The sequence below is a fragment of the Pituophis catenifer genome, unplaced genomic scaffold, assembly GCF_029215685.1.
Source record: "Pituophis catenifer annectens isolate HBS135680 unplaced genomic scaffold, rPitCat1.0.hap2 SCAF_3, whole genome shotgun sequence".
Lineage (NCBI taxonomy): Eukaryota > Metazoa > Chordata > Lepidosauria > Squamata > Colubridae > Pituophis > Pituophis catenifer.
In genome coordinates, this window is record NW_027256883.1 from 17,833,792 (window position 1) to 18,321,378 (window position 487,587).

Here is a 487,587-nt window from a genome sequence, read left to right on the forward strand (position 1 = left end):
AAAATTTTAAAAAATTCTGCTGCTAGCCTACAAAAATGGAATCCCAAAAGAACAAAGATGGGTAGCAAAAGGGACAAACCAGTTTTGGTCACCACAGTATAAAAAAGATGTTGAGACTCTAGAAAGAGTGCAGAGAAGAGCAACCAAGATGATTAGGGGATTGGAGGCTAAAACATATGAAGAACGGTTACAGGAACTGGGCATGGCTAGTCTAATGAAGAGAAGGACCAGAGGAGACATGATAGCAGTGTTTCAATATTTGAGGGGTTGCCCCAGAGAGGAGGGGGTCAGGCTGTTTTCCAAAGCACCTGAAGGCCAGACAAGGAATAATGGATAGAAACTGAACAAGGAGAGATTCAACCTGGAAATAAGGAGAAATTTTCTGACAGTGAGAACAATCAACCGATGGAACAGAAGTTGCCTTCGGAAGTTGTTCTTCAGAAAGCTTCATCCCTGGAAGCTTTCAAGAAGAGACTGGACTGTCAGAAATGGTTTCCTGCTTGGGTGGGGGTTGGACTAGATCACGGGTGTCAAACTCACCATGTCACATTGCTGTCACATGACGTACAGGTTTCACAACATTTTTTTCCTTCATGGAGCTAGGTTGGGGGTGGCCTACACATGATGCATCTGGCCTGCAGGCCACCGGTTTGACACCACTGGACTAGATGACCTACAAGGTCCCTTCCAACTCAACTATTCTATTCTATTCTATTCTATTCTATTCTATTCTATTCTATTCTATTCTATTCTATTCTATCGTATGTGTTCATGGACAGGAACAACTGGACATCAGTTCAGATTTGAAACCAAGTTGTTTTATAGTTATAGCAATCTCTCAGTACCATTGCTAATTACCGATAATGTGATACCACCCAGAAGAAAGGACCGGCCAAAATTTTACAGAAAAAACAAGCCAATGCAGGTAGTCCTTGACTTGCGACCACAATTGACCCCAACATTTCTGTTGTTAAGTGAGACATTTGTCAAGTGAGTTTTGCCCCTTTGATTGCCACAGGTGTTAAATGAATCAGGGCAGTTGTCAAGTTAGCAACACGGTTGTTAAGGGAATCTGGCTTCCCCATTGACTTTGCTTGTCAGAAGTTCGCAAAAGGGGATCACATGACCCTGGGGCACAGCAACTGACATAAATATATACGGGTCAGTTGCCAAGCAGCTGAGTTTTGATCACGTGACTGTGGACGGACATAAGTGTAAAAAATGGTGATAAGTCACCATTTCAGTGCCGTTGTAACTTTGAACCAGAGGTGGTATTCAGCAAGTTATGACCAGTTCTGAAGAACCGGTAGCGGAAATTTTGAGTAGTTCGGAGAACCGGTAAATACCACCTCTGACTGGCCCCGCCCCCATCTATTGTCTGCCTCCCAAGTCCCAGCTGATCGGGAGGAAATGGGGATTTTGCAATAACCTTCCCCTGCCACGCCCACCAAGCCACGCCATGCCCACCAAGCCACGCCCACAGAATCAGTAGTAAAAACTTTTGAATCCCACCACTGCATTGAGCGGTTACTAAATGAACGGTTGTAGGTTGAGGACTACTGCAATAGAATAAAACTAAGAAGATAAAGAAAAAGTATAAGGAAAATTGTACCAAAAAAATCACGTATTCAGTGAGCAGAAGAACATGTTTTTTTGTGGGGTTTTGCTTTCAACAAGAATTCAGCCTGCAGCAAATGCAACATATGTGAGGCTCTGGCACCCAAGGGACACCAGATGTTGCGTTAAAGCAAACAGCATTGCATATCCATCACCCTTTTGCCTTCCTAAATAGGGAGGGTGGGCACTGAAGTTGCTTCGCGGAGTCTGGAGAACGCTGTCTCTGCAGCAAAATCCTTCTTCCATTTAGTGAGAATCCAATCTGAGTTATTTTTTTCCTCAGAAAATGAAGGCAGAACATCTGTTCCCACAGCTCCCTCCGCATTCTTAATGCCATTCCTGATAAGACAGGCTCCCATAGTTTTCTCTTGAAGGATTCACTTTAGGGAAAGATTAGTGGTAAGCCTAAGAAAACTAATTGCCTTACTCATTTTTCAATTGAGACAAGACACTTTTGCCGTTTTCATATATTTTATCCATGTTTCATTATTATGAACAGAGGACTAATCTGTGATATAAAATAGTTGCCTTGTTAACATAAACAATGCTGGTTTCTTTTTTTTTTTTAATGCAAGAGTGTTTTCGTTCAATTACCAATGCAATGATTACATAGCCTACAGTGAATTTACTTTTCTCTAACTGTGATTTGTTGAACAAGCCAGACCTAATCTTGCGGATAAATCCCAGTTTAGTCAATTCCTGGTTTGATTTGAGGGGACTGACTTATTCTCCAAAGAATCAGAGGACAAGAAGTAATGGGTGAAAGCTTGTTAAAGAGAGATCTAACCAAAAAGTAAGGAGAATTTTTTTGACAGTGAAAACAATAAATCAACGGAATAGCTTGCCTCCTGAAATCTTGAGTGCTGGAGGTTTTTAAAAATAGATTGGACAACCATTTGATGGAGATGCTATAAGGTCTCTTGCCTTGAGTAGTGGGTTGGACTAGAACAGGGCTCCCCAACCCCTCATCCGTGACATGCCAGAAACTGGGCCACGCAAACAAGCGAAGCCCTATCCACGGGATGCATGCAGAACATGAAACCATGTGCCCTCCAGTCTGCTGAAGAACCTCTCTCCATGGAACTGGTCCCTGGTGCCCAAAATGTTGGGGGCCACTGGATTAGAAGACCTCTGAGGTCCTTTCAAGCACCATGATCCTATGTTCTGTGATTTCCTTCCCTTTTTAGTTACAATTTTCTTGAAGCTCTGGGAATGATTAGAAGCAGAGATGGTATTCAGCTGGTTCCGACTGGTTCGCCCAAAACGAACCGGTTTGCCCAAACCGAACTGGCTGAACCGGTCCGAACCGGTAGCGGAAATTGTGGGTGGGCCGCCTCACCCACCTGGGCTCTATGCCATCCTATTTAGGCACATTTTTGAGGTCGGGTACATGCACGGAAGGTGCATGTGCCAGCAAAGCACATGCGTGGAAGGCTGGGCACATGTGTTGGTGGGGCGCTTGCGCTTACATTTGCGAACCAGTAGAGAAAGTAAGTGAATACCACCCCTGATTAGAAGCTTTGAGGAGCATAAGCAGGGTTGAAATCCAGCAGGTTCTGACAGGTTCTGGAGAACCGGTAGCAGAAATTTTGAGTAGTTTGGAGAACCGGCAAATACCATCTCTGGCTGGTCCCAGAGTGAGGTGGGAATGGGGATTTTGCAATATCCTTCGCCCAGGAGTGGGGAGGGAATGGAGATTTTGCAGTATCCTTCCCCTGTCATGCCCACCAAGCTACGCCCACCAAGCCACACCACGCCCACAGAACCGGTAGTAAAAAAATTTGGATTTCGCCACTGAGCAAAAATCATATCAAGAATAACCAGGAAGTTATAAACAAGCCATTTGTTCATATGTCACATAAATCCACAGTAATAATAGCTACAATAATTTAAAACCGTGGCTTGCAACTTAAAACAAGCCATAGTTTGTTCATTGACCTTAGATATATCTCATCATAAGCCCCAACACAACAAACCACATTATAGTTTAGTAAAAAAATGTATGAGCCCACCTACAGATATGCTATCATAGCTGATATTATAGTTAACAAATGAGCACAGTGAAATTGGCTGGTACATTTTTGTCCATAGTATTATCACTGTTAAATGTGTGGGATTGCTTTCCGCACAACAGACTTAATTATGACGTTGTTAGTGCTCATTTCAGGTCACACAGCTTGTGTGCAACCATTTCAAGCTTTTTCTTCTTTTTTTTGCAAAAAGTTTTTTTTTATTTTTATTTTTTCCAACACACAAATTACATCTTTTTAGAATAGAGCCTTGATCTGGTCATCAATTTTTACAGTTTTTTTTCCATCTTTAACAAAATTTTGTATATTCTATTTTGCCATAACACTTATTTCTTAATCTTAACTCACCTATCTCAACTAATACCATCTTAAAAAAATAAATAAATCAAATTTACTTAATCAAAACAATTACCCTTCTATTAAGCCCTCTTAAATCTTAATTCAATTAATACTTCATAGTACATTTCACAATTCTTACCCTAAATCCTCACTATTAAAAATACTTAATCTTAAATCACCTATCTCCCCTATTACCATCTTATAAAAAGTTTACTCTTATTTATTTAATCAAAACAATTACCCTTCTATTAATCCATTTTAAATCTCAATTCAATTAGTACCTCATAATACATTTCACAATTCTTAGCCTAAATCCTCACTATTAAGAATACAAGTCAAACATGTTTATGTTTCAAAATCTTATTTCCCTTTCTAAAACTTCCCCACCTTTTTTACTTCGTATAATGCTCAATAAATCTTTATTTCCCTATTACTTCACCAAATGTAGATCCTATCTCTAATCCCCAAAATATAGCAATTTAACACTGAAACATAGTTCTTAATTCAAATAAGACTACAATACAATTTTCGAATTATTTCCCACAATTCTATCTCTTTAACCATACCATTTGTATAAAAACCAATTTGACAAATTCTTATTTGTAATTCATAGTCCTATATTATTTCAATCTTTTCTTTTTTGCTTAGATACAGTATATTATCAAAAATATTGAAAATATTAAAGTTATTGAAAATATTCAAATTATTGCAATTGTTATAGGTATTTAAACAATATCCCAGTTTTTATAGTCATCAATTATTCTCAATACCATGTAACATCTTAATAAAAATTGATTCATTATGTCCATTGATATATTTTCTTTTAACATAGTCTATTTCTCATATATTATAGCTTCCATCCATATTTCAATTTTAAGTATCTGTAACATATTCTTCTCATATTTCTGTTAACCATCATTAATCTCAATATAGTTATTTTGTAGATCAAAGTCTTGGACTTTTCTATCTTACCCCATATTCCCCAATTCTTTCACTGTTAATCCCAGTGTAATCATCTTTATAACTATTGTTTTTCACAATATTGAGCCAGGCTAAGATTCGATATTGGGATAAAACCCAAATTTTAGAAATCCAAATCTTTGGTCAAGACAGAAGTGCCTCTTCCGTGCCAAGGTGCTGAGATGACAAACGGTATTTGACGTAGGTACAGAATTGTAAAAGGGGCAAACTGACCCTAAACAGATACATCCTGTTGTTTAATGTTTATTACACCCCAAATGTCATGTAGATTCTAGAGAAGAAATACTGCTTCCCTTACTGTCCTCTTTACTGCTCGTGAGGCGCCTTTGAGCCCCTTATCTCCTTTTATTATGTCTTGAGCTCCAGAGCTGAGAACCTGAGCCTGTGGGAAAAGGGCTGTTATGTCTTTCCTAGAGATAGATTAAAGGGTAACTTCTACGTGTGAAATGTCGCACTCTTTGTAATAACTTTGCCTTTATACTGTATAAATATCTGGTCAAAATCAGCCATCTTTGTTCAGACCCTTCGCTGTCTTTGGACTGTTTGAACCTTGCGCAATAAACTCTTTCCTGCATTGAAGAGCTTGGCCTAGTCCGTCATTTTTCCTATAACAATATAGTCTCTAAAAACCTCCTTTTTATTATTACTATCCACCTGTGCATTACTTATTCATATTTAATTACATTGTCTTTGTCTTCTTTATTTCCAGCTGTTGTGTCTTGTTTCTTCATTTTCTTGTCTGATTGCGTATACTTCATTTCAGCTTCAATATCCTCTAATTTTGTCCTCCATGTGGCATTTTAATTTTTTTTTTTTTGCTTTAATTTATATGCCACCCTTCTCCGGAGACTCAGGGCGGCTTTCTTATTTCCATTTCAAGTCAAATACATCAATTGGTTCCTTCTCTAATTCCTGTGCCATTTTATTCTTTTTAAGTTGATGTTATCCCAATTGTAAGAGTTCCGTTGTGGTTCCTCTTTTCTTTTTCTTTTTTTTCCCCATAGTCAAGCCGCCTGCAGACAAAGAAATCATCCTCCACAAATTCTCACGGTTGTTATCTGTAAAGTTCATGATTTCCCAAAACAAAAACCAAGTTGCAATGTTCCTTTTTACTCCAGAAGGTGTCTCTCTGCAATCCACAATTTCCAATTGTTTAACAAGCATCCATCTTGTTTCAGTTACATAACAATCTTACTTGGCTTCTCTTTTTCTTTTTAGTTTTAAAAGTATCAAATCTTTTTATTAAAGTCCAGTCCAAATTTAAACTCTTCCAATCCTTTGACCATATCTCAATGTTTAACATTTCCAATTAGTTTTATTCAAAAATCAATTTTCTATCGGGTTTTTTTGCCTCTTTAAAGTCTCTTTAAACATTTCAAAATCTTCTTTGCCCCCGTGCTCCTTAGCCGCTATTTTATCGCTAGGGGTCTTGTAGTTAAAAGATGTTTCCCTTAAATGTTATTACAAGCCTGGGTTGGCTGTCACTCACCCGGCTTCGAAAAACTCCGTTCTGTTCCACTTTCCTCCAGCTCAATACTTGATCCGGTTGTCCCAGCTTTGTGGCAGTTGCCATGACTGCCGCCCCCGCCGCCAAGTCACAGAGAGTTCCCTCCGACCTCCGAGGAACTTGCCTGTTCCTCTTGGTCGTCCAAGGTGCCTCTCTTTCTTCCCTGTCCCTGCAGGATGGTTTTGGTCCGAAGACCCATCAGCGGCGGTTCGTCAGCCGGGGTTTTCGCAGGGCTCATCGGAGTCCGCTAATTCCCCGACTGTCTCGCCACAACACCAAACCGGAAGTCCCAACCATTTCAAGCTTCTTGAGAGGGTACTCAAGATAGAAACATTTTGACAACTTCTGCTGTCATAATCTGATCTCCAAGGGGGAGATTATGGATGGATTAACATTGTTCTCAGGATAACAAAACACTCCCACATCTGGTTAACCAAAGTACAGAATCATAAAACAAATATTAGCTAGAGACAGAAATATATACCCATCAAAGTTGGGAAAATATATCCATCAAAGTTGGGAAGATCTCCCAATCAAAGCTTATTTTGCATCAATGCCATGTGTGTAACTTGTGATGGGTTTAGAAAAAAAAAAGACAATATTTTATTGCTTCTTTTGGATCCATAGCTTGCAAGGGGAAAAGATGTTGATTTTGGCACCAGCCAATTCTGGCTTATCAAAGAGGCTCATGAATAGTGAGCCTCTAAAATCAAACTGGATATTTGCAGAAGTGATTAAAAGTAGATGGGTTGGAAACTCTTTGAATTTTATTCAAGGATCACAGCTGCCCACTTCAATAGCATTCATTATAAGTTGTAAACCAAGACCAACAAAACCAAGGAACGACTGAACAAACATAACTGGCTTTTCTCTGAGATCTGACTTCTCGGAAGTGTGTGTCATGTTACCGAGTCAGTGCGCTCTTTCATTTTCCGGATGTGTAGATTGGGGAAGAATATTTTAAGGAAAAGGGCCTCTTTCCTAGAAGTTACACATAAAAAAACGAGTCCAGCCTCTGGAGATACAGTAGAGCAAGTCACATTAAGTTTATTTATTTGATTTCGGGGAGGCCGTATTTCATGCTTAGCATGGAATGTTATTCTTCCCATCCAAGGAATTGAAACTAAAAAAAATCTCAACCCAATTTATCTCAACCCAATTCCTTCGAATACTTTGGGATTTGCACTCCTACTTGTTCAGTTTCAGCCGATGGCTCAGCACAGTGGTGAAATCCATTTTTTTTTTACTACCGGTTCTGTGGGCGTGGCTTGATGGGCGTGGTGTGGCTTGGTGGGCGTGGCAGGGGAAGGATACTGCAAAATCTCCATTCCCTCCCCACTCCTGGGGGAAGGATACTGCAAAGTCTCCATTCCCACCCCACTCTGGGGCCAGCCACAGGTGGTATTTGCCGGTTCTCTGAACTACTCAAAATTTCCGCTACCGGTTCTCCAGAACCTGTCAGAACCTGCTGGATTTCACCCCTGGCTCAGCAGCTATGTAGATGGCCTTGACATATGACCACCAGTGGTATTCACTTACCTTCGCTACCCACCTTTGTGTATGCGCAGGGCCTTCTGTGCATGTGTAGAGGGTCAAAAAAGATATGTGATGAGGTCTGGGCGGGTGGGCAGAGCCTCCCGCAGCCGGCACTACCGGTTCGCCTGAATACTAGCAGAATACCACCACTGTTTATGACCACAACTGCTAAGCAAGGTAGGTGTGAAATAAATTTTGCCCCGTTTTACAACCTTTCTTGCCACAATGGTTAAGTGAATCACTACGGTGATTAAGTTAGTAACACAGTTGTTAAGTGAATCTAACTTCCACACTGGCTTTGCTGAGGTGATCACAGGAATCCGGGACACTGCATATATATGAACCAGTTGCCAATTGTCCAAATTTTGATTATGTTACCAAGGTCGTAAGTGTGAAAAACGATCATAGATCATAAGTTTTTTTCAGTGCCCTTATAACTTCAAATGATCATTAAACAAATGATGGTAAGTTAAGGTCTACAATGGGAACAAGGGAACAATAGTGTAAAGGGAACAATAGAATAAAGAAAACCAGTAGAAACCAGATAAAGTCACTATGGCCTATTGATCTCAGTGTTATGTATTTTAACTGACCACAATCCTCCAGAGATGCAATCTCTCTCTCCCTCCCTCCCTCTCTCTTTCTCTCTCTCCCTCTCCCTCTCTCTCTCACCCTCCCTCCTCCATCTCTCCCTTCTCCGTCTGTGTGTATCAGTGGTGGCTTCCTCCTGGTTCGGCCCGGTTATGCCGAGCCGGTAGCAGTGACGATATGTCGTCACCGAACTGGTTCTCTTTGTTCGGGAGCTGGGCCCTCCTGCCCCCGCCACATTATTCTTACCTTTTATTTGGCCCCGCCCCCAATCTATTTGCTGCCTCCCGAGTCTCAGCTGATCAGCTAGAAGGAAAAAAACTGTTTTTGCTCCGGGGCTTCAAAGGGCCGCCCTACAGCTGATGTACAGTGTTTGCCTTTTAACACTGGTGGTAGACCAGTGCACTCCAAAAACAAATGGGTAGACCGGAATGCTCCAAGAACAAATGGGTAGACTGGTACAGTTCTGCAAGCAGTTAAAAGCCTGGTAGACCAGTACCTCTGCTAAATCCTAAAGAATTGTCACATGACCATTAAACCACACCCACAAAATAAGCCACGCCCACAGAACCGGTAGTAAAAAAAATTAGAACCCACCCCGGTGTGTATGTGTGTTTGTGGAGAATTTAACCAAGAATCCTTTGCATTCTATATTGAAGAGAAGAAAAAGCTGAATATTGCAATCTTCTATCAAAGATCTTGTCATATTAAAGGCCCCATGTTAACCTGTTTGCATGCTGGGCACCAAATCACCTGCTTGTAAATGCACTTTTAAAGATGGGCTGTTTTTAAAGCTGTGGCTGGGATTCAGACAAGCCCCCGTTTTGCCCCACAATTATTCTTTTGAAAATCTGAGCAGCCTCCTTTTTATATGATTCACCTGCCAAGCACTCAATTGCTGCACTCAATATTCATGTATTTTTTTTTCTCTTTCCACAGATCAATGACAAGATTAAAACTTAGATCCATTTATGGATTCAGTTATTATAATGACAGGCTAGCTAGAAAATAAATTCATAACAATCTTAGCTCAAACATGAGAGGAAAGCAAATCCTGAAAGGCAGGAAATGAAACAGTAGGCATTGGGAACATGCCAAATAATGTTAAATCAATACAGAAAACAGAATAATGGAGTTGGAAGGAACCTTGGAGGTCTTCTAGTCCAACCCCCCACTTAGGCAGGAAACCCTACACCACTTCAGACAAATGGTTATCCAGCATCTTCTTAAACATTTCCAGTGTTGGAGCATTCACAACTTCTGCAGGCAAGTTGTTCCACTGATTAATTGTTCTAACTGTCAGGACATTTTTCCTTAGTTCTAAGTTGCTTCTCTCCTTGATTAGTTTCCACCAATTGCTTCTTGTTCTACCCTCAGGTGCTTTTGGAGAATAGCTTGACTCCCTCTTCTTTGTGGCAGCCCCTGAGATATTGGAATACTACAGTATACAATACTTTACTTCAAAGCTCTCTACCTATCCTTCCTTCCTTCCTTCCTTTCCTCTATCCATCTATCTGTCTGTCTGTCTGTCTGTCTGATAGATCTATCTATCTATCTATCATCTATCTATCTATCTATCTATCATCTATCTGTCTATCTATCTATCTATCTATCTATCTATCTATCTATCTATCTATCTATCTATCATCTATCTATTGTCTGTCTGTCTGTCTGTCTGTCTGTCTGTCTGTCTACCAATCATCTATCTCATCTCAGGATACCCAAACTTCCTTTTTTACTATTCTCTATATAATATTATTTGTGCTTGCTATCAATCCTTGTATTCTGTTTGCAAAGGAAAAAAATAGCTTTTTGAGTCAACCTGGCATAAAAATGGTGCTCTTTAAAAAATGGTTGGGGAACATTTTGACCCACTCAGACATTCTATTATTGGTTCAATTTATTTATTGGTTCAATTTATATGCCGCCCTTCTCCAGAGACTCAGAGCGACTTACAATGCGTTAAGCAATAGCCTTCATACTTTTTGTATATACCTGCTTAGTAGGGCTTTCGCCCCCCCCAAGCGGTGTTCTTTTTTATACAGAGTCAGCTTATTGCCCCCACAATCCGAGTTCTCATTTTACCTACCTTGAAAGGATGGAAGGCTGAGTCAACCTTGAGCCTGGTGAGATTTGAACTTGCAGTAATTGCAGGCAGCTGGTGTTACTTAACAGCGCTTTAGTCTGCTGCACCACCAAGGCTCTATAATATAAGAATAGGCTGTCTGCAGCTTTTGGGCCACTTGCAGCCTTCAGATTGAATTAATCTAGCTCTCTTACTGTTCATTTAAAGTAGCCAATGCAAATTATGAAAGAATTATAAAGAATTCTTTACTGCTGAGGATGTTTTTTGAAGAAGAAGAAGAAGACGTAACAGAGTTGGAAGGGACCTTGAAGGTCATCTAGTCCAACCTCCTGCTCACGCAGGAGACCTGTACTAGGGATTCGAACCGCGAATGACAAGCTCAGTGTCTTAGCCATTGAGCCACCTAGTCAGGTCACTTCTGATCCAAGAAGCCTCATCGCTTGTGACTGGATGGTGGGGGAAATGGAAGGTCTCCATCAGTGGTGGAATTCAAATTTTTTTACTACCAGTTCTGTGGGAGTGGCTTGGTGGGTGTGGTATGGCTTGGTGGATGTGGCTCGGTGGGTGTGGCAGGGGAAGGATACTGCAAAATCTCCATTTCCACCCCACTCTGGGGCCAACCAGAGGTGGTATTTGCCGGTTCTCCAAACTACTCAAAATTTCCGCTACCGGTTCTCCAGAACCTGTCAGAACCTGCTGAATAGCACCCCTGGTCTCCATGCCCCCACCATCCAGTCACAACTGATGAAGCTTCTTGGATGAGAAATGAAAATCTTCTTCCTCAAAAAAACCAGTTCAGTTACCTTTTGATAGAAAGCACCTTTGAGACAACTATGACCTGGAGGACTGAGAATCTCCACAGACATTCAACAGAGAAATGTTCTGCACTCCCACAGAAGCGGGTTAGAAAGCAGTCATTCTGAAAGGATTTCAAAGAGAAATTTCAAAATGCAATAGCTGAATGACATCTTCTGCAAGATGCTGATTTTTGTCTTGTTTATCATACTACAATGATAATTAGGCTACCAATGCCTGAATATCTGAATGATCGCTGATAACTGTGAATGACTACTGTTAAGAAAAATAAATCCCTACCGTTCATGCTTTTTTTGTATCTCATTTCTCTCCATTGTTCTCTTTGTTGTTTAAAATTGTACTCCAGGAGGTATCTAAGTGTTTACCCTCATCTACATGTGAGACTGATTAAGCTGAGTGTTTGCAATAAAAGTGTGTGCCATAATAAATTCATTCACTCAATGGCACCACATCACTATTTATTCCTTTTACTGGAAGAGGACTCTACTTGACAAGAAAATGCCATGTAGAATCCTACTCATGGATGTTTCCTTTTAGTCTGCAAAGAAAATACCCTTCAATAATCCTTTAATATTTTACGTGCTTGCTGACTGCCTTCTTCTTTCTTAAGAAGTTTAAAGACATATTTTATAAAGAAAATGGGCCTTTGTCTCAGTAGCCTTCACAGGATGGCTTTTTTATATTCTGGCTCCACTTTTATAGGCTTTGGCTTGGTGTATTTTGTATAGGGTTACCAGATCTAGATTGCAGAAGTCCAGATGTCCACTACAGGGCATCATCCATTGGGTTTATTCTTTTGCTGCCTTCTGTGATCTTCCATATTTCTGTAGCCCAGTTCTGGTATCTCTAGCCATTGTGATTCAGAACCAGAGGTGAAATCTAGCAGGTTCTGACAGGTTCTGGAGAACCGGTAGCGGAAATTTTGAGTAGTTTGGAGAACTGGCAAATACCACCTCTGACTGGCCCCAGAGTGGGGTGGGAATGGAGATTTTGCAGTATCCTTCCCCTGCCATGCCCACCAAGCCATGCCCACAGAACTGGTAGTAAAAAAAACTTGGATTTCACCACTACTCAGAACTATGGCTTGTGACTTAACAGGTTATAGAAAAACCCAAAATATAGCAATAGCTCTTAGACTTATAGTGCTTTACAGCAGCCCTCTCTATGCAGTTTACAGAGTCAGTGTATTGCCCCCAACAATCTGGGTCCTCATTTTACCAGTCTCAGAAGGATGGAAGGCTGAGTCAACTTTGAGCCTCCAATCAATATGGAGTCTTAATCTGATAGAGTTGTATTGGAAAATAAATTATACATAAATAAATATAGGAGCCCCTTCCCACCTTGTGCTAAATTGAATGTATGTGTTCTGCCCCAGCTATGGACCCCAAAGAACGCAGCACACACAAACTCTATACAAAGCTTATTTTACTCAAATAACTCAGTCTTTATCAACCAAAGGCTGTTAATAAACTGTCTTAACAGCCTACCAGAATTCTAAGATAAGGTAATCACAGTCTTACTAGAGTTGGCAGAAAGCCCAGAAGCAATTTTGCAGAGAATCCAGACGCGAAGGAGAGTGAACTACCGTAAATGTACCTGCAAGCAAACTTCCTTAAATAGGCTAAAGGAGTGGCCAATTAACCCCAGGCCTTACTCTCGAGGAGACCTCCTCCTGAGGAGCCACTCCTGCCTTTTGGCCGCTCTATGTGCCCGTGCATTGAGAAGAGGCTCCTCCTCTTCGTCCTCTTCACTTAAAGGAGCTTCTGGAGGTTCTGAAGGCCCTGACTGAATCCCGGCCTTCTCCAGCCTCCTCACTGTCCGACTCGAGCACCAGCTGCACAGGCTGCTGGTGCAGCACCACACCAGCCTCCTCGTTGTCGGAATCAGCTACAATCTGCACAGGACACTGACGGGCCAAACAGTATGTGTCTTTTTGTAGGCATGCCCTGCACCAGTTGCTTTTTTATATATTTGTGTCTTTGAGACATTGTTGACTTCTGGTGATTGCCTATCCAATTCCCTGTAGTTTTATTGGCAATGTTTTCAGAAGCATTTTGCTATTTTTAGAGGTGGGAGAGTGTTACTGGCTGAAGGTCACCAAGCTGACTTGTGCCTGAAATGAGTCTAGAAGCCTCAGTCTCCTTGTTTCTAGCCTGATGCCTTACACCCCGAAACCAAGCTGGCTTTCTTTGCTTATTCTAGTAAATAAATAAAGTAATTGCCGCAAGATCAGTTGCGAGTAACATCTGTTCCCATTTTCAAACTTCCCAGTATTGGCTTATAAACCATCTACATTGTTCATTCAGTTCCATCACATCTTGAAACTGTGTTGGGTACTTCCTGGGTGTAATCAACAATGCCTGATTCATGTTGAATGAAACTTTGGCAGAGGGAATTCAGATTTAAAATTACAAACTGCTTGTAATTTTGAGTAGACAATTCTCAGTGGGTGACTAGAGAATCCTGCTTTTCTGCTTGTTCAATCCCAGTAGCAAAGAAGACAGTAGCAAAATTGCATACAAGCAGTTTTGTCAACAGCACTGCTAAGAGATGCAGACTTTGCAATAAATAGTTATTGCCTTCGCTTCTTTCTTACCGGCACTTAATTCTAGTACAAACATTTGTTTATTTTTATTATATCATATCCCCGTAATGCTAACTTCATCTGATATCTAGCTTGGGACGGGAGTGAGATAGGCTTAAATCATCCTTAGATATGCTGGTGTGAAAATATATTTTCCCTCCCCCATTTTTAAAAGCCTTGCAACCAGTGGTGGATTTAGCTGGTTCCAGCCGGTTCAGGCAAACCAGTAGTTGGCTGGCCCCTCCTCTCCCCTTCCAGGAGTCCCCTCGCTCTCCACTTTGGCTCCCAGGTAATTTGCTCCCAGGGGGGTGCAGGAGGCTGAGTGCTGCCTGTCAAACCCCCTGGCCATGGCCACCATGGCCACACCCACCCAACCGGTCATTAGGACAGAGAATTGGTTGTTAAATTATTTGAATCCCACCACTGCTTGCAATGTATGTAAAACTCTGACGTGGGAAGTCAAGTTACAGTGATTTGAGACAGGATAGAGACTGGCAACGGGAATAGCAAATTTCATGCTGTTTCCTTGTGAGTCAGGAACGGATGGTGAGAACTTCATTCAGCAAAGGTTTTGAGAGCTGAAGCTGTCAAAATTGGAAGCAGAGGGCAGGAGACCAGACAAGATTTAATACAGTGCAGGATCTGTCCACATTCTTTTCTCAGAAAAGAGCAGAAAAAATGTCCATGAAAGGACAGTAAGGAATATGCCTTTGCCAATGATCCACTTATTCTCATTAACTATGATACGTTGGCTACTCAAATGTCACTTTCAGACATTAATTCTATTCTCTCATAATCAGGACCAGCCACAAATATTCTTCTGCTTGGGTAAGAAGACAAAATGGTACCTCTTCTCAATGCTTGTTTAGAAAGTGATTAAACGTGTGTTCTGTTCCAGAAGTGAGATAATTTTTTTTTACTACTCTTGAAGCAGCAGACTAAATTTGGAGCTCCTGGTCAGTTTAAAAAAAAAAATTAAACATGGTTGAACATCAAAAACCGAAGTCTCATTAGGAGACAGATGCAGACCAGAAGAATCCAAGAGAAAACAATCTTTACATGCAACTTAAAGACTTCAGATGTTGAGGACGAGGAAGAGGAAGAGGAGAAGAAGACGATAAGGAAGAGGAAGAGGAAGGAGAAGGAGGAACATTCTACCTTGTTCTATTAAAATAAAATAAAGCTATGCCAGATTTATGGATTTTGCTGGTTTTTTTTAACTACGTTGTGCAGGGTTCATTGGCTCTACAGGAGAACTTTACTGAACATAAAAGAAAAAAGAAGGAAAGAAAAAGAAAGAAGGAAAGAAAGAAAGAAAGAAAAATATATTGTTCTCTTATGAAAATGATTTCTTGAAATTCCCTGAGCATTTGAAAAAAATCATTGAGATTACTATTACAGAAAGTGGGAGTGCAACTTTTTAATCAGCTTTGAAGTACTTGATCTTCTTTCAGGTTGAGTTAAAGTTTATTGTTAATTTGCTCCAGTGGATGAAAGATACAGTGAATTAAAAGAGTTGGACTGGGAGAATTTCCTGCTCTATTTGTGAATTGGAAAACTGGAAAAACTTAAAGATTAATATTCAACTGAGGCCAGAACTTTCACTTTTAGGATTGATGGATAAACAATTAGAAAAAAGTAATGGGAGACTATTTCAATATATCATTATTGTGGCGAGACCACTATATGTACAAGGATGGAAAGATTCAGTACGACTTATCATGGAAGAATGGTTGAGGAAATTGATAGAACTTGCTGAGATGGACAAATTGATTTATTTGATTGGAGAAAAGACAGTATCTACACATTTATTGGTGACTGGAAATCCCTTATGTATTTTTTGCATAAAAATGTAAATAATGAACTTGTGATTGATGGTTTTAATGAATAGACAGGATAGAGTATAGAAAGGAGATAGTCACAATGTAACTTTAGAGAGAGAGGTTAAAATATAACTATACTTTTAACTGCTGTGAAGAATAGCAGAAGCTAATTCTTTGTATCTTGTTTTTTTCTTTCTTTTTTTCTCTTTTCTCATTACACTCCTTCCTTCCTTCCTTCCCTTCCTCACTCTCTCTGTCCCTCCCAACTTGCTTCCTTTCCTTCCTCTCTCCCTCCCTCCCTAATTTAGTTTGCAGTCATTCTTACCATTGTTCTTACTGTTTTAAAGTTAAAATTATATTTTAAAAAGGAAAATTTGATAGGCAAAGATTGGAAAACTAAACTTCCCCAAACATTTTTATCGCTTCAACTAGAAAAAAATATATAGCTTATCATAAATATTCTGAAGCAAAGTTGAAGCACATTGCCACCTGCTCTTCCAGTGTTGGTTCCATAAAATAAAAAAGTGTTATATGGAAATTGCTCTCCTATCTAGCTACACTAAGATAAACCAATGTCCACCTTTTCTCCTTCCTGAAATCAGTGACATTGAGTATATTGTGAAGAAAAAATAGCGTATTTATCCATATAGTTCTGTATTTGTGACACTGGTTTTTGTTGTTAGCAGTTGAAGCTGCACTTCAACAAGCCAACTTCATAGTATTTCTTTGGAAATTGGTTCTCTCCAGAATTGTCAGATAATAAAAGTATTTGCCAAGGTATACAACCCATTGCACCTGAGATAGACCCATTGTAGGTCAAACCCGAGGGAGGGGTCAAATATGTCATCAGTCTCAAGTCTCTTTGAGATCCAAGTCCAGTCCACCTTGAATTCCATTGACTCTTATCTACCACCAGTTTGCTTTGACCATTAGTTCAGATTTTTGTAGAGTGCGTTAGGAAACAATAAACCTATATACATTTGAACCACCTTGCTTCCTCAGTTCTTGCCCCTGACACCCCTGGCCCTCATTGTGGCTAAAATAAAGGAAATCGGCTTTATTTCCAATGAGTTTACTACAAAACTCTGCAGGATGGAAAAGTTTGTTCTAGCTTTACTGCCCATAACATTGCCTAAAATTTCACTGGAGGGAGCTACTTTCCTGCTATTCCTCTACTAATACTAGTCTGGTACACAATAATCACAAAGTGGGCTGCATTTTCTGTATGATCTCATCTCCCTATTATAGCAGGGCATTCTGTGAATTACTTCCCGAGAAAATTTATAGGTTGGTATGATGGAAAAGGCTCAACTCGATAATTCAGATTTCTAAATTTGGGTTGAATATGGGTCAGTATGTTGCATGTATTTCCTACAATAGCTGATAGTGGCCAGAAGAGATAAAAACAGCAATGAGATCATTAGACAAAGAATTGGCATAGAATCAACCTTAAATTAGATACAAAAAAAAAAAAACAGCAAATAAAGTGATTTGCTCACTTTGAGAGGATGTCTTGGGATTCCATCCCAAACAAAGCACATACAAAAAGAGAAGAAGGCCAAAGAACACAAAGCAGACCCAGAAGAAGATGGAGACAACATCAAAGACACATCACAACAGCATGAAGTAACAATGTTGAGGCTGCTGGAAGAACAAGAAGTAGAACTTTGTATCTCCCTTGACACCCAAAGCGGTAAAAGAGGAAGTAAAGAATGGAGCAACAGGATTAGAAATCTTGGTTAGCATTGAATAACAGGGAAAGAAATGGCCAGTTTTGACCTATTTTGATTAATATGCCGTAAACACAACTCATTTCCCGTTTTGCTCCACGCATGCTCACGCATACAACAGTAATGAAAAGTTCTCAATGAGAACACAGACTATTTCTTGTTAATGTCAATAATAGAACTTGGGGAAAATGGTGGTGGAAGAAGAGAAAAGAAGGGAAAGGAAAGACTGAAGGTAGAAGAACTGCAGGAAGAACTGAAGGACTCCTCCACTTCTCTGCTCGCAACAAAATACCTTCTGCCACCAGACTTGAAATTCTGGGCTTAGAAAATTTAGAACTACGCCGCCTTCGGTATGACCTAAGTGTAGCTCATAAAATTATCTGCTACAATGTCCTACCTGTCAATGACTACTTCAGCTTCAACCACAACAATACACAAGCACACAATAGATACAAACTTAAAGTGAACTGCTCAAAACTCAATTGAAGAAAATATGACTTCAGCAACAGAGTAGTCAATGCCTGGAATGCACAACCTGGCTCTGTGGTTTCATCCCAACCCCCGCCCCCCAAAATTTAACCTTAGACTGTCCACTGTTGACCTCACCCCATTACTAACAGGTCTGTAAGGGGCGTGCATAAGAGCACCAGTGTGCCTACCATCCCTGTCTTAATGTTTCCTCTATTTGTATCTATTTTATGTATCCAATCCATGTTTATACTTATTATCTAATACATTCTTGACAAATAAAATAAAAAAAAAGAGAGAGAGAAACTCAAATAATGTAAGAAAAAAGTATTACAAGATAGATCGCCCTCCCAACAGAATGAATGGAGAGTTGGATACAGGGGAAGAGAATGTGGAAGCTACATGGAACACAATGGAAAGAAGGATGTGACGGAGTGCCACAGAATTCAGTGGGCAACCACAAGGGCCACACCACTTTCCACAAATGGAAAGTCAAAATGAGTGGTGATGTCATCATGCAAATATTACCCCTATGTGCAGGTCATCCTTGACTTACAGCCATTTATTCCATTGGTTTAGCGACTGTTTGAAGTTACAATGGCAATGAAAAAAACAACAACGTATTTTGATCAGTCCTTGTAATTAGATTATTGCAGCATCCCCATGGTCATGTGACCAAAATTCAGGTGCTTGGCAACCAGTATTCATTTACAATCTCGGCGGTCATGTGATAAACTTTTGCAACTCTCACAGTCGGCTTCTGACAAGCAAAGTCAACATGAAAGCTGGATTCTCTTAACAACTACGTAATTTAACTTAACAACTGAAGTGATTCACTTAACAAGCATGGCAAAAAGAGGTCATAAAATTGGGCTCAACTCATTTAAAAACTGCCTTGCTTAGCAATGGAAATTTTGGTCCCAATTGGGGTCCTAAGTTGAGAACTATGTCCTGCCATCTCATACAAGTATATAAGCTGAAGTATTTGCACACTGATTTCATTACGTTTTAATATTAGTCTCCTTGCAAGTGACCATGTCTGGTGGGAAGCATAGAGAAGGATGTCTATGGAGATTCTCAGTCATTCAGGTCATAGTTGTCCCAAAGGTGCTTTTTTAAGAGGCAACTGGACTTTCTGGGTTTTCTTTGAAGACGTTTCGCTTCTCATCCAAGAAGCTTCTTCAGCTCAGAGCTGAAAAGAAAAAGTCTGAAGAAAAACAAGAAAGTCCAGTTGCCTCTTGAAAAAACACCTTTGGGACATAGAGAAGGATGCTGGGTGGATTGATGAAGGACAAGAAGCTGTGGCTGATGAAAAAAGTCAGAGAGGAGAATGCTGAAAAAACAAGAATGAGAGAAATATATCAAATAATGTGTATATGCTCTGAAGGAAAATAATAATCCTTAAGGAAGGATTATGATGAAAAGAGGCAGAGAAAATGCCGAATGATTTTGTTGGGGGAAAAAAATTGCTTTGGAAGTGAATACAAAGAGCTAAAACAAAGAATGAATGGAATTAAAAAGAAAAATAGTTTGAAGGAACTAAAATGGAAGAATGCTGGGTTAAATATTTTAGTGATTTATACAGGACTAAGAACTACTATGTCAAAGAGTGGATTTGAAAAGAATGCTATAAATGGCACGGTTGAAGAAAAATTGATGAAGAGGAAAATGTAAGTACCATGAGCATATTGAAAAAAACTGGTAAATCTCCAGATGTCAATGGTTTATGCATATGATTTATTTATGGAGTATCTCTGAGACTTATATGCTATGTCTGTAAAATTGCACCTTTGCAGTATGAGGATTAAAAGAATACCAGCATTGTACCCTATGCAAATGGAAAAGTTGCAAGAAGGAACACATACTACAATGGGTTTATTTTATCAAATGTTAAGCACAATTCTAATGGAAAGGGTACAGGAGGTGACAGTGAGCAGAATTTGGGAAGTGTAGTGTTGCAGACAAGATTTCCATTCCTTTATAAAGTTCTCAAAGGAAGTTCATTGGGCATTAGTTGATTTTGAGCAGAATTTTTCAAACCTGGCAACTTTTAAGATGCATGTTGCCTGGGAATACTGAGAGTTGAAGTACATACATCTTAAAATTGCCAGGTTTGAACAATACTGATTTACAGAAAGCATATGATAAGGTGAATTGTGAATTATGGAACATTCCATGCAAATATAGCTGAGGTGGCGCAGTGGTTAGAATGCAGTATTATTTCTGCTGACTGCCAGCTGCCAGCAGTTTGGCAGTTTGAGTCCCACCGGCTCAAGGTTGATTCAGCCTTCCATCCTCCTGAGGTCGGTAAAATGAGGACCCAGATTGTTGGGGGCAAGTTGTTGATGCTGTAAACCGCTTAGAGTGGGCTGTAAAGCACTGTGAAGTGGTATATAAGTCTAAGTGCTATTGTTCTAGAGTTGAAGATGGGTTGTTGAATGCATTAAGAGTGCTTTATTATAAACATTGTATTATTTGTATGGGAACAAACCAGTGGTGGGATTCAGCCAGTTCTGTCCGGTTCGGGCGAACTGATAGTAGTGACTGTAGGAGGATCCACCCACCCACCTGGATGTAATGCGCGAGCAAAGAGCATGTGAGGAAGACTGTGCTCACATTTGCGAACCGGTAGGGAAGGTAAGTGAATCGCACCTCTGGAACAAACTGGCTGCTTAGTGAATGGTTCAACACTGAGTAAAGAATAAACAAGAATGTATGAGATACCTTTGCTAGCCTGCACTTCATATTCACCGACAGCAGCATGGATCTCCATATACATTCAAGGCAGATGAAGAATGACTTGGGAATCACGTATGCAGGGAAAGTGCTGTCCTTTTTTCCTTTCAACAAGAAAGAAAAACCATCTTTCAAGAACCACGGCAGAAATAAGAGCAGGAGAAATAAATGCATAGTTTCCTGGCCCTGAAGTAACCTGAAAAAATAAGTTCAATAGATTTTGAGAAAAATTCAATTTGAATGAAAGAAGAGGTCACTATAATGACTGCTATTCAACAGGGAGAGTAGCAGCGTATCGTATTAAAATTTATTTTATTTTTTATTTATTTATTTATTTGTTTAAATTTCTATACCGCCCTTCTCCAATATAGGACTCAGGGCGGTGAACAGCCAAAGTAAAAACAAGACATACATACAAAACATACAAAATCTAAAAAACTGATTTAAAATAATTAAATATCTTGGCCATAATTAAAACTGTTCCAATTTAAAATCACTTTAAAATTTGACTCAAGCCAGCCCAGCTAGTTGAAATAAATGGGTTTTCAGGGCCCGACGAAAAATCCGGAGGTCTGTTATTGTACGTAACTCTGGGGGGAGGTTGTTCCAGAGGGTGGGCGCCACCACAGAGAAGGCTCTCCCCCTGGGGGTCACCAGCCGACATTGTCTGGCGGACGGCACCCTGAGGAGGCCTACTCTGTGTGAGCGTACTGGCCGGTGGGAGGCTATTGGTGGCAGAAGGCGGTCTCGTAAGTACCCCGGCCCTAAGCCATGGAGCGCTTTAAAGGTGGTCACCAACACCTTGAAGCACACCCGGAAGACCACCGGGAGCCAGTGCAGCTCGCGCAGGAGAGGTGTCACATGGGAGCGCCTCGTCGCCCCCATAATCCCCCGCGCGGCCGCGTTCTGGACCAGCTGGAGCCTCCGGGTGCACCCCAAGGGGAGTCCCATGTAGAGAGCGTTGCAGTAGTCCATTTATTTATTAAAAATAAATTTAAAAATTATATATATATATATAAAAAACAGGGACAGTAGCAGCAACCCAGATAGATATATGGATGGATATCTTTTTTTAGAATATCTTTTTCTTTTTTTTGAAAGAACATTGTTGTTTTATGTCTGTCCCATGGGGAGCAGTGTAATTTGGGATTTTCCTAATCTCCCCCTTTCCTTATTTATTAATTTATTTAGCATTTGGTGATGTTACATTAGCCAAAAGACTATAGCTGTGATGGTGAACCTATGGCATGTGTGCCGGAAGTGGCATGCAGAGCCATCTCTCTGGGCACGCCAGTTGTCACCCGTTGCTTTTCTGGGTTCCAGTGTGCACATGTGCACTGACCAACTAGTTTTCGTGTGGGGGGGGGGGAGTGCCAGAAACCAGAAGAGCTGCTCCCTGGCACACATGTGCAAACTTCAACCAAACCTGGGACTCAGACAACCTACAAAGTTAGCTATGACTCCTACAACATCCAATAGAATACATGGTCTTGCACAGGAACAGGAGGTTCAAGTGCAAAGCCCAAGTGAAGGTATAAATACCCCTCTTTCTCAACTCCATGTGGTCAGCTGCCCAGAATCACCCATGTGCTTCTGCTTCACCATTAAACCATCTTTCCAATTAGCCTCCATGTTTCCAGTGTATTTTTCCCCCGGCTTGGAACTGAACCATATGGATATTTCTCCCAACAATATGAATGCGCTGATCCACATGAAGAAAAGAAAAATAATAATAATGGAGTTGCAAAGCTGTAGAAAGGAGTTTGCTGGGGCTTGTAGTGGACTTGCCCTATAGTCACTGGCCAATAGGTTCTCATCTCAGTAGCCCTTCTTCAGTTCAAATGAAACGCTCAGGAGAAATTACTGAACTTATCTTTTTTGTCCTCACACATTTTAGTCAGGCAATTATATCTTTGTTTGGAGGGCTGCAACGTGTCCTTAAATTGCTTCCATCTTGCTTTTTGTTTTGATTTTAGGGACGCTTCTTTCCAAAGAAATAGGTACATCATCGCAAGCAAAATAAATCCTCTTGCACCCTTTTCCTTAAGAGGGATGTAGGAAGTTAGGACCCACCCCACTCCTAGAAAAATGAAATATTTTAGGAAATACTAAAAAGGCAGAATATTTTCCCTACAAGAGAAGTAGAAACTCAGAGAAGCATGTTTTAAAGACGAAGCAGCTCCCACCTTCCTGCCCCCCAACCTTTGTCAATGGGCCAGAGGCAGAAACTCAATCCCCTCCCATCTTTGTCAATGGACCATCATCTGCAACACAATAGGACCCATCTAGCAACAGAAACTAACACAATAGGACCCATCTAGCAACAGAAACTCACCACATGGTATCTGGGAAGATTACATCAGCTATCAAGGCTAAGACCCCCACCCCCTGGGAGTCTGACAACCAATCAGGATACTCTTTCTGGGCCCCAGGAAGTTCAAAGCCAGAGAGGGCATAAAACCAAGGCACGCTCAGCATTATTTATTTATTTATTTATTTATTTAATTAATTTTATTTTATTTCTATACCACCCTTCTCCTGCGGGACTCAGGGCGGTGTACAGCCAAGATAAAACATTGCATATAAAATTTAAAAACAATTTAAAAAACAATTAAATAATTTCGGCCCAAGATTTAAAAACAACCCAATTAAAACCGAATTCAATTAAAACTGAGAGGATGGGATCAAGCCAGCCCGGCTATATGGAATAAGTGTGTTTTCAGGGCCCGACGAAAAGTCCGGAGGTCTGATATCGTGTGTATCTCAGGGGGTAGGTCATTCCAGAGGTCAGGTGCTGCCACAGAGAAGGCTCTCCCCCTGAGGGTCGCCAGCCGGCACTGTCTGGCCGACGGCACCCTGAGGAGGCCCTCTCTGTGCGAGCGAACCGGTTGGTGGGAGGCTATTGGCGGCAGAAGGCGGTCTCGCAGGTACCCCGGCCCTAAGCCATGGAGCGCTTTAAAGGTGGTCACCAACACCTTGAAGTGCACCCGGAAGACCACAGGAAGCCAGTGCAGCTCGCGCAGGAGAGGTTTCATATGTGAGCGCCCCGTCGCTCCCATAATCCCCCGCGCGGCCGCATTCTGGACTAACTGTAGCCTCCGGGTGCACCCCAAGGGGAGCCCCATGTAGAGAGCATTGCAGTAGTCCAGGCGGGAAGTGACGAGTGCTTGAGTGACCGTGCGTAGGGAGTCCCGATCCAGAAAGGGGCGCAACTGGCGTATCAGGCCCTTTTCTGTTCAGGAACTTAAACCATGTGATCCTGTCCTCCATTAAATCATCTTTCCAAGCAGTCTCCATGTTTCCAGTGTCTTTTCCCCCACTTAGAGCTGAACCCAGAAGGATATTTCTTTCTACAGGGAGAAACAAGAGTAGCCCCTTTTGTAGGTTACACTAGCCTCTTTTATAGATTATGTTATGTACTCTTTTATAGGTTACACTAGCCTCTTTTATAGATTATGCTATGTACTCTTTTATAGGTTACACTATATTGGCTTAAAAAAAAAAACTTTTTGTCTTAAATGTTTTTAAACCAAAAAAATTAAAGGTGCCAGTCCAAACACAGGTGATTCTGCAAACTGGCATAAAAAAACGCCTTGAATTAAATGACAAACGTTTGTGGGTCCTTTCACCTGATGGGGAAATAAAACATAAAAGACTTCCCATTCTTGCTCGCTCCCTTCACACACTTACACACCAACGAGTCCAAAGCAGGAACTTTAAAGGGGAAAAAAAAACGACAGTTTCAGGGAGTTATTTTTAAAACGCCGTTCCTATAACAGGCAGGACTGCGTGAATAACTCAAGTCTTTGTTGTCCTGAAGGTGACACTTCCTTGGACTCCCCCTTTTTTGTTCAGAAAAGGGGGGGGGAGGCAGTTTCACAACGGAGGTGGTGGCTGGCAGACAGTAATTAGTTAACCCATCCTTCTGCCTGAATCCTCCTCCTCCTCCTCCTCTCCTCCTCCTCCCTCTCTCTCTGCCCTCCCAGAACCTGTGGTTAAGAAGTTGCATGAAATCATCAACAGGTTCCTTTAAAAAAAAAAACCTGAAAGAAATTGATCATGAGGAGGGAGGGAGGATTTTAAGCTGAGCCACGTTTTCCTGCTGCATGGGGGCCACAGAAATATATATAAACGAGGCTTAAATGTGTCGAGGTCCTGTTTGCAAGCTGCTACTTCCCCGGCTATCCGATTGCCTTTCCAGCTTCTTAAGAGTTGTAACGCCGCCGGTGCAATGACCAAATTTCTGTGCTGCACGCTGCTGGTAAGTCTTTGCCTCAAGGCTGACGGTTGCTTTGGAAAGTGCAACCAAAGTAATGAGGTTATTTCTCTCTGTTTCTTTAAAGCTGTGTTTGCCTCTTAAGTCTTTAGTAGGGCTTTGGTCTGTTGGAGCAAATAGAACAGAATAAAATAGAATTCTTTATTGGCCAAGTATGATTGGACACACAAGGAATTTGTCTTTGGTATTTATGCTCTCAGTGTACATGAGGAGAATAAAATACATTCATCAAGAATAAAAAGATACAACACTTAGTGATAGACAAGGTTACTAATAAGCGATCAAATCGTACTAGGAAACAAAAACAATATAAATTGTAAAGATACAAGCAACGTGGTTATAGTAATAAGTGGGAAGAGATAGATACTAGTAAGGAAGAGAAGAATACTAGTAATACAGTCTTAGTAAATTATTTGACAGTGTTGTCAAATTTGGGGCAAGCTCCCTTTTGTTTCTAGAGGTAAAAGAAATGTTTCCCTGACTTTTTTTTTTTTTTTTTGGAAAAAGGAATATCTTCTGAACCTCATTGTATCTTCACATGACAGGACTAAAACCATTGCAAATGTCATTAGCTGGCCGATAGACCATGATTGTCTGTGTGGTTGTAAACTACGGGACAGCAAGCAAAAATCTATGGGATGGAACTGGATAGGGCAGCGGTCTCCAACTGGTGCTCCACGAGAACATTTTGGTGGTCCGCAGAAAAATTATTTGCATTTTTTATATTGCACTAAATACTATTTATCTTTTTTAAAAAATCATATTAGTGATCCGCGGGATTTAAAATCATGAATTTAGAGGTCCACGAGGTCCAAAAGGTTGGCAACCTCTGGGATAGAGCCAGTGGTGGGATTCAGGTAATTTAACAACCGGTTCTCAGCCCTAATGATTTCTTCCAACAACCAGTGTGCCAAACTGTTCAGAAAGTTAACAACCGGTTCTCCCGAAGTGGTGCGAACTGGCTGAATCCCACCATTGGATAGAGCATAGGTGTGCTTAATTTTAAATGGGTCTGTATGGATGTAAGAGGCTGCTGGATACAGAGTCAGACCATTGAGCTATCTTTCCCAGCATTATCTACTGTGTTGGGGAAATATTCTCCAGAGTCTCAAAACAGAGATCTGTCATGATATTGAGAGAAGCCAAGCACAGAACCTGGATCTCTCTCCTTCTACTGCTTCCTCCTAGTAAATAACTACAAATCTTTGGGCATTTTCATATCTAGCTGTGTATACAGAGCTCCCAGTGACATTGAAGAGAATAGAAAAGTTCCATAGATACTTTAGAACCAGTAAACGATTATATGCACCATTAAGTGCTGCCTATTCTTCAACTTCTTGAGCTGCTCTATTATGGAATTACAATGTGGATCATCTACTGAATTTATATCCCACCCTGGGAGAATCAATATCTATAAATGTAATTTATCACAGAATCAGCCCATAGCAAGGAATGGTAATGCCCTGGTGTTGTTTTGAAGCTATATATTCAATATATTTCATTTTGGGAAAAGAAAGCAAAGGCTGTTTGATAAAATAACTGCGAATGCTGCCTTTATTTCCTGCCAACTTTGTTTCATGTGTATAACCGGTGAATTAATAATATCTTTCACCGAGTCGGAAGCTTTTCAGACAATAAAAGTCCTTGAGCTCTGATTTTTATATAGATTAGATTTTGTTTTTGAATGGAATTCCATCCGATAAGAAATGTCTTGCTCAAGCCTCATTTCCCCAGTGGTTATAAAGAAAAACTTTGCAGTTGATTTGTGTTACTCCCTGCCCCAAGAAAACATAAGTACAAGATATGGAGATTAAAAAAGGTCCAACTGGACCATCTCCGTTGAAATAGCAATAGCAGTTAGATTTATATACCACTTTACATCCCCCTCTAAGAGGTTTACAGAGTTGGCATATTGCCCCCAACAATCTGGGTCCTTATTTTACCGACCTTGGAAGGATGGAAGGCTAAATCAACCTTGAGCTGGTGAGGATTGAACTGCTAAATTGCAGGCAGTCAGCAGAAGTAGCCTGCAGTACTGCGACTTTTTCCCCTTCGCTAAACCGGAGGTGGGTATGAGCAGCACGTGACGCATCCGGCCAATGGGCCATGAGTTATATCATCCCTGGTCTAGAGCATCTAGATAATTTTTAAAGACTTAATTTTGGCTGAATCAGGAAATACAGGCTCCTCTGATTGACTACTACAGGTAGTTCTCGAGTTACGACCACAATTGAGCCCAACATTTATGTCGCTAAGTGAAACATTTGTTAAGTGAGTTTTGCCCCATTTTATGACATTTCTCACCACAGTTGTTAAGCGAACCATGGCAGTTGTGCGGTTAGGAACACGTTTTTAACTGAATCTGGCTTCCCCGTTGACCTTGCTTGGTCTTAAGTGTGGAAAAAAAATGGTCATCAGTCACATTTTTTCAGTGCTGTTGTAACTTTGAATGGTCAGTAAATGAACTGTTGTAAGTTGAGGACTACCTGTATGGTGTATTTTGGCATAGCACCCTGGCAATCTTAAAACAGTTGCAACAGCATTCTCTAGTTTGGTTTCATTACCTTTATGAAATCTAAGCACAAGAAAGGTTTCACAGGGATAGAAGGCATTCATCTCCTTTGGTTTCTCATCAGGTTTTAATTAAGTCAGCCAGGTGCTGCCACCTGCTGAAGATACTGAGCAATAGGAAGAGATGATTAAAGCTACTGTATGTTGCTTCTAACATCTAATGGGGGTTCTGCTCCAGTTTAAAAGAAGATGGCTTAATATTTTATCTCGCTGTTTCAGGTAAACTCTCCTTTGGCTTGAGCCAAAGTTGGTACCTTCACAGTCATCCTGGTTTGGATCTTCAAAAAAGAATCAAACAAATCCCTCTGTTAATGCAATTTAGGATTGCATTGGCCAAAAAAGCCAATGCAATCCTAAATTGCATTAACAGAGGGATTCAATCAAGATCAAGTGAGGTACTAATTCCACTCTAATAAAGCCTTCGTAAGACCACACCTAGAGTACTGCGTCCAGTTTTGGTCACCACACTGTAAAAAAGATGTTGAGACTCTAGAAAGAGTGCAGAGAAGAGCAACCATTAGGGGACTGGAGGCCAAAACATATGATGAACGGTTACAGGATCTGGGCATGGCTAATCTAGTGAAGAGAAGGACCAGGGGAGACATGATAGCAGTCTTCCAATATTTGAGGGGCTGCCACAGAGAGGAAGGGGTCAAGCTATTTCCAAAGGCACCCGAAGTCCAGACAAGGAATAATGGATGGAAACTGATCGAGAGATTCAACCTAGAAATAAGGAGAAATTTTCTGACAGTGAGAACAATCAACCAATGGAACAGCTTGCCTTCAGAGGTTGTAGGAGCTTCATCACTGGAAGCTTTCAAGGAGAGACTGGATAGCCATCTGTAGAAATGGTGTAGGGTCTCCTGCTTGGGCAGGGGTTTGGACTAGATGAACTACAAGGTCCCTTCCAACTCTGTTACTCTGTTAAAGCTCTGTGTCAATTTCTTGGCATCAGTGTGGATATATTTATGATTGCAATGTTTCCTACATTTCAAGGCTAGCCTACAGCACTTGTACTTCTGAATGGTTCCTTATCCAAATACTAATGAGATTTGATCCTGCTCTAGTTTTTTAGGATGAACAATGCCAGGCAGTGCAATCCAAACATTTGCAGGGTAGTGATTGGGGATTTTGATGGAGGAGGTCCAGATTTAAGTACTTCAGCCCTGGAAACTTACAAGATGACCTTGAATCAATCACCCACTCTCAGGCTATCCAACTTGATACGATTATTATCATGGGGGGGAAAATGGAAGTGTTGTGTATGCTGCTTTGATTTCCTGGAGGAAAGTAAAGCTAGAGGTCAAATAAATAAATAAAATGCATCAGATTTTAATATCCGAGCTTTATCTATACAGTCTTGCCTAGTAGATCTTTGACTTCAGTGGTTACAAAGCTAATGCAGAAACATACTGATACAGAATGCAATAGAAAAGAAGTAGCATTGAAATGAATTCTGTCTTAAGTAAGGATTCTTACTTAAGACAGCCAAAGGACTTTCAGATTGATAACCAAAGTGGAGACAATAGAGATTAAACAGACACCCTCTGCAGACATACCAATAGCTATATGCTCAGCCACCGAGTCTCATTTCTGTATGTTTCCACAGAAATATCAAGTATAAAATGTTAAAAACTGTCCTACCCACATATATAGGTAGACAAATATGGGCCAAACTCCCACATGAAACCTTAGAGCAGTTGATAGAACAGGATACATTTGAAGCCATGGCTCATTATTTGCAGCAAGGTTCAGAGGGAGAAAGTATACTTATATTCTTTGCATTTTTATTGGGTTAAATAGGAAGCTACTACTATTAGGTAAAGGTAAAGGTTCCCCTCGCACATATGTGCTAGTCATTCCCGACTCTAGGGGGCAGTGCTCATCTCCATTTCAAAGCCGAAGAGCCAGCTCTGTCTGAAGACATCTCTGTGGTCATGTGGCTGGCATGACTAAACGCCAAAGGTGCACAGAACGCTGTTACCTTCCCACCAAAGGTGGTCCCTATTTTTCTACTTGCATTTTTTACGTGCTTTCAAACTGCTAGGTTGCCAGAAGCTGGGACAAGTAACGGGAGCTCACCCCACCACTACTACTATTGGTGGGCACTAAATTGAGTTAGTAGCTAATTCTTGGATGCTGTAGATTTTACACAGTCATAAAATACCTTGATGTATCCAGGTAGTAAAAGATGATGTCATTTCAAGAAGAATGTAGGCCAGGCTATCCATGAATGCAGTTTAGCATTTGAGTAAACTAGGCAAAAACTTTAGCCCCATAAGCTTCTGTCCTGGTGCTCCTTGGAGTGAATATCATTGGCTCCTTGGAGCAATAGTGTATTTCCAAAGAGAGTACTACTCCCAATAATGTTCTCCAGTAATCTGTCTCTTCTCTCCACATTCTGCATTCACCTGGGAGATGGTGATTCTCTCATGGATTGATGGGTATATATCAGTGGTGGGTTCTAAATTTTTTTACTACCGGTTCTGTGGGCATGGCTTATTTTGTGTGTGTGGCTTGGAGGTCATTTGACTAAGTGGGCATGGCTAGCTGGTCAGAGTCATTTCTGGAAGGTCCTCGCACTTACGACCAGTCCTCGCACTTACGACCCGACTCATTTGTTTGCTTTTAACACTGATCAGCTGTAGGACGGCCCTTTAAAGCCCCGCAGCAAGAGTTTAAACAGTTTTTTTTCCCTCTAGTCATCAGCTGGGACTCAGAAGGCAGCAATAGATTGGGGGTGGGATCAAATAAAAGGTAAGAATAACGTGGGTGGGGGGGGTGGGAGGGCGGGGGGGGGGGAGAACTGGTTCGGTGATGTCATATCGTCACTGCTACCGGCTCGGCCGAACCGGACCAAACCGGGAGGAACCCACCACTGGTATATATACTGTATGCTTCGCAGACTGTCAAGGGGTGTAGAAGCAGAGTAGTGAAGGAGGCACTTTTGGCAACATCTCTAATCTAGACCTGCTTTCTTCAGGATTGATCTCCCCAGGTTGTTTACTCTCAGGCAGCTCTTCTTGTCTTCAGGACTGGACTTGTCTGACACAGCAAGGCATTAGGCTTCCATTTTTCCAGGTTGTAGGAAAAAGGTCCCTCACCATAACAAGTTCTGTCCTCAACAAATGAATGTTCACTATTTTGCATCAAAGTGGCCACAAATAGACACCTATCTATTGCCATGAGTGAAGATGGCAGTATAACACGATCATGATGGCCAACTGCTCTACAATCTAGTTTTCTGCGGTATCTCAGGTCAATAGCTAGCTATGTTTGTTTCATCCTCTGTCATCTTCCCCACCTCCCTGCTACCTTATAGAATGGAAATGGCTGGACCCTCTGGTCCCATGGAACTGTCTTTGCAAACTGGACTTGAACTGGTTTGTCTTTCAAACAGCGATGAGTTCATTAGATAGAGGACTGCTCACCTAATTCCAGATTTCTGAGCTTTTCTGGAGGATGATCATAAGTACAGCTGTTATGTACAAGGGCTCTTTTCAAGATATTATAATGAATAAACTAACAAAATAGAGGGAATCCTATTTCTATAATATAAGTATTCATCATCTTCTTTTAATGACCCCGTAATCCTTTGCAGGATGGAGTCTAGGCAACTGAATGGAGCTGAGTGTTTACTGCCCGGATGCCCTTCCTGTCACCAATGCAGAGTTATATTCTCATTGTTCCCAGAAAGAGAAATATCTGCTTCTACCTAGGATCAAACTCACAGCCTCCTGATTGTGAGGCAAGAGCTCTACCTAGGCCACCGCACCACTCATTTCTCTAATATAAGTATTGAGTCAGTGAAATTGATTAGCGCAAGGTTAACAAATGAGCCAAGGAACTGTGGTCCAGCAATTGTTCCTTCAAACTAGAGAAGTAAATAGAGAAACTGAACAGTTTGGTTCAGTTTATACATATGACATAAAAAATTGCCAATATTGAGGATTCAGGTTTGTTTGTTTCCATCCACAGTCCCCCCTCCCCTTTTTTCTTCCCTTTGTGTATATGTGTGTGTGTGTGTTTTAAGATTGGAAACTTGAGAAACAAGGCCTATTTTTTAAAAATTGCTTTATCCATTCAAAAGCTTTTTCAAAACTGTATCAAGGCTTAAACGAATAACAAACTTTTCTTCTTCCCATAATATGTAATAGCTCACCGTCATGATTTGGTGGCCTTCGTTCACTTTTAAGAGCGTTGAAAAGAGGAGAAATCAGAACAGATTAATTGTTTATTAGTTATTGGCTGTGATAGCTGAACTGAATCTCTATCACCAGGACACTTATCTCCCTGAATATTAGCCAAAAAAATTAGAGGTTTGGGGATAATCAAGTTTACGTACTGCTGGTGAGCTCCCATTTGTTGGCTAGAATGAGAGCCAAACTGGATTTTTGCCTGAAGGCAATTACAATGTTCTTACATAATGTAGAAAAGCGAATGCCAGAATTTACAGATTTGCCTTGGCGCTTGCCCAGCCCTTGGCAGCTGTCATCAAAGAAAAACTAGGTTTCAGGATGTGTTTGCAATTCCAAACAGAGAATGCTTTATCTGTTTTAGTAAATCCAAGCATTCTTCTGTGGTCTGGGTGAAAAACCCAAAACCGAAGCATATAATCAATGTTGAAAAAACTAGTTTTTTATTTAAAAAAAAAAAATCACAAGGCCGTGATTGAAAGAGGAAAAAAAAAAGATACTTGAAGGAATATGGACTGAGTTGGTCATTGCCATCCAATCCGTATTTATTTCACAAGGGTAACATTGGCTTTCATTTGAAGATCAGGGGGACAACTTTTGCGAAAGTCCAGAATTCAATTAATGGAATGGAATTTTCCAAAATCTCTTCTGGCGAGGCCCCCAAAGGATAGAAGTCAAGCCTCCTTTGAACTGAACTGTCATTCATGTTATTTTGATGATAACGGTAGAGGTGTAATTACCCTTAGCTTTATTATTTGAATACTAGGCCCTATTTAACAAAATGAAATTCAGTGTAGAAAAAAAAGTAAGGTGTTACATTGAGGCAAGAAAAAAACAAATGTACAGGTACAGACTAGATGAAATTTGGCTCAACAGCAGTAACTGTGAGAGGGATCTCACAGTCCTAGTGGACAATCCCTTAAATATGTGCCAGCTGTGCGTGGCAGCAGCCAAAAAAGCCAATGCAATGCAATCCTAGGCTGCCTTAACAGAGAGACAGAATCAAGATCGTGAAAAGTGATACTATATAATGCCTTGGTAAGACTACACATGGAAAACTACATCCAGTTTTGGTCACCACAATATAAAAAAAGACATTGAAACTCTGGAAAGAGTGCAGAGAAGAGTGACAAAGATGATTTTGGGGGGGGGGGGCGGGCTGAAGGTTAAAATTTATGAAGAACAATTGCAGGAATTGGGTAGTCTAGTGAAAAGAACTAGAGATGACATAATAGCAGTGTTCCAATATTTGAGCGGCTGCCACAAAGAAGAGGGAGTCAACCTATTTCCACCAGAAGGCAAGACAGGAAGCAATGGATAGAAACTGAACAAAGAGAGAAACAACCTAGCACTAAGGAGAAATTACATTAAGAACAATCAACCAGTGAAACAACTTGCTTTCAGAAGCTGTGGATGCTCCAACACTGGAGGCTTTTAAGAAGGGACTAGACAGTCATTCGTCTAAAATATATAGGGTCTCCTGCTAGAAGACCTTCAAGGATCCTTCAAACTCTGTTATTCTGTATTCTATTCTGAGATATAGCCAGCTAGATATTTCAGTTAATTAGTTATATCATAATTCCCTGGTTGTTCTTATGATCCAAGTACTAATTAAGACCAGGTCTACTTAGCTTCTTAATCCAGAGAAGGTTTTCTAAAAAGGAAATAATAACTCTTTGTACAATACTGGAGTGTTTTTAAAAGTTTGAAAGATAACATCTGTAGTTTTTAATCAGATATATTATGACAACATTTCAGGCTAACTAATACAATGGAAGATTACTGTATATGAAAATTGGTTGAAGTTGACAGGCAGAGATGATAAAATTTGTCATAATGGTCTTTGACAAATATCTGAGATCTTATGCAGCAATAATTATTTTCTAGTAACGTGCCACTTGTGGGACCCCAGTTTCGGTGTGATAGATCTTGATCTAGCATTGTTGAAATTTTTATTTTTTTAACATACTATGATGTTGGTTTCAAAATATGGTTTCAAAATATGGTTCAAAACACATAATTCAATGTGTTAATCCAGCCAAATCACAGTTATAAAGGATGACTTAGTACTTGAGGGCACCATCAATATATTGCAATAATAATAATATAACAACAACAACAACAACAACAACAACAACTGCGCTACTTGGAACATCATACATCTTAAGAAGGTACTTGGTTGATACCTAGGATGCTGGCAGCAACCCGTATCAACCATTAGCACCAGTCAATGGTATTTGTGATGCATTTTTGAATGTTCAGTTGACTGAGTTCATATTTAATGAATAAAGATGATGATGATGATGATAATAATAATAATAATAATAGTAATAATAATAGAAGTTATTTATAATAATTGAATAATTATTTATAGTAATTGAATAATAATAACAATTGAAGTTGAGCGACTGCGGAAAAAGAAATTGTGTGTTGTCCCGATTGTAATTGGAGCCCTTGGAGCAATACCCAAAGAGCTACCCCGCTATTTAGAAATTCTAAATTTGCCAGACTTGAACATTTTGACTCTACAAAAAACCACCTTACTCGTAACAGCTTACATCCTCCGACAATACCTTAACAGTTCCTAGGTCCTTGGTTAGGACTCGAGCTGCTGAGCTATTAACCAGCCTCAAAAGCTGTGAATCTCACTAAAGATTAACTAATAATAATAATAATAATAATAATAATAATAATACCCTGTTTCCCCAAAATAAGACATCCTCTGATAATAAGTCCAATCAGGCTTTTGAGTGCATACGCTAAAATAAGCCTCCATCCAAAAATAAGTCCTCCCCAAAAATATTTAAACACAGAGCTGGGAATCAGTTAACACGACAAGAGGATCCCCATCTTGCTCCACGTGCCCCAAAATAATAAGACCTCTCCGAAAATAAGGCCAAGCGCTTATTTCAGGGTTCAAAAAATATAAGACAGGGTCTTATTTTGGGGGAAACATGGTAGGTACTTGGTTGATACCTAGGACGCTGGCAGCAACCCATATCAACCATTAGCACCAGTCAATGGTATTTGTGATGCATTTTTGAATGTTCAGTTGACTGAGTTTCATGTTTAATGAATAAAGTATATAATAATAATAATAATAATAATAATAATAATAATAATAATAACTTTAAAACTTTATTTTATGCAATAAACTTTATGAAATAAAACTTTATTTTATTTCAACAGGCTGGCCTAGCCTAACTTCCTTTTAATTGTTAATTGTTAATTTGTTTTAAAACAATAGGGGTGTTTTAGTTTGTTTGGGCCAAATATTTAATGTGTTTTTATATTATTTTTTAAATTTTGTATTATGTGTGTTCACTGCCCTGAGTCCTTTGGGAGTAGGGCAGTATATAAATCCAAAAATAAATCAAAAAAAAATAAATCAAATAAAAATGCTTTAATTTAATTTTATTAGTTATTGGACATCTCAGTCAAATGGACAGTCCAGGAAACTCTTCCTCCAAAGTATCTCCATTATGATCCTATCACCTCCCGCCAGCTGATGTGCGACCAATGTCCCCCAGGAACCTATGTCAAACAGCATTGTACAGCGTCGGTGAAGACGGAATGTGCTCCTTGTCCGGATCAATCTTATGCAGATGAATGGAACAATAATGAAAGATGTCACTACTGCAATGTGATATGCCAGGAACTGCAATACGAAAAGATCAAATGCACCAGCACCAGAAACCGTGTCTGTGAGTGTGTAGAAGGACGATACCTCAACCTTGAATTCTGTTTGAAGCACACAGCATGTCCTCCTGGATTTGGCGTCGTTCGAAAAGGTATGTATGTTCTTCTTTTCAAGAGATGATTTCAAGATTGCTCAACCATCAAAAGCTGTTTCAGGATCACTTAGGGTGAGTAAAAAATATCTTCTGGACAATTAGATGGAAAAGTTACTGCTCCTAACCAGCCAGGTGTTATGATAAAAGAGTAAACTCTGGTTTATCCTATCCTAAAGATTAAATGGGGATGCACTGACTCAGTGGCTAAGACGGTGAGCTTGTCGATCGAAAGGTTGTCAGTTCAGGGGTTCGAATCCCTAGTGCCACATAATGGGGTGAGCTCCTGTTACTTGTCCCAGCTTCTGCCAACCTAGCAGTTCAGTAGCACGTAAAAAATGCAAGTAGAAAAATAGGGACCACCTTTGGTGGGAAGGTAACAGCGTTCCATGCACCTTTGGCATTTAGTCATGCCGGCCACATGACCACGGAGACATTTTCAGACAGCGCTGGTTCTTTGGCTTTGAAACGGAGATGAGCACCGCCTCCTAGAGTCAGGAACGACTAGCACATATGTGCGAGGGGAACCTTTACCTTTAAAGATTAAAACAAAACAAAAACATAGACTAATCTAATTGAGGCAGAATTTATTGAAAAGATAGTATGCTAGAATGGCTAGCAATTGGAGTAAAGGTCACGCTAAGCAAATAACAGCACGGCATGAACTAATATATTAACTGCATTTGATTTTGTTATTTTTTAAAATTACGGTATAATTATTCTGTTTCTATTAATCAAAGAATAGCGTAGTACAAAGAATAAACAAATAGGATGGCAGCCATGACAGAAGTCTTTTGGAACTCCAACTAGGAGCCTAAAAGCTATCTAAGTAATGCCACACAAGATTTAACGTGTCCAGCAACATGAGGATATTATTTCGTTAGGTAAGGAAATGTCTGCAAGAAAACAATCAAGCTCAGAGAGCACCAAGGACCCACCCTACATTAATATTGGTACAGGTAGGAATGAATGAACCAGGATGATTAGGGAACATATGACGAACCATTACAGGAACTGGGCATGGCTAGTCTAGTGAAGAGACCTATCAGGGGAGACCTGATAGCAGTGTTCCAATATTTGAGGGGCTGCCACAGAGAGGAGGGGGTCAAGCTATTTTCCAAGGCTCCTGAAAGCCAGACAAGGAACAATAGATGGAAACTGATCAAGGAGAGATTCAACCTAGAAATAAGGACAAATTTTCTGACAGTGAGAACAATCAACCAGTGGAACAGAAGTTGCCTTCAGAAGTTGTGGGAGCTTCATCACTGGAGGCTTTCAAGAAGAGATTGGACTGCGATTTGTCAGAAATGGCATAGGGTCTCCTGCTTGGGTGGGGGGTTGGATTAGATGATCTACAAGGTCCCTTCCAACTCTGTTAATCTGTATCTGTAATAATTTAAAACCATCTGAGGCAGGAGATACGATCAGATGAAAGCAATGTCATGAGACCAACATCAAAAAGAAGTTACTAGGATATACTTAAGTAGTGGTTAGAGGCAAGTAAGAAAAAGCTCTTACTAAGCTTACTATTTTTGCCATTTGCTTGGAACTGTAAAAACAAATATCCACCTGGCTTTGAACACTTCCTAAATAAGCATGCTTAAATGAACATGATGGATGGTATATTTCTTGTGAGAACTTGCAAGAACCATCTCCTTGGACTGTTACCAAAAGGAATGTTGCTGGCAGCCGAACAAAATATTCTTCTTGTATGATAATGACTAATCTAATGGCGGTTGCAAATTGCATTGCACTGAGTAACATGATGGAGTGCCCTCTTTCATGGGAACATTATCTGAGATGCAATATTCATGGGTGATAACATTTTTCATTGGGAAGAAGGCGATTCCAGGGCCTTGTGTGCCTTGGCAGACAATAGAAGTGTTAATTGATATAGCACTAGGAAAATAATTATAACAGTATTAGGGTATCAGTGAAAGGCATCATACCTGAATGGACATCATTAATTTCCTGCATCACAAATGATCCTTGTAGAAGGAAAAAAACCAACCCAAAGCTATAAGGAGTTCTCTTGAAAGAAAATTGGCAGTATCCTGCATTTCAAAATCAGAATTAAGACCATATTAAAGGGATGTTGATGGGGAAGGAAAAATGTAATCTGTCACTGAATGGACAAATTTCAGAATTTAGACTGAAGTTAAGCATGAATACAATCTGCATTTAAAACACCCTGTACAAATTGTTGTTCAAAGCTAATAAACACTTCACAGTGGCTCATTCTGTACTACTTCCATCATTTACCATAGTTTATTGAACAGACTTTCATTTAAAGTGTGATGCATATCCTAACACTGGAGGAAACAAATACAGTAAAGGTAAAAGTTTCCCTCGCACATATGTGCTAGGTTCATATGTGCTAGTCGTTCCTGACTATAGGGGGCAGTGCTCATCTCCGTTTCAAAGCTGAAGAGATAGCGCTGTCCGAAGACGTCTCCATGGTCATGTAGCCGGCATGAGTAAACACCAAAGGCGCAAGGAACACTGTTACCTTCCCACCAAAGTTGGTCCCTATTTTTCTACTTGCATTTTTTACATGCTTTCAAACTGCTAGGTTGGCAGAAGCGGGGACAAGTAATGGGAACTCATAGTAGGTGAGTATGCTGTATGCAGCATTAGGGATACGAACCGCTGAACTGCCGACCTTTCGGTCGACAAACTCAGCGTCTTAGTCACTGAGCCACCGCGTCCCTACAAATACAGGGACAAATACAGTAGGTAGTACATAAAGAGGATTTCCTATACTGACAAAGATGTAAGCATTCTTAGAGTTCAAATCTGACATGCAAAAAAACCCAAACCCAACTTATGTTTCAAATAAAGTATTTTGTTTAAGGTATAGAACATAGAAAAATCTAAATATACTTGCACAAAGCTATTATACTTTCCATATAACATATTGGTTTGTATTGCATTTTGCTGATCTACAAATCATGGACTGGTTATTTGTGCTCTCCTATTTTATTCCTTTTATTTGAAAACTGCTGATCAGCAATAGCTTCCATGTATTAATTATTGGGCAAATAGATGGGGAAGAAATGGAGGCAGTGACAGATTTTATTTTCCTGGGCTCCCAGATTACGGCAGATGGGGACTGCAGCCAAGAAATTAAAAGACGCTTGATCCTGGAGAGTAAAGCTATGGCAAATGTAGATAGCATACTAAAAAGCATCACCCTGCCAACAAAAGTATGTATAGTCAAGGCTATGGTTTTCCCAGTTGCAATGTATGGCTGTGAAGGTTGGACCATAAGAAAGGCTGAGCGCCAAAGAATTGAGGTCTTTGAACTATGGTGCTGGAGAAGACTCCTGCCAGTCTCTTGGACTGCAAGGCGATCAAACCGGTCAATCCTAGAGGAGATCAACCCTGACTGCTCTTTAGAAGGCCAGATCCTGAAGAGGAAACTCAAATACTTTAGCCACCTAATGAGAAGGAAGGACTCACTGGAGAAGAGCCTAATGCTGGGAAAGACTGAGGGCAAAAGAAGAAAGGGACGACAGAGAACAAGGTGGCTGGATGGAGTCACTGAAGCAGTAGGCATGAGCTTAAATGGACTCCAGAGGATGGTAGAGGACAGGAAAGCCTAGAGGAACGTTGTCCATGGGGTTGTGATGGGTCGGACACGACTTCACAACTAACAACAACAAAATTAATTATTGCTGTATCTGCCTCAAGAAATCATTTTAGCAAGTTATATTTGCGAACATAGTATGGTATTTTTAACACAGCCTCATTCAAGTATAACTGGCAAGTTTGGAAAGCAACTAAATTTTGGACCTACTAAGCAAACATGTATCTTCAAGTGAATCTTGGCTATTTGGACAAATCCATGCTATTTTCATGGCAACATTTTTGGAAATCCTCTAGGAGTGATAGAGAGTGACTGGCTCAAAGTCACCTAGCTGGCCTTGTATTTAAAGCAGTACTAGAATTCATGGTCTCCCAGTTTCTGGTAATATACACGGAGGAAGACTAAAAAGAAAGAAGCACCTTAAGATATTGGCTTCATTTTTAGAGTTCTGAGGCAAAATGGAGAGAATGTTGTGAAAAAATATTCTTTTTTGAAGCTAATCTACATAACTTCTTGCAAGTTTTATGCCTCCTAATCCATTTGATCGTTTCCAGTCTGGACCAATATTTTAATGAAAAGTGCTTCCATATTAGCCTGGCTACTAATTCTGATCCCACATGGAGGCCATTGTAGCCATGGTGGGTTCTACTTACTTTACTACTGGTTTGCAACTTCTGCGCAGTTCACCCATGATGACATCGTGGCGGGTGGTGGAGCCTCCCACCGATTTTACTACCAGTTCTATAGAACCGGACCAAACCGGGGGCAACCCACCACTGTATTGTAGTTATCCTGATGAAAAGTGAATATGTTGCAGTGTTGGAGTACCAAATGAAAGATAGAATGGGTCTGCCTAAATCAGGGCTGTCAAACTCCCGGCCCACGGGCCAGATGCGTCATACACTAGCCACACCCATGCCCGATTTAGCAAAGGGGGAAAAAAAGGTCCTGATATGTCATGTGACACTGCCGTGACGACGTGAGTTTGACACCCCTGGCCTAGATAGAAGATCAACAGGATGAAGAAAAGACCACAATATTTGGGGTATTTTTGATTCAGCTGATCAAACAGAAGATCTTCTTTAAAGGGAAGTTTCAGCTATTTCTTTAAGTCTGTAATGAATCAGCCCCATAAAAGGCCCTAGGGCTGTGATGGCGAACCTATGGCACACGTGCCAGAGGTGGCACGCAGCCCCCTCTCTGATGGCACATGAGCCGTCGCCCCAGTTCAGCTCTGCTGCACGTGTGCATGTGCCTCCTACCAGCCAGCTGGTCTCTGGGTCTCTGTCGCGCATGCACGGGGGGGCGGGGCGCATGCAGGGGCCGTATGCACATGTGTGGGAGGTGGGGCGCGTGTGGGGGGGGCGCATGTACATCTGTGGGGGCAAGACACATGCGTGGCGGCTGCAGGCACATTGCATTTTGGGGTTCGGGTGCACGCGCTTTGGACACTCAGTCCGGAAAAGGTTAGCCATCACTTCCCTAGGGATTCCACAAAATTAAACCACCTCCCATTTTTAGCTCTTGTGGGTGAGAACTAAAGTTTGTCTCAATCTATGCTTCATAGGACCTAAAAAGCCTAAACAAAATTGGAAGAAATGGCCTGCATGGCATCTGCAACAGTACTTTGCCCCAGCGTCTGTTTCTCTGCATAATAATGTTTATGATGATAATATTTTCCACTGCAAGTTCCATGTGAGCATAGTGACAATAACAGCCTTTGTTCTCAACCCCAAATTTAATTTACTTTTGCAAATATTTTAATTTAAAAAAGAGCACACAAAAAACAATTGCTCTGAAAAATAACTTGATTATCCTAGGGAAGAAAACACAACCACCACCAGTAATATATAGTATCTGACATGTTAGTTTGCAATACCTTTTATTTTATCTTGGAAAATTTCATAGTTATCTAGTCACCTGAAAGTAGAATCAATACATAACCTTTACAGAGCTACCTTAATAAATTATAACTTGCCTTTAAAAGTCTGTGGAGACTCATTTAGTGTTTCCAAGTACATAAGTTACCTAATTCTATCTTTTGGTCAAAGATAACAACAACAACAACAACAACAATAATAATTCTACATCATTCTCAGCAAGGATTTTTTCCCCATAAAAACAACAAATAGATATGTATACAAGTGGGTTTGGAAAAACAACCATTTTCTTTGATTTATTACACAAATGGAAATTTGCTCAGAAGAAGCTTAAATCTATCTGATCAAGTTGGAAGCCCCAAAGCCATCTATGAAAGAGTGACCATGAAATTATAAAACGCCAGCTGGTTGATAAACTCTCCCTTTTCTGCTTCCAAATTGTGTAAGAGATTAGGGTTGTTAAGCATCAACAGGCTATAATGTAGGGTTGACTTGCTCCATGAAACTCACACGGGAATAGTTTCAAAAGCCAGCTTCAAGGAAAATAATATTTGTTGTCTGCTGAATGACACAATAGAATTGATTTCAGTGTCCAGAATAAAAAGGGGAGAATTCATTAAAAGTGTTTAGGAAATGTTTTATCAGTGGTGTTATCAGTGGGGACAAAAGCACCAGTTTCTTCATCAGCCCTTCTAACAGCTGCTATTCTCTTTGTATTTGACAACAGGAATGGGTAATAACAATCTGCCATTTTGAATTTCCCACAGTTCCATCAACTTTCTGACATAAGGTGGTGGAATATTAAAATAACAGCCTCTTTTTTGGCATGTTACTTCCTGTCAGTACTCTGAAGACACATTATGGCTCAGCAGGTATTCTGGCTCATTTAGGAGAAATGCAGAATGTGGATAATTAGGAAATGCCAAACCAGAGATCTGTGTGGCTTCATTGTCTCAAGCCAGCCAGAGACAAGATGCTGATGCTAATTTTATCCTTGGTGGGGGGGGGGGGAGGAATCATCTGATTAACTACAGTTTTGGAATTTAGGAGTTAGGTGAACTATCCAGTAACCAGCATCATCTGAATTTCTTCTTCCTCCTCCTCCTCCTCCCTCCCCCTCCCTCCTGTTCCTCCCTCTTCCTCCCAAAAGTTATTCAATGACAATATGACAATATATGGCAGTGACAATATGTGGCAGTGTGGCACTCCCAGTTTTTAAAGAAGTCATGCTTTTTCTCAGGATCATACGGAAGCTGTATAAGACAGCTGGGAAATCTTGGGAAAAGATGCAGTTGGTTTAATTAGTTGCACTTCTGATTTTATATAAACTCATATATTCCAAAGTATCTTTTTCTAATCATTGTTGAAGTGCCTAATGTTTATGATAGATGAAATAGATGGAGAGAGATGGAGAGAGATAAATTGATAGAGAGATAGAGAGAGATATATATAGAGAGATGGATACAGAGCAATAGATAGATAGAGGGATAGATGGATAGATGGATAGATTGATAGATGGATGGATGGATGGATGGATGGATAGATGGATGGCAGAGGTGAGTTTTAGCAGGTTCTGACCAGTTCTGGAGAACCAGTAGCGGAAATTATGAGTAGTTCAGAGAACCGGTAGTAAAAATTCTGACTGGCCCCACCCCTATCTATTCTCTGCCTCCCAAGTTCCAGCTGATTGGGAGGAAATGGGGATTTTGCAGTAACCTTCCCCTGCCATGCCCACCAAACCACAGCCACAGAACCGGTAGTAAAAAATTTTGAAACCCACCACTAATGGATGGATGGATGGATGGATGGATGGATGGATGGATGGATGGATAGATAGATAGATAGATAGATAGATAGATAGATAGATAGATAGATAGATAGATAGATGGATGATATAGTTTCTGGTTGAGTCAGACTAGTTTTGTATGAATCATCTGGCTGAACGTTTCATTTAAAAGCTATGTAGTTGAAAAATACTATTCTTCCTATAATAGGATTTCTTTGTGCAGTATTATTGTTTTTCATTTAACCTGGACGAAATACAAATAATATCTTCTGTCACCTTCTGAAGTGAAATAGCTCCTTTCTCTGGAGAGTTTTCTGAATTATTATTATTTTTTTTACAAAACCAAAAGATCAGGGTGAGATTTGAAACATTAATCTACCAAAATATGCTGGGTGCCAGTCTTTCCTCTTTCAAAGAAAATCAGATTGTTTTTTCATTTCTATCCTTGGTGTTGTGGCCATTAGTGAATGGGAAATTCTTGAAGTGCTATAAACAAAGTGATTGATAAATAGTTTTTTTTTTTTTAAAAAATCTCTTTCCTTTTCTGCAGGTACCCCTGAAAGCGACACCGTTTGCGAGAGATGCCCAGAAGGATATTTCTCTAATGATACATCATCCGAAGCTGCTTGTCAAATGCATACTAACTGCAGTGCCCTGAGTCTCAAATTGGTGCAGAAGGGAGACTCCACACACGACAATGTGTGCCAGGGAGAAGACAGTGACAAATTGAATCAGCAATGTGGAATCGGTGTGTATATGATCCAAAACAGAAAATACAGGTAGTCCTCAAGTTACGACCACAATGGAGCCCAACATTTATGTTGCTAAGTGAAACATTTGCTATAAGTGAGTTTGCCCTATTTTACGACTTTCCTTGCCACAGTTGTTAAGTGAATTGTTGCATTGGTTAACTTAGTAACATGGTTGTTAAATGAATCTGGCTTCCTCAGCGGCTTTGCTTGTCATATGAACCAGTTGCCGAGCATCCAAAATTTTGATTGTGTGACCATGGAGATGCTGCAACGGTCGTAAGTGTGAAAAATAGTCAGAAGTCACTTTTTTCGGTGCCGTGGTAACATTGAGCGGTCAGTAAATGAACTTGTTGTAAGTCGAGGACTACCTGTAATGAAATTCCTCATGAGTTCACAGCTGACCTGCAGTTAGAAACACAGTGAGAATTTATTTAGTGTTGATTTTGTATATTATACCTACCTGTCTAATATGCAGATTGGAAAATTATTGTCCGGTGGAAGGATTCTCATAGAGAAGAGATAGAATGGATTTATTCATTATTACCTGTGAGGAGAGAAGCAAAACCAATGGGTTGAATCTGCATGAAAATAGTTTCAGACTAAATATCAGGAGGACCTTTCTGACTGTATAATGCAGGGCTCTTCAAACTTGGCAGCTTTAAGACTTGTGGACTTCAACTGCCAGAATTCTCCAGCCAGCTATGCTGGCTGGAGAATTCTGGGAGTTGAAGTCCACAAGTCTTAAAGCAGAGCTGGCTGGAGAATTCTGGGAGTTGAAGTCCACAAGTCTTAAAGCAGAGCTGGCTGGAGAATTCTGGGAGTTGAAGTCCACAAGTCTTAAAGCAGAGTTGGCTGGAGAATTCTGGGAGTTGAAGTCCACAAGTCTTAAAGCAGAGCTGGCTGGAGAATTCTGGGAGTTGAAGTCCACAAGTCTTAAAGCAGAGCTGGCTGGAGAATTCTGGGAGTTGAAGTCCACAAGTCTTAAAGCAGAGCTGGCTGGAGAATTCTGGGAGTTGAAGTCCACAAGTCTTAAAGCTGCCAAGTTTGAAGACCTCTGGTATAATGGAAAGGAATAGAATGTCATGTGAACTAGGCAAATACAGGTATGTTCTGTCCCCGTACCACGCACACACCCAACCAGCCAGCCGAGGGTTAAATAAACTCTTCAAACACTCAACGTCAGTGATAAGGAACTTGGCAGCAACTCCGTGGCTGCCTGCCAAAAACTTTTACTCCGATAACACAGACAAAAATACACACAGTTTGAATAGTCCAGTTTGTAATTAAATCCACAGCAAATAGGTGTTGTGTCCGAAGGTGCAAAGTGCCTCACCAGAGATTAGCTTTGTCCGTCACAGAGTCCGAATGGCCACCACACTCCCTTTTATAGCCTGTGGGGTGTGGTCCAGTGACTCAGCTAATCTCTGGCACGCCTTCCCCTCTGCTGCGCACGCTTCTCCCTGCGCCTCTGGCGAGGGTCCAGCCAGCACTTATTTTCCTCGTCGCTGTCCACCTGTGGCTGCGGGGACGTGCTTGGCTCTGAGCCTATCGTTTGGCCTTCGGTGTCCTCCGGAGGCATTGCCAGAGAGGAGGGTCCTGGAGAGGGAGGCCTTGCCAACTCCTCCCCCTCACTCTCAGAGTCTGCATCTGTCGATAGCCCAGGCTCAGGCAATGGAGCCACAACAAGGTAGTCCTTGTCTTACAACAGTCCATTTAGTGACCATTCAAAGTTACAACGTCACTGAAAAAAATGAGTTATGACCATTTTCCACCCTTACAACCGTTGCAGCATCCCCTGAGCATGTGATCAAAATTCAGACTCATGGGCTCAGCTTTTGCAACCTTCTTGACAAGCAAAGTCAACGAGGAAACCAGATTCACTTAGCCACCAGGTTACTATCTCGACAACTGCAGTGATTCACACTGACATTGTGGCAAGAAAGGCCGTCAAATGAGGCAAAATTCATTTCCCAACTGTCTCACTTAGCAACAGAAATTTGGGGCTATCCTTTGGTTGATGTTTCAGACCAGAATCTGGAATGTCATCTGTCAAAAGACATTCTGGCGGATCCTGCCTTCAAAGCATGATTGAACTAAATGACCTCTAAAATTCTTTCAAATTTAGGATTCTATGAAATAAGTAACTATGAAATTGATACGGATCGCAAACACATCTTTTCAATTCAAAACAGCGTTGGGCTTTTTCTCCATTCTGTTAACCTCATTGTCTTTGCCTTTAAAAAAAAAATCATTATAGAATAGAATAGAATAGAATAGAATAGAATAGAATAGAATAGAATAGAATAGAATAGAATAGAATAGAATAGAATAGAATAGAATAGAATAGAATAGAATTTTTTATTGGCCAAGTGTGATTGGACACACAAGGAATTTGTCTTGGTGCATATGCTCTCCGTGTACATAAAAGAAAAGATACGTTCATCAAGAATGGCCTGGTTTAGCTCAACAGACAGAAGCACTGTAATTTAACACCAGCTGTCTGCAATTAAAAGTAAGATCGAATCTCGCCAGGCTCAAGGTTGACTCAGCCTTCCATCCTTTCTAAGGTAGGTAAATTGAGGACCCAGTTTGTGGGGGCAATAAGCTGACTTTGTATAAATATACAAAAGTATGAAGGCTATTGCTTAACACATTGTAAGCCGCCCTGAGTCTCCGGAGAAGGGCGGCATATAAATCAAATAAAAATAAATAAAATAAAATAAAATAAAAAGAATCATAAGATACAACACTTAATGATAGTCATAGGGAACAAATAAGCAATCAGGAAACAATATCAATATAAATCTTAAGGATACAAGCAACAAAGTTACATTCATACAGTCATAAGTGGGAGGAAATGGGTGGTGGGAACGATGAGAAGATTAATAGTAGTGCAGACTTAGTAAATAGTTTGACAGTGTTGAGGGAATTATAAGAATTATAAGAACTTTGCACAGCAACACTCTCTGACTTGTCGCAGCCTGGAGTGACACCTTCTCTTTGTTGGGGTGCTCTGTGAATCTTCTGCTGAGCAAATCTAGAGTCTCACTTCCTCCAGGGAAGCAACGCAGTGCAGCTGCTCTGTTTGAAGTGAGTGCCATCCTGCTTCAAAAGGATATTTTTATACACTTTGCCCTCCAAAGGAAGCGCTCTGTTAACACTTGCAAAGTGTTAAGTTCAAAATAAATCCCATTCTTTTTCAGTAGGGCCCAATCCCTGTTGGCCTTCCTAGGATGGTAGCTTTTAGAAAAACCATACTGAACTTTCTCACAGCAGTTTTTGACAGTTGCCCCAGAGGTTAATGTCCTGATTTTAAAGTCAGTATCTGTATGCTTTTAGATGTCACCTTGTGTGAAGAAGCATTCTTCAGGTTCATCGTGCCTAAAAAACTATCTTCCACCTGGCTGAACACCCTCATGGACAGTCTGCCTGGGGTGAGGATCAGTCTTGAAAACAGAGAAATAATTAAACAGAAGAGTAGCCTGCAAGATCAGACGTTTCAGCTACTGAAGTTATGGAAAGAACAAAATAAGGGCCATGGTACAGTCAAGAATATTGTCCAAGGTATGTACTAAAGAAAAGCAAGAAATTATGTTTACCCACTGGGTCCATTTCAGAGGTGAGTTTCTGCAGGTTCTGACCAGTTCTGGAGAACCGGTAGCGGAAATTTTGAGCAGTTCGGAGAACCAGTAGTAAAAATTCTGACTGGCCCCACCCCCATCTATTCTCTGCCTCCTGAGTCCCAGCTGATCGGGAGGAAATGGGGATTTTGCAGTATCCTTCACCTGGATTGGGGGGGTGAATGGAGATTTTATAGTATCCTTCCCCTGCCACGCCCACCAAGACATGCCATGCCCACCAAGCCACACCCACAGAACTGGTAGTAAAAAAAATTTGAAACCCACTATTGATCCGTTTATGTAAGATGTTTGTTCCCGAGTATAGATTAAATCACCACAACAGTTAAAGCGATCAGTTGAAGGTGGCCATTGTGGTTCTCACCTCAGTAATCAGAGCAGCTTCTGAGTGCATAAGCCACGTGCCCACGTTTTGTATCTTTTAGTCAGGCGCTGGAGAACTGAGTGTATGCAAGTAGGAGACCAAGTGCAAAGTAGCAGATAATTGGGTAACTTCTCCCTTTCTCTATACTACTTTGCTTTTAGTGCTCAGTAGGTTGAGGGGATTTTCTTTGGCTGCAGTATTTATAGCAGCCTGGAGCAAGATAAGAACTGTCATTCCTTATCTTTAGCATTTGGACTCAGTGGAGGTGACTACAATCACCTCCTTAAAGAGTGATTGCATTAAAAATGCTTTCAAGGTTAGGGTTTTCAAATAAATGCCCTTTTTTAAAAAATTTGAAATTAGCTTTCTGTGGCTTTCCACTTATAATAGTGGCCAAAATTGTGGAAACCTTTTGGGAAAAGTGTATTTTCTAAAACTAGCTATATAACACCACTTTTTGTTGAGTAATACCATAAAATTATATATCAATGGAAAGATAATTTAATAAAGAATGTAATGCAATAACTTTTATGAAGGATTTGCTATTAGAATAGCAGTTACAGTATAAAGAAGAAAAGTGGAACACGTAGAAAAAAAATGAGATATACGAAAATTATCACCATAGAAAAAATGAGATATACAAAAATTATCACCATGTCAGTTAATACTTAGTTGGGTAACCTTTAGCATGAATTATGTCCTTACAACGTCTTCCCATGGAGTGAACCAAGTCTTTTAGTTCTGCAGCTGTTAAAATATGAAACCAAGATTGAATGATTGCTTCTATTAACTGGTTTTATTGCTGGGTCGCTTCTGACTAACAAGTTTCTTTAGTCGGCTCCACAGATTTTCAATGAAGTTAAGGTCTGGGCTATTCCCAGGCCATTCCAGAAGTGGAATATGATTATCTTGAAACTCCAAAAAAAAGTGGTGTTATTAGCCATCAAATCTCAAAAATACACTTTTCCCAAAAGGCTTCCACAATTTTGGCCACTACTGTACTCCTAAGCATTACATAAAGATGCCATAACTTCCTCCCTGCTATTTCTCCATGAAGTTGCCTTCATGTCTCATCCTTAGTTCAGGAATAGGACTGGCTAAAATTATTATTACCCTGTTTCCCCGAAAATAAGACATCCCTTGATTATAAGCCTAATTGAGCTTTTGAGCGCATGCGCTAAAATAAGCCTCCCCCCGAAAATAAGCCCTCCCCGAAAATATTTAAATGCGGAGCTGGAAATCAGGTAAGATGGCAAGAGGAGCCCCATCTTGCTCCATGCACCCCAAAATAATAAGACCTCCCCCAAAATAAGGCCAAGCGCTTATTTTGGGGTTCAAAAAAATATAAGGCAGGGTCTTATTTTGGGGGGAAATACAATAGGTGTGTTGATATTAAAACAGAGTTTCCTCCCTTACTGGGATATCACCCAAAGCAACTTCAAGATGGGTAAAAGCAGTTAGATTGTACCATGAGGAAATGCATTAAAAAGGCAAGATCATGACAAAGGGGAGAGAAAATTTCCTAAAGGTATTGAGTTCTAGAGCCAGTTTGATGTTAGTGGTAAAGGCACTGGGTTAGAAACCAGTGAGTTGTAGTCCCATTTTAGGCATGAAACTAGCAGGGCCAGTCATTCTCTCTCAGCCCTTGGAAGCAGAAAATGGCAAACCACTTCTGAAATCTTGCCAAAACAACTGCAAGGACTTGTCCAGGCAGTTACTAGGAGTCGACACTGACTTGAAAGCACACACCCAAAATATTTTCTGACAATTTAATTTCACTTCAGCAGTGACTTTTCAGTGCTTTCAAGTTAATCTTGACTTTTGACGACTACACAGACAAGTCTGTGCATGAGTTTTTTTAGTAACATTTTTTGGGAAGTGATTTGTCATTTTCTTCTTCCTTGAGCTGAGAGAGAGAGGAACTGGTACAAGCCAGCTGGTTTTGCGCCTGGCAGGACTAGAACTCCCAGCCTCCTGGCTTCTAGCCCATGCCTTTAATCATTTCACAAAATGACTTTGGAAATGCCATCAGACACCAGGATAGTATTATCTTATGTGGTGGACATGTCCAGAAGCGAGAAATTATTGGATTAAAATTAAAACATGGTTAGAAGAAATGATACAGCAACATATGGATCTAAAACCTGAACTGTTCCTATTGGGTATCTTACCAGAGAAATTTAGTAAAAAAATTACATATTTGATTATACATGTTATAACTGCAGCGAGGATAGCATTTGTGCAAAGATGGAAAGCAGAGAAAATTCCTACAGAGGGAGAAGTAATTAAGAAAATATTGGATTGTGCAGAAATGAATAGATTGACTTTGGCAATTAAAGAAAGAGAGGAATCGGAATACTTTAAGATATGGCGGCAATTTTATTGGTTAGAGAATATATAGGGCAATGTTGTAACAAAATGAGCAAAGAAGAAAGAAGAGAAAGGAGATAGATAAATGTATTAATAGAAAAGTAAGAAATGTGGGAGAAATGTCACAATAAATGAAATGATATGATAAATATTGGAGGAGTAAGAAGAAGCACAAAAGATCTACTCAGATGATACATTGAATTTATTTATTTATTTATTTATTTATTTATTCAAATTTCTATACCGCCCTTCTCCTTTCGGACTCAGGGCGGTGAACAGCCAAGATAAAAACATCTATACAAAACATCACAGTTTAAAAATAAAGTTAAAATAATTTATAATTTGGCCCATAATTTAAAACTTGTCAATTAAAATCAATATTAAAATTTTAAAAACTAACCCTAAAATCAAGACAGACCGGCTAACTGGAAAAAATGAGTTTTTAGGGCCCGACGAAAAATCCGAAGGTCGGAGATCACTTGTATCTCTGGGGGTAGATTGTTCCATAGGGTAGGTGCCACCACAGAGAAGGCTCTCCTCCTGGGGGTCGTCAGCCGGCATTGTCTGGCCGACGGCACCCTGAGGAGGCCCTCTCTGTGGGAGCGAACCGGCCGGTGGGAGGCTATTGGTGGCAGAAGGCGGTCCCGTAAGTACCCTGGCCCTAAGCCATGGAGCGCTTTAAAGGTGATCACCAACACCTTGAAGCGCACCCGGAAGTCCACCGGAAGCCAATGCAGCTCGCGCAGGAGAGGAGTCACATGGGAGCGCCCCGTCGCTCCCATAATCCCCCGCGCAGCCGCATTCTGCACCAGTTGGAGCCTCCGGGTGTACCCCAAGGGGAGCCCCATGTAGAGAGCGTTACAATAGTCCAATGATTGATTATGTACTGTATGTTTGTTTGTCTATAAAATAAAAAACTTTTTTTAAAAAAAAATGACTTTGGGTACAAAATGAAAATTCTTTTAGAGAAATCTGAGATTGTTATAGCTATATGGAATCTAATCAGCCCAGATGGCATTGTATTCATATACTCAGATTTCCTCTTTTATTGGTTTTAATTTGTAGGGTAGATTTCAAGAAAGTATTGACAGAAAGAAGGGCTTACATCTATCAGCATTGTAGGGAGATAGGTTCAATCATATTTTTGTGACCTTAATGAAGAGAACTAAACAAATTTAATTCTCTCTCTCTCTCTCTTTTTTTAGGTATTGATCTTTGTGAAAATAATGTCTTAAAGCACATTGGCCATCTCAACATCACCCTTGAGCAGCTCCATATTCTGATGGAAAATTTGCCAGGGAAAAATGTAGGCAGAGAAGAAACTGAAGAGATTTTTAGGATGTGCAAATCCACAGAGCCAATTCTGAAGCTCTTGAATTTGTGGAGGATAAAAAATAAAGACCAAGACACCATGAAGGGCTTGATGTTTGGACTGAAGTATCTGAAATCGTACCACTTCCCCAAAACAACAATTCAAGGTTTTCGGAAAGTGGTGAAATTCCTTCACAGCCTCACAATGTATAAATTATACCAGAAGCTTTTCTTAGAAATGCTAGGAAACCAGATCCATTTGGTAAAAATGAGACGTGGGTAGTTTTAAGTTCTCTGATCTTTCATTTGCCACTTGCTGCTAGCAATAATTAAATGGGGGGAGGGGAATGTTTTCCTATAGGATAATGCTTATTTATATTTATATGACTGACTGGGTTAGCTTAGACCAGGGGTGGGCAATGATGGCCCCTTTACGACTAGTGGACTTCATTTCCCAGAATTCCTGAGCCAACCATGCTGGCACAGGAATTCTGGGAAATAAAATCCACCAGTCGTAAAGGGGCCATCATTGCCCACCCCTGGCTTAGACTATCTTAGAATTTTTGTTGTTGTTTTGTAATATTAAAATGCTTATCTGGACTCTGACTCCATCCAAGAATTCCAGTGAATTCCATGGACATAGAGAGAAATAATAGCAAAAACAAAAAACAAAAAAAAGCATCCCGATTTGCTATTTATATTAATTTGAAATCTAAATTGTTGCATGTATTTATTAACTTCATTGGCAACTATTTGAGATTAAGTGCTGAAGCTGATGACCACTTGTTATAGAATCATAGGGCTTGAAGGGACCTTAGAGGCAGTGGTGGGATTCAAATAATTTAACAACCGGTTCTCTGCCCTAACGATTTCTCCCAACAACCTGCTCAGAAAGTTAACAACCGGTTCTCCCGAAGTGGTGCGAACTGGCTGAATCCCACCACTGCTTAGAGATCTTCTAGTCCAGTGGTCCCCAACCTTTTTATCGCCGCGGCCCGCTGAGCGCGCGCAGGGGTGGGGGCACGGCCCAGGAGCTTTTGCGCACGGCCCATTGCGCACGGCCCAGGAGCTTTTGTGCACGGCCCAGGAGCCTTTGCGCTGCAGCGTTTATGTCCCCCGGCCGCTGCGCGGCCCGGTGCCAGGTACTCCACGGCCCGGCACCGGTCCGCGGACCGGGGGTTGGGGACCACTGTTCTAGTCCAACCCGCTGTCCAAGGCAGGAGTCCATCCCGGACAAACCATGTCATTGTTTAAACATTTATGGCCTGTTGTGTATTAATGGCCCTAAAACTTTATTTTCCAGCCCTTCAGAGTCTCTAGTGTGGTGTCATTGAAATTCAATATCAAATCAGTAAGCGATTTTCTCCTCAATTTCAGGCAAAGAAAAACAAATCCCGCCATGCATTCTGATGTGCTTTATGCATCTTAAATGCAAAATCCCCCCTCCCTTTATCCCTACTTATATGACATGATGGTGTTATCTTAGTGGCCTTTGCTGTCCTTGGCTACGGATTATAAGAAGGGTGAGTCTTGGCTAGGAAAAAAAAATGCTAGGCTCCTACAAATGCAAATCCACAACAGAGGAAAAGCATAGTTCCATTTGCATAAAGAGGCCAGTGACCAGTCATCCTCTACTGCCGGAGTAGTATTTCTCAAACCTATCAGCCTAATGATGCAGGGAAGGGCTGGGGAATTCTGGGAGTTGGAGTCTATGCGTCTTAAAGTAGACAAGTTCTAATGCAGTGGTTCTCAACCTGTGGGTCGGGACCCCTTTGGGGGTCGAACGACCCTTTCACAGGGGTCGCCTAAGACCATCCGAAAACACATATTTTCAATGGTTTTAGGAATAATTTTATGGTTGGGGGTCACCACAACATGAGGAACTGTATTAAAGGGTCGCAGCATTAGGAAGGTTGAGACCTACTGTTCTAATATTTCTCAAACACGGCAACCTTAAGATGTATGGATTTCAACTCTCAGAATTCCTCAGCCCATCCACACATCTTAAAGCTCACAAGTTTGAGAAACACCGTTCTACTCATTTCTCCACTATGTTTCAAGCTACTCCTTACTTACACCTCTGTCATGAAGCACATACCAGGCTCCAAAGCAGGGCCAGTGGTACTTATTTCACGCACAAAAGCTTCAAAAAGTACCTCCCGTTTTTTGCTTCCCATAACTATAGAGAAATGATTGCTATTGTTTCAATTCAATAGGTCCAAAATCTCTAAATTCTGCTATAGTGGCTAGTTCCATATGTCTCCATTTTTTGCTACTATGGTCTTTAGATGGGCAGAAATTGCAGTTCCCAATATTCCTAGCCTGCAGGTGTCAAATTGGCCAAGCTAAATTGGTCTATTTTTCAGTGTTCCTCCCAGTTCAGTCCTAAATCTCCTGCCATGTTCACTTCTCTTGAATGAGTTACTATAAGGAAACAAAATGTTTTTTTGGCTACTTTCTCCCACCCGAAGGAAATATTTTTTTTGTGTATAAAAAAATTAAGTAACATATCCTTCCTTTCTCCCTCCAAGCCCCAGATTCATGAATCATTTTTTTTCTTTTACAAAAAAAACAAACTACCATCTAGAGCCATTTATTTTTCTCTTTCCAAGTGGCATTGATGTGGATCCATACATTGCAGGCTTGAAGCTTGCTCTAAACAAGCAATTACAATAATTGTTTCTTGCAGGAAGAAAAAAAAACACAGTTGTTTTGTTTTCTTTTGCAATTTAATCTTGAATGTATGAAGGAATCTTAAATTTGAATTATAAATAGGTTGCAGAACTTCAGTGATGTCATCAGAATGAACAGGCGGTCTAATCTTTTGCATTGTCTGTTGGCTGACTTCTAAAGTTGATAAAACTTCCAAGTCGAAAGCTTTTTGTATGTTTTTCACCCTCCAATTTATAGAGGGGAAATGAATGGAATGTGTACTGTTTATTTTCAAGCTAAAAGGGATGGGGAGATATTTATATGTTATGTTTTGTAGTAAATCTTTCCGTCATTCTTCCTCTGTGGATTTTTAAAGATGATTTCTTAGGTGTGTCTGTATAGTATGTAATATCTTTTGGAAATAATTTCCAGGAAAAGAAAAGAAAAAAAAATGTTGCGAGTAGATCATTAAGAAGCTGTACATTTTGTTTTAGAACATGAATGTACCCTATTTAAAAGATGAGTTTTCAAGTTGGATTTTTGACCTTGTTTTATAAAGCTATTTTTTTCATTTAAAATCTGTGGCTTGTTGATTCTTTTGTCTCACAGTCCCTAAAAAACTCTGTTCTGGCTACTTCAGAAATCAAAAGGTGGAGGAGCCATCATATTACATGGACATGATCTCTACACTGTGGTGGCTGAATATGATTTTAGTTCTTCCCACAGCTAAGTACTGATGACAATCAGGATTTCCAGCCATCTGGAGAAGTTTAATCTGGTTCAGCGGAATATGGTGTCCATCTCCCTTTAACCTTTCTTACCTTATAAGAATTTCTTCAGTTTTAAAGTTGACAGTGCTTTTATAGATATAAAACAGTGTTTCACAACTTAGACAACTTCCAGATAGATATACTTCAGCAATAGCTATATATTGCTATTACTATTGCTAGAAATAATATTTCTAGCAATAGTAATGCTGGATGGGGAATTCCAGAAAGTGATGGTCATATATTTAGGATATGCTCTGTTTGGAAAACACCGGTCTAAAAATATGAAGATATAGAGTTACATTGTACTGACTATGTTCATTTAACAAGCTAATCCCATGATGGGGAATTTATGGCACATGTGCCGGAAGTGGCACACAGAGCCATCTGGGCACACGAGCCGTTGCTCGTTGCTTTCTGGGTTCCGGTGCACCGGCCAGCTGGTCTTCACATGCGTGGGAGCACTGGAAACTGGAAGAGCAGCCGCCCAGTGCGTATGCGTGCACAGGGAAGTTGATCTTCAGGTTTCTGGTGTGTGCATACACACTGGCCAGCTGATCATCTCACGTGTATGTGCACCAGAAACCGAAAGACCAGAAACTGGAAGATCATATTCCCGGTGCGCACATGTGCACAGGGCCCCCCCCCTGCTCTTCTGGTTTCTGGCAAGCGCGTGTGCTCCCATTTTGGCACTCAGTGCTGAAAAGGTTTGCTAACACCATGCTAATCCATGCTTAACTGACTCATGGTTAACTTAATACAACTTTTTGGATTCATACAACATTACTGAATGTGTTTACACGATGCATTCAGCTACAGATTACTGTATTTTAATGTACTGCTATATAAATTTAGCCTTTGGATCAGAACCTGGTTTTCTCATGCCCCATATTAGGTTGGACACTGTCTATTGAGCTCAATGAAGACTTAAATTCTGACAATGTTCTCAAGGAGTAGAGTTAACTCAATGTGTTTCTAACTAACTGGTAATTTGCCTAGATTTTTCACAAAGACATTTTCCTATATCACCTGATACCACATTGCTTAGCTGCCAAATACATTTGGGACCTTTAGAATAAATATGTTGTTTAGGACTAGTTACGATGCCTTTCAATATAAGCAAAAACACAGGGAACGATCTAAGCAAAGAAAAAAATGTATCTAACGGTAACAGAATTGGAAGGAACCTTGGAGGTCATCTAGTCCAACCCCCTGCTCATGCAGGAGACCTGTACTAGGGATTCGAACTGCAGAACTGCCGACCTTTCTGATCGACAAGCTCAGTGTCTTAGCCACTGAGCCACCTAGTCAGGCTCAGTGATTGACTAAAAAAATGCACGTATTCTAAAAGCAATTCAGAATCCTGTTGGATTGGAAGAACATATAATGATAGATAATACTGTGAAATAATACAATACATGCAAATATCACAAATTAGGAGTATTTGATGGCCACCAAAATTATGAAACCAGACCAACCAAGGCAGGGGTGGGTTCTAATTTTTTTTACTACTGGTTCTGTGGGCGTGGCTTATTTTGTGGGTGTGGCTTGATGGTCACGTGACAATTCTTTAGGATTTAGCAGAGGTACTGGTCTACCAGGCTTTTAACTGCTTGCAGAGCTGTACCAGTCTACCCATTTATTTTTGGAGGCACCGGTCTACTCATTTGTTTTTGGAGGCACTGGTCTATTCATTTGTTTTTGGAAGCACTGGTCTACTCATTCATTTTTGGAGGCACCGGTCTACTCATTCGTTTTTGGAGGCACCGGTCTACCACCACACTGCCTTTTAACACTGATCAGCTGTAGGGCGGCCCTTTGAAGCCCTGCGGCAAGAGTTTAAACAGTTTTTCTCCTTCTAGCCGATCAGCTGGGACTCGGAAGGCAGCAATAGATTGGGGGTGGGGCCAAATAAAAGGTAAGAATAATGCGGGGTGGGTGAGTGGGAGGGCCCAGCTCCCAAACAAAGAGAACCAGTTCGGTGATGTCATATCATCACCACTACCGGCTCGGCCGAACCGGGCCGAACCGGGAGGAACCCACCACTGAATCAAGATAACTATATAGTGTACAAAATTCAGAAGCATGGGAACATACAGTGTAAGATTGCCTTACACTGAATATCCTTCTAGGGCAATATTGTCAATTCTACTTTTGTTCCATTGTAGACAACCTGTGATCCAGTGGGTCATCAATTCAGTTCAGTTTATTCAGAAAATATTGTTTCATGGCTATTTACTTACCTAAACAGACCAACAGAATAACCATTGGGAATGGGGAGAAACCATTGGGAGCAGAAGCAATTTTCAACTTCCTGCTGGCTTCCCTAGTGACCTTGCTTTTGCAAAGCTTGTAGTGAGAAAATCAATGGGGATCTAGCAGGGAAATATACAAATTGCTTGGGTTCAGCCTTCCCCCTCTGGGCACTCTGCTCAAATAATCTGTGCTTATGTTGCACTAGATAGGGATGCAGTGGCTCAGTGGCTAAGACATTGAGCTTGTCGATCGAAAGGTTGGCAGTTCGGCGGTTCGAATCCCTAATGCCGCGTAATGGGGTGAGCTTCCATTACTTGTCCCAGCCTCTGCCAACCTAGCAGTTCGAAATCATGTAAAAAATTCAAGTAGAAAAATAGGGACCACCTTTGGTGGGAAGGTAACAGCATTCCGTGTGCCTTTGGCGTTTAGTCATGCTGGCCACATGACCACAGAGACGTCTTTGGACAGCACTGGCTCTTCGGCTTTGAAACAGAGATGAGCACCGTTGAGTTGGGAATGACTAGCATATATGTGCGAGGGAAACCTTTACCTTTACCTTTATGTTGCACTGGCCACCCCTGCACACCCCTGCACACCCTCTGTGCCACAACCCCATGCACACTGTCCGACAGTGTTACACCCTTGTGAACCCTCATTGACATATGTCATGCTGTCGCAACACTCCCACACTCCCTCCCCCATCTGGCAATAGCCACTTATCTGTCTGTTGGCCTGAGACTTGCTACTTCCTGTCGGTTTCTCCACTGACTTTGCTTGCGGAAAACTGGTAGGGAATATTGACAAATCACTATCTAGTTTAGATTTCCTGCTAGCTTCCCCAGTGACTTGTGAAAAGCTGTCAGGGCAGGGGTGAGATGCTCCCGGTTTTGGACCGGTTTGGCCGAATTGGTAGTGATGGCGGCTGGTGGTTTGGAGAACTGGTAGCGATGGTGGCGCGAGGCTCTGCCCACCCGCCCAGTCGTCATTACTTCCTGGTTTTAACTAGGAAGTAACCAGTTTTTTACCCTCTGTGCATGCGCAGAAGTGTTTGCACATGCGCAGAATGTCCACGTGTGCATGTGGTGTGCGTGCGCACTTCCGAACCGGTTGGGAAGGTAAGTAGATTTCACCCCTGTTTCAGGGAGTATTAGAAATGCCAATCACATCATTAGCAGTATGATCATGTTGAAGTGGTCACAACAGTTCAATTTTTTAAATTTCATGGGAGTAATAGGCCATAGATTTTGGACATATTCTGTAGGCTGGCCCATTTGAGGTACTTAGGTTCAAAAATCATTGCCCTGTGATGTATCATTTTGCCCAATGGAAGATTACAGATAGAAAAACACAAGAGTTTTAGTAGTATCTAGGCAGTGCTCAATCATAGTTTTCATTATAGCTCACTGGGTAAGCTACAATGGATGAGTTTATCCGTTGCACTTAATATAAACCATGGCTTACACAACACAATATTCGGGTTTACATAAATGTGTTTGGAGTTGCATTAATCCATCAGCTATTAACAATTGTTCAGGGTTTCATACTGGAAATTTTCAAACCCTACTTGGAGATGCTGTAAATTTAATCTAGGAGTAACTATGGTAAGCACGGACCATTCCAGTGGTGGGTTCCTCCTGATCTGTCCCCGTCCACACACACACACAAACACAGCCAGCCGAGGGTTAAGGAAGCACTTGGAACACACCCAGGTCTTTATCTCCAACTTGGCAGCGATATACACACCGTCTGCCAAGTGCTTTTATTTCCACAGAAAACAGAAAGATAATATACTCAGCGTACAAGAGTCCAACAGAATTAATATTCCTCTCAGCAGTTTCGGACGAGGCTTTAGTGACTATCCAAGGTTTATTTTTGTTCGTCACAGGGATCACTGGCCACCACCCTCTATTATATAGTCTCTGGGGTGTGGTCCAGTGACTCAGTTCTAATCCCTAGCATGCCTCCTGAGCTGCTGCAATCGTTTATCACGCCTTCGGAGGCGTGCATCCAGGAATGACGTCTCTCCCTCACTCTCATCCAAGACACCTGTCTCCCGGCTAATCTCCTCTCCCTCGGCCGGCTCCTGAGACAGTGCCAGAGGGGAGGGGCCTGGAGAGGGAGGCCTGGCTGACTCCTCTTCCTCATGCTCGGAGCTTTCTTCCTCTGATGGGATAGGCTCAGAGGGTGGGGCCACAACACCTCCCGGTTCTGCCCGGTTCCGCTGAGCCAGTAGCGGTGACGATATGACGTCACCGAACCGGTTCTCTTTGTTCGGGAGCTGGGCCCTCCTGCCCCGCCCGCGTTATTCTTACCTTTTATTTGGCCCCGCCCCCAATCTATTTGCTGCCTCCCGAGTCCCAGCTGATGGCTAGAAGGAAAAAAACTGTTTAAACTCTTGCCGGGGCTTCAAAGGGCCGCCCTACAACTGATCAGTGTTAAAAGGCAGTGTGGTGGTAGACCGGTGCCTCCAAAAACAAATGCATAGACTGGGACGCTCTGAAAACAAATGGGTAGACCAGGATGCTCGAAAAACAAATGGGTAGACTGGGATGCTCCAAAAACAAATGGGTAGACTGGTACAGCTCTGCAAGCTGTTAAAAGCCTGGTAGACCAATACCTCTGCTAAATCCTAAAGAATTGTCACATGACCATCAAATCATGCCCACAAAATAAGCCCACAGAACTGGTAGTAAAAATTTTTAGAACCTATCCCTGGACCATACCATGGACATAGAGATGCTGATCTTTGAAGCAGTCCCTGTATATAGACTGGGCAGAATTATGCTCTGCTGCATTTAGCAAGTGGTAAATGTTAAAGTTAGGAGAAGATGCAAGATTGTTGTTTTACTTCCTTTAGTTGGCAATCTAAATCCAGAGAATTCTGTTCTAAGCAACAGCTAGGAATTCCAAGAGTTGCAGCATAAAACAGCAAGACAGCTAAAATTTCCCACCCCATGTTAGTTCCTACCCCAGGATAAAATATGCATGAAAGCTCATAGAATAATCTAAACCCTACTTCCAGGTTAAAAAAAATAGGATCACAACTTCTATGTTCACATAACATGCTATGCCTAAAATAATGAAACATATTACGGCTTACTCTAATGGCTTATTCATCCAACTTTCTATGACAAGTGCTTGGTTTTCCTACCTATAGATCTAACTACAAACTATTTAGCAACCAATTTAGCTGAATCCAGCATGTTGTGTGAAACCAGCCCATGTTTTAATCCTAATCTTCTTGTCGCATATTATTTTGCAAGTTTAATGATGAGAAAAGGAAAGTATGTTATGTTACCCACATTCTCTTGCCACTAGCTGGTGGGGGGATTCAATTTTTTTTACTACTGGTTCTGTGGGCTTGGTGGGCGTGGTGTGGCTTGGTGGGTGTGGCAGGGGAAGGATACTGTAAAATCTCCATCCCCACCCCACTGCATGGGAAGGATACTGTAAACTTTCCATTCCCTCCCCACTGCATGGGAAGGATACTGTAAAATCTCCATTCCCTCCCCACTCCAGGGGAAGGATACTGTAAAATCTCCATCCTCACCCCACTCCAGGGGAAGGATGCTGTAAAATCTCCATTCCCTCCCCACTCCAGGGGAAGGATACTGTAAAGTCTCCATTCCCTCCCCACTCCTGGGGAAGGATACTGTAAAATCTCCATTCCCTCCCCACTGCATGGGAAGGATACTGTAAAATCTCCATTCCCTCCCCACTCCAGGGGAAGGATACTTTAAAATCTTCATCCCCTCTCCAGTCCTGGGGAAGGATACTGTAAAATCTCCATTCCCTCCCCACTGCATGGGAAGGATACTGTAAAATCCCCATTTCCGAGTTAGCTGGGACTCGAGAGGCAGAGAATAGATGGGGGCGGGGCCAGTCAGAGGTGGTATTTACCGGTTCTCCGATCTACTCAAAATTTCCACTACTGGTTCTCCAGAACTGGTCAGAACCTGCTGAATACCACCTCTGCCGCTAGCTATTTTTCCACGTCAAGTTTTAGATGAGAATTTGGAATAGTTAATTGTTTAAAATTAGGTTTTCATCAAAATGCATAGGCCACAACTACAGCTTTTCATTTAAACATGTAGCCAGGCTGTATTTAATGTCTATCAAAGGAAATAAAATGATTGGATTTCGTTTGTTAGTCACCCACACAGCTCTATTTTCTCAATGGTGAAATCATCCAGAGCTGCATGTTGCCTCTTATCACAAAGTTGCATTTCCAAGTTCTGAGGCTCTCTTGTCATGCTAATGAAGGTGAGAGCTCTTACAAAGGAACATAAACTGAATGGTATAACCTCTCTTCCATATTTGTCTTATCTTTTACTACAAGGGCCTTCTTTTCTCACTGCTAGTTATCTCCACACAAAAGCAGAGCAGCTGACTTCCAACTTGGGAGTCATTAACTTTGCGAGTCTCCTTGGTAATTCTTTTTACAGCCCTACCTTTTAAAAGAAGCATCTCTCTGCAATGAGAATCGATCTGATGGCTGGACCCATTTTTAAAATTTATTAGGGGTCTTTTTTATATATATAGTGTAGAGATGGGATTCTGAGCAGGAAACTCATGTTCCCATCCTTGTCTTCCCCTGGAAAAAAAAAACATCCTCAGGTCCAGTGGGGAATCCAAATTTGTTTACTACCAGTTATGTGGGCGTGGCTTGGTGGGCATGGTGTGGCTTGGTGGCCGTGGCTTAGTAGGCGTGGCGGGGGAAGGATACTGCAAAATCCCCATTCCCTCCCCACTCCAGGTGTTACATGGGTTGCGCCCATGTAACACCTCTCCTGCACGAGCTGCACTGGCTCCCAGTGGACTTCTGGGTGCGATTCAAGGTGCTGGTTACCACCTTTAAAGCACTCCATGGCTCAGGACCTGGGTACCTATGAGACCGCCTTCTGCCACCGATAGCCTCCCACCGACCAGTTCGTTCCCACATAGAGGGACTCCTCAGGGTGCCGTCGGCCAAATTATGTCGGCTGGCGACACCCAGGGGGAGAGTCTTCTCTGTGGGGGCACCTGCCCTTTGGAATGAACTGCCCCCAGATATACGCAAGATCTCTGACCTCCGAGTTTTCCGCTGTGCTCTTAAGACCCTGCTCTTCCGACAGGCAGGCTAGCTTCATAATTTATTTTATTTATTTATTTATTTATTAGATTTTTATACCGCCCCCTCTCCCGAAGGACTCAGGGCGGTAAACAGCCAAAATTAAAAAACATACAATATAAACATTAAAAATACGTTTAAAACAGAATTAAATCCAAAATGGCTCCCCAATTTAAAACGCCTTACCCATGCCCCTATAAATAAGACGAATTTAAAATTTAAAAATTTAAAATTCCCACATTTAAAAAGGGGGAAGATTTAGGCCAGGCCAGCTTGATAAAATAGAAAAGTCTTAAGCGCGCGGCGGAAGGTACGCAGATCCGGGATCCTACGTATCTCCGGGGGGAGCTCGTTCCAAATCGTAGGTGCCCCCACAGAGAAGGCTCTCCCCCTAGGGGCCGACAGCCGACATTGTTTGGCCGACAGCACCCGGAGGAGCCCCTCTCTATGAGAGCGTACTGGCCGGTGGGAGGCTATTGGTGGTAGCAGGCAGTCCCGTAAATAACCAGGTCCTAAGCCATGGAGCGCTTTAAAGGTGATAACCAAAACCTTGAAGCGCACTCGGAAGACCACCGGGAGCCAGTGCAGCTCGCGCAGGAGAGGTGTTACATGGGAACTCCATGTCGCTCCCATCACCACCCGCGCGGCCGCACTCTGCGTCAGTTGGAGCCTCCGAGTGCACCTCAAGGGGAGCCCCATGTAGAGAGCGTTGCAGTAGTCCAGACGAGAAGTAACGAGGGCATGAGTGACTGTGTGTAGGGAGTCCCGATCTAGATAGGGACGCAACTGGCGGATCAGGCGAACCTGATAAAAAATCCTCCCGGACACGGCCGTCACATGCTCTTCTAACGACAGCCGTGAATCCAGGAGGACACCCAGGTTGCGAGCCCTATCCGTGGGGGCCAATGATTCGCCCCCAATAGTTAGCGATGGCACTAGCTGACTATATCGGGACGTCGGAAACCACAGCCACTCAGTCTTGGATGGGTTGAGCCTGAGCCTGTTCCTTCCTGTTAAAACTAATTGAGTTTTAAATTTGGAATTCTTAAATTTTTGGGTTTTTTAGCTAATTGGCCTTGAATGTAATACTTTTAATAATTTTTAAATTTAAATTGTGATATTTGTATTGTGTTTTTACCTGGCTGTACACCGCCCCAAGTCCTTCGGGAGAGGGGCGGTATAGAAATAAAATTATCCTATCCTTATCCTATCCTATCCTGGGGGAAGGATACTGCAAAATCCCCATTCCCTCCCCACTTCTGGGAGAAGGATGTTGCAAAATCTCCATTCCCTCCCCACTCTGGGGCCAGCCAGAAGTGGTATTTGCCAGTTCTCTGAACTGCTCAAAATTTCCATTACCGGTTCTCCAGAACCTGTCAGAACCTGCTGAATAGCACCCCTACTCAGGTCCAACATCAGCTCCATAAATAGTGATTTTTCGGGTGGTTGGGGATGGTAACAGCTTGCCAGCTACGTAAAGTCTGTAGAGCAGTGTTTCTCAACCTTGGTAGCTTGAAGATGGGTGGACTTCAACTCCCAGAATCCCCCAGCCAGCGCTGCTGCCTGGGGGATTCTGGGAGTTGAAGTCCACCCATCTTCAAGCTACCAAGGTTGAGAAACATTGCTGTAGAGATTCTCAGTCATCCAGGTCATAGTTGTCCCAAAGGTGCTTTTTTCTGTAGGCAACTGGACTTTCTTGTTTTTTTTTTCTTTTGAAGATGTTTCACTTCTCACCCAAAAAGCTTCTTCAGCGCTGACAAGATAGTGGTTGGAGATGAAGATATCTCTGACAAATGAAATTGTTCCATTCCCCACTATCCTATCAGAGCTGAAGAAGTTTCATGGATGAGAAGCAAAATGTCTTAAAAAAAACAAACAAGCCCGTTTTTGCTGGCAGAGCACTAGGGTCACCACAGCCCCTTCGACACAAGTGATGTCATGCTGGCCATGCCCTCCCCATGGCCACGCCCCTCCCTGATGGGTCAAACACAACCCTGATGCAGCCCTCAATGAAATCAAGTTTGACACCCCTGCTGTAGTACCTCAGCACTTAACTGCTTCAAAATGCATTGAATTTGGTATTCGATGTGTTTTGAAGCAGAAATCTTGTCTTTCTTCTAGTAGTCGACGTGCAAGGAAGGACTTCCTGGCATCGGCTCCCTCATGACTTGTTATTTCTTCTGGCAGGTCACATGGTAAGTTACATGGTTTTCTCGGTACCTGTCGGTTTTAGTATTTGGTGTGTCTTCTGGATTGAATTACCAACAAGGGTTGAGGTTGTCAGGGTTCCAAGTAAACCCCCAACGAAAGAAAACTCCAAGGCTTGAGATTCCTCAAAGTTCCTTTTTATTGAAGATGTCATATTGGCACATCTGGGAAAACCCGAATCTGAAAGTTTCCAGGTTTTCCCTACCCAAAAGAAAGTTCAAGTCCCTGCCCATCACCCTCATGTCCATCACATGGTCCAATCATTCACAGTCCAAACTGAAGACACCTCCCAGTCATCCGACTCCAGGTGCCAGGCAATGTATCCTTGACTCTCTGAGAAAGGAATGTTATTTTGACTACATATCATCTACACTCTGCAATCCCCCCTCCCATTTTCCCACAGAAGAAGATGGCCCAAATGCAAAAGATGGCTTCCAGGTCTGACAGAGGTACCGCTGTAATGAGATTCGCCTCACTGAGACAAAGGAACAAACTTGTCTGGGTCTTGACGAGTCCTGGAGCTTCTCTTTGTCTCCTCTGTCCCTTAAAGAGAATGAGGCTACTGCAGCAGAGGTGCAAAACAAAATGAAGCCATGGGACCACTGCTCTTTGTTTTAAAGAGAGTGGGGGCATGCTGTTAAATGAAGCAGCTTTGAGGGGTGCTTTGCTTGAATCTTCATCAAAGTAAAGCTGTATCATCACAAAACCTGCATTGGCTTTCCAGCTAATAGGAAGCTGGAAGAACACAATTCTCTTGCTATCTCAGTGAACCTGAAATATGTGGATATCTCATTCCTCAAGTGAGGTTTCTGAATTTTTCCTCCACCTAATGGCTCTCTTAAATTGCTGATTTAGGAGTTTTCCAAGACAACGCTGGATCCATTCAGTTTATCTCAATTGTAAGCTTAGTCTTGGGGAAAAGTGACAAATATAAAAAGCCATCTGTATCTGGCTTAATCTAGGAGGCATCACACATTATAGATGGTTCAAGAAATCTTTCTGAAGGCTTTAATAAAATCCATATTGATTCATTGTCACAAAGCATTAAACTTGTTTCCTCTTCTTCATCCCAAATAGCCAGTCTTCCCAGTCTTCAGGGAGCTGTTAAACACTGCCTAGCAGAAGGATAGATCTCTTAAGGCTGGAGTGACATTTATTGAAGAAGAGTTGGGAGGGGGAAAGTGTTGAAAAAAAGATGTTCTTCTTGCTTTCATCTTTCCTTTCAATTACTGGAAATGGCATACAGCGTCTCAAGGGTACAGGGTGAGAAACAGCAGCAAACAGCCTGAATGAAGGATCAACCCACCATTCTGCTTAGAAATGCAGAGAATGGCCATCGCTTAGCAGTAAATCCCATGCCTTCTATCAACCATTTCCAACTTGACATCTCTAGATTTGCAGGACTACAGCTCCTGTCACCCCGGCCAAAGCATTGATTCCCTATCCAGTTCAAGGTGAAGAACCCAAAGTTGGGGGCGTTGCAGGGATATTGAAGTTGTCTGTTGACAGCAAAACCGATCAGGTTCACCAGCCCTCTGGCTCTGCTCATTCTTCAAGTTGGTTCTTTATGACAATTCAATTTCCTTGATGGTAGTCATTTTTATTTGATTAATTTTACTTGAATTATATTCTTTCTTACACAGAGGGGCATGTTGTCTCAAGGGGGCGTTTCCATTTGGTAAAGATAATGTGGAGAAACAAGGGTCATGTGTGAGTGATCATCCTAGTGTCAAGTTTCCGAAAGATGCCCTAATTAATTCATGAGCCATGATCCAAACTTCAAAGGAAATATAGTCATTTATTAGGAGCAACATTCCGGCAATACTTGGATGCAGTTAGGACTGATCCCACGTAGATTTACGTTCCCCTATGACCCTATCTCTCCCCTCCTCTCTGGCCATGTCATAAATCACATTCTCCAATTAACCACTTTGGCTGGCTGTGAAACCTAACACCCTCCTTCTGATTGCAGTCAGAAAGAATGTATGGAATTCACTTCAGTTCTCCCTCCCTCCTGCTCATGGCAACTTGAAAGCTTTGCAAGTTGACACCTAGTTTAAATAATTGAGCAAATATGGGTCATGTTGGCCCTTTGTCAACAAATGCTCATCGTGACATTCTTCTTTTCTTTTTTTTAAAAAATTATGCTCAAGGTCAATCAAGAAATGATGTACAGAGTGACAGATGACAATTTTATTACCTGGCCTATACCTTTTGACAGTAAAGTGGCATGCATTGCCAAATAATTATGCTTAAAGTGTGTAACCTCCACCTCTTTATAGGTGGAGCATTTATCTCAGAGTCTAAGATTCCCTAAACCAGGGGTCAGCAACCTGTGGCTTTGGAGCTGCCTGTGGCTCTTTCACTCCTCTGCTGCGGCTCCCTATCACGCAAAATATGCGTCACGACCGCCAATGTGCGACACCCACCGGCACGCAATTTATTGAGCTTTTCAACCCCCAGTAGGCAAACCATGCATAAATCCAAGAAAAGAAAAGTTTCAGAAGAAAACAGAATGTTTAATTCAACTACATATGCTAGTTTTGTGGCTGTTCAAGAAATAGTCAGGCACGGGAAGGGTTTTGTGGCTCCCGGTGTTTTCTTTTCTGTGGGACACGGGTCCAAATGGCTCTTTGAGTGTTTAAGGTTGCAGAGCAGACCCTTGATCGAAACCCACAGATGGGTAGCCACACTCTTGTTTGATTTTGAAAAGTTTAGTTTTTGGCTCATAAGAGTTCCAAAACAGGTCTACTACAGCCTAACACAATGGCTTGTCAGCAGCTCCCAGTTGAGCATGGATTTACCTGCTCCTGCTCCTGAACAACTCGTCCCAGGTCTGAATATTCTCACATGCATTCTTTTTTTTTTTTTTTTTTTTTATTGCAAAAGTTTTTCAATTACATTTTCACCCCTTTTTTCACCCCCCCACCTCCCTCCCCAAACTTCCCATCCTCCCTAACCCTCCCTAACCCTCCCCCCCCAGACTTCCCTATTACATACTCATAACTAATAACACTAATATATAAACCTGAACCCATCCCTCCCCCTATATAATTTTTCCTCTTTGTCTCTTTACATTAAAATATTTCTAATACATTATTTTCAAATAAAAGCTATTTGATACTTTCTAGTTTGGTATTTGTTCTGAACATATTCTATCCACCTTTTCCATTCCCATTCATAAGTCTCTTGTGAACAATCTTTTAAATACGCTGAAATCTTCGCCATCTCTGCAAAACTGGCCATCTTCAAAGTCCATTCCTCGATAGTAGGCAAAGCTTCATTCTTCCAATATTTACCTATCAACAATCTTGCTGCTGTTATCATATACAATATTAGTTTTATTTCACCCCGTGTAAAACCCTTAACTATACCCAATAAAAACAATTGTGGAGAAAATTGAATTTTTTTCTTCAAAACATTCTGCATGACCCACCAAATTTTTATCCAAAAAGCCTTAACTTTCCTACAGGTCCACCATACATGATAATACGTAGCATCCAAACATTCGCATCTCCAACATTTTGGCTGAACATTAGGGTACATACATGACAACTTTTTAGGATCCAAATGCCATCTATAAAACATTTTATAAAAATTTTCCCTCAAATTCTGCGACTGTGTGAACTTAACATTCTGAACCCAAATTTTTTCCCATGTTTCCAACATCACTGGTTCTTCAAAATTTTGTGCCCACTTAATCATACAATCTTTAACTAATTCAGTTTCTGAGTCCCTTTCTAACAAAACATTATAAAGCCTTTTAATATGCATTGGACCTTTCTCTCTTATATGTCTAACTAATTCTTCCTCATGCAGTATAATACCAGTTTTTTGGTCCTCTTTCCATCTCATTTGTAATTGATTATATTGTAACCAGGTTAAATTAATCCCTTCGTCCAACAGTGTCTGCAATGTCTTCAGCTGCCATCTGCCCGCATCTGTAAAAAGAACCTCTTTGTATAAAAACCCCCCGAGTGACATTATATTTGTATTCCACAAAGTATGACCAAGATCCAGCCATAGCGGTATTTTATAATCCCATTTGAGTCGGTGCTTCTTCCAAACTCTCATCAAAGAATCTCTGAGTATATGACTTTTAAATACTTTATCAACTTTATCATCATAAAATAAGTAAGCATGCCATCCAAATTCAAGATCAAAACTTTCTGCATTCAATATTCCAGCCTTTTTATTTCCAAACCAATCACTTGTTAAAGTTAAAGCTGCTGCATCATAATATAACTGTAGGTTTGGGAGTTTAAGGCCTCCTCTTTCCGGAACATCTTGCATAATTTTCAATTTCACTCTCGGCTTTTTCTCGTTCCAGACAAACTTATTCACACCAGACTGCCAGACTTTCAGTTGTTTATCACTTTTAAGCACCGGAATCATTTGAAACAAAAACAGAAATCTTGGCAAAATATTCATCTTAACTGCTGCTATTCTTCCAAGTAAAGACAGTTGCAGCTTTTTCCAAGTCTCCATGTCTTTCTGAACCTCTCGCCACAACACCTCATAATTATTTTGAAACAATTTCATATTTGATTCTGCAACCTGAACTCCAAGATATTTTACCTTAGGTACAATTTCAAAACCTGCCTTCCTTTCAAGCTCATGTTTACGATCTTGTGTCATATTCTTAACTATCATTTTAGTCTTTTTTGAGTTCAGTTTAAAACCTGAAACTCTACCATAGTCTTGTATAATGTCGTTCATCAGGATTGTTGATTCCATTGGTTGTGATAGGGTAACAACCAGATCATCTGCAAATGCCTTTATTCTATAATCCTCTTGCCTTATCACTATACCTTTCAAAATTTTTGAGTCCCGTATTGTATTTAGCAAGACTTCCAATGTTAAAATAAATAAAAGTGGGGACAACGGACAACCCTGTCTTGTTCCTTTTTCAATTTTAAACTCTGTCGTCAAACTTCCATTAATAATAATCTGTGCTTTTTGCTCTTGATAAATTGCTGAAATCGCCTGTATAAATTGGTCCCCAAAGCCCATCTTTTTTAAAGTCTTTAGTAGAAAGTTCCAATCCACTCTATCAAAGGCCTTCTCCGCATCCAAAAAAACCAGCACTGCAGAAATCTGTTTATTCTTATCAAGATATTCCAATAAGTCTATTACTTGCCTTACATTGTCCTTCATGTATCTGCCCTCAATAAATCCCGCTTGGTCCTCATGAATCACTTTTTGGATTACTGGCATCAACCTGTTGGCTAATACCTTCGCATAAATTTTATAATCTGTGTTCAAAAGAGATATTGGTCTGTAGTTCTCTGGTTTTTTAGGACCAACTTGTTCCTTTGGTATCAAAGATATATAAGCAGTTGTCCAAGATGGGGGTATTTTACCCCCTTGTTGAATATTGCAAAATAAATCTCTAAGTTGTCCCACCATTTCAGCTTGTAAAGTTTTGTAATACACTGCAGTCAAACCATCCGTGCCAGGAGCTTTGGCTGTTTTTAGCTGCTTAATTGCTGCTATTATCTCCTCCTCTGTTATAGGATAATTCATTCTTTCTTTTTGTTGATCAGTAATTTTTGTAACTCTCTTATCCTTTAAATATTTTTCTATAAGTCCATTCTGCACCTCTTCTTTGGCATATAATTTAGTATAATAATTCACAAAAGCTTCTTTAATTAATTTTTGTTGAAAAATTTCTTTCCCTCCAATGTCAATACTATCAATAGTCCGTATACTTTGTTTTTTCCTCAAAGTGTAAGCCAACCATCTGCCCGGTTTATTAGCATTGCAAAATGTATTATGCTTCGCATATTGTAAACTTGTTGCAACTTGTTCCGCCATAAGCATTTGAAATTGGTCTTTCAAAAGTTTTATAGCACTTCGTATTCTTTCATCTGTTGGGTTTTTAATAAGTAACTGTTCTTTATTCTTTATTTCCATTTCCAACTCTAATCTTTTCTTTTGTCGGAACAGTCTATGTTTAGAATTCATGTAGATAAGTACCCCTCTCATATAAGCTTTACTAGCGTCCCAAACAATTTCAATTGGGGTACCTTTATTCAAATTTATTTCAAAAAATTCTTTCAAATGCTTTTTAAGTTCTATTGTATTTTTTTCATATCTAAACAAGTTCTCATTTAATCTCCAAGAACGTCTCTCAACCTTATCCATCTCAATTTCTATCCATACAGGGCTATGGTCAGTCAAAGTTCTTGGAAAAATCTTTGTTCTTTTTGTCTTAACAAGTAGATCATTTGACAACAGGATAAAATCAATCCTAGAAAAAGATCTATGTCTATCGGAAAAAAAAGTGTAATCCAATTCATTTGGATTATGTATTCTCCAAACATCTTTTAGTTCCATATCTTCTTTCATATCAAAAAAGGTCTGCGGTAGTCTAATTCTAGACTTTGCCAAGCTCTTTTTGTCTAATTTAGAATCAATTACTCCATTCCAATCTCCCATCAATAAAATAGATCTATAATCCCATTGCAATATTTTAGTATGTAACATCTTGTAAAAATAATCCTGTTGTTGGTTGGGAGCATAAATTCCAATCAAAAGAATTTGACCATTTGCTGTGAGCAATTCAATTGCTACAAACCTACCATCTTGATCTACTTCTATAACTTTTGCTGTTAATTTTTTATTTACATAAATAACCACACCATTCTTTTTCTGCGAAGTTGAAGATATATAATGTATTCCTAATTTTGAATTTATCAAATATTTCTGATCTTGAGTTGTAATATGCGTTTCTTGTAAACATATTATATCATTATTAAATTGTTTCAAATATGTAAATAGTTTCTTCCTTTTCTGTGCTGAATTCAACCCATTAACATTCCAAGATAGACACTTAAGGGTCATCAGCCTGTTTCTGGAGCGCAGAGCAAAATATTTGAAGTTCATCCAAGAGCTTCGATCTTGCTCCTCCCATAGCTCCACTCTCTTGTGGGGTACTCTTAGCTGCCTTCTTGTCTTGTCTTTCCTGTTGTTGTTGTTGCTTTTGTTTAAGTAGCTTGGATTGAGCTCTAGTTATACGTTGATCTTTAACTTCAGTCAACTGAATCAAATCCAAAATTGGGGAAGAATCCAGCAAGGGCTCACTCAGAAAACCTCCTTCTGCACCTTGCACATTTTCTAATTCCTGCTTAGACTGTTCTTCCAATTGCCTCTCTTCACTCTCCTTAATCTCCAAAACTGTAGATGTACGTGGAGATGGTGTTCTTTCCTTAAGAATAGTACTATAAAAATGTTGTGCCTTCTCCACGGTATTCAACCGATATCCTTCTCCCTTATATCTAAAAATTATCCCAGCTGGTGCATCCCACCGGAAGGGTATCTGTAAGTCTTTCAATTCCTTAACAAGAAAACCAAATTCCTTTCTAGCTTTCAGCATTTTAGGAGGTAATTCTTTAAAAATTACAAGTCGTGAGCCCCCCACTTGTACAGAGGTGTGAAAAGATTTTTGGAGGATTTCATTTCTAATTTCTCTCTCAGTAAAGTATATGACCACATCTCTAGGCAGTTGTCTTTGTCTGGCCACCCAAGAGTTCACTCTATAGATTTTATCTATTTTATGAAATACCAAATCAGGATTAACTTGTAAAATCTTAGCCAGGGCTTCAGAGCAAACTTGTCTCAAGTCCTGTCTCTCCTCCTCTCGAATTCCCCGAAGCCGTATGGCAAATTCCATCGCCCGGAATTGTATCATGACAATCTCATCTTCAATTCTCTGCATTTTATTGTCAGCTTCTTCAATTTTATAGTCATTATCTTTCATCCTAACATTAACTTCTAATTTGAGTTCTTCAACTTTAAAATCAACTTTCCCAATAAAATTTGCCAGGCCAGACGCCACCTCTGATATTTTTTTGGTCACCATATTTTGATTCTGTTTCACCATATCTTTAACTTCATTAATTTCCTGCAAAAATTCCTCATGTGATTTTTGAAGTTTATGATCTATTTCCTGTTGAGATTCTTGAAATTTTTCATCCAAAGTTTTAGAAATAAATTCTTTTAAATCTCCCACATCAAGTTCTTTTTTCTGAGTTTGTAGCTGCTGAGCAGGGGGAAGTTGCGTTTGATGTTTGTGTGTGGGGGATCCCCCCCCTGATGCCTTCCCTTCCTGCTTCTTTGAAGCCATCGTGCCACGTAAGCTAGTTTTTCTAAAGAGGGAAGTTCTTTTTCCTTTCCCTCTTCCACAGAAGCTTCTAAAAAAGTCCCCCAGATTTAATCAAGTAAAACTAAAGTAAAGCAAAGTCAAATTTTAGCAAGAAAAATTTTTTCCTTTAGGTAGAACAACTTTGTAGCAACTTTTCAACTTTGTAGCAAAGCAGAGAGGCTTCGCAAATCACTTTCACTAGCTCGTTAACTCAAGTGCTGGACGCCATATTTTTTCAAATCACTTTCACTCGCTCACTTTCTCTTTGATTTAAAAAGTCAATGAAGCACTAATACTTGCAGTTTTCAGGTTTCTGGATTCAAGTTGATATTTCCGCTATTTGTTAGAATTAGTTCCTCTCACTTTAAAAGTTTGCTGCTATCGGCTTGTTCTGCTGAAGGCAGAATCGTCCCACGCCGCCCGGAGTCTCCGCAGGTTGGAAGGGAGCCGCTCCTGTTTTCACCCCCAGAAGCGATTCCCTGGGGGGGTTACAGGGGCTCAACCTGTACCCTGCTGTCTCTGCGGCTCTACAGGCGGCGGGGCTGGCGGTCTTTAGAAAATCACCGCCGTCGCCGAAGCTCGCAAACCGGAAGTCCCCACATGCATTCTTGATAAGATAAGATGTAAGATAACATAAGATAAAAGATAACCTTTATTGTCACTTTTTTCTGTGAACACACTGGCACACATTTAAAAAAAATGAAATTCTGATTCACACTCCAAGAGACATTTTTTAGTAACTTCAGTCTAGTTATTCTGCCACAAATTTGTTTCATCCCATTTTAAAACTGATATATTTCACCACATCTCATGATAGCAAATTTCCTAGGTCACTTAAATTTCTACTCTTCTTCACTGATAGTATTATGGGGATGGGGAGCCTCACTCTATTTTCTTTACGTAGCACAACCTATTTGATCAACAACTATAATATCTGCTCTTTTCATTCATTTAGATTGTTTTTAGTTTTCTTCCTGCAGAACACACACAAATGATGAGGCAGGAACATAGCTTCTAACCTCTGTCTCCTCGAAGCTTGATCTAGCCACCACTGCTCCTTTCTTCTTCACCTTTCTCTGTAGAATACCTGGAGCTTTACAGGTAGTGCGTGACTTACAACAGTTTGTTTAGTGACCATTCAAAGTTACAACGGCACTGAAAAAAATGACTTATGCAGCACCCCCGTGGTCACATGATCAGAATTCAGATACTTGGCAATTGGCTCATATTTATGATGGTTGCAGTGTCCCGGGGTCATGTGATCAACTTTTGCTGATCACATGACCCCAGCTTTTTTCTGACAAACAAAATCAAAAGGGAAGTCAGATTCTGTATCAACCGTGTTACTAACTCAACAACTGTAGTGGTTACCTAGCAACCGAGGCAAGAAAGGCCATAAGATGTCGTAAAATGGGGCAACATTCACTTAACAACTGTCTTGCTTAGCGACAGAAATTTCGGTCTCGGTTGCGGTCGTAAATCCAAGACTACCTGTACTTAAGTGAGAAAACTGGGCCAAGGATGAGGGAAACAACTGAGAAAAGAAGTGATCCTGCAGATCTCGGCCTGTTCTGCTTGTAACCAAGCAGAATTAATTTAGTCAATTGCAGTTTGCCCTGGGAAAGAATCAGGCCTCCAGAGTTATTAGTCTGCTTTCCCTTGCCTCAAAATGATGTTCGGTGTAATTCATCAGATTATTTTTAAACTCTGCTTTTTATGAAACAGACACACCAAAGTTCAGGGGGAGTTCAGAAGGGCATTTTCTTTACTTGTTAGCTATTCTGGTGTGTGAGTATCTGCTTGAACCAGTCTGGGGGAAAAATGGATTTCCTGTTACACACCCACTGCTACTATTATCGCAGCAGTGTCTAGTCCTCATGGGCAAAGGGTTCCTAAATATAGGGATCCTGACATATATATAAGTAGATTGAGGCATTATTTTTAAGTTTAACACAATTTTCCCAGGAGAGGGAACTTGCCAAATTTGAATGAATGCCATGTTCTCTAATCATCTGGGGTCATTCTAACCTTATATATTGAAATCATTTATTGGTTGTGTGCAAGAATTATGGCCCTGTTTATTTTTCTTGTTTCTTTAAATATTTCCTAAATATAGTATTCCCAGATGCTTCGGTATTCCCAGAAAATGCATTATTTACTCCTAGGTATACAATTGAGCATAAAGCTTTGAATTACTCTCCTCCTCCTCCTCCTCCTCCTCCTCCTCCTCCTCCTCCTCCTCCTCCTCCTTCTTCTTCTTCTTCTTCTTCCTCCTCCTCCTCCTCCTCCTCCTTCTCCTTCTCCTTCTCCTCCTCCTCCTCAGTCATCCAGGAAGCTTCTTCAGCATGGATGAGAAGCAAAACATCTTGAAAGAAAAGTCAAGAAAGTCCAGTTGCCTCCTGAAAAAGCACCTTTGGGACAACCATGACCTGGATGACTGAGAATCTCTATAGACTTTTAGCTATACAATTTGGGATGAACACCCTTTGAATGGTGTGGGAGTAGGAATGGATTTCCAGAGAAAAAGTGCAGACTACAGGAACCAGGAGCATTACTCAGATGACCTTAAGGATAGATAAACCTCCAAGTGCTTCAACGACCCTCTAAAAGGATGCAAATGACCAGCTGTCTGCGAGGAATATAAATCCTTCCATTCCCCACTATCTATTCTGCCCCAGCTACGGACCCCAAAGAATACAGCACACACAAAGTTTGTACAAAACTTAATTTACTAAAATAACTCAGTATTTTTCAAAACAAAGGCTGTTAAGAAAGTTTCTTAAAGAAACTTTCTACAAGAAACCAAAGATATAGTAATCACAATCTTACTAAAGTTGGCAGAAAGCCCAGAAGCAATTTGCAGAGAATCCAGACGCGAAGTAGAGTGAACTAAAGTTGTTCCCTACAAATTGCTTCAGTCGGTCTTTCTCCTTAAATAGGCTAAGGGAGTGGCCAGTTAGCCCCAAGCCTTACTCTCGAGGAGACCTCCTCCTGAGGAGCCACTCCTGCCTTTTGGCCGCTCTGCGTACCCGTGCATCGAGAAGAGGCTCCTCCACTTCGTCCTCTTCACTTAAAAGAGTTCTAGAGGTTCTGAAGGCCCTGGCTGAATCCTGCATCTGGCATCACATCTTCTCCAGCCTCCTCATTGTCCGACCCAAGTGCCAGCTGCACAGGCTGCTGGCGCAACACCACACCAGCCTCCTCACTGTCAGAGTCAGCTACAATCCACACAGGCTGCTGACGGGCCACAACACTATCCTGTCAGAGTTGAAGAAGCTTCTTGGATGAGTAGTGAAATGTCTTCAAAGAAAAAACAAGAAAGTCCAGTTGCCTTCTGGAAAAGCATCTTTGGGTCATTATTATTGATTATTACAATTTTAACTTGCCTTTATTATTTTATAAATAACTCAGAGTGGCAAATATACATGATAGCCCTTCCTCCTCCTATTTTCCCCACAATGTGCTTCGTGTCATAGAGCCTAAAGTTAAACCCTAATTCAGTCTTGGAGTTTCAGCCTGCTTGCAAAGTTACTATGCTTGACTCTATTTCTGAAGTTCCTGTGAGCATCAAGACTGCTGTTTTTCCTCCTAGCTGGAAGTGACTTGCTGTTCATCCTAATTGTGTCTCTATTCCTCTGCCACTGCAAAGATTGAAATGTCAGCTATTGTTGCTAGACAATTACTGGTTCTGATTGTCTCTTCTGATCATCTAATTTAATTCACACTTGGGATCCTGGATAGATTTCTAATAAAGCTTGCACTCCTCGGTGATAATTGAAGCGGGATTTATCGGTTGCTTCTGCTTTTGCATCTGATGCGCAGAGTTCTTTAAGAACAAGACAATGAGGACGCAAAGTTGTTGTCTGTCTTAGAATTGATATTTATAAAGGTCAGTCCAAGATCAGTTGGGTGGACTATATTTAGTAGGGTAGAATCAAGTTGTCCTTAACAGAATAACAGAGTTGGAAGGGTCTTCTAGTCCAACCCCTTCCTCAAACAGGAGACCCTATTCCAGGGGTGTCAAACTCAATTTCATTGAGGGCCGCATCAGGGTCGTGTTTTACTTTGTGGGGCCGGGGTGGGCATGGCCAGCTTAATGTCATTCATGTTGGGGGTGTTGTGGTCCGCCAGCAGCCTGCGGAGCTGGCAGCGGAGTCAGACGGTGAGGAGGCCAGGGAGGAACATGGGCCAGTCCTGGAGTCTGGGGAAGGCTTGGACAAGGGCTCTGTGTTGGAGGCAGAGATGGGGCCAGGGCAGGGGTGAAATTCTCCCGGTTTGGACCAGCTCGGGCGAGTAGGTAGCGATGATGGCTAGTGGTTCGGAGAACCGGTAGCAATGGCAGCTGGAGGCTCCGCCCACCCACCCCATTCCCCGGAGTCAGGGAATGCACCATTCCCCGACTCCGGCCTTGCCGCGGAGCTGCTGCCTGCTCACCCTTCGCCACACGGTGTATCCTACTGCTCACCTTTCTCCTGTGGCTGGCTGTCAGGGAAGGCAAGCGTCCGAAAGTTACTGGAGTCGCTCACTCTCCTTCTTGAAAGAGCCACTCTGGTCCACACGCCGGCTGCGCAAGCGCACACTGTTTATTTAATTCAGTGGCAAGTTGGGTGTGCGCTTGCGCAGCTGGCGCGTGGACCAGAGCGGCTCATTCAAGAAGGAGAGTGAGCGACTCCAGTATCTTTTGGGCACTTGCCTTCCCTGACAGCCAACCACGGGAGAAAGGTGAGCAGTAGGAGTCGGGGAATGGTGCATTCCCCAACTCTGGGGAATGGGGTGGGCGGGCAGAGCTGTGCGGCGAAGGACGAGCAGGCAGCAGCTCTGCGGCAAGGCCGGAGTCGGGGAATGGTGCATTCCCCAACTCCGGGGAATGGGGCGGGTGGGCAGAGCCACAGGAGATAGGTAAGGACACGCCGGCAGAATAGAAATTTAAAAAATTTTCCCTACCGGGTTCTGTGGCCGTGGCTTAGTGGGAGGGGGTCTTGTGACTGAGTGGGCATGGCTGTGAGTGACATTGAGTTGGCCATGCCCACTCAGTCACAGGACACCCCCCCCACAGAACCGGTGGGGAAAAATTTTAGATTTCACCCCTGGGCCAGGGCCATCTGGGAGTTATGCGCGGACTCCGAAGCCTCCACAGTCAGATATCAGAGAGGCAGAGGAACAGGAGGAGCCTGTTCCTAGTGCGTGCATGCACAGAGCTGCCAGAAGGCAAGAACAGCTAAAACAAAAGGGACGACTCGGGAGTAAGGCCTGGAGATGATTGGCCCCTCCCATAAGGCTTAAAAGATGAACAAACACACGGGAGCCCTTTGCAGGAAAGCAACACTGTTAATTCTGTTCCCAGTTGGCATCTCTGTTTGATTCTGGAATACATATGGCTTTGCCAAGTAGGTCTTTGGCAGCATGTTAAGGGAGATAAAGGTTGGTTATTATCCCGAAGGACTTCTCCCGAAGGACTTTTTGCAACTAACTGGGACTCAGCTGTGAATGAATGTAATTCACAGCTGTTGCAATAAAAGAGGTTTTTGGGACTACTTGTGTGTTTTAATGACTCAGGAAGCCTAGATCACAACAGGGGCGCCTATGGCGGCCCGAGCTCTCTGCCAGTGAAAACAGGCTCCCGAGTTCCGTTTCGGCGGCTACGACCTCCTGCAACCCTCTGCCAGCAAAAACAGCGCTCAAGAGGGCTGCCTGAAGCCCTCCTGGGGGCCATTTTCATTGGCAGAGGCACTGCGGTCCTGTCTTTTGTTGTTTCCAGGATGGCCCAGTTCGCTGTTTCCAGGGTGGCCCAGTTCCGGTCCCCGGGCCTTGAGTTTGATACCACTGCCCTATATCATTCAAGGCAAGTGACTGTCCAGTCTCTTTTTAAACCCCTCCAGGGATGGAGCACCCATAACTTCTGAAGACAAGCTGTTTCACTGGTTAATAAAACCATAAATACAGTATCATCATTGACTTGTATTTAGTGATTTATTTTTTAAAAATATACCGATACAGTTATACAATGCAAACCATGCCCCTGTGAATTGTAAGCTTTTGTTGATTTATGACTTCATTAGGGCTTCTCTGTCTAACCATTCAGCTTTGAAAGCAATTAACAGCCACAATCTGGTAGGATCCGTTATATTCACAATATTGAATTGTCTTGAAAACAATCTAAAGTATAATAACTAAATATTTATGCCCAAGTTCAAAAAGATCTGCCAATAATTCTTATTAGTGGTGATTCAGCCGTTAATATCTATTTTTTCTGAAAAGGTTAAAACTCACACTTTTAAAAAAACTTGTACTTAACCATGACTACCAAAGAGGTGTCTTATGCATTTCCTTATTTAGTGATGCCTAAGTGACCTGCATTAAATTTCTTCAGTACTTCTCATTGCATTTTGGGTGGAATTCCTATCAATATAGTGAATCCTGTGATTCTGCCAATTGTCTTTTACATGCAAAGAATAGAGTGCAGTAAATATGTAGTAGATATGTTGAAAACATATGATAGACAACCAATTTGTATATTGTTCTGGAATTCATCTCTCTTTCTTTCACACATACATCTATCTATCATCTATCTATCTATCTATCTATCTATCTATCTATCTATCTATCTATCTATCTATCTATCCTATTGAAACTGATTGCAGCTCTTAATTAGTATTAACATATATTTGCAATTTTTCAGTGGTCTGTGTTTTTATCTAGCTTAGCTTTTCAAAACCAGCTAAAACTGGCCAAATAAATTTGAATTTGAAGATTATCAAGGCAGGAAAACCAAAAATCAGGTGATATCTTTTCCAGCTAACATATTTTATTAAAAGATATTAAAGGGAGGAAAAGAAAGAGGAAAAAAAGGTTAGTTATACAATGCAGTTATATATGTGACGGATTACTAGTACCTTGTCAATTAACAATGATAATGTGTTAAAAACTTATTGTGCTTGTTGAGACACTTTGGGGTAGTCTTAGACCTTTTAATATGTGTGAATCCAGCCATCTCTCAGACATTTGTGTAATAGTCATCTTGAGGCCCACTTATGGAGGCTCACAAGAGACTGAAATGCCCTGAAATTACTTTGTACATTGTGGGATCCAATCAGGGTCAGTTACCAGGATCACAGGTTTAGTCTTCCGAGCTTTCAGACTTATGCTGGAGCCCATCCTCAGGGAACTTCTCTCTCACCAGACAGCAATAATTCTGGTGAGAAAGACATTCTTCTCTGAGGATGGGTTCCAACAGGTGGTGGGTTGCCCCCGGTTCAGACCAGTTTGCAAGAACCGGTAGTAAAACTGGTGGGAGGCCCTCCCCACTGCCCCAGATGTCATCATCAGCGATCTGCGCATGTGCAGAAGCTTCCGCGTATGCACAGAAGGAAGGCATGCATGCTCACTTTGCTCACGCGCACACGTGATCCCGTTGCGAACCGGTAGTAAAAGTAAGTAGAACCCACCCCTGGTTCCAACATGAGTCCAAAAGCTTGGAAGACTAAACCTCTGGTCCTGGTAATTGACCCAGATTGGATCCTGCAACATTATACCGGGACACATATATTCCCTTTCATTTGTGACTTTGTACTGTTGGAAGAAATATCCTTCTGAGTTCAGTTCCAAGTGGGGAAAAAGACACTGGAAACATGATGGCTGTTTGGAAAGATGGTTTAATGGTGGACAGGATCACATGGTTTGAGGTCCTGGGGGAAAAGGGAAGAGATGCTGAGAGTTCCTGAGTTTTATACCCTCTCTGGGCTTCTGAATTTGAGTTTGTATTCTGATTGGTTGTCAAACTCCCATGGGGCCATGCAGGGGCAACCCTGAGTCCCAAGCTTGGTTGAGCCTTGCTGGGTGATGTAACCTTCCTAGGTGCCATGTGGTAAGTTCTGTTGCTAGATGGGTAGAGGGCTAAGCCTACCTTTGTTGGATCTTGGGTGAGGGTATTTTCCTTTGAATAAACCTAGCTATCTCTTTACCTCTTAAGTGAGGACATCTGCTGTGGGCTATGGAGGAGGGTGGGGTCTATTGAGAGTGAGTCTGCTTCCTGCCTAAAAAAACATGTTTTCTCCATTTTTCATCCAGAGAAATATAATATCCTGCCTTATTAATATTTCCTAGAATATTTCATTTTTTCTAGGAGAGGGGTGGGTGCTAACTTCCTACAGTATATTAATTATTTTGTGCAAAATCTGCCCTCCCTTACTGCACCCCCCAGCTCAAATCCTACATCTTTCTGAACCTCTAAATGAGCCCCAGTTCACAAGAACTTACGCCTTTTAATAAAAATGGGGGAAAGGTATTATTAGATTCCTGACTTTTGTCTAGCATAAGCTACCATGGGCCTCCTTCCATAAAATGGGAGAGGAAGACTTTTTCTATCTGCTGAATGGGATGACTTCACAATCTCCCTTTCTATGTTCCTGTTCCTATCTTTCTCTCTCTCACACACAGACACACACAGACACTTCAAGCAGCTTGCTTTTCTTGTGGCTTGGACCTCAAATTAAATTGTGATGTTTGGGTTTTATGGTCAGGCACAACCTTGTGGTAATAGAGAAGAAGAAAAAAAAAGAAAAGGGGGTGGGGTGGGGAAGGAAAGGAAAATATGGCAATCCTTCTGATGACATGGAAGGATCACTGTGAAATTGAGTATTGAGTCATAAAAACGTAGACACAGGATACAAGAAGTTAAAAGGGTCATGTTAGGCACAAGGTAAATGGTTAATTGCTGGAGAATTACAGATGACATCACAGTGTGGGGGGGGGACTAAAAATAAGCATTGGTGATGCATTAGAAATGCTCCTCAATACTATGGGTGCTCTTCTGTTTTAATTAAAGAAAATAATACAGCTAAACTTGTTTCTACTTGGAAACCATTTCTGGACTTTGTGCTTGAGATGGGAGAAAAATGAAATGTTCACTTTGGGTTTTGCTGATTAGATAGGTTTGTTGTTTATTATTGTTATATTACTATACCGGGGTGAAATGCTCCCAGTTCGGACCGGATCACCCGAACCAGTAGCGATGGAGGCGGGTGGTTCGGAGAACCGGTAGCAAAAATCCCTGCCCCCTCCCCCAAGCTCAGCTGAGCTGCACAATCATCAAAGGCTTTTTTTTTACTTTTAAAAGCATTTTTTCTACAACTTCGGCCGAAAAAATGCTTTTAAAAGTAAAAAAAAAAAGCCTCTGATGATCGCATGGCTCGTCAAAGGCATTTAAAAGAAAAAAACCCTTGTTTTCTTTTAAATACTCTGACGAACCTGGGGAGGGTGAAAACAGCCTTCCACACACACACCCTGGAGGCCCTCTTGGAGGCTGGAAACAGCACATTTCCCGACTTCTGGTAGGACTGGAAGGCCTGATAATCAGATAGCTGGCGCACGCATGCGCACTGGAGCTAAGATAGGGCAACGCTCGTGTGCCCATATATCCCACCCAATCAGCTCACACCCCCACTAGCAGTTAAAAGGGAGAGACAGCTGCGATCTCACATTGCTCCTGGAAGCACGAAGCCGAGAACACCAGCCTGAAGATGACGAATGAGACTTCGTCGAAACGTCGCCAAGACACTTCCAATTTTACGTGGGAGAAGACCCGAATAACCAAAGACCTACATATATATATATATATATATATATATATATATATATATATATATATATATGCATATTCTTTCTAGCCAGGTTTTACCTACGTAAACTTAGTTGTTCTACAGCCCTAGGTTCTGTGAAATCTCATTCACAAGTTTCTGGGCCTTTTTTCTGCTGACAAACTGCAACACATAATGTTGCCCAGAAACTTGTGAATGAGATTTCACAGAACCTAGGGCTGTAGAACAACTAAGTTTACGTAGGTAAAACCTGGCTAGAAAGAATATGTACATAAAAGCCTACAAAAAAGAAAAAAGATACACACATATATATATGTGTGTGTGTGTGTGTGTGTGTGTGTGTGTGTGTGTGTGTATATGTATATGTATATGTATATGTATATGTATATATATTTACTATATAAAAACCAAGAAGATGAGGCTGTATGTTATCTTATTCTACTGCACTAAAATGAGCTGCAGGTCAATGCTTTTCTTTTTTTTTCTCCTTTTCCCCTACACTTTTTCCTCTTTCCTTTTTCCTCCCTTACTTCCCCATTATTTTCATTTTTCTTTGCATTTTACATTTTGATACACGAATACAAACTTTAAAAGGAAAAAAATACTATGGGTGCTCTTGGTCAAAGCTTTTCACACTGGATGCCATCACGTTGCCCAAATTCTAACAGAACAGAATAGCAGAATTGGAAGGGACTTTGGAGAGCTTCTAGTCCAGGGGTGTCAAACTTGCATCATCATGTGATGTATTGCAACTTCTTTCCCCTTTGCTAAACTAGGTGTGGGTGTTGCCAGTGCATGACGATCCAGCCCACGGATTGTGAGTTTGACACCCCTGTTCTAGTCGAACCTCCTGTTCAACCCCCTATACCAGTGATGGCTAACCTTTTCGTTGTTATGTGCCAAAAGCGGGGGGAGAGCGGGAATGTTGCACACATGCGTGCCCACACCCATAATTCAATGTGCCCCACCCCCACACATGCACATGCAAACCCCCCCCATGCAACCCCCACTTTTGGCATGCAATGGCACAGAGGCCCCAGTAGGCCCATTTTCCCCCCTCCCCAGGCTCCAGAAGTTTTCTTGGTGCCTGGGGAGGGTGAAAACAGCCTTCCACACACACACCCTGGAGGCCCTCTTGGAGGCTGGAAACAGCACATTTCCCGACTTCTGGTAGGACTGGAAGGCCTGATAATCAGATAGCTGGCACACGCATGCGCACTGGAGCTAAGATAGGGCAACGCTCGTGTGCCCATATATGGCTCCACGTGCCACCTGTGGCACACGTGCCATAGGTTCTCCATCATGGCCCTATACCATTTCAGACAAATGGTTGTCTAATCTCTTCTTAAAAACCTTCAGTGTTGGAGCACCCAGAGCTTCTGGAGGCCAGTTGTTCCACTGATTAATTGTTCTGTCATTCTCTTCAATCGATGTTTATTTTTAAAACAAATTACTGATTAAATACGAATTACTAATTTTCCAGAACAGTGGAAAAACAAGGAGCAGGTGAAAAGATTTCTTTTTGGACACCTTCACTGAAACATCATTGGTTTCCAGTGTACTACTAAGCTCAAGTGCTGTGCACAAATATTGACCGCACCAGATTTTTCTATACTTAGTATCTATCTAACCATTTATTTATTTGTTTGTTTGTTTGTTTGTTTGTTCGATTTATATGCCGCCCTTCTCTGGAGACTCAGGGCGGCTTACAATGCGTTAAGCAATAGCCTTCATACTTTTGTATATATCTGCTTAGTAGGGCTTTCGCCCCCCCCCACAAGCGGTGTTCTTTTTTATACAAAGTCAGCTTATTGCCCCCACAATCCGGGTCCTCATTTTACCTACCTCGAAAGGATGGAAGGCTGAGTCAACCTTGAGCCTGGTGAGATTTGAACTTGCAGTAATTGCAGGCAGCTGGTGCTATTTAACAGCACTTTAGTCTGCTGTGCCACCAAGGCCCTTGGTAAGACTATTGTCTTCATATATTCTTAGGGCCTCCATTCTTTGAAATGAGACAAGGTAAATCTTTTTACCGCTCTTTTCCTAGGGAGGCCTGGGTTACTAAAAGATTCTTGTAAAGATCATTAATGTCCTATTTGTTGTTTAGTTTAAATGAATCTACACTAATCCTGATGATGATTAGAATTGAATAAAATAACAGAGTTGGAAGGGACCTTGGATGTCTTCTAGTCCAACCCCCTGCTTAGGCAGGAAACTCTACACCACTTCAGACAAATGGTTATTATCCAACACCTTCTTAAAAACTTCCAGTGTTGGAGCATTCACAACTTCTGGAGTAAAGTTGTTCCAGTGATTAATTGTTCTAACTGTCAGGAAATTTCTCCTTATTTCTAGGTTGCTTCTCTCCTTGATTAGTTTCCACCCATTACTTCTTGTTCTACCATCAAGGCTTTGGAGAATAGCTTGACTCCCTGTTCTTTGTGGCAGCCCCTGAGATATTGGAACACTGCTATCATGTCTCCCCTAGGCCTTCTTTTCATTAAACTAGACAAACCCAGTTCCTGTAACCGTTCTTCATATGTTTTAGCCTCAGTCCCCTAATCATCTTTGTTGCTCTTCTCTACACTCTTTCTAGAGTCCCCACATCTTTTTTTACATCGTGGCGACCAAAACTGAATGCAGTATTCCATTCATTCTACCATTACTACCATAATTGATGGTAGTAATCCAACATTAGAATGATCTGCTTCTGAGATATTATTTAATGTATCTGTTATGGATTTGTCGATTGCCTATCACACTTGGCAATCCAGAAGAAAATGCTGACATTTCTACTGGCCAAAACGCCTGGAGGTGATGCTACATCTGGGCATTCTAGAAAAAAAAATGCGATTGCAGAAATAAAACAGTTGAACCGACATCAGTAGGAGTGAAGTCACAAAGCAACATAAAGCACAAGATGAAAATGAGCGTGAACACACTGGATGCATACTTGATTAATGCATGACGTGGCCATTCATGCCTTGACAAATAAGAATGTGAAATTATCAAAAACTCTTAATAATGCACATGTCTGCTTGCTTTTCGCTCATCTATTTCTTCTGACAATTCTGCCGAGCTAAAAGGAGAGGCCGCATAGCTAAGTAATCAGCTTTAAAAAATCTCATTTTATTTCATAAGCATATAATTTTGTTTACTAAAACAAGAGAGTAAAGCTATCATCAAGTCGCCGTTTCTTGGCTGAAGTCAAAATGGTATTCTTACTGATGGATCAACATGATGTCCTTTAAAAGTTCATTCTGTTCCAGCTGCTACAGTAATGTTTATCTTGAGCACCTAATTATATAGTGTAACCTGCATCTGGAGAGCTGGTTTGATGTTATTATAGCTTCCCAGAGACAAAACAAAAATATTGGTTTAAACTTATCCATTGAACAAGGAAGGGGGACTCTTTTAAACTGATGATTGATGAAAACTCAGGAATTAGCGTTAATTACTTCTCTCTCCTCCATCCATGGAATATTAAGGCCTGATTATCAATTTCTAATGGAAATTGCTTAGTCACCAAGATATCAGAATTTAATGAAGCAACAAGCCATTTCTGGACTGAGTACATAGAAAATTTTAAATTAACGAAGAACGGTCTATTTATTAGGCATATGAAGAACTGTTCCTTATGACTGTTTCATAAGTTAGGTAAGTCCTGAAAAAAAAAATTGATCTAACTGTGTAACTCTAATTTCTGAAAACATCTGAAATTGTAGGTGTTCTGGAACTCAAAAGTCCATATGAGAAGAAGGAATTCAGAGCTTGATAATAGTTTCATATTACAGTCTAGTGAATTGTGATAATGGCAGAACTATGGTAGAGATTAAACACCAATATGTAGTCCATCATGTATGATATGCCATACACCGAATAAATCCACTGATGACATGAATTGTTGAGATAAGAACAAGATACAGGAAATGTGATTACAGACTTTAGAATCAGACGTTTAATGGTTAAGTATCTCTTTTTTAAATATATATATATATCCACACACACATATACATATATGCAGATAACAAAATGAATATAGTTGTTCTAATTCAGGGGTGAAATTCATCAGGTTCTAACAGGTTCTGAAGAACCGGTAGCAGAAATTTTGAGTAGTTTGGATAATCGGCAAATACTACCTCTGGCTGGCCCCAGAGTGGGGTGGGAATGGAGATTTTGCAGTATCCTTCACTTGCCATGCTGACCAAGTCACGCCCACCAAGCTACGCCCATCAAACCACACCACGCCCACCAAGCCATGCCCACAGAACTGGTAGTAAAAAAAAATTGAATTCCACCACTAATCTAATTGTTTGTGAGTTGATGATGAAAGAATGATGGAAGGTTCTGAAAACAGGGGTGGGATCATTTCTTAGCACTATCAAAAGTACATCAAAGACTGAGGTGGAGATTAATCTCATTCATTCATAAATAAACAAAATCTTGGGAAAGACAAATTCTGTCTCCTGTTGCCTCTCACTTGTTCACATTGAACACACTTCCATTTGGTTCCTGTTCCTTCCCAGCCCAGGTAAAACCAAAGTCAATCCAGCTCTGATCGTATCTCCTTTCCTGACTCACACATGCAGAATGTGAATAGAATGTGAGTGACTCACCATGATTGTGTCATTATAACAAGCAAGTTAATTGTGTCACTATAGCAAGCAAGTTAGAAATATTGTCGTAATTGGAACCAGGCAGGGATTTGGGTTTATGTTGTGTGTGTGTGTGTGTGTGTGTGTGTGTGTGTGTGTGTGTGTGTTTGTGTGTGTTTGTGTGTGTTTGTGTGTGTTTGTGTGTGCATGTGGCAAGGGAAAGCCAGCTAATCATCTCCGGTGTGTAGTAGATGCGTGTTTGATAACAAACTTGGATTATGTGCACCCAGTGAGAGGGAAAGAAGAAAAACAACATCAAGGCATGGTTGACTGTATCCAATACCAGTACAATTCCGTTTGTTTGTTTGTTTGTTTGTTTGTTTGTTTGTTTGTTTGTTTGTTCGTCAAACATGTATAAGATAGCAGATATAAGTATAAACATGATTATGAATACAGGAAATGGATACGAATAAATGGGGACATTAGGACAGGGACAGTAGGCACGTTGGTGCGCTTATGCACGCCCCTTACAGACCTCTTAGGAATGGGGTGAGGTCAACAGTAGTCAGTCTAAGGTTAAAGTTTTGGGGATTTGGGGATGTAACAACAGAGTCAGATAGTGTTGCGACCTAGGCTTCCTGAGCCATTAAAACACACAACTAGTCCCAAAAATCACTTTTATTGCAACAGCTGTGAATTATGTTCATTCACAGCTGAGTCCCAATTAGTTGCAAAAAGTCCTTTGGGAGAAGTCCTTCAGGATAACCACCAACTTTTATCTCCCTTGACACTCTGCCAAAGATCTACTTGGCAAAGCCACACGGATTCCAGAATCAAACAGAGATACCGACTGGGAACAGAATTTAACAACGTTGCTTTCCTGCAAAGTGCCCACGTGCCTTTGCTCCTCCTTATGGGAGAGGCCAATCATCTCCAGGCCTTACTCCCGAGTCGTTCCTTTTGTTTTAACTGTTCATGCCTTCTGGCAGCTCTGTGCATGCGCACACTAGGAACAGGTTCTCCTGTTCCTCTGCCTCTCTGCTGTCCGACTCCGGAGGCTCCAGAGTCCGTGCATCACTCCCAGATGGCTCTGGCCCCATCTCTGCCTCCGACGTATAAGCAGGAGACCTTATACCATTTCAGACAAGTGACTGTCCAGCCTCTCCTTAAAAACCTCCAGTGATGGAGCATCCACACCTTCTGAAGGCAAGCTTTTCCACTGGTTAATTATTCTCACTATTAGGAAGTTTCTCCTTAATTCCAGGTTGCTTCTCTCCTTGATTAGTGTCCATCTGTTGTTTCTTGTCTTGCCTTCTGGTGCTTTGGAAAATATACCTATCAGTCTATATAGCAATTTCCATACAGACAAAGATTGTTCTTGACCAGACGTCAGACAGTCGTGTGATTCTGTTCAATTGCCCGGTTGCTACTTATTCTCCTTCCATAGTTACAGGGCAATCTGTGAAGGTTGGCTGTTAAGAGGGGCAGAAGTTTTGAAGGTGAAACTGCTTGGAACAGACTGAAAAGAGTTACCGTATTTTTCGGAGTATAAGACGCACCTACCTTTTTGGATGAGGAAAAGAAGAAAAAGAAGTCTCCCTCTGCCTCTGAGCAGTTTTGCCTCGTAGCAGCAAATAGCAAACAGCAAACTTTACCTTCATTTTTGTTTTCAGCATAGCTTGATTAGCACAAGGGAAAAAAAAATCTGCTCCAGCAATTTACCTCTTTGCAGCAAACAGCAGAGCCCTTCGCAAAACAGCTGAGAACAAATCAGTTGAGAGTCGGGAGGCTGATCCAATCAACTTGTGCTAATTAGGCTGTGCTGAAGCTGAAAGGAGCTGTTTTTTCTTGCTGTTTGCCTGCAAGGAGGTAACTGCTGCGAGGCAGCGGCAAAAGGGTGGGGGCCAGTGGGTGGGCGGGGCTACATTCGGTGTATAAGACGCACCTAAATTTTCACACCCTTTTAGGGAGGTGGGAAAGGTGCATTTTATACTCTGAAAAGAGTATGTTACCAAATTCTACTGTTATAAAATGGAGGTAAGGCATACATGGGAATAAATGACATCCTTAATTAAAGTTTCAACATTAAGTAAGATCCAACTTGAAGATGAGTGACATTCCCTTGATTGTTTAATCTATTTATGGATAAATGCATAAGGAATGTTTGTAGAGACACTAGAGCTTTGTTGGTTGGGGACCTGTATATTTGTGTACTTTGGCAGACAGGTGAGTGAGATGTTATTAGCTGAGAATGTGCAAGATTTGCAGTAAATGTTAAATAGATTAGGTAATGTAATGTAATGAAGAGCATGGATCTGAAAATTGATTTATCAATGATCAGTGTGGTTGCATTTGACTGGAAAAATGGAATACTGTAAATGATTGTTATGCATAAATACAAGTGGTCCTCAATGTATGATCGTAACTGAGACCAAAATTTATGTTGCCAACATAATTTAGGCTGTTTATGTTGCTAAGTGAGTTTTGCCTCACTGTGTGACTTTTCTTGTGCCACATTTGTTAAGTGAATCGCTGCAGTTGTTAAATTAGTAAGACGGTTGTCAGGTAGGTGAATTTGTACTCATTGTTGAATGATTATTATGGATGTGCAAATGGTGATAGAAAGTTAGTGGGTGGGTAGTATTTGGTAGGTGATGTGAATGTTTGTTGAAAGAAGTGAAAAGTGATAGTTATATCGTACGAGTGTGCTTCCACCACCTTGTTATCAGAGATGGGCTGCTGGGGGTTCGCAGGGTTTCGGGAGAACCTCTACCTAAGATTCTGTGCAGTTCGGAGAACCCCCAAATCCCACTCCTGGCTGGCCCTGCCCCTCCCAGGAGTCCCCACGCGGCCCATTTTGGATGCAGGTAAGTGCAGGGAAGGGTGAAAAATGGGCCTACCGGAAGTTCTGGAAGGTCAGAAACAGGCCCGTTTCTGTTTTTGCCCTCCCAGAGGCTCAAGGAAAGCCTCTGGAGCCCAGTGAGGGCAAAAATGACTCCCACCCCCACTGTGGTGCAGGAGGCCAACTAGGCCACGCCCACCATGGCCACGCCCACCCAGCAACCAGGCAAAGAACCCTTTGCTAAAATTTTTGAAGCTCACCCCTGCTTGTTATATGGGAAAGTTGGCTACTCAGGAGAAACACAAAAACCTGCAATGGGAACGAGACACTGAAGTAGTCTGGATTGTAAAACAAACAAGAGGGGGTTGAGAATGAAGGGGTGTTGGATGAAGGGGAATTCAAGAGAAATAGGAGTGAATAATACAAAAGAAATATATGAAAATGTTTCATTTTATAGAGACAATGAAGAATAAATCACAAAACAAATAAAGAATGGAATAATATATGGGCCAAGAGAAAGGGACAGTTCAAGGAAGTTATGATTGGATATATGAGACTCTTCTCATATATCTCAGATGAGAAATTTAAAGCACAAAAGGTAGCATATAAAGTGGTCGTGTATGGGTATTGTGGAAGTAAGAATGGTTTGCAAAGCTAGAAAGGTATGTAGAGCTATACCGGATGATGCTAATGAAATTAATTTTAGCCATGTTTCTTTTGTTTCCTTGTGCCTTTAATGATGTTAATATTTCTGACCTTTTCTGTGTTTTGTATCATGTTGCCTACCTAAAAACTGAATTTATGATACATCTCTATGTCTTTATGAAGATATTACTGGGATGTAAGATAAAAGGTAGATTACTTAATAAACTAGAGTTTCTAACTAACCCAATTTCCTTTGTCTGGAAATATGAGTTTTGTATTATACATTATAGAGAGCCAGTTTGTTGTAATGGTTAAGGCATCAGGCTAGAAACTAGGAGATCGTAAATTCAAGTCCCACCTTAGATACAAAGCCAAATAGGTGACCTTGGCCAGTGCATCTCTTTCAGCCCTAGAAACTAGGCCATGATAAACTACTTCTGAAATCTTGCCAAGAAAACTGCAGTGATTTGTCCAGGAAGTTGCCAGGAGTCAACACTTACTCAAAGGTGTGCTCACATACATTGTACATGTGTATACAGATATCTGAAGAGCAATATATTAGAGAAAGATACCTGGTGTCAGGGTTCTGACCGATTCCCTAATTAAATCAAGAGACAAGCTTCAAAAGAATTCCAGTTATTTATTAGGAGCTTCATGTCCGCACGGACCAAGTGAAGCCAACTCTGACCTCACTTAATTCACTCCTCGGCTCTGACCCTGTTTCTCCCTCCCCCCAAGGTGTGTCATCAGTCATATTCCCCAACGAAGCAATTTCACAGGTTGTAAAGTCCCTCCTTCCAGCCATTGTGGGTATCCATGGAGATGGCCTTGACATAGAGATGGCTGGAATGTGCTTTTGTTTTGACTGAAGTGCGACTGCCTTGCTGCAGCTGCGAGGATCGGTTCCCCATCCCACTGCCTATGGCAACTCAAGAGCAAGTCAGGAATGCTTCATGAGTTGACACCCGGTACAGGCTATCTGGCAATAATATTATGAGGAATTAAGGAAGACATTTTCTAAGGATGACTATTGTTATATGATCCCGCCTCCCAAAAGGCAAAGGTGGAATGGGGTTCTAACACATTGTCAGTCAAGAGAGGACACACTATATTCTCTTTTGATCTTAACTAGGATCTTGTCTTATCAATGACTTCATATAGAGGACTCTTCTCTGCAATGTAAGAGTTGTAGTTCAGCAGAAGTTGTAGAGATATGCTAGACAGGCACTAATCTCTCACAAATAGTAGTTCCAGGAGAATTAATCACATTGGGCTCCGCACACCAGAACAAGAAGACACAAGGACAGTTTTTCCCCCGAATGCCATCACTCTGCTAAACAACTAATTCCCACAACACTGTCAAATTAACTACTAAGACTGTATTACTATTCTTCTTCTCATCCTTACTAGTACCTATCTCTTCCCACTTATGGCTATATCCATGTTGCTTGTATCTTTACAACTTACATTGTTTTTATTGTTTCCTAGTATGATTTGATTGCTTATCAGTGTCCTATGACTATCACTAAATGTTGTAGCTTATGTTTCTTGACAAATATATTTTATTTTTTCTTTATGTACACTGAGAGCATATGCACCAAAGACAAATTCCTTGTGTGTCCAATCACACTTGGCCAATAAGGAATTCTATTCTATTCTATTGATAGTTTTCTATTGAATTCCTGTATTCTTCCGGCCTCATTTTGACAGTTTGGGGTTAACCAGTTTTGTGGTAACCATGGATCTTCTCCAGCTCTTCCCTCAATGGATGACCTTCCTTTTTTGGATAGCCTTTTCTTTGCCTTTCCTTGAACCCTGAAATCATATTTCTGATCCTCCACGGAACATTAGATGAAGGAATGAAGAGTTGCCAGTCAAGAAATCTTTCAAAAAAAAAAAAAAAAAGGCACCTTCTGTTAAAAGCAAAATTAGTCCTTATATCCACCTGACTATTATAAAGAAGATGGGAGCAAGGATGACTTTTTTTTATTTTATTTTGGCAACTGTAAAAGGAAATGGGCAGATAAAACAAACTCTTTAATTCGTGGGCCTTTACTCATAGGTTTCCCGTCAGGCATGGTTTCCTCTTTATTTAGAATCAATACTAAGTAAGGAAAGTATAAATATATAAATCGAAAGCTCTTTTTCTGTGGGCGTTTGGTGGCCAAAGTAAATGGCCTGAGGTTTGGAAAGGCCATGTGCATTCATTTTGCATTTGCTCAAAGAGAGGGTTTTTTTTTCCCCTCCCAAGTTCCATATTATCCCTAGTAGAATATATTTCAGGATTATTGAAGGAAGAAGGACTTTTAAAATTGGAAGTGCAATTTATAAAGGGAGCAATAGATTATGGCAGGAACTGTACAAATGTCACATACGCATTCAGTTAGTGTTCAGCAAAATCCACTATTCTTTGACCCAAAGGTGTTTAATAGAATAGAATAGAATAGAATAGAATAGAATAGAATAGAATAGAATGGAATGGAATGGAATGGAATGGAATGGAATGGAATGGAGTGGAGTGGAGTGGAGTGGAGTGGAGTGGAGTGGAGTGGAGTGGAGTAGAGTAGAGTAGAGTAGAGTAGAGTAGAGTAGAGTAGAGTAGAATAGAATAGAATAGAATAGAATAGAATAGAATAGAATAGAATAGAATAGAATTCTTTATTGGCCAAGTGTGATTGGACACAAAAGGAATTTGTCTTGGTGCATATGCTCTCAGTGTACATAAAAGAAAAGATACATTCATCAAGAATCATAAGGTACAACACTTAATGATAGTCATAGGGAAACAGTCAATATAAATCTTAAGGATACCAGCAACAAGGTTACAGTCATACAGTCATAAGTGGGAGGAGATGGGTGATAGGAACGATGGGAAGATTAATAGTAATGCAGACTTAGTAAATAGTTTGACAGTGTTGAGGGAATTATTTATTTAGCAGAGTGATGGTGTTCTAGAAAAAAACTGTTCTTGTGTCTAGTTGTTCCAGTGTGCAGTGCTCTATAGCATCGTTTTGAGGGTAGGAGTTGAAACAGTTTATGTTCAGGATGCGAGGGGTCTGTAAATATTTTCACAGCCCTCTTTTTGACTCGTGCAGTATACAGGTCCTCAATGGAAGGCAGGCTGGCAGTAATTGTTTTTTCATCATCTTTTATCAAGAAGCAACTGGACTGGAGTTTGTTTTTCCTTGAAGACGTTTTGCTTCTGAAGAACTGAAGAAACTTCTTAGATGAGAAGGGAAGCATCTTCAAAGAAAAACAAAGGAAGTCCTGTTGCCTCTTGAAAAAGCACTTTTGGGACAACCATGACATAGATGACTGAGAATCTTCATAGTCACCATTCTTTGAGTTTCCTGTGTCTTTAGCTCATCTTTGCCAATTGTTGGAGGATAAGAACATGCGATGTTCTTCAACTGGCCATCATCCAGGTGTGTTGGGACCATCATTTTAAGAATGTCCAGCCAACAATCCTAACTCATCAAGAGGATACTACTAGCCTGAGAAAGGCTGTTGTAAGTACATGAGACAATTAATTTTAGTTGACAAGGAAGAGGGAGATCCCACATCTGCCTTGGTAAGATCCCATTTGGAATATTGCATCTAGTTTTGATTGCCACAATATAAAAAAAGATGTTGAGACTCTGGAAAGAATGCAGAGAAGAGGAATAAAGATGATTGGGGAGGTGGGGTGGAGGTTTAAACATATGAAGAACGATTGCAAGAATTGGATATGTTTAGTCTGTGTGAAAAGAAGGATTGGGGTGACATGATAGCAGTGTTCCAATATTTGAGGGGCTGCTACAAAAAGTAGGAGGTCTACCTATTTGCCAAAGCACCAGAAGGCAGGGCAAGAAGCAATGGATAGAAACTAGTCAAGGAGAGAAGCAACCTAGAACTAAGGAGAAATTTCCTGACAGTGAGAACAATGGACCAGTGGGGTGAGTTGCCTTCAGAAGTTGCAGGTGCTCCATCACTGGAGGTTTTTAAGAAGAGATTGAACAGCCATTTGTTTAGAATGGTATAGGGCCGTGATGGCGAACATATGGCACGTGTGCCAGAGATGGCATACAGAGTCCTCTCTCTATGGGTGTGGTGGCCACGGGTGTGGTGGCCAGCTGTTCTTCCAGGTTCCAGTGCGTGCATGTGCACCAGCCAGCTGCTCTCTTCCGGGTTCTGGAATGCATGCACATATATGTGCACTCCAGTTTCGGCACTTGGTACTGAAAAGGTTAGCCGTCACTGGTATAGCGTCTCCTGCTTGAGCAGGGAACTGGACTAGAAGACCTCCAAGACAGGGGTGCTATTCAGCAGGTTCCAACAGGTTCTGGAGAACTGGTAGTGGAAATTTTGAGTAGAACTGGGAAATACCACCCCTGGCTGGCCCCAAAGTGGGGTGGGAATTTTGCAATATCCTTCCCCCCGGAGTGGGGAGGGAATGGGGATTTTGCAGTATCCTTCCCTTGGAGTGGGGTGGGAATGGAGATTATGCAACATCCTTCCCTTGGAGTGGGGTGGGAATGGAGATTATGCAACATCCTTTCCCCAGGAGTGGGGAGGGAAATGGGATTTTGCAGTATCCTTCCTCTGGAGTGGGGTGGGAATGGAGATTTTGCAGTATCCTTCCCATGCCACCTACCAAGCCACGCCCACAGAACCAGTAGTAAAAAACATTAAATTCCACCACTGTTCCAAGGTCTCTTCCAACTCTGTTATTCTATTACTCAGCCAGAATAATGACATGGCTGCAAGTTCAGCTTCACTTACAAGCCATTCCAGGCTTTGCTCTTACATGCAGTTTGCAGTCTGCAGTGTGGTAGGCAAGGGCTAGGACAGAAGACCACATGATTTTCTGGATGCAAAAATATGGAGACAATAAATAAATAAATCACAACTGCAAAGGATATCAGGAAGTGGCAGACTTGAGATTTATTAATCTTAAGGATTGGAATGGCTTGTAGGCAGGGAGGAATGGGGGCAGGATGACCAAGAGAGGCTAAGCAGTGAACATGAGAGACAGAGCTCAGGCGATGAGCAAGGACCACCACCCCAATCCTCGAGCATGGAGAGTGGAGAGAAGGTGAGAACAGTGCAGACTGACCTGACGCTCAGGAGAACACCCTGCCCCTCTTCACAAGGCACACCTGGGGACTGAGACTTAAAGAGATGCTGTGGGGAGGGGCATTTGTCAGGAAAAATGCTGAATTCCTGGAGTGTTGAGTGCCGATGTTTGAACTTTCCTGGATTCCTTACATTTTTTCTGGATTTCTTGCTTTGCAGCCATGGTGCTCACAGTGTTGGGCTGGACTATTTGCAGCCAGAGGCTGTTTGAGGTGTATGTGTCTGTCATCACTTTGTCCTGGGACTTGCCAGAAACGTGGGAGCATTTGGGCAAAATTTGGAGCAATAAAGGGGTAGTTTGAACTGTCAGCTACCTGTGTTACCTCTGTGCCATGTCCCGGGTCATCATATTATGTGATCAAAATTTGGGTGCTGGGCAACTGACATGTATTTATGATCGGGGTGGGTTCTATAATTTTTTACTACCGGTTCTGTGGGCGTGGCTTATTTTGTGGGCGTGGCTTGATGGTCATGTGACAATTCTTTAGGATTTGGCAGAGGTACTGGTCTACCAGGCTTTTAACTGCTTGCAGAGCTGTACCGGTCTACTTATTTGTTTTTGGAGGCTCTGGTCTACCACCACACTGCCTTTTAACACTGATCAGCTGTAGGGCAGCCCTTTGAAGCCCCGCGGCAAGAGTTTTAAACAGGTTTTTTCCTTCTAGCCCATCAGCTGGGACTCAGGAGGCAGCAATAGATTGGGGGGTGGGGCCAAATAAAAGGTAAGAATAACACGGGGGGGGCGGGGACTGGGGGGGGGCTGGGGACGGCAGAACCGGTTCGGTGACGTCATATCGTCACCGCTACTGGCTTGGCGGAACTGGGCTGAACCAGGAGGAACCCACCACTCTTTATGATGGTTGCAATGTCCTGGGATTATACGATCACCATTTTCAATCTTCTGAGCCATCTTTTGGCAAGCAAACCCCGATTTGCTTAATGACCATGATTCAATTAATTATTCTGCTGATGCATTTAACAACTGTGGCAAAAAGTTTGTAAAATTAGGTGCAACTTGTTTACTAACCTCCTTGCTTAATAACAGAAATTCTGGTCCAGATTGCAGTCATAAGTCTAGGACTCCCAATATTCACTTAGTCCAATTGAAGCTAACAAAGGGTCATTTTCAGAAAAAGATGCTAGAAAGTAATGTCGGGAATAGAGGGGTGGAGAGGAATTTTCAGGCAAATGGTTGGTGCCCTAAATATTTTCCCCAGTTACTTTTTACTGTGTAGACAAGATGTTGAAAGGAAAATTTACAATGTTTGCATTCATTTGGTGATTCAGAAGTGCACCTATAATTAATAGGACATAAATAAAAGGGCAGGGTAGTAACTGGAAAGCACATTGCTACAGGATTCAAAATACTGTACACATGATTCACCACTCCTATTTTTTCTCAAAATGCCTGTCGTTGAATTTGGATACTCCCATAGTACTTAGTCCATTCAACACCAGCTGAGTTAGCCATAAATGCCACTGCAATCTCCCATCCAACAAACACTTCTAGTACATATCTTTTAGCATCATTAAAAAAAACCCTTCCTCCAGTTCTGCTGAGAGGCTAGCTCAGGGGTCAGCAACCTGCGGCTCTGGAGCCGCATGTGGCTTTTTCATCCCTCTGCTGTAGCTCCCTGTTGCTGGTTGTCTCCACAATTGATAGGGCTTTCAGTTAGGACAGGTAGAGGAAAAAGGATGCTGTGCTAGGAGGAGACTATGGTGGGGGAACTGGACTTCCGGTCAGCTCCAAAATTGAACGGGGGCTTCCGGTTAAGACCTTTGTGGCTCTTTGAGTGTTTAAGGTTGCCGATCTCTAGGGCTAGCTCTAACTGACTCCTCGTATTAACTGAAATCAACCCTTCTTTGTGAATGAATGAATGGATGGATGGCTAGATGGATGAATGAAGGGAGGGAGGGAAGGAGGGAGGGAATGCAGGTAGAGATTGATTGATGGTGATTGATGGATGAATAGATGGATGGATAGATGGATGAATGAATGGATGGAAGGAGGGAGGGATGAAGGGAAGGACAGAGAGATGGAGATAGAGAGAGAGGTCTTGTTCATCCTTAAAGGCATCATTTATGCTGTCATAACAGTAACATTTTAAATTTGAAAACTGATATCGATGTTCTATTTTCCCTTCTTCCTTCTTTCCCTTTCCCAAACAAAGGATTCACACAGATATAGATTGAAACTTCCCCCAATGGAGGAGGAAGGAAAGAAGCTGGTTATGTGTGTTTCTTCCCTCATTGCATATTAAACAAGCAGAGCAAAAATGTTATCACAAGGAGAAACTTACTCTCAAAGGTTTATAGGTTTAATAGCCCCTTTCTGAGTCCTCACCAAACAGAACCACCACTCCCTTCATTCTTAGCCAACGTAAATTGTTAGGTGGAAGATGCCAAATAAAAGAAGGACAATGTCGTTTTTTTAAGCCATTGGCCACGTTACCTAGAGATGGTGGAAGGCTTCAAGCTTCCAGAATGGGATAGTAGAAAGCACCCAAATCCACATCCAAAATCCCATAAATGCAGGGGCCCTGGTGTAATACTCTACATCCTTTTATGAGTCACACTCTTGAGAAAGAAATAGGCCCTCTCATAGTATTTATTTTTCCACAATCACTTTTCGGGGAGACAAAAGGGAGCCATGACACAGTCATCCTTCACCAAAAGGAGACCAACCTAACAATGTTCCTAAGCACTATTAGCCACTTGAAAGCATATGGTCAGAATTTCTGAAGGAACTTTAGTTCAAAAGCCAGGACAAGATTGGAAGGGAGCAACAAGAAAAGACATGTGACTATTAGACAGAAGGCACAGTTAAGAACCATGCTTTTCATCTGGGTTAAAAGGAAAAAGAAAACAAAATATGTGCGATGGATGTGACAAAAATCATTTCAAGCCAACAATTTCCTCGCTTTCTATAGAGTTCAAGGGATGCAGAAAAGCTGAGCACTGAAGTATTATGGATAATCACAGCAATACTTTTAGAGGTGTGTTTGTGCCCTGAACAAATGTGAAATTGACACAGAGTACAAGACCCACACAGTCCTTGGGGACATGTCAATAAATATAAGATGAAAGGAACTTGGGATGTCCATTCGGAAAGAGGGAGGGAGGGAGGGAGGGAGGGAGGGAGGGAGAAGGAAGGAAGGAAGGAAGGAAGGAAGGAAGGAAGGAAGGAAGGAAGGAAGGAAGGAAGGAAGGAAGGAAAGAAGGAAGGAAGAAGACTTAAAAGAGATGTGCTTAAAGGCAAGTTAAGGGAAGATAGTCAAGAACTATTTTCTATGGCCACAGAAGGTAGAATAAGAAACAATAGTCATAAATTACAATTATATAAACTTTATTTAAATAAAGGAAAAATAATCCTGATGGTAAGAAATGTATAACAGTGGAATGATTTACTTATGGAGGTTGTGGGTTCTTCCTCTCTGGAAGTTCAAGAGACTGGGCAGCTACATCCCATAGACTGTTTAATTGGTTCTCCTGCACACTGTAGAAGGTTAGATGAGATAACCTCTGGGGTTCCTTCAATCCTACATTTCTATGATTTTCTGTATGCAGTTGAACTGCCCTTAGTTTGTTCACATTTAATCATCCTGTGAGCTTTCACGGCTAGGAATGTTTCTAAAGCTGGTAGAGAGTTTATTAAATGTATATGTCATTTGACTCCCAGCAAGTTTAAAAACAACGAACAGGACAAAAGCACAAAAACAGCACAAGACAAAAGAGCAAAGGTGTCCAAGAAAAACAAAGCTGGAGGGGAACAAGGAAAAGGAAGAAAGAAGCACCAGTCATCCTTGTCAAAGGCCTAGGGCCCTAGGCAAAGAGCTACATCTTCAGGTTCTTCAAAGTATCAGTATGGAGTGGAGGCCATTTTGATCTCGGGGAGATCCTCATTCCAGATGGCAGGTGGTGCTACAGAGAACGTTCACTGCCAGGATCTTTATAGGTGTCATTCTTTTATTGATGGAACCTGAAGCACACCAACCCTGCCAGATCAAACCAGACAGGTAGATACTATGGCAGTTGTAGGCTGCCTGGATGGCCATACTTCAATTCAATCCTATGAGAAGCCATAAAGTGATTTTTCTCAACTTGTTAGTTGCAACTACTAGATTGAAACTCTTCCCCTTTTATGTATATGCTGCACATAAAGAGCCAGTTTGGTCTTATGGTCAAGGCACCAGTCTAGAAACTAGGAGATCATGAATTCCAGTTCCACCTTAGGCACAAAAGCCAACTGGATTTTCGGCCAATCACCAGGAGACTGTGAGTTCTTGTCCTACCTTTGACATGAAAGCTGGCTATGTAATTTGGGACCTATTACCTGGAGACTGTGAGTTCTAGTCCTGTCTTAGGCATGAAAGCTGGATGGGTGACTTTGGACCAATCACCAGGAAACTGTGAGTTCTAGTCCCACCTTAGGCATGAAAACTGGCTGGGTGATTTTTGGCCAATCACCATGAGACTGTGAGTTCTTGTCCTATCTTTGACATGAAAACTGGCTATGTAATTTGGGGCCAGTTACCTGGAGACTGTGAGTTCTAGTCCCATCTTAGGCATGAAAGCTGGACGGGTGGTTTACGACCAATCACCAGTAAACAGTGAGTTTTAGTCCTGCCTTAGGCATGAAAGCTGGCTATGTGACCTTAAGCCAGTCATTCTCTCTCAGCCCAATTTACCTCACAGGATTATTGTTCTAGGGAAAATAGGAGGAGAAGATATATTAGATATATTTGCTACCTTGAGCTATTCATAAAAAATAATAAAGGTGGGATTTCATATAGTTAAATAAACGCAGGGTTGGGGGCAGTGATGAAATCCAAATTTTTCTACTACTGGTTCTGTGGGCATGACTTGGTGGGATGGCAGGGGAAGGATACTGTAAAATCTCCATTCCCACCCCACTCCAGGGGAAGGATACAGCAAAATCCCAATTCCCTCCCCACTCCTGGGGGAAGGATATTGCAAAATCTCCATTCCCACTCCATTCTGGGGCCAACCAGAGGTGGTATTTGCCGGTTCTCCAAACTACTCCGCTACCGGTTCTCCAGAACTTGTCAGAACCTGCTGGATTTCACTCCTGGTTGGAGGTTATAATTTTGCAATCTCAGTCACCATCTTGGATTTTAGATTCCTTCACCGTACAGACACCTCTGGACTAATTCTAAGACTGAGAGGAAGTTTGCTGAACCAACAGATGGGCCTGGTATGTTACTGCAGGGTCGATACAACTGGACACAAACTATTGATGTCCATCATGTAGCTAAGTGTTTCTGAGCCTTCTAAAGATGTTCCTTTAAAAAAAAAAATGGAGCTTTTGTTTCCTCCTGAAGATGTTGTTAAATTTGCTGCTATCATAATAATTATAATGGGGTGTGCATCCGCAGCAGTAGAAGGAAAGCATTTTTACCAACTCAGAGCCTTTCCAGAAAGAGATCTGGATTGGGAAGTGGGGGAGGGGGGAAGGAAGCGGTTCAGGGCATTGGTAGGTTTCATAAAGTTTTACTACCGGTTCTGTGGGTGTGGCTTGGTGGACATGGCATGGCTTGGTGGGCGAGGCTTGGTGGGCGTGGCAGGGGAAGGATACTGTAAAATCTCCATTCCCATCCCAATCCAAGGGAAGGTTACTGCAAAATCCCCATTTCTTCCCGATCAGCTGGGACTCGGGAGGCAGAGAATAGATGGGGGCAGGGCCAGTCAGAGGCGGTATTTACCAGTTCTCCGAACTATGCAAAATTTCCGCTACCGGTTCTCCAGAACTGGTCAGAACCTGCTGAAACCCACCTCTGGTTCAGGGTAGACACACCCTGGGCTGGAATGTCTCAGGATATATCTAGTAAGTTAGAAGGTTACTGTCGAGTCCTGCCGGAGCTCGCCATCAATGGGGGGTGTGGGAGACGTAGGAGTGGAGATAAGCAGCCGCAGCGAACACACAAACAGTTCCTGGATAGGACGATGATTGATGACGTTGCCGGGCCTCTCCGATTCTGCTGTCCTCGCTGCTCTGGTGCTCGCAGCTGTTACTGTTAAGGGAGTGGGGGGTGCTTGATTGATAATCACCGGATGTATGTTTAAGGGGCTGAGTTTTTGTTAAATAGCGCTGTGGTGTGATTACACCCAGCGCTGACTTTGAACCAAAACACCGACTTGTACTTTACTTTTGACTGCAAGCTTATCATTGCCAAAGTAAACCCTGATTCTCTGTGTGTTACTGGTGATTATTTCCTATCGCAGTTCTGAACGAACGACAAGCCGAGAGTTACAGCTTTAGTCTGGTAAGATTCTGTCCATTAAATGCAAGGGAATAAAAGATTGAAGTCAAATAGATCTCACTGTCTTGTTGCTAGGTCTGACAATAATGCAATGTTGCTATCCTATTGGGTGGGTGGGTGGGTTCATTAGTTGCATGCAATGGTTCCTTGGTCAATGGACCTCAAAGGAAAAGAAACACATGTAGACACATACAAACAAAGACATATTTCCTGCTTCTCTACTTAGAAAACAGCACTAGAGAATGGAACAATATTGACTTTGGCTGAAGATGCTGGGCTACAAAGCCGATGCGATATTTGGTTGGTTTTGTAGTGATTTTCTTTTTCTTTCTTTAATTTCTTGTGCCTGGATAAATTCAGTATACTTCTCATTAAAAGAGCATAAATATTAAAAGAAGTATCTTTAGCTATCATAAATTATACATAGCAAATATTAAATATTTAGGGTGATTAAATTGATCAAATGCCAGCACAATCAAATACCAACCTCTCCAAAACCAGCATATCAACACACAACAAACAAGCCTTTATTACATTTTAATGGCATTATTTGGTGCAAAAAAAGAAAGGGAAGGAAAAAAGAGGAAAGGAAAGAAAAGAAGATTTACTGCTAATCGAAATAATTAAAGTTATTTTAAACTCCAGTCCTGATCTAGGATGGAAACTCATTAAACGAGTACCATAGGCACCCTGTATAAAGTTATAATGATATCATCATTATGCTCTTAATAAGATGTACATCGTTATGTTGTTAATAAGATAATGTCATGATAATCTTAATGTCATTAAGGTTATCATGCCCCCTGCAGACTCTGATGTTGAGTAAATTTATAAGAATATATAAGCTTGAGAGTTAGTTTGGAATAGTAGTTAAGGCATCAAGTTAGGAACCAGGCAGCTATGAGTTGTAGTTCTAGTCTAGTTAGACATAGAATAAGAGAGTTGGAAGGGACCTTGGAGGTCTTCTAGATCTAGTCCAACCCCCTGCTTAGGCAGGAAACCCTACACCACTTCAGACAAATGGTTATCCAAAATCTTCTTAAAAACTTCCAGTGTTGGAGCATTCACAACTTCTGGAGGCAAGTTGTTTCACGGATTAATTGTGCTAACTGTCAGGAAATTTCTCCTTAGCTCTAAGTTGCAGATTAGATCCAAAAAGTTGGATCTTAGACTAGATCCAACTGTCAAATAGACAAAGTTCTTAGTCTAGATCCAAAGCCAGCTGGATGATTTCAGCCCAATTCTTCTTTCAACCCTAAGAAGATAGCAATGGTAAATCATTTCTGAAATCTTCTCAAAAAACCTGCAGATTAGATGAATACCTTATTTCAGGGCTGTCAAACTTGCGGCCAACAGGCCAGATGCGTCAATGCGCTGGCCACACTCACACCCAGTTTAGCAAAGTGGGGTGAAAGTCACGATACATCACGTGATGACGCTGTGACGACGTGGGTTTGATACCCCTGCCTTATTTCATAGATGAATTTAGTGCTTTCCTTCAGCAACTGCAATGGGAAGGTCACCAGCCAAAGCACTTTTGCCATCCTGCTTTGAGATTTCATACTTGATGTGGGAAGTCATATAACAATTGACCAATGAGTAAATAATATCCCATCAAATAACCTCTGAGAGTATGATCTGCATTCAGAATCTTTACTTAATACTTATATTTTCTAATTTATTTCAGACTGTATGATGTACTGTATATATCATTTTGTCATTAATAATAATGCCCAATTATCATAAATCTGCAGTGGAGGCTGACAGTGTCTGGAACAAAGAAACTGCTTTCTGTTCTAAAGATTTACCTCCAGATCTGGAAGATTTACTTCCAGCCGACTAAGGGCCCTTACTGGAATTGCCAGTGTAACAGGTTCTGGAAGACATAAGAAACACTGTTATTCAGAATCATTAAAAAAATCCTATTTCTTTTTTTACCATGTTTTATTTTAGTAGTGCAGAATATTTTTAGAGTCAAGATCCAACTTGTTCTTTGGATGTCACTTTGAAGATCCCATTCTCCCAATAATAAGGATGGGAGAGATTATGAGGGGGAGCTGGGGTGATGGACTACAATGAAGCAGCAATTTCCTAGGAAGAAGGGAGCAAGACAAAAAACAGCACAGCTTGGAGCTAGACAAGAGACAGAGGAAGAGACTGAGGATAGCTATGCCCTTGAATCTCCCAGGATGAGAGTAGTAAGGGTTTAGTCTGGCAAGATTCTGTCTGTTGTGTATAAGCAAACAGAGAACTGAACTCTGGCTGAATTGCATTTAGGCTTAGCCTGATAAAGTGTAGGAAGTTAGCACCCACCCTCTCCTAGGAAAAGGAAATATTCTAGGAAATATTAAAAAGGCAGAATATATTTCCCTGGATGAGAAATGGAGAAACATGTTTTTAGGCAGGAAACTCACTCTTAATAGCCCCCACCCTCCTCAATATCCCACAGCAGATATCCACCCTTATAAAGAGATAACTAGGTCTATTCATAGGCAAATGCCCTCACCCAAGATCCAACAAAGGTAGGATTAGCTCTCTACCCATCTAGCAACAGAACTCACCACATGGCACCTGGGAAGGTTACATCACCCAGCAAGGCTCAACCAAGCTTGGGACTCAGGACAGCCTACAGAGTTGCCTGCATGGCCCCATGGGAATCTGACAACCAATCAGAATACAAGCTCAAATTCAAAGCCCAATAGAGGGCATAAAACCAGTCTGCCCTTTTTCCAGCTCAGGAACTCAAGCCATGTGATCCTACTCAGGAACTCAAGCTACTGTATGTGATCCTGTTCAGGAATTCAAGCCATGTGATCCTTTCAGGAACTCAATCCATGTGATCCTGTTCATCAATAAACCTTCTTTCCAAGCAACTTCCATGAATCCAGTGTCTTTTTCCCCAATGAACCCAGAAGGATATTTCTTCTAACAAAAGGATTAGGACAAAGAAAGGATTGATTCAAAACAGATGTTAACATGACTGTTTACCAAAGAAATAATAATCTTCCATTTAGCTAACATTCAAAAGAACAATTTGATAGGAACTGTCTCCCAAGCTTTCAAGGGCCACATGAAATTCTGGGGCTGATATCCCAGATCCCAGCATGCTGTCATGCTTTCTGTTTGGTTCTATGCTTCAAGGGCAACATTCCTACGGAAACAATTCAAATCCTAAATGAGATGTGCATGTCTAAAGTACTGCAACATTGAAGGTAGGATACAGTATATCCATAGAGTTGCTGTGTTGTTGCTGTTGTTTTAATACATCCTATTTATTAACATGTTACTATATTGTGTTTACTGCTATCCCACCTGTTGGGCTGCACATGCATCAAAAATCCCATTAAAATTGAAGCATTCCTGAGCCATGCCATCAGATCTCACTGCAAGCTTACATAACAAAGAGATTTCCAAACCCATGAGTAGGCAGCCAAACCCAGGCCACTTCCTATATCAAATGGGACCTTTGCATAATCAAATAACTAGCTGCGCCTTCATGTTTGGTGTCCTTTTCCATGGGAATACAAATCTGAACTTTGACTTGAACTGTATAATCATGGTGTCCATAGGTGCCATTTATATCTACAAGGATGTGGTGCATTCTGTGATATTCATTTTCAGACTTGTTGCAACAACCTGAGAAAACTGTTTATCATCTGAAAGTGGTTAAGTTGTCGATGTTTATAAGATCTGTACTTCCTTCTTAACCCATCTCCCATCTCTTCTAGGTGATTCTCCCTTTTTTAAAAAAATGTTTTATGTTTTTATGACCGTGTTTAAAATTTCCTTGGTAAGGCTGTCTTCTTTGAGAAGACTCAGGGACTAAGTTTTCCATTTCTGCTGGTTCAGATCCAGTCAAAGAGATCCTGTTAGATCAGGCGCAGGAACAGAAGACGTGACCAGCTCGATACATGTAACAGCTTTATTTACAATGTAACAAGTAAAAGAAGACTGCTGGCGCGCTGCCGGAGCTCTCCTTATATTCGCTCCCGGCAGACGCACCGCCCCTTGACAGGGATTCAAATCTCCCGCCCGATTGCTGCAGCCAATCCGGGCGGATGTCCTTATAAGGACATAACACTCCTCCCCCCTTAGTCTGGACTGTCAAATCTCGTCCACAAAAGTCACGTAATCACGCAGGTACGTAGGACGCCTCGGCACCCTAGCTGACCTGCGCAGTCTCACTTGTTCTCCGTCTCCGACCTGGATGGACGGGGCTCTGTCGTCTCCCGGCTCCCTCTCCGGAACCGGGCTTGGTTCGGCTGTCGAGTGAGCGGGGTCACCCCCAGCGCCTCCGGCCGGACCGCAGACCTTGGATGGCTGGTTCTGGTGGTCTTCTTCCTGGCCTGTGGATCTGTCGCCTCGTCTCGGTGGCTCGGTTCCGACCCGGGAAGAGCATCTGAGTCTCGGTAAGTCCATCGTTTGCTCCTCCCTGGTCTCCCGGGCGCTGCGGTTCGGTTGCGGTTCGGCCTGGTGCCGGGTGGGTGGTGGTTCTGTTTGGTGCCCTCTGGACCGGCCCGCCGGCTGCGGGTGGTGCTGGCTTGTGTTGCGTTGTCCGACCTCGCAGGGGTGGTGTTGGTCTGCTAGGTCGGGCTGGCGTTGGTCTACCCCGTCTGGTCGGTGGCGGTTGACCTGGTCGGGCTGTTGTTGCGGCACTACCTCTGCGGGGTGGCGGAGGTCTCCCCTGCCGGGGTGGTGCAGGTCTACCTGGCCGGGTTGTTGTCGGCTTTCCCTTCCCCCTAGTCCCTGGTCTACCGTCGGGTGGTGCCTGGGGTCATCCGGGTCGGGGTGTTGTTTCCTGGCTGCCTCTGGAGATGGGCGGGGGTCCCTCTCGCTGGGGAGCCGTGTGCCACCCTTGCCCATGGGTTGCGGGGTGCCCATCTTGGATGGGTCCCGGTCTACTCGCCTGGAACTGCGGTCTCCTTGGCTGGGCTGGCGTAGGCTGCCGTCACTGGTGGGGTGCGCCGCTCCTCCTCTGGGCAGGTACCGGTCTACTTGCGGGCTGGGTTGGTGGTCCCTGGCCCTGTTGTGCCCGGTGCCCACCTGGCTGGGTTGGTGTTGCCATCCCCCGTGCGGTTGGCCCCGGTCTACCTCGCTGGACTGCCGACGTGACAGTACCTGGTAGTGTGCTGGGCCGACCTCGTCGGGATGGCGTTGCTCTGCCTCGCAGGGGTGTTGTAGGCCTACCTCGTCGGGGTGTTGTAGGCCTACCTCGCCGGGGTGTCGTAGGCCTACCTCGTCTGGGTATGGTAGGTCTACCTCGCCGGGGTGTTGGAGGCCTACCTCGTCTGGGTGTTGTAGGCCTCCCTCGTCAGGCTGGTTTTCGTGTGATCCCCCCCACCTTTTCCGGAGTTGGTCGATGTGACGTCTACAGACCTGTCCATCTTCCAACTCGACGGTGTAGGATTTGGGGCCGGTTGTGCTGGCAATCTTCCCCTTCAGCCACTTAGGAGAGCCGTTGAAATTCAGCGCGAAAACTGAATCTCCCTTGCTGAAGGCGCGAAGCGGGCGGCTGGCGGTTGCGGTCACTTCCGGGCTGTATTGGGGGTGCAGCCGGTCCAAGGGTGACCTCAACCTTCTGCCCATCAGCAGTTCGGCCGGACTCTTGTGGGTGGTGGCATGTGGCGTGATGTGCTGGGTGAGGAGGAAATTATCGATGCGTTCTTGCCAGTCCCCCGGGCCCATCTTGGTGAGGGCTTCTTTGGTCAGTCTGACCATGCGTTCCGCTTGTCCGTTTCCGGCCGGCCTGTAGGGGGCAGATAGGGCGTGGCGGATGCCCAGTCCTGCCAGGAAGGACTCCATGGCCAGGGATGTGAGTTGGGGGCCGTTGTCCGAAACTAGCACATCCGGCAGTCCATGTGTGGCAAACAGACGGCGCAGGGCTCGGATCGTCGCTTCTGTTGTGGTAGATGCCATGGATATCACCTCTAGCCACTTGGAGAAGGCATCTACCACGATGAGGAGGTGTCGCCCCTGCATCGGACCCGCGAAGTCGATGTGGATCCTCGACCAGGGGTTGCTGGGGGTCTCCCACTTTGCGACTTCGGATTGCGGCGGCGCTGGGCGAACTTCTTGGCACGGGTCACATCTGGAGACCCATTGCTCAATGTCTCTGTCCATGGCGGGCCACCAGACGTAACTCCGTGCTAGGGCCTTCATGCGGACGATGCCCGGATGCCCTTTGTGCAGGGTCTCTAGTGTTCGCCGTTGCAGAGTGCTTGGAATCAGCACCCTGTCTCCCCATAGCAGACAGCCCTTTATGGTGGACAGCTCCTTCTGTTTCCTGGCGAACGGGCTGAACCTCTCCTCCGTCTTCTCCGATGGCCACCCTCTGAGGATCCAGGACTTCACTTGGCGGAGTGTGGGGTCCTTTTGGGTGTGAACGGCCACATCTGCGGATGACACCGGACAGCTGGCGTCGTCATCAATATGGAATAGGTGGAGCGTGGGGGCTGGGTCTTCGACTGGATTTTTCGACGGGCATCTGCTGAGCGCGTCGGCGTTTCCTATGGCTGTGCCTGGCTGGTGCACGAGCCGGTAGGAGTAGCCGGCTAGGAAGATGGCCCATCTCGTCATCCGTGGAGACATGAAGGTCGGGGTGGGTTGGTCGCCTGCGAGGAGTCCCAGGAGTGGCTTGTGGTCGGTGACTATGGTGAAGCGTCTTCCGTAGAGGTATTCGTGGAAGCGCTTCACTCCAGCCACGATGGCCAGGGCTTCTTTGTCCAGCTGACTGTAGTTCCGTTCTGCGCCGGACATAGTCTTTGAGAAGTAGGCGATGGGGGCTTCCGTGCCGTTGGGCAGTTCGTGGCTGAGGACTGCCCCCACCCCATATGGCGACGCATCACAGGTCAGCTTGATGGGCAGCGTCTCACTGTATTGGATGAGGACGCTTTTGGACGTCAATAGTCCCTTGATGGCTCGGAACGCTGCTTCCTCTTCCTGGCCCCACTTCCAGGACGCCGATTTCCCCAGCAGGCGGTGGAGTGGCTCAGCAACTGTGGCTTTCTGCTTTAAGAAAATGGCATAAAAGTTGAGCAACCCAAGGAAAGCCTGAAGCTCCGTTTTGTTTTTTGGGCTTGGAGCTTCATGGATTGCTTCCACTTTTGATTTGGTGGGGTGGATGCCTGTGCTATCGATGAGGTAGCCCAGGAACTCGACTTCCTGTACTCCTATGATGCACTTATCACGCCTGACCCTCAAGCCCTTGGCCTTGAACCGCTGCAGGACAAGCCTGAGCCTTTCAAGGAGTTGAGCTCTTGAGTCACCGGAGATGAGCACATCGTCGAAGTAAGGCACCACCCCTGGAACGCCTTGGAGAAGGCGTTCCATCATAGATTGGAAGATGCCGGGGGCAGCGCTGACTCCAAATTGGAGGCGGTTACATTTGAATGCCCCCCTGTGCGTGACAATTGTTTGGGCCTCCGCCGTTTTTTCATCCACTGGCAGTTGCTGGTAAGCCTGGGCCAGCTCCAGTTTCGCGAAAATTGATCCAGATCCCAGGGAATGCAGCAGGTGTTGCACCACTGGGACTGGGTATGCGCTCTGTGCCAACGCCTTGTTGATGGTACAACAGTAGTCGGCGCAGATGCGCACAGACCCATCATGCTTCAGTGGGGTCACAATGGGAGTTTCCCATGAAGCATGATCGATCGGTTCCAAGACGCCCTGGGCGATCAGCTTATCCAGCTGTTCATCTACTTTAGGCCGCAGGGCAAACGGAACTCGGCGGGGCTTAAGCCTAATTGGGGTGATTCCCTTGTCCAGATTAAAAGAAATTGGCCTCCCCACAAATTTCCCCAGCTTACCATCGAAGACTTCCTTGAACTCTTCGATGATGGTGTCGAGTTCGTCCCTGTGGATCTCGTGGATACCCTGAATTGAAAGTCCTAGCGGCTTAAACCACTCCACGCCTAACAGGTTCGGTCGGCTGTGCTCCACGATGGTGATGGGCAGCTTTCCGTTGAAGTCGTTGTACTTCACGTGGATGGTGGCTCTGCCCAGGATTTCGACGGGGTTTCCATTGAAGTCCACAAGCCTCGCCTTCGGGGTTTTCAGCTGGGTCTTTTTGTATGAGGGCTTCAGCTGCTGTAGGTGCTGCCAGTCCATGATGGAGTAGGCGGACCCGGAGTCTACCTCCATCATGCACGGTGACCCCTCTGCCAGCAGCGTCACGTGGAACTTGGTGGTTCCCTCGTCGCTTGTGTGAGCGATGGTGGTCTGGTGCACCGTTCTGTTGCGGGGATATTCCTCCTCCCCGCGCCGGGACTGGTTCGAGGACCGTTTGGATGTCCTCTGGTTGTCCTTGCGATTCTCGCGGGCACGAGGTCTGGGCGGTTCCGGGGCTGGATCTGTTGCTCTGCAGGCCTCGGCGATGTGCCCCCTCTTCAGGCATCGACGGCAGGTCGCGTCCCTCCATCTGCAGGTTGCCCTGGGGTGGTCGCCTCTGCAGCTGCCGCATCGTTCTCCCCGGTCGCCATGCTGTGGGTTTTCCCGCCTGGGGGGGCGGGAAACCTTGTGGACGGCCATTTCCTCATCAGACTCGGATTGCGTGGTTGCCTCGTCTGATGAGGTCAGGCCCGACTTGTGGATCTTATGGATCCCTCTGGCTTTCACCATTGCGGCGGCTGCCTTCTCGGATGTTTCAGCCGCTGTTGCTTCATCGAGGACGTCCTTGAGCGGGATCCTCTTTCGGCTGAGGAACTTTTTCTGCAGACCCACATCTCGCATCCCAAACACAACGCGGTCTCGGATAGCGTTGTCTACGTTATCAAATTCACAGTTGGCAGCGATTTGGCGAAGCGCTGCCACGAATTCTTTGATGGATTCACCTTCCCTCTGGTTCCTTTGCTGGAAGGTGAACCTGTTAGCGATGGGGGTGCCTGTAGGTGCGTAGTGCTCCTGTAGGACTTCCTGCAGGTCGTTCCAGGACATCTCTTCAATGTCCCTGGGCGCCACGAGGTCAATCGCCATCTCCAGGACGTCCGATCCGCAATGAGCCAGGAAGAGGGCTCTTTTCCTCTCATCGTCGAGGTTCTGGTAGCCATTACCTCGCAGGAATTGCCGGAATCGGACCATGTATGACCTCCACTTCTCCCGGGATGGGTCGAACGGGTTCAGCGCGGTCATCGGGGCTTGCGGGGTAGCCATTCTGGAAGTTGCTGTGGTGTAGTGACTTCAGCTCGTTGGGCGATCGTGCCGTGAGTCTTTCTCAGGTTCTCTTCTCTAGTCCTTCGTCGCCAGTGTTAGATCAGGCGCAGGAACAGAAGACGTGACCAGCTCGATACATGTAACAGCTTTATTTACAATGTAACAAGTAAAAGAAGACTGCTGGCGCGCTGCCGGAGCTCTCCTTATATTCACTCCCGGCAGACGCACTGCCCCTTGACAGGGATTCAAATCTCCCGCCCGATTGCTGCAGCCAATCCGGGCGGATGTCCTTATAAGGACATAACAGATCCACATTTTGATTTTTAAATCCAAGGAAGAAGGTGGAAAATAGTTGAGAAGAGTGATTGCAGTCTTTCAGTTCATTCACTGGATCCTGTATTTAACAAAACATTCATTTGTGAGCGGAATCAACTTACTAAGTGCAGCTAGAGACATAAGAACAAATAAACTTCAGGACTAATGTATTTAGTCCTAAACAATCATTAGATGGCAGCCAAGAATTAAAATTTTCTATGCTATTTTACTTCCAGCTAGTGGTTATCTTGATCTTGATCTTGATTCCCTGGAACTGGAATCCCTAGTAAAGTTTATTAAGAAAGTTACATGTCCCAAGAATAATTTTGCATCTCTGGACTTTCTGGCCTTATAACGGAGTGCAGAAAGAAGAAAACACTATGTTCCTTCAGTGAAAAGCAGATTGGAAAAAAAAAGAATCTAAGTATCAGTGTTCAATTATAGAAAGCACAGCAAATACAAAAACCAGAAAAAGGCTTCCAAGCTCCAGATGCCTCTACAAGTATGTCAATACTTTAGTGCAAACAATCAAGAAATCTGAAGTTCAGCGGTGAAATCCAGCCGGATCTATCCGGCTCGTGAACTGGTAGCGCCGGTGGCAGGAGGCTCCCGTTCTCGTTTTTGACCCGCTGCGCTCCCATGTGCTCCTGTTCCCAAACTGGTAGTGAAGATAAGTGGATTTCACCGCTGCTGAAGTTGCATCTTGAAAGTGCTACAATGATGGATTTGGTTTAGTAAATAGATAGAATTTTATATATGGATGGATAATTTTTCCGAATTTCTTCAGAGAAAAGATAAATTCTTACTTTCAGACTCTACCTGAAAGATTGAAGACTGAATGTAATTATACAAGAGAGAGCTGTACAAACTGTGGAAAGAAGTATGTCAAAATGTAATGCCTATGTAGATACATTTGAAAGACTGAAAAGCACCTCCAAACGGGATATTTTTCTGGCTTATGGACATTGTAGTGTACCCATTCATTCATTTGTTCTTGATGCTGCCACTAATCAAAAGAGGTTTCATATTTTTCTAGGATTTCTCCCACCCCCAACAATTTCCCAACATCTACAAAAAGCTATAGATAAGAAGGCTCCCAATATCTGTAAACATTATGTATACATATATGTCGATGTGTGGAGCTGAGTGCAAGTGTATCCGATTTTGTACTAGCTAGAGCTGCACGTATACCCAATAAATCATGCATAAGTTTTTAGCCATAATGTTCTTTCTAGATGTCTGAGTAGTATCTAAATATGAGAAAACTAACAATGTAGTTTTCTACATTGTAGTAATATAGTAAAATATACAAAAGTATGAAGGCTATTGCTTAATGCATTGTAAGCCGCCCTGAGTCTCCGGAGAAGGGCGGCATATAAAAATAAATAAATAAAAATAAAAATAAAAAATGATACTGTCTAGCTGTTGTAACAGTGTCTAGAGATTATGTGCATCTAAATGCAGACTGTATCCTGATAAGACCAAGTAGCTGCAAATAATTGGACTACTTGGGTCTGAAGATGTTCCATCTTTAATCCTGAACATCCCACATCCCATGATTTGTTGGCTGGCTTGATCCCATCCTCTCAGTTTTTAATTGAATTCGGTTTTAATTGGGTTGTTTTAAACTTGGGCCAAAATTATTTAATTGTTTTTTAAAGTGTTATTTAAATTTTATATGCTATGTTTTATCTTGGCTGTACACCGCCTGAGTCCTGCAGGAGAAGGGCGGTATAGAAATAAAATAAAATAAAATAAAATAAAATAAAATAAAATAAAATAAAATAAAATAAAATAAAATAAAATAAAATAATAAAATAAAATAAAATAAAATAAAATAAAATAAAATAAAATAAAATAAAATAAAATAAAATAAAATAAAATAAAATTTGTGCACAGTTTGGGAATCTCCTTTGTTCCACAGTTTTTGTGACAGAAACAGGAGGCAGCTGTGGTCAAGGAAACCTTCACACAAATTCATCTTGTGCTCAATTACACCCATACCTGAATCAAAGGCTGACTGAGGTGTGAAATGCATGGGGCTGCCCTTGAAAATCATTTGGTAGCTGCAGTTGGGCCAGGAGGCCACAACACAGGCATTTAAGGACATTCCATATTATGCCTGTGTAACACCACTGCTCCATAATCTGCCCTGGTTGCCAGTTGGCTTCCAGGTACAATTCAAGGTGCTGGTTATGACTAATAAAGTTCTTCATCATGATGATGATGATGATGATATCCATTCAGCCGTGTCCGACGCTTGTTGATTCTATGGGCTGGGTCCAGTGGTGAAATCTGAACCGGCTTACTACCGGTTTGCTGGTTGCGCATGCGCGATGCTCGCCAAATGTGCGCTGTGTGCATGCATCCACAGTGCGCACCACACACCAAATGCGAGGTGCGCGCAAACAGTGCACGCCAAAAGGAGGCATGGGGTAAGTAGAACAGCGTGTGCGGGTATGTGTCTGTGTGATCAGCTGTGGCGCGCGATCTTTTTTTTTTTTCTTTTAAAAGCATTTTTTACAACCTATTCGGGCGAATAGGTTATAAAAAATGCTTTTGAAAGTAAAAAAAAAAAAGGCTCTGACGATCGCGCAGCTCAGCTCTGATCGTCAGAGCCTTTTTTTCACATTTTAAAAGCATTTTTTACAATCTATTCGCCTGAATAGCTTGTAAAAAATGCCTTTAAAAGTAAAAAAAAGAGGCTCTGACGATCGCGCAGCTCAGCTGTGATCGTCAGAGCCTTTTTTTTACTTTTAAAAGCAAAAAAGCAAAACCTTCTTCGCATGAGCAGAGGGTACAAAACACATTACTTCCTGGTTAAAACCAGGAAGTAACAACAACCAGGTGGGTGGGCGCACCCTCGCGCCACGATCGCTACTGGTTCTCCAAACCACCCACCATGATCAATACTGGATTAGGCGATCCGGTCTGAACCGGGAGCATTTCACCCCTGGCCGGGTCTCTCCACATCTTCCAATCTTGCACTACTTCTTTGAGTTTTTCTATGCTGTGGCTTGTGTCTGCTTTGATGGTGTCCAGCCATCACTTTCTTTGACGGCCTGGTTTCCTTTTACCACTAACTCTTCCAAACATAATTGCTTTCTTCAGTGAATTCCCCCACACAACATGACCAAAGTAAGTGAAACACAGTTCTGTGATTTTTGCCTTCTAGTGACATGTCTGGTATTATGCAGTCCAGTACTTGCTTATTAGTCACCTTCGTTGTCCAAGGAATATGCTGGAGCCTTCTCCAGCACCACAGTTATAGGTCCTATTTATCTGAGAGGTTGCCTAATCTTCTATGGTCCCTATCCATCCCTTATGGCCAAGCAGAGTTGACATGCTCTGGTTCCCATTGATTAAACAGTGTCGCCTAATGGGGCCCAGGAAGTGAACCTTCTTCATTGTAGTGTCTCTGGTACAATATCTCCCCAGAGATTTGTATGAGCCCACTTGACCTTATTTAAATGAGCCCCATAAAAATCTGGCTTTCCCCTAAGACCTTGGGGTAGAGTGGGTAGTGGACCCCGTTGCAATAATGACTTGTTGATTAGAAGTTGAATTATTTTTCTCTGGCTGTTTGGTTTTGTCTTAAATTGTTTATTATGGGCACAAATAAATAAAGAAATGGGGCAATTTAAAAAGAAATGTTAAGATATGGGGTTCAAAGCAGTAAGAGTAGGAACATACTGAATCTCCAGTTGAGAACAGAATAAGAGAGTTGGAAGGGACCTTCGAGGTCTTCTAGTCCAACCCTCTGCTTAGGCAGGAAACCCTACACCACTTCAGACAAATGGTTATCCAACATCTTTTTAAAAACTTCCAGTGTTGGAGCATTCACAACTTCTGGAGACAAGTTGTTCCACTGATTAATTGTTCTAACTATCAGGAAATTTCTCCTTAGTCCTAGGTTGCTTCTCTCTTTTATTAGTTTCCACCATTGCTTCTTGTCCTACCCTCAGTTTCTTAGGTCTATACCCACCCTACCCCATTTTAAGCCATACTTTTCTGGAGGGGACAATAAAGAAGACTCTAATCTGCACATATTTTTTTTCAAGAGTTTCAGAAAAATCTCTTGTAGGGGAAGAAAATGAGAAACAGATAGGCAGATTTTAATACAGTGTCCTTCTAGACAGGATGATGGAGTTTCTTCTCTCTGAAACCCATATTTGCTTCAATAATATGCAGACTAAAGTAAAGGTAAAGGTTCCCCTCGCATATATGTGCTAGTTGTTCCCTACTATAGGGGGTGGTGCTCATCTCTGTTTCAAAGCCGAAGAGCCAGCACTGTCCAAAGACATCTCCGTGGTCATGGGTTTGGCATGACTAAACACCAAAGGCACACGGAACGGTGGTCCCTATTTTTCTACTTGCATTTTTTTAACTTGCTTTCGAACTGCTAGGTTGGCAGAAACTGGGACAAATAACTGGAGCTCACCCCATTATGCGGCACTAGGGATTTGAACCGCTGAACTGCCAACCTTTCGATCGAAAAGCTCAGCGTCTTAGCCACTGAGCCACTGCATCCCTATTCAATATGCAGACTAGAGGAGGAGAAAAATGAAGGGTCTATGTTTTTAAAATTAAGGGGAGAGGAAGTGAAGCTAACCTTTCCTTCACAGTATCTATCTTCTTCCTCTCTTCCAACAGCACGTTCTCTCAGCTTTAGGTATATAACCCAGAAAAAGCTGAAAAGTAGAACGCAGTGGATGAGAAGAGGCACATTACTCTCAAGCGTGTGTCCAAATGACTTTATCAGACTTTCATTTTTCATTTGCCTATAATGGGCAAACCTATGTTTAGACCACTGGATATATGGCCTTCATATATTTTCTGTGAATAGATGGTCTGGTGATACAGAAGCCACTACTTAGCTTCACTGCTTTAGAAGAAAGGATAATAGGAGTATGCTCTATCACTGCCATCTACCGGCCAGTTTATATTATTGTTGTCCAATAGATGCTGAATTTTTCATTGAGTGTGGGTTTCTATAAAAAATACCACCATTCATGCTCATTATACACTTTGCAATTCCCTCACGTTTGTTGAATCAACAGTACCCAATGGGAATCTTCCTAATACATCTCAATGAAGTTAGAACACACTTGGGAAGCCAGAAGGATGACTATCAAGAAGGTGGGAGTTGAATAGCAGCTGAGAGAGGAATAAAATCAAATTTAGGGGTTCTCCACAGGGCAACATTTTGTTGCCATTTGATGCTGAGCCAAATAATAATATGCAGGTCTACAGTATAAAGCTAATGCTGTATATATTTTTCTTTCTTTGTTGAAGAAAATCAGCTCTGGAACTTAGAGCAAAGAAATTATACGAGCCAGGAAATGCTTTCCCTTTTTCTGCCTTTCTTCATCTAATTCACCTACCCAAAGAGCTATTTCTCCTGCGGAGGCTCGAAATGTATTTTCGCTAAGATCTGAAGTTCGGAAACAATGGCTTGAAGAAAGACTTAAGCATGCCATTTTCCCTCTCCTCGGCCAGCTTTGAATTTAATACACCCAGAGATGTTTTTCTACAGAGAGTAGAGAGAAGAGAAATTGTTAAATTGTGTGTCAGGAAAAAAATGTGTTGCTGGCTCAGATTGAAGGTAAATAGGTGCATTGTAACATTTTCCACTGAGAACCAAAGGCAATTTTTGCTAGAGAAAAACACTGGTTAGCTAGTCAAAATTAAAAAAGATTTAATTCAGAGTGATCAAAAGAACATAACCATAAACTATAAAGCAAGGAATACAGACTTAGAACTGTAATTGAGCTGTAGGAAGTTAGCACCCACCCTAGAAAAATGAAATATTCTAGGAAATATTAAAAAGGCAGAATATTATACCTTCCTGGATGAGAAAAGGAGAAGCATGCTCTTGGAAAGTGGCCCCCACCTTGTTAATAGCCCCAGAAAGACAAAAGACATTTTATCTACACTGTTACGATATTTTCAGGATCAGACTCAATAAATAATTTGAGAATCAGAAATTCAAATATATCTCTGTTTATTTACATAAGGCATTCTATATTCACTGAATATTCACAGATAGAAGCCCAGAATGGACGTATGCAGCTCCTTATATATACAATGGGTGGAGCTAAATATGGGAGTGGTAAAGTATGAATACATTAAGAAGTGAAGAATAAGTTAACCCCTGACACACACTGTCCATGTACTATTTACATAATGGAGAATAAGGCATTTACTTGTGACAAACACAAAAGACTTTCAGTTCCAGGGTGATGGGATTAAGACATGGCCCTCAGGACATGAAAGAATTAGCCCTCTACCCATCCCACCACATGGCACCTGGGAAGATTACATCACCCAGCAAGGCCAACCAAGCTTGGGACTGAGGACAGCCTATAGAATTGTCCCTGCATGGCCTCGTGGGAGTCTGACAGCCAATCAGAATACAAGCTCAAATTCAAAAGCCCAGAGAGGGTATAAAACTCAGGCACTCTCAGCATCTTTTCCCCCCCTTTTTTTTTCTTCACCCAAGATCTTCAAGGCATGTGATCCTGTCCACCATTAAAACCATCTCTCCAAGCAATTTCTATGTTTCCAGTGTTTTTTTCCTCATTTGGAACTGAACCCAGATGGACATTTCTTTCAACAGAGCCTTGGTCATAAATCATGATGGTTGTAAAGCAACTCATTAGGTGATCGCGCATGATTTTACAATCGTTTTCCAGTGATTGTTATGTGAATCCAACAGTCATAAAGAGAACACCAAGGTCATAAAACAAATACTGCAGTCATTAAGGGAGCCTGTTGTTCACTGCGAGCCATTTTTTGCTAAAAACTAGAAGTAAATGCAGCCACTTGATCACAGAACACTGCAAATAGCTGTTGATGCAGGCCAATTGCTGAGCACCCAAAATGCAGTCATAAGGGTGTGTCTGGACAGATGTCAGAACTTTGAATCTGGCTATAAGTTCCTTTTCTGGGATCTGTCGTAACTTCAAAAGTTTGCTAGGTGATTTGTTGTAACATGAGGATTACTTGTATAAAAAGAGTGCATTCTGCACCCTTGTGTCAGACCTGCCAGCAGTTAAACCTCTAAATAGAAAAAATGTTTGGCTCTTTAGTTGAGAAAGGTATAATTTTATTAGAAGTCAAGTGTACTTCAGTAATGCATAATCAGAACTGAGAATCATGTGCAAATTCCCTAAATTTAAGTTTTCTCTCCCTTAACTGCCTCCCATCACTGACCCTCTCATGTCCAATCAAGTTCAAGCAAGATGCTTTCAGAAGTCACTTTAAGAGTAGTTTGGTATGCAGCTGCGTTCTTCTCCTACCTGGGTGACCTTGAAGCAGCATCTCAGGGACATACAGTAGTTTCGCTTTCCCCCAAACATCCACCCTCCCATCCAACTTCCCCAGAGCTCATGGCAGACTGTCAATGCATGATAGTGAAGCACGAGGTGGCAGCTGATACTTTGTGGCACTGTGAGGTGAACATTAATAGCAGTAGTGTCTGCAGGGCCATCAAAACAGTCAAGATGGTGGTCCCAATGGTGAGCTTGAAACCCCACCCCTTTTGTTTGTGTGTTAATGTTGCATGCATGGTCAAAGGAGCAGGACTTCATTTGCAAAAGTGCAACCATCATGGGAGTGTGTGTGAGATGTGCTGACCATCAAAAACTTCGCATCCAGGCCGTCAATCACCTTTTTCAGATAGGTCATAACTTTGACCAGTTACTAAGTGAGTGTTCTGTTTGTAAATCAAGGACTATCTGTAGCCCTTATTCAAGTTCTGGCTCTCTCTGAATTTTTAAATGCATTTTACTGTACCCTTAAGGAATATAGTTTGTTAAAGCCTCTACAAAAATGTGTACTTCTATGACGATTCCCCAATAATTTCCCTAGACTGGATAAACAGAGGGATAGAATCAAGATCACGTGAAGTGTTAATACCACTTTATAATGCCTTGGTAAGGCCACACTTGGAATACGGCATCCAGTTTTGGTCGCCACGACGTAAAATAGATGTTGAGACTCTAGAAAGAGTGTAGAGAAGAGCAACAAAGATGATTAGGGGACTGGAGGCTAAAACATATGAAGAAGGGTTGCAGGAACTGGGTATGTCTAGTTTAATGAAAAGAAGGACTAGGGGAGACATGATAGCAGTGTTCCAATATCTCAGGGGCCGCCACAAAGAACAGGGAGTCAAGCTATTCTCCAAAGCATCCAAGAGTAGGACAAGAAGCAATGGGTGGAAACTAATCAAGGAGAGAAGCAACTTAGAACTAAGGAGGAATTTCCTGACAGTTAGAACAATTAATCAGTGGAACAACTTGCCTCCAGAAGTTGTGAATGCTCCAACACTGGAAGTTTTTAAGAAGATGTTGGATAGCCATTTGTCTGAAGTGGTGTAGGGCTTCCTGCCTAAGAGGGGGTTGGACTAGAAGACCTCCAAGGTCCCTTCCAACTCTGTTATTCTATATTCTATAATGGAGAAAATTTGCATTAATTGGGGACAAACCTGCACATTTTGAGAAATGTGCATCGAAAAAGAGTCACCATTGTTTTGTATACATAGGGGAATGACAAGGCCTGTCATTCAGTCCTTTGACTTTCATGCCTGATTTTTCAATATCTTATATTTTTTTTCCTTCCTCCTTGAACTGTCAGCTCTTTTGTTTGATGTATTGTTCAGAAATGAAACAAGTAGATTAGAATAGTTTTAGGTGAGTTGCATTTCCATGGAGGCCACGGATTGGAGAAATATTGACATCTTAACAAATTTAGACTAGCAAGTCAATATTGCATGTTGCACTTTTAACGAAAGGGAGAGTTCAGGTGGAAAGGTTTATAAAAATAGAAGCTATTGAGTGACTTCCAAAAAAGGCCTCTACATCAATCATATTTCTTCTTCTGTTCTGACTCTTTTAGCTGGATGTGACTTTTTTTTTTTTGCTGAGGCAAGGTTGACCTTCAACAAGTTATTAGTGTGGGATATGTCATAAGATGCAAGCAGAATATGCACCAAGGAAAAGAAAAGAACAAAGGAAAAGAAAGAAAATGATCAGATAAACACAAAGTTTATTGACTGAAAAACATGGTTCAGTACAAGCAGCATTTTAGTACAAGTCCAAATCCAAGCAAGCTACTTACAACAAGTTTCCGCTATGCTCCAGAAACCAGTGATAGGAAATATTTAGCTAATATTTCATAGGATTGTGTGCGTGGAGTGATTGTGGTTGTGTTTAACAGCCCAAGGATAGAAACTATTTTTAAATCTATTTGTTCGGCTGGCTATGCTTCAATGTCTTCTGCCCAATGGTAGAAGTGCGAAGAGACACTAACCAGGGTGTAAATCATCTCTGAGTATCTTCCTTACTCTGCTGAATCAGCGAGATCTGGCTTATTATTAGGATTAGTCTCTATTTTTGTTTTTCTTTTTCTTTTAACCATTTGTAATCCCTTGCATCGGGATGGCCTCTGAGCAACTGAATGGAGCTGAGCATTTACTGGCCGAATGCCCTTCTTGACGCCTATGCAGAGCTCACAGCAGATATTTTCTCTTTGCATCCAGAGAGAGAATTATCTGCCTAAACTCACAGCTTCCTGATTGTGAGGCGAGAGCGCCACCTCTAGGCCACCATGTCACTCAGGAATAGTCTCTACATCTTGGCTCATCATATCACCCCCATCTATTCTCTGCCTCCCATGTCCAAACTGATCAGGAGGAAATGGGGATTTTGCAGTAACCTTCCCCTGAAGTGGGGAGGGAATGGAGATTTTACAGTATCCTTCCCCTGCCACGCCCACCAAGCCACGCCCACAGAACCGATAGTAAAAAAAAATTGAAACCCACCACTGATCCTGTCACTATAGAACCAAATATGGGGTGATCAGCAGTCTGCAGCAAGAGAGATGTGACTTCTTCAAAATCCAGGACAGAGCTTTGCTTTAGCATGTCATGAATGGTGTAGCCAACATGATTGTAAATGATCTTGGCTCTGAAGGGATGAAATTAAAGAGTTTTAGATATTTTGCAACAGTCTAGCTGGTCAGTAGATTGCAGCACGTAATTTTCTGTGGGTTTTTTTTTTTTGTTGTTGTTGTTGACATCTGTTGGTCATCTGGATTTTTATGATCCTTCTCTTTTTGTCTTCCCCATTCTCAAGTATCACAGCTTGCACGAGTTGGGCCTCTGAGCTCTCTCAGTATTGGGCTGAAAGCTTCCCTTTAGGATCCAATGACCTCTCCTAAGACACCTTGCCTTGTCTCGTGTTCAATGAATGGGTGAAGATCATTCATACTTAGGGTTGACTGCTGGGCTGCTATGAATTCAGAATATAGGTAGTCCTCAACTTATATCCAGAACTGAGCCTGCAATTTCTGTGGTTAAGCAAGACAGTTGTTGTTTTGCCCCATTTTACAACTTTCCTTGCCGCAGTTGTTGAGTGAATCACTACAGTTGTTAAGTTAGTAATAGGGTTGTTAAGTGAATCTAGCTTCCCTCATGGAGCTCAACCAATCTCATTGTACATATGTTGTGCACTGACAATAAAGATTTGAATTGAATTGATTTGAATTGACTTTGCTTGCTAGATGGTCACAAAAGCTGATCACATGACCTGGGGACACTGCAACTATCATAAATGTGAGACAGTTGCCAAGCATCCAAATTTTGACCATGGCAATGCTGCAATGGTTGTAAGTGTGAAAAACAGTCATAAGTCTCTTTTTTTTTAGTGTTGTTATAACTTTGAATGGTCACTAAATGAATGGTTATAAGCTGAGGACCAGATCACTCGATCCGGTAGTGATGGCTGTGGGTGGTTCGGAGAACCAGTAGCAAACATCTCTGCCCCCCCCATGCCCAGCTGAGCCGCGCAATCATCAGAGACTTTTTAAAATTATTTTTAAAAGCATTTTTTCTACAACCTCTTCAAAATGCTTTTAAAAGTAAAAAAGTTAAAAAAAAAGCCGCCGATGATCGCACGGCTCAGCTGGGATCATCAGAGGCTTTTCAAAGCATTTTTTTACAACCTCTTGGACCGAAGAGGTTGTAGAAAAAAATGCTTTTAAAAGCCTCTGACGATCCCAGCTGAGTTGCCTGATTGGCAGAGGCTTTTAAAAGCATTTTTTTACAACCTCTTGGGCCGAAGAGGTTATAGAAAAAATGGTTTTAAAAGTAAAAAAAAAAGTTGGCCACACCCACCCAGTCACATTTCCCCCCCAAGCCACGCCCACAGGACCGGTAATAACAAATTTTACATTTCACCACTGATGCATTGAGTTTTCATGGTACACAAATCCATGGTTGTGATATGGCATCTTCTCCAAACTTAGGTAGATCCAGTAATTCCAGTTGTAGCTGTTTCTCAAATGGAAGTATGGGCTTGCTTTACAAGCGATGCCGTTTGTCTAAGCGCACAGAATCCCTCAAGACAAAAATAAAAAAATCTCAATACAAGTTATCCGAAATGGAGGGAGGATTCTGGGGATCAGGCCAAAAGTGCCAATTAGTGCCTATAGCGTGGTAATCATTTCTCTGACATTGTGTAACTCCATCCATCTAAATTGCTTATGGGTCATTGACACCATTCACTGACATTTATTTTAAAGTGCTCCCCCTCCTCCAACAGCTTAATGAGACACAAAGTGAATTCAAATAATAAGGATTGTCAGAGAATTCATAATTTTCTACCTTTGGGGTACACAACTGTTATAAAAGTTTTTTAGTTTAGGTTGTAGAGGTCAATAAGATCTTGGAATGTCCCAGCAGCTACAATTAAGCCAGATTTCTTTTATCAAGAAAAACTTTGTTTATTTAAAATCAATAAACTATTTACATTTTAAATCACAGAACATTGTATCTTGGTCTTTATTTATTTCTGAGGTAAATGTGCCTAGAGCATAATCCCTTCTCCTATGTGTCTCCCATGTGTCTCCCCTGTGTCTCCCAATGTATGTGTAGGTAAAGGGGGCCATATTTATAGAGTGGCTAAACCACTCCCCCTTCAGTCCCTTAGACAAAATGGAGGGAAAGTATAAACACAAAACCATCCTTCCAGTATAGACAGTGTGGTTCAGTGGCACTGTTTTAGATAATTATCTGACAACAACAGCAAGACTATATAGCATTCAGGGGGTGGTTGTGCTGGGCTGTCCTGGTATTTTTCTAGTGTGTTGCCTCCAACAATCTCCACAAACCCAGAAACTGAGGCTGCATGGAGGGTGTAGTATCAGACACTATAGTACTGAATGGCCATCTTTTCCAAATCTGTGGGAGATAAATTGAGGAATAAGATGAAAGGTAGCATTTTAGGCTTATATACTGCCCCATAGTGCTTTACTGCCCTGTCTGGGCAGTTTACAATGTAGAAGCATTATTTGCATATTGCCCCCAACAATCTGGGTCTTCATTTTACTGATCTCAGAAGGATGGAAGTGATGAGTCTACCTTGAGCACTATCAGGATTCAAACTGCAGGCTGTGGGCAGAGTTCGTCTGCAATACTGAAGTTTAACCACCGCACCACCAGATCTCCTAAAGATAGCATTTATGACAACAATCGACAACCACTGAGTTTCAAGCCCCCTCCCCCGTTTTTCCTCTGCACATTTATTTTTTTTTTCTTTTTGTATTTTTCTTAGTTTGCATTAGTTTTTTTATCTTTTCATTTTAAAATGGTAATGAAATTATTATAAAAAGAATCTAGCTGAGAATGTGTTGTTTTGTGCACCACCTTTTTTGGTGCCATGTTCTTTCATTCCTTTTATGTTCCCAAACTCATTACCCCACTCCATTTTCGGACCAAAAATCACTGAGCCTCTTCTGTTCCCAAATAAATGTCGCCATCAAGAAGTTCCTCCTAGCATCTAATTAAAATCTTCCTTCTTATAATGTAGCTCTGGAGCAATAGAATGCAAATGTATTCCATCATCAGGTCTTTAAATAGGTGAAATTGACTATCATATTTTAGCTTAAGGGTTTCTGTCCAGTTATTACACTGTGTCCCCAAAGGCTCCAATCTATGATCCCTAAAAACGAAATAATTTCTGGCTGACATTTTGGACAGAGAGAACCGCTGGTTTGAAACACGGGTTAAAGCAGGGGTGAAATCCAGCAGGTTCTGATAGGTTCTGGAGAACTGGTAGCGGAAATTTTGAGCAGTTCGGAGAACCGGCAAATGCTGGCCCCAGAGTGGGGTGGGAATGGAGATTTTGCAATATCCTTTCCCCAGGAGTGGGGAGGGAATGGAGATTTTACAGTATCCTTCCCCTGCCACACTCACCAAGCCATGCCCACAGAACCGGTAGTAAAAAAAAATGGATTTCACCACTGGGTTAAAGGGACCATCTATGTCAAAACTGAACAACCCTCGCTCAACAGAGGGCGAGGGATATGACATCATCTATCTCCAGTCTACAACACAGTCCTTTCAGCAGTTCCAAGGATGCTCTATACCAGGGGTGTGAAACTCACAGCCCATGGGCTGGATGTGTCACGCACTGGCCATGCCCACCCCGTTTTAGCGAAAGGGAGAAAAGTTGTAATACGTCACGTGATGACAACTTGATTGACACCCCTGCTCTTCACCCATTTGCCCTATTTAGGTGACCCCAAACAGATAGCAAAAGTATTTAGCGCTTAAACTTATATAACGCTTTACAGTGCTTTACAGCCCTAAGTGGTTTTCCAGAGTCAGCCTATTGCCCCCAACAATCTGGGTCCTCATTTTACCTACCTCGAAAGGATGGAAGGCTGAGTCAACCTTGAGCCTGATGGGATTTGAACCGCCAAATTGCAGTCAGCCGGCAAGTCAGCAGAAGTAGCCTGCAGTTCTGCACTCTAACCACTGCGCCACCAAGGCAGATAAACCTCCAAGTGGCCTCAGTGACTCTCTAAAAGAATGCAAATGACCAGCTGTCGGCAAGGAGCATAAATCCTTCCATTCCCCACCATCCAGTCAGAGCTGAAGAAGCTTCTTGGATGAGGAGCGAAACGTCTTCAAAGAAAAACAAGAAAGCCCGGTTGCCTCTTGAAAAAAAAAGCACCTTTGAGACATCAGAAAGACAGAATACAATAACAAATATGAGGAAACAAAAACTGTAGAAATGAAATTGTGTACACGGTTATTTATATGTAAATAAATAAATTAATATTAGAAGTATATGTACAAAAGATACATTAGAATAAGGCAGGGGTGAAATGTAAAATTTGTTACTACCGGTTCTGTGGGCATGGCTTTGGGGGGGGGGGGGTAATGTGACTGGGTGGGTGTGGCCAACTTTTTTTTTTTTCAAAGCATTTTTTCTAATGCTTTGAAAAGCCTCTGCCGATCAGGAAACTCAGCTGGGATCGTCAGAGACTTTCAAAACATTTTTTTCCCCACCTCTTTGGCCAAGAGGTTGTAGAAAAAATGCTTTTAAAAGTAAAAAAAAAAAGCCTCTGATGATCCTATGGCTCAGCTGGGCATGGTAGTGGGGGGGCACAGGGATTTTTGCTACCGGTTCTCCGAACCACCTGCCGCCATCGCTACCGGATCGGGTGATCCGGTCCGAACCAGGAGCATTTCACCACTGGAATAAGGGAGAAAAAAGGTATGAGTAAGAAATCCTTTACCGACGCGAACCTATTGAAAAGGAAAAATTGTTAAAGCTTTCTTTTTGTTTTTTAAAAAAATGTTTAATATTTTTTAAAAAAAAAAAGAAAAAGAAAGAAAGACAGAATACAAAGGGCAAAAGAAGAGGGGAAGGGGAGAGAAGAGCAGAAGTCTAATACTGGATAGCACTTCTTAACTCGCATGAAATACTTCTGAGTGAGGAACAATTCGACAGAGCTGATTTTTCAAGAGAGCTGATGAAATAGATGCCTCTCATCCATTTAAGATGCAGCTTGAGGGACTGCCACAGGAAGACACAAATCTCCAGTGTTCTGTCATTCATAGGAAGCCGAAACCTGTAGCATGCTACCCTTGGGATTTCTCACAGCCTGGAAAAGTGGTATATGAATAAAAATGTAACTTTAGAGAAACAGTTCCTAGACACCTGTGAGTTCCCAGACAATTTGCACAAAGAATGTGATAGTTTGTTCTCTTTAGTTATTCCTGATCCTGGGCATTTTGTGCAATACACAGTCTGATGATCCTTTAGCTCTGACAAATGTCCAAATCTGTTGGTGTTTGGAACCACCTTGGATGTATTTTATGGTCTTTGAATTGAATAGCTTTAATTGTAGTCATGCCAACTTTCCATGAAAGGAAAATGAAATAATCCTGGTATTATTATTTGGAAAAGCTTGGTGCTTTTGTTAGAATTACCAAAGCAGAGGAATTCTGGGTGGAAACATGGCAGATTAACATGTCTCCATGAAACAGTGAGGATTTCCTAGAGCAGGGGTCAGCAACCTGCGGCTCTGGAGATACATGCGGCTCTTTGGGCCCTCTGCTGTGGCTCCCTGTCAGGTGATCCCACCACTGGCTGGCCCCACCTCTCACCCTCCCCTCCCCATCACTCCTCGCCTGGCCTGAGAAGGTAAGGGTGACGGTGTGGGATGCCAGGGCAGAGACAGAGAGATACAGAGAGAGTGGGAGAGAGAGAGACATAGAGAGGGGGGGGGCTGGGTGGAAGGGAGGGGAGAGAGATATGTCAAAAGGATTTTGTGGTTTCTGGTGTTCTTTAACAACTGGTTCTCTGCCCTAATGACTGGCTGGGTAGGCGTGGCTAGGGGGGGTCATGTGACTGGTGGAAGTGAGTGACATCAGGTTGGCCACGCCCAACCAGGTTTTGTGTTTTCTTTTCTGTGGGAAATGGGTCCAAATGGCTCTTTGAGTATTTAAGGTTGCAGAGAGGCAAAGACTAACAGCAAGGAGAAGACATGAGATTACCCATGTGAGCTGTGGGCTGTGGGGATGTGTTAGGTCCTCGTGAGGAACCTTGGAAAAAAAAGAAAACATCATGCTTAATAGCTATGCTTGATCCACTTTCCAAACCATGCTTAAATAGAGTGAATGTAAAGATTAGAGGGACACAAACTATTAAAGCAAAAAATGGAGTCACTCTGAATGAGATGGTCATTCTCTAAATTTAAGGAAGGAAGGAAGGAAGGAAGGAAGGAAGGAAGGAAGGAAGGAAGGAAGGAGCTATTAAAAATTTAAAAAGAATTAAATATCAAAATCTTACCTGGATTTTGGTGTAAGCAAGTTTTAAAAAATGGACTAAAGGGACAGTTAATTTGGAAGATTGCCTCATTTAAAGTATTTTTTGAATCAAATAAACAGATAATATGTATCTCCATGGGAAAGGAGAATGTTTGAGAATTCATTGAGGAAGTTGACTGGCTGAATGTTAAACAAAGATATAAGTTGTAAAAGAAGGGAAACATGAATTTGTGAGAAAATTAATGTGCTTACAAAAGTATGGAATGTTGATAGAGACATGGAAATGGAAAATGTCTTTTTATTTTGCACTAATGCACTATTGTTTTATAGATTATACATTTGAAAATAAAGAAGAATGATTATTATTAAAGGGAGTGATATACAAGGGGGGAAGAGGATTGTTAGATCAGACCAGAAGAATATATTGGTTTATGATGGAGACATTCACAAAGGAGAAAATTATTTCGTTGGTACCAAGGCAGAATCTGTTACCTGAGCATACATTTTGGAATAAAAATAGGAACTATAAAAATAAAATAAATGCATAAATAAATAAACTTTGGGGAGAAATTAAATATCAAAAGGTAAATAATATCAGAAGATCCCTTCAAACATAGCCATTCCCATTACTGATAAATAGATGTACAACAGATACACCATTTCATAAACTTTGATATATTTCTTTTTTTCTTCTAGTAGTTTGTTGTTAAGGAGCTTCTGATTCCTCAGAAACACTAATTCCCTAAGAAGAACTATGTTCCATTGTACACCACTTAATTTTCATAGTGAGAACAATTCCACAGGGAAACCTATGGAAAACACTTGATTTGTACCAGCTGCATGATTCTCATTCTCATGCCTAAATTTGGACCAGCGTGACTCTGTCAATCATTTGAGAAACCTCATTCACCTCAAGATGAAATGTTTTGACAGGCAATGTGTTCATAGAGGAAACCTATCCGGTCTCTATTTGTGATGGTTTTTATCATCATTAAGAAAATAGATAGATAAATGGAAAATAGATAACTCTGGCTTCATAGTGATTTGGCAGGATAGGAACAGAATGGCACCAGAATTTAAGAACTACAGTAATTTCAATTATTTTCTTTTTCCAGTGGTGCAATTTAAATAAACTTTTCCCCATGAGGTCCACTGAAGCATTTCCCTATTTCCAGATTTTTTTAACCAATCTTCTCTTTGAGGGGTCCTTAGTTTTCTCTGAGCTTGGTTCAGAGGTGGGCTGCAGCAGGTTCTGACTAGTTCTGGAGAACCAGTAGCGGAAATTTTGAGTAGTTCGAGAACCGGTAGTAAAAATTCTGACTGGCCCCGCCCCCATCTATTCTCTGCCTCCCAAGTCCCAGCTGATTGGGAGGAAATGGGGGATTTTGCAGTAACCTTCCCCTAGAGTGGGGAGGGAATGGAGATTTTAGAGTATCCTTCCCCTGTCACACCCACCAAGCTACACCCACCAAGCCATGCCATGCCCACCAATGTTGTGGCCCCACCCTCTGAGCCTATCTCATCGGAGGAAGAAAGCTCTGAACATGAGGAAGAGGAGTCAGCCAGGCCTCCCTCTCCAAGCCCCTCCCCTCTGGCAGATTAGCCAGGAGCCAGGTGTCTCGGATGAGAGCGAAGGAGAGCCATCATTCCTGGATGCACGCCAACGAAGGCGTGATAAACGGTTGCAGCAGTTAAGGAGGCGTGCTAGGGATTAGAACTGAGTCACTGGACCACACTCCAGAGACTATATAAGAAAGGGTGGTGGCTGGTAAAACTCCATGACGAACAAAAACTAACTTTGGCTAGTCACTTGAACAACGTCTGAAGCTGCCGAAAGAGATATTGTTTTGCTGGACTATTTGCAATGCGTATGTAATTTTATGTTATCTGTTGCAGTAAAAGCTCTTGGCAGACGGTGATTATATTGCTGCCAAGTTTGAGATAACGACCTGTGTGCGTGCCAAGTACTTTCTTAACCCTCGGCTGGCTGTGTTTGTGTGTGTGTGTGGACGGGGACAGATCAACCAAGCCATGCCACACCCACCAAGCCACACCCACAGAACCGGTAGTAAAAAAATTTGAAACCCACCACTGGCTTGGTTGTTTTTTTGCAGACATTTCTTTACCCAAAACGTAGGGTTGCCAGGTGTCCACTATTTGAGCGGACGGTCCACTTTTTTCACATTATGTTCACTATTTTTTTTCACAAAATAGTGGATATTTTTTTTATTCAAAAGCTTTATGATGAAATGGTACGTAATCTAAAGCTGTACAGTCTAAGAGAATAAGGATAGGAGAATCGTGTTTTGTCTTTTTTTTTCATAAGTTAGAATGAGACCGACTGCTTGTACCATCAGTTCGAAGTGAACTTTGTATATTTTTTAATATTTCTCAACGTTGTACTGAAATTAAAGAATTATTCCTTAAACACAAAGAATTGATCAAAGCTGCACAGTCAAATAAAAAAATACACACGACAGCAAAGTAAAATGTAATTTAATATTTTACATATTATTATAATATATTTGATGTTTTGAATTTTAAGTAAAGTTTTGAAGTGATTATTTTAATACGTGTTAAAATGTTTGTAAGAAAATATATAATTTAATTGTAATTTTTTTTTATTTTTTTTACTACTTAACCAACCCCCCCCCCCCCCCGCTTGTCTGCTATTTTTTGGAAGCAGACCTGGTAACCCTAAAACTAGGTAACATTGCTAGACTTACGATGGTACCTAATTTGGATAATGGAAATGTCTACAAGAAACCAACCAAGCTCAGAGAGGCCAACCAAGGGCCCCTCGTATCCCTGAGCTACAAATATTCTCCTTTATAAATAGTCTCTTTTACTTGCCCTAGAAAATCCAGAATGGGATGGAAAAGGAAGAAAACAAAAAGGAAGCCAAAGTATCACCTCAAAACATTTCCAGAAACAGGTCTTGAAAAAGTCCAGATGGCCAGGCTAATCAGAGAAACCCCCTGGCTTGCTGGCAGAATTTTATATATATATAAAATTTAATATATATATTAAATCTAAGCATTCTATTTCCTTCTTCCCTTGTTGGCAGAGTTTTATCTTTGGATTCCAGTCTGTCCTCCAGTTTAAATTTTATTTCTGCCAGAGACCATGTGGACACTTGCATCTAACAACTTGGAGGCTAATGGTTACTTGTTTACTTATTCATTCATTAAATGTTCTTTGTGTTTCCACTCCAGATAATAAGCATGGGTAAATCCTACATTTAACCTACTGGATTATTTAAAAGTTTCTGTTCACTCAAAAAATGGACGGTATGGTTAACTATTGTATGCAAGTTCTTTCCCAAGCTGTCATTGTGAAGGACCTGCTTGCTTATCAGTTGTTTCTTGGGCCCAATTTATTGGACACTGCAGGACAGAAGGATTTCTAAGCACCTAAGGTCTAGAACTCCACCTTTTGGGCACCAGAAACCAGGTCTTTGGACAGAGGATTTTCCACAGACTGGAGCGGGCATGTTTTTGTGTGTTGCCTACATCCTGTGGATGGGGTTTTGCTTATTTGCATGGCCTGGTGTCATTCCCCCATCAGAATCTGAATCTATGGGGCAAGATGAGCTGGAACTAGAGCAGACAGAGAAGGAGAGGGCGGCTCCGATGGCCTTGGAGGAAACTGGGGAAGGGCAGAGTCAGTCTGGCAAGGCTTTTCAGGATTAGAAAAGCTTGCAGACAGGGAGGAGCAGGAGAGACAGAGCTCAGGTGAAGAGCAAGGACCACCCCAGGGGTGAAATGTAAAATTTGTTACTACCAGTTCTGTGGGCGTGGCTTGGTGGGGGGCATTAATGTGACTGGGTGGGCGTGGCCAACTTTTTTTTTTTTTAACTTTTCAAAGCATTTTTTCTAATGCTTTGAAAAGGCTTTGCCGATCAGGCAACTCAGCTAGGATCGTCAGAGAGGCTTTTAAAAAAATACTTCTCTGCCAATGAGGCAACTCAGCTGGGATCATCAGAGACTTTTCAAAGCATTTTTTTTACCATCTCTTCGGCCAAGAGGTTGCAGAAAAAAATGCTTTTTAAAAGCCTCTGACGATCCCAGCTGATCATCAGAGGCTTTTTTTTTTACTTTTAAAAGCATTTTTTCATCAGAAGAGGTTGTAGAAGAAATGCTTTTAAAAGTAAAAAAAAAAAGCCTCTGATGATCGTGCAGATCAGCTGGGCATGGTGGGGGGGGGGGGCGCAGGGATTTTTGCTACCGGTTCTCCGAACCACGCGCCGCCATTGCTACCAGATCGGGTGATACGGTCCGAACCGGGAGCATTTCATCCCTGGACCACCCCTTCCTGTTCCTAGAGTACCGAGAGAAGAGAGGAGGTGAGACCAATGCAGAATGAGCTGGCTACAAGAGAGGAGAGTGCTCCGTTCCCTTCACAAAGCACACCTGGGGACTGAGATGTAAGGAGGTGCCAGTGGGAGGGGCATTTGTTGGGAACATGCATTGAATCTGTGGAGCCTTGTGTGCACTTGCCAATGTCTGGAGATTAAACCTGACTTACTGGCTTACTCCCAGCCAGAGGCTGCTGAAGGTGCATGTGAGAGCTTTGCTCCAGGACTTGTAGTATAGGTGGGGACTTTGGGGGGCAAAGTTGGAGCAATAGAGGGGAGTTAGACCTGTTCTCTGGCTGTGTTGCTTTCGTGCCACACCCCGGGTCATCACACCCAGTTTCTGGCATGCTGCAACCCGATGCCAGTCCATGGACTGGGGGTGAACCCCTGCTCTAGAAGACCCCCCCCCTCATAAATTCCATCCTGTTACTTGTCTACTTTTTAGGAAAGCAAGCAAGATGTTTCCCTTTAGCCAGATGAATAGCACTACCATTAACATTTAAAGCACTAGTTTAATAATGGTTTTAAGTCGTTTCCAAAAAGAAGTTAAGAGTTTATGTTCAGTAAAGCACCACGCTGCATGTAAGTGCTTTATAAATAAAATAACACTAATAACAATGCCACTGACACCAAGTACTGTTCCTACAAAACTGATACAGAAGCATGGGGTTGTGGGCAAGCCAAGAACGGCATGATCAATTCATCAGGGTGCTATGCTGAACTATGAGCACAGCCCCTCGATATTATGGAGAGCTCTGGGAGGCCATAAAAAATAGCTTTGCAAGCCACCTCTTTCACCACAGGTCAGCCATTTCGGGCACAGCCTTTGAAAAACGGCGTCCCTGGTGGAATATTTCAAAAGCAGATGTCATCCGGCATCAGGGAAAATGGGCCATTAATGGTGAGATCGACTGCCTTAAAAATGCAGGAGTCAAAAGTTTAGCAATGTTACAGGCAGATGATCCACCGGCCTGGCTAATGAAACTTTTCTGCTAAGTGTGCAGGAGAGTCGTTCTGGTGGAGGAGGGCTTGGATTAGAAAGCTTCCGGTTCTCCATCAACCAACGAACGACAAAGTTCTTTCTACTCTCTTTCCCGATTCCCAACTTCAGGACCTCATCTGAATTAGTGCGAGTTCAAATCTCACCAGGCTCAAGGTTGACTCAGCCTTCCATCCTTCTGAGGTAGGTAAATTGAGGACCTGGACTGTGGGGGCAATAAGCTGACTTTGTAGAAACACCGCTTATGGGGGGGCCAAGAGCCTTGGTAGTACAGTGGTTTAATGCACCCTGTTATTAACACAGCTGCCTGCAATTTCTGCAGGTTCGAATCTTACCAGGCTCAAGGTCGACTCAGCCTTCCATCCTTTCTAAGGTAGGTTAAATGAGGACCCAGTTTGTGGGGGCAATAAGCTGACTTTGTATAAATATACAAAAGTATGAAGGCTATTGCTTAACGCATTGTAAGCCGCCCTGAGTCTCCGGAGAAGGGCGGCATATAAATCAATTTTTTTTTAAAAAAAAAAGCCCTAATAAGAGGGACACTTTGCGCTCTTGGACTCTGGACCAGTGCTTGGTTGTCCAGCTCAAGTGGCTGCACAGATTTTGTTTCCTGAATGGCTGTGGGTGCAAAATAATTTAATATACAAAATGGGCCTGTGGGATAAGAGGACTCTAATATCCATGGTTATCACGGACATTCATCTCCTGATTCTTATCTGAAAAGTTGCAGCACTATGGGGCTCAGGAGGAAGTTTGAAGCTCTCTGGTTTGTCCAGTTGAAGACCTTCTTCTTCAAGCAAACGCTCACGCAGGGATGAAATGGCCTAAGTCAGTGGTGGGTTTCAAATTTTTTTTACTACCGGTTCTGTGGGCGTGGCTTGGTGGGTGTGGCTTGGTGGGTGTGGCAGGGGAAGGATACTGTAAAATCTCCATTCCCTCCCCAATCCAGGGGAAGGTTACTGAAAAATCCCCCATTTCCTCCTGATCAGCTGGGACTCGGGAGGCAGAGAATAGATGGCGGCAGGGCCAGCCAGGATTTTTACTACCGGTTCTCCGAACTACTCAAAATTTCCACTACTGGTTCTCCAGAACTGGTCAGAACCTACAGAAACCCACCTCTGGCGAGGAACAAAAACACCAGAACACATTCTCTCTACAGCCTACACTCAGATAAGCAGGGATTAACTCCAGACAAACTGTTAAATGGAAAACAATACCCTAATCAAAGAATTACCAAGATGAAAACCACATCCTCACTAACCAAAACTGGTAGAGCAAGCTCCTGCGTATAAACAGGGAGTAAATCCCACATTCACAAGAGCTGATGACGTTACCAAGTCAGATAATGAAATGTCTGCAAGCAAATAAAAAAGCTCAGACAGCAATAGGGACTCCACAGTTCAACCCTGAGCTACATATATTTTCTTTCATTGAGAATATAATGGCAAACCATTGAACAATCCTTCCTTCCTTCCTTCCTTCCTTCCTTCCTTCCTTCCTTCCTTCCTTCCTTCCTTCCTTCCTTCCTCACATTATGTTTTTAAACCCAATATATGCGAAGGTTGTGCATATCATTAGAACACAGGGACGGGCATGCATGTGAGGAAAGGGAAAGAATAATTAAAGGTAAAAGGTAAAGGTTCCCTTTGCACATATGTGCTAATCGTTTCCGACTCTAGGGGGTGGTGCTCATCTCCGTTTCAAAGCCGAAGAGCCATCACTGTCCGAAGACGTCTCTGTGGTCATGTGGCCGGCATGACTAAATGCCAAAGGTGCACAGAACGCTATTACCTTCCCACCAAAGGTGGTCCCTATTTTTCTACTTGCATTTTTTACGTGCTTTCGAACTGCTAGGTTGGCAAAAGCTGGGACAAGTAATGGGAGCTCACCCCGTTACACGGCATTAGGGATTCGAACCACTGAACTGCCGACCTTTCGATTGACAAACTCAGCGTTTTAGCCACTGAGCCACCACGTCCCCATAGAATAATGATATAGTATAATATAATAATAATAATAATAATAACTAAAACAAAAGCAGAATATAAGAAAGAAGTAATAGAGCAGCGAGTTGAAAATTGGAAAAGCAAAGCTCTGCATGGCCAATACTTGAAAAGTATTGAAGGCAAAGCTGACTAGAAACTAACTTGGAACTGGTTAAGATCAGGAGTACTGAAAAAAGAAACAGAAAGCTTGATTTTGGCAGCTCAAGAACAAGCCCTAGCCACAAACTGCATGAAGGCAAAAATTCAACATGTTACCACCAACAGCAAATGCCGCCTCTGTAATGAGAAAGATGAGACAGTCGACCACCTGATCAGTGGGTGCAGCAAAATTTTACAAACTGACTACCTACAACGCCATGACCGTGTTGCTAAGATCATTCACTGGAAATTGTGCCAGAAGTTTGGATTTGAGTACAGCAAAAACCACTGGGAACATCAGGTTGAGAAAGTTTTAGAGAATGAGAAACTCAAGATCTTGTGGGACTTTAGGATTCAGACTGACAGGCATTTGGTCCACAACACACCTGACATAACAATAGTTGAAAAGAAAAAAGTATGGTTCATTGACATTGCAATACCTGGTGATGCACGGATTGAAGATAAGCAGCAAGAAAAAAATCACAAAGTACTGGGACTTGCAAATTGAAGTTGAGCGACTGTGGAAAAAGAAATCGTGTGTTGTCCCGATTGTAATTGGAGCCTTTGGGGCAATACCCAAAGGGCTACCCCGCTATTTAGAAATTCTAAATTTACCGGACTTGAACATTTTGACTCTACAAAAAACCACCTTACTTGAAACAGCTGACATCCTCCAATGATACTTAACAGTTCCTAGGTCCTTGGTTAGGACTTGAGCTGCTGAGCTATTAACCAGCTCAAAGGCTGTGAATCTCACTAAAGATTAATAACTAATAATAATAATTAAATGGCAGCAAACGGGCAGGAATATCTACAGGAACTGACAGGGAAAGGGGTCTATTCCATTCCAAAGGAATTGGTGGGGTAGTTTGATTCTGCAAAGAAGACTGTCAGTCGATTTGGAATTTCAGTCTGTAAAGAAATCCAGACTGGGGGAAAAAATTCACCAGCCTCTTAATGCTGATTGGAATAAAGGCAATATGTCTCATTTGCTGGGCAGCTCCTCAGGGTAAGGAATGTCACTCAGCAGGCCAAACTCTAATAGAAAGACAAGTGTCATTTAACCACACAAGAGCAATGAGTACATCCAGGACAGACAGAGCTTTCATATGATTCACCTGCCCTGCAACATTCAATATGAGAATCCTATTGATTTCCTTGCCTCCAGCTTGAAGGATGATGAGCGCAATTTGAAATCAAAGCAGACAACTTTGAAGTAACCTTGGTAGAACAAGTGGCTGACATACATCAACGAGAGGGTGTACTTGACAGGAGAATGCATATAGCTTTGTCTGATGATTTTAAAATGGGGTAGGGAAGCTTCTCTGAATTGCTACTCAGGTATACATCGCTCAAAAATGAATGTTTTCAGTTCAGACAATTTTCTTATCCATATATGAGAAGTTGCTAGCTACTCTCATTATCTTATGAGGTCTATTTTGGACAAATTTTAATCGTCCTGTAAAAAAAAAAAAAAAAGAGAGAGAGAGAGAGAGAGAGAGAGAGAGAGAGAGAGAGAGAGAGAGAGAGAGAGAGAGAAAACCATAAACAATTTAATGGCCTACTAAAAAAAAATCCACTGAATTGCAAACTATTTGATTTTTTTTTGGTAGCCTTTTTAGTTGATTATAGATCAATATTTTTTAAAAATACAGACAATTTAAGAAGACCAGGGAAATACAATAAAAGAATCATATACTTAATGTTACATGTAATAACAGCTGCTAGGATTATATATGCACAAAATTGGAAAAACGGAAGTATACCTACAGAAGAAATGGTAATAAAGAAAATATTAGAATGTGCCAAGTTGGACAGGCTAACAATGGAAATTAAAGATAAAGGGGAAACAAGAGTATTACTCAACATGGGACTTATTGTATAAATGGCTAGATACCAGGTGCAGAGATTAGAAACTTAATAACGAAAAAAGATTAACAAACTGAAAATAAATACAGAGATTTAGATATATATAAGAATATATACTGTAAGGTAAGCAATATTACTATCGGACTGTTCGTGATTATGGATTAAAATATATAGAATGTGAAATATATAGAGTGTTATTGTACAACTACGAAAATAAGGGACATAAATATGACGTACAATATCATGTATTTAAAAGAGATTATGCTGTATGATTACGAGAATAATGGTTATGATCAGGGTATATAATACTATGCATATTTAAAAAGGACTGGATACAACCTGTACACTGTTGTTGCAAAAGTGGAACTGTGATGTAGAATAAAGAATAATGCATAATAAAAACATTAAAAATAAAAATAAAGGAATTGAGAGGAAAGAAAAAAAGGAAGGAAGGAAGGAAGGAAGGAAGGAAGGAAGGAAGGAAGGAAGGAAGTTTTTGTAAAATTGTTAAGTTTTTTTTTAAAACCGTTAACTATTTGTTAAATTGTTAATGTAACAAAATTGTTACAACTTGGGATGCCAAATAGCTACTCTTCTAAATGTTAACAGTGTAGATTTTTCAAAACCTACCTGTAAATTCAATAATAAAAGCCCTTTTCTTTTCATGGCAGTTACTATGCAGAAAAGGCAAACGAGGTGGGTCAGCTGTAAAGGATAACATCATCCTGGTCCAGTGGTAGGTTGCCCCCGGTTTGGCCCGGTTCGCAAGAACCGGTAGTAAAACTGGCGGGAGGCTCCACCCACCGCCCCGGATGTTGTCATCAGCGATCTGTACATGCGCAGATCCCATTGCAAACTGGTAGTAAAGGTAAGTAGAACCCACCCCTGTCCTGGTCCACTACATATATGTTTACCACAGTATAAATTTTACAGTAGGGCGGAAGATCCCAAATGTGACAAAATCCCAGCTTTTAGGAATATAACCTAGCCAAGGAGATAAGTGTAACTGAGCGTGCAGTGGTGGAGCAAGGATAGTGGTGATCACTTCACCTGCAAGATTGAAGACAGAGAAACAATTGACCATTAATTCCATACAACATCTCATGGATGAAGAACATTATAAAGAACAGACTATACATTGCTTTTGAAGGCTTAAATAAATTTATAGCTCCCCTGGCGGCATATGGTAGCAATAACAATAGTATTTAGACTTATATACCACTTCACAGTGCTTTACAGCCCTCTCTAAGTGGTTTCCGGAGTCAGCCTATTGCCCCCAACAATCTGGGTCCTCATTTTACCAACCTCGGAAGGATGGAAGGCTGAATCAACCTTGAGCCTAACGAGAATCAAACTGCCGAACTGCAGGCAGCCAGCAGTCAGTAGAAGTAGCCTGCAGTACTGCATTCTAACCACAGCACCACCATGGCTCTTTGTTTACCATATGCTCCATTCCATAGCTACAGCATCATCTATTTTTGTTTATAGCTAGACATAGTATGGGTAGTCCTTGAAGTTATGACGATAATGAAGCCTGCCCATTACAATCGTAGGTCACAACAAATCATTGTATGACCTTTTTTGCAGTAGTCATTAAACAAACACTGTCGTTGTTAAGTGAACACCATGGTCATTAAAGTAACTCATTATTCGTTGTGGTGCCCTTTTGCTGACAACCAAAAATGCCAGTTTTGGGCATATGACTACAGGTTCCTGCAAGCAGCTGCAAATGCGGCCATGTTGCCACTCGAAGTGCAGTCACTAAATTTGCACAATCAATAAATGATGGGCCATCAGTCAAGGATTACCTATATAGCAATAGCACTTAAGACTTATATACCGCTTCACAGTGCTTTACAACTCTCTCTACCTGGATCCTCATTTTATCAACTTTGGAAGGATGGAAGGCTGAGTCAACCTTGAGCCAATGAGACTCAAACGAACTGCAGTCAGAAGAAATAGCCTGCATTCTTAATTCATACATAATATGGGCATGGAAATCATAACAGCTAAAGGAGTTTCCATTGTTCTTTGGGTTAGTGTCCCTGATTATTACTTTTCCCTGTTACCAGCTGTCCTTCCAGAATTTCATACACCACAAATTCTGAGGCTGGAAAATTCCGAGACCCTGAGTCAGATAATGAAATGCAAATATCTCTGTCTTAGGGAGAATTTAGTGCTATTCGTTTGCCCTGACTCCCACCCCGTGTGTATGACAGATGTCCGTCTCACAGGCTTATGCATTGCTTGCCAACAATTTCCAATGTCCCATCCAAGTGGCTGCCATTTCCTCTTGAGCAACATCTTGCTTCTTGTAGCCTGTGGGGATTGACAGATGGAAGTTCAACCCGGACGTGTGTCCAGTGCAGCCAAGGACAGATTATTCACACTTCTGTTTTGTCTTTGCTCCTAAAACTTGGTTCTTTCCAAAGATTCTTGGGTACTTAAGACAGAAATAAGCAGGAATAGAGATGTTCTTTCTCAATTTTCAGTCAGGTAAAATTATGTTGTTGTTTTTTTTAACACAATCCCAAGACTTGAGAATTAGTGTAGACCAGGCATGCACAACATATAAAGAGGAAAGGGCTCCTTTAATGAATTAAAAATAAATTACCGTATTTTTCAGAGTATAAGATGCACCTTTTCCCCCCAAAAAAGAGGGTGAAAATCTGGATGCGTCTTATATTCCGAATGTAGCCCCGCCCAGCTTCTCAAACGGAGGTTTCAGAGGCTGGAAAAAGCATCAGAAAAGAAGCTTCAGAAAAGAAGCCCCCAAACAGAGTTTCAGAGGCTTTTTTTTTTTTTTAGCTGTTTCGGAGGCTTTCAGAGGCAGGAAAAAAAGTTTTTTTTCTGAAAGGGAGTTTCAGAAGTTTCAGAGGCAGGAAAAAAAGCAAAAAAAAAAAAAAAAAAAAAAAAAAAAAAGCAAGGCACACAGCTCACAACCAAGGAGCCTATTGCTAAAATTCACCTCTGGAAACAGCTGATTGGGGGTATTCCGGGAGGCCGGTCCACCCCCAAACACCAATCAGCTTTTTTCTTATTTTCCTGCCCAAAAACTAAGGTGCGTCTTATACTCCGAAAAATATGGTAAATAAATTCATTCCCCTGGATCTCCTTGATCAGTTTCTCTTATTTTAAATTGTCCTGCCAGAATGATCATTTCACTGTATTTCAACGTGAGATTTTCTATACACATGCACAGTTTTTAATGTTGTAATTTCTTATTAGATTTTTGAAGGTTTGCGATGTTATCCAGGGCCTTCAGTGATATAAAAAATAATAAATTGACTAGATTCTTGTATTAGAGGTAGCAATAATTAACTCATCTGTGCTTTGAATTTAAGAAATGCCCTTGGTTATTTTCACCTGCAGTTATCTGCACCAAGAGTGGGAAATCTATGTCCGCCAATGTTTCTATGTTTCAGGTTCAGCATCTTTGGCCAATTATGATGCTCTCTAAGGCTAATGAGAATTGTTCCCCTTATTTGAAACTATGGTTAGTGACAGATGCCGGAGAGGACACTAATGAAGCTACCTGTAATTAAATTATACTCTTTTGTTCTTTTGAGCTTTAATTTCCTGATCTAAGTATGCAGTCTGTGGAAGCCTCTTAAACTACTAATATCAATGCCTGTTTTATGTATGCATGTATGTGTGGGAGAAGAGCAGGAAATTAATGTCAGGTACAAAACATCACCCCTTCATGGATTACTGCCTTGTCGTGGCAAAGGGGCTTGCGTAGCTCAATGAAGCTATGAGCTATGTGGTGCAGGGCCACCCAAGACGGACAGGTCATAGCAGAGAGCTCTGACAAAATGTGATCTACTGGAGAAGGAAATGGCAACCCACTCCAGTATCTTTGCCATGAAAACCCATGAATTTGCCATGAATGAGAAGGAAGGACTCACTGGAAAAGAGCCTAATGCTGGGAAAGACTGAGGATAAAAGAAGAAGGGGATGACAGAGAACGAGGTGGCCGGATGGAGTCACTGAAGCAGTAGGCGTGAGCTTAAATGGACTCCAGAGGATGGTTGAGGACAGGAAGGCCTGGAGGAATGTTGTCCATGGTGTTGTGATGGGTTGGACACGACTTTGCAACTAATAACAACAACAGCAAAACATCAGGACTATACATTAAGTTGCAGTTCAGAAAGATCTATTGTTCAAGTCTGTATCAACAATTTAGTCAACTAAAGTTCAGATCTGAATCAGCATCAGATAAGTGTCAACAGAATTCAAGGCTGGACTTGGATAGCTTAGAACAGGGGGGTGAAACACAATTTTATTGAGGGCTGCATCAGGGTTGTGTTTGACCTTAGGGGACCAAGTGGGCGTGGCCAGTTTGATGTCACTCATGTCAAGGTCGGCTGTGGTGTCCCAAGTGCTCTACCAGTGAAAATGGGCTCCTGAGCATTGTTTTTTGCCGTGACGGCTTCCTGCAGCCCTCTACCAGCAAAAACGGAGCTCAGGTGGGCCGCACATGCCGCCCCCCTGAACCCCATTTTCAGCCATGACAGCCTCCTGCACCCTTCTGCCAGTGAAAATGGAGCTCCATCTGCTGGCAGAGGCACTGTGGGCTGGTCTTTTCCTGCTTCCAGGGCAGCCCCGCGGGCCAGATCTAAGCACCCCATTTGACACCCCTGCTTAGAAGAATGTAAGGACTCCAAGCTGATAACACATTTAACTCTGCCTGCTCTTCTCAAACAATATGTATGAATGTATTTGCAAATAGATTCCACATGTTCTCTTAACATCAAGAGCTTAAGACAGTTTGTCCGGACATCTCAGGTAACATTATTTTCAGAAGGAGCAATATTATAGATTAGTTTCGCTTGAAAGAGAGTAACTAGCTCAAAGTCACTCTGCAAGTGAAAAAAAAAATGAATTTCTAATGCAGATTAGGCAATGGACTCTCTAATCCCAAAGCAACAATGTTAGTCACTACATTATACAGGCTGTTAACTGAGTCGTCTGATTAATAGCAGTGTGTGATATTAGTAACAGTTACAGGTGAAAACTGTAAGGCAGATGAATGTAGCAGCATGAACACATCCCTGTAATTTTCTTGGCATCGGTGTTTCCTCATTGCTATCCTTCAGAATTTATGTTTTCGACACCTCAAAGGTACTGATGGTCTGCCCTTCAAATATTAACCAGTTTGGATCTTATGTAACTTTTTCAACTCATCCAAAGTCATTAGAAGCAGCAGGTTTTTCACAGCTGGCAGGAATTTTTTTAGTATAACAGGGACTTTTGGACTGAGATAAAAAAAAAAACTGCTTCATAAACAACTGCCGTAAATTGGGGCTCAGTAAGAAATAATATGGAGTTATAAAAATACATTAAAATACAAATCTTTTGGGTGAGGATTAAACCCACTGTTTATCAGGAAAAGAAAGCTAACAAAGCAGGAATGCGGGAAAACTATATTCTGACTATTTTTAACAATTGCAAGAGAGTCTCAGACATGGCAAACAATGCCTAGTTAGGATTTCAGCACTGCTTTTTTTTTTTATACACTCACTTTCTTTTCCAGCAATTAGATCTGTGACCTTCTAGATTCAGAATATTCTGCCAGAAAAGCAAAAGAGATACTATAATTTTTTGAATACTGCTAAGCAGAATAATAGTGAAGCATTATTAGACTAAACCATTGAAGCCCTTGTTATAGAGAAGCAAACACAGATTTCAAAGAGGAAAGCGTTCACCATGGAAGAAATAACAAGGAAGATTTTAAAGGAGATTTTAAATGGGTTTTTTCCCCCCCTCAACTGCATTTTTTTTTTTTGGAAGATATAAGCTAAAGTGGGAAAGTGGCATATTAAAAAGAAAAAACAAAGAATTATAAAATGAGAAAGAGAAATGCATTGCTGAGATTACACCAGAACCTCATAATCAATGTTTGCTTAACTTATGGGAAAGGAAGCCAATATTCGTAAAACTGATTGACCTTCCTTTAATTATACATTAAACCCTTGACAAGATGACTTGACTAAAACAAAAAACAAAGGGAGACACAATTATGTTTCATTTTTAAAATTAAGGTAAAATGGCAATCCATTTATATTTTCAGAGTTTCCTCCTCTTCCCTTCTCCGTAACTATTATTGGCTAAATTGCTTCAGTAAATGAGGCTTTTATGTCCTTGAACAGATCTTCTGTTAGGCAGAGTGTAATTTGTCCTAAATTGCATCAAGGGTTTGATTAATTAAGGGATCCTGCACAAGGAAAAGCATAGAACCCTTATTAAATGGATCAGTGAAGATGGTTTTCATATCGGCTTACTTGAAATAGCATTTCTGAGCTCTTTAATAGGGCTATTCTGATTTAATTAATACACAGCATATGCAGTCTTTTCTTCTCCCGTAATATTGAGAATGTGTGTAGGAAGTTAGCACCCACCCCTCTCTTAGGAAAATGAGATATTTTAAGAAATATTAAAAGGGCAGAATATTTCCCCTAAAAGGGAGACGGAAACTCAGACCCCTCCTTTGTCAATGGGCCATTAAGGCCTGGGCCAGTCTATTCAACATAACAAAGATCTACCTCCTTCAGGCAGAGCCATTTAATTGTCCTTCATTGCATCACCCAGCAAGATTCAACCAAACTTAACACTCAGACAACCTAAAAAGCTAGCTATGACCTCTGACAGCAACCAATCAGGATACTCTTCCTGTGCCCCAGGAAGTTCAAAGCCAGAGAGGGTAGAAAACTCAGGGGCTCTCAGCAACTCTTCCCTTTTTTGCCCAGGACCTCAAGCCATGTGATCCTGTTCATCAATAAACCTTCCTTCCGATCGGCCACCATGTTTCCAGTGTCTTTCTCTCCACTTGGAACTGAACCCAGATGGACATTTCTTCCAACACGTGTTCCTTGGTTTTCTTCTTATGGTGCATTCTTGTAGTCGTGGTGTCCATGGTCAGTGTGAGAACTGGACTAGAACTTCCAAAGCACATCAAAGGGTTGCAGTCCAGAAATAGGCAGGGAGAGGAAACAAAGTCAAGATGACATGGATTGCAGATTGGCTTTGCTCATTTTTCATGCAGGAATTGGGTATGGCGAGTCTAGACTAGAGAAAAGAAGAACTAGGTGTGACATGATAGCAGTATTCCAATATTTGAAGGGCTGCCACAAAAAAGAGGGGACCAACTTATTTTCTAAAGCACCAGAAGGTAAGACAAGAAACAATGGATGGAAAATAATCAAGGAGAGAAGCATCCTGGAATTAAGGAGAAACTTCATAACAGTGAGAACAATTGACCAGTGGAACAGCTTGCCTTCAAAAGTTGTAGGTGCTCCATCACTGGAAGTTTTTAAGAAGAGACTGGATAGCCACCTGTCTGAAATGGTATAGGGTCTCCTACTTGAGCAGGGGGTGGAGTAGAAGACCTCCAAGGTCCCTTCTGGCTCTATTCTGATTGATTGTCTGAAATGGTATAGGGTCTCCTGCTTCAATAGGGGATTAGACTAGAAGACATCCAAGGTCCATTCCAACTCTGGTATTCTATGGATATTTTAAGCTTCTGCAAGACTAATATTGTAGCTGCTTTGCCCCTTCATTCCCTTGACTCTCCAAAACAAACCCAAATTGGAGGGGGGGGGGCTGCTCATTTGGTGGGGAAGAGGTTTTTAAGAGACTGGACCATGGATGGTTGTAAGCATTTGAATCCTATTTGCCACTCATCCAGGTCAATGTTCTCTGGGTTTTGCATTGGAGGATTGAAGTTTGTCTGTTTATTCAAATACTGTCCATTCATATTTTATTTATGGATTTTTATATTCATGGGTTTTAAGGTGGAACCTAACCTGTAAAAACAGAACCTGAAAAATACCTGAAAAATAAAATTCTGGAACTTAAGCTTTGATCCCTAAGCAATCTAAATCTTGGCAGGCTTTGCTGGCTGAGGAAGTCCGGGAGTTGAAGTCCACAAATCTGAAAGTTGCCAAGGTTGGAGAGCCCTGCTTTATAGCACTCTCTAAGCAGTTTATAGAGTCAGCATCTTGCCCCCAACAATTTGGGTCCTCATTTTACCGACCTCATAAGGATGGAAGGCTGAATTAACCTTGATCTGGTCAGGATCGAACTCCTGGCTGTGGGCAGAGTTAGCCTGCAATACTGCATTCTAACCATTGTGCCACTTTGAATATGATTAAAAACAATCATATTCAAATCCGGCCCGTGTGCCTTGAGTTTGACACCCGTGCCCTACATGTAAGGAAGAACAGCTTCTTAGATCCAATAATGAAGTCCAAGTGGGCATCTCAAATAGTAGCACCTTCTTGTACTTATTCCTAGTTCTGTTTTCTCTGTTTTATTCTGGTTCCCATTTGATCTATTATAATAATATTGGCCCATTGGATGTGGACTTCCACAGGCCTCCTATTCTTTGAAAAGCAACATATAAACTCATAGCACAATTGAAACAAACATATAACCAGTAACTAGAGTTTTGGAGCATCTTGATGTACCTGATCTAAACTTGGTAGAAGAAAGCTTTGTTGGATAGATAAAGTTGAGGGAATTTAAACACACAACCATGGAGAAAAAGAGGGATTTTATATACTGGGATCCAAAAACCACAAGAGGGATAGCATGGATTTGTCCCATCCGTATGCAGCATTAAGTTGATTAGTTGGCATTCAGAGAAAAATAATGTGGAATTTAATGAGAGAGCAAACTTAAATTGCACTCCCTGTACCGAATGAATGGGATTATTATTATTTTTTTTTTTTAAGAAGCACAATGTGATTCTCTGGAGAAAAAGGCAAATATAATTAAAATTATTTCTACTCCGAAAATCCAGTTCTCATTACTTGGGTTGCACCTGGGTATTCCCAGTGCAATTTTTGTTGTTCTATTGAGATGAAGAAAACTGTACACCCAGAAAACTAAGTTGGCTACAGAATGGGATGGCTCTTGGATAATGTGTGGCAGAGATGCAAAATTGTAACTGTGTCAGACAATGTCCAATCTTCCAATCTGCATTACAAACATGGGAAACGAAGCATCATTTTTCAGAGAAATACGACACAGGAGACTAATTACTAATTCTTAAATACAGGGGTTGGAAGCCTGAAGGGAAAACTGCCTAATAACTTTTGGGATCTCAAGAATTTTTGGAACAGTGGAAGAACAGATGCTTTCAAAAGTCACCAGAATACAAATGTTAAATATAATTAATTCCTTTTATTTAGTCGATTTTTAAAAACATCACATATGAAGAGAAACACAGCTGAAGGATGCAAAGAAACAAGACTTTAACTTTAGACTTAAGCATGAATAAAATATAAGACGAGAAAGGAGAAATTGCTAACAAAGAAAAGCAGATGGTGTTTTATTTTTTTTAAAGAAAGAAAGAGGGGTGGGTGACAGAAGGGGATAATAAAAAGGGCTGCCAGAAAAAGTGGATTGTGGAAAGGATTGAAAAGAGAGCAAGTAGTGAATCCTTAAAGCAGTAAGACTTCTAGAGCAGGAATTTACAAACTTTTTCAGACCCTGGAATGTATTAGTTAAAAAAGAAAACTCCTGAAACCCTTCAGCAAAGCATTAGTGGTGCAAAATTGCAATGGATACAAAAAGAAAAGCCTTTATGGTAGGTGGGAAACTAATATTTCCAATGTAGAAAAATGTATTTAAAAGATTTGTATGGACAGCCATCTTAAATTGTGGATGACTCATAACAATAAAGCACCTGAACCATAACAAAGCACAAACCCATAAAACTCAGATAAAACTTGAATTTCACGATCATTTGGAAGGTTCATGTTTAACCAAACATTTGGACATTGTTGGATATTTTTCTTGCTGTTCACATAAAAAAATGTAGAAAACGCTATTTCTTCCACATGGCATTTGGTATATTTTCGTTTGGAATACTTACAATATTTATCTTATGAGTTGCAATGTTGGGTTTCCAGATATCTACTGTTATGTTATCCAAACAAGGATTGTAACAATCCAACTTTCCTTAAGCTGTCAGGGCAGAGAGATATAGATGTTATGTTATTTCATATCCCCAATGTATGGGGTATTACATGATTTCCACCACCTCTAAACATTTTCTGTATTTTTACACAGTAAAACATCCTGTGTGGATGTTAATATTGACCAACAGAAGACACGCATTACCGGGTTCATCCTTATTGGGAATCGTCAGTTGTGGATAGTTAGATTTTAATTATTTATTTATATAACGTCTCCCTTCCTGAAACTAGCAAGCAAATCATGGTTTATAGGTCACAACAGCTGAATTCACACATCCCACTAAGTCAAAACTAAATAAAACACATTGCGACTTAGTAGGATATGTGAACTGTTGCAAAGTCAATGGGGTGTAAAATTTGCATAAGGATACCAAGAGCCAATTAGTCAATTGTTCACATTCCGTCATTCCCCAAACAGCAGGCAGAAGGTGTAATTTATTACCGAGCAATGTTTATTTCTCTTCAATATCAGAATTTGTACCTGAGTACGTAGTAAAAGCAGCAGAGAAACCATCTCTGCCCATTTGCTTTTATGGGGTTTGCACTGGATGATGTACTGGAATTCCTACCCAAAGGGATTTATCTCCTTTTGACTTTATTGTAATTAATATTGCTAATTGGCAGTAGAAGTGCCCTGTTATACACTTGGGTTCTCAGGTTCATCTTATGGTCATTCTGAACCGGGCTGCAAAAGCAACAGATTGTTGTGGCCCCGCCCTCTGAGCCTGTCCCATCGGAGGAAGAAAGCTCCGAGCATGAGGAAGAGGAGTCAGCCAGGCCTCCCTCTCCAGGCCCCTCCCCTCTGGCACTGTCTCAGGTGCCGGCCGAGGGAGAGGAGATTAGCAGGGAGACAGGTGGCTCAGATGAGAGCGAGGGAGAGACATCATTCCTGGACGCACGCCTCCGAAGGCATGATAAACGATTGCAGCAGCTCAGGAGGCGTGCTAGGGATTAGAACTGAGTCACTGGACCACACCCCAGAGACTATATAATAGAGGGTGGTGGCCAGTGATCCTTGTGACGAACAAAAGTAAACCTTGGATAGTCACTAAAGCCTCATCCGAAACTGCTGAGAGGAATAATAATTCTTGGACTCTTGTACGCTAAGTATATTATCTTTCTGTTTTCTGTGGAAATAAAAGCACTTGGCAGACGGTGTGTATATCGCTGCCAAGTTGGAGATAAAGACCTGGGTGTGTTCCAAGTGCTTCCTTAACCCTCGGCTGGCTGTGTTTGTGTGTGTGTGTGGACGGGGACAGATCACAGATGAGCATGCATGTGTGCACAGCTGCACTTGTTTTGTGGCAGCCGAATCAGATGAGGAGGCGGCGTGAGAGTCAGGGCCAGCATCAAGGCAACCTGAGAGCTCCCAGGGGGAAGAGGGAATGGAGCTGGCAGAGAGAGACAGAGGCGGAGCCTGGTCTATTAGCCCTCAGATGGAGAGTTTGTGACTAAGAGACTCTGTGCCAAGTTTTGCCTTACTCTGCATTTGGAAACAAGTTACGTGGCAGCTTGCCAAACGAGATAAAGTGTGTTGAGAAATATTCCTTTGAAAAACTGTTTGGACAAACCTTGCTGACTGTGAATGAAAGTAATTCACAGTCGTGTAAATAAAAGAGGTTTTGCCAGGACCAGTTCCTGCTTCGTGCTTTTTAAGAGAGCCTAGGCCAGAATACTTCACCACTTTTAGCTATGGTGGCTTTGACCTAGTCTCACACCATCTTTGCCCATTTGCTTTTGTGGGGTTTGTCCCGGATGATGTACTGGAATGCCTACCCAAAGTTGTTGGTCTCCTTTAGATGTTATTGTAATTAATATTGCTAATAGGCTGCAGAAGTGCCCACTAATTTAATTTTCACAAAACAAAACTGGAGTTCCCTGTTCTAGAAGACTCCTAATCTATTGGTAGCATGAAAAATGAAGAAGTTCAACTGTATTATTTATTGAAAAGTGCAGGCGAGGTCATAATTGCAGAAACAAGGCCAGAAAGAGGAAGTTTTTTGGAAGAAATAGATCATAAAGTTTAGTGGTGGAATTCAAATTTTTTTACTACCTGTTCTGTGGGCGTGGCTTGATGGGCATGGTGTGTGGTTTGGTGGGCATGGCAGGGAAAGGATACTGCAAAATCCCCATTTCCTCCCCACCCCTGGGGGGAGGATATGGCAAAATCTCCATTCCCACTCCACTCTGGGGCCAGCCAGAGGTGGTATTTGCCGGTTCTCCGAACTACTCAAAATTTCTGCTACAGGTTCTCCAGAACCTGTCAGAACCTGCTGAATAGCACACCTGATAAAGTTGCCTCACATCTTTGCACCTCTGTATCCAGGATGTGTATGCAGACTTTGTGTCTGATCTCCTCATTATTTTCTTCTGGCACAAGAGTTCTATTGTGTGCTTTTCTTTTCCCAAGAAAATTCCAAGGGGTTTGGAAGTTTAATCAGAGGAATTTTCTTTTTCTTTTTTTAAAATATACTTTATTAGATTTTTCCATTATAAAAGAAAATATACAATCTCTATTTCCTTCAGAGGTACAGTGTTTATACAATTTACAGAATCATACGTTAAATAAACTACATCCTTAGCTGTACAATATTCTATGCAATATAGCTTGTATTTTGGGTGTATAACAAGTCATATTCTAAAATCATGTTTTTGTCTTTTCCCAAGAAAATTCCAAGGGGTTTGGAAGTTTAATCAGAGGAATTTTCATCAGAGGTTGACTTCCTCTGGGTACAGGAGCCCTAGAGAGCTAAAAGAGTTTTTATAATCAATAATAGCATTAGCAATAGCACTTAGACTTATATACCACTTTACAGTGCTTTACAGCCTTCTCTAAGCGGTTTACAGAGTCAGCCTATTGCCCCCAACAATCTGGCTCCTTATTCTACCCATCTAGGAAGGATGGAAGGCTGAGTCAACCTTGAATAAAGGAGAATATTTGTAGCTCGGGGTTGAAATGAGGTGTCCTTGGTGCTCTCTGAGCTTGGTTATTTTTTTGCAGATGTTTCATTACCCAAACTGGGAAACACCACCAGTTCTTCAGTTTTTACAATGCTTTTTTTTTATAAGTAAACAAACTTATTACATGTAGGAGAGCACAATGTCCTTACAAAGGAAAAGATCCTTTACCTAATACTAGAAGCCAGAAGAGAGATCCTAGGTTTCCAATGGCCTACAGACTTCATCATTGCTAAAAAATATGCTGTACATTCAGGGATGGATTCTACTTACCTTTACTACTGGTTTGCAATGGGAGCGCGTGTGCACATGCACAAAAGCTTCTGCGCATGCGCAGATCGTCCATTATGACGTCCGGATGGGTGGGTGGAGCCTCCCGCCACTTTGACAACCGGTTCACAAGAACCGGACAGAATCGGGAGCAACTCACCATTGTGAACATTCATCTCTAATGCATAACATAGGTTCACCAGTACTCTTAGGCGTATTACGGCACAATCATTGAACTTCCTCATCACTTGTGTGCAGCCCAGAGTATCCAAAACATTGTGGAAGCAACCCAAGAACTTGTCCAGCATTGCAATCATGGTGCACAATCGATTTATTAGATTTTACCAACTTTAATCCAATTTCAACTTGGGCATTCAGACCTTCTCCACATTTCTTCATAACAATCCCATAAAGTTGTTTTCTGCCAACATGGATTCAACCCTGATTCAACGTTCCTAAACAAACTTTGTGGCTTGAATAGTACTCTGAAGGTTTCTCTTCACACTCATTGTTCACACTAGTAATGGCAATCCTTTCTTTATTTAGTGACCATTCGAGTTTATAACGGCACTGGTAAAAGTGACTCGTGACTGTTTTTTCAACACTTATGACCATTGTAGCCTCCCTGTGGTCACATGATGATCACAATTCAGATGCTTGGCAACTGACTCATATTTATAACAGTATCCTGGAATCGTGTGATCCCTTTTTGCGACCTTCTGACAAGCAACGTCAATGGGGAAGTCAGATTTACTTAACAACCATGTTACTAACGATTGCAGTGATTCACTTAACAACTGTGGCAAGAAGGTTGTAAAATGGGGCAAAACTCACTTAATATCTATCTTGCTTAGCAGTGAAAATTCTGGGCTCAGTTGTAGTTGTCAGTCAAGGACTACCTGTAGAGTGCAGAGAAGAGCAACAAAGATGATTAGGGGATTGGAGGCTAAAACATATGAAGAACGGTTGCTGGAACTGGGTATGTCTAGTTTGATGAAAAGAAGGACTAAGGGTGACATGATAGCAGTGTTCCAATATCTCAGGGGCTGCCTCAAAGGAGTCAAACTATTCTTCAAAGCACCTGAGGATAGAACAAGAAGCAATGGGTGGAAACTAATCAAGGAGAGAAGCAACTTAGAACTAAGGAGAAATTTCCTGACAGTTAGAACAATTAATCAGTGGAACATCTTGACTCCAGAAGTTGTGAATGCTCCAACATTGGAAATTTTTAAGAAGATGTTGGATAACCATTTGTAGGGTTTCCTGCCTAAGACTAGACCTGCAAGGTCCCTTCCAACTCTGTTATTCTATTCTGTTCTGTTCTGTTCTGTTCTGTTCTGTTCTGTTCTGTTCTGTTCTGTTCTGTTCTCTTCTCTTCTCTTCTCTTCTCTTCTCTTCTCTTCTCTTCTCTTCTCTTCTCTTCTCTCTCCTCTCCTCTCCTCTCCTATTCTGCATTGTCTGTTACTAAGGGAGCAAAGATCCAGGCCAGAAAAACATGATATTTTTTTCATACTCATGGATCAGATGCAGAACAACTAGGGGTGACAAAGAACAATTTCCAAGAGCTGCCGTGAAGGAATCTTCCCAGGAGGCATCTAAACAGTTCTCACCTTAAAAAAAAAAGAGGACAAAACCAAAAGCCATTTCATTTTATGGAGCTTAAAAAATTGATTTCTTGCACTTCTTTCATTTATTTGTGTTTGATGCTATTTCACAACTTAGTGTTGAGTATCTTTGTTCGGCGTTATTTTGCCATTCTCTTTTCACCTATTAATAGAAATAAAACATTTATACAAATGGGGAGGGTGGAGAGTTGAAAAGAAGAGTACCCTTGTTATGTGTTAATTGTTCTGAGCCAGGAACAGACAGCAGAGAAGCTACGAATCTTCTTGTCCACGGGATTATTATTGTTTAAAGATAAAACTTTAAAACTCTTTTAATGAAAAGAGGCAGCATTGTTGGCTAATGAGTCAACATGGTGGAAGACTTGAAGACTTGCAGAGGGTAGGGGTTAGATATTTCCCCACTTTTAAGAAAATGCAATCAGAAATTTAGCATGCATCATTAAACATCAGTCCCATTGGGTGCAGTTGGATAAAAGCAGCCACATTTAAACCCTTTGTAAAATGCACACTCAGAAATGACCCTTTCCTTTCTAGGATGAGTAAGGTGAGAGCCGAATCATTTATTTTCCAGGTGTTTGTCCATTGGGAATATATGTGGGCATCCATTTTGTTGGAAGATGATGTACAGATGATCTGTTTCTCTTTTCTGATATTTATGCATTTGTCTGCTGGAAGAAATGTCCATCTGGGCTCAGTTCCAAGTGTGGAGAAAGACACTGGAAACATGGAGACTGCTTGAAAAGATGGTTTAATGGTGGACAGGACCACATTGTTTTGAGGTCCTGGGCAAAAAGGCACATGGGTGAGAGACAGAGAGAGAGAGATTTATACCCTCTGTTGGGCTTTGAATGTGAGCTTATATTCTGATTGGCTGTCAGACTCCCATGGGGCCATGCAGGACTAACTTTGTAGGTTGTCTTTTGAGTCCCAGGCTTGGTTGAGCCTTGCTGGGTGATGATGTAATGAAAGGGCTTTGGGCAATTCCTACTATGGCTCTGCTTGAAGGAGGTAGATCTTTGCTGTGTAGAATAGGCCCAGGCCTTAATGGCCCATTGACAAAGATGGTGGTGGTGGTGCTGAGTTTCTGTCTCCCTTTTAGGGGAAATATTCTGCCCTTTTAATGTTTCCTAAAATATCTCATTTTCCTAGGAGAGGGGTGGGACATTTTCCTACATGTCTAAATAATGTTCTTACACAACTTCTCTTGTGGGAAGTTGGCTTGTTACTTTGTAAGTGGAGAACTTGGTTGGTGTGTATAGTTTTATGATCGACTTGGGTTTCTAAATGACCATCACTGCCTCTACTGATGAGGATATCCAGGAAGGGTAGCATGGTGTTGTTTTCTTCTTCCTGTGTGAATTTTATTCCTTTGAAGCATAATAGCATGATACAAAATAGATGCTGAGACCCTAGAAAGAGTGCGGAGAAGAGTAGCAAACAGTGTAAGGGGTCGGGGGGGGGCTAAATTGTATGATGAAGAGCCACAGTGGCGCAGTGGTTAGAGTGCAGTACTGCAGGCTACTTCTGCTGATCACCGGCTGCCGTTTGGCAGATCAAATCTCACCAGGCTCAAGGTTGACTCAGCCTTCCATCCTTCCGAGGTCGGTAAAATGAGGAGCCAGAATGTTGGGGGCAATAGGCTGACTCTGTAAACTGCTTAGAGAAGGCTGTAAAGCACTGTGAAGCGGTATATAAGTCTAAGTGCTATTGCTATTGCTATGAATGGCTAAGGGAATGAGGTATGTCTAGCCCAACAAAGAGAAAGCTTACGGGAGACTTGATAGTTGTTTTCCAATACTTGAAGGGCTGTTACAAGGAAGAAGCATGGATTTAATTTCCCTAGTGCTCAAGAGTAGGCCAAGAACCAATGGGTAGAAGCTCTGGAGAAGAAAATCCAGACTAGAAATGACAGGAACTCTCCAACAGATTTCTTCCCCCTCTCTTTCTCTTTCTCTCTCTCTCTCTCCTCTCCCTCTCTTTCGCTCTTTTTCTCTTTCTCTCTCCCGCTTTCCCCCTCTCTTTCTTTCTCTCTCTCCCTCTTTCCCCCTCTCTTTCCCTCTGGGCCTATTCTACATAGCAAAGATCTACCTCCTTCAGGCAGAGCCATAGTAGGAATTGCCCAAAGCCCTTTCATAACATCATCACCCAGCAAGACTCAATCAAGCCTGGGACGCAGGTAACATACAAAGTTACCCCTGCATGGCCCCCTGGGAGTCTGACAACCAATCGGAATACAAGCTCAAATTCAAAGCCCAACAGAGGGTATAAATCTCTCTCACACCCATGTGCCTTTTTGCCCCCCCCCCCACACACAAAAGAGAGATACTAGGACCCTAGAAAAAGTGCAGAGCCTGGAGGCTAAATCATATGATCAATGGCTGCGGCAACTAGACATGTCTAGTTTAACAAAGAGAAGGCTTAGGGAAGATCTCATAGCAGTCTTCCAATACTTGACGGGCTGCCACAGGGAAGAGGGCATCAATTTATTCTCCATAGCCACCTGACGGCAGGACAAGAAGTAATGGATGGAAGTTCATAAGAGGGAGATCCAACCTGGAAGTATGAATTTCCTAACAATGAGAACAATTAATCAAGGGAACAGCTTGCCTCCTGGAGTAGCAGTTGTTCTGTCGCTGAGGTCAACAGTAGACAGCTTAAGGTTAAAGTTTTGGGGGTTTTGGGAAGAAACTACAGAGTCAGGTAGTGCATTCCAGGCGTTGACAACTCAGTTACTGAAGTCGTATTTTCTGCAGTCTAGTTTGGATCGGTTTAGCATATCCGATTGGAAATCCAATTTTTTTTACTACTGGTTCTGTGGGCATGGCTTGGTGGACATGGTGTGGCTTGGTGGGCATGGCAGGGGAAGGATACTGCAAAATCTCCATTCCCACCCCATTCCAGGGAAAGGATACTGCAAAATCCCCATTCCCTCCCCACTCCTGGGGGAAGGATATTGCAAAATCTCCATTCCCACATTCCCACTGGGGCCAGCCAGAGGTGGTATTTCCTGGTTCTCGAAATTACTCAAAATTTCCGCTACCGGTTCTCCGAACTGCTCAAAATTTCCGGTTCTCCCGAACCTGTCAGAACCTGCTAGATTTCACACCTGGTTTGTATCTATTGTGTGCTCTTGGATTGTTTTGGTTGAAGCTGATGTATTCATTGGCTGGTAGGACATTGTAGCAGATGATTTTATGTACTATGCTTAGGTCAGATCGAAGACGGCTGTAGGAAGAAATATCCTTCTGGGTTCAGCTCCAAGTGGGGAAAAAGACACTGGAAACATGGAGACTGCATGGAAAGAGGGTTTAATGATGGACAGGATCACATGGCTTGAGTTTCTGAACAGAAAAAGGGTTGAGATACAGTGAGTCCCCGGGTTTTGAACTTCCTGGGGCCCAGAAAGAGTATCCTGATTGGTTGTCAGACTCCCAGGGGGTGGGGGCCTTAGCTAGCCTTGCTGGCTGATATAATCTTCCCAGATTCCATGTGGAGTTTCTGTTGCTATTGTGTTGCAGATGGGTCCTATTGTCAAAGATTGAGTTTCTGGCCCATTAACAAAGTGGGGGGGGGGGAGGCAGGAAGGTGGGAGTTGCTTTGTCTTTAAAACATGTTTCTCCATTTCTCAACCAGGAAAACATAATATTCTGCCTTTTTAATATTTCCTAAAATATTTCATTCTTCTAGGAAAGGGGTGGGTGCTAACACGGCAAAGTTCTAAGTTGTCTATGTTTGTCTGGGATGGTACTATAAGGACTTCTGCCTTGGGCAGGGGGTTAGATTAGAAGATCTCCAAGGACCCTTCCTTCCAGCCCTATAATTCTAAGAAACATGGCTTGATATGAGACAGGTACCCAAAAGAGCCCAAGAATGTGGTATAAGAGGCAAAAAAAAAAAAAAAAGACCTAGAAGGTGCAAACTTACTTTGGGATTTATTGGCCCGTTTGCAGCCACAGTAAAGCTATTTGGGAAGCAAAGTCTCCCTTGCCTTCGGAAAGATTCTGATGATTCGGGGTGGGGGGGGAGGTGGGGTGGTTGGTTTTTGGGGCCAGGCCGTCGGACAACCACCCAGTTTTACCTGTTTCCTCTTCTAATTTGACAAGGAAACGCTCAATCAAACCGTCCCCACTCCAGGTCTCCGGCTTAAACCTTGCGGCATTGCATGACGGGAATTGTAGTCTCCTTTTCCCCGTTGGGTTTGATCCCCTGAGGCAGGGCAAGGCGGCAGGGATTCCTCCTCCGCGGGAGAATGTCTCAGGTGGCGAGGACATGGGGGTCCCTGGGCTTGAGGGAGCCCCTTCGCCACCGAGGGCCACCGGGCCGCAGCCAGAGCGGGGAAGGCAGAGACTCCATTTCCCAGGCTGCAGAGGGAACCGAGCGCTAAGCCTTTCTCGCTGCAGGTTGAACTTCTCGGTTGCAGATGAGCCAGAGAGAGAAAACCGTGAAGGGAGAAAGAGAAGGAAGGAAAGAAAGGGGTGGGGGGAGAAGGGAGGAAGGAGGAGGAGGAGGAGGAGGAGGAGGAGAAGCATCTCTGGGCAGGCGAATTATGCATGCACTAAGCGAGCTCTGAGAGAATGGCTGTGGAAGGTAAGGGCTGCGGTTCACCTGCCTTTTCCTTTTGCAAAAGCCAGAGGCGCCCCCGGGCGCCCTCCCCCCACCCCTCCCGCCTTCCTCGTCCTTTGCTCTCACCTGAGGGGGACAAACGCAGCCGAGTCGGCTGGCTAGGAAGGCGGGAAGGACGACGACAGGGGGTGGGGGGGCAGCAAGCAGATCAAAGGCTTTGGCGCCTTTGCCAAATGAGGGGTGGGGAGGCGCCGGCCATTAAACGGAGGCTTGGAGGGGCGCGGAGAGGTGAGCCGGCGAGGAACCTGCTTCAGCCAGGGACAGGCAGGCTTCCCGCTTTTGGCTAGGCTTCTGCATAGCTCCACTGCAGCGCTCGCTCGCTCCCTCCCTCGACCTCGCTTTAAAAAAGAGCTTGCGGTTTTCTTCAACGGAGAGACCCATCCAAATCCTGCACACATAGACCTCCCCCTCCCCACCACAACCACCCCGGGCCCTTCCGAGGGCGTTCATGGAATCCCACCGTGTCTTTTTTATTTGCAGCTGTTAGTCCAAGGTGTAAGAGACTGAGCTTCCTGCCTGCCAGCACTTTCTGAGCATCAGGTGAAGTCCGCAGGCATGAAGGCTACTCCGTGGCTACTCCATGGTCGAGGCTGCCCTTGAGGTTCACCTGAAGAGGCATGGAAGGGAGGCCTGAGCACCAGCTTTTTGACAGCTCAGGTGTGGTGTGTTGGCCTGCTCCTGCTCCTTTGCAGGAAGTGGCTGCGCTCACAGATCACTCCCAAGGGCTTAAGCCTGTCTTACGAACGCCAGGAGCTCGGTGCCCATCACCACCAAACCACACTGTTGCCCCATTAACATGATGGATGAACTCAGATCTTGATCTTCTCCCAGATGGCTGTAATCAGCCCTGGGTCATATACGGAGGTCCTTGTTTGTGAAATGGAACAAGGAAGTTCCATTTGAACTTGAAATGGAACAGAAGTTTTCTGTGCTGGCTGAGTGTCCTGCAAAGAGGGCTGGAAACTTGTGAAAATGGGCTAAATAACTTATTTTTTTGGAGGGGGAGAAATATTAAGGACCCTTCCCAACCTTTCCAGATGTTTTTGTGTTGCAAATTATTGTGTTGGTCCATGAGAGGTAGTAAGAGTGGTCTGAACCTTGCTAATCTTTTGAAGTCCAGAGAATTCTACAAGAATACCTTCAGCAGATAGAAGGTCCTCAAAGAAGAAAGATGGAATTAGGATGATAGAGAAACCCCACACACGGTTCCCATTTGAGTCACAATATAAGAAAGCTCAGCGGTTAAAGAAGCTGAGCTTGTCAGCTGGAGAGCTGACAGCCCAGGTTTGAGACCTGAGCTCCACGCAATGGGGTGAGCTCCCGTTACATGCTCCAGCTCCTATCCACTTAGCAGTTTGAAAGCATGCAAATGCAAGTAGATTAATAGGTACCACATTGGTGGGAAGTTAACACTGTTTTGTTCACCTTTGATGTACAGTATCGCCATGCTTGCCACATGACCATGGAAAATCTCTTCAGAAAACACTGGCTCCCTTGGCCAAGAAACAGAAATGAGCACCCTGCCATAGAGTCAGACACGATTTGGACAGAGAAACCTTTACCTTTTTATAAGAAAAGAAGCTCCTTGAGGGAGATGGATGGTCTAGATCCAGAGGTGTCAAACTCAAGGCCCACGGGCTGGATGTGGCCCACGGGGTGCTTAAATCTGGCCTGCAGGGCCACCCTGGAAATAGGGAAGGACTGGCCCACAGTGCCTCTGCCAGTGAAAACAGAACTTGGGAGGGGCGCGTGGCCCTCTTAGGCTCTGTTTTCGCTGGCAGGGAACTGCAGGGGACTGTTTTCGCTGGCAGGGGACTCAGACCCAACCTGGCCACCACAGGTGCCCCTGACATGAGTGATGTCAAGCTGGCCACATCCCCCCCAGCCCCCTCCCAAGATCAAACACAACCCTTACGTGGCCCTCAATGCAATCGAGTTTGACACCCCTGGTCTAGAACATGAAATAGAGTTGAATAAAACAAAACTGATCTTTCAGCACTGTAGTTTTTAGACATTGTGGTTTCCAGGGTTGGGGTTGCTTGATAAAATTAGTATAATTTAGGCCTCCCCCCTAGTAGCATCTCTTCTGCAGGGGAGGCTCAATAGCTAAATATATTGCCTGGCTGAGCATGAGAATCTATAAATCAGTGGAAAGCAGTAAACAGCGTTAACGCTCCTGTTGCAACTTATATTAATGCTTCTCTTCCCTCAGCATGATCTGCTGCTGAAATTCATGTAATTCTCTTTCTAGTAATTCTTGCTGCTTTCTCCCATTTTTAAATCTCATTTCTGTACTATTCACCCCCTCTAAAAATTAAATTCCAGGTTTTCTGGTATTGCTGATGTTCCTGGCAGAATCTAGTCTGCAGCTGATAACGGTAGTCTTTTGCCCATCCTTTCTTGTTTTGTTGTACTGTAAAAGAACAGTTTTGTTTTCTGCTTAAACTACCAACAAGCCAAGTGTGGAAGTTTTATTATGCTCTTCCCCCCCTTTTTTTAAATGTTTGTTCATCTAATCAGACCACCTTAATTGGTATATTTTTCAATGATATGCCTGCATTTTGGAAGAAAAGGCAGGAAATCCATGCTACTGGCTATTCTTCATGTAATTAAGTCTTGAAATATTCTTCTTCCATTCCACTGAGAGTAAGATCATCTCAATTACTACCATAGTAGCAATGAGAGTCAGAAAAGTCACTGTCCCAGCATAGCATTTATTGATGCACTTAAGCATCTCCAGATAAGAAAGACTTTGTCTCCTACAAAACTTTCATTCTGCAAAATACAATATCTGTCTGTCTCTCTGTCTATTGTCTGTCTGTCTGTCTGTCTCTCTGTCTGTCTCTCTGTCTGTCTGTCTGTCTGTCTGTCTGACTGACTATCTATCTATCTATCTATCTATCTATCTATCTATCTATCATCTATCTATCTATCTATCTATCTATCTATCTATCTATCTATCTTCTATCAATCATCTATTATCTATCTGTCCGTCCATCCATCCATCCATCCATCCATCCATCCATCCATCCCTATATGCCTGCCTGCCTGCCTGCCTGCCTGCCTATCGTCTATCACCTGTTTATCATTTTTCCATCATCTATCTAGCTCTATCATCTATCTATCTATCTATCTACTATCTGTCCGTCCATCCACCCATCCATCCATCCATCCATCCATCCATCCATCCATCCATCCCTCTGTCTGTCTGCCTGCCTGCCTATTGTCTATCGTCTATCATCTGTTTATCATTTTTCCATCATCTTATCGATCTATCTATCTTCCTTCCTTCCTTCCTTCCTTCCATCTATCATCAATCAATCAATCAATCATCTATTATCTATCAGTCCATCCGTCCATCCATCCATCCATCCCTATCTGCTTGCCTGCCTGCCTGTCTATCATCTATTTATCATCTATCTATCATATACTATCTATCATCTACCTACTTACCAACCATCCAACCACCACTGTAAAAATTTCACAGTGGAAACAATACAAGAATATCAAACTGTAGCATTTTTTTTAAAAAAAACCTCTCACACTTTAAAACTGTTGTTCCATTTTTAAGCTTATCCAAAGGAATCTTTTAAAATCTTTTTTAAAATTTCATTTCGTGAACCATCATTCTACCATCTTACAATCTGCTTTTGAAATTCCCCTCTGTTTGGAAAGTATCTTACCATGTGGCTGCGGGGGCTGCTGCCTGATAAATACAAGCCCCCAACGGCCTGGGACCCATATGTGCAGTGTGTTGGAGCCTTGCCTAGGAAAACAAACAACGGGAAGATTAAGCAGCCAGGACAAGAATATGATCAAAGCTGTGGCATTTTGCAAAAACCAGGATAAAATTATAAACGTAAATGCATCTGCGGGATTCCCCCCTTTCCCTTTATCAATGGTTTTTGCAATAAGTTTTATTATTTCCTGCGTCTCTTCTTCAAGATTGTTCTCAGCTTTGCGCTTGGAAGAAGAAAGAGACTGGGTTAGCCCTGGGATGGATCTCAAGAAGAGTCACCAACGTGTGGGACAGAAACTTTTTTTTTAAAAAAAAAAATCAAAGTGATTTCTATCTCCAAAGAGATCTGATGTTTTATCTTTTCAGCAGAAGATGCTGCATTGGTAAAAATAGCAAGGGTGTGCATGGGTTTGTTCTGAATTGAAATGAAGGCTGGATATAACTTGATGTGCAACTTGCTTGCAAATAACATCTTCTCTATTCATGTGTAAAATTAATGAATTTTGGTTCCTGGGATTGTTCAGCTACATTTGGCCTAAACATGCAAGGCTGACAGTGAGCTGGAGATTGAGGGTGGAGTTTCCATACATACCTCAACCAGCCTATGCTCTAAGATTTCAGATTTTTCTGCGTTCATCTGAATGTGCATTATTGTTGTTAGTTGCGAAGTCGTGTCCAACCCATGGACAATATTCCTCCAGGCCTTCCTGTCCTCTACCATCCTTTGAAGTCCATTTAAGCTCATACCGACTGCTTCAGTGATTCTATCCAGCAGGGGTGAAATCTAAAATTTGTTACTACCAGTTCTGTGGACATGGCTTGGTGGTGGTGGGGTGGGCTGGGTGGGCGTGGCCAATTTTTTTTTTACTTTTAAAACCATTTTTTCTACAACCTCTTCGGCGAAGAGGTTGTAAAAAAATGCTTTCAAAAGGCTCTGACAATCCCAGCTGAGTTGCCTGACCGTTAGAGGCATTTAAAAGAAAAAAAGTTCTGCCAATCAGGCAACTCAGCTTGGATCTCAGAGGCATTTAAAAGAAAAAAGTGTTTTTTTTTAAAAAGCCTTTGATGATCCCAGCTGAGCCACGCGATCATCAGAGGCTTTTTTTTTTTTTTACTTTTAAAAGCATTTTTTGGCTGATGAGGTTGTAGAAAAAATGCTTTTAAAAGTAAAAGAAAAGCCTCTGATGATTGTGCAACTCAGCTGGGCATGGGGGGGGCAGGGATTTTTGCTACCAGTTCTCTGAACCACCCGCCTCCATCGCTACCGGATCGGGCAATCCGGTCCGAACTGGGAGCATTTCACTCCTCCTATCCAGCCACCTCGTTCTCTGTCGTCCCCTTCTTCTTTTGCCCTCAATCGTTCCCAGCATTAGGCTCTTCTCCAGTGAGTCCTTCCTTCTCATTAGGGGGCCAAAATATTTGAGTTTCATCTTCAGGATCTGGCCTTCTAAAGAGCAGTCAGGGTTGATCTCCTCTAGGACTGACCGGTTTGATCGCCTTGCAGTCCAAGGGAGTCGCAGGAGTCTTCTCCAGCACCAGAGTTCAAAGCCTTCAATTCTTTGACACTCAGCTTTTCTTACAGTCCAACTTTCACAGCCATACATGTACATAGAAGCTGCCATAATTCCAGTTTGGTCTAGTAATTAAGGCACCAGGCTAGAAAGCAGGAGACTTTGAGTTCTAGTTTCACCTTAGCCATGAAAGACAGCTGGGTGACTTTGGGCCAGTCATTCTCTCTCAGCCCAACCCACCTCACAGGGTTGTTGTTGTGGGGAAAAGAGGACAAAGGAGTACAGGCAGTCCTCCACTTATACCACCACAATTCAACCCAACATTTCTGTTGCTTAGTGAAACCCATGTTAAGTAATTACTTCACAATGCCTAAAACGCCAGAGTAATTTCATAATGGCTAGGAATCTTGGAGGAGGCCAGTCAGCAACCGAAATTCTCTGGAGCAGGGGTCTCCAACCTTGGCAACCAGCTAGGGAATTCTGGAAGTTGAAGTCCTCCAGGCTTAAAGTGGCCACGGTTGGAGACCACTGCCCTGGAGGACCTACAGTGCATGTAGTTCTACTTTAATGCTTTGATTGATATACAAATGAAACTGTAATGTTCACCCAGTTGATATTGTGATCTCTGTTTTATTGAAGAAAAGCTATTAAACCCCTGGCTCTTGGACAGCCAAAAACAAACAAATGAGCCTAAAGTGCTGTTAAGTAGCACTTAGCTGCCAGCTGCCTGCATTTACTGCGAGTTCAAATCTCACCAGGCTCAAGGTTGACTCAGCCTTCCATCCTTCCGAGGTAGGTAAAATGAGGACCCGGATTGTGGGGGCAATAAGCTGACATTGTATAAAAAGAACACCGCTTGGGGGGGGCAAAAGCCCTACTAAGCAGGTATATACAAAAGTATGAAGGCTATTGCTTAAAAGCATTGTAAGCCGCCCTGAGTCTCCGGAAAAAGGCAGCATATAAATCGAACCAATAAATAAATAAATAAGTGAGTTTGGCCCCATTTTACAACTCTTCTTGCCAGAGTTGTTCAGTGAATCACTGAAGTTGCTAAGTTAGTCACATGGTCGTTAAGTGAATCTGGCTTTCCTCATTGACTTTGCTTGTCTGAAGATCACAGAAGGGAATCACCTGACCCCAGAATGTCGCAACTGCCATAAATATGAATGGTTCCCAAGCATCTGACTGTTGATCACATGACCATGGGAATGCTACAAAGGCGTTAAGTATGAAAAACAGTCATAAGTCACTTCTTTCAATCCCATTGTAACTTTGAACAGTCACTAAATGAACCGTTGTAAGTCGAGAACCACCTGTACTGTATTCACCGCCTGGAGTTATTTGTAAAGTAATAAAGGAGGGGAATAAATAGAGAAAGTAGAGAAAACAATAAGTAATTAAGAATCAAGAACATGTGTTTTTACCCATATTTAGTTCAACCCAAATGCCCTAAAAACTTTTATAGACAGCTTGGAACAAAACAGGATGTTTCCTGCATGTTCAGCCACTGGAAACAATAGAAACTCAAAACAATAGCCTTTCCCCTTGTTTGTTTGTTATTTATTTATGTCCAAAGGAGCAGTCAGTTCAGATGATAAATCTCCAGTCCTAAACCCGTTGCTATTATCAAGTCAGTTTTTGATAGCCCTGTGAAAGTATTTGCACATTAAAAGCTTCGGTGCTTCCTCCTTCTGCGGCCAAAAAAGTATATTTTTTTGGCATCTTCCCCATTCTTTCTGTCGGAGAAGAAAGATTGGCCCAGAGATTTTCTTTGCTACATCCTGGTGGCTTGAATCAATCCGGTAATAACTTTCCGTATCAAAGAGCAACAGGAAATCTTTCAGGTTGTATGAAAAACAGAGGACAAAACCTTTTCCTGGCATTCGGCTATAACTTCAGATAGGGATAGAGTGTTTCTTGCAAAACTTGAGAAGTATCCTAACAAACTAAGTTCCTTATTCTGGGTTTGCTGTAGCAAGAGAGACTGCGTAACAGGGCCAAGGCAGTGGTGAAATCCAATTTTTTTACTACCCATTCTGTGGGTGTGGCTTGGTGGGCGTGGCAGGGGAAGGATACTGTAAAATCTCCATTCCCACCCCACTACAGAGGAAGGATACTGTAAAATCTCCATTTCCTCCCGATCAGCTGGGACTCGGGAGGCAGAGAATAGATGGAGGTGGGGCCAGTCAGAAGTTTTACTACCGGTTCTCTGAACTACTCAAAATTTCCGCTACCGGTTCTCCAGAACTGGTCAGAACCTGCTGAAACCCATCTCTGATTCCCACCCCACTCTGGGGCTAGCCAGAGGTGGTATTTGCTGATTCTCCGAACTGCTCAAAATTTCCGCTACCGGTTCTCCAGAACCTGTCAGAACCTGCTGGATTTCACCCCTGGACCAAGGTTTTCTATAACCACCTTATTTGAATTTAGCTATTCAAGCACAGAATCAGAATGCAGGTTTTTCCTTGTTGGTGGGAAAGCTTGAATCAAGAAAGAACAATGCACCCTGTTTAATTTCCTAATCAAACTGTAGGTGGGAATCTATTGAAAACTACTGCCAATAGGAGCCAGGCATTGCAGAGAACAAAGGACACAAGTCTCTGAGGATTAGGGAAATGTAATGATTGGGTATTAATTTCCCCTTTTGTTATCAGAAGACAAACAGTGGTAACTGTTCTGAATGCGGAAGGCAAGAATGTAGCAGAAATTCTGGTTTTGCCAATGCATAATGCAGTCACGCTTAGGTTACAAAAATGTGAATGACCATCAGAGGATTTTACTGTATTGCTTGGCTACCAGCTGCTCTGTCCAGTCATCGCCACCCTACCCTGCATCTGCAAAGGGAATCCTCATTTAATGACTAGCTCATTTAGCAACCACGCACAGCTACAGTGGTGATGAAGTAATAACTTTATGACCAATCCTCACATTTACCAACTTCACAAATCTGTAAAGCAAAGGAAAGCTGAAGGAAGGTTGTAAGCACCATCACTGTTTCACTTAGTGACCGCTTGGCTTAACAACCGAGTTGCCAGTCCTAATTGTGGTTGCCAAACAAGGACTAGCTATATAAGAATCAGGATCCATTACTCAGAAAGTGATATTGATTTGACTGTTCTATATTTCCAATGTGAAATATAGAATATATATATATTTGCCCGTGCGCAAATCTATATTTGCGCACGGGCAAAAGAGAAACAGAAAAAAGGGAGGAATATGGGGTTGCACTGCCCCAAACAGGCCCTGAAAACAATCTAGCGGTTATCCTGGACTTACAACTTCTGTTCTGCAGCAATAGCAAAAGCAATAGCACTTTAGACTTATATACCACTTCACAGTGCTCGACAGCCCTCTCTAAGTGGTTTACAGAATCAGCATATTGCCCCTAACAATCTCATTTTACCAACCTCGGAAGGCTGAGTCAACCTTGAGCCTGGTGAGATTCGAACTGCCAAATTGCGGGCAGTCAGCAGAAGTAGCCTGTAGTACTGCATTCTAACCACTGCACCACCGCGGCTCAATTGTAGCTACAGGGGAAGGTTCTTTGTACAGCTTCGCATTGAGTGCGTGTTGCCCCATTCCTAGGTTGAGGGGCCCTATTCATTTTCACTCATGTCACCTCCCGGTTGGACTATTGTAATATGCTCTACATGGGGCTGCCCTTGAAGAATATCCAGAAACTTCAGCTGGTGCACGATGCAGCGGCGTGGTGAATAATGTGTGTTTCTGATAGAACTCGTGTTACACCTCTGCTCTTAACCTGCATTAATTACAGGATCTGTTTCCGGATCCAATTCAGGGTGCTGTTTTTGATTTTTAAAGCCCTACATGGCATAGGGCCAGGTGATTTAAGGGATCATCTCTCCCAGTTATGTCTGCCCATCCCAGAGAGGACATTTACAGGTTCTGTCTTTTAAAGAGCTACATTTGGTGGCCTCTATGCGGTCGCCCTTTTCAGGTGTGGTTCATGGGTTACAAAATATCCTCCCCTCTCAGGTGGGGCTGGCACAATTGCTTCTGACGTTCCAAAGACCTGGCTTGTGCTATCAGGCCTATAGGACTGATAGATCCTATAGATCCTTGAGGACTGGTGAATTAATGAGGTGACACCATAATTATTAGCATCTCCTGGCCTGCGATTTCTTGTTTTGACCCTTGTTTATATAGTTTTTTTTAATTGTTTGGGGTATTTATTTTTAACTGTTTTTTAGCATTGTTGTATGCCATCCAAAGCAGAGGTTGTATTCAGCAGGTTCTGATCAGTTCTGGAGAACCGGTAGCGGAAATTTTGAGTAGTTTGGAGAACCGGTAGATGCTACCTTTGACTGGCCCCGCCCCCATCTATTCTCTGCCTCCCGAGTCCCAGCTGATCAGGAGGAAATGGAGATTTTGCAGTATCCTTCCCCTGGAGTGGGGTGGGAATGGAAATTTTATAGTATCCTTCCCCTGGAGTGGGGTGGGAATGGAAATTTTATAGTATCCTTCCCCTGGAGTGGGGTGGGAATGGAAATTTTATAGTATCCTTCCCCTGGAGTGGGGTGGGAATGGAAATTTTATAGTATCCTTCCCCTGGAGTGGGAAGGGAATGGAAATTTTACAATATCCTTCCCTGCTACGCCCACCAAGCCATGCCATGGCCACCATGCCATGCCCACCTAGGCTTCTGTTTTGGTTTTAGAAGGTAGCGTTGCTTGTTTCCTTCTAGTTGAAGTGAAAGAAATAGGTCAGAGCTGACAGTTTTGCGATCTTTGTTAACATAAATGTTGTTGTTATTTTCCTCTTTGATACAGTAGAAGAACTGGTTACTGTATTCCTATAGTGGAGATGCGAGAAGTCCAGCGGTAGCTGCAGAATAAGAATAAGTTCAGAGGGCAGTTGCCAACTTATTAAAGCCCCACCTTTGTGTATGTGTGATGTACGCATGAAATCTATAAACAGGAATGGGCTTTAACTGGGCAGTTGCCATTAAAAAAAAAATGACACCCTCCTCTACTCACATGTGTCCTGGTTAAGATGGTTTTCTGCATTTCTGCTGTGTTGGAGCAACCCCTGCCTGATTTCTAGCCCATGTTGGCATGCTCCCTTGGGATTCTGGGTGTTGTAGTTTCCGCACATCTGGAAGGTGTCTACCTTGTGCTAATTTGAGATCTTCCATGAATTATTTTACTGCCTTTCACATAGGCAGAGAGCCAGTGTGGTGTAATGGTTAAGACAGGGGTCCACAACCCCTGGTCTGCAGACCGCTACCAGTCCATGGCCTCTTAGAAACTGGGCCGCAAACTCTACTGTGCATGGAAGGGATATTGGTTGCATGCTTGTCCTCCCACCATCATCCCTGGTCCGTGGAAAAATTGTCTTCCACGAAACCAGTCGCCAATACCAAAGAGGGTTGGGGAGTTCTGGGTTAAGGCTGGGTTAAGGCATCAGGCTAGAAACCAGGAGACTGTGAGTTCTAGTACTGCTTTAAGCACAAAGCCAGCTGGGTGACTCCTTGGACCAGTCATTTTCTTCAGACCTAGGAAAGAAGAAATGGCAAATTGCTTCTGAAAAACTTTGCCAAGAAAACTTCAAGGACCTATCCAGGCAGGGTCTGAAAATTGGACACACACACCCACCCAACTCACACTGACTGGCTTTCAGGAATTGGAGTAGAAATCTTGGAATTCCAGAGCTTGTATTCATCCTTAAGAGTTGTGGCCAAGGAAAGACAGGAGGAAGGGAGGGAGGAAGCGGGAACAGGGGTGAAATCCAGCAGGTTCTGACAGGTTCTGGAGAACCGGTAGTGGAAATTTTGAGTAGTTCAGAGAATTGGCAAATACCACTTCTGGCTGGCCCCAGAGTGGGGAGGGAATGGAGGTTTTGCTATATCCTTACCCCAGGAGTGGGGAGGGAATGGGGATTTTGCAGTAACCTTCCCCTGGAGTGGGATGGGAATGGAGATTTTACAATATCCTTCCCCTGCCACGCCTAACAAGCCACACCATGCCCACCAAGCCACGTCCACAGAACCGATAGTAAAAAAAAATGAATTTCATCACTGGGTGGGAGGGCAGGCAGGTGGACAGTCAATCAGCCAGTCAGTCAATCAGTCCAGTCAATCAGTCAGTCTCAATATCTGCAAAAGGTTCCAGAAAACTCAGGGAAACCCTTGGTGGGATAAAGCAACTTCTCATTATCTACAGAACGGTAGGATTGGCTCCAGATAAAGGGTTATAGAGTTTGTTTTTTTGAGGCTCAGATTTTAACTTAAGCAAAACTTATATACTCAATTATCTCCATCTTGTTTTTAAGCTATAGTTCTAACAGCACCTCACACTTCACACCTGAATTTGCTTTTAGGTACAAGTGTTGTATGCACACTTCAATTTACACCCAGATTGTTTAGCTCAGATTTGTTTTGCAAAACATTTGCAGTCAAAACCTATGCTGATAATTTAGATTTCAAGCTTTCTGTTTTTCCCAGAAGGAGCCACAGCTGCGCTCAGAAGCAGCTTTTCAACTGATTTTATGGGGCATGACCCAGAAGCAGCTATAGTCAGGGCAGGTGTTAACAAATGGGCTAGTTAAACTGTGAGAAATCTGCTTTAACACTGAATATCAGTGAATTATTTCCATTCTCCTGCTCCAAGTGGTTCAGTCCAAGATCCTGAATGTTGATCCTGAAGATGTCCATTATCAGTAATTGAAATATAATAGGTCTTTTTTTTAAAATCCCATATTAGTTTGCTCTTTTGTCCTATTCTTTGTAAGGCAACAGTTTATTCAGTGAAGTTTCGAAGTGACTTATGACTGTTGTTATGTAGCCTCTGCATGGTCACGTGATAAAAATTCAGATGCTTGGCAACTGAGTCATATTTATGACGGTTGCAGTGTCCCGGAATCATGTGATTTTACCTGCTGTGACCTGATAAGCAAAGTCAATGGGGAAGCCAGATTCACTTAACAGCTGTGTGATTAACTTAACAATTGTAGTGATTCTCTTAACAACAGTGGCATGAAAGGTTGTAAAATGGGGCAAAATTCACTTAAGAACTTTCTTGCTTACCAACAAAATTTTGGACTCGACTATGGTCATAAGTCGAAGACTACCTGTATATGTTAGCCACAAGTCTTTCAAGAGCTATGTAAAGATCAGGTATCTAATTCCTTATTATTGTATCCCCATTGCAAATGCTTTGTCAAAGTATTTGAAGGCAACAAGGATCTAATAAGTTTATAAACTTTAAAAATGTAAACTTTATAAGAATTTTTGTGCAATAAACCATACAAATTCATATGTTATCTTTAGTAAAGCGTGCAAACCAGCTTTTGCATTTCCTGGGTCGGATGAGGAGAGCACATCTTTCTGCTTCTGTCCTGGCTACTTTTTACAGAGGCATGATTGAGAGCGTTTTAACTGCATTACTGTCTGGTTTGGTGGCTGCAGTGCCTCAGATAGAAAGTCCATACAGAGAGTGGTAAGGACAGCCAAGAAGATTATAGGAAGCTTGCTTCCTGTCATTCAGGATATTGCTTATAAGCACCATGTGCTTAGAGCTCAAAGCATTGTTAGAGGCTCTACACGCCCACTTGATGGTCTGTTTCTGTTGCTGCCCTCTGGGAGGAGCTTTCAAAGTATTTCTAGCAGGACTACTAGATTCTGCAACAGCTTTGTTCCTTATGCCATCCATCTGGTAAATTCACAGGATTCTTTTCTTTCGCCATGTATATGTATACATTCGAATAAGACTGTGATGTTTCTCTGTGTTATATATGTGGGTATATGCATAATGGCTATCTTTTTAGAGTTGAATGCAACAAAATTTCATTTTAATATATGCTGGTTAGTGTACATTTAAAGAATTCTATTCTATTCTATTCTATTCTATTCTATTCTATTCTATTCTATTCTATTCTATTCTATTCTATTCTATTCTATTCTATTCTATTCTATTCTATTCTCCACCCCACCCCACCCCACCCCACCCTATTCCTAAAAGGAAAAAAAAGGTATGGAAATAGTCCATTTTCCGGAGGGTCAGTTTAAATCAGTGGTGGTATTCAGCTGGTTCTATCCAGTTCGGGTGAATGGTAGCGGCGGCTGTGGGAGGCTCCGCCCACCCACCTGGACATCATCATGTCCCATTAATGCAAGTTTTTGACTCTCTGTACATGCTCACATTTGCGAACCAGCAGCGAACGTAACTAAATACCACCTGTCAGGTTTCGAGGTCATCTCAAATAAATTGCATTTCAAACAAAGTCTTTGATGAAAAAAACTCCCATTTATTAAGCACGACATTCTAATTCCGACTCCATCATAGGCAACACTGACTTCCAGACTCAAAACCCTCCCTTTCTGTTCCCCACTCCCCTGCACTCATTGGCCATCTTCCAAGTCCCTCTACCCCTAATCTACTGCTCCAGGTCAGAGGAATTTCCCCCCTTCCATCCCATCTCCTAGGGGATATTATCTCCAGGGAAAATAAGTAGGTGAAAAGTCAAACGTCCCTTTCCAGACGTCTCCACTTCTCCTTCTTATGTCAGCACTACAGTAAATGCAGCTTGAAGTGCTGACACCACCCCTGGTTTAAATCCATAATTCTGACAGTCAAACTCATCCATATGAGTCCAGTGAATGGAGATATGTGTGAAGTCTTGGACTGTATCTAAACTATAGATGTATAATATTTCTTTCTCATGCTCATTCTAGGCTATCTTGAGTACTGCAGTTTTATGGGAAATCTCACCAAACTTCAAGACTTTTGTGGGAGGCCTTAAAAGGTGATTAAAGTGTGTAGTATAGAGACTGTACTGTGCTATTGAAAGAGAGAAAGAGAGTTCTTTCTCCCTTCTTTTGCAGTTCTGGCCTTTCTTTTTTCTACTTTTCAGTTCATTCAGCTCAAAACATCCTGCTGTTTTATTGAAGTTTTTTGAGAAAAGTTTATTTATCAAGTGGAAACCCAAAGATTTTTCTTCATTAGTACACCATTTCTCTTGCAGAAATATCCCAAAGATTACAGTACCTTCTAAAGCTTGATTAGAACCACTTTCTGGATGGTAAGATGGATCTAACTAGGGGTGAAATCTACTTACCTTCCCTACCATAGGAAATGTGTGCGCCATTGTCAGGTCCGATTTTTGATCCTCTGCGCATGCACAAAGCCTTCCTGGTTAAAACCAGGAAGTAACGATGTCCGGGTGGTTGGGTGGAGCCTCATGCTGCCGCTGCTACCGATTCGCCGAACCACGTGCCGCCGCTACTACCAGTTCGCGCGAGCCGGACAGAACCGGCAGGATTTTACCACTGATCTAACTAGCTAGTTATTCAGTAATTCAGTAATGGCTGTCTGTAATTCCCCTATTCTGTAATTTAATGACTGCAGATTAAATCTACATTCTGCTGTTGATGAGTATGCTGTATATTTTGCAAGAGAACATGCAATGAGTAATGATTAGCCATTAGACATACAATAACTAGGTATTAAAAATAGGTCTTGGCAAACAGCCTTGTTGCAACAAAAGCAACAATTTTATATGCATAGTTTTTTTTTTCTGAAGTTTGAAAAGCTGCTATTGAAGTTTTATATAAATGGGATGTGTGCAACCCCTAGCCAAATATAGACTGCCGTGGTATGAATAAGCTGTACGAGATGTGGAATTACTCTTTGTCAGTGTCCAACCAACAAATTAGTTATTTTAATTCCTACAAAAAGAAGGATTAACAGCTTGCTCTTAAATGCAAAAGATTACAGCACTATTAAAATATAACCTGTTATTGAATTTCATATCTGTATTTTTAAAAAAATCTAAGCACTAAAGGTATTGCTCCTTAGAGTCAATAGTATTACTTATTTTCCAGTAGACTATTATTGCTGATCATTTAGAAATGGAGATTTTGTAGACACGGAGAACTTTCAGCTGTGAAACACTTATTCTTCTAAATATGGTTGGTTTAAAGCCCTAAAGCCAGATTAATTGAATACAGTGCCAAATCAAGAAATTGTACTTTTTGCCTTGACATCCCAAAGATGCTTTCTTTCAAAAGGCAACTGGAAGACAGTTGCTAGAAGACATTTCGCTTCTCATCTAAGAAGCTTCTTCAGTTTTGACTGGATGGTAGAAAATGGAAGGATGTACATTCGTTGCAGTCATTTGGTTGTTAGCATTCTTTCTGACAGTCATTGAGGCCATTTGGAGGTTTATCTGTGATTGACAACATGCTAAGGCAATAGGAATTGCTGGGAGTTGGGTGGCATATATATATTTAATAAATTATCATCTCTTTTATTCATTAAACATGAAACTCAGTCAACTGAACATTCAAAAATGCATCACAAATACCATTGTCTGGTGCTAATGGTTGATACGGGTTGCTGCCAGTGTCCTAGGTATCAACCAAGTACCTTCTTAAGATGTACGATGTTCCAAGTAGCGCATTTTTTTGCAGTTCCACTGGTGTTACTGCAGGAAGCTGCAATTTGTTGATGTATCTTATAAAATTCTTGGACATGGTACCGAGTGCCCCGATGACAATGGATATCACTTTTACATGTTTCATCCATAGCCGTGTAGTTTCGATGGCCAGGTTGCAATATTTCATGATTTTATCCAGTTCTTTTTCTTCGACTCTGGCATCTCCTGGTACCACAATGTCAATAAATTGTACGTTTCAGTTTCCAACAACTGTGATATCTGGTGTCCAGATATGTGTTCCAAGTGACGATCTGTCTGTATTCGAAAGTCCCACAAGATCTTCACCTTCTCATTTTCTATAACTTTTTCCACTTTATGTTCCCATGACTTTTTGGATACAGATAAGTAGTATTTTTTACATAATGACCAGTGGATTAATTTAGCAACTCGGTCACGTCTAGCTTTGTACTCAGTTTGTGCGATTTTGCTGCATTCACATATTAAATGTGAAACAGTTTCGACTTTGCTGTTGTTGGACATGGTACCAAATGCCCCGATGACAATGAGTATCACTGTTACATGTTTCATCTATTATTATTATTATTATGGTTAGGTTCCATATTAACTGAACCACAATTTACCCAATCCAATTAAATTTAATCTGAACCCAGCCTAAAACTGTAGTAGATCAAATGCAAAAAAACTGGATGTTTTCTGATTCAAGATCAATTATTGTTGAAACATCCAGTTGTTTTCTTGACAACAGTGCAAAAGTGTTTGTCATTACCTTATATGAGATACTTTTTTAGCCCTCAGTCTAGTCACAATTGGAATTTTTAATGGTTTTCCCATCCAGGAACTAAGTGGGCAAATGTAGTATAACAGGCTTTGAACTTTTGCCTCTAAAATATATATGGATCTATTTATGGAAAGGCTCATTCCTTTAGAAATGAGGCTCATTAAAGTTGTTTGAATAGAAAGATGAGTGGCATTTAAATTTAATAAACAAATTAGAGTTACTTTGAGAGAGTTAAATATGGTGCTAGCATACTATAAAGTAGTGTTTCTCAAACTTGGCAACTTTAAGATGTGTAGACCTCAATTCCCAGAATTCCCTAGTTAAGCATGGCTAGTTGGGGATTTCTGGGAGTTGAAGTCCACACATCCTAAAGTCGCCAAGTTTGAAAAACACTGCCATAAAGCATAAATGCATTGCACAGATATCCCTAGAAATGAAATGGGCTGGTTGTGGCAATGTTTCATTTGGAAGTATGCCACCTACTAGGGGCAAAGATTAAATTAGACTGGAATTTCTAAGACTTGAAGCCAAAATAGATATGGAACGTTCCAGATTGGAGAATGAGGCTGGAATGATCTAATGTGGGTTTTGGTTGATCTTTGCTAAGATGGGAAACATACATTTTTTTTCTGATGAAATAGTTGCCATTTAGCAAATTGAAAGATGCAACACATTTTGGCTCTAAGCATTTTCAAGAAATAAGACAATTTGGCAAAACCGTGAATTTCTAAACTGGATAGAGGGGGAAAAATACTATAAGAGGTTTGGCATTTGCTTTGCAAACATCATGGTGCAGAATATTTAATTGTTAATTGTGGAAAACGCACATTCAGTGTTATGGTACTGGATAGCCTCTCAGATCAATCTTGATTCCTTCCCCCCCCACCCCAAGTTTTTTATTTTTTTACAAGCATATCAAATCAATGTGTGAACAGTATGGCACTTGGGTGTCATACATTCTAATATACATAAAACTAGTAAAATTAATCATAGTTATTACATTCAATCAACTTATATATTTCTAATAATGATACACAATTATATTAAGTTGCAATCTGTCATTATTCAATTATTCTATATTTTCTCTTATTACTTTTATTTTATTATATAAAAGTGTATACACTAATATTCCCCCTTCTCTTATTTCTATCACTTACTCTAACTTTTAATCATGTTACCCTTTACTAAAAAACGGTTTCTTTCTATCTTACCTGACTTCTAGTTACCTACCTAAAAAAAGAAAAGAAAGAGAGAGAAAGGGGAAAGCAAATCAGAACAAAAAGGAGAAAGAGAAATTATCTATCCATCATCTCTTGTCCGCTTCAATACTTCAATTGCTATGCTTTTTTTGACTTGCCCCCCAAATTCCACTCTTGAATCTACAGTATCTCTGTCTGCATCTGCTTCTTGGCTATTCAATCTAGGTATTTCTTGATTATTCAAGAAATCTATTCAATCTTGATTCCTGAACACAGCATAGACTGGTCTCTGAAGTTTTCTTGACAACATTTTGGAAGTGGTTAGCCACTCTTCTTTCTAGGACAGGGAGAAAGCAGCTGGGCCCAAATTAACTTTTAAGAAAGGGTTAGAATTTACAATCCCTCCATTCCTATTCCAGCACCTTTAGCCACCATACCAAACTCTGTGTCTTCACAACAGGATAGGCCAGACTTTATTTTTCTTCCATTAACAGGCTGCGTAGGTGTGCTGGTATTCGTAAGACTTTGCAACCTCCAAGGTACAGCTGTTCCCAAACAATTCACCCCAAGGAATTAAAAATAAATAAAGTGCAATATTTCTCCCTCCTCTGAATATCAGTTCACAGAGGAGTCTCCCTGCATGTGTCTTTATGTCTCCTTTATTCTCTCCCGTTTATTTAGGCTTCAGTAATTAAGGCATAGTCACGGAGCAGTGAAGCAGAGTCGTACTTCTGTGGTTTAAAGGATGCATAACCCACTTTGCTTCTATAACAAAAAGCCCACCGGCTTTCATCTTATTCCTTAGGTGAAACTTAGACTTGCTTTCAGAGTCTTAATGCGATATATTGAAAGGTTGGGAATGGAAGAAAGCGACTTCACATGCAGCGAAGTTGAAGGTGGCAGAATAGCACGTGTCCCCGTGTCTCTTCACCTTGCTGCAAATGACTCCATTTTGTGAATTCACGCAGCAGCCCCTTTTAGAAAGGGGCATTTTAATCCCGCATTGTCCTGTATTTTCCTATCTTTCCTCAAATGGCATAAAATCTGCTATGTGTGGGAAGAGATCACAAAATTAGCACAAAATTAGTACAGAATTGGACTGAATAATTCTTAGTATTACTGGGCTGCCTTTTTCCTGGGATATGATTTAAATATCTTAGAATATCAAGCTAATCAACCTATCACTACTTGCTGATTTTTAACATTTACTTCAGCAATAATTTAATTATTTAAGGAATGCTTTGACTAGCACACAAATGCACTCTCATTTTTGAAGAATGTGCTCTCGTTTTTGAAGAAAGGGCTAGGGGTATAAGTATAAGTATAAGTATTTCTATACCACCCTTCTCCCGAAGGACTCAGGGCGGTGTACAGCCTATTTAAAAACACAAGACAAACATCAATTAAAAATTTAAAATTATTAAATAAATTCAGCTCAATTTAAAACCCCAGAAATTTAAAATACCCCAATTTAAAATTATTATGTTGATAGCCCGGCCTGGCGGAACAACAGGGTCTTCAGTGCACAGCGACATGCAGTGGTGAAATTCAAATTTTTTTACTACCGATTCTGTGGGCGTGGCTTGGTGGGTGAGGTGTGGCTTGGTGGGCATGGTGTCAAGTTTCCGAAAGATGCCCTAATTAATTCATGAGCCATGATCCAAACTTCAAAGGAAGTATAATCATTTATTAGGAACAACATTCCGGCAATACTGGGATGCAGTTAGGACTGATCCTATGTAGATTTACGTTCCCCTATGACCCTGTCTCTCCCCTCCTCTCTGGCCATGTCATAAATCACATTCTCCAATTAACCACTTTGGCTGGCTGTGAAACCTAACGCCCTCCTTCTGATTGCGGTCAGAAAGAATGTATGGAATTCACTTCAGTTCTCCCTCCCTCCTGCTCATGGCAACTTGAAAGCTTTGCAAGTTGACACATGGCTTGGTAGGCGTGGCAGGGGAAGGATACTACAAAATCTCCATTTCCACCCCAGTCCAGGGGAAGGATACGGCAAAATCTCCATTCCCACCCCACTTTGGGGCCAGCCAGAAGTGGTATTTGCTGGTTCTCCGAACTACTCAAAATTTCCACTACTGGTTCTCCAGAACTTGTCAGAATCTGCTGGATTTCACCCCTGGTGACATGATAGTAGTATTCCAGTATTGGAAGGGCTGACACAAAGAAGAGAGGGTCAACTTATTTTCCAAAGCACCAGAAGGCAGGACAAGAAACAATGGATGGAAACTCAAGGCATTAAGGAGAAACTTCCTAACAGTGAGAACAATTAACCAGGGGAATGTCTTGCCTTCAGTACTTGTTGGTATTCCATCACCAGAGGCTTTTAAGAATAGATTGGACAGCTTCTTGTCTGGAATGGTATAGGGTCTCCTGCTTGAGTAGGGGGTTGGACTAGAAGACCTCCAAGGTCCCTTCCAGCTCTACTCTCTATTCTGAATTAGAATTTGTTTTTCTTAAAAATAATGGGAATATTATTTCTTAAATAATGTTTTGATGCTACGTAAAAAATATTTTTAAAAATCCCATAACAATATCCTTAGTATAACATAATTGCTTTCTTTTCCATCTTCTGAGAAGTTCTTTTATCATAATGTTGTGTGTAAATCAAAATGTGTGTGATTTAAATATATATACCCGTCCTAACTTATCCTATTGTGCCTGAAACCAAGGCCAATACCCAAAATGGAATAAAAATTAAAATATTTAAAATTTTGCACATTGGAAAACATCATGCAAAGTTTTATTCCATAAGATTTGTTCATTTGACCCTCTGGAATCTGCTGCCCCCAGAGATAAGGAGAATCCAAGACCTCGGTGCCTTCTGCCGTGCCCTTAAACCTTTCTTTTTTCAGCAAGCCGGGCTGGCTTAACATATTTTTTAACATATTTTTAAATATTTTTAATTGGTTTGTTATCTTAAATTGGGGCCAAATTAATATATATCCTTTTAATTGTTTTTAATGTTTGTATTGTATGTTTTTATCTGGCTGTACACCGCCCTGAGTCCCTTGGGAGAAGGTGCGGTATATAAATTCTAAATAATAAATAAATAAATAAATAAATAAATAAATAAATAAATAAATAAATAAATAAATAAATAAAATAAATTTAGCAATATTTCATTATTTTTCCAACAATAGCTACCTGGAGCATCTTCTGATATTGTGTATTAGTACCTGGATCTGGAAAAGATTGTTAGCTCAGGTTTATTGCAATCTAATGTGTATAATTGAATAGCAGAGGCTGGGATAGTGCTAGCTGTCCAACTGGATGCAGTCTTTGTTTAGATATAGAATTTTGGACATGTACAATAGATTTGGAAGTGATCTAAGAGGTCATCAAGTCAACCCCCTGCACAATGCAGGATTCACTACATCATTCCTGACAGATTATTATTCAGCCTCTGTAAACCTTCAGTGATGGAAAGGAAAACACTCCATGCCGTAACTTACTCCATTAATGGACAACTTTTATAGTCAAGTAGCTTTATCTAATGTCTAAATTTCTACCTGCATCCTTGAAATTTTACCCTGTTACCTTCTGGAGCAAATGAGAATAAATTCAAACCTTCCACAGTGCGATTGCCCTTCAGATATTTGATGATAGCTATTCTCTCAATTTAGAGATTCTCAGTCATCCAGGTCATGGTTGTCCCAAAGGTGCTTTTCAAGAGGCAACTAAACTTTCTTGTTTTTTGTTTTGAAGACGTTTCGCTTCTCATCCAAGAAGCTTCTTCAGGTCTGACAGGATATCCTTCCATTCCCCACTATCCTGTCAGAGCTGAAGAAGCTTCTTGGATGAGAAGCGAAACGTCTTCAAAAGAAAAAACAAGAAAGTCCAGTTGCCTCTTGAAAAAGCACCTTTGGGACTATTATCTCAATCTTTTCTTCTGCAAGCTAAACATTCCTAGGTTTCTTTTTTTCTTTTTCTTTTTAAAACAATTTTTATTGAACAGTTTTTTCAAAAACAAAAAAATGAAATTTTTACAATTTTCTTCTTTCCAACATTTCCGCATCAGTATTCATTTCTTGTATATCCATTTTTCTTCCTTTTTTATTTACTATCTATACATGTGATTCTGATATTTATTTATCCATTTATCCATTTATCCCTAGGTTTCTTAAACCCCTCATAGGACATGGTTTCTGGTCCTTTCACCATCTCTTTTTCTGGTCTTATTCCAGTTTATCAATATCTTTTGATGAATGTCTAAATCTAATGACTTCCTAATATGGTAGAAAGCAACTTCAATCATTCTCAGTCAGTGTACGACTGAGGGACAGTTGAAGTAGAGTTTGAATAACGAAACTATTTGCTGTTCAGAGTGGAACATCAGGAAACGCTTTGGATATTGCTTTTCCGTGGTAAACCCTTCTCATTTCTAAATTTGTAACTCAGTAATTATGAATTATTCCCCTGAATTTTCATTTATAATGGCCTAGAGGTTTTCCGCCAAATTAATTGATCGATCAATCATCAGTCAGATGGCTTCTCTTGCTCCTTAGGGTAGCAATTTTCCAAAACCCTTGGACAAAAAACAGTTAGTCACATTTAATTTAAATGGAATTATTTGGATTAGGGTTGATTTAGGTTTATTTACTTCAATACGACTAAATTTTAGCTTCACTTTGAATTAGGGAGGCCTCAATATAACTCACATTAATTTAAACTTACTTACTTACTTATTTTACCCCCAAATCCCACCAGAATTTCAGTTAGAAGTTTAGGATATAACTAGAAGGATAATTTGTTTCAATTTTTTTTTCATTAGTGATGTGACAAACACCGTGACTTGATTTAAATTATGATACAAATCTTTGCATCTCTGGGGAAATTGTGAATTGCTTAGCTAGTAATTTTTTTTGCTAATGTAGGAATGTAATGTCACCTACTCCAATTGCAAATCCGTCTGTTTATCTGCAGTTTGGTTTGATTTGGACTCTGTCTGTCTGTCTGTCTGTCTGTCTGTCTGTCTGTCTGTCTGTTTTTCTGTCTGTCTGTCTGTGTGTCTCTGTCTATCTGTCTGTCTCTCCCTCCTTCTCTCTCTTTCTCTCTCTCTTTTGGCTTCTCTGAGAGTCAAGCAATCATCTGGGAATCCTGGATAAATCTGGACAGAGAGAAATTGCTCCACATCTAAAATGCATGGCTTAGGGCTTATTGTCTACTATAAATGAATAATAATCTAAAAATCAGAAAATGTGAAATGTGTTTAAAATGGTGGGTGAAGGCAGCCTGAAAGTTGAAGTAATGAGCATTCGGCAAGGAAGAGAGCCAGTGTTGCATGTTCTGGTTGAACATTATTACTGTTTAATTTAAATGAACAATGAATTGAACATGAGTTGAAGGAACATTATAAATGTTCCCATTTACAAGGAACAATTGATGTATGCTCTTTGGTGGTGTGTGTGTGTGTGTGGGGGGGTGTTATTTGCAATTAAGTAAGATTAAGTAAGATCAATGAATTCCCTCCTCCCACTCTTTCTTTATAGGTAGTCCTCAATTTATGGCCATAATTAGCAAGAATTTTTGTGGCTAAGCAAGGCAGTTGTTAAATGAGTGGTGCTTGATTTTTCATCTTCTTTGCCATGTTGTTAAGTGAGTCACGTGGTCGTTAAGTGAGTTTGGCTTCCCCAGACTGTCTTTGCTTGCCAGAAGCTGGCTAGGTCACAAATGTTGAACACATGGCCCTGGGATGCTGCAACAATCATAAATACTTGACAGTTGCCAAGATGATATTAGGTGGCTAAAACGTTTGAAGAACGGTTGCTGGAATTGGGTATGTCGAGTTTAATGAAAAGGAGGACTAAGGGTGACATGATAGCAGTCTTCCAATATCTAAGGGGCTGTCACCAAGAAGAGGGTCTCAACTTATTCTCCAAAGCACAAGGCAGAACAAGAGGAACGGGTGGAAATTAATCAAACCTAGAACTAAGGAGAAACTTCCTGACAATTAAAACAATTAATTAATGGAACAGCTTGCCTTCAGAAGTTGGAGGTACTCCATCACTGGGGTTTTTTAAAGAGGAGATTGGATAACCAATTTTCTGAAATGGTATAGGGCAGTGATGGCTAACTTTTTGCCATCGCGTGCCAGGAAGGGGGTGGGTGGGGGAGGTTCCCGCGTGAGCGTGCCCACACCCATAATTCTATGCACCCTGCCCCGTGCATGTATGCGTGACCCCCCCTCTCCCCCGCTCCTGGCACGCGATGTCCCGGTAGGCCCATTTTTCTGTCTCACCTGGCTCCAGATCCTCTCTATGCATCTGGGGAGGGCGAAAACAGCCTTCCCCATCCCACCCCCAGGCCCTTTCCTTACTTCTGGTGGGCCCAGAAAGCCCAAAAATTAGCTGGCTGACGCGTGCATGCATGCCATAGCTAAGCTGGCGTGCCAGGCGACATGGGTATAGGGTCTTTTGCTTCAGCAGAGGCTTGGACTAGAAGACTTTCAAGGTCCCTTCCAAGTCCAACTCTGTTATTCTGCTGTGGTTTTAGAAGCCAGGATGAAAGCAGTTGTCATCCCCATCTTCAAAAAAAGGAAAAGAGCAGGAACCAGATACCTGCAGACTTTTCAGTTATCGAGCAATGTTTTTGGATAGATTATTGGTCATTAATATCTGGAGATGCGACCGCTCACAAAATGGTTGTTACAAATGGATTTGGCTGTTTGTAAAATGGCTGTCATGGCAGACTGGGAAGGATGAAATAGTTTCAGAGTTTTTAAAAGATGGGCTGAACTCCTAAAGGTTTTTTTTTTTTTAAGTCTAAATTATAACTTCCGTAGGAGATTTGGGCTGACAGTTTGACCTCTATTTCCTTACAGAATTTAAGTGACAGATTTATCTCAAAAGCCATTATGGGAACAGATAGGATTTGACCCCTTTGATAGCATGGAAGACATTTAGTTCCTGTTTCAAGTATAGTGCAGTAGGTTTTCCTAGCTTAAAAACTGCAAGTGAAGGGGAATGGAATTTTATTTCAATTTTCATAAAAAATTGACATTCTGTAGTTATATAATTCACATCATTTGTGTGTCATGATACATGTGGTATCAACTAACCCCTCCTGCCGTATCCTTGGGTACTTGAATATTGCTGATAATTGAAATATTATATTTCAACAAATTAGTGGTTGGGGTTTTAAAGTATGTTGAACTGTATCCTATAAATTTACAATTAATTTAATTCAATAAAATATTTTTTTCACATTCATTGGACTCCAAAAAAAATGTAGTGAAGAATCTTAGCTTTGGTATGTTATAAGTGTAATAATATAGAGGAGTAACATCAAGTTATGTGTTTTGGGGGTTATTTTACAGTTGCACAATTTTGTTTTAATATGAGGCCCTGATGCAGTCTTCATATCTTCCAGGAAATTGAAATCATATCCAAATGTCTTTAGTATTGATTTCTTAAGATTTGGTCAGTAAAGATAATAAATCACCCAAGGAAATCCTCCGTATCAGGAAGAGTCCATCTCATCCTGAATTTAGTAAGATCAATACATAAAAGGAAAAGTCAGAGAAAGTTTAATTTACTCTTTATCTGTGATAAAATTAATCAAAAAGTCTTCTTCTTCTTTACTTCCTCTTTTACTATTTTGGTTGTCGAGGAATGTAGAGTTCTGTTTCTTGCACATCTGATGGCCTCAATCTTTGTTACTTGATGCTATGCAATTGTAGTGTGTCATGGTTGTCTATCTTCTTCTGGATCTGCCTCATGTTCTTTGGCCATCTTCTCTTTTTGTAGATGCTATACCCATGAAGGGGAACCTATGGCATGTGTGCCAGAGGAGGCACGCGTGCCAGAGGAGGCACACAAGCCCCTCTCTGTGAGCACACAAGCTGTCGCCCCATTTTAGCTTCACCACGCATGCGCGTGTGCCTCCCAATGGCCAGCTGGTCTTTGGGTCTCTGCCGCGCATGCACAGGGGGCGGGATGCATATGGGGGGACATGCACACATGCGTGGCGGGTGGGGCACATGTGGGGGCAGGGGCATGTGGGGGGCTGTGTACACATGCATGGGGGCAGGGGGCATGTGTAGAGGCCGTGCGTGCATTGCATTTTGGGGGTTCAGGTGTGCACATTCACACACGTGTGCGCTTTGGCCACTCAGCCCAGAAAAGATTAGCCATCGCTATACCTATACCCATGATGGCGAACCTATGACACCCGTGCCACAAGTGGCACGTGGAGCCATGTCGCCTGGCACACCAGCTTAGCTATGGCGTGCATGCACGCATCAGCCAGCTAATTTTGGGGCTTTCTGGGCCCACCAGAAGTAAGGAAAGGGACTGGGGGTGGGGTGGGGAAGGCAGTTTTCGTCCTCCCCAGATGCATAGAGAGGATCTGGAGCCAGGTGAGACAGAAAAATGGGCCTACCGGGACATCGCGTGCCAGGAGCGGGGGAGAGGGGGGTCACGCACACATGCATGGGGCAGGGTGCATAGAATTATGGGTGTGGGCACGCTCACGTGGGAACCTCCCCCACCCACCCCCTTCCTGGCACGCGATGGCAAAAAGGTTAGCCATCACTGACCTATACCTTCAAAATAGTGAGTGCCTTATTTATTAATTTAGAATTTATTAGTCCCCCAACTCCAACAGACTCTGGATCATGGAAAAGGATCATGCAAGTATTGAAAAGCATTAAAAGGATACATAATCAATGCTTAGATGTTTTCTCCTCTTTAATATGGTTGGTCAGGAAATTATTTACTTATTTAGCATTAGTCTTTATATAGTTAAATGGATTTTCCTACCAGCTTACAAATTTCTGATAATTTCACCAATATATTAGTAGCTTGTCAGTGTCTACACAATTTTTCCCCTTTATGTAAAGAAGAATGACACAAAATAGGAACTTTTGTTCTTTATGCTCTACAGGAAGGATAAAAAAGAGAACCTTTTAGGTCTTAAGAAATAAAGGATGGAGCTGTCCAAATAGGAAATGTTAGAAGTATTAAAGAACTTCCTTTTTTTTCATTAGAAGCCAACATGGGAATTAGTCTCTCCTTCCTAAGATTCTTGACATTTCCTTTCCCATTATTAATTTAATATTTATTTATTGAAGAATTTATAAAGCCACCCAAGTTGCAAAAAATGCAACTCCAGATGGCTTTCAATAGCAAAATCAAAATTACAGCATTCCTCAAAACAATGAAAATCAAAGAAATATACCAAACACATAGTTGAAGCACACCAAGGGCATATTTCACATCCCAAAGTATATTCATTTGGTATCCTAGCCCAAAGCTTTCCTGAAGACTAGCAGGATTGGGGCAATTTCTGCCATTAATTTATTTTGTCATGATATCTTTTTATCATGCTTTCTGTTTATTGAAATTCACTGTTTTCAAGATTTCATGTCATTATATCCTTTCTGCTGCTTCTACTTCCTTAACTAGCACTCCCTTGTTGGTTAATATATATATTCGGGTTATTCGGGTTTTCTCCCGTGTAAAATTGGAAGTGTCTTGGTGACGTTTCGATGAAGTCTCATTCGTCATCTTCAGGCTGGTGTTTACGGCTTCGTGCTTCTAGGAGCAAAACCTCAGAAAACAAATACACACACACACACACACACACACACACACAGGTTATATAGAGTTATGGATTTGAAGGACAAAATGGGATTTTGTGTGCATGTAGGGATCATGATAATTAAGCATCTTTTCCTCATTTTTTTCTACTCTATAGGTAATGCCCAATTCTGGGAAAAGTTTCATCTAGAATCTTTGGTATTCTTTGAATTTGATTGATTGCTTTCAAATATTTCATGACCTAACTAGATAACATCATCAGTGCTAATGAATGTGGAACTTGGTTGTTTGCTTGTAGACATTTCATTACCCAACTAGATAATATCATCAGCAATAACTTACACTGATGATGTTACCTACTTTGGTAATGATACATCTTCAAGCAAATACCCAGCTCAGAGAACACCAAGGACTCCACAGTTTGACCCTGAGCTACAGATATTCTCTTCTATTAAAAGATTCATTTGGTTTTCAAATCAAGGATAAATGATTTTCCTTTTCTCTTTCTTTATCCTCTGAAGGAGAAAGCTGTCAACAAGAAAAGTCAGGAATTGGTAATGTTTGTCTCAGCGGTGAAATGCCCTTACCTTTGCTAGTGGTTTGGAAATGTGAGCATGTGCGCCTCTTCTGCATATGCACAGAGCCTTCTGCACATGCTCAGAGGGTCAAAAATGGGACGTAATGACATCCTGACGGGTGGGAGGAGCCTTCCACCACTGGTGCTACTGATTTGTACGAGCCAGATAGATCCAGCCAGGTTTCACTGCTGGTTTGTCTCCCAATAGATGTTGGGGTAATTGAAGACTCCCCATCATCATTATTTCATCTCTTTTTGAAAGATCTACAACTTGGTTTTATAAAGCCTAGTCTTTGTATTTTCCTTGGCTCAATGAGCAAAGTAAAGAACAACAGTATCATTTTATTTGTTGGATTTGGGTGCAGATCTTTTCTTGTTATATGTTCCTACTTTTAGCTGACAATGTTAGAAGTGAGTAAATATTGGATTAGGTGGTCTCAGTAGAAATTGGATCAACAAATGCTGGCTATTTTTCCTCCCTTCATTCTGTATCTTTGCCAGGCAGAGAGTTTCAGCCAGATTACTAGCCCAAAAATAGTCTATGAAACCTATTTGCTGCAAATGGAGGAAAGTGGTTCATTAATTATGTGTAGAGAGTAAGGAAGATGATCTTGACAGATAGGCCAGATTCATTACCAAAGCAGCAAAGGAAAAACATGGCTTAAATCCAAAAGAAGACGTGTAAAAGATTCAAGCAGGCACCTCCCTAATTCACACAAGTATGAGGGGAAGTGGGAAGTAATGCAGTCAGAATTGCAAGATTCTGTTATTATAGCCAAGTAGTTCTAGCCTTTGAGGGAGTTAATTTCTTAGTCTGGCCTACACAATGGAGCTGACATCACATGAGTGGCTTTAATAAAGCACATGATGTTGTCTTCAATAAAAAAGAAAGTTTGAATATTTGGACCAGGCGTTTCCAACCCACATGCAGCTTGGATAGCTAGTAATAATAATAACTTTATTGTCATTGTACGTGTATACACAGTATACCCGTACAACGAAATTCACTTAACACCCAAAGACCAGGACCAACACACATAACAATCCCCAAACACACTTCCAATCACCACAAATTCCCCACCCCTAAACCATCCAAACATCCACACAACATACCAAGTAATGCTGTCTAACAGCTCACTGATGGTGGCCCTTTAGTTCATTGTTGAGTGCAATTATAGCTCTGGGATAAAAACTATTCAGAAAACGTGCGGTCCGAGTTTTAATTGTTCTGTATCTTCTGCCAGAAGGCAACAGCCCAAAAAGATTGTAAGCAGGATGGGAAGAGTCTCTGAGAATGTTATGCAACTTCCTCAAACAGCGAGATTTGAAGATGTCATCTGGAGTCCGATGATATTCTGGGCAGTTTTAATGATTCTCTGTAGAGCTTTTCTGTCCGCTACAGAGCTGCTCCCATACCATGCAAGAATGCCGTATGTCAGGACACCCTCAATGGTGCTGCGATAGTAGGACAGAAGTAGATGCTGAGATAGATATATTATTAATGCGGTCCCACAAGATATAATAAACAAATATTAAAAAATAAAGGAAGTTTGTTGTATAGCTGTATACATTAAACTATATTATATATTTTATAAATGGCCCAAAACAATTCCTCTTCACTCAGTGTGACAGGCAAGCCAAAAGCCAAGATGCTCAGCCTGAAACACTCTGATTCTCAGGCTGGTGGGTCTGAGGGGGTATCTTTTGGGGATTTTATTTATTTATTTTTATTTTATTAAATTCATCTGCAGCCTATCTCCTCATGGGGTTACTCTAGGCGGTTTACAATAATAAAAAGGAAAATGAAAGAACTTGTAAACAGGATAATGATGATGATGATGTTATCCATTGAGTTGTATCTGACTCTTGGCCCAGATCTCTCCACCCCTTCCAATCTGTTTTTTTTTTTTAAATTTGATTTATATGCCGCCCTTCTCCGGAGACTCAGGGCGGCTTACAATGCGTTAAGCAATAGCCTTCATACTTTTGTATATTTATACAAAGTCAGCTTATTGCCCCCACAAACTGGGTCCTCATTTCACCTACCTTAGAAAGGATGGAAGGCTGAGTCAACCTTGAGCCTGGTAAGATTCGAACCTGCAGGAATTGCAGGCAGCTGTGTTAATAACAGGGTGCATTAAACCACTGTACTACCAAGGCAATCTTGCATTACTTCTTTTGAATTTTTCTATTCTCTGGCTGGTGTCAGCTTTGATGATATCCAGCATCGTGTTCTTTGGCAGCCTGGTTTCCTTTTACTGCTAACTCTTCCCAGCATAATTGCGTTCTCCGGTGAATGTAAACAGAACAGTAGTAAAATAATAGAACAATAAAAACAATGATGACAAGAATAATACATTGGCAATAGCAATAGTATTTAGACTTATATGTCACCCCATAGTGCTTTACAGCACTCTGGGTCCTCACTTTACTGACCTTGGAAAGATGGAAGGCTGAGTCAATCTTGAGCTGGTCTGGATCAAACTGCAGATTGTGGGCCAGCTAATCCTTGCAACTACTGGTTCGGTGAACCAGATGTAAAATTAGTATCTGGTTTGCCTTAACCGATCCAAATTGGCTGAATCCCACCCCTGCCCCCCCCAAATGGGCAGGTGAAGAGCAGAAAACAAGGAGGGGGCTCTGCCTTCAATCCAGGAGCCATCTCCATTATGGAACTCCCCTATTTGTCCAATCAGGCCAATCAGCAAAGCCAGATCTTCAAGCTCTTGCAGAAAGATAAGAGGGTCTGCTAGTAAGGCTTTCCTGATCCTGAATCTGAAATGTGTATTTCTGTGCTATGTCTATGTGCAATTATTACTCAGTCTTTTTTTTTGTTGTTGGTTTAAAATATTTTTTCTTTCCAAGGCAGTTATTCAAGATAACTGTTTTAAAGATTAAAACTGGTAGATATGCAATCACTATAAGTGAAAAACGTACTCTGTCAAAACCTTAGCAGCAGACCCTGGCCAGGGAAGCAAACCTTACACAGAGCTTCATTAATCAGGTTTAGCATCAAGAAAGAAATAGTTAGGATACAGGATGTTGGAAGGTGAATAAGCAAAATTCCACCCTCATTCATGAGCAAATGCATTAAGGTGGTGTCTCAGAATTGCTTGAACCTCTTTTTCCCTGAATGCAAAATTAAAGAAGGGTTGCTGGAACTGAGTATGTTTAGTTTGATAAAAAGAAGGACCAGGGGTGGCATAATAGCAGTGTTCCAATATCTCAGCGGTGTTCCAATATCTGCCACAAAGAAGAGGGAGTCAAGCTGTTCTCCAAAGCACCTCAAGAATTCTCAAGAAGCAATGGGTGGAAACTAATCAAGGAGAGAAGCAACTTAGAACTAAGGAGAAATTTCCTGACAGTTAGAATAAATTAATCAGTGGAACAACTTGCCTCCAGAAGTTTGAAATGCTCCAAGACTGGAAGTTTTTAAGAAGAGGTTGGATAACCATTTGTCTGAAATGGTATAGAGCCATGATGGCGAACCTATGGCATGCATGCCAGAGGTGACACACAGCGTCCTCTCTGTGGACACGTGAGCCGTCACCCCAGTCCAGCTCCGCCGTGCATGTGTGCACCTCCCGCCAGCCAACTTGTCTTCAGGTCTCTGCCATGCATACGTGTGGGGGCAGGGTGTATGTGTGGGGCTGCGCATGCATGCATGTGCATGCAGGGCACATGCAAGACTGCGCATGCACATGGGGGTGGGGCGCATGTGTGTGGGGTGTGCATGCAGGGCAGGGCACATGCAGGGGCACATGCGCATAGTGTCAGTGTGCAAGTGGGGGCCGCGTGTGCATTGCATTTGGGGGTCAGGCACACGCGCACGCTTTGGGCACTTGGTCCAGAAAAGGTTAGCCATCACGGTATAGGGTTTCTTGCTTAAGCAGGGGGTTGGACTAGAAGACCTCAAAAGGTCCCTTCCAACTCTGTTATTCCATTCTAAAGAGCAAATGCCATTTTGCCCAGAATAAAGCTGGCACTGGTGCATCTGTCTCTTTTTTTTTATTAGCCGTGTTTTGAAATATCCTCTTTTGTTTCCCAGCCTCAGTAACATTCTCTGCTTGGTCTCAATGAGGTGCCAGTCTTTGGAAGCTTTGCTTGGTTAGCCATGGATAAAATAACTTCCCTCTTGCCTGCCACTCAGAAATGCACCGACTCGAAGTTGGCAGCAGAGTAATCTCCAAAGTAATTGGCGTTCTTAGGAAAACGGTGTTAGGGTAGGCAACTAAAGGCTCTTCAGGTATTTTGAATCTCAATTTCCATAATCCCTGAATACTGCTCCCTGATTAGAGAAACCCAAAACACCAAGAGAATGCTAGGTGATGTACCCCTCACAGTATTTCAGCCACAGAACGTGATCAATGTGCAAGAGAAACATGTTCTTGTGCCTATTTCCTTTTCAGTAGAAATAAATTACGATTTTTGCCAATGCATTCATGTGAGAAATTTTCTTGAGTGCTCTATAATACCGTTAATCCTCAATTTATGATCACAATTGAGCCCAAATTTTCTGTTGCTAAGCAAGACAGTTAAGTGAATTTTGCCCCATTTTATGACCTTTGTTGCCACAGTGGTTAAGTGAACCACTGCAGTTGTTAAGTTAGTAACACAGTTGTTAAATGGATCTGGCTTCCCCATTGACTTTGCTTGTCAGAAGGTCACAAAAGGTGATCATATCAGTGGGGGGTTGCTATTGGTTCGCCCTGGCTCGGGTGAACCAGTAGTGGCGGTGGGAGGCTATGCCCACCCGCCTGGACGTCTCTGCGCAAGCGCCTGCATGCCCGCGCTCGAACCGGTAGCGAACAAAATTGAAACCCACTACTGGATCACATGACCTGTAATTATGTGCCAGTTGCCAAACATCCAAATTTTGATCAAAGGGATGCTGCAACCGTCATAAATGTGGAAAATGGTCATATATCACTTTTTTCAGTGCCGTGTAACTTTGAAAGGTCACTAACCAAAGGTTATAAGTTGAGGACTCCCTTTATATTATTGCATGAAAGATAATAACAGTTGCAAGAACAGTACTAGTACTAATACCCTCTTTTGGCTAAGGCAGGGGTGGGCAAATATGGCCCCTTTATGACCTGTGGACTTCAACTCCCAGAATTCCTGAGACAGCGAAGCTGGCTCAGGAATTCTGGGAGTTGAAGTCCCCAGGTTGTAAAAAGGCCACAGTTGCCCACCCCTGGGCTAAGGGGAACAGCAGTTCAAAAAATGGAGGGGGTGGGTGGGTGGCAGCAGCATTCCTTTTGGGGTCTCCAGAGTCATCCATAATAGATAGCCCCCCCCCCAATTTAGATCACCTCTTTGTCTTTTTTTTTGTGCTTAGCTCACCCATTTCACTTTTTAAATTGCTAGAACCATTCAAAATGGACTTTGTAGGAATACGCATCTTGTCAGGCTACATCAACTCCAGGGCATCCTTGATCAACTTTGTGCAACCATAGGGTACAATCATTCGGCCCCACAAAATTGCAAACTCAGATAGCTCCTGGCAGAGGTGGGCTTCAAAAATTTTTAGCAAAGGGTTCTCTGCTTGGTTGCTGGGTGAGTGTGGCCATGGTGGGCGTGGCCTAGTTGGCCTCCTGCACCGTGGTGGGGGGGTGTTTTTGCCCTCCCCGGGCTCCTGAGGCTTTCGGGAGGGCGAAAACAGCCTCCCCAGGCTCCAGAGGCCCTCCACAGGCCCGTTTCCAGCCTTCCCGAACTTCCGGTAGGCCCTCCCTCCGCGTGTTCCGTGCACTTACCTCACATCCAAAACGGACTGTCTGAGGACTCCTGGGAGGGCTGGGGTGGGCTGGGCAGGGCCAGCCAGGAGTGGATTTGGGGGTTCTCCGAACTGCAGAGAATCTTAGCTAGAGGTTCTCCTGAACCCCTGCAGCCCACCCCTGGCTCCTGGTTGATATCACTACCCACACATCACAGTGCCATTCCTTTGTGAGGAATGCTGGAGATGTGCAGGATAGAACATGGCACAACAACTAAAAAAACAGCATTTCCTTCTCTTCTATCTTCTAAACTCGCTCTAATTCCTTTTCTCAGCTATCCACTGCAGCCTCAGTCCAAATGGTATCGATCTCTCTGTGTGTACTGAAGGAATTAGCCTGCAACTTGAAGGTGAGCGAGTGGAACCAACCTCACTTAAGAAAGAAACCTCTAAGTTGCCTGAGTTGAAAGAAACTCTCCAAAGACAGTCCCTGGAATCAGAAGCATCTAAGGTGGGTAATATACCATGCTTCTTTCTTTCTTCTCTGCCTTCTTCCCCAATATTTGTAAGCTGTGACAAATTCTGGTCTGTATACAAGATGGGGGAAAAAAAATACCCCAAACAAGGTTGAAACTCACAGTATGTAATCAAAATAATGGATGCTCACCCACAGTCACCCCAAATCAGAGGTATGCTTGACCTGAATGGTCTTCAAAGCACTGCAAAATGCATGGAGGATTAGCGCTAAAAGAAAAAGCATGTTCTAGAACCGTGATGGCGAACCTATGGCACGCGTGCCACAGGTGGCACGCAGAGCCATATCTGTAGGCACACAAGCATTGCCCTAGCTCAGCTCCAGTGCGCATTCACGCGCCGGCCAGCTGATTTTCGGGCCTTCTGGTCCCACTGGAAGTTGGGAAACTGGCTGTTTCCTGCCTCCGGAGGGCCTCGGGGGGGGGAAGCCGTTTTTGCCCTCCCCAGGCTCCTAGAAAGACCCCACAGCCTGGGGAGGGTGAAAAACGGGCCTTCCGGTCCTACCGGAACCCGGAGGGCCTCCAGGGGGTGGGGAAGGTCGTTTTTGCTCTCCCCAGGCTCCAAGAAAGCCTCTGGAGCCTGGGGAGGGCAAAAAACGGGCCTACCTGTCCCACTGTGCCATCACGGGGGAGTATGGGGGGGCAGGACACATTTAATTATGGGTGTGGGAACACACACACGCGACCCCCTCACGTTCCCCCCCACTTTTGGCACGCGATGGCAAAAAGGTTAGCCATCACTGTTCTAGAATATGGGTGCTACTCCCAAAAACATCTACCACCCAGCTGATAGCTTCAAGCAGGCTCTCTCTGCTGAGTTGAAGGATCTTCAAGCAGGCTCTCTCTGGATCAGAGGTGGGGAACGTTGGCCCCTTTATGACTTGCGGACTTCAACTCCCAGAATTCTTGAACCAGCATGGCTCAGGTCATAAAAGTCATAAAAGGGACATTGTTCTAGATCATCCTGTTCTAGATGATTGGATTGGACAATCAGAATCACATTTATGCGTGCATAAGTGCACCAAAGTGCCTACCGCCCCTTTCCTACTGTCCCCATTTATTCATATCCATTTCATGTATTCATAATCATGTTTATACTTATATCTGTTATCTTATACATGCTTGACAAAATAAATTATATTAAATTTAAAAAAATGCAATTTTGCCAAGCAGTTCCTGAGACATCTCAGTACCATCTCATACCCAAAAGAGGTTTATAGCTAATAACTAATATTAGATCTGTTCAGTTGCAAGATGACCATAGGTCAATGCAGTGAGTGTGCTTTAAATCCCAAAAGGTTCAATCCTCATTTTCTCCAGCCAGAAATAGCAAAAAGATGGGAGCCTAGGAAAGGAAGAAATATTAAACAATATTTTTTTTCCTCTGGCTGAATCAGAATTAATTTATTTTTAAAAAAATTCTATGTATAAACCGAATCATTGGTTCTGCTCAAGCATAGAAGATTTGAAATCGGAACCTTCCTGCGTCTGTTTTGTAGAATATAATCTTCCTTTTACTTTTTATGCATTGTATAGTTTAAAAATTATTAACATTCTATTTTTAAATAGCTTAGAAAAGCGAGAATTTGCCGTCCGTGGGTGAGACGTCGGAGATGGCTCGGGAGTTCATGGCTTCCATGACAGCTATGGACCTGACCCAGTTAATTCATGGCCCTACCCACACAGGGGGAAACACGCTGGATCTGGTTTTTGTCTCTGGACAGTGGTCGAGGGATCTTGAGATAGGGGATATAGTTACTGAACCCTTGTCATGGTCAGATCACTCTCTCCTTCGTCTCGACTTTCGAACCGCTGCACCCCGCCGCAGGGAGGCGGAGCCGGTAAGATGGTTCCGCCCCAGGCGCCTGATGGAACCTGACAGATTCCAGATGGAGCTTGGGCCATTTCCTGAGGTTCTGGCACACGCCTCGACTGGAGACCTGGTGGCCGCCTGGGATAGGGCGGCTGCTGGAGCTCTGGATCGGGTCGTGCCTTTGCGGCCTCTGACCCGGCGCCGATCTCAATTGGCTCCTTGGTTTACCGAGGAGCTGAGGGAGTTGAAGTGCCGGAAAAGACGCCTAGAGAGCAGTTGGAGGGCCAGTCTTTCTGAATCTGACCGGACACTAGTAAGATCCCACATTAGGAATTACTTAGTGGCGATAAAAGCAGCGAAATGTAGTTATTTTGCTGCTCTTATTGCGTCATCAGATAATCGCCCGGCCGCCCTCTTTAGGGTGACCCGCTCCCTGCTCCATCAGGAAGCGCGGGAGGACCCCTTGGAGGGTAGAGCTGAGGATTTTGTTCAGTATCTGTATGACAAAATCACTCAGATTCGGGAAGATTTGGACTCCGACTGGGTAGTCTCAGGGGGAGAGACAGGGGCAGGTCTTGAGAATGTTATCTGGGATGAGTTTGATCCTGTGACTCCTGAAGACATGGACAGGATTCTGGGTAGACTGGACGTGACCACTTGTTTATTAGACCTGTGTCCTTCCTGGTTAGTACTGGCTTCCCGGGAAGTGACACGAGGCTGGCTCCAGGGGATTATAAACGCTTCGCTGGGTGAGGGTGACTTTCCCGCCTTGAAAGAGGCGGTGGTGAGGCCTTTCCTCAAGAAGCCTTCCCTGGACCCGGCAATGTTGGTAAATTATCGTCCGGTCTCCAACCTTCGCTTCGTGGCGAAGGTTGTTGAGAGTGTGGTCGCGCAACAGCTCCCCCAGCACCTGGATGAAACGACGTATCTGGATCCATTCCAGTCGGGCTTCAGGCCCGGGTACAGCACGGAAACGGCATTGGTCGCGTAGGTTGATGATCTCTGGAAGGCTCGGGACAGGGGGTGCTCTTCTGTCCTGGTCCTGTTAGATCTCTCAGCGGCTTTTGATACCATCGACCATGGTATCATGCTGCACCGGTTGGAAGAGTTAGGGGTGGGAGGCACTGTGTTGCGGTGGTTCTCCTCCTTTCTCTCTGACCGGTCGCAGTCTGTGTTGACAGGGGGACAGAGGTTGACCCCGAGGCCCCTCATATGTGGGGTGCCTCAAGGGTCGGTCCTCTCGCCTCTCCTGTTCAACATTTATGTGAAGCTGCTGGGCGAGATCATCCGTGGTTTCGGGGTGGAGTACCATCAGTACGCTGACGACAACCAGCTGTACATCTCCACCCCGGATCACCCCAACGATGCCCTTGAAGTGATGTCCCGGTGCCTGGAGGCCGTACGGATCTGGATGGGGAGGAACAGGCTCAGGCTCAACCCATCCAAGACCGAGTGGCTGTGGTTTCCGACGTCCCGATATAGTCAGTTGACGCCATCACTGACTATTGGGGGCGAATCATTGGCCCCCACAGAGAGGGCTCGCAACTTGGGCGTCCTCCTGGATTCACGGCTGTCTTTAGAAGAGTACTTGACAGCCGTGACCGGGAGGATTTTTCATCAGGTTCGCCTGATTCGCCAGTTGCGTCCCTTTCTGGATCGGGACTCGTTACGCACGGTCACTCATGCCCTTGTCACCTCCCGCCTGGACTATTGCAATGCTCTCTACATGGGGCTCCCTTTGAGGAGCACCCAGAGGCTCCAACTGGCGCAGAGTGCGGCCGCACGGGTGGTAATGGGAGCAACATGGCGTTCCCATGTAACACCCCTCCTGCGCGAGCTGCACTGGCTCCCGGTGGTCTTCCGGGTGCGCTTCAAGGTTTTGGTTACCACCTTTAAAGCGCTCCATGGCTTAGGACCTGGGTACTTGCGGGACCGCCTACTACCACCAATAGCCTCCCACCGGCCGGTACGCTCCCATAGAGAGGGGCTCCTCCGGGTGCCGTCAGCCAAACAATGCTGACTGGCGGCCCCCAGGGGGAGAGCCTTCTCTGTGGGGGCACCTACTATGTGGAACGAGCTCCCCCCAGAGATACGGAGGATCCCGGATCTGCGCACCTTCCGCTGCACTTTAAAGACCTTACTATTTCACCAGGCGGGCCTGGCCTAATTTTCTCCCTCTTTTATAAAAGATTTTTAATTTTCAAATATCTTTTAGTATTTTATACATTCAATTTTAAATTGGTTTTAAAAGTTTGGGGTTTTAAATTTGTTGGGGCCAAAATTATTTAATTTGATTTTATTCTACTTTTAAATTTTGTATGTATGTGTTTTATTGTTTGGCTGTGCACCGCCCTGAGTCCTTTGGGAGTAGGGCGGTATAGAAATCAAATCAAATCAAATAAATAAATAAATTTAAATAGAGAAAGAAAAAAAAACATCCTATTAATGTTTTTATAATCACAAATTAGGATGGCAGTATTACAAATATATTCTTTCTTAGCTTTTTCATCTAAAGGTGGATATAACATATCCATATAACATATAAAGGAAGAACCACTTCAACTCACATTAAAAAGGAAGAACCACTTCAACTCACATTAATATACTAAACAAATTAATTGTCAGGCATGTAAGACCCAGTCCACATGTGAAGCTTCAATTAACCTGATTTATTGCTAAAAGTTTATGCACAGGAATTTTCTCAACTAGCAGTCTGTACCTGCTAAGTTAGACACAGCCGGGTTAATGACACTAAGAAGGGTTGGACTTAGTTCTTTTATGGCTATGTAAGGATTTTAGGCTGATTCCCCTTTTCACTCTGCCCCCAGGTTTTGCCATCTCTTCCCCCAAAATTATATAGCTGCCCATTTACCAAAGGGAACTCAGGGCAGTGATATCTTGGAAACTGGCTGCCAAATGAAGCAGTTGGGTTGGCACATGACACTGTCTCGTGTCTTATTTAATTAGTTGACTGAACAGACTGCAATTGTCTATGTTTGCACAAAACACCAAGCCATAAATTCCTCATACTTCAATCCCTTAGAATCAAGGAATGGAGCCATAGATGCTATTCATCATCTGTTATGTCTGGGTTAAAATCTTCCATCTGAATTGAGATGGGCAGTGTAGAGAAAAAAAAATAGTTCTTCAGGCTAGATTTTGGCATCAATTTTTCCATTTAGCCCCAACCACTAGGACAAATCAGCCCAATAGGGCCATGGCAGGGAGGATGAGGAGGGTTAAATGGGATTAAAATCACCCATTTCAATTTTTAATTCCCTCCATCCTATTTCACCCCTAACAAGTAACTCAGCAAACAAAAGATTATTTTGGTTCTATTCCTTTTCATAAAAGCTTTGTCAAACCCTGAAGCCTGGGGTTTGCCATACTGGGAGAGGGAAGGAGACCCTGCACTGGTGATGGGGGTTGTAGAGATCCGGAAGCTGCAGCGGCATGCCAATGAATGCCAAGGACCAGCTGGTCGGCGGAGAGTGAGCCGCGGATCAGCTGTACAGTGGGGAGGTGGGGCAGTGCGAGGCAAGTGGCCTGCCAGGCCTCGGAGCTACAGAGAGAGACCCATCCAGTTAGCTTCCATGTGAGTGGCATCTTAATGCTGGTTTAGGTCTGGGACCCTTGAGATGCTCTGGGGCTGCAGAAAATTGGTAAAAGGTAAAGGTTCCCCCGCACATGTGTACTAGTCGTTTCTGGCTCTAGGGGGTGGTGCTCATCTCTGTTTCTAAGCCGAAGAGCCAGGGCTGTCCGAAGATGTCTCCATGGTTATGTGGCTGGCATGACTGAATGCTGAAGGCGCACAGAGCGCTGTTACCTTCCCATCAAAGGTGGTCCCTATTTTTCTACTTGCATTTTTTACGTGCTTTCGAACTGCTAGGTTGGCTGAAGCTGGGACAAGTAACGGGAGCTCACTCCGTTATGTGGCGCTAAGGATTCGATTCGAACCGCTGAACTGCCAACCTTTTGATTGACAAGCTCAGCATCTTAGCCACTGAGCCACCACATTCCTTAGAAAATTGGTAGTGGCCTGTAAATTCTGTATCTCATCTGTGAAAGAGCGGTTATGCCGTGCTCCAGATTCAAAGGCAAAAATTGGCTTGGGAGCAGACAGAGTTGCTCATTTAATGCTTGTTGGCAACTCCTTAAACAAATTTTTACTCTCCCTGGGTCCCTGTTGTGGCTGCAGATCTCAGATGAATGACCTCAAGACAAGGCATAGCTGCTCTGAGCGGCTACTGGCAGATGTTAATGTCTATCACTATGTGCTCCAAAACACCTTTTTTCTTTGAATCTGGAGGATGGACCAGCACAATTTTTTTTTTTTAATTTGATTTATATGCCGCCCTTCTCTGGAGACTCAGGGCGGCTTACAATGCGTTAAGCAATAGCCTTCATTCTTTTGTATATTTATACAAAGTCAGCTTATTGCCCCCACAAACTGGGTCCTCATTTCACCTACCTTAGAAAGGATGGAAGGCTGAGTCAACCTTGAGCCTTGGAGAGATTCGAACCAGCAGAAATTGCAGGCAGCTGTGTTAATAACAGGGTGCACTAAACCCCTGTACTATCAAGGCTCTTGAAAAACCAATGCTAAAAAAAAATCCCCCCACAGCATCTGGGATCAGGCAGCCTATTAAGCCCAGGTTGAATTATTCAGATGTTAGCTTAGCACACCAAGTGAATACAACTGTGGTGGCTGAGCAGATGATTTAAGCCTACTGTCTTTGTTGCTGGCAATGACTGCAGCTGCTGTGAGCATCGTTCCTTACCCTCCATTCTGCTGGAAGCTCAAAGCTTGATATTCAGAAAATGTATCGTCATGAAAAGCCAACCTTCTAGAAGAGAATACTTTCTTTTTAAAAAATTATTTAAGAGTGACTACCATATAATGCCAAGGGGTCTTACAGTAGCCCTTTTTGTGGATTGCCAATTGCAAAAGATATCAGATGTTGGCTGTCAATTGTCTACTTCAAGGGTCTTCCAACGTGGCAACTTTAAAACTTGTGGACTTCAACTCCCAGAATTCCTTAGGGAGTCATGCTGGCTGAGGAATTATGGGAGTCGAAGTCCACAGATCTTAAAAGTATCAAGTTTGGAGATCCCTTGGTGTACTTCAAAGGTCCTTTTCCTCAAATAGAGGTAGTCCTCAACTTACTACCACGATTGAGCCCAAAATTTAGTGAGGCAGTGAATTTTTCCCCATTTTATGACCTGTCCTGTCTTAGTTGTTAAGTGAATCACTGCAGTTGATAAGTTAGTCACCTGGCGGTTAAAGTGAATTTGGCTTCCCCATTGACTTGGCTTGTCAGAAGGTCGCAAAAAGGATCACATGATCTTGGGACACAGCAGCGGCAGTGGTAGGTTTCTACCAGTTCGCCCATTTCCGGCAAACTGGTAGCGACAGCGGCGGGAAGTTCCACCCTCCTGCCTGGACGTCATCATGGACCTCTGCGCATGCAGAGAAGGTTCTGTGCATGCACAGAAGCGCTGTGCGCTCTCGCAGTTCCGAACCGGTAGTGAAGGTAAGTGAAACCCACTACTGAGCAGCGGTCGTAAGTATGAACCAATTGCGAAGCATCTGAATTTTGACCACATGATCATGTGGATGCTGGAAAGGTCACAAGTGTGAAAAATGGTCATAAATCCCTTTTTTGCAGTTTATTTTATTTATTTTATTTTATTGAATTTCTATACCGCCCTACTCCCGAAGGACTCAGGGCGGTGCACAGCCATGAAATAAAACACATAGATATTGCAGTGCCGTGGTAACTTTGAACGATCACTAAAACGAACTATTGTGAGTCGAGGGCTACCTGTATGTGATTTCTGCTTCGGTTTCCCTTTCTTATGAATTTACTTTCTTTAAGAGAGGCAGAGTGTGTCTCCTTTACATACAGGCCTTATTGTGAGAAAAGGCAGTACAGAGTGATGAATGTACTTGCATGCTTCAGTCCAGTAATTAAATCTCTTTAAGGGTTTAGTACTGCTATTCATTACACCTGAGCAACAGTTAGAAGATTGTCATTGGGGAGAAAACTATGCCAAAAGATTATTATTCTCTGCTTTTCCGCTTGTAATTGGCTTGACATCGAGCACAGATGTTTTTTTTTTTTTACTTAAGAGTCGTAAACATGTTTTACACTGATTTGCTGACACCTCAGTTGATTCCTTTGCTAATATCAAGTGTCATTTAACAAATGCTGTCTGCATTTATCAACGTGGTTCTCGTCATTCTCCATCTCCTTCCGTATGGACAAGAACAGGGGCAGGACTTATAAAGGATCTTGTCCAGTGGTGGAATTCAATTTTTTTTTTACTACCGGTTCTGTGGGCATGGCAGGGGAAGGATACTGCAAAATCTACATTCCCACCCCACTCCAGGGGAAGGATACTGCAAAATCCCCATTCCCTCCCCACTCCTGGGGAAGGATATTGCAAAATCTCCATTCCCACCCCATTCTGAGGCCAGCCAGAGGTGGTATTTGCCGGTTTTCCGAACTACTCAAATTTCTGCTAATGGTTCTCCGAACTACTCAAAATTTCCGCTAACGTTCTCCAGAACCTGTCAGAACCTGCTGAATTTCACCCCTGATCTTGTCTTTTTTCCCCATGGAATCCAAGATGTATGGATATTGTCTTGTAAGTTTTGTGAGAAAACTAATGTAATAATATTGATTGATTGATTGATTCGATTTATATGTCGCCCTTCTCCGGAGACTCAGGGCGGCTTACAATGCGTTAAGCAATAGCCTTCATACTTTTGTCTATACCTGCTTAGTAGGGCTTTCGGCCCCCTCTAAGCGGTGTTCTTTTTAATACAAAGTCAGCTTATTGCCCCCGGGTCCTCATTTTACCTACCTCAGAAGGATGGAAGGCTGAGTCATCCTTGAGCCTGGTGAGATTTGAACTCACAGTAATTGCAGGCAGCTGGCAGCTAAGTGCTACTTAACAGCACTTTAGTCCGCTGCACCACCAAGGCTCCTGTTTGTGCTTCCTGTTTCCTTCGTGGAAAGGAAATGCACATGTTTACACATTCAGAAGTTCTGTGGAGGAGTGGAGAAAGGCATTCAAGAAAGTAGACAATATCATTTATGATTGCAATCAATGATTCCCATTTTCTATTCACTGTAGTTTTGTGTTCTTATTTGTTCAGTGTTTGGATTAAGGAAATACATGGTTATAGTCACACCGTAAATGGAAAAAATTGCATCTGGTTAGATTTATCCTGTATTGGCCTGATGTTATCTAAATGTCACATTTAGAAAACAGCTATACTTTAAAGATGCATCTGATAAGCATCCGATTATTCTATGTATCAATTTCTTTTTATCTGTTGCAAATATGCCATCCTGTTTAGGGCTATATTTCATTTCTCAAATTGTATCATCAGCTCATCTTTTAGATACAAGATATTTATCTTATCAGGAAATGCTTTAATAATTTGGTTGCTTCCAAGAAAGAAAGAAAAGAATCCGTACCAATAACTTTTATATGGGTTTGTACATATCTTTATTTCTTAAAGCTCGATGGGGCACAGTATTATATATGTTAATTCATGTATGAAAATTCTGTACAAAAATTGAATTCCAAACCCCAAAGGATTTGTGCTCATTGTAGAGTAAATGTTGGCATAACTGAGTTTCTTTTATATTGACTGTTAAAGATAGAATTAAATTTCTTCTATAAAAAGTAATTGCTGTATTGTTATTCTACCTTAGCCAAAGGCAAACTAATCTCAAAGTGGAAAAAAACCTTGCTTTAAAAAAAAAAATGGAGTAAGTAATGTGATCTCTTTATTGACAGGTTGTCCTACTGTACTTCTAGAAGAATCAAGAAGCTCCTTGGTATTTTGGGTGTTCTTTAATATTTTTCCACTATATAATTAATGTATAAGCAATGCTAACCAATAAATAAAATAAAATGATAATTGCAGCCTTCTCCACCAGGAGCCAACCTGCACGACACCATTTCACCTTCTTTGCTTTTCAAACGTTGTTCCAGTTTGCACCAGTTTTAAAAACATAAATCCACTAGCCAAATTAAATACTTAAAACGCAGATGTGTTAAATGTAGTCTTAAAATGTCACTACAGAAAGGGAGGCCCCCCACATCCTAGCATGTGGTAATGAATTTTAATTTACTTTGCTTTATTGAAAAGCATTATAGATTGCCATTAAGAATATAGTTCCCTTGAGGTGGTTTACAGATAAAAAAAAAAAAAGCCCAGTCCTATAGTAAAACTAATAAATGCTCATAAGTAATAATGAGACTATTAAAAGGAAAAACTACAATAATTGCGGATATGAAACCTGTTGAAAGTCTTGAGAGCTATCGAAGTGGTGGTCTAACAAATTAGCTGGGAGCTAATTCTAGAAAATTCTAGAAAAGAGGAATCATAGTAGAAAGGACCCTTTCTTGTCCTTTGCAGCCTTAAATTTGAGAAAGGTCTTCGTTATTGATTTGTCAAATCCCAGCCATTTTATGTCAGAAGACACAATTTCATGCAGACAAATCCAAGATCTAGGAATCAGAACTACACGTAATCCTCAATTTACGCCCAGAGTTGAGCCCAAAATTTCTGTTGCTAACTAATACAATTGTTATGTGAATTTTGCTCCATTTTGTGATCTTTCTTGCCCCAGTGGTTAAATGAATCACTGCAGTTGTTAATTTAGTAACACGGTTGTTAGGGGAATCTGGCTTCCCCGTTAACTTTGCTTGTCAGAAAATCGCAAAAGGTGATTCATGTGTCCCCGGGATATTGTAATTGTCATAAATATATGGCAGTCGCCAAGCATCTGAATTTTAATCATGTGATCATGGGGTATGCTATAAGGGTCCTAAGTGTGAATAACAGTCATAAGTCACTTTTTTTAGTGTCGTCATAACTTTGATTGGTCATTGAATGAATGGTTGTAAGTGGAGGACTCACACAAGTTGAGAGGTAATAGAATAGAACAGAACAGAACAGAACAGAACAGAACAGAATTCTTTATTGGCCAGGTGTGATTGGACACACAAGGAATTTGTCTCTGGTGCATAAGATCTCAGTGTACATACAAGAACCATTACATCCAGAAAGCCCATCTGAAGTTTTGTTATGAGAAGTCTAATTCCCAAACAATTCTTTAATAGCAATAATTATTTATTTTTTATTTATTTATTAATTTTTTATGCTTCCCGGCTCTTCTATAAATTGACTCTAGGCAGGTAACACAGAGAATCCTTAACTTACGACTGTAATTGGGACCAGAATTTCCTTTGCTAAGCAAGGGAGTGAGTAGTGTCCAATTTTACTACCTTTTTGCCATAGTAGTTGCGTGAATGACTGCGGTTGTTAAGTGAATCACAGGGTCATCAACCAAACCCAGCTTCCCCCATTGACTTTGCTTGTCAGAAGCCAGCAAGGAAGATCCCAAATAATAATTACCCTACCCTGGGATCTTGCGATTATTTAAGTACATGCTGATTACTAGGTGCCCAAATTTTGATCACTTGACTTTGAGGATGTTGTCTTGGTTGTAAATGTAAGGACTAGTCATAAGTCAGTTTTTTCAATGCTGTTGTAACTTCAAATGATTTCTAAATGAATGGTTGTAAGTCAAGGACTACCTGTATTTTCCATCCTCCTCCTCCTCCTCCTCCTCCTCCTCCTCCTCCTCCTCCTCCTCCTCCAAGTACTACTACTACTATTACTACTACTACTACTACTACTACTACTACTACTACTACTACTACATTTTACTTCCTTGATCTTTCTGCATGCACAAGGACTGAGGATCTTTCCAGGTAGGCCTTCTGAACCATCTGACTCAACCTACTATCTTGCTTCTGCAAATGCTTATCTGATTGCTACAGAACTGCAGTCTTACGATCCAATAGGTCTGGTCCTTTCCAAGCCTCAATTGAAGATATCTGTGACCTTGCTGATTCCCGAACTGTGAGGTCAGAATCTGTCAAGCACTGCTTTTCCAGTTCAGAGTAGAATTCATCAGATAGGCCCATAACATTATTTCCATAACATTTGGAAATAACAAAACAGTAAATTAACTCATTGTAGCAGGCTTAGCTACAATTAGGGACGTAGTAGCTCAGTGGCTAAGACGCTGAGCTTGTCAATTGAAAGGTCGGCAGTTCAGCAGTTCAAATCCCTAGTGCCGCGTAACGGGCTGAGCTCCCGTTACTTGTCCCAGCTTCTGCCAACCTAGCAATTCGAAAGCATGTAAAAAATGCAAGTAGAAAAATAGGGACCACTTTGGTGGGGAGGTAACAGCGTTCCGTGCGCCTTTGCCATTTAGTCATGCCGGCCACATGACCACGAGATATCTTTGGACAGCCCTGGCTCCTTGGCTTAGAAACAGAGATGAGCACCGCCCCCTAGAGTCAGGAATGACTAGCACATATGTGTGAGGGGAACCTTTACCTTTACCTTTAGCAGGTATGATGTGAACTGACTGCTGGGTCTACCAACATCACTGGGGATTGAGTGTTTTGACACTGTCTCTTAATTCAGCCCAATGTAGTCCACTATAGGAGTCCAGCCTGTATGTCAATAGTATATCTACAACCTAAGCAAAAAGGGGCTTTATTGAGCTGCAGGTAATGTAACTGTCTGTGTTGATAAAAACACCCCACAGTAATTCTGCTGTCACTTGAGCTTCCTCAGTTAAGTGCAGGGTTCAAAAGAATTCCCAAATTACTCCCCTGAAAAAGCATTGAGAAAATAATCAAAAGTACTAGCAAAAATGGTGTTGTGTTCTTTCTTTCAAAGCAGACCACTATATTTCTGGGACTAAGAATTAAAGTTTAATTTAGACTTTGAATCACTTTGTACATCAGGGAACGTATGCGTCTGTTGTTCAGAGTTATTATTATTATTATTATTATTATTATTATTATTATTATTATTATTATTATTATTATTAATTCAATTTATATACCGCCCTTCTCCTATTGGACTCAGGGCGGTGCATAGTTGCATAGCCAATGGTGGGATTCAGCCGGTTTGTATCAGTTCGAGTGAACCGATTATTAAATTACCCACCCCCCGCTATCAAAGTGGATTCTGGGCGCTGTGCTGCAATGGAGAAATGGGCAATGGAGCAGCTGGCGTGAGGGAAGGAGAATTCCGCTTTCCCTCTTTCTTCTCCCTGCTTCCCCTCCTTCCCTTGTGTAGGCCGCTCTGTTTACCATTTCTCCATTGCAGCGCAGCATTCAGGATCCACTTTGATAGTGGTCGGGGGAGTTAATTTAGCAACTGGTTCACCCAGAGTCAGGTTGGACTTCACAGGAGTCTCGTCCCGCATGTGGGGCAGAGCTGGAGGCCGGGGATAGGCCACACCTCCCACGACAGCCAACCTGACCCTGGCTGAACCGGTTGTTAAATTATTTGAATCCCCCACTGTGCATAGCTGTTGCACTTATACTTCTCCGAATGTTAAAGTTCTGATTAGGAGATGCTTAAACAACAAAGCAAAGAAAATGTAGAAGACATCAACCAATCAGTAGGCAGGATGTTCATCTCCCCACAACATGTAATTGAGATTTGGGAGTGTGAGCATTGGGCCCATCTGCAACCATCTGCAACCTATACTTACCCATCAACCCTTTCACAGCGTATGGATGCGTCAACGCCTACACACAGTTGCAGACGAGTCTAAATCAAGGTTAAGTCAAAAATAATTCTAGAAGCTAAACATGATAGTGGCATTGTGCACGGAAAGTGAAATGGACAAAATATATGTGTCACTTTTCATGAGATGGGTTGCCATATAAATTTGATTAATAAGTAAAATAAACAAAATAAATATGTGGGTTGTACAAAGAAAGATGAGCATGCAATAGATTTATTGGCGATAGGTTGCTATTAATTTCCGAGATGGATTATACTGTAACATGTGGTTTCATTTTTCAGTGCTTTTGCTATGTGTAATTTGCCTGAGCATCAATTAATTGATACTTTGAATAACTAATTGTGTGTAATTAAAAAAAAAACTAATGAAGTGTTCCTATCATTTATGAAATGGAAGAGAAAATAGATGAAAAGTAAATGAAAGGAAAACATTTTTGAGACCACGTTTTCATATTGAAGTGTTTCCAATATTAATTGTATCACAAAAGTACTGAAGTACCTCTTTTTTGTTTTTGTTGTTGTTACAAAAAGCTATCAGCAGGTTTTGTAACAATTTTGCAGAGGATATTTCTAGTATTTAGTGATGAAATCGCATAATTGTTGGATGTAGTGGAAATGGTTTTGGGTTCCGCATCGCAGGAGAAAAATACATCTTCCTCCCCCAGTCCTTACCACTTTCTATAGAGGACGATTTAGAGTATCCTGTCCTATGGCATTACAGTCTGGTTTGGAAGCATTACTGCTTCGGACAGGAAGGCGATGCAGAGAGCGGTGAGGAGGGCAGAAAAGATCATTGGTAGTTCACTTCCTTCTATCCAGGACATGGCACATAAGTGATGCTTGAGCAGGGTCCGTGGGATTGTCTGGGATGCTACACATCCTCTTCACAACCTGTTTTCCTTGTTGCCTTCTGGGAAGCTTCATAGTACCTGAAGCAGGACATCCAGATTCAGTCACAGTTTTGTTCTATACAGTATCAACCTTGTGAACTCTCAATGTTCCTTTTTCCGCTATGTATTTAAAATGGACAGTGATTAATGTGTGTGTGTGTGTGTGTGTGTATGTATGTATGTATGTATGTATGTATGTATGTATGTATGTACGTACCCGTGTTTCCTTGAAAATAAGACCTTGTCTTATATTTATTTTGCCACCAAAAAAGCCACCAGGTCCACTGACTCATCTCACTTGTGCACGTCACCTCCCGGCCTCCTTTTGCTGTCAGAGGCCTTCAGGAACTATTTTTGCAGCCGGTGTGGCCAGCAAGGCTTTCGTGAATGCCTCTGCAGTTGATAACAGAACTCCAGATCAATCCAGAGATCTGTTATCGACTGCAGAGGCCTTCAGGAAAGCCTTGCTGGCTACAGAAGAAATGGGCTGGCAAGGCAGGGGTTGGGGCGTGCGAGGTTTGGCTGCAACTGTCCGAAGGTAAGTAGTAGGGCAGCTCCACACTAGTGGTTGGTTGCCGCTGCTTCAGACCAGTTCTATAGAACCGATAGTAAAACTGGCAGGAGGCTCCGTCCACCAACCCCGACATCATCAGAAGTGCGTGCACGCGGCCCCGTTGTGAACTGGTAGTAAAGGTAAGTAGAACCCAACCCTGCTCCACACCCCATCCCCACCCTAGCTTAATTTTTACCCGTGCACCCTGGAGTGGGCAGGGTCTTAATTAGGGCTTATTTTGGGGGTAGGGTTTATATTGGGCGCATGTGTAAAAATTGAGCTAGGACTTACTTTCTGAGTAGGTCGTATTTCCAGGGAAACACAGTATACACCATGCGTATATGCGTGTTATGTATGCTTTTGGGTAGATATATACTTTCTTTTGAGAGCAGGCAACAGAATTTCATTTTTAATGAGTGCCAGGGTGCTCACAGTAAAAAAATGACAATAAAGGTTATCTTACCTATCTTATCTTATAGTGTGGAACGACCCTTATATACTGATGAAAAAAAATTGCATGTTTATATTAAATAAATAACATATATCAAGGAATTTAACTAATGCTTAAAACCAATTAGGCATTTAATGCATCACAGCAAGCAGTGCAAATAACATTCACAAGATGGTCCAATCTGTGTTTAGAATAATAGATTCATTAATCTGTGTAATTATTTCTTATAAATCGTGCATTGTGAAATTGATTAGTGGTTACAAGAGCTTACTAAATTTTAGGAGTGGGAAAGACACTTCTGACATTTCTCAGTCCTTGAAAATGCTGAATTTTTTTTCAGTTAGATGTTTTAGCATGAGAGAAGGTTCTCTCTATCAGCCTCAAAATTAAAAATGAGCTTGCCTGTAAGTTTCTGTGTGTTCTTTTTCTTTTGGGTGGTTGCCCAGTTTTTGCAATTATTGTTTGTTTTAGTTTTTCGGGCAAACATAGAAATATTAAGAAAAGGAAAGATAAATTTTACTTTGCTGTAATTTAACCATTTATTAACAGATTGTCCTCGACTTGTAACCATTAATTTGGTGACCATTCAAAGCAGTGGTGAAATTATTATTTTTTTCTACTGGTTCTGTGGGCGTGGCTTGGTGGGCGTAGTATGGCTTGGTGGGCGTGGCAGGGGAAGGATACTGCAAAATCCCCATTCCCACCCCACTCCTGGGGAAAGGATATTGCAAAATCTCCATTCCCACCCCACTCTGGGGCCAGCCAGAGGTGGTATTTGCTGGTTCTTCAAACTACTCAAAATTTCCGCTACCAGTTCTCCAGAACCTGTCAGAACCTGCTGAATTTCACCCTTGATTCAAAGTTACAACAGCACTGAAAAAAAGTGACTTATGATTATTTTTCATGGTCATGTGATCAAAATTCAGCATATTTATGACGGTTGCAGTGTCCTGCGGTCATGTGATCCCCTTTTGTAACCTCTGACAAGCAAAGTCAATGGGGAAGCCAGATTCCCTTAACAACTGTGTTACTCACATAACAACTGCAGTGATTCACTTAGCCACTGTAACTTTTGGCAAGAAAGGTCGTAAAATGGGGCAAAAGTTGCTTAACAAGTGTCTTGCTTAGCAGCAGAAATTTCGGGTTCAATTGTGGCCGTAAATCAAGGATTGCCCGTATTTATTTGGGGAAATGTATATGGCCCTGAAATGCAAACCGTTGTGACTTTGGAAGGCCTGGAGACACCAAAACACAAAACAAACAGCAACATTAATCTGGAACCCAATGACAAGTTCCGAAATAAAAGACTCCAAACCTTGATGATGATGGTTAGAAGATGCTTAATCGGTACAGACTGACATCCATAAATAATGAAAGGAAATATTGTTGGAGCTATTGCTCCGTGCTCCCCACCACCTTATAAAGTCTTGTGCCTAAGCAGCCCATTAAAGCAGCCCCACCCTTCTACCCGTGCTCCTAATCCATGGCCTACCGCCCATACACTGGTCACACCCATCTCATTCCTACCTACTTCCTACTGGTACAGGGAATGTCAGCAAGCCACAATTACCCCCAATCAGCCCCAGTCCTGCCAGGACTTTCAGCTCCCAGTACTTTCAGGGCTGCTAGGCTTACTTCCTTCCCTCTGGGAGCCTCCCATCGCTCGGAGATGTTTGCAATTCAACAGTGGAGAAGGCTGCCGGCTGCCTTGTGACCTCATCCTTCCCTTCAGGAATGAGAGTAGGCTGTAGCAGTGGCTGGCGGCCTCCTGGAGGCAGTAGGAACAAGGTTAGCTCGGTGGGCTGTGGCAGCGCCAGCCGCACCGGGGCTGACACCCAAATTTATACCTCTTCAGTTGTATAATAATCCTTTATATGCCATTTATGGAGTTTCTGGAATTAGTTTTGCTGCATTTTTATCAGCTTGAATGGGAGGAAAAAGAATTCTCATAGAGAGCTCTTGATTTCTGGTGATTAGGCAGACATATCTATTTTATATATCTATTTTATTTATTTATCAAGGCACCTTCCTCCTCCTCTTTTTGCTCACAACAACAAACCTGAAGGATAGATTGGGCTGAGAGAGAATGACTGGCACAATGTCACCCAGCTGACTTTCATGACTAAGGCAGAGCTAGAACTCACGGTCTCCTGTTTTTTAGCCTAACCACTAGACTAAACTGGCTCTATACCAGAGGTGAGTTTCAGCAGGTTCTGACCACTTCTGGAGAACAGGTAGCGGAAATTTTGAGTAGTTCGGAGAACCGGTAAATACCACCTCTGACTGGCCCCGCCCCGTCTATTCTCTGCCTCCCGAGTCCCAGCTGATCAGGAGGAAATGGGGATTTTGCAGTAACCTTCCCCTGCCACGCCCACCATGCCACGCCCACCAAACCATGCCACGCCCACCAAGCCACACCCACAGAACCGGAGTAAAAAATTTGAATCCCACCACTGCTCTAAATTGATTTCTTCACAACAGCATGGAATTCTTTTGGCATTGTTTTCTTCTGGGAAATTTTTCAACTTCTTTGTCATAAGCACAGCGAGAATACTTGGCAGAATCCCACCCAAGTCTTCACCTGGTCTGTTTCTGCTTAGCTTTCTAAACTATCAGCCAAGGTCAGCGAGGCACTGCTATCTCTTCTGACTACTTTGCCTAATATTGGCACTGCATTTTTCCTATTCTGTGCTGATGCTGACTGCACTTTAAATTAATTTAAGGAAATTCTGTCTGGAATTAGCAAGCTGCCAGGTCTTCAGGCTGCATCGCTAGCTATTCTGCCTATCGCCATTGAATAGTTCCCTGCAGCTGTGCCCTCCCAACTTTCTGAGTCGGAAAGGAAGTGCCAATCATTTTCCTTTCTGTAGTCAGACCTTACTGAATATATAAAATGCTACAGTGGATGAAGTTTTGGGATTTGTGGACTCAATGCACCTGGAAGATATCAGATTGTGGAATGAATCATGTCCTCCAACTTTTGGGCTTCACACATTACATTAGGCTCAGCTTTCTTTAATTTTATTTTTTTAATAAGCCACAAAGATTGGACTCACACTGTATGTTAATCTAGAACACACAAACAAATAAACAACCTCACACCTCCCCATAATATACCTTAAAGTCATGTTTGACCCAGGGGTGGGCTTCAAAAATTTTAGCAAGGGGTTCTCTGCCCAGTTGCTGGGTGGGTGTGGCCATGGTGGGCGTGGCCTTGTCGACCTCCTGCACCATGGCAGAGGGTGCTTTTGCCCTCCCCGGGCTCCAGAGGCTTTTCCTCAAGCCTCCGGGAGGGCGAAAACAGCCTCCCCAGGCTCCGGAGGCCCTCTGGAGGCCGTTCCTGTTTTCCCAATCTTCCGGGAGGCCCATTTTTCGCCCTTCCCAAGCCTCTGCACGCACCCTGCACTTACCTGTATCCAAAATGGGCTGCGTGGGGACTCCTGGGAGAGGCGGGGTGGGGTGAGGCCAGCCAGGAGTGGGATTTGGGGGTTCCTGAACTGCACAGAATCTTATCTAGAGGTTCTCCCAAACCCCTGCGAACCCCCAGCTGTCCACCCCTGGTTTGACCCCTAGTTTTGGTTCTGCCTACTATAACTTCTAATCACAAACAAGAAACATAGTTTCTGAAGCTGCATGAAGATAGGAAGATAATTTTAATTAAAATGAGATTTTTGGGAGGTTGGACATACTGTAATTTTGGCAATCGGTCTGCAAGTCGATAAAATATGTACTGCTCTGGTTAAGTATTCCTGTGGATTCTCTTATTCAAAGTGTTTGTCAAGAGATACCAAAGGCTTCCAGATATTTTGTGGCCTCTGAAAAGCCTGATTTAAAGAAACCCAAAACTTCCATCTGTATCGCTGCAAGAAAAAGGTTTGTCAAAATGTACGATTGGAAAGCCGATTTATGCTACCCGACAAACAGATATCTAATCCTTGGTATAATGCTTGAATGCTGACAAATATTAAGACAATGCCTTCGCGATTTGCATCTATTATACATGACAATTTGGTGATTGACATTTTGATAATGTGCAGCACAAGTGGCCACTTTAGGAGGCAAAAGGACTTGCAGATTAATATTCCATTTCCCAAGCTTGAAAAGAATGATAACTTATTTTTGCAGCACACATTTATACTGAGCGCAAAGTATATTTACGTTGCTGTTCCAGAATACGAGACGTCACTTGAAATATTTCCTTTATCTCTAAATTACAGACGTATTGCATTAATTCTCTCTTCCACTCACATGTCAGAACATCCTTTTGTTTTGTCACATTCCAGTTTTTTCCGCTAAGCTATTGTTGAACTGATCAGTTTATTATTGCTGATGTCAGAAATGATTGGATGGGATACATTTTCACTGAATATTAATGACTGGGGTTGCTTTTTTGCTTTCAGAAATCTACATAGAAGTGCATAAAGGGATTTTGATAGTTTTTTTTAAAAAAAAATTAATGAAATGAGATGGACTTTTTATATTGAGAGGGACTTTTTACATTTACGTGGTCCTTGACTTGTGACCAAATTGACCATGACTGAGCCCCAAATTTTTGTTGTTAAGGGAGGCATTTGTTAAATGAGTTTTGTCCCATTTTACGACCTTTCTTGTCACAGTTGTTAAGTGAATCAATGCCGTTGATAAATTAGTAACCCAGTTGTTAAGTGAATCTGGCTTCCCTGTTGACTTTGCTTGTCAGAAGGTCGCAAAAGGGGATAAATATGAACCAGTTGCCAAGCATCTGAATTTTGATCATGTGATCCTGGGGATGCTGCAAAGGTTGTAACTGTGAAAAATGGTCATAAGTCACTTTTTTCAGTGCCATTGTAACTTTGAACAGTCACTAAATGAACTGTTGTAAGTTGAGGACTACCTCATTGTTTTAAGGGTGTGGGAGGATGTTATAGGAAAGACACGTTGGAGGTTGCCTAAGAAATTCAGGCTGAAAATCTTACATTTGACAAAGCACAGATAGTCCTTGAATTACAGCCGCAATTGGGACCAGAATTTCTGTTGCTAAGCAAGATAGTTGTTAAGGAACCATGGTGGCGCAGTGGTTAGAGTGTAGTACTGCAGGCTACTTCTGCTGCCTGCTGGCTGCCTGCAATTTGGCAGTTCGAATCTCACCAGGCTCAAGGTTGACTGAGCCTTCCATCCTTCCAAGGTGGGTAAAATGAAGACCCAGATTGCTGGGGGCAATATGCTGACTCTGTAAACCGCTTAGAGAGCTGTAATGCACTGTAAATAAGTCTAAGTATATAGACTTATAGGTATATAAGTCTAAGTGCTATCGCTATTGCTAAGCGAGTTGTGCCCATTTTTACAGCCTTTTGGCCATAGTTGTTAAGTGACCCATGCTGTTCTTAAGCGGATCTTGCTTCCTATTGACTTTGCTGGCTGGGAAGATTGCAAATGGTGATCACATGATCTCGGGATGCTGCAACCATTGTAAAATCATGCCAGTTGCCAGGTGCCCAAATTTTGATCATGTGACCAAGGGAATGCTAAGACAGTTTTAAGGATAAGGAGTGGTTGTAAGTCACTATTTTTCAATGCCATTATAACTTTGAATGGTTGATAAATGAATCATTGTAAGTCAAGGACTATTTATATGAACTAGATCAGGGGTCAGCAACCTGCGGCTCTGGAGCCACATGTGGCTGTTTCACCCCTCTGCTGCGGCTCCGTCACTCAAAATAAGCATCACTACCACCAATGTGCGACACCTGCCGGCACACGATTTATTGAGCTTTTCAACCCCCGGTAGGCCAACCATGGATAAATCCAAGAAAACAAAAGTTTCAGAAGAAAACAGAATATTTAATTCAGCTACGTATGCTCAAGAAATAGTCAGGCATGGGAAGGGTTTTTTGGCTCCCGTTTTTTTCTTTTTGGTGGGAAATGGGTCCAAATGGCTCTTTGAGTATTGAGTGTTGAGTGTTGCAGACCCTGAACTAGATCAAGGGTACACAACCCAGTAGTGGGCCATGAAGGATTTCCAACTGGGCCATGGAAATGGCCAGCGAGCGTGCACACACACATCGTCACTTGCACAAGCAGTGGGTAGTGAGTGGGTACGAGTCTGCTCTATTTAAGTGAGTTAGTAGGCGTATGTGTACTTGCTGGACATTCATGCAGAACCATCCCCTCCCTCCGCAAAGCTAGAAACATTCAGGAACTCTGAACTAGATTGTGGAAATACTATACTTGAATACATTTGTTAGCCTTAAAGTTCCACAACTTCTTCAGATATTGATGACACTAAGCAAGCATCACATTTCAGTGCTGGCGAGCAAATTGCCAGAAGATGAAGAGACACAAAATAATCAGAAACAGGCTAGGTTCATATCTCTATACATCACGGTGAGTAATACGAGGAAGAGAAATAATTTGATTTTGCTTCCTGGATTGTCTATTTGGTTTGAAAGCTGTAGTTTATGAGTTGCATGACTGAAAGCGAAGAACAAGCAAGACCAGGTGGGGAATGCACCCCACATCGAAATCCCATCACAGTCATGCAATCCAGATTGGAGGGGGGTCTGTAAATGTTTCACTGTGACAAATTGGATTCTGTGGAAATCATAAATTTACTAGGTTAAAATTTTCTCCCGTTCTAATTTGGACTTGTTTGGAAGCTGGTTTGTTTTTCATCCTGTCTATTTCATAATGGCAATATTCTGTATTGAATTCTTGTATGTGCACTGTTATGAATTTCCTTGGAAAGAATAACCAAGCAACGACACTATAATAAAATATAGCAACTTTCTACTTAATTTTGTTATGGCTAGCAAGATGATCATGTTCCTAACTGTTGTGACCTAGGCTCACTTAGTCATTACAGGACACAATTAGTCTCAAACAAAACTGTTTTATTATAACAGCTGAGAATTACTTCATTCCCAGCTTAGTCCAAATTTATTCCAAAATAAATCCTTCAGAAAAAATCCTTCAGGCTTATCACAAACCTTTATCTTCTTTGGCACCCTGCCAAAGACCTTTCTTGGCAAAGCCCAACAAAGTTCAGAAACAAGAGACGCCGACTGGAAAACAAATTTAGCAATGTTGCTTTCCTACATAGAGCCCAAGAGCCTTTGCTGCTCTTTTAAGCCTTATGGGAGGGGCCAGTCATCTCCTGGCCTTACTCCTGAGTCATCCCTTTTGCTTTAACTGTTTGTGTCTTCTGGCAGCTCTGTGCACGTGTGTACTAGGAACAGGCTTCTACAGTTCCTCTGCCTCTCTGCTGTCCGACTCTGGAGGCCCCAGAGTCCGCACATCACTCCCAGATGGCCCTGGCCCCATCTCTGCTTCTGACGCAGAGCCCTCGTCCGGGCCTTCCCCAGACTCCAGGACTGGCCCATGGTCCTCCACAGCCTCCTCACTGTCCAACTCCGCTGCTAGCTCCGCGAGCTGCTGGCAGACCACAACACAAACTAGAAATATGCTTGTGATGTAAGAATAAAGTTAATTTCAACCTAATTATTGTGTAGTGAGCTTCAGTAGGCAAGAAGCAGACCAGCATAACTACAACATTTATTGACTCAAAACTGGAACTGAGGAACAGCAGACAAATGCCTGTAATTTATACTCTAGGCCCCCAGGGCCTTAACCAATCATAGTACTTGAAAAAACCCACCCAAATATGAATGTTTCCCTCCAAAACAGTTGGAGTTAACAGTTAGGGTCATCTAAAGGTTAATTTCACTTTAGCAGGGCTTAACAGAACTATACCTATTCAATACATAACACTAATTACTCTTCCTTTGAGAGGTGATAAACTTAGCCTGGACTATGTTCATTTTACTGTAGTTAAAATTACTTTTAAGTTAATGCCACATCCATTTGGAATTAGATGGAGTCAATGGGACTCAGGTTAACGCATCCCCAGATTGTATTGGCAACCACGTATTAAATTTTGTATTAATTTTGTAGCAAGTGGCACATGATCTGAAAGTAGTGTATATTCATATCAGTTCTTTGTTTTGGTGAAATTGCTTTTGGGTCAAGCTGTGTATTATCTGCCTGCCTGCCTGCCTGCCTGCCTGCCTGCCTGCCTGCCTATCTTTGAATGAGATTGACTCCTAGCAATTGCCTAGACAGGTCTGTGATGGCACAGTGGTTAGAATGCAATATTGCAGGCTGACTGCTCACTGCCAGGAGTTTGATCCTTGACTCAGTCTTCCATCATTCCAAGGTCAGTAAAATGAGGACCCAGATTGTTGGGGGCAATATACTGATTCTATAAACTGCTTAGAGAGGGCTGTTAAGCATTATAAAGCAGTATATAAGTCTACGTTCTATTGCTATTGCAGGCTGCTTGACAAAATGTTTGGAAGTAGTTTGCCATTGCCTGCTTCCTAGGGCTGAGAAAGAACGACTGGCCCAAGGTCATCCAACTGGCTTTATGCTTAAGGTGGGAATAGAATGCATAGTCTCCCCATTTCTACCCTAATGCCTTAATCTGTACATCAGACTGGATATTTTTATATCCAAAATAGGGACATTTTACAAAAAATGTGCAAAAATTAGATAACTTACCTAGATCAGTGGCTGGTTTCAAATTTTTTTACTACCGGTTCTGTGGGTGTGGGTTGGTGGGCGTGGCATGGCTTGGTGGGCATGGCTTGATGGGTGTGGCAGGGGAAGGATACTGTAAAATCTCCATTCCCTCCCCAATCCAGGGGAAGGTTACTGCAAAATCCCCGTTTCCTCCTTATCATCTGGGACTTGGGAGGCAGAGAATAGATGGGGGCAGGGCCAGTCAAAGATGGTATTTACTGGTTCTCCAAACTATTCAAAATTTCCACTACCGGTTCTCCAGAACTGGTCAGAACCTGCTGAATACCACCTCTGACCTAGATACAACTTAATCACAATTGGAGTAAAATCTTTGAATTATACTTAAAAGACTTTGAGTCATTTGCTGATTCTCTACAACTGCAGAAAACAGTGGGCACTGAATCCAACATTCAATAAAATTCAGCCTCTACATATGTCCTGATTTTCATCCTTAAATTCAAATTTAATGGACATCCAGCTTTAGCAGACCCCTTTTTTCTTCCTAATCGGTTTGGAAAAGCGAGGTTTTACTCTAATGCATTTTTGTCACCTTTTGTATGGTTTGGATATTAATCACTGCTCCATTGTCTGTGTTAGACTGTACATGATTTTTTTTATGGTTTGTCAAGGAAGCAGCTGCCAACTCTAGACTCCAGGATGAAAGAGTGGGCTGCTTTTCTGACTCCCGCAACTCTTGCATTTCTGCAATTGATCTGTAGGATTGAGTCTGGAGTAATCCAATTAAGTGAGCAAAGAATTACATGACATACATTGCCATCTATTATTTGCTTATCTCAAAAGGAGTTGGAGGACTCCCCGTGATCAACAAAAGCAAGAGGAAAGTGGTGGATTAATTTCCTTTAGCTCTAACTGTCAATATACTGAAGTAGAAAATCAAATCTCATGTCCTTCAGAATCCAGCATACCAATTCTCGCTTCTTACTTTTTCTTTAACAACTTAATCACGAGAAGAGCAAAATCATTGTCTCAGACTCAAAAGAGTGACTTTAGCAATTTGCTCTAAATGGGCTGGGGCTGTTTTCTGCAGTTCTGTGCAACTGTAGGGAACAATGAAGGCTGAATTCAGCATTCAGAAAAATCCAGCTTCCCCATTTGTCTTGATTTTCACCTTGAGAGCAACCAGGGCTCTGATAAAGACAAGGAAGAGCCACCAGTCAAAATACCGGTTCAGCATCTAGTTCTGCAACTGATTCAGGCTAAGACGAAGACATGAATCCAGGTCTAGACTACATGTTACTGTTATGGCCCGCCAGCTGCCAGCAGAGCTGGCGGCAGACTCAGACAATGAGGAGGTTGGGGAGGAAGTTGGGCCAGCGCTGGAATCTTGGAAAGGCTCTGCGTCGGATGCTGAAACAGAGCCAGGGCCGTCCAACATTTCCCAGCCACTGGAGAGGCAGCTGCCTTTGGAGGCTGATATGTGTGAGGAGGAAGAACAGCTGGGGCCTGTTCCAGATGCACCTATGCGCAGAGCAGTTAGAAGAGGTAAGCAATGGAGGACAAGGAATTGACTCGGGAAGCAAAGCACATGTGGACCAGGGGTGAAATCCAGCAGGTTCTGACAGGTTCTGGAGAACCAGTAGCAGAAATTTTGAGGAGTTCGGAGAACCGGCAAATACCACCTCTGGCTGGCCCCCGAGTGGGGTGGTAATGGGGATTTTGCAATATTCTTCCCATGGAGGGGGGTGGGAATGGAGATTTTGCAGTATCCTTCCTTGCCATGCCCACCAAGCCATGCCCACCAAGCCACACCATGCCCACCAAGCCACGCCCACAGAACTGGTAGTAAAAAAATTTGGATTTCACCACTGATGTGGACTCTGAATGGCCTCTCCCTGGCTGGAGAATAAATAGAAGGAAAGGGGCGTGGTTGTCGTAGGAGAAAACAGTTCGTATTTCTGAAGATTTTGCTCATTGCGTTTCGTGCCATGAAGACTGCTTGCCAGAACTTAATTTGCAGCCTTTTGGCTGGGAGCTCACGGCCTTGCAATTATTGCAAGGAACTGATAAGGTCTGTTACTGCAGTTAACTCCTTGAAGGACTCTTGCCTGGACTTTTCAGTGGGTGAATGCAATTAATTCACAAGAGGTAAATAAAGAGGGTTTTTTTTTGTGACAAGGAGTCTGTTTCTTGCTTCTGCTAAGACTGGGTCAGAATAGTTACATTGGTGAAAGGGTGGTTGTAATAATAAGTTTAGTTTTAAACCATGTTGGGGGAAGGGGATTGTGACCATAGTGTGGGGACGGGAATTTTTAAGATTTTCCTTTTCTATTATGAAAAGGAGCTCCTACAAAGATAAGGGGGGTCAAACTATTTTCCACAAAGCACCAAAAGTCAAGACAAGCAGCAATGGATAGAAAGTAACCAAGGAGAGAAGCAACTGAGAACTAAGGAGAAATTTCGTAATGGGTGAGTGCAATCAGCCATTGGAATAGCTTGCCTTCAGAAGTTGTGGGTGCTCCATCACTGGAGCTTTCAAAAAGAGACTTGGACAATCATTTGTCTGAAATGATATAGGGTCTCCTGCTTGAGCAGGGGGTTGGACTAGAAGACCTCCAAGGTCCCTTCCAACTCAATTATTCTATGTTCTATTTAACTCCTGAGAAAAAGCTTACCATTCTCCCCAGAGCTTAAGTGCTTCAGAACGTAAATGCTCACCCGTTCTAAGAATGATAAACACAAGGACATGCCAGTTTAGCAAAATTATCCAGGTAACAATTGCTTTGCAAAGGAACATACAGTTAACCAGTGGTGAAATTCAAAAATTTTCCCTACCAGTTCTGTGGACGTGGCTTGGTGGTGGGTCATGTGACTGGGTGGGGGTGGCCAACTTTTTTTTTTTTACTTTTTAAAGCATTTTTTAATTTAAAAAAGTTTTTAAAAAGTTTTGACGATCAGCTGTGCCCGGGATCATCGGAACTTTTTTTTACTTTTCTAAAACATTTTTTACTACCAGTTCGGGTGAATAAGTAGTAAAAAAATAAAGTTTTTTTTAAAAAGTTCCGATGATCGCGGGGCACAGTTGATTGTCACAGCTGATCATCGGAACCTTTTTTTTACTTTTTTAAAGCATTTTTTACTACCTATTTGCCCGAACTGGTAGTAAAAAAATGCTTTAAAAAGTAAAAAAAGTTTTTAAAAAGTTCCAACAATCGGCTGTGGCAATCAGCTGTGCCGTGCGATCGTCAGAACCTATTTTTTTACTTTTTTAAAGCATTTTTTTACTACCAGTTTGGGCGAACCGGACCAAACCAGTAGCATTTTACCCCTGAAGCTAACCCTAAACCTAAACCCTAGCCTCTGAAAGAGAAAGGAAGTCCTCATCATGCTTCTTAGCATGATATAGTGATTAAAATGTTAGGACATGAAAATTCAGTGAATGACTTTGGGTCAGTTTCTCACTCTCAGCTCAGTCTACCTCTCAGGGAAGCTTGAACAAAGGGAAATTTCCATATAAATTGGCTTGAGCTTCTAAAAAAACCTGCAGGTAGAAATCTAACAGACAGACAATTATACTAACTATTGGAGAAAGGCAGAGGTATCTTCCCATGACTGTGATTGATTTCTTCAACACGTCTGGATGTTAAATTCTGTATTTCCTGTTGCTTTCTGTGATTCTCTTAATCACTTGGCCAAATGTTACATTTCTGCTTGGACATGAAACCGGCAACACAGCTTTTAACAGGCTGGCCAAGAATGACTGATGCTTTCTCCAGAAGTGCTTTCCAGCCAACCTGTCCAAGTTTCCTCTGCCATAGGCTGAACACCACAGGTGCCTCTGCACCTTCCCTTTGGATGACTGTTCTTAGAGCACCTCATTTGGCACTTCATGCAGGCAAAGCACTCCCATATTGTTGTACAGTGGAGGATCAGAGCTTTGGGATGGCTGTTGCACCTGCACCAACATATCCTGCTGTCATATGGGGTTTATAAAAACAGTAAGTTTTATACATTGTGTATACAACAACAGAATGGATGGGAGTGTAAAGGGCCTTATTGGGAAATGGCCTTTTGTGTGTGTTTGTTTGTGTGTGTGTGTGTATGTATGTATGTCATGATGAAAGGCAAGTTTGTTTATAAAAAGGTAATGGTTCCCCCGCACATACGTGCTAGTCATTTCCGGGTCTAGGGGCGGTACTCATCTCCATCTCTAAGCCGAAGAGCCAGCGCTGTCCGAAGATGCCTCCGTGGTCATGTGTCTGGCATGACTAAATGCTGAAGGCAACGGAGCACTGTTACCTTCCCACCAAAGTGGTCCCTACTTTTTCTACTTGCATTTTTTGCATGCTTTCGAACTGCTAGGTTGGCAGAAGCTGGGACAAGTAACGGGAGCTCACTCCATTATGCAGCACTAGGGATTCGAACTACTGAACTGCCAAACTTTCGATCCACACGTCTTAGCCACTGAGCTACTCCATCCCTTGGTAGTTTGTTCATAGAAATAGGAAATAACTGTAGTTCCCTCCCAAGTGATCTGTCCATAGTCCTGAAAACTTCTATTCAACTATGTTTCTCCATGCTGTAGGTTCATTTGCTCCATTTCAGCCAGAGAAAACAATTTCTTTTTGAGAGCCTGATGACATCATTGTTTATTACAGTTTATCTTCTCCTTCTTCCAAAGAGCTCTTAGCAATGGAGCAAATTCAAGTTTCGTTATTCCGGCTTCCAATTTTTTTCCCCCCAATACTGCTGGGAGCTATAACCGTATACTCAGAAATCTTAACATTTTGTGTCCTCTAAAAATGATCTTGGTAAGATGTATATGAAGATTTAAAACTGAATCCAGAGTGACTCATATGAAATCTAATCAACAGAAGAAAAATATGCTTTGTTGGGTGTCAAATAATTAATTCTCTTCTTTAAGGGCTTCTTGATTTCTTTTGAGTGTAAATCCAACTCATATAGGTAGTCCTCGACTTATTTATTTATTTATTTATTTATTTATTTATTTATTTATTTATTAGTTCGATTTATATGCCTCCCTTTTCCGGAGACTCAGGGCGGCTTACAATGTGTTAAGCAATAGCCTTCATACTTTTGTATATACCTGCTTAGTAGGGCTTTCGCCCCCTCCCCCCCGCAAAGTGGTGTTCTTTTTTTATACAAAATCAGCTTATTGCTCCCACAAACCAGGTCCTCATTTAACCTACCTCGAAAGGATGGAAGGCTGAGTCAACCTTGAGCCTGGTGAGATTTGAACTTGCAATAATTGCAGGCAGCTGGTGTTACTTAACAGTGCTTTAGTCTGCTGCGCCACCAAGGCTCTTACAAGACTTACAACCCCAATTGAGCCCAACATTTCTGTTGTTAAGTCAGACATTTGTTAAGTGAGTTTTGCCCCATTTTATGACCTTTCTTGCCATCGTTGTTAAGTGAATCACTGCAGTTGTTAATTTAAAGACAGGGTTGTTAAGTGAATCTGGCTTCCCCATTGACTTTGCTTATCAGAAGATCACAAAAGGTCACATGACCATGGGACACTGCAACCATCATAAATATTACTCACAGTTGCCAAGTGTCTGAATTCTGATCACGTGACCATGGGGATGCTGCAATGGTTGTAAGTGTGAAAAATGGTCACAGGGCACTTTTTTCAGGGCCATTCTAAATTTGAACAGTCACTAAATGAACTGTTGTAAATCGAGGACTACCTGTGCTCTGGCTCGAGTAAACAGAAGAACAGAGTTGGAAGGGACATAGGAGGTCTTCTAATCCGCTGTTCAAGCAGGAGACCCTAAATCCATGATGGCGAATCTATGGCACGCGTGCCACAGATGGCATGCATAGCCATATCTGCAGGTACATGAGCTGTTGCCCTAGCTCAGCTCCAGCGTGCATACGCGCAGCGGCCAGCTGATTTTTGGCCCACGCTGGCCCTCCCAGGAGTCTCCACGCGGCCCGTTTTGGATGCCAGGTAAGTACAGGGCTGGCGCGGAGGCTCTGGGAGGGCCTTTTTGGTTTCTGGAGGCCCTCTAGGGGTGGGGGAGGCCGTTTTTGCCCTCCTCAGGCTCCAAGGAAACCTCTGGAGCCTGGTGAATGGCAAAAAACCGGGCCTACCAGGCCTACCGGAAGTCTGGAAACAGGCCGTTTCTGGCCTCTGGAGGCTTCAGGGACGCCTGCTAGGCCCAAAACGGGGTGTGCACATATGTGTGGGGGAGCACGGGGGGTTCCCATGTACATGCCCAGGGGGCACTTGGGGGCATTGAATTATGGATGTGGGCACGTGCGCTATTGCGCATGTGCACGCTTTCAGCACCCGAGGAAAAAAAGGTTCGCCATCACTGCCCTATATCATTCCAGACAGGTCTTAATTCCAGAATTAAGCCTCCAATGATGGAGCACCCACAACTTCTGAAGGCAAGCCATTCCACTGGTTAATAGTTCTCACTCCTTTTCCAAATGGGCTACCCAATCTTCAATCGATTTTCATTGAATCCTCTTGGCTTCCCAAATACATTGTTGGTTAGTCAGGTTTGACTATTGATATCCCTTTAAAAAACTAAAGTTGCAATATGTGAACCAAACTATTGCTTGCTGCTCCAATGTTGTGCTTCAAATCTTTGCCATCTTGAAGTACAGATGCTTGAATTAAAGAGGGAAGTAAATAACAGTAAATAAAGATGTGGAAATGCCTGGGAGTACCTTGATCTTGCAAAAGCATATTTCATAGAAAGTATTGTAGAGATATTTTACAGAATCACAGGTTAAACTTTTCTTAGTTATTAAGAATTTGTCTGTGACTTGTGTACTGATGTCCCCATTTCTGGAACATGCATTCAAATACTGCACAAGCTATCATTTTTTTGTTTTGTTTTTATTATTACTGTTATTGAAACTGTGATATACCTTTTTTCTTCTTGGCACAAGAGAAGAAACAGAGCATGAAATTAGGTGTCACATATTAAATATGATGATCTAACTTTCTTTTTTTGTTTGGGTTGTGATCTGGACATTTTTTATTGTGTTTGAAGAATTCAGGTAAAATCTTTGTCACCACTCTGGAAAGAAATGTATGTTGGGGAAAGTGATTTAGAAAGTAGCTTGAAATAATTTTTAAGAGTTTTTTTTAGTGAAAGAATTAATAATCCACGAAGATGTACTACAGATGATAATTCAAAATCTATCGTGCAATAATTCTCATAGTTCCTAGTGAGTGTAGCTCATTTGGAAAGCAGAGATCAAGGAAGATGAGCACAAATGAAGGAAAATCTGTTTGCAATTGTTCCTTTTTATTGATGAGAAAGCTACAGAAAATCCAGTGTGTTTCCTTGCAAAATATTACAGTGAGAGAAGATATTCAATGATAAAATGTGAACTTCTCCTCAGATAAAAAATAAAGTATGATAAAGTGTTATACATGGCAATGGTGATTTGTTCTGTTTTTTTCTCTTTATTGGAATAAAGTTGAAACTGTGGTTTCACAAACATATACAGCTAATCAGTGATATATCAGCCAGGGCGAGCGGGTGGGCGGGCAGGCGGTGGATTTTCTGTGGATAGGATTCTGAATCTTTTGGCGATTTCTATTTTGCTCTCTGAATTCATGGAGACCTAACTCTAACCCTATGTGGATTTTCCCCGAATGTGATTTTCCCATGTACTTTGCCAGGAAATGTACATAAGGCTGGCTTTAAAATTATGCAATCTGCTAACCATACCGATGGGCTCCGAATCCATGGGCAATGTCCTTTTTGCTCTCTGAATTCATGGAGACCTATCCATAACTATAAGTGGATTTTCCACGAATGTGTTTTTCCCATGTATTGCCTAAGGAAATGTTGATAAAGCAGGCTCAAAAATTATGCACCCTCGTAACCATACTAATGGACTCTGAATCCATTGTCAATTTCAATTTTGCTCTCTGAATTCGTGGAGACCTAACCCTAAGTGGATATTCCGGGAATGGGATTTTCCCATGTATTTTGCCAGGAAGTGTACATGAGGCAGGCTTGAAATTTATATACCTACCTAACCATGCCGATGTGTTCCGAATCTATTGGCGATATTCTCTTTAGGTCTCTGAATTCTTGGAAACCTAACCTAACCCTCAGTGGATTTTCCATGAATGTGAATGTCATCTATTCTGGAGAAGCACTCAATTGCAAACCTATTGGAAGTGATCAATCTACATCTGAGTACCAATGAAGGAAAACTTACTAAACTATGACAGAGTATTCTCAATTTCACATGCTTCCAAAATAACGCTTTTGATCATCCAGTGCAGATGTTTAAGCGGGTTTTAGAAAAGACCGAGGAATACAAAAAATTCTTGAGGAATTCTTGAGGAAGCCAGAGTATATTAAGAAGTCAACATGTTCTTCATCGGTTATAAAAAAGCCCTTGATTGTCTGAACAATGTCAGACTGTGGTACATGCTTAAGAAAATGGGAACCCCAGAATATCTCTATATTGTGATGCAAAAGTTACATATAGGTGAGGAAGCCACAGTCTGAACAAAGCATGGTGAAATAACTGGCTCCAGATTGACAAAGGAATGATACAAGGCTGTAAATCTTTTTATTTATTTAAGCAATATGCTAAATGCATGTTGAGGGAAGCTGGATTGGAAGAAGATGAATGTAGATTTAAAATAGGAGGCAGAAATATTAATAACGTGTGCTGTGCTAATGACACTATTTTAATAGCTAAAAATGCAAATGAACTTCAAGATCTAATAATTAAAATTTAAGCAGCACAGTGAAAAATGGGACCAAGTTTAAATATAAAAAGACCAAACTAATGACAGGTAGTTGGGGGTATCTTTCTGCTTTTTAGGATCAACTATCAGCTGTCAAGTAACTAGCAGTGAAGAAATATGCCACAGGTTAGCACTTGGTAGATTAGTAATAATTACTAATGGTAAATTACAGTAGTGGCCAAAATTGTGGAAACCTTTTGGGAAAAGTGTATTTTCTAAACCTAGCTAATAGCACCACTTTTTCTTGGAGTAGTGCCATAAAATTATATATCAATGGAAAGATAATTTAATCAAGAATATAATGCAATAACTTTTATGAAGGATTTGCTATTAGAATAACAGTTACAGTATAAAGAAGAAAAGTGAAACACCTAGAAAAAAACGAGATATACAAAAATTATCACCATGTCAGTTAATCCTTAGTTGGGTAACCTTTAGCATGAATTACGGCCTTACAACGTCTTCCCATGGAGTGAACCAAGTCTTTTAGTTCTGCAGCTGTTATCATGTGAAACCAAGATTGATTGAATGATTGCTTCCATTAACTGGGTTTTATTGCTGGGTCACTTCTGACTAACAAGTTTCTTTAGTCGGCTCCATAGATTTTCAATTGGGTTAAGATCTGGGCTATTCCCAGGCCATTCCAGCAATGGAATATGATTAACTTGAAACTCCCCTCAAAAAGTGGTGTTATTAGCCATCAAACCTCAAAAATGCACTTTTCCCAAAAGGTTTCCACAGTTTTGGCCACTACTGCAGTAACCAGCTGTGCCAATATGTCATTCCTAATAAATTCTTACTTTGTGTAAACTCCAGGCCTCAGAATTTTGATTTCGTTGGGTCTGTTGCTTGGAACCAGAGCTGTGGAGTCGGGAGATAAATGTTCCGACTCCGACTCTGACTCCGACTCCTCAGTTTTTTGTACTTCCGACTCCGACTCCGACTCCGACTCCCCGACTCCGACTCCTCTGTATTAATATGCGAATGTATTTTATACATTCCTTGAAGGAAAGAAAGGCAACATACATGTCATTACCACAGGACTACTGGCTGGGAAGCCAACAGTCTACTGTATTGAACAGTTTAAGCAAAAGACAAACACAATGAAAACAACAAAGTTTTATTAATTTTTTTTTATTAATTTAATTAATCAAGTTGCTGGATAGTAGCAGCAGGCATAAACATCAGGAACAGGAACTTTACCAGTTCAAAAATACAAACCACATTATTTGGTTGTTTTAGAACAAAAACAAAGCTTATCTATATGAACCAAAAACAAAATCTGTAAAACCTAGAAATGGTTTATATTAATCTTGAAATGTAGTTATAGGCTTAGCAAATGCAAATCAATTCAATGTAGAGTTCTAAGGAAGAGAATTGCCTCTGCCAGATCCTCTTTCATAGAGGCTCTTAAGTCAGACTTTATTATTTTTAGGGCTGAAAATAATCTTTCGACACTGACTTGGGTGGGTGGCATTGCAGTAACTATTCTGGCCACATCACTAACGATCTCTGGATAAACAAGGATGGCTTCTTCAACAGTAAGTTTTGATGAGCGATCATACTTTTCAACTTCTTTTAGTGCTTTATAAAACTCCTGTTGGAATTTTTTTATTTGGACATTTACTGGTTCTGTAACGCTTATGCGACGTCGCTTTCCTTTAGCAACTTCCATTTTGTCTAAGAAGGAATCAAAGTCTAATTCTTCGTTTGAAGAAGATGATTCTGAGTTACCACTATTGCTTAAAAGAACTCCATCCTCCTGTGGAGGTATTTCAGGTCGTAATCCCTTCATGCGAACTGCTACATCATAGAGGGCCTTTTTCCCAGTAGCAATCTGTTTACTGTTCAATAAAAGTCGGCTCATTGGGTCGACATAAATAGCCGCTAACAAGATTTCATTTTCCAGCAATTTAACAAACGGTTGGGCTGCACCACTGGCTCTAGGGCGGCCCTTTGAAGCCCCGTGGCAAGAATTTAAACAGTTTTTTTTCCTCTAGCCATCGGAGGCAGCAATAGATTGGGAATGGGCGGGGTAAACGAACGGCCAGCGATCCAACAGAGCAGAGAGTGAGGGTGAGTCAAGGCATGGGGGGGGCAGAGAGGGCTTTGGCGACTCCTGTGAAATGGCCGTTCGACCCCCAAAGGGGTCGCGACCCCCAGGTTGAGAACCGCTGTTCTAAGCTCTTCTAGCAGAGAGAGGTAGTTGGGCAGAAGCTGCTGCCTTCTCCTTTTTGTGTGCTGATCTGCTGCTGAAGATAGGGCAGTGGGAGGATCCAGGAAGGGGCATTTATTATAAAACATGATTTCCCTAGTAGAATCCCATAGGCATTGGTCGCATTGGTGGATGATCTCTGGAGGGCCCGGGATAGGGGTCATTCCTCTATCCTGGTCCTGTTAGACCTCTCAGCGGCTTTTGATACCATCGACCATGGTATCATGTTGCACCGGTTGGCGGGGTTGGGGGTGGGAGGCACCGTTTTGCGGTGGTTCTCCTCCTACCTCTCCGACCGGTCGCAATCTGTGTTGACAGGGGGGCAGCGGTCGACCCCGAGGCACCTTGCTTGTGGGGTGCCACAAGGGTCGGTACTCTCGCCCCTTCTGTTCAACATTTATGTAAAGCCGCTGGGTGAGATCATCCGTGGCTTCGGGGTGGAGTTCCATCAATACGCTGATGACACCCAGCTATATATCTCCACCCCAGGCCACCCCAATGATGCCCTTGAAGTGTTGTCCCAGTGCCTGGAGGCCGTGCGGGCCTGGATGGGGAGAAACAGGCTCCAACTCAACCCCTCCAAGACCGAGTGGCTGTGGCTTCCGGCGTCCCGATATAGCCAGCTGACGCCATCGCTGACTATTGGGGGTGAATCACTCGCCCCCACGGAGAGGGCTCGCAACTTGGGCGTCCTCCTGGACGCACGGCTGTCCTTGGAAGATCATTTGACGGCCGTGGCCAGGGGGGCTTTTTATCAGGTTCGCCTGATACGCCAGTTGCGTCCCTTTCTAGATCGGGACTCCCTACGCACAGTCACTCAGGCCCTCGTCACCTCCCGCCTGGACTACTGCAACGCTCTCTACATGGGGCTCCCCCTGGGGTGCACCCGGAGGCTCCAGCTGGTCCAGAACGCGGCCGCGCGGGGGATCATGGGGGCGACGAGGCGCTCCCACGTGACACCTCTCCTGCGCGAGCTGCACTGGCTCCCGGTGGTCTTCCGGGTGCGCTTCAAGGTGTTGGTGACCACCTTTAAAGCGCTCCATGGCTTAGGGCCGGGGTACTTACGAGACCGCCTTCTGCCACCAATAGCCTCCCACCGGCCAGTACGCTCACACAGAGTGGGCCTCCTCAGGGTGCCGTCCGCCAGGCAATGTCGGCTGGCGACCCCCAGGGGGAGAGCCTTCTCTGTGGTGGCGCCTACCCTCTGGAACACCCTCCCCCCAGAATTACGCATAATAACAGACCTCCGGATTTTTCGTCGGGCCCTAAAAACCTATTTATTCCAACAAGCTGGGCTGGCTTGACCAAATTTTTTAATTTTTAAATTGATTTTAAATTGGAAATGGTTTTAATTCGGCCAAAACATTTAATTATTTTAAATAGTTTTTTTTAGATTCACCATGTTTGTATATATGTCTTGTTTTTACCTTGGCTGTGCACCGCCCTGAGTCCTATTTTGGAGAAGGGCGGTATAAAAATTTAATTAAATAAATAATAAATAAATAAATGTTTAAAGTTTAAGCTAACAATCAGAGTTTACAAGTTTTTATAGCCTTAGCTGAATGACAGCAGTTTTTCCAATGGTTTACAGCTTCAGTCTTGAACTATTGACCCTCCATTCCCTTCACTTATGCAAGTGTCTCTAGTCCTGCAAAAAACATATTTACTTAATCCCTTATCAGTGAGAGGCTAGGTTACCCATGGGCGCTGCGTTCCCTGTAACAGCAGAACACAACACTATGGAAAGTATAAGTATTGCCACTCCTAATTGTGCGTTGCGTGCCTTATAGTGAAGCACATGAAAAGCATGCTTCTTCACGGTCACTTAACGTGTTCATTTTGCGGTTACGTGAGGCACTGCATGCATTGGTCTTTATTCTTACAGTAGAGAAGTCATTAATTATAACTTTTTGTGAATTGGGACATTTAAACTTGCTTTTTTTAAAATTCCAATCTAAATTTAGTAGGAGTCGGAGTCGGTGCATTGTTTGCCGACTCCGACTCCGACTCCAGGTACCCAAAATTTCCTCCGACTCCGACTCCTCGACTCCGACTCCGACTCCGACTCCACAGCACTGCTTGGAACCCTGACATGAAGGCTTTAAAAATATTATACTGAGGCTGTATTGTGTCTTTTACCCACAATCATGCAGGCAATGGTGTAGCATTTTATGAAAGTGAAAGTTGGACTTTGAAGAAATAGGAGAGAAAGAATATTGACATCTTTCAACTTCGGTGTTGGACAAGATTCAAGATACTATGAATTACCAAGAAAACAATTTATCATCCAATAAGTCAGAGTTCTCACTTGAGAACACAAATTACTAGGCTCAAATTATCATATTTTAGATATACTATACAAAGCCATCACTGTCTTAAGAAATTTATAATGCTGGGAAAGGTGAAAGGTAAAAAAAGAGCCTGACCAGGGTGGGTGGAGTGGAATCAGTTATACAATGACTCTATTGGAAGAGCTGAAAATTCAGATTAGAGAAAGATAATTCTAGAGAAATCCTTCTGTGTAATCACTGACTTTATGATTCACATTTATCATCATTTTCCTTGAAGTGACTATTAAAAGCAGCAAATAAAATGAAACAGCAGGATTGAAAATGTTAAAACAAAATTAATAAAAATTGTCACATAATTATTAAAGGTCTAGTGACTTTTCTAAATATCGAGTTTGATAGAAGATCAAATACAGCTTCTGAGGAAAGATTTTCCTGTGTGCCACAAAGACAGCAATGGGATACGCAAAAAACGATTCTTCTGCAGATCTTCATGGTTGCCCAAAATAAGTAGTGTCCTAGAGCAGTGTTTTTCAACCCTAGCAAGGTTATGTTTTGTGGACTTCAATTCCCAGAATTCCTCAGTCAGCATGGTGGCTGGGGAATTCTGGGAGTTGAAGTCCACAAAACATAAAGCAGCCAAAGTTGAGAAACACCTAGAATTAGCAATATGCACGATAATTCTCTCTACTTTTATTATTGCTCCAACCTCTGAAACCCTCAGTTCTCTCCCTTAAATAATTAAGGATGCCCCTGACCTGCACAGGATTACTTATCACTGCTCTATGGTTTTATATCAGAGCAGTTGTCCCATTAACTTTGAGATCTGTTGACTTTGCTTATGATATAGCAGAGGTCTTCAAACGTGGTAGCTTTAAGACTTGTGGACTTCGACTCCCAGAAGTCTTAAAGCTACCAAGTTTGGGGACCCCTGTGATATAGTCTTTGGACCAAGCAGTAGGATGTGTCCTGTTTTAAATGGAGATGTGGGAAAATTCTGCTGTTGTTATAAGAAAGGCAGAATTTCAATTCCCCGGAGCTCATTAAAATAAAATTGCACTTTCAGGCTAGTCTACCCTCTACTCAAGGATCCAACACAGGCCATTTCCTGTTACAAACAGCCATAAAGTTACTTTTAAAATGGCATCTATTTTTAACTTCCAGAACATGAGGATTTTTTTTTTTTAAGAGAGAGAAAAATCGATGCTTAAAAAAAAACAAAAAAACGAAAGACCAAGGTACAAGTCCTTGAGGAGAAGTTTAAGGAGGCCAGAAGTAGCTTCTAGTAAGTATTTTGACACTTCAGCATTAATTTATCACCAATAATGTATTTATGCTTAAGACATGAAGGCTTCATTGTTTTCTCTTTAGAGGGTTGCTAATGGACTGTGTAAAAAGTTTAATAGCCATTGAACTTTATTCTTTTGTATTTGATGTCTTTGTATTAATAGCAAAAAAAAAGTTGGAATGTTTGTATGTTACTGAACTCTTGGATTTATACCAAATACTGTCTCTTTAAAAGGGATGCGGTGGCTCAGTGGCTAAGATGCCGAGCTTGTCGATCGAAAGATCGACAGTTCAGCAGTTTGAATCCCTAGTGCCGCGTAACAGGGTGAGCTCCCGTTACTTGTCCCAGCTTCTGCCAACCTAGCAGTTCGAAAGCACATAAAAAATGCAAGTAGAAAAATAGGGACCACTTTGGTGGGGAGGTAATAGCATTCCATGCGCCTTTGGCATTTAGTCATGCCGGCCACATGACCACAAGATGTCTTTGGACAGCCCTGGCTCCTTGGCTTAGAAACAGAGATGAGCACCGCCCCCTAAGTAGGGAACGACTAGCACATATGTGTGAGGCGAACCTTAACCTTTACCTTTACTGTCCCTTTTAGACTTCAGGTCCTCGTTTTGTTTAACAGCACTGCTGAACCACAAGCAATCTGAGACCTAAAATTGTTGTGAATGTTGAATGTTGAAAGTCCCTGTAAAATAACCACTGGCCCATTTCCAGGATGCAGAGCACGTTTGACTAAGTTTGAATCATGTAACCAGGCAAGGGCAGGATATGCAAAATTTAATTTAATTTAATTTAATTTAATTTAAAAAAAATTTTCATTTAAAAGCAACCAATTTATTATTATTTTTCTTTTTAAAAAAATTTTTTATTAACGATAAACAAACATACACACATAAAAACAAACTATACATAAACAAACTGTACACTAAAATCAAGTCATGCAACTTGAGCTTTGTGAATGGAGATACATCGGTAATTTGTATATCCATATATCTATATCTATATATATATATCCTTCATTATATAACAATATTTATGTAATGATATTAATTCTGGTTCCTCATTTTTGTGTCCTTGAGTGGTATTCCCTTATTTCGTCTTCTTTTTCTCTAACCAATCGTACCATTTTTGCCAAATCAAATAGTAATCTGAGTCTTCTTTTTCTTGAATTTTTTGTTAAGTCTGTCCATCTCTGCACATTCCAGTGTTTTTTGTATTGTTCTCTCTTCTGATGGCGTGTCTTCCAATTTCCACATTTGTGCGAAAGTAATTCTGGCTGCTGTAAGAATGTGTATTATCAAATATTGTATTTCTTTTTTGTAGTCTTTTGTCAATATTCCTAATAAATAAGTTAAATAATAATTATAATAAATAATTTTTAAATTAAATTAAATTAAATTTATTTAATTTATAATTTCATTTCATTTTTAAGAAAAATAATATTGCTGCCCAACTCACAGTGATGCCAATATTAAACCCAATAACCCTCACCCTCCCTCCTCATGACAACAATCAAACCAACCACTTGATGGGCTCCATATCACCTTGGGTGTTAGGAAACACCCAGTCTGGTGGGGGGGGGGGGGCGGGGCGGGAGGAAGGCCTCAAACACTTAATTAGCCTCAAATTCTGGTGCAGCTGCAAGGGGGCCAAATGAACCCCACTTAATTTCCATAGAATCTTATCTATTTCTTCCGAGGCTAAAGCTGGCCATCTGAGAAGATTCCTGTATAATAGGCAGAATACAATAAAGTAGTGAGCTTGAACCTTATGCACGGAAGTCTGGTTATTTGTGCCTGGCACTGGGGTTTCCAGGCCCAGTGGCAAAACTATTTCTTCAGGGTGTTTGGAAAGAATGCCAAGTTGGAGGTCAATCTTATTTCTGCAGGGATGATGTTCAACAACAAGGGCCCTTCTTTTTTGTTCCATTAGATCAGAGGTCTTCAAACTTGGCAGCTTTAAGGCTTGTGGACTTCAACTCCCAGAATTCTCCAGCCAGCATAGCTGAAGAAGTCCACAAGTTGAAGTCCACAAGTCTTAAAGCTGCCAAGTTTGGGGACCCCTGCATTAGGATCTCCTTAGGAGTGAGGATCTGTAACATCACATGCCTCCCCGCTTTGGTGGGTCAGGTAGATGCAATTGGGGAAAGATAGTCTATTTAATTTAATTTAACTTGATTAAATTTAAATTTAACTTGATTTAGTTTACATTTAATTTGACTTACTTTAAAATTAAGTTGATTTAATTTAAATTTAACTTAATTTAATTAATGACTGCCCAACTTCCAATTGACTCTGCCAATTCTTACAACTAGAATTGAAGTTAGTGCAATAATTATGCTGCACCGTCTTAAAAAAAATCTGCAAAAAGAGAGAGTGATGGTACTTATTGGATGGAAAAGGCTTTTCTCTCTTGGCATGGTGCTCTAACTTCAAATGGTACAAAAGAAAAGGACTATACCTCATTACCAAGGCTAGCTAAACATCTTTTCCTAGATATCATTCTGTTGGGGAATCTTACTATCTTCTCTTTGTTGTCACCGACTTCATTTTGCTTTTATGGTCTGCGTTGCTGCATTGATAGTGATTTCAAAGCCACACCTTAGTTTTGCATCTCAAAATGTATTATAACACTGTCTACCCTATCATTGAAAATGAAGTTTTCAGAGCTGCTTTGTAGATGGAGACGAGTGGCATATAAATTTAATACGGTATAAAAATAAATAGAATTTTAAAAAGACTTCCTTTGCTACCAACTTCTACTTAATCAAATAAAGAAATTAGATATTTAAGAATGTCACACTGCAAGAGGTTTCTGATATGTTATTTATTATATTAGAGCATAGGATCCAGAACATTAATTTTAAGTTACAGGAAGGTAAATTCTTGGCGCAATTGTTAAGTGAATCACTGCGCTTGATAAGTTACTGTTAGGATATGGTTTGAGCCTAACAAGTTGTCCAGGCAATATATGTGTTCTGTGACTTTAATATGAATATATATTGTGTGACTTTAAAGTTTTCCTGCTGATTCATTGTAATGCTGAGTCATGCTGTACTTAGATAATCACTGGATTGTGAACGTATTTAAGAAAGGTATTGTAACGTATTCAGTTGATGATAAGCTACCATTGTGTGAGGAGTGCTATCCATTGTGCTATCATCGTTGGATGGATCTGCTACCATCATGGTTTGTGAACCAGAGTGAGTTTGTTATTCTAACCAACTACTGTTTGTGTGGTAAGAAGATTTTTGTATCACTGGACTGATTTAACTGGCAAAGACTTGGATTGATTTAAAGACTATGAGATTGTTTTTTCACTATAAAGTAAACTTTTGATAAACCAGTTTGCACATCTCTTATTTATTGCTCTCAGCAACGTTTCTCTGTGCTCTACATTCTGCTGGTTGGTAACACAACAACAATATCCTTAACAGTTACTAACCCAATTGTTAAATTAATCTGGCTTCCCCATTGACTTTGCTTGTCAGAAGGTCGCAAAGAGTGACCCTGTGACCCTGGAACAAAGGTCATAAGTATGAAACAGTTGTCCAGCATCTGAATTTTGATCACACGACCATGGGGATGGTGCAATGGTCATAAATGTGAAAAATGGTCATAAGTCACTTTTTTCAGTGGTGTTGTAACTTTGAACGCTCACTAAATGAACTGTTGTAAGTTTAAATTATTATCATAGAGCTGAAGAGGACTACTTAGGCCACTGAGTGCCTTCTGTTCAGTGCAGCAATTTTCACCAAAAGCATCCTTAAGTCACCTATCCACCTCTGATTAAACACAACCAAGTTTCAAGTTTCAAGTTTATTAGATTTCTATACCGCCCTTCTCCCGAAGGACTCAGGGCGGTGTACAGCCATATTAAAAAACATAGATTTATAAAATTTAAAACCAGCAAAGAAAAGCCCATCAGCTAATTAGACAACTAGCTAATTAGAATAGAACTGCTCTTATAAAAAGGTAAAGGTTTCCCTTGCACATATGTGCTAGTCGTTCCTGACTCTAGGGGGCGGTGTTAATCTCTGTTTCAAAGCCGAAGAGCCAGCACTGTCCGAAGACATCTCCGTGGTCATGTGGCCAGCATGACTAAACGCCAAAGGGGCACGGAACGCTGTTACCTTCCCATCAAAGGTGGTCCCTATTTTTCTACTTACATTTTTTACGTGCTTTCGAACTGCTAGGTTGGCAGAAGCTGGGACAAGTAACGGGCGCTCACCCCGTTATGCAGCACTAGGGATTCGAACCGCTGAACTGCTGACCTTTCGATCGACAAGCTCAGTGTCTTAGCTACTGAGCCACCGCATAGTGTTTTATTATTAGGAATGTTTTCCCAATAAAAGGTAAAGGAGTCCCTGTATTGTGGCCTGTTGGCCTCCAGTCCCTCCAGCAGCCAAATCAGACGAGGAGGCTGATGGGAGTCAGGGCCAGCATCAAGGCAACCTGAGAGCTCCAAGGGGGAAGAGGGAACGGAGCTGTCAGAGATAGAGACAGAGCCTGGGCTGTCCATCAGCCCTCAGATGGAGAGTCAACAGCCCCCAGGTCTGGAGGTGGCTGATGAGGAAGAGGAGGAACAGCTGGGTCCAGTGCCTGACACACAGATGCACAGAAAGCAGAGGAGAGGAGTGCAGTGGAAATCTGTGGGCCGATCCTTGGGATTGAAGAGCTACTGCTGCTAGCAAAGCCCCACCCTGGCTCTGGGGATAAAAGACAGAGATGAATAGTTGTCTGCCACACCTATTCATGTCCCTGCAGGACAGACTTGTTAGCCTGCTGTGAGAGAGAGAGAGAGAGACCTTTTGCCGGGGCCACTGGCACTCCTAATAAAGGACTCATTGGCTTAACTACAGAGGGTTTGTTGTTGGGCAACATTTCTACAGAGAAATGTTGGTCTCAATTGTGGTCGTAATTGTGGACTTACCTGGAGTACAAATAACCCTTGGCCTACAACCGTAATGGAGACTGCCTATTACAATTATAAATCGGGATGGTCATTAAGTGGGTCACCCACGTGGCCTGATTTGTGGCAATTGTTAAGTGAATCATCATGGTTGTTAAATGAATCTGCAGTTATTAAACAAATCCATTGTTCTCTATGGAGCACATTTTTCTGGAAACCAGAAATAAATGCTAGTTTTAACAAAAACATAATAAATCATGGTCACAGGACTGCAGGACACTGAAAATAACTGTAATTGCAGATCAGTTGCTAATGATGTGATTATCTGGGTGACTGTGTGTGTGTGTGAGAGAGAGAGACACACACACACACACAGAGAGAGAGAGAGAGAGAGAGAGACAGACAGACAGACAGACAGACAGACAGACAGACAGACAGACAATAATAAGTACCTTTTGGGGGGGCGTCTCTCATAACTTTGAATAGTCATTAAGCAACTGGATGTAAATCAAGGAATACCTGAATTTCTCAGTGTCAGAGCATTTAAAATGGGTGGACCTCAATTCCCAGAATTCCCCAGCCAGAAGTAAATCTGGAAATTTATAGGTAAATGCCTGGAATGCACTACTAGACTCTGTGGTCTCATCCCAAAACCCCCAAAACTTTAACCTAAAACTGTCTACTGTTGACCTCACCCCATTCCTAAGAGGTCTGTAAGGGGCATGCATAAGTACACCAGCGTGCCTACCAGCCCTGTCCTAATGTTCCCTTTAATTGTAGTCACTTTATGTATTCAATTCATGCTTATACTTACATATATTATCTAAGACAAAATAAAATAAAATAAAATAAAATAAAATAAAATAAAATAAAATAAAATAAAATAAAATAAAATAAATAAATAAATAAATAAATAAATAAAAGTGATGAGACTGTGAAACACTGATTTAAACAAATATTTGCTTACTGAAGATAACTGATCATGTAGAAAAACTAAAGCAAGGCAAAGTCTCGATGCAATACTGGGCAGAAAATGAAAATGATATTGAAAATATGTTTTGTCTGCTATTGAAAATGTAGAATTTCTGTACCATGACCATTTGATTATGACTTTCCGGTTGTGTCCTTCTTCGTAGCATACTGAAAAAGCAAAAATGTTGGGTTTCCTGTGGATGTGTAAAGCAGTCATGGCTTGAAATTGCTTTAAAGAATTTTTGCCTTGCAGCATCTGTATTCATGCAAAATGGGAACATTTAAAATAGCCTTGCATGAAAACACACACATATTCCTTATACAGGCAAAGAAGAAGAAACCATTATGTGCAGAACTGAACAAGATATACAACAGATTGTCATTTGAAATAGCGATTGGCAAGCTCCCCAGGCAGAGAGGTTGAGTTCCAGATTTTAAGTCACCGCTTTTCTATCCAAAATGAATCAGTGATTTACTCCACTCCAAAGCAGATTGTTGGAGATGAGCCTGTTTTACTCAGAGACAAGGAGTGATGGTGGAGAATGAGGCTTTGTGCCAGGGTTCAAATGCTTGAACAAATTTACTGGGTCATATACTCCTCTCCATGGTGGGTCATCTCCACCACATAAACATTCGTCCCCCAAAACTTGATTGAAGACGCATAAAATCATAGAGTTAAAGGACCAGAAGGGACCTTGGAGGCCTTTACAGACCCCTCGCATCCTGGGCATAAATTGTTTCAACTCCTAAACCCTCAAAACGACGCTATAGAGCACTGCACACCAGAACAACTAGACACAAGGACAGTTTTTTTCCGAACGCCATCACTCTGCTAAACAAATAATTCCCTCAACACTGTCAAACTATTCACTAAATCTGCATTACTATTAATCTCATTGTTCCTATCACCCATCTCCTCCCACTTATGACTGTATGACTGTAACCTTGTTGCTTGTATCCTTATGATTTTATACTGATTGTTTCCTAGTATGATTTGATTGCTTATTTGTACCCTATGACTATCACTAAGTGTTGTACCTCATGATTATTGACGAATGTATCTTTTCTTTTTATGTACACTGAGAGCATATGCACCAAGACAAATTCCTCATGTGTCCAATAACACTTGGCCAATAAACCTATTCTGTTCTATTCTGTTCTGTTCTGTTCTATTCTGTTCTGTTCTGTTCTGTTCTGTTCTGTTCTATTCTATTCTATTCTATTCTATTCTATTCTATTCTATTCTATTCTATTCTATTCTATTCTATTCTACTCTACTCTACTCTACTCTACTCTACTCTACTCTACCCTACCCTACCCTACCCTACCCTACCCTACCCTACCCTACCCTATCCTACCCTATCTTATTCCAACCCCTGCTCGAGCAGTAGACTTTATACCATTCCAGACAGATGGTTGTCCAAATTTTCAGTGATAAAGCACCCATAACTTCAGGAGACAAGCCATCCCACTGTTTAATTGTTCTCAGTGTCAGTTCCAGGTTGGATCTCTCTTTAAGGAGCTTCCATCCATTACTTCTGGTCTGCCCTCAGGTGCTTTGGAGAATACGTCAACCTCCTCTTCTCTGTGGCAGCCACTTAAGTAGTGGAAGATAGCTATGTAGAACATCTTTGTACTACTCTATGTAGATGAGGCAGCAATACTTTCAAGAACACCTGTTGACTTGGGTGGACTCCAACTCCCAGAATTCCCCAGCCAGCAAATTCACCCATCTTCCAGGTGCCCAAGTTAAGAAACACTCTTCTATAATGCAATGCAGTTTAAGGGGGAGGGGACCATGGGGGCATTTGACAGCTGTGGAACAGCTGCTTAGCAGCAAAGCAGAATATCGACTGGAAGCGATAAAAAAATAAATGGCTGCAAAGAGCTGAAGCCGAAGAAGACTTAATGTTCTCCAGCACCTCTAAGCAAGAAATCAATCCAATTAAATCTCCTCGTGAACCTGATGTATGAAATTCAGATAATCGATACTGCAAGTCAACTGCATAGCCTGATTAAAAATAACCTTGACTGTATACAGCTAAGGAAATGCTTGCTCATCTTGGTAGTGTCTGTTGTTTAGGCAATGTGCAGAATTTACAAGTTGAATAAAATTAACAGAAGATGGAAAACACTGGGTTTTAATATGAGGATCGTAATTTGAGGCAGCATATAGTTCACGGCTAGATCTTGAAATGGGCACATTAGGAAAGAAAGAAATTAACATGGGCTGTTTGGTAAATATCATCAGAATATATTATCTGTCTAGCATAACTTGACCTCCAGAAAAGGATTTCAAGCAATATTGTGGTCCAGAATGATTAATTTGACTGCAGCGTCTGATCCAAGAATGCCTTATAATTTAAAGTCCCATAACAGATTAAGAGATAGTTACGGAGTAGCTGCTTAAAATTACAGCATTAACAATGATGATGGGACACTAATGAGTCACTCTACAATAAATTGAAACAATAAAAGTAATAACGTTTAAAAGTTGTATGCACAAAGAGAGGAATAAATAGGGTGATTAATTTGTTTCTCTTGCATGGAGCTTGGAAGCATTTAATCCCCACTTCATGAGTGTCTTCTTATTCGATGTAGGAGAAAAAGAAGTTGAAAATTCTCTTTCCATTCATACACTTTGGTGAGATTGTTGATGTAGAGACAATACAACAATTAGAATGGGATGGGATGGGATGGGATGGGATGGAATGGAATGGAATGGAATGGAATGGAATGGAATGGAATGGAATGGAATAGAATAGAATAGAATAGAATAGAATAGAATAGAATAGAATAGAATAGAATAGAATAGAATAGAATAGAATAATTTTATTGGCCAAGTAAGATTGAACACACAAAGAATTTGTCTCTGGTGTATAAGCTCTCACTGTACCTGCAAACAACAAAGTAGTATAATAATAAGATACCAATAGGAGAAGGAAGTAGAAAAGATGACAAGGATAATAGTTATACAACCATATTACATGGGTAAATATCCTTAGACATAAAGACAGTACTATGGTAATTAGATGTTCAGCAGAGTGATGGCACAGGGAAAAAGCTGTCCTTATCTCTAGTTTTTTTTTTTGGCATGCAATGCGCTATTGCAACATCCCAAGGGGAGGAGTTGAAAAATATATGTCCAGGATGTGAGGGGTCTGTAGATATTTTCTCCGCCCTCTTTCTGATGCGTGTAGTATACAGGCCTTCAATGGAAGGCAAGCTGATTGCAATTGTTTTTCTGCAGTCCTGAGTTGACACAGAAAGAACATTCTTTGTTGGGCCTTTTTAATGATGTTTCTAATGTTGGGTGTCCATTTCAAATCCTGGGAGATTATAGTACAAGTTGCACAAGTCAGTTTAGGGAACTATGTGTGCGTATGTGTGTATGCGCATATGCCTTTACTTCAGTGTTGATTCCTGGCTGAACTAGTCCCTGAACTAGTCAGTATTTTAGAAGTGATTTACCATTGCCTCCTTCTGCTCAACAAAAAATTCCCTCAACACTGTCAAACTATTTACTAAATCTGCACTACTATTAATCTTCTCATCGTTCCCATCACCCATCTCCTTCCACTTATGACTGTATGACTGTAACTTTGTTGCTTGTATCCAGGGTGGATAAAAATCAATGATTTTTTTAAAAAAATAAAAAAAATCAGATTTTTTTGATTTAAATCGGATTTTTTTGATTTAAATTGGATTTTTTTGATTTTTATCAAATTTATTTTAATAAAAAACTTTTGGGGTAAAAATCTATCGTAAGATAGTTTTCTATTTAAGATGCATAAATAATTTAGTTTATTCAGCATGAAATGGAGCTTAGTTATGTAGCATGAAGCTGTATATTCTGCAACACTGGGACTATCGGTGAGTCAACAGTGGGTCAAAGGAGTAGCAGAGATGACAGTTGCTCTTTAAAAATTATGATTTAAATCGAGTTGATTTAAATCAAGCCTTTTTACTAGTGATTTAAATCATGATTTAAATTGTGATTTAAATCAATTCGATTTAAATCAAATCCACTCTGCTTGTATCCTTACGATTTATATTGATTTTGATTGTTTTCTGATTGCTTATTTCTACCCTATGACTATCATTAAGTGTTGTACCTTATACCTCTTGATGAACGTATCTTTTCTTTTATGTACACTGAGAGCGTACGCACCAAGACAAATCCCTTGTGTGTCCAATCACACTTGGCCAATAAAGAATTCTATTCTATTCTATTCTATTCCATTCTATTCTATTCTATTCTATTCTATTCTATTCTATTCTATTCTATTCTATTCTATTCTATTCTATTCTATTCTATTCTATTCTATTCTATTCTATTCTATTCTATTGTCTCCTTCCTTGGGCTTGAGAGAGAACTGGCCCAAGGTCACCCAGCTGGCTTTGTCTCTATGGCAGAACTAGAATTCATAGTCTCCCAGTTTTTAACTCAGTGCCTTAAAAGCTACATCAAACTGGTTCTCATTTAGGAGACTAGTTGGAGCAAAATTGATCCTAGCCCAGAATTGAGCCCAGGCTTGCATTTAAACCCCCAGAAGTTGAAAATGTCTGTGTTACCCATCTTGGTTTCTTTACAAAGCAAGGGCAGGATGACAGGTTTGACTTGGCTTGTTGTTGTTTTTTTCCACTGAGATTTCAGCCTTGGGTCAGGGAATCCAGTGGACTCAATGGGGGCACTTTTGGGTCACTGCCAGGGAGCCGACTGTTCAGATCCTCTCTTCCATCTTCCATACTCAAGTCTTTGGAATCTCCAGATTTTAAGGCTGCTTTTTTTTTTTTTTTGTAGGCTAGAAGAGATGGGGATCTGTCATGTGGTAACTGTTGCCTTCTCTAATTGCCTACAAGTGGCTACAAAGCATTTCCTTGTTGGAAAAGAAGATCTTAGGACAACAGGAAAAGATAGTAGGGCAGCTGCAGCAAAATTTGTTATTTTGGAGGTAAATGGGAGTATATCAGAGGTGGTATTCAGCAGATTCTGACTAGTTCTGGAGAACTGGTAGTGGAAATTTTGAGTAGTTTGTAGTAAATACCACCTTTAGTTGGCCCTGCCCCCATCTATTCTCTGCCTCCCGAATCCCAGCTGATCGGGAGAAAATGGGGATTTTGCAGTAACCTTCTCCTGGAGTGAGGAGGGAATGGAGATTTTACAGTATCCTTCCCCTGGAGTGGGGAGGGAATGGAGATTTTACAGTATCCTTCCCCTGGAGTGAGGAGGGAATGGAGATTTTACAGTATCTAGAGTATCTAGAGCCTTCTCTGTGGGCGCGCCCACCCTCTGGAATCAACTCCCCTTGTGGCTTCGGCTGGCCCCTGACCTTCGCACCTTTCGCCGCGAATTAAAAACTTGGTTATTCGAGTCCCCCGGCCTGGACTGATGGGGTTGTTTTTTACGGGTTTTTAATAGTATTTGATCTAATTAGGCATTTTAATTTTGCATGATGGATTATTGTGGTTTTATTGTTGTGAGCCGCCCTGAATCTGTTGGAGATAGGGCGCCATATAAGCCTAATAAAATAAATAAATAAATAAATAAATAAATAAATAAATAAATAAATAAATAAATAAATCTTTCCCCTGGAGTGGGATGAGAATGGAGATTTTACAGTATCCTTCCCTGCCACACCCACCAAGCCATGCCATGCCCACCAAGCCACACCCACAGAACCGGTAGTAAAAAAATTTGAATCCCACCACTGGAATAGACAATCCTACTGTGGGCCTGTTGGAGTCCTGCCCATCTCTAACCACCCAAGACAACTCTTGCATGTGGCTTAGAATGTCCACATGTCAGGTCTCTAGTTGTATCAACTGGGAAAATACCATCTTTGGTATTTTGAACCAGGTTTATACTGCCTAAATAATGAGTTGCTTATGAGGTGGAGGCATTGTTATGAGGACATGTTCTTTGCAAATGTGAATTGGGTGTTTTCATGCTGTGGAAATCAGGCTGTTTAGATGAGTTCTTCCACTATTAAATCTGCATGTGTTGGCAACTTCAGTTACATATTCAGTTACCACCCTCTTCCCGCTGTTTAATGCAGCAATAATTCATATCATCTGGCCACAGCTTCATAGGAAGGTGTGGCTCTGTTTTGTAAAGAGATGATTTCTTAAAACGGTCTGGGGGGAATGGCGCATCATTATGAATCTTGGCTTCCCTTTCAAAGTAGGAAGTTTGTTCTTCTAACTGCTACACGTAGGAAAGAAGAATACTAAATAGTAACAGAGTTGGAAGGGACCTTGGAGGTCATCTAGTCCAACTCCCTGCTTATGTAGGAGACATGTACCAGGTATTTGAACCACCGAACTGCCGACCTTTCTAATCGACAAGCTCAGTGTCTTAGCCACTGAGCCACCTAATCAGGCTGAATAAAGAAGAAACAGGAAGTGCTGTATGGACTCTTAATAATGATGTTGTAGAGCAGCTTAATTGCTCCATGGGTTTAATCTACAAAATACTTAATCCAGCCCAAATAGACTTGTAAACATGAATGCATATTTAGTCCTTTGGCATGGTTCCCTACTTTCCCCCTAAGCGCTCATTGGAACCTTTTTAGTATTCTTAAACAATTGTGCTGGCTGCCGGTCCATTTCTACGCACAAATTTACATACTGGCACTCGTTTTTAATAATCTTTTGTGATCTGAGATTAGGTAAAAGCACTCTGGAGTCAAGTTTAAATCCAGGCTCTTAGATAGTGTTCTTGGCCATGGCTAGAATGCCAGGACCATCCCTTGGCTATAAATCTCTGACCTTCAACTTGAAATCCTTAAGGCAGGATTTGCCAAATTCAAGTGACGTTTCCCCAATAATTCAAGGGCAGCCTTTCAAAAATGGGTTGCTATTGCTCTCTTTAGGAATGTTTCTTGACTTCCCAGACTAACCTCAATGTTTTTGGATGGTCTCCCACCTTAGTATTAACCGGGTCTTGATTCTGTTCATCTTTTCAAGATCAACCAAGATTGGCTAGGAGCTTATTAAGATGATCTGGGACGAGGTTGGTCAATGAAGCATTGCCAAAAAGACAGATAAAAACAACCCTTTAAATCTTATTCCTCCCTAATCACTTCCCTCCCCACCAGCTTCCTGAACTTTTAACCTTTCCTCCTTAAATCTTATGGTTCTGCAACTTTCCATAATTTTGGTTTCATTGCTTTTTTCTGTCTCACTCCCTACTCTTGTTTCATTATTGTGCCCTGATGAATTTACTCGCTGCTTTCCAGGCAAGACTTCTTCACCCATTTGTCTTATACTTATGTTCTTGCTGAGTCAGGATAAAAGGAAACTGCCTCATTATGGAGTCAGAGTATTTGTCTAAACAGCCCTATATTGTCTACTATAAGGATGTCCATGGCTGGCTGGGGAATTCTGGGAGTTGAAGCCCACAGACCTTAAAGTTGCCAAGGTTGGACACCCCTGGTCTACTCTACCAGTGCCTGACTCATGCCAAATGCTGAGGCTCTTCGTTTGCACAGCAAACAAAATTTCCAATACCAAGTATGTCTGAGAAGGGGACATATCTCCCTCATTTTTCTCAGCAGGAAGATCCTACACAACTTTTCAGCACATCTGGGAACGTCTGATATTTTTCAAAGGGGGAGGGGTAGAGAAATTTCTTTCCCTTTCATCAGTGGTTTCCTACATCTTTAATCAGTTTCCCAATGAATTAAAACTCTGTTAAGATTGCTTTAGTGATACAACAGTCCCAGCAGCAATATTTCACAAAAGCAGGGCTAGTATGGGCTGTGGTAGTGCAGTGGTTAAAGTGCAGTACTGTAGTACTGCTGTAGTAGAAGTGCAGTACTGTACTTCTGCTGACTGCCAGCTGACTGCAATTTGGTAGTTCAAATCTCACCAGGCTCAAGACTTCCATCCTTCCCAGGTGAGTAAAATGAGGACCCAGATTGTTGGGGGCAATATGCTGACTCTGTAAACCACTTAGGGAGGACTGTAAAGCACTGTAAAGTGATATATAAGTCTAAGAGCTATTGCTATTGCTAGTAGGCCATTACTTGCCAGTTTGGGAAAGGCAAAAGCCCCATGTCAATCTGCTTCTTTTTCTCAAAGACAACCACCCCCCAAATTCTGCCAAGTGCCATCAATGGGGGCAACTCTGATGATAGATCTATGCATGTAAGAACCTGAATGTTTTAGACCCCAGAAAGGGAATGATGGACAGACATCTCCCCAAAGCTATTGTTTCCAAGGACTCTTGGATGAAAAGACTATTAGGCACAAGAAATCAGGAACCAGGATTGTTCAAACGAGTACAAGTTTGTTTCATGCTAGCTCTCAACAAGAATCTTAACTACTAATGGTCAGGAGAAATTGGCGGTAGATAAGAGTCAACAGAATTCAGGGAGGGCTGGATTTAGATCTCATGAGTGGAAGGGACTCCAAACTGATGACGTGCTTGACCCCTCCCTTGGGCTCAGCCTGGTCATCTCCTATATAGACAACTATTAACATTACTGAGATCAACTTTCCAAAGGTTCATATTTCAGCATATCGTATTTGTTTTGTAGCATAAAGAGAATCCACAGAGATGAGTCTGAGATGTTTGCTGATCACCCAAATTGTTACTTGAACTGAATTTGAGATTTCTTTACCTTCCTTCCAAGTCTAAAATTTCTCTGATATCTACGGTTTATTAATTGCTAGCCACATGAAGAAGTGTCTGATTAATCATAATCCTTTCATCCTTGACCTTTTCATGCAAAGTAGAAAATTTAGCTCTGCAGGGTTTGGCCATCCTGGCTGATGATGGTGTACAAAATTCAAGTGGATATGCAAAGTGCAAGCAAAATGATTGGCTTAACTTTTGTTTAACTTATTTTATATTTCCAGTTTCATATTGTGAAGCTGACAAAGCCAGTGGCCCTTTGGACGCAGCAAGATGTATGCAAGTGGTTGAAGAAACATTGCCCCAGTCAGTATCAAATCTACAGTGAGTCGTTCAAACAGCATGACATAACTGGTAAAGTATGAAAATATCAAATTTATTTCATTTTAGAATAGATGTGCACGTGTTTAATGTCTTCTCATGCCATAAAGGAGTAACTTGTTTTATACGGGCATATAAAATAGATGTGATTCCTTGGAGCAGTTTGTGGATAGGGAGAAATAAACAGTGTGTGATGTGACATCATTTAAAGGAGTGATGAAAAGAAAATTTGCAATGAGGGAGTCATTCAGTGATTTTAAAAAAATTGTTTTAATGGACCTTTTGGGGAGTGAGAAATGCTTGTATTAACGATGTGGTTTAAGAATAAAAGTCAGGATGCAAATACAAATAATTAGTATCATAGGGCTGGAAGGGACTTGGGATATACCAATCTGCACCTTTATATATAAAACATATTCTCTTCCAAAGAGTTATGGCACCCATGAGTAAAACAATGGCTCCTGAATTTGGAATCTTAGCAATTACTTATCAGAGATTTGGACTAGAACAGTGGTGGGTTGATCCCGGTTCTGTCCGGTTCTTTAGAACCGGTAGTAAAAGTGGCGGGAGGCTCCACCCACCCGCCTGGATGTCATAATTGACGATCTGTGCATGCGCAGAAGCTTATGCACATGCACGCTCCTGTTGTGAACCGGTAGTAAAGGTAAGTAGAACCCACCCCTGGACTAGAAGCTCATCAAGGTCTGTCTATGGAGATTCTCAATCATCCAAGTCATGGTTGTCCCAAAAGGGCTTTTCCAAAAGACAACTGGACTTCCTTGGTTTGTTTCTTTGAAAATGTTTTCCTTCTCATCCAGGAAGCTTCTTTGGTTCTAACTCTAACTGATGAAGCTTCTTGGATCAGAAGCGAAACATTTTCAAAGAAAAAAAAAACAAGGAAGTCCACTTGCCTTTTGGAAAAGCACTTTTGGGACAACTATGGCCTGGATGATTGAGAATCTCCATAGGTCTCCATTGATGACCTTCTAGTCCAACTCTCTGGTAAGTAGTTGCTGAGGTTCCAAATTCAGGTGTCATTGTTTTACTCTTGGGCGCCATAACTCTTTGGAAGCAAATATGTTGCATATGTAAAGGTGCAGCTTGGTATATCTGGAAAGTGTACGTGAGTTTCATAGGATTTCACTACTCTTTTTAAAAAAAGGCATTAGGAATTAGAATCCTTTATTGGCCGTAACTAAAAGTAAAGAAGAGTTAGACTTCTGATGTAGCTCCACCTTCTAATCCTTCACTGCATCTAGTTTCTTCCTGCCTTCCATGTTTCCTCTGAAGCCACATGGAACTCATCTGAAAAAGGAGAAGCAGACTGCTCTTTTCTTTGCTATCTTTGGTGACTTTTGTTACATTTACTATGTTTCTTCCGTAGTCTCAGAAAGCTAAGCCGGGTCTAATGCTTGAAGCTTTTAGAAATACCAGGGATGTAGGCTAGATTGCAAAGTTGTAAAAGAAGCAGCCAATTCAAATTACTTCTCATTTACCTAAAGTGCATTCCTTTCTTAAATCATTTTTAAAAGCGGAGAAGACTCTACAGTGTGTCTTTTGCTTTACTCCCTGTACTACCTACTTCTGGATTGGGATAAATATCATGTTTCTCCAAAAACACGACCCACCCCAATAATAAGCCCAACCCTAATTTTTATGGGGGGTGGGCCTAATGTTATCCCTACTCTGAAAATAAGCCCTGGGCATGGCCAGCACGAGTGGTGGTGCGGACGTGGGGGGCAACTGTCCGGCTGCAGCTGCAGCCTGCTGGCCCTTTGGACAGCACAAATACCGCTTTTGCCATTCTCTCTGGGTGCAGCGCTTCTGCTTGTTGGGCCGCTTCTCCGAAGCTGGCAGCTCCGCGGCCAGCTGCTTTGCTTTTTCCCTCATTTTGGGAGGCTCACAGGAGGACAATGGGGAGGGTGGTTTTCCTGCCTGTCAACCATTCCTCAAGCTCAGCACAGACTGAGGGAAGGATGACAGGCAGGAAAATCCCCCTCCCCATTTTCCTCCCATTTGCCAAAAAGCCTCCATTCCAAACACTGAAGGTTCAGATTTTTTTTTTAATTTGATTTATATGCCGCCCTTCTCCGAAGATTCAGGGTGGCTTACAATGCGTTAAGCAATAGCCTTCATTCTTTTGTATATTTTATACAAAGTCAGCTTATTGTCCCCACAATCTGGGTCCTCATTTTACCTAACTTAGAAAGGATGGAAGGCTGAGTCAACCTTGAGCCTGGTGAGATTTGAACTTGCAGTAATTGCAGGCAGCTAATGTTAATAATAGTGCTTTAGTCTGCTGCGCTACCAGAATGGAGGCAACAGTGCGTCCATGGTGCATCCAGCTCACCGAGTCTGGCCTGCTGCACCTCAAAAAAAGTAAGGCTGACTCGGTCTTATTTTCTGAGAAACATGGTATTTAGAAGAATATTTACTCAGCAGTAGAGCCCATATCTTCACACAGAAATTCCCCATATATATTCCTTGTACAGTGGTTAACACAGATTCATCAGGTAGTATATTCTGTATGTATCCAATATTTATCATTACTCTGAAGTGTAGTTAGATAATTATGCTCTTAATAATTAAGATAATTTATTTGGGGACTAAGATTTCTAAAAACAAAGACATTTTGGTATAAAAGTGAAATATACAGATAGAAGATTAGCAAACATGCCTATTTTTTTATCGTTTTTTTTTATTCATAAAATGACCTGAGATCTGTTCTCCCAGGCACATTTATTAGATATATTTCTATGCCGCCACAATCAAAATGACTCTCAAAGGCTTACTTAGGAAAAATATATAAAACATACCCAGTAAAAAGAAACACAATGGCAATTCAGCAATACAATTCAACAACACTTTCTTCATCTCAATGCAATTTAAAAAAAAAAAATGAAGTGGAAGAGAATAATTGTATGAAATTGCAAGAAGGGTGATGCTGCATAAACTGTGCATCTATTCCCTTGATACAAATCATGAGTAAAGCTGCATTGGAAAATCCGAGTAGGATTCATGTATCATTTTTGAATAATTTACCAGACATTGCTTGTCCTCCTTTTTTTAGTCCCCGCCCTGAGTCTCCGGAGAAGGGCGGCATATAAATCAAATTAAAAAAAAAAAATTACCTTTGCCATTAGAGAAGACACTGAGCTTATGATTTTATTTATTTATTTTATTTATTTATGCAATTTATATGCCGCCCTTCTCCCGAAGGACTCAGGGCGGCTTACAAGAAGGAAGAAAAATTACATAAACAAAAAATCAATTTAAAATTAGTTAAAATTAATAAAAAAATTAATTAAAATTATTAAAAAAATCACCCTGACGGATTCAGCCCATTTGGTGAAAAAGCCACATCTTCAATTCGCGGCGGAAGGAGAGGAGGTCAGGGGCTGTCCTGAGGCGGGTGGGCAGCCCATTCCCGAGGGTTGGCGCTCCCACAGAGAACGCTCTCCCCCTGGGGGCTGCCTGCCGACATTGTCTGGCTGATGGCACCCTAAGGAGGCCCGCTCTGTGAGAGCGCACCGGACGATGGGAGGATGGCAGGAGATGATCCTGCAGATACCCAGGGCCTAAGTCAATTAGGGCTTTATAGGTGAGCACCAGCACCTTGAAACCTTGAAACGATTTTTATCTAAATGCAGCTTCATCTGCCAGAAAGGGGGTGGGTGGGTGTCTCTTCAAAACCTAAGTCCCTATCTATGTACTGTAGCTTTCCTTAGCAACATACTTGAGATGTGACAGAGTTGCTAGATTGTGGAGTACTGGGTGCTCTCTGAGCTTGGTTGTTGAGCTGTGGTGGCACAGTGGTTAGAATGCAGTACTGCAGGCCAATTCAGCTCACTGCCAGCAGTTCGATCCTTACTGGCTCAAGGTCAACTAAGCCTTCCATCCTTCTGAGGTTGGTAAAATGAGGACTCAGATTGTTGAGGGCAATAGGCTGACTCTGTAAATTGCCTAGAGAGGGCTGAAAAGCACTGTGAAGCGGTATATAAGCCTAAGTGCTATTGCTATTGTTTTCTTGCAGATGTTTTGTTACCAGACTAAATATAGTGCTTATATCTCTGAAGATGCTACCTAGTCAGTTAATGAAATGTCTGCAAAATACAACCAAGCTCAGAGAGCACCAAGGTCTCCACAGAGTATACAGCTGCACCCTAAACTGCATATATTCTCTGACTGATTCCAGAGGTGAGAGGCCTTGAAGAATGGTTGCTCTGGTAGGGCACTAAGATATATATGTATGTATGTATGTATGTATGTATGTATGTATGTATGTATGTGAGAGGCCTTGAAGAATGGTTGCTCTGGTAGGGCACTAAGATATTGATTGATTGATTGATCGATCAGTTGCATGTATATGGCTTGAAAGAAAGTCAAAACCAAATACAAATACAAAAAAACCCAACACATATCATCCAAACCAAATGGTCAGTAAATGGCCAATGCCGCTAAAGTATACCATGTTTCCCCGAAAATAAGACCGTGTCTTATATTTTTTTGAACCCTGAAATAAGCGCTTGGCCTTATTGCCATGCACTCAAAAGCCCGATTGGGCTTATTATCAGGGGATGTCTTATTTTGGGGAAACAGGGTATTACAATTCCTAAAAATGGAGACTCTACTCATTATGGTCCAGAGGCCTGGGTCTCTTTCTCAGACCAGCCAGTTAATTCTTCCTATCATGAAATTGTCTTAACATTGCTCCTCAGCATGCTGGGAATGTCAGAATGGCAGCTTGCAATCTCAGTCATCCACATGGGAAATTTAGGGCAGGTATATCAATAATAGAATCCAAGCAGTTACTTCTTTTGATCCTACTACAACAGGAGTGTCAAACTCAAGGCCTGGGGGCCAGATCTGGCCCATGGAGTACTTAGATCTGGCCCTCAGGGCCGCCCTGGAGGACCTGGCCACGGTGCTTCTGTGCTTCTGCACACAATCCTCCCGAGCTCCATTTTTTCTGACAGAGGGTTGTAGGAGGCTGTGGCAGTTGAAAACGGAGCTCGGGGGGCCATTTTCACTGGTAGAGCACTCGGGCCGCCACAGGCACCCCCCAACATGACTGACATTATGCTGGCCATGCCCCCCCTGACCACATCCCCCCCAAGGTCAAACACAACCCTGATGCAGCCTTCAATGAAATTGACTTGACACCCTGTCCTAGAAGAAATACAGGAAAAGATTGCGAAGAGTTACAACTAGGTTGAATTTCTTTCTTTATTGCAGTTGAATGGATAAATCATTGAATGAGGTGCATTTGGTTAAGGGCAGCTCTTCTCATGGTATCATCACACATTAGCTAAATAGTGGAGTTACAGCGTGTATCAGGTTGATAATGCCAGAATTAAGAGTAAATCAGTTTTTTTCTGATTGTAGTTATATGCAATTTGAGAAATCATCAGTTTCATCGTAAACATTGCCTATAGTCTTGCAACCACCTCCAAAGACACATTGAAATAAGAGTAAAAGTCAATGGTAAAGGTTTCCCTGTTCAGTCATGTCCAACTCTAGGATGCATTGCTCATTTCCGTTTCTTGGCTGAGGGAGCCGGCATTGTCGAAGGTCATGTGGGCAGCAGGGTTATACGCCAAAGGCTCATGGAATCTGTTACCTTCCCATGGAAGTGGTACCTATAAATCTACTCATGCTTGCACTTGCTATAAAAAAATGCATGCTTTCAAACTGCTAGGTGAGCAGTACAGAGTCCTTTTTTCATGTGTTTAGACCAGGGATGTCAAACTCAATTTCATTGAGGGCCGCATCAGGGTTATGTTTGACCTCGGGGGGCCAGGGTGGGCATGGGCAGGATGGGCATGGCCAGCTCAAGGTCATTCGTGTTGGGGGTGTCTGTGATGGCCTGAGTGCTCTGCCAGTGAAAACGGGTTCCCAAGCTCTATTTCACCTGCGATGGCCTTCTGCAACCCTCTGCGAGTGAAAACAGAGTTCGGGAAGGCCGCTTGCGGCCCTCGTGAGCTCCATTTTCACTGGCAGAGGCACCGTGGGTTGGTCCTTTGCTGTCTCCAGGGCGGCCCCCACGGGCCAGATCTAGGCACCCCACCAGCCAAATCTGGACCCTGGCCCTTGAGTTTGACACCCTTGGCTTAGACTGTAGAAAGCTGCAGTGAAGAACTGAGGGAACTACAAAATAAGATGTATTGCTAATCCATCATTTACACATTAGTCTGTTCTTTATAAAATAGAATTTCTAAAAATCAAATTCCTTCATTATCCCAATTGGCCAGTATGCTTGAAGCAAGTGGCTTGCCCATAAAACAAGAATTGGCTATAAAAAAATGTATAGTTTATCCGAAATTCACATAAAACTGCATTGTATTAATCAAAGGTTTAGTAAATGGTGCTGAAGGGATTGTAATGGCATTACAGTAATGCTGAATGTTCCTGGTGGCTTTGTCCATTTAGTTGCTCATTTGGTTCGGAAATTTAGGAGGAAATGGAAAATATTGTTTAACAGTCTTCAATAATTAATGATAATGTCACTTTGTGACCTATTTTTTTCCAGAACTTATACAATTATAGCATACATGAAATTAATTTAGATTTTGTTTTTTTGCGTGCCTGATTGATCCTAGTAAAACACTGGGAAATAAGCAATTGATTTCTTTTGATCAGTGATTGTTAAAACTGTGGAAAATAACCATGGCTGGAAAACTAACCCAGCAGCAAAAATTCTTCAAGATCCTTTTAATTAAAATTCATTTCATTCATATTTGGTTTTTAGTTAGGTTAACAAAGTAATACTAATACATCAACTCTATTTATGTAATCACTGCTAGGAAAGAAATATTGAATATGAATTTAAAATATGAGTGCATCTCTCCAAAAGATCAGAAACTATGCTTTTCATGTAATTGCTGTTTTCTCTGCCTCTGTTGCTTTTCCCCCAAGTTGTTTATAATTCAAAATGTCTATATGTGTATGTATTAAATTTTTTTAAAAATAAGTACATTCAATATGGATATCAGAAAGTCATTTCTAAATAGATGTCTCCTTTGATTCATGCTTGATTCTTGTTAACTTCATGGACATGTTTACAAATGCTTTTTAGCTGTAGTGTGGAACCAGTTGAAGGGGATGTGATGGCTCAGTGGCTAAGACGTTGAGTTTGTCGATCGAAAGGTCGACAGTTCAGCGGTTCTAATCCCTAGTGCCGCGTAATGGAGTGAGCTCCCATGACTTGTCCCAGCTTCTGCCAACCTAGCAGTTCGAAAGCACATAAAAAATGCAAGTAGAGAAATAGGGACCACCTTTGGTGGGAAGGTAACAGCGTTCCGTGCATCTTTGGCATTTAGTCATGCCGGCCACATGACCACGGAGACGTCTTTGGGCAGCGCTGGCTCTTCAGCTTTGAAACGGAGATGAGCACCGCCCCCTAGACTCGGGAATGACTAGCACATATGTGTGAGGGGAACTTTACCTTATGGAACCAGTTTGGTGTAATAGTTAAGACAACCGGCTAAGAGTTTTAGTCACACCTTAGTCATGAAGCCAGTTGAGTGACCTTGGGCCAGTCATTCTTCTCAGCCCTAGAATGGAGGCAATGGCAAGCCACTTCTGAAAAATCTTGCCAGGAAAACTGCAGGGACATGTCCTTGTACTTACTAGGAGTCAACCCTGACCTGGGTTGACACCAAAATAAAAAAATATTATGAAAATGGTCTTGGATAGATATCCTTGGATTTCCTAGTGTTCTAATTATTTGACCCTGCTTAGCCTTGTGAGAGACCAGGTGTCTTCCAACAACTCTGCATAGACGTTGGGAGAACCATGTTCTAATTACAGCAGGTGTGAGTAAATTTTGGCAGTTTGAACCCCATAAACCTCATCATCTCAAAAGCTGTGCTCTTTGGTTAGGTTGGTGTTTTCATTCTTTTTTTTTCATTCATTCTTTTTTTTCATTCAGCTCATCAAGTGCTGAGATATCACAGTGTATAATATATTTGTGCAAAGTATCTCTGATAAATTGGTAGGAAAAAAAAAGAGAAGAACAATGCTTTGTCTCATTTGTAATGGATTTTTCAGCAGGATGCTCTGGAGACATATAATAATTTTTAGCTCCTCTAGGGGGAGCTTGAACACAAAATACAATGCTTGTTTCAGGAGACACAATAATACATCTTCCAGCTTTTGGGAATGAATTGAAAGGATTAGAAAAAAATAGTAATTTAATTCAACGGATCCTTTTAATATAATGTTGTAATAATAATTTTAATTAGCAATTTTATGATGTTTGTGTATCTATATTTTTCTTGACTGTACACTGCCTTGAGTCCTACGGGAGAAAGGCGGTATAGAAATATAATAAATAAATAATAAATAATATTTCCCCGTTTAAGCTACAAGAGGCATCGCTTAATGTAGCTGCATCTTTCTGTTTTCAAAAATTAGTGATGTGTTCTGTTTGTGTTTTAATCAATTTATTTTTATCTGTTTATTTTTGTAAAAATTTAAATGTAAGCTACTTTATTCAGTTGGATCAGCAAAAGTGATATACCGTATTTTTCGGAGTATAAGACGCACCGGAGTATAAGACGCACCTACCTTTTTTGGTGAAGAAAAAGAAATCTCCCTCTGCCTCTGTGCAATTTTGCCTCGTTGCAGCAAACAGCCTGCTTTACTTTCATTTTCGTTTTCAGAATAGCTTGATTAGCACAAGGAAAAAAAAAATCTGCTCCAGCAATTTACCGAACTGGGAGCAGAGGTGAAATGCAAAAATCCCTGCCCTCCCCCCCATGCCCAGCTGAGCCACGCAATCATCAGAGGCTTTTTTTTATTTTTAAAACTATTTTTTTCTACAACCTCTTTGGCCAAAAAAAATGCTTTTAAAAGTAAAAAAAAAAGCCTCTGATGATCGCACAGCTCAGCTGGGATCATCAGAGGCTTTTAAAAACATTTTTTCTGCAACCTCTTTGGCCGAAGAGGTTATAGAAAAAATGTTTTTAAAAGGAAAAAAAGCCTCTGCCGATCAGGCAAGTCAGCTGGGATCGTCAGAGGCTTTAAAAGCATTTTTTTTACAACCTCTTCAGCCGAAGAGGTTGTAGAAAAATGGTTTTAAAAGTTAAAAAAAAAAAGTTGGCCACGCCCACTCAGTCATATTACCCCCACCACCAAGCCACGCCCACAGAACCAGTAGTAACAAAGTTTACATTTCACCACTGTTATGGGGATGCTGCAATGATGCCCAAGTATGAAAAATGGCCATAAGTCACTTTTTTCAGTGATGTAACTTCTAACAGTCACTAAATGAACTGTTGTAAGTCTAGGACTACCTGTATTAAAAACAAAATCAAAACAAAAACTTTTTCTTGAATAGTTAAAAAGCAGGCAGTTGTCTATTTGGGGGAAAAAAACATCTTGGCAAAGGGCAGTCTGCTGGAAAATACCATCATTAATATCTCCAAACATCTCTGCCCTCACAATCTATAAAAGTGCTTAAGGAAAGACAAAAAAACAAAACAATGGATGGATATTAAGCAAGGAGAGAAGCAACTTAGAACTAAGGAGACATTTCCTAACAGTGAGAAAAATTAACCATTGGAACGACTTGCCTCCAGAAGTTGTGGGTTCTCCATCACTGGAGGTTTTTTAAGAAGAGAATGGATGGCCACTTGTCTGGAATGGTATAGAGCCGTGTCGGCAAACCTATGGCACGCATGCTAGAAGTGGCATGCAGCGCCATTTTTCCAGGCACGCGAGCTGTCGCCAAGCTCATCTGAAACTGTGCATGCGCGCCTGCCCCAGCTGATGTTCAGGCCTCTGGTGCGCATGCGTGCAATTCAGGGGACCCAGCTGGTTTTTGGAGCTCTCCTGTGCATGCGCATGTGTTTGCGCATGCACACGAGATTGTGCATGCATGCGCAGACAGCATTTGTGTGTGTGTGCATTGTGCATGTGAAAGCTGTGCGCATGCACATATGGTGAGATTGTGCACATAGTGTATGCTAGTACGCATGTGTGAAAGCTGTGCACATGCGCAGATGGTGTGGTTGTGTGCGCAGCACGTGGGGAGGAGCCGTGCGTTACCGCGGATGGCATGTGAGCACACGCAAGGCATGAAGCACGTTCCTGTTTGGCACTCGGTTAGTAAAAGGTTCGCCACCACTGGTATAGAGTCTCCTGCTGGAGCAGGAGGTTGGACTATAAGACCTCCAAGGTCCCTTCCAACTCTGTTATTCTATTCTTTTCTGAAAGCTGTTTCTCTATTTACTAACCAAATGCCAAATTGGACGTCCCCATTCTTATGCCTTCAGAAGTACTAGAATTGTATCACAGCAATGACTATACTAAGGAATTCTGGAATTTGAAATGTAGGCATCTGGAAGGTGCCAGATTTTGGAAGACTGGTCTAAAACAATTAAAAATTGTACAAAGAGTAGGGAAAGTTTCCTCTAGGAGCAGAGCAAGCCAGATTTTAGCCTGCCCTCAACTATACAGGTTCCAGCAGGGGTGAAATGCTCCCGGTTCAGACCGGATCACCCGATCCGGTAGCGATGGCAGCAGGTGGTTCGGAGAACAGGTAGCAAAAATCCCTGCACTCTCCATGCCCAGCTGAGCCGCGCGATCATCAGAGGCTTTTTTTTTTTTACTTTTAAAAGCATTTTTTTCTAAAATCTCTTCGGCCAAAGAGGTTGTAGAAAAAATGCTTTTAAAAGCCTCTGACGATCCCAGCTGAATTGCCTGATTGGCAGAGGCTTTTTTTTTCTTTTAAAAGCATTTTTTAAAGAACCTCTTCGAAGAGTTTGTAAAAAAAATGCTTTTAAAAGCCTCTGATGATCAGGCAAGTCAGCTGGGATCATCAGAGGCTTTTAAAAGCATTTTTTAACAACCTCTTCGGCCGAAGAGGTTGTAGAAAAAATGCTTTTAAAAGTAAAAAGAAAAAAGAAAAGTTGGCCGTGCCCACCCAGTCACATTACCCCCCACCAAGCCACGCCCACAGAACTGGTAGTAACAAATTTTACATTTCACCACCAAGTGGTATTCTGCCACTTATTCTTTCTCAGCCCAAATTTCCTTACAGGATTGTTGGGGGAAAAAATAGGGAGAAGGAGCAGATACACTATATACTGTACACTGCCTTGAGCTGCTGAATGAAGGATGGGATATATAAATCAGATGAATGAATAAGGGAACGAATGAATGGGCACTATTTATAGGCTTGAGTTTGGCATCCCAAATCAGTACCCTGAGACATTATTGCTTTCTCTGTTGTTGTTATTGTTTTTTTTTTTTAATTTAAATGGATTCATACCTATATACCAAGGGGAAAAATAGCAAAGGTAGCAGAGATGATTAATGGTCTTTTCAAAGCCAAGGAAAGAAGAAAGATAAGACTGCAAGTTCATAACATCTGGAGATTCTTCCATTATCTGGTGAAGGGTTAGTTACATCTCTTCTTCATCAAACGGTAGTTATCAAGGAAACAGAGAAAGCTCTACTCAACTGAACTCAATGATGGGGGAGCAGGTTTCTTAGAAGTAGAAGACTTGTTATCAAAATGTCTGGAACAGTTTCCCTTTCAATAAAAGGATAAAGTACCCTCTGTCAGAATCTTGCTATTGAGTTGTCATCAGATGCCAAACATTTAACAGATTGTATAGCATGCCCTGGAAGAGCATTTACCTGATAACCGGTAAATCAGTGTTTTATGATTGTTACCTTAAAATTCCAAGTCTTTCTCTCTCTGTCTTTCTCTCATCTCACCTTTATTATTTTTTATAAATAACTCAAGATGGTGAACATTCCTATTATTCTTTCCTCCTCCTATTTTCCCCACAACAATAACCCTGTTGGGCTGAGACAGAGTGACCACGAAATGTGTCCCCCCATCTCAAAACCCCCCCCCCAAACAAACAAACAAACACAAAATCCTCTGGACAGGATCTCCAAATCTGCAAGATTTCTGTACATAATGTTCTACTTTGCTTCCCTTCAGACTCCTCAATACTTAATATTCTGGTATATTTTAATATTCATATATTTTACAATATCAGTACTGAAACACTGAAGAAAACCAGGAACCCTAAAAAAAGAGGTTAGGTTGTGGTCCATTGATTTTAGAAAAGCCTTTGATTGTATTAACTATGTCAAGTGTGGAAGAAAAATTAAAGTTTCAGAACATTTAATGATCCTTACGAAAAACCATCATGTGAGGCAGTGGTGAAATCCAAATTTTTTTACAACCGGTTCTGTGGGTGTGGCTTGGTGGGTGTGGTGTGGCTTGATGGGCATGGCTTGGTGAGCATGGCAGGGGAAGGATACTGCAAAATCTCCATTCCCACCCCACTCCAGGGGAAGGATACTGCAAAATCCCCATTCCCTCCCCACTCGGGGGCCAGCCAGAGGTGGTATTTGCTGGTTCTCCGAATTACTCAAAATTTCTGCTACCGGTTCTCCAGAACCTGTCAGAACCTGCTGGATTTCACCCCTAATGTGAGGGAGCCAGAGTATACGCACAGCACATAGCAATAGCATTTAGATTTATATACAGCTTCACAGTGCTTTACAGCCTCTCTAGGCAGTTTACAGAGTCAGCCTATTGCCCCCAACAATCTGGGACTACATTTTACCCACCTCGGAAGGATGGAAGGCTGAGTCAACCTTGAGCCAGTGAGATTCAGACTGCCAAATTGCAGGCAGCTGGCAGTCAGCAGAAGTAGCCTGCAATACTGCATTCTAACCACTGTGCTGCCCTGGCTCTTTGGAGAAAAAGAGTGGTTCAGGTTTGGCAAAGGAGTGCAACCAGCCTGTATCTTCTCCCCTTGTTTATTCAGCCTATATGTAGAATATAGAGAGAGGTTGGCTAGGTTGGAAGAAGATGAGCATAGTTTCCAAATTGGAGGAAGAAGCAGCAACAATTTTATGCTAATATGCTAATAGCACTACTCTGTTAGCTGAACAGGCATATGATCTACATGTCAAGAGCACAGTGAAAAAAAAATGAGACTAGAATTAAATATAAACAAGACCACGCTAATGACAAGAGGAAGAGCAACCAGCCACAGAATTGACAATGAAAGTATTGAAGTGTTCCCTAGCTTCTGCCTTTTAGGATCAACTATTAACAGTAAAGGAACCCGTAGTCAAGAAATATGCCTCAGAATACCAATTGGTAGAGTAGCAATGGAGGCCTTGGAAAAGATGCTCTGATGCCTACAATATTCTATACCTACAATAATTCCAATCATGCAGAGAGTGTTTGTCCCTGTGACACTCTATGGAAGTGAAAATTGGACTGAGATAGAAACTAGAAGCAGAATAGAAGAAGTATAATAATAATAATAACTTTATTGTTATTGTACATGTATACACAGTATACTCATACAACGAAATTCACTTAACACCCAAAGACCAGGTCCAACACACATAACAATCCCCAAACACACTCCCACTCACCACAATTCCCCACCCCTAAACCACCCAGACATCCACACAACAGACCAAGTAATGCTGTCCAACAGCTCACTGATGGTGGCCCTTTAGTTAATTGTTGAGTGCAATTACAGCTCTGGGATAAAAACTATTCAGAAAACGTGTGGTCTGAGTTTTAATTGTTCTGTATCTTCTGCTAGAAGGCAACAGTCCAAAAAGATTGTAAACAGGATGGGAAGAGTCTCTGAGAATGTTATGCAACTTTCTCAAACAGCGAAAAAAGTATTGATACTTTTGAAGTTTGGGTTTGGCAAAATGCCTGAGAAAACCATGGATAACCAGGAAAATAAGCAAATGGATCATCAAGCACATCAGGAACACCAGGCACAAATGGCCAGATTTAAATTACCATGGTTTGGACTCATTATGCAAAGATGATGGACTTCTCCTTGGAGAAGTCCATAAAGTTGAGAAAGGTGAAAGAGAAGCCAAATAGGAGATCTGGTTCTGGATATGGAGACCCTAGATCCTGGAAATCAGAGAAGAAGAGAGACAATACTGAGATCAAAAAGAATGTAATGGGATGGGTTTAACAGTTTAACAGAGTTGGAAGGGACCTTCTAGGTCATCTAGTCCAACCCCTGGCTCAAGCAGGAGACCCTATACCATTTCTGACAAATGGCAGTCCAGTCTTTTTTTGAAAGTCTCAAGTGATGAAGCTCCCACAACTTCTGAAGGCAACTTCTGTTCCATTGGTTGATTGTTCTCACTGTCAGAAAGTTCCTCCTCATTTCTAGGTTGAATCTCTCCTTGGTCAGTTTCCATCCATTACTCCTTTTCTGGCCTTCAGGTGATTTGGAAAACAGCTTGACCCACTCCTCTCTGTGGCAGTCCCTCAAATATTGGAACACTGCTATCATGTCTCCCCTGGTCCTTCTCTTCACTAGACTAGCCATGCCCAGTTCCTGTAACCTTTCTTCATATGTTTTAGTCTCCAGTCCCCTAATCATCCTGGTTGCTCTTCTCTGCACTTTTTCTAGAGTCTCAACATCTTTTTTATAGTGTGGTGACCAAAACTGGATGCAGTACTCTAGGTGTGGTCTTACTAGGGCTTTATAGAGTAGTATTAGTACCTCCCTTGATCTTTTGTATCCCTCTGTTAATTGGCTTTTTTAGCTGCCGCTGCACACTACTGACTCATATTTAATTGGTTGTCCACTAAGACTCCAAGATCCCTCTCACAGTCACTGCTATTAAGCCTGTTTATATGTGTACTTTTGGTTTTTCTTACCTAAGTGTAGGACTTTACTTTTCTGTTCATTGAATTTCATTTTGTTAGACAGGACCCAGTGTTCAAGTCTGTCAAGATCCCTCTGGATCTTGAGCCTATCTTCTAGAATGTTAGCTATTCCTGCCAGCTTAGTATCAACTGCAAATTTGGTGAGTTCTCTTTCTATTCCCTCATCATTCGTTTATGAAGATATTGAAGAGTATTGAAGGTGTTTAGCTTTTAAGACTGCCTGTCAACCTGTCTACACTGACTCACCAGCAAAAAAACAAGCTGCAAAACCGGTGGTCCTGAACCCACAGAAGTCTGTTCTTCTGAGAAAGTATATAATTATTTCATGAAATTTCCTCTACAAGACATGGAAAGAGTCACTAATTAGACTACATTTAATTTCAAGGAAAATGAAGCTACATAGAATCTCTATACTGCAATGCGCTCTACTACATGGAGCAATTCTTAAAAGAGTATTCAGAAGCTACAATTGGTATAGAACACAATGGTGCACCCAGTTCTAGAGACTCTTAGGGTGACACATGTAACACCACTATTTAATAAAATGCATTGTTACCTGTTTGCTTCTAGTTCAATCCAGTTGTTAGTTATCACCTTTAAAATCCTTTGTGGCATGTGAAATAGGAAATAGGGATTGTATGGAGCCAGGGTGATATATAGTCATAATAACATTCCTTTCTCAGAGAGTCAAGGACATCTTGCCCTGCACCTGGACGGCTGGAACTGGGAGGCATCTCCAATTGGGACAGTGCTTTGATTGGGCCATGTGATGGACATGTGGGTGTTGGGCAGCGACTTGAACTTTCCTTTGGGTGGGGAAAACCTGGAAACTTTCAGATTCGGGTTTTTCCAGATGTGCCAATATGACATCTCTAATAAAGTGGAACTTTAAGGAAACTCAAGCCTCTGAGTTTTCTTTCGTTGGGGGTGTTACTTGGAACCCTGACACCTATACTATTCCAGACAAGTGGCTGTTCAATCTCTTCTTAAAAATCTCCAATGTTTGTACACCCACAACTTCTGAAGGCAAGCTGTTCCACTGGTTAATTGTCCTCACTGTTAGGAAATTTCTCCTTAGTTCTAGGTTGCTTCTCTCCTTGATTAGTTTCCATCCTTTGCAGATTAGATTAGATCTGCTAGAGAATGCTGTGGATCCTGTCATTCAAGGACCTTTGACTGATGGGGTCTAGGAGAACAGTCTTTTCTGCCTTGGCTGTCCACCTTTGGAACTACTTGTGGTTGGAGGTGAGTTCTGCCACCACCCTTTTGGCCTTCTGGAAGAGCCTTAAGATGTGTCTCTACTGGTTGGTTTGGGCCCCTGATGGGAACGTGCCATGCTAGAGGTGCCTGGTGGAAAAGATACTGTTCATGGTCTTGGTTTAGTTTTTATATGATTCTGATAATGAAATAGGCAGCATATAAATTAAGCAAACAAACAAAACAAATGGAAAGACCAGGTATGGTGGAATAGACCAAATGCCCTAAAGAACTGGAAGACTTGGCTCCATCAGTAACACTTCCGTCTGTTCTCCTAGTTGTGTTTGTATTTTCACTTTTTTATTATTTGTTTATTTTTAACTTTCTTAGCGGCCTTCCATCCTATCTCCAGCAGAAAAGCAAAGTTTAAAGCAAACAAATAAATGAAATTAAACAATCCTGTGAGTGATCCTTCGATCAAACTACAGGCAGGGATTTCTTCACCATTTAAGGGACGACACTTTAAAAAAATAAAACGTTGCCATCTCATTTTATGATTGGTTCCCTTTTCTTTCCAACTCAGAATGACTAAAACCAGAAGATTATCTCTGCAAACCCCCTTGATTGATTGCCACCTTCTTTGAAAGACAGTGGCAAGCTTGTTTTCCTGGCTTTTCTCTCTAGGAGAATTTTAGGATTTACTTTAAAAAAAAAAAGTTGGATTTCCCTTGTTTCAGAGTCCAGTAGTTACCGGGGTTAACTCTGTTCATCAAGGCTGAACATTTGTGAGTTGTGGGATTTCAGATGTCAGAACAAATAAAGCATGGGAGGTGTTTCTCTTTTTACTTTGAAGTTTCATGAAGGGGAAAAAATCTTTTCTCCCCTCCAGGGCCTAGACTTCAAGTGCTTTGGTTTTGCTTTAAAAAACAAAATACTAGGGAAAAAAAGTTTTCATTTGCCTCAGTTGCTTGACCTTTTGGTAAGGAAGAACATTTAGTTGACAATGCAAGCAACTAAGAAGATATTTTTCCTTCAATTGCTTATAAATTGAGGGGGGGAGAGAGAGCAGTTTTTAAGGCCTGGTCTGCTTAGGAAATTCTATGGAGAAGGCCCTATAAAGATGATGTAAGTATTATTGTAGGCATTTTTCCAACACCGCTCAGCTGTATATCGTCTCTGAGAAGGTTAAAAAAGGCAAGATTGGGGCAGCCTTGGGTCAAGGGTCAACAGAATATTTCAGTGCCTTATCGCTAAGAGAAGGAAAGTTAGTTTCATCTTCCTGAGTTCCAGGGTGGGCTGCTAGGGGTTTGCAGAGGTTCGGGAGAACCAGTAGCTAAGATTCTGTGCAATTTCAAGATCTTTTAAAAGATTGTCAGAGTGGGTGCCAGTCTAATTTCTGTAGAGATGATGTTCCAAAGGGGGAGGGAGCCACCACGAAGAAGGCCCTTCTTCTGGGTCTTATCAGATGTACCTCCTTAGGGGATGGGATCCACATCATTCCTTTCCTCCCTGCTCTAGTGGGTCAGGTGCAGAGATGTATTCAGCCGGTTCGGATTGGTTTGCCTGAACCGGTAGCGGAAATCGCGGGTGGGCCCCGGCTCTATGCCATACTATTTAGGCACGTTTTTGAGGCCAGGCACATGCGCGGAAGGCCGGGTGCCTGTGTGGATGGGGCACGTGTGCGCACATTTGCAAACCAGTAGGAAAAGTAAGTGAATAGCACCCCTGGTTAGGTGGATGTGACCGGCAAGATTTGGTCTCCAGTGGTGGGTTTCAAAATTTTCTGTGGGTGTGGCTTGGTGGGCGTGGCAGGGGAAGGATACTGTAAAATCTCCATTCCCACCCCACTCCAGGGGAAGGATACTGTAAAATCTCCATTCCCTCCTGATCAGCTGGGACTTGGGAGGCAGAGAATAGATGGGGGAGGGACCAGTCAGAAGTTTTACTATCGGTTCTCCAAACTACTCAAAATTTTCACTACCGGTTCTCCAGAATCGGTCAGAACCTGCTGAAACCCACCTCTGATAGTCTCTCAGATAACCCAGTCCCAAGCCATGAAGGCCTTTCAATGCATTTAGCTGCTTTAAATGCAGAATCTCAGTGATTTTATCACCCAGAAACAGATACCTAAGCCGTGCTTCTTCTTCTTCTTGTACCCTGACTTGAAAATCCATCTTCCGGAGCTCCTCCTATCTAGAGCCACTTCTTCTCTACGGAAATGTTTATGTATATTTTATGCTATGTCTTGGCGAAGCAAATTTCTATCACTTTACATAGTTTTGAACTGCTGACTTGCAGAAAGTATTCAGCAGTATGCTTCAGCTGTGAGATCATTCATCTAGCAAAAAGCAAAGATCTACAATTAAATTACACATCTCGGTAGAAAACCAAAACAAAAACTCTCCAGTGTATCAGTGGGGCTTCGTACCATTTTAGGTTTCTCAGAAATGTTATGTAAAACTTTCCTCACTGTGATAGCTTGTTTGCTCAAGCCTGTAGTTAAGGCACTTAGAGCAGCTGCGGTTGTGATGGAATCACTTGAAAATAGCTTTAAATAGGCACTGAAGGACTTTTACAAGGCAGTAAAAAGGCATTAATTTTCCAGTAGTTGCTAGATACCAGGGTGTAGGAGGGCATTGCCAATGTTATTTTCTCAAAGATACTTTGTAGGTCTTGTTCAGGTCTCAAGATAACAGGAAGACGGAACCTACAAAGCTGAGACATACATCAAAGTTTTTACCAGACTGTCAGATTGGGATGTTGATGAAAGACCTGAAGCAAAAAGCAGAAGCAACTGAGAATTGGGGATCTAGTCTTTAAAAAAAAAAAGTTGGATAACAAAATAACATACATCAGAGGTTAGGGGAGAAGTAAGGTCACCATTCAGCCTGAAGAAGCAAAATTATGAAGGAGCAGGAAAGAGTGGAAATAAGATTTTTTTTTTTTTGTGATAAGGTAAGCAGACAGGGACAGAGCTCAAATTGTAGATGGTTAAACACTTTAGTTTTTAAAAATAATGGGATCTAAAGGTAAAGGTTCTCCTCGCACATATGTGCTAGTTGTTCCTGACTCTAGGGGGCGGTGCTCATCTCCGTTTCAAAGCCAAAGAGCCAGCACTGTCTGAAGACGTATCCATGGTCATGTGGCCGGTATGACTAAATGCCAAAGGTGCGCAGAGCGCTGTTACCTTCCCACCAAAGGTGGTCTCTATTTTTCTGCTTGCATTTTTTACGTGTTTTCGAACTGCTAGGTTGGCAGAAGCTGGGACAAGTAATGGGGATTTGAACCGCTGAACTGTCGACCTTTCGATCCAACAAGCTCAGTCTGCCTAAAAACTGTGGGAAGCTCAACACTGGTAATTATCTATCATAACCACTTGCTGTTTGTTGGAAGTAAGGAGCCAAAGAGCCTATACTGTTTTTTTTACTTGGGACAAGTCTGAAAAAGTTGTTCTTACAACAGATAGTAAGTAATCCATAGAAATGGCATGCTGTGGTTCAATTTGTTGTTAAGACAATGTTTTGTTTCACAGAAACACTAAAGTTTTATACACTAAAACTTCCTTAGTTTTAGTGTATAAGGAATTCCCAGGTGATGATTTTGGATTATAAAATCAAACATCAAAATGTTTTCCTCAAAGGTGCTTTTGCAAGAGGCAACTGAGCTTTCTGGTTTTTCTTTGAAGACGTTTCACTTCTCATCCAAGAAGCTTCTTCAGCTCTGGCTATCTATTATGGATTTGAGGCAGTGGTGGGATTCAAAATTTTTTACTACAGTTTCTGTGGGTGTAGCTTGGTGGGCGTGGCATGGCAGGGGAAGGATACTGTAAATCTCCATTCCCTCCTAATCAGCTGGGACTCAGGAGGCAGAGAATAGATGGGAGCAGGGCCAGTCAGAGATGATATTTCCCAGTTCTCCGAAGTACTCAAAATTTCCGCTACCGGTTCTCCAGAACTGGTCAGAACCTGCTGAAACCCACCTCTGATTTGAGGGTACGTGGCGCTGAAGAAGCTTCTTGGGTGAGAAGCAAAATGTCTTCAAAGAAAAACCAGAAAGTCCAACTGCCTCTTGAAAAAGCATCTTTGGGACAACCATAATCTGGATGACTGAGAATCTCCATAGACATTTAGCTGGTTATGTATCTGAAAAGGCTTTTATGAAAGAGTAGGTGCAGGTAGTCCTTTACTTACAACAGTTCATTTAGTGACTATTCAAAGTTATGATAACACTGAAAAATGTGAGTTACAAATGTTTTCCACAGCTACGACCTTTGCATCCCCATGATCATGTGATCAAAATTCAGATGTTTGGCAACTTTATGGCAATATTTATGACGGTTGCTGTGTCCCAAGATCTTGTGATCACCTTTTGCGGCCTTCTGATAAGCAAAGTCAATGGAGAAACCACACTCACTTAATGACCAGGTTAATAACTTATCCACTGCAGTGATTCACTTAACAACTGTGGCAAGAAAGGTCATAAAATGGGGCAAAACTCAGGTAACAATTGTTTCACTTAAAAACAGAAATGTTGGGCTCAATTGTGGTTGTAGGTCGAGGACTACTTATATTGTATGTTAACAAAGACACTTAATTACATGAGTCAAATGACCTGGTTAAGCATGAATACCATGTTTCCCTGAAAATAAGACCGGGTCTTATATTAATTTTTGCGCCAAAAGATGCATTAGGTCATATTTTGGGGGCAATACAGTACTTAATGTGTCCGTCTCAGGGGTGAAATGCTCCTGGTTCGGATCGGATCGCCTGATCCGGTAATGATGACAGCAGGTGGTTCAGAGAATCGGTAGCAAAAATCCTTGCCCCCCCCCCCCCATGCCCAACTGAGCTGCATGATCATCAAAGGCTTTTTTTTTTTTTTACTTTTAAAAGCATTTTTTCTTCAGCTGAAAAAATGCTTTTAAAAGTAAAAAAAAAAGCCTTCGGCCGAAGAGGTTGTAGAAAAAATGCTTTTAAAAGGCTCTGATGATCCCAGCTGAGTTGCCTGATCATCAGAGGCTTTTTTTTCTTTTAAAAGCAAAAAAAAATGCTTTTAAAAGAAAACAAAAGCCTCTGACGATCAGGCAACTCAGCTGGGATCGTCAGAGCCTTTTAAAAACATTTTTTTACAACCTCTTCAGCCGCTTTTAAAAGTAAAAAAAAAAAAGTTGGCCATGCCCACTCAGTCACATTACCCACCACCACCAAGCCACGCCCACAGAACCGGTAGTAACAAATTTTACATTTCACCACTGGTCCGTCTGGCTGATGATCTTAACTGGGGCTTATTTTGGGGCAGGGTTTATATTATGAGCATCCTGAAAAATTACACTAGGCTTATTTTCCGGTTGGGTCTTATTTTTGGGGAAAAGGTGGTAAAACTAACTGACCATTACAATTTTCCTCACAGGGAGATTATCATAAAGGTATTTGTAGTCTTAAAAGTTGCTGTTTTGTTCATCTGGTAAATGAGCTACTTTCTGAGATAAAATCCAGGGTTTTTGTTGTAGATTCAATTGCTAAAATCAATGTTAAATTTCAGTGTGAGGCATTACACATTATATTGTTATATTGTTTACTATTATTATATTGAAGTCTGTTGAAACTGATTGACTTTTGTTTTTTTTTAAACAATGCAACAAGAAAATGAAAATTATAAACAGTTATCAGAATGAGATTGACTTAATGGATATTAAAGTTCAGTGACTAACTATCCTTATCTGGAATAAAGCTGACCACACCTATTTTTTTTTTTTAATTTGATTTATATGCCGCCCTTCTCCGAAAACTCAGGGCGGCTTACAATGTGTTAAGCAATAGCCTTCATACTTTTCTATATTTATACAAAGTCAGCTTATTGCCCCCACAAACTGGGTCCTCAATTTACCTACCTTAGAAAGGATGGAAGGCTGAGTCAACCCTGAACCTCTTAAAAATAATTTCACTGAAATCTTTTGGTGTTCTTAAAAGATGTTAATGCAATGAGGCTGAGGAGTTCAGGATTACACTTTGAATGTTCATTTGGTCAATATGCACATTTCTGTACCTTTTTTGTCTAATGCCCTTTTTGTGCATTAGTGCTGATCATATCTTGCAATGGCTATTTTTCAGAAATAGTCAACAGGTTTTGAAAAGATCCAGCTCTAAAGAGCTGCATTTTCAGGATTGAAAAGTCAGGTTTCTCTTAAAGGCATCCAAAATGTGCTGAAAAATCAACATGGCCTTTAGAATAAGCCACAGCAATTTTGTGGCAAGATGGCAAATGAACAAAATTTCTTTGGACTATTGAAAAGGTACCCAGTACTGGGACTTCACCCTATAATGAAAATGTACATGGTTAGACCTTCCACAGGAGAGATGCAAAGGACATTTATTAGAAGGGCCTATTCAGAATGTATATCTCATTTTATTTTGCTTCCTGAATCTGATTTTACAAAAAGTATTTGGTTGGTCAAATTTCCCTTTCTTAATGGTTAGATTGATGAAAGCTCTTCAAGAATATTAAATCTATAGCAGAGGTGGTATTCAACAGGTTTTGACCAGTTCTGGAGAACCGGTAGAGGAAATTTTGAGTAGTTCGGAGAACCGGTAAATACCACCTCTGACTGGCCCCGCCCCCATCTATTCTCTGCCTCCTGAGTCTCAGCTGATCGGGAGGAAATGGGGATTTTGCAGTAACCTTCCCCTGGAGTTGGGAGGGAATGGAGATTTTGCAGTATCCTTTCCCTGGAGTGGGGTGGGAATGGAGATTTTACAGTATCCTTCCCCTGCCACATCCACCAAGCCATGCCCACCAAGCCATGCCATGGCCACCAAGCCACGCCCACAAAACCAGTATTAAAAAAATTTGAATCCCACCACTGATCTATAGAATAAACAGCTGAATTGGAATCACATTTTCCCTTACTAGTCCAGTTTGAAGTTATCAAAGCTAGAGGCATTCTCTGCATCTTATATGAAGACGCCTGCGTTCTTTCCCTTCCCTTAACTGACAGCCAAACCTGTCTATGCCTCTTATTTCAGGAAATTAGTGGAAAAAATACTTCTTTTTACAGAATAATGCATTAATTTATAAAAGTTACCATGTTATTATTTATATCTTAAACGTAGCATCTGCTTTTTAAGGAGAAAAATTCCACTCAGTTGAATTAATCTATCACTTGCTATCGTTGTTAGCAATGAGATCTAAGTGTGTGCAGTACATTCAGAAGTATTGTAGTTTTCCTACAATATGACCTTACTTTTGGATTCCAAGAAGTATCTGATCATCTCCTATTGCATCTAGCAGTATCTTCTTTTTGCCAGTAAAAGTTGAGAAAGGAGTATCAATTTTATTGCTTGCTTAGAGAGAAAGACCGAGAGAGATAGAGACTGGAAAAACTCTATGGCCTTGTAAATATATTATTTGTTCTTAGAAATGAGGTCATTGCATTTATTAGCAATAGCACTTCTTATATATTGCTTTACAGTGCTTTATAGCCCTCTCTAAGTGGTTTACAGAGTCCCCAACAATCTGGGTCCTCATTTTACCCACCTCGGAAGGATGGAAGCTCGGGTGGGTTTTACTTACCTTTACCACCAGTTTGCCGTGCGTGCACACGCTTGCTTCATACATGCACACACTGTCCGTGCATGGGCCCAGTCTTCCATGCATGCGCTTTGCTCGCTTGAGTGCTTTCCACGCATGTACCCGGCTTCGAAAACATGCCTAAATAGCACAACTTGAAGCCCACCTGCGATCGCCGGTACCAGTTCGCTGGTGGATGGAAGGCTGAGTCAACCTTGAGCCTGGTGGGATTCGAAGTGCCAAATTGCAGGTAGCTGGCAGGCAGCAGAAGTAGCATGCAGTACTGCACTCTAACCATTGCGCCACTGAGGCTTTATTGTCCTGTGCATGAAATTTTTTTAATTGGGAATAGCACTTAGCAATAGCAATAGCAATAGCAATAGCAATAGCAATAGCAATAGCAATAGCACTTAGACTTAGGTATATACTGCTTCACAGGGCTTTACGGCCCTCTCTAAGTTCTTTACAGCCCTCTCTAAGCAGTTTACAGAGTCAGCATATTGCCCCCCAACAATCTGGGTCCTCAGGACCCAGAATACAAGAATACTTTCCCCCATGCTCCTAATTGCAACAGAATACATAACGCTTTCTGAAGGGGAATTTTAATGCAAAAGTGAATGGAACATTACAATTTTATGCATATCACAATTCCCCTTGTTACCTCAGTCTGTCATTTTGTTTTATTATTTAAAATAAAATAGCATAGTTTTGAAGAACAGAAAGCTTGATTTCATCTGGAATAAACAAGACTAGCTAACAGCACTGAAAAAGTTTCAAGTGACAAAACGTTTGTCAACTATAGAGATGCTATCCTTCTGGAGCAGATACTTTACTTTTCTTTCTTTGACTTTGATTGATTGTCAAAAAAACCCAGTAATCCGTTTTGAAAATTTCCAGATTTGTCCTGGAAAAAGTCTCTCAGTAATCTGGGCTGTAATGTCACGGTTGAAACAGTGAAAGTAGAAGCAGGGAACATAAAAGAGAGCATTGACTTGAACTCGACATCAGTTTGGCAACCAAATGTAGGTTAGTCTGCTCTGTTGTGTCCCTCATAGCTACCTATGGGTGTGAAATTTGGTCCTTAAAAAAGCATGACAGGAAGAAAATCTAGTCATTTAAGTGTGACACTGGAAAAGGCTTCTGTGTATTATTTAGACAGCAAAGGTGACTAACAAGCAAGTCCTGGAGTGCGTAACACCAGACGTGTCACCAGAAGATAAAATCACGAAACTGCATCTCACTTACTTTGGCCATGTTGTGTGGGGGAATTCACTGGAGAAAGCAATTATGTTTGGAAGAGTTAGCGGTAAAAGGAAACCAGTACATCAAAGAATATGGTGGCTGGACACCATCAAAGCTGACACCAGCCAAAGCATAGAACAACTCAAAGAAGTAGTGCATGATTGGAAGATATGGGGAGATCTAGTCCATAGACTCACCAAGAGTCAGACACTACTGAATGGATAACATCATCATCATCATCATCATCATCATCACCACAATCATCATCAGGTTCCAGCTTCACAGTCAAGACAAAGATGTGACCAAACTGGCATGAAGCCTCAGAAGTATGTTGCCCATCTTAGATATGATTTACACCATCCAGGTTCTTGTCAAGTATCTGGTTTAGCAATCATAGGCTTAAGGTACAGAAGGATCTTGACAGACTTGAACATTAGGCTCTATCTAGCAAAATGAAATTCGATGGTGGAAAAAGTAAGGTTCTACATTTAGGCAAGAAAGACAAAATGCACAGGTACAGTATATGTGGTACCTTGCCCAATAGTAGCAACTGTGAGAGGGATCTTGGGAGTCCTAGTGGATAACCATTTAAGTATGAGCCAGCAGTGTGCAGCAGCTGCCAAAAAAGCCAACACAATTCTAGGCTGCATAAACAGAGGGACAGAATCAAGATCATGTGAAGTGTTAATACCACTTTATAATGCCTTGGTAAGGCCACACTTGGAATACTGCATCCAGGTTTGGTCGCCATGATGTAAAAAAGATGTTGAGACTCTAGAACAGGGGTGTCAAACTGGATTTCTTCGAGTGCTGGATCAGCACTGCAGTCATCCTCTGCGGGGGGGCAGGGGGAGATGGGACGGATGGCTCCTGCGGCACTTTGCTGGCCAAAACGGGGCACAGGGGACACACGTGGCCGGTCTTTTGCTATTTCCAGGCTGGCCCTGCAGGCCATATTTAAGCACCCCGCGGGTCGGATCTAGTCCATGGGCTTTGATTTTGACACCCCTGCTCTGGAAAGAGTGCAGAGAAGGGCAACAAAGATGATTAGGGGACTGGAGGCTAAAACATATAAAGAATGGTTGCTGGAATTGGGTATGCCTAGTTTGATGAAAAGATGGACTAGGGGAGACATGATAGCAGTGTTCCAATATCTCAGGGGTTGCCACAAAGAAGAGGGAGTCAAGCTATTCTCCAAAGCACCTGAAGGTAGGACAAGAAGCAATGGGTGGAAACTAATCAAGGAGAGAAGCCACTTAGAACTAAGGAGAAATTTCCTGACAGTTAGAAAAATTAATCAGTGGAACAACTTGCCACCAGAAGTTTTGAATGCTCCAACACTGGAAGTTTTTAAGAAGATGTTGGATAACCATTTGTCTGAAGTGGTGTAGCGTTGATTTCCTGCCTAAGCAGGGGGTTGGACTAGAAGATCTCCAAGGTCCCTCCCAACTCTGTTATTCTATTCTATTCTATTCTATTCTATTCTATTCTATTCTATTCTATTCTATTCTATTCTATTCTATTCTATTCTATTCTATTCTATTCTATTCTATTCCATTCCATTCCATTCCATTCCATACCATACCATACCATACCATACCATACCATACCATACCATACCATACCATACCATTTTTAGCTGAGAAAGGAAAACAAGTTGAAGCACTCTTATTAGATAAGAGCGGTAAGAAAGGCACCATTATCTCTTCCTCCCACCAGATTTTATTCATCTAACTTGAAGGAATTGATACCCGACAGATCCAAATTCTGCTTATTTGTAGGAAAACCTCTCTCCCCCCCCCCCCGGGCATTAGAGTCAGTTGAATGGAATCCCCTTTAGAATGTTTTGTTAATGTACTTGATTACCACAAGGTGGTGCAGTGGTTAGAATGCAGTATTGCAGGCCAACTCTGCCCACCATCCTGAGAGGGCTCAAGGTTGATTCAGCCTTCCATCCTCCTGTGGTCAATAAAACGAGAAGCCAGATTGTTGGGGGCAATATGCAAATAATGCTGCTGTTGTAAAGTGCCCAGAGAGTGCTGTAAAGCCCTAGAGGGCAGTTTTTAGGTCTAAGTGCTCTTGCTATTATATTGTAGATGTTTTAATGTTATATGGCTTGATTGATTGCTTTGCCGATTGATTATGTACCATCAAATCAGTGTCAATTCTTAGTGAACAGATAGGTTTTCTCCACGATTGAGCCCATCTGCCTTTGTTCTGCCCCAGCTACGGAACCCAAGAAATGTAGCACACACAAAACTTTGAACAACTCCGTTTACTACAAACACAGTCTTTTTCAAATGCAGGCTATTACTAAAAATGTCCTTAACAGCCTGCCAGAAATTCCAAAGATTAGATAAAGGCTTACAAGAGTTGGCAATTAGCCCAGAAACCAGGTTTGCAAGGAAAATTCACTCTCAAATGCTCAACAAACCACTGGATGAACACACGTTGTTTCCTGCAACGTTTGCCACCTGTGTGCAAAATTAAATAGGCTAAGGGAATGACCAATTAGCCCCAAGCCTTACTCTCGAGGAGACCTCCTCCTGAGTAACACTCCTGCCTTTTGGCAACTCTGCGTGCTCGTGCATTGAGAAGAGGCTCCTCCACCACTCTCTTCACTTGAAGGAGCCTCTGGAGGATCTGAAAGCCCTGGCTGAATCTCTGCCTCTGGCACCACATTTTCTTCAGCCTCCTTGCTGTCCGACTCGAGCGCCGGCTGCACAGGCTGCTGGCGCGACACCACACCAGCCTCCTCGTCGTCAGGATCAGCCACAATCCGCGCAGGCTGCTGGCGGGCCATAACAGCCTTCTTCCTCATCATCCTCTTTCTCCCTTCCAGCATTAGAGCCTTCTTTGGAGAGCCAGTTCTTCACATAATGGTCCAAAATAGGATAATTTGAATTGAAACCAGAACTCTTCTTGTTGGGACTTAATGGGTAGATAATTAGAAAAGCGTTGTGGAAAATTGATTTTATATATGAAAACTGCTACAAGATTATTACATGCACAAAAATGGAAAGACCTGAATCATAACTGACGTATGTCTGGTGACGATAATAGAATTAGCAGAGATGGCAAAATTGAGTTGTTTGAAACCACTTAGGGACTTTTTGCTGAAAAAAGAAAGTGAATTTGTGATTTAGGGATTTGATTATTAGAAAGGGTAGACTATGGAAAGAAGGAAATTATGTTTTAATCTTATAGAGAGAAAGATATAGACATACTTGTAACTGCTGTTAAGAAGTCAGGAAGCCAGTTAGAACTTTTTCTTCTCCTTTCTTTCTTTTTTTTTCTCTTGTATTGTTTTCTTTGCACTTTTTTCCCCCTTATATATTTTCTTTGCTTTCCTTTGTCTTCTCTTTCAAAACTTTGAGCCTGGTCATTTGGGCCTCCAGTGAGAAGCCTGGTGTCAGGCCTGGAAGCCATCTTTTGTATTGGGCCTTCAGGCCTGCCACATTTACTACTGTGTGAAATAGGGAGGGGGGATTGTATGGGGTATGGGTGATATATAGTCCTAATAACATTCCTTTCTCAGAGAGTCAAGGACATCTTGCCCTGCACCTGGGAGGCTGGACCTGGGAGGCATCTCCAAGTGGGACGGTGCTTTGATTGAACCATGTGATGGATTTGTGGGTGTTGGACAGGGACTTGAACTTTCCTTTGGATGGGGAAAACCTGGAAATTTTCAGATTCGGGTTTTCCCAGATGTGCCAATATGACATCTCTAATAAAATGTAACTGAGGAAACTCAAACCTCAGAGTTTTCTTTCGTTGGGGGTGTTACTTGGAACCCTGACACCTGGGTTGATTTATTTGATGATCCATTGGTGAGTTTCCTTAGCTGTCCATGATACTTCTGGGAATCTCCAACACCAAAGTTCCAAAGCCTGAATACTCTTCCTATCCTGCTTCTTCAAAGTCCAACTTCTGTTTTCATGGAGTGTCACAGGGAATACCATGACTTGCATATTCTGATCTTTGTAGATGCGGACACATAACAGTATCTGAATATCTTTTCTGAGGTGTTCATGTGCTACTGCATGCTACTCTGTGGTGTATCTCTTGGCCGCTCGTTCGGTTACTGTTAATAAAAAAGGTAAAGGTTTCGTCCAGTCATCTTTGACTCTTAAGGGATGGTGTTCATTTTTTTTCCCTAAGTGAGGGAGCCAGCATTGCCTGAAGACACTTTCATGGTCTTCTGGCCAATAAGACTATTCAGCCGGTTTGCAACGGTTCAAGCGAACTGGTTGTTAAATTCCCCCCCCCTTGCTATCAAAATGGATCCTGGGCGCTGCGCTGCAATGGAGAAATGGGCAACGGAGCGGCCAGTGTGAGGGAAGGAGAAGGCCGTTAAGGGCATGGAATGTTGTTACCTCCCCACTGAAGTGGTACCTATTTATCTACTCGTATTTGCCTGCTTTCAAACTGCTAGTTTGGCAGGAGATGGGGCAGGAACGGGAGCTGACCCCATCATGCGGGTCTTGAACTGCCGACCTTCTGATCGACATGTCCAGCATCTTAACCTCTAGGCCACCCTGTATCTCTTAAGTGCCTATTCTTTTAAGGGTTGATCCTAAAAGGCAAAAGACCTCTTTGATGTCTTCATTGCCAATTCTAAGGCTGATTGTTGTATGTGTTGTCATTAGTTTGGCCTTCTTAATATTTAATTTTAGTCCCATTTTCTCATTGTGCTCCCTGACTTTATTACTAGAGCTTGCTAGATCCTATGCATTGTTAGCTATCAGAGTAACATCATCAGCAAAGTGCAGATTCTTCCTCTAGTTTTAAAGCCATGCTTATCTTCTTTCAATCCAGCTTCCTTTAATTCAGCATAACCAGTAGATTCAGGAGAGATTATACACTCCTTTGCCAGCCTGGATCCAGTTTGTGTCATCACATTCTGTCCATATTAGGGTTTTCTTTTCAGGAGGTACCTTTCACACAAGGACAATAAGTTCTTCTGTGATTCGCACTTTTCCAAAAACAATCTACTTTGATTGACACAACTGAAGGTCTTTCACCAATCAATGAAACATGCACTGACCTGTTTTTTCTTTTTCTTTTTTTTTGCATTCTTTGGGTTTTGCAGCTGCCCATCATGTATCAGCGATACTGTCTTACATTCCTCAATCTTTTTAAAAGCCAACTTCAGGGGTGGGTTCTACTTACCTTTACTACCAGTTTGCAATGGGAGCGCACGTGTGCGTGCGGTTCTGCGCATGCGCAGATCATCCATTATGACATCCAGGCGGTGGGCGGAGCCTCCCGCCGCTTTTACTACCGGTTCGCAAGAACCGGACAGAACCGGGAGCAACTCACCACTGGCCAGCTTGTAGATCTGGCATCACTTTTCTAAGCAGGGCTCTATCCTGTATGTATGGATGATTCAAATATTATTTTGGTATCTTGTGAAATTATAGTTTGCATATTCTGCACACTTCCTTTTAGGATTTGAATGTAGAATATATATATATATAAACTAATAGGTTCAGCAACCTGAAAAGAAATTGAAACTCCTTGATCTTATATATGATACTATTGCTGTCTTTCTCACATTCAATTTTAATAGTGTCTTTAAGCACAACTCATACTCTTGACAGGTGTTTATCAATAACTAGAGGATTTATTTACTTCCTTCCCAACATCGTTATTCCAATAATGAAGAATAACCAATCACTTGCTTCCAGAGCAAATAAAACAGTATTTTATCACAATGTAAATGTGAGTTGATTTCTTCTAGTGCTTAATTGATAATTGTTTGCCTCCATAGGCTAGAGGGCAAAGTGGGGGTTAAATTGTGATTTTTAAAAAAACTGTGGACTTTTAACGTTGTACACCACCAGGCCTCACTGTGTGAATTGTGCAGTTATATACATTTGTTTATCGAATAAATATTTTGTGATAATTTTTTGGGTTTGCTGTTGTTTTTGTCTGGTTGTATATATTACCAGGTTATAGGAATTCATTTTGGCAGATGGGCCTAAAAGAAATGAGGATACCTTATATTAAAGTATTAAAGATTTTTCATGTTTGCAGAATGTCTCTCTCTTTTTTTTCTTCTTCTTTCTTTCACATCTCGCAATCCAATTGGCAAGCTTTGCTCTTCCCCATTTCATTACTTTTGAAAGGCTGCCTTTATTGTTTATACATAATACCGGATTAACAATGTGCAATTAAGAATACTGCTGAATACTACCTCTAAGAATACCTAAACTGCTTTAGAATAGATTAGCATTATGTCTATGAATAGAAGATAAAACAAGACGCTATTTTGTTGATCCAGAGCCAAAGGCTTTGTAATTACAATTGTGAGAACTTAATAAGCAGTTTATATTTTTAATAAAATTGCAAGGCTGATTGAAACCTATTTACCAGCTGTGGCTTCACGTCTTCCTTATACATGCCAGTGAAATGTCAATACAAGAGTAGCTTACTTATATGAAACTAGCCAGTGCAATTCTGTAGTTGGTTGTCCATCAACCAAGATTAGCTTGCACAGAGATCCTCAAAGCTAAACATCATCCTTTAACTTTCACGCTATACCTAAATCTGGTGTCTTTCAGACTTCAGTCTCTCTCTCTCTCTCTTGGATTTGATAGTATTAGAATGCAGAGGTGACCACATAGGAAAAAGGTCCATCAGATAATCCTGTTGTTAAGGCAATAAGCTTCCTACAGGATCTCTATAGAGAATTAAGGCAATATAGGTTGAAATAGGATGGCTTGCTGTCCGCATGCTTTCCTCCTTTACAGATAGTGCACTTTTAATTTTCCATTTATACTAACATCAATTAACGCCATATTAACGCCATCTACAATTTGACATTCTTAATAGTATTTGGTTAAAGAAGAAGAAGAAGATGTAGGATCTGTAGCAGGGGTGCTATTCAGCAGGTTCTGACAGGTTCTGGAGAACTGGTATCGGAAATTTTGAATAGTTTGGAGAACCAGCAAATACTGCCTCTGGCTGGTCCCAGAGTGGGTTGGAAATGGAGATTTTGCAATATCCTTCCCCCAGGAGTGGGGAAGGAATGGGGATTTTGCAATATCCTTCCCCTGGAGTGGGGAGGGAATGGAGATTTTGCAGTATCCTTCCCCTGGAGTGGGTTGGGAATGGAGATTTTCCAGTATCCTTCCCCTGCCACGCCCACCAAGCCACGCCCACAGAACCGATAGTAAAAAAAAAATTGAATTCCACCACTGATCTGTAGGTTTGTGGAGAATTGCACCTTTGTTCAAAACTGAAGAGTAAACTAATAATTTCACAAGGATTGAGTCGTAGAATTAATTTTGCAGGCAGTTATTGCACGCGGCTTGGTTGGCCTCAAATTATAATTTGTTGACTGCATCAAAAACTGTGATCCAACTGAGATAATTCCATTCTATTGAAACATTGCTGCTATTTTTTTGGCTCACGGACAGGAGAATTTTCTGTTGCCAGTCAGAAGACAAGAAAAGTGACCTTTTCTTCTCCAGGCAATAGAGAATAGGAGATAAGAATAGATCTTAACAGACCATCTAGCTCACTGACTGATAATGGTTCTGCCATGTTTCAAAGGTTAGATCTTTCCATGCAGTGCTGGGACTTGAACCCGGGTTCAATCCTAAGCATTTGTGCATGCAAGCCACGTCCTCTTTCTAATACTTTTAAGAAGCATCCATGATAGCTCTGTCTTTGCCCTCAGGGCATATATCATACAAATGAACTTCATGCAGGAAGAAATTGTAAAGCCATTTTCCCACCTCTATTAGGACAAGAATACAGCAATTCTTTTTGGAGCATAATAACAGCAAAATATATTAGAAAAGGACAAAGCAAGATTTCATAAGAACATTTCTTTAAAAACAACAATAGGGAAAACTGAAGGAAGAAAATAATGTGTGCCTCAGTGGTGATAATATTGGGCAGTGGTGAAATCTTCGGAAGTCTGCTACCGGTTCTGTGAGTCTGCTACCGAGTGTGGATGATCACCTGAGGCGCGCCCACGCAGCACTAAAAAAGGAACATTTTGAAGCCTTCTCAGTCTGCAAAGGTAAGTAGAACAGCAAGGGGGGGGATCCGCTGTGCCACGCGATTTAGATTAGCTAGCAAGCAGTAAATCCGACGATTCTAGCTAATACAAATTGCGTGTCACAGCTGATCTTCACCCAGCTGATTGTCAGAAATACCGGTTCGGCTAAATTAGTAGCATTTTTTACTACCGGTTTGCCCGAACCAGTCTGAACCATTTCACCCCTGATATTGGGCTATTCCATTAGTAGGCAACTTTTTGGGTATGGTGGATGCACCTAGTTGTTGGAGAAAATGCTGTGGGGATGATTTCAGAGGATGTTTGCTTATTTAACTTTTTTATTTTTGCGATGGGCATGGCTGGGAACACTTTTACTATCCTGTCTTCCTGTTATACTCTCAAGGTGCTCCTTAATCATCCCTAGCATAATATTGCATATTTTCTTGGCAGATGGGCTCCCCTCTAGACTCAATCCTAGGTGACGGCCATCCAACGCTTTCAATTTTTACTGAATGCCTGTGGGGAAATATTTGGAAACACTAACACAACAATATGGGGGGAGGGTGTTTGATGAAAGCAAAAGTATTAAGCAGTTCTCAAACAGCCCCGTTTAGGATTTAGTGGCTCCGGGATTGCTGTATCCATTGGTAAAAGGAAAGCAGGATTGAAAAAGAAGTAAAAGGAATACCTTACAGATAGTCCTTGACTTATGACCACAGAATATCTGTGACTAAGCAAAGTTGTTGTTAAGGGAGTCATGCCCAATTTTATAACGTCATAGTTAGTTAGTTAGCTAGCTAGTTAGTTAGTTAGTTAGTTAGTTAGTTAGTTAGTTACCATATTATTCGGAGTATAAGACGCACCTTAGTTTTGGGGGAGGAAAATAAGAAAAAAGCTGATTGGCAGGTGGATCGGCCTCCCGGAATACCCCCAATCAGCTGTTCCCAGAGGTGAATTTTAGCAACAAGTTCCTTGGTTGTGAGCTCTGTGCCTTGCTTTTTTTTTTTTTTGCTTTTTTTTTTGCTTTTTTTTCTGCCTCTGAAACTTCTGAAACTCTGTTTCAGAAAAAAAAAATGTTCCTGCCTCTGAAAGCCTCAGAAACAGAGCTTCAGAAAAAAAGCCTGTGAAGCTCTGTTTGGGGGCTTCTTTTCTGAAGCTTCTTTTCTGATGCTTTTTTCAGCCTCTGAAACCTCCATCTGAGAAGCTGGGTGAGGCTACATTCGGAGTATAAGACGCACCCAGATTTTCACCCTCTTTTTTTTGGGGGGGGGGAAAGGTACGTCTTATACGCCGAAAAATATGGTAGTTAGTCAAACATGTACAAGATAGCAGGTATAGGTATATACATAAACAAAGGAAATAAGTACAGATAATGGGGACAGTAAGACAGGGATGGTAGGCACGCTGGTGCGCTTATGCACGCCCCCTTACAGACCTCTTAGGAATGGGGTGAGGTGCACGGTAGACAGTTAGAGGTTGAAGCTATGGGGGTTTGAGGCTGTAACAATGGAGTCAGGTAGAGCATTCCAGGCATTGACCACTCTGTTGCTGAAGTCGTATTTTCTGCAATTGAGTTTGGAGTGGTTTACCTTGAGTTTGTATTGATTGTTTGCCCGTGTATTATTGTGATTGAAGCTGAAGAAGTCATTGACAGGTAAGATGTTGTAGCAGACAATTTTGTGTACTATGCTTAGATCAGACCACAGGAGGTGCAGTTCCAGATTGTCCAAGCCCAGAATTTCAAGTCTGGTGGCATAAGGGATTGTATTGCGAGTAGAGGAGTGGAGTACTTTCTCATGAAATACCTCTGGATCTGTTCAATTGTGTTAATGTCTGATATACAGTGTGGATTCCAGGCAGATGAGCTGTATTCAAGAATTGGTCTGGCAAAGATTTTGTATGTCCTAGTTAGCAATACAATGTTACCGGAGAAGAAGCTTCGCAAGATTAGGTTAAAAATTCTTAATGACTTTTTGGCAATGCTGTTACAGTGAGCTCTGGGGCTTAGATCATTTGAGATAAGTACTCCTAGGTCCTTGAAAAAGTGAGGGTCGTCTACAAGATCGTTTCTGCCCAGTTTGTATTTTGCCACAGTTGTTAAGTAAATCATGTGGTCACTGGACTAACCTACAAAAGGCATCCAAAATCTGGGATCCATGACTCCTGTTGGGTTGAAATTTGGCAAATTTATGGTTGATTCAGTACTGATCCGCCTCCACACCACTGCTTGGAGTTTTAGCAGACCAATCCTGGCATAACCCTCCAGAGGCCTGGTAGACCAACCCCTGCTTTGGTCACTGGAGATCTGGTAGACTGGTCCCATTCTAGCTTTCTGGAGGCTGGGTGGACTGGTCCCACCATCATCTGCTAAAGGGTGTGTGTGTCAGCCATGGTGAAGCTGGCAGGAAATCAAAACTCACTCCCTGTCCTACTGCTTCTTTTATCCTTGGTCATTCTGTTTCTCTGTTTAGGTAAGAGGAACTATCTAGGAAATGATGATCCAACAGATCAGGGTTTGTCTAATTGAAAATAAAATCAATATATATATTTTGAGTACTTCAAATATATGATAAAAAGGAATATTAGAAAAGACATAAAATACTTGACACTACACATAATTATGGCGGCCAGATTGGCTATAGCACAATTGTGGAAAACAGATCGTATGCCAACAGATCAGGAAGTAATACAAAAAATTTATACATGTGCAGAAATGGATAAGTTAACTCTAGAATTAAAAGATAAGGAAGACTCAAAGTATTTTATAGTATGGAATAGATGGTATAAGTGGATAAACCAAAGGAAAAAAGGGTAAAGATAAGAATTAGAGGAAATGCAAAAAAAAAAAAAAATGCACCGTCAGATAGATAGAAAAGGTAAATAAGTCACTGTTTGTAGATTTGTATATATGTGTTTATATAATTATATGTACTTAGTTTGTTAGTGTAATTATGGATTGAAAATGTAAATTTTAAGAGAGAGAAAATTTGTATATTCTCTCTTTTTGTTTTTGTTAATATTTTTAAATTCAATAAAGTTTGTTTTTAAACTTAAAAAAAAAAGAAAAGAAAATCAATCTATAGCCTTAGCAGCTAGTTGACCTTGGCCAATGTTGGCCAGATTTGGACACTAAGCAGGGTCAAGCATCATTCACACTTGAATGGGAGACCACCGAGAACTCTAAGAACTTGAGGCCAGATTCAGTAGTCAAAAAACATTTTGGAAGAAAACAGCAGTAAAACATCTCCATGCAATTTCCAAGAAAACTGCATGGATGTGTCAAGGAAGTTACCAAGAGTTGAGCTTACCTCAGAGAGGACGTTACTTACAGCCATATTTATTGAACAGTTAGTGCATCTAGGAAATGAGTTTGTAAATGTACAAGGAACAAGTAATGTAAATTTATATGTCTGTCTGCCAAAGTTTTAGATTTGCATTTAATTTGCCTTGTGGGTCTTTGAGGTTCTTCCTGCAAGCTCTAAAAATGGCTGTCTTACATTTTACAATGCATTTCCAAAGCAACTTAATATGATTTGTGCTTGAATTTATACTTCAGGCGGGAATTCGAGTTATGATTATTTCTTCCTCTTCAAATCATCAAGCCTTCCTGAATAGGTTCAACTGAAAAACAGAACGGTCTTAACAGTCTTTTATATCCAAGATTTGTAAAGGATCAATATAGTTCCCATCAGGACAATAAATTATTTGCTGAAACACTTCCAGGAATTAAAATGTTCAGTTTTTATTAACTTTTTTCTTCTTGAACTGAAAGCTTCTTCATGGTGTTGGATAGCTGGTGTTCTCCCAACGTCACTCAAACCCAATGGATAGTACACAAACAATTAGCTCAGGGTTAGATTTTAGGATTGCTACTATTTAATAAAGGGGAGCCATACCAAAATAAAATATTTCTCCTGATATGGCTATCTAAAGTCTAGTGGTTAAGGTACTGGCCTGAAAACCAGGAGACTGTGAGTTCTAGTCCCACCTTAGGCACAAAGCCAGTTGGATGAAGTGATGGGACTTTATAGTCCTCTTGAAGGTTGTTCCAGATCAACTTGTTTCCTATTAAGTGATATTTCCACTAGCCCCTCACCCAAGCACATTCCTGTTGTACGTGCAAGTTTTGTGTTAAAGTTCTGTTTCTCCTGTTGCACTTTATTTTTTAAAATATTTTTGATAGTTTAAGTGATTGTGTTACTCTACTTTTGGCTTCTGTTGTCTACATTGTCTTCTGTTGTGAGGGATGCATCTGATTAACTGGCAGAATAGATATTGTAGATAAGTACAACTACTTTACACTGATCCCATACAAATGAGCCCTCAACAAGTACTATTTGTTTCCTACCTATTCAACAAAGATAGCTTCCATTGCTTGCTAAACGTTTCTCCTAAGCACAGAGACCAAGGCTTGAACTTGAGAACTTAAGTATGTAAAACTGAGCTGTGGTGGCACAGTGGTTAGAATGCAGTATTGCAGGCTAACTCTGCTGACTGCAGCAGTTCGATCCTGACCGGCTGAAGGTTAATTCAGCCTTCCATTCATCCGAGATCGGTAAAATGAGGACCTAGATCATTGAGGGCAATAGGCTGACACTGTAAACCACTCAGAGAAGGCTGTAAAGTCTTAAATGGTATGTAGTCTAAGTGCTATTGCTATATGTTCTCCAGAGGTGAGCTTCACATAATTTAACTACTGGTTCTCCCAGCATCGAAAATGTGAGTGCGTGGGCACATGCGCCCAGCCTTCCCTGCATGCGCTTTGCTCACGCACACACCTTCCACGCATGTACTCAGCCTCAAAAATGTGCCTAAATAGGACAGCATAGAGCCGATTTCTGCTACTGGTTCACGCGAACCGGTCCGAACCGGCTCAATACCACCTCTCATGTTCTCCTCCTAAGCAATTGTGCAGTCCTCATAACTTCCTTTTGACCGTAGCATATTACGCACAGCTCCTTTCCTATAACAAGTACAGGCGCTGGAATCTCAATGAGTTATTTCATCTTCTGAACCTGGATCTCCAGTGTGGAATGTAATTAAATCACTGAGCCAACAAATATTTCGGGGCCGCCTATTCCCTCAATCTATCCCATTGTGAATCAGATTGTTTCCGAGAGAATATTTGCGCTGCAGGCGGGTTTTGTCTCCTAGAATGAAGGTATTGATAGCATGTAGGTTTTTTCTTTTTTATTCATTAAACGGAAATCCTGGAGTAATCCCTCTTCCTCTTGTCTCTTCCTTTGGATCCAGGCCGCGCACTGCTCAGGCTTACCGACAAAAAGCTTGAGCGAATGGGGATTGCTCAGGAGAGCTTACGTCAGCACATTCTGCAGCAAGTGCTCCAGCTGAAAGTGAGGGAGGAAGTTCGAAACCTACAGCTACTCACACAAGGTAGGAAACATTCAACTCAAGGAGAATGCAGAAGGTGAGACAGGAAGGTCACCTTCAAGCAAGGAGAGATTAATTTGATGCTCTCCAGCGCGAACTTATGCACAAGGAGGTCTCGTGCAACCAGAGCTCGCATCGCGCAAGAGGAAAATAAGAAAAACAGGTGATTTATGTATTGTGGACTACCTGCCTGTTATGATAAGAGCCCTTTTTTGTATTAGAAACAAGCCCTTCTATTGCTTCCTAACACATATTTGCATACACAAGTTGGTCCTTCTGGAGACAAGTATATTCTGTGTTAATTAATGGAAACGAAATAGGGATGATTTGCTTGTATATCATTCAAGCTGCTGAGGAAAGAATCCATTGTTTCACTTCATATGGGCTGATTTTGAAAGCAGAAGCTTTGTGCTTAATTATTTGGATTCTAGTGTTAGTCAATACAGTATTATTCCATGGTGATCTCTTCCATTGTCTGAAATCCAGCTGGCCAAGATGAGGAATATACTGTGTATGTTTTGTTATGCTGTGATATCAGTACTGGCTGTTTTCTGTCACCTTCTGTTATGAATTTATGCTTGCAGAATAGGCAGAGACTGGAACCAACACATCTAAAAGGTGCTAGGTTGGAAAAGCTTGCATAGAAGGAAGGAAAGGACTAGGCAAAGCTATTTTCAGCAGCTGAGTTGTGTAATGCTGAGTTCTCTGGATCATAAAAGGGCTAAATCCATGGCCCAAGTGAAAGCTTTTACCACCAGACACAACATAATTCCAACCTGTTAGTCTACTGTCTAAGAAGTTTAACTTTAAAAACCGCTATAAAACCTTATGCCACCAGATAAAGGCAGAATGTACCAATCACCATTGCTAACAGGAGCTGTTATACTCAAAATCCATCTGAGCCTTCTATAATTTCGTAAATGCCAAACTTAAAAACTCAAAAACTATCCCACCCCTAAAAGGGTCTAATGGGGAAGATTGTAACAATGAAGCTGTTAAGGCCAACCTCTTCAATACATTTTTCAGTTCAGTCTTTGTTGACAGCAATGGCTGCTGCCCCACATTTCCTAATCGTACCATAACTAATTGTAACGATTTACTACATGTTGATTTTACAGTAGATAACATTTAAACGGGACTACGTAACCTAAAGCCACCCTCAAACCCTCACAGCTTCAACTTTAAACTGTTCTACCATGGACCTCACCCCATTCCTAAGATGTCCATAAAGGGGGCATGCATAAGCGCACCAGTGTGCCTACCATCCCTGTCCTACTGTCCCCATTTATTTGTATTCGTTTCCCTCATTCGTGTCCATGTTTATATTCATACCTGCTATCTTGTACATGTTTGACAAACGAATAAGTAAATAAATAAAATAACTTCTTTCAAGGCTCACACCAAAACAGATGAAGCTTATTCTGGAAGAAACTGAGTAAGAACACAGAACATAGAATAATAGGTCACAAGAGGCAACTGGAGTTTCTGGTTTTCTTTGAAGACGTTTCACTTCTCATCCAAGAAGCCTCTTCATCTCTGAATGGATGGTGGGGAAGTCAGAGCTGAAGAAGCTTCTTGGATGAGAAGCGAAACATCCTCAAAGAAAAACCAGAAAGTCCAGTTGCCTCTTGAAAAGGCACCTTTGGGACAACCATGACCCGGATGACTGAGAATCTCCATAAACACATAGAATAATAGGATTGGAAAGGACCTGGGAGGTCTTCTAGTCCAACCTCCTGCCCATGGCAAGAGATCCTATACCATTCCAGACATTCTTTGGGCTTGATCACATCGATACATGTGATCACGGAAAGTATAACAGAATAACAGAACAGAATAATAGAGTTGGAAGGGATGCCAGAGATCCTCCAGTCCAACCCTTCATCCAAGCAGGAGACCTTATACCATTTTAGACAAATGGTTGTCCAATCTCTTCTTAAAAGTATATCCTCATTTTTCCATACCCACACTTTTCATATAAAAGAAAGTAAATACTCATCCAGCACTATATAATCTTCTCTCAACTTGAAGTCAAAATTGGAATAGATGTAAGAGATTTGATCAAAAGCGTTTTGCAATATCTGTCCACTAATGAATCTTATCATCTTGGACTCAAACTATAGTAAAATTTTAACTATTTAGATCAACTCAGCTTGATGACAATCTTGTCTTACCTATATGATAAAGTCTAGATCTCAACATAAAACTTTTAACTTGCTATTAAGCAAACATCTTCCTATTGTTCTAAATGAATAAAATTTAGCTAAGAAAGTTGATTTGGACTATCTGTAATCCCTTGATTTCTCCTGCCAAATCAGATTTCTTTCCCTTGATTGAGCTTGATCCAGTCTTGCCTGATTAATCCAAGAAGTAATTGGTTTCTCCTCTGAGCCTTATGAAACCTCACGATAGAAATATTACAGAATAGATTTAATAGGTTTAAATGGGCGTTAAACTTTACCTTCTCAAAACAAAACAAAAACAAGCCAAGCCAAAATAGATCAACCAAAATGACCCAAAAAAGAATTTAAGTTTTCAAGTTCATCAGGCAAGTTGTTATCCTGAATGCAGGTCAGAAAAGAAAGAAAAAGTCCATAAATTAGGTGGGGTGTCATGACTTAAAAGATGAATTCCAAATCGGTTCCAAGATGATGATTGTGGAGCAAATTTAGTTGTGTAAGATGTTAGTAAAATAAACTGGTTGGTCCTACATCTGTGAAAAAAAAAACCATTTATTCCCAGTCTTCTTTTACTGAATGCAAAGGATTATAGGCTGGAATTTTGGTTGCTAAGTGATGTGGCCATAAAACTAGATGTCAGATGATTGCATCACTTAGCAACTGCAATCCCCACAATCCCAGATGCAATTATTAAGCAAAATTTCAAAATTTACCAGTTGTTATCTGGGTACCAACCCCAATGCAAACCTTTCCTCACTCTTTATAAATAATGCATTGATACCTTGTTCATTTATCGCTCTTCAAGAATCTGAAAAATTAAATTAAAATAGTCATTAAATGAGGATGAAAGGAGTGGTGCGGTGGCCTAGAGGTGGAGCTCTTGCCTCACAATCAGGAAGCTGTGAGTTCGATCTTAGGTAGAGGCAGATATTTCTCTCTCTGGGCACAATGAAAATATTTCTGCTGAACAAATCTCCACATTGACATCAGGAAAGGCATCCAGCCAGTAAACACTCTGTGTCTGGGTTCCGACAGATGCCCTAATTAAATCATAAGTCTCGAGCCAAGCTTCAAAAGAAATCCAGTTATTTATTAGAAGCTTCATGTTGGCACGTTCCCAAGTGAAGCCAGCTCTGACCCTACATAATATACACTCCAATTATGACCCTGTTTCCCCCCTCCCCCCCCCCAGGATGTGTCATCAATCACATTCACCAACGGAGCAATTTCGCAGGTTGTAGAGGTCACTCCCCTCTGGGCTGCTGTAGGTAACCCTGGGATACAGCCGTGAGAGAGATAAGCATGGAATGTGCATCTGTCTTTGGCTGTTGTGCCATTTCGCCGGTTTCCCATCCCCCCTGGCCTATGGCAACTCAAGAGCAGGCCAGGAATGCTTTGCAAGTTGACACTCTGCTAGTTCCATTTGGTTGCCCAGACATATGGGGTCATTAAAAGAAGATGATTAAATGCAGAAGAAAGATGTGAAAGAGTAGAGGAATTTACAGAGGTTGCTTGAGGTAATCCTTCTCCAAATAGCCAGCTACAAAATTTGATGATTTAAGATTTGATACCGTATATTCATAGAGTACATCTTGGAACTCCAGAGACTATTGTAGACTTCCTCAGTTGGTTCCAGTCTTTTCCCTTCTTTTTCAAGGCAAGGATTTGAAATGTATTTCTATTTCCCTTGTGAAATCAAGGCTGTGACTTGATTTTTCTTCGTTAACTTTAATCTAAGCCTAGGTAGGTTGGGCTGAAAGAGAGAGTAAGTGGTGGTTGAGTGAGGACTTCAACTTGTCTAACATCCTAACCATTACAAACAGTCTATTGGGCAGAAGGCTAAATTTGTCCATTCTTCTTTGTTTCCTCTTGTTGCCTAGCACTTTTCTTTGTTCAATATTGCTACAATATAAAATATGGGATCCTTACTGTTGTTCTTGACCAGTCCTTGGTTCAGAACTCACTCACAGGATGAAAAGACAAGATCTGATCACTGTGAAAATTAGGTGAGATTTGCAGTTATTTCCAAATTTAATATTGCAAATTTGAACCAGCTTCCTCTCTCTAACTGCATATTCGAATCAGCTTTCTTTGTAAATATCCACATTCAAAAAGGAACTTACTGGGAGTCATAACGATTATTATTTTTTTTATATCATTCATAATTTCAGAGTTTCAAGATTCCAGCTCTCTGTGAGCATACACCATGAATGATACTACTGTTGCTAGATCTCCCTAATGCATGGTTTGTTGAGTATGGTTTCAGAATAGATTAGATTAGATTAGATTAGATTAGATTAGAATAGAATAGAATAGAATAGAATAGAATAGAATAGAATAGAATAGAATAGAATAGAATAGAATAGAATAGAATAGAATAGAATAGAATTTTTTATTGGCCAAGTGTGATTGGACACACAAGGAATTTGTCTTTGGTGCATACGCTCTCAGTGTACATAAAAAAAAAGATACATTCATCAAGAATCATAAGGTACAACACTTAATGATAGTCATAGGGTACAAATAAGCAATCAGGAAACAATATCAATATAAATCATAAGGATCCAAGCAACAAAGTTACAATCATGCAGTCATAAGTGAAAGGAAATGGGTGGTGGGAGTGATGAGAAGATTAATAGTAGTGCAGATTTAGTAAGTAGTTTGACAGTGCTGAGGGAATTATTTGTTTAGCATTGATGGCATTCGGGAAAAAACTGTTCTTGTGTCTAGTTGTTCTGGTGTGCAGTGCTCTATAGGTAATATAGAGTATTAAGTAATATATAAGTAATATAGTCTTGTAGGTGCTAAGGGCTACAGGTGTTTGTATCAAAGTGTAGGGACTTTGCTCTACAAGAGACTGACTTGTGTCAGTCTCACCAATGTGCCTTCTCCATTGCTGTGGTTTTAGCTTGATTCAGATTCATCTGCCTCTGACTTTATTTGCTGACCTACTCTTTGGAAAGCATTTGCTGCTGAGATTATGCCAACTATAAGCACACTTATACATCACGGTACACAGTGGTGTGATAGTTATAATTTTTCTCCCTAATTATTTGCAGGGTAAAAATTAATAATGTTGTTTTGCCAGGTGGTGCAATTTATTTATTAGTTCAATTTATATTCCGCCTTTCTGTGGAGACTCCGGGCGGCTGAATGATTTTCTTTTGTCAAAAAGGAAAAGTATGCATGTGGGTGGTATCCTCAACTGTGATGCAGGAAAGAAAGGAAGAAAATGAACTATGAACAGTTGATTTTTTTTGCATTAATGGACAAATGATGACAATCCCTTTCAGATAGTTGATCTTGAGAGAAGCAATTCCTAAGATTCCCCTTCTGAGTGAAGTTAATGCTATGCCGGCCACTAAGTCTTGTCAACCCTTCACAAGACTTAGATTGGGGTCAATAGTTCTCTGTAGTGCTTTTGATAGTTTAGATAAAACCTTGAATGGAAGATAAGGACTCGCCTCAGTGGAATGCCTTGACCAAGATATTTTGTAGGCCATCCCAATGATCTTACTTTGTTGAAACCAAATTATGTTATGACCAATGGGATTCATTTTCTCACTTTCCAATACTCCAGTTACATATGCCATCCTCTTGATGTTGTACAGGAAGCCTTGAGGCAAAATGTGCTTAAATTCAAACTACTGTAATGCTGTTGGGATATTATCAAAGGATGTTGACTGTTGTGAATGTGGCAAATCCATGAGGGAGATTAGAAAATTTATTCATAGAAAAAGAATTGTTTTAAAAAAAAAGCAACATATCAAATATTATCCGTGCTTTTATACAGCTAAATCAATCGCCTACTTGGAATATTGTGCCCAGTGTTAGTCTTCAAAGTGGACTTCAAAAATGATATTATACCACAGATCTTCTATGACAGCTTTTATAGAAGGCCTCGGAGATCTGGCTAGGGAGAAACAGGCTTAGAGTCAACCCTAATAAGACTGGCTGGCTGTAGGTTTTACCGTTTCCCCCCACACCCTCTAATACTGTATAGACATTTCATCTTTAGCACATGGGGCTGATCTGGAAGACTTTTCAGAATCTGCAACTTGTCCAGAACGCAACACCATTAGCTTTCATTAAGGTTTCCAGGTGCAAATCAATACGCAGGTCAGCAACAGTATGTCATAGGGCTGGTTTATTAGTGGGACTGTCTGTTGTTAATTCTGCCTGCTCCACCAGATCTGACAATATTTGACATGGCATCAGATGGGAGCCAAGAAACAGGAATTCTTTGTCACAGCAGCTGTCATCACCACTAACTCCCCTGCCTCCAAATTCACATATTTTAACCCTGTTGGCCTTCCAAGAGGCACTAAGATCTTGTTGGTTCAGTGTGCATTAGCAATAGCAATAACAATAGTATTGCTTATATAGCTAATAGTATTAGACTTATATACTGCTTAACAATGCTTTTACAGCCCTCTCTAAGCGGTTTATAGAATCAGCATCTTGCCCCCAACAATCTGGGTCCTCATTTTACTGATCTCGGAAGGATGGAAGGCTGAGTCAACCTTAAACCTGGTGAGAGTTGAACTGCCAAATTCCAGGCAGCCGACAATCAGCAGAATTAGCCTGCAGTACCACACTCTAACCACTGTGCCACCGTGGCTCTTGGGCGTTGGGCCAGAGCATTGACTGAGTCTGACTCTGAGAATTGATTTATTCAGAAAATGTATTTGCTGAAGAACTTTAAAGAATTTATTCATTTAGAAAAAGTATATGACCTGCCATCTCACTAATTAGTGACTCAGGGCAATGTAAAGTAACAATGAAGACAATATCACCATCATTACAATGCTTTATCTTAGTTTTTAAATTTGTTGTGAGCTGCCCAGAGTCTTAGCCAGGCATATATATCAAATAATAAATTCCCCAGTGGTGTGTCCATACTAATTCTCAGGAAGATTTTTGCTGTCTGGGAAATTCAGAGGATGTTCAGCATGTTCTCTGAGAAAAGCTAAAGAGCATTTAGGATCCCTCAGCTTCAAATGATAGCATAGCATAGCATAGCAGAGCATAGCAGAGCAGAGCAGAGCAGAGCAGAGCATAGAATAACATAGAATAGAATAGAATAGAATAGAATAGAATAGAATAGAATAGAATAGAATAGAATAGAATAGAATAGAATAGAATAGAATAGAATAACAGAGTTGGAAGGGACCTTGGAGGTCTTCTAGTCCAACCTCCTGCTTAGGCAGGAAACCCTACACTACTTCAGACAAATGATTACCCAACATCTTCTTAAGAACTTCCAGTGTTGGAGCATTCACAACTTCTGCAGGCAAGTTGTTCCACTGATTCATTGTTCTTTCATGAAATTTCTCCTCAGTTCTAAGTTGCTTCTCTCCTTGATTAGTTTCCACCCATTGCTTCTTGTCCTGCCCTCAGGTGCTTTGGAGAATAGCTTGACTCCCTCTTCTTTGTGGCAGCCCCTGGTGTTTCTGAATAAGGGTAAAATGATGCAAACGTTCTCATGTCACCTAAGAACACTGAAGGGATCTGAGCTGTTTGTAACCAATGCAAAAAAAGATGTGGGAAACAAAAGGGATAGTTCAATGAAGATGTTGACTCAGCATGTGAACTCTGTGTATTTATGGCTGTGGACTGTCTGGTTGCTATTTTTGAAAAGGTATGCAATAAAGTTGGAAAAGAATCAGAAGAGGGCAACCAAAATAACCCTCAAGGGGCTCATGAGATATAGCTAGAGAATTTAGGACCCTGACATTAAGAAAAGGTAAGAAAATACATGTATGAAATCAGGTATGACATGAAAGATATGACATGAAAGATGTCAAGGGGGAATTTTTTTCTCTGTGATTATCCAATGCAGCCATTGGGAAGATGATTTAAAGCTGATTAATGGTAATGGTGACCTTTAACCTGGATGTTTTTAAAAGGGGCTTGAAAAGAGAGGCTTTAAAAGAAACAACTATTCGACTTCCCCAAATCAGTATATAGCTAAATTGCAATAAGTCTGTAGAGATTCTCAGTCATCCAGGTCATGGTTGTCCCAAAGGTGATTTTTTCAGGAGGCAACTGGACTTTCTTTTTTTTTCTTTTGAAGACATTTCACTTCTCATCCAAGATGCTTCTTCAGCTCTGACAGGATCATGGGGAATGGAGGGATTTATATTCTTCAATGACAAGTGCTTCAACGACTCTCTAAAAGGATGCAAATGACCAGCTGCAAGGAATATAAATCCTTCCATTCTCCACTATCTTCCCAGAGCTGAAGAAGCTTCTTGGATGAGAAGCGAACCGTCTTCAAAAGAAAAAAAACAACAAGAAAGTCTAGTTGCCTCCTGGAAAAGCACCTTTGGGACTAAATTGCAATAGTGAATGACATCAGAGCAAGACAAGATTTTGGTCAGTATTTTCTCTTCTCTGTAACATATTTTGAAAAGTATGTATCTTGCCTCTGGGAGTCCTTCTGTAGTTGCTGTAGCCCTGCAGTTGAAATTTATTTTTCAAGACCTTGTTTTCTTTTCTTATTGTGTTCCTTCTGATCCTGCTCGAAAAATATTCAAAAAAATATGTATAGGAAGGACATTAATAGGGAGATTGTTTTCTGGAAGCCAATAAGCAGCAAGGAAAAATGCATCTTCTAGGATGGAATTTTCGGAACACTTTAAGCTTCTAAGCCTTGTAGTAGATAATTATGTACGGTGTTTCCCCGAAAATAAGACCCTGTCTTATATTTTTTTTAACCCCAAAATAAGCGCTTGGCCTTATTTTTTGGGGAGGTCTTATTATTTGGGGGCACGTGGAGCAAGATGAGGCTCCTCTTGCCATCTTACCTGATTTCCAGCTCTGTGTTTAAATATTTTTGGGGAGGGCTTATTTTCGAGAGGAGGCTTATTTTAGCGCATGCGCTCAAAAGCCCGATTGGGCTTATTATCAGGGGATGTCTTATTTTTGGGGAAACAGGATATCTACTGGAGCAAAAAGTAGTTTTGCAAGATAGAGACAGTCAAGTGTAAACTGTTTTGCCGGGGCTAGATCTCATGCTGAAAACACAAGGCTTTTTTTAGATTTTTTTTTTTTTTAACCTTGTAATCTCTGCCTTGTTCTGACTGAACTCTGCCGAGGGTTGATCACACATGCTAGAATTCAGGATGTGTTTCAATACGAAAGAGTGATGAATTTATGTAAATATTGTCACTATTTTCAAAACACTTAAGGGAATGTGAAAATCAGCAAAAAGAATGGCACTGCATATTATTTAAGCAGAATCTATTCTGCTGTTGAAAGGGGGGGTGGAATGTAAAACAAATTCCCAGTTTGGGAGAGAAATATTTTTAGCAGTTGGGCTAACACAATAGCAGGAACAGTTCTTGCACTTTTACCACTGCTTGGCACACTGATATTTTTCATTTAAGTACCTGTACAGTAAATGTCTATCCAGGTCATGGATGTCCCAAAAATGCTTTTTCAAAAGGCAACTGGGTTTTGTTTTTCCTGGAAGACATTTCACTTCTCATCCAAGATTTATTTATTGGTTCGATTTATATACTGCCCTTCTCCGGAGATTCAGGGCGGCTTACAATGCATTAAGCAATAGCCTTCATACTTTTGCATATACCTGCTTAGTAGGGCTTTCGGGGCCCCCTAAGTGGTGTTCTTTTTTATACAAAGTCAGCTTATTGCCCCCACAATCCGGGTCCTCATTTTACCTACCTCGAAAGGATGGAAGGCTGAGTCAACTTTGAGCCTGGTGAGATTTGAACTTGCAGTAATTGCAGGCAGCTGGTGCTACTTAACAGCACTTTAGTCTGCTGCGCCACCAAGATGCTTCTTCAGTTCTGGAAGAACTTCTGGAGAACTAAAGAAGCTTCTTGGATGAGAAGTGAAATGTCTTCCAGGAAAAACAAAGTCCAATTGCCTTTTGAAAAAGCACCTTTGGGACTACCTACTCTGTTTCCCTGAAAATAAGACCCAACCGGAAAATAAGTCCTAGCATGTTTTTTCAGGATGCTCGTAATATAAGCCCTACCCCCCAAATAAGCCCCAGTTAAGATTGTCAGCCAGATGGGTGCATTTAGTACCGTATTTCCCCCAGAATAAGACTAATCAGAAAATAAGTGCTAATGCGTCTTTTGGAGCAAAAATTAATATAAGACCTGGTCCTATTTTTGGGGAAATGTAATATACAGTACTTCTCTTCGTTACAGTACCTACTGTGTAAGAGTCCCCGTGACTTATTTTACATTTTAAAAGCACCTGCTTACTAATTTTTTTGTTCTTCTTTAAACTTTAAGGAGTGGTACATCGATTTTCAAATGGGTTCTTATTCAGTTTTAGACCAGTTCAAAACCTATTTCATTTCAGGAACAGTCCGTATCATGCATCTTCAGATCATGACCTGATTTTTTTTTTCTTAAACTTATATGTTGAACTTGATGATGGCAGCTTTTTGAATGAGATGTAAATGGAAGCTGACCCAGTTTCTTCATTACTGATTATTCCCCGAGGCTCATGTGATTGACACTTATAGGTCACGCTTCTCATTTTATGGAAAACATATCCCAAAGCACCTTTAACTTCCTTGACCTATTGATCCCATTCTATTTTATCCTTACCCCGGTTTCCAGCCTCCTGCTTGGAGCAGTTTTCTTCTGTCACATCACTTGCCTTCTCTCTCTCTTTATCTCTCCATTTCCCAAAACACTCATGTACCCACACACACATCAGCAACAATCATTAGGCAGTGGCATATGCCTGGGATAAGTGCTACCCACTAGGCACTACAATTGGAGTGCCAAACACTTGGAAGCAAAGCAGCAACTGGGAGCAGAGTTACTGGTGCTGCTGATGAGAGTGAAGAAATGCATTTTATTTTTATGCCAGAATTATTTCCATAATTGTCAGCCAGAGGAGAATTGTTCTGGTTTTTGTGTTAAATTTATATTTACTGACAAAGAAATAAAGGGAGACTAGTATAGATCTATTTCAAGCTATTTAGCTCTCGTCAGCGGAAGCAGTATGCTCCATCCCATATTTGGGTAGACCAGGTTGCCCTGATAAAAAACAATCTCTCCCCTGGTATAGCAGACAAAGCCAGGAGAGCCCGTGGCTTAGAGGTTAATACATCTACCTAATATGTAAGCAGCCCCGGTTTGAATCCCAGAAGGGTATGACTAGCTGAGAGAGCTAAATAGCTTGGAATAGATCTATACTAGTCTCCCTTTATTTCTTTGTCGGTAAATATAAATTTAACACAAAAAATAGTTTGTTGTGAAAGCGACTGCTTGCGAAGGCTCCTGGATTGGGGCTGAAAGGCAAAAGCAGAAGCAGTATGCTCCATCCCATATTTGGGCAGACCAGGTTGCTGTGATAAAAAACACTTGTTCTGGTTTTTGTTTTTCACGTAAGGCAAGCCATTCTATTCTTCTTAAAAGATGGAGCCAAAGACAGTTTGACTTTGATTTTCAGAGCTGGGGAAATGGTTATTCTTTGCTCCGTCCTCATCCTAGCAGCTTCGTGGGTTTAGCTGGCTCAATCTAACCCTTAAAACACTTTACCGAGCTGCTTCTGCGCCTTCCCATCTTCTTTTGTTGTTAGTTGCAAAGTCGTGTCCTACCCATCGCGACCCCATGGACAACGTTCCTCCAGGCCTTCCTATCCTCTACCATCCTCTAGAGTCCATTTAAGCTCACTCCTACTGCTTCAGTGACTCCATCCAGCCACCTCATTCTCTGCCGTCCCCTTATTCTTTTTCCCCCAATCTTTTCCAGCATTAGGCTCTTCTCCAGTGAGTCCTTCCTTCTCATGAGGTGGCCAAAGTATTTGAGTTTCATCTTCAGGATCTGGCCTTCTAAAGAGCAGTCAGGGTTGATCTTCTCTAGGACTGACCGGTTAGAATTAATAACTTGATTTCACACTGGGTTTCTTTTTTAAAGTTCCTTTCTATTCTCAAACCTGTTTTTTGAAGCATCTTACCTAAGTACGTATTTTCATGTCCATTCAATTAGCTTAATGCAGGAATTATCTCAAAATGGATTTGAAATCCAGTGTGATAGGGTTCATTGTTATTTTGGTTTGATGGCTGCATTTTGCACTTCTTTTTTGGTTGGCAAAAATAGCGAAACACACAAAGCTTTTGTGTCTCTTTAGTGATCATTTCTATTAAGTAAAGATTTGAAAACTAGGTCAATTTTCTGAATAAAAGTTAGACTGCTGTCCTTACCAGTCTTGCTGTCATCTTAATTGAAGGGCAAAATTTTGACCTTCTCATCCTACTGAGATTGGCTGCAAAAATTCAGTTCAGGTCATTGAATTTATTTGACAAAAATATCCATGCTGGTGCATCCCTTAGCTTTGTGTGTGGGCTGCTATCAGTGGTGGAATTCAATTTTTTTTTACTACTGGTTCTGTGGGCGTGGCTTGGTGGGCGTGGCAGGGGACGGATACCGCAAAATCTTCATTCCCACTCCACTCCAGGGGAAGGATACTGCAAAATCCCCATTCCTTCCCCACTCCTGGGGGAAGGATATTGCAAAGTCTCCATTCCCACCCCACTCTGGGACCAGCCAGAGGTGGTATTTGCCGGTTCTCCAAACTACTCAAAATTTCCGCTACTGGTTCTCCAGAACCTGTCAGAACCTGCTGAATAGCACCCGTGGCTGCTATGCTTTGTGGAAACAAAGACCACTATGTCAGGGATCTGCTGTTGTGGCTCAGAATTAAATCATATTGAGATCATTTTTCAGACAGTTTTTTTTTCATGTAGCATTTTCAACCTGCTTTTAGTAGCATTATCTCTATGAACTATACATAGAATGTATAGTGACTCTATACACTATACATAGTGACAAAATTAAAGTTTAATAATACCATAGACATGTTCAGCAAAAATTGATCTAATTTTACATGACATTCATTACAAGTAGTCCTTGATTTACAACCATTCGTTTAATGACTGTTTGAAGTTACAACAGCACTGAGAGAAGTGACTTATGACCGTTTTTCACACTTATAACCATTGCAGCAGTCCCATGGTCATGTGATCAACATTCAGACGCTTGGCAACTGGCATGTATTTTATGAAGGTTGTCGTGTCCTGGGGCCATGTGATCACCTTTTGTAACCTTCTGACATGTAAAGCCAATTTGGGGACAGCAAAAAATGTCACTTCCTGTCCCACCGAGAGTTGGGGAATGGGCCCTTTCAGCCTCCGTAGGTCCTCCAAGGGAGTGGGAAAGGCTGTTTTCGCCCTTCCCAGATACACAGAGAGGATCTAGAACCAGGTAAGAAAGAAAAACGGGCCTACCAGGCCATCATGTGCCAGGAGGGGGGGAGGGGGTTGCGCACACATGTGCACGGGCACGTGCGCGCGCAACCCTCCCCCGCCCTCCCATCTCCTGGCACGCGATGGCAAAAAGGTTAGCCATCACTGTTATATACCATTCCATAGGGCTTTACAGCTCTCTCTGGACTGCTTATAATCTCAGCATATTGCCCCCAACAATCTGGGTCCTCATTTTACCGTCCTGAAAAGGATGGAAGGCTGAGTCAACCTTGAGTCCCATCAAGATCAAATTCCAGGCTGTGGGCAGAATTTGCCTGCAATACTGAACTTTCAATTCACTTAAGAACCATGCTACTAACTTAACAACTGGAGTGATTCACTTAACAGCTGTGGCAAGAAAGGTCACAAAATGGACCCAAAGTCACTTAACAACTGTCTTGCTTAGAAAATTTGGGTTCAGTTGTGGCCGTAAATTGAGGGCTATCAATACTGTAATTAAACCAAGGTATATGTACCTAAAATGCCTATATCCCTTTTTTTGCCTCCACTTTGACTGCCTTCTCATTCCTCTGTTTCCACTGTCCCCTTGTAAATTGCACACTGTAGACCTTAATATCCATGTAACTCTTTTTCTAATGGTATTGTTAAAAATACTTCAGATTATATTGCCATTGAAATCAATGTGCTAGGTATATAATTCATCTATATTGTTATTACAGATCACAAGGGCATGTTAGTAGCACGAAAATTCAGTCCCTGGAGAGCAATTATGCCTAGGCAGATGAAATTGGGCAAAGAGGTGGAGTCCAATTCAATCAAGGCAAGCAAAGGTTAAAACTCTATTAGGTTAATCATGATTCAAGGTGACTTTATGGATTGCCACATGTTTTCTTGGCAACATCCAGGAAGTATTTTAACCTTGCTTCTTCCCAGTCTAGCCCACAGCCCTGGTGATCATCCATCAATTTTTGCCACTGATGTCAGCACAGCAGGGTGCCTCATCAGAAAACCTGTTTGAATTAAGGGTATTGAATTCAGCACCATGGAGAGCTACAGTTGAGTTTTGTCGATTAAAGAACTTGGTTACTGTAGATTGGGTCTCAAATCTGGAATTACCATTGTAAATTGTGCCGGTCATTAAGCAGATCATCATCTCTCTGACCTGATTTTACATTTTTTTGTGGAATTCTTAAGCGAACCACATGGTCATTAAGCAAACTCATTGTTTGCAGTGGTGTTTTTCTGCTGAAAACCAGAAATAAATGCCTGTTTCCAGCAAAAAAATACATAAATTGTAAATTGTGGTCGCATGACTGCCAAATGCTGAAAACATCTGTAAATGCAAGCCAGTTGTTGAGAACCCAAAATGAGATCATGTGACTGAAGGGTGGGGATGCCATTGGAATTTTGAATCTGTGTTGTAATTACTTTTGGGGGAGGGGTTCGTCATAACTTTAGATGGTTGCAAAGTGAGCAGTTTTAAATACCTGTACTAGGAAGATATTGTCTTAGCATCAGCTAAAGCCTGATAAGTGATTGGCCATGATGTACTTTTTTCCATTTCTGGAAGCGCTAGATGCCCTCATCTGCTTGTTACAGTACTAGTTATGTAAACATATGTATATTTGGCAAAAAAAAAAAAAACATTTTGCAGGACTTTTAACATCTGGCCAAAGAACATTATGACAAGTCTAGAAGTACCCTGAATATGGAACTGGATGTCCTTTTCTGGAAAAATGGTTTAGCCCATATCTTCATCAGAGCTAAGAGTCTGAAAAGCTTAAGAGATCCATTTTCCCATAAAAATGGCATTTTGCAAATCCCCCCAAAATTGTGAAATAAATCCATCCACTCTGGGGTCTTGGGGGTTCAAGGAGCTGCAAAAGGGATGCAGGTAGCGTGCACAAAATTCCTGACTTCTCTTTCTGTCCCTGTAATATATCTATTCATGAGCTGTTCAGATCCTGAAAGTCTGGGAACTGGAGTGGAAACAAGGATGTCATGTGCATGGTGTTTTTCTCGCCATGTACATGTATACATCCGAACTAGACTGTGTTATTTCTCTGTGTCATATAATATATGTGGGAATATGCAACATGTTGTATTTATTTATTTATTTATTTTGTCATGTTCACGTAATGTATATTGGAGGTGGAGGCCCTTTGAGAGCTGTATGCAACGAAATTTCATTTTAATGTATGCCGATTAGTGTACATTCAAAGTGACAATAAAGTTATTCTAAGTGTAAGTCTAATGTGAATTGCAACAATCCACCTGCCTGTTTTGAAGTTAACTACATTGTGCCACAGTGGCGCAGTGGTTAGAGTGCAGTACTACAGGCTACTTCTGCTGACTGCTGGCTGCCTGCAATTTGGCAATTGAAATCTCACCAGGCTCAAGGTTCACTCAGCCTTCCACCCTTCCGAGGTGGGTAAAATGAGGACCCAGATTGTTGGGGGCAATATGCTGACTCTGTAAACCACTTAGAGAGGGCTGTAAAGCACTATAAAGCAGTATATAAGTCTAAGTGCTATTGCTATTGCAACTAGTCGCAAATTCAAGGGTGAAAAAGGAAAGCATTGACTTCAGAATGAAGTGAAGTGCATGCTGTTGAAAATTATAAACAATAGTTCTTAGAACAGCCATGCTTTTAGTATTCAGAACCTAGGGAAGGAGGAGGAATTAGTAATAACTGGGGAATATAACCAACCAAGTGATGGGTTTGATTATTGACTTCTAGGTTAAAACTCTGTGAGGCCATAAATCTCAAAGGCAAGGTGCCCAAACTTATAAGCCTAGCCTAACTTTGAGTATTGGGAAGATAATATGTGATAATCACTGTATAATTCTGTTATATTCTTTGAAGAATGAAAGCAATGCACATGTTTTAGATACCTTTAAAACAAATATAATATTGAAATTCTCCATTGGGTTTTCAAATTATGTATTACAAAGCTAATTTGTTCCTTCTTTCCATAGAAGACTGCCCTTTTCATTTTTGTATACCTAGCTACATTATTAATTAAATGTAATTATGAATTGTTTAAGGCTTAGCTAAAATAGCTTTCACTGATGTGCATTTTCAATTGCCTGATCTTTTTTGGGAGGGGTGTCACCCCAACAATTGCAGGTCTAAATTTTAGGATAGTTTAATTCCTGTATGCACATTAGCCCTTTTCTACACTTTTGCTATTCTTCCCTGTCCTCCTATCCTTCTCCAAATTAAGTAATTTCTAGCAAAGCTAGAGAAATCCTTGCACTGCTCACTTCTGGCAAGCATTACTATGCAGATATCTCTGATATATCCCATGCCAAAACTGAGAGTTGATTGTTTTTCAGAGATGTGTACACAACCCTTAATTTCCCAAGAGATTTATTTTGCCCTGGGCCACATCCCCTTGTCAAATCTCTCTCCGCTGCCTTTGCCAAGTAAGCCACTTTGAAAACTTTTAGTAAAGCTTTCAGGGGTAGAGAGATGGGCTCCAGCATGAGTCCAAAAGCTCAGAAGACATAATCTCAGGTCCCGGTGGTGACCGACCCAGATTGGATCCTGCAACATTATCCTGGGACACGTATATCTTCGCCTTAGTTCTCTTTCAGTAAAACATCCAATGCTTCACCTCAAACTGTTGTCAGGGTTCCAAGTAACACCCCCAACGAAAGAAGACTCCAAGGCTTGAATTTCCTCAAAGTTCCATTTTATTGAAGATGTCATATTGGCACATCCAGGAAAACCCAAATCTAAAAGTTTCCTGGTTTTCCCCACCCAAAAGAAAGTTCAAGTCCCTGCCCAGCACCCACATGTCCATCACATGATCCAATCAGGCACCATCCAGTCACCTCATCACAGCTGCAGGGCACTGTGGCCTTGACTCTCTGAGAAAAGAATGTTATTTTGACTATATATCACCCGTACTCTATACAATCCCCCATCCCAATTTCCCACAGTAGAAAATGTGGCAGACCTGAAGGCCCAACTGTAAAAGATGGCTTCCAGGTCTGACAACTGTTTTATAAGAACAGAGAACCCATAGGTTTTGAGTGATATCGCCTTCCTGCCCCAGAGACTTATCCAATAGTTGCAGCTAAAGCTAGGCTTGTTGTATGATCTCCCTTCTACAGGCCATTGGGAAGACATGCCTTATTTTTTAAAAAAGTTCACTGCAACCCCATTGGCCACTTGTAAGTGCAACAAACACTTAAAATGATGGTCGCTGCCTGCTTTCTCCTCAGTGTTGTGTGTGATTCCCCTTTTGTTTGCTTCGAGGCTGAATTTCAATGCAAGACGTAAGTTCTGTGCAGTGGTGGTATTCAGCCGGTTCTATCTGGTTTGGGCGAACTGATAGGGGCGACTGTGGGATGCCCCGCCCACCCGTGCGATTGTCATGACATCCCATTTTTCCATGTTTTTGAACATGGAAGACCTTGCACATGCGAGGAAGAGCTTGTGCATATTGCGAATTGGTAGGGAAAGTCAATGCCACCCCTGATTCTGTGGGTTTCCCACTCAGAAAGAGCATATACCATTCCCCTCCCCCCCCAGCTCTTGAGTGTTGTAAGCTTTTGGATCATGGGCTCCACACAGTGCCATTGGACCACAATTCTCCTCCCTCTAACTATTAGACATACTGGATAAAGTTAATATGAGTTCTAACCAGGATGTTAAATTTGGAAATAGCTACAATACAGAAATCAAAGAAGCCTTGTGTGGAAAAACTTGAGAAACTGAATTGATGACGAAGCTCAGAAAGGAGAGCTGATTCCCAATTCACCCATCTCAATGCTATGCTGCCAGAAGATAGCATCATGTAGTTTCTCCTCCTCCTCCTTCCTCCCCCTCCTTCCTCTTCCTCTTCTGCCTCTTCCTTCCTCCTTGTCTTTCCTCCTTCCTCCTCTTCTTTCCTCTATCCACCTCCTCCTCCTCCCTCTATACTTACCTTCCCTGTCTCCTCCTCCTTTTACAAAAAATAACAGAGGATATGGAGCCCTACATCTCTGACACTGGAGATAAGAGGAAGGATGCATTCCTTAAAAAATAGGTTGTCGAAGTGAAAATTAACAAGTGGCACATCTAGGCAAAAGGTGGAGTTAGCATATATAGATTCAGGGCTTCTCAGAAAGATGGGTTGTTGAGACCTCCAACCTTCATTCTGTACTCTCGGCCTGCCTGCCTCTGGAGCACTTAACAAGATTTACTTTTGACTGTATTATGAATTACACTGCTCTGATTAAAGAAACTTTGGTGAGAAAATGAAAGATTTCAGAGTGCAAAGGACTGTAAGTTCAACTCATAAATTCCTCGAATTTTCTCTTGAACCTAAGCACTTGTTTTCTTTCTCCTTCAACCCACTATTTTGTATTATACTTAGAAGGATCTAGTAAAAACAGAAAACTGTTTTATTGCCCCTTGAAAACTTCAGTTGTCGTTTATGATAGGTAAAAAGAGGAGATCACTCCCTTTTGCCATAGCCACTTAATAGTCTGCATTCCCTTGATAAACTCATCAAGTACCAGGTGACATTTGAGTTCATGTAGAATAAGCTGCTTTGACTTCTTGTTGTTGACTTTCATTGAACTATACCACTCTATGATGCTGTTGTTTTGTGCTGTTGTTCAAGTGTACTAAGAGATCAACCTCTTTGAACTGCAGATGCTGGAGATTGCATGGAAGAACTTCTGATGCTCTGGGGAGAGTTTTAGCTTAGCTTGCTTTAGGATGGTAAACTAGTGGTTTCATTTGGTATTAGAAAATTAGCTATAATCATTGGCCAGCCTTTGGCTGAAGCAAGTTAGAATCCCAAATTTGTCATTAATAAAATAGAAGGGATGGGCAGTGATTTTATTTATATATACTCTCTCTCTCTCTCTTTCAAAAGTGTACACATATACATAACACACATATACATGTGCTATATACATACATATATCTACACCTATACATATAAATACACAGAGGGAGGGAGGGAGAGAGAGAGAGAGAGAGATGTTATATGTCTATTGTGTGTGTTTATTTATATGTATGGGTGTAGATATATATACATATGTGTGTATATAGCATGTGTATTTGTATTATGTATGTGTACACTTTTGAGAGCAGGCCACAGAATTTTATTTTTAATGTGTGCCAGTGTGCCCACAGTAATAAATAACAATAAATAGATCTATGTCTGTCTGTCCGTCCGTCCATCCATCCATCTCTATCTATCTAATAATGGGTTCATTAAAATTATTAAACTATATATTTTTTAAAAAGTTTTAAAATCATAAGATCCATTTGTATCCTTTGTTATAAATGCACATATTGATAAGGTATTTTCTTGAGAAGGATACTCTTAGAGAAATGGAAATCCTTTTGTCAGGATCTCTTTTCAGTATAAATGAAGCTTATTTTTGACTTCACAGCTTGCCACAATATATTATTATCCTGAAGGCCAGAGTTAAAGCATTTCAATATATTTATTCTTAATAAATCAATTCTAGCTACATGTATGCAAACTACTATGGAGAAAAAAATATGAAAAACTATTGATCTGAAAGAGAAATCAATATTGTTTCTTGCTTGACATTTCTGGATCCATCAGAAGTCCTTTATAGTCATGGCCAAATATAAGAAAATGAATAACAGGGGACTTTTTTTTTCCTTTTATGAAATGCTCCAAATTTTGCCCTATCTTGGCACATCTTCTTAACACCATTAAGTGCTAGTATATATATGAATAAATGAAGGATGGATTGTCAGATGAAGCACAAAAACCATTAGCAATACGCTGTGGTCTGAATAAAGCAACATTAATTTTTAAAAAGAACTTATTCAGGGACTTGAGGGAAACACTGAATGGAGGAATTTAAAAATACAAGCAGTGCTTTGTGGATGATTATTTATGGCATCTCTGTCCATAATCAAGGAATATATGTTCAAAATTATTACTGGACAATAAAAGAATTTTCATTAGGGTGGAAATTACATGGATGTCAGCATCTGAAACTTCATTTGTTTGGAGTCATAGCATGAAGAATTGAGCACAAGTTTAACAAAGCATTTTGTGCAACTTTTAGCAAGCTCAGTTAAAAGAAAGAGTGCAGAGAAGAGCAACAAAGATAATACGAGGACTGGAGACTAAACCATGCAATGCATTCAATTCTTAAGGGAACTAGGTATGTTTAGCCTAATGAAGAGAAGACTTAGGGGTGACATAATGGTTATCTACCAGTACTTGAGGGACTGTCACAGAGAAGAGGGAATTGATGTATTCTCCAAAGCACCTGAGGACAGGACAAGAAGCAATGGGTGGAAGCTTCTCCGAGGGAGATCCAACTTGGAATTAAGGAGGAATTTCTTTACAGTAAGAACAATTAATCAATGGAACAGCTTGCCTCCAGCATTTGTGGGTGCACCATCGATGGAGGTTTTCAAGAAAAGATTGGAGAGCTATTTATCTGGGATGGAATAAAGTCTCCTGCCCTAGAAGACCTCCAAAGTCCCATCCAGCCCTATGATTCTATATAAGATTTTCATTATTGAAAGGTTCTCCCTTCATAAGTGTTCGATGCCAAATTCACAATGTTGAACTTAGGCAGGTATTCCTGCTATTTTCATTGGAAAGGACAAGCTATGTTCCAGATAGATTTGCCCTACTTCTCATTCTTGAACCTAAGAGATCAGGTAAGAAAGAAAAAAAAAGGATTAATATTAGCAGTTTTTTCCTGGAGAGAATCAAGGGAAAAATAAATTCATAGAGACTTTGGAGCTGTTCAGAAGAAGTTGACCCTGGAGAAAAAAGGGACAAGATTAATTAGGAGATGTAGCCAAAGATGCATGAGAAGAAGCCACCACCGTATTACGTTATACAGTAGCTAGAACCCACCTTTTCTCTGGTAGCAAATGACAGCTACAAGGACATTTCTTTTCAGTTTATCCTATATCTTTACAACAATCCTAAATTGTAGTTTGGAGCTGAGAGATAGTGGCTGTTTGGCTGTTCAATAGAGACATCTATTGAATTCCATGATGGAAAGAGGACTTGAATCAGTGGTGGGTTCCTCCCGGTTCGGTCTGGTTCCGCCGAGCCGGTAGCGGTGACGATATGATGTCACTGAACTGGTTCTGCCCCCCGCCCCCCTGCCCCCACCCCCTGCGTTATTCTTACCTTTTATTTGGCCCCACCCCCAATCTATTGCTGCCTCCTGAGTCACAGCTAATGGCTAGAGGGAAAAAAACTGTTTAAACTCTTGCCATGGGGCTTCAAAGGGCTGATCAGTGTTAAAAGAAAACAAATGAGTAGATTGGTGCCTGCAAAAATAAATGGGTAGACCAGTGCCTGCAAAAATACATGAGTAGATCAGTGCCTGCAAAAATAAATGGGTAGACCAGTGCCTGCAAAAATACATGAGTAGATCAGTGCCTGCAAAAATAAATGGGTAGACCAGTGCCTGCAAAAATACATGAGTAGATCAGTGCCTGCAAAAATAAATGGGTAGACCGGTACAGCTCTGCAAGCAGTTAAAAGCCTGGTAGACCAGTACCTCTGCTAAATCCTAAATAATTGTCACATGACCATCAAGCCACGCCCACAAAATAAGCCACGCCCACAGAACCGGTAGTAAAAAAATTTAGAACCCACCCCTGACTTGAATCTAGATCTCCCAAACTGCAGCCCAACACTTTAATCACTATATTACAAGGTCTTTTCTTGGAGGAAATTATGGGAGTTTATGGACCTTGTACTTTGAGCTAAGAATGGTAATTTTGGATCCATTTCAGCATTCTGTTTAATTATTTGCATTTAATTTGACATGTCCGATTATCTACCATTCTGTTAGGTTAAAGATTTGCATCCAGCTACATGTTTATTCACTTGTCCTACTTGCACTTGTGCTGGCATGATGTTTTAGGCATAGGAATGCATTGTTTGCCTATTTCTTCCTGGTACATATTGACAAAGCCTCTTTTTCCGCTTCTTTTGTGTTAAAAGAAGAAGAGGAAGAGAAGTTTCTCCTATGGAACATTGCCCAGAATTTCTGTATAGAGATAACACATTTTAATTGGGCGGGGGGTGGGTGGGTGGGTGGGAGGAAGTGAAATCACAGAGGAATAACTTTGTGACAGTTACACAGAAGTCAAAGGTGGGTTGGTGTTTTTCTGCTCAGTAGTCATTCTTTATCAAAAGACCAACATTTGGTTGCTGGCATTTTGAAAATGAATCTCATTCTGCAGAACACTTAAAGCGTGTAAGCGACACAATTGTTCTGATAGGTTTGAGCAGCTAAAAGAAGCCCCTTAAGGGAACATCACCTGTTCTGAAGCACTTGGAATTGTCAAGGTTCAGTAACAATGTATTTCTGCCTCTGAGTAAGCCCTGGGAGGTTGCTAATTAGACATCACCTACACCTGTTCATTAGAAATTGTAGCCTCTCCAAAGGCCTTCTGCAGGCGGCATTAGTCACGAGACTAATAATTTAACTTCAACTCCCAGAATTCCTCAGACAGCACAGATGGAAGGAAGGTCTCCACAGTTTTGCCCCCTTTTCGGGCCGCAGTTGTTGTTGTTTTTTTTAATTTGATTTATATGCCACCCTTCTCCGGAGACTCAGGGCGGCTTACAATGCTCTAAGCAATAGCCTTCATCCTTTTGTATATTTATACAAAGTCAGCTTATTGCCCCCACAAACTGGGTCCTCAATTTACCTACCTTAGAAAGGATGGAAGGCTGAGTCAACCCTGAGCCTTGGCGAGATTCGAACCAGCAGTAATTGCAGGCAGCTGTTCTTAATAACAGGGTGCTTTAGACTAGTGGTCCCCAACCCCCGGTCCGCGGACTGGTGCCGGGCCGTGGAGTACCTGGCACCGGGCCGCGCAGCGGCCGGGGGACATGAATGCTGCAGCGCAAAGGCTCCTGGGCCGTGCGCAAAAGCTCCTGGGCCATGCGCAAAAGCTCCAGGGAAGAGAGCCCCGCGCAGGTACGCACGTGTGGCCCAAAGCTCCCACCCCTGCGCGCGCTCAGCGGGCCACGGTAAAATTATCAAAGGCTGATTGGTCCGCGGCGATAAAAAGGTTGGGGACCACTGCTTTAGACCACTGTACTACCAAGTTTTGGGCTTGGTAGCAGGTTTTGGTGGAGTGTTCAGGGTTGCCGGTGACAATTGTGGGCTTGCACAGCATGGCTGGCTGAAGAATTCTGGGAGTTGAAGTCCACAAGTTGTAAAGTTGCCAAGGTTGGAGATCCCTGTTCTAGAACAAGGTTGGAAAAGCATGCAGATCATGGATTCTTCCGTTCTTTCCCAACCCCTTTAACCAGAATAGCAGGCAAAGGCATTATTTTTCTAGATCTTATGGAATAAGTCAGAGGTGGGTTTCAGCAGGTTCTGACCAGTTCTGGAGAACCGGTAGAAGAAATTTTGAGTAGTTCGAAGAACCAGTAGTAAAAATTCTGACTGGCCCTGCCCCCATCTATTCTCTGCCTCCTGAGTCCCAGCTGATTGGGAGAAAATGGGGATTTTGCAATAACCTTCCCCTGGAGTGGGGAGGGAATGGAGATTTTACAGTATCCTTCCCCTGCCATGCCCACCAAGCCACGCCCACCAAGCCACGCCCACCAAGCCACGCCACGCCCACAGAACCAGTAGTAAAAAATTTTGAAACCCACCACTGGAATAAGTGTAGTACCAAGTCTGGGAGAAGATAAATGCATCTTCCTTTCCCTTGCTTCCACCCACCTCATTTTAAAAAATAAATAAATTCAGTAGCTGCTGATTTTCATCTTGTTTCACCTGCCTCTTGTAGCACAAGAGAGATTAAACTACAATTTGTGATGTGCTGTCTTCCTGCCATATGGGACTGCATGTACTTGATGCTTAAAGTGAATTCATCAGCATACTTGGCACAGATCCAGTATATACGGCCATGAGTTAAAAATTTGCAGAACTGATGTGGTAATTTATTTTTGTTCATTTTCAAGTAAATATTTTAAAGAAAAAGTAGCGTCTTACACATGGAAAAGTACGGTAGCAGGTGGATTCAGGAACCTGCTTCGTTTGGAAATGGCTGATGATGTTCGGAAAACAAAACCCTTAAACAGATTAGAAATAGCATAGAAACAACCCCAGTTAATTTTATTTGCAGCCCAAAGCCCCCAAAGTATGAAAACAGCCTTCTTATAAACGTGTGTTTGTGATTGGTTATGCCACTGTTGGAAAAGATCCTGATGCTGGGAAAGATTAAAGACAAAAGTTGAAGGGGACAGCAAAGGATGAGATGGTTAAATAGCATCATCGACACAGTGGGCATGAGTTTGGACAGACTCCAGAGACAGTGGAGGTTGTGGGGGGGGGGCGCTGGTGTGCTGGGTCCATGGGATTGAAAAGAGTTGGACACAACTGAACAAATTTGAAGGCAATTAATTTGCAAATGTGTACATTTCATCTTTCCAAGCAGCCATTTTATGAAGGTACTCATAGGCCTTCAGAATTCTAGATAGACCCCTGTCCTCAAATTGTGTTCCTGTGTAATCTATGGAATTAGGGTCAGATGGTTTCATATCCAAGCTTATCAACAGTGCTTAAAATGGAGCTGGAAACCTGAAGAGGTCATAGGCTCGTTAAAAAAAGCCACCGAGTGATTGTTAACACTGAGCAGAGAACCTCAGCTTCCCACCTCAAAAACAAACATTCTATGGGTTGAAATGCACCCAGAGTGTATAAATCACAAATGCTTTTTAATTGCCTGAACACGTACATCCATCAGGTGGACATATTTACACCCCAGTCTCCTGCCTAAGTTAAGGAGGATGGAAATTTCTCAAAAACTTTTCAAGCATTACATCCTGAAGTTGGACAGGAGCCTCCCTTCCACCCTTTCATTTCTGTAATAACCATAAAAGGTAAAGATAAAGGTTCCCCTTGCACATATGTGCTAGTCTTTCCCAACTCTAGGGGACGGTGCTCATCTCCGTTTCAAAGCCAAAGAGTTAGTGCTGTCAGAAGTCATCTCCGTGGTCATGTGGCCGGCATGACTCAATGCCAAAGGCACACAGAACTCTGTTACCTTCCCACCAAAGGTGATCCCTATTTTTCTACTTTTTTTTTACGTACTTTCGAACTGCTAGGTTGGCAGAAGCTGGGACAAGTAACGGGAGCTCACCCCGTTATGTGACACAAGGGATTGTTGAATTGCTGACCTTTTGATCGACAAGCTCAGCATCTTAACCACTGAGCCACCGCATCCCCTCAGTAATAATAGTAATAGCCATAGCAGGCCATTATTTCTTTACCAGACTTCAGACTAAGTTCTATTGCAGTTAAGTCACTTTGACTAGAAAATACAGTCTGAGGGAATGTTCCAGAGGACGTTGTCCAGCAAAGATTCCTACTCATCTTAACTGTGATGGGCTGTATGCTAAAATAAAACCAGGTCATGATACACACTTGAAAGTAAATCGGGAAGACTGTAATTGTGGAGTCTGTCTGGCAAGAACAAAGAATGCTTATCTACAGGAAATATGCATGTATAAATCTTGTAACAATTCTGGGATAGTTAGAAAGCTGATAAAAGTAACAAGAGTTAGACAACTTGCAGGCCTCATTAAAAATTAGGAATACAGATGGCCTGCAGCCAATAAATGTGTATTAAATAACTCCTGGGGCATTCATTAGCCAAGGCTTAGGAATAGGGACAGCTAGAGACCAATAGAACAAATTGTAGAATTATTACTAAAATGTTTATTAGATTATATTTCTTATTATCTCGCCTTGTCCCGCCTTCTCTTTTAGTGAAAATGTATAAAGCTTACTTAATCCTTTGTTCTGGGTTCTTGGCATTTTGGCCAGGAGCCCTTTTCCTTGGAATACTCCAATAAAAAGCATTCAGAAAACCTGCACCTCCTGTCTGGCGTTCATCATTGGCTTCAGCCCGGGGTGAAATTCTCCCAGTTCGGACCGGATCGCCCGATCTGGTAGCGATGGCGGTGAGTGGGTCGGAGAACCAGTAGCAAAAATCCCTGTGCCCCCCCCATGCCCAGCTGCGCCGCGCAATCTTTAGAGGCTTTTTTTTTTTACTTTTAAAAGCATTTTTTCTACAACCTCTTCAGCCGAAAAAATGCTTTTAAAAGTAAAAAAAAAAACACCTCTGATGATTGCGCAGCTCAGCTAGGATCGTCAGAGGCTTTTAGAAACATTTCTTTCTGCAACCTCTTAAGGTTGTAGAAAAAATGCTTTTAAAAGTAAAAAAAAAAAGTTGGCCACGCCCACCCAGTCACATTAACACCCCCCTCCCCACAAGCCATGTCCACAGAACCGGTAGTAACAAATTTTACATTTCACCACTGCTTCAGCCCAAGGCTCAGACCCGAATTGAGGGACAACAATCGTGTCACCTAGGACTACAAATTTACCTGGAAATCAATCTTAATCCTATCATTTTGGAGGGGAAAACAGCAGATTGGGGATAACTGGAAGTATTCTGTTTGAATATCTCCAACACAGAGAGTGGCCATCACAGAATGTAAGACAGTTAATCATGTCTTGTTAATAGTGTTTGTAAGTAGGAAGCATAGTGTTGGGTGCGTAGTCTTAGTGCATTTAACCTATGAAACCCAATCAAATATATGGAGCTTCCAGAGCTGAGGGCCATGCCCACACAGCAACCTTGGCGAGCAACCAGGCCTCCCATGTTGAACAAAGGAGATGAGCACATAAAGGAGGGATCGTACATAAAATCACTTCCTTTCATTTAAGAGTGTCTGTAGGCCAAGCTGGGTGGAACAGAATTCTTTTCTCTGCCTTTTTGCATATATAATTCTTATTAATGAGCTACTCAGGATTCACCACCGCCTTTTATAAGAATGGGCAATCTGCCCTAGGACTACATATCCCACTGAGTTGAAGGCAGGGGTGGGCTTCAAAAATATTAGCAAGGGGTTCCCTGCCCGGTTGCTGGGTGGGCGTGGCCATGATGGGCGTGGCCATGTCAGCTTCCTGCACCATGGTGGTGGTGATGGTGGGGCGTTTTTGCCCTCCTTGGGCTATGGTGGCTTTCCTCGAGTCTCCGGGAGGGTGAAAACTGCCTCCCCAGGCTCTGGAGGCCGGAAACAGGCCCGAACTTCCAGTAGGTCCATTTTTTTCCCTCCTTGAGCCTCCACGCACACCCTGCACTTACCTGCATCCAAAACGGGCCACGTGGGGACTCCTGGGAGGGGTGGGGCAGGGTGGGCGGAGTGCCAGGAGTGGGATTTGGGTGTTTTCCAAACTGTACAGAATCTTAGCTAGAGGTTCTTCCGAACCCCTGCAAATCCCCAGCAGCCCATCCCTGGTTGAGGGTCTCCTCACACTGGCAAATTCAGATGTGCTCATGAATCTGAACGTGCACGATCATCTCGTGTTCATGCACACAGTCATCTACAGGCAATCCTCAACTTATGACCACATTAAGACATTCGTTAAGTGAGTTTTGCCCCATTTTACACAATTGTTAAGTGAATCACTGCAGTTGATAAGTTAATAATCCTTTAAGCAATTCTGGCTTCCTCATTGACTTTGCTTGTCAGAAGCAAGCACATGACCTTGGGACACAGCAATGGTCATAAGTATGAGTCAGTTGCCAAGCTTATGAATTTTGATCATGTGATCATGGAGCTGCTACAAAGGTCGTAAGGGTGAAAAATGGGGATAAGACACTTTTTTCAGTTCTGTTGTAAATTCGAACGGTCACTGAATGAATTGTTGTAAGACGAGGACTACCTGTATAGATATGCACATTTTTCACACTCCTAGTTCAACTTTGTAGCTGAAAACCTCTTTTCCAGCATACCAAAAATGATCTCCAATCAGCTGGACAAATAGGAGGAGCCTAATGTGATTGGAGGAGAGACATTGCATAGACTCTTCTCATAAGCCTTCCTCCCCATTTATATTAGATTGCTTCAAAGAACTGCTGTACAGGTGGAGTGGTGGGGTGAAGAGGCTTTGTGCAACCTACTTATATAGGGAAGAGAGTATAACACAGAGGTGTCAAACTCAAGGCCTGCGGGCCAGATCTGGCCCATGGGGTGTTTAGATCTGGCCCATGGGCCACCCTGGAAACAGTGAAGGACCGGCCTATGATGCCTCTGCCAGTGAAAATGGAGCTCAGGAGGGTTGAGCGCGGCCATCCCAGGTTCTGTTTTCAGCTGCGACAGCCTCCTGCAGCCCTCTGCCAATGAAAATGGAGCTCAGGGGTCCACGTGCAGCCACTCCAAGCTCCGTTTTTGCTGGCAGAGGGATGCAGGAGGCCATCACGACTGAAAACGGGGCCCATGAGTCCATTTTCGCTAGTAGAGCACTCTGGCCACCACAGGCACCCCACCATGAGTGATGTCATGCTGACCACGCCCACCCTGTCCCCCTGAGGTCAAACACATCCCTGATGTGGCCCTCAATGAAATCGAATTGGACACCCCCGGTATAACCTAAGAGCATTACACAACACATTCCTAGTTACACTGGCAAGGCAGAATTTAGGATGCAGTAGGAGCAGCGGGGGAGGGGGAGGGGGATCCCATCTAGTATGTAAGTAAGGTATTGCGTCCTTTGGGTCACCTTCAATTTTTGGCGATTTCATGCAGCAAATATTAAAAGGTTTTCCGTTGCTTGCTTTCATTTCTCTCCACCCCCCCTCCACTTCCCAGGCTAGCCTACCGCCACAGGATTCCCTCGTGATCTCCCACCTAAGCATTAACCAGCTCTGACCCTGTTTCATTTTTTAAGATTAACCGTGGTCAGCCAAGTGCTGTGATTTCACTCTGGAGACTCTGCATTCAGATCCTTTACGTGCTGTACACTCCCCATGTTCTGAAAGTCACAAATCAATCCATAGACATATATAATTTATTGTGATTTCCTCCTACTCATTCCTTATTGCTCCCAAGTAGATATAAATGTTTAAGTTCTTTCCTAAAATAAGTATTAAGGAGCAACCTACCGATAAATTTTGGGAGAGGAACCTTCATAAACGGTTGCAGAGAATTGAGATAAAGAGCCGGCCTCTTGGCAATTTAAAAACAACTTTTTAAAAACTTGCTTCGGCATACAGTTAGCCTTTCTTTTGGCACAGCCATTCTATATTCCTATGGATTTCCTTTAAAACTAACTTATCTTGGGTGAAAAGCATTATGGCTATTATTATTAATTAAAGGTTTGTTTTTTTTTCCATTGTACTTTAATGACCAGCAAGCCTCACTTGTATTGGGCCTGTTACAATCAGCACTAGTAAGCAATTACTTTCATGTGCTTTCTTGCCCTGGGCATAAACAAGATCTTAAAATATCTTAAATCTATTTGTAATACTTTACAGTGGTGCTGTTTTGATTTTATGGACTTTCCTTAACAGTCCTTTTTTCTTACTTAATTATGCCTCAGTTAACTAACTCAACAGTATGGAGACTGTGAACTTATAGCTATTGTATAGCAATTATTTATCTATTCCATAGAGATTGGCATTAGCTATTTCATTATATATAGTAAAGTATATTATTATATATAATATAATATAATGATGCAGTGGCTCAGTGGCTAAGACACTGAGCTTGTCGATTGAAAGGTCGGCAGTTCAGCGGTTCGAATCCCTAGTGCCACGTAATGGGGTGAGCTCGTGTTACTTGTCCCAGCTTCTGCCAACCTAGCAGTTTGAAAGCACGTAAAAAATGCAAGTAGAAGAATAGGGACCACCTTTGGTGGGAAGGTAACAGTGTTCCGTGCGCCTTTGGCATGTAGTCATACCGGCCACATGACCACGGAGACGTCTTTGGACAGCGCTGGCTCTTCGGCTTTGAAATGGAGATGAGCACCGCCCCCTAGAGTCGGAAATGACTAGCACATATGTGCAAGGGGAACCTTTTGTTGTGACCCAGGCCCACGTAGGTAGTAATCGACATAAACAGTTCCAAAACAAACAGACTTTATTAGAACAGCTGAGAATTAACCCATTTTCAGCGTAGTCCAAACTAAATTAAAACAAACTCTTCATAACACAAATTCTTCAGTCTAATCACCAATCTTGGTATAATTAGGCAAACTGCCAAAGGCTTCTCTTGGCAAAAGTTCAAAAGCAGAAGACGCTGACAGGAGATAAGAGCAGCAAGACTATCAACGTTGTTTTCCGACAAAGAGCTCAGGAGCTGTTTTGGTCTTTTAAGCCTTAGGGAGGGGCCAATCATCTCTTGGCCCTACTCCCGAGTCGTCCTCTCTGCTTTAGCTGCTCCTGCCTTCTGGCAGCTCTTCGCATGCATGCACTAGGAACAGGCTCCTCCTGTTCCTCTGCCTCACTCCTATCAGTCTCTGGAGGCTCTGGAGTCTGCACCTCACTCCCCGATGGCCCTGGCCCCATTTCTGCCTCTGATGCAGAGCCCTCATCCGGGCCTTCCCCAGCCTCCAGGACTGGCCCATGTTCTTCCTCAGCCTCATCGCTATCCGACTCCGCTGCCAGCTCTGCAGGCTGCTGGCAGACCACAACATCTTTATTTTTTAAATTTTTTTTTTATTTTCAAAAAAACAAAAACAAAACACAATATAAAAACCATTATCATTCCATACAATCAAAGACAGTGTAACAGTCGGTGTCATTTTTTGTGCTCCTCCTCTCTTCAATTTATCACTAAACATGCTAACTTATTTTCAAAAAATTTCAATATCCATTTATATCATAATTATTTCCAATTCTTATTCTCTATCCATTGATAAAATAAATCCCATATCAAATAATATTGTCTATCTTCCTGTTCTCTTATTTCAAACGTCAATTTGCTCATTTCAGCACATTTCATCATTTTCTTAATAATTTCTTCATCATTAGGTAACTTTTCTCCTTTCCAGTTTTTAGCAAATACAATTCTGGCTGCTGTCAAGAGATTCACGATTAAGTATTGCAGTTCTTTATTGTATATCTCCGGTACGATCCCTAATAAAAATATCTCTGGTTTAAAATCAATGTGTCTCTTTATCATTTTTTCCAACCACGTGTGTATCTTAGTCCAATATCTCCTTGCTTCTGCGCATGTCCACCACATGTGGTAGTAGGATCCTGGGGTCTGATGACATTTCCAACATTTCTCCGATTTATCTCGACGGGGATAGATGCCATCTTACCTTACCTTATAATTTTTTTACAGACATGGTACACAAAGCATGCTTTTACACACAGTTGCTGACAATTCAATCCCAATATAGTCAATGAGATTATTTTTAAAAAATGTAACCAAGTCTCACTACTATTGAAATATTTATTCTTTCACAGTGGGAATCTTCTGCTTTGATCCTTCATTTCTTCCTTACTATTGTATTTCTCAATGCCTTTACCATTTACATTTAATATTCCTTGACTCATCCTCATTGCTTATATTTTATTCTATTGAATTGCCACTGCAGAATTCCAAGTGGTTTCTTTCAACAGCTGAATTATATTTTCTATTAACAGTGATTGAGGATTTTTTTTCCCGCTATTGTATTCTTTTGCCAACATACGCTGGGTCATGGAGAAAGCTAGGGAGTTCCAGAAAAATATCTACTTTTGCTTCATTGTCTATGCTAAAGCCTTTGATTCTGTGGATCACAACAAATTGTGGCAAGTTCTTAAAGAGATGGGTGTACCAGACCATCTTATTTGTCTCTTGAGAAACCTATATGTGGGTCAAGAAGCAACAGTGAGAACTGGACAGGAAACCACTGATTGGTTCAAAATTGGGAAAGGAATTCAGCAAGGCTGTATACTGTTGCCCTGCCTATTTAACTTATATGCAGAGCACATCATGAGAAAGGCGGGGCTAGATGAATCACAAATTGGAATTAAGATTGCTGGGAGAAATATCAACAACCTCAGATATGCAGATGATACCACTCTAATGGCAGAAAGTGAAGAGGAACTAAAGAGCCTCTTGATGCGGGTGAAGGAGAGTGCAAAAGTTGGCTTGAAACTCAACATGAAGAAAACTAAGATCATGGCATCCAGCCCTCTCAATTCCTGGTGAATAAATGGGGAAGAAATGGAGGTAGTGACAGATTTTATTTTCCTGGGCTCCAAGATCACCGCAGATGGGGACTGCAGCCAAGAAATTAAAAGACACTTGCTCCTGGGGAGGAAAGCTATGGCAAATCTAGACAGCATACTAAAAAGTAGAGATATCACCCTGCCAACAAAAGTGCATATAGTCAAGGCTATGGTTTTCCCAGTTGCAATGTATGGCTGTGAAGGTTGGACCATAAGAAAGGCTGAGCGCCAAAGAATGGAGGCCTTTGAGCTATGGTGCTGGAGAAGACTCCTGTGAGTCCCTTGGACTGCAAGGCGATCAAACCGGTCAGTCCTAGAGGAGATCAACCCTGACTGCTCTTTAGAAGGCCAGATCCTGAAGATGAAACTCAAATACTTTGGCCACCTAATGAGAAGGAAGGACTCACTGGAGAAGAGCCTAATGCTGGGAAAGATTGAGGGCAAAAGAAAGAGGGGATGGCAGAGAATGAGGTGGCTGGATGGAGTCACTGAAGCAGTAGGAGTGAGCTTAAATGGACTCCAGAGGATGGTAGAGGACAGGAAGGACAGGAGGAATGTTGTCCATGGGGTCGCAATGGGTCGGACATGACTTCGCAACTAACAACAACAACAACAATCCTTTTGCCATATTTGGCTTAAATGAGATTGCCAAATTTAAACTATGTCTTGTTTCCATTTTTCCTTCACTCTTTGAGATTAATATATAGCATTCAAATTGTAATAACAGAGTTGAAAGGGATCTTGGAGGTTTTCTAGTCCATCCCCCTGCTCAAGCAGGAGACCCTATACTGCATCATTTCAGGCAAATGGTTGCCCAATCTCTTCTTTAAAATCTCCAGTAATGGAGCACCCACAACTTCTGGAGGAAAGATGTTCCACTGGTTAATTGTTCTCACTGTCAGGAAATCTCTCCTTAGTTCTAGGTTGATTGTCTCCTTGATTAGTTTCCACCCGTTGCTTCTTGTCCTGCCCTCAGGTGCTTTGAATAGGTTGACTCCTCCTTTTCCTTGTGGCAGCCTCTTAGATATAGGAACACTGCTATCATGTCTCTTGCCTCCACCACCAGTCCTTCTTTTCAGTAGACTAGACATACCCAATTCCTGCAACCGTTCTTCATATGATTTAGCTTTTAGATTTTGATCCTGTGCTTTTAGAGTTTGAACCTTTAATCTCTCGGAAATAATTCTGGGACCACAGTAGGGGTGCTATTCAGCAAGTTCTGACAGGTTCTGGAGAACCGGTAGCGATAATTTTGAGTAGTTCGGAGAACTGGCAAATACCACCTCTGGCTGGCCCCAGAGTGGGGTGGGAATGGAGATTTGGCAGTATCCTTCCCCCAGGAGTGGGGAGGGAATGGGGATTTGACAGTATCCTTCCCCTGGAGTGGGGAGGGAATGGGGATTTGGCAGTATCCTTGTCCTGGGGTGGGAAGGGAATGGAGATTTGGCAGTATCCTTCCCCTGGAGTGGGGTAGAAATGGAGATTTTGCAGTATCCTTCCCCTGCCATGCTCACCAAGCCATGCCCACAGAACCGGTAGTAAAAAAAATTTAATTCCACCACTGGACCAGGGGTGAAATGCTCCCGGTTCGAACTGGATCGCCTGATCCGGTAACGATGGCGGTGGGTGGTTCGGAGAACCGGTAGCAAAAATCCCTGCGCCCCCCCCCTTCCCCCCCCATGCCCAGGTGAGCCACATGATCATCAGAGGCTTTTTTTTTTACTTTTAAAAGCATTTTTTCTACAACCTCTTCTGACGAAAAAATGCTTTTAAAAGTAAAAAAAAAAAAAGCCTCTGATGATCGCACGGCTCAGCTGGGATCATCAGGGGCTGTTCAAAGCATTTTTTTCTGCAACCTCTTGGCCGAAGAGGTGGTAAAAAAAAATGCTTTGAAAAGTCTCTGACAATCCCAGCTGAGTTGCCTGATTGGCAGAGGCTTTTCAAAGCATTAGAAAAAATGCTTTGAAAAGTTAAATAAAAAAAAAAAAAATTGGCCACCCTCACCCAGTCACATTACCCCCACCACCACCAAGCCACGCCCCCAAAACTGGTAGTAACAAATTTTACATTTCACCCCTGCACTGGACCATAGAATTTGCTGTTGGGGTGTGTTAATGGAATTCCTTCTTCCACGGTTGGAAAACTTTTTGTATTATTTGCAGTTGGATGGCTTTTGATCCCAATCCATGGAACTGTCATATCTAATGTATGTAACAAGTAAGTACTATGTTGACCAACGTCAACTGAATCACATCATAATTCACATAAGTCTTCGGGTTGCTTTGAACAAGAATAATAAAAAAAAGAGAAGCAAACGCAGACAGACGATTCAAGCATTCGTAATTCATTTCAGCCTTACACCAATACATAATGGAACATCACACCATCAATTACTGCAGTACAAGTCCAGTATTTTATGTAAAGATTTTGGAGAAACCTGAAGTTTTAAGCCTAAAACAATAATTAAAGCTGAGCCTCCAATGACTAAAACCTAGATATTATCTCTTTGGAAAGCTATGCAACCCCAAGCTTGAGGTTCTCATTGGCAGTGCAGTGCTTGTTATATGTAAGTTAATTAGTACTTATTGATATGATTTCTGCAGGAGCTGTTTTAATTTTTAAATCGTATCTTTAATTTGTTCCATGCTTTTTCTTTTACAGTACCTGAATTGTGTGGGCATGGCGTGTCTGAGCATGTATGGCTGCTCTCACCCATTTGCAAATAGAGAGACCTTTGCAAACAAGCACATTCAAAAAGAGAGAGGAAAGAAATGTGCGTTTTCTTGAGAACGAGCACAGAGTGCCATGCAGCATCTGTATGCTATAATGCGCTTTCCCTCCCCTTCCCTTCCTTTTATGTTTGCCTTTAATTACTCCACAGAAATGGATATAGTATCAGCGCATCGGTTTGTTAGAAAGGAAAACCAAGGGAGTTTTTACATATGTGTACTGGTTATTTTTAGAACTGGTGCAGATGCTGTTCTAATGGCTTTCCTTTAGGCTGGTCCAAGACCTTTTGCTGTCTGAAAGACAGGGCAAGATAGCGTCTTTTCCCTAATCCACACAAACACAATTGAATGAATTTGCTTCCAGCTAACAATTATATTGTGCCTTCCAATGGAAGGCGTTTAAAAGACCCAAAATGATGGAGCTAATCCTAGCTCAGCCTCCCTCCCTCCTTCCCTCCCTCCCTCTCTCCCTTTCTCTCCCTCTCTCTCCCTCCCTCCCTCCCTCTCTCTCTCTTTCTGTGTGAGAGTGAGCGAGTCAGTGCATACGTGCACCTTCAAGTCAATTTTTGACTCCTGGTGACTGTCTGGACTAGTTCCTGCATTTTTCTTGGCGAGGTTTATATAACCGTTATTAAGAATTGTGACTATAATAGTAAAATCTATTGCAAACTACACAATGAAAGAAAAGAGATTAGAAAAGAGTACAAACTGCAAGGAAAAAAAATGAGAGATGAAAGAAATGTAAGAATGCAATAAAGTGAAAATAAATATATAAAGAAGTTACTTTTATCACAAGAGGCATAAACGAATTTAGTGACTCTTCACCCCTTTTAAGTTAGTAATATTTATCTCTTCTTTCCCTATCCCATCTCTTATCTATAAACCAATCCATGAAGACATCATTTTTTTCAGTCCTGGTGTCAGCAGAAAGTCATAAAGGTTGCCAGAAGAAAAAAAATATATTTTCTTTTAATCTTGATCAAATAAACCAACTTTATATTTCTTCCTTTTTGCTTCTAATAGTCTTAATCTTTAGTTCGTTCTAATATTGTCATAGAATTTCTCTTCATTTGTCCCATCACACAGAGTTCTTCAAGGCTTTAACGCTCTCTTTTATAAATCCAATAGCAAAAAACTAGTATCCAGGTCACTCTTTTGGTTTCACATTTATATATCCCTTTTTAAAATTTTAAAGCATGCCAGTTTCTTTTGTAGATCCAGTTAAATAGTCTCTTTTAAGTCATTCTTTTGATTTGTCATTTTTAAATCCACTTCCCACATTATCTCTATCTTCTCGGATAAAATTTGTTGAACAATCATTTTTTTCAATAACATCTTTTGGACACAATCAATCCATAGAAGCAGACTTTACATCGCTGAGATTGTGGCTACTATTTTCTGATTCCGTTCTTCAAAATCTCCTCTGGTACTTTTACTGGTCTAATGTTTTGCAACACTTTATAGGTTTGCAAATCATTTCTCCACCTAAAACCTATGGTTGTCAGCTCCACTTTCATGGACTGTTTCAGTTCCCCATACGTCTCCTGGAGCTAAGTCAGTTTTTAATTACATAGGCAAGTCCCTGCAGTTTTCATGGCAGAGTTTTTCAGAAGTGGTTTGCCATTGTATCCTTCCTTCCTAGAATTGAGAGAGAATGACTGGCCCAAGGTCACCCAGTTGCCTTACTGCCTAAAGTGGGACTAGAACTCACACTCTCCCAGTTTCCAGGCTGGTGCCTTAACTATTATACCAAACTGTCCTCAGTCATAGCTTCTCCATAGAAATACCCCTTAATAGGCGCTGCACTTGCACAGGATGAAATTGTTCTGTCCCCAACCCCACGCACACACACCAACAGACGTTCAGGAGTTAAAGACCAAACCAGCCAGCAAAATCCTTTTCCTTATGATAACGGAACTTGGCAACATCCTAGCGGCTGCCTGCCAAGAGTTTATTATTTACAAAGAGGAGAGATAACTTCTCCCCACTTCTGATACATCAAAGGAAAGCAGCTCAATAATTACGGAATTAATCAAGTCTAGAGGTACTCCAGCAAAGTCTTAAAGCAAAAGTCCGGCAATGCAGAATGGCGTGGAAGCTTTCAGCTTTGTTCGTCACAAGGTTTGACTGGCCACCACACTCCCTTTTATATCCTGTGGGGTGTGGTCCAGTGACTCAGCCTAATCTCGGGCACACCCTTTCTTCTGTTGCGCGCGCTTATCTCTGCGATGCTGACGTGGGTCCAGCCAAGACTCATTACCCTCATCACTGTCCATCTGTGGTTGCGTGGATGTGCTTGGCCCTGGCCCTATCTCTTGCCCTTCGGTGGACACCAAAGGCATTGCCAGAGAGGAGGGTCCTGGAGAGGGAGGCCTTGCCAACTCCTCCCCTTCACTCTCGGAGTCCTCTCCTGACAATGACACAGGCTCCGGTAACAGAGCCACAACAGAAATATATATAAGGGGTCATAAAAGAAAAGATCTCTGTTTACTTAGAAAGGTTCTGTTCCAGCTAGTTTATTTTCTGCTCCATTCGTAGATAAAGCAAAAGTGTAGAAAACCAATCTCATCCTTTTCTAAGCATAATCTCATTGAGCTCTGTTGCCGTATGAATTTTTATCCAGCCTGGCTTATTTCTAATATTGATACTGAGATGGAAAAATTGCTCAGAGCAATTTACAATTGCAAAATAAGACAGAAAGTTTTCTGGATACGTATTTCATGTCAGGCAGAAGTCTACAACCTGAGGCCATAGAAATGCATGGCTTCCTGAAAGCATTTAGCACAGACATTAAAAAGCTCCAAAAATGGTTACAAAATTGTCGTTTGTAATGAAAGTGGAAATTATTGAATACTTAACTGGAGAATAATCATATTAATGATACAGAATTTAATTTTTCACCTTGGCCTTGCACATTTCACGCTCTGCAAAAACTCAGTTTGGTTCTTGGCCCAGGAAAAGTTATATACGTTTCATGTGGTAAATTCAGCTCTTAATTCCAGCCTTGCAAAATGGCGGGCAGGAGTGTAATGCAAAATGTGCTGATCAACCCCAATTTACCTTATATGGTTTTCCAAGACAATGGGGCACATTCATGAATGATAAATGAGATGCAAACCATTTATGGAATCGTGAGGTCCTTGGTGCTCTCTTGAGCTTGGTTGTTTTCTTATAGACCTATTTTCATTACCAAACTAGATAACATCATCAGTGCTAGATGCACCAATCTAGCTCAGAGAGCACTAAGGACTCCACAATTCAACTGTGAGCTACAAATATTCCCTTTAATGGAATCATTGGGCTAAGAGGTAGCCAGTCACTGACTATGTGAAAGATCTTAGCTTTCATGTCTTCCTTACTTGCTTCTGAAAGTCTTTGGGTTGCTCACTATTAGAGCTTCCAAGATCAGTATATATATCCTGTTAGTATTTGGTTAGTAACTAGGACTCCCATTGCTTTAGACTAGACTCGAAGGCCCCAAAAGAAACATCCAGAAGAAGGCGTGACAAACCACATCTATATTTTTGCCAAGAAAATAACATGAATTCTTCACATGTATTCACCCAAAGTCAAGTTTGACTTGACAGCATATCTTTATGTTGCATCTAGTTCACTGGCCTAAAGGATTGATGATTACCTTGTATTTATTTTCCATATGAACACAACCACTGATATAAAAAAGAGGCTTACTGCTTCTCTATCCCCATCCCAATCGACTTGCCAGATAAATTTCCCAGTGAGCTCATCTTTTTAAAACATGGAATATGTTTAACAAAATTAACCTAAAGCTTTTAAATTCTACATCGGCTCACCATTAGGAATAATGATGTTGTCTATATTGCATTCCACCCTTATCCGAGTTGCTTTCATCACATTTATCTTAGCTATAAGTAGTTGTACATCAGTTGTTCTCCTGTTATCTTGATTGTAAAGCATCCTATTTTGCCAAGGGTCAGGGCAGTGATCAGATGCCCACGCAATTGTTTCTTTTGGACCCAGAGACAATAAGCATACCAGTGAAGAAAGGAATTTTAAACCTTATTATTAGTTCAAGCAAACAGATTTAAAAGAATAACATAAAAAGCATTCCTATCAAACAAGATGATACCCGAATCTCTTATAAGTTGCCAGGAGCTCTTTAATGATGACAACAGAGATATGCCAAAGGTTGCCAGTTTCCACACTACCCAGTGCTAGGTTCCATGCAGAACTCTCAACCAACAATAATGCCAACATTTTAATCAAAACCTGGCACCAGAACTTCACGGTCCTGCTATGATCAGGAGACTGCAAGAACTGACCTTGACTGATGGGATAGGAACCAAAAGTCTTGAGACTTTCACAATAAGAAAAGCTTCACAACCATGTGAAGATTGCCCCATTCTCCTTTACTCATTAAGCAAAAGTGGAAAATAAGCAGGTTAATTCAGAAAGACCTCTAAACTTCTAGATTTTTCCTTAATATGAAGGAAAAATCAAAACATGTCATTCGAAATAACCCGGGTCTTCTTCATTGCCACTACACCGCTTCCTCCTTTCAAGACACACTGTTTATAACCTACTTAACATAGAGAAATTCAGTGGATTAAAAAGTGGTCCCTTTTGGTAGCCAAATGCCTCTTTCTGCTTCAGCTTGACTGGTACACTCTTGCCAAGAACCCTCACTAAAAGGAAAACTGCAAGGCATGGAATAAATGTCTACCTTGACCTTGACTAAACGTGGTTTTTTTTAGGTTGTATTAGTAAAATATTGATTGTTGGACAACTCGTGAGATATCTAAGTTGCAAGCATTTTCTCAAACTTACAACATAGTTTTGAGCATGGCTACGTTGTGGAGCTGTGGGATTAGGAGCGATTCTTCAACCGATGTGGAACACAACATGCAAATGCGACCTTCACATCACATCATCCTCCATATGGTGACCTTTCGGATTTTTGAATGCTGCTTTTCATGCGGTTTTTTCTTTGCCATTTTTCCATTTGGTTAAATGTGTCCAATTTCTTTAGCTTTCCCTCTTGGCTTCCTGCCTTTGATAGCGCAGTTTGCAACTAACAGACTCATGATTTTCTGTAGCAGGAATCAGACTTTATGTACGAAAGGGTTAAAAGGATAAAACCACAACGAGCTCCTAAGCTACTTTTAGCATATTTATTTTAAGGTTCTATCCAGCAAACTCCCCCTCTTCCCTTCCCCCCCCCCCCTGAAAAAAAACACATTACAGTTTTTAAAACACAATAAAAAGTATAGGAATGTTAGCAAGCACCCTCATTAATATCATTTGACAACAATGCAGTGCCAAACTGTCTGGGATATATTTATACAATGCATAACCTAGTGTTACAGTAAGTACTGGGACTTTAACCACATGGTTTTTATAATTAGCTGGTAACAACTGCATGTATAATAGAAAGACCTGTTGCAATGCCATCAATTACATCGATGGCAGTTCTTACTCCAGGTTTTGAAAAACCCTTGGGCAGGAGGCATTCGGTGGTCTTCTGAATCAGCTTAGTTCCCCCCCCTCAGTGATATTGTCACTGTCCATTTATTTGAGTTCTCCCTTTGGGCCCAATCAACACAATTGACCAGAGAGTTGAACAGTCAACTGTCAAGAAACTGTGGCTTCCTATCCTTGAACCTTTTTCCTCTAATCACTTGCATGGAGAAGACAAGCAAAAACAACAACAGGAAAGACAAGCAGGAGCGCAAGGGGTGTTCTGAGATGAGCAACCCCTCCGGCACAAAAGTAGATTTCAGCCGATGCCCAATTTTGCACATCAGCTCTGGCGGAGGCGAATATTTTAAACCATTTCCCTTTTGCCTTACGCCCATCTGTGAGAGACAGCCTTTGAAAATAAACACTCTCCCATCTACCAGGTATAGACTGAACAGGTGGGAAAGACACTTAAAAAAATATCGGGTAGCAAATATTAATGGATTTTGTTATCCTACGTCATCCTACCTGTCCAAATATAGTTGGCAGACAATACTCAATGCGTCAACAGCTCCTTCTTCCCTGAACTGATGGCAACCTAGCCCAGTAGCAGTGAAACACCCTGTTCTTCCTATTCCAGCGCTGTCGAGGGAAACAATTTAACCAAACCTGAATAGCTGAGAATGCTTGAATGATAAATTGGCACATTTACAGAAACCATAATCCTAAAGAGGCAATGGCAGATGGCACTCCTGTGTTAGCCATAAGCTTGGGATCCTTGGACTGGTGCCCACGCAGATATTTGGAAGGGCCAGGGATGGATCTATAGAAAGGGGAGAGACTGGAAGTCACTATAGGAACAGTTCCTAATACAAATAGTCCTCAACTAAAGACCCAGAGGTGGTTCTCAGCCGGTTTGGGCAAACCGGTAGCTCCAATGATCAGCTGGCCCCACCCACACATCCACCCCCCACCCTATCCTGTCCTTTATTTCCTGCTTTCTAGCTCATCTCAATCGCACAGCACAGCTATTTTTCCCCTCCATCCCCGCTGTTCTACTTACCGTTGCTGACTTGGAAGGTAAGCAGCTGAGCTTCTAAATGCTCCATTTTCGGCGCGAAGCATGCGCTCACCGAACCGGTTGTTAAACCGGCAGCATTCCACCGCTGTAAAGATCACAATTGAGCCCCAAAATTCTGTTGCTAAATGAGACAGTTAAGGGTGCAGTTAAGGGAGTTTTGCACCATTTTTCAAATTTTTTTTTTTTTTTGCCACAGTTGTTAAGCGAATGACTGCATTTGTTACGTTAGTCACATGGTTGTTAAGTGAATCTGTCTTCCCTATGGAACTTGCTTGTCAGAAGGTCACGCAAAGGTGAAATGCTCCCGGTTCGGACCAGATCACCCAATCCGGTAGCGATGGCGGTGGGTGGTTCAGAGAACCGGTAGCAAAAATCCCTGCAGCCCCCCCCTCCCCCCATGAGCTGCATGATCATCAGAGGCTTTTTTTTTTTTTACTTTTAAAAGCATTTTTTCTACAACCTCTTCCGACGAAAAAATGTTTTTAAAAGTTAAAAAAAAAAAAGCCTCTGATGATCGTGCGGCTCAGCTGGGTTCGTCAGAGGCTTTTCAAAGCATTTTTTCCTGCAACCTCTTGGCTGAAGAGGTGGTAAAAAAAATGCTTTGAAAAGTCTCTGACGATCTCAGCTAAGTTGCCTGATCGGCAGAGGCTTTTCAAAGCATTAGAAAAAATGCTTTGAAAAGTTAAAAAAAAAAAGTTGGCCACGCCCACCTAGTCACATTACACCCCCCCATCAAGCCACGCCCACAGAACCGATAGTAACAAATTTTACATTTCACCCCTGGGATCACGTAACCCTGGGACACTGCAACCGTCAAATTGCCAAGCGTCTGAATTTTGATCACACGACCGTGGGATGCTGTCAGTGTCAAAATGGACATAAGTCACTTTTTTTTCAGTGCCACTGTAACTTCGAACGGTCACTAAACGAATGCTGTGCTTCGAGGACACCTGTAGAAGTAAGGAAGGAAACCAAAGCAAATGTGAGTTAAGGCTCCTAAACTCATATTTTGTTTTCCAATCACTTAAACCAGTTGGGTTGATAAATTCCTGAAACACTCATGACTGGATTAATAAGTTCCTGCAACTCTTACGCCCCAGGCATTCCTAGGATGCAGAACAGCAAAAGATTAATTCTCCTTGCCAAAACCAGAAGTGCCCAGGAGCATCATGTATCAAATTCTCAAATGTGTGACCCTTGACATGTTTACACCAGGTGGATAGAAAGTAGAACCTGCCTGATTCAAAGATGTTGTGCGAGCTACCAAATAGGAAGAGGGGCCATGCACATCTGCTCTCCTTTTGTGTTGAAGGAGGGCCCTGGTATTTTAATCTCTAAGAATGCCTCATTGCTGCAGGATCCCACTCTCAGCCCACGTGATGTTCAATTCAAGCAGCAGAGCACACAAGACGAGGATTAGCACTGCTGCTTTTGTGCTCCCTTTTGAGGGTGGGAGAAAAAAAAGAACAGATGCTATTTTTTGCCCACTAATATGCCATTTTCTTCTCTGTTTATTTAATGCAAAGATGGGTTTTGTAAGTTAATTGCTCTGCTGCTTCTTGAACAATGCCACTCAGGAGCTGAAAGTAAGACATTCTGTTCCCCCCCCTCCCCAATTTTTTTTCTGTGAGGGGGGGAAAAAGTTTGACCATAAATACAGTTCTCCTTTCCATGAGATAAAAGACCCTGCTTTCTCTTACAGATGGGCATCTAAGTGCTCGAAAAACCAAGAACAGATTACACTCGGTGCTTAATATAATACCCTAAGATGCAAAACATTTTGTTCTTTTTCAAGCATCGACAGAATAGAACAAAAACACGGGTGACCATTAGCATTGAGGCGTTTCCTCCCCCCCCCTTGTTCCACCAGTCTTCATGAATGGGGAACGTGAGCAAGTCTTCATTCAGGTTTGCCTAAGGTTCTGTTGTTGTCATTGCTATCTTTTCTTTGAGTCTGTTTGCTTTCTGATAAATCTGACAAGATATATTGTCTGGAGGCAGTGTGCAATAGCCAATGTGACTTCTATCCTAGAGGTTCCCTTGTTGGACAAAAAAAAAAAAAAAAAAAAAAAAAAAAACCCAAGACAATTGCTCTCTGTTTGTATCTCTGCGTATCAGCTGACATGACTGCCATAGTCGAAGCATTTTAGAACAATTCTGAGGAGTACTTTTAACAAGCTCTTGGCGTTTTTAGTGCGCAGCTACCACTTCCAAAGATCATGGCTCACGTTACCTACTTCTATATACATCTGCTCTCTGTTTTGAGGCTTTTCTTGTAAACCAGAAGTGCCAGGTTTGGAATTTGGAGATTTTAGCATTAGCATTTAGCATTTATTAGATTTCTATACCGCCCTTCTCCCGAAGGACTCAGGGGGGTGTACAGCCATATTAAAACACATATAAATATACAAAATTTAAAACAATTTAAAATTGAATATATATACATTTGGCCCATAGATTAAAACACACATACACCCATTCTAAAATTCATATTAGGCCAGGCCGGCTTGTTGGAACAAGAGGGTCTTCAAGGCACGGCGAAATGTACGCAGGTCGGGGATGAGACGAATCTCAAGAGGCAGTTCATTCCAGAGGGCTGGTGTCCCCACAGAGAAGGCTCTCCCCCTGGGTGTCGCCAGCCGGCATTGTCTGGCCTACAGCACCCTGAGGAGCCCCTCTCTGTGGGAGCGTATTGGCTGGTGGGAGGCTGTTGCACGTGGTCTTGTATATATCCTGGTCCTAAGCCATGGAGCGCTTTAAAGGTGGTGACCAACACCTTGAATCGCAATTGGAAGACCACCGGGAGCCAGTGCAGCTCGTGCAGGAGGGGTATTATGTGGGTGCGCCGAGTCGCCCCCATAACCACCCGCGCGGCCGCATTCTGGACCAGTTGGAGCCTCCGAAGGCTCTTCAAGGGGAGCCCCATGTTTTCATTGAATGGACACTTCATCCTAAAATGGAAATGGTCCCATGGTTATCAGAGGATGTGATGGAATGTGCAGCTGAAGGGGGCGGGGGGAGAACGTCAGTAGTAGCACCACAGCTTGCCAGGAAGGAGATAACACAGTCTAAGAGAGGCCCAAGAGACTGTGCAGTCCTGAACTGGAAGGGTTTGGAAGGAAAAGGTTCAGGGTAGTCCCAAAGGTGCTTTTTCAAGAGGTAACTGGACTTTCTGGTTTTTCTTTGAAGACGTTTTCCTTCTCATCCAAAATGATGCTCCTGATCTTTTCGGATATTCTGATGCTCCATAGACATTTAGGTGTGAATTTTGGGAGGAATGTTGGAAAAGCTCAGAAGGATCTTCAGCCAACACAACATATGTGCACACTTCAAACCCAAGAATACACTAAGTCAGAAGCATGTCCACCCCAAGGATAAAATACCCAGACACAAACTGAGCAATGTGGTATATGCAGTACAATGCAGTGAGCCATGTGCAGATCTATACATTGGGGAAACAAAACAGCCACTTCATAAACATATGGCACAACATAGGAGAACAAACCCATCAGAACTAGATTTCTGATGGGTTTGTTTGCATTTGCATTTAAAAGACAAAGACCACTCTTTTGAAGACAGCAAAGCCCATATTTTGAACAGAGGGGACTGCTGGTTTGAAAGAGGGTCAAGGAGGCCATCTATATCAAAATTGAGCAGCAGCCCTCTCTCAACAGAGGTGGAGGGATATGACATCATCTATCTCCAATCTACAACATAGTCCTTTCAACAGTTCCAATTAGGCTCCACACCCATTTACACTACTCAGGTGGCCCTGATGACACAGATAAACCCCTAGGTGGCCTTAATGACTTGCTAAACGAATGCAAATGACCAGCTGTCTGCAAGGAGTATAAATCCTTTATTCTCCACCATCCAGTCAGAGCTGAAGAAGCTTTTTTGGATGAGAAGCGAAACATCTTCAAAGAAAAACCTGAAAATCCAGTTGCCTCTTGAAAACAAGCATCTTTGGGACAACTGGATACTGAGAATCTCCATAGATGTTCAGGGTAGCCTCATCTTAGAATCTCTCAGGGTATATCCCAAGGATGTTTTTTCAAAAGGCAACTGGACTTCCTTTGTTTTTCCTTGAAGATGTTTTGCTTCTCATCCAACTAGACAGACACAGACTGCAGAGGATAATTAGAACTGCAGAAAAAACAATTGCTACCAACCTGTCTTCCATTGAGAACCTGTATACTGCACAAGTCAAAAAGAGGCCTGTGAAAATATTTACAGACCCCTCGCATCCTGGACATAAATTGTTTCAACTCCTACCTTCAAAAGATGCTATAGAGCACTTCACACCACAACAATAGACACAAGAACAGTTTTTTCCTGAACGTCATCACTCTGATAGACAAATAATTCCCTCAACACTGTCAAACTATTCACTAAGTCTGCATTTCTATTAATCTTCTCAACGTTCATCCATCTCCTCCCACTTATGACTGTAACTGGTATAATGACTGTTGCTGGTATCCTTACGATTTATATTGACTGTTTCCTAATATGATTTGATTGCTTATTTGTTCCCTATGACTATCATTAAGTGTTGTACCTTATGATTCTTGACGAATGTATCTTTTCTTTTACGTACACTGAGAGTGTATGCACCAAGACAAATTCCTTATGTGTCCAATCATACTTGGCCAATAAAGAATTCTATTCTATCTATTCTATTCTATTCTATAAGCTTTTTGAATGAGAAGCAAAATGTCTTCTGAGAATCTCCATAATCACTCCATAGAAACTCCCCGGATATTTCTGTTAGGTTAGAAGCTTTATAGCTTTAATCTGGCAAGATTCTGTCTATTAGGTGCAAGCAAATAAAGAGCTGTGGATCTCTCTGTGTTAATTCTAAGGCTTGGACCTTACAAAGATAATGGTACAAAGTAGACAATAAACTACTGAAATAACATGAAATCGAGATACCTCTTTTGAGGCATTGGCATGTGTTTTAAGGAAGAAGGGGATGGCATGATTTTCAAGATATTTCTTTGATCCTTTGCTTATCTGTGCTCAACATGACCTTGGACAATTATCTGATTTCTCATTTTTCTTGCAAAGTCAGTTGGGTGTTGCGGTTACACCAAGGCTAGAAACGCAGAGACTGTGAGTTTTAGTTATGCCTTAGACACGAAGCCAGGTCTTTGTGCCCGTCATTCATCCTCAGTTCTTGGCAGAGGCAAACCGCTTTTGAAAATGTTGCCAAAAAGTTGCATGAACTTGTCCAGGCAGTTCCTATGAGCTTTTTTTTTTTTTTTTTGCCTTAACTTGAAAGCCTAAATAAAAAATGTAAATAAGAAAAATATCTAACTTCAGTTTTGGGACTTCTTTCGTGCAAAGCCACAATCCTTTTTTCCCCCTTACCTAAGGATGACACAAATGATAAATGTGGCTCTCCAGCACAGATAAGACTTTCACAGCTTTTAATATGTATGGTGTTGTAAGACATGATTAGCCAAATGGCTGTTGCACCAGGTCAAAGAATAGAAACAGATGTTTCCATGTTGAACGCTCACTTTACATTTGTTTGGCATTGATGTGAGGATAGTGAAAGAGTTAATTTATTTTGCCATCAGGGTTTTTTGTCCCCTCCTCCTTTGTGAAAATGATTTGGCACAGTCTGGTAGGGTGCTGCAATTGAAAAATTGAAGCACCAGGTGCAATTAAATCAGATCACACATTTCATTCTCTCTTTAATTTCACATCGGTCCTCAGCAGCTGTATCCTCCAGATTTCCTGCAGTTAGAGAGCAGCACTGAATTAAAAGCAGACCTTTCATCACACTGCATGTTCCAACAACTGACTGTTGATCGAATTTGTTCATGGATTAGGCCTGTAAAACTCCCCATGCACCTGTCCAGGTTGAAATTTAAGGCATGAAATGTTTTATTATCATAATGAATGATAGCAAGCTGAAGTTGGTGTATTTGGACCTGATGTTCTGACCCGGCTCTCAAACACGACAAACCCTCCGTAGTTAAATCAATGATTCCTTTATTAGGAGCGCCAGCAGCCCTGGCAAAAAGTCTCTCTCTCACACACAACAGGCTAACAAGTCTGTCCAGCAGAGAGATGAATAGTTGTCTGCCACACCTATTCATCTCCGCCTTCTGCCTTTTATCCCCAGAGCTAGGGTGGGGCTTCACTAGCAGCAGTGGCTCTTCCATCCCAAGGATCGGCCCATAGATTTCCACTGCTCTTCTCTCCTCTGCCTTCTGCACATCTGTGAGTCAGGCACTGGACCCAGCTGTTCCTCCTCTTCCTCATCAGCCACCTCCAGACCTGGGGGCTGTTGACTCTCCATCTGAGAGCTGATGGATGGCCCAGGCCCAGGCCCAGGCTCTGCCTCTGCCTCTATCTCGACAGCTCCAGTCCCTCTTCCCCCTCGGAGCTCTCAGGTTGCCTTGATGCTGGCCCTGACTCCCACGCCGCCTCCTCATCTGATTCGGCTGCTGGAGGGGTCAGTGGCTGACAGGCCACAACACCTGAATTCTGTCACTCCTAAGTCACTCAGATGATGATGATGATGATATCCATTCAGCCATGTCTGATTTGTGGAGCTTCTATGTGCCTGGTTTCTCCACATCTTTCTTTGAGTTGTTCTATGGTCTGGCTGGTGTCACCTTTGAAGGTGTCCAGCCATCTTGTTCTTTGGTGGCCTGGTTTCCTTTTACCACTGACTCTTCCAAACATAATTGCTTTCTCCAGTGAATTCCCCCGCATGACATGGCTAGAGAAAGTGAGATGCAATTTTGGAGCATTGCCCACACAATGGTAAGCATATTGTTATCGCCTGTAAAGAAGGTTGCATTTTAAAAGAGGTGAAAGCTGATGTTTGCTAAATGTAAAAAGTATTCTGTTTTGTTCTTCTCTTTGTGATCTGATAGATATAATTTTCTTTGGATTGTCTCTGAGTAAGTGCTTTGAGTTCTTGTAAGCTCATGCTTGTTGTCATCTCTGGAAGTATCTAGGTGCCTTGTATTCTGTCAGCCTCTTTTTCAATTTTCTTCAAGTTTTCCCACCACCAGGGTGTCAGGGCAGTGATCGGGTGATCAGGTGTCCAGGCAAAAGGGTTTTTTGGGATTTAGAGACAATAAGCACAGCAATAAAGATATTTACAATTTTATTATTAGCTCAAGCAAAGAGAGTTAACCTCATAATATAAAAAGCATACATACTAAGCAAGATGACACCCAGATCCCTTATAATCTGCCAGGAATTCCTTAATAACAACAGCAGATCTCTCCATGGGTAACTCTATGTGGAAGCTCCCAACAACAGCCCCAAGGTTTTATTAAAACTTGGCTCCATGACTTCATGGTTCTGGCTATGCTCAGTTGACTACAAGGCCTAGCACAGGACTTTCAGGGCACGATGAGAATATATCTGCTGAATATGACTCCGCATTGGCGACAGGAAGGGCCTCCAGCCAGTAAACACTCAGCTCCATTCAGTTGCCCAGACCCCACCCTGCAAGGGATTATGGGGTGATTAAAAGGAGATGGCGATGATTAGTAACACGTTACTAACTTAACATCTGCAGTGATTCTCTTAACAACTGTTTCAAGAGAAGTCATAAAATGGGGGCAAAAGTCAGTTTAAAAATGTCTCGCTTAGCAACAGAAAAATTGGGCTGATTTGTGGTCGTAAATCGAGGATTACTGATTGTTCTGCCTGAATAAAGCTTCCATTCCTAAAGTCTGCATTTCTCAGCTTCCGTGCCTATTACGAGAAAGACCTTCCACATGACACTGTGTAAGCCATAGCCAATTAATATAGGCAATGCTGGTCTTACAATAATGTACTCATGCTGTCTGCCAATCTAAGAACCTAATTTCCTTTGTTCGGTTCTATAACTAGAAATAATGAGGTAACTTAGAAGACTTGTTTACTGTAATTTCCCTTCAAGACCCCCTGCCAAAGCTAAGAATTTCTCCATGTGGAGATACTTGTTCTTAAGGTGAGATTCCAGAAAAAGGAAAGCCAGCGAATGACATATATTATTAAATTAGCGGAACCGTTTCCTTCTCAGGGACAAATAAAACCATTTTGACCTTTCTTTTGCTGCATGAGGCAAATTAAGCTCCACAGTTCTAACATAATAGAGCCCTATACAAAATGTGTAATTTGAGTTTGATGAAATATATATATTTTTAAAAGGCCTTTAGGTCTGGATCCTATGCAGCTGGAGCTATTTTCTCTGGGAATTTTTTTTTTTTTTAGCAATGAATATCAAATTCATGAAGTAAACAGGCAATTGCACCTATGCTCTCTCAGTGAGATTGGACTCAATTTGGGATTGGTTGAAAGAAGTGATTGGAATACTCGCTGCAAGTATTTTTGAGACTATCTGGTGGCTGAATTGGCTTCTTATGCCAGATTGAAATGGGGAAATACTGTATAGTTTTGAACTTCAGCACATATACTAACTGCTGCAGAAGGTAACAAGTGAAAAGCAGTTCAATCTGGCCCTTGTTTGTGTACTACACAATTATAGTTTGTGTTCAATCTGGCCCTTGTTTGTGTACTACAGATTAGACCAGGGGTCTCCAACCTTCGCGACTTTAAGACTTGTGGACTTCAACTCAGTTTTGCTGGCTGAGGAATTCTGGGAGTTAAAGTCCACAAGTCTTAAAATCACCAAGGTTGGAGACCCCTGGATTAGACAAGCAAGGCTGCTTTATGAGATGCCAAATTTATGTGTCAACCATCAGTTCTGGTCAAAGAAGGGAACTATACAGAGAAAGACTCTTAAATGCTCATCGCTGATTACATGATAGCCATTGGTTCTTCTAAATCAAAATTATTTTTGTAATAATTATTACAAATACAATAATTATTAATGTAATACTTTCCCTCCGAACTAAGGTACAAACATGTCTTGTCAACTTGTTTTGTTCTGCCATGTCCCTTTGATGCTGCTTTCATCTCATAGATTAGGGTTTGGATAGGCTTCAGCTGTCATTAGCCACATCAGTGTTAGTATTTCCTCATCCCTCTCTGATAATGTTGAAGGGCAACCTCAAGGTACAAACTCTGTTAAGGGCTCATGTAATGGACTGTGAAAATAACCTTGAGGAACAGGAAGAAGAGCCGCAACCGAGACAGTGGCCAGATAAGAGAACCAACGTAATTGCAAACTCATTCCCAAACATCTGTATCATATTGCATGATGCTGCAATGCCCAGAATTAAGAGAACTGGTCATAAGTACTCCTTATTCGGTGCTGTTGTAACGCGTGGTCACTGAAGGAGTTTACCTGTACTTTTATTAATAACAGAATCTTGAATGTGTCTCTTCACTTCCCCGCCTTTTGCATTCAACACAAGTAAGGAGGGTGAAATCGGAGATGCTTTTCCAAATTATATTACTCTTTGCATGTTTTTGAACCGCTAGATGGGCAGGAGCTGGAGCAAGTAACAGGAGCTCACCCCCGTCGTGTGGCACTTGGGTCTCGAATCTGGGCTGTCAGCATCTTTAATCACTGAGCCATCACATTAAACTAAGGAAATCCCCCCCCCAAACACACACACACAAAATTACATCAAGATTTATGCAAACTCAGCTTAGCAGTGGGTTAGGTTAGGATCTTTAGAGATACAGAGATTGCTCTTGGCTATGGATTTTGGAGGAAGGAGATTTTTGTCAAAATCCTGGGCAGGAAATCAGAAGTTCTCATTGTTTTTTTTTTTTTCTTGAAAAAACCCATAATCTTTGATTATCTTTGATTTGATAATCATTGATTATGGTGGCAGTTGAAGTCTAAATCCCTTTCTGCTTCAACCCTATTGGAAGCCATGCCTGGCATCATCATTTTGCAGATATTAAGAAAAGGATATAGATTACTTAAAGAAATTATTTAGGAGAACGAGAAGAATATGAAAACTTGTTTTATTGCAAAGTATCTGTTGGAGAAGAACAGTCTTTTACCCTGCAGCAATGATTTTGATAAATCTCTGTCAAATATGTTAAGCATCCTTTACCACAAGAATAGATGATCCCTACTGTTACAAAGTGCTGGAAAAGTTCATCTTTCTTAATGTTGTGAGACACAGAGTTGAAAGCTATTGGAAGACCGCAGAGTTGCTCGGACTAATGTTTTAAACATTGTATTCAGACTGGATTTATTGAGCTTATTATCAGGATGTGATGCTTAAAGGTGTGTATGCAACACAGATCTCTGGAAACTTTTGCAACGTTCACGCAGGGGCTAAATGCATTCTTCTTGTTGTTGCCTATTACTTAGTTGCATGGAGCATCCTGTGTTGCCGTGCAAATGTAGAAGCTGCCTAATTAGAGGAGGATTAAATGCAGCGAGATAGAACAGGATGCTCAAACTTCACTGCTGTGAGCCATCTCCAAGTAGTAAAATAAATGACTTGGAGATTTGAGTTTCCCTAAGTGTAACTGTGACAAAACAACAGTTGATGTGGTGTTGGGGGATGAGGCAGTTGTCTGCTCCTGCATGAAAGTCAGCAGTCTGACTGTGTCGCTATTTTTTTTAACGTCCTGCAATAAAACCAAAGCACAGCTGTTCTACAGAGCAGCTTAGCGGTGAACTAAGATTGAACAAAGGGATGCGGTGGCTCAGTGGCTAAGATGCTGAGCTTGTCGATCAAAAGGTCGGTAGTTCAGCGGTTTGAATCCCTAGTACCACGTAACGGGGTGAGCTCCCGTTACTTGTCCCAGCTTCTGCCAACCTAGCAGTTCAAAAGCACGTAAAAATGTAAATAGAAAAATAGGGACCACCTTTGGTGGGAAGGTAACAGTGCTCCGTGCGCCTTTGGCATTTAGTCATGCCGGCCACATGACCACAGAGACGTCTTCGGACAGCGCTGGCTCTTCAGCTTTGAAACAAAGATGAGCACCGCCCCCTAGAGTCAGGAACGACTACCACATATGTGCAAGGGGAACCTTTAAGATTGAACAATACAACCAATTAAGTTGGTACAGAAGACCACAACTGAATGGCAAAGGGGCACCAAATCCTCCTCTTTCCTGGAAAAGATAAGTGATGGAGGTAGCTGGCATTGTCCACTGTACATCCTATTTAGCAAATCTAGGCTGCAAAATTGTAGACGTTTAATGGACATTATAGGAAAAAAGGATACCAAAGAACATGGGCTCCCATCTCCTGGATGCAGGGAATTTTGCAGCCCAGACTCAGTAAAATTAGTATCAGTCCCTTTAAAAACATGCCATAATTGGAGGCAGACAACAGGTTGTTGGGACAGATCCTTATTATATTATTTTTTATTTTTCATAAAAAGGAAAAGGAGATGATCAGGCTGAGCCTGAGGGATGTGTCATCAGTCTTGAGTTCCCTTGCACCCACAAGGGATTTAAGTCCAGCCCACCTTGAATTCTTTTTACTCTTACCTCCCTTTAATTTCCCTTGGCCGCTAGTAGTTGAGATTCTTGTAGAGAGCTTAAAGCGCTTACAATAAATCTTTATACCCATTTGAACTGTCCGGATCTCCTGATTTTCCTGGAGTTTGACCATTACAGCTTTAACACATTCAGCTTTTAACTTGAAATACCTAAATAAGAATAAGACTGGGGACAATTTACTCCACGTAGTAATAGCAGATCTAAGAGCTATTATTAGCATCATAATTGGAAATGAATTAAGAATGTTCTGTACACTATAATTGATTGATTACGTGCTATTATGTTGGTATTGACTTTTAGTGATTATACAGACTGAACTTCTCTAGCATGAGAAGTCTGGTCCTTCATGTCTTCCAATGATGATCACTGCTGTAATTGAGTCATCCATCTTCCTGATGGTTGTTCTCCTCTTCTTTTTCCTTCTACCTTTCCCAGCATTATAGACTTCTCCAAAGAGCTGGACCTTCATGTAATGTATCCCAAAAATGATAATTTGATCATTTGTGCCTCAAATGAGAATTGGATTGGATTCATTTGTTTGAACCGACATTTGTTTTCTTGGCTACTCATGTTTTTCCCAGGAGTCTTCTTCAGTACAAAAATTCAACAGCTTTAGTACTTTTTCTATAAAAAATATAATATTTGCATCCATAGACTGTCACAGGGAAAATAATCGCTGCACAATTCTGACCTTTGTAGACACAATACAACATCTATGGATTGGTTACTGGTATCCTCGGTAGGCACAATACGTTGGTCTTTTTCATCGGTTATTGTTTATTTCATTGGTTGTTTTAATTTTTGCCGGTTGGCCAGGATCATGTTTGCATCCATGGAAACCAGATGATTGGTTGATGGGTTGATTGATTGATTGACAGGTCCCAAAGATGCTTTTTCAAAAGGCTACTGGACTTTCTTTGTTTTTTCCTTGAAGATGTTTCAGTTCTGAATTGAAGTAGCTTCTTGGATGAGAAGCAAAATATCTTCAAGGAAAAACGAAGTCCAGTTGCCTTTTGAAAAAGCACCTTTGGGACAACCATGACCTGGATGACTGTGAATCTCCATAGATGATTGATTGACATCTTTCTTCAGGTCCTCATTGCTACTCTACCAATTGCAGTCTGTGTTGAATTTCTTGATTGCTATTTCCTTTCCTGACTGTGGATAGTCAATTTTAAAAAGCAGAAGCCATCCACCACTTCACATGCTTCATTCACATTTCTAAAGATGGTTACTCTTTTCTATTGGCAGTGGTGGGAGGTCCTTTATCTAATCTCAGTGCCATTTTTTCATTGTGCTCCTTGACTTTCATTATGAGATTGTATCATTTGTATTTTCAGCTATTAGAATAATAGCATATATCAATGAAAATTAACAATTATTTAATGGAACTAAATAGGCAAGAGCTGGGTTTTTTGTTTTCGTTTTTGAATCAAAAAAGCATGATGCTAAAATTGTTGGACCCAAGATTTTGGACCCACAGTGGTTCCAGATATACATGATGATGGATCACTTTGATTAAATCCAGATTTTCCCTAGTCATATATAAACGGGGAAGTTTCATGCAGAGCTTTAAGGCTGAAACTTGCAGCCTATGCTTGCAAAACCCGAGATCCCAGGATAATCTATGGTAGTAAACATAAATTCTTTGAGAACAGCTCTTGGGAGGAGACTCTATGATCATGAGGTAGTGAGAAGGGAATGTCCTTTCCTCTCCTGCACTTCTCAGTATCTATAGCTCAAGGTTGATTCAGCCTTCCATCCATCTGAAATCAGTGAAAATGGGGATCCAGATTGTTGGGGGCAATATGCTAACACTGAAAACTGCTTAGAGATGACTATAATGCACTGGGAAGTGGTACATCAGTCTAAGTTCTATTGCTATTGCTATAAAGTTGCTATACAACTTCCTACTTTTTAGCAAGTGTCATTATTTAGTAAGCGTCATTATTTTAGATTTTCAAGGTTTTAGGGTTTCACTATGGAAACTATAGACAATGTGGGAATGCTAAATTAACTATGGTCAATGCAGAGGAATTTTTATTATGTAAGTAATTCCTAAACTTTCTGCAATATAGCTTTCTGCAGCCTAATATTCTCCAGAGCATGGGTGTCAAACTCACAGCGTCATGTTGCCATCATGTGATGTTTTGCAATGTTTTCCCATTCGCGGAGCTGGGGTGGGTGTGGCTGTGTGTGACGCATCCAGCCCACGGGCCGCCAGTTTGACACTGCTGGTCCAGAGTATTGAAACACTTCTATATTCTATATTCTATATTCTCGCACACATGTCTGTTGGATGAAGATGGTGGGAATTATAATCCTATTCCCCTAGGATGGCTGTTTTAATTAGATTCTTTCTGATAAATAATTTACTAATGTTCTTGTTGTAAACTGGATACCCACCTAGCATTAATATTTTGAATAAACAACTTATTTGAGCAATAAATAAATATATCACAATTATCTATAGTACATTATGAATAAATCTCACACTTGATTCTGCCATACCCTAACAGAGATGGGTAAGAAACTGGAGCTAGAAATTGTTTTGATTCATCGGCAGCATCTATCATAAATTCTTTAAATAAAGATATTTCACTAAGACAGGAGTTCTGTTTTCTATCTGTTGAATATTGGGCATCTCCCTTCTTGACCACATAACAAATGACACCTTTCGACAACATTTTGGTGTGGCACCAATTATGAAATTGAGAGAAAATGAGAGAAGGACGGTTCCGCTGGTATGGACATGTCCTGAGAGCAGCACCCTCCACCATTGCCAAGACCTCCCACCAACTAGAAGTTAATGGCCGGCGACCTCGCGGGCATCCAAAACAGAGATGGCAAGACACCATCAACAAAGATATGCAAGCCACCGGCCTCCATACTGGAGACGCAGCTGACTGTGCAAAGTGGTGTTCAATGATCCAAAAAGTGGACCCTGCACTTGCAGGTTCATGCTAGGAAAAAGAAGAAGAGGAAGAGGAAGAAGAGGAGTGGAGGAGGAGGAGAAGGAGAGGAAGAGGAAGAGGAAGAAGAAGAAGAAGGAAGAAGAAGTTCTGTCTCCACTGTGGTTTGATTCCTATTAAAGCACCCTAAAAACAAACAGGTAGTAAGCATATTAACCCTGCAAGGACCGCCCTGTATCCCAGCTTGTGGCAGCTGTAACTATCCTTTCCATCCAGACTAATGAGTTGCAGGATGAGTTTCCTGCAGCCTGGCTGAGCATGGGCTTTATAGTGTCTGACGTAGCTGATCTTGGCTAGCGGTGCAGTTTTTCTCCAATACATTCCTCCCCTGCCAGATATCAGACCTTAGAAGGAAATGTCTTAGAAAGAGGAGGAAGCAACCCATAAACTGAGTTGCAGCAGACATAATGAGATTTGAATGGTGTTTTGCTGGCTAGTATTGCCAGGTTGTTTTAATTTACATTCACTTGCTGATTGCAAACTGGGACAGCAGCTTGTGTTAACTGGGAAAGCATAATGATAGGGGAGGAGGATGGCTAATTTCCATATTCTAGTTAATTAAAACAATTTGCACATAGCCAGCATGAGCGCAGTGGGTACCATGCTAGAAATGTGAGCCTTTATGTCGTTGTTGTTGTTTTTTAAAAAAACAACCCTCAATCCTTCACGCATCATACTTCCAAAGACATACTCCTAGATCAGGGGTGTCAAACTCAATTTTGTTGAGGGCCGCGTCAGGGTTGTGTTTGACCTCGGGGGGCCAGGGTGGGTCTGGCCAGGGTGGGCATGGCCAGCTCAGCATCACTCATGTCGGGGGGGCTTGTGGTGACTTGAGTGCTTTGCCAGCGAAAACAGGCTCCTGAGCTCTGTTTTCACCTGCAACGGCCTCCTGCAGCCCACTGCCAGCGAAAACAGAGCTCAGGAGGGCTGCCCTGGCCCTCACAAGCTTTATTTTTGCTGGCAGAGGCACCATGGGCTAGTTCTTCACTGTTTCCAGGGCAGTCCTGCAGGCCAGATCTAACCACCCTGGGCCTTGAGTTTGACACCCCTGTCCTAGATTATTAAGTTGGCTGAGATACGTAGTGGCCATGTCAACCTTCCAATTTTGCTGGAAGGAGTCCTTGAGGATATACAGAGATAGTAGTTGCCTTAAGAACTTTGGCTCCCAGCTAAGGCTTTCATTTCTGACATTTAATTGGGGAATGGAGGTAATTTGCATCCCCTTCTTTTTCCAGATGTATTCAAGCCATAACTTGAAATTCATAGTGAACTATCCTGTTTCCCTGAAAATAAGACATCCCCTGATAATAAGCCCAATTGGGCTTTTGAATGCATGCGCTAAAATAAGCCTCCTCCCCGAAAATAAGTCCTCCCCGAAAATAAGGCCAAGCGCTTATATTCCAAAAAATATAAGACAGGGTCTTATTTTTGAGGAAACACGGTATTCCACACCATCATCCATTCCATCTGCGAAAAATTCCCAGTCCATTTTAAACTGAAACTCATAGTATCATCAGCCATGGATTTCTCTTACCTTAACTGGCAGACAACAAGGTGGCACAGTGGTTAGAATGCAGTACGGATAGTTCTCGACTTACAACAGTTCATTTAGTCAGCATTCAAAGTTACAACAGCACTGAAAAAGGTGACTTATGGCCATTTTTACGATCCTCGTGGTCACATGATCAAAATTCAGACGCTTGGAAACTGACTTGTATTTATGACGGTTGCAGTGTCCTGGGGCCATGGGATCACCTTTTGTGAACTTCAGACAAGCAAAGTCAGTGGGGAAGTCAGATTCACATAACAGCCGTGTTACTAACTTAACTACTGCGGGGATTCATTTAACACCTTTGGCAAGAAAAGTCATAAAATGGGCAAAAATTCACTTAACTGTCTCACTGAACAACAAAAAATTGGGGCTCAATTATGGTCTTAAGTTGAGGACTACCTGTATTAGAGGCTAGCTCTGCCCCATACCCTGGAGTTCGATCCTGATGAGGCTCAAGGTTGACTCAGCCTTCCATCCTTCTGGTCAGTAAAATGAGGACCCAGATTGTTGGGAGCAATAGGTTGACATTGTAAACTGCTCAGAGAGCACTATGTGGGCAGTAAGTGCTATTGCTATTTTTTTTATTGGCTGCCCATTATTTTTTCAGGAGTCTTCGCCAATGTCAAAGTTTTAAAAACTCAATCCTCTTTCAGTCCTGCTTCTTCAGCATCCAAAACTTGCTTCCATTGAATGTCATTAGGAAAAGCCATTGTCTACTCAGCACTGATCTGAGTAGGTATAAACACATTTTGGTATCTGATTATATTTTCTGAAGCTTTTGTGGTTACTTTACCCAGCGATAGTCTGGCATATACTCTGAGACTCCATAAAAAAGATGTTGAGACTCTAGAAAGAGTGCAGAGAAGAGCAAACAAGATGATTAGGGCACTGGAGGCAAAAACATACAACGAATGGTTGCAGGAACTGGGCATGGCTAGTCTAGCGAAGAGAAGGACCAGGGGAGTCATGATAGCAGTCTTCCAATATTTGAGGGGCTGCCACAGAGAGGAAGGGGTCAAGCTGTTTTCCAAAGCACCTGAAGGCCAGACACAGAATAATGGATGGAAACTGATCAAGGAGAGATTCAACCTGGAAATAAAGAGAAATTTTCTGACAGTGAGAGACAGTGAGAGCAACTAATGGAACAGAAGTTGCCTTCGGAAGTTGTGGGACTTCATCACTGGAAGCTTTCAAGAAGAGACTGGACTGCCATTTGTCAGAGATGGTGTAGGGTCTGCTTGGGCAGGGGGTTGGACTAGAAGACCTACAAGGTTCCTTCCAACTCTGTTAATCTGTATCTGTATCTATTTCTTGACTGCTGATTTCTTTGCTGTAGAGAATGCATCCTAAAAGGCAGAAGCTATCCATACTTCAGTATCTTCATTGTTAATTGAAGATACACCGGTTGCTATATCTGTTGCCATTAGTTTGGATTTATTTATATTTCATCTCAGCTCCCTCCTCCTTTTTCTTCTGTGTTCCTTTGATTATCATTGCCAGAGCTTGCAGATCATTTGCATTTTCAACTATCGGAGTATTTTCATCAGCACAGTGCAGGTTTATTGATGTTTCTCCGATCATTTTAAAACCCTGCTTAACTGCTTCCAATCCCTCAATATATATTCTGTATTGTGGGGAGAGTTTGCAATCTGGTTCCACTCCTTTATTTCATCATCTTCTGTCCAGACTGTGGCTTCCTGACCTCTGTATAAGTTTTTCATGAGGACAATGATTCTTGTTTTTCTGAGTACCTTCCACAGCGTGATATGTTTGACACCATGGAAGGCCTTTCTGTAGTAAAGCACATAGTGACTTCTTTTTGATATTCTTTGGCCTTCTCAATTATTCAGCGTGCATCAGCAGTAATGTTCCTTAGTCTTTTCGAAAGCCAGCATGAATATTTGACATCTCTTTTTCCATCTAGACCAGTGTTGTGGCCCGCCAGTGGCCAGCAGAGCTGGCAGCAGTTTCGGATAGTGAGGAGGTTGGGGAGGAACATGGGCCAGTCTTGGAGTCTGGGGAAAACTCTGATGAGGGCTCTGCATCGGAGGCAGAGAGGGGGCCAGGGCCGTATGCCAGTTACCAGCTGCATTCAGAGTCAGACATCAGTGAGGCAGACGAACAGCTGAAGCCTGTTCCCAGTGTGCACATGCGCAGAGTTGCCAGACAAAGGGAACAACTAAAGAACAAGGGTCGACTTGGGAGTAAGGCCACAGGTGGACGATGAATGGCCTCTCCCAGAGGGAATAAAAGGGGTGTGAAAGGGGAGTGGAGTTTGCAAGAGACAATTAATTTGCTTAATTGGTTTGTGACTCCTTGCCAAGTTTTGAAGATATCGGCCTGGCAGCTCCCCAAGCCAGATAAGGTCTGTGACTGTAAATTCCTCCTTGAAAGACTTTACTGGATGTGAATGAGAAGAATTCACAGTAACTTAATAAAAAGGGGTTTTTGTCGGGACAAGAAGTCTGCTTCATGCTCTTGGAAAGCCTAGGTCAGAACAACCAGGGATTCTGCCAACCCCCAGTTCTTGGAGTGGCACTGGGCCACGGCATACAGGAAACCAGGTGTCAACTCTGAAGCTGGCCTGACCGAGGCCATCTTAGAAGTCCTCTGCCCTGTATCAATGGAGATGGAAGGATTCCCCTTGTTATGATTGTGATGCTGATATGCAAACTATTACACATATTGTGCAAGATTGGTTCTCTAGAAGATCTGCACGAAGCAACACCAAATGTGATCACCTGGAGAGCTGAATTGGACATCCAGTTTTGAGGTCACTGCAATATCCCATAGAAGTTTTACTTACAATTTTGTAGACTGTGTATATATGTTTACTTATCTTCTGTCATGTTCTCATCATGCGCTAAATAATAATAATGCATCTTTTATTTTTTGTTGGACTGTAGATTGCGATCTTTCAATCTAATGACGACAATGGTATTCTCCAAATTTGCTCTCATAGTTTGATTACAACCTTGACTGATTCTTCTTCTGATGGTTGCCATATTGCTTATGCCGTCATTTCTGTTGTTAAGTGAATTTTGCCCCATTTTATGACCTTTCCTGTCTCAGTTGTTAAGTGCAGATTAATAATTTATCACTGCAATTGTTAATCCTGTTGTTAAATGAATCTGGCTTCCCCATTAACTTTGCTTGCCAGAAGGCTGCATGACCCTGGGACACTGCAACGGTCTTAAATATGAACCAGTTGCCAAATATCTGAATATTGATCACATGATCATGGGGATGCTGAAAAGGTCAAAACTGTACTATGCTTAGGTCAAACCGAAGACAGCAAAGTTCTAAATTGTCTAAGCCCAAAATTTTGAGTCTGGCATAAAGTATTTTGTTGCGAGCAGAGGAGTGGAGGACTCTTCTTGTGAAATATCTCTGGACTCATTTAATTGTATTAATGTCCGATATGCAATGTGGGTTCCAGACAGATGAGCTGTATTCAAAAAAAAATGTGTGGTCCCAGTTGTGGATATAAGATGAGGACTACCTGTACATAGATCTCCAAGGTGAATTCATAGGAAGGAGCAGCCTTCCATTTATATTATGTACCTGGAACTCTGATTGTCTTCTGCAGAGAAAACCATTGGGCAAGGGGGTTTTCAGTTGGTAGCACTTGCAAGATTTCCTCCCTATTGGATCTTGGTGTTTTAATGGTATGGTTTCAATATCAAGATTGAATGTTGATGTTTAATTCAACTTTAATATCAACTTTAACAATGAAATTGTTAAATTTCATTGATGTTTTCAGTTTATGCTAGTGGCTGCCGCAGAGTGGCTTGCCAAGAATATACAGTTGATAAATAGGATGGATGGATGGATGGATGGATGGATGGATGGATGGATGGATGGATAAATGGATGGATGGATGGAGAAATGGATAAAGTCTGAAGTAGCCATTGAACCCAACCGCCTACACCGTGCCAGAATTCAAACTCTAACAATCCTGGCTCATGACTCTCCAAGCTTCTACTTGAACATATCCAGTGGTAGGATCCTTCCGTTTTAACAACTGGTTCGGTGATTGTGTGCTTCACGTGCATGCATGGGCCAGATGCACGCTGCGTGCGTGTGCACAATTCAACAAAAAATCACCTTCCGCGTTAGTGCTAGAGAATTAAAACAGCTGAGGCACGGCAATCCGCTCTGCCATGCTAATCAGCTGTGAAGATAAAGGTAAGTAAAGCGCAGGGACAGGTGGGTGGGCCCAGTTGATTGTCGGAGCAAACCGGTTCACTCCCAACTGATTGTCGGAGCAACTGGTTTGCAATAACCGATCCAAACCAGTAAAATCCCATCCCTGAACATACAGTATCTATAAAAGGAGAGCTTTCCATTTTCCTTAACAATTGGTCCCATTTGCAAAACCTATTCTTAGAAATGTCTCTTGAATGTTCCACCAGAATTTGTCTTCCTGTATCCATTACTCTGTGCCCTCCCCTGTTGGGGAACTTGATAACAGAACATGGTCTTCTAGGCAATATCCCATCAGTGTTGGAGGACTGTTCCCATATTCCTCCCCAAGATCAAAGATGCCCACTTCTTTCTTTTATATATACAGTATATATATTAATTATCAAAGTCAGTCTACTCATTTCTGCACAATCTAATATTTTCTTAATTACTTTGTCTTCTGAAGGGATTTTCTCTATTTTTCATCTTTGCGCAAATACTATCCTCACTGCAGTTATTACTTGTATAATCAAATATACCTTTTCTTTCCTAATTTTCTCTGGAAGGATAAAGACTTCTTTCTGCCTACCTCTTTCGAATGTGCAACCTATTTTTAAAATGTGTGTGTGTGTGTGTGTGTGTGTGTGTGTGTGTGTGTGTGTGTGAAGAACACATATGGACACCTTGCTTCTTATGTTAAGCCTAAAATGGTTTGGGAAATGCAAACTTAACACTATACACCCTTTTATCCCTCTCTTGTTAGCCGTAAACGAAAACCCTCTTTGCTGTTTTCTCTTGACAATATTGATGAGGTTGGTGCACAAATGAGGAGCCAAATAAAAAGTCATGTTAATTTCAAGCTCCAGTGAAAACCGTGGCAGGGATAAACAGGAGGGGGAAATCAAAAGTTTCTGAAAAGATACAGAAAACAGCTGGAGCCGAAGCGTTGATCTCCAGGTAAAATACAAAGGATTGATTGAAGCAGGGGTTGCAAATTGGAACATCCCTGAGTTACTTAATGGAGGATTTGTCAAAAAGTGCTAAGAGCCCTTTTTAGAAGAAGAAAGAAAATCTAGAGGTTCCTGCTCGATGGACTGCTGCCATGTATTACCACTTCTGTCCTTACAAATAAATTTTATGCCCAATCCGGTAATGTTTATAGTCTTGGCATCACATCCACGAACAACTATTGTTCTGCAATGGTCAGATTTCGTCCTGATGTTTCATTGGCAGAACCTATTATTAGGTGTCCAGTGAGACTTTTAATGTGGTTTTAAACATCTGTTGCATCTTCAGTATGAAATCTCTGAAATGCATTGTGTCATTTGATTACCTGATGGAAAAGAAATCACTTTTGGCAAAGTAATGTTTTCCTGCAAAATTCAGGCAAAATGTATTTTATTTTGTGTCGAGTTGTTTTCCATGGGCTTCTTGCTCTTAAGATTAAGTGCCCGGATTTTATAATTATTGGTTGATCCAATTTCTCAAACATAACTGATGCGTAATACTTTTATTCATCTGGAATGTTCCCAATTACCTGAATGAGCTTGCATAAGTGAAATTCTGTTATTCATGATTAATTGATTGCACGGCTGGAATTTTGTCAATGGTTGAACAGAAAAAGATCTGAAAAATCTATCAAGAGTTGACACTTAGCTGCTCTTGGATAATCTTGAAAAGATTATCAATCAAAATGAGACTTGGTTAGTATTTGGATGGAAAACACCAGGAAACCTGAGGGTGTGAACTAAACTAGGAAGTTAGAAAATGAAGGCAGTGACAAATAATTTCCATGTTTCAAAATATTGCATACACATGAACTTTCCAGAAGATGAATTCCACTTGAAGGAGATTTTGCCTATATCAGTTGAAGAGAATATTTGTAGTTTGGGGTTGAATTCTGGGATCCTTGGGTTTGTTTTTTTTTCCATTATCCAACTAGGTTACTCATCAATGCTAGAAAGGAGTGGGGTCTGTTCTCTGTTTATATACATATAAACAAATTCCTTGTGCATCCAATCACACTTGGCCACTAAACCTGTCCTGTCCCGTCCCGTCCCATCCCATCCCATCCCATCCCATCCCATCCCATCCCATGCAATAGCAATAGCAATAGCAATAGCAATAGCAATAGCAATAGCAATAGCAATAGCAATAGCAATAGCACTTAAACTTATATACCGCTTCACAGTGCTCTACAGCCCTCTCTAAGCAGTTGACAGACTTAGCATATTGCCCCCAACAATCTGGGCCCTCATTTTACCAACTTTGGAAGGATGGAAGGTTGAGTCAACCTTGAGCCAGTGAGATTCGAACTACCAGATTGCAGGCAGCCGGCTGTCAGCAGAAGTAGCCTGCAGTACTGCATTCTAACCACTGTGCCAACACGGCTTTTACTATCCTATCCTATCCTATCCTATCCTATCCTATCCTATCCTATCCTATCCTATCCTATCCTATCCTATCCTATCCTTACTTGTTTTAATTTAACTGATCTCTAATTATCTTCCCAACCTTGCCTTGGCATGACATGACTATGACATGATTATTTTACTGGAGCTGAACTTTCCTTGTCCCAATCTGTTCATTTGGTTTCCTTTAGGATGTATGTGCAGAACAATAATATGCTTCTCTCATTTATTCTAGTGTCAAAAGTATCACTACTTTACTGTATGGATAGTTACAGCACTATCAAGATGCACCGTGTTGTACAAAGTAGAAAGGAATGGTGGAGTCAGAGGAATAGAAGGAGATCCAGCAAAGGGATAAACAAGGGGAGCAGAAGCATTTCAAGTATATGTACCTAGACTTAATTACAGTAATTAATGTCACTTAATACTGCATAAATTTGGCTTATCATGTCTGCTGTGTAGTACCCAGATAATGGATGGCATATTAAAATGACTTTAAGAGCCTTTCATTTTAGAATTTAGTCTATTGACAGAGCTGCGGACCTCTAAATGAAAATGTCCATTAAATAGAGAAAACCTATAATGTTGAAGGCTTAATTATGTTCCTGGTTCCTGGTGATGAGAATTGTTTCTAAAAATTAAATTGGCCTAATCTTGTATATTAAGAAGAACTGTGAACCGTTAGTGTTGCTAAATCAACATGATAAATTATCCTAAGCTAGCATTTCAGGGAGCCTCCGAATTGCAGCAGAATAAAAACATGAAAAATAAATAAAAATGAAATAATATGTGTTCTGGTTCTAGGTTTACATAGAGCTAGGTGAGGTTGTTTTTGGAATAGCTCCTTCCAACAAATCTATGACCCAAATACACAGTAAATTCATCACCCTCCAACTATTCTGAGATCAATGCAGAGATGGGTTTCAGCAGATTCTAACCAGTTCTGGAGAATCGGTAGCGGAAATTTTGAGTAGTTCAGAGAACCGGTAGTAAAAATTCTGACTGGCCCCGCCTCCATCTATTCTCTGCCTCCCAAGTCCCAGCTGATCAGGAGGAAATGGAGATTTTACAGTATCCTTCCCCTGCTATGTCCACCAAGCCACGCCCACCAAGCCATTCCACGCCCACCAAGCCACACCCACAGAACAGGTAGTAAAAAATTTTGAAACCCACCACTGGATTAATGGGCCTTAAGCTAGTTATCATCAAATTTAAACACACACATTTAAGTATAACTTCATTTGCCTCACTTTGAAGTAAACATACAAGAATGCAGAGTGTAATTGTTGGTAGAAGAAGAACCACCCATCTTGGGTTTCTCCTGTGTACAAATAGTGTACAAATAGACAAGGAAAGGGAGGTAGCCATCTTGGGACCTTCTGGTGGCCTCATATTGCTGTCCATCACTCTATTTGCCCCATGTGATTTTTAGGAAAACACATCCCTGGTTGTGAAGAGCCAGAAGGTTGGCTGGACCAACAGTAGTAGTTTTAGTTATAACTGAGCCCTCAATCACTCTTGGTCCTACTTCTTCATGAAGAGGACCTAACTTGATAGCTTTAGGGTATCCTTCCAAATGGTTTCCCTGCCAAGGGAAATCTTTCTCTCTTTTAACTCCAGAATCTCATGTATTTGCCATAAAAAAGTCTGAATGTCTTTTTGCAGTTCTATAGTAGTGATACAAATGAAAATTATGAGGAGAACAATTCTTTTAAAAAAAATTTGATTTATATGCCGCCCTTCTCCGGAGACTCAGGGCGGCTTACAGTGCGTTAAGCAATAGCCTTCATACTTTTGTATATTTTATACAAAGTCAGCTTATTGCCCGCACAAACTGGGTCCTCAAACTGGGTCCTCAATTTAGAACAATTGTTGCTGCCCCAGGATGTACAGCTAACATTTGCTCTGCAGTGAGATGGGTGACATAAATTTAATCAATCAATAATAGTAATTTTTTTTAAAAAAACAGATGACTATTTCCCAAGCTCCAAACTAGCATTTTATGGACTCCTTACTCTGTTCCTTTCTACTCTGAGTTATGAAAACACCAGATATATACTCACTTAGTTATTATAGATGCTCTTTGGAAGTCTGCAGGGTGCCATCCAGGGGTGAAATCCAGCAGGTTCTGGAGAACTGGTAGTGGAAATTTTGAGGTGTTCAGAGAATCGGCAAATGCCACCTCTGGCTGGCCCCAGAGTGGGGTGGGAATGAAGATTTTGCAATATCCTTCCCCCAGGAGTGAGGAGCAAATGGGGATTTTGCAGTATCTTTCCCCTGGAGTGGGCTGGGAATGGAGATTTTGCAATATCTTTCCCCTGCCACATCACGCCCACCCAGCCATGCCCACAGAACCAGTAGTAACAAAATTTGGATTTCACCACTGGTGCCACCTAACAGAACAGCCTAGAAATCAAAAGTATCTTGCCAAATGTTCATAGCCTTCATCTTCCCCAAGTTGAGGAAGGGCTTATTTGGGGAGACAGCATAATGCATTATCATCAACATTGTACATCATCAATGTTCATTGGGCAGTTGTTCCTAAACCTCAGAATTATTCCTACCCAAACAAGTTTGCCCTTGTGTTTGAAGGAGATTGAAAGCACGGTTCTGCTGTACTTCAATCTCTTTAGGTAGATAAGGAATTCTCTTATTTCACTTCTTCTGCAACACTAATCCAGGAAGAAAGACTTTTATTATATAAAATAATCTACTTTCTGATTCTAACGCTAGCTCCACCAGCAGTGTGGTTAGGTTTGCCCTTGCTGTGATTAAAATATGCTATGAAATACCGGATCCCTGATTATTATGTTAGATATACGAACGAATATGAAAAAGCATAACAAAAATCCCTGTTGAGACAAAAACATTAAAAAAAAAATAGAGACCCTGATTGATTTTGCTTGTCTGGTGATTGACACCATTTCAGTAAGAGTGAAGTTTTGTTACTAGAATTAGTATTCATAGACCTTGGAATACCGCTGCATATTGTTTTCTTTCGTAAACTCATAAATTTTTATGCAGGTTAACTGCATAAAAAGCTCATTGTATTGTAAGATAATTAGCGTTGGGAGGGAGGGCCCGTTGAGAGGTTTGCAGTGGGGCCCAAGTGATTCAACTGACTCCCAACTTCATAAGTGTTTGCGGGATTCATTGCTTTCATCCGAATGACACACATGCAAACAAATATTTGTGTATGTTAGTCAGTCAGCATGTTGCTACTTTTAATATTTCCTCCCTTAGATCAACTGACAGTTTGCCATTTGAATTATTTGTAAACACTACAGAAGCTGTAATTGTTAATGTTTAAACCAGAATTTCTAATTACAAATTGAAATATTCCCTGGATAAATGCCGCAAATATTGTTGTACAGAGAAGGCATTTTCTTAAAGATACCTCCCCTTCATTTACTGCTTTAGCTAATACCAACTCATAAATACATTTCAGACTCCCTGTCAGTATTCCAAGTAATGCACCCATAGAAAGCAGAACTCTAAGGCAGGTAGATTCCTCAAAGGACAATTTTATTGGATACATCATATTGGCACAACTGGTGAAAATCGACTCTGAAAGTTTCACCTAATTGAAAGAGAAAGTTTCCCTCCTTCCCCAAGTCATCAGTCACATGGTCCAGTCAAGGTGCTGGCCAGTTGCTTGGTTACTTCGCTCCACCTCTCCCAGCCACCTGTTGGAATGACCTTGGTTCCCACAGAAAAACTTCATATTTTGACTACAACACCCCAACTAACTATTTCCCTCCCCCTCCCATCTAGTGGCAGCCCTGAAGCCTCAAAGATGGCCCCAGCCAGGTTCACTTCAGGGTTGACACTCCCTATTATTCTATGTTTTACTATTCTCTTCCTAGAACAATAAATTAACTTTGGCAAAATGCAGGTGGTTCACCAAAGAAGCTTTCACCAAAGAATTTCAATTAGATAGCACAAGCTCTTGAACTGTATGAATTGAATCTGGTTGTTCCCACCAACAATGGATTTTATCTGCAGACCGGTGTAGGAACAATTTTGCTTCGGCCCTCAAAATCTGTTTTGCAGGTGGAGATTTCTGGGAAGGTAGTGGGTAGTTCTATTTTATAACCAGAAGTTCATTCATAAACTTTGGATTTCACTCAATATGCTCCGTGGATCAATTGCAATATCGTTTTATAAAATTCCCAGTAATGGGGTAGTGGGGAAAGGAAATAGATAAAAAAAACAGAAGACCCAACGCAAGTAGAATGCCATTCCATTTTCTTAAACTTCATCTGGGATAGGGGAGAAGGATTTTTAGATAACTCCTTGTTGGAGAGCGCACAGTGTGACTATTTTGAGGCAAACCAGGAGCAAAATATAGTAAACAGTGGTTTGTCTTTCAAATAGTGGTTTATCTACAAAGAATATACATACATATATTAGGCAAAGTCAGGCAATCAATCATGAACTACAGCACGGAAACACACATGGAGAGAGGGACACCCTGACAGGGCCTCTTTTATATATACAGCCTCTTAAAGTCGTATCAGCCCCAAAACCTTGCTGACTCATTTCCTGCCTTATATCATTGTAGCAGCTCCTGACACTCTTAACCAAAAATACTTTGAAGGCTATTATCATATCACCTATTATAATTAGGTGTTTCAGATGCAGTATTAAGATGCTGTTAAAATAATTGAAACAAGGAGGAGTTTATTGAAAGTATTCTCAAGAAAGCACTATATTTTAAGGAGTTCACAAAACTATTTCTGAGTCAAATGATTTTCTGTTCAGAAATAAATGTGAATTGGAGATTATAACTGTCCTTGGTCACTGGCATCATACATGCCACTAGATGGTAGCATTTATTCTTCAAATACAACTGTCAGCCACACCTGAGTTGCCTTCTCAGATCCAGGTGAGTGGCATTGGATGGTACTCAACCATTATTTGAAATTGATTTACCACTGGTTCATTGACATAAGAGCTTGACAAACCTCTCTCTAATAGACCTCTGTGTTGAGCTGAAAAAAAGCTAAGCACAGATTTCCCTTTTCTTTCTTTGCTTTTTTTTTTTTTAATTGCTGATCATCTGCCTCATTTACCACTGGAAGACAATTGAATTTTCTTAAAAGTTCTTAGGTTTTCTTAAGCGTTGCCCCTAATCACAATAGGCGAGAATATTTGTAGCTCAAAATTGAATTGTGGGGTCCTTGATGTTCTCTGAGCTTGGTTGTTTACTTGCAGGCATAATGAAACGCTTGCAAGAAAGAACGAAGCTCAGAGAGGACCAAGGACTCCACAATTTTATAACAGCCCCATAAACTTCATTTTTTGTAGTTCAAGACCATGTGAGTGAACCTTTTGTGCCCAGCCTTGTTCAACCGTTTGATTGATTATATGCCACCAAGTTGGAGTCAACTCTTATAAAATCTCACAGGGAATATCATCACATCCACTATTCTGATTTTTGTAGTATAAGACACATCACAGCATCTGATTATATTTTCCAAGGCCTTCATTGCAACTCTTATCAAGTGTTAATCTGCAGAGTATTTCTTGACTGCTTGTCCTTTTGATGGTTGATCCCAAAGGGCAGGAGCTTTCTATCACTTTATTGTCTTCATTTTCAGTTCTAAGGCTGTACCTATTGCCGTAAGTACGGTTACTAGATTCTTGTGTAGGGGCTTGAATAAATCCTCTATACTGCAGCCTAAGTGGTGGTCCTGATTCTTTGCACCTGACACGTTCCAAGAAAAAAAAAGTCATTTATTTCGGTGGAAAATGGGGCTGCACCAGTGGTGGGTTGCCCCCGGTTCAGTCCGGTTCGCAAGAACCGGTAGTAAAACTGGTGGGAGGCTCTGCCCACTGATCTGGATGCAGTGGTGGATTCCAACTGGTGTTTCTACTGGTTCTCTTCGTGCACATGCTTTGCACGCGAGCACCAAAATTGCGCTCCGCACAAGCGCATTGGCCAGCTGAGGTGCGGCAATCCACTCCGCCACGCCTATCAGCTGGGCTAAAAACCAAGAAATAAAGGTAGGAATAAAGTGGGGGCGGGTGGGAGGGCCCAGCTCCCAGTCACAGAGAACCAGTTCGGTGACGTCACATCATCACCCAGCTCAGCCGAACCGGGCCGAACCGGGAGCAACCCACCACTGCCTGGACATCATCACACACACGGCCCCGTTGTGAACCGGTAGTAAAGATAAGTAGAACCCACCCCTGGGCTGCACAATTGTAAGGAGACTGGGGCCATTTTGACTCAGAATTCAACGTGTATTCATCTGTTTTGACTATCTCCATATAGTATTCACAGCATAACATATTTCAATCTGTGGGTCCATTGTTAACAGTCTAGCATCTTACCTTTGACTGTAACTGGAAATACTCCTTGTTTTTTGTTTTTTTGCCGGGGGTGGTGGTGAAGGAAACATCTGTTTAGTCTCCTCAGGCTTAGCATCTCATTTGCTCTGAATTTGTCCACTCCACACCACTAATTTTAGCAAGCCCATCTGTGCAACAAGCTTGTTACAAGGCATTTAAGCAATTAGCCGTGCCACCTATAAAATGCAGCAAACACAGTGTCTTTTTCATTTGTTTTAAGACATCCAAACTAACCAAAGAGAAAAGGAAGCAAAGGATTCTCTCCCTCCCTAATAGAAACATCTGGCTCATACTGTAAGTTTGGGACTGAAGGGTCATGTCATGTCACTGGGGCAGATCTGAACCGTGACAGGTCTTCCTCTCTTGATCAGAACTGGAGATTCTTTGTGAAGCCTATCCTTGAAATGGGAATCTCCTTTTTTTCCTGACATAAAAAAAAAAAATCTGAATGTTTCAAAATGTCCTTGTCTGTATATAAATTGTATACATCGATAGGAAACAGAGTTTGTGAGTGGCTTCTTCCTATGAGGGATGTTCACGCTTTCAACTGCCAAGGGATGTGTTTTGATTCTTTTTGTTACCCTTCTTCACTTACAATATCCTCTAGTTACAAGTACTCATCTTGGTTCTTAGCTTTATAATTCAATTTTTCTAAGTTTAACTTTTTTCTAACACTTTTCTTTTTACTTTTTATTGTATTGTAAATTGCCCAGAGTCACTGTGTCATTGAGATGAGCAGTAGAGAAATTTTAGATGGATGGATAGGTGATAGATAGATAAATAGATAAATAGATAAATAGATAAATAGATAGATAGATAGATAGATAGATAGATAGATAGATAGATAGATAGATACTGTTTCCCTGAAAATAAGACCCAACCAGAAAATAAGTCCTAGCATGATTTTTCAGGATGCTCATAATATAAGCCCTACTCCTAAAATAAGCCCCAGTTAAGATTGTCAGCTAGATGGATGCATTTAGTATTGTATTTCCCCCAGAATAAGACCTAACCAGAAAATAAGCCCTAATGCGTCTTTTGGAGCAAAAAATTAACATAAGATCCGGTCTTATTTTCAGGGAAACACGATAGATTAGATAGATAGATAGATAGATAGATAGATAGATAGATAGATAGATAGATAGATAGATAGATGGATAGATGGATGATAGATGAAGAGAAGGACTAGGAGTGATTTCATAGCAATCTTTCAATGTTTGTGGGATTGCCATAGAAAAAAGGGGTCAACATATTCTCCAAAGCACTTCAAGGCCAGACAAAGAAATGATGAATGGAAATTTATCAAAGAGTGATCCAACATAGAACTAAGGAGAAATTTCTTGACAGTGAGAACAATTAATTGGTGGAATGGCTTCCCTCCAGAAGTTGTGGGTGCTCCATCACTGGAGATTTTTAAAAAGAGATTGGACAGCCATTTGTGCAGAATAGTATTGGGTCTCCTGCTTGAGCAGGGAGTTAAACTAAAAAAACCTACCTCCAAACCTACCTTCCAACTCTGTTATACTGTTTTTGTTACTCCAAATTCCAGATTTTACTTTCTTTTATCATCTTCTTTACACCCAAAAATGCATTTTTAAAAAAAGTGAAAGAAAAGAGAAGACAAAGAAAGTCAGCAGCAAGGTGGTTACTCAGTTATGGTAGGGATGAGTGAACCAGTGGAAGAATTGAAGGATTAGGAAAGGGACAGATCATTATGGAGAAAATCTATGTGGTTACTAGGAATCGTCAACAATTTGATAGCCTGTAATTACCATCCTCCCATACAATCCTCTATTCTTCATAGAATAGAATAGAATAGAATAGAATAGAATAGAATAGAATAGAATAGAATAGAATAGAATAGAATAGAATAGAATAGAATAGAATAGAATAGAATAGAATAGAATAGAATAGAATAGAACAGAACAGAACAGAACAGAACAATCATCTTAAATCCTCAGCCCCATTCTATTCTCCTACTCCTAATCCTGGATTTAATCCTGGATTTCATTGTATCAATGAATACAAATGTGTCTGTGGAATGCATGCTATCACATTCTATTCTGTGCTACAGTTTTTAACTATAGTGTACATTAGTAAAGAAAATAGTAATAAAAAAAAAACCATCCAAGGGAATGACAAAATTTTGAATGGGTTGAGAAGAAGTGGAAGACCAAGAAAGTTGTGCAGGGGTAGAGTGGGTGCATTCCTTAAGAAGAAAAAGCTGAGTAGTTAAAAAGAACAAAAGGTAATGTATGAAGTAGTGTAGCTGTTAATTTATATGCTTCATTTATCCATATTAGCAAAACATTTACTTGTGTAATATTTAACTGAAGATTGATCAATAGTAATGTCTTTTCTAAAATTAAATTACTTTTAGTGTAACAGATATGATAACCAAGGTGGAGACAATTAAAGAAGGTAGTAAAATATACTCAAAGTTTGATGAATTCTCCCATAAGGACTTTTCTGGAAGTAGCATCAGGGGAATAATTTCTGTATTTATCTGCAAAATTTTTCCATCCTACTTTGGATAATAGTTCAGACTATGAGTTTAGGCATAAAAGTCAAAACTTATTTCCCACGAACTCAAAAATGAGCTCATGATGTACATTTGGTTAATTATTCTGAGATGTAAAAGCTCGTGAAGTACTGCAGTTCAAATACAACTGCAAAATTGATGTGACTAGAATTTCATAATCTCTTCCTTGTCACCTCTATTAATTTCATATACCATTCTTTAAATGTCATCAGTAGCTTGATGAAATGCCACTGATAGTACTGGCAATGCTTCAGTATGAGAATATTTTGATCATGCCTTCATAAGATCTGAGATTTAGGAGTGGGAGCAGGTATTATAGGCAATCTAGTCCAATTTCCATTTTCCTTCAGAGCAAACCACAGAGTACGTCCAACTGATGGCTACCACAGCTGGTGCTTGAAGATGTCCAAGAAACTGGTACTCTTGTTCATTTGCTTTTGTGAGGAGACAGCAATGTCGATCATGCTCTCTAGAGGCAGGAACAAGGTTAAGAGCTTTTCATGTTAACCATTATATAGTAATGACTAGAATTTCATTACTGACTTTTCCTATGCATACTATGTACCCTACTGGTTCAAGCGAACCGGTAGCGGAGATCGCAGATGGGCTTGCCTGCCTGACCTGGCCCCATACTATCCTATTTATCCACGTTTTCATGGCTGGGTGCATGTGCAGAAGGCACGTGCATGAGCAAAGTGCACGCGCGGAAGGCTGGGCTCATGCACAGAAGGCACGCACATGCACAAAACGAGCATGCGTGGAAGGCGCATGTGTGAAGCAAGTGGCAAACCAGTAGTAAAAATCTTTGAAACCCATCTCTGATGTACATCTACAAGTGTGTTCTTAAACATGAGTTTCTTAAATGGGAGAGGTGCTGCTTTATTGATATAGGCTCTAGAGCAGGGGTCTGCAACCTTAAACACTCAAAGAGCCATTTGGACCCATTTCCCACAGAAAAGAAAACAACGGGAGCCACAAAACCTGGGTGGGCGTGGCCAACTCGATGTCACTCACTTCCACCAGTCACATGACCCCCACCCCAGACACGCCTACCCAGACGGTCATTAGGGCAAAGAACTGATTATTAAAAAAACACCGGGAACCACAAAACCCTTTTTGACATCTCTCTCTCCCTCCCTTCCCCCCCTCTCTCCCCCCTCTGTCTCTGTATCTCTCTGTCTCTGCCCCAGCTGCTTCTCCATCCCCTGCTATTGTCCTTATCTTCTCAGGCCAGGCGAGGAATGACTGGGAGGGGAGGGCGAGGGGTGGGACCAGCCAGTGGTGGGATCACCCAACAGGGAGCCACAGGAGAGGGCCTAAAGAGCCGCATGCGGCTCCGGAGCTACAGGTTGCTGACTCCCGCTCTAGAGTCATTTGGCCTTCCAATTATTTGTGTGTGTGTGTGTGTGAGTGAGAGAGAGAGAGAGAGAGATATGTGTGTGTGAAAGAGAGAGTCTTGGTTTCTGGGCAACATTTCTTGGCAACATTTTCAGAAGCAGTTTGCCATTGTCTTCTTCTTAGGACTGAGAGAGAATGACTGGACCAAAATCACTCAGTTGGCTCCAGCCCTAAGACAGTACAACAACTCATGGTCTCTTGGTTGTAAACTGGTACTCTTAACAACTGTATCAAACTGTCTATTCTTACCGTTTATCATTTGTAAGATACAACGGTGTGATCCTTATCACTTTTGTGCCTGCCTCTGAGCTCAGCTAAGTTCTTTGTGCATCTAAATGTCTTCGCTGATAGGTGATGACTGTCCAGGAATTCCAAACCAAGGTTTTTCTCATTTGCTACCTGCTTTGAAATATTCAAGTTCTTCTACTGAGCTATATTGTTAACATATGTTGTACCAAAAGACCTCTTAGTTTTTAGATGATTTAACTTTCTAACAAAATCTTGTTTCATACTGAAAATTACTGTATTTTTCGGAGTATAAGACAGACCTTTTTCCTCCCAAAAAGAGGGTGAAAATCTGGGTGCGTCTTATACTCCGAATGTAGCCCCGCCCAGCTTCTCAAACGGAGGTTTCAGAGGCTGAAAAAAGCATCAGAAACGAAGCTTCAGAAAAGAAGCCCCCAAACAGAGCTTCAGAGGCTTTTTTCCTGTTTTGGAGGCTTTCAGAGGCAGGAAAAAAAGTTTTTTTTGAAACAGAGTTTCAGAAGTTTCAGAGGCAGGAAAAAAAGCAAAAAAAAAGCAAGGCACACAACTCACAACCAAGGAACCTGTTGCTAAAATTCACCTCTGGAACAGCTGATTGGGGGTATTCTGGGAGGCCAATTCACCTGCCAATCAGCTTTTTTCTTATTTTCCTCCCTAAAAACTAAGGTGCGTCTTATACTCCTGTGTGTCTTATACTCCGAAAAATACAGTATTTTTGTAGTTCCTTCTCTTCAAAGGTTGTCTTCTTGAAGTGACTACCCACCGGATTTTGAATACTTCATTCTTTACTATTGCCAAATGTATCTGCTTAATCGTTTGCATAGAGATTGAACGGTTTATCTAATTAAATGTCAGCATATACCATACCAGAGATGATTGAATACATCCTCTGAAATGTTTCTTGCAGTTGCCAAGACAAAAGTGTCTTATGCTATATATGCTAATTAGACCATCGATGAAACAACATCTGGGTCATATCCTCTTATTACTTTGTAATTATTACAAATAACATTATCATTTTTGCCAACTCCTCCATCTTTGCCAGTAACACTATGTATACTTTCTTAAGACTAAGATGTTATGTTAAGACTATATTTCATGGATTTGATAAAATCAATAGCAATAGCACTTAGACATATATACTGCTTTATAGTGCTTTTACAGGCCTCTCTAAGCAGTTTACATAGTCAGCATATTGCCCCCTGGGTCCTCATTTTACCAACACCGGAAAGATGGAAGACTCGAGCCAGTCAGGATCGAACTCTTGGCAGTTGGCAGAATTAGCCTGCAATACTGCATTCTAACCACTGCACCACCACGGAACTGTGATCCAGGCAAGCTTCAGTAATAAATTAGTAATAAATTAGTAAATGTAAACACAGGACTCTTAGTTATATTCAGTACCAAACCAACAGCAGAATGGAAGGAATCTATTTATAAGTCTTTTCCACCATTGGTAAATGCCCTCTCATAATAATAATAATAATAATAAAAAAGGCTGGCTGGAACATTCTGATTCATGGTCCTTTGGCTGGAACTTTAAAACTTTTTTCCTTCCATATAAAGAGAAATGTATTTAAAATCTCTAAGTGTAATTTTTTCCTTGGTGCTCAAGAGAGATTTCTTTGCTGGGAAACAATTAGCCTGTGGATTTACTTCTACTCTTGTTTTCTATTTTCTCCCCTGCCTGCAGGATACGATGGTTGCTTTACGAAAGAGCTAGGGATTAGCAATACAGCAACCTAGGAAGTGCAGAGCAAACTAGCTATAATATGAACTGTTTCTGCTGCTCCAGGCTACTCACCTAGCATTTACCTTTGAGCAATTTCACCTTTCCTTGGATGAAAAAGTAGGTGATTTACCAAAGAGCATTCATGAACCCTTGCAATGTGGGGTAATTTTCTCTGCTGTGAGTGTTTGCTATAAAACCAATCTATTTTTATGGCTGTCTATATCTGAGATATTTCTGGCTAATGAAACAGTTCCATTTGTTATATTTATATATATTTTTTTCCACTCGGGTTCTTTTTCTTTTCTTTTCTTTCACTGAAGGAGTTATGATAATAGAAAGCCGGTCTAAAGTCCCAGGCACAGTGTTTCAGCCAAATTATTTTTAAAAGCCATATAATTCCAACAGAAAATCTATGCCCTGGAAATGAAAAGAAAGTGATGAGCATGGCAGCATTTTCTCAGTGGAAAAAGGCAGAAGAGTAATACCAAAAGATCATTTACTATTGAAACCATTTCAAAGCTGGATAATGTGACTTAAAACCAAAACCAGGCAAAAACCTTCACCTGCTACAGGTAGTCCTCGATTTACGACCACAGTTAAGCCCAAAATTTCTGTTGCTAAGTGAGACAATTGTTAAGTAAATTCTGCCCTGTTTTACGACCTTTCTTGCCACAGTTGTTGTGGCAAGTTGTGAATCACTGCAGGAATTGGATATGGCTAGAGAAAAAAAGGATGATGATAGCACTGTTCCAATATTTAAGGGGCTGCCATAAAGAAGGGGTCAACCTATTTTCCAAAGCACCAGAGGGCAGGATAAGGAACAATGAATGGAAACTAATCAAAGAGAGAAGCAACCTAGAACTAAGGAGAAACTTCCTAACAGTGAGAACAATTAATCAGTGGAACGGCTTGCCTTCAGAAGTTGTGGGTGCTTCAACACTGGAGATTTTAAAGAAGAGACTGGACAGCCACTTATCTAAAAGGGTATAGAGTCTCCTGCTTGAGCAGAAGGCTGGACTAGAAGACCTCCAAGTCCCTTCCAACTCTATTATTCTGTAGTTATTAAGTTAGTAACAGTTGTTAAGCAGTGGTGGTATTCAGCCAGTTCACACTGGTTTGGGCAAACCGGTTGTTAAATTACACACACACACACACACACACACACACACACACACACACGGCTATCAAAGTGGATCCAGGATGCTGCGCTGCGCTGCAATGGAGAAATGGGCAACGTAGTGGCCAGTGCGAGGGAAGGAGAATTCCACTTTCCCTCTTTCTTCTGCTTGCTTCCCCTCCTTCCCTTGTGTCGGCCGCTCTGTTTCCCGTTTCTCCATTGCAGCGCAGCTTCCAGGACAGTAGTGGGTTTCAAAACCCGTCGCTACTGGTTCGCTCGTGAGTGCGTGTGCGCTTGTGTGCACGTCAACGCTTCTGCGCAGCCTCCCACCACCGCCGCTACAGATTCGCCCGAGCCGGGATAAACTGATAGGAACCCACCACTGATCCAGGATTCACTTCGATAGCGGAGGGGGGAGGGGGTAATTTAACAACTGGTTCACCCAGGGTCAGGTTGGCTGTCGCAGGAGGCTCGTCCCACATGTGCGGTGGAGTTGGAGGATGGGAATGGACCATGCCCCCCATGACAGCCAACCTGAACCTGGGCAAACCGGTTGTTAAATTATTTGAATCCCACCACTTTTGTTAAGTGAATCTGACTTCCCCCATCGACTTCCTTGTCAGAAGGCTGCACAAGGACACCGCAACCATCATAAATACATGCCAGTTACCAAGTGTCTGAATTTTGATCATGTGACCACGGGGATGCTGCAATGGTCATAAGTGTGAAAAGCGATCACAAGTCAGTTTTTTTCAGTGCCATTGTAGCTTCAAACAGTCACTAAACCAGTGATGGTTAACCTTTTTGGTTCTGAGTGCCCAAAGTGCATGCACACGAATGCACACCTTCGTGCCCCAATCCCCAAAATGCAATGCGAGCACCCCCTATGCATGCACCCAGCCCTCATGCATCCCCTGTGCATGCGCCCAATGCTGTTTTGGCTTCCAGGTTGGTGCATGAGGCTTTCCAGGCCCAAAATGGGGCACGGGGAGGCCTCACATGGTGCCCGCATGCCCCGTTTTGGCTTCTAGGTTGGTGCAGGCGGCAGAAATGGAGGAGAAAGGTAGGGCGCGCTGGAGGGAATCTGCGGAAATCGGGAAAGGCCCCGCGCATACGTGGCAGACCCTCCAGCTGGTCAGCGGGAGGCACGCATGCATGCATTGTGGAGCTGGGCTGGGGCAACAGCTGACATGCCCGCAGAAATGGCTCTGCATGCCACCTGTGGCATGCGTGCCATAGGTTCGCCATCACGGCACTAAACCAGCTGTTGTAAGTGGAGCACTACCTGTACTTTAGCAGGAAGCAGTGAATGCTAGTTAAAATCCCATTGTTCCTGCTATCCGTGCTGCCTAAGAAGGAAGCATTGTCTATACAGTTCAGCATTCATATATAGGCTAGCCAGAGGTCATCGGGCAAACTGACAAGCTAGACAGACCGCTTGAGATTTATCTCCATTTGTCTTTTAACATCAAGGCTGGAATAAGGTATTGTGCTGCCTGCAGCCAAGCATAAAACAATGCTCTCCCCCATAACCAGTCATTGCTGGTCTTTTACAAAGAAAAAATTACCGCCACGTTCACACAGTCTCTGCACTGTAGGAATCAATGAAAGCACACCGAGATTGGTGTTTGAACTGAACAAAGGGAAAAAAATGCTGTTTTGCACTTTCTCTAGAAGGTCAGTAAAGAGGGGAAGTTATGGCCTTCTAAAGAAATTAATTCATAAACTCTGAGCAATTGATATAAATACCCTATTTTTTTCCCCACCCTGGTACTTCCTTTCTCTCTCTCTCCTCTCTCCCAAGTACAACGTCTGAAAAATACACAAATATATCACGTTTTATAGATCCCTAGAGCAGGGGAAATCTTTCAGAGGCCTTCGCTAATTATTTAATTTACTGCTATATTTTGCTGTATTCAGCACCCAATACATCTTGGACAGTCTTTGCTAAGCAAAGCATCTTTATCAAAGAAAAACTCTTTGCAAATTCTGCTTATTGTAAGCTTTGTGGGGGGAAATATCCCCTTGTTGTGGAATTCCCTGTCTTGGAAAATATTGCATCTGGGTGACAAAAATCCAGATGCCCACTAGATAGCAGCAAAGAGAAAAGGTAAACTGACACTGCCATCTAGTGGACCATGGTATTTTGCCATCCAAATTAGGTAGCTTCCGATTTTTCAATTGCTGGGAATGAAAGTTTGGATTTTAAAAATATTTTTAAGAGTTTTAAAAACTATTTTTCTAATTTTGTAGGCCAACTTGAGAGGCTTCAAACCAGAAGAGTTGTCTTTAATAATAGACTAAAAAGATTTAAACAGATGCAGAAAAAAAAAAAAACACTACCTTATTTTTTTCATGTTTGAAGTAGCAAGGATACTTTTGATACACATTTAAGGGCTCCCTCGTACCCCATCAAATTTCTACATCAAAATCATCTATAGAATCACATCTTCTCATTACAGATAACCTTCATTAAATTATTTCTTCCACATATTTTGTTTAGATATTCTCTGTCTCTTTTTACACACAAACACACATACACACAGTCTCCAATCTACTGAAAATCCCAATAATGTAAATCAGAATTATTACCTTCATTTTGTAGAGGATGTTTTTTTTTTAAAGAATATGGGAGATGTATCCTATTTGCATAATAACTGACTGTGAGCTTCTGCATATTTTTATTCTGATCTCAACATGGAATTGAATATTTAAAAAACAAATCTAACACCACCACCAAATGGCTTTTTCTCTTGTCACATATTTCAAATGCCTCCTCCTCCTGTGGACTGTTCAAAATATACAGTGTCAGCTGTCATAGTCTTTCTTTTCTTCTTTCCCAAACCATTTCTAAGGAGAAATGTAAAGCAATTCTTTATAAACTTTCTCTGTATACCATATTAAATAGAAGGAGGAGTTCAGTTGAACAAAGAATGAGATGGAATGAGAAACAGAAAGAGAAAGTATTTGCCCTCAGTAACAAGCAATAATGTCCAAATTCTTCAGCTTATATCAGAATAATCAGGATTTATTCTTCCTTGACCTAACACAGTGTTGGCAAACCTTTTCGGCACCGAGTGTCAAAACGGGAGCTTGTGCACGTGGGGGGGGGGCATAAACTGGAAGAGCAGCTCTCCGATGCACATGCACGGGAGCATGGAAACCGGAAGAGCAGTTGAGCTGAGCTTACGGTTTCTGGCGTGCCCATGCCAATGCAAGGAGTGGCTGGTCTTTCAGTTCCTGGCACACATGCACACACGAAGACTGGCTAGTCAGCACGAATGTGCACCAGGGAGCTGCTCTTCCTGTTTCCGGCACTCCCGCATGCATGAAAACCAACTGGCCGGTGCTCTGGAACCTGGAAGACCAACAAGTGATGGCTGGTGTGCCCAGAGAGATGGCTCTGTGTGCCCCTTCCATCACCTGTGCCATAGGTTCGCCATCTCTAACCTAACAGATGAAGAAGAGAAGAGCCACAGAAGTTTATAAATTGTGGACCTGTTTTGCAAGGGGGCGCGGAACAATTATTATTGCTGAAATAGTGTGATAGGCGGGATATTTTATATGTATGCTTGATATTTTGATCTATGCACTTTTCCCCTTTGATTTAGTCTTGTATTTCTTTTTTCTTTGATCTTATATTTTAACTTTGGAAATAAATAAAAATGTATAAATAAAAAGAAGAGAAGAGCCACGGTCGGTGTCTATCTGTGTCAGGATGGTCAGCATTTAATGAAAAGGACTATACAAAGCAGGGGTGAAATGCTACCGGTTCGCTCCGGTTCGGGCAAATCGGTAGTGATAAAAACTACCGGTTCAGGCGAACTGGTAGTAAAAAAAAAAAAAAAAAGCTACGATCCGACGATCACCTGTGCTGCACGGTTTAGCTTTGCTAGAAAGCAGGATTTCCTGCTTTCTAGCAAAACTAAACTGCACTTCACAGCTGATTCTGCCCCCCTCGCTGTTCTACTTAACTTCCCAAGCCTCCTTTTGGTGCGCAGTGGCATGCGCATGCAGTGTGCGTTTGGCCCGCAGTGCGCATGCGCAGCCAGCAAACCGGTAACAAACCGGTTCAGATTTCACCACTGATATAAAGTCTTCCAAAGAGAAGCATATGGGAATATGAACCTCTCTTTGAATTGTTAAGTAGCCTTAATGCAGCTGCTCCTGTCTACATGTGTACATATGTAACATCTTCATTTAGTTGGGAAATGATGTCTCTTCCAAGCAAGATGGCAGCTTTATGATGTTTGACAAGCTTGTTGTGGACTTCAGAGCTTGAAAGAGCAACCTCGTGCACGAGTGCTGTGATTTGGTCTCACGAGATCGCTGAGCCCTTTATGAGCCTTTTTGTATTTTTAGAAGAGAATACCAATAGTTCTTCTGCACAGTTGAAGCAGCACAGCGCAGGGCAGTACAAAGCCTTGGGTTTGATACAGGTGACAGAAATAATAAGAACCAAAGCATTTTCTGTGTCCTAGTCATTAGGAAGCCCTGTCTTCTACCTGTTATTCTTTAGACATCTGCTTAAGTCCCAAATTCCAACAATATGACAGCTCCCTGAAGTATTCAGCCTGACATGTTCAGATCGGCAATATCCACACTTGCTCAGGTGCACGCAGTGAGTAAAGTATGACTTAGTTCCATTCGTGTTCTCACATGGTTCCATCTAGTAAAGGAAAGATGGGCAAGACACGAAACACAGTCATGGGAAATAAATCAAACCCTACAGAAAGGTTGCCCCAACATCTTAGTTACCCTGGTGTGTGAGAGAGTACCTTTGAATCAGTGTTGAGTCATGCTGGCTGCCTGGACAAATCCCTGCAGTTTCTTGGCAACTTTTCAGAAGTAGTTGGCCATTGCCTTTTTCCTTTGCTTTGCTGGTTGAGGAACTCTGGGAGTTGAAGTCCACAAGTCTTAAAGTTGCCACGGTTGGAGACCCCTGCCACAGTGAGTTGTCCTGTGGCGAGATCGTCATGGCAGGTTGTCCTGTAGTGGGTTGGCTGTGGTGAATTGACCATGGCAAATTGGCCATAGGACCCACCCCACCCCCCGTAGATGCTGGGATGTGACTCCTGAGCTTCTAAAGCATCCAAGACCTCCCTCTGTATTTTCTTGGTTAAGATGAAAGGAAACATCTGTGTAATTCTGGCTTGAAATTACTCAGAGGCCTTTTCAGGTTGGATTTGGACTCAGCAGCCTGGAGCTCCAGGTTCTACTAGCAAGTTTCATTCAGGTGATTTGTGAATAAACACTTGTCAATAGAATGGTGATCAGGAGTTAAAAGAATTGCAAAGAGAAGAATGGCTACCGAGGGACACGAAACATTTAAAATCAACATAGCATACAAGTTCCCAAACGGCTCCATCCCTGACATTCTTCCAGAAGTCTTTTAAACACGATTGAACATGGTAGGGTCATATATGTGTACAGGTAGTCCTTGACTTACAACAGTCCATTTAGTGATAGTTCAAAGTTACAGCAGCACTGAAAAATATATGACCATTTTTCACAGTTATGATCTTTGTTGCATCTCCATGATCATGTGATCAAAATTCAGATGCTTAGCAACTGGTTCATATTTATGACCACTGCTGTGTCCCAAGATCATGTGATCCCATTTTGCTTCCTTCTGACAAACAAAGTCAATGGGGAAGCCAGATTCACCTAACAACCAGGTTACTAATTTATCAACTACAGTGATTCACTTAACAACTATGGCAAGAAAAGTTCTAAAAGGGAGCAAAGCTTACTTAACAAATGTCTCACTTAACAACAGAAATCTTGGGCTCAGTTGTGGTTGTAATTCGAGGACTTCCTGTACTTATAACTGTGGTGAAGAATATTGGAAGTCACTACTTTCTGTATATATTTTTTTTCTTTCTTTTATGTTTTTCTTCAACTTTTTTTCACTTCTTGCACAGTTTGCTTTCCCCCCCCCCACTTTTTTCTTTCTTAATAGAATAACAGTTACAAGGGAACTTGAAGGTCCTATAGTCCTCCAGTCCCTGTTCAAGCAGGAGATCCTATACCATTTCAGATAGTTTGCCATCCAGTCTGTTCTTAAAAACTTCCAGTAATGGAAGACCCACAACTTCTAAATGCACTGATTAATTGTTTTAACTGTCAGGAAATTTCTCCTTAGTTCTAAGTTGCTTCTCTGCTTGATTAATTCCCACCCATTGCTTCTTGTCCTGCCCTCAGGTGCTTTGGAGAATAATTTGACCTCCTCTTCTTTGTGGCAGTCCCTCAAATATTGGAACACTGCTATTATGTCTCCCCTAGTCCTTCTTTTCACTAGACTAGACCAGGGATCAGCTCTGGAGCCACATGTGGCTCTTTCACCCCTCTGCTGTGGCTCCCTACCTCTCAAAATATGTACCCCAACCACCAACGTGCGAACCTGCCAGCGCACAATTTATTGAGATTTTCAACCCCTGGGAGGCCCACCATGGATAAATCCAAGAAAATAAAAGTTTCAGAAGAAAACAGAACATTTAATTTAACTACATATGCTAGTTTTGTGGCCGCTCAAGAAATAGTCACGGGAAGGTTTTGTGGCTCCCAGTGTTTTCTTTTCTGTGGGAAATGGGTCCAAATGGCTCTTTGAGGGTTTAAGGTTGCAGACCCCTGGACTAGACATACCCGATTCCTTAGTTACTTAGCTAGTTTCTTAGGCACGACGTTACATCTGTCACCATTTCAAATTCCAAATCAGGATAACCCTGCCCTTCCTGATAGAATGCTCTATCCAGCTGTGATCCCAGTATCATTGTAGAAATTTAATCAGCTTATTTTAATTACTGTTGTTATTTAGTATGCAGTGTGAAGATGGTCTCTTTTGCCTAGTGGCCATTCTTTGCTTTGATTATCTTTTGCAGTAATTTCAATATGCTGTTGGCATTAAAAGGAGGTTAAACAGATTCATGAAAGATAGAGCTATTAGTAACTGCTGGTGATGAGTGCTCTATGCTACCTCCAGCATCTTCAGTGGTAGTTGCTAGGGAATATAAGCAGGGGGGTGCTTTGTCATAGCTGCTCCCCCCTCCTTATGCATTTGATAGCCCCTGGTGGGAGCAGAATCCTGGTCAGGCGAGCTGGATGTTGGTCTGATTCAACACAGTTATTCTTAGAACAATACAAAATGTTCTGTTTTTAATGAAGCAGGCTATGTATGGTGATCTGCAAAGCAAATTTTTTTTAAAAAAATCTGAAAAACGAAACATGCCATCAAGATTCCAAATATCAGTCTAACTGCTTTCTTGTGCTGGTTGCAATTATTTTCTATTAATGTCAATCCCAGCTATTGATGACAAGATCGTAACTTGTAATTAATACCCACAAACACTGTGTCAGCTTGCTGACTAACACTATGCAAAGCAGGAAACTAAACGAGCACATAATTATACATGGCGCTACCCAAAGTGCAAAAAAATTAATTTGGCAAGGACTAAATGGTACAGAGGTCCTTGCCACGTTGACGCCGAATGCTTTCTGAAAGTATAGCCGTCCATTTCAGTTCATTAATAATGCATATTTTAAAGCAATATTCTGAAATGTTGTTCTTGTCATTCATTTCACATGCAAGCTTATCTGAAGTGGGGAGGGTTGCTGTCAAAGGACGGAAGAACTGACAACTTTAAAGGCTGAAAGACAGAAGTAAAGGCTTAGCAACCTTGACCTAAGGATTTGGCAACAGGGTTGAGTGTGCAACTACATAAGATAGAAAGCTAGACCGAATCTTCCTTGCCATGATGTGTTACCATGTGAACCTGCATATAGATATCCATTAACACAACCTGATATTAGCACAAAAGAAAAATGCAGGGGGTCAATCCTGAAGGAAGATATCCTGCAAAAGAAGTACAGTTGGTTCTCCTATGATGCAAGGACATCTCTGTTGGAAGAATGGATGGTGAAGCTGATGGGATTGGCAGAAATAACAAAATCAACACCTTTGATTAAAGAAAAGACTTTAATCTACGTAGAGGAGGAGGAGGGAAGGAAGGAAGGAAAGAAAGAAGGGAGGGAGGGAGGGAAGGACTTTATTTCTTCTTGGAAATCACTTTTGGATTTTTTTGTGAAAAACTGAAAGAAATGAAATGTTGATTTTGAGAGTTGATGATTAGAACTATACAGCTTTATAGAATTAATGTAGACAAATGGTAACTTTGGAGCAAGAGTATAATGTAGTTTTTAAATCCATATCTATACCAAAGAAAGTGGGAAAACATTCCTTTTCTATTTGTCTTACTTTTTCTTTTCGCATCTCTATCTTTCTCTTTCTCAATCTTTTTTTTTCTTTTTCCAAAGCTTTTTTCCCTTGTCTTTTAATCTTGTGTTCTTGAAAATCAATAAAGTTATATATTTAAAAAAAAAAAAAATACAAGGAAGATCCTGGCTTCAGGAGACAAATTGGAAACAGCGAGAGGTCCATGTGCCTCACCCATAGTCAGACAGCAGTTGCCCAGTCTTCAAATCAAGGTATTGAAACACTCTTAGAATAAGAATTAGCAGCACAACATTCGTGGAGATTGTGACATCTCAAGGGCTCCAATAATTCTGGGATCCTCTTCCTTTGAAACACACACAAATGTGTACGCACAAAAACATAGAGTGGGATTTTCATACAGGAGTCAACAAAGTCATTCCAGCCATGCAAATCTCAGATTTTTGTCTGAAAATGGTTGGATGGTTGATTTAGAGCACGGGTGTCAAACTAGCAGCATCACATTGCCGTCACGTGACTTTTTGTTACCTTTTTCTCTTCACGGAGCTGGGGTAGGCGTAGCCTGCCTGTGATGCACCTGGCCCGTGGGCTGCCAGTTTGACACCCCTGATTTAGAGCAACTAAATCAAGGTAGTTTCGATGCAACAAATACCTGACTGTATTTAATCCTTTGGCCAAAGAAGGCTTTGTGGTGGTGGAGAGCAGAATTCTTCTGTCAGAGTTCATTTGCCTACAATATCTTGTTCCATTGAAGGATTCCACAGAATCTTCATTGGATGATAAAGATAGGTATGATTCAGGGGTAAAATGCACTTACCTTCACTACCGGATCGGAAATGTGAGCATGCGTGCCACTTCTGTGCATGTGCAGAGAGTCTACAATGGGACGTGATGACGTCCCGGTGTGTGGGCGGAGCCTCCCGCCGCTGGCCCTACCAGATCGCATGAACCGGATAGATCCGGCCGGATTTCACTGCTGGTATGATTCCCGATTGGGTGATCACACTATAGAAAAGACTAATGTGGGAGAGGAAGTGGTACTGTCTTGTTTGAGCCCTAGACCCTGATCTCTGGGTCCAGAAAGAGCAATAGCTATTTTTCTCTTTTCTTTTGCCTCCAGGGCTCTATTTCTTAAAAAAAAAATGATACCAGTGGCCAGGGATGTCATAATACCACCACCTGAGTGGAAAAAGACAATTACATTATCAATCCAACCTCCCAAAAGGAGGAATTATGGGTGGAAACCTGTTGCTAATTCCCATTTTAGTTGTAAATATGTGTAAATAATTAAAATAAAGAAATAACCAGGTTTCTCATTGGCTGCAATTTAGTCAACCCCAAATCCTATCATCTTTCCTACATTATAGAATTTGGGCACACAGACCAACATTGGCTACCATACATTGCAAAAGTTTCCCAGTTTGCACAAACAGAAGACCATTACATGAAGAGCCAACTTTACAAATATTATGCCATCAGGAGTGGCTACTCCAGCTTTATCCTGAGCTTATTGTACTTCTTGCTATTCATAGGCATTTATTAAAAAGTGGTGGATTTTTAATAGATGTGATTGTTGTGTCCTGTCAAATGTTCTATCTGAGCATTTTGGTAAGGTACAAGAAAAGCACCTTATTGTTTTCATGTTGGTTAAATAAAGTTTGATCGCTGTTTAATTTGTTCCTATTTCTACCTATTTGATCTAGTTCCAGTTTCTTTTATCTAGAGTTGTAATATTTAGTTACTAAATTATACTAATCAGTCCAGATAATTGCTCAGTTTATCTTTATTATCTTTTCTAAACCCTTTTATCATCCTTGCTCTGGAGCTACTGCATATTCATCTCAGTTGCTCATATCATGATTATATCTGCTCAATAACGGGACTCAATGTAAAGTAGTATCTACAGTTGAGGAAGTTTCTTTGGGTTACCTAATACCATTCCCTTGAGAATGGAATGGAATGGAATAGAGTAGAGTAGAGTAGAGTAGAGTAGAGTAGAGTAGAGTAGAGTAGAGTAGAGTAGAGTAGAGTAGAGTAGAACAGAACAGAACAGAACAGAACAGAACAGAACAGAACAGAACAGAACAGAACAGAACAGAACAAAATCATAAAGGACACCAATACTTTACACTGCAGGATTCATTATATTATCCACATTTTTAGTTTTTTCTTCCTGCTAAGTATCAACCACCCTTATACCTTTGTATCATCCACAAATTTAGTAAGATTCTTTCAACTTCCATATTTGTATCAATATAAGAACATCATACAGCACTAGGCCCAAAACAGAACTTTGTGGCACCTACTTGGGATGTCTCTCCAGGTTTCACACCATTTATAACTACCCTTTGAATATCATCTTTTAGCCAACTGTGGATCTACCTAATGGTTGAGTTGTAAAACCCGCATTTCACCATTTTGTTAATAAGGGTGCAGTGCAGGGGTGGGTTCTACTTACCTTTACTACTGGTTCGCAACGGGGCTGTTGTACATGCACGCTCTTCTGCACATGCACAGAAGCGTTCTGATGATGTTGGGGTCGGTGGGCGGAACCTCCCGCAGATTTTACTATTGGTTCTATAGAACCGGTGGGAACCGGGGGCAACCCGCCACTGGTGCAGTGAGAGATGTTGTCAAAATCCCTACTGAAGTCAGGATAGACTTCACGCAGGACATTTCCCCAATCAACCAGGCTAATATTCTCTCATAAAAGGAGATCAAGTTAGTCTGTACTGACTTGTTCATCGAAAATCCAGGTTGGTCCCTGTTAATTAAAATTTTTGATCTAAGTGCTTACAGACATACTACTTGATTGGACCTTGCTCAGTGGTGATATCAATCAAGCTCATTGCTTCTTTCCTTTTATGAAAAAAGGAACAACATTAATCCTCCTCCAGTCTTCTGGGATTCACCTGTTCTCCAGGACTTCTCAAAGATTACAAACAGTGGCTCTGCAATTACCTCCGCTAATTCCTTTAATACCCTAGGGTGTAATTCAGTTGACTCTAGAGACTTTAACCCATTTAGATTAGCTAGGAAGTACCTCACCTGCTCCTTGTTTATCTTCCATTTTGCTTTCTCTTTCCCCTTATTGACACAGTGAGGGCCAAATGAGGATTTCTTTCCTTTGTGAGAGAGAACCAATGCAAAATAGGAATTGGGACATTCTTACTTCTCACCCTCCTCCTTAACCATATCACCATTCTCTCTCTCTGCAGGAGATTCACTGTCAGGTATGAACAACTTGTTCCACACCTGAAGATCTCACTTATTCCTTTTCTTGCTCAAGCCTATAACACAGGAATCTTCTCAAACTGGCGGTTTGCACCTGGGTCAGACTGGATAAGATTCAGGAGCTTTCAAGGAAGGGTGTTAGACTTCACCCTCTTATGCCCATGTAGAGATCCCAGGTTAATTCCCTGTTTGATTCCTCTCCCTGACTTGGCCGGCCTCTCTCTGACACTTACTGGGTTCTTGACATTCCTTGTGCTACTGATATATCTGAAGGTTCTTTTTGTTGCTGTTTTTTCATCCCTTACTGGCCTAACCTCAGAATGGGCTTTACATTTCTCATCTTAAACCTGCATTTTTTGTAAAATGTTTGCATTCTTCTTTGAATTTATGTCCCTTTTTTCATTTCTTCTATATATTTCCATTTCATTGCTATTTTAAGCAATTCATTAAGTTCTGTCTGGATACAATTATGTTTCCTTGTTGTTGTTGTTAGTCATGAAGTCGTGTCCGACCCATCACGACCCCATGGACAACATTCCTCCAGGCCTTCCTGTCCTCTACTATCCCCTGGAGTCCATTTAAGCTCATGCCAACTGCTTCAGTGACTGCATCCAGCCACCTCATTCTCTGTCGTCCCCTTCTTCTTTTGCCCTCAATCGTTCCCAGCATTAGGCTCTTCTCCAGTGAGTCCTTCCTTCTCATTAGGTGGCCAAAGTATTTGAGTTTCATCTTCAGGATCTGGCTTCTAAAGAGCAGTCAGGGTTGATCTCCTCTAGGACTAACCGGTTTGATCGCCTTGCAGTCCAAGGGACTCGCAGGAGTCTTCTCCAGCACCACAGTTCAAAGGCCTGTTCCCTTGATCCAATCCTTCTCTCTTGTAGGAATTTTTACCTCCCGGGATCCCAGTTACCTATATTTTCTCAATTATTTCCTGCCTGTTGGTGAGGATTACCAACAAGCTCTTCACACCATTTGACAAGTGAGCTTGTCTGTGAGAAACAGACAAGAATTTCTCTGGCCTGCAACTGTCAGCAGAATAAGATTTCCAACAAATATCTGGGTAGCTAAATTCCCCCATAATTAAAATCTCATGCTTCTTTAAGAGTTGGTTGCCTGGTGCAGAAAAATTTCATCCTTCTCTTCAGATTGTCCCAGAGGCTCACAATAATTTCCCACAATTCTGTCCTTGTTATTACTCTTACCTTGTATTCTTGGTGGACCCTCTCAACAGAGTTCCCATGTTCCAAAATGTGAATTTCTGAAGTCTTCTACTTTTCTCACATACTTTTTGTTGAGCCTTTTCTACATACCGTATTTTTCGGAGCATAAGACACCCCCCCCCAAAAAAATAAAAGAGGCTGAAAATTTGGGTGCATCTTATACTCCAAATGTAGCTTTTTCGAAGCTTTTTTACAACCCTAATGAGGCACTAGCGAGTGAAGCGATTTTCCCAGCTTTGCCTGCTCGAGCCCTCAACTCTCCGCTGTGCTTTAACGAGGCGCTAGCGAGTGAAGCGATCTCCATGCTTTGCTCTGACTCTCAGCTGTTCTTCAGAAGCTTTTTTTCAGCCCTAACTAGGCGCTAGCCGAATGAAACGAACCCCCCCCCCCCCGTGCTTTGCCTCCTTTTCTCATTGCTGCTTCCTCTCAGCTGTGCCTTAGAAGCTGTTTTTTATCCCCAAGCAGGGGATAAAAAACCAGCACACTAATGTGCTGAAGCTGACCAGACTAAGGACGCTAGCCAGATGAATACCTGGTAGGCAGATTTTTTTTCCTATTTTCCTTCTCAAAAACTAAGCTGTGTCTTATACTCCGGTGCTTCTTATACTTCGAAAAATATGGTAAGTAGTAGCTTTTCAGTATTGTGTTCCACTTGCTGTATGTGTATCATCCCACCATATTTCAGTAATGCTAGTGAAATTATATTTATCTTCCTCTATTCCAGCTCTGGTTTGTTTTCCATCCATAGAGGAGATATTTTTTCAAAGGTCTTTGAAATCTGTTGACTACTGTTTAAGAAATATCACAGATGCTTAAGTGGGACCTCACAGTAACTGTCATACATTGAAGTAGCTCATTTGCATTACTCTGTGACTCATTGTTAGTTTAAAAACACTATATTCAACTAATTCAGTTTTCTGGCTTTGCATAGGACTGAATCCAAAAGTATTTGCAGGGAAATCAAATGACAATAACAGTATCATATCATCACACAAGACACAAGGGCTTAGCAGTTAAAGATGCTGAGCATGTTAAGCTCAGCTGAGAGCCTGTGTTTGAGACCCCAGCACTGCGTGATGTGGTGAGCTCCCATTACTTGTTTCTGCTTACCGAGTGCTTTAAAAACATGCAAATGTGAGTAGACAAATAGGTACCACTTTGATAAGATGATAACAGAGTTCTGTGTGCCACAACAAATAGCCATGCTGGCCACATGACCATTGAAATGTCTTTGGACAATGCTGGCTCCCTCGGCTAAGAAACAGAGATGAGTACCTCCTCCCCTCTCCCTCTAGAATCGGAAATGATTGGACAGGGAAAACCTTTGCTTTATTTTTATCATCATGAAGCAAGCTTCACTTCCTCTGTCTCTGTGTGTGTGTGTGTTGTGACATTGCAGGCATGAATAATAGCGGTGAAACTTACATCACAGCACCTTAACAATGGCATTTTTGGCATTTTGATGAAACTCTCTGCTCTTGTGGCAGCCTCTGAATGGAGTGTGGTTTGGTTAGTGTTATGTTTCAGGATATATTGCAAATGCAAAGTTTTGTGTTTCAGGGAGTTTTGCAGCTCTCAAAAGTGACACAATGATGGTTCTGTTGCAAATGGTTGGGCAGAAGGAGGGAGGATCAACAATGCCATTTTTTTTGGGCAGCTTCAGGATAGTACTTTTAAATTGACCACATGGCTGGCTAAGAAGCTGCAACATGCTTCTTCTGCACATCTAACCGCAGGGCTAGTAGCTTACTCTGCTACTTGTATGAAACTGGGAGTCTAACATGAGACATGGAAGCTGTTTACAGCGCACTGAACCTTTGTCATTGAATATTGATTTCAATTATTTCTATTAAAAAGAGCCTTGGTAGTACAGTGGTCTAAGGCACCCTGTTATTAAGCTGGTTATTAAGACCAGCTGCCTGCAATTACTGCAGGTTCGAATCTCGCCAAGGCTCAAGGTTGACTCAGCCTTCCATCCTTTCTAAGGTAGGTAAATTGAGGACCCAGTTTGTGGGGGCAATAAGCTGACTTTGTATAAATATACAAAAGTATGAAGGCTATTGCTGAGCACATTGTAAGCCACCCTGAGTCTCTGGAGAAGGGCAGCATATAAATCAAATTAAAAAAAAATTGCCTCTCTGTGTCTTTGATAACTTTAGGTACTAAAGTTATAAGTGAGTCGGTTCCTATAACCTTTGTGGCTTTACACAGGCAAGTTCTTTGTGGTTTCTTTTCAGCCTCCGAAAAGATGGACAATATGTTAGGAGAGCAGTGATGTAAATAAAGAGATGGCAACAGAGGCATTCGCTGTGGGGCCTGGAGGAATAGAGGCCCTGCTGGAGTTGTTTATTGATCGGTTGGTTTGCTGGTGCTTATGTGCTGCTCCAATCCAGAGGGACTGTGAATACCTTAAGATTTCCTTCTTGCAGTAAGAAAATTAAAATAGTAAAAAGACTATAACTGAAGAGCAAATGATCAGGAGTAAAAAGAATGGCAAAGAGAAGCTTGGCTACCAAGGGACGAGAAGCATTTAAAAATCAACATAACATAGAAGTTCCCAACTGGATCCATCACTGACATCCTTCCAGAAGTCCTTTAAACATGATTGAACATGGTTGGGTCAAATATTTGTACTTGCAATTGCAGTGAAGAATATCGGAAGCCACTACTTTCTATCTTTTTCTCTTTCTTTTCTGTTTTTTTCCAACTCTTTTTCTCTTCTTGCAGCTTTTCGTTTGATTTCTTTTTTCTTTCTTAGTTTACCTTTGTTTGTGTTAGTTTTTATGTGCTTGTTTAAAAGTTTTAATTATACACACATACACACACACACATACACACAAAGAGCCATGGTGGCACAGTGATTAGAATGCAGTACTGCAGGCTACTTCTGCTGATTGCCAGCAGTTCGATTCTCATCAGGCTCAAGGTTGACTCAGCCTTCCAATCTTCCAAGGTGGGTAAAATGAGGACCCAGATTGTTGGGGGCAATATGCTGACTCTGTAAACCACTTAGAGAGGGCTGTAAAGCACTGTGGTATATAAGTCTAAGTGTTAAGTGCTAAAGGTTGTGTCACAGGCTTGGGGACCTTGAGGAAGTGGTGAATTACGGAGATGGCTGTGTTGCCCATGATAATAACTCTCTGTTATTATCCCAATTGATGCTTTTCTTTGTGATTTTTTTTATTGTCATTTTTTTTACGATATGCTTTTATGGTACGCCACTCAGAATCACATTCTACGAGATAGGCAGCTATATAAATATGATAAACAAAACAAATGAACAGCTCTCCTAAAGCTTTTGCAATGCGTCCTATTGCCATCCCATGTTTGCCCCATGCTTTCATCAAACAGGATAGCAAGGAATAGCGCTACCGTAGTAGGACCTCAGAAATCTGGATAATTTGAGATGAGATGGCAGCAAATAATTAGGAGTTTATCTTTGTTGCTTTGTACCTTGTAGTCATCTAGGGCAGGGGCCTGTAACCTTGGCAACTTTATGACTCGTGGATTTCAACTCCCAGAATTCATGCTTCTGCTGCTGCTACTGAGTCATCTACCTCAAGGTGGAAAAAGTCTAAAGACTGAGTAGGACGAATAAGGAAGAAGTCCTCTTCTATTCTTTCTTTGGTCTGCTCTCAGTTGCCTCAATCTTAACAGTGGGCTTAATATCTTATCATTGGATAGGCCCAATTGTGGAAGTATTACTGTCAGCCAAGCATGCTTGGAGATTTTGGGGGTAAGCCATTCAGAATTCATGCCTTAGTTAACTGCTTCTCCCAAGAAGGGAGAGTCTAAAACCAGGAACCTCCTTAAAACTTCCTGTCCTCTAAAGCAGAGCTGTCAAACTCATGGCCCACGGCCCGGATGTGTCACACACTGGCCATGTCCACATCCAGTTTAGTGTAGGGAAAAAAAAGTCATGATATATCAAGTGACGATGTCGTGATAATGCGAGTTTGACACCCCTTCTCTAAAGGATAGATAGTTTTATAGATAGATAGATAGATAGATAGATAGATAGATAGATAGATAGATAGATTTATGCAATTGCTCAGCCTATAAATCTGAGGATCCATCTTATCCCAATAGGATTGGCTCATCCAATGTGCTGGTAGAAGGGCCAGGCTGCAAACCCCATCAGCCAAGGAATTCCAACTGGTGGGTTCCAAGAAAAGGGACTTTTGTGCCATGGCTCCTGCCCTCTGACCATCATGCCACTTGAGATGAGATCCGTCTCACCCTCTGTTCTGACCTAGGCTCCCTTAACAAGCAGAAGGCAGGAACTGGTCCCGGCAAAACCTCTTTTATTTACACGACTGTGAATTATGTTCATTCACAGTCAGCAAGATTTGTCCAAACAGTTTTGCAAAGGAATATTTCTCAACACACCTTATCTCGTTTGGCAAGCTGTCACGTAACTTGTTTCCAACCGCAGTACAAGGCAAAACCCGGCACAGAGTCTCTCAGAGTCACAGAACGAACGAATTGTTTCCTGCAAAAGCCCACTCCCTGTTTGCTCCTCTTTTATTTCCTATGGGAGGGGCCAATCACCTCCAAGGTGTGGCTTTACTCCCGAGTTGACCCTGCTTTCTGAGTTGTTCTTGTCTTCTGGCAGCTCTGCGCATGTGCACACTGGGAATGGGTTCCAGCTGTTCCTCTGCCTGGTTGCTGTCTAACTTCCTCTCTGTCTCTGATGCAGAGCCCTCATCTGAGCTTTCTCCAGCCCCCAGGACTGACCCAAGTTCCTCCCCAACCTCCTCACTGTCCAACTCTGTTGCCAGCTCCGCTGGCTGCCAGTGGGCCACAACACCCTCTTGGCCTTCTGAAAGGATCTTAAAACCTGACTCTGTGATTAGCCTGGGGTCCCAAAGGGGCCGTTCCATACTGGAGATGGTTAGTTGATTAAAATAATACACCCTGTTGTATATTGGCTCCTTCCTTAGCTATCTTTGTTCATTTTAATATTAATATCATTTTAACGTTTTCTATTGTCGTTTTTATCTTGTTTATAAGCTGCTTAGAGTTCCTTGATGGCAAGATGAGCAGCCAATAGCAAGATCCAATTTGAGTCGGTCACTGGGACCAGAGGTTTAGTCTTCCAAGTTTTCGGATTTGCGCAGGTCCTGTTGTTTGACTCAGATTGGCTCCTGCAACCTTATCCTGGGACATGTATATCTGCCTTCATTTGTGGGCAGTTCCTAAATTAAATAAATAAAAAAAAATAAAAAAGAAACACAGAGTTTCATTCAAGGTAAGAAAGTTGAGATGTACCTGACCAAAGACATATTCTTAGCCAGCCTTTGAGAGGGCAGGATGGAGAGTACAGTATGACCAAAGATGCCAAGTAACTGTTCTAACAGACCCAAATTCCAATTATTGCAATCCTCTTATATATTATCTTTTGCCTAGTCTCTGCTTTCTGAAGGGTGAGCTCCTTCTCTTCTGGTTTCATTAGTATGTGAGAGCTTTACGGGAGATTATGGAACATGGATGCAGAGAAGTTAGCTACAAGGAAAGAAGCTGTCTAGTCAAGATTGTGAAAATGCCAGAATGGGGAGGAAATAGCCCATGTCCATCTTCCCCAACTGGGTGCTTTGCAGAGAAATTGGGATTATAACCCGTCATATCTCTGCTGTCTGGAAATTCTGGAAGTTGCCATTGTCAATAACTTGGTGCTGGTGGAAAATCAGGGACTTGACAGTTCTTGAAATTTGGACAGAGCCAGGCAGGACATGAGAGGCATAGCAAAGAGCAATGAGTAGACATTGAGACCTGCAGATCGTTGAATTTCACAAAAGCGTCTATACGCTTTTTTGTTTATAACTCTCAGCCCCTTAGGAAGAATAGCAGCTTGCGGAGTATTTACTTTCTGCTGAATAATCTCAAGGAGGATCTAGGCAATGCGCTCAAAATGTTAAAGACACACAGCAAAGAGTCTCTTGACAATGTGAGTTTTGATAAGGGTTGTAGCACAGACAGCCAGATTTTCTGTAGCTTTGTTATCCACCACCACCAATCCACTCCATACAGTCCTACAACTTTTAAATAGCAATAGCACTTAGCAATAGCACTTAACTTATATCCTGTCCCATAGTCCTTTACAACACTCTCTGGGCAGTGTTATAACATCAGCATATTGCCCCTAACAATCTGGCTCCTCATTTTAACGACTTCAGAAGGATGGTAGGTTGAGTCAAGGATTGAACTCCCGACTGTGGGCAGAGTTTGCCTGTAATACTGCACTCTAACCCATGTGCCACGAGGGCTCTTAAAGTTGTTTTCCCTTTAAGAGAAGGGAATATACTACAGTGACAGTGGGCATTAGAGTCCCTGCAGGCAGATTCCTTGCATCTAGAGTTATTAAAGAAGCAGCAAGGTAGCTCTAAGTAATTCCTTGCCTTACCTAGCTGTAGTTGTTTTTTTTTAAAAAAAATATTTTAATTAAAAAGAACAATGGAAAGCACTGTGTTATGAAGAAAGCACCAGCCTCCAGCATGTTCTCTATTTACAGAGCCTCTGTCAACCCTCCCAAGGCATTCTTAGAAAATAAAAATGAAGGGAGAATGCATCCATGTTGGCTGGGAATCTTGGAAGCTGCCATCTCAGCTTCTGGAAGAGTGCCAGGTTCGGAAAGCCTATACCTAGCCCAAACAAAACAAGCTACAATAAGGGTTACTGTAATAAGTCAGCTTAGTCATTATGCTCGTATTGCAACAAAGCTAGCAAAGATCATTCTCCTTCCCTCCAACTCCAGTCAAAAATAGATTCTTTTCTAATTGAGGGATGGCATTGAGCAACTTGGATGAATAGATTCATTTGCAAGTATGAGAATCCCTTGTGCTTAGGAAGATGCTCCAATCTGTTGTCTCTCCACACCCAATGGATATGCATAAAGCTTGGTTTTTAAAAATGTTTGGAGGCATTGGTGCTGATTGACAGGGTTTATTTCCCTTCCCAAGTGCTGGAGGTACAAATCAAATGCCTCTAGTCTGTTTGGCACCTTGTGGCCTACTAACCACAAGGCAGTAGAGTTATGGATTGGCTCAATTATCTCTTCTTTGTTTATCACTCTTTGCCTAAGAAATTGATAGTCTGAAGTCACTTCCTTCTTGTTTTATTCCCCGGTGTGTGCAGACACACGCCCCACATACTTGTCTGGAGTGGTATAGGGTCTCCTGCTTGAGCAGGGGGTTGGACTACAATAATGGCCTCTGACCTTTTGGGCACCAGGGACCCGTTCCATGGAGAATAGCTTTTCCATGGACCGGAGGGGGTGTGGTTTTGTATGCTGCCTGCATCCTGCAGATGGGGCTTCGCTTGTTTGCATGGCCCGGTTGCTGGCATGCCACAGACCGGTGCTAGTCCCTAGAACCAGGGTTGGGACCCCTGGACTAGAAGGCCTCCAATTCTGTTATTCTATAATGTACACAGACAGCATGTGCTGTTCTGACTCTCTTTGTGGTGGGCTGTAGTCAGTGGTGGGATTCAAGTAATTTAACAACCGGTTCTCTGCCCTAATGTTTTCTTCCAACAACCAGTTTGCCAAACTGCTCAGAAAGTTAACAACCGGTTCTCCCGAAGTGGTGCGAACTGGCTGAATCCCACCACTGGCTGTAGTTAGTTAGATTGGCTATCCTAATGATCCATTCCTGTCAGAGGTAGGTTCTACTTACCTTTACTACTGGTTCACAATGGGATCGGGCATGCGCATGTGCAGATCGCCAATGACGACATCCGGGGCAGTGGGCAGGGCTTCTCGCCGGTTTTACTACCGGTTCTTGCAAACTGGTCCGAATCGGGGGCAACCCACCACTGATTCCTGTTAATAAAACCTGCTTTGTTTTCTAGCTTTAAAAAAGCTTCACAAATTTTTGTCCAGGTTAAATTCCTACTTTCAGGAATGTTCTCTCCTCCCTCCCTCTGTCCGTCCCTCCCTCTCTCTCTCTTTTCCTTCTGTCTCTCTGTCTCTCTCTCATTTTCTCTCTCTGTTCAATACAGAATGCACAAACACAGATTTCCTCATTCCCCCAATAGGGTTATGGGTTCAACATGCTTCTTCTGCAACATCAAGATCATCAGTACCATTGATATAGTGTATGAGTGTGTGTGTGTGTGTATGAGAGAGAGAGAGAGAACATTGAGAGAGAGAACATTGAGAGAGAGAAGAATAAAAGAGAGGGATGGACGTAGGGCACTTCTGGAATGACATGGATCTCTAAACCTCCATCTTTCAAGTTCCCAAAGTCCTTTTAATAGTAAATTTTGCTCATTTTAATGAGCCTCATTATATCTAATTTGTTTGGCTCTCTTGTGCGCTGCCATATGGCTCCATTGGATGCCTAGTGAAAATGTATTTATTATCTCATAAAACATATATAAAGATGTCAAATGCATGTAATTAAAGGAATTGTCTTTTGAGATATATATTTTATCAATTAACCACCTGGAGCTTCCTTGCCAAATCTTAATCAGCTAGCTGATGTAGGACAATATGAAAATATGTCTGGTGAGAGTCAAAAAACAGAGACATGCGCTGTGTATGTAAATTAGATTAGGGGGAAAAAAAGGCATCTGATTGAATCTTGAGTTTTTCAAGCATGAATACTTTCTTGCCTTTTTCAATTCAAGCCTGGTTTAGAAATTTGAGTTTCCTGATGCTAGATGCATGGCCACTGCCATGACTTAAAAATTAAATTTAAGATGTATCTGGTTAATCACAGCAGAAAATAGAAAGTTTAATTAGATCCAGAGAGTTTGTTTCTAAACTCTATGAAAGGATCATCTCTGGCAACCCTAAATAAACATCTACCTGCTCAGGATACAGGTAGTCCTTGACTTACAACCATTCGTTTAGTGGCCATTCAAAATTACAACAGCACTGAAAAAAAGTGACTTATGACCATTTTTTACACTTACAATTGTTGCTTCAAATATCAGGAGGGAGGTTTTATTGCATCTCTAGTATTCAGCTGCAAAAATTTCTCCTTTCCTTTCTTCTTATTATCCTTTCTAGTGTTCAGTATTGTTCTTATTTTTTTTTCCCTTATCCAATGCAGTTTCTTTGCAGTCATGCCCTATTCATCAGTAGCAGTTAACTTTTCAGGCACTAAACATTATTTTGCACATTTCAGTCTCCTCCCTGTGAGCTGGCTCTTGCCAACATTGTAATAACGGGGCATTTTTGTGGTTTGTTTTGATTTTAAGTACAAGAAAGACAATGCATCAATAGAAGTAAATTTCATGGGATTTTTCCATCAACTGCTCATCAGGTGATAACTTGGCAGAACCAAACCTTCAGGAAATAAGCATGAATGCAATGTTAGTTTGATTAATAGCAATAGCAATAGCACTTAGACTTATATACCGCTTCATAGTGCTTTACAGCCCTCTCTAAGCAGTTTACAGAGTCAGCATATTGCCTCCAACAGTCTGGGTCCTCATTTTACCCACCTTGGAAGGATGGAAGGCTGAGTCAACTTTGAGCCGGTGAGATTTGAACTGCCGAACTGCAGGCAGCAGTCAGCTGAAGTAGCCTGAAGTACTGCTCTAACCACTGCACTCTCACCACTTATTAACCATTAAATGGTTAATAAACTGCTCATATGGTTAATAAGCTACTTGGATAAGCAGTCAAATGTTCCAAATTTTAAAAAAATGTTCAGTTGACATAACTCAACTTCCAGACATTCTCAGTCATCCAGGATGACTGAGAATTTTCATTAACATACCTGTACCCGTGTTGCATATACTGATGGACAAAGCTATAGACAACATACATTAGAATGACTCTTTCTGTCTGGATCACAGGAGACAAAGTACAACTGAGTCTCCAAGGGATGCTTATCCAACAATAATATTCAGTACTAATTAAAGTTCATTCTTTCCAATACCACACGCCCATAAATCATGTCTTAATTTGACTCTGCGTAGGTTATTGTCTCCATGTCCCTATTACATACAATCCTGAGGTACATAATCTGATGTGTGATGATCACACATCAGATTATTACTGTATAAGAAGTTCAATTCCTCTTCTTTCCTCTTCCAGCTATAGAATATAGAATAATGGATGACAGGAAGGAAGACTTCAACTGAGTATTAAGAAAGAGAAATGCATATTAAAAGGTTGTATAATGCTTTATTGGAAATAGATTCTGAGACGGAATTGGTTAAAGACTGTATGATTAAATGGGCACAAAATTTTCAAGAACCAGTAATGATGGAAACTTGGGAAAAGATTTGGATTAGAAATGTGAAATTTACACAAGCACAAAATTTAAGAGAAAATTTTTATAAAATGTTTTATAGATGGCATTTAGATCCTAAAAAATTATCATGTATGTATTCTAACGTGCAAGCTAAATGTTGGAGATGTGACTGTGATGATGCAACTTATTATCATATATGGTGGACTTGTAGAAAAATCAAAGCATTTTGGATAAAGATTTGGTGGGTGATGCAGAATATTTTTAAAAAGAGACTGAAATTTACACCACAGTTGTTCTTACTGGGTATAACTACGGATTGTACAGTTGCAGAGACTAAATTGATTTTGAACTTGATAACAGCAGCAAGATTGTTGGTAGCACAATACTGGAAGAAGGACTTTTTGCCTACTATTGATGATTGGATATTGAAAGTAACTAATTTAGCTGAAATGGCTAAAATTTCAGCATATCTGAAGGATCACACACAAGAAAGGTACATACAGGACTGGAGAAGATGGATTGATTATATACAAAATAAGTATCAGACCAAAAAATATCAAATAGCTTATGAATGATCTCTTTTATTTGTATAAGCGTTATATAAGTGATATTAGAAGTATTATGTTTAAGAAATAGGATTTTATATATGGGGGGTTAAGAAATTTTCTTATAGGGGTGTTAGTTTAATGATTGGTTATGCAATTTAGATTATTGTTAAAGATCAATAGAAATACCTTGTATTCTGCTCTGGGAAGTCGGGGAGGGGTTGGGGGGGTTGGGGGGGTTGTGGGGAAAATTTGTTTGTTTTAAAACTTTTTCAATAAAAAAAAAAGAAAGAAAAAGAAAATCCTTAGTAAGAACTGTTTGATAATGGAATTAATTGTTGAAAGAGGTAGATATTTCAATGGACATGCTCAAGTAGAAATTAGACAGTCAACACTCTGAGATTTATTTATTTATTTTATTTTATTTATTTTGTCAAGCATATATAAGATAACAGGTAAAAGTATAAACATAATTTGAATACATGAAAAGAGTAAGTAAAAAGGAATATTAGGACAGGGATGGTAGGCACACTGGTGGGCTTATGCATGCCCCTTACAGACCTCTTAGGAATGGGGTGAGGTCAACAGTAGACAGTCTTAAGGTTAAAGTTATGGGGATTTGGGGAAGAAACCACAGAGTCAGATAGCGCATTCCAGGCATTGACCACTCTGTTACTGATGTCATATTTTCTGCAATCGAGTTTGGAGGGGTTTACCTTGAGTTTGTATCTATTATTTGCTCGTGTATTGTTGTTGAAGCTGAAGTAGTCATTGACAGTTAGGACATTGTGGCAGATAATTTTATCTACTATGTTTAGACTGAAGTCAGCGTAGTTCTAAGTTGTCTAAGCCCAAAATTTGGAGTCTGGTGGCATAAAGTATTTTATTGCAGGTAGAGGAATGGAGGACTCTTCTCATAAAATATCTCTGGACTCTCTCGATTGTATTTAGATGCTTTGATGTGGATTCCTGCAGTGAGTGGAATGTTGGGTTTGAAGAGCCCTTCCCTATTCTAGGATTCATGTTTCTAGGAAGAACTGCTTTGGGACTTGCTTGAATAGAAAAGCAGCACATTTTTGTGCTAAACTGGAGATCTCTGGGATTAGCTGTCGCACTGGGAATAACTTGTTAAGCTAAACATATGCTCACACAAACCCCTTGATTATGAAGTCAAAGATTGGTTCTCTTGCTTATGACAAAAGAACAGAAAGGAAGGGCTATAGGGAAAACAATGATTGTTCCCTTTGTTAAGAACGGAGTGATCATGCCTGATGTCTAAAGATGTTGCGCCTTATTATTATAGGAGGTATGCAAACCTCTATTAATTCTGCTCCTCGTTTGTACATTAGCATGAATGGTGGATACAGGCTGCAGTTGCTTATTACGACTTAGAGGCAAAACATTTTGCGGAACTTCCTGGTAATTTCATGAGCTTTCAACTTTCCTGTGTAGCCTACAATTAGGATTTCCTGTGGTTTCTCATTGAAATACTGAGCTGGTTTATTGAGGTCAGCAAGGGCTGGCTAGATGCTGCCACCCGATGTTAACACTTTGTTCATACTGTTTCTTAATTTAAAAGGTAGGAAAGGATCTATTAAAGAGGCATCTTCAGGCTTCATCCTCCAGATCGTTCTCCCTCTCCTGTTTATTTATGTATTTATTCTATTCAATTTGTTAAGGCTGCTCACTCCAGTTTAAGATTGCTCTTCATTCTCACCTGTTAACTAAGGCATGCCAATCTCTCTCAATGTACAGTATCGTATATAGGCATTCCCATTCTCGCTTATCTCCCACTGCATGTACTTCTACTTCTGAGAATCTCCTAATTGGTACATGTATATTTAAACCATTCTTTTACAAGGCTGTAGATTAGTGTTTCTCAACCTGGATGACTTGAGGATGTGTGGACTTCAACTCCCAAAATTCTCCAGCCAGCTTGGCTAACTGGGAAATTCTGGGAGTTGAAGTCCACCCATCTTCAAGTTGCTGGGGTCAAGAGACACAGCTGTAGAAAAGGAATCCATCTTACTACACCATCATTGAGCTTTCTTAATAGATTGTTGTAGTTTTGTACAAATACAAAACATTTCCTGAAAAACTAAGGGCTGTCCAAGCTTTAAAAGGTAAAGGTTCCCCTCGCACATATGTGCTAGTCGTTCCCGACTCTAGGGGACGACTCATCTCTGTTCCAAAGCCAAAGAGTCAGCGCTGTCCGAAGACATCTCCGTGGTCATGTGGCCGGCATAACTCAATGCCCAAGGCACACAGAACGCTGTTACCTTCCCACCAAAGGTGGTCCCTATTTTTCTACTTGCATTTTTTACGTGCTTTCAAACTGCTAGGTTGGTAAAAGTTGGGACAAGTAACGGGAGCTCACCCTGTTACGCGGCACTAGGGATTCAAACCACTGAACTGCCGACCTTTCGATCAACAAAGTGTCTTAGCCACTGAGCCACCGCATCCCTTGTCCAAGCTTAGACATGGAATAATTTCTAGAAATAGAGAGAATTTACATTTCTATTAGGTAAAAAAGAAAATGAGAAGTTCAGACATAAACCATTGCTTCCATAATCCCTTCTCCTTGATGTTGTGCCTAAAGAAGGATAATGTGATGACCCAGGGCATGATACAGCCAGAGAACCAATATGAGTCCCTTTATTATCACCAACTGTTTCCCCAATGTCCCTTTCAACTCTCCGGCCTGGAAAGAGCTCTCCCACCAGCTCCCCCTGTAATAGTCTGTGGCTGACAATACTTCAGTCCCAAAGGTTGTAAGCAGAAAACTTCCAATTATAACAAGGCAAGATAAGGTAATTAATCCAGCAGGGCAAGCAAGATAAAGAGTTCCAGAAGTGAAGTAGCACGTCAGTAAATCAAACCAGTTGGGAGGATGCCAGGAACTCAGATAAACAGTGAACACAAGATGAACTCAGCATTTGTTCCCGACAACCGCCCCTCCCATTTGCCTCTCCTTTAAACTCCATCCCCAGGTGTGCTTTGTGAAGGGAACTAGGGTCCTTTCCTCCCTCGTAAGCCATGCAACCCACGTTGCTCTCTTCTCCGTTCTTCCCTGTGCTGCCTAGGATGAAGAGGGGGTGGGCCTTGGTCTTCATCTGAACCCCCTCTCCCTTGTTCTACCTCTCCCCTGCTCTGCCCAGCTTGACTTTGCCCTTCCCCAGTTTCTTCCACAGCCAACGGAGCCACTCTCTCGGTCTCTGTCAGCTGTTCGTCTTCCCCTTCGGATTCAGACTCCAACAGGGGCATGACTGAGAATTGTGAGACCAGGTTGTACTTACCAAGAAGAGATACTTAATGTTCATTACTTACATTACTTACATTAGATACTAATGTTCATTTTTAACATTAATCTAATGTTAAAAATGTACAAAAACGCTGAGCATTTTGCCCTGCAATGTAGTGGGTCCACCACAGGGAAAAGAGGCATTTTTTTCCTGCAGTCTCCTAGACTATGCTGGGTGGGGAGGAGGGAGAAGAGAAAAAGATGCTTCCATTGAGCCTTCCTTTCCTGACCACAGGCTTTGTTTACCTGTGTGACACAGAGCTTTTCAGGTAGATCAATTTATTATTATTACAGCTGACACACCCAACAGCCATGGCCATTTCATTGACGCAGGAGAAGGACCAAACCTGTGAATCCATTAGCAAGCAAGTAGCCATCTCCAAACATGTCTCCAACTCCAGTATAAGGATGCCCGGTCTCTTTGTGAGAGATTTGTTTTGAAAATCTCCAGCAAGGTGCACTTCTGCAGCAGCCTGAGGAAACAGAACCAGAGACTCAGTCAGAAGTAACCCTCAGGCTAATTCCAATTCAATTCAGTTCAAACCTTTATTGTCAGAGTACAACATGTGTACAATGAGACTGGCTGAGCCTCCCTTCGTGCCCCCCCACAACACAATCCAACTCACAGTGAAAGACAGTAAAAGAAAAATCCCTAGCCCAGTGAATCCTACCCTGTTTCCCCCAAAATAAGAAATCCCCTGATAATAAGCCCAATCGGGCTTTTGAGTGCATGGCAATAAGGCCAAGCGCTTATTTCAGAGTTCAAAAAAATATAAAACAGGGTCTTATTTTCGGGGAAATACAGTACTAACAAACACTCAGTCCTATTGCACCATGTGAAATTACTGCACGTTGCGCCGGCCCTGCAAGTCAATTGTACTATGTTGTTGTAGAATTATTTTTCATTCAGGAGTCTGACAGCCCACGGATAAAAACTGTTCTTCAGCCTGTTTGTGTGGCTGCCTATGCTTCTCTATCTCCTTCCAGATGGTAGGAGAATAAAGAAGGGCTGACCAGGGTGTGAGTCATCCCTGAGGATTTTCTTCAGTTTCTAAGGCAGTTGAGCACTATCCATGTCGTCTAGTGCAGGGGTGGGTTCTAAATTTTTTTACTACCAGTTCTGTGGGCATGGCTTATTTTGTGGGCATGGCTTGCTGGTCATGTGACAATTCTTTAGGATTTAGCAGAGGTACTGGTCTACCAGGCTTTTAACTGCTTGCAGAGCTGTACCGGTCTACCCATTTGTTCTTGGAGTGTCCTGGTCTACCCATTTGTTCTTGGAGCGTCCTGCTCTACCCATTTGTTCTTGGAGCATCCTGGTCTACCCATTTGTTTTGGAGGCACTGGTCTACTCATTTGTTCTTGGAGCGCCCTGGTCTACCCATTTGTTCTTGGAGCGTCCTGGTCTACCCATTTGTTCTTGGAGCGTCCTGGTCTACCCATTTGTTCTTGGAGCGTCCTGGTCTACCCATTTGTTTTGGAGGCACTGGTCTACTCATTTGTTCTTGGAGCGTCCTGGTCTACCCATTAGTTTTTCGAGCGTCCCCGTCTACCCATTTGTTTTTTGAGCATCCCGGTCTACCCATTTGTTTTTGGAGGCACCGGTCTACCACCACACTGCCTTTTAACACTGATCAGCTGTAGGGCGGCCCTTTGAAGTCCCGCGGCAAGACTTTAAACAGTTTTTTTCTTTCTAGCCATCAGCTAGGACTCAGGAGGCAGTGAATAGATTGGGGGCGGGGCCAAATAAAAGGTAAGAATAATGTGGGCGGGAGGGCCCAGCTTCCAAACAAAGAGAACCGGTTCGGTGACGTCATATCATCACCACTACCGGCTCAGCGGAACCGGGCGGAACCGGAAGGAAGCCACCACTGGTCTAGTGGTATCAGGGGACATCCCATGATGTTTTGTGCTGTGCTCACCACCCTGCAGTTAAGACTTTAGTTCTTCCTGCATGGGTTGGACATTTAGCAGAGCTGCTACTGGGGTGCAGGTAGTACCTCGACTTATTTCATTTATTGACCTATTCAAAGTTACAACGGCACTGAATCAAGTGACTTATTACCATTTTTCACAGTTACAACCTTTGTAGCATTCCCATGGTCATGTGACAAAAATTCAGATGTTTGGCTACTGGTTCATATTTATGACCGTTGCAGAGTCCTGGGGTCATGTGATCACCTTTTGTGATACTCACACAAGAAAAGACAATGGGGAAGCCAGATTAATAACTGGATTACTAACTTAATAACTGTGGCAAGAAATGTCATAAAATGGGGGCAAAACTCACTTAACAAAAAGTCTTGCCTAACAACAGAAATTTTGGGCTTAATTGTGGTTGTAAGTCGAGGACTACTTGTACATATCTTTAGTGCCAGGCCAGCTCATAGTTAGAGGAAATACCATATTTTTGGGAGTATAAAATGCTCTGGGCTATAAGACGCACCTACCTTTTTTGGTGAGGAAAACAAGAAAAAGAAATCTGCTTCTGCCTCTGCCTCCAAGCAATTTTGCCTCATTGCAGCAAACAGCAAATAGCCTGCTTTACTTTCATTTTCGTTTTCAGCATAGCTTGTTTAGCACAAGGGGGAAAAAATCTGCTCCCAGCAATTTACCTCCTTGCAGCAAGCAGCAGAGGCCCGTGCAAAACAGCTGAGAATCGGGAGGCCAATCCAATCAACTTGTGCTAATTAGGCTGTGCTGAAGCTGAAATGAGCTGTTTCTTCTTGCTGCTTGCTGCAAGAAAGTAACTGCTGGGAGGCAGAGGCCAAAGGGTGGGGGGCAGTGAGTGGGCGGGGCTACATTCGGTGTATAAGATGCACCTAATTTTCACACCCTTTTAGGGGGGGAAAATGCATCTTACACTCCAAAAAATACAGTAAGTGCCTGAATTGCACCTATATACACTGCTCAAAAAAATAAAGGGAACACAAGCAGAAGACATCCGAGATCTGAATGAATGAAATAGCCTTATTAAATACTTTGTTCGTTACATACAGTAGTTTTGTGTTCCCTTTAGTTGTTTGAGCAGTTTATAAACCACTCCCCATTCCAGAATGTCCCTGTTTAGAAAGTCAAAATATGAGGAGTATAGTCTCTAATTGACTAACTGATTGGATACATTCCACATTTTCTGAAACATAGCTTATTTTGATGTCCCACAAGTAGGTCACCTTTCATTTTTACATTCATTTATATTAGCAATAAAGCTTGCTGATTGCAGGCATGCTTCTCTTTTCAGGCCTGCTGTGGGAAGTATCTCATCAGACGTCGAGATCAATTACTTAATGCTTCAGAATGAACTAATGAAAACCCAAGCATTTCCTATTTCACCAAATGCACTGAAACGGCATAGCCCTCGTAAAATTATTTTTATGATATCAGTCCCTGTGGAAATTTATGGTGTTTAAATAATCCTCAAGGTACAAGAATTTAAGGATCAGCTTGCATTTCAATCACACACACCCTCCCCAGTTTGCCATCCTCCTGAATTTACGAGTTGGTCCTTACAAATATAAAAAAACAAAAATATGGATTTCTGGATCAGGGCAACTCTATATTCTTTTGCTGACACAGGGCATGACTTTCTTCCAACGGCCTCTGATTATGATGGAATGGAAACCAAGGAGCTTCCCACCACCTTGGCAAAGTTATCTGGCTTTACTGTAACATTATTTTGATATATGCTTTAATAGTACTAGGCCAAAGCTTAGTAGCAATCTACATGTGTTCCATGCAGAAGGTCTTAGAGGTTGCTTCCTGGCAATTCCAATTGAAAAAGAAAATATGATCAGTGTCAAAGCCTTGATCAGTGTCATGGCTGAAAAAATTTAATAACCAAGTCACTATCTGATCCTTTATATAAACCAGCTCCTTATCGCTGAGTACCCAACAGGAATAGTGAAAAACGAGCCATAATTATTGCTAGAAGCTCTCTACATAGCAATTTTCTGTCTGATGCAATCCTGTCTCTAGGGGGACTTTCAGAGAACTTGGCTTTCTATTAAGAATCCAAACACATTTTCTGGCACGCTCACCTATGTCATGCTATGCCTGTGGGACCTCTGCTATAGAATACCTCACTCTTCCTTCAAACTACTTACTGTGGAGAAAGAGGAATCATGACAGTTAATCTTTAGGGAAGGTTATCTACTAATTGAAGAAAATTGATAAGTCTTGAAAGTTCCCTAGAACTCAGTTTGAATATCATTGCTAGGGAAAAGGTGAGACATTTGGTTGCAATATAACAATATGAGCCATCGTTGCAATATACAATATGAACTTGAAAATAAGTTATCTATTTCCACCAGCATAAAGGTGTTTTTTTTTCTTGTAGAGCTATGTATAGGCACTCCTTGAGTTACGATCACAACTAAGCCCAATATTGATGTTGGTAAGTGAAACATTTGTTATGTGAGCTTTGCCCCATTTTACGACTTTTCTTGCCATAGTTGTTAAGTGAATCATTGCATTTGTTGAATTAGTAACATGGTTGTTAAGTGAATATGGATTCCTCGTTAACTTTGCTTGTCAGAAGTTTGCAAAAGCTGACCACATGACCCCACGACTCTGCAACCATCATAAGTATGAACCAGTTGCCAAGCATCTGAATTTTAATCATATGACTATGGGGATGCGGCAACGGTCTTAAATATCAGGGTTCCAAGTAACACCCCCAATGAAAGAAAACTCTGAAGCTTGAGTTTCCTCAAAGTTTCATTTTATTCGAGATGTCATATTGGCACATCTGGGAAAACCCGAATCTAAAAGTTTCCAGGTTTTCCCCACCGAAAGAAAAGTTCAAGTCCCTGCCCAACACCCACAAGTCCTTCACATGATCCAATCAAAGCACCGTCCCAACTGGAGATGCCTCCCAGGTCCAGCCTCCCATGTGCAGGGCCCAACGGCCTTGACTTTCTGAGAAAGGAATGTTATTATGACTATATATCACCCTGGCTCCATACAATCCCCCCTCCCAGTTTCCCATAACAGTAAATGAGGCAGGCCTGAAGGCCCAATTCAAAAGATGACTTCCAGGTCTGACAGTAAGTGTGAAAAATGGTCATGTCATTTTTTTCAGTGCCATTGTAACTCTGAACAATCACTACATGAATCGTTGTAAGTTGAGGACTATCTGTATTTTAGATGGCTAGGCTAAGGGACTCTGACTTACCTTGCAAGTCAAAATGTTAACTGCATGATTTTCTTAAAATGCATTATCATTTATTTGGTTATTGTATTTATAGCCCAGCTTTTGTGTGAGGACACAAAGTAGCCTACATAGAACTCTTGCCTAAATTTATCCTGACACTGAATCCTAAGCAGGGCTAAGAGATAATAACTAGGCCCCAAATCACCCAGTAATCTTTGGGGTTGAGTGGATCTTCCTTTCAGCATCCTTAACCCAGGGATGAAATCCAGCAGGTTCTGACAGGTTCTGGAGAACCGGTAGTGGAAATTTTGAGTAGTTCAGAGAACTGGCAAATACCACCTCTGGCTGTCCCCAGAGTGGGGTGGGAATGGAGATTTTGCAATATCCTTCCCCCAGGAGTGGGGAGGGAATGGAGATTTTGCAGTATCCTTCCCCTGCCACACCCATCAAGCCACACCACGCCCACCAAGCCACATCCACAGAACCGGTAGTAAAAAAAAATGGATTTCACCACTGCCTTAACCCTACAATACACTAACTACATTTAGAAATATGATGGGGAGGCAAATCTTATTTTCATTGTTAGCATAACCATAACATCATAGAGATTCTATGTCTTAAACAGGGAAGGAGGTTTGTGCGCTATTTTAAAGCCATGGAAAACATTCAACATTTCTTCATCAGTCTAGCAAATAACATCAAAATAATTATGTTTACTCAGTTGAAAGTTTGTGTTGTGGAGATGGTGACATGAGAGGACAGACAAGGTCACAGCTTGAGATTGCTTGGTCCTTCTGTAAATTATTTACCCATCACACACATTGTCAGGTTTATTATCACTCCATCTAATTTAGGGTTGGAACTTGGTTTTAAATAACTGATGGCATATCATGCATAGCTGTCAGAAATAGTTGTAGCTTTTGTGTGATCTTTCTCGGTGTGGATTATTGTAGTTTCAAACCATGTACTCCAAAATTAGCAAAATCCTTTATATTCTAGTTTTTATGTGCTCACAGCACAATGGATAACCTTGGTGGGATTTTTCAGTAGCACCATTTTTGGTTAGAAACAAAGCCAAGTAACTTCCAATGGGTCAGACTAGTTAGGTGAAGCACAAATGGAAAGAAAAACAGACTGTGAATTTCAAGAAATTAAGGCCGTGGCTGGTATCAGACGCCCAAATTATTATGCATTTTTAAGGTCAGGCTCTCAGCAAAAAGTGACCCTTACATAAATGACCTTTGCGATCATATTATAAGCAACTGCGTTCTCTTCACCGATGATGTAAAACTATTTAACACCACCGACAATGCTGCTACCCTTCAAAAACACCTTGACTTTGTGTCGGAATGGTCAAACAATCGGCAACTCCAAATCTCAACCAACAAATGCTCTGTCTTACACATTGGCAAAAAGAATCAGAACACAAAATACAAGCTGAGTGGACACAACCTTGTAGATGACCCTCACTCTGTCAAGGAGTACTACCTTGGAGTATTCATATCTAATGATCTAAGTGCCAAAGCCAACTGTAACAACATCGCCAAAAAGGCATTAAGAGTTGTAAACCTAATCTTGTGCAGCTTCTTCTCTGGTAATATTACACTACTAACCAGAGCATACAAAACATTTGCTAGACCAATTCTCAAATACAGCTCATCTGTCTGGAATCCGCACTGCATATCGGACATTAATACAATTGAGCGTGTCCAGAAATATTTCACAAGAGGAGTCCTCCATTCCTCTTGCAATAAAATACCTTATGTCACCAGACTTGAAATTCTAGGCTTAGAAAACTTAGAACTACGCTGCCTTCAGTATGACTTAAGCGTGGCTCATAAAATCATCTGCTACAATGTCCTACCTGTCGATGACTACTTCAGCTTCAACCACAACAATACACAAACACACAATAGATAACAAACTTAAAGTGAACCGCTCCAAACTCGATTGCAGAAAATACAACTTCAGTAACAGAGTGGTCAATGCCTGGAATGCACTACCTGACTCTGTAGTTTCATCCCAAAACCCCCAAAATTTTAACCTAAGACTGTCTACTGTTGACCTCACCCCATTCCTAAGAGGTCTGTAAGGGGCGTGCATAAGAGCACCAGTGTGCCTACCGTCCCTGTCCTAATGTTCCCTTTATTTGTATTCATTTTATGTATTCAATTCATGCTTATACTGATATATATTATCTAATACATACTTGACAAATAAAATCAATCAATCAATAAAGTGCATGGCTGGAAGGAACTTCCTTGCCCTGCCGTTTCTCCTAGATGTAGATGAAACCTGAATGAATGAGTGACAAGAATTTTGAGAATGACTGTGGAGATTCTCAGTCATCCAGGTCATGAATGCTCAAAGGTGCTTTTTCAAGAGGCAACTGGACTTCCTTTGTTTTTCCTTAAAGTCGTTTTGCTCTTCATCCAAGAAGCTTCTTCTGAGAACTGAAAAAGCACCTTTGGGAATTCTGAGAATTTAATTTAATTTAATTTAATTTAATTTAATTAATTCAATTTATATGCCGCCCCTCTCCGAAGACTCAGGGCAGCTCACAATACATTTTAAAAAATCATTATAAAAAACATTTAAAAATTAAAAACATTAAAAACATTAAAAACTCATTCATGCCATTCATGGCCGGATTTCACCAGATCACAAGAGCGAGATCAATGGCCCCAGGTCTTCACCGCTTTTCAGAAGGCCAATAGGGTGGGGATGGTCCGGACCTCAGGAGGTAACTGGTTCCAGAGAGCTGGGGCCGCCACAGAGAAAGCCCTCCCCCGCGGGCCCACCAGCCGGCATTGTTTAGCTGACGGGACCCGGAGGAGACCAACTCTGTGGGATCTTATCGGTCGCTGGGAGCTATGCGGCAGAAGGCGGTCTCGAAGATAACCTGGCCCTGAGCCATGTAGGGCTTTAAAGGTAATAACCAACCACTGCATTCTCACTCATCTTCCCTTCTCCTTTAGTTATCCGGAGAAGACTTGGGGAATTACTAGACAGTGGCCTCACATATATGTGGGGAGCAAATGGAATCTATTGCAGCCCTGCTTTCTGTTTGCACAAAACCACCCCATTACCAGGCAGAACATGGGGCCTTGTGCAATGGAAAACATCTGTCCTTTAAGCTGGCAAATAAAACTGCTTTGTTTTGCCAGGATTTTTAAAGTGTTTTGTTTTTATCTGTTTATCTGACTTATTGGGGCTTGAATGTTCTTTTAATTGCACTGATGTTTATTGTTTAAAAAAAAAAACCCTTGGGGGCTAATTTTGGAGCCAAAACATAATATGGAAATATTTTATGAACAAACAAATGAATAAAACTAAGTGGGAAATATGGGACTCTGGAGATATAGAAGATCAAATGGTTTATGTAAGCCCTGATGAATACATTTTCCCTTCCTTCTCCACTATCATAGCTTCCAAGTTTAATGCACTGTTTATCTGTCATTATCACTTACATACCAGAAATGAGATCAAAAAGAACTTCAGTGCACTGGCATTCTGGTATCGGAATAAAAGTTAATGCTAAATATTTTAAAATACTGCAGGAAGCTTTCAGGAGTTCAATGCAGCCTGCATTGGTTTTCTAAGGTATTTCTTCTGCACGAATGACACCTTGGTAACTTTTCTCTGGCCGCCATGAATTAATTTTTTAAAACATATGCTGGATGTTGCATGCCCTTGGTGGAGCGCCATTTACATGGTGACATAAATAATGGATTGCCAATCATGATAAAATGTCAAGGAATTAATCACAAAATAGGTAACCTTCCTCTAAGTTTGGTGCAGGCAAATAAGTGAAAGCTTTTTGTCAGGGTCCGAAATTAATGCTTTCATTCTCCAAATGTTATATGATCTTGTTTGAAAAAACATATTGGCTTTGTCATCATCTTTGGGGCTTTCTTTTCACAAAGGGCAACCTAACTCACTATCTCATACAGCAGGTGAATGGTCTTAATCTGAATTCTGTACCTTAGAAGAATAAAAATAAGGGTACCATTGGTAGTTTGCTTTGACAGTCAGCTGGCAATGCAAATTTCAGGTTGTTTGCTGTCTGCTGTAAGAAATATAGTTTATACGGCAAACCATGTCTCTGTAACATATCACTCCAATAATCTCTGTAAATAGGGGTGCATTAGGACCGTGATCGTAGATATTTGTGTGTGGAGGAGAAGGGAGGAAAATAATACATGCATAATTGCATAAACATCATGACTTCTGTATTTGCATCAGATATCCTGATGCAAAGGCATAATTGTAGGATTCGGGTAATTACATCATCATATGAATGTTGTCACTTAGGCGTCATTGCAGTTAAATATAAATGTGGTTGTATGCGATATGTACAAGATCAGACAATTTCAGTTTACAAATTTCATCAGGCAGATGTAGACTGAACCAGATAGAAGCTGTTCCCATGCCAGTCCTATAATGAATTAAAATGTTGAGCTCTTTCATGCAGAACTCCTGGCTGACAACTCCTATGGAAATAAGAAACGTGGGGTAGGATGCAAAACAAGTGAAACCTTGATTTAATGGACCTTGATTTAACAGACTGGGGAAGCAATTAAGCAAATTTGTGTTCAGACATCATTCTAGAAATAATGAGAAAGTCCACTATATTTAAATCAGTCGATTGACATAATTTGTGTCTGTTACATAATTGATAAATATATGTCATTGGTGTTAATGTCAATTATGTAATGATGAAAATGACACAAATTATGTCAGTTTGGACTTTATTTATTTATTTATTTATTCGATTTATATGCTGCCCTTTATTCGATTTATATGCTGTAAGGGCGGCTTACAATGCGTTAAGCAATAGCCTTCATACTCTTGTATATACCTGCTTAGTAGGGCTTTCGGCCCCCCCAAGCGGTGTTCTTTTTTATACAAAGTCAGCTTATTGCCCCCACAATCAGGGTCCTCATTTTACCTACCTCAGAGGGTTGGAAGGCTGAGTCAACCTTGAGTCTGGTGAGATTTGAACTCGCAGTAATTGCAGGCAGCTGGCAGCTAAGTGCTACTTAACAGCACTTTAGTCCGCTGCACCACCAAGGCTCCTTAATAAATGTTCAGATTTAATGGACATACTTTCTCTCCAAATGCTCCAGGTAAACTATTTGAGGTTTACATAAACTCTTCTTCCAGATTAAAAAAAAAATATATAGGTATATAGACTCCATCTATGCATGGATGCCTTCACGGATGTGGAAAAGTGCATATAAAACTTTGTATGAAATGTGTGGTCAAGATGCACAGCAGCATTAAGGGTATGATTATGATATGAATATTTCTTTCATCTACTTCAAATGTTAGATATGACATGTTTGATATTCTGCTGACATTAGGCCTGTGTATTATTTCTTTATAAACCTGTCCTAAATATTACTTAATATACAACATGAGCAAGCTTTAAGTAATTAAAGGAATGGCTGTAGTTTGGTTATAGTGCATAAATGCTATACAGAAGACCCACGTTGATCCTTGGTATCCTCAATTAATGGATCAGGAGCAGTTCTATGAAGTCTTGGAGACTCCATATCGGCCAGTAGATAATCCTAGGATAAATGGACTAGTTATACCCGTGATGGCAAACCTATGGCACGTGTGCCACAGCTGGCACACATAGCCATGTCGGTGGGCACGTGAATGTTGCCCTAGTCCAGCTCCAGCATGCATGCGCGTGTTGGCCAGCTGATTTGCGGACCTTTCGGTCCCACCAGAAATCAGCAAATGGACCGTTTCCGGCCTCCGGGGGGGGAGGCTGTTTTTGCCCTCCCCAGGCTCCAAGAAAGCCTCTGGAGCCCGGGGAGGGTGAAAAACGGGCTTACTGGGCCCACTGTGCCATCGCGTGCCAAAAGCAGTGGGAGCATGGGGGGGGTCATGAGCACATGCATGGGGGAGATACATTGAATTAAGGGTGTGGGCACGTGTGCATGCAACCCCCCCCCCACACTCCCCCGCCTTTGGAACGCGACGGCAAAAAGGTTAGCTATCACTGAGTTATACTATTTGCTTTGCTAAGCCAAAAGACTCTCTCTCCCTCCCTCTCTCCCTCCCTCCCTCCCTCTCTCCCTCTTCCTCCCTCTCTCTCTCCCTCTCTCCTTCCCTCCCTCTCTCTCTCCCTCTCCCTCCCTCTCTCCCTCCCTCTCTCTCTTTCCCTCTCTCTCCCCCCCCACTGTGTGTGTACAGACAGACAGAGAGAAAAAAAGAGACCTACCCTCATGTTGGCTTGTTATATGTATCTAACAATGAAGTTTGGTGTGCTGTCAGTCAACAGAATGAAACTATCTACTGCAGATTGTTCAATAAGCTTTGACTTAGGGTGAAGTGGGATGCCAGCCACTGTAAAGCATGCTTTCAATAATCAATGCGTCTCTACTGATTGAGTCAATAATTTTGCATACAGTTATTTTTTTCAGTGCTCTCGTCTGACAAAGATTTATTTATTCAAATAAAGGTTTGCAACAGGATCAGGGCAGGCTGTAGGGTCAGCTTTCAAGAATGCTTCCTGAGTCCTTGGTTTTGAATGCATTCATCAGATCTGAAGAACACTAGCTTAGTCAGTGATCAGATGCTTTCCCAATGAGCATATCCCCTGTTCAATCTCTGGCACTCTGATTTCTATCTCCAGATAAGGTAGAGTTCCTTGTGCTCTCCTCCCAGTCAGAGTACATTGCTCTAGTCGATAGTAAAAGAACAATATATTTACTGGAATACAGCAATTGGGTAAAGTTTTGCAGGTGCAGGACTTTGCCATCTTCAGGCATATATCATGTTTAGCTCTCCAATGCAAAGAGTCTATATTCAAACTGCTAGGCGTGACGTGATAGCAGTATTCCAATATCTAAGGCAGTGGTGAAATCCAATTTTTTTTACTACCAGTTCTGTGGGTGTGGCTTGGTGGGCGTGGTGTGGCTTGGTGGGCATGGCTTGGTGGGCGTGGCTTGGTGGGCGTGGCAGGGGAAGGATACTGCAAAATCTCCATTCCCACCCCACTCCAGGGGAAGGATACTGCAAAATCCCCATTCCCTCCCCATCCTGGGGACAGCCAGAGGTGGTATTTGCCGGTTCTCCGAACTACCCAAAATTTCCGCTACCGGTTCTCCAGAACCTGTCAGAACCTGTCAGAACCTGCTGGATTTCACCCCTTTGTGGTCTGCCACAAAGAAAAGGGAGTCAACCTATTCTCTAAAGCCTCTGAAGACAGGTCAAGAAGCAATGGATGGAAATTAATCAAGGAGAGAAAGCAACCTAGAACTAAGGAGAAATTTCCTGATAGTCCAATCAGTGGGATGACTTGCCTCCAGAAGTTGTGAGTGCTCCAACACTGGAGGTTTTTAAGAAGACATTGGACAACTATTGGTCTGAAATAGTATCAGGTTTCCTGCTTGGATAAGGGGTTGGACTAGAAGACCTCCAAGGTCCCTTCCAACTCTGTTATTCTGTTATTCTGCTCTGTTCTCAAAGAATAGTGATTATATAGCATCATGTTTCCAACTCCTAGTGACCACATAGATAGCTTTTTATATTTTCTATCCAGGTAATTTTCTTGGTAAAATATAGGAGTGGTTTATTCTTACCTTTCCCATTGTCACTAAAGCCATCATCTGTTTCTGGCGTCTTCCTATATCGCTGCTGCCCAATATAGGTGCTGGCAGCCAGGATGACCCTCACACCTTGGATGTCCAAGGAATAGGATTCCAAGGATGCTGAGAATATATTTGGCATACATTCCCAATGTTGTTTGTTTTTTTACTCCCAGGAAGGCCTCTCTCCACCACAAGGAAGCAGCACAATAGGACTTGGGCAGGCAAAGAATATACCATCTGATATATTCATTGAAACCAATAAGCTTATTTTATAAAAGAAAAATCAATGAAATACAAATATGGTTTAAAGGCATACACATTTTTTCAGTGTGCAAATGCTTATTTTGAGTTTTCTAAGGGTAAAATGCAAAGCACTTTTGAGAATATCTTTGTAAGCTGCCCGGAGTCACCGGGAGTGATTTGGGTAGCCATATACATTGACTTAAATAAATAAATTAATATTATTTTGAATTATTTTATGTGTTTTGATCTATGTGGAAACAAAACATGCTGTATTGTTCCCAGCATAAAACAAACCCCAGCTGTTTTCAGTTGCCTAATTTGGATGGTTCTGACTTTTCAAGGATTGCAACTAGGCTAATTTTGATTGTTTTACTTTTCTGGGTTTTTGTTTTTTTTCAGCCAAGCAATACAGCGCAAAACAGCTACAAATACAGCATCAAAAGCAGCAGTTAAGATATTTAAATTTAATAGCTGGAGCAGTGGGCTTAAGGCAGTGAGCCATAACACGCAGTTATAGTTGATTGGCTGAAAAGTGCTGGCATGAGGCAGTCTGCATTGTGATTGGTTGCTGTAGGTGTGGAGGGGGAGTTTCCCTTTTTTCCCGCCTTTTACTTAAGCGTGCCCTCGATGCTCTGTGATTTTGCCTGACTATCTAGTCTGCTGTATATAATAACAATAACAATAACAATAACAATAACAACAACAACTTTATTGTCATTGTACTTGTATACACAGTATACCCATACAACAAAATTCACTTAACACCCAAAGACCAGGTCCAACACACATAATCCCCAAACACACTCCCACTCACCATAATTCCCCACCCCTAAACCACCCAAACATCCACAGAACAGACCAAGTAATGCTATCCAACAGCTCACTGATGGTGGCCCTTTAGTTCATAGTTGAGTGCAATTATAGCTCTGGGATAAAAACTATTCAGAAAATATATATATATATATAGATGTAAAATATATTTATTTATATAAAACTAGAAGTTCGTGTCAACATCTCTGACTTCATTTGGACACCTGCTGTGCAATTCCTTGACGCCAATTAATGCTGTTGCAAAGACACCGAATACAGCTGCTTTGATTGTTTTCTATAAGAGTTTGTGCGACAATAAAAAACGTTGACTAGGGGGGAGGGAAAGAGTTTGTATGCATCTACATTCTGTGCAAGAGGGACGCTGTGGCTCAATGGCTAAAACACTGAGCTTGTTGATCAAAAGGTCAGCAGTTCAGCGGTTCAAATCCCTAGTGCCGCGTAACGGGGTGAGCTCCTGTTACTTGTCCCAGCTTCTGCCAACCTAGCAGTTCAAAAGCACGTAAAAAATGCAAGTAGAAAAATAGGGACCACTTTTGGTGGGAAGGTAACAGCATTCCGTGCACCTTTGGCGTTTAGTCATGCCGGCCACATGACCACGAAGACATCTTTGGACACTGCTGGCTCTTCGGCTTTGAAACAGAGATGAGTATCGCCCCCTAGAGTCGGGAACGACTAGCACATATGTGCCAGGGGAACCTTTACCTTTAAATTCTGTGCAGGTTCTTGTGTTGAGGTTGAGCTTCAGAAAGCATGAGAAAAGCAAAGAATGTATCTTGGTGTGGCCAGTTTTGTTGACCTCTACCATGCATGCACCCATCTGCTCTTAGACCTCATTGTTATTTTAGTGTCATTTGTGGCATTACAAAGTATTAATAGCTCTTCTTCTTTGCAGCCAACAGATACCTCTGTGAACAAATAAGTACATCATGAAAGAACGGTTGCTCTCAAGTCTGGCAAGTAGGTTGCAGGGAAAAAAGGCAAGGAAAAAAAGTATGTCAGCTGTATTGTTTGATCTTGCTAAATAAGTGGTTGTCAATGCCTACGGAAAAATTGGCCAAGGAGAATTTCCCCCCCACCTACAAATACAAAGATTAAAAAGAAAAATGATAAAGGACAAGTTCTAATTAAAAGGAATGTTATAAGATTAGCAGCTGTCTTTGTCCTATTGTCTGAGTAATCCAGGGAGTTTATTTCAATTGAAAAGACTTCTGTTATCGCAAACTTGGAGTAAGAGTGGCTTTGTTGGTAACAGCAGCCTGGTCTAGACAGTTTTTTTTTTTTAACGGGCGTGATAACAGAGCATTGTTTTCTCTCGGTTATTATTTAAATCTTTGAAAAAACTGAAACATTTAAGTAAATCTATGTGTAACATCCAGCAAATTGGATAATATCACTTAGGATGGATTACATCCCTATCTTCTGTTATGGCCTTGGGGGAAGAAACAAGGGTATGGGTGTTGGTTTTATATTCCTCTTACGTTTCTTGAGGCTATTTCAAGTGTTGCTTCTCTGGAACAAAGCCAATTTAAAACATCCCACTGGGATTTGTTTCAAAAGCAGATGTTTATCCTGACTTGAAAAAACTTCTCTTTTTTTCTGTTTGAAGCATCCCCCCCCCCCCCTGTTATTCATCTGTGGCTATGAACTAGATGTAGTCCTTCCTAAAAATGGTTATGTCACATCAAGTTGATATTGATTCTTACAGGCTATATAGAGCTTTCAAGTAAGATAGGTCTTTGCATAATGTATCTAAATTATGATAATCTGAGCCTGGTCATTTATATCTCGAAGGAGAACTCTGAATTGATTTGTCTATGATGCTTTTATGTTTTCTAGGCTGTACATGTATTCTCAGGTATTTTCTTCAACACCAAAGTTCAAAAGCATAAATACCTTTTCAATCTGGCTTCTTCAAAGTTCAACTTTCCCTTCTACAAAGTGTCACAAGAAATACCATAGTTTGCACTATTCTGATCTTTGTAGATAAAGATACTGTCATGTTATCCAAAAATCTTTTCCAAAGTCTTTATTGCTTCAAATACTAGCCTGCCATGTATTTAAAAAGTTCATCCAATAAATTCAGTGAGACTTAATCCTGAAAAACTTCAGGCCTCTTGATTTCTTGATTCCACCCACCCTCTGGAATCAGTTGCCCCCTGAGATAAGGAGAATCCATGACCTCAGTGCCTTCCGCCGTGCCCTTAAAACTTTCTTTTTTCAACAAGCCGGGCTGGCTTAATTTCTTTTTAAGGGTTTTTTAATTGTTTTGTTTTGTTTATCGTTTTAATTAATGGGGCCAAATCTATATATATATATTTTAACTGTGTTTTAATATTTGTATTTGATGTTTTTATTTGGCTGTTCACCGCCCTGAGTCCTCAGGGAGAAGGGCGGTATACAAATTCAAAAATAAAATAAATAAAATAAAATAAAATAAATTTCAGCAGAACAACTCTTAAGTAACACCAAACTGGGATCCAATCTCATTTCTTTTAATTTTGGGGAAACAATTGCATTAAATGAAATCAAAGCTGCCTTCATAACACTTCCTATAATTATAATTCTGACTGTAAGGTGTTTGTTTTCTTTCTGATCCTAATTAATCACCTTATTTCTGAGTTAAAATAATTAAAATTAAATCCCCTCACTTTCTTATAATCCCTCCCATGCTAAGCTATACACTGCTAACATTTCATGCTTTGGACTGAAGTACAGGTTCCTCAGAGTTATTTTCGTGCCTTCTGGAAAATTCTAAACTCAGAAATGAACTTTTTTTTTTCTCAAGAGACGAAGCTATTAAACAGTATTTTTAGTCCTATGATCATAGGAGACAAAATGTTAGCCCTCTTTGGTGCAGCAAGTGCTGAAAGTCAAAGATGATATTTACCCTTGGAATGGGGGTAAAACCTGAAATAATTCATTGAGTTAAAAATTATATGGCGCACGCTTGCAAAAAGTCATACACAGAGATTTTTAAGTAATTAAATTCAGGGACTGCCTGCTTGATAATAACTTTTTAACTATTAATCAAACTGAGTAGATCAAATAAGTCTACTTTATATTCAGCTGAACTGCCAGCATTTCCTTTGAAATTCTTGCACCATTCGGATTTCATCATTAAGTTAGTTCTTTTATCAGGCTAGTGCTTACTTCTAGTTGATGCAAATTCACCAAGAAAATCCTGCATGAGACAATGATGACATTGTGTCTTATTAAATAAAAAGAGAGAAATGATGGCATGAGATCAGAGAGAGAGAAGGAAGTAGCTTAGAACCTTTACTAGTTTTCTTACTCGACCAAAGATAAAAAGAAGACATTGGATTAAGAGTCTGCTTTGCTGTGAAATGATGATGGTAGACAATGAAAGGCAAAACAAAACAAGACAAGACAAAAACTAGAAAGATTGAAATCTTACTATTGTTTGGACCAAAAGTCGATGAAGATTCTCAAACATCCAGGTAGAGTTATCTGGAAGTTAAATCATAGCAACTGGACTTCTTTTCTTATTGGATCAAAACATTTCAGTCCTTACCCAAACATTTCACTCCTTGCTTCAGTCTGAGCAATTGGTTAGGAGAACCCCATATATGACCCTATATATGAAATGAAACCTCCCTGGAGGACATATATGCCCCAACAACAACAACTTGCTTAGATTTGAAGAAGCTATTTGGATAAGCAGTGAAACATTTCAAATCAACAAGAAAAGAAATCCAGTTGCCATGATTCAACATTTGGACAGAAGGTTTCTCAATATATTTTACTGCTGAAGCTGGTGGAACAATAATAGTCAAAAGGACTTGGAACTATGGAAAGGACTGTTTGATTGCAGAGCAGCTGATTTCAGTCTGAATTAGTTGGACTTGACATGCTTTGGAAATCTGCCCATAATTTTTCAAAAGGCTTAACCCAACCATTAGGTAAGTAATTTCTATAAGATAATTGCCTTGGAAGCCAACAATAGGGAATAGATAGCCTTCTGCAATTTTCATACACTCTCTAATTATTGCCTTCTGTTGGAAGACAACACCATTACTGCCACTCTTGCCCTTACTCTCCATCCCCAACCCTCTCCAGGCTACAATCTCTGATAGTGATTTCCATTCCTTCTGAAGGTTTGAAAACAATTTCAACCTGCAGTTCAGTCACTTTCTGTATATGGACAGGAAGTCATCCATCTAGTTGCTTATCTCAGGTAGCAAAATGGATGTGGCAGTTCACAGTTAACACCTTCTGCATGTCATGTAGGAGGTGAATAAAGGCAGTGATATTTTTGGAATGTGTGAGCAGAATCTTCTGTAAAATGTAAGGGAAATCATCTGGCCTCTAGTCAACAACTAATATAGCATGTGAACCTGAGATAGATAGATAGATAGATAGATAGATAGATAGATAGATAGATAGATAGATAGATAGATAGATAGATGTGTTGTATAAACATATGAAGGAATATGTTTCCTATTGTCCACATATCATACAACAGGTTAAAGTTTCCATTCTATGAATATTTGTATTACTCATTCACTCAATATGTTCTGTGCACTATAAAGGGCTGGTTGAAGAGAAAATGCAAGGATCTCTGGAGTCATTCCAGGTTAAGATTTTTCCCAGGAAAATAATGGATGAACAGAACCAGAATGTTCTTATTAATTGTTTTTGAATGCTGCAGTTGGCATTTTATGCTTTAGGTAGTGCTGGGATAATTGAAACAGCTGGGGGAGAAGGAATGTTGTAGAACTGAAGGTGATCTGCAAGGCTCCAGAGATAGATGTGAATATAAATGCATATTAAAAAAAAAAAGAAAAGAAAAAGAAAGAAGAAAGCCAAATAAATACATGCAAAATTGCTTTCTCTTATTTATTTGTTGAGATCCATTGGGATGGAACTCCTTTCCCCGAGCTTAGATTCCTGCATTTTATAGAGGTGTTAAAATCTTTTTAGAAAAATCCTTTATCTACAGCTTATTCGATGTTTCAAAGTACAGAGATGAGGACAATTTGCATAATAAAATCACAAAAATGGAATGCATGCAACATTTTATATTTAAAATAGTCACATCTAAAGCTTTGAATCCAGGTATAAAAGGTTAATAAAAAAACCCATCCACCGAGCATATAAATTATGCCAAAATTTAAAATGAAAAACAAAATTATGTTCAGTTCACGTTGCTGACTTAACATACAAATATATGTCATCTTGTTAAACCTCGGTATTTTAACAGACACCAGGGAAAGATTGAAAGAAAACTCATTATAATTTGAGCTATCACTTTTCCCCCCCATGAATGGGAACAAAAAGTAAGTGTTGAAGATGTGTGGACTTGAAGATGTGAGTTGACACAACTTGAAGATGTGTGGACTTCAACTCAAAGAATTCCCCAGATGGCTGGAGAATGCTGGTGGTGAACTCCACACATCTTCAAGTTGCCAAGGTTGACAAACACAGAAGGAACTGTGAGAAAGAGTCATTGGGCATGTACAGAGTGTCTTTCTTACCACTGTGTACCTGCAATCAAGTTTTCTGTAGCCTGCATTGAATGCATGGGAGAAACCTCTAGGCTGGCAGACACTCCATCATAGAAAAAAAAAGCATTGAAGGATGAGGTTGAATAGGATGTTCAGTGAAGTATTCAGTCAAGAGTCCATGAACCAATGAATGCATCAATATGATTTATACCTATTATTCATTCTGCAATATGAAAAAAGAGATATACCTTACAAAAAGAAAACAAGCCCAAGTTATATTGATGACAATGTTTTCATCTTAATAAATATATAGTCCTAGATTATATTTTTTTTAAATAAAAGGAGAGGCATTTTTCTTCCTTTTCAACTGGGGTTTGTTTGTAACAAAAGTTTAATATGGATTTCCCTGAAAGCAACATTTGGCACATGTGTCAATTTTTCATGTTAAAGCCCCAAGTCATTTCCCAACGAGCATCTTGTACAGTCTAGAATCATCTCACCACGACTGTGTCAAAATAACTGCAATGAAGGCAGACTGTATATATAATTTCAGCTGTGACTGGGTGATGCAGTGCAGATGTTTTAAGTTACATGTGGGGAATTGGTCAAAGGTTGGGGCTCTAAGGTTTTAGCTGTTTCCTTTCTCGTAATCCTATTTACTCTTGAGCCAAGATGGTATGTTTTAATGAATGATGCCCTCGTCACCCAAATGAGATAAGAACTACATTAATTCAGTGACAGAAACAAATGTGACAGTTCAATGACAAAGAGACAAATAACAACTTGACTGTTCTCTCTAATACAAGCTGCATTCCATACAAAAATCCAGAGAATCTTATTCTTCAAAGGCTACAACCAGAGCTTCAAATGTAATGCTAGCATCCAGATTAAGAAATCTTAAATCAACAAATACAATGAGTTGGAATCAGCTATTACATTTAATCCTTTGCAATATATTACATTTTCACAATAGTATTAAAATCTCCTTGCTAGTATGAAAAAGCTTCTACACCTTGCTAGCCCACACCAAGCAGATCCTTGGTATGTGCATGTATCAATAGGGATCTGATAAGTTTGTGCATAAGCACATATATGTGTGCTTATGCAGATCCTGATTTAGTGTGTGCATTTTGGATCCACAAAATGGCCACCTAGGACTTAGCCAGACAGGGCTGTCAATATAATAATTTTAAATTGGGGTATTTTAATTTTTAGGGTTTTAAATCGGCCAAATCTATTTAATTATTTTAATTTTTAATTATTGTTGTGTCTTGTGTTTATAAATTGGCTGTACACCGCCCTGAGTCCTTCGGGAGAAGGGCGGTATAGAAATAAAATTATTATTATTATTATTATTATTATTATTATTATTATTATTATTATTATTATTATTATTATTATTATTATTATTATTATTAAATGCTGGTAGGCTTCAAATCATCTGACCAAACCTTTGAAAATACTACAATTGATCACCAGGACTGAAAACTGGGTCCAGACATATAGAAGATACTATTCCAGGATTACAGTTTTCTGATGCAATGAATTCCTTTTCTTCACTTTCAGTCAATAAATGCAAGTACTATTACCAGCATCTTCTTAAAAGAGGCATTCCTTCCTATCAAAGAAAGACAACAAGGGATAGCTCTTTCAACTCATTGTTTGCCACCTGCCATTTTATAGCAGAATAACAGAGTTGGAAGGACCTTGGAGAACTTCTAGTCCAATCCCCTGCTCAAGCAGGAGACCCTATACCAGTGATGGCTAACCTTTTTGCTGTTGCGTGCCAAAAACGGGGGGAGCAGGGCAGGTTGCACATGCCCACAGCCGTAATTCATTGCCCCCTGCGCCCACACGCATGCATGTGCGACCCCCCACACTCCCCCCGCTTTTGGCATGCAACTGCAAAAAGGTTACTGGTGGGCCCAGTAGGCCTGTTTTTTCGCCCTCCCCAGGTTCCAGAGGCTTTCTTGGAGCCTGGGGAGGGCGAAAACGCTCCTCCCAGAGGCCTTCTGGAGCCCGAGAATGCCCTCCCAGAGCCTCCGTGTGAGCCCTGTACTTACCTGGCATCCAAAACGGGCTGCATGGACTCTTGGGAGGGGAGGGCGGTGTGGGTGGGGCCAGCCAAAATCAGCTGGCCGGCACACACATGCGCGCTAGAGCTGAGCTAGGGCAACAGCTCGCGTGCCCACAAATATGGTTCAGTGTGCCACCTGTGGCACACGTGCCATAGGTTCGCCATCACGGCCCTATACCATTTCAGACAAATGGTTGCCCAATCTCTTCTTAAAACCCCCCAATGTTGGAGCACATACAATTTATGGAGGCAATTTCTTCCACTGATTGTTTTAACTGTCAGGAAATATCTCTTTAGTTCTAGATTGGCTCTCTCCTTGATTAGTTTCCATCCATTGCTTCTTGTTCCGCCTTCAGGTATCCATGATAGCAATAATATTTAGAAGAAGCAGTTATGTTATTTTCAATTTAATTAAACACCAATGGATTAAAATTTGCAGACCTTTGCAAAAAGTAGGCCTCTGTCTTCTACCTATAAATCTCCAGAACTGAGCTTCTGCTTGTTAAAGTGAAGAGCATTAATAGTATCTTGTCTGGCATATATGCCATGTTCTTAGTGATGATCTTCTGAGGATGAACTGTCTCTATCAAGAACTGATGTGTGCAGAAATACTGAGGAACAGGAAAGCTTGCTAAAGAACAGATTGTAGCTCAGACATTAATAGTGGAAGGTGGTGACAGGAACTCATCCACCCTTCAATAGCTCTTTTAGGCAGATGACTGGAAATATTTGCATCAGGGAGCCAGTTTGGTGAACTGGTTAAAGGTACCAGGGTAGACTGAGTTCCAGTCTTTCCTCAAGCCAGTTGAATTACTTTAATATAATATAATAACAGAGTTGGAAGGGACCTTGGAGGTTTTCTAGTCCAACCCCCTGCTTAGGCAGGAAACCCTACACCACTTCAGACAAATGGTTATCCAACATCTTCTTAATAAATATCAACATTTTAAATCACGTTGAAATTAATTTTCTATAATTATTAAATCTGTAAATAATTCTTTTTAATATCCAGCACCTTAAAGAACATTTTCTTCTAAATTATTATATCTGTAAATAGAGCTTAAAAATTCCAAATTTAAAGATATTAAAGCATCCAAAAATCATGTTTTTCAACCATTTATACCCTTTTTTTCGAGTCAAATTGTTTGTATATTCATAAAATCAACTTTAATGAAAATAGTAGTAAAAAAAGAGAGAGAATAGTAACAATATTAATTGTTAAGCTATTCTCTTTTTCTTTTTTCTTTTTGTTTCTCCTTTCCTTTTCTTATTTTAACTATTAACTCCCTCTTTTTTGTGGCAACCCCTGAGATATTGGAACACTGCTATCATGTCACCCCTAGTCTTCCTTTTCATAAACTAGACATACCCAGTTCCTGCAACCGTTCTTCATATGTTTTAGCCTCCAGTTCCCTAATCATCTTTTTTGCTCTTCTCTGCACTCTTTCTAGAGTCTCAACATCTTTTTTACATCGTGGCGACCAAAACTGAATGCAGTTTCTCCTGAGTTGTTTTTGTTGTTTAGCTTCAAAGATTGCAGCCCTGCTATTTTTTTTCTTTTCCTATTCTCCCATCCAAATGCTAACCAGATCCAACCCTGCTTAGCATTTTCAAGATTCATCCATCCTGGCCATTCATCCAACATCTTCTTAAAAACTTCCAGTGTTGGAGCATTCACAACTTCTGGAGGCAAGTTGTTCCACTGATTAATTGTTCTAACTGTCAGAAAATTTCTCCTTAGTTCTAAGTTGCTTCTCTCCTTGATTAGTTTCCACCCATTGCTTCTTGTCCTACCCTGGACCAATGACTTTGGACCAGTCATTCTCAATTCTAGGAAGAAGGAAATGACAAGACACTTCTGAAAGCATTTCCAAGAAGACTGCAGAGACTTGTTTAGGTTGCTGCCAGGAATCACAAGTGATTTGAAGGCATAGATTATTATTAATTAGATTTTTTAAAACCATCACAGGAACCAGCATTATAAAAAGTGTTTATATGCCTAGACCTTATGCCAGTCTTTCCCTAATATGTTTCACTTGTGCTGGATTTCAAGTCCTGTAATGACCAAGTTAGGATTAAAATTACCTATGCAGATTGATTTTTAAGCCCAACTAGAAGCCCAACATCTTTAGGAATGGGGAGGGTAACTTTAGACAGAATATGTTCATTGATAAACATCATTATGTACTATATTTGATAAGATTCTTGGGAGAATGCTGGCCATACTTTGTCTACATCAGCACATTTGCAGGTGTATGCACCAGCCAACTTCTACGTAATAGATTTCTTGGTGTAGTCAATGTAGCAGAAGGTAAGAAACTTGACATGGTAGCTCATACTCACATGGCATAAGAAGGCAACACAAAAACAGACAGGAAGTAATCTGAGTAGGCCTCGCCAGTATTCAGGAGTATGGCAACCCCCTAAAAGAGCTGGATCCTGATCAGTAGTGGATTCCACTTACCTTCACCACTGATTTGGAACTGTGAGTGCGCACGCACAGGGGGTGCTTCTGCACATGCGCAAAACTTTCTGAGCACGCACAGAGCATCCATGATGACATCCGGGCGGGTGGGCCCGCCACCGCCACTACCAGTTCGCCTGAACTGGGGTGAACTGGTAGTAACCCACCACTGATCCTGATGTTCAACCTATCATGTGGATTTGCTGCTCCAGGTTCTCCTGCATAATTGCCTGTTGATTTTTCTTCACGTGTGGAAGGTGGACAAAGAGATGTGGAAAGGAAAAGGCCACTGAATGTGTAGAAAAACATCCGTAAAAGTTTGTTGGGCACTTTCCTTCTTTATAATACAAGATTATTAATTTTGCTTTTCCGGTGTAAATGTCTCCTTCTTAAGCTCTTCAGCACATTTTATTTGCTCCTTTATTCCCCAACCTGTTGTTGAGTGAGTGGTGCCGGTATAGCAAGTAATAGGTTCTTCTTACAATTGATCCACAGACATGAGTTAGAAGCATCATTTTAATTTTGACAATTGTGCCATTAAAAATGGAGTTAAAACTGCAACAAGCCCCCTCTATCTATCCACATACATTAAGTGTTAAATCCCATAGAGATATCTCCTTCTCCATTAAGTTATTGTCATCTGAGTATTTATCATTTCCTGTATATTTACACCAGAATGGATTAATTCTCCAGCTTGGGTTCTTGAGAAAGGCTTAGGAATCTCCCCACCCTACTAGAGATCATATCATATGCAATTGACTTTATATTATTATTATTGTTTTGCCTCTTTAATAATAAAAAAAATCATTCACCTAGGCATTTTGCATGCCCAAAGTCATTTTTCTGTTTCTCGTTGATGATATGGAGGGGTTTGTTCTGCAGGTTGAAGCTACCACGTCTCAAACTGAATCAGCATGCAGAAGAATTGATTCTGCCTGTTAAATTGCTAGCTTCCCTCATCCCTACCCAGCTTGACAGATGTCCCACTTCAATTAACAGCCAGATGCAGCTAAATTCCTGTATTCCCAAGACGTTCCGATGCTAAATAACCAGCAGTTTGTTTTATAAATGAAAATATGGCTGTTATTCTCCTTTTTTGGGAGCCATCAGATGCTGGTTAATACGTGTCAGGTTAGCCACATAACAAACTTGAGCATTTAGGTATTTGTAAAATTCTTCTGCTCCTCTCCTTTTGCTTCAGTTGTCTAATTCTGTTTTGCTTCGTGCCCCATTTGAATTGATGCTCCAAGTTATAGTACCTAGTGCCAGGAGCATGAGAACTATAAATACACGCTATTGCACTTATTCCATATTAAAGAGAGTGATTCTTGGCCTATGCTGAAAGCAAGCCGCCAAGAGCGATACAACTTCTATATTGTATACTAAACTTAGTGATGGATGCATTGAGCTGGACGTCTGTACCTATCTGTTTCTCCCTGTTTTCATTAATGTGAATGTCCCAAGTAGCCTCTACGTTCTTCCTAAAATGGAATCTGACAGTACCATTTACTTTCCAAGTCCTGCTGATGCAGTCAGATATGAAAAATCATCAATCACTCCAGAGAACATTCACCAGAGCACTTGCTACAACAAACAAGAGCAGGCAGTGAGACTAGTGGAAATCCACTCATTAGGTATGTTGTGGTCCGCCAGCAGCCTGCGGAGCTGGCAGCGGAGTCGGACAGTGAGGAGACTGGGGAGGAACATGGGCCAATCCTGGAGTCTGGGGAAGGGCTCTGCGTCAGAGGCAAAGATGGGGCCAGGGCCATCTGGGAATGATGCACAGACTCTGGAGCCTCCAGAGTTGGACAGCAGAGAGGCAGAGGAACAGAAGGAGCCTGTTCTGAGCGTGCGCATGTACAGAGCTGCCAGAAGGCATGAACAGTTAAAACAAAAGGGACGACTTGGGAGTAAGGTCTGGAGATGATTGGCCCCTCCAATAAGGCTTAAAAGAGGAGCAAAGGCACTTTGGCACTTTGCAGGAAAGCAACATTGTTAATTCTGTTCCCAGTCGGCATCTCTGTTTGATTCTGGACTCCGTGTGGCTTTGCCAAGTAGGTCTTTGGCAGAGTGTCAAGGGAGATGAAGGTTGGTGATTATCCCGAAGGACTTCTCCCGAAGAACTTTTTGCAACTAATTGGGGCACAGCTGTGAATGAATGTAATTCATAGCTGTGGCAATAAAAGAGGTTTTTGGGACTACTCGTGTGTTTTAATGACTCAGGAAGCCTAGGTCACAACAAGGCAGTTCTCGACTTATGATCACAACTTTACAACCTACAATTTCTGTTGCTTAGTGAGACAGTCGTTAAGGGAATTTTGCCCTGTTGTTACGACCTTTCTTGCCACTGTTGTTAAATGAATCGCTGCAGTTGTTAAGTTAGTCACTCGATTGTTAAGTGAATCTGGCTTTCCCATTGAGTTTGCTTGTCAGGATCTTGCAAAAGGTAACCCCAGAATACGGCAACCGTCGTAAATAGGAGTCAGTTCAGGGGTGAAATCCAGCAGGTTCTAACAGGTTCTGGAGAACCAGTAGCGGAAATTTTGAGTAGTTCAGAGAACCGGCAAATACCACCACCCCAAAGTGGGGTGGGAATGGAGATTTTGCAATATCCTTCCCCCAGGAGTGGGGAGGAAATGGGGATTTTGCAGTATCTTTCCCCTGCCATGCCTACCAAGCAGAACTGGTAGGGAAAAAAATTGGATTTCACCCCTGAGTCAGTTGCCAAGCATCTGAATTTTGATCATGGGACCATGGGGCTAATGCAATGGTCATAAGTGTGAAAAATGATAAGTCACTTTGTTCGGTGCCATTGTAACTTTAAATGGTCACTAAATGAATGGTTGTAAGTGAAGGACTACCTGTACTGTCTTCAACCTTGTTCTTTTCAAATACAGAATCTACAGTTTTATCTTATCCAACCACCGTAGCCAATGACTCATTGAATTCTTGGATGGTTTCTGGGTCTAGATTTACAAAAACACCTTCCCTTTCATAAGATCACATTCCTATCATTCCTGCTGTGCATTCTTAGGGATATTCCTTAAATTAATTTCACAGTATATATAATCCTCTCTAATCCCCAAGAGCCCCGGACAGCTTTAGTGGGGCATATTTCAAAAGTGTCGTTTTAATTATGACCCTTTTAGTCCGATCATTTTTAATATTGGCAGCAGTTTTAAAAACCATTTTTTTCTAAAGTCAAAAATCCCAAACAACTTTTCTTTTATAGGAGCAGTTTCCTCTTAGGGAAGTTTACACAGCTGCTTTCATACATCCTGAAGCTTCTTTCAGATTAAAAAAGGATATATATATATATCCCCAAATTAAGGGGGAGAAACCTATTTTCTGTAACTTGTTGGGTGCATTTGCATAATTTATTCAAGATTTTAAAATTTAAGTTTGTATAATTCATTTTAGTTTCATTAGGCCTACAAGATACAAGGAGCTGCTGACCCTCACTTGAAATAATTGGAAATCTTGTTTCTAAACATCTCTCTCACATTCGTCTATTTGTATATGTGATTTTACAGCCATAATAGTGAAAAAACTATAATTTAAAATGAAAATACAAATATTTGAAGGTAGTTCTTGACTTACAACAGTTCGTTTAGTGACCATTCAAATTTTACAATGGCACTTTAAAAAAGTGAGTTTTCACATTAACAATCATTGCAGCATCCCCGTGGTCAGGTGATCAAACTTCAAATACTTGGCAATTGACTCGTATTTATGACAATTGCAGTGATCTAGGAGTCACATGATCATCTGTGTTGTGACCCAACAGCTAGTAGCTGATTCCGACAGCGAGGAGGCTGGTGTGGTGCCAGAGTCAGACAATGAGGAGGCTGGAGAAGATGTGGTGCCAGAGGCGGGGATTCAGCCAGGGCCTTCAGAACCTCCAGAAGCTCCCATAAGTGAAGAGGAAGAAGAGGAGGAGCCTCTTCTTGATGCAGGAGCGTGCAGAGCTGTTAAAAGGCAGGAGTGGCTCCTCAGGAGGAGGTCTTCTCGAGAGTAAGGCTTGGGGCTAATTGGCCATTCCTTTAGCCTATTTAAGGAAGGACGACGACGGAGGCAATTTGCAGGAAACAACTTCATTCATATTCCTTTGCATCTTGATTCCAGAAACGTCTGATCAGCTCTTGCTCCTTTCTTGTCAGTTTTCCTGCAAATTGCTTCTGGGCATTCTGCCAACCACAGTAAGATTACGGTTATCTGAAATACTGTGCTTCAGAATTGAGTTATTATTCTTTGGATTCTTGTTGGCTGTTAATGAAGTTAAATTAACAGCCCTTGTTCAGAAAAGACTGATTTAAACTGTACTTGTGTTCAAACAACTACTAAGAAAACTCATTAGTAGTCCTTAATTAGTAAACTAAGATTTGTACGGACTTTGTGTGTGCTGCGTTCTTTGGGGTCCGTAGCTGGGACAGAACAACCTGACTAGCAAAGTCGATGGGGAAGCCAGGTTCCGCTAACAACTGTGTTACTAAGTTAACAACCGCAGTGATTCACTTAACAACTTTGGCAAAAAAGAAGGACGTAAAATGGGGCAAAACTCACTTAACAAATGTCTCAGCAACATAAATTTGGGGCTCAATTGTGGTCGTAAATCGAGGACTACCTGTATTTCTTGTTTATTGGTTTGTCTGGAATTGCAATATAGCAATAATACTTAGATTTATATACCGCTTTGCAGTGCTTTACAGCCCTCACCAAGCGGTTTACAGCAGTGGTGGAATTCAAATTTTTTTACTACTGGTTCTGTAAACGTGGATTGGTGGGAGTGGTGTGGCTTGTGGGCATGGCAGGGTGAGGATACTGCAAAATCTCCATTCCCACCCCACTCCAGGGGAAGGATATTGCAAAATCTCTATTCCCACCTGACTCTGGGGCCAGCCAAAGGTGGTATTTGCCAGTTCTCCGAACTACTCAAAATTTCCACTACCGATTCTCCAGAACCTGCTGAATTTCACCCCTGGTTCACAGAGTCAGCATATTGCCCCCAACAATCTGGGTCCTCATTTTACTGACCCTAGAAAAATGGAAGGCTGAGTCAACCTTGAGCTGGTGAGAAATAAGAATGTAGTCTGATGGATTATGTACTATCAAGTCACTTTTGACTTTGGATGACCACATAGATAGGCATTTTTCTCTGGCTTGTGATGTTTCAGTGATACCATCTAAAAGTTTAAAAGCTGCTGATTGGGATAAAATGCCCTGAATCTTGGTATGAGTGAAGCTTGAAATGACTCAGAGTTCTGCATATACATGGATATCACTACAGTAGCTGAACTCTGTTTAAGAACAAGATTAAATAACATTCTGGCTCAAATTGGATGCTAAATGGCCTGGCCCAGCATGGCAGGCCAGTTATACCAAAAGACAAAATATATGAACTAAGAGGAAATATCTCACCTAGGGACCTGCAGTGTCCCACTTGAAAGGGTTGAATTAGAGAATGTGAAGTATGCTTCTAGTTAGCGATAAAGGATTGTCCCAGAAAATATAAAAGCCACAGAGGATGAGTGCAAAAGAAGGGACCTTAAATCACCAGGGGTTATGGAAAAGAACAGTTGACACTGAAACAGCTGTTAACTTATTGTGCAAAGACTGACTGGAATCGCTCCCCCTTTTTTTTCCCTTCTCATGAAAGAGCTGAACAGAATGCTAAGATTTTTCGCCCAGCGACTGGCTTTAATTCTGCTGTGAGGGAAAAGTAGAGCAGACATTTGAAACTTCACATAAAAACCTAACCCTCATGAAGAGGGAAAGATTGAAGTGCCTTATGAAAGCATAATGGACACTGTACCTTTCGTACTGTATTTGACATGCTAGAATATGGTAGCAAGCGAGTTGTCAGAGAACAAAAGCTGACTTTGTTTCTTTTGCTGCACATGATGAGATCTCTGGTACGAAGCCTTCCCACACTCCTGAGCAGGATGTTTTATTAGAGTGAACCGGTTCAATTACAAATAATACAAATAAACACTGGGTGGCAGCAAAGAGATACAGAAGATTCAAACTCTTTGCTGACACACAGTGGTCACTTGGGTTTTTACAACCCAGATCTGATCGCTCTAGTAAAGCTTTGCTTGAAAGGACTAAGCTCCTTGTTTCCCTGAAGTAAACACGTCTTAACTTGGAGGTGCCTGGAGGCTGTGTGCATCTGGATAGGGAATAACAGACTTCACCTGAACTCTGGCAAGTCTGAGTGGGTTTGGGTTTGGGGCACTGCCAGTTCTAGGCTATGCCATCTTTGGTGTTGGATGGGATGCCATTGCCCCTGATTCTCCGGAATCTGGAGATCTTCCTGGACTCAACTTTGGCTCAAAGAGCAATGGCAATTTTGGCTTGGAAGGCCTTTGCACAGTTTCACATTATGCACCAGTTCAGAGATGGGTTTCAGCAGGTTCTGACCAGTTCTGGAGAACCAGTAGCGGAAATTTTGACTACCAGTTGGAGAACTGGTAGTAAAAGTTCTGACTGGCCCCGTCTCCATCTATTCTCTGCCTCCCAAGTCCCAGCTGATTGGGAGGAAATGGGGATTTTGCAGTAACCTTCCCCTGCCATGCCTACCAAGCCACACCCATAGAACCAGTAGTAAAAAGTTTTGAAACCCACCACTGCACCAGTTGTGCCCATTCCTAGATCAGAATCTAGGAATGACTGCTCAGTCATTCACACCAAAGTCACACCAAAGTCACCTCCAGGTTGGATTACTGTAATGAGCCCTACGTGGAGCTGTCATTGAAGATCATCCAGAAGCTTTAATTGGTACAGAATACAGTCCATATGTATTTCCAGAATAGCACATGCCATACCTCTGCTCTTTGACCTGTATTGGTTGCCAGTTTGCACCCAGAGCCAATTCAAGGTGCTGGTTTTACAACCTTTTAAGCTCATTGCATGGAATTGAGTTATCTGGAGGACCTCGTCTTCCCAATTACATCTGCCGACCCATTGGAACTGGCAGGTCTTATCTGCTAGTGGCTTAAATCTGATGGGTCACAAGAGATGAGTCTTCTCAACAGTGGCACCTGCTTTATGGAACTTTCTCTCACCTGAAATGAGGTTAGCTCCATTCACATTAATGTTCCATAAATCCCGTAAGACCTGACTTTGTTTTCAGATCTGGAGGTCCCAGGGAACCGGGAGTATTCTAAGATGTCTCCATCACTGTGTTTAATATTTATATCAATATATTAATATCATTGTGTTCCAAAGCACCTGAGGGTAGAACAAGAAGCAATGGGTGGAAACTAATCAAGGAGAGAAGCAACTTAGAACTAAAGAGAAATTTCCTGACAATTAGAACAATTAATTAGTGGAACAACTTGCCTGCAGAAGTTGTGAATGCTCCAACACTGGAAGTGTTTAAGAAGATGTTGGATAACCATTTGTCTGAAGTGGTGTAGGCTTTCCTGCCTGGGCAGGGGGTTGGACTAGAAGATCTCCAAGGTCCCTTCCAACTCCTATTCTATTCTATCCTATCCTATCCTATCCTATCCTATCCTATCCTATCCTATCCTTTCTATTTCTATTTCTATTTCTATTTCTATTTCTATTTCTATTCTAATATATTTTCTTCTGTAACTGATGGTTGTATTCTGTATTTCTGAAGTCCACTATGGAACAGAGGTGAAATGCTACCCGTTCAGACAGGTTCTCCCGAACCCATAGTAAAAGATGATACCGGTTCAAGTGAACCGGTATTTCCAACGATGAGCTGGGCGATGATCAACTGTGATGCACAATTTATATTAGCTAGAATTGTCGGATTTCCTGCTTTCGAGCTAATCTAAATTGTGTGGCACAGAGGATCCCTCACCCCGTGCTGTTCTACTTACCTTTGCAGACTCAGAAGTCTTCAAAATGCTCCTTTTTTAGTGATGCGCGGGCGTGCCTCAGGCACACATGCACGCGAAGCGCTGCTCGGTAGCAGACTCACAGAGCTGGTAGCAGACTTCAGAGAATTGTACCACTTCTATGGACCAGTTACTATGTCTCAGCCTATCTACACAGCCTTATTTTTTTAGCCATAAAATGAAGGGAGGTGCCTATGCAAGCTGCCTTGCGCTTCTCTGGGAAAAGACCGCATTAATCTAATAAATGAAGCAAAACAGCATATATTTTCTATTTGTTCTCCTCTTCTCCTACACCTAAGAAATCTCCCAAATTTACCAGGTTAAATGGTTGAGGGAGACTCTCTCCAATTATAAACTTAGTTGTATTCTCAGATGCTCTCATGTGAGACACAAAGAGGAAAGCTTCTCTTGAGTTACTCCTCAGATGTAAAATGAAGTCCTTCAAGTATTAAGTGTGACTTCCCCCTCCTTTAAGCATTATTATATTTTAATGATGTCAATTAACTTTGGAGGGCTTTTCCAATTTTTTAAAAAAAAAATTGTGGTGGGAGAAGCCTGAATGTGTTTTGAATAGAAAATTTGAGTTTTTCTCAACCATATTGGGAAAATATGGTTCATCACACAGTCAACCAGATGTTTAGACATTTAGGATTTAACATTTATATTGATCTATTGAGTCTTTGTCAAGGACCTGGTATAGACAAATGTTGTTTGATGGTATTGTTGCAGGATATAAACTGTTGCAAGTAAAGCTGCCTCTTGCAATTTACTGATGGTGAGTTTTGTCAATGCTGATGGTGTTCAAGTGATAATCTGGATGTTTTGGGATTGCACCCCAGGTTCCTATTCCTATTGATGCTATCTTTGCTTCCTTTTCCCACACTCATTCTATAAAGTAAAGGTTTCCCCTTGCACATATGTGCTAGTCGTTCCCGACTCTAGGGGGCAGTGCTCATCTCCATTTCAAAGCCGAAGAGCCAGCACTGTCCGAAGATGTCTCCGTGGTCATGTGTCCGGCATAACTAAATGCCAAAGGTGCACGGAACGCTATTACCTTCCCACCAAAGGTGGTCCCTATTTTTCTACTTGCATTTTTTATGTGCTTTCGAACTGCTAGGTTGGCAGAAGGTGGCACAAGTAACGGGATCTCACCCCATTACGCAACACTAGGGATTCCAACTGCTGAACTGCCAACCTTTCGATCGACAAGTTCAGCGTCTTAGCCACTGAGCCACCGCGTCCCTTACTCATTCTATATCTATTTGCAAATCTTTGTATTTTGCCATTTTTCTCCAGTTGTTTCTATTCGGCAGTGAAGAAGAAAATTGTGGATGTGACACAATACTAGGGGATCCCAAAGGTGCTTTTTCAAGAAGCAACTGAAAAAACTTTCTGGTTTTTCTTTAAAGACATTTTGCTTCAAAGCGAACCGTCTTCAAAGACAAGCCAGAAAGTCCAGTTGCCTCTTGAAAAGGCACCTTCAGGACAACCATAAACTGGATGACTGAGAATCTCCACAGACAATATTAGGGAATAATATAGAATAGAAAACAAAGAATTGGAGATGATAACAAAATATCAAGGTCTGAAATCTGAAGTCAAAAGATCATGATATAAAGTGATAAGGGTAATCCCAATGGTTATTAGCACATTAGATGCCATATCAAAAAACCTTGGATGATATTTAGATAATCTGCACACTGACAACATTTCCATCTGTCAGTTACAAAAGGCCACATTCTTGAGTCTGCACACTTACTCCGTCAATGCAAGGTACAGTCAGGCCGAGTGAAAGAGCAAGCAATATTTGCATCTCTTCATCCGCACTCAGGATTCCTTCCTGTTCTAGCAACCTACAGGTAGAATCATTTACAACAGATTACAGGCAGTCCTCAATTTACAACAGTTCATTTAGTGACCATTCAAAGCAGGGGTGGGTTCTACTTACCTTAACTACCAGTTCACAATGGGATTGCGCTCGCGCATGCGCAGACCACTTCTGATGACATCAGGGTCAGTGGGCGGAGCCTCCTGCCGGTTTTACTACCAGTTCTATAGAACTGGTCTGAACTGTGGGCAACCCACCACTGAGACAAAGTTACAATGGCACCGAAAAAAGTGATGCACAATGACCATTTTTTTCACACATGACCTTTTTAACAGCCTCATGAACAGAATTCAGATGCTGGGTAACTGGTGCATACTTGCTTGTCCCAAGATCATGACAAGCAAAGTCAATCAGGAAGCCAGATTCACTTAACAACCGTGTTACTAACTTAGCAACTGCAGTGATTCACTTAACAACTGTGGCAAGAAAGCTGCTAAAATGGGGGCAAAACTCACTTAACAAATATCTCTCTTAACAACAGAAATTTTGGGCTCAATTATGGTCATTACGTCGAGGACTACCTGTACTGCCTCTTTTATTTTTCCTTATCCTAGGGACATGGAACAATGCACCGAAAATGCTTTATTCAATAGATGTAGACTTAGAATTTAGAATAACAGAATTGGAAAGGATCTTGGAAGTCTTCTAGTCCAACCCCCTGCTTAGGCAGGGAACCCTATACCATTTCAGACAAATGGTTGTCCAACATCCTCTCAAAAACTTCCAGTGTTGGATCATTCGCAACCTCTGGAGGCAAGTTGTTCCACTGATTAATTGTTCTAACTGTCAGGAAATTTCTCCTTAGTTCTAGGTTGTTTCTCTCCTTGATTAGTTTCCACCCACTGTTTCATGTCCTGCCCTCAGGTGCTTTGGAGAATAGCTTGACTCCCTCTTCTTTGTGGCCACCCCTGAGATATTGGAACACTGCTATTGTGTCTCCCCAGTCCTTCTTTTCATTAAATCAGACAAATGTTACGTTCTCTTAATTCTTCCACTTTAATTTGAGAAAAATTGATGGGTTGTTTTTTTGGAAAGGACAGTATTGTCCACAGGAATGGATAAAAGTTGATAGCTACAACTGTGAGATCAAACCCCTCCCATATTTTACATGAATCAAAAAAAGTCAAGACAGTGGCCACAATACAAATCCCTATCGTCACCTTTTTTTACATCCACAACCATCTCTTTTGATCCCTAAGAAGCGGAATTCTAACTGTGAGACAAAATTATAACTCTGTTAAATCTACCTAAATATGAACATTTGCTTTAATAGGAAATTAGGGTAATTAAATATTTTCAACTGATTAAACAAGTTAGCAGGGCAGTCTCAGGGGATGGTAAAAAAGAAAAAAAAATAGCTAGATGGGACCCATGATTGAAGGCCTATGATTTAAAAGAGATCGTTTATTCACTCAAGGCATCAAATAATGGATTCATGATAAGCCACCTGTCAAGTTTCCAAAAGATACCCTAATTAATTCATGAGCCATGATCCAAACTTCAAAGGAAATATAGTAATTTATTAGGAGTAACATTCCGGCAATACTCGGATGCAGTTAGGACTGATCCTACGTAGATTTACATTCCCCTATGAACCTATCTCTCCCCTCCTCTCTGGCCATGTCATAAATCATATTCTCCAATTAACCACTTTGGCTGGCTGTGAAACCTAACACCCTCCTTCTGATTGCGGTCAGAAAGATTGCGGTCAGTTGGAATTCACTTCAGTTCTCCCTCCCTCCTGCTCATGGCAACTTGAAAGCTTTGCAAGTTGACACCACCAAGTAAACATTTTCATTCTAACCCCGTGATGGTGAATCTATGGCACAGGTGGCATGCGGAGCCATATCTGTGGGCATGCGAGAGTTGCCCTAGCTCAGCTCCAGCGCATATCAGCTGGCCAGCTGATTTTTGGGCCTTCTGGGCCCACCAGAAGTCGGGAAACGGGCCATTTCCAGCCTCCGGAGGGCCTCCGGGAGGTGGGGAAGGCTGTTTTCGCCCTCCCCAGGCTCCTAGAAAGCCTCTGGAGTCTGGGGAGGATGAAAAAGGGGCCTACCTGGTCCACTGTACCATCGCATACCAAAAGCGGAGGGACCGTGGGGGGGGGTTGTGTGCGCATGCACGGGGGGTGGGGCACATAGAATTATGGGTGTGGGCATCCAGGTGTATGACCCACACAGACACACTCCCCACACTTTTGGCACTCGATGGCAAAAAGGTTAGCCATCACTGTTCTAACCTATTCTGGACTGTGGTGTGAATCTACTCAGTGAATGGTGCTTGTTTGGACCCTGCTGGTCCTGGGAACAAATCAATTGCATGACCAAATCTATGGCTTATTTAATGTACTGTGTAAACCAGGGGTGGGTTCCACTTACCTTTACTACCAGTTCGCAACGGGAGCGCGCGTGCGTGCTTCTGTGCATGCGCAGAAGCTTCTGTGCATGCGCAGATCACCCATGATGATGTCGTGGTGGGTGGGCGGAGCCTCCCGCCAGTTTTACTACCGATTCTATAGAACCAGACCGAACTGGGAGCAACCCACCACTGGTGTGAACTCAAGTCATCAAGTTGCTTCTCTGTTTGAAGGCCATTTTAGATGAAGTGGAAGGAAGCAGAACTGCCCTAGAAGATCAGAGCAAATTCAGATCTGGGAGGAAAGGAGAAACAGGGTATGTTTAGCTTTTCTCAAAAAGGAGAAAAAGGTTTTATTTTTGTTTCTCATAAACATATGTACAGTCATTTATCCACCATTTTTCATTCAGCTTATCTTTTAACTTTAATTTTTAATTATTCTGGGCTGCTCTTTTACCATTTACCTTTCTTTATTTTGCCACAACTTTTCTTCTCCTCCCCTTCTCTTCCTTCCTCTATCTCTTCCTACTTTCTTCGTTCTTCTTCTTCTTCTCTTTCCTACTTCCCCTTCCCTTCACCCACTCCTCTCTTCTTCCCCCCACTTCTAACCTTCTCTCCTACTCCTCTTTCCCCTCCCTTTTCTTCCTCGTGTTTAGCTTTTCTAATCGGTTGTTTCCTACAGGTTTTTATGATGCAATACTCTTTTGATACTACAGACAGTCTGGTTGCATTTAGACTATTATTCTACAACTAGGAAATAACAGTACTGGGCAAGGATATAATTATATATGTAATAAACCACTTCTATATTTCAGCAAGAGTAGGAGAACACCCATCAGCTCAGAACTAGTAATCTACCATTTTAAAATATCCCAGAGCAAGTTAATTTTAGAATTAGTACTTTGTAATTTTGACTGAGCTGCTGCATCTTTGGAGGATTTCTTTGTCCCCAACTTTGATGAGACGCTGTCTAACTTGCAGTATTTTTTTTTTGAGCATATATATATATCCCCTCTCTAATTCTGGCAAAAGACCATCGCCTGGAATGAAAAGGAGCCTTAGATCAAAGCTGCGAGGAACAAATATGTCCAAATCAGTGGTGGGTTTCAAAAATTTTTACTACCAGTTCTGTGGGTGTGGTTTGGTGGCATGGCATGGCTTGGTGGGTGTGGCTTGATGGGTGTGGCAGGGGAAGGATACTGTAAAATCTCCATTCCCACCTCACTCCAGGGGAAGGTTACTGCAAAATCCCCATTTCCTCCCAATCAGATGGGACTTGGGAGGCAGAGAATAGATGGGGGCAGGGCCAGTCAGAATTTTTACTACCGGTTCTCCGAACTACTTAAAATTTCCACTACCGGTTCTCCAGAACTGGTCAGAACCTGCTGAAACCCACCTCTGGTCCAAATCCCCAAATATACAAAATAAAGTTACTCTTTAGTCTTTAGTCTTTAGACTTTATGCTGTGTAGGGTGATTAACTATGTTTTCAAATTCTGCTCTGGCAGAATTTTGTCTAGAGGCATTGGGGGGGAAAAGATCAAGAATTTGAATTATTTTCCCTGTTTTGATGAACTGATCCAATAGCCTTGGAGATAATGGCTGCATCTACCTTTGACTACTGAAAATGATCCCAGAATTAAATGGTGTTGAACCACGACAATCTAGTTCAAAGCAATCGAGCATGTTTTTACTAGGAGCATTAAATTACATTACAGGTGGCAACCTCTGGCCAGGATGGATGACTCTTGAAAATGCTAAGCAGGGTTGGATCTGGTTAGCATTTGGATGGGAGGCTAGCAAAAGAAAAAAAAATAGCAGGGCTGCAATCTTTGAAGCTAAACAACAAAAACAACTCAGGAGAAACTGCATTTAGTTTTGGTTCGCCGCGATGTAAAAAAGATGTTGGGACTCTAGAAAGAGTGCAGAAAAGAACAACAAAGTTGATTAGGGGACTGGAGGCTAAAACATATGAAGAACGGTTGCAGGAACTGGGTATGTCTAGTTGAATGAAAAGAAGGACTAGGGTTGACATGATAGCAGCATTCCAATATCTAAGGGGCTGCCACAAAGAAGAGGGAATCAAGCTATTCTCCAAAGCACCTGAGGGTAGAACAAGAAGCAATGGATGGAAACTAATCAAGGAGAGAAGCAACTTAGAACTAAGGAGAAATTTCCTGACAGTTAGAACAATTAATAAATGGAACAACTTGCCTGCAGAAGTTGTGAATGCTCCAACACTGGAAATTTTTAAGAAGATGTTGGATAATCATTTGTCTGAAGTGGTGTAGGGTTTCCTGCCTGGGCAGGGGGTTGGACTAGAAGACCTCCAAGGTCCCTTCCAACTCTGTTATTCTATTCTATTCCAATCCTAGTTCACTCAAAGTCTTTCTTGAAGTCCTGGATTCCTTCTCTCCTTCAAGCAACAGTAGGATAACTCTGGTTTTCCCACAGTGGGTGATTTTTAGCTTCCATTGGATGCAGCCAGTTGTACTAAGGATGCTGGGAGTTATAGATAAAACATTTCCAGAGAGATGCTCATTGCCCTCACTTGTATTACTTGGTGTTTTCAACTTCTTATTCTTTGCCATCTCCTCAGAATGCTCTTTCTTAAAGGTGCCTGGCTATTTGTTAATCAAAAGAATTGCCAGTAAGATTTGTTTCTGTTTCTTGCCAGAAGAACAAGTAATATCTAACTTTTTTTTTGTTTTGTTTTGTTTTGGGAGGGGAATATGGACAGGCACAAAAGATCAGTGGTGGGATTCAAATATTTTTACTACCGGTTCTGTGGGCTTGGCTTGGCTTGGTGGGCGTGGCTTGGTGGGTGTGGCAGGGGAAGGATATTGCAAAATCTCCATTTCCACTCCACTCCAGGGGAAGGGTACTGTAAAATCTCCATTTCCACCCCACTCCAGGAGAAGGATACTGTAAAATCTCCATTCCCTCTCCACCCCACTAAGCTGCTTTCCAGCTTGTGGGTAGGGCAACAAAAGAAGACTCAGCCGATCAGCTGGGACTCAATCAGTTGGGACTCGATCAGCTGGGACTTGGGAGGCAGCGAATAGATGGGGGCGGGGCCAGTTAGAGGTGGTATTTGCCGGTTCTCTGAACTATTCAAAATTTCTGCTACCAGTTTTCCAGAACCGGTCAGAATCAGCTGAATACCACCTCTGATCAGGTCCATAATGAAGGTCCAATTAAACTGATTTATTGCTAATCATGCCTATCTGCAGGAAACTTCTTAACTAACAGTACCTATTTGAGTTTAGATAACAGAATTCAAGGGAGGTTGAATTTTGTTTGCTTGTGGTTACATAAGAATTCTAGGCTGATTCCTCTTTTAACTCTGCACCAGTGGTGAAATGTAAAATTTGTTACTACCGGTTCTGTGGGCGTGGCTTGGTGGGGGGGTAATGTGACTGGGTGGGCGTGGCCAACTTTTTTTTTTTTACTTTTAAAACCATTTTTTCTACAACCTCTTCAGCTGAAGAGGTTGTAAAAAAATGCTTTTAAAAGCCTCTGAGAATCCCAGCGCCTGATCCACAGAGGATTTTTTTTCTTTTAAAAGCCTCTGAGGATCCCAGCTGAGTTGCCTGATCATCAGAGGCTTTTTATTCTTTTAAAAGCATTTTTTCTACAACCTTTTCGGCCGACGAGGTTGTAGAAAAAATGGTTTTTAAAGCCTCTGACGATCCCAGCTCAGCCACATGATCATCAGAAGCTTTTTTTTTTTACTTTTAAAACATTTTTCGGCCGAAGAGGTTGTAGAAAAAATGCTTTTAAAAATTAAAAAAAAGCCTCTGATGATTGTGCGGCACAGCTGGGCATGGGAGGGGCAGGGATTTTTGCTACCACCCACTCCGAACCACCCACCACCATCGCTACCGGATCAGGCGATCCGGTCCGAACCAGAAGCATTTCACCCCTGCTCTGCACCCAGATTCTGCTGCTTCTCCTCCTACAAATATTTTCTTTTCATTTTTACCTTTCATATCAGTAACAAATGGATTCAAGAAAGTGCAAAATAAATTGTTAATTTTGTGGATTTAGAAGTAGCTCTCAGTGATTAATAAACAGAAGCATTTCTTTGTTAGGTTGTAACCCCTCTTTTCATAAAAGACACGGTGGTTCCTTGTCTTAATTTTCTTCATTCAAGGACTTGTAATGTTAATTAACATTGATTGTAATATTAATTAATATTGACTTACTCAAAGTCACCCAATAAGCCTGGGTGGATTTTAACCTGCATCACCCTGGTGCATCTTAACCACACTACATTGGTTCTCACAATAGATTAATGTGTATTAATATACTTACTAGTTTGATTAACAATTTGGGGTACTTTGATCTACAAATTAAACTTTCAGTTATAAGTATAACAGCAGTTTCTTGGCAGATTCTAAATTGTAGCAAATCAGTTGTGCTTAGCTATACATCACAACAAAAGTGATGGTTAGTTCAAAAGATAACTTGATTTTTTTCTTTTTTTTTATAATGCAACCAAGATACAGTCATTATATCAAACCCTTTCATTCTGTTAAAAGTCTTGACATAACCATAATTTCTAAGAAACTTCAATTCCACAGAGAGCAAGAGAGTGAAAAAACATCTATCTTTGGTATAATCAAAACTCTGTACAACTTCATTGTTACAGCACATCTTTTTCAATAATCCCAGTATAAAACATGAAGGGATGCAGTGGCTCAGTGGCTAAGACACTGAGCTGGTCGATCAAAAGGTCGGCAGTTCAGTGGTTCGAATCCCTAGTGCTGCGTAACGGGGTGAGCTCCCATTACTTGTCCCAGCTTCTGCCAACTTAGAAGTTCGAAAGCACGTAAAAAATGCAAGTAGAAAAATAGGGACCATTTTTTTACTTGCATTTTGGTGGGAAGGTAACAGCGTTCGGTGCGCCTTTGGCATTTAGTCATGCCAGCCACATGACCACAGAGACGTCTTCGGACAGCGCTGGCTCTTTGGCTTTGAAACGGAGATGAGCACCGCCCCCTAGAGTCAGGAATGACTAGCACATATGTGTGAGGGGAATCTTTACCTTTACCTTTACCTTTAAAACATGAAATTATTACAACATGCATCTAACTATCCCCTCTCTGGACAAAAAGCCACAATGATAATTTTAAAAAAAGATAAATACTAGAAGTGAAAGAAAAGAATCCTATTCTTTGCGCCAGAAATCACAGGCAGGTGATCAGTTAATTGTCATTTCTAAATATCTTTTTTTTGTTTTTGTTTAGAGAAATGTGCCCAATTGGTAACATTGTTTGTTTTGTTTATGTTTATGTTTATGTTTTATTTGATTTGTATACCGCCCTACTCCCGAAGGACTCAGGGCGGTGAACAGCCAAGCAATAAGATACATAAATACAAAAATTTAAAAAACCAGTTAAAATCGAATTAAATCATTTTTTGGCCCAGACAAATTAAAACACCCCAATAATTTAAGAACAGATTTAAAATTTATATATTAAAAGAGGGAGGAGATTAGGCCAAGCCTGCTTGATGGAATAAAAGAGTTTTCACAGCGCGGCGGAAGGTGCGCAGATCCGGGATCCTCCGTATCTCTGGGGGGAGCTCATTCCAGATGGTAGGTGCCCCCACAGAGAAGGCTCTCCCCCTAGGGGTCGCCAGCCGACATTGTTTGGCTGACGGCACCCGGAGGAGTCCCTCTCTATGAGAGCGTACTGGCCGGTGGGAGGCTATTGGTGGTAGTAGGCGGTCCTGTAAATAACCAGGTCCTAAGCCATGGAGCGCTTTAAAGGTGGTAACCAAAACCTTGAAGCGCACCCGGAAGACCACCGGGAGCCAGTGCAGCTCGCGCAGGAGAGGTGTCACATGGGAGCGCCATGACGCTCCCATTACCACCCGCGTGGCCGCACTCTGCGCCAGTTGGAGCCTCCGGGTGCTCCTCAAGGGGAGCCCCATGTAGAGAGCATTACAATAGTCCAGGCGGGAGGTGACGAGGGCATGAGTGACTGTGCGTAACGAGTCCCGATCCAGAAAGGGACGCAACTGGCGAATCAGGCGAACCTGATAGAAAATCCTCCCGGTCACGGCCGTCAAGTGCTCTTCTAAAGACAGCCGTGAATCCAGGAGGACGCCCAAGTTGCGAGCCCTCTCCGTGGGGGCCAGTGATTCGCCCCCAATAGTCAGAGATGGCGTCAACTGACTATATCGGGACGTTGGAAACCACAGCCACTCGGTCTTGGATGGGTTGAGCCTGAGCCTGTTCCTCCCCATCCAGATCCGTACGGCCTCCAGGCACCGGGACATCACTTCAAGGGCATCGTTGGGGTGATCCGGGGTGGAGATGTACAGCTGGGTGTCGTCAGCGTACTGATGGTACTCCACCCCGAAACCACGGATGATCTCGCCCAGCGGCTTCACATAAATGTTGAACAGGAGAGGCGAGAGGACCGACCCTTGCGGCACCCCACATATGAGGGGCCTCGGGGTCAACCTCTGTCCCCCTGTCAACACAGACTGCGACCGGTCAGAGAGAAAGGAGGAGAACCACCGCAACACAGTGCCTCCCACCCCTAACTCTTCCAACCGGTGCAGCATGATACCATGGTCGATGGTATCAAAAGCCGCTGAGAGATCTAACAGGACCAGGACAGAGGAGCACCCCCTGTCCCGAGCCCTCCAGAGATCATCAACCAACGCGACCAATGCCGTTTCCATGCTGTACCCGGGCCTGAAGCCCGACTGGAACGGATCCAGATACGTTGTTTCATCCAGGTGCTGGGAGAACTGTTTCGCGACCACACTCTCAACAACCTTCGCCACAAAACGAAGGTTGGAGACCGGACGATAATTTACCAACATTGCCAGGTCCAGGGATGGCTTCTTGAGGAGAGGCCTCACCACCGCCTCTTTCAAGGCGGCAGGAAAGACACCCTCACCCAACGAAGCATTTATAATCCCCTGGAACCAGCCTCGTGTCACCTCCCGAGAAGCCAGCACTAACCAGGAGGGACATGGGTCCAATAAACAAGTGGTCGCGTTCAGTCTACCCAGAATCCTGTCCACATCCTCAGGGGTCACAGGATCAAACTCATCCCAGATAACATTCTCAAGACCTGCCCCTGTCCCTCCTCCTGAGACTACCCAGTCGGAGTCCAGATCTTCCCGAATCTGAGTGATTTTGTCATACAGATATTGAACAAAATCCTCGGCTCTACCCTCCAAGGGGTCCTCCCGCGCTTCCTGGTGGAGCAGGGAGCGGGTCACCCTAAACAGGGCGGCTGGGCGATTATCTGATGACGCAATAAGAGCAGCAAAATAACTACATTTCGCTGCTTTTATCGCCACTAGGTAAGTCCTAATATGAGATCTTACCAGTGTCCGGTCCGATTCAGAACGGCTGGCCCTCCAACTACTCTCTAAGCGTCTTTTCCGGTGCTTCAACTCCCTCAGCTCCTTGGTAAACCAAGGAGCTAAATGAGATCGGCGCCGGGTCAGAGGCCGCAAAGGCACGACCCGGTCCAGAGCTCCAGCGGCCGCCCTATCCCAGGCGGCCACTAGGTCTCCAGTCGGGGCGTGTGCCAGAGCCTCAGGGAATGGCCCAAGTTCCATCTGGAACCTATCAGGTTCCATCAGGCGCCTGGGGCGGAACCATCTTACCGGCTCCGCCTCCCTGCGGCGGGGTGTAGCGGTTCGAAGGTCGAGACGAAGGAGAGAGTGATCCGACCATGACAAGGGCTCGGTGACTATATCCCCTATCTCGAGATCACTCAACCACTGTCCAGAGACAAAAACCAGATCCAGCGTGTTTCCCCCTGTGTGAGTAGGGCCATGAATTAACTGGGTCAGGTCCATAGCTGTCATGGAAGCCATGAACTCCCAAGCCACCTCAGACGCCTCGCCCACGGACGGTAGGTTGAAATCCCCCATGACCATAAGCCTGGGGGTATCAACCGCCACCGCGGCGATGACGTTGAGTAGCTCGGGCAGGGCTGCTGCCACGTGGCAGGGAGCCAGGTATGTGATCAGCAAACCCATCTGAACCCCGTGGCCCCATTTCACGAGGAGGGATTCACAGCCGGGCGTCTGAGGGACAGTGGCCTTCCTCGGTTTCAGACCTTCCTTAATGATAACCGCTACCCCCCCGCCCCTCCCCTGTGACCTCGGCTGATGGAAGGCAAGGAAACCTGGAGGGCACATTTCAATGAGGGGAACCCCCCCCTCATGGCCCAACCAGGTCTCCGTAACACCTGCCAGGTCCGCACCCCCCTCCTGAATAAGATCACAAATGAGGGGGGCTTTATTTACTACGGACCTGGCATTGCACAACATCAGCTGAAGGCCCGGGCCCTGAGGGCCTGTGCAACCTGGAAAACGGGTGGAGCTTTGGGGGCCGGAGCACGCCATCGCTCGTAAACAGCGAGTGCGAGCTCCCCTAACACGATATGGCCCCCTGCTCCCGCCATATCTACCCCTCCCACCCACAGTATTGATATTCAAAACACTATCTGGATGAGCTCTAACCCCCCCCTCGATCCCGGGCCCACCCACCCCCACCGTGCTTCGCAGCCAGACCCGACCCCGACCCTCCCCCTTCTGGGTTTTCCCCCAAACCCACAACCTGAGTTCTAATTTGACCCTCCCCCTCCCTGAGGCCCCTTAAAAATTTAACTAAAAAATTTGATAAAAAAGCCCTCAACCCCCTAGTTTTCACATGCCACCTCTCTGGGTCCCAAAGCCCGTCATTGAGGTGGGCCCTCGATAACGATGAGGGCCACAACTGCGAGAGGGGGGAGTCTCGCAGCGCAAGCAAATCCGCAGTCGTGTACATCTCCCAGTGCAGTGATGGAGGAAGGGAGCTTAATCAGGGGTCTCAAGATGTATCATGGGGCCATATTGTTCAATGATGTACCATTGGTATCTCTACTGTCCTCCCACGACAGTAGGAGGGTTCTGACAATTTCAGCCAATGGGAACAGCGTCCAGTCCGCCCTCTCACGGCGGGACCCTCAAAGGGTCATAGATCGAAAAGTACTTCTCCCAGTGGCGAAAGTCCTGATGTGATAAAGAACCCCTCAGCATTGGTCTCATTGGTAAATTAGATCAAAGGCATCTTGATGCTGCTGCATAAAGTGCATTTGTTCACCAAGCCAGTTGCCTTATTTGAGCCTACATGTCCATTTTCTTGACATAGAGTAGTTCTTGACTTATGACCAAAATAAAATCCAGAATTTGTGTCATAAGTCATAACAGTTGTAAGTAAGGGCACCCAAGTGATTGGATCGAATTTTACATTTTTTTTGCAGCAACAGTTTTTAAGTGAACACTACTGTCATTAAATGAGTATGATAGTTGTTAAGTAAATCCATGGGGTTTATACCTAAAACCATCCAAAAAGGCTGGAAACCTGCAAAAAAACCCTCTCATAAATTACTGTTATATGACCATGGGATCTTCAGCGAGCCAGTTGCCAAACATCTGCAATGTGGTCATGTGACCACGGAGCTATGTACAGTGATTGGAACTCCAGAACTGAGTCATAAATAGCTTTTGGGGGATCCGATGTAATTTTGAACAATCACTAAGTATTCCGTTCTTAAGCAAGGAGTAATTTCACTGTAGTCAGTGGTGGTATTCAGCCAGTTCTATCTGGTTCGGACAAACCGGTAGCGCTGGCTATGGGAGGTTCCACCCACCCCACCCCCGGATGTAATCACATCCCATTTTTGACTCTCTGCACATGCACGGAAGGCACACACTCACATTTACGAACCGGTAGCAAAGGTAAGTGAATACCACTTACCTGTAGTGCAAGTGAAATAGCTTGAAATGTTGTTGGTTTGAGCTCCGAGCTTGGCGATTTGGTTGCAAACGTTTCGTCCCCGTTCAAGGAGACATATCCTCAATGCGCATTGAAGATGTCTCCTCAAATGGGGACGAAATGTTTGCAATCAAATTGCCAAGCTCGGAGCTCAAACCAACAACATAACTACCAAGCCGAGCTACTAATATTCAAAGACATTTCAACCATAGCTTGAAATCCTGTTGCCAGTTTTCAGCACAAATCCTTTACTTGCTTAGTGAAGATCTTGGTCACCTGGTCAAATATTACTCTTAACTACCAAATTTACTTCTTTCCCCACTGCTTAACTGCAGGTGTACCTCCAAAGAGAACCACATAGCATGCAAAATGCACACTCTCCTTTTTCTTCGTATACTATATTAGATTTATTCAACCTAGTCACTTCAGTCACTTCAAGTATCAAGATCCATGGGCTTCAATTCCCAGAATCCTCACAATTGGCCATGCAAATTGAGGAATTCTGGGAGGTGAAGTCTACAGATGTGGAAGGTGGCCATGTCGGTGAAGACTAGCCTAAGGTCATACGGTGGCCTTTGTGCTTGTCAATTATTTGAACCTGACTTCAAATCTGATCAGGGCAACAGCTTTTTTATGTGTTTTATACAAGCAAATATAGTTTGGTCTAAATCTAAACTAAAAAAATATTTGGTATTCTGAAATGTAAGTCTCTTACCGAATAGTATCATGAGTGAACCTCTGCTTTTTCATTCTAAAATCTCTCTCCATCTATTAATCAATCAGTCATGTTGGAATAAACTTGCGTGAGGATAAGGTAGCACTTCTGGAATACCGCTTGAATAAGTAATAGATTTGTCCCAAGATGAATCTCAGCTATAATTTTGACATAAATCATTATACCGCAGAGAAGAGTCAGTAGGAGTCTCAGCAAGAATTTGGTTCCTGTATATGTCTCACCAGAAGAGTTTTGCTAGATCAGGCCAAATACCTCTCTTGTCTTGTATCCTGTTTGGCACCGAATCTCAGGAAGCCGTAACCAAAATGTGAAGGTAATCATTACATCCCACTGGCACTCTGTCAGGGTAATGATGATTTAATAGCTGACCAGCTGCTGTAATGTTGTAATGCTGTAATACTGAAATGATGATGCAATGAGAATGAGTCAGCAGGGTTATTTAACTCTTATCACTTTAAGAGGTTGTATATATAAGAGAGGCCCTGTGAGGGCATCCCTCTCTCATGTGTGCTTCTGTGCTATAGTTGATGATTGATTGCCTGACTTTGCCTAGTACGTGTATGTATATATTCCTTGTAGATAAACCACTAATTGAAAGACAAACCTGTTTACTGTATTTTGCTCCTCGGTTGTGTCAAAATAGTCACACTGTGCACACTCTGACACCCTCATTGATTTTCTCTGAAACAAGAGTGTATTCAATATGATTAGTCTTCTTGAGGTTGCCTCACTCCCCATCTAAAGCCACCTTAGACATGAAGCACCACCAGATCTGGACTCTCCTTAATACACTTCCAGTTCTTTCACAAAGTGATCCTGTTTTTGAGAATTACAGCTAGTCCTTAATCTTGACCATTGATCCCTCATAGAGGAGTAGACCCCTCATAGAGAGGGGCTCCTCCAGGTGCCGTCAGCCAAACAATGTCGACTGGCAGCCCCTAGGGGGAGAGCCTTCTCTGTGGTGGCACCTACTATCTGGAATGAGCTCCCCCCGGAGATACGGAGGATCCCAGATCTACGCACCTTCCGCCATGCTTTGAAGACCTTTTTATTCCACCAGGCGGGCCTGGCCTAATCTTTTCCCTCTTTTCTTTTTAATATGCAAATTTTAATCAGTTTTTTAAATGATTGGGGTGTTTTAATCTGTCTGGGCCAAATTGTTTAATTCGATTTTATCATGTTTTTAAATTTTGTATTTATGTATTTTACTGTTTGGCTGTTCACCGCCCTAAGTCCTTCAGGAGTAGGGCGGTATACAAATCAAATAAAGATAAAGATAAAGATAAAGATAAAGATTGACCTCTTAATGACCAATTAATGTTCCAATGGACACACACCCCAATATACTTATGACTTGGTTCTGATGAAGCCCCCCCTGCAGTCACATGACTGCATTTTGGGCAGTTGGCAACCAACCCATATTTATAAGTTTTTGCAGCATTCCATGGTTATGTGATTTGCAACATTTTTGCTGAAAACCAGCATTTACTTCTGGGTTTTGGTAAAAATGCCCCATCACAAAAAATGGGTTCATTTAATGACCATAATGTTTGCTTAATGACCACTGTGTTCATTTAATGACCACTGATAGGCATGGTCATAAGAGTGACCTGCTTTACAACTGTCACAACTTATGAGCATAATGGGCAGGCTCCATGACAGTCATACATCAAGGACTATCTATCCTGAAGAAGGAAAGCAAACTTTACTTCTTGTAGATCCAATGATTTACACTAAAAGTAGAATCACTGCACAAGGTGTTTGTCAGAACTTTCCAGGGCTAAACCTTTTGCTTGGAGATCTATCCTATCCCTACCTTTAAGAGAATTCCTACCATTATTCTTAATTCTTAGATTAACACAGTCAAGAATATCATTTAATAACTTAATACCTCATAAAAATTCCTTCATACTTGCTTTCTCAAAACACTGTTATTTGTTGCTTTCTTTAATTCATTTTGATCTTTGTTCTTTCCTCTTCCCAATTCTGGATGTTCTTTTTATTTCAGAATTTGTTTTCATAAAGCTGGTCTGCCTTTCGTCATCTTGGTGTTAGTGGTCTTGAAGGCCTTGTGAGGAAAACTTGTGAAGTAGGCTTCTTAACAGTAGATGTTTCTCCCAGATGGGTGTTCTTTCAATTTGGTTTGCTTGGGAGAAGGGCAAAATTAAGCCTCGTTCTCACTACCAGCATTAAGCCTTTGCTACACCCTGATTATTTATGAGATTTCCTTTGAGGAATATGTCTTCAGGTCAGTGGTGGAATTCAATTTTTTTTTACTACTGGTTCTGTGGGCATGGGTTGGGCATGGTATGGCTTGGTGGGCGTGGCCTGGTGGGCATGGCAGGGGAAGGATACTGCAAAATCTCCATTCCCTCCCCACTCCTGGGGGAAGGATATTGCAAAATCTCTATTCCCACCCCACTCTGGGGCCAGCCAGAGGTGATATTTGTTGGTTCTCTGAACTACTCAAAATTTCCGCTACCAGTTCTCCAGAACCTGTCAGAACCTGCTGAATTTCACCCCTGCTTCAGGTGTAATAAAGAGGAATCTATGTCCTTTATTGCAGTTTCTGCATTATCGATTCTCTGAATAGGTACTTGCATTTTTAAAAAAATTTCTGAATGTATATATTTTTTTACCATTTCATCTGATCAGCACTATATCTGGATTCTACAGATACAGAGAATCAGAATAAACAAATTATAGCATAGTTTGATCCTTATTTCATTGATTCCTAGCAAGAATGACAGGTCTTCTGGAAAGTGTTACTACAACCAGTCTTTCCACAAAAGAGGGTTTAAAGTAGGGGCATCCAACTTTGGCAACTTTAACACTGTGGACTTCAACTCCCAGAATTCCTGATTTAAACCCTCACTCTCTTTTGTGAAAAGACTGGTTATAGTCTGCCTGGAGAATTCTGGGAGTTAAAGTCCACTAATCTTTAAGTTGCCAAGATTGGACATCCCTAGCTTAAAGATTCAAATAGGTATATTTGCACAGTAGAGAGGATTGTTGATCAGGATATCAAAACTAGTCTGTTGGCCAACAGTTGGGGATTATTCTCAGCTTTTATCAACACTTCCAGCAAAGAATTAACATACAAGTTAAAAATGCAAGGGAGCCAAAACCTATCCTTGCTTCACTCGTTTTTAATGAGGATTCAATTTCCAAAATGTCACAGCAGATTTGTACCGTCTATTCTTTCCATACAGTTTCATAATCAGTATCAAAAGTTGTCACTGATAGAGGAGGCATCTAATTTCTCTCATAACCTATCTGTAGAGATCAAATCAAAAGTTGCCTTTAAGTCAATGAAGGCAAGAAAGATGATATCCTGAGGGGGATTAATGCATTTTTCTGTTACATCTTGAGGAATAAAACATTGATCTAGTGTCAACTATTCCTCCTAAGATATTGCTCTCAGCTTGTTCTTCCACTGAGATATTGTCCTGCCTCGTCCAATATTTACTACTTTTGCCTCCTGTACTCAGCCAGCTGATAGAGTGAATACTCGTCAGATTCCTCCTATCTCGTTTTTATCTACTACTAGCTGATAACCCGGCGTTGCCCGGGTATTTATTTATCCCAATCCTGTATTAGACAGGAAGAGCAACTTCAGCCTGAGCCCTGATTTCGGTGAGAATTAAATTAGTTAAAAATGTTTTTCCTGTGCCCCCAGAAGTGTCAAATAAAATGATATTACCTTGTTGTTTTGCTAGCTGATCCACGATCATTTGGTATGCTTTTTTCTGATCTTGATTTAGAAGTGGCTTCTTGTCCGCGATATATGCAGTTAGCTGTTCGACGTTGTAGTTCTTTTTTCGTATGTAATCTGTGTGACGTATGTCGTATCGGTCTTGTAGTGGTGCAGGCAGGCCAAGTTGCAGTAATGTTTAATTGATCATGGCCATACATTTGTCCTCAAGAATAATCAAAGCCTTGTTGAAAATGTCTGGACCAAATGTAATTTCTAATGTTGGATTTTCCCCCTTACCAGAGGGAGCCCCCTTGTGGAGTACTGAGAAGCCGTTGCCATGGCAACTCCACTGTGCTGCACAGTAGAAGTCATTTTAAGGCACAACAGGCTGTATCTTAGCAGAACACACACCTTGAGGGGTATTAGGGGTGTCTTACCCCCAGTATTTCTTTCCAGAGAGTAAGTCATCTGTGTACCAAGTTTGGTTGAAATTGCTCAAAGCGTTCCAGAGTTATGCTGGAACATACACACACACAGCCATATATATATATATATATAGGTGGAGCCATCTCAGAATACCAGCACCAGATTTGAAATTCCAACGTCAGTTAGTGCAAAATGACTGCTAATATAAGCCTGATGATGGCAGATGGGATTCTGCCGAAACGTCGCTTCTACCCTTTTAGGGATATATCCACAATTACACGGGAAGAAACCCGAAATATTAACTATACACATATATATATATATATATGTATATATATATATATGTATATATATATGTGTATATATACATATGTATATATATATATGTATATGATTGATGATGGATCTACACCAGTTCTCAAAGAAAGAGCAGTCACATTTACCTTGAACAGATCTGCTAAAGTCAGATCACCCTCAATTGCTTTGCCTTGGGATTTTTCAATTGTAAAATAAGTTTAACCATCTCAGGGGTTAAACTCAGGAACAGGGGATCGGTCTCTTGACTTCAGGGTGAACATTATGTGAAAACTGAGCAATTTGGAGCATTGCTGAAAGAGGTATGAAAATATTCAACCCAAGCCTGCACACTTTTGATGTCTAATCCTTTCTCTACCTTAAGGTAAGACTACCAAGGCCATAGTGTGGTGTGGAACAGCAGGCTGCTTGAGAAAATTACAGGAACCCGTGTTGCTTCATTTCTCCTCCCATTTGAGCCTTTTCTCCAGCATCAGCACGGCCAGAGTTGCCAATAAAAGAGCAACCTTAAACCAGTTGACTGCTCCTTAGCGAGCACAGCAAGCATAAAATTGCTGTCCAAGCATCCTGCAGGTATCTTAACCAAGGTCAAAATGAAGTGAAAAGGCATCACCATTATCACCCCACTTCCTTTTAACTGAGATAGGGCAAGATGATATGATGACTTCTCAAGCTTCACATTAATTGGATCAGGTCTCTCAACTGCCATTAAGATACTTTGGGCAATCCTGAACTTGGATAAAGCTTCCCAGCATGGGTTGGTTAAAAATGAACATCACATCACTATCCCAACAGTTTATAGCCATGGACAGTTAAGACTGATGCCGTGACTTACAGTAACTTACCCCCACATTTTCTGTGGTGGAATGGTAAACTTGCCTTCCCACAATCAATTCTAAGTGGCAACTGCTCATTTACATTCTCTACATCCCAGCCTGTCTCGTTCCTAATATTATTTATTTGTTTATTTTATTTATTTACTTATTTATTTTGTCAAGCATATATAAGATAACAGGTAAAAGTATAAACATAATTTGAGTACATGAAAAGAGTAAGTAAAAAAGGAATATTAGGACAGGGACGGTAGGCACGCTGGTGCACTTATGCACGCCCCTTACAGACCTCTTAGGAATGAGATGAGGTCAAATTGACAGCAATATCAAAGGATTGCCTTTGGTAAAATGGAGATTGAGGAATGAGTGAGCCTGTCTTTTTCCTAATATTCCACAATCAAAGCACATTCTTGTAAACATAGCACAGAAAGGACATCTCTCACCTTCTCATCACATTTTATGAGATATCTTGGTATACCTGCAGGTCATATTCAGCAGTGGTCCCCCATGGACCGATGGCAGGGGGGAGGGCATGGTTTGATGCTCGTCCCCACTGCTTGGGCAAATGGAACTTCACACGTTCATCCACTGCTTGCGCAAACTGGTTTCCAATTGTCCACGGATCGATACCAGCCATGGACCAGAAGTTGCGACTCCGATATGCAGTATTTCCATCCTCGGGAAATTATTGTTTGTTCTGTTAGTACAATAGACTTATAGTAGCACCATTGTGCTTTGAAACTGTATGGCCATAATGTCTCAAAGATGCTTTTCAAAAGGTAACTGGACTTTCTTGTTTCCCCCTAAACCCCCCCCCCAAAGATATTTCACTTCTCATCCAAGAAGCTTCTTCAGTTTTGGCTGAATGGTGAGCAATGGAAGTATATATTTGTTTCTTAGGAGGAATCTGGTTATTAGCACTCTGAAAGTCGATCATGGGACAACCATGACCTGGATAATTGAGAATTTTCAAAGACATGTATGGCCATAATTTTCATTCAGCTGTTTCTGGAAAACTCTTGACTTCTTTCTATTCCAATGCTTCTATGTCTAAATTAATATAGGTAGGGGCCTGGTCTTTCTACATATAAAGACAAATCATTGGGTGCTGTAACAAGGCCCATTCTCTCATATCCTTAACATATGTCAATCATAATAATAAATAGAATAGAATAGAATAGAATAGAATAGAATAGAATAGAATAGAATAGAATAGAATAGAATAGAATAGAATAGAATAGAATAGAATAGAATAGAATTCTTTATTGGCCTATGAGGCCCCTCATTTGTGGGGTGCCCCAGGGGTCGGTCCTCTCGCCTCTCCTGTTCAACATCTATATGAAGCCGCTTGGGAAGATCATCCGTGGTTTTGGGGTGCGGTATCATCAGTACGCTGATGATACCCAGCTTTTTATATCCACCCCAAACCAGCCCAGTGATGCCCTCGACATGATGTCCCGTTGTCTGGAAGCGGTACGGACCTGGATGGGGAGGAACAGGCTTCGACTCAACCCTGCCAAGACTGAGTGGCTGTGGGTACTGGCATCTTGTTCCGATCGAGATGTTCCATCGCTGACCATCGGGGGTGAGGTGTTACCCCCTGTGGATAGGGCCCGCAACTTGGATGTCCTCCTGGATTCACAGTTGTCTCTGGAAGACCATGTGATGACTGTGACCAGGGGGACATTTGCCCAGGTTCATCTTGTGCGACAGTTGCGCCCTTACTTGGACCAAGATGCCCTACGCACCGTTACTCATGCGCTGGTCACCTACCATCTTGACTACTGCAACGCTCTCTACCTAGGGCTGCCCTTGAAGACCACTCGAAGGCTTCAGCTGGTGCAGAATGCAGCCGCGCGGGTTGTGATGGGAGCATCCTGACACTCCCATGTTACACCCCTCCTGCGCGGCTTGCATTGGTTACCGGTTGCCCTTCGGGTGAGGTTCAAAGTGCTGGTTATCACCTATAAAGCCCTTCATAGCCTAGGCCCAGGATATCTGTCGGACCCCCTGCAGCCAGCGACAATCCCCAGTCGCTCGGTGCGTTCCCACAGACAGGGCCTCCTCAGGATGCTGTCGGCCAGACAGTGTCGGCTGGCGACCCCCAGGGGGAGAGCTTTCTCTGTGGGCGCGCCCACCCTCTGGAACCAACTTCCGTTGGAGTTCCGGATGGCCCCTGACCTTCTCTCGTTCCACTGCAAGTTGAAGACCTGGTTGTTCCGTAGCCTGGACTGACGGGGGGGGGGGGGTTAATGAATTTTAAACTGTTTTAAATTGGGTTTTAATTTTATATCGTTTTAATAAGGAATTATGCATTTTACCGTTGTGAGCCGCCCTGAGTTCTCGGAGATAGGGCAGCATATAAATTGCATAAAATAAATAAAATAAATAAATAAAGTGTGATTGGACACACAAGGAATTTATCTTGGTGCATATGCTCTCGGAGTACATAAAAGAAAATATACATTCATCAAGAATCATAAGGTACAACACATAATGTTAGTTGTAGGGAACAAATAAGCAATCATATCATATTAGGAAACAGTCAGTATAAATTATTCATTTTACTCATCTGCACATATATTTGTTTCAGTGCTGGTACTTCTGGTACCATCCATGGAGATCCATGAATACCTCTTCCTGAGATGATATGACAATTTCTAGAGAGAAGTGACACCTTTTTTTTTGCAGGGGTATCTTTTGTTCCATTGGTATGAAGGCTCAAAGTAATGGTAGATGCTTCCCTAAAGGAGCAATGTCCATATTTGGAGAGTCTTGCACCACTAGGAACCTTCCAGCGAGGTTATACAGGAACAATATCATGGTTCTTTGATAAGTCGACAAATGGAATAAAGTTTTGTCTTGTGGTGTCTATGGTAGACTTTCTGGAGTTGGTTGCATTCAAAGGGACTCTCTACCTATATATTTCTCAAGCAACTACATGTCTTTTGCCCAGTTGCTTGAATTGATTCAACAGTGTGGAAATGGAATGAATAGAAATCAGATACATTTCTTGTTTGATGTCTATTTTAAGAATGAAAACAAATTTACATCATGCTGTTTGCATTCCCATATATCACTTATTGCAAAATCCTTCTGGATCATGATTTTCTGTGGATTGTTCTTATATTCCTATGAACAGAAATATTATTCATTTCAGTCCATTCTTCTCCTATTCGAGAGATGGAAATAGATTTTTCTCATACCATGTTTGGCATAATTATCATAGTTTGCTCCATCTCTCCAGTTATCAATGAGTATTTTACTACTTTCTTCCACCAAAAGAATTTCAATTGTATGTTTACTGCTTCATATTATCTTTTTTCTTTAAAAAAAAGCATTAAAATTTAAAATCTTCCTTTACATGTTTACTTGTCAGTCGTCTCAACATACTGATTTCCTTTCTGAAGTTCACTTGCATTTATTTATTTATTTTCTTCTGCAGCCAATGGTCAAAAACTTTCTAAAAGGCATACTTAATTTGCATCCTCAAGTACCAAACCTGGTCTCTGATTGGATTTATTTTTGCCTTATTGATTTAATGAATAAATAGTTTGATCTGTTGGCAACATGTGCCATAGATATATTATATTAGAAGTAAGTGCTTTGAATTGCTAAGGCTCATGGGAATAGTGAGTTATGTTCTTTAAGAATAGATATCCCATATATAACAGAAAAAGGGATGCAATGGCTCAGTGGCTAAGACACTGAGTTTGCCGATCAAAAGATCGGCACTTCAGTGGTTCGAATCCCTATGCCGCATAATGGGGTGAGCTCCCATTACTTGTCCCAGCTTCTGCCAACCTAGCAGTTCGAAAGCACGTAAAAAATGCAAGTAGAAAACTAGGGACCACCTTTGGTGGGAAAGTAACAGCATTCCGTGCGCCTTTGGCATTTAGTCATGCCAGCCACATGACCACAGAGACGTCTTCAGACAGCGCTGGCTCTTCGGCTTTGAAACGGAGATGAGCACCGCCCCCTAGAGTCGGGAACGACTAGCACATATGTGTGAGGGGAACTTTTATCTTTACCTTATATAACAGAAGAGTTTGATTGCCATGTAACTAGAGCTAATCTTTTTATTGTTTTACAAATGAGAATATTGTCCTTTCCATCTTTTATCGGAATACTTTTTGCCAATTGGAGTTTTCCTCAGGAAAGTTGGTATATCATCCCAAATTTTCCCCCCAAATTTTTTCCCATCTACTCTTGATTTGTTAGCTAAGCATTTCTTCTGGCACATATCTGCTACTTTTCTGAAATACATTTCTTTGCCAAATCTCTGTGATTTGGGTAAAATAATGAACCTCCATTAGACTATTGGAGAAATGTTTAGGCAGAGAAGGATGCATTTTAGGAAAAGAGACACTGATCTGCCTCTGGACATTCAGTTTTCTTTTCTCTATCAGCGTGAATCATAAGAGACCACAGTCAAAAATAATTTATCATCTACAATAACTGCGATTTTTGAGTAGCCATCTGTGTATTTACATTTTGGTGTTTTGCTGGGTTATTTTTCACTAAGGAGAACAGGTGTGCACATGCTGAGTTCCACCAAATTTTTCAGTTTTTAAAAGGTTGCTACTGAAGTACAGGTAGTTCTTGATTTATGACCAGAATAGAGCCCAAAACTTATGTGGCTAAACAAGACATTTGTTAAGTGAGTTTTGCCCCATTTAATGACCTTTCTTGCCACAGTTGTTAAGTGAATCACTGCAGTTATTAAGTTAGTGACATGGTTGTTCAATGAAACTGGCTTTCCCATTGACTTTGCTTGTCAGAAGGTCACAAAATTTGATCACATGACCCCAGGATGCTGCAACTGTCATAAATATGTTGACAAACATCCAAATTTGAATTACATGACTACGGGGATGCTGCAATGATTCTAAGTGTAAAAAATGCTCATGTGTCCCTTTACTCAGTGCTGTTGTAACATTGAACAGTCACTAAATTAATGGCTGTAAATTGAGGACTACCTGTAGTGTGATGATACCAATTTTCATTGGTGTGGATATACAGATCACCACTGATACCTCAGTTACAGGTAAGTAACCATTCTTATCTCTATCAAATTTTTCTATGTATCCTTCAGAATCCTTCAGCTGATGATATTACCTAGTCTGGTAATGAAATGCTCAGAAACTAAATTGAAACAAGCTTGGAGAACAAAGCCACTGCCAAAATCTAAAACTCGAGCTACAAGTATTTTCTATTATTTCATCCTTCAGAATTTTCTAAATCCTCTGACTGGAAGCTGGCAAATGCAGAGCAACACCTTGTACAGAGACCAAACTTGCAACCACTTCAGAAGGTGAGTAATTGTGTGCCTTTGCTCACTCTCTATCTCCCCTCAGTGTTCATTGGCTAACCTCTTCAAAGCTGAGGCAGGTAGAACTACTCACTGATTAGAAATTGTTGAGAATATTCAGAGTTTGGGTTGTAGGTTTTGGCAGGGTTCTGTTCTCTGAGCTTGCTGTTTAGCTCCTAGACGTTTTGTTACCAAACTAGGTAACATCTTCACCGGGGTTTTGGGTGAAGTATCTCATCCAGTTTCTTCTCTGCTTATCTATGTCCTGTGTGGTGTTGTGGTCAGTTGGTCATGTGACCATCTGTTTGTGGGGCACTCACTGATTCCTCTGTGGGAAGAACTGAAAGGAAGTGAACAAGATTTGTTGTAAGAAAGCAACCTGCTCCCTTAATAGGTTACTTGAGGTCCCTTGACTTTTAACACAATTGTAGGCAATCTATAGCCCTCCAGATATTGCTACACTCCATGATTACCCAGTATGTGGTAATGATGAAAGTTCAAAAGAAAACTCTAAAGTTTTCACACCTCTGCTCTAACTAGTTAATTATCTTATTGGTGGTTCTCACTGACAAAGAGAGAACTTTATGTACTTCATGCTGATAAAGAGTTTACGAACCATCAGATGGATTTGTAACTGGCTGACAAATCTTACTCAACAAGTAGTCCTTAATGGTACTACATCTACACGGAAGGAAGGAAGCAGTGGGGTACAAAAGGTTCCGTCTTAGGCCCAGTACTCTTCAATATCTTCATAAACGACCTACATGAGGAAATAGAAGGGGAACTTACCAAATTTGTGGATGATACTAAGCTGGCAGGAATAGCCAACACCCTAGATCAGTGATGGCGAACCTTTTCAGCACCGAGTGCCCAAACCAGAACACGCGTTTTGGGGGCCATTTTCAGGATGTTTTGCAGGTGTTTTTCAGGCCAAAAGCACCCTGAAAAACAGTCTGAAAAAGGCCCCAAATTGGCCCAAAAACGGCCTGTTTTCTGGCCATTTTTCAGGCTGCTTTCAGGCTGTTTTCCGGCACTCCGGCGCCTGCGAAGACCAGCTGGCCGGAAACCAGAAGAGCAGCTGGTGATGGCGCACGTGCCCACAGAGAGGGCTCTGTGTGCCACCTCTGACATGCGTGCCATAGGTTCACCATCATGGCCCTAGATGATAGGCTCAAGATCCAGAGGGATCTTGACAGACTTGAACACTAGGCGCTATCTAACAAAATGAAATTCAATGTAGAGAAAAGTAAAGTCCTCTTAGGTAAGAAAAACCAAAAGTACACATAAAGACTGGGTGAAACCAGGCCTAGTAGCAGTACCTGTGACAGGGATCTTGGAGTCTTAGAGGACAACCTTTTGCTGTGCAACGGCAGCAAAAAAAAAAAAAGCCAATGCAATCCTAAATTGCATTAACAGAGGGATTCAATCACGATCAAGTGAGGTACTAATAACTCTCTATAAAGCCTTAGTAAGACCATGCCTAGAATACTGCATCCAGTTTTGATCACCACACTATAAAAAAGACGCTGAAACTCTAAAAAGAGTGCAGAGAAGAGCAACCAAGATGATTAGGGGACTGGAGGCTAAAACATACAATGAACGGTTGCAGGAACTGGGCATGGCTAGACTAGTGAAGAGAAGGACCAGGGGAGACATGATAGCAGTCTTCCAATATTTGAGAGGCTGCCACAGAGAGGAGGAGGTCAAGCTATTTTCCAAAGCACCTGAAGGCCAGACAAGGAATAATGGATAGAAACTGACCAAGGAGAGATTCAACCTAGAAATGAGGAGGAACTTTCTGACAGTGAGAGCAATCAACCAATGGAACAGCTTGTCTTCAGAAGTTGTGGGAGCTTCATCGCTGGAAGCTTTCAAGAAGAGACTGGACTGCCATCTGTCAGAAATGGTATAGGGTTTCCTGCTTGGGCACGGGGTTGGACTAGATGACCTACAAGGTCCCTTCCAACTCTGTTAATCTGTTAAATCTGTTAACTTCCTGCATAATTTTTACAAATTCCAGCAGTGCTTTTTTGGAATCGACAAGATGGAAATATTCTATGGATGGATTCTAGTTGAAGGCCATTCAGTCAAAGTTCATATCCATAAGTTTTTTTTTAAAGTGCCATAGACAAGAAAATTCTTATATCTAAGCAAGCCCAGTCAAAAAGTTTTCTAACACTGCTCTTCATGGAACACATCACACAATTTTGATGAGCCATGATTGACAAATGTATTCTCAGTAAAGGAGAGGTGTTTGTTTGTTTTTTCTATTTTTGTCACTTAGCCATTCTATCTGCTGTGCAGGTAGGAAGATATAATTCATCACAGTTGAAGGAACATGCATGTGTGTGTGATTGGAGGCAGAAGAAAGGATATTGCATCCCTAGATGGAGTGAATCATTTATTTCGCCCTACTAGAGACTTCTTTTTATAGCGTCATTCTGGGTCCAGCTAAAAGAATATATGGCAAAAATGAATGACAAAGCAGATGGTGGAATAGAAATAAGGACCCGCTTAATTCAAATTTCTAGTCTGTGGCATTCTTGGGATTGAGGGGGAGCTGAATAATATGGGGCTGCAAATGTAAGCCCATTTGGGCCAGACATGATGTTGATGTTATGCTTCAGTCATATCCAACTCTTGGCGATTTTATGGTCTGGGTCTCTCTAAATCTTCCAATCTTGCACTACTTCTTTGAGTTGTTCTATGCTCTGCTGGTGTCAGCTTTAATGGTGTCCAGCCAACTGTGTTCTTTTTATATATATATAATTTTTATTAAACAGTTTGTCTTTAAAAACAACACAAAAAACATAATATCGTCACCGCTACTGGCTCGGCGGAACCGGGCAGAACCGGGAGGAACCCACCACTGAGTGAGACATTTGTTAAGTGAGTTTTGCTTACTCACTTTAAGAGTGAGTCACATTTTATGATCTTTCTTGCCACAGTTGTTAAGTGAATCATTGTAGTTGATAAGTTAGTAACCCAGTTGTTAAGTGAATCTGGCTTCCCCATTGATTTTACTTTTCAAAAGGTGATCACATGACCTTCGGACACAGCAATGGTCATAAGTATGAACCAGTTGCCAATCATCAGATTTGAACATTGGGCACTATCTAACAAAATGAAATTCAATGGTGAAAAAGTAAGGTTCTACATTTAGGCAAGAAAAACAAAATGCACAGGTACAGCATATGTGGTAGTAACTGTGAGAGGGATCTTGGAGTCCTAGTGAATAACCATTTAAATATGAGCCAGCAGTGTGCAGCAAGAAGGACTAGGGGAGACATGATAGCAGTGTTCCAATATCTCAGGGCTACCACAAAGAAGAGGGAGTCAATCTATTCTCCAAAGCACCCGAGGGCAGGACAAGAAGCAATGAGTGGAAACTAATCAAGGAGAGAAGCAACTTAGAACTAAGGAGAAATTTCCTGAGAGTTAGAACAATTAATCAGTGGAACAATTTGCCTCCAGAAGTTGTGAATGCTCCAACACTGGAAGTTTATAAGAAGAGATTGGATAACCATTTGTCTGAAGTGGTGTAGGATTTCCTGCCTGGGCAGGGGGTTGGACTAGAAGACCTCCAAGGTCCCTTCCAACCCTGTTATTCTATTCTATTCTATTCTATTCTATTCTATTCTATTCTATTCTATTCTATTCTATTCTATTCTTGATCACATGATCATGGGCTGATGCTACAAAGGTTGTAAGTGTGACAAATGGTCCTAAATCATTTTTTCAGTGCCATTGCAACTTTGAACAGTCATGAAATGAACTGTTGTAAGTCAAAGACTTCCTGTAATCTACATCTACAAAACCTTCTTAGGAAGGCTCTTAACATAGAGGACAATGAAAGACCTGGGTTAATGCTGGCCTAGGACAGCCTTAAACAATTCCAGCATTTCCAAATAGCACACAGGATTTCTGAAGCATTCCTTCCTTTTCCAAAAAACCGTTTCAAAAAGAGGTGCAGTTGGGTGCGTCCACAAGTGCGGGCAAGTCAGCTGTATTTTTCCATCCAAGAGGGCCAACTTTTTAAGTACGAGATGTTCATTTCAGTGTCGGTATATGGTACAATATGAGCCAACACCCTGTGTGTATTCTTCAGTAATCTAGAAGTGTCTCCCCATTCAAAGAAGGAATTGATTCAATTCCCCTCCCCAACTGCCTGTTATTTCCTTTTCTTTCTTCTCTCCACTTCCCCTATTGTACTTTGAGCTTTCTTTTTTCAGTTTAACATTTCTGGTGATGATTCAACGATGGGAGTTAAAGCTAGACTTGGTGCTGCTTGAAGGCAAGGTGTGATCTGTAAATCTTGGCGGTTGACACTAAGTAAAATAGAGGCATTCCTTAAAAAAGGAAAGACTTCTGTATCACTGGGACTCATCCAGTTTAGGGATTAGAGCTATAAATTAACTCCTCGGTCTAATTTCAAAATCTCTTTATGAACAGTCAGTTTAGATCACTGTCCCTTTCCTAACAACCCAGTGGGAATGGAGAAAGAACAGAGGGAAAGAGATGGGAAATGAGTTGGCAGAGGAGATTAACCTGTTCATATTTTGCTTTGGACTCGCCAAAATTGACTTTGACTCAAGTATTTATCGTGAGACCCACAACTGATTCTCTTGAAGGAATTTAGTTATTAATAACCCCTCTCCCAAAAAATGGGTTTCATGTCTGGCCGTGATTTATCTTACACTTTTAATTCAGATTGAAATAACTGACCTGCTGAACTGAACTGACTTTCGAGATGAGAATTAGCTTGTGTTTTTGAAAATATCCACAATGTTGTAATGTTGGAAGAAACATCCTTCTAGGTTCTGCTCCAAGTGGGGAAAAAGACACTGGAGACATGGAGACTGCTTGGAAAGATGGTTTAATGGTGGACAGGATCACATGGCTTGAGTTCCTGAACAGAAAAGCGGCAGATACAGTAAATCCTCGGGTTTTTATGCTCTCTCTGGCTCTGCATTTCTTGGGGCCCCGAAAGAGTATCCTGATTGGTTGTCAGACTCCCAGGGGGGGGGTCTTAGCTAGCCTTGCTGGCTGATGGTCACATGTGCTTCTCAGGTCACATGTGGTGAGTTTCTGCTGCTATTGTGTAGAGGGCTAATCCTATCTTTGGCAATTCCTACTATGGCTCTGCCTGAAGGAGGTAGATCTTTGTTATGTAGAATGGACTGGCCCAAGCCTTAATGGCCCATTGACAAAGAGTGGGGGGCAGGAAGGTGGGAGCTGCTTTGTCTGTAAAATAGGCTTCTCATATTTCTCATCCAGGGAAATATAATATTCTGCCTTTTTCATATTTCCTAAAATATTTCACTCTTCCAGGAAAGGGGTGGGTGCTAACTTCCTACAGTAATATGGAGTTCTTTGGTTTAACCAAGGCCACCTCTAAGATATTTCATTCCATTTCTTTCTATAATTGTCCCATGTTCCAATTATGTAATGCAGAAAACACTTAAAAAGTCTTTCAGAGTGGGGAGAAAAAGAGAAAGAGCATTAAATGAACTAGTTGTGAGAAATAGGTTGAGTGAAAGGTAAGTAAACACAGAATGGAATAATGGTAATGCAGGTGAACTTCAGAATTCTGAAGTCTATCATCTATCTACCTACCTACCTACCTACCTACCTACCTACCTACTTACCTACCTATCATCTCCTACAGTATATCTATCTGGTTCTATCTATCTATCTACCTACCTACCTACCTACCTACCTACCTACCTACCTACTTACCTGCTTATCATCTCCTACAGTATATCTATCTGGTTCTCTCTCTCTCTCTCTCTCTCTCTCTCTCTCTCTCTCTATCTATCTATCTATCTATCTATCATCTACCTGCCTACCTACCTACCTACCTATCATCTACCTATCATCTACCTACCTACCTACCTACCTATCTACCTATCATCTATGTTTCTACCTACCTATCATCTACCTATCATCTATCTATCTATCTATTTATCTATCTATCTATCTATCTATCTATCTATCTATCTATGTATCTGCCTAACATCCATCTATCTATCTATCATCATCTATCTTAATAATATTGCGTGTAAGAAGCTACTCAGGAGGTAGTAAAGAACACAGTGTTTCCATTTTGCAAATTAAGGTACTGCTTAGGACTCTCTGTGTTGACTACAAAGCTTCAGGTTTCCTCTAGGCTGCCTGGCACAGCACCCAGTTTACATTAGGATGAAAAGCCAACACATTTTTAATGTTCCTGAAAGACCTAGGCACTACACAGCTGATATAAAAAGGTACTGCCTACAGGCATATTAATCTATTAGGAAGAGCAAAAGAAGTTGGAAAGAAGTACAGGGGAGACAACAACTAGAAAATAGGATCACAAATCTAGCTTAGAAACTTTCAAGTCTGAGCAAAGTGAAATTCATAAGCTAACCAATCTTATGACTATAAACGGGGAAGAAGGGAAGGCATAGGAATGATAATCTTAAGAATGACCATGCTGTTTCTGAATTCATATACCCACTTCTGGAATCAGCTCCTGCAATGTGGGAGTTAATTCATAAATTGTGACCTACAATTTCTCAAAGCAGAAATGCCAGTTAGGTTACCCACCCACTGCTTCTAGTATCAAGTCTAAGAAGTGCAAAGCAAGATGTCTGTTCAGCTGCAGGAAAGGTGGGACAAAGAAGATCTGGATATTGAAGTGGACAATTGAGCAGAGGGCAATTGACAGCTTGAAGTGACTTCTGGTAGCTTCTGTTGAGATCAGGCTGTGTAGTCCTGAGTAAGTTCCAGACAATGATGATTCTTTTTTTTCATCGGTGCCTTTTTGGGCATCACAACCAGGCATTTCAAATTATAAATGCAGAAAAAACAATTACTACCAACCTGCCTTCCATTAAGGATCTGTATACTGCACAAGTCAAAAAGGGGGCTGTGAAAATATTTAGAGACCCCTCACATCCTGGACATAAACTGTTTCAACTCCTACCCTCAAAAAGACGCTATAGAGCACTGCGTACCAGAACAACTAGACACAAGAACAGTTTTTCCCGAACGCCATCACTCTGCTAAACAAATAATTCCCTCTGTCAAACTATTTACTAAGTCTGCACTACTATTAATCTTCTCATCATTCCCATCACCCATCTCCTTCCACTTATGACTGTAATTTTGTTGCTTGTATCCTTACGATTTATATTAATATTGTTTCCTGATTGCTTATTTGTACCCTATGACTATCATTAAGTGTTGTACCTTGTGATTCTTGACGAACGTATCTTTTCTTTTATGTACACCGAGAGCATATTCACCAAGACAAATTCCTTGTGTGTCCAATCACTCTTGGCCAATAAAAAAATCTATTCTATTCTATTCTATTCTATTCTATAAATATATTTAATAATCTTGCCAGTCTGGTTTTTCAAATAACATACTAAATATCTCTCCCAAAGTCCTTCAGAAATGGAACAACAATGGTGAATTACTGTGGACACTGATGTAATCACTGCAATTTTTTTTACAATTCTATTATTACACAACCATTATAAAAGGTTTCAGGTTAATGATTCTAGACAAATTGCCAGACATTTACAATGTATTTTAAGATCCAATTCGAGTCCACCATGTCTTCTTCTAAAAGCCAAAGAATCTATTTGTCATTTTTCTGTTATATTTATACCACCAACTAGTTATTTAACTACCATGGCCCAGTCCTAAAATCTTCCCAGCCCTTAACAATATCTAATCCATCAGGCATTGGGAAATTATTATTGCATCTTTGAGGGGTCCTTGGTGCTCTTTAAGCTTGCTTGTTTTCTTGCAGAAGTTTCATTATCCAAACTAGGCAACATCATCAGTTCTGGACCAGCATTGATGATGTTACCGAGTTTGGGTAATAAAACATCTGCAAGAAAAACAAGCAAGCTCAAAGAGCACCAAGGACCCCTCTCCATTTAAACCCTGAGCTACAAATATTCTCCTTTATTGGTATTGCATCTTTCTTTATCTAATGTTAATAGTTGGTCCAGGAAGAAATGAATCAGTTATAAGAAAGGAACATTTAACTTAGTCTGGCATGAATTCTGGGTTTATTATGGCTTCAGGAGGGATCAGAAGCCAGGGGAAAATAGGAAAAACAATCGAGTCATTATTATTATTATAGCATAAAGGTAAATGTAAAGGTTCCCCTGGCACATATGTGCTAGTCATTCCCGACTCTAGGGAGCGGTGATCATCTCCGTTTCAAAGCCAAAGAGTCAGCGCTGTCCGAAGATGTCTCCGTAGTCATGTGGCCGGCATGGCTAAATGCCAAAGGCGCACGGAACGCTATTACAGCATACATGGGGTTATTACAGCATACATGGGCTGCAGAACTCCAGATGATCACCAGATGGCAGGAAAGAGACACAGAAAACATTAAGAGCACTAATCTGGCAATCCTCTGGATTTTGGCAGCCCAGGTAGAGTACCTCTGTGCATTAAACTTGGATCTCAAAGGTTTTCAGCACATTATCTTGCCCAGTGGCTTCAGTGTAATTGGAGGAACTGAATTCAGTGGCACTAAGGCAGCCTTTTAGCAGCGGATCAAGCAAGATTGGGATCCAATTTTGATAAGCTCATCCTTTTCACACCACAATAACTTTCACTTACCTGCTTCTGAGTGAAGAGAGAATATCAATTTAAGGCTGGCTCTGATCCCATTTAATTGCTGTTGCAACAGTGTAGATTATGGGATACCATTTGCGGCTCTTATACTATGATTCAAAATACAGCTGTCAAAACAGCCGAACAAAACTCTCTTTTGTGATGCATTAGCCCTGCTTTGTTTGCTCATTCTGGAGTTCAGCAATTGATAACGAGCATTTGTAGCCATTAGTAGAAATGAAAGAGGCTTTACTTAATGAGCCATATCAAACTGCAATTTCTTTCCTTCTTGGAAAAGAAAAGCTTAGCGGTGTCTAGTGATATTATTTTGAGTGATATATCTGACACTGCTACATTTCTGTGGATGTAGGGTGGGGAAAATTGGACTCTCAGGCGAATGCAGTGTTTCTCAACCTTAGCAACTTGAAAATGGGTGGGCTTCAACTCACAGAGGCTGGCTGGCTGGCTGGGGAATTTTGGGAGTTGAAGTCCAACCATCTTCATGTTGCTAAGGTTGAGAACTACTGCTCTAGATAATGAAATAGCTGAACAAAAAAAGCTGAAAATAAAAATAGCCATTCCAAGCAGAAATGAAACGGGCGAAATTTGCAAATTAGAAACGGCCTAAACCGCTTCCACAATCAACTCTGTGTATTTAAAGTTAAAGCAGGGTTGTTTTGAATATCTTTGCACAATATAAGAACAGATCTAAGAACAGCATGTTATGGACTTTTTTTTCTTTTTTGGAAAAGGGTATGCATTATTCACAGAGTGGCTTAGAGTGGCTTTTAAAAGATTGAAAAAAACATAAAAACAAGAACCAGTCATTAAATGCCCATTTATGAGCTAAAAACAAAGACAAAAATCCAGAGTGCCAAAACTAACAGTCAGTGAATAAAATTAAGCCACAACAGGGCTTGTTTAAAGAGAATTGTTTTACATGCAGTAGAATTCAGATTTTTAAAAAAAAATGATGTCCTAACATTTAAGGGAAAATAATACCTCAGATGGATCACTGCCATCGCCTCTCTTCCGTTGCTGTCAACCGTAACATTCTGTTCAAGTCCTAACAATATTTAAGCAAACTTTCTCGCTTTATAAATTGAATTTCTGAAGCTCACCTGTTAGATCTGAACTCCTGGTAAACATTAATATTTGTCCATTTCATTCTTAGCCAGAAAACCTCCGTTGAATCTCCATTGACAAAATGTAAGAGGATGAAACAATTTAAGGGGGTCTGTAGAGATTCTCAGTCATCCAGGTCATGGTTGTCCCAAAGGGGCTTTTTCAGGAGGCAACTGGACTTTCTTGTTTTTTCTTTTGAAGACGTTTCACTTCTCATCCAAGAAGCTTCTTCAGCTCCGTTCCCCACTGTCCTGTCAGAGCTGAAGAAGCTTCTCGGATGATAAGTGAAACGTCTTCAAAAGAAAAAAGACAAGGAAGTCCAGTTGCCTCCTGAAAAAGCACCTTTGGGACAATTTAAGGATGTGCATCTGGTTTGTACACAGGAATACACATTAGGGACTGAATCAAGGCACAGGAACCTGTATTTTTCTACCTAGTCCTTGTTTAGCAACTGCCTGGTTTAGCAATCAAATTTAGCACCAACATCATCAGTGCTAGAAGGAGTGGGGTTTGTTCTCATTTTATACACTAATGGCTTCCCCGTCAGTGTAGGTAAGTCAATGGTGGTTCCTTGATTGGGCTGTTGTTTTCTGTCAGCTCATTTGGCAGTTCCTTGATTGGGCTATTGTTTGCCGTTTGATTGTTAGTCTAATATTAATTTTGGTGTTAATCTCTGTTCATCTGGGTGTTGATTGCTGGTGAGGAGGTGTTTTGGGCTTTTTCTTCCTTTTTGGCTTTTTGATTGTCTGCTTTGAATGGAAGTTGAGTAGATGTTGTTTATCCCTATGTGCCTGTTGACGGCTGATTTGTTTGAGTGTCTGCCTTCCAGGAATTATCTAGCATTTTGGCTTGATCTATATAGCATTCCAAGTGCTATTGAAGTACAGGTCCCCAGACATATGTCAGCAGTGGCCATTGTTCACATATCATTGCTAAGTCTTAATGAATGGGATCGTACGCTAAACCACATTATGACCAGTGGTGGGATTCAATTTTTTTTTACTACCGGTTTTGTGGGCGTGGCTTGGTGGGTGTGGCAGGGGAAGGATACTGTAAAATCTCCATTCCCACCCCACTCCAGGAGAAGGATACTGCAAAATCCCCATTTCCTCCCGATCAGCTGAGACTTGGGAGGCAGAGAATAGATGGGGGTGGGGCCAGTCAGAGGTGGTATTTACCGGTTCTCTGAACTACTCAAAATTTCCGCTACCAGTTCTCCAGAACTGGTCAGAACCTGCTGAAACCCACCTCTGATTATGACCTAGTATATTAATTATCAAACTATGGTCTGTGAACCACCTGCAACAGGGGTGTCAAACTGGCAGCCAGTAGACCGGATGTGTCACACGCAGGCCACACCCACCCCAGCTCCACGAAGGGGAAAAACGTTGCAATACGTCACGTGACTGCAATGTGACGCCGCAAGTTTGATACCCGTGACCTACAATATGGTTAATGGATTTTATTACTTCAAATGGTTGTTGATGCAAGAAAGAATAACCACAATTTGCACAGAATAAAAGCCCTAAAGGAACAACTTTGATCCTGGTTTACATAACATACCCAGCAAAATTATTTCTCTGGTTCAGCATGTTGATTAAGCCAAGGCCATTATTTTCTTTGCGAGTGCTTGAGCTTGGCAAAACAATAAAAAACTGAGCATGGAAGTTGTGTGGATTGAGTATTTTGTGCTGGTGTGGAGTCAGCTCATTGTTGGAGTGAAGATAATTCAACTTGCTTCACTCCTTACCTGCCAATGATGAGATTTGCTACCAGTGCTCTCATTACCTTGAGCCATTTTCGCCCAAAATAATAACCGCATTAAGAAATATAAGGAGAGTTTGAACTTCTATAATTTTGAAGTTTGATTTGTTTTAATATAAGAATCTCAGAACAGCTTAAAGGAATCCAATGGTTTCGAAATAAGTATCCTGCTGGTGTTATGGAAGTGGTGTGAAATTGACTGAGGATAAATGGCACAGCTAGCAGATCGCAAGCATTTAAACCATTGCTCTTTGTTCTTTGTCATGCACATAAAAGTTAAAACAGAGTGAAAGCCTTAACATGTGCAATAAAGTAATGCTCTTCCTTAAAGATTGCCCAACCCATTGTCTGTGCCAGAAAATGCTGTTTGCTGCAATGTGTTTGCTGAGCACAAAGCCTTTAACCGCGTGATGGCAAAGTCAGCAAGTTTCTTTTTCCCCAGAAGCCTTCTGGGGAATTAAACATCTCATACCAAAGACCCAGCTATTTTCATAAATATAAAGCACCCAGGCAAAATTCTTTCCTAAGTTCCTGATTGTTCATCATCAACAAAAGGTAATAAGATTTGAGTTTCAACTTCATAAATTGAATATTGTTAAATAACTTTGCACAGAATAGAATATTTTATTGATAGCATATCAATAGAACAGTCTATTCATACCAATCAGATGCTATCAAATATCCTAGTGATAGCATCTCATAGCAGTATTCCAGTATTTGAGGGGCTGCCACAAAGAAGAGGGGGTCGACTTATTTTCCAGAAGGGAAGAGAAGAAATAATGGGTGGAAACTAATCCAGGAGACAAGCAACTTGGAATTAAGGAGAAACTTCCTAACAGGGAGAACTATTAACCAGTGGAACTCCTTGCCTTCAGAAGTTTTGGATGCTTCATCCCTGAAGTTTTTAAAAAAGAGACTGGACAGCGACTTGTCTGAAATGGTATAGGGCAGGGGTGAAATCCAGCAGAGTTATGGTTAGGTTAGGTTAAGTCATGTTCTGGAGAACCAGTAGCGGAAATTTTGAGCCATTCGGAGAACCGGCAAATGCCACCTCTGGCTGGCCCCAGAGTAGGGTGGGAATGGAGATTTTGCAATATCCTTCCCCCAGGAGTGGGGAGGAAATGGGGATTTTGCAGTATTCTTCCCCTGGAGTGGGATGGGAATGGAGATTTTGCAATATCCTCCCCCCAGGAGTGGGGAGGAATGGGGATTTTGTAGTATTCTTCCCCTGGAATGGGGTAGGAATGGAGATTTTGCAGTATCCTTCCCCTGCCATGGCCACCAAGCTACACCATGCCCACCAAGCCACGGCCACAGAACCGGTAGTAAAAAAATTGGATTTCACCACTGGTATAGGGACTACTGCTTGAGCGGGGGGTTGGACTAGAAGATCTCCAAGGTCCCTTCCAGCTCTATTCTGAATTTGAGATTTCCCAATTTGAGAATATTTTATTTGACCAAGCGTGATTGGACACACAAGATAATTTGTCTCCGGTGCAGAAGCTCTCAATATGCATGGAAAGCAACAGGGTAATAATAACCATTATCCTAATGATACCAATAAGATGGGGTAGTAGAGAAGATGAGAAGGATAATAATAGCGTAATACTACAGCCCAGTGGTGAAATGTAAAATTTGTTACTACCGGTTCTGTGGGCGTGGCTTGGTGGTGGTGGGGGTAATATGACTGAGTGGGCGTGGCCAACTTTTTTTTTTTTTTTTTTTTTACTTTTAAAACCATTTTTTCTACAACCTCTTCGGCTGAAAAGGTTATAAAAAGATGCTTTTAAAATCTGTGACGATCCCAGCTGAGTTGCCTGATCAGCAGAGGCTTTCTTTTTTTTAAAAGCCTCTGACGATCCCATCTGACTTGCCTGATAGGCAGAGACTTTTTTGCCTTTTAAAAACATTTTTTCTATAACCTCTTCGGCCGAAGAAGTTGTAGAAAAAATGCTTTTAAAAGCCTCTGATGATCCCAGATGAGCCGCGCGATCATCAGAGGCTTTTTTTTTTAACTTTTAAAAGCATATTTTCGGCCCAAGAGGTTGTAGAAAAAATGCTTTTAAAAATAATAAAAAAAAGCCTCTGATGATCGCTCAGCTGGGCAATGGGGGGGGCAGGGATTTTTGCTACCGGTTCTCCAAACCACCCGCCTCCATCGCTACCGGATCGGGTGATCCGGTCCGAACCGGGAGCATTTCACCCTTGCTACAGCCATACAATATGGTAAATATATTTAAAAATAAATAAATACTGTGAGGATTAAGTGTTTAGCAGAGTCATGGCATGAGGGGAAAAACTGTTGGTGTTTCGTTGTTTTGGTATGCAGTGCCCTGTAGTGACATCTTAAGGGAAGGAGTTGAAACAATTTATGTCCAGGCTATGAGGGAGTCTGCAGATACCTTCTCAGCCCTCCTTCCGACCTGCACAATATACAGGTCTTCTATGGAAGGCAAGCTGGTTGCAATTGTTTTTTTCTGCAGTTGTAATTATCCATTGGATTCTCTACCTGTCCTGTTTAGCTGGTGTACCAAACTAGACAGTTATCGAAGTACAGATGACAGACTCAATAATTCCTGGATGTTGTGATTCAAATTGATTTTACATGCCAACGTTGCATTCAGTACGATTGTGCCCTGTGCAGTCTCAAGAATATTCATTCTTGCTAGGATGAAGACCTGAACTGAGTCTCTGCTGTAAGGTTGACTTTCAAAAAATGCGAAATAATTGTGGTGTTTTTTTTTTTAACGTGCAGAGTTTATTTGAACAATATGCTCTCCTGTCTGCAGTTACTCTGCTTCCCACCATCTAATAAAGAATCCGTTCAACTAAGTAATAAATAAAAATAAATAATAATAAATGACATGGTGACTCAGTGGCTAAGATGCTGAGCTTGTCGATCGAAAGGTCGGCAGTTCAGCGGTTCGAATCCGTAGTGCCGCGTAACGGGGTGAGCTCCCATGACTTGTCCCAGCTTCTGCCAACCTAGCAGTTCGAAAACACGTAAAAAATAGGGATCGCCTTTGGTGGGAAGGTAACAGCGCTCCGTGCAGCTTTGGCATTTAGTCATGCCTGCCACATGACCACGGATACGTCTTCGGACAGCGCTGGCTCTTTGGCTTTGAAATGGAGATGAGCACCGCCCCCTAGAGTCGGGAACGACTAGCACATATGTGCGAGAGGAACCTTTACCTTTACCTTTACCAAGTAATAAAGGGTAGATAAGGAACCAGTGCAAGCATTGATTAACGTGTTAGTCTGGGAACAGGGCGATCAGGTTCAAGTCCACCCACAATCAATACATTTCAATCCATTTAGGCATTTGACTTGCACATAGTCATTTCCATCAGGAATTTTCCATTTTTACTTCTTGTTATGTAAATGGACTTCAATACTTAATAATTTAATTGAATGCATATTTAATATATATAATCATTTACTGGCATTACTAGGTCATTATATGTCTGAAAGACAAGTTTTATCACAGTGAAAGTGGTATGTTTTATTTTCTACCATGGTTACCGTTCATTTTCTCCACCCGCCCTACTGAGAACTATTACCAACAAGGAAAATAGGAGGAGAAAGTATTATGTAGGCTGCTTGAAGCTCCCTGGGGAAAGATGAGATATGAATCTAACAAATAAGTAAATTGAGTGGGAACATCCTACACACAGTCCTTCTCAACCACACCTTTCCTGGAAGAGCTTTCTAATTGGAGACAATTCTTGACTACCAACCTCTCTTCTCGAATTGTAGACAGTCTCCATTTTCAGATGCATCACATGTCTGGCAGCCTGTTTTTTGCAGGATAGCATTTCATGCAAGCTACTCATTAAGATACGATCCTCGGTACAATAGCACTGTGTGCCGGCACACCCACTATGCTAAGCTGTGGTTTGCTGAACCGTAGTTTGTTGGATAATTAGTTGGACTCACACCATCATGCACAAGATCATTGACTGTGTTTTTCAAAGAGAATGGTTGGTTTGATGTTACATCTTAGATATGTAATATGGCTTAAAACCAAACAATCCGTAAAATTCACATAGTAGGATGATGTCAACGTTCTTAAGAAGATCCTGAGTTGAGAAGAACAAGGATCTTCCTAAGATAGCGGCAGTTGGCAGTGATTCAACCTCAAAAGCTGATGCTGATCTTTTGAGAGAAATATATTGGCTGCCATTTGCACTAAGCTGCTATTTCTTTGAACATCTGCTGTTTCCTACAGTAAAAACGGGTAAAAGGAATTGTGTGACTAGTGCCAAGACTTAAGACTTCCTCTTCTCTAGGGCTCTTTGTTCTCCTCTATCATCCCACCAATTCATTTCTACATTCTTCAGTTTGATCCAAAGAAGTAATGCCAGCCTCTCGGGGGTGGATTCTACTTACCTTTACTTTACCGGTTTGTAACAGGGCCATGCACACTCGCTTCACTAGCGCGCACTTCTGCGCATGTGCAGAAGCTTCCTGTCAGGGTCGGTGGGCGGAGCCTCCTGCCGGTTTTACTACTGGTTCTATAGAACCAGTCCGAACCGGGGGCAACTCACCACTGCAGCTTCTTCAGGCTATGGAATTTGAACACTAACAGGAAAATTCACACATTACATCTGATTTGTATGATGGAATATCTGCCATTTGAAAATGGCTTCCCATCTCTTCCCAAAAAAATATTTTAGCATTTTAGTTTGGCACTGTAATGAGCTCATTTACTAGAGTGTAAACCCAAATAACATTGTGGGAGGCAAGTCTGGTTACACCCACCATGTTACAAAAATTATGTTGAGACTTTGGAAAAAGTGCAAAGAAGAGCTTCATATAAATGTTGATAGGAGGGGAGAGATCCAGCGCTCGCCCGCTGTTTACGGGGTTCCGCAAGGCTCGGTACTCTCTCCGCTCCTGTTCAACATTTATATGAAGCCGCTGGGTGTGATCATCCATCATCATGAACTGAGGTATCACCAATATGCTGATGATACTCAGCTGTATGTCTCAGCCTGTAGTGAGTTAAGTGATGCCGTGTCCTCCCTCTTGCAGTGCCCAGAGGCTGTTAGGGGCTGGATGGGGAGCAACGGGTTGAAACTAAACCCTTGCAAGACCGAGTGGCTCTGGGTTTGGGGTTCACTGGCTCAGGGAGAATTGCCTGAGAATTGCTTTGGTTTTGGATGGGGTGGCACTACCCCAAACAGACCCTGTGAGTAATCTAGGGGTTTTTCCTGGACTCACGACTCCTGCTTGAAGGTGGTGGTCATGGCCAGGAGGGCTTTTGCACAACTGTGGGTTGTGCGCCAGTTACACCCTTTCCTGGACCAACAGTGCCTAGTCATAGTCACTTATGCCCTAGCCACTTCCAGTCTTGACTATTGCAACGTGCTCTACATGGGGCTGCCCTTGAAGAGCATCCAGAAGCTCCAGTTGCTGCAAAATGAAGCGACCGGCATGGTTTTGTGCAGACCCTGGTGTGCACATGTATCACCTCTCCTGCACTGGTTGCCGATTTGCTTCCAAGTACAATTCAAGGTGCTGGTTGTCACCTTTAAAGTCCTTCATGGCTTGGGACCAGGTTATCTGAGGGACCGTCTCTTGCCGGTCACACCTACCCAACCCATCAGAGCAGAGAGGTAGGGAATATTGTGGGTCCCATCCCTGAGGGAGATACATCTGATGGGACCCAGAACAGTGGTTCCCTCTCTCTGGAACATCATTCCCCAGAGATTAGAATGGCCTCCACTCTAATACTCTTCTAAGAAGGCGCTGGTGGCTCAGCAGACTGATAGTATTGTGATTAACACCAGTTGTCTGCAATTACTGTAAGTTCGAATCTCACCAGGCTCAAGGTTGACTCAGCCTTCCATCCTTTCTAAGGTAGGTAAATTGAGGACCCAGATTGTGGGGGCAATAAGCTGACTTTGTATAAATATACAAAAGTATGAAAGCTATTGCTTAACGCATTGTAAGCCACCCTGAGTCTCCGGAGAAGGGCAGCATATAAATCAAATTTTTTAAAAAAGGCGCTGAAGGTTCTGCCAGCGGGCCTGGGGAACCAAGAGCAGGATGGAGCCCGTTAAATGGCTTGTGTGATCTGCTGTCACCAGGGCGGGGGGTGGGAGGTGATTTTGTTATATTGTACTATATTAATTTATTTGATTCTTTTTGTTTAGTTTGTATTGTTTTAAATGTGGTTTTATATTCTGTAAGCCGCCTTGAGTCTCCATGGGCGAATAGGCGGCAATATAAATTAATTAAATAAATAAATCTAAGATGATAAAGGGCCTGAAGACAAAAACATATGAAGAAAATTGCAGGAATTGGGTATGGCCGATCTAGAGAAAAGGAGAACTAGGGATGACATGATAGCAGTATTCCAGTATTTGAGGAGCTGCCCCAAAAAAAGAAGGGGTCAACTTATTTTCCAAAGCACCAGAAGACAAGTCAAGAAACAATGGATGGAAACTAATCAAGGAGAAAAACAACCCGGCATTAAGGAGAAGCTTCCTAACAGTTCGCTTCTGATTGATGAATAGAATTTTAGTGTCCATGTTCTAAGAAGCATATCATGCTGGCACAGGCTTTGGTAGAGGTGATGCCAAAGCATCAGTTGCATACATCACCATAAGCTGAAATAAACATTGCAATAATTTGATGCACCGTGAACATCGTATCTAAGTAATTAATTTTGGGTGGCAGCATAAATAAAGACGGCATCAGGATGCATTCTAATACCAGTAGCCTATTAAATCATAAATCTCCTTTTCTTCACTCCATACCCTCTGCCATCAGAGTACGTTAAAATTAAATTTTAATTTGCATCCTGGTTATGAATACAAAAATGTAATCCTTAGAATAGCAATCTCAAAGTCAGGGACCGGAAAAAGCAGACTGTGGTCTCTGCAAAAGGGTCAAGCTATTCTCTCTTTGTCTCCTGCCTCTTCCCTTCCATCTCTCTTAGCTTTATCTTGATAAAATCATCAAAGCCTCCTCTTTTGATACAAACACAGCAAAAAGGGTTTTTCATCAGGGAAATGAGAATTCTGAGTCAAGTGTTGCTTTACTTTACTATTTGAAGGGCTGCCGCAAAGAAGAGGGAGTCAACCTATTCTCCAAAGCACCTGAAGGAATGGATGGAAACTAATCAAAGAGAGAAGCAGCCAAGAACTATGGTGAAATTTCCTGACAGTTAGAACAATTAATCAGTGGAACGACTTGCCTCTGGAAGGTGTGGGTGCTCCAACACTGGAAGTTGTTGGAGTTTCAACAGTGGAAGCCTCTCTAGGAGTCTCTGGAGGCTGGGGACAACAAAAAACATCACTTCCTGTCCAACCGGAAATTGGGAAATGGGCCGTTTCTAGCCTCCGGAGGATCTCTGGGGGTGGGTGGGGAAGGCTGTTTTCACCCTCCCCAGACTCAGAGGCTCCAGAGCCTCCCCAGAGAGGCTCTGGAGCCAGGTGAGAGAGAAAAACAGGCCTACCGGGCCATCGTGTGCCGGAAGTGGGGGGTGAGGCGCATGCGCGGGGGCAGGGTGCATAGAATTATGGGTGTGGGCACGTGTGCGCATGACCCCCCCCAACACGCGATGGCAAAAAGGTTAGCCATCAGTGGTATAGGGTTTCCTGGTTGAACAGCGGGTTGGACCTCCAAGGTCCTTTCCAACTCTTATTCTGTTATTGAGGATCGTGCATAGAGAATATAGTTTGTATTAGTTCGAGCAATAAACTTTGACTGATCATCTTTGGAAAAGGCAACTTGTTGAGAGCATCTGCCAGGACTTTCATGCAGCCCAAAGAACTTCAACTCAGAATTTAAGGCTATGGGGTTAGATTGCCTGGCATTTGCATACAAGAAAGTCCTGCTAGATAGAGGGATGCCAATAGCTTATGGACAATGGTTTATAAAATCATAAGGCTAGAAGAGACCTCGGAGGTCTTTTAATTCAACCCCCTGCCCAAGTTAGGAGACCTTATTACAAGTGGTGAAATCCAAACTTTTTTACTACTGGTTCTATGGGTGTGGCTTGGTGGGCGTGGCTTGGTGAGCATGGCAGGAGAAGGATATTGCAAAATCCCCATTCCCTCCCCACTCCTGGGGGAAGGATATTGCAAAATCTCCATTCCCATCCCACTCTGGGGCCAGCCAGAGGTGATATTTTCCGGTTCTCCGAATTGCTCAAAATTTCTGCTACCGGGTTCTCCAGAACCTGTCAGAACCTGCTGGATTTCACCCCTGCTTATTACATCTCTAAGAAATGGCTCTCCAATATTTTCTTGAAGATCTCCAGCAATAGAGTATCCACAACTCCAGTAAACAAGCAGTTCCATTGATTAATTGTTCTTACTGTCATGACATTCCTCCTTAGTTCAATATTCCGTCAACACCACATGCAAAATAGGCAACCATTTTCAAAGGTACCTTTGCATCCAGATTATTGAGGCCGAAGAGTTCTATTTGCTAAGGCAAAACAGAACACAATAATCCAATGTTTCCCAACCTCAGCAACTTTCAGATGCATGGGCTACAAATGCCAGCTACTGCAATTACCCAGTGCCGGCTGGGGAATTCTGGGAATTGCAGTCCACAGTTCTGAAAGTTGCTGAAGTTGGGAAACTGCAATAATATCTCTCTCTCTCTCCCCCTCCCTCCTTCCCTCCCGCTCTCCCTCTTTCCCTCCCTCTCTCTCCCGATCTGTCTCTCTCTCTTCCCCTTCCCCTTTATGATCTATGATCTTCTTATCTGCCATTCTGGCAGAATCAAGAATCTGCAAAAAACAGGAGTATTGAGTATTTGAACCTCTTATTATTTAGGATGTGATTTTGAAATAGTGGGAGTGGCATTATCAGAAATCTGGGAACTTCTGGCAAAATGCAAAGGAGTAACAGCTTTAAAGAAGCAATTTCTGTAAAGAATGTGGCAATTAAAGGAGAAAGAATTATGCTTCTCTTTCTCATCCCTGAGGGTGCTCAGAGTTTCCAAGTGTTGTTACAAAACAAAAAGTTTCATATTTATCTTAAATCCCTAGGAAAACAGGGCAGTTCTGCTGAATCAACATATAAGTAGTCAGAGTTTGGTGTCTGCTCTGATCATGTCCATTCCACCCCAATGAAAAACAAAGAGCTGAGAAATTAAGGGTGACATCTGGTCTACACTGGGTCCTAGTGACAGGTGTGAACATATGCAGATGGCTTAATCCTCTTCAATTCTGACCCATCTTCTACAGGACTACTTATTCTTCCTGGCAGGCAATGCTCAAGTTTTGATCCATCTTAGCTTTAATTGAGTGTTGCAGCTGGTGTTTCTCGATCTTGGCAGCTTTAAGGACTTCAACTCCCAGAATTCCCCAGTCAGCATGATTTTATTTCAATCGAAGTTTGAATTCAATAGGCTCAAGCATGGTATCCTTATGGGTTGGCTACGGAAACTGGGATGGGCAACGCTCAGTGGTGGATTGCTCCCGGTTCTGTCTGGTTCTTTAGAACTGGTAGTAAAAGTGGCGGGAGGCTCCACACATCCACCCGGATGTCATAATTGACGATCTGCGCATGTGCAGAAGTGCACATGCATGCGCAGAAGTGCACACGCATGCTCCCATTGCGAACTGGTAGTAAAGGTAAGTAGAACCCACCCCTGGCAATGCTGTATTGTATTGGTGCGGGATCATTTGAGACTGGTCATTTGTGCTTGACTGAGAACTCTGGGTTGATTTGTTCAATGATTCACCAGTTTGTATTTCTCTAATACTCCTAATGTACTAAGGTTAAGGTTTTCCTGTCCAGTTGTGTCCGACTCTACGGCACGGTGCTCTGTTTCTTGGCCGAGGGAGCCAACGTTTCTGGTCTTGTGAGTAGCATGGCTATGTACCAAAGGTTCACAGAACATTGTTACCTTCCCACTGAAGTGGTACCTATTTATCTACTTGCACTTGCATGATTTCGAACTGCTAGGTGGGCAAGAGCTGGAACAAGTAACAGGAGCTCACTCCGTTGCACGGCACTTAGGTCTCGAACCTGGGCTGTCAGTTTTCAAGTTGACAAGTTCAGGGTCTTTAACCACAGAGCCATCAGGCCCTCATCCTAATATAATCCTTTATTTTATAATAATTCATACTAATTTATATGTAATTAATCCTACTTTTTCTCCAGGAATTTAGGATGACTTAGTTGAATATCCACAAAATGTATCTGTTTGTATTTGAATTTGTAATTTGGTAGATTTATGCTTCCCATATGTAACACGTTATCACAAGAAAAGTTCCAGAATCCCTTGATGTATATATGGTAAGAGGAAAGGGACCAGGCAACATATTACAATAGATATTAATCTGGGAAAGAAACTACATGGCACTTTTCTGTCTATATACTCACAATGCCTTGCTAAAAATATGCATCAGGCAGCCAGAAATGTAAAGCCCCAAAATAAAAAGTTCAAAGAAGCCTAAAGGACTGGGATTAATACTCCAGATTTTTGAATCAGACAAAGTTTCAATAGAAGAGAATACATACAGCTCAAGGTTGAAATGTTGGGTCCTTGCTGGTCTCTGAGCTTGTTTGCTTGCAGGCATTTTGTTACCAGACTAGGTAACGTCTTCAGTACTGAAAGGGAATGGAGTTTGCTCTCTGTTTATATTCAATGGCTTCCCCTGTTATTGTTGGTGGGAGGAGGGTTGTTTTCTCCTTGTTGCTTGTATCCTTACGATTTATATTGACTGTTTCCTAATATGATTTGATTGCTTATGTGTACCCTATGACTATCATTAAGTGTTGTACCTTATGATTGTATCTTGTCTTTTTATGTATATTGAGAGCATATGCACCAAAGAAAAATTCCTTGTGTGTCCAATCACACTTGGCCAATAAAGAATTCTATTCTATTCTATTCCTTCATAGTTTCTTGCTTAGGCTTTTGTTTATTGCTTGTTTTCTGAGTTGATAAATCTTTGATTAGGGTACTGTTTACTGCTTCATTGATTGTCTGGTGTTAATCCTGGTCCTAATTCCTGTTTATTTAAATGTTGATTATTGGTGAAAAAGTGTTCTGGTCTTTTTTGTTACCTTTTTAGCTTTTCATATTGTCTCTTTTGAATGGTGTGTAAATATTCTTTATCTCTATGTGCCTTTTGATGGCTGATTCAATTCATCTGGTTTCAAACTAGATGTGTGTGGGGCTCTGAGAATCTGCCTCGTTGAGATAGCAAAAATGTAATCATTTTTTGTCTCGCACAAAATGAGGAATCAGGAGAGATGCGTTTCCTTCTCTACAATTAGCAGGTGAATAGACCTCCCTTTTCTACTCATAGCACCTTCTGCAAAGGGAGCAGGTGCATTGATAGTCTTAATAACATCAATACCATTTTAGGGTACAAGGGAGAAGTCATCTATCCTTATAAAACGTTACAATATAGGAAAATTGACTCTTTTGACCAGATTTTGACTGCAATGGGCTACACAGAATGCTATAAACCATTTGTTTGATTGATTGATCCACTCTGGAAATACTGCTGCAGCATAATCCTTCCAGGCCATCTTGATCTCAACCATTAAACATTATTCTTCAATCCTATATGCAAGCTTTCTTATAATCATTGAATATACTATAAAATGGTAGTTGAATTTCTCAGCTGAAGTCAGTGCAGATGGCTGAAGGGAAGGGGTATTCTCCATGAAATAATAAGAGTGTCAGGATTCCATGTAACACCTCCGAAGGAAAAAAAACTCTGAGACTTGAGTTTCCTCAAAGCTCCATTTTATTAGAGATGTCATATTGGCACATCTGGGAAAACCCGAATCTGAAACTTTCCAGGTTTTCCCCACCCATAAGAAAGTCCAAGTCCCTGCCCAGCACCCATATGTCCATCCCATGGCCCAATCAATGCACTGTCCCAACTGGAGATGCCTCCCAGTTCCAGCTGTCCAGGTGCAGGGCAAGATGTCCTTGACTCTCTGAGAAAGGAATGTTATTATGACTATATATCACCCTGGCTCCATACAATCCCCCCTGCCAGTTTCCCACAGTAGTAAATGTGGCAGGCCTGAAGATCCAACGAAAAAGATGGCTTCCAGGCCTGACAAAGTGGTCTTAAGCTTTGCTTTCTAATATAGAAGACGTGGAAATAACCCTTTTCTGTCAGGTCCATTTTCCTGTGGCCCGAAAGATACATCACCGTAAGTCAAGCTATTATTCTGTTGAACTTACCAACCACCTACAGATACCCACAGCCTTTCTCTGGGATATAGCACTTCGAACTGCTCCATAAAATATTCTTGTTTCATTTTCATACTGCTTCCCTGTCCAACGTTGAGCTATTCACAACCACCTTTGAACTTAGGCATCGATGTGCTTATTAGAGAATTGCTTTGTTGAATTAAAAATGCATAGAGGGATGTCTCCATTTGCACACGGGAGGTATACAAATTGTACTTGCTTGGCAGGGTGTTCTTAACGCAGGAAACTCCGAGCAGCCTTCTCCTGCTGACTTTCCATCGTTCGGTGAAAAATCAGAATCAAGAAGAACCTCAACCTTAATGTGACCCATGGGAAATTGTTGGAACCTGGAACCATTCTTGCTTTTACCCTGTCTCTGGATGGCACCTTGGCAGGCAGCCACTTTTGCCTGAAGCAGCAACTCTCTTAATACTATTCCTGCTGAGCCACTGTTGGCAGGCTGGGATCCACGGCTTTTCAGAGTGTATATTTTATGTATCAGTGATTTCTTATCAAGCGCAGTGTATCGGTAGAACACTTTTAGGCAGAGTGTCTAATTACAGTTTTTAGTACATTTCTTGCTGGATGAGGGGGAGTTTGCAGAAACAAAGGGAAGTGTCAGTGTTTAACTTGCTCTTGAAAAGTGGCAGCTGCCCTTATTTTAGCCATCATCTGATATGCTCTGCCCATTAATAACATGCTTCTTTGTTGAATTTTCTTTTAAAAAAAAATGAAATGGCAAAAGACAACAAGGTAATGCTCCGAAGGCTGACATCCTGGAATAACTTGAAAGAACTTTTTTATTTGTGTCTTGTTTGGAACCAGTTAGAAAAGTAATGGGAATTACAAGGCTATTGCTTATTTCTTTTTGTTCTGAGAAGAATGGGAAAAAAGTTTTTATCAGACATTGAAAAGTCAGTGTTAAGGAATTCGCAGAGCAATCCTTGAGTAGCAAGGGTGTGCACATGAAAGCGATTGAGAGTAGTTACAAATAACACAGCCAACACAGAGATACACTGAATTGTGTTTACTTTTAGGATATATTAAGGCACAGTCCAATAAACAGTCCAGGTCATACACGTATAAAGCAGTAGATAGTCAAACAATAGTCCAGGGATTATCCAAATAACAAAGTCTTCTTACCAGTCGTTGTAGTCATACACAATAACAGTTCTTACAGTTGCAAACAGTAGGAAACACAGCAAAAAGCAGTAATGAGCAATACAGATCAGCAAAGGTGTAAAGAATTGTAAAGAGCATCAAAGAGAAACAAACCAGGTTTCTAGCTCCCTCTTAAGGACATTGGCTACAGAGCTAACCAATCAGGACACAGTATGGTGCAATACAGCAATACAGCAGTCTTAAAGCTATATTGATGGTTTATATATTGCCAACCTAACAAGTTAGTAATAATCATTTCCTAACAGTCAGGATATGGAGAATGCACTTGATGTGCCTCAAGGAAAGCTCACGTGGAAAACACTTCATCCTTTCCTGATTAGGGCTTTTTCAAGCAGAGTTAGTGCCTCATTAACTTCTCTGGGACAGTTTGCCCTTTGAAATACAACTGAATGGCATCTGCTTCTTGTTCAAAACCAGTGGGGAGAATATATCATCTCCCAAGTCATTTCTGTCTGTCTAATAGCTTAGAAGAATAGCATTCAATGAATGGCAGATTTTGTGTTAGAATAGCAGAGTTGGAAGGGATCTTGGAGATCTAATGCAATCCCTTGCTCAAGCAGGAGACCCAATACCATTCCAGTCTCTTCTTAAAAGCCTCCAGTGATGGAGCACCCACAACTTCTGAAAGCAAGCTGTTCCACTGGTTAATTGTTCTCACTATAGAGGAAATTTCTTCTTAGTTCTAGGTCACTTCTGTCCTTAATTAGTTTTCATCCATTGATTCTTCTCTTGCCTTCTGGTGCTTTGGAAGTTGATAGAGAGAAGGAAAGATGCCACTTCTAAGATTGCACTTAGATTACACTTACCACCAGTGGTGAAATATAAAATTTGTTACTACCGGTTCTGTGGGAGTGACTTGGTGGGGGGGTAATGTGACTGGGTGGGCGTGGCTGACTTTTTTTTTTTTTACTTTTTTAAAGCATTTTTTTACAACCTATTCAGGCGAATAGATTGTAAAAAAATGCTTTTAAAAGGTTAAAAAAAAAAAGGCTCTGATGATCATGCGCCACAGCTACCGGAGAACCAGTAATTAAAAAATTAAATTAAATTAATTAAATTAAATTAAAATTAAAAAAGTAAAAAAAAAACAAAGCTCAGTTGATCGTCAGAACTTTTTTTTTTTTTTACATTTTTTACTACCGGTTCAGCGAACCAGTAGCCTTTTTTTACTACCAGTTCAGACGGACCGGACCAGACCGGGAGCATTTCACCCCTGCTTACCACTCATAGGAAGTGAGTTTTACTTATGGTAAATTCTTCTTCATTTAAAAAAAGTTTTTATTGGGATTATCTTTTTAACCCCTTAAAAAAAAGCTCTGCATGATTTTATCTTGTAAAAGTGGGTTACAAAAAAGGTGAAGTCACTTTAGATCTGTGCTTGATTCTTGATGACTTCATGACCACGTCCATATAGTTTTTGTAGTAAAGGTACAGATGTGGTTTGCCATTGTTTTCTTCCATAAGGACATTCTTCAAATTCACACAACAAGCATACTGTAATTGGGTAGGGGAAGGATGAGCAAATGCATCCATACAATATGTTAAGTTGATTATTTCTAATCTTAATTAGAGGACGGGATTTGTTTTTCATTGAATTCAAATGAAGATCCAGATCTCTTGGACTTTAATTCCAATTGCATATTGGTAAAAATGTTTGAACAGTAAGAACAAATTGGAAATAAATTCATAAGGCTAGGTGAATTCATAAAATGCCTTCAAGCAGAGACCGGTGGCTGTTACAACTTTAAATTTCATGCATCAAGCAGAGTAGCCTATACTGGGATAAGTACTATACCCCTAATAAGAATGGAGTCTATGGAAGTTTCAATAAAATAACAATGAAACATCCATTTTAATGAGTGCTTTTAAGTGGACAGAAAATGACAACTGAAGAAGCTGGCAAAAGATGCAGACCTTCACTCAGGTGAATAAAAGAAGGGAGAACATGGCAGATTGGTGGTGGAAAAGCACATAAATTAAGATAGCGGCAGAAACAAATCCCTTTGCCAAGTTTATCATTGTTAAGCAGACTAAAATATTGATTTTAAGGCCCCGGTGTTTTTTTTTTTTAAAAATTGTTCTTAAGTCCTCTTGAGTGTTGTACAAACAAGAAGGTGAAGCATATTCAATAACCGTAAAAATATAGTAGTAAGTTTAGTTCATGACAGGCAGTACAAGAAACAGATCATTTTTGTTTTTGAACCCATGGGTGATACTCTGAAAGCCCTAGCTTTGAGATATGGCTGTGGAGAAAATATGGCCTGGAGAAATATAAAATAGAATTATTGCCAGGTGTCCACTATTTGAGCGGACAGTCCACTTTTTTCACATTATGTTCACTATTTTTTTTCACAAAATAGTGGACATTTTTTTCATTCAAAAGCTTTATGATGAAATGGTACGTAATCTAAAGCTGTACAGTCTAAGAGAATAAGGATAGGAGAATCGCGTTTTGTCTTTTTTTTCATAAGTTAGAATGAGACAAAGATCGAATGCTCATTGCAATAATCACATTTTACACAACAGCGCAAAAAATGCATTAAAGCAGTTATCTTTTGATATCGAAAATGTAGTGCTGAAGGTTTTTGCCGAATTTTCGAATTCTGCGAAGAAACGAGAAGAGTTGAAATCATTTTTTGAGTTTTGCGGGTCAGAATTCCATGAAGTTTTGCGCCATGTTCCAACACGTTGGTTAAGTTTGTTTAAAGCGGTCGAAAGACTTATTTTAAACTGGATACCTCTAAAATCGTATTTTATTTCTCTTGGATCTGATGAGTGCCATAAGGTTATCTGGAACCTTATTTCGGATCAGGAAAATGAACTCGCAAAGGACGATGAACCAACAATTTCAGAATTGTATTTATATTTCATGCACTTCTTCATGTCAATAATGCAAGACACCCTACTGAAGCTGGAAAGCAAGAAAATTCTTGCATGTGATCTTCACATTATCATGTGTAAGCTGCGTGATTCTTTGCAAAAAAAATACGATGAGCAGTTTTTTGGAATGAAAGTTTTATTTGCCTTAAGTAAAAAACATTTGCCTGAGAATGCCGTGCAAAAGTTCAAGAAAGAAGCCATCAACGTGTATCAAAGAGCCATTGCGTACCTAGAAAAAGTGGTATAATTTCACCGATTCAGTATATGAGACACTAAATTGTTTCAATCTAATTGATCGCAATAATCCTCCAACTTTAGAAGAAATGACGAACATCTGGTTATTATCACCATGGAGAGAAGAACTTCCACCCAACACTCTCTTCGATGAAATTTCTGCCTTAGAAGAAGTTTATGTTCATCTGCAGGGCGATTCATCCCTTGATAAGTGGACGTACTTTTTCAAGAAAGTGCCAGCTCCGAGTTTACTGAAACTGTTCCAGTATTGTGCATCAATTCCGGTATCAAATGCAAATGTTGAATGAATTTTCAGCGTCATGGGAAATTTGTGGACTGACGAACGTAACCGACTGCTTGTACCATCAGTTCGAAGTGAACTTTGTATATTTTTTAATATTTCTCAACGTTGTACTGAAATTAAAGAATTATTCCTTAAACACAAAGAATTGATCAAAGCTGCGCAGTCAAATAAAAAATACACACAACAGCAAAGTAAAATGTAATTTAATATTTTACATATTATTATAATATATTTGATGTTTTGAATTTTAAGTAAAGTTTTGAAGTGATTATTTTAATACGTGTTAAAATGTTTATAAGAAAATATATAATTGAATTGTAAAAAAATTTTTTTATTTTTTTACTACATAACACCCCCCCACACACACACACACACCCTTGTCCGCTATTTTTTGGAAGCAGACCTGGCAACCCTAATTATTTGGGACTGATTACTGATTGGATGTAAGAATGAGAACATTTCACTAATCTTCAAAAAAGGAGTTGATTTGAAGGGTCACAGAAAGTATTCTGAGGTCATAGAAATATTAAACACCAAACTATATTAAGAAGAATCTTGACTAAATAATTTGGGAACATCTAGTCAAATACTTCTGATGTGACCTATTTCTAATGCATTAATTGATGTAATTAATATGTCAGACCTGGAAGCCACCTTTAACATTTGGGCCTTCAGGCCTGCCACATTTTCTACTGTGGGAAAATGGGAGGGGGGATTGCATAGAGTATGGGTGATATGTCGTCAAAATAACATTCCTTTCTCAGAGAGTCAAGGATGCCTTGCCCTGGCACCTAGGATGGGATGATTGGGAGGTATCTCCAATTTGGACGATGGATGATTGGACCATGTAATAGACATGTGGGACTTGAACTTTCTTTTGGGTGGGGAAAACCTGGAAACTTTCAGATTTGGGTTTTCCCAGATGTGCGAATATGACATCTCTAATAAAATGGAACTTTGAGGAAACTCAAGCCTTGGAGTCTTCTTTCATTGGGGATGTCACTTGGAACCCTGACATAATACTGAGAACAATGTTCAAGTCAAAACAGATGGCAGTGGGACCTAGATAATCTTGGGGAAAAAAAGTTCTTGAATTGAAAACCAAATATAAATCCCAGCTCTGAAGGTAGGTTAGAAGTGCCAGGAAGATAACATGGACATATTGTGTGGTGACCTGGACTGGTGCTTAATTGAAGAAAGACTTTGCCTTCTAAAATGTCAGGGGATATAGGGGAAGAATGGGGAAATAATTATCTGGGAGCGCATAAGCTGTGGGGTCCTTGGTGCTCTCTGAATTTGGTGGTTTTCTTGAAGACATTTCATTACCAAACTAGGTAACATCATCAGTGTTAGAAGGAAGTGGGGTTTGGTCTTTTGTTTTAAGCTTTAATGCAGGTCTAAACTTTGATCGGAAAGGACCATTCAGCCATCTGCTCAGTCTGAACGACAATACGTTGCAGTTGATTCAAACTCAGCTTGTATTTACTCCTCTGTTTCCTTTCTCCTCTCTTTTAACAGCCTCGACAGAGAGTTCCCCATAAACATCACCAGCCTCTAAAGCTGCTGTCCTGCCAGATGATATAGAAGCGAACTTTTCCATCTGAAAGAATGATAATAATGATTTTTAAAAAGAAACCTAAGAGATGGCACTGCCAGAAGAAAACAGTCACCAAGAACTGGACCCAAATCCAACTGATCTGATTAACACGATAAGTATTGAATAGCCTCTGATTTGCTGATGGAATCCCAGCGTGGCATGTAACCAACGATAGAACTCTTTTTTACACCGGAAAACTGTTTCCAGTTTCATCACTGTGCGTAAACTTTATATTCCCATTAGGGAACCCTCTGTGACCTTCACTAAAGGGTCTGGGGATTGGATTGGGTTTAATTGAGTTTTGTTTTTAGCATGGCAAACAATGGATTATATTATATATGCAGATTGCATGGTGTTTTTTATGGGACCGGTAGTTCCAATTTCGCACACCCAAATGTTCACCGATATCCCTTTTCTCTACCCCCCGATAGGAACGTAGAAATATTTTGTCTTAGTGATACACGGAATGATAAGCTGTTTTACAGTATCTGCAATCCATACATGGTCTCCACACAGACATTCTAGCTGATTTGGTGTGTTATGGGAATGTTTCAGGTATCTGCATTGAGATTATACCTTGCGTGACTCACCATGTGCATTGCTTCAGTAGCAAAGTCGGCTTGGTAGCTCACCTGGATATTGTCGTGGCTGTTTTGATTCTCCACTTGTAGAAGTAGTAGAATGAGAGCACGTATGTTCCTTTGCTGCACCTACTCTCCAAAACGACAAGTAAGATTATATTTCTGTTGTTTCGATGCATGTTAAATAATAGAGAAGAAATTAATGGAGATAAAAGATTGCTGTCTTGTTGCAAGAATCCCTGGCTTTTGACGATTGAAGACACATGTAACATTTCAGTAGCAACGTGGCCAGTCTGAAAACATTCTCATTGCACACTGTAGAAATGCAGAGTTTTCTACTACACAGTTGTAGCAAAAGCCAGCTATAAAAAGTGCTGATCGGTTAGCATAGGTGAGTTATTCCTGGCTGTTTAAAATGCTTGCTTGTTTTCAATAGAACAGACAAAAATGCGAATAGCGAACTGATAAACGATTACCGTCTTATTCCACAAGCCATTTTAATTCTTTTTCCTTTGAAGGCACATGCCCCATTTAAAATAGTATAAATAGAGTAACAGATCGAGCTTTGGGCTTGCTAGTAGTGGAAACCAGGGGTGAAATTCAGCCGGTTCCTATCGGATCGCACGATACAGTAGGGCCGACTGTGCGGATGTCATGAGGTCCCTTTTTTGTGACAATTTTCAGCCTGCATGTGCGCATTTCCGAACCGGTACGGAAGGTAAGTGAATTTCACCCCTGGTGCAAACCTACTGTAGTGAGTACCCAGTACTGTATTACTGGTATATTTATCCTTCCCTCCTGGAAGTGACTCACTGAAAATTAGAACATCTACTTTTTAGGGGGCATATGGAGAAATGTTAAAGATAATGAAGGCAAACCACAACTCTTTGCAGGGAAATAGGGTGATTGCCCATCAAGATCGTCCTAGTTTCTTTCTAAAATAGAATTGCATTTGTTCAAGTATGTTCTTAAGCAGTTCTACCCAATGACATTTTCTTCCATTGACATCCAACTGAGTCTTGGGATTCACTTTTTTGTTTGTTTGTTATTGTTGTTGTTCATCTGATGTGCCATATTGACCTCAAATTCTTTTTCAATCAGCTATCAGCTAGAGTGAGCAAGCCAAAATTTCACAAGCCAAGGATATGTTGAAATCTCAATCATCTTGAATAGTGCACTTAAGGATAATTTATGCTACAGATAGGTATCCACAAATATGTCGTGTTTTGAATATATCTTGACCCTTAGCTTTATACCTGAGATCTGTTTTGGGGGTTTTTTGCTCTCACAAACGAGTTTGAGCAGAAATGTTTACTTTCTACATAATTGTAGCCGGCTTAAGACTGTTGCAACTAAAATGAGCTCTGCTCTCCATTATTCTTTGTCCAGGTTTCCAGAACACAGCAGGCTGTGGTTTAATCTTTATCCTTACCAATTCTGAGTCAGTGCTTTCCCATACAACTTTTGTTCCTTCATTTCTTCTGGAAACAAAAACCCTTTCTAGCAAAAAAAAAAAAAAAAAAAAAAGCATTATAGGATCCGTAGAAAATAAGGGTCTGATTCTAATTGTCCCTAAATCAAGCAATGGTAGATCGTCAGTTGAACTTCCTCCTGCTTGATAGACTGTTACAAACTTGTGTGGTTTTCACGTACACACACAGACACACACTTTTGTTGTGCCATTCATACTTTTCAACTTGTCAGTGTTTCAAGATGTACTTGGAGCTATTTTAAGAGAAGAGCGGCTTATGTCCCTGCATGGATCCTGAACTATTCATCTCTATTGCTTCTTTGAAATGTTGTCGAAAATTTCTCCCTAGTCTAGATCATGGGTATCAAACTCAAGACCGGGGGGCCACATCCGACCCACAGGGTGCTTAGATCCCACCCATGGGGCCACCCTGGAAAGAACAAAGGAGTGGCTTGTGGTGCCTCTGCCAGCGAAAACAGGCTCCCGAACTCCGTTTTTGGCTGGGACAGCCTCCTGCAACCCTCTGCCAATGAAAACGGAGTTTGGGGGCCCATTTTTGCTGGCAGAGCACTAGGGTCACCACAGGCGCCCTGACACAAGTGACGTCAAGCTGACCATGCCCACCCTGGCCACACCCACCCTGGAACCCCAAACACAATCCCGATGCGGACCTCAATGACATTGAGTTTGACACCCCTGGTCTAGATCTTCCAATGGCTCGTGAAAGCCTTCACAACAGGAGTAAATCCAAAGTCAGTCATGTCTAGACACATTTTAGGTTTCAACAGAACTTTGATATGGGTAAACCACTTTCACAAGGAGAAATTTTTCTCTGTTGTGATTATTTGTGAAGGTTTTCATAACGTGTTGCCAGCATATGACAGATCACTTTAGTTCCAGGGATGTCCACTCAGTGTAGTTTTTTAAAAAAATTGTCAAGATAGGAGCCATTGAAGTTCTGTTTGATTTTTATGTGTGTTACCATGTGACGCACAATCAATCAATCAAGTTCATTACAGTTAAAGACCAGAGATCAGAACAAATTAAAAAAATAAACCTCAAGGAGTATCCAGTTTAAAATTCTAGAATAAAGTAATAAATAACTGGGATAAAATCTATATTAAAATCACAATTTGGCATCCAATCTATCAGTTACACATAGCTTAAAAATTGGTACTATAGTACCAATCCTTAAACAGTAACCCCATAGTCATTAAATACTAAAATACAAAAGAGTAGTAATGCAAAAGGGATTGCTACATCAGTTGTGTAAAATAGCTATGGTGGATTAATCACGTGTTTCCGACGAATCCCCAGTGCTGCTGCGCAGAATCTGGCCACTTGCGCTGTAATCACAGTGACACACATTAAAAATGGGCATTATTTTGCATGTTGTGGGTGTCCTCGACTTTTTTTTTTTTACTGTGCCCTCTAGACATCCTTATTTAGTTATGAGGCTCCTCTATTTGCAGCCTTCGTAGAGAAAAGATAATGTGTCTTATTACATGAAGAAAAAAAAAGACTTCCAAATATTAAAAACTCCCAGTCTTTTATGTTGGAGCAAGAAAGTAGCAAGGGAAAAGAGCAATAGGATTAAAGTAATATTCCAGAAAAAAAAAATCAATTGCCATTAGTCTTAGACAAGACAGTCACCAATATTAAACTCTAATAAAGAACCAGATCTACAATCAGTGCCTCAGATTATTATCAGCTGTGGTGACAAACCTACTTGCCTGTGCCTCAGTAGAATTACTACTTAACAGACTTTTTCAGCACATTTTTTTCTCTTTTCATCAATGGTTTATTGTATATACAGGCTCCTTTAATCAGCTTCCTCTCTTAACAATCCATCTGCAGACTCCACTGTCCAAGAAAACAGGTTGAGGCCTCCTAGATCAGATCTCACTGTTAGTCCAACATAATAAACTCTGATCAGCTAATAGCCTCTGGATCCATAGGGCCTAAAAACCTTCTTCTGTGCTTCCAATGTATGGAATGTATATATTTTAGAGTCTTGATCTCTTCCGTTCCCTCTCAGTTTTCAATAGACTTGTATCTGAGACCTGCCTGAAAGAATAATAATAATAAATTTGACAAGTGGGAAGGGCCAGAGCAGAGTTCAGATTTTGAATGAAGAAGGTCCTAACTTCAATCACCAGCAACTTAAGTTAATCGAATCTCAGGTAGTAGGACTGGAAAAGACTACAACTATCAGATCTAGGTTGCAAAAATCAGAATGACCACTACATGGCAGTACAAAGTTACGTATTTTTCTGAATCACTACGCTACGGACCAGCACAAAGAAGGACTGGGGAGACATGATAGCAGTGTTCCAATATCTCAGGGGCTGCCACAAAGAAGAGGGAGTCAAGCTATTCTCCAAAGCACCTTAGGGTAGAACAAGAAGCAATGGATGGAAACTAATCAAGGAGAGAAGAAACTTAGAACTAGGGAGAAATTTTCTGACAGTTAGAACAATTAATTAGTGGAACAACTTGCCTGCAGAAGTTGCAAATGCTCCAACACTGGAAGTTTTTAAGAAGATGTTGGATAACCATTTGTCTGAAGTGGTGTAGGGTTTCCTGCCTAAGCAGGGGATTGGACTAGAAGACCTCCAAGGTCCCTTCCAACTTTGTTATTCTATTCTATTTAAAATAGTAGAGCAGCCATGAAGGCCTTGGAAAGGACCATCCAACCTTGTTATGTGTTTGTACCTACAAAGTTAAACATTGTGCAAGCCATGAAAACAGAAGGTACTCTGTATTCTATGAAAGTGAAAGTTGGACTTTGAGATAGCAAGATAAGGAAAAAGCATTGACACTTGTGAACGTTAGTGTTGAAGAAGACCCCTGAGAGAATTGTGGGCAGCCCAAAAAACAAATTAATGGATCATCAAACAAATAGACCCCAAGTTCTCACTGGAAGCAGAAATGTTTCCTACACTGGAAGCTCAAGGAGTCTTACTTCAGGCACATTAGACCTAGTTCTCTGGAAAAAGCTATAATTGAGGTAGTCCTCTACTTACAACTTTTAGTGACCGCTCAAAGTTACAACGGCACTGAAAAAATCATTTTTCACACTTATGACCATTGTAGCATTCCCATGGTCATGTGATTTACATTCAGATGCTTAGCAACTGGTTCATATTTATGATGGTTACAGTGCCCCAGGGTCATGGGACCCGTTTTTGCGAACTTCTGACAAGCAAAATCAAGGAGGAAGTCAGATTGATTCAACCACTGTGTTACTAATTTAACAACTGTGGTGATTCACTTAACAAATGTAGCAAGAAAAGTCGTAAAGCGAGGTGAAACTCAGCTGACAAATTTCTCACTTAGCAACATAAATTCTGGGCTGAATTGTGGTCATAGGTCAAGGATTACCTCTACTGGGAAAGACGGAGGGAAAGAGAAGAGGACAACCAGCAGCAAAGTAGATAGACTCCGTTACGGTATCAGGGAATAGATCACTGGAAAACCTGAGAGATCAGGTTACAATGAGATCATAATGGAGAAAGTCTGCATCATTACTAGGAATCCAAAATTATTTGAAGGTACGCCATCAAATCTTTGGTGTCATCTGGTGGTCTTCTATTTTTCTGCATTCCAGATCTGTTAGTTGTAGAAAAGACTTCTGCTTAAGGCTTAGAAGAAATCTTGCTAGTTTGGCAGAGATGATTCTAAGTTAGACAGACCAATGATCTTATTCAATATATTCAGTGTCGTTTAATTCATGTAGCAAAAGCAGAAACATAACTGCACACAGTGAAACTTGAAGCTTCTCTTCTGCTCCTCAATATATAAATATTGTCCATTTTCGTGTTTACTTTTCAATATTTGAATACTGTAGCTGCATCTCTCACCTTACCTTCCATTTAATCTTTTCACAACTGGTTCTCAATATTTTCATGGTGGCACTAGTATTGCTCTTTCCAAATTTTCAAGTATCGGTGGCCAGCTATAGCTACTCATTGATTTGATTGTGCAGTGATTTTCACACTTGTCTGCATGACTGCTCTTAACCTCTTGAATCTCCTAATGTTGTTCATTTTTGACCTGCAAAGTTTGAATTCATGTAAATCAATGGTTCTCAACCTTTTCTTCACATTTTGTGGCCACAGACCATGGCCACCAAGGCTTAAGATTTAAGGCATTAGGCTGCACCAAGCCTTGGAGACCCCCTGAGACGACATTGTGTGCCCCCCCAAGGCTCTGTGGGCCACAAGTTGAGAACTACTGATATAAACAATTGGCTGGTTTCATAAGTACCTACAAATCAACCAGAGACCACCTCCAGTAATGCAGAGCCAAACACTTACTACTTTACTACTAATTTCTGAAGAAATCCCAGCTGCCCAATGTACATTTTGAAGGTCTATGCCTGATCACATTCATTTGAAATTCTGAGAATTATATTCCCAATCTAGAAAATGGGTGCCAACATGAAAGACTTACTATTAAACATTTTATTCTGCATGATGATGATGATGATGCATCCCTACTGGATGACGTTCATTACCAAAAGGTACAGCAACTATTATTTACTGTTATATAGGTCTCAAATGTACAAAACTTCTCAGGTGTTACTTTAATCCAAAGCTAGAACTATACATTGGGTTGTGTACAATAGCTCATATTTTGCTTGTACTTCGGGTGGATAACCTTCTAAAATGCTTCTCCAAGTTCTACCAAATTTCCTTCTGCTCCATTGTTACTATTGTTGACAACTGCTTTCTTTTAGGACAAAATTAAGCACATCCAAGTGGTTTCAACAGAACAGATGTAAGCCTATGTTTAAGTCTCTGTTTTTTTTTGTTTGTTTGTTTGTTTTTAAGTTTTTAACTTCAGCAAGAGTGCATTATTTCATTTAAACCAACAGTTCTTGATTCTGGTCTCTCCTAAAATGACCAACGGGGAGTAGTTATTTCTCATGGGCCTCAGGCAAATATAGAATGCATTCTGACATGCAGTCTGGTCAAATATGTCTTTATTACCATGAAATTAAAATAAAAGTCTGAATAGTTACCATGTGTGTGTGTTTGTTAATGGCGTCGGTCATTTCTTTCTAAAGTTTTTTCACAGGGTGAGCAAGAGTTTCCCAATAGTAACAGAATAGTAACAGAATTGGAAAGGACCTTGGAGGTCTTCTACTCCAACCCCATGCTCAAGTAGGAGACCCAACACCATTCTGGACAAATAGATGCTCAATCTCTTCTTAATAGTATTGGAATCCTTCTTATTTGTATAATAAAGCAGCAAGACAAAGTCTCCAGGATGAAAATTTTGAAAATACAACTGCTGTATTAACTTGTAACTGGTAAATGATTTGGATTCAGTTCAAACTTGGATTGAATCCAAATTATTTGGGTTGAATTCCAAAATCGGTGCTAGCAGGACATAAGACACTTGATACACTTCTGCACTCAATTCCGAGGCCTTCTTATCTCTGATGCTTTAATCCTTTATCTCATATGATCCCTAATTGTAATGGGCAAGGAGAAGGCAAGACTACTTCTGGCCCTTTATTCAGCATTCTCAAAGATGGAATGTAAAGCTGCACATGAAATTCAATCCAAGCATGAAGCGTGCATCATTTCAATTTGAGGTAGACGAAGCCACAGCTGGAATATCAATTTTTAGTTAGAAAAACAGATTTTGGAGAAAGTTTGGTTGCGAATACCAAGATTTGAAAATGTTTGTCTAATCTTGTTATGAATAGCAGAATAAAAGAATTGGAAAGGGCCTTGGAGATCCTTCTAGTCCTGTGATGGCAAACCTATGGCACGCATGCTCAAAGTGGCACGCGAAGCCATGTCATCCAGCACATGCGGCCTTTCCTGTTTGTCTTCTGGGTTTCTGGAGTGCATGCATGCCTGATGATCAGCTGTCCTTCATGTGTGTGGCAGAGCCGAAAACCGGTGTGCGCATGGGTGCTAGCCAGCTGATTATCAAGTGTGCATGCACGCCAGAACTCGAACATTTGGCTTTTCTGGAACGTGATCCCTTCATATGCATGGCAGTGCCAAAAACCGGCCTGTGCATGTGTGCCAACCAGCTGATCATTGAGTGCACGTGCGCGCTAGAACCCGGAAGTTCAGCTTTTCCAGAGCACGGCCCCGACGAGTGCCAAAAAGGCTCACCATCACTGCTCTAGTCCAGGTGTGAGCAACCTGCGGCTCCGGAGCCACATGCGGCTCTTTGGGTCCTCTGCTGTGGCTCACTGTTGGGTGACCCCACCACTGGCTAGCCCCGCTCCTCACCCTCCCCTCCTAGTCACTCCTTGCCTGGCTTGAGAAGGTAAGGGTGATGGTGGGTGATAGAGAAGTGGCCGGGGCAGAGACAGAGAGATACAGAGAGAGGGGGAGAGAGAGAGAGACATAGAAAGAGGGGGGGAGAGAGGGAGGGGGGAGGGAGAGAGAGAGATGTCAAAAGGGTTTTGTGGTTCCTGGTGCTTTTTTAACAACAGGTTCTCTGCCCCTAATGACCGGCTGAGTAGGCGTGGTTAGGGGGGTTCATGTGACTGGTAGAAGTGACTGACATCGAGTTGGCCATGCCCACTCAGTTTTTGTGGCTCCCGATGTTTTCTTTTCTGTGGGAAATGGGTCCAAATGGCTCTTTGAGTGTTTAAGGTTGCAGACCCCTGCTCTAGTCTAAGCCCCTGTTCAAGTAGGAGACCCTATACCATTTCGGACAAAGGGCTATCCAATCTCTTCTTAAAAACCTCCAGTGATGGAGCAACCACAAATAGTGTTATGTATTGCTCCATGCCCACTTCCAGGACATACTGGAAGTGGGCATGATAGATGGTGCTAAATAATGTCAAAATAATGGATATGACCGGGCATGAACCTCTTCCTTTTTACAGGTAGTCCTCAACTTGTTGCTGGTTGATTAGTGATTGTTCAAAGTTATGATAGATCCCCAAAAACCTACTTATGATCCAAGTGTAAGCTATTGACAGCTGCTCCTCCATAATCACATGACCGCATCCTGGGCACTCAGCAACCAGCCCACAGTTATGTCTGTTTGTAGTATCCTGTGGTCACATAATCATGATGGATTATAGTTTTGCTGGAAATTGACTTTTACTTCCAGTTTCCCCCCTCCCCCAAAAAACCCCATAGCCAACAAGGGATTTACACAGCGTTTATTTAACGTCTGCTACAACCCAAGATCGTAAAATCGGTCATGCGATGATCGTCTTAAGTACCCTCACAAGTTACTACTGTAATTGCAAGGTCAATTATGGTCATAGGCCAAGTATTACCTATATATGTGTATAGTGCATGTGGCACACATTGAAAATACGTAGTGTGGTTTTGACAATTTGGGTTGTTAATTACAAACAGTTGGTAGAAGTTAGTATTTTCTGGTGAGTTGGCAAAGTTTTCAGATCTCTCTCTCTCTCCCTCCTTCCCTCCCTCCTTCCCTCATACAAACTGCTCTTCCAATATAAAACAAGCATTTAAAATTAAGCTGAAAATTTAAAAAAAAACTATAAAACTGGATGAAGGGACTGGAATACATTTGTCTGGCACCAAAAACATGTTAAAGTGGGTGTTAGGAACACCTGCCTGGGGAGACATTTTAGTCATCTACAAGAATTTCCCCTTCTTGTTGATTGCTTCCCCCCCTTATAACACCAACTCTCTTCTGTTTTTGGAGCTTATCTTTTCCATCCCCTCCTCCATTCAGTTTCTTGAAGTCTAAAGCTTTTATCTCCTTCCTTTACCTCCTTCCATCTCTATCCATCAGGGGTTTTGGGGGGATCCTTCTCAAATTAAGCTTTGATCAAGTCCCTTGGTCATTATACTTGCAGGAGACCTTTGTAAAACTCATGTAACCTGCTGTTAACTGAATCCGATGGGCAAAAATGAGTCTCCCAAAGCAGAAGAATAAGTTACCAACTTTCACATGAACCAGGAAGCTTACAGAGCTGGGTCAACAGTATGAAGTTCAAAGGTCATCAGCGCAAAAATCTGGATTTAGGACATTAGGGGACTTTTTTAAAAACAATTATTTAGTGACGTGGATGAACCAAGGAAGGAACACAGAAGTTGTGCAATGGAAGGCAGCTGGCATCAAGCTAATAGGCTGGAGTCAAGGTCCACTGAGAGGAACACCCATGACTTGGCAAAGATTTAGCACAAATCATCAGGCTTTTGCCTAATCCTTTCTGTGTTACAGAACAATTTTGTCAAATAACAACACTTTAACCTTCAGCACCTCCCTGCATTCTATCCTGGATCAGTTCTTGCAGAAGAATAGAATAGAATAGAATAGAATAGAATAGAATAGAATAGAATAGAATAGAATAGAATAGAATAGAATAGAATAGAATAGAATAGAATAGAATAGAATAGAATTTTTTTAAAAAAAAAACATGTTTTATTTGCAGTTTTCTTTTCACACCATACATATTTTGTGGACAGTGTATTGACTCGGTCAAATCTTTTTTAAACAATGCTAACAATAATAATACAAATAAGTATGTGTAATCCTAATCTTCCAACTTCAACAATACTTCAACTTCTCTTCATAATTCTTTATCATTTTTCCCATTAATTCATTTAAACATAGGTAACATTTGTTATCCCCTACTAAATTACTAATATTTAATATTTTAAGAATTACTCATTATTCCACCATAACTTCAATATTCCAAATGTGTAGGATTATTAATAAAGCCAAATATTAACAATATTTAATAACTCCTGCGAGTGTATCTCAAAATCCCCACAGTTTCTTTTTTTTTTATTGAAAAAGTTTTACAAATACAAATTTTTCCCATTTCCCCCCCTCCCTTCCCTCCCTAACCCTCCCTAACCTTCCCCTCCTCCCATGACTTCCCCAAGATGAAATCCGTCCACATTATATTATATCATACTTTACCACCCTTCTATTCTCCCCCCTGTGTACTATACATTTCTACATAACATTAAACTATTTTACCCCCTATACATTTCTGCATAACATTGAACTATTTTACCCGCTATATACTATACATTTCTACACAACATTCAGCTAAAAGCTATCTGGTACTTCCTAGTTTGGTATTTATTCTGCACATAATCTATCCATTTCTTCCACTCCCATGCATAAGTCTCTTGAGTCCGGTCTTTTAAGTATGCTGATATCTTCGCCATTTCTGCAAAACTGGCCACCTTCAAAGTCCATTCTTGAATTGTAGGCATAACATCCCTTTTCCAATATTGACCAATCAGTAACCTAGCTGCTGTCACCATATACAATATCAATTTTATTTCACCCACTGAAAAGCCCTTAACTATACCCAGTAAAAACAATTGAGGAGAAAATTGGATTTTTTTCTTCAGAACATTTTGCATAACCCACCAAATTTTTATCCAGAAAGCCTTTACTTTCTTGCAAGTCCACCATATATGATAATATGTAGCATCTAAGCAATCACATCTCCAACATTTTGGTTGAACATTAGGAGAATAGAAGAAGAATAGAATAGAATAGAATAGAATAGAATAGAATAGAATAGAATAGAATAGAATAGAATAGAATAGAATAGAATAGAATAGAATAGAATAATAGAATAGAATTTTTTATTGGCCAAGTGTGATTGGACACATAAGGAATTTGTCTTGGTGCATATGCTCTCACTGTACATAAAAGAAAAGATACGTTCATCAAGAATCATAAGGTACAACACTTAATGATAGTCATAGGATACAAATAAGCAATCAAATCATATTAGGAAACAGTCAATATAAATTGTAAGGATACAAGCAACAAAGTTACAGTCATACAGTCATAAGCGGAGGGAGATGGGTGATGGGAATGATGAGAAGATTTATAGTAGTGCAGACTTAGTAAATAGTTTGACAGTGTGGAGGGAATTATTTGTTTAGCAGAGTGATGTCGTTTGGGAAAAAACTGTTCTTGTGTTTAATTGTTCTGGTGTGCAGTGCCCTATAGCGTCGTTTTGAGGGTAGGAGTTGAAACAATTTATGTCCAGGATGTGAAAAATCTGTAAATATTTTCACAGCCCTCTTTTTGACTCGTGCAGTATAGAGGTCCTCAATGGAAAAGTCCACCAGATCTTCATCCAGTCCTTTTGAAGGACACTTTCTCTGTCTATGGAGATTCTCAGTCATCCAAGTCTTGTCCCAAAACTCTTTTTCAAAAGGCAACTGGACTTTGTTTTTCCTTGAACTGAAGTTCCTCTGAACCGAAGAGGAACTTCTTGGGTGAGAAGTAAAAGGTCTTAAAGGAAAAACAAAGAAAGTCCAGTTGCCTTTTGAAAAACCACCTTTGGGTTTCCGCTTCTCTATTCTCTTCCTCCCGATGTGATGAATGCTACTTTATTGAATTGTTTGCCCACGTAACCCAGTACTGTCTAATCTGATTTGCAGCAGCTTTCCAACAGTCTAAATTTTTCCTTTTCAATTCTAATAAAGTGTAACTGCAGATGACAAGCATTGTTTGCTTGTATTACGGGCAATGAATGATTATGAATATGGTGTGATTCTCCAGTAGTCACAGGATGGGATGGGCAGTGGAAGGAGGGGATAAGCTGGGACTTGCAGGAGTAGGTTAGAGGGAAGGCAGTTTTCCACATGTTCCTCCACCCAACTATTTCAGTGAAAGTCCCTGTGATTTTAATTATTTTATATTACAAGAGCCTTGATAGTACAGGGGTTTAGTGCACCCTGTTATTAACACAGCTGCCTGCAATTTCTGCTGGTTCGAATCTCTCCAAGGCTCAAGGTTGACTCAGCCTTCCATCCTTTCTAAGGTAGGTGAAATGAGGACCCAGTTTGTGGGGGCAATAAGCTGACTTTGTATAAAATATACAAAAGAATGAAGGCTATTGCTTAACGCATTGTAAGCCGCCCTGAGTCTCCGGAGAAGGGCGGCATATAAATAAAAAAAAATTAAAAAAAATTAAATTAAAAATATAGCATTTCAAATTCATGAAAGTGAAAGGCAAGGTATAGATAAGCCACAGTTCTCTAAATCATGAAGTAAAGGTAAAGGTTCCTCTCGCACATATGTGCTAGTCGTTCCCGACTCTAGGGGGCGGTGCTCATCTCCATTACAAAGCCAAAGAGCCAGCGCTGTCCAAAGACGTCTCCGTGGTCATGTGGCCGGCATGACTAAATGCCAAAGGTGCACGGAACGCTGTTACCTTCCCACCAAAGGTGGTCCCTATTCTTCTACTTGCATTTTTTACGTGCTTTCAAATTGCTAGGTTGACAGAAGCTGGGACAAGTAACGGAGCTCACCCCGTTTCCGTGGCACTAGGGATTCGAACCGCTGAACTGCCAACCTTTCGATCAACAACCTCAGTGTTTTAGCCACTGAACCACCGTGTCCCTTAAATCATGAAAGCGTTCCTTAATTTTTCTTACTTTTTGTTTCTGTTTTCTTCTTCTTTTAAAGGTATGGATATTTACTTTGTAGGCAACTGTCCAATATTTGATTGTGTTAAAGGAGATAAGAATTACACAGAAATGACATTCAGAAAACTCTCTCTCTTTACTTCTTTCCAAGGACACCAGGACACTCCTGTTCTTTGTTCAGCCTTCTCTCTATAGTCCACAGAGTAAATTTGTTGTTGACAAGAAGCCTTAAAGCAGCTTTGGAGCAAATCGTTGAAATGATAACAAGGTTTGTATTGTACAAAGTGTGTGAGCTGGGCCTTTAATGGTAGGAAGACATTTCTTGTTGGAGAAAACACTTATGTCCTCTTTGATTATATCCTCTTTGAATCTATTTCCTATTCTTCCTTCCTCCTCTCTCCTTCCTCCTTCTCCTTCTCCTCCTTCTGGAAGCTTTCAAATACATAGAATCTACTCCTATTCTTCCTTCGCCTTTCCCTTCTTCTTCTTCCCCTTCTGGAAGCTTCCAAATACATAGAGAAAACATACCCTTCCAGCTGAGCCCTTTGCCTTTTCCTGCCAAAAAAATTAGTATCGTTAAATTTTTGTTTCTGAAAATACTTTTATTGTGCCATTCATAGTTGGATAAACCACTCTGTTTTTGGTTCAATAATTTAAATATATAGGGGAGATCTGAAAATGGTCAATAAAACAAGATTTCTGACTTCCATCTGGAATGTGAGTGAAATTATCGGAAATGTGACAGGTGAAGTGAAACCCAGGCTCTGCTTTTTTGCCCCTCTACATCCTCAAGAGCTGGTAAAATTAAAATGGGTTTTGTGGAAGCTTTGAGTTGAATTTTGCAGTGACTGCTACCATGACATCATGGAAGTGCTGAACATGAAAGACAATTGTTTTTAATTAGACCTCAGAGAGGAAATCCTTGTTGGGCAGCATCCATCTCTGCTGGTCAGCAGCAGAGATCACCTGAGGTAGGAGTAGTGAGAAAGATCTGATGGATCATCATGGGAACCGTTCGGCAACATCCAGATTAAGATTTGTAAATCAGAATATCTACAACATAACCTGGATCTGGCTTCTACCTCCTCATAGGGTTGCTTCCAGGGGTGGGCTGCTGGGGGTTCGCAGGGGTTTGAGAGAACCTCTAGCTAAGATTCTGTGCAGTTCAGAGACCCCAAAATCCGACTCCTGGCTGGCCTCGCCCCACCCCGCCACGCCCTCCCCACCCCACCCCTCCCAGGAGTCCCCACATGGCCCGTTTTGGATGCAGGTAAGTGCAGGGTGCGCACAGAGACCCGGGGAGGGCAAAAAACGGGCCTACCGGAAGTTCGGGAAGGCTGGAAATGGGCCTATTTCTGGCCTCCAGAGTGCCTCCAGAGCCTGGGGAGGCCGTTTTTTGCCCTCCCAGAGGCTCGAGGAAAGCCTCTGGAGCCTGGGGAG

General features: G+C 41.5%; 2 protein-coding genes across 2 annotated transcripts; both read left to right on the forward strand.

Moving 5' to 3' along the window:
• Positions 1-25,072: 25,072 nt before the first annotated feature.
• TNFRSF11B (TNF receptor superfamily member 11b) lies at positions 25,073-51,648 on the forward strand. Its single transcript, XM_070940107.1, has 5 exons — positions 25,073-25,102; positions 35,306-35,675; positions 43,481-43,678; positions 47,022-47,246; positions 51,260-51,648. Exons 1-5 carry the CDS (start codon positions 25,073-25,075, stop codon positions 51,646-51,648), a joined length of 1,212 nt encoding a protein of 403 aa, XP_070796208.1.
• Positions 51,649-155,898: 104,250 nt separating this feature from the next.
• Positions 155,899-473,014, forward strand: SAMD12 (sterile alpha motif domain containing 12). Its single transcript, XM_070942042.1, has 6 exons — positions 155,899-155,956; positions 189,824-189,999; positions 243,190-243,319; positions 281,254-281,394; positions 442,744-442,826; positions 472,642-473,014. Exons 1-6 carry the CDS (start codon positions 155,944-155,946, stop codon positions 472,705-472,707), a joined length of 609 nt encoding a protein of 202 aa, XP_070798143.1. The 5' UTR covers positions 155,899-155,943; the 3' UTR covers positions 472,708-473,014.
• Positions 473,015-487,587: the final 14,573 nt, after the last annotated feature.

Bases quoted from the DNA above. Each gene is read 5' to 3' on its own strand.
- TNFRSF11B (XM_070940107.1), top strand. From the start codon at position 25,073: ATGACCAAATTTCTGTGCTGCACGCTGCTG. The intron at 25,103-35,305 runs GTAAGTCTTTGC...TAATTTTATTAG, and splicing joins TTCTGTGCTGCACGCTGCTG to TTATTGGACATCTCAGTCAA. The intron at 47,247-51,259 runs GTATGTACTAAA...CTCTTTTTTTAG, and splicing joins AGTCAAGAATATTGTCCAAG to GTATTGATCTTTGTGAAAAT.
- SAMD12 (XM_070942042.1), top strand. The intron at 190,000-243,189 runs GTGGGTAATATA...TTATATTTCCAG, and splicing joins TGGAATCAGAAGCATCTAAG to TTTCATATTGTGAAGCTGAC. The intron at 281,395-442,743 runs GTAGGAAACATT...TTCATCCTTCAG, and splicing joins CCTACAGCTACTCACACAAG to AATTTTCTAAATCCTCTGAC.